The sequence below is a fragment of the Stegodyphus dumicola genome, chromosome 3 (assembly GCF_044657685.1).
Source record: "Stegodyphus dumicola isolate Sdum_Otavi_A_Nest chromosome 3, ASM4465768v1".
In the NCBI taxonomy this organism is placed as follows: domain Eukaryota; kingdom Metazoa; phylum Arthropoda; class Arachnida; order Araneae; family Eresidae; genus Stegodyphus; species Stegodyphus dumicola.
In genome coordinates this window covers 105,934,628-106,437,991 of record NC_140770.1, presented here as the reverse complement: position 1 = coordinate 106,437,991, position 503,364 = coordinate 105,934,628, and the positions used below count along the sequence as shown (strand labels likewise).

General features: G+C 33.4%; 4 protein-coding genes across 13 annotated transcripts; 2 read left to right on the top strand and 2 right to left on the bottom strand.

Annotated features, from left to right (window-relative positions):
* Positions 1-22,088: 22,088 nt before the first annotated feature.
* Positions 22,089-67,475, top strand: LOC118192594 (tectonic-like complex member MKS1). Of its 7 annotated transcripts, XM_085813120.1 has the most exons (17): positions 22,089-22,367; positions 22,525-22,675; positions 28,339-28,449; positions 34,888-34,991; positions 35,075-35,194; positions 35,385-35,500; positions 41,484-41,529; positions 42,136-42,172; positions 42,263-42,319; positions 42,426-42,468; positions 53,446-53,508; positions 53,599-53,663; positions 55,183-55,240; positions 65,634-65,747; positions 65,821-65,954; positions 66,051-66,143; positions 67,238-67,475. In XM_085813120.1, the coding sequence occupies exons 1-17, from the start codon at positions 22,291-22,293 to the stop codon at positions 67,265-67,267; spliced, it is 1,419 nt and encodes a 472-aa protein (XP_085669246.1). In that variant the 5' UTR covers positions 22,089-22,290; the 3' UTR covers positions 67,268-67,475. The 7 variants fall into 7 exon arrangements, with proteins under 7 accessions (XP_085669246.1, XP_085669247.1, XP_085669252.1 ...); XM_085813121.1 differs by lacking the exon at positions 53,446-53,508; XM_085813125.1 differs by lacking the exons at positions 22,089-22,367; positions 22,525-22,675 and adding an exon at positions 23,484-23,640 and having other exon boundaries at positions 28,339-28,438.
* Positions 67,476-67,581: 106 nt separating this feature from the next.
* On the bottom strand, positions 67,582-120,316 carry CCT6 (chaperonin containing TCP1 subunit 6). Its single transcript, XM_085813119.1, has 11 exons — positions 120,137-120,316; positions 117,362-117,425; positions 109,909-110,043; positions 109,170-109,343; positions 103,783-103,997; positions 103,135-103,294; positions 100,673-100,755; positions 99,774-100,018; positions 77,468-77,707; positions 68,703-68,775; positions 67,582-67,768 (listed from the first exon to the last, which is right to left on the bottom strand). The coding sequence occupies exons 1-11, from the start codon at positions 120,271-120,273 to the stop codon at positions 67,693-67,695; spliced, it is 1,602 nt and encodes a 533-aa protein (XP_085669245.1). The 5' UTR covers positions 120,274-120,316; the 3' UTR covers positions 67,582-67,692.
* Positions 120,317-120,552: 236 nt separating this feature from the next.
* Positions 120,553-222,824, top strand: LOC118201244 (general transcription factor 3C polypeptide 4-like). 3 transcript variants are annotated; one of them, XM_085813117.1, is made up of 14 exons: positions 120,553-120,790; positions 134,735-134,879; positions 145,205-145,325; positions 149,561-149,826; positions 162,636-162,771; positions 163,442-163,521; positions 168,485-168,642; positions 169,917-170,052; positions 178,702-178,800; positions 186,889-186,997; positions 193,160-193,205; positions 202,354-202,595; positions 219,830-219,893; positions 222,287-222,824. In XM_085813117.1, the coding sequence occupies exons 1-14, from the start codon at positions 120,668-120,670 to the stop codon at positions 222,719-222,721; spliced, it is 2,160 nt and encodes a 719-aa protein (XP_085669243.1). In that variant the 5' UTR covers positions 120,553-120,667; the 3' UTR covers positions 222,722-222,824. The 3 variants fall into 3 exon arrangements, with proteins under 3 accessions (XP_085669243.1, XP_085669242.1, XP_085669244.1); XM_085813116.1 differs by having other exon boundaries at positions 120,554-120,790; positions 149,561-149,889; XM_085813118.1 differs by lacking the exon at positions 134,735-134,879 and having other exon boundaries at positions 120,660-120,790; positions 149,561-149,889.
* Positions 222,825-224,327: 1,503 nt separating this feature from the next.
* On the bottom strand, positions 224,328-500,034 carry LOC118189223 (glucocorticoid-induced transcript 1 protein-like). Of its 2 annotated transcripts, none has more exons than XM_035359794.2 (8): positions 499,578-500,034; positions 292,651-292,805; positions 273,072-273,155; positions 268,530-268,868; positions 261,871-261,930; positions 252,065-252,266; positions 246,086-246,218; positions 224,328-235,592 (listed from the first exon to the last, which is right to left on the bottom strand). In XM_035359794.2, exons 1-8 carry the CDS (start codon positions 499,831-499,833, stop codon positions 235,409-235,411), a joined length of 1,413 nt encoding a protein of 470 aa, XP_035215685.2. In that variant the 5' UTR covers positions 499,834-500,034; the 3' UTR covers positions 224,328-235,408. The 2 variants fall into 2 exon arrangements, with proteins under 2 accessions (XP_035215685.2, XP_035215687.1); XM_035359796.2 differs by lacking the exon at positions 499,578-500,034 and adding an exon at positions 315,172-315,323.
* Between the last annotated feature and the right edge of the window lie 3,330 nt (positions 500,035-503,364).

The window sequence follows — 503,364 nt, the reverse complement described above, 5'->3', positions numbered from 1 at the left end:
ATTAATGCTAAATATACTTTTAACTAGATTTAATTCGTTTTACACATTTGTTATTAAGACTGAGAAAATTAATCTTTAAACTGTAAGGTAACTGTAAGCGCAGAAAATAAAAGAGGGAAAATAAACAGCATTTTTTTAGTCCAAAGGGAAGGACTATTGTTTTCGTTTTGCGGTTTTGCGTTGAATCACTATAAATGTCCGCTTCACATTTCAGACTGCTGCCACCAAATGTTAGAGTCCTGCATTATATTTGAAGAAATTAAATAATGAAAAATCTGCATAAATGTATGTATATTTCTCGCATTGTGATAAAACAACAGTACATGGAGCCATCAAATTTTGAATGGCGTAATCCTCCTACGAATATGGGCATGTGGAAGACCAAATTTGAAATTTGGAATTTGTTTTATTATCGATTTCATATTTTGCAAAACTTTAACGAATTTTTGATTAACAAACTCAAGGATTTCAAAGCGAGCAATAGCAACACTCTACCGGGGGAAAAAAACCATTGTTATCTCCAGCGAAAGGAACTGTGTATCCGAAATTCTAAAGATATGCTCATTTTAAAATTATTTTGCGACATTGCTATTGAACTGAATTTTATGGTTTAAGTGCAAAGAACATGATATTTAATAAATAAAGGTAACACACAAAACGTTGAAAAGACGCCCCTTTGGACATAATTTAAAATCTGAAGCCATTCAGATTTTTTTTCCCCTTTCCCAGAAAGGAAAGGAATAAAAGAAGCAGATCATTGGCTGTTTATCATAACTCATGCAACTAGGGTAACGTTTTATAGTATAGCAAATAAATTTTAAATAATATCTCAACCACTGCAAAATTTTCTAAAAACTGAAATTACCGTTTAAATCAAATAAAAAAGCTACCTTAGAAAAACATAAATTTTGAACAAAACTCTGATTTCGAGGTCGATCAGACATAGATCCCACTTATTCAGAAGCAGGTTTGCTCTCGAAGAGTATGTGAATAACAAGATCCGAAAAAGATTATGTGAAATTGAGAATAAATATTGGCTGTCGGTTATATAAGTAGAAGGGTTAATCTTTTCAATGTTATGATACGCTATTGTCCAAAAATTTTTAAAATAATTCAAAATAGCCATTCCCAGTATGTTAAAAATTTATTCCGTATATAATTTGTAGAAAAATAGCGTGTAAAATTATTTAATTTAATTTCTTTTTTCATCGGTGTGTTGGTTCTTGCCTTTCGGCGGTGTTTATCGTTTAAAATGTTTCAGTATCGTAATGCATAATGGACTATTTCAAAAGCAACAAATTTATAGCTACATCGGTAACTCGGCACTTTTCGATCAAAGCAACAACGTTGATTTCGAACGTTACGTAATTTTCTAATGGTTAATTAAATGTCAAAAGAGTATGTTTATAAGTAAAAAAAAAGAAAGTGACGGATTATTAAATTTGTGAAACGTTTCTGTATTTCTTTCAAGAAAAATCCCAAGAGTGGTTAATTTTAGTTAAAAATACATTTTTGGAGTGTTTGTACGATAGGATGGAAAGCATAACTAGGCTTGGGACTGGTCCATCTCAACGGGAGGTTGCTCAATGGTTAAGAGTGTTTCGAATGATGATATTCAAATTATGGAACCAGTTTCGAACTATAGGTACTATCACCCAAAGTCACGGCATTTGCGGAGTATCAGTACGTGGCATTAAATGCGCCACATCATACTATAGAGAGGACAAAACCACAAAGAGCTCTCTCGATACCTTACTACTGAGTCTAGAACAAAGATTTTCATTCAAACTCTGGAAACGTCTAGCGATTTACAGCCAGAGATCAGCAGTAAGAGTATGTGTCCTCTTCAAAAGATCGCAGAAAATCGCCATCTTTTGAGAAGGCAGGCACACCACTTTTGGACATAGCAAGAATGGAGCCATGTCTTCTTCGAAGATGAGTCAAGATCTAATTCTCAGAATGTCTTTCAGTGAGTCTTCATCTGTAGAGAACCTGATGCCCGTAATAGTTTTTCCAAAATAAGAGAAAGCGATTATTTTGAAGTACGTGCGGTACTTTTGAAGCATACTTTTGAAGTAAGTGGATAACTTATGTGGCAATGTTTTGAAGTAAGTGGATAACTTATGTGGCAATGCACTACGTTGGATGAAAGCATGTCTTGCACGTGGGAACTATGAAAACACAGCATTACATGGAGGAGATTCTTAAATCTTATGTGAGGGTTTTTCCAGAAATCAGTTGAGAATGGCTTAATAGTTTGGGACGATAATGTGCGGCCACACAGAGCTCACTTGATCGATGAGATTTTAGGGAGGAAGAAGATATTCGCCGTATGATGTAGCCAGGGAAGCCACCGAATCTAAATCCTACAAAGCATTTTTGGAAGACTATAGGAAAAGACATTGAATGACTTAATTTTCCAAAGATTCTCCAGATAGTAAAATCCTTGTTTTTAGAAGAAAGGGATTTGCTGCCATAGATTAGGATCAGCAATCCCATTTACAGAATTTCATTGTGACCGTACAAGCCATTGTAAAGCATGTGAATCTGCGTGGGGCAGCCATACAACTTATGAGCTGAACTCTTCTGGAAACATAAAATGCCAGGTTTGGGCTTTTTTTTATTTCATTTGCATATCGCAAAGCGTTTACCTTCTGTTTATTTTGTTAGGTTGCTTTTGGCTGCTTCATAGTATTGGGAATCTGTGTGAAAAATTGCGTTATAATAAACCTGTTATTTTTTAGATATAATACTTCGATTGAAATCTTAATTTTGGACACCATTTTAATTATTTAAGTCAGTTTTTAGCTTTAAGACATATTAAAAAAAATCTGTTTGATAACGAACTGAAGTTATCTCAAGATACGTTTCTATTTCAATTGACTATGTGTACCATTATTTCAACCATCGAATAAGATATAAAAGATGGCTTATATCTGTATATCGAACAAGTTAAACTTTTCTGAGAAACTAATGAAATAACTTATTAAAAAGCATGTTGTGTTAAACATTCTTAGGGCGCTTGTGTCGCTGCAAAAGCCGTCGAAAAATTTTTCAAAAAATTGTGATTTTTTAGAAGCTTGATTTTTTAGGGAGTATAAAATGCAGACTCTACTGAAGACGAGATAATGAATTTTCGCTATGTCTTGAAAACCAGATGACTGCCGACGAAGATTACAAAACCTTTTTATTTTAACTAAACTGCACAGAACATGCGCACACTCGGTGCTCGCAGACTAACCATCACTTATGGCTAAGTAGCTTAAAATAGTATACACAATCAGAATGAATCAATTTCAACTTACAAGGCTGGCTCCTTTTTCAATCTAAATCAGATTTGTCGGCTGCACACAGCAAAGCCGAGTCTACAATATCAACATAATCTAAAAGCAAGTGACTATCACAAATTCAGCTACAGAGCTACTTTAAACACGCGGCATAAATCTCATTCTACGGCATACACTCGTCCTCGGCGTCAACCTACTTTCAATTTTATAAAAGAACGCGGCATAATGATGGAAGTTTAAATGATTATGTGACTGAATCGCGCCATTAGCAGAAGCTTGCTTCTTTAAATAAGCGTTTATGAAATAAGTTCGCTTGTGCAATATTAAATCATTTTAAAGACTTTTTGGAATTCTTTCGGAATCAAAACTGGTATTGGAAGATGCGGTACCAAAGGCTTATGCTACAGAAATAGTAGGAAACCAGGTAAGACATAATTATTTACAGATAATTCAAGCCCTTTTATAGAAAATAACTCAGATTCAACTGATTATGTAAAATGTAAAAATAATTTTCACCTAACTAAAAATTATAATGTTAAAAGTGAATACAAAAGCTAAAATGATGTTTTTCCATAGTTGAAAGGATCAGCACGATCAAACAGTTTATAAATTTTGTAATACTATATACATGTCCTAAGTGTAAATGAAAGGATCACATTATTTTGTCCCTCAAATGTAAATATAATAAAAAGTCTATTATTTATAATTCAGATCCCAGTGATACCCATGAAACAACTGTAGATTTTAATGATAATGTAGAATAATCTATAAATAATTGGTAAAACAAATGTTTTATCGTATACGGAAAAAGCATAGATTTTTATTGAAGGAAAAACGTGTTATGGAAGTTGATTCAGGATTTCTTAAATCAATTATTTTCATGATGCCTTTGAAAAATGGCTTATCGCTAAGAAATAAACAATTCCTCATATATATTCTGAAAAACTACCTGATTTTTAGAGAAATTTAATTCCACTAAAAGGCTTGTGCGTCAGAGATGACATTAAACATTTAAACTTTTCTGGGCAATTTCTATGGGTAATAAATTTTGCTGCCCGTCGCTTTCTTAAATTATTAAAATTTTGCTGCCCGTCGCTTTCTTAAATTATTAAAATTTTGCTATCAGTAAATTTTGCTGCTAGATGCTTCTTTAAGTTAAAAAAATTTTGCCGCCTCTAAATTCTGCCCTCTGGTACTGTCTCAGCAGTTGCACCGTCTTTGGCACAAAACCCTGTATGTATTTAAAGTAGCTAATCAAAACTATCGGGCTCAACCTTTACTATCGATTGCAGATACAAAATGCGCAAATATACTAGCTTATGGTTGGTTCCGCGCTTTAGGCATTTATCCAATGTGTATAACTTCCTTTAATCATAATGTTTTCGATAATTCAATTAAAGAATTCTGATGATGATTTTTAGCAACACATTTGGGCGTTATAAAGGACTTATAATATCATTTTCTATTCATCCAGCAGTCAACCCAATTCGTTGTAAAGAAAGAAATGTTTCTCTGTTCCTATGCGTTCAAAAACTAACTCTGCTGTAGATTAACTATTCAAAGGAGATGTTATTGAAACCATTTGTAAACACACTTGGTCAATGCCGATTGTTCCTATAACCTGTAACTAAGCCACTAGACGAAGATCGTTAATGTGGTAACTATAAAATAACTTTAAATTCTGCAATAAAAGCTAATTCTTATCCGGTTCCTTGTATTAAAAATTACTATTTAATTTAAAAGCCGTAAAATGTAATTTATTTCGGAAAAATCAATTTGACTCAAACTGTTCTTTAGGTGTTAATTGACGACATATCTGCTAAAGTTCAGATAATTATTACACATAGAAGTATTCGCAAATTTAAAATGCTTGAAATATGGAATTAAAGTTACTCCTGGATTATTTCAAAAACTTATTGATGACATACTTGGCAAATTAGAAGGTGTTACCTCATATTTTGATGATATTCTAATAAAGGCTACGTTTTTGGAAGCACTCATATATGCTAATACCCTGAGACAAGTTCTGAAGAGCGTTAGAGAAATAGGTTCATATCTAAATAAAGAAAAATATTAATTCGCTGTAACCGAAATAGAATTCATGGGATACAGAACTGGTGTAGACGATATTCATCCACCTAAATCCAAAATCGAATCCATGCAGTTTGCTCCAGTTTCTACTAATAAACAACAATTACAAGTATTTTTAGGCTTTAATTTTTTTTATCAAAGCTTATCCTAATAAAGGAAATGTTGAGCTCTTTACACTGCTTATTGAGGAAAAATACTCCATGGAAATAGACTTCTCAGCATAATAAAGCGTATGAAGCCATTAAAAATCTTTTATCTTTAGAAAATATAGTAATACTCAGAGTATTGATGAAAAATTGCATATAATTCTTCTTGTTTGATTGTTCATTTATCGTACATTCTGAAGTGAAAGGGCAGGATGCGTCAACTTGAACGATACTATGTGTGGAGCATAAAAGGGATGAACTGTAGATTGTCGGGTAGACCAGAAGTTTGTAGATGGTCGGATAGACATATGGATGCATTTCGTCAATATATCGTCTCATAGCTACACAGGTAGTAGTCTTGGCTTTGATCTGGAGTTACAGGATCTTGGAGGTTCCATAACTGTAACTGGTACCTAGGTCAGACTTTTACCTAATTGTGAATTTTTAAACTGCATCATTTTGGATAAGGAATCTGTATTTGTGCTTTGCAAACTCATCGTATGGAGTAGGTTCTGCCCTAAGTTATGAACTTCTGAATGGCCGCAAAATTTCAGTCGCTTTTTCGTGTAGAACTAGATCTTCTACTGAAAGAAACTACGCACCAACTGGTAATGAAACTTTAAGTATTATAACAGGTATTTAGAAATTCAACCAGTCAGTTCAGTCATAAATCCACAATTTTGACTAATCCTAACTGTTCATATCTTTTACGACTTCGAAAAAAGTCTAAGCCTGCACCAGATGTTAAGGTAGACAGTGTTGGTGGACGTTTATGAATTTACATTGCCATAACGACCAGGTGAGGAAATTCACAATGCCGATGCATTACGTGAACTGCCAAATTAGTAACCAAACTTTGAAATTCCACCACCTCGTAAAGTTCTGTTTTAATGGCTTGAAGATCCTCCAGTATGCACCACTGGAATAGCTAAAGCATCGCTATGGGTTTCCATAATATCTGGTGTGATGAATTGTGTATTTATGAGATGGCTTGAAGAAAATGCTTCTTCGGAATTTCAGCCATACGGTGAAAAGCTTAGTAAGTTATTCGTATGTACACATTTTCTATTGTGGAGAAATGGAGTTATTATTTTGTCTTCTCTTCAACCTCGTGTTCTAAAGGAATTTCATTTATGTTATTCTAGTATAGAACATTTGAAAGCACTCTTACCATTCATACATGGCCAAACATAGAGTCGGACATTGCAAATAAAATTAAAAAATGTAACATATGCCAGCAGACTATATATAATCCCCCAGGAGTTCCATTTTATCCTTGAAAATAATTAGTTATCCGTGTAGAAGCATGTGCCTTTAACGTCATCAGCAGCCATAATTGAGGCATTATGAGAGTTATTCGCCATTCATGGAGTTCCTGATGTTACCGTGTAGAGACATTAGGTTATTTCGAAGCAGGAGATATGAAAAATAAGCAATGCCCTCCCCGGGACTCGAACCACGGACCTCTCGAATACGTGTCGAGCGTGCTGACCACTACACCACGAAGGCATGCTAAGAAGGTGGGAGAAATACCTTATAATCGTTTCGGACAACGGTTTGCAATTTTGAGTAGAATTCCGTTCTTTCTTGAAAAATACTACAATTAGACAATTTTCTGCAATGCTGTTTCATCCATTTGTTAGGCTGACAGAATGGTACAATTCTAAGGATGGTACAAACTGCAAAAGATTTTTAAAAATGTATTGTGTCAGATGACTGGAAGAAAAGATTAGTTAATACTTAAGACATCATAAACATCAGCATTTTAATATACAATATTAGTACCTTCGAAATTATTGATGCATAGAAAATTAATGACAGATAGAATATACAGATCGATAAAATGGACAGAATGCATCCTGCTTTTGTCAGTGATTTATGATCCAAGCAAGAACCCTTTTCAGGTAAGGACTTTGATACGCACAAATGCACATCCCTCAACCAAAATGATGCAGTTTATATATTCACAATTAGGTAGAGGTCTGACATAGATACCAGTTACTGCTATGGAACCTCCAGATCTTGTAAATTCAGATCAAAACAAGACTCCTACCGGTGCAGCTGTGAGACAATATATTGACAAAATGCATCCATATGTCCATTCGACCATCTACAAACTTCTGGTTTATCCGTCAATCTACGCTTCGTCTTTTCCATGCTCCACACATAGTATCGTTAAAGTTGACGTATCCTGCTCTGCTACTTTAGAATGAACGATAAATGAACAATATCGTTACCTTCAACATCAAACTTTAGTATAACCACATCGATATATTATGAAACTCAAATGTTTCGTAGATTTTATTTACATAAGAAAGAGGAGTATTATGAGTTATATATGGCGTGTGGAAACACTTGCTTCCATATTTTTCTACGATTCCCATTTGGCAACAGGGGTTAACTGCAGAAATTCTTCTGTATGGCTGCATTCTAACTTGGATTACATTCTGTATAATAAAGTATGTGAGTCTTATCATTAAATGATGTTCGTTTTATACATCTGTATTCATTTCTGCTTACCCCTACGCCATATCATTCTGCGGCCAGTGAAAATAATTAAATTCCAAGCAAATTTACGTAAAGCTAAATGGCTCTTATAAAAGCGCACTTGCGTTGCCGTTGCCCTGAACATCACTAAATCCTTCTTAAAATATATTTGTCTCGGATAGTAAAGAAGATGAAAACTAACCGTTTCTGTACCAAAATAGGTAATCCATAGCATTGGACACATTTCTAATTAATTATGGTGAATTTCATGGGTACTGATTATTATCATTTTGATATACTATAGATTAAATGTATTTTTGAATTATGTCTCTTGGATATGTCCTTAAAAATAAAATAAAATAAAAGTTTTTGTTATTAGGAATTAAATTTATTGCATTCAAATCGCTCAGTTTATTAAGTAACGCAATTACTATTTGAAAGATTTATTAAATGTTATAGATCATGTCAAATGGAAAAGCTCTGGAAATGGTTGCCCAAGCCTTTATGAAGATAAGTTAACAATTTTGGATCTCTTGCAGTGGCAACACTTGCTAAACTGTTTGAATAACAATATTGCGTAAGTGCTTAAAATGTTTAGAAAGACTTCACTAAAGACTTTCCTAACGTCGGAAAAGTACTCTACGCGTCTGAAAAGGAGTTCGGGATAATGTCAGAGGAGAGATAATATCAGAGGGTCTGTAACATAGCAGGTAAAGTCAAATGAAAAAGATAAGAAAGAGGTGTCGAAGGAAAACAACGTCACAAATTATATTCTGTCAAGAGAACTAGGAATAATTCGCGATACTGCTGTCCCTTCGTCCCCATTATAGTTTTATAAAGATGATTAGATTAAGTAAAGATATAATGATCATCGATTAAAAGGGGAAAAAAGCATTATCTAGGTTCGAGAGCGCAGATTAAGATCGCGGTGAATTTTAAATATAAGTGTAATTATAAGCTTTTGTAACTAAATATATAAGAATCGGAAGCATTAAAAGCTTCAAAAATTTATATCTATCTTATATTATTCATTTCTCTAGGGCATGGAACTAATACTTTATTAAATATACATTTATAAGTAGTTAAGATATGAATATAACATGTTTATTCACAGTAAACGACTAATTTTAAGAGTATGGAAAAAAAGAAATGGTGAACGTTAATGGATAGTTTAAACGCAGAAAGAAATGGCCTTTTCAAACTTCAGGTATGTGAAGAAACGTAAACATTATTTTACGTACGATCTTTTGCAAAATGGAAATTTTCTAAAAGGTTACATGTTTGTAAACTATTTGTTAACAGAAATTTTATGATTAAAACACATTATTTTGTCTGAAAAGGTCATGCAACAACGTCATAAGTCAAATAATTGAAATATAGCATCGCGTAAGCGTGTTTAATATTCCTAATGAAAATAATAATTTTTAAATTATTCAATAATAATTCAAAAAAAATTTTATTTATAGCAACCCATGATTATATCAATAATTTTATTTATTCAGGAATTATACTTGTCACGTAGCTACAAATATACTATATATCGTAGATACTAATAAGCAGAAAACTTTCGTTTGATGCATTAAAAGACGATTTACTAGTGAGTAAAAATATAATAAATTTTGAACAAAAGTAATAGGAAGGAAAATAAAAAGAATTAAATAACTATAGGTTAAATCATAAAACATATCGTCTTGCACACACACAAACATATATATATATATATATATATATACAGTGAAAGGAAATTGCAGTACATATTCCTACGTAGGTAAGTTGAAAAATAAGTTTCCCCTGTCGACTGTGGTCAGAGTTGTGTATGAAAGTCAAAACATAGAATGAGACATTAAAGATATGACATACCTTGATTTTATTATTCTCGTACGAGTACGTTGAGACATTTGTCATATCGCTTGATAAGCTTCAAAAAGTCCTCCAAGAAAAATTAACGCTTTGCATATGGCAAAAGCGTTGAACGGCTATGGGCGAAAGGCGACACAGCAGGAAAACGCGCAAGTCACCGATACACCATTGGGTAGAGGTCGCTATAAATCAAGCAGATGGCACTGTTGCAGTGCCTGCGCAAAGCGGAGACCAGCCTCTCATTTGAGCCCTGGTAGGTATGGAGAGAAGGTGCGTTTTGAATTCGTGGTCAAAGGAGAAAGCGAGAGCGGTTATCCTCTATGAATGGGCACGTGGAGTATCAGGAACAGAAATTCATAACCGCCTCGTGGAAGTCTATGGGCCAGGTGTGACGTCGAAGCAAATGGTGCGGAGATGGTGTCGCACATTCAGTGATGGATGACATGATTAGAGCGAACCGGCGTATCACCATCGATGAAGTAGCGGAAGAACTTGGAATCTCACATGAGCGAGCTCAAAACATCATCCACGACATTCTTCGATACAGAAAAGTGTCAGCACGATGGGTGCCCCGACAGTTGACCTCGACACACAAGGAACAACGCATGGGGGTCAGCCTGGAGCATCTCGTGCGTTACCATGATGATGGCAATGACTTTCTGTTTCGGATTGTGACGGGGGATGAAACGTGGGTCCACCATTTCACGCCAGAATCGAAGGCTGCATCTATGGAGTGGAAACATCCGTCATCACCTGTCCGAAAGAAGTTCAAGACAACTCCCTCTGCAGGTAAAATGCTCCTCACAGTTTTCTGGAACGCCCAAGGAGTTTTGTTGCTGGACTTTTTGGAGGATGGAACGCGCTACTGTGACACCCTGTCGAAATTGAAAGAGGCGATTCGGAAAGAGCGGCCTGGCCTTCTCACATCTGGCGTTCTGCTGTTGGATGACAATGCCAGACCACATTCGGCGACGGCAACGCAAAACCATATTGCAACTCTTGGTTGGGAGTGCCTACACCATCCGCCATGCAGTCCTGATCTCGCACCAAGCGACTTCCATCTGTTTCCGGCTTTCAAGAAAAATCTCGGGGGAAGGCGCTTTGGAAGCAATACTGAAGTGAAACAAGCCGTTCAACGCTTCTTCCATATGCAAAGCCCTGATTTTTTCCTGGAGGGTTTTTTGAAGCTTATCAAGCGATATGACAAATGTCTCAATGTACTTGGTACCTATGAGGAAAAATAAAGGTATGTCATATCTTTAATGTCTCATTCTATTTTTTGACTTTCATACACAACTCTGACCACAGTCGACAGGGGAAACTTATTTTTCAACTTACCCTTGTATTTGTGCTCTTTTTAAGTCGATGCCACTAGTGGCCGAGCGGTAAAATCTCCGAATACTGGTAGTGCGGTCCGAGGTTCGAATCTCGCGAACGGGCTGGACGCATGGGCGTCATTACCAGTGTATCTGTCATTACCAATATATCATTGGTAACTTCCAGAAGCATAGAAGTTTAAGGCACACAAAATCTGTTTTAAATAAATAAATAAGTAAATAAATATATATATATATATAACTATATTATAAATTTATATTAACAGATGCAGTGAAAGAAATTGCAGCACATATTCCTATTTATATTCTTTTCAAATCGATCCCAAAAGCGGCCGAGCGGTAAAATCACTGAACACTGGAAGTTCGGTCCAAGGTTGGAATCCCGCGAACGGGCTGGCTGCATGGACGTTTTCGTGGTTTTCTCCATGTGTTACGTGTATACAAGCTAGTTTCCCTTAGAATGTCCTCCACGAAGGCAACCCTCACTTAAGGCATATAGCCCTCGAGGCTTTGCCGTAATTACAGAAAACCCAAACTAAGCACTTTTTAGATCTGAATAAAAATACAGAAAACTGATGTAATATCTAAAAGCAGACCACAATAAATAATCTGATAATTCATTATAAATCATGCATTATATTATTTACAAGAATTTAGTTTAACCGAAAATTATATAGGAATTAAACTTGTTTTATACAGGACATTCTAAAAACTATTGGAAATTGACATTGATTTCGGTACAGTTAAAACTACTTAAATAAATTTTTTAACTCAAAGCAATTTAATGTAAATATTGAATCTAGGATGTGCATAGTTTGAATTATATACTACAGATTCTTTAATGCATATCTAATCTATTACATTTTTATACACTACAAATTAAAATAAAAGTAGAGGGAAATACATTATAATTTAACACATAAAATTTCAAAATTTACAAATTACTCATCAAAAGATGAAATTAAGTACATTGATATATACATTAGTTTAAAAATTACAATGCTAAATTAAAAGTATGCACCCCTTCTTTATATGTGAAATAGGGTGAGTGATTATAGCGCAAAACCAGAGATGATTATGACGCGCCAAACACAAGATGGGGTAATTACAATTGATGACATTAAAATTCAATAAATAAAACAAGTGGATAAATGCACCAAATCCAGAGGATGAAGTCATATAAACATAAGTTAAAAGCACACACTAAAATTCAAGACACAGTCTTTCAAACAACTTACATTAGGTAATAAAAGCCAGTCTCTTTTAAATAATAAAATAAATTACAATTGACCTCTCTTCCGATTAAACGGTCGAGAGGTAAGTCGCAGCTATTAAAATATTTCTGACGAAGACTGTTAAAACAGGGACACTCAATTAAAATATGACGGACACATAGACAAACATTACAATTTGAACAAACAGGCTCATTCTCAGCTTTTAAAAGGTAGCTATGTGTCACTCTAGTGTGACCAATTTTGAGACGAGACAAAAGAACTTCCTCCTTACGATTTTTGGTAGATTCCTAATGCTCAATTCTAGGTTTTACTTGTCTTAACTTGTTTTGAAGCTGAACATCCCAAATTTGCTGCCATTTTTTTCGGATCTTTCCCTTGATGACACAGCAGATATCTCTAAAAGGGATAAGGCGACTGGACAGTTCAACAGCAGATTTGGCTGCGATATCTGCAAGCTCATTTCCCTTTATTCCAGCATGTCCAGGAACCCAGCAGTACAGGACTTCATAACCTCGAATCGTTAAATTTATATGAATTTTGAGAACATCCACTATTACAGGATTCTGAGTGTTGGGAAAAGCTTCCAAGGATTTAAGAGCAGTATACGAGTCTGTGTAAACTATGAACTTTTTGTGGCAGAGCTTTGAGATGTAAAAAAGATCATAATATATTGCAGTTAGTTCAGATGTTAGGACTGAGAAAGCATGGTGCAGGCATCTGCCCTCTGTGTAATTTTCAAATACAAAAGCCATCCCGACATGATCATTTGACTTTGATCCATCTGTGTATATCGGATAATAACTTCTATATTTGTGCCTGTGCTCAGCGAAAAGTTGTCTGTAAACGATCTCGTTAGTGCTTGCCTTCACGTGATGTTTGAAAATATCAAGAAGCTGAATCCGTGAATTTTCCCAAGGTGGAATTTCAAAGTTCTGTACTGCTTGGGGGCGCATATCAGAGAGGAAATGTTCCTCAATGACAGGGCGAAATCTTAAATGAAAGGTAGGAACGCAGGATGGACGCGTTTCAAATAAACTGTTACACATATTATCGAGTAAGTACAGCTTATTGGGATGTTCAGGTTGGGATAGAATATTAAAATATTGCAAGAGGGACAATTGCTCACGCCTCAGATAAAGTGACGGTTCGTTACAGTCAACGTACAGGCTCTGGACGGGAGAGGTCCTGAAAGCTCCTGAACAAATCCGCAGAGCTTGATGGTGAACAGGATCCAGTTTTAACAATACTGATGGCCGAGCGGATCCATAAACAACTGAGCCATAGTCCAGTTTAGAGCGGACAAGCGCTCTGTAAATGTGAAGCATGGAGCAACGCTCTGCACCCCAGGAGGTGTTCGCCAACACTTTTAAAATATTTAGTGTTTTTAGACACTTCTTTCTTAGGTTTAAAACATGAGAAAGGAAGGTCAATTTTCGGTCGAACGTCACTCCTAAAAATTTTACTTCGGGCGTAACTGGAATAATTGAACCATTCAGATATAACTCAGGCTCAGGATGGAGACCTCGCTTCCTACAAAAGTGAACACACACAGTTTTCTGTTTCGAAAAAGTAAATCCCTGTTTGTATGACCATTCTTGGATCTTATTCAGAGCCATCTGCAATTGCCTCTCTATGTATCTCATGTCTGCTCCTCGACAGCAAATCTGTAAATGATCTACATATAGTGATCCCAAGATGGTGGGAGGAAGTTCTTTTAATACAGAATTTATTTTTAAACTGAACAGCGTTACACTAAGCACACAGCCTTGAGGCACACCCTCTTCCTGTTGAAAAACATCCGAAAAAACAGAGCCAATCCTTACTTGAAAAGTTCTTATGTTCAAGAAATTCTGAATGAAAATTGGTAGGTTGCCGCGCAAGCCACTCTCGTGAAGATCCCGAAGTACCGTATCTCCATGCCTTATCATAAGCTTTCTCAATGTCAAAAAATATCGAGACAAGGTGACTCCTTCTTACGAAAGCTTTTCGAATGGATGTCTCTAAGAGGAGCATGTTATCTACGGTTGTTCTCCCCTTTCGAAAACCGCTTTGATAAGGCGATATAATATTATTCTTTTCCAAGAAGTAGACTAGGCGGCTGTTTACCATCTTTTCAAACAGTTTGCGTATGCAACTTGTAAGAGCAATTGGCCAATAGTTGGAGGGATTCCTTGGATCTTTCCCTGGCTTAGCAATAGGAATTACAACAGCTCTTCCACACTCTATTGTAAAGAGTGAGAAGGGCATTCAGTGACTTATATAAGAGATGCTTTAGCATTTCGTAATTCACGCCATCAAGACCCGGAGAAGACCTATGTGTCTGTAACAAAGCTCTCTTTATCTCTATTATAAGGATCTTTAGTCTCTATCTTTAGTCTCTATAGTCTCTATTATAAGGCTCAAAGTTGGAAGAGTTGAAAGCGATGGGATTTTTCTCAGAGCGTTGCTTGATAGAAAGAAATGCAGGTGAGTAATTTCGGCTGGAAGAAACGGCAGAAAATGTCTCACCAATGGTATTCGCAATTTCTTCTATAGAGCTAATCACTCGGCCATCTTTTTCCAAAAAGGAAAGTGAGTGGTCCTTATAGATCCCGCATGCTTTTCTGACTCTCTCCCAAACCCGCTTACTAGGTGTAGAGGATGTTATTGATGACACATACGAAATCCAGGAATCCCTCTGGCTCTGGCTCTGTCTCCTTACTTTTCGTGCATTTGCTTTGGCTCTTTTAAATGCCATCAGGTTTCGCAGAGTTGGGTACCTACGAAAAATTCCCCATGCTTTTTTCTGTTTTTTCAGTGCTTCATGACAGTCGCGATTCCACCACGATTTCGAATATTTCATTAATTTTCCTGATGTTCTAGGAATGGAGAGCATAGCTGCCTGAGTAATAGCAGTTGTAACTGCTTCCACTGCATCATCGATAAGCACATCTTCTACCATGTTCCGTGTGAGCTCTGCAGAGGAAGAGAAGAGTTCCCAGTCTGCCCTATCCAGTATGAACCGAGGGAGTCTCGACATGGGGTTTGCTCCTCTTCGTGCAAGAGACAAGACAATAGGATAATGATCGCTGTTGTACAGATCACTTCCAACACTAAAATTGCAAAATGGCAACAGAGATGGTGAACAGATGGCTAGATCAAGAGCGTGGAATGTCCTAGAAGGCTCATGGAAGTAAGTTTCCTGCCCATTATTTAGGAGACAAAGGCTATGATCTTCAATCATTTGCTCAATTTGTCTTCCTCGGCAATTTGTATCTTTACTACCCCAGAGCGAGCTATGGCCGTTAAAATCTCCTATTATGATGAAAGGCTCAGGCAGCTGCTCTAAAAGATCATTTAAATCTTCCTGATCAATGTGCTCATTTGGAGGCAAATACAGAGAAACGACTGTAACAACAATATCAAGATTTGTTTGAGTAGCGACAACTTGGAGGGGTGTCGTCAAAGGAAAGGAACTTGAGGGATAATCCAGTGAGGTGAGGAGACATACACCTCCGCTGGCGCGCTCACCTGTAAGGTTATCCTTCCTGACGAGAGAAAATCTCCGAAGTTTTGCACGTTGATCTGGTTTCAGATTTGTCTCTTGTATTGCCAAGCACACAGGATGATAAGCATTTACTACAGCTTTGATGTCAAGCAAATTTCGGTGGAAACCGCGACAGTTCCATGAGACGAGGGTGACCATTATGATTGGTGTTTGTTTTTCCTGTGTTCCTTTTTACTTTTGCGCGGAAGTAGATGCTCGGGAACTTCCAGTCCCTCCTCCACTTCCATACCGTCTGAATCTAGAGATTCAGAATTCATGTCATCTACAGATCGGCTTCTATTTTTGGATACTATTTTTGGAGGCACAGTTTTTGGTTTGCTCAAGATTATTTCTTTATTTTGTATTGTATGTGTTGGATTTTCTTTTTTCTTGCTTTCAGGCTGCTGGGTTTTATTTGGTGGAGTCTGTGTACTTATGGAAGTTTGGGTGGCTATAGTGCGAGTTGATTTCACGGCATTGGCATATGATTTCTTTGACTGAGGCTGTGTGCTTAGAACTTGTGTTCTGGCTTCGGCATATGAAATGTTCCTAGAAACTTTTGTAGTCTGGACTTCCTTTTCTAATTTCCACTTCGGACAGGAACGAGAGAATGCTGGATGATCACCCTTGCAATTTATACATAATGCGGCAGCAGTATAATTTTCGCTATCGTGACCAACCGACGAGCATCGAGCGCACGTCAGTTTGCCACGACAGGACATCTTGGAATGGCCGTAACGCTGGCATTGTAAGCATCGCATAGGGTTTGGAATGTATGGTCGTACAGGACAATTGAGGTATCCAGCCTTAATATTCTTAGGCAGATCAGGCGTTTTGAAGGTCAGGATCACGTGTTTTGTGTCAATCAACTGACCTTCCTTACGCATCTTGATCCGCCTGGCAGCACAGACATTTTGATCGGCTAGCTCGGAAACGAACTCTTCTTCAGAGACAGACAGAAGGTCGACTTCCGAGATTACGCCTCTACAAATATTAAGTGTTTTATGTGGAGATACTGTAATATCAATTTGTCCTAGTTTGGTTAATCGTAGAAGGGAAGCAGACTGTATAGCCGAATTTGTATCGATAAGCAAATCTCCAGATCGGAGACGCTTTATGTTTTTTGGCTGACCAGTGGAGGAATGAATATATTTCTAAATTATAAACGGAGATAACTTTTGAATTTCGCCAGAAGGACTTGAGACTACAACGAAACGAAAGCAATTTTCAGGATCATTTGCATTTGCATCGGTACGTACTTTTTTAACACTAGGTTTTTCAGAATTGGTTGCTGGAGTGACTTCAAAGTCTTTGATTAAAAATATATGAGGATTAGCCATATTTGAAAGAAAATTGATTCGGGTCCGACGGCCCCGCCCACCACGGAGCCCAACAAAGGAACACAGATTCTTGTGTTAGGGCTAGCCGGACCTATACGCAAACTGAAGTCTCACAGTCGGTTTTTCCGAAAGCAGGTACTCCCGAGAGCTTGACCCCAAGCCACTGACACAAGGACTAGTGACCAGCCGATTGACACCCGTGAGGACGACGAAGGTGCCTCCCGTTTAGCTGAAGCAGAGGCCAAAGCAGTGTGTTGGGGACAGTACCTCGCCCCTCAACTACCAGGACCCTCCTTTCCAGCGACACGGGTCTCCACGCACGGCAAACACGTGGGCAGTTTTCTTGCCACTCGAAAACTAGAAACAAGGTCTGTTCCAGCCTCTCGTGACGAGCCCCAAACTCCATAGAGAGAAACCACAAGGGAGAAGGGAAGGGAAAAAGTTCCAGTCAAGAGGAGAGGAGACGGAAAAGAGGATAGATCACTGGGGCTCCAGGATCGTGACAGCCGTCTCACCAAGAAGATGATCCCCTGAAGGGCTAGGGAACCTCGGGATTGCCACACCCGTACTCACAAATGTGAGCCCCCTGAGGGGATATGTGAAATAGGAAAATGCCAAATATATTATTTTCACTAAAATTTAATTAAGGTATTGGTAAAGTAGAATAAATAAATAATGCAGAATCGTCAGCATCAAATGCGTTACTTTTATTGCGAAATACTCGAGTTTTTCACAAATTTTAATAAATTAAAATATCTGTTACGTAAACTTGCAAAAACAATCCTTGACCTCCGCCGTCCTCAGTTTAGCTCTAAAGCAACAGTCAGACATATAAACGGCAGCTGTCTAGCTGACGGAAAAATTTCCGACGCGTCGATCTCTGTAATGATCGAGACGATGACACCAGACTCGCTCTCTGTCGAGTAAATCGCAAAAAACGACACGTTCTTCTATCTCGACGGTGTCCAGACTAGGGCCCTTAATTTAATGCAAATCCTGAGTAATTTTAATTTATATAAAAATAAAAGAAGTTTTAGAGTTTAAATACAATAATATCAAGTAAAAAGATCCTGAACTGAAATAAGTTGGCCTAATCAGTTAATGTGTTGTGAGCTAAGTATTTAAATAAATATACAAGAGGAATTTTTTATAAGACAAGGTAGTGATGTTACAATTTAGTGTTTCACGTTCTGAAATACAGATGGCGACACATGTGCGTGTGCTTTTAAGAGTTTAATATGAACAGTTAACCTTTGCAAGAGTAGAACAAACATAGAAATGCAAATTACAGTACTTTAAACAGCTGATACAATTAAATTAAGTGCCGGAGAACTGCTCCGGGTTTTTTTTTTTTTTTGTTTACTTCGCTGGTGTAATCATAGTTTAATCTTGGGATGGAACTGTTATTAATTTTTTCGATGTTTTTAAAGAACTTTCGTGCAATTTTTGCAATGTGAATGCTAATGCTTTCAATGTTCAGCTCATTGTGTATTGCCTCGTTCCTAAAGAACCAAGGACTATTGGAAATTATTCTCAACATTACATTTTGACTTTGCTGTATTTTCAGCATATGAGTTTTGCACACATAGCCCCAGACTGGACAGGCGTAAGTGATAATAGGTCGCAGCATGGATCTATATACATGAAGTTTGTTTTGGATAGATAAAACGGAGTTTCGGGCAATTAGGGAATTGAGTAAAGCTTTACACCTCCTAGTTCTAGGAGGTGTTGGACAGTTCCACTTAGAAAGCGTCTCATGAAGACATTCCTTTCTATAGGCAAACAGCTTTCATATGCTTTGCCGTAGCCAAAATAATCCAGTCAAAAGCAATGTTTAAAAGTTACAAATAGAACAAGAAACAGTTTCACTAAAAATGCCAGGGTTTTAATTAGAATAACATTAATGAAGTTTAAAAAATTATTCTGAAACTTTTGCAAATTACTCCTATGTTTTTCATCCTTCATCACGTGATCATCAATTACTTCAAATATACGAAGCCACAAAACGCAACAATATCTTAAAAAATTTATGATAACGTATGAAGATCATGTTCACATCTATTTACATCTAATATGTACAGCGATAAGCCGAAATAATCATTGAAATTTAGGTAAGTATGCTTACCTAGGTAAAGATCTTTCATCTGCTTTTGCCATTAATTATTATTTGATGATTTACAATCAAAGAGCTTACAAAGCAGACAAAATACCTGCAAAGTAAAGTTGTTATCCATTGTTTGAATTCTTCCCCAAGACCCACATTTTTACTGAGCGAATTTCCGCAAATTTTAAGGATTTTTCGTCATTTTGCCACATAATAAATAAATACAAAAAATTAAGAATTTTTCTGATTTATATTGAAGTTTCGATAGTGTTTCCAATGTTTAAATGCTTTTAATATATGCCGGCATCCTTGAACAATTTATTTTCGAATACAAACCACGTTACATAATAGCAGATTAGAGCACCGACGACCGAGCGGGGTTAAATAGCAGCGAATGTTCTGGTTGCATTGATTTTTCCCATGTATAGCGTGGTACAAGCCAGTTTCACTTAGAAAATTCCTCAACGAAGGCATCCCTCCATTTATGCAGATAGCCCTTGTATGCTTTGCCGTAATGAAATAAATAACCAAACCAATGATGATAAAAGATACCAAATAAAAAAAATATGCGGGGCGTATAACGTATTACATTATACTATCAGCTTAAATCAAGATCTTGATCTCTTGTAACGATTCTATTAACTTCTATTAACACTGGCAAAGATTGATTGTTTGAAAATAAATATAACTTAATGCGTCGTTATCTAACAGATTCTTTGAAAGAAAGTGTAAGTGAAAATCCTCGGCTGCGAAATATTCGCCGAATTTCACGATTTATCTCTCGAGATGTACCTTAATTTCCAATTATGCCATCCTTCCGGCGATGAAATAACTTATACTACGTGGTGCAAGAAAAAATATTGAAGTATCGAAGGAGCAAAATTTACTTTAACGAATCTGTATATAAAATAACACACTATACCTAATATTTGAAGACTATTTTAAATCCGTTTCAGTTATACTTAATTTCAATGCATTCAATGAAGTGCTGCCCTAATAATGAGATTATAAAAATATATATGAGTATAATTTGAACGCATTCTTTTTCTATGATTAAGTTCTATAAATTACTCCATGTAAATATAAGTTCAGCATTCAAGATTTTATGTATAATGGTTCAAAATTGATAAGTGAGGCAGTTTTAAAGATATCTCTAATGCTCTCTGAAAAAATATCGAATGATCTTTCCACGTTCTCGCATAATCCTTAGCTGAACATTTATTAATAGTATTTGTCAAATAATTAATCATTTGAATTATATTTAGTGCAGAGCCAAACATTGCTCTTGAGAAATTTTTCGTTGAATGCACTAACTCATCATAGTTTCCAGCAGATGGCTTTGAAAGCGTTCAACGTTTTGTTATCTTGATTGCTAATGAATGCTTTCAACGTTTTGTCCTCCTAAATTGCTTTTTGCAGGGGGTTATATACATTCAAAACCTGTTCAACTCTGCAGACGATCTACAGCACAGGCATGAAAAAATTCGGCAAATTTCCTACTTGGCGAAAGATGCAATGACGTTACCGAAACCTTTAGGTTTGCAAAGTATTTGAATATAAACTAGTATGTATGTCCACATTTTGCGCTATAGAAATAACATTTTGATGAATGAAACGTGTCGTGGTGAATCTGTAAATGTTACTTCGTTTCCTAAGATAAAAATATTAACCATTTTAATGGAGAAAAATTAAATATTACCCCAAAATGAAAATTGACTGTCCGCCGAAATGGAGTTGTGGCGCCCTCTATTTTGCAATACTGATACTAATCGAAAAAATGCTAAAAAAACAAAAGTGATATTCGGCAAATATTTATTTATAACATGATAAAGTATGCTATTTTTTTTTAATTCAGCAGAATTTCGAGGATGTATTCTATGTAGCAGCAGACTTTTTAGTACGGCACTGCATTTTTTTATGAGATAATAAAGGGCTAAATTTGTTTATGTTGAACGAATAGGCAGAGATCTGTCAACAAACCGTGGACGATGATTTTAGCAAAAATGCAATGAGCCAGAAATTTTTTTTCAAAGGTATTTGATATAATTGTGCTAAAATATATATGCATGCAAAGTTTCATATATCTATGACAAAAAAAAAAAAAAGTATTTGAACGTCCATTGTCCGCTGTCGCATAAATGTCTTGTCGGCTAAATGTCCCTGCCGATAATAAGTGTCCTGCTGGTAATGCGCCCGTGTCGTCTAAAATCCTGTTAATATTCAGGCTCCTCTAGACCTTAGTTAATGTCCTTTCGGATAACTTAGTCGGATAATGAGTCTTGTCGGCAGCCGTTTCCGAAAAGTTTGTTCTTTTCATCGGTTTCTTAGAAAATAGATATCAGTTTCCGTTGATTAAGGAGAAATCACTTTTAAAAATTTTAAACGAAAAATGATTAACATTTCGGACATTATTTTAATTATTGAAAACGAGGACATATCTGGAATAACGAATGCTTGTGGTAATTCTGTGCTAACGAAGATCACGATTTGTTAGCAATGGACTGGTTTTGATAATACGATGATGATAGAAATATCTAGATATACATGAATATAAATATTCTAGTTATATACGAATATTTGATTATACGCTATTTTTCCAGCTACAAACGCTACCAGTTGCACACGATTACGTATTATTTGAATACTGAAATTATAATTGGCAACAAGGAAAGTGATGTTGCTATGGTAACATGTTTCGCCCAACGTATGTTTGTTGTAAAACAAAATAATATATATAATATATTATTTTCGAATAAAGTGCTCAAATTTATTAGTTTTCAACATTGCATACCTGTATACATGTGTAATGTATGTGGAAAGGAAAATAATAATAGTAATAAATTCGTAAATAACTAATTCATTTAGTATTATTATGCCATGGAAAATGCACTTGGAGAAGATTTGCCAATTGGAGAATATCGTACTCATAACAAAATAAAAAATTTAAAAATTAGGTGAATTTTCTTTATATTAGAGGCTATTTTTATTTAAAGTATCAAATTACACTTGCTTTTTGGTATAAAAATCATTATAAACAAGATTGGGGTGCTTTTAAATTGGAATGTATCATACTAGTTTATTTACTCATATCTGTTTTCAAAATTTTTTTAGAGTCCAGGTGAGGAAAATAAAAAATGCATGTTTCACATCTCGACAGACAGATGTTCGAGACCCGAATGAACTGGAGCTTGTAAATTTGATGAAAGCATCATCAAAAACTTTTGAGCATACTTTCTGTTGGCAAGAAAAAGTTGAGAAAGTTGTGAGTAGGAGTTTATTTTATTATGAAAAATGAAATAAGGACATTGAATTTATAATCGCATTTAAACTATGCTATTTCATGAGTACTGTTAGAAGATTATCCAAATTAAACATTGAGAAATATATCTTATAGATCAGATTTTTACAGTAGATAGATACATAGCGGACATGTTCGCAAGTTTGCGAGAACTTTGCTTAATTTTGAAATACTCTTGTTCAAAAGATATTCCAAGAACTATTGCTAAATTCAGTTTGTTACTCATTGTTAAACAGATCAACCTCTGATAGGTGCTACTTTGGTAGACGGTTGCACGGATTTTGGCGATGTTTTGGCAATTTTCCTTTGGCGAGTAATACAACTTATGGTAAACCCATTGGTGAATAAGTTGTTTATGGTAACCGATACTTTGTTGTCATTTTATTTAAAAAATAATGCGTTTTATTGTGCATAAATTCCGTGTTTAAAATATTATTTATGGCTTTTAAATATTAAAAATCAATTTAATTTTGCATTTTTATTTGAAATAAAAATTTTATTCTTTATCATATTTTATGAAATTTTATGTTGTGGATGATGTAATCAATGACGTAACCTTACTTTAAAAGTAATTCGTTTTAATATGTATAAATTTAATCTAATGTTTTAAACATTATTTATGGCTCTTAAATATTAAAATACAATTTAATTTTGCATTTTTTTAAAAAATGTTTTTATTATGTATGAATTTTTAAATAATTTTAATTCTAGCCGTGATGTAATAAGCTCTCTGATTGGTTATAGAATATTTGTGCATTAACGAGCTGTAATCAGCTCCCTGATTGGTTACTGACAATTTGTGCATTTCCGCGCCGTTTTAAAATTTAATTTATATCTTCGAATTCCTTCAAAGATGTTATCTAAATTATGATTCTGATTTTTTATTGTGGTACTTATCAGTAAAGAACAGGTTAAACACTCAAAAAAATGTAAGTACATATTTTTCTTTTATTTTATAATTGTATACTTCAATTTTTGTTAAAAAAATTAATACACTATTTTCAGAAATTGCTGAGATAATTATTGTCCATATGTTTTAATGTTAATTATATTCTATATAACGTATTTTAAAGTATTTGAATTTAATAATATTCGGTAAAATCCTAGTATACGGTGCAGCCTTGGCGTGATTTTGAAAATTATCGCCAACACCAAAAATGATCCAAAGAACGTCTATACACTATAAACTATATACTATGTGTTTACACACATAATATATACTATATATAACTATATATATTCTTTGAATGACCTGTTTACTACTCATCGTACATGTCCCGTTTTTACTGCTCATCATAAAGTCGCCAAAAGTAGCCAAATCCCGTGTGCACCGGATACTAGGATTAAACCTAATATTCTAATTCTTTTAAATGTTGGTATGATGGTTTTTAATTCGATATTCAATTTCAGTAATATTTTAATCTAATTAAACGTTGGCCCAATGTTTTTATAGCGGTGTTTTTATTCTCTTCTTTGCTATATGAAAGTAATAATAACCTTACTTTAGTATTTTATACTCATAGTAAATGTATTTATTCTATATAATATATATATATATATATATTATATTATATATAACGTTCAAATACTCGTTCAAATAACGTTCAAATAATTTTCATCCGCAGAGAACCCGTTGGCGCCGTTGCATTCTTACTCGCCAAGCTCGCGGTTCATCGACGATGAGCCGAGTCGTAAACGTCATTTATAGTGCATGTAAATTCAAGTTAGCAGATAAAACAATATATTAAGCATATGGTAGTAAAAATTCACAGATAATATGCATGTAGATGTAAAACTAAACGGTTAAACGTGATATACGAAAATAAATTTGTGTTAAATTCAAGTTAGCACAGAAAGGAATATATTATTAAGCATAATTCCAGTTAACACAGAAAACAATATATTCCTTACACCAGCAGTGATTTGCTAATTTTGATGACCATGGTGATGCATCAAACTATTCTGTCATCTTAGATAATCAATAATATTTTTTATTTCAATTTAATCATCTATTTATGTCACACCTGCCATCCTCTGAAAGCTTATTGTTAGAAAAGCATTAACAATATATTATCTTGTTAAAATTTTACGCCATAAAAATTGATTTATTCTCATAATTTTAGATGACAATAACCAATAATAAAAATAAAAGCATTACTTAATTATTTTAAATGCACATGCGCATTTTTGCGGTCTACGAAATCAAATTATTTTAGACTTTGGAAACCTCATGGTTCTTAGAGCTGTTAATAATTAAGAACAAAACGTGAACAGCCGTGTTACAAATTAGCATTCACCCCTCCTTTCATCCCGAACCGAGAACCGGCATCTGTCTACGAAAATATTTCTATTCTATCTATTCGTTGTTAAAAATTAAAAAAAAAAAAAAAAAATAATTATAATAATAAATAAGAGGAGAATAATATAAATCTGCAAATGCGAACAACGACAGTGTTAATTCAACGAAATACACGCAAGAGGAATGGTTGCAAACTTTGAACAAGCGAATAGGATAAATCTGATGGGTTACCAAGTTTGAACTATTATCGCCAACATTGGCGATGTTTACATTTACCGGGTTCTCTGCGGAAGTGCTTCCTTTTATACTCATAGTAAATGTATTTATTTACACTTGTCTGCCATTTTAAAAAACGACACTTCCAACAAAAAATTAATCCATTACTTTTAACGATATTTATTTATTTATTTTTTAAGTTTCGAATACTTTACTATGCGTAAAAACAGCGTTTTTCAAGATGGCTGACGTTTGTAAAAATCGCGCCAACAATTCGGCCAACGTAAATCGCCAAAAATCCGTGCAACCGTCTAGCACCCTCTGAAATACTAGTATTATAACTGTTTATCAGATTTATGAGGTGGTTTAATTTTTACCCCCTCTGAACTAGGAGAATAATTGCATTTGGTTTCTAATGTGATAGAATCTATTTTTAAGAACTTAGAGGCTGAATATAATTAATTCAATTCATTATGATTAATGTAATGAGAGAAATTATGTTTTTAGTTTTACGGCTTTTAGAGAAATTATGTTTTAGTTCTGGTTTCGCCAACAGATGGCGCCACTTGCTTATTCTTGTCCAGGCTTTCTTATCTTATCTAATCATTATTTCCTATCTTGTTCATTTGCGGTTTTGCAGCTGAAGATGATGGTTCGGTAAAACCATCGAAACTAGTCCTGTGAAAATTTTGTAGGTATAACGCTGATTTTTGTTGTTTGACTTCTGAATTAGAATGTAATGATGGTTAATTAGTATGTGGCCATAATGGTTAACTACAGTTTGGGGATATGAGGTTGGTTTTTGTCAAGTATTGGTAATATTGAGCCATTACTGGTAACTAGTTTCCTTTTTTAGTATTGGAGCAAGCACCATAGTTGTCTCATCATTTTTATGACTGTCATCGAATAAATATGGTACTTATGTATTATCCTGCCACTCTTAAAAGTTGGTTAGGTTAATCTTTGGATTATGGTAGCTTGGCGATTTCTTGGCGAAAATTTGGCGACCAACCCTGCTACAGCAACTAGCTAGTTTTTTTTGGACGCCATTTTGTTTTCACGAAGTAAAGGCATGTTTTTTTTTTACTCAACATTTTTTTCCAACAATCTGCTAGCTGAACTATGCTTATGCTTGAACCTTTATGGAACAAAAGTGCTTAATCATGACGAAGATTAGGTGCGAAATTGGGAGAAAGTGCAGAATCACCCACTGCTTGCCGCGTTTTTAAGAATTGCATATACACGGTATCATCCATGTACATGTCGACCTATTTTCACTTAAAAAAACATCCAGGAATTGCACAAAAATGGCATTGTGCACACTCTTGACTTTATCCATGTACACTTCTAAAGTCCTAGCTAGTAACCTTTATCGCCTTACCAAAATGTCGCCAAACTACCTGTTACCATATTCCAAAGATTGGCCGTCGATTATCCTCAAACCATAAAAGTTTCCTGAAATACTGCCAAAGTTCTGAAAATCTTTTTGCGGAGTTCTGAAGGAACTCTTGCCCCTTTTGCTTCATTTCTGTTTTTTGTAAAACATTTACTGACTTCTACTATTTTGTCAGGCCCTTTGACTTTCCCGGAAGCTCTGATTAGAACATATGATTACAGACTTCCCATGGGTAATTGTTCCAATCTGTTACTGTTTTGTTGGCTGTGTTCAGCTGCCCATATTGTGTCCCCTTTGTTTTTGATGATAAGATCCCATAACTTTGATCTACTGTTTGTTATTCTGTAGAAAGCAGATCCCAAATTTGAAATATTTTTTTTCAAAGTGCAAGGAACATTCAACAATAACAATTAATTTATACCTTTGTTCTTAAAAGCAAAACATGGCTTAATCAGAGTTATGTCAAACAAAATTGCAAATATTATGAGAGCATTGTCTTGCTTATCCATAATTGGTACTAAATCACACTGCTTGGCAACTATTTCATGGTTGACAGGATAATACATAATTGTCAAATGCCAACAACCATACAGTCCTAACAGAAAATTCAATATATTTAACAGAAAATTAAATAATTATATTTCATTAATTGTAATGGATCTGTCATTGTAGTATCCACAAGATATGAGTTCTTCATGTTGATCTGATTCATCTGTATCCCACAGCAATTCTGAATTCTTTCAAAGTGACTTTAAATTCTAGTTTAGTAATTTTCATGAGAGAAATTACTAATAAAGGTTTGTTGGAGATCATTTGCTTTACTCAAACACTAGTATAAAATTATCACTGAACAGCTGAAACATTTTTAGGATCAGGACAATACACAAGACTGTCGATAGCTTTAATCAAAAATATGTTATAACGTATTTGAAACAGGTTTATGTTTAATTATAGATGAATTTTTGTTAAATGGTATCCATTGGCTATTAAAATGTAGACTTTTTCGGACTAAAAAAAAAAAAAAAAAGATCATACAGACTTTTTCTTACAACTAAAAAAATAAATTAATAGATTATGCTTCTTTTTATTATTGTTTAAACCTATATATGAGTAGACTGTTTTTAGTTAATTATTAATTTTTGAGATAACTGCTGATTTTCTTTTATAAAATGAAATTTTACATATTTTTGCTTAAATCTTTTTGATTAAAATGTCTTTTAAATATCACTCAATATATGCCAGTACATCAAATTTTTAATTGGATATTGTTGTTTTATTTTATTACAGTTAATAAAAAGTGTTCAAATTATAATTATGAGTCAATCATTATAGATCTGTTTTGTAACTGTGAGTCTTCCATTGATATACATAAAAACCTTGTTTTGTAAAATTTAAAACTATTCAGATGGCTGTAGATTGCCACATTTGGCATGAATGCAAAAGAAACCTGTCCTGTTTTGATCTTCTTTTTGTTATCATTTATATGGCTCAAATTTATTTTTACTGTTATTAATATGTTACAAATATGTGCATATATTTAAAATTATGTGATGAATGTAATTAATTTCTGAAAAATTTTTTAGGTTATTTTCTTGAATATAGACAAATAATTTGCATATATGAATTCGTTTATATAAATTTTGTGTTATGCTAAATTTAGAACATTTATTATTTTCAATATAAATAATATGTTATTAAAAACTTATTCATATACAGAATGGAGAAAACAGTCAGAATCTAGATGAAGGCAATAAATCACAGAAAGATGCAGTGAATGTTTGCCTTTTCTCATATACTGATGCAGATATTCTTTCATGTAAATTTAAGGTTTTGTATTGTATTCTTTTTTCTTTTGTTAAAAAACTGTATTTTATTTAAAATTAAAGAAAAATATATTTCTGTTCCTGACTAGTTTTTCTTTTTTTTTTTCCCCCACTCAATTATATTTCTTGTATCTGTGCATGCCATGATAATAGAATATGTTTGAAATGTATTTTATGTATGATATTTTTCAGCCATAAACTTAGAATGTAATAAAAACTAGTGTTGTAACATCAGGCACATTTTATTGTCATTATAAGTTTTATTGTAATCAGGTTATCACAATTTATTTAAAAAAATATTACTGTTATGTTTGATGAGCTTTTTTTCATGAATATTTCCATGATAATATATTTCTTTTCTTTCTATTGGACAATTTCTGAATTTTGAGATCATTCCCTAAAATTTTATTCTATCAATATTCTTGTCTCTCTTCTCATGACTCATTTCCCTGTTCCTTTATGTATATTTTTTCTTCTGTATAGTGAAATTATTTTTTCGGTGTTGTGATAGTAGACCAGATTTTCCAGTATGTAGTATTTAATGCAGTGTTTACCTTTTCCTTTTATTTTAAGCTAACACTGAACATATTATTATCTTCAAAGTCATACATTGGTACTATAACTGCCTTATTTTATCTTTATTTCTATTTAGACCGGAAGGGACATTTATTTATCATAAAATTTTTTGTTGTTAATATCTCTTGCTTAGTAAAAGTATAGTTTAGGGTAGCCCTTGGCGATTTTTGGCGGTACATGGATACCGATTTTGTGCAATTCTTTGACCCGTTATTTTTTTTTTTTTTTTTGGCTTGAGAAGCAGTGATTTTTGCGCCAAAAATTGCCGCTATACAAAGCCAAAGTAACAAGACAAACAATTGCACAAACTCGGTATCCATGTACACATCGACTTATTTTCACTTAAAAAAATCCCCAAATTGCACAAAAATGGCATTGCGCACTCCTTTGAGTTTATCCATGTACACGTCGACCTATTTTCACTTAAAAAAATCCCTGAATTGCACAAAAATGGCATTGCGCACTCTTTTAACTTTATCCATGTACACATCGACCTATTTTCACTTAAAAAAAAATCTCAGAATTGCACAAACTTGCATTGTGCACTCCCTTTACTTTGCCCATGTACACATTGATATATTTTCACTTAAAAGTCAAAGGAGCACCAAATTCTACAATATATGGGGGGGGGGAACCATAACCTCAATAAAATACATTTTAAACCAAAAAATAAAATAACATAAAAAAGGAAAAACATGTTGTACATTTAAGCACTATCAAAAGCAAATATTCACTTACCATGATTTTCGAGTTCGCTTCGTTCACCCAGAGCCACGTAAAAATCAAAATATCAATCATACTCAAATGACTTTTTTCAAACCAGGTACTCTTTCTGATCGAACGCTTCACATAGTAACCATCTGAACCTATCTTTCTACAAACCCATTCAAATCCATCTAAATAGTTTTTACGTTTGACTACACGCATATCCTTCCTACATACAGGACACTTATAATGGCTACTAAGTGAACCTTCATTTACACACCAATCGATTAAAGCTCTTTTTGCCTTTCACTCCAAATTGTACAGAAACTTCAAATTAATCTTACTACACACTGCCATTCTACCGTCTAAAGAATCAAACCAACACACACCAAAAAAACGCTTACAAAACATCCCATGATTCAAAATTTCCCAGAATCATTCACCCAATTATGTCATAAATAGGGTTTCCATAGCATTCAACTACTCAGGCTACCATAAATGAAACAACAACTTGGCGATAAATCAAACAACAACTTCACCATAATACAAGGGCTACCTTAAAGTCTACTCTACCCCTCTTGCTTTTATCACCTCAGAACATTTATCAACAATAATATATATTTGAAATTTCTTTGCGTTTTTCCTCCTGTTATATTTTAGACATGCTTCACAAAATATGTACCAAATATTTTAAAATATTCTATTGAATTATATATCCAGCTTATACACTTTAATGATAACCATATTGCAACCCTAACTGAAATTCAAATACAGTCAAAAGTGTTTAATCTGCACTCGTCGGGACTTCGGCGATTCCGGATTACCGGTTTTCCGGATTATAGATCATCCGTTTAAATCTGGTAAAATGGCATGCAGAAATTGTAAAATTAAAAATATGAAACCGTAATTTATGAAATAAAGAGCGATTATGATCTAATGGGTATCAAAATTTACATAAAAAAAGCTTAATATTTATTTGTTTACTTTATTAAACACTTCTTTCAACGCGCGCATTCATAAAGCATACATTACGCATAGTTGAAATTAGAAAATTGCAACCAGAAAACTATTTGATGTGTGTTCGTGATATTTATAATGATGAGGAAATTGATTTAAATTATATATCAGAGTACATCGAGATGAAACGCTACATTTAGTGAGGAATTATAAGCTGAATAAAATAAAAACATCTGCCCTGAAAATGAGGATAGTGCTGACAGATCAACATCCAGTTAATTGCGCTGCCACGACTCCCCCCCCCCAGAGCAGGGTGAAATTGATAAACAGATTTCGGAATGGTTAGAGAAACAAATCACCTCTCTGTCACTTTCTTCATGCCTTTAGCCATTTTTTGCAGCAATTCCACTTTTTGTTTAATGGACATGAAAACATGCTTTCGCTTTGTAGATCCTTTGGCAGCTCCAGAATTGGAAATTCTTTTTGACATAATTGAAAGTTCAAGCTTACTTTTTATAAAATTGCTCTAACAGTCTGCAAAAAATAATAAGCCGGATCCAATTCGAAGATTAAGGAACAACCCAATCTGCAACACTAACTGAAATAGATAATTAGATAATTTTAGCTTAGCTTATACTGTCCATTATACATTAAACATGCATGCGTAAAGGTATTATGCGCATACATTTGTTTACGCATGCACAGAAAGTTTGTAGCTTTGAGGTCCGGATTATAGATCATTCCGGATTATGGACGTTCGGATTAAAGACTTATGACTGTATTAAAATTTCCAATAATATATTTGCTCTGATTTAACCATAGATTTATAAAGAGAAAACTATAACATGGAAATGGAAGACACTAATCTTAGAAGTAAATTTCAAAAAAATTCAAAGTTAGCTTGAATTTGTTTTCCAGAAAAAAATTTGCATTTTGAGGCAAACTGGCACAGGATCTTCTTGTAAAAAATATAATTAATAATTTCTTCTGGCATATTTTAACTTGAGGTTATACAAACTGCAGCTGATAAATTTTGTTACAAAACAGTAATAATATCTGAGGCTGTAATTTTATCTTGAAGGGAAGGAAGGGAAAAATTTATGTTGCATTGCAGAGTAAGAATGAAAATTTGCAAAACTTTTTATCCTGAAATTGCATGAGAAACTTTACAGTCAAAGATTTGTATTAACATTTTCAGGTGAAGTAGTGGGGAATGTCAATCAGAAATGAAGCAATAATGCAAATAAGTAGTATTTAATTGTGTAAAAATTATGTTAACTAACTTAAGTGTGTATACATTATTAAAAATCATGTTATACATTTTAAAATTGAAATTTACATTCATAAACCAATCAACTATTGGAAATTTATTTACTGCTATTTTAGTTGAAGATTATCATTTAATTGGATTTTTTCCCTGTTCATTATATTTTCATACACAAATGTCTTTCACTAAGTAAAATGTTTTTAAAAAAGAGTTGTCTGGAGTCAAAATTGTTTACTAGCATTTTGACTTTTGGCAGTGAAGAATGAGTTTATGTAATTTCGGGAAATGATGTCTCTCATATTCCAGAAGTCCAGCAAAACTTAGGGTAATTCAAACTTCTAACTTAAATTATAGAAGAGGATTGCATTTTTGTGGACATTTTATTGGAAAACAATAGAAAATTTACAAATTTATTCAACATCTGGACACGAATCTGATATCTACAAAATCTTAGAAGCCTCCTTAAATTCCTGCTGTCTTAAGTTTATTTTACTAAAAATTTCTATTAAAAAATGCCTAACTATTTTAATAGTGATAAAATTAGCATTTTTTTCATTAATCCGAAAGTGGTGTTTTAATAACAGTAGAAATGAAGGTACTTTTCCGTTTCGTCGGCGCAAATTTCGCCAAGCAGACTTTGTTGGCGACAGCATACAGTATACAGTCAAAAGTCGTTAATCCGGACTCGTCGGGACTTCGGCGATTCCGGATTATCGATTTTTCCAGATTATAGATCATCAGTTTAAATTCCGTAAGATGGCATGCAGAAATTCTAAAATTAAAAATATGAAACCGTAATTTACGAAATAAAGAACAATTATGATCTAAAGGGTATCAAAATTTACAAAAAAAAAAAAAAAAAAAAAAGCTTAATATTTATTTACTTTATTAAACATTTCTTTCAATGTAAGTTGTTTAAGTTGCTTCGTTTTATGTGATAATACTTTCTCTTTAATTCTATAAACAGACATAATTTCTTGTTCAGTTACAAAGTTCCGCTGTTCAAGTCCCGTTAATTGCTGTTCCGAGAATACCGACTAACTTGCCAATCGAAATTTTTTCGTTTTCACTAACCTCTCTGTCACATTCTTCATGTCTTTATCCATTTTTTGCAGCAATTCCACTTTTTGTTTGTTGGACATCGAAACATACTTTCGTTTTGTAGATCCTTTGGAAGTTCCAGCATCGGAAATTCTATTTGACATAATCGAAAGTTCAAGTTTACTTTTATAAAATTGCTCTTACAGTCTGCAAAAAATAATAAGCACGATCCAATTCGAAGATTAAGGAACAACGCAATCATTAACATTAACTGAAAGAGATAATTAGATAATTTTAGCTTACACCGTTCGTTATACATTAAACGCACAGGCGAAAACGTATTCTGCACTTGCGCACACGCATATGCGCAGTAGTCAAGGTCTTACGCGCATGCGTAAAACGCCTGTGCGCATGTGCCAATGCGGCGCATGCGCAGAAAGTTTTTAGCTTTGAGGTCCGGATTATAGATCATTCCGGATTATGGGTGTTCGAATTAACGACTTTTGACTGTACATATAAAAAATGTTAACAAATGTTAGTTCTAAGAATCTTTTATTTTGAAGGCATAAATATTTTAATATGGTTTAAAATTTTTGTAAAAAGCCAGTAAATAAAGACAATAAATTGGTAAAAAGGCATTCATTTAAAACTTACTATGCTTTTATGGTTCAACATCCTGATTCGCCGGTTCGTATCACGTGACCCCAAGTGATCTCATCTCACGTAAACTACGCTACAAAAAACTAATTCTCTCAGCAATTATCTATGTTAATTTTAAGTTAAATCTTAATTTGGAATGCAAGTATAAATGCACAAATTATTTCAGTTCATACGAATAGTTTACTCAGAAATTATGTAAAACCGCATTGCTTTACTTCGCTAGTGCATTCTCATTAGAATTGATGAATTTAACACTTGATTTTGCATTTTCTAATTTTTGCCTTCGGGTGAGCGGTGTGATTGCATCCTAAATGACTTAATTACCGCGAATGGTCTTAGGGCATAAAATTTAACTATCTAGGTAAACATTCTATGTAATTGTATGCCAGTATTAAAAGAAAAAATCAATCTGATAAGAAATGGCTGCGACTTGTTTTGAAAATGAAGCGTAAAAGGCTGGCTTAAACCAGCGAAGATATTCGTTTGGCATCAGTTGTACCATTATTGGCGACTTTATGGTTTGCGCCGGCAAAACGGAAAAGTACCGAAATGAAATTTACTTTTGTAAATACTTTTGTATGTTAGGCTTCTTAATTTATATTTAATATTTCTGTGACCAGTCTTACTTGTCTGATCTAATAAAAACAAACCCATAAATTTTATCATGGCAAGGAGTACAAGATTGTCTTCATCATTGGCAAGAGCCTTGTGCACCACATAGGTGCCAGTACGATTTTGCCCATCCCCCCCTAATTTTAAAGAAAAGCACTCTGAGGTGTGATTAAAGGCTCTCCCTCTCTCTTTTCCTCCCACCAGCTTCTCAAAAGATTCAGCTTGCCATATATTTAGAGTGCCCCATGCAGCATGGATACTATACATTTACAATATCCATGCCTTCTCTGGGATTTGAACCCAGGCCCCTGGGTACAGCAGTTAGAGTCACTAACCAATATCTCGTTGTCCAGCTATTTAATATTTCTAAGTAGCTGTGTATGTTTTTTAACTTCCTGATGTTTTTAAACATATGTATATTTCTTAATTATGTATATATGTATGAGTAAATTAATAAGCCTAAAACTTGTGCTAAACCAATAATTTATTATTAGAGAAGGTTTTTCGTATATTATCTCCAAGAAACAGAAATTCACTTAACACCATGATGTATATATATATATTTCTTAATTAGATATGGACACACTGCAGATGCTAATTAAGTTATTCTAAATTTTTTAACAGAGTGAAAGATGTAAAACATATCCAACTTCACAGCTGAGTCCACTTGAAAAAAAGATAATTACATTAAGGCCAAAAACTAGGTTAGGTTTTAGTAACATAACTTGGTGAGTCAATAATCAATTATTACTTTATAATATAGTAAATAAATGGGATATTTTATATACAGCTGTCTTGTTTTGCATTTTAGGCAGAAACCAATATTTTCACATGTTAGAGAAATAGTGAGAAACAAAAGTAGTTCACAAAATGTAGCACTTCCCATTGGCCAGTCTATGGTTATCATGGCAGCTTTATTTTTTGAGGATAAGTAAGTAATTTAAAGTAAAATACTAACTTCTGTTTTTTATAATGCACCATAAAAATTTTATATATGCATACTCATTATATTTAATATTTAACTGTCAAGAAAACCATCTTAAAAAAGTAATACATTATCTGCTTAAATAATATAATGCATATTTTATTATTTTTCTTGTATGAATATTTATTTTTCATAGTTTGTTGAGTGAAGAAATAGAACTATGTTTTCTCCAAGTTGATGATCATGGAATGTTAACAGTGATTCCTGATTTTAACAAAAGTAAACCTTTCACTTTCATTAACAGTAGATCAGGTAATGACCTTTTAAGTTTTTCACATTGTTCAATTTATGCACATGTAGATGCTTATTTTCTCTTGATTACTTTTTCACAAAGAAAATACAGTACAAAGTCCAAAATGTGGATATCTTATATCCAGAATGATCTAAAGATTTTTCTTTGAAAAGGGAGAAAGAATTGGATTCTAAGATTAGCATATATTTAACATTTCATGCATGCACTGTAAACTTTTTTGTAATAAAACATGTGAAGGGTTCTGATTCTTAATTTTACTTTGGCACTAAATAAAACGCTTCCATGTTGAAGAAACACAGTCATTTATTAGTGTTAATTCGTATGAAAAAAAATTGGCTCTTTAGGTTCTTTATTGCTTGATATACATTTCAAACTGAAATCTTCTATCATTGCAAATTTATAACTGGATATCATGGAATTCTTGTGATGTACGGAGGGTTATGAGAGTGTCAATGAATTTTCGATTTCTGAGAGGCCAGTTATGGTTAACTGCCACATTCTTATGCCAACTTGACAAATAAGCATTTATTATTTATTGCCTTTATAACTATATGACTATCAACTCTTGGCACCTGGAGAAATAATTTATGCAATGATGTGTAAATTAACTATTGTTTTAAATATCAATAACTGAATAATAACAGCATAATAACCTTTTATGCTGACATTATGGTTGGTGATGATAACAAACACTTAACACTTCACAACTGTTTATAACATTCTCAATAATAAGTCAGACAAAAGAAAAATGGGTACTTTTCCAATTTGCTGACGCAGGCGATAAAGTCGCCAATAATGGTACAACTGATGCCAAACGGAATATCCTCGCTGGTAACCTTTTACGCCTCATTTTAAAAAAATGTCGCAGCCATTTCTTATCAGATTGATTGTTTTTTTCAATACTGACATATAATTACATAGAATTTTTATCAGATTGTTCAATTTTATGCCCTAAGACCATTTGTAGCAATTAAGTCAATTATGAAGCAATCACACTGCTCACCTGAAAACGAAAATATAGTAAAGGCAAAGTCAAAGGTTAAATTCATCCATTCTAATGGAATGCACCAGCGAAGTAAAACACTGCGGTTTTACATAATTTCTGAGTAAGCTATTCGTACGAATTGAAACAATTCTTGCATTTAAACTTGTATTCCAAACAAAGATTTAAATTAATGTAGATAATTACTGAGAGAATTAGATTTTTGTAGCGTAGTTTACGTAGGATGAGATCTCTTGGGGTCATGTGATACGGCGAATCAGGATGTTAAACCATGAAAGTATATAGTAAATTCTTAAATTAATGTCTTTTTACAAATTTATTGTCTTTATTTATTGGCTTTTTACAAAATTTTAAACGCTATTAAAATGTTTATGCCTTCAAAATAAAAATTCTTAGAACTAACATTTGTTAAAATTTTTTATGTGTATACTGTACGTTGTCGCCAATAAATTCTGCTTGGCGAGATTTGCGCAGGCAAAACGGAAAAGTACCGAAAAATTTCTAAAAATAGATTTTGTAAATGGTACTCATAGGCCATTTAGTTGTCTGTTTGAATTAAGAATAACTGATTTGTTGTTCTGATAAGCCTTAAGAGTTCTTAAGGCTTATCAGAACAATAAATCATTAATGTTATGCACTTAGTACACTTTTTGGTGCACTGCAGGTGATCATAAATTAGCTATAACCTGCCATGCAATGTGTGAGTTTGCCATCTGTAAACTATTCTTATAACTAGATATTGTTTACGAATTAAGCTGGCAAAATGCTTGGCTGGTGCATCATTGAGAAGTACCACCTTAAGTATGTAGGAGTTCACCAATGTAGGAGTTCCATGGTGAGGCAAGATACAAGTATAAAATATATAATCTTTATTTTACACATCAATAATAACATTTCGATGAGAAGGGAAATTCCCGCTCCATACACACCGCTCTCTCCTTACCATCTGCCGCTCATCCGAGGCGGGCATGCGCAGAACTCACAAAACTTCGTACGGTGTTTCCATGGCAACACTACAAGTATATGTGGGAAGTTATTTGATTAGGTTTCAGATAAGCAGTTTATTGAGATTCGTATGTGGGAAATAGATGTAAGTATAATAAATAACAAAACTAATATAACTCAGGCTTAACTTCCTTAGCATGCAATAGGAACAAGACAAATTTTAATAGGACAACATATCTTTAGTTGCCAATCTCATGATTCATTGCCAATAGTATTTAGCAGATGCTTGCTAAGCTGTATGATGATAGCTACAAATTTGAAGGTGTTTCAAATATTAAAAAAAAAAAGAAATTTTCTAATTGATGGAATTTGTGAAGAAATGTGGAGATGTAATAAATGAAGATGATATAACAGAAGTGTTCCATTGTGATGACAGTCAATTAACAGATGAAATCTGTAGTATGGTTCCATATCCAGAAAATATTGCTACCATTAGTGAGGAAAGCTAGTGATTTCTTGAGAATAGAAAAATTTTTATTGACAATTTAAAGGGAATTCTTGGCACAATAATTACATAACTTTGTAACTGAACAAGAAATTATGTCTCTGTAAAATTAAAGAGAAAGTATTAGTAAAGCAGCAACTTACAATGTAAGTTAAAAAAATAGAAAATCTAAATTGCATTTTGAAAAAAATCACTTCACCACATTGCATCATTATCAACAAACATGGTGTGTAGTAAATTTGAACTCGAGAACTTATCAGGAAGTAGGTTAAAAATTGATGATAAAATTCCACTTGCCATGAACCAAATACAATTACATCATTAAAATTTTAATAAATTATACATCATTAAAATTTTTAATAAAGCAAACAAATAAATGCTGAGCCTTTTTTTAATTTTGATTCTTTTAATGTCATAAATTTTTCGTTATTTTATAAAGAACTATTTCATATTTTTTATTTTATAATTTATACATGTCATTTTACTAGTTTTAAACTGCTGATATAAAATTCAGAAAATTCCCAAACCTGAATTGCTTGATGTTGGACTTTGTACTATACATCTTTCTAAATCCATCATGGGTTAAATTTCACTTAAAATGAATTTTGCTTTTATATTGTTGATTAACTGGGAACAATAAATTTTTAGATACTTCTAAAATCTTAGTGATTATAATATTATGATGATCATAATATCATATGATAATAATGAATTAATCATAATATTGTATTTAATCATAAAATAAATAAGCATGTTATCTTTAGATGAAAGATTTTAGGTGATAATATACATAAGAAAGGACTTTATAAGCATATATCTTAAATTTTAAATGTAGTAATAAGTTTGTTACTGGGTTAAAAATAATAGATGAAATTTTTATATTTCATCTATCATTTATTTATATTTGAATATTTGAAATGAAAAATCATGTCAATCTTTTTTCTGCATAAAAACATAAAGAAATATACAAAAAAAAAAAAAAAAAAAAAAAAAAAAAAAAAAAAAAAAAAAAACTACCTTTTGCTGATGGTATATTTTCAATTTTATTAGCATATATTTCAATAAGTATATTTCAATTTTATTAACATATATTTCATATTTATACATTTTCTAAGCATAAATAGTATTTGGTTATCCAGAATGTTCTGCAACTTTTTTATGATAAATACAAATGAAGCTGTACAGAAACATAAGAAACCTTCATTGAATCATATAAGCGCCATTTCATTCTATGCTGTTTAGCAATCTCTTAGGCAGCTGAAAAATTTCTTTTTTAAAAAAAGTCATTAAGTTTATTCATAAAGAAATTACAGAGGTGATGTTTGAGAGTCTCTAAAGAAACAAAATTCAGGGCATTCAGAGAATACTGAAGTGACCTGAAGAGATGAAAATCAGAGAGGCAAAAATCTAAGCCGAACGTTGTCATAATGAAGACAATATCTTGAAGATTGGTCAATTCTGGGATCTTTGTTTCGATTTCTATTTTTAAAAATTACTATTTGGTAGCAGTGTTTTTTTTTTTTTTTTTTGAATTTATTGTTTGATTTGATGGCAACAATTCATAGTCAATTCTTTTGTAATCCCACCGTATACAAAGCATTATTTTCCTGGGATGAGGGCTCTAGTGTTATTAAAGGAGGTTCTTTTGGCTTATCTCATGATCTTTTTCCTGTAACATTATTGTATAGTATCCTTCTCTCATATTCTGTAATGAGCTGTTTGAAGAAAAGGAATTTTTTTTTAAAATTAAAGAATCGCATGCTAAAACTTGAGTGAGCATATTATGTTCTGTTAAAGTATGGGATACCTATACATTGTAGCAGCTTGTATCTAGTTTTCTTCAAATGATCATATACTGCACTTTTTGGAATATTATTTAGTTTATTGGATACTTTCTGAATTGTATAACTTGAATTTTCAGTGATAATTTCTTTTAATAGGTCCTTGTTTACAAAGGATGGTCATCCAGAGTGAACATTATTTTTAAGGTTGAAATTTCTAGGCTTTAATTTCTCAAATCACCTTCAAAGTTTGTCATCAGGAAGCGCACTTTTTCCATACATAGCACAAATTTTAGGAGCAGTCTGACTTTTTTTTTTCTTTTTTAAATAAAAGACCATAATAAAGAAACAACAACAACAAAAAAAAAAAAAAAAAAAAACTTTTGTGTTCTTCCAAACAAAATTTATTTCACGACATGTGTTAGAATTATGCTGAGCAGAAAAAAACGTATTTAAACATCCACTTCAAAAGTAGTAAAATAATTAGAAGAAAATCTGCTTCATTTTCAATAACCACAGAAATTTTCGGGTCACCGAATAGGTCCCCCTTAACTCTTCTCACTTCCTCTAATTCCTTTTACTTCCTTCCTTTGCTCTATTTCTGTCCCTTTAAATCCTCATCTAATAATTTCTCCATCTTTTTCACAGTTAACTTTCCTCACGGTTCTTTTCCGCTCCAAAAGTTGCTCCTATTCTCCTCTCGCCACGGGCGGTCGGAGAACTTTTCGCCTTCCTGTATTGACTCTTCCCCCCCTCCTCTTCGCTCCTTCTTCCCTGGATTCCAGTTTTAGTCGCAAGACTCTTTCCCCCCCCCGCTCATCCCCAAGGCATTAGCTATCACTGCGGCTGTCCGTATTACCTAATATTACCTTTCCCAAGCCCTGGAACAACATGTTTCCCGGCTGTTTTCTTCCAACCTTTCCGATTCCATTAACGCAATGCGTTCCGGAATTCGCCTCAATCAACACCTTTCTCTCTTTCAATCTTGAACTACAAGATTGCACTAAAAATTCTCTGTAATATTCCTTTATGTATTCAATTATGCTTAAATATAATAGCTTAAATTACTAGTTCAATTATAAGGGAGAAAGAAATTTACAATAAAGAGAAATTGAGTGCCAGAACATTAAACAAAACACTTGGAAAGCAGTATGCTTCATTTTTTGACTAATCTTTTCTTATTTAATTATTGATTTGAGTCACTATCTCTAGGAATTCTACATGTAATTTTAGATTTTACTTTACAAGGATCATGTGAGAATAAAAATAAAATAAATAGTAATAAAAAAAAAAAACTATTTATAATGTAGATATAGATCGGGAAAAATTTTGTTCTTATTTTTGCAGGACTGTGTAAAGCTTAATAAAGTTGTTGAATTATCACAACTGGATAAAGTTCCATGCACTTTATTGCATTGCCAACTGTAATGTTTAATGAATTTCACAACTGGACATGTATATCTAGCATCATTAATTCAAAAAATGCTCCCTTATAATTGTACTAGTAATTTAAGCTATTATATTCAAGCATAATTAAATACATAAAAGAATATTACAAAGAAATTTTAGTGCAATTACATACTGCTAAACTAGATGCACAACTGCATTTTGGAATACCATGTATATATATGTAAAATATTATTTTATTATCAACTGTGTGAGTAAAAAATAGGGCATCTGCATTTTAGAACACTATGTGTATGTATGTAGGATATTATTTTATTAATAGTATTTTCTTTTCTTCCCAGAAACATTTGAGTATGAAATAGAGAATATCTCAAATTGTCTCTCAGGGTAAGTTAGCCATTTAAATATAGATTTTTATATAAATTATTTTGTATTTGTATGATAAAATTTAGACAGAAATATATACTTTTTCTTTTAATTACTTTTTATTCAAAATCTTGTTTAAATTTTTTAAAATCCTTTATAATCTTAAAAATATTACAATTCATTTTCTTACTTCTCAAAACACATTGAACTTTTTCTTTCAAATATAGCATGTTATATTATAAGCATATTATCAGATAAAGGTTGGAATATGCTGAGTATTTTAATATGTATATAACATGTTGAAGGTAAAGAAAGTGTAGATGAAAGAATTTTTTTTTTTTTTTTTGTTCTTATTAAATGAAAAACACTTTCTTTTATTGTGAACTATCATTTTCAATTGCTGTAATTTCTGTATTCTGAAGCTCCCTTGTAATGACGAAAATGTCCTAACTTTAATTTGCATTTTAGAGTAAAAAGTAAAACAATAAAACATTCTACAAGAAATTAAAAATTTCATATATTTATACAAATAGCAAAATTTTAAATTAATTTTAAAATAAAAATAAACATATTTCTGTGTGAAATTCTTTGCAGTTGCTTAATAAATTTTAATCTCTCCCCATCTAGTGCAGATGTTTTACATGAAAGAAATTTTATGAGAAAGGTAATTGTAAACATGTTATTAGTTTGTTTATTTATAAAGAAAGCATATTATCTGAATTATTGATTATGTAATGGAATTTATATTGTTTAGATTGAACTGCACAAAAGAAAAAACATTGAAAATTCTGTAGGCACTGAGTTTTCACAGGTAAAATATCCTAGCATATGCTAATTATTTGTACAGTAAAATTTTTTTTTATAAAAATGTGACGTATAAGTTTCACTTATCTGATATTGTTCTTCCTTTTATTTAGCCACAGCTTCAGTGTGTTTCATTCTTTATTAACTGTGAGTTTGGTAAGATATAGTAGCATTTTAAAGCTACATTTGTAATTATAAATAAGTTAATTTATAAATAGAATTTCTATATGATTTTTCTAATTTTTTCTATTTGAAATTGTTTCCATTTGCATAATAAAGCTTGATTTCTCTTTCTTTAATGCAGATATTTTAAGCCGGGGAAATTTAATTATACAGTTAATAGCTGATAATTAAATTCTGATTTTCCTTACTTAAATCAGTGGAACTTAGTTGTATGTATGTAAAAATATATAGGCATAAATCTTGATGACTGACCCTGACATGTATTCAATGTGACATGTTTGTGATGACATACTTTATATACAAAATTTATCTTTATTTTATATTGTGAATGAAAGGTTTAAACTGTATGGCTCAAATGAAAATTGAATCTGTTGAGAATGAAATTCCATACATTATCAAAGTCCTTTCCATTATAGTTATTGTTATAACTTTAATGAAAGTGTTACTTGTGACAGTTGAGAAAGAATAGGTTTTATATATTTGTTTGTTTAATCAATTATGATAAAACACACTAGTGCTTGTCATAGATAGAGAAGATAGTGTAGATCCACTGAAACCCATTCTACTAAACTAAAACTGAATGCCAAATATTATTGTTCATCTACATACAGTTTTACTAGATGGGTCATTCTTTGCCATTTTCCCCCAATGTGACATATACAGGGTAGTTTCAATTAAAGAGATCCTACTCAAACCTATGTATAACTCACTTTGGCTGGCATATTTTGTTAAACTTGGTATATATGTTATATGGACCATGGGTAAAAGAAAACTGAAATAAATATTAATAGTTCAAATTTTGACCACCAGGTGAAAAGGTGACTTATAAAGAACAGAAAATATGAAACTTTATTTAATTCCATTTGCATCAATCACATGTCTAAAGTACATTATAGTACACTCAGTAGTAGAGTGAAATGTTCCTTAAGGAAATTCAACAACTTGGCATGTTATGCTTGTTTTCAATTCAGATAGGCACCTATATACTTCCTCATAGATATGCTATTTCAGGAATTCCGATGACCAGAAGTCTTGGGGATTCAAGCGTGGAGCTGAGGAGGCCAGACATTTGGAAAATTTCTCTAAAGAACACAGTAGTATCTGCACATTCTTAAACTGTTAAGGTAGGAATGACTTGCTGCTACAAAAGTTCACAGTAATAAGTCCTCATAATAGTACACCTTTTTGCTGTCTTGAGGAATATCTTTCTCAAAGATAAAGGGGACAAGAATGAATCAGCATTAAAACCACACCATACAATTCAGAGTATTCACAGCTACATAGAGAAAATGCACTTTGTCTGACCATACATCAGCTAGAACAGGTTGTACATACAATGTCTCACAAAAGTGATCAGCTACTATAATTTTAGAACAGGAAAAAAAAGCCTTGAAATAAAATAATAAAGAATATTTTCCCTTTGAATACGTATTTTCTTAGCTCTCTCTTTGTATTAAATAAATTTGAAAAAATGAAATAGTAAATTTAAAAAAATTTGTTTTAGGCTGAAATGGGGGGGGGGAAGATACAACAAAATTAATTGAGCATTTTCATAATTTCTAGTTAAAATCGTTTGCAATAAATAAAAAGTGAAATTTTATGAAATTAGTTTGGATAAAAAAGCTAGGCAAAAATCTAAAAATCGTTTGCTTTTATAATTCAAATCTTCATTTTAGAAAATCTTCGTTATTTTAATGTTTTCTTGCAATGGCTTGATCATGAAAGTTAACATTTTTAGAAACCCGCAGATTACTTATTAATTTGCATCAAAAGAAAGGAAATGTATTAGAAAAATTACCTATTTACTTAAATTAAGTAATTTTACAGTTTTTGATATTATTAAGCATCATAAGAAACAGGATCATATTCAAAACAAAAGACCTGGAAGACCATCTAAGTTATCTGATCAAATGAAACTCTTTATTCTAAGGAATATTAAAGAGAATCCAAGACCGAGTACTCCTAAACTTGTTGCGGAACTTAGCAGATTTAACAGCTTTGGCTCACATGGACGAGTGCTTGTGTGAAGAAAATCCAAAGAAGAATTTTAGAAGCAAAATTTAGTACCAAATGTTAAACATGGCAGAGGAGAGTTATGGTATGGAGATCTATGGCACATTCCGATGCTGGTTATAGAGTTTATAGATGGTATTATGAATCAGCAAAGTACCTTGACATTTTGAAGCGAAATTTGGCATCATCAGTGCAAAAAACAAAATAGTTTTTAATTCTACCAGGACAATGATCTAAAGCATACTGCATACAATATTAGACTCTGACTGTTATATAAGTGTCCAGAAGTAACTAAGGCACCACACCTGTCACCAGATCTTAATCCTATTGAACATATTTGGCAGGAACTAGAACCAAAAATTTGAAAACAGAGTATATCTTCACAGCAGCAACTGAAAGCAATGATTCAAGAGGAATGGCAAAAATACCCCCCCCCCCCCCGAAAAAAAACTTGTGAAATTAATACCCAAAAGATTAAATGAAGTGATTGAGTGTAAAGGTAATGCCACAAGATATTAAGAAGCAAAAAGAATGTAAGTTTTTGTCATTTTTGGATCGAAAGTGTCATTACTTTTCTGAGAATATTTTTTCTCATTAAACAGATAGTATTGATTTTTGAATCAAAATGAAAGTCTTTCTTTTTGTTTTAATTTATTTTAGTTTTATGTTCATTAAAGAACAGAAAAATTCAGTGTCCAATAACTTTCATGAACCACTATAGGTTTGAGTACAGTCATTTTAATTATGACAACGGTATATTTAATTTAGATGGCAGATATTATCTACTTTTCACTAAGAATCACCAGGTAAAATATAATATTTTGGCATAAAAACTTGCCATTTAAATGAATGAAGATTAAAAATTAAGTATATTAATATGATGTTTTATTGCATCAATGCTTCAAGCTAATAGCCATGTACAAGTGGTAGAACAATAATAATTGTTGTTTAGATATTTTGCTAGTGTTGATTTGAACTTCTATTATCTATAAACTGGGGTGTCATTTATAATAGTTTAGCACATTGTGCTCTTAATTATCTTACTTTTTTTCAGATAAAAGTATTAAGGTCGTAGAGAAATGAATGACATAAATGCTGCCACAGAGGAGAATAGAATTTATTAATAAGAAACTGATAGCATATCAGTTAGAAATAATCCCAACCCAAGTCAATACACTTCTGCCATCTGGCTGGGAGGTTCCGAAGGGCTTTGGTAAACTAGTCTGTGGCGATGTTGGTGCAGCACAATTGCATGAAATTTGACAGAAGATTCAACTTGTTGGCCAATGACTGGGTCCTTCATCTTCTCAAGCAAGGCGTAGTCCGAGGGGGCCAGGTCGGAGGATGTGGCAACACAGTGAAGCCCAATGCCTTGTGAGTGTCGCGGGTGTTCTAGCTGGTGTGAGGATGTGCTGCAACAGCACATGCCATGCCCATTTGCTCAGATGGTGCTATTGAATGCACCGTCACAGCATTCTGGGAAACTCTCACAGTATCGGTCGCTGTTGATGGTGCACTCAGGCTCCAGCCAGTTTATGAGAAGAATGTCCTGGACATTCCAAAACATGGTTGCCATTTGTTTCCATGTGTTCAACGCCAGCCTAGGCTTCTTGGGACTTGATGTATGCTTCCACTACATGGAGCTGTGTTTTTTGGGGGAGTGTCATGCAAAAACCAAGACTTGTCCCCTGTGGCCAGGTGGGTGAAGAAGTCATCCGGATAGGCATCATGTAGTGCAAGAAGTTCTTTGCAGATGTCGACGTGCTTCGCTTTTGTTATGGTGTGAGTGCACGAGGCACCCACTTTGCACACACATTTGTCATTTCCAAATCACCCAGCACAATTGCCTGCAATGTTCCTCATGTAAGCCCTGTCTCTTCTTGCATCTTGTTAAAAGTTATGCACCTGTTCGCCATGATCAAATTCAACACGGCTGCTGGTCATCCCACACTGACACCTTTGGTTGCAGTCTCCACTCCACTGCTGAACTTGGCCAACCATGTGATGATGGATCTCTCTACCCTGTATCCCTTCCTTCCATAGGAACTGTGGAGAACTCTTTATTATTATTATTTGTCCGCTGCCCCGAGAGAGGGCGCTACCAGCTTTCTCCCTCTTCCTCTCTGGAGGAAAATTCGAACTGGTTACTCGGTTCCTGGATGCCATCGGTGAAACTCACCTCACTTTCCCTCCGTGATGTTAATGTAGCTGTAATAGGACTTTCTTGATTTTTACTCATGCGGACTTGCGAACTGTAAAAATGCTCATCTTGTAACTACATGCAATGTGATTGTGTATAAATGAATATATGTTAAAATATATATCATCCTAAAATTAAATATAAATGTTAATATTACCGAGTAAGATTTTGTTAACATTCAACGTGCAATCAAAAATGGCATCCATCACAACAGCCATAAATGGTGACTCGTCAAGTTAGTGAACACGTGCCTCCTGTAACCTGCTTGCATCCTCAAGTTCTGTGATTATAATGTGCTATGAAGTGAAAATTATTTCTGTTCATGCAAACTACTAGCGTAATCCATCATTATTTTCGCGTCATCAGCAATATAGTGTGAAAAACAGTTGTGCCTGCTTAACAACGTGCTTGTGAATTATCATGTGTCTCATGCAAATCATCAAAGTGCTTTGAAGTGATCTCCATATAAATCGTACAACGTGGTTACATATCATAAAATAAGTTTTTTCGGAATATTTTTTCTATAAGTGAATTGTGTTGTGCTGAATCTGCTGCTGACTGAGCAAATATTTCTCGTATAATTCGGAGGTAAGCCACGCAAATTCTTAGTATTACTTATGCTTATATTCGGATAGCCTACCTGCAAAAGTGTTTCTCACGTTAATGTTTACATTAACTTTATTTATTTTGCACTAGTGTTGTATGTGAACTTATAAGTGACTGATTATTGTGTATTTATTTGTTTCATATTGGCAATATATATTTGTTTTTGTGAATCATGGCTCCACCACAACCCATCGCAGACGATCTTAATATTTCACGTGTTTCCGTCAAACCTCCCCCATTTTGAAAGGTCAACCCTACTTTGTGGTTTGCACAACTAGAGGCCCAGTTTGATATCGCTGGAATCACTGTTGACTCCACGAAATTCAATCATGTGATATCTGCAATCGAATCTGATATTCTCAATAGCGTTTGTGATATCGTTTTACACCCACCTGTGACTGGCAAATATGATACACTAAAAACACGCTTAATTGTATTGCATTCTGAAAGTGAGGAGTGAAAGATATGTACACTTCTTCAAGGGCAAGAACTTGGCGATCAACGCCCATCACAATTACTTTGCTGTATGCGAAACCTCGCTGGAGAGACCGTTGGAGAACCTTTGTTGAAATCCCTATGGATATCTCGTTTCCCGCAAAATACACAAAGTATTCTTGCTGCCTTAAGTGATGATCTTCCAAAACTAGCAGTTGTAGCTGATAAAATTACAGATCTCACAACTCTCAAGCACATAAATAGTGTTGCTACGGCATCTACCTCTCCCATTGAACAGCAAGTTGCAGAGCTGACAAAGCAGGTAAATGAACTTTCGCTAGCCCTCAAAAACAGCCGTGAGCGTTCCTGTGAACGAAGAGACTATTCCCAATGCAACAGTAGGCGTCATAGATCTAGTGGACGCTATCGACAGTATAAAGAACCGTGCAACAACATCTGTTTCTACCATACTAATTGTGGTTCCAAGGCACGAAAATGTGTTTCTCCGTGCAATTTCCGGCAGTCGGAAAACTAGATCGGTGATCGCTTGCCGGCCAACGTTGTGACCTCCACATCAATCGAATTCTTTTGGCCGATTCATCCTCAAAGCTGACTTTTTTAATTGACACCGGAGCCGATTTATCTGTCATTCCCAAGAGTTACAGTCAGCATGCCAAAATACCAGCTGCATTGGAACTCTTTGCCGCTAACAGCACTAAAATTGCAATGTATGGCACCAAACATTTGACCATCAATTTAAACTTACGTCGCTCATTTACTTGGCCTTTTATCCTGGCAGACGTCAATCAACCCATCATAGGTGTTGACTTTCTTACAAAGTTCAACTTACTCATAGACGTTAAAAACAACCATTTAATTGATGGACAAACAAAACTATGTTCTTGCGGTAGACTTCCTAATGTGAACCCGCTCAGTACTAGCATTCATATTTTGATGGGTAACTCAAAATTTGACAAAATTCTTGCCGATTACCCTAGCTTGACGAATCCTTCGCAAACTTTTGAGAGGCCACCAATGTCAATGATTTTTCATCACATTGAAACTAAAGGACCTCCTATTTTCTCCAAACCTAGAAGATTATCTCCAGAATTACTTCAACCTGCACGTCAAGAGTTTGATTTTCTCCTATCAAAAGGCATCATTCAACTTTCAAAAAGTCCTTGGGCAAGCCCCCTGCACATGGTTCGTAAGGCTAATGGTGACTGGCGACCGTGCGGGGATTATCGTCGCTTAAATGCCGTTACAATTCCGGATCGCTATCCCGTACCCCATATTTAGGATTGCACTCAAATGTTTTCAGGAAAGAACATATTCTCAACACTTGATTTAGCACGTGCCTATCATCAAATTCCTGTTAACCCTGCAGACATTCTGAAAACTGCCGTCACAACCCCTTTTGGTCTTTATGAATTTTTGGCTATGCCATTAGGTTTACGAAATTCAGCCAAACTTTCCAACGTTTTATACATGAAGTTTTATTTGGATTGGATTTTTGCATCCCTTATTTTGACGACATCCTTATTGCATCAACTAGCGAAGAAGAGCACATCCGTCATATTCGGCAAGTGTTTGATCGTTTGAATAAACATGGTTTGACATTAAACCCTAACAAATGTTTACTTGGAAAACCATCTGTTTCATTTTTAGGTTGCCTCGTTACTGCCTCAGGTGTAAAACCCCTGACTGAGAAAACAAAAGCAATTGCCGACTTCCCAAAACCTACCACTATTGTCGAGCTCAGACGTTTTTTAGCCATGATAAACTTTTATCGCCGCTTCTTACCAAAGGCAGCCGAGGCCCAAGCTTCACTGAATGAACTCTTAAAAGACTCACGTAAAAATGATAAACGCCCTGTTCCTTGGAATGACGAACTTAATCAGGCATTTGAAAAATGTAAACCCGACCTTAGTAATGCTGCAATGCTCTCCTATGGTCTCCTATAGTGTTATGGTCGACGCTTCTGACATTTCCATCGGAGCTGTCTTAAACGTTCAACATTCTAATGACTACCAGCCGCTAGGATTTTTCTCACGTAAGCTATGCCCTACAGAACAAAAATACAGCACGTATGACAGAGAATTATTAGCTATTTACGCAGCTATTAAGTATTTCAGGCATAATCTTGAAGGTCAACACTTCACTATATTTACTGATCACTGACCTCTAACTTATGCATTCACATCAAAATCAAATTCTGCTTCCCCAAGACAAATTCGGCATTTAAATTGTATAGCTCAATTCAGCACTGATATTCCACATATATCAGGTTCCAGCAATGTCGTTGTGGATACTCTCTCACGTATTCAGGGCATCGATGCCAATGCACCACTGGATTTCACGCTCATTGGTCACTCGCAAGCCACTGATGAGGAGTTAAAACGTCTGAGTGAAGACCCAAACTGCTCGCTGAAATTCCAGTCATTACAACTTACTCGGGACCTCCAACTATTGCCGATACCTCCAACAACAGACTGCGACCTTATGTACCACTTGAGTTCAGGAAAAAAGTTTTTGACTGTTTTCACAACCTATCGCACCCAGGTATCCGGTCTTCCAAAAAGCTCATACAAGAAAGATTCATTTGGCCATCCATGCTAAAGGACGTTGCCAACTGGACTCATTCCTGCATCATGTGCCAACGTTCAAAAGTTACCCGGCACACACATAGCTCTTTGGAAAAAATTGCGATGCCATCCGAACGATTCGACCATGTCCATATAGACATCGTCGGTCCTCTGCCACCATCTGACGGTTATCGATATCTACTCACCTGCATTGACAGATTTACTCGTTGGCCTGAAGCTTTCCCCATTCAGGACATCTCTGCTGACTCTGTGGCTCGACAATTCATCACCGGTTGGATTGCACGATTTGGTGTACCATCAATGTGACTACTGATCAAGGTCGACAATTCCAGTCACACCTTTTCGCTTCTCTGACATCTATGCTTGGAATACGCCGAATTCGCACTTCACCATACCATCCTTCCACCAACGGCTTAGTGGAATGCTTACATCGCGACATGAAAGCAGCCCTGAAGTGCCGTAATGACACCCGTTGGACTACTTCACTTCCTCTTGTGCTTCTTGGTTTGCGTTCTTCTTTCAAGCAAGACCTCGCAGGTACATCTGCTGAACTTGTCAACAGCACACCCCTTCGATTACCATCTGAGTTCTTTCAGCCATCCTGTGCTCCAGTCGATCCAGCATCCTTCGTCCAGACTTTCCGAGAAGCGATGAAGAAGCTGTCTTCGACTCCTACTTCGTGCCACAACAAATCTGCCCCTTTCGTGCACCACGCACTGAGCACTTGCACTCACGTGTTTGTGCAAAACAACGCGGTCAAACCACCACTCACTCCTCCATACAAGGGACCCTTCAAGGTCTGTGCACGTAACAATAATTTCACCGTTCTCGTGCATGACAAGGAAACCGTCCTGAGCATAGATCGTCTGAAGCCTGCTTTCTTCGAAGCTTCAAACACTCAGGTTCCTGTGACCAGCGATCCTCCTGACTCCCCGGATACTCCTCCTTCAACCAACCTTACGCTTCCTCCCAGTGCTCCACCAGTCGTCACACGATCGGGAAGACGTGTGCGCTTCAACATCAGATATTTGTGAGCTGATTTTTTTCATTGTACCTTTGGTACTCGGGGGGGGGGGGATACTGTGAAGAACTCTTTATTATTATTATTTGTCCGCTGCCCCGAGAGAGGGCACTACCAGCTTTCTCCCTCTTCCTCTCTGGAGGAAAATTCGAACTGGTTACTCGGTTCCTGGCTGCCATCGGTGAAGCACGCACTCACCTCTCTTTCCCTCCGTGATGTTATCGTAGCTGTAATATGACTTTCTTGATTTTTACTCATGCGGACTTGCGAACTGTAAAAATGCTCATCTTGTAACTACATGCAATGTGATTGTGTATAAATGAATATATGTTAAAATATATAGCATCCTAGAATTAAATATAAATGTTAATATTACCGAGTCAGATTTTGTTAACATTCAACGTGCAATCAAAAATGACATCCATCACAAGAGCCATAGAACCATGCTGTCCATCATAGTCAACTTCCATCGTTACTGTCCACACTCTCAATGATGACAGCAAAAGGGACGAGCACTGACTTATACCGTACGCTTGCGCTCAGCACCATCTATGCATTCTGAGTAGCTCACGCCCCCTTGTGTCTATTTCACTTGTTTTCCCTGTTGCATAGTGTAATAGTTTCTTTGTGTGAATCATTTCTTTACGATCCAAGTAAGATATTCCAAGATTATAATGCATAAACTAGAAGAATGTGAGTTAAAAACATATTCTGAAAGTTGGGGATGTATGAGATGCCTTTCACATTTTCTGACATTAAGCAAATCAAGTATTACAGAATGTTCTGCTGCAAATCAATCTTCTGCCAACTTATATTCACTTGTTAATCTTGTTAATATTCTTGTATTATCACTTGTTAATATTCACTTGTGAATCTCTTTCACAAGATAAAATGGTTATAGATTTTTCTTGTCATATTTTAGCATCTTGTGTCAGTGCCAAGGCAGGTTCAAGCCATTATTAAATAAATGTGAAAACCTCTAAATATTATTTACTTTAATATCGCCCTGTAGGTCAGGTTCCTGATTGGAAATTGATTCTTTTATGGGTGGACACCTTTAGAGAACCCCCCCAAAGGTTTAAGAACCATCAGGACACCCAAAAACAATGAGTAGGTTAGGCAGTCAATCTTGCGATCTACCACACGATCTATGCGCAAACATGCACCTGACCTTCGGATGTCTGATCGCTCTGTAAGACGATTTCTTCACGAAGAATTGCATTTTCATCCATCTTTCCAGCATGCTCGCCTGATTTCTTTTTGTGGGGCTGTTTGCAATGAATGTCCAAAGATCCTGGTTCAAATGAAGAACACTAGTTAAGCTGCTATCGACAACATACCCATTGATGTGCTGGTAAAAGTGGAAAGGAACTTCAAAAGCTTGACTATCTCAATGCATTGACCAGAACAGAGGCCACACCTTAATGATTATTATTTTTAAACCATAATAAAAAAAACTTTAAGTGTCTCTCTATAAATTAGAAAAAAATTAAACTGATATCTCTTATACTATTTGTTATTCATTTTTAAAATAAGATAGTTTCCCTGCCACACGCTGTATTTCTGGCTATTTTAATCAATTTTATTTGATCTGTTGTTAAGTGTCCCAATGTATAGCTTATATATGCATTTTATGACAACAATAAAAAAATAAACTGTATCGTAATTATTGGCATTTAATCATGCCTAATTATTGTAATAATGTTGTTTTGCAAAATATGTATTCTTTCTTAAACATTTAATGCTCTAAATGGAATTTGAAGTAAATGCATTTGATTCGTTACATCAGATATATTCAAAATAATATATAATTAGCCTTTTAAGCAATGTAAAACATTCTTAAGTTATTTTAAAAACTTAAAGTAAGATTTTTAACATAAAAAATATAGTACTATTAATTTATGTGTAATGTTACATTCCAAAGGATGTATTTAAAGTATTTTAACTTTTGTCGTTTCGAAAATATTAGTATTATTCTACGTAAAACAAACATGTGTATGCATATCAGTATACATACATAAAATCTTAATTTAATCTGTACACAATTCAGGGATATTTTAATTTTTCAGTTTCTGCTCAAAACTTCCAGTTCTCTAATATTTTTGTTCATTATCTTTTGGTGCTTCCCAAAGGTAAGGCATAAATTAATATTAAGAATAAATTATCTGTTACTTGGTTTATTTTCATACTGTGTTTTGACTGCTTTGCATGTTTTTGATTAGGATGGAATTCTTTGAATAATTTAGAAGGTGTCACTCAGACATGTAGATGCAAATCAAAAGATCAGGTATTATATAAGTGCCATTCTATATTTTGATTAACATTATTGCAAAAAATTATTATTTAAAAATAATTAAACCTTTTTTTATTGACAGCATTATTTACTTTGACATTTAAAATACTTGTATGTATTTTCTGAATTAAAATGAAAATTATTTTAATCTTCATGAGGGGATATGTTACACCTCACAAAACAAATTTCTTAAAAGTGACATCCTCCTATATTTTTGGAGGGGGGAGATTGAATTTTTTTCTAGTTGTCTTAAAGATGATATGTGAATTATTGCCATATTATTATTATAATCAGTGAAATTATTGCCATTATTCATTGTAAACTATGCTTCCTGGGATGCTGTGCTCCCCCTTCTATTAGTGTTTAGAAAAGAAACAAGATCAAAAAGATATCTACATATTGTGCCTGCATAAATTTCAATGGATGAATATGAGGGGCATTTAATACTTTAAGCTTAATTTAACATTAATTTTTCATTTTGTATATAGTTACTTTCAACTTTGATGCACAGTGACCCATTAAGTATCAGACTCCAGCAGGGAAGGGGAATCTTTTATCACACCTTTCAAACAATACTTGAAAGGCATTTTTCAAATCAACATTATTTCTGTAATGTGGCACTTGCAACTGATGCTTCAGATTCTGAAAGAAAACACACAAAAAAGGGGGAAGGGCACTTAAGGTAAAATTTGTTGATTACAATGGATTGATCTGAAACCTGCATTACTTCACAACAGTCTGAGAAACCTGAACCTTGTGCACTAGGATGTTATTAAGCAAAAGCAAATTAACCACAAAAATGAAAATAAGAATATAACCAAATATAAATAAAGAATAATCACAATAGTGAGAAATAAAGGAAAGGAAATCTTACTTTGATTCATTTAATCTACCTGCTTATGAGCATTCCAAAACATTTTGGTGCAGGCTATAAACCAATTGGCTTCATTATCTTATTACCATGTACATGCCCCAGAAATATTCTTTGAAAGGTCCAAATAACTGAAATTCCAATGTTACCAAATGTGGATAGAGAAGTGGATGTTACACTCTAAATTTACTTTTATCACAGTATGGGCCAGTGAATGGAAAGGGCCATTTCAGGAAGCAGTAATTCATTTTGAGACAAGTATCTGCTGTTTTGATTACATTGCAGATTTCAGTTGTTCAGCAGCATGTTACTATACAGCACTATCCATAATTTGATCTGTTATCTAGAAATAAACCATACAGGATCATCAATATTCTAAAAAATGGTAAGCCCATATCTTGGAATAGATATGATGGGTATTTTCACTACATTGATTATCTCTTTCTCTTTGATTCATAATTGACACATCTTTTGTTCATAATTTCTAGGTTTTACTTACAAATAACAATTTAGAAAGTATTTATTAAAAAACATTACTATGCATTGTATTTTTAATTTCAGGAGAACTAGAAAACTTCATTAAAAATGCTTTATATGTACTGTATATATGATTTTGTTTTAATTCCAATTTTCACTATTTAGGAAACAATAACCTACTTTGGGCACATATTTAATTTGGATATTGGTGCAGAAGTAACAAGTAAGTTTTCTCACACCAATATCTTCTAATTTCACTTTATTTATTAACAGTATTTATCTATTAGTTTGTTAATCTCACTGAATCATACTGCAATACATAAAAAATTCATCGAAACAGTGTCTGTTAAGACCATCTTATATGCAGAAAAACCAGTTACAGTCAATCATCATTATGATGAACCTTTTGACCCTGTTAAGTTTCCTGTACATTTAATATAATTTGAAGCTGTCATAGTGAACCTTCAAGAGTATGAAAATCAGAAATAACCAACTGTGTGGATATCTTTGATTAAAACTTTTATATGATTTTCCAAAATTTTTGCATGTTTCAAAGAAACTATAACTAACTGTTAAAATCATTTGCATTCCATCCATAAAGAAAACATTTTTACATTATTAGTCCAAAGGACTATTGTTTTCGTTTTGCGATTTTGCGTTGAATCACTATAAATGTCCGTTTCACTTTTCAAACTGTTGCCACCAAATGTTAGAGTCCTGCATTATATTTAAAGTAATTAAATAATGAAAAATCTGCATAAATGTAGGTATATTTCTTGCATTGTGATAAAACAACGGTACCTAGAGCCATTGAATTTTGAATGACGTAATCCTCCTACGAATATGGGCATGTGGAAGACCAAATTTGAAATTTGTTTTATTATCGATTTGCAAAACTTTAATGAATTTTTGAGTAACAAATAACAACTTAAAAGGGAGCCATGGCAGCTCTCTACGGGGGAAAAAGACCTTTTTATCTCCAGCACACGGAACTTATCGGAAATTCTAAATATATGCTCATTTAAAAATTATTTTGCAACATTGCTATTGAACTGAATTTCATGGCTTAAGAGCAAAGAACATGATATTTAATAAAGGTAGCACACAAAACGTTAAAAAAACACCCCTTTGGACGTAATTTAAAATCCGAAACCTTTCAGATTTTTTTTTTTTTTTTTTTTTTTACAGTTTTTTCCTTTTATCTTGACCTCACTTTTCTCTATGTTCTAAATGAGACAGTCTATGAGAGACAGGTGCGACACTGAACTTTAAGAGAATGATGATACAATAAGTATATCTTTTGGTACATGTAACAATGTTAGTAAGTTATTCCCTTATTCATCATTCAATTTTTATTTAGTTAGATAATCCATTTTTCATATCAAATCAGATATAGCAAACAAAACTTCTGGTCCCTTTAAGTTCATTATATGGAGGGGTTCAACTGTAGTTTAAGTGAAGTAACATGAATATGAATTAAATGCAAAATGAAAAAGGGAAGAATTGTTCAACCTGACTCAAGAAAAAGCAGAGAAAAGACACAATTATTACACACCTAATCAGGGAAATGAATAGAACTTTATTGGAAGAAACCCAATGAAATTGGTAGGTGGGTAACATAAAATAATATAAAGGATTTGATTTAAGAACAACACAATACATAAAGTATTACATCTGCCCTTTCTAACATGTTGAAAAGAATATGCTAAGTAGTGCTTAAATTCCAACTGATAAGCTTCTGGATGTTATTGCACTAGTGTGTGCGTAGATGGTGAATTACTTTGAGAAAATATTTATTTCACCGACTATTAAAAATGATGTTACGATCAAAAGACTGCACTGAAACAGGCATGTAGAGATTAAAAATGCCCAGAAATGGCTCAGACTTTACTCAGATTAATTTTTATACCCAGACCAAGCCTACAAATGTACACTGCTAAAAAAAAAAAAAAAAAGGTGGGGGGGGACTATATCTTCCGTTCTACTGGGGCGATTCACGGAATTCAAATTGCGTTCTTCATATCTCAAAAACGCGACTTAGAATATATATTAGATTTATATATAGCACTATTCTAACATAGGAATTTTGACACAAAATTGGACTTTTTCTGAAATAACATACCAATTTTTTCCCATATTTCGATTCTACGATTCAAATTATGCCTTAATACCAAGTTTTGTAAAAATTGTACAAGTAGTTTTTAAAATATTAGCTCCTCAATGTTAATTGAATTTGGCAAATATTTATTAATATCTCTTTTTTTATTAAACTTTTTTGATTTTTCCTTTCACATTTCGAAATTATGTTCATTCTAAATAAAATTTACTTATTTTTTGTGTTCTATTTTAAAATAATTTTTATAAATAGTAGGTGTATTTCTAAGCATACCTGCAAAAAATTAGACCTTTTTATTCAAAATTTTGTAAGATATACACGAATTTACATATTTTCACGTTTTGAAATTTGGCATATTTTTTTTGAGCGATAATAACGCCAAATGTGGTTTATGGATTTTTGTTACAGTGAATTGCCATAGCTATTTTTAACCTTAAATTTCAAGTAAAATTTTACGGAGAATTAATTATATGAAATTTTTTCCCTCAATGATCCGTAATAAATATTTATTAATACTATATGAAAAGCTATTTTTTAAATTATAGATGATGATATTTAAATTTTCAACAATTTTCTTCCTTGTTTTAAAAAAATATTTGTAAGTTTAAATTTTTATCTTTGGCATTTTATCATCTGCTATTTCAACTTAACTTCATTTAAATCGAATTCTCTAAAACTGAGAACTTTCGTTTGATGTTTATTTGAATTTTATGAAAATATTTTATGACAGTAACTGCATAATTTATTTCTAAACAAGCTGTTGCTTATGAAGTGACTGAAAGAGCGGATGATACTATCATCCATTTTTTTAAAGCACAGTATATTTTTATAGAAACATAAGATTTAGAATAATCAATTTTATAAAAGTCAAACTATGATATAAACATACAACCCTCTAGAAACCGAATAAATGGAAGTTCAATGGTTATGTAGAAATGATCTGCAGCTACTTAATGGCTGAATAAGTCAGCAGGTTCTGTAGACAAGTAAGAATAATTATATAAACGACACCCAAATTCTGGATTCAATTAACAAGGAGGGTACAATGTTTATTAAATGAATTTAAGAAGTTTTTAAACATAAAAAATCAACTCATTTTTTATCCTAAATTGTATTTTTATGTGTAGCGTATTTTCATTATATCCTTAAAATTCTATTTTAGAATGTAATTGTGAAGAACTGAACTCTAATCACCAGTAATATAATAAGTAATTATTACGGTTATTAATAAATCCTTCTTATAAAGTAATTGCAAATATTTCAAAAAACTTTCTGTCTGAATGCAAATATTTTAAATTTTATATTAATCAAGATTGCACACGATATTATTTATTTACACTTTACTTCTTACCGTCAGCTCTAGTAGAAGTTACAAATCAATTATATTTAATTAAGGATTGGATTGGATTATTTAATTATGGCAAATCACATGAGGGCTAAAGGGGAGGGATGCCTTCGTGGAGGACTTTCTAAGGAAAACTGGCTCGTATACACATTACACATGGGGAAAACCACGAAACCAACCATGCAAGCCTGGGTTAGACTTCGCAACAAACAATTAGTATTTAACAATCTTCAAATGCTAGGCAACTGGTGAGGTTCCAATTAAATCTCCAATTTAATATTTTATTTGTAAATACGAGGGCCATCCAGGAAGTAGATTACGTTTCCGTCTGTGTCCACTAGGGGCGGGGCTAGCGCGGCCATCTTGGGGTCAGAGCGTTGCGCAGCTCAGTCTGCATCTAGCCGTGCTAGTGAGAGGTTTGTGCTGTGCTCCGTTCAGATACTGTGACGGTTTGAAATGTCTGCGTTAATTGAAAATCCCGCGAGCTGCGAGGTGCGCTCAGTAATAAGGTTTCTGACTGCAAAAAACTGTAAACCGATAGAAATCTATCGGCAGCTTCGTGAAGTGTATGGGGACAACATTATCACTGAAGGTGGAGTGCGTCAGTGGGTCATAAGATTTCAAAATGGCCGAACCAATGTTCACGACGAAGATCGAAGTGGGAGACCCAGCATAGTGACCGCCGAACTTCTCGAAAAAGTCGATGCTAAAGTCCGTGAAAATCGAAATTTCACAATAACGGAACTTTCTTTGAGTTTTCCACAAATTTCGCGAAGTTTGTTGCACGAAATCATCAGCGAAAAGAAGAAGAGGTAACGAAGTGGTTGAAGGCGCAGGCGGCCGAATTTTTCGACGAAGGAATTTCCAAGCTCGTACATCGCTACGATAAATGCCTTAATTTGTATGGTGACTATGTAGAAAAGTAGTATTTGAGTGTGGCTTTCATCTGTATATAATAAAATTTGTTTCCTATACTTTGTTAATTTTTTATTCCAAAACGTAATCTACTTTCTGGATAGCCCTCGTATTTAAAATATTGTTGTATTCTTAGAAGCAAAAAGCAGAATTTAAGTTTTGTTAACTCGTTAGTAAACTGCCAAGCCGAAACAAAATGAATATTCAATTTCTTTTGCAATAATTGTATTCACTTAATATTCTTGGAATATGAGCTAAAGAAGGAATGTTCTCGGGAGATTAAAGAAGTGTTTAAATCCAGTGATATTAGGTTTGTCTTACAAGCTCAGGATCAAAACGATTCTGCAATTGCCCGAGTAGTTGACTTGTAAATAAATGGCTGTGAATTAAGCACATGACTTTTAATCTTGCATTATTCAGTCAAAGAAACGTATTCCAAATGTTTTGTATTGCATGACAATGCATGTTTTCATTGTTCAATAACCAATCGGAGAACTGCTTGTATTCTGAAAATAAGTATGTGTACTCAATCGTCCTGCATGTTCTTCAAATTTGTCTTCTTGTGAATTTTTTTCTTTCCCAAAAACTAAAGTTGCCTCTCAAACGAAAGTTTTTTGACATTGATGAGACAAAAGGAGTATGACATCTACTTTTAGAGGCATGTCAAAAACAGATCTTAAAGCCTTCTCTTCCATTACATGTTGTGCAGTCAGACAAAAAGTTGCATCAGCGTAAATTTTATAATCTATTTTTATTCCACTCTGATTACTTTATTAACATACAGTGAATATATACTAAACCCTTTACTTGAGCTTCAGTAATTCGGAATTGTTGACGGAACTAGGACTTGGAAGATAAGTCAAATTGAATATTTCGGATAATCCAATAAATTCAAGGTCGAAATTTCAATATTTTATTTTCGGAGGGAGGGGGAATATTTTCAGTTTTGGTTCATTATCCTAAGTATATTTGCTTTGATTCTTTATTTTTTCCGTATAAGCGAAAATCTTACGCATGGTATACATATAACACATAGCTTCAAATTAAAATTTAGTAATATACAGGATGATTATAATTAAAGTTTCACTTTGAAACGGTGATAAAAGGAAAACTACTGGATCAAATGTTATCAAACTTGGTAACTGTGTAAAGTAGGACATGGGAATTTATTTTCCGTGAAAAAAAGAAAGTTTGAAATCTCACTGCCAGGGGGGAATGGCGCTGTATGCAAATATTGTTAAACGAAATATAGGTCGAAATTAAACTTAACCTTTTGTTACACGGGTTTAACCCCTTAACTGCCGCGGGCGTATATATACGCCTTGCTCAGCCGATGCGTTAACTGCCCCAGATGCGCAGCCGATGCGTTAACTTTGCGAATAATTTTAGGTGTAGCAGCGCAAAGCAAATGATAGCAGTTTGGAAGGACGTATATATACGCCTGGGGCAGTTAACGTATCGGCTGAGCAAGGCGTATATATATGCCTGCGGCAGTTAAGGGGTTAATATGTTGTATACCCTTAAGAAACTTTGAAGTAAGCAAATTACCATTTAAAGGCGTTAAATTTGATAAAAGTCGAGTGCGCCATCCGTGAAAACCACAAATTAGCAATTAGAAATCACTCGCACAAGTGCATACAATCTGGAAATCGTTTTCTTACAGACTGCTAATTTGTAATTTTTGAACATGAAGATACTAATTCAAAACGCTCTTAATCGATTTGGGCCAAAGAAATCCCTCATGTTATCTACCTAGTTCTATTGCATTCTCCTACTGCATTCGATAGCATAGCAGTCGTTCCACACCGTGTGGTGTGGAATGACAGCTAGTTTCATAACTGAACCATTTTTCTCTGAATAGCAGTCGACAGCTGGACTACTGTGATTGCAGCTCGCTTAGAGTCAATGTTAAAATGTTTTGTGATATATGAACTGCAGTAACGTGGCATTTTAAATACTATGGTTTTTATGCAGGGATGGGCCCCACCTCACATGTTTCGCACAGTTACTTAGGCAACATTTCACGAATTAACGTCTTATAGGCCGATACTTCCCCTCTTCCCACCAGACCTCATCCTCTGTGACTTTTGGCTATGGGGTTATCTCAAAAGCACTGTCTATGGTGATCTAAACTATTTGGCAGAAATGAAAAGTGTGATAAACCGACATGTCCGTAATATTCTTCCTGATATGCTAAGAGCTACTGTTGAGAATGCAGTAACAGGATTTAATTTGCTTTCGGGAAATACTGGACATTACATTGAACATGCTTTGTAACACGTTTCAGAAACGATTAAACACATTTTAAACCGATGTTTTCATGTCTTATTTTATTTGGTAAGTTTTTGAACACTTTTTTTCCCCCGCGGAAAATAAATTCCCATAACCTCCTTTACACGATTCCCAAGTGTGATAACATTTGGTCCGGTAGTTTTCCTTTTATGACCATTTCAAAGTGGAACTTTAATTATAACCACCATGTACATTAAACTTTGAAACGCAATTCATGTAATTGATATTTAAAAAAAAAACTGACAAGAATGCAAAATTTATGGAAGTTTAGCAATCGAAAAATCTTAATTTTCTTGTGTGAGCACTAAAAATAACTGTAGAAGGAAAGAAGAAAATTAGGGAGAAAAGTAAGCAAAAATTTTTAGGGAAATTTGACTGTGAGACATACCAAGATGTTTCAAAAAGTTGTACGCTTTTGAAGATACTTTCAGGATACTTCAAAGAATTTAGGTGTTCAAAGAGAAAACACTTGGACGTGTACACTAGCAAATACCATCAATTGAGCTTGTGTTAACAGAAAAGACAAATCGATATCATTGCAGATTAAAGTGAAGAGCGACTGGTTTTTGACTATATGGTTGTATAAATTTAAATTATGTTATAAAACATTGTATCGTATCATAAACAGAGAATCCCATGATTTCTCAATCGAATTATTTGAAGATTCAGGAGTTTATCCAGTGGTGTATGTGGATGTCACCTAAAGACGTTTTTTTCCCTCCTGATGAAACAGCGGCCGAGCGGTAAAAACGCTGAACACTGGTAGTTTGGTCCGAGTTTCGAATCCCGCGAACGGGTTGGCTGCATGGGCATTTTCGTGGTTTTTCCCATGTGTAACGTGTATACGAGCCAGTTTCCCTTAGAAAGTCCTTCACGAAGGCATCCCTCCCCTTAGGCAGATAGCTCTAGTGTGCTTTGTCACAATTAAATAAACCAAAACCTCTTGATAAAACCAGTCTTTCCTTTTATCTCATACCTTCAAAATGCTTAGCTTCTAAAGGCTCTGATCAAATGGATTGAATTGGATTATTAAGTTGCGGCAAAGCTGGGCTATCTGCCTAAAAGGAAGGATGCCTTCGTGAAGAAATTTCTAAGGGAAACCAGCTGGCATACATGTTACACATGAGAAAATCCACAAAAACACCCATGCAAACAGCCTGTTTACTGGGATTCTAATCCTGGAGTGAACTACCAGTGTTCAGCGACTTTACTGCTCGGCCGTTTGTGGGCCTTTATGAAATGGAAGGTGCTAGCTTTATTTAAAATTATTGTCAGAAATACCAAGATGTTTCGAAAAGTTGAATACTTTTTAATATAATTGCAGAATGCCTAAAGAAAAAGTAAATTTTTGCGTAATATATAGTACCTCTACTTTTTTTTCTTTTAATTTAAAACTTTTTAATCTTATGATATTTGATTCTTGCGATTTCAAAAATAAAATATTTGAAGAAAATATGAATAACATTTTAAGAAATCAATGTAGCAACCAAATGGTAGGATAAAATTGTCTAAATCAATGGGCACAATGATAAATCTGTTTAAAGCAGTGTATGCAAGTCATCCTAAGTTAAAATGTCGGTTATTTTATTCTTATTTATATATTTCTTTTCTGAATGGAACATTGAAAGGCGTGTTAACTGTGCTTTACTGTCAATTCTCTTTTAATATATGCAGTTTTCAAATGCATCGTAGTGGGGGTTACAAAGTATTCTTCTGAAACAAACGCAATTCAAATAAATAAAATAAATTTCTGGAAAATTTATAGCAACGTAAACAATTAAAAGAAATTCGAAAAAGAAAAAAATATCTTAAAGTTTATAACAATTATAATTAAAAATATAAGATAAAGAACATTATTTGAAAGAAGGAACGGTTGGGTCTTTTTTCCCTCTCATGTACTAGGTAAAAATGGAAATGAAAATAGGTTGCCACATATTAAGAAGTTTGCCAAGTGAACTTATTTATATATTTCTTTTCTGAACGGAACATTGAAAGGCATGTTAACTGTGCTTTACTGTCAATTCTCTCTTAATATATGCAGTTTTCAAATGCATCGTAGTGGGGGTTACAAAGTATTCTTCTGAAACAAACGCAATTCAAATAAATAAAATAAATTTCTGGAAAATTTATAGCAACGTAAACAATTAAAAGAAATTCGAAAAAGAAAAAAATATCTTAAAGTTTATAACAATTATAATTAAAAATATAAGATAAAGAACATTATTTGAAAGAAGGAACGGTTGGGTCTTTTTTTCCTCTCATGTACTAGGTAAAAATGGAAATGAAAATAGGTTGCCACATATTAAGAAGTTTGTCAAGTGAACTAATTTTGGTGCAAACTGAATAAAAAGCGCCAACATAAATTGTTGAATTTCTCTGTAAATTTCGCACCAAATTTTACAAAATTTAATATTTAGGCATAATTTGAGTCATAGAGTCGAAATATGGAAAAAAAATTGGTATGTTATTTCAGAAAAAGTCAGATTTTGTGTCAAAATTCCTATGTTAGAATAGTGCTATATATAAGTCTAATATATATTCTAAGTCATGCTTTCGAGACATGCAATTTGAATTTTGTGAATCAGCCCAGTAGAACGAGAGATATAGAACTGTCCCCCCCTTTTTTTTAGCAGTGTACCTCAGCTGCTGCTTAATATCAGTTACTGTAGGCCTGGGCAAATTTTCAACCTAAGATCCACATTGGAGGTTAAAAAGATGGCGGTAGATGCCAAATAGAATATTTTTGGATATAAATTGTTATCACCAGAAAAAGTTAATTCTAACATAAATAAATTTCTAGCAACCAATAATTTAATGAGACACATGATGCTATTTTACTATTTCATCATTTTTTAATTTTCAAATATAAATTTTTTAGTGCTGATTGTTAATAGTAATAATTACCTGAGCTGATAAAGTTTATTTTACTTAAATAGACATCACAAGTAAACTGTGTTAAGAAATATAACGGTTTGCATGCTCACGCAAAAATGTTCTATGTGCATAATTTATTTTTAAAAATCACCAAAGGGAACACACAGGCTGCAGAAGTATTTGCTACAGCTATAGGATCTCATCTAAATATATCATGAATTAAAGGCTTTATAAAAGAATTTTGTACTAGGAGACCAATCATGCTATTCAGTGGCTCAACTTAAAGAAAGCATAAAAAAAATGATGTTCACAGCATAATGATTGAATGCAGCCCAATTCTTTTTGGAATGTAATTTTAAAAATCTAGAGGAATCACATGCATTTGTGTTTGTCATTGATTGATATATCTGTGTCAATCGAATTGAAACCAAATTCTTGTTAATGCTTTCCAGACGCACATCTTTTCTTCTTTCAACAGAACATACTGCCCTATTGATTATTTTTTACAGTAAAAATAATCAACCAGAAAGTATGACTCTATATCCAATAGATATAAGTTTTATTGAACATACATGGAAGCTGCACTTAGATGTTGCAGTCCTCATGCAATACTTCAGAACACAGTTGAATATGTATACACTTAGTTATAGCAGGTGCTCCAAGACAATCTAATCAAAACTATGAAAAATCTGGCTTCATGTCAGGAAATATCTATGTGTTTTATTAAAACTGAACTTGACAAAAACTTTAAAATCAATGTTTTTCTTAGTTTAAAACTGAAACCTTGTTTTTTATATTAAAAAAAATATGGCAGTTATGCTTTTAAGATGCATTAATGTAACGTATTGTGAAATTTTCTTTTTTTTTTTAAATCTCCAAAATATTTTTTTGTTAGATCCATTTTTTAAGCACCAATAAAAAGGGCATTTTATCAAATAATATATTTCACACCAATATTTGATAAAAACATTATTTATTGCTGTAAGTAATTTGTTAGAAAGTTACTAAATGAAGTAATTAAAATAATAAAAAGCACCCTTAAAACTGATATTTATAGCTGAATATTTTTCTTAGATGCAGAATCAAGAACAGTTCTATTGAAAATCATAATGGAAGTAACATCTGTTGACTACTGGGGGAATTTTCGGAATGAAGGTTATGGTTTTGGCAATATAATGTTGATTCCAGGTACAAAACAGTCTTATAATAGTTATCAATTAAACTTTTTCAATTATACACTAAACTACAATTCACATTTTAGGCATTCATCAAGAAAGTATCCATACCTGGAAGCTTGAACCATCTACTTTGAAAAATCGATTACAAAATTATTTCATAGGCGGAACACCTTGTCTAGAAGATTTAACTTATATTATAGATCCACATGACACAGAAGTAAATATTTTTAAAAAATTAATTATTATATTAAATATACTAGCATGCATTTTTATTAGCTGCAGTATTATACATATATATTTTTAAAACCAACAGGAATCCCAAGTGTCAAAATATGGTGTTAAAACAATAACCAGTGGGAAAATTGATTTCAGAGCTTCAGTAATACAACAAAAAAAAAAAAAAAAAAAAAAAAAAAAAAAAAGGTAAAATCTTTCTGTATAATTTGTTTGAATTATTTTTTGACAAATGTTTTAAGAATGAAGGAAGTTCAGATTTTTCTCTGGTAGATCTGTCTGGCATTGCGAATTTAAGTCAAATTTTAGTATGTAAATTATTTGTATTAACTCTTTTGCTCCCAGCTGTCTAACACTGAAACCACATATTCTAAATTCTACAGAATTTAAGCTAGTGGTTTTCTTGCAGAACTATATGCATAAAGATGCGATGTTGTGGTATGTAGCAGAAACTTCTGGATAAAATGCAGCATTTCAACAATACTAACATTTTCTTGGTGGGATACCATTTGTAAAGAATCATATGCTTGCTTTTTGTGCAATACAATTTCAATATTGCTCGTGCAATGGCTGGTAAGTTACTTACCTTTCCGGCTTCATGTATTTTGGCATTTATTAACGTGATAGTTACAAATTTGTACATCTTGTTTGTTCTCTATGAGTAATGAAGGTCAATTTACAATTGCCACAAAAATTTTTGAATTTCTGTAATGACAGGATTCATAGCATTAAAAACGTTCCAGAAAATAGATTTTTTCCTCCATCTGAATCCCAACACACAAAATGGCAGCGTACAATTTGCAGTGTTGGACTCTGCCTGAAAGATAAGAACTGCTTTCTACAGTATCATTAAAAAAAAGTGTAGTTTTAGTAGTATTGTAGTGTAACCACCATATTTTATATAATACTTTTTATTTTTTAAAATTAGTTGCTTATATTAATCATTACCAATGTTAACCATGTGACAAGCAAATAAACTCTTTTACTGAAAACTTCCTTTTGGGAAGCCAAAGGGTTAATATGAAAAGTAAACCATATGAACTAAAAAATCTCGCATAAAAAAAAGTTGCTAAGAAATTGCTAAGAAAGACCAGACAAAATAAACACCAGAAACTGCGGTGATAGTATGTTTTGGTTTTTAGAGCTAGATGCCTTTTAAAAAATATTGTTATTCACACCTTGTTCTCAATTTCCTATGTTGTTATAAACTGTTTCTTTATATCAACCCATCAAGGCAACTTTTTCAAAACTTTAATTATTTATTTAGGACTGAAATCTGAAGGAAGTACCTGTTAATTTCAATCATCAGCATCTAGGGGAAGTTCACATGTTAAAGTCTCCTTTTTTATGTGTTATATAAAATATATTTTATAACTTGCTATCACTGATATCTTAAACCAATGAAATATTTTGTGAACTGAATAAAAGTTCATAGATATTTTATGTTTATTCTGTGTTGTTTATTTATGTTTTTATGTTTATTCTGAATAAAAGTTCATAGATATTTTATGTTTATTCTGTGAATGAAATACAACATGAAATTTCATTAGGTAATATAAGTAAATGATAATCAGCACTTCTTTCTCTTTTTACAAAGACAGATGCACATCAACTGTTAAGTTTTTATTAAGCAGAAAATGATGAAGATAGCAGATTTATGAAATACATATTAGTTGGTCACAAAGTTTTTGATCTTATTATAAATTAGCTAGAAAAGGTGTTCATTTTCCTTTTGTTGAAGTTAATCCAGCACGCACAATTTCATCTACTAGCAACAAATTAGAAGCAATTGCACAACTGGAAAAAAAAAAAAAAGATTTTGAATTCATAACCAATGATTTATTATAGTACTTTTAAAGTGAAAATGAAAAATTTGCATTGTCATTCTACTGAAATTTAAAGAAGTTTTATAGGTGTCAGCCTTTTACAGTTATAATGAAAATATGAAAAAAAAAAAAAAAAAAAAAGAGGGGGATTTTATGCAGTGTAATGACGCATTTTCAAAAGGATTCCCAACAAATTGGCAAACATAACTTGAAGTGAAATAACTCTGTTTAGAATATCTTTAATAACATTTTTTGTAGGAGTAAATTTAACATTTAAAACACGTTACTTTAAAATGCACAGTTTGAATTATGGAACTAATTATAACATGGTTTTTTTAAAATCTATTAAAATTTAAAATAATTGAATATTATATTATTTTTGCTAATTTTATTTGATTTTGCAATTTCATAAAATTTTATACTTTCTCTAATGAATTGCTAAAAATCACTTAAAAGAATTTTAATTTATATTAAATTTGTTTAAGCTACTTCTTTTGCATCTGAAACAGATGCTCTATATTAAGATACATTAAAAATCCGAAGATTTATCAGGAGAGTCGCCAGCTTTGATATGGTTTATTTGATTATGGCATAGCACATGAGGGATATCTGGCTAAGGGAAGGGATGCTTTCGTGGAGGACTTTCTAAGGCAAAACTGACTCATGTACATTATACACACAGGGGAAAAATGGAGGGAAAAAAAATCCTAAGCAGCCAGCCTGAACTACCACTGATGGGGCCCGGGAGCTCTGAATATATTTATTAAATTATAATCTTAGTGCACTTAAAATATATTCATATAAAACATACACAATATTTATGGTAAAAAATTTCAACTTGTTAGTAGTGACAATATATAATTTGTTTATATTTCAAGATGATTTAATATTGTTAAAATATTTACCAAGAATTCAGCAACTGTTTTTTCACTCTGTAATTATCCATGATACCAGCATCAGCTGCTACAATTGGTTCACCTAGGTTAGATTAAATAAACATTTATTAAAAGGGGGGCAAAGCATTTTGCTTATTAATGCTATTTCAACAATATTTTCCCCTGCTTAAAAAAAAAAAAAACTTTGCAAATAAGAAATTTTATACACTTTAAAATATATAAATTTGAATTTGTTGTGTACTAAAAAAGATTTTCAGCTACATATTTTTTATACAATGTTATGCAATGAAAAATATTCGAAACTTTCGCACCCATCACCATGAAAATTTACATAATTTCATACACCTTAAAATTCACACAATTAAGCAAAGTACACTCATAAACAGTCTAGGACAATTGCATAAAAGCCCAACTTTAACAAAAAAAATTCAAATAATCAAAGTTACGGAGACATTTCATAAATTATTTCTAAAACATGCAAGGCATCAAATCTGGATACCAAGAAAAATTAGTTAATCATGATATTAATGAGGAAAAAAGCAATGATTAAAGCAAGACCATGAGTAATCCATTTATTGACAACAGAGGCCGATCATTGTTACATGTTAGCATGATGTATAAACTACTTCTGGCAGTTATGAATGAGGATACTTGGCTTGGCACGACAAAGAACAGGGTTGCCACTCAAACAGGAGAATAAAATTCCCTGACATTTCCAGGTTTTCCAGGTATGTTTCGAGAAAATTCCAGTCTATCCGCGTAAAGTCCGTTGGCTGTGCTAAGAGGTAAATTAATTATGGTATTACTTGTACTGTGTAGCAAATTCACTTAATTATTCAATAAATCCCAGAGGACATTTTTTCTTAATTATTCTTGGTACACTTTGTTTGATACTTTTGTTTACTTTTCCGCTTAAAAAACTTAATAAAATTTAAGATATATACATTGGATAACAACTGTACGTTTTATTTAATTATTACTCATGATCATCCCCAGTTCAACACGAGGCTAATCCGGTTCTTATAAATCACAACGCAATGCTAAAAGTTAGGTTAGATTTTAGGTAAATTTAATTTGTGTGAGGTGTATTCTTAAAAGGCACCTTAACACTTGAAAACGCAAATATAATTATAATAGGAGTTGTTTTCTCCACTGAAGATTGAGATTAGAATTTGCCCAATCTGGAATAAAACAAGGCTTTTTTTGCAGACATTCTGCAGCTAAACAAAAGAAAGAAATCTATTTAATGATATTTTTTTACTAAATTGAGGTATTTTATATTTATTTCGCAGCATACATAAGGAAAAAATATGTGCATTAAATTTCGTGATGTCATCATACTGCTAGAATTAATTTCAGGATTATGCCAGAGAAATAAATTTAGAGGGAAGAAGCAACATTAAATGATATGAATAACATAAAAATAAAGATAATTACTTAAAAATTTAATTAGAATAATCAACGATATTTTAGCGAAAATAGTTGTATTACATGGTTATCCTAGATGATTGAATACTATTTTTTTATTTTACTGCAAAATGACAAGGTATTTATTAAAAAAAAAAAAAAAAAATTTTGCAGTAAAATTCTAGTATACGATACGGCCTTCGCATGATTTTGAAAATTGTCGCCAAGAACAAAATGACACGTTTACTGCTCATCGTCATGTCGCCAAATCCTGCTGTACCATAACATGGAGATTATTCTGACCAAAGAATGTATGTAAAAAGCGGAGGGAAAATTTGCCAAGGGATTTGACGACGGAACGGCCAGAATTTCCCTCTCCGCGATGTGTACAGGAAATTGAGAAACACGTGTTAAGAAGAAACGTCCTTTGAGAAAAAAGAAAACTACAAAAATCCGTTATTATTGTGAAAAATCCAAGAAGAAATGTTTTATCAAAGAACGTTTTTTCTTGGATTTTTTGCAATAATTTTAAAAACGGATTTTCGTAGATTTCCCTCCCTCAATATAACTAATCCATGAATTAATTTACTTGCGCCAAAAAATATTTTCTTTTCCTTTAGAGTTTAAAGAAATTTTAAACGATATTCATTTTATGAACTCTTGATAACGTGACCTTTGAACTTCGACACCGGTTTCGAGCTTTGGCGACAGATATATCGCGCATGCACAGCTGTTTCCCGCTATGATGGAACCGAGCCATGGCTGTTGCAGAGAGGTTTTCCTTCTTTACAATACATATTTTTTTAATTCTAACCTTCATGGTACCGTATACTAGGATTAAACCCATTTTGTTTTATACGAGAACAGGTACAGTTCATGCACTGCAAATGCGATTCTCGAGGTTACTGGAAACCAAAAGTTGCGGGAAACTTGCTTTGCCTTTCTAAAAAGACAACCAAATTGGAGCTGCGAAAATTGGCTCTATGCCAGCTGCCCGAATGACACTCGCGTGATACACAATTTGCCAACAAAGTTATCTCTTCCGATGTCGGCGCAAAACTCGCCTTTTTTGGTGGGATCGTTGTATGAAATTCCCTGACTTTTCCAGATTTTGACTAAAACACTTAAATTCCCTGACTTTTCCCTGAATTTGTTGGTCAATTTCCGAATTCCCTGACTTTTTCCGGTTTTCCAGGTAGCGTGGCAACCCTGAAAGAACCAACAAATGTTGAGTCCTTCAACATCTGCTGGCAGCTAGTTAATTTAGTTATTCTTAATAAATATGGAAATATATGTGAAGGTAATCTGAGGGAGGAATGCCTTCATGAAGTATTTTTAAGGAATATCTGACTTATATTCACACTACACATGGGGGGAAAAAAAAAAAAAAACTTGTAAGATATTCTGCAAGTGCTCAACTAGTTTACAGTGGATGGACAAAAATATGGAAACACCTTGTGAAATGCATGTTTGAAAAGAAAGATTGATTTTAATGAAATATGTAGGTGGCACTGGCATTTCTGACTACTGACGCCACCTATACAACTTCGTAAATGTGCTAAACAGTTCAGTTGTTGTCAGAGTACTGTTATGTGAGGTTGTCATTGCATTATGTCAGAGTTAACAGACTTGGAACGTGGGCAAATTGTTGGAGCACGTATGGTAGGTGCTTCCGTAAGCAAGGTAGCCGAGGTGTTTAGTGTTTCAAGAGGTACTGTATCGAAGATTTATTCCGCATATTTGAAAAGCGGAAAAACATCATCTGCTAAATCACAGTGCGGACGAAAGTGTGTCCTGAGTGATCGTGACAGATGATCAATAAGGGCAATTGTGACGAAAAATAAGACCACAGCTGCAAAAGTTACTGCTGAAATGAATGTTGTGTTAGCGAACCCTGTGAGTACCAAAACAATTAGAAGGGAGCTTCATAAACAGGGAATTGCTGGCCGTGCTGCAATTGAGAAGCCACTCATCAGTGATGCTAATGCCCGTAACAGGAAAAGGTGGTGTTTAAGTCATAAAGCCTGGACTATAGAGCAGTGGAAGCGAGTAATATGGTCTGATGAGTCTTCTTTCACATTGTTTCCCACTTCTGGCCGAGTTTACGCCTGGAGAACGCCATCTCAAGCCTATAATGCAGACTGCTTGTTGCCAAGAGTGAAACATGGCGGGGGTTCTGTTATGGTTTGGGCAGCCATATCGTGGTTCTCTGCTAGCCCCATGATAACTGTGTCAGGGCACATGACTGCCAAGACTTATATGAACATTTTGGCCGATCAAGTTCATGCCATGGTACAAACTTTGTTCCCCGATGGTGATGGTGTCTTCCAAGACGACAAAGCCCCTGTTCACACAGCTCACATTGTCCAGGACTGGTTTTCTGAGCACAAGGATGAGTTGTCCCATCTCCCTTGGCCACCACAGTCACCAGACCTGAATATTATCGAACCTTTGTGGTCTACATTGGAACGGAAAGTGCGTTCTCGTTATCCACCGCCACCGTTCTCGTTATCTGAACTTGCCACTGTTTTGCAGGAAGAATGGTATAATATTCCCTTGGCAAACATACAGGAACTGTATTTATCCATTCCGAGAAGACTGCAAGCTGTTTTGGATGCCAACGGGTTTCCTACATCATATCAAGCAAAGAAACATGTTTTTTTAAAGGTGTTTCCATATTTTTGTCCAACCCCTGTATATGCATCAACAGATGGTTGTGACCACAGTCCTAGTATGTATGTTTGTTAGAAGTCTTTTGGGCAGGTTAAGGAAGAGGTATGACACAATGTAGACACTCCTGTGAAATACAGTGCATGAGAAAAAGCATTAAGATGGCCAACAGAAGAGATAACATTCACATCAATAACAAAATACAGGCTATTATCAGGTATTTAATAGAAGTAGAACTGCATTTGATCAGGTATCAGTAGCAATGATTTTTCAAAGAATAATGCAGATGGTAAAGGTTATATGCTACTCTACAATGAGGTAAAATGCACTGATCTCACCCCACTGGGGATTCATCATTAAACATGATTTGATACAATCTAAACCTTGCAACCACTAACAAAAAGCAAGTATTGCTGTTGATTGTTAAAATTCAAGTACACGTATTTAAAAATAATTTTAATGCAATAAATTGCAAAGTTGACTACTTACTAAAGAATTTTTATCTTCTTATTAGCTTCAAATCATACTGTTACGAATTTGGTATTTAGACAGCTAATGTTAGTACACTTGTAAATTAAATGGTTTTATTTCCCATGCAGTGCAGCGCATGATGAATATTAAAAAAAAAGCTAAGCTGGAAAATTGAAAATACAAGAGCGAGTGCATTTTAACATTTAATAAATATCTCTTTTTGATTTCGAGAAAGTACTAGAAAATTTTCGCGCACGATTTTAAAATCTTATGAAAGGAGGAAAACCTCTCAGTTCGCAGTAGTTACTTACAATAATTTTTTTTTTTTTGTTCATTTTTCATTGGACTTGTGCATTCATTTCGTAACGAACCCGTATGCACGCAATGCACCCGTATGCATTTTTGGTGTCAGGAGTGGGGTTTGAATGCCAATAACAAGAGCGATGGAAGAGCAATTAACCCCTTAACTGCCGTGGGCGTATATATACGCCTTGCTCAGCCGATGCGTTAACTGCCCCAGATGCGCAGCCGATGCATTAACTTTGCGAATAATTTTAGGTGTAGTAGCGCAAAGCAAATGATAGCAGTTTGGAAGGATGTATATATACGCCTGGGGCAGTTAATGCATCGGCTGAGCAAGGCGTATATATACGCCCGCGGCAGTTAAGGGGTTACGGCAGTTGATATCAGCCTTTGCTTTGTTTAAAGAAGAAATGAAATCTAATCAGGAAAAGAATGAAGTGGGACAGGAAGAGATGAAATTGGGCCAAGAATCCTTTAAGGAAGAGATGAAATCCGTTAAAGGCGAAATGCAAGCAGTTCAAGAAAAGATTGAAGAAAGTCAATACAAAATGAAAAGAGAAATTGCCTGCATAATAGAAACCAAATTCAATGCTATGGAAGGCAGAATAAATGTGGTTGAAAATAAAGTTGGGCAAATTGAAGAAAAAGTTTCTCCCATAAAAGTTCAAATTGAAGAAAGTTTCTTCGGTGAAAGAAGAAATAGAAGAAAGAGTTTCTGCCGTCGAGCAACAAATTGATGATAGGGTTTCAGCCGTTTCGAAAGAAGTCAATACTTTAAAGAAATTCGTAGCAACGGCAGGGAGCAATTCAGATGGTTTTAAATTTTTACCAATGCTTGCTCATCCCTCTCTGAAACTATCGACATATGATGGGAAGACCTCCTGGCAGGTGTGTAAGACACAATTTTCTATCGTGACGGATGCAAATGGATGGGATTCCCAAACTAAGGCCTGTCATCTCGCTGCTCCTCTGAGAGCAGACGCAGTGGATATCCTGCAGATGCTTCCCGAAAACCAGAGATTAGACTTTGAAGCTCTATCCGGTGCATTGGAGCTGTGCTTTGGGGAGAAGTGTTTAAAAGACTACAGCAGGCTTCAACTAAAATCCTGCCAACAGAAGCCAATCGAAACACTTCAGGAGCTCGCAACGGATGTTGAAAGGCTGTCACATCATGCTTTTTCGGAGTGCCCGACAGAAACAAGAGAAATTCTGTCTCTGCAATATTTCATCAATGGCATCCATGATCCTGAAATACAGAAAGCTCTGTGAAGGACATAAAAGGCGCTCTATTGTATGCCATGAAGTTCGAGGCAGCCCAGCAAGCAACTCGTAGAGATTGCTACCAAGTCAGAGCTGTGCGAGTCCACGATCCAGTGGATCAATTGATGGCTCGTTTAGATGATTTATCCAGACAAGTCGACGATTTAATACGGAGTAGGAGTGAGAACAAAGTGGCTCTAAGGTGTTGAAGGTCATCTACGACGGCATTGCAGAACACCACAGGGTACAGATAATAAAGCGGATGATTTTATAAGACCTTGAGATGGAATACTGGTGCGTAGAAACCAGCCCTAAAGCGCTGGAACTGTGGTATTGAAGGCCACATACGAAGGAACTGCAGAACACCCCAAAGCACAGAAAATAAGAAAGGCGGGTTAAACAGACAATTAAATGTCATGAAACAGAAAAGGAGTGACAAGAAACCAAAGTGCTGGTACTGTGGAGCTGAAGGCCACGTACGAAAGAATTGCAGAACACCCCAGGGTACAGAAAATAAGATCATTTCCCAGCAACGACGCAGGAAACAAATTAATGGCTATATCGAGGAACGGAGGTTGCCAGATAATGAAGAACCTTGTTTTAAAGCACTCAAGATTTCTATAGTGAGTGGCAACAGTAACGGACTGTCCATCAATGGGCACATCGATGGAGTTCCTTGCAATATGATCATTGACACAGGAGCTAATGTTACCATCATTCGGAGAGATTTAGCTCAACAGTTTAAAGATAAACTTATTTGGACGCCATCCTGTGTTACCCTTCAGACTGCGCCTGGTGACAAGATCGAGACAGCTGAAGTTAAACGTGAACATCACGTTTGGAAGTGCCGCCTACCATCACACAGCATATGTGGCAGATATTACAGATCCATGCATACTCGGATTGGACTTTTAAAGGAAATACAATTTTTCCTTAGACTTCAAAAACAATAAGCTGTTCTCAGCATCTGAAGACATGACGATCCATCTTCAAAAGGAATCATCGCCTGGAATCGCCGACGTCTCATGTGAAAGACCCTATTCAGAAATCTGCCAAAATCCTACTAGGGTCGGAGAGAAACACCAGACTACCGGGTATTCACTATCACAGATGCTCTCCAGTCGAGACCTTCATCTGCCTTGTGACCGCCTGTTTGATCGGCATACGGATGAGCCTTCATCGCCTGAGGAACACATCCAAGATGTCCAGGCCCGTTTTGAAGTGATGCACCGTTCCGCACGAAAGCGAGTGAACTTGGCGACGGAGAAAGTGAAGACCAGATACAACGCGAGAGCTACTGGACATAGATTCAGCAAAGGAGACAAGGTGTGGTTGTGGAACCCGATTCGACGAAAAGGAGTCAGGCCTGAATTACAGTCACCTTGGGATGGTCCTCACACAGTCCTAAACAGGCTGAATGACCTCGTAGTTCGGATCTGTAAGTCTCTGAACTCTGAACCTAAAGTTGTTCTTTACAACAGGTTAGGTTAGCTCATTACTATGGCCATAGTACGTGATGTAAATAATTGTAAATAGTGTAAGACCATGGTCCTTTTTGTTTCTAAATGTGTACTTAGTATTTGATTTGTATTATTTATTGCATTTACGCCACAGTGTAAGTTTGCCTTCCTGTCCAGGGATTGTACTGCCCAGGACGTGCAGTCCTTGGGAAGGGGGCAGTGTTACGAATTTGGTATTTAAACAGCTAATGTTAGTAGACTTGTTAATTAAATGGATTTATTTCCCGCACGGTGCAATGCGTGACAAATATTAAAAGAAAGCTGAGATGGAAAATTGAAAATACACGAGCGCGTGCATTTTAACATTTAATAAATATCTCTTTTTCATTTCGAGAAAGTACTAGAAAATTCTTGCGCATAATTTTAAAATCTTATTAAAGGAGGAAAACCTCTCAGTTCGTAGTAGTTACTTAGTTTGTTGTTGTTTAGGAAACTGCTCTTGTTGACTGCAGCGAATTCACGGATTAGCCTTCTCTAGCTGTTTTGAACGTTTGAGTAATAACTACTGTGAGATATTGTAAAACTGAAAGAATATCTGAGGGAATTTAAGCATTTTGTGATAATAATAAATTTTTTTTGTTCATTTTTCATTGGACTTGTGCATTCATTTCGTAACGAACCCGTACGCTCGCAACAATACCATAAACTATAAATTCTACAGTACTTAATCTAACTTATCTGATAGTAACATCAGAACAAGTCAAGAAATTTCATTAAAGTGAGAAATACATGACTGCGTCTGTTGTTCACATGATCCTTGGACCCCTTCTAGGTGACTGTTCATTTCCATCCAAATTTTGAAGGAGAATCCTAGTCTCCCACCACTCAAGAGAATTTTTGTTTTTATGTGCCACATGCCTACATTTACACACATCTAAGCCATCTATTAGGATTCAAGCTTGGCCAATAGACATATAAGTTAACATCGCTAACCACTGTATTGACTTAATATTACAAATGAAGACATTTTTTATTTACTTTCAATAAATGTGTTTATTTGTGTGGTTTATAATCAGAATAAATTCACTTTATATAATCAGCGACTCCAAGTTTCAGGATTTATAAATCTAATATAGAAAAGAAATTCTATGCAACAATTATCAATTTTTAAAACTAAAAGAGCAAATCAAACAGCTTGATTACCTGTATTGATATCAAGTCCTATAAGTTGACCTCCAGCAGAACCATACTGCTGCATCAATTTCACCATAGTTTCTTGGGCTTCGTAGCCAGCATTAGTAGCTAAAGTTTTTGGAATGACCATTAAAGCATCTGCAAATGCCTGCACTCCCAGCTGCATACGTCCTTTTACTTCAGACTTATACTTTACAAGAGAGTAATATGCAGCAATTTCAAAGGCTCCAGCTCCTGGCACCAAAGCACCTGTTTGGGAAATGAAAAAGTAGATAAATTTTCAAACACAGTGTTCCTTCCGAAAACCTTTATTTTATTTAATTACAAACTTTATTTTATTTATTTACAAAATCTAATTTTTCATTAAATTTTTGGATTCAAGACAAATTTTCATGCTAAAAGTTTTCAGCAATGAATATACATTTCATAAAGGTAATGTATATTTGTTATCAATATACAATATGATTCAATAAAATGCATATTCAATATGATCTCTTTTTATTATATTAACTATGTTAGTGAATTTTTTATATAAAATTTATGTTGATCTGCATAAAAAAAACTTCACCAATATCACAATAAAAAAACAAATACCTGTTAAAAATTACGTTATGAAATTTATTAAAACAATCTCTTCTTTACCCCATTATTACGTGGTTAAAGAATTAATCATTTTTGCAAAATTATGCTTATTCAACATATAAAAAAAATCCAAATTTAAATTACCGTTTGCTATTTCTTAAGCAAAATAGGATATTTGATATCAAAATACGTAATTGTCAGAATTCAAGAATATGATGACAGATTCAGAATCTTGTATTATATACTGTTTGTGTCACACAGGATTCAGTTTAACAGCATTCCTTTTGCAAAAAGACTTCAAGCAGCATCTTAACTTCATGATTTCAAGAATAAGTGGCTTTGCAAACATCTGGTCATCTGAAGAGAGGTGAATCACACAGACAAGCTGTGAGCTTCTTAGTTATGTCATAAAATGCGATTTCTTAGTTTTAGAACCGATTTCAAACAACTGGAGATATTTATAGCCGAGGGTGACATCGGCTATAAATATCTCCAGTTGTATGTAGTACTGGCTGCTGCCAAGTATAACCAAGTCAAGATTCTATATGGAGCCAGATAAGCCCCATATTTTCATATGAAGCAAACATAAGAAATAATTTTGGAAGCAAAATTTACAAAATCAAAGTAAATGCAAAAATAAAAGCCGATGATCACCCTCCCCCAAGAGGCTGCTAAAAGAACAAAAAATATAATTTATCTGTAACGAGAGTTTTCTGGGCAACATGACAGGATGCATAAAATCACCCTCATCAGTATGGCTTGTAAGCACGTATACCATTGATTTCTATTAATTCTATGACAAAGTATGGGGTGGAGAAACTAAGATGAACATCACAGTTAAGGTAGTACTGGCTGGTGCCAAGTATAACCAAGTCAAGATTCTATATAGAGCCAGATAAGCCCCATATTTTCATATGAAGCAAACATAAGAAATAATTTTGGAAGCAAAATTTACAAAATCAAAGTAAATGACTGTGACATGGGTAAGAATACATATAGTCGGACTCATAAACTTGTATGACATATCTAATGGAACAGGGTTACCACATAAATCTCAGAATGAAATTCCCTGACTCCTCCAAGTTTTTCAAGTGTGTTTTAAGAAAATTCCAGGCTATCCACATAACGTGTGTTAGCTGTGCTGAGGGTAAATTAATTATGGTACCACTTGAAAACAAAACATTTGCCAATTACATATGTTTTACATTTGTTATATATATAATCTCCAAAGCATTACTTTTATAACAATAATAGTTGTTTTATTCACTGAGGATTGAGATTAGAATCTGCCCAATTGGGATTTAAAAATGTCTTTTCTGCTGACATTTTGCAGCTAAAGGAAGAAAGAAATCTATCTAATTATATTTTTAAATAAATTAAAAGTATTTTATATTTATTTAGCAGCACATATACGTAAAAAATATAAGCACTCTATTTCGTGAAGGTGTGTTACTGCTAGAATTAGTCACGAGTATGCCAGAGAAAATTGCCTGAAATTTGAAAGCCTGAATTAGGGTTGTTTGTACACATTTCTGCACATGGAAATTAAGTACTTTTAAGGACCATTAATGAAAAAAATTAAGGACCTATCAGCAAATGGGAGATGAATAAATTCAATTAAAATTCAATCAACTTATGACTGAACTCCATTTTTGTATTAACCATCTAAGAATAAAATATATTCGTAAGTAGGATGCATTCTTACTAAACATAACTATGAAACAAATTTGAGAATAAAATCCACTTTATAAAGTTTATCAGGTAGCATTAAATATTTTACACGTTGGACATAGTTTGAAAGATTAGGGACATTTTATTTACATTTTACTAACAGCTTTATATTGTGTTTTTTTTTCTTTTATGTTTCATTTTGCCACGTATTTAGTCTAGAGGTTTTGTAAATAGCAGGTAAATTTTATGTCAAAAGTCTTAGGTTAAAATGAGATGTAAAATCACATTCAGCATGATTCAAAACAAAAGACTGGTTGTTGTCACTGCTCCTGCTGCCTACAGAGAGACCTGCTGATCAGAACAAACCTGAAAGGCCTGATATAAGCACAGTTGGCAAGTTTTGAAAGTTAGCTGGGCTCTGTCAACGCCACCTAGACTAGGTGGCATTGGCTCTGTCTGACGAGCTAGTGTCTTAGCTTAGTGTAAAGTTTCAGGGGTTGTAACTCAGTTAATATACTTTAAGGTTCTAATAATCTACTAAAGCACCAGAGGTGATAAGTTGTTTTGCGTTATTTTAAGTTTCACTAGATGCGAAGAATAAGTTTTATATGAAACTTTACATTTTTGTGTTTTATCTTGTGACCACAGTAAGAGTTAAATGAAAGGCAATAATATCGCTTTAATATGCAGAGATATTTTTGAAGGATAAGCAGTGAGTTATAAGTAATTAAATTAGGTATTAGATAACTCTAGTCATTATGGATTTACGTGGTTAATATTAAATCTTACTTCTTTTTTAACAATTTGTTAAAAAAGAAGTAAGATTTAATATTAACCACGTAAATCCATAATGACTAGAGTCTAACAATTAACAATTCTTTTTTAAAAAACCTGAATTTTTTTAACAATATTTGTTAAAAAAGCCCTATTAAAATCACAATCTAATAAAATTTCACAGTTTAAAATACATGCAATTTATGACATTGATTCTTAAACAATATTAGATAATTACACATTAAAAGATACAAACCATTTATGTTTCGTAACAACACTCAACAAAATATTTATGCATCTTTTTAATTTGAAGACTTCCCAGACATTTTGGCTAATTTATATAGATTTCCTTCTCTTGAAGCATTTTTTCTAACAATTAGAAATTTATCTCAATACGCAAAACAATGTTCTCACTTGTTTCTGCATGCTTTATTTCATAACTTGTCAACCTCTCCAAAATGTACCTATGAGAGTTTTACTTGAGCTGGTAAAAGTTAAATAGTCCACCCCCCAACAGATGTGAAGCAAATTATCACTATGTCTGAAAGTACACAGTCAGACAGGTTAAAATAAGCTTCTTATTTAAAAAGACGTTAGAACATAAAGGCATGTTCTTATGCTAACAAAGTCAATTACAGCTCGTAGTGATGTAATTACAAGAAGAGTCAAATTCAAGCTAAAAATATGGACTAGTGGTCAAAGACTATACAATTTAATTTTATCTTAAGCTGGCTCAGTAACTCTATTATCATAACAAATTCAAATGTCGGCAGTGGTTATGCAAAGACAAATAATTACAAATTATAAGAGCTGTCAGAAACTAAAGGAACAAGTGGAAAGAAGAAGAAACACACTCTTGTCTTACACTCAAAACCTCAGTTTAGAAACTCTCTATGTGATTTGCATTCTGATGAGAAAATAGAAATGGGAAATTATAGTAAAGGCTGAAATTGTAAACAACTGAGTATTTACATAATAATAACTGTACATATCTTTGAAGAATATTTTTATTTCTCTTCATGTATTCGGTTAAGATTAGAAGCATTTTTTAAATATTTTCCATGCTTGTGTCTAGTGAAAAGTAGAGAAAATAAATGGAAGATAAAAAAAAAGAAAAATGTTAAGAAAAAATTTCTAGTATCAGAAGTAAAACATTCAATTATTATGTTTTCATAGTTCTTCCAGACGTTCTCTAAAAAGTAAGAAATTACGTGTTAATACCATGGAGACATTTTATATTTTGTCACAGTTTTATGGAATCTCCTAGAATCATGGGTCTATAAAAATCTTGCCTTCAAATCTTACTAAACTTTCCAAGCTGCAATGTTGAAAATTTTAAAGAAAAATTACCCCTAACAATTCTGTAACAGCAAAAAGCCAGAAATATTGAGGAGGGGGGTATTGAAACTCTCACCGACAACCACGTGATTTGCGCATGCGCGCAGCCAAAACTAAAACAGAACTTTGAGAACTTGTGATGGACATTTGAGTGAAACATGTAATCCTTCTCTTCTGTGTTATATATATATTTTAGTTTAGTGATGTGATTGTAAATTATATACCTTATTATCTTAGAAGCCTCTCTCTTTCCGTGAGTAGTGCCTTTGATGAATGAAAATAAAACATTCCCGGATATGCTTTAGAACGAAAAAGAAGATCGATTAAAAGGTAAGCCTTTTTACCTTTTATTTTCTAAGAATGATCATGCTATTGATCATGAACACATTATACATTTTTTGGCATCTCTGCCGGGATGAAAGCGAATTGTTGATACTTGTTGAATTATTGAATATTAAATAATGACTGAATTCATCGATACATTGAAAAGGAAACGCGGCCACATAAGGGCTGCCGTTACAAAATTAATTGGCCGAATCGAAACTGAATTACCAAAAACAGAAGTGAATGCAGAGGAACTAGAAATTTCCTTAGGACTCTTAAATGAAAAATCAAACAAGTTAAAACAAATAGATGCCGATATAGAAAAATTAATAGACATAAAGGATCTAGACCAGGAATTAAACGGTGTTGACGAATATTGTGAAAGAATAACTACATTTAAATACTAAACAAAATATAAGCAAGTCTCTAATAAATCAGACTGAATCAAATATAAAGTAATAAACAGAGGAGCGTTATTCCACACAACGTTTATTGACGAACACCAAAGACGAACTGATACATATACATAATTATGACATCACAGTTTCTTTTTACAAACAAACACTACCACCATCTATTGGCAATCTAAGGATACATAGTCCTAAACTTAACACTCCCCCCCATGCATCCGTAAACGGATGCATCAATTTTACTGATCTTCAAGATTATAAAGTCTTTCAATTGGTCTTCTAACAACACACTTATCCAACTGAATCTCACAAGATCTAATTCTACCATCTCTTCCGTGAAATAATTCCTTAATCTTACCTATCTTCCAGTTACAGCGTTTCACATTATCTTCTCGTACAAGTAAAACATCCTTAATTTTAAACACGGGAGAATTCTTTGGAGTTTTTGAAAACATGACTGACCTTAATTCTAACAAATATTCTTTATAAAACCTTTTCCAAAAATGCTCTAATATCAATTGCCTATGCTTCCATCTTTTAATCAACTGAGATCTTGTAGATTCTAGTTTAGATTCAGGTGAGGGTAAAACAGTCAATCTAGATCCAGTTATAAAATGAGATGGTGAAAGAGGATCAGGTTCATTTGGTTCATTGTATACATAAGTTATAGGTCTAGAATTAATAACAGCTTCAACTTCAACTAAAACAGTATACAGTTCTTCGTAATATAAAGAAGCTTTACCTAAGATACATTTTAAACAAGTTTTTACAGACCTTACCAAACGTTCCCAGAATCCGCCCCACGAAGGAGCACCTTCTACAATAAATTTCCATTCAACCCCATTTTTCCCTAGGAAATTTAGAACTTTTTAATCTTTACACAATTTATACAAATATTTTAATTCACGATCAGCAGTTTTAAAGGTTTTAGCATTATCAGAATAAATAACTCTACAAATACCCCTATGTGCAAAAAATCTACGTAAGGCTTGAATGAAACATTTTGTACTTAAATTCGATAACAATTCTAAATGGACTCCTCGAGTCACTGCACAGGTAAACAATGAAATATACACTTTTGTACCATCCTTTAAATACAAAGGGCCAGCGAAATCTATGCCACTTACCTCAAATGGTTGAGCTTTCTCCACTCGGTCAGCAGGAAGAGGAGCTGATATCTCGTGTCCAGCTTTAGCATTATATTTTTTACAAAATCTACAATCACGTAACACAGATTTTACAAAACGTCTAGCATTTAAAATCCAAAATTTCCCTCTTACTTGCACTAAAGTTTCATTTACACCATTATGAAGTACCTTTTCATGACAATTCAAAATAATTAAACGAGAAAAATAATTATTTGGTAATATTATAGGCTGGATTTCATCAACATCTAATGATGATTTTACTAATCTACTTCCAACTCTTAAAAAACCTTTTTCATCCATTATTGGATTTAACCCTAACAATTTGGAATTATGAGACAATGGTTTTTTACTTTAACATCATTCAACTCTGCCAAAAAATACTCACCTTGTGATAAGATAATCCAATAACACATAGCATTACATATTTCATTTTTGGTCACAAAACCAATCACTCTATTCTGTTACTTTAAATTATTAATGAATCTAAATACATATGACGTGACTCTTAAAAGTTTACCTAAGTCACTAAAGTTTTCTATTTTTAACACAGGTTGTAATGGTTGAACGCTGCTAGTAACTTGAGTCACAACTCTTTCTTCAACACTATCTACTATGTTACAATGCTCGTTCACTTTAGGCCAATTTATTTCATCTAGATGAAGCCATGGAGGTGCATGCCACCACACTTGATCTACTACAAGATCACTCACTTTAACACTGCGTGTAATTTTATCAGCCGGATTATCTGAGCCAGGACAATGATGCCACATACTCGGGGATGTTTTGTCTTGAATTTCAGACACTCGATTTTGTACGAATGTTTTCCATCGCCATGGTGAGTTCTTTATCCAATGAAGCACAATAAGAGAATCTGTCCATAAATAAAACTTAGCTTGAGGAAAATGCACACGGATGGCAGTTACAAGTCTTGCACCTAACACTGTTGCCATAAGCTCGAGCCTTGGTAAAGATAATTTTTTCAGGGGAGCCACTCTGCTCTTGGCTATCACTAAACTTGTTCCACAATATTTTAAGCTACAGAATTTCACGTACACTGCGGCTCCGTAAGCACTTTGAGATGAATCACAAAAACAATGTAGTTCCAGTGTTTCATCAACATCACGAAAATACCACCGAGGTATCTGGATTTTAGGTAGATCACATAGTTGCCTATACCATTTGTTCCACTTGTCTTGCAATTCTGGTGGTATAATTTCATCCCAATCTACACCTTTCAGCCATAAATCCTGAAACAGAACTTTTGCTCGAATAACATATGAAGCAAGAAACCCAACAGGATCGAAGATTTTTGAAGCGGCTTTTAAAACACAACATTTTGTTTGGTCATTTGACTGGATGAAATCAATAACGTCTTGAGCATTAAAACAGAAGATATCCTTAACTGTATCCCATTGAAGTCCAATAATCTTTGAGGGGGAATCACAGTCAGGCAATTTAAAGCTAACGAAGTTGTCACTTGATTTATACTGGTTTTTTATAGTATCTGAATTAGAATTCCATTTGGTCAAAGTCATTGATGCCTTTTTCATTATATCATTGGCTTCATGATATATCTGTATAGCTTCCTCCTCCGTATCTGATCCACAAATAAAATCGTCAACATACATGAAGTTTTTCTAACATTTCTACAGTTATGGGATAGATGTTTTCAAATTTCTTTAAATGATGCTTAATGCAAGCGCTCAGCAAAAATGGACTTGATTTTGCTCCAAAAATTACATGACACATCCGATAAACTTGAATTCTCGGATTGCTCAAACTTCTCATCAATCCACAAAAATCGCATTGAATCTCGATCTTCAGGTGTAACAGAAATTTGCAAAAACGCTTTCTCAATATCTGACGTAAATGCAATTCGATGAAGTCGAAAATTTATTAAAACTTTCAAAAGTTCAGGAAGAAGATTTGGTCCTTGTAGTAAATTATCATTTAGAGATTCATGATTTTTTTCCTTTGAAGAAGCATCATACACAATGTGAAGTTTTGTAGAATTATGATCTTCACGGATGACAGCACGGTAAGGTATGTAGTAAGTTCGTCTCCCAGATGGAGTACCAAGATAGACCTTTTCTATAATTTCTTCCTTAAGCTGATAGTCAATCACTTCTTTATATTGCGCATAAAAGTTCAAGTTTGATTTAAATTGTTTGATCAGATTTAAAAATCGTCTTTCAGCATTCTTAAAATTGTCCCTTAAAGTCACATTCTGATCTTTCAATGGAAGTCTAACTTCGTATCTATCACCCTTTTGTGTAATCGAGTTGTTAAATATTTGCAAGGCCATTTCATTTTGTTCTTCGTCAGAAATATTTTTAATTCCTATAGATTCAATATCCCAAAATGATTCGACGCTTTTTAAAAAGTTTCTCTTCTACACTTACGTTTAAACACGCATCATGGATTTCAAAGTCTAATGAAGAAAATTTGCCTTGTATACACCACCCAAACAAGGTTTTCATCGCTACGGCATTTCTGTTTATCCTTTTTATTTCTTCGCTTGCTATTTTCCACATAATGTCCGCGCCGATTAAAACAGAAATATGATTCATTCTATCGGCGGCGCCGCAGTCTGTCAAAGTGACGCCGAATGCTTGGAGGTTGGATTTGATTTATACATCTGGTACCCGTATATCGGCATTTGTTATGACTGGTACTTCAATGACTTCGAGATTTATGGATTTTTCAGGGTTATTAATATTTCGGAGCGTAAGTTCAACTTTCTTTCGACGCCAATGTTTCCCGTTTTTTCACCGAAGGTATGCAGATTTAAAACAGTTTCTCCTTTCACTGGTAATTGTAATTTTCTTGATAAATCTTCTCAAATTGCAGAGATTTGGCTACCGCCGTCAAGAAGACATCTCACAATACAATTCTTATTTCTGCCCTCAGTCACAGCATACACCGTTTGAAGCATAATATTAGATCCAGTTTTGGCAGAAGAATTTTGAACAATTTCCGACGCTGTTTCGGTTTCCTTATTTTTTACACTGGAGACAGCTGATGTGGGATATACACACACACTTTCATGATGTTTACCGCGGCACTTTTTGCAGGAAAACTGTTTGTTCTTACAGTTGATAACTAAATGTTTACTTCCAATACACAGAAAACATTTTCCTGTAAGTTTCAAAATGTTGCGTTTCTCTTCAGAGTTCACCTCAGTACATTTATATTTCGTATGGTCTTCTTTATCACAAAATATGCATTTGTATCCAATTGTTGATAAAGCTGAAGCAGTCGGAACTTTTGGTCTATAATACGAATAAGCTCTCGTGCATTGTTCATTTTGACGAATGTATGGTTTCTGATTCGTTTTCGCAGAGTTCATTAAACTTGCAGCTTCTCGACAGTTAACTTCCTTTTTTAAGAATTCTATAAGTTCCTTTATATCAAATCCTGCTTCCATTTTTCGACTTCGATTAAATTCCAAATTTAATTCCTGTGGAAATTTCTGCAAAATGATAGGACAGAGAATATTTCCATAACTTCCAGAAGTAACATTTAACGATTCTAAACTTTGAATGTTGACTTCGCATTCATCGTACAGCTTACGCAGTGCTTTAACATTTGAAATGTTCCCTACTGGTTCAAGGGATAATAATTTCATATGTGAAGTGATTACAACATCTTGTCTTCCAAAACGTTCTTTCAATATTTCTATTGCGGAATCATAATTCTGGTCACTTAAAGTGAAACCGGAAATGGCAGCTAAAGCATTACCGCCAAGTAAGGATTTTAGGTACGCAAATTTTTCAGTTTTTCTCAATCCACTATGATTATGAATTGTATTTTCGAACTGGTTCCAGAAGACCAACCATTTACACGAATCTCCGTAATAAGTTCCAATTTGCAGACGTGGTAACTTCACTGTTTTCGTTTCAACTGGAAGTGCAACATTAGCCATTTCGTTCTGATGAACTGTTCTAGAAGATTCCGAATTCTTCTTCAAAAATCGTTGCATTCTTCCTCTCCATATAACAGTTTTATCCTGGTATTCTTGACTTAAGGTAACTTCATTTTCAATCTCCTCCGAAGTTACTTTCGTTTCGATTTCTGAATCTAAAATTTTCAGTTCGTTGATTTTCTCAATCAGCTGTTCATACAAATCTTCGATTATTTCAATTTTCTCATTTAGCGGAATATTGTTTCCTAAATTTGTTTCGACTTTGGTTATCGGTTTCGTAGTTAATTGTCTTACAACCGATCGTTTCTTTTTCAAATTTTCAAGAACGCCCTCCATTTTTGAAATATTCAGTCTGTCGATTTTCTGGTTCGTAATAATCCCGGTTTGCAGGCACCATAAACAAAATATATGTAAGTCTCTAATAAATCAGACTGGATCAAATGTAAAGTAATAAACAGAGGAGCGTTATTCCACACAATGTTTATTGACGAACACCAAAGACGAACTTATACATATACATAATTATGACATCACAGTTTCTTTTTACAAACACTACCGCCATCTATTGGCAATCTAAGGATACATAGTCCTAAACTTAACAAATACAAAGCTAACCAAAAATTGAAAAAAATTAATATAGAACAAAAAAAAAAAAAAAAAAAAAAAATTAGTGTATTAAGAAGCAGTGAACAGTTAAGTTAAAGTATGATAGAAAACGTTAAAAATCGAAAGTCATAATGTGAAGCTTCCTAAATTTACGATTCCGAAGTTTTATGGTGAGAGCTGCGAATGGCTGACATTTTGGAACACTTTTTTTTTTTATCAGCCATACACCAAAATAAAACAATTGATGCTATAAGCAAATTTAATTATTTGAAATCCCTTTTGGGAGGTACTGCTTATAACACCATTGACGGTTTCGATTTAACCGAAGAAAATTATGAAACTTCAGTTAAACTCCTCACAGAAAAATTTGGAAATAAAGATGTACTGATAAACGCCCATATAGATAAATAACTGAAAATAAGACCTCTAAAGGATTCTAATGACGTTCAAAATTTCCGTAAGTTATTCAATTACATACAAAAACATATTTGATGTCTTGAATCATTAAACATGACATCAGAAACATATGGAGCTTTATTAACACCTATTTTGCATAAAACATAGCCCACAGATTTGGTTTTGGAATATAATAAAACAGTTCGAAAATCAAATTACGATTTGAATCACCTACTGGAATTTCTTTCTCAGCAATTAATTGCATGGGAAAAAACAGCTTTGCCATCGAAAGAAGCGGCATCAATTTCTCCTCCTCCCAACAAACAAAACACGAAAGCAAGCTGTCAACTTGGCACATGATAAACGGGTACCAAATGTATCGTCTGGCTCGCAGTTGCCGTCTACAAATGAGAATCAAAATTATAAACATTCGAACTGCATATTTTGCGATTCAGATCATGAAAGTTCTGAATTCCGGAATGCGATTCGTTTAACCTTAGATGAAAAAAAAGCAAAAATTGCTGAAGCACGGATTCTGTTTTAAGTGTTTGAAACGGAACCATATTTCCCGCTTATGCAAAACCAAAGTTAAATGTTCCATATGCGGTAAAGCTCATTTTTCAATAATGTGTAATACTGTTAAGGATGACTCTCACGGAAATAATTCTACAGACATTATTGGGGATGAAAATAATAAAAAAGACTGTGTTCTGACAAATAAATCTTGCATGCAGTTAGTAAATTTGCAGACTTTAGTAGCAAAACTTCGTGGGGATGGAATCGAAAAATATGTGAGAATTTTAATAGACAGTAGTTCCCAGCGATCCTACATTTCAAAGTATGCAGTTAGTATAATGAATTATAAAACAAGTGGTAAATAAGAATTAATCCATGGTTTGTTCGAAGGAATTGAAAAGAAAGAAACTCATAGTAAATATTTAATTAGATTGAGTAGTCTTAAAGGTGATTATCACTGTAATTTTCAGGTTTCGAATCAGGATAAAATATGTACTGACATTCCTCAAATTCGTAGAGATACATATCTTACTGAACTGCAAAAACATGGAATTTATTTAATTCACATGCAGAATAAATCTGTGGATTTGATGTATGAAAAATCACCTTTAGAAATTCATGTTCTTTTAGGTGCAGATGTGGCAGGAAAGCTTTTAACGGGGAAGTTTAGACAATTAAAATGTGGGTTATCATGCGTACACACTAGATTAGGATGGACATTGATGGGGAAAACTAAAAAGCGTGAGTTCTCTGACAGTACGAAAACTGTATTATCACTTCATATTAATGATGCTAAAATTTCGGATTTATCGTGTCTTGACTCGTTAGGAATACCGGATCCTGCTACAATCCACACAAGAAAGAAAATTGATGAAATCGCTAAAACATATTTTCGTCAGTCGTTAAAGGGAGACAGTGAGGGTAAATATCAGGTCTCTCTTCCTTGGTTAGAAGGGCACGAGGTTTTACCTGACAACAGATTATTAGCAGAGAAAAGGTTAAAATCCTGCGTCAAAAATCTGTCTGAAAGAGTATGAAAATATTTTTAACGAATGGGCTGAAGAAGGTATTATAGAATCTGTTAAAGATAAGAAAACCGAAAATTGTTATTACCTACCACATAGGGCTGTAATTACGGAAAATTCAACCACAAAGATTAGACCTGTGTTCGATGCCTCAGCGAAGGAAAGGAATGGTGTGTCTTTAAATGACTGTTTAGAAAAGGGCCCAAATTATTTGGAATTAATACCGAGTATTTTAAACAGATTTTGGCCTAGGTAAATACGGGGTTATCTCAGATATATGCAAGGCCTTTTTGCAAATAGGTGTCTGTCCTCGAGATAGAGACTTTCTTAGATTTCTCTGGAGGGAAGAAGGACATTCCGAAAAATTGGAAATATATCGACATAAGCGCATTGTGTTTGGCATTAACGCCAGTCCTTTTTTTCTCGCCGCCACACTGAATTATCATCCCGAGAATGTTCCTGAACATCAACAAGAGGTAGCTAAGAAATTAAGTGAATCAATGTACGTCGACAATTGAGTGGCCAGCGTTGATACTATTGAAGAACTAAACACTTTCATTAATGTGTCGAAGGAAATTATGTCGACTGCTAAATTTGATTTAAGGGGATGGTGTTACAATGAACCTAGTGGTGAAACTTTAAAAGGAAATCCTTGCAATGAAGACTCCGATAAAACCGTATCAGTTCTGGGGTTGAAATGGAATTTATCAAATTACGCTTTGTCCTGTAACTTTATAAGATAGTTCTGTGAAACAGCCTGTCAGCAAAAGGAATATATTGTCAATAGTACACAGGATTTTTGACCCAATTGGGTTTACCGCTCCTGTTCTGTTACTCTGATTCCTAAGCTAATGCTTCAAGAATGCTGGAAACAGAAGATTTCATGGGATGACAATTTACCTAAAAGCATTTCTGACAAATTCGAAAGTAGGAAAAATAAATTGCACAATTCGGAAAAAATAGCTATACCCAGAAGAATTTTTGCAGACTTTGAAAGAATTTCCGATTTATCTTTACACGTGTTTTGTGACGCAAGTAAATCTGCTTATGCCACATGCATATTTATGCAAAGCTGTAATGAAAATTCCATTACATGTCAACTCATCTCAGCTCGATCCAGAGTGGCACCTATCAAGCCGATTTTCATACCACGACTAGAGCTCTTAGCTTGTACGATTGGTGCTAGACTGGCACATCGTGTTAAGGAAGATTTGAGACTAGAAAGCTTGCTTATTTATTATTGGAGTGATTCTATGGATGCATTATTTTGGATAAAAAAAAAATGAAAACTGGGCCGTTTTCGTTCACAATAGAGTGAAAGAAATCTGTACGCTAAGTAATCCAAACGACTGGAATTATATTCCTGGAACGCTAAATCCAGTGGACCTCCCTTCCTGAGGATGCAGTCCGGAAACCTTAGTCAAATCAAAATGGTGGGAGGGTCTCGAATGGTTGAGAAATGATCCAGAAAAATGGCCTACCTCTGAAATTGTACCAAATTTTGACATTATAAATGCTGAAAGAAAGAAGACAATAATTTCTACAGTTAATTCGAATGCTATGATTGAAGTTAATTTTGATAAGATTTCTTCATACAATACCATTCTAAAGATAATATCTTGGATCTTCCATTTTGTTAAAAATGTCAGACTAAGTACTAATAAAAGAACTTTTGGAACAATTACGGCGGAAGAAATTAAAGGAGCCGAATTAACTCTTTTGAGATTAGTGCAGAGTGAATCATTTTCTGGATTAGATGACAAAAGATTACGTGTACTTCAACCAATGATTGATTCTAACGGAATCCTTAGGGTTAAAACCAGAATTCTGAGAAAAGATGATACAGAAAATTTTCGATTTCCTATTATTCTTCCTTCAGATCATTCTATTGTAGTAAAATTAATTAGAGCTAAACATGAAATGAACAATCATGCAGGAGTACAATTTTTAATATCCGCTTTACGAGAACAATATTGGATTTTGAAAACATGAAAGACTGTCAAGAAAGTCATAAGAAGCTGTGTTGTATGTCAGAGGTTCGATACTAGTTCTTCGAAAACACCCATTGCTCCTCTTCCTGAAGACCGAGTAAGAGAAGCAGCAGTCTTTGAGGTTGTAGGTGTTGACTTGACTGGACCGTTGATACTGAAGGGAAATCAAAAATCATGGATAGTGATTTTTACCTGTGCTGTTTTTCGCGCAGTACATTTGGAATTGATTTTCTCGCTATCAACTGAAAGTTTTCTGAAAGCGCTGAGACGTTTCATTGCTAGACATGGAAGACCCCACACCATCTATTCCGACAATGGAACGAATTTCAAAGGAAGTGATAAATTATTCAAAAGCTTAAATTGGGATAAAATCTTAGAACAAGCTAGTATCCACAGGATCACATGGAAATTTCTTCCGCCATCAGCTCCCTGGTGGGGAGGATGGTGGGAGCGATTAATAGGAGTCCTGAAAAGAATCCTTCGCAAAGTTTTAGGATGATCATCTCTGAAGCATGAAGAAATGATAACAATTTTGTGTGACTGTGAAGCAATAATGAATAATCGTCCATTGACGTATGTCTCAGAAGATGTTGAAGATTTACCTCCGATCACACCTTCCATGTTTCTCCATGAGATTCGACAAATTGGAGTTCCTGATCTGGATAATATAGATGCGAAATCTTTTAAACAAAAGGCTTATTTATCGACAAAAACTTTTACAAGATCTACGTAAAAGATTTCGAGTCGAATATCTCGGCAAAATTATGAACATGTAAAAGCTTCACAACCTCTGAAAATAGGAGATCTTGTTTTAGTGTAATTCATCTGTAACTTCTAAAGTGGAATAAAAAGGAAGTTAAACCCTTCTTAAGAGTTTGTGTAATTTCCAGTTCATAGCAGTCACTACTACTGTTGCGGGCAAATTGTGGCCACGCAATACCACATTGGCGCCCGAACACTTTTCGAACTGAAATGGCTGAAGACTGGATGGAAGCTCCTGTACAAGTCCAACAACAAGAACTGGAGAACCAATTAGAAGGATCTGGATACCTGGTCCAGACGATGAGAGCATCGATCAAGCCAAACGTCAATTTCGACGGAAAAAATTCGGTGGCGATATTCTTAGAAGGCCTAGAAAATCATTTCCAGCTATACCCTGTGCCTGAAAGACAAAAAGTCGCCATTGCCACGTCCGCACTAAGAGGACAGGCCTCACTATGGTGGAAGAATATAGGCAAATTTTTATTAGGGGAATTCGGAGGCAAAACATATACCTTTGAAAATTTCAAAAAATCATTATTAAAGGCCTTCTCCATAGTGAAAGACCGAGCAAAACTAGAAGCCGAACTATATAGTTTTTATCAACGGAATACAGAAGAGCTGACAGACTTTATTCTGCGAAAAATTAAGCTGACGGATATGCTGTATGGGAAGAAACCCGACGCGGATATTATTGAAATAATCTTACCAAGATTGCTACCTGCTGTTCAAGATTACTTCGAAATTAGAAACCCAAGCACATTGCAGGAACTCTTCGAGTTGGCGGTCAAGTTCCAAAATCGTAGAATAGAGGAAAAAGCTAGAGGGGCATCGTATTCTCAAGGTCTCCGAAGGCAATCTTCAAATGAGCAGACCAGAAACGCAAATCGCTCTTATGGGGGAAAGAACTATCAAGCTAACTCATCGAAGCTCGAAGGTCAACGCCCAAAAAGGAAATTTGAAAAAAAAAAAAAAACCGTCCGCGTACCCAGAAGGCAGAAGTTGAAAGGAAAGCTTTAAACGAGGGGCCTGTAAAAGCGAGGGTCCAGACCCCGGAAGTTTCGAAAAAACCCTCAAGAAGATACTTAAATACGGTTGTCGTAAAAAACTTACAATTACCGATTATACAAGTCCTGGCTGGCGATGTACCAGTAGAAACCCTCATCGATAGAGGAGCAGAAGGTAATTTTATGAGTGATACTTTTTTTAAGACGAATTTTAATAGGTTACGATTACTTAATAATAAAAACACAGAAATCATAGCAGCGCAAGGACAAACTTGTCAATGTATTGGCAAATTATCATAACAGATACAGGTTAAATACGAAAGCCTTAAAGTATTAATTTTTGTACTAAAAAATTTGCAAAGTCCACTTATTTTAGGTATGGAGTTTTAAAAAGCCGCGAAGGCCAAATTGAATTTTCAGGAAAGTTCTATTGTGCTGGAGATGGATCGGAGGGTGGTGGAACCAGTGGAACAACCACAAGTCGACATTAGCCATTTGAATGACCATGAAAGTCAAGCCATCCAGCAAGTGGCGAGTACTTTTTCAAATTTGTTTTCAGAACGGCCTGGTAACTGTCAAACTGTTACGCATGATACAGTTAACTGCCGACAAAACCTGTAGGATTAAACCTTACCGCTATGATAAACAGAAAGAGCAAATCATCGAAGAACACATTAAGGAAATGTTAAAGAACCAAATAATAACGCCCATAAATAGTGAGTACGCGAGTCCAGTCGTACAATGTAGGAAAAAGAATGAGTTTCCTCCTTCGGATAAAAGGGCTTGGAGGTTTGCTATCGATTACAGAAAGCTTAATAGTGTTACTAAATTCCCAGTTTACCCTTTGTCGGTTATAGAGGAAATTATTAGAAAGATTAAGTCTACGAGATACATGACTACGTTGGACTTAACGTCTGGCTACTATCAAATAGCTATGAGACCCGAGGACATACATAAAACTGCGTTTATCACAAAATCAGGCACTTTTGCATTTTTACGCATGCCCTTTGGGTTGTGTGGGGCCCCGTCAACATTCCAGAGAGCTATGGACATTATTCTAAAGCCTGTCTTAGGAAAATCGACTTTAATCTATCTAGATGATATAATCGTAACGAGTAGTATGTTGGAACAACATATTAAAGATTTAGAAGAGGTTTTTAAATTATTAAAAGAGGCCGGTCTTACAATTAACCCCTCAAAATGCAAGTTCGCCACTAAAGAACTTAAATATCTGGGTTATAAAATTTCGCAAAAGGGTATAGAAACTCAAGATTCAAAAATAAAAGCCATCAAGAATTTCCCACCTCCCAACACCGCCAAGAAGCTTTCTTCTTTCCTTGGGTTATGTTCTTATTATCGGTCATTCATAAAAGATTTTGCTAATATTGTTGAACCCTTGTTAGTAATTAAAAGAAAGAAAAGTAAATTCACGTGGACAGCAGAAGCAAATACCGCATTTGAAAGGTTAAAAGAAGCGCTCATCAATGCCCCTGTTTTGAAATTCCCGGAGGGGACGAAAACCTGGAAATTGCAGCAGATGCGTCGGACTATGCTGTAGGTGCTGTTCTCATGCAAAATGGCCATTCTTTGGCATTTTTTAGTAAAACGTTGAACCCTACACAAAGGAATTATACAGCTACAGAGCTCTATGACCTCTATGAATTCCATAACGTGGGATCAGTTCTGTCAGAAGAGGATGTCGGAGTTCCAATCATCGAGAACTCAAAGATAAGTTAAAATCTTCTATAAATTTTTCTTTTGTTCCGAAATGTTAAGCGTAAATACGAAGTTCTATGTTTTGACGGAAGTCAATTTGTCTCAACTGAGAGTTAGTTTGTTTTACTTTATTTAGCTAAGGCAAAAGTATTATTTTCTTTAAGTATAAAATCTAAGAGCAAGCAGTTCCTGTTGGTTGAAAGACTAATTCTGATATGTTAAAGCCAAAATTTGGCCGAAAGTAAAATAACTTTGTATTCTTGTATTAATGAAAACTTTGGTTTCAGTGCCGCTAGCTGGGCGAAGAATGTGTGACGTAAAACTTTATTTTTATCTTAATCATTTTATGGTAAATTGTAAAAATCATATGTATTAGAATTTTGTAAATATACGTAAATACTTGAAAGTTATGTAAAAGTAGAATTTAGTCTAGAAGCATAAAATTTTAGATGCTAAAAGTAAATACTCGAAAGAAATGAATTCAAATTTAAGTATTAAACTGTAGATAAAATCATGCTTTAGAGCGAAAGCCTGCATGTCTAAAGATGAATGTGGGGGAATTAGAATGAATGTGTTTTGTAGGGTTCTCCACCTACACTTGAATTTTAAGAATGTTAAACATAGCTCATTGAGTTTCAGTACGTCGATTAAGGTGTGTCTATTTGGTTGTTGGAATTCTAACAAATCATTGTGGTTAGGGGAAGTGTTGTAATACTAAAACACAAATATTCCCGTTTGACACCACACATAGTGGAGAAACAGGGTAAAGTTAATTTCATGTTTGACTACTTGAATGAATGTGAATTAAGCAGTTAATTAAGGAAAATAAAACGATCGAAAACGACAACTTTATCCAGTGTTAACAAGGTGTAAATCATAATGTATTTAGAAGATACTGATACTTATTCCTTACAGATGCTGGAAGGAAGAGAAAAGATTGATTCCTGAAGACCAGGAAAGGTTCCTGTAAGAAGAGATGGTAAAATTATATACCTACAGAAATTTATTCTAATTTTTTGAGAAAACAGTTTGTTTTATATGTAAACGAGGCTCTTCAGTTTTAGTTCAGAATATGGAAACTTTTTCAACAGGTCGTTTCTAGGACCTGCTTCCAAGTTTACCAAATTCGGGCAGTGGCAAATTTAGGGTTTGTATTTATTTTAACTAACATTTATTTTAAGCTATCTTTCCTGTCAAGCCTTTACTTTCCCCTGGAATTGCCAATGCCAGAGTATGTAAATTTTAGTAGAACGTGCAGAGTATTCAAATTTTTAGCAGAAGTAATATGCGTTAAATAGAAGGGAAACGAGTTTGTAAGTGTGCTTTCTTGATTCATGAGCATGAAGGTTGCTAGGTAGAAATTTAAGAACCGCGTGTTTTGGCCTGTGTGCCTACTTCGGCAGTTAGTTGAATATTTCAACTTCTTATTCTGAAAGTTTGCTGAAATATCAGCGGCATCTTAGAACGCGGTTAAGTTAGTCACGTTTATAGAGCCTCATAGGTAGTGACCTCGTTATTTAGTCATTATGTTATTTATTTTTAGTTGTACTTTTCTATTCTTATTTAACCGCCGGGTCGGTGTAGCTTGTGAGCGTCAAGTGAACGCATCTGTAACTTCTAAAGTGGAATAAAAAGGGAGTTAAACCCTTCTTAAGAGTTTATGTAATTTCCAGTTCATAGCAGTCATTACTACTGTTGCAGGCAAGTTGGGGCCACGCAACACCACAACATAAACATATCCACTCCAATTTTCCTATAAAAAATTACCATAACATATTAATGTTAAATTTTGTCCTTTATATAGTAGTATGGAAGAAGCTGGTACTGTTTCTGAAATACTGATATCTGCCCTCTGGACTGCAACTGTTATGGAAGTGGCTTTAAGTAAGTATACTTCTGCATTAGAAGCAAATGCTGATTGCTCACAGAAGAAAAGATAAATTTACAGTACAAACTTTGTAGTTGTAGCATGTGATATTAATACTATATGGACTCTATTACCACTTGTAAAGTATACTATTAAATGCAGTATACAGTCAAGTGTATTTAAGTAAATAATTATATCAATTACAAAAAAGCTTAGTTATTACAATATTATAATCTATTGCTATTTGAGATATGTTTGCTATACAGCAAATAAATTATGTGCTTTATTAAAATTTTAAGAAAGCATAAAATATAATAATATTCACAGGTTGAGCGGTCATGTCGCTGAACACTGGTAGTTTGGTTTGAGATTCAAATGACACAAACGGGTTGGCTGTATAGGCGTTTTCATGGTTTTTTCCATCTGTAACATGCATACGAGCCAATTCCCTTAAAAGTCCTCCACAAAGGCATCTCTACTCTTATGCAGATAGCCCTTTGCGATAATCACATAAATGAAAAAATAATATTTACATATTAAAATTTGTTTGGTGACAGTTCCTTGCAATCACTGCATATTGTGATATAGATTTGCAGGAATCTTATAAGTATATATAGAGGGTCTTGCATTTCAACAAACTAAGGCTCTGATTCCAAACCATTTATAGGCAGCATTATCATCTACAAACTGAGGTATTTACAAGTTTGTAAAATTGAGTCTACTGTACCACAAATCACCATGACTGAATTATATTCAACTACAATAATTCATCCTAAATTAGCTGTTATTCTTAATTTATTAAAAGTCAAATTATCTTAGCTACCACAATGATTCCAAAATCCAACAATGGTTTGTGACAGCATGTAAACTGATGGGATTATACTTAAGCACCGGGTGGCCATAATTAAACTGACAGTGTTCTGTAGCGCGATCTATTGGCGAGAATGATGCCACATTTTGTAGGAAGATTAAACAAGACGGGGGACGAAGGATTCCGCGAAAAAAAAATTAGTTCCAAAAGTCACTGCTAGGGGAATATTTGGTGCTGTGTAATAGAAAATAGTGTTAACAAATGCAAATTAATACGGAATAAAATTACCTTTTATTATGGATATGCCTTACAGTACGGTATGGAAAATCTTACGAAAGATTATCAACTTCTATCCGTACAAGATCAGCCGTGTACAGGAGATATTGTACCCCAACCATGATAAGCGATTGACTTTTGCTCTCGCCTTTCTTGCCAGAATGGAGGTGGATGATGCTTGGCCGTGGAAAATCTTATGGGGAGATGAGGCCCACTTTTACCTGAACGGAACTGCGAATACCCAGAATTGCCGAATTTGGGTTGACAAATCACCACATGCAGTCACAGCAATTCCCTTACATTCACCAAAGGTAACTGTTTGGTGTGGGTTCACAGCTTAATTTATCGTAGGTCCATTCTTCTATGAGAACTTTACCCTGATAGGACCGGAAACCTGTTCTGTTACCGAAGAGAAATATTGCCACATGTTGAACAGCTTTGTCATTCCGGCACTTCAGCAAAGACAATTGCTTGGGGGGAAATCATTTTCATGCACTCCACACGTTGCTGTACGGGTGCAACAGATGCTACGACAGAAATTCACAACAGAGAGAGTCATTAGCCGCTACTTTCCAACTGCATGGCCACCTTGGTCGCCTGATCTTACCCCATGCGACTTCTGGCCGTAGGGTTACCTTAAGTCCAAGGTCTATCAAGGAGTGATCCAGGACCTGGCTACGTTGAAGGATAATATATCACGGACTGTACGGGAGATTCCTGCAGACATGTTACTTTCTGCTTTGTGCATACTGTGGTGGTCCACAACAACGGCAGCCCCACTGAACCTCATTTGAATGCAAAATAAAAGGTAATTCCGTATTGATTTGCAAACACTCTATTTTCTATTACACAGTGCCAAATATTCCCCTAGCAGTGACTTTTGGAACTAATTTTTCCCCCCACGAAATCCTTCGTCCCCCGTCTTGTTTAATCTTCCTACAAAATGTGGCATCATTCTCGCAAATAGATCGCGCTACAGAGCACTGTCAGTTTAATTATGGCCATCCGTTACTAAGATACCTTTATGCATGTTTCAATATTTCATTAACTGAAATATACACACATTTTGCTAAGAGTCACACTTTTATGAACTAGCTGTAAAGATTTCAATCAAAGAACAGTAAAATGCTGGTGCTTTTATTCTACACTCCATAAACTAAAATAACAACTCACCATCTTCAATAGCATTTTTTACTGCTCTCAAACCATCATGTACAGCATCTTTTATTTGTGTCAGAGTGTGAGCATTCGGCCCCTTGATAAGGATAGTGACTGAATGAGGGTTTTTCAGATCTTCCACAAATGTGTACTTATCTTCTCCTAATACATGCTCATAAACAATACCAGCTTCACCTAAGCACTCAGGTGTCAGGTCTTCAACAGAGTTCACTGCTTCACCTCCACAGGCAAGAGTCAATCTTGAAAAATAAATATAGGTCACATTTAATTAAGCTTATTACATTACACTTTAATTATAAAACATGAACTGTAATAGAGTTTATACTATATTTATTAATAATCAATGCTCGATATAAAAAATTAATCTATTAATTTTATTTTCATGTAACTTAAATTAATGTATACTGCTTGAATACAATGCAAAAATCCTCAAAAGCAAGTGTCTTTATTTTCTATATAACTTAAAAAAAGGAGGGGGAAGCATTTTTCTCCAACAAGAAAAACCTCATTTCTCACCAATGTACACTTTCACATCCACAGACATATTTTTTTTTTTTTTACATTACTACTAAATACAGTATGTATTGCCTATTTTGGGGGGGGGGGTATGTGTATTACAATTTTTGTCAGCTTACTTAATATTAATAAATTTGGGACAACACTGAAAATGCAATATGTGCACACAAACTGTATGCAGTCGTAATGTGCAAACAAGTAATTATACAAAACTGACACATGGAAACTCTAAAGCCAATAAAGATAAACTGAGGACATTCCATTTGAATTTTTGAAGTATTTTAATCTGATTTATTGAAACAAAAATATTTGTGCTTTTATTCTACACTCCACAAACAAAAATAACAATTAAAAAAAAAACCATCATGCATAATTACCTTTCCATATTTCTTCTCTTGGCTCTTCGTAGAGCAACAATTCCTTCTTTACACAACATATCTAATGACATTGGATCAATGCCCTGAAATCAAAATATCCTTTAAAATAAATATTTATAAATCAGAACTTTTTTCAAGTATTGAAAAAGCGAATTTGCAATGCCATAGGAAGGAGGGAAAGCGCAATGGAGGTAAAAAAAAAAAAAAAACAGTAACTGCAATACTAAAGAACATACAATTAATTCAACTTTTGGGCACATAAAACATAGAATTTACCTATTTTACATCGTGGTATCAAAATTGTTATTGAAAACGTTTTAAATGAAATGGAGATTTTACCATTATGGAAAAGAGTAAATAAAACAAAAGAAAAAAATGTACATTTTGTTAATCTGTTAATAAGAAAGATACGATATGTTGATAGAAGCTGTTTAAAATAGATCTATATCAAATCACAATTTAAAAAAAATTATGTAATAAAGTGCTTGAACAAATAGACAAATTTCTTCTGACCTAAAACATATTTCAGACTGTACTTTTTTCATAAAAATAAATTTTTAAGAAATGCAATATAATATATTTTAAATAATTTTTGGTACTGTTCTGTTATTAGAACTGGATTCAGATATGTATGAATGTATGCACATGTGTATGTGCCTGCATATGTATACACGTACATACATTCCTACTTACATGTATGCAAACATGAACACATTCATCCATACATGCATTTCTGAATCTGTCATGATAACAGAACAGTACCATTCTTTTAAATTTAGATAAATACTTAGAAAATTCCATACAATTTAGTAATCTAGAATTAAATGAGTGCACCTTAAATCAAGCCTTTTATGAACATAATTATCACTACAAATTATCCAAACATTTACCAATTTCTCGAGTGTTAGCATTTCGGATCTTATTTTAAGTAACATAAAGCAACATCTACCAATATAATACACTGGTGTGCAAAACTTAAGCAACAAATGTTCTTTTTGGCATAACTCCACGAGAAATCAAATGAGAGACATGAAATTCAGAATTAAGAGACAGCATTTTGTATTTAAACGATGACGAAAGCATAATCGATCTAAAATTGAATACAATACATACAGTATGGAATCAAACAAAAAAAGGCTTTATTGAACTCATAGTATCGTTACACATGATTGTCTGTACAAGAGGAAGAACAACAAGCAGGTGTTCCTTAGTATGGGATATGCCCTCCCCTTACTGCAATGGTTGCTTTGAACGGCCTCTTCATACTCAACACCAGATTTTCCAACAGATCTTGGGGTAAGAGTGCCCATTCCTCAATCAGCATCTGTTTCAGTTGTTGGAAGTTCTCCAGAGGATGTAATCGTGTCACAAGCGTCTCCCCAAAGCATCCCACACATGTTCTATGGGGTTTAAATCAAGCTGGCCAATCCATTCGAGTGATATCTTCACTTTTCAGTAGCTTCTGAACAGCAAGAGTCCGGTGTGGCTGTGCAATGTCATCCATAAAAACAAAGTCTGCTATAATGGCACCTCGGAACAGACGTACAAGGGGAAGGATCAATCCCTGACGATAGCAATCTCCGGTTACAGAACTTCTGTCGAAAACGTGGAGCTCCGTCCGCCTGTTCAGCATAATGCCTCTCCAGACAAGATCTTCAGGACACCGTGACGGTCTCTTTCTGTAATGTTACTATAAACCGTGTCCCGACCTCTCTCCAAATCAATTTGCGTTGAGAATCGCTTGTGGCACTAAAACGATTCTCATCCGTAAGGAGGATATGACTCCATTGATGAGATGCCCAGTTTTTACGCTCCTTGCACCACTGTAAACGGTGATGCCGATGTCCAGCAGCGTTCAGAACGACAGACACATAGGCCACCTTTGTGAAGGTGTTTGGACACAGTAAACCACAACAACTGTCGCCCGTTGCTGTTCACAGTTGTTGAGCTGTGGTGCTTGCTGACTGGTTTCGGACTCCTTTCGTCTGCAAGACTATATATCAGTTATTTACTGCAGTTGCTTTCCTGAGACGGCCACCACCAACCTTTCTTTCTAAACGTGCAAAACGCCACTTTGTTGATTCCGAACTCTTCAGCTATACTGGTCACACTTCGCTCCTACTCCAGATTTTTTATCATTCTTCCACGTGTGAGGCCATCCAGATCATTTCTTCTAGCCATATTTCACGAAAGAACTCCTTGCACTTGCAGAGAATGTCTTTAATTGCATCTCCATCCTTCCTTTTATGGTAATCTCGAGTTAAGTGCGCTGACCGTACGCGTTTTGTGTACATTCACGTAGCATGTGACCTTTTTTTCTTGACATTTGCATATGCATGACCTTTCTACTGAATTGTGTGTTCATTGTACTGAACGCAAGAACCCCTTTTCTACAATTTCATGGCTAACAGATTAAAATTTACATTGTTGCTTAAGTTTTGCACACCAGTGTAAGAGTATACCTTTTGATTGATCACAACAAATCCTTTCTTTGTTCCATCGCAGACTTTTTTCTTCAGTTCAATTATTTTTTTAACTCTTTCAGTGATAAAGGCTCGCTCTGCATGAACAAGCTTTTCCCGCTCATCTGCTGATTTGTAGAAAAATCCAGCATTTACTTCACTAAAAAAAAAAGAGAAGAAAAATTTTTAGAACAAAATGCTTAATACTCATAAAAATAAATATTAAATATGGTTGAATATCAACAGCCTACATAGTAGCTATAAATAAGATTTTAATGTTAAGTAGATGCTACAAAACTTGGCTATATGTTTAAGTTTGTAAAACTGGGACATACTTTTTTTATAATCTGTCAAATCGGTATAAAAAATAAAATTTTTTGTGAAGAATTAAGGATAACATCATCTTGAAAGTTCCCGTTCTTTTACTGGCTTAATGAAAAAGAAAGAAAGGCAAATTAAAAGAACCCAAATGAAATTTTGATTGCCGAGTTTGGCAGAATTTTTTTTGAACATTCACACTGAAAAAAAAAAAAAAAAAATCTTAACTATTATTTAAGGATCTATTTCTGTGCATCATAATTTACAAAACAAACAGCAGACAAGTAGAAGGAAATAAGACTTAGATTAATGAAATTTATGCACACAAACCTTTTTTCATATTCAAGAGATACATTGCAGGTCAGAATATAAGCATCTTCCACCTTTTTTTTCATGTCAGGATGACGTGCACCATGGTCTAAAACTAAACCACGAATCAGGGTTGTATCCAACTCAGTTTTATGTTTCATTTCCATGATTTCAATCATATGTAAATCAATTGGTACACCGGGTCTCATAATCGCTAACACTGCATCCACACATATCTGTAAAGCAAAAGTACTAAATACTGTGAATGATGTGGATACTTTTACCACTAATACACTAGTAACAATAAATAGTGCAGATAAAAAGTTTAATGGCTAAAAATAAGACAGAAGAATTCCAACAATATTCCATGTACTGCTACTAAAATGTTATGCAATGGTATGATATCTCACAACTTATTAATCACAACAATTAATTATGTCATATGCTAGCTAAATACTAAACACAGAGAAATAAAATGAAAGAATGCTCTAGTACATGGGTTCCCCACCCTATGCCCATGGGCACCATGGCTCGCTGCTGTGCGAGGACAATAAAAAACTTTCCAGTAAAAATTTTTATAGATAGTAATTAATTAGAGAAATATAAGTGTATTTGTTTAAAAAACCTGTTTATCATTTTACATGGGTTTACTAGATTTCCGCAAGTCCTTTCATTTTTTGTGCTAATACTTACTCTTTAATTCTGTAGACAGACATAATCTCTTGTTCAGTTACACTGCTGAAGTCCTGTAACTATTGTTTGGATAATTCTGACTAACTTGTCAATCGAAATTTTTTCGATTTCAGTAACTTCTCTGTCACTTTAATCACTATCGGTAGTGATATTTTCTGGATCTAGAACCATACTACAGATTTTGCCACTGATTGGTGATTGAGAAGCATTGTCATCTCAATGAAAAACTTTTATATAATCTTCATTTATTACCGCTTCTCCACATTTCTTTACAAAATCCGTTAATTGCAAAATTTCACCTTTGTTTTGCAATATCCCAAAACCTTTAAAATTAGCAGCTATCCTTCACTACACATATTTAGCTATGCATCATGAGCTTGCCAACTAACGGCAAGTTGTTTCGTTAAATTTTATCTTGCTTCTATTGTGCACCGAGACAATTAGCCTGAACTGTATTAGTTATTTATTATACTTATGTCTATTTCTTGCATATGCTTAAGCCTAATTAGAGTTCTGAATAAATAAAATCCCACATACTTACATCAGACATACTTGCATCACATATACTTAAGCGTTATTGAAGGCCGGTGCTAAATATCTTACCGCCTAATGCAGTCTCTGCCAGGTCCTAAATTCTGCAACTCGATGCTGCTATACGAGCCCTGGCGCTTTTTTCTGGGTTTATGTGAACAACAAATCACATATTCTTAATTCAAATAGCCCCAAATATAATCTTTGAGTCTATGAGTATCATCAACAAAATCTATTTTTAGCATATGGAAAATTTTTTGTAAATTTTCAGCTCACTTAACTTAAATCTGTAATCATCGCCAAGTGATAAAAACTCTCATTGTCAACATAAAAGGTTACCATAGTCCTTTATTATTCAATTACTGACATAAAAATTGTTTAGGCATTGCTACTAGTCATTACTTAAGTTGTCATGTTTTGATAAACACGCGGTGACAAAAGGAAAGTATAATAAATAATGATTTCCCAGGTTGGCGTCAGATCAACGATGTATCTATGTGGAATGTTTCGGTTTGAGATGTGTGCCAAAGAACATATGCAGCAATGGAGAAGTTTTACTGATGGTACAAATTTATGCTAAAATGATTGTTTCTTCAATAACAAGGTATTGTATTTAGTGTCGAAGTGAAATTAAGAATCAAGACTCTCCAGATGTTTTATTATGCGCGTGGGGGGAAGGGAACAAATGTGCATGTGTAAAGCCTACAAGAAAAACTTTGTTGGTGGTTTTGAGGTCCATATTTTTTATCATTCCGGAAAATGGACGTCGGAATTTCGAACTTTGTACTGTAATTGAGAATAAATATGAAATGATATAATTTCAAAGTTGGTGCCAGAGCCAGTGTGGCAAAATTTTTAGAATTTAGTGAAGCACCGAGCAACAAAATCTAGGCTAGCAAAAGTTTTAAAATTTAGGGCAACCAAAGGTATGTATGGTGCACTGAGATGTATACGATGCATGTTTTAATAAATTTTCGGCTTTCAGTACCTTTGCTTTCTTGGATAAAAAGAAGAAAATTCAAATAATTTTAACTTCACCATTCTTCCAGAAATTTCCCCAAAAGACAAGAAATTCATCATAAATTTCCTATAAAACATGCCCATTACATGTAAATACCACGATGACACTATTCATTTCATCACATTTTTCTGAAAATTGTAGGTCTATAAATTCTGCTTTAAAGTTCTTCCAAATTTTCAGAAGTGCAAGGTCTAAATCCAAAGAAAAATTATCTTTACCAACTCTTGAGAGCAAAAAGCCAAATGACTTTTCGGGAGGAAAAAAGATTCAGAAAAGGGAAGTTTAAGTGAATTTTCAAGAGGAAGCTAAAACAACATTTAAATATTTTGAAACAATTACATGGGAAAAAAACTCTTATCATGAAAAAATATAAGAAAATTAATTAAAAAATAATTACAGTAGCTTTTTTGTTTTTTATAAGAACTGTTTTAGAACCATGCTTTACAGATTTTACTAGCTTGTTTAATTTTGAGAATTTTTAAGTTACCAAAATGGAAAGTAATATTCCTTTAAACTATGGCAGGAGAAAATAATTTTTTTTTTAAATTTTAATATTATTTTGTAAATATAATTTTAATCTACTATCATTATTACGGTATTTATCAATGTTATTATGTTTGTAAAAAATCATAAAAAATTCACAAATCGGTAAATAAAAATCTGTGTACAAACTAATCTTGAAATCGCCAAAATGCTGTTAAGTTGCTAAATTTAGCACCACATAATTAAAAGGGACTTATATCCCAAAAAGGGAAAGTTTGTTTTTCATGTAATATTTTATTAACTCCTCATTTGCAGGAAAGAAATTATTTCAAATTTATTCAAAATGTTTATGTTTCAGTCAAGGCAGGGCCCTAAAACTCAAGTATCCATTTATATTAAGAAGTAGAAAAGAATTCAAACATTAACCCATCAAATACATATTTGTCAATGCATCCCTCAAAAATATTTCCCCAAAATCAGCGGTTCTTAACCTTTTGACTAACACGTACCACCTAAACAAAGATTAAAAACCTTTAGTACCACTACTACTACCCCCTTAAACAAAGCTTAGATTGCATAAATTTACGAGTGTTGGAGGAAAACTCAATCAGGATGCTAAGGTTTTAATTTTTGAATTTAATAGCTAAAAATACTTTGCTTCTTTGCGTACCACCGGTTTAGAACCCTTGCCCTAAATGTTTATTCACACTCAAAATGGCAGTCGTAAAAAAGACAGAAATGTCAGATCCGTAAAATTTAAGAACATTTGCCTCAAAATTAAGGACCAAAAATCATTTAAAAAAATAATAATAATAATAATAATAATAATAATAATAATAATAAAAGTACGGACTTTTGAGGACCGAGCAAAGCTTGGATTCTGATGTAAAATATATTAACATTTAATTAAATGCTCTAAATTTTACATTCATTGGCTAATTTCCTTTTGTAAATTTCCTACACTTTTTATACTGAAAAATTACTTGTATGAAGAAAGATCCCTGGCCTGGGGCAAGGAGGTCGATTCAGTCTTGCATTCCTCGATTTCCATCCCTTGGGTCAATAAAATGAGTACCAAGTTCGCTTGGGGACTAAACACGGGGGGCCTGCGACAAGCTGCCCACTTATTCAGGGTATATGCTTATGCACCCCAGGGCCCGCGGTCAAGAAAGCAGATTTCGGGGCACTGCTGGCTCTGGCTCACTAGGGCTGTTGCGCCAATGAGTTTAGTTTAGTTTACGACTAAACCTATGAAAGATTAAGAATATCCCGATAAAATAGAACTCGTGGAAAAGCTTCATGAAAACCACTTGGGGTGGGGGAATGGAATTTGCATAATTTCATAATTTAAGTTCATTGCTGGGAAACATTTTTCTTAGTAAAGGCTAAAAATTAAGATTCAGTTATCTATCACACCAGAAGATATGATGAGAAACCGGAAGATTTGGCAACTTTGAAACTAATTTTGAAAACTAACTTATAAAGATAGACGTGGCTGATTTGCTTTGATCGATGGGATTGGGAAGTGCTTTACCATCAGCTATATTCTCCAGACTTAAGTCCTGGTATCAGGATATGCATTAGAAGATTCTTTCTCCACAGAAAGAAATAAAGATAATTAACCATCATTACATACTGATAAATGGGCAGATAAATAAGTGGAAACCATATTCTGAGGGATAATAAAAAGAAAGGGACAAACTAAGCCCCTAAAACTATGCTTAAATTTTGCAAGGTACTTTTAAAGGTATATAACATTAGATTAATTGTATTAAACATTCATGACAAAGTCATTTTAAAAAAAGTTTCAGATTTTAAGCATTTGTTAAGGTTTTTTACACTTTTGCTGAGCTTACAGTCTACTAGTCTCCTGTTACACTCACTCCTACTAATCCCTCCCCCCTTTTTTTGTCTTTTTAGCTTTAGTATTAAGCATCATTTTCTTTGCACTTACACCACACACAATACAACAGCAAAATTACAAAAATTTTAAAAGCTGCCTAGCCATATATTTTTAAAATTCCCAATGTGGCATTAAGTGTTGCGTACATTTTCTGGTTTCTTTTCCCCCAGTTTTTTCTAAGTTTATCATACCAATATTCAGTTATCTTACTAAGATGGCTTTACAAAACTCTTTTTTGCATAAAATTTTGTGTGTTTACTTTATTTATTAAATATCACACTCTTGGCACTTACGCTACATAAAATTCAGTTCAACAGCAAAATCACAAAATATTTAAAAACAGCATATCTTAAAAATTTCTAACTGATAGTCATGCATTCTAGAGATAAAAGTGTTTCATTCCATGCAGTGTTGCCAGTGCTCATTTTGAAATCAGTTTGTTAATAAGAGATTTGTTAAAGTTTTACAAAATATGAAACAGATAATAAAACAAATTCAAAATTTGGGCCTCCAGGTGCCCAAGTTTGGGTGGACTATGCTATTCAAAAATTTGGTGACTCTAGGTACCATTGTTATTTTTACAAAGCAAGAAATATACATATCTTCATGTAGATTCTTCATTATTTAACTTCTTTATACATTATACAGGATGATAATATTTAGTGGCAATAATCTGAAAAGTGATATAATGCATTTAAGCATTTTGACAGAATATACCATTTTGAAACTAATCCCATTCGAGACTAACGTCCCTTTTGGGCTAAAAATTAAACTCACTTCTGTTAAGCAATCAGCAAGCTTAGCATTGACTTTTGTTCTAAGAGAAGTATTAGCAACAGTAATTAATTTATCTCTGTCCATTTCACCAGCAATTTTAACTTCTTCTAATACTTCAAGTGCTTTGTCTCTGGCTAATTCAAAGCCTTCTGTTAAGATTCGGGGATGAAGACCCTATTATTAAAAAATAAATTTTTGTATAAAATAAAATTATTAATACATCAAACAATTACATATTGCATTGTATGACTACATGCATAATAGCAGTGACACATGACACAGCTGCTATATACCACAAATTTAATGCTAAATAAAAATAGAAATTGCACTTCATAATTGTAGTCAAAGGAATAAGAGATACTATGGTCTTTCCCATGTTTAGATTCTTACAAGTCACAATTTCTTTTTCAGCTAGTTTTATAAACATTAAAACTGCAACATATCAAATAAATACACAAATTATGAAGAAACAAAAGACATAAATGAGAAAGGGTAAGAAAAACACAAAACAAACACACACACACAGAAAAAAAAAAAAACCAAGAATAATATAATATGCATAACAAATTACAAAATATTAAAGGCGGTATGAGAAATGCCTTCAAGGCTGCTATACTTAAGTAATGAAATAATTATATTATTTAATCTTGCCTCAACTGGGACTAACATCTAAATGTTTAATTACCATATTTAAAATTCACTGTTCATAACAAAATAAATGAAATAAGAGTTTACTTGCCTCTGAAATGTACAAATCTGCAACCTTCAGAAGTTCTCCAATTAATAATACAGTTGATGTTGTTCCATCTCCTACTTCATCATTTTGAGCTGTAGAGGCACGTGCAATTAAAGAAGCAGTTGGATGTTGTATTTGCTGAAATTCAAATTAATACTTTAAAACAAACGTACTTGTAAACATAAAACTTATTACAAACAATAAAACAAAAAATTTATAATATAATTCATCTTGGTTGTACATAAAAGATTTAAAACCTATACATCTATTAAACCTGCTATGCTTTATTAGACTGTATTAGCAAAAGATTTCTAGTTTATAATTCAGAGTTGCCAGTTTTATACATGATATTTATTACCAATGACAAATGGCCAAAAACAGCCATCGCTGTAAAAATTTGAAAACACAAAATATTCTCTTTACTTGTGTTCAACAGATATTTTATTTAATTATATCTCAAATTATCAATGCTTACATAAAAATCAACACAACTGATGCAGTTCCATATTTAAAATTAACATTTTTATGAATCACACGATTAATATTGGCTTTATTAGAAATCAAGGCCTTATTTGCTATTAAAACAATGCTCATTGATTACTGTAACAATATTTGCTTCATGTCTTTAACATGGATTTTAAACATAAAAGCTGTGACAGAAGAAATCAATCATATTACAGAATGGATAAGAAATTTTGATACTTTCCCCACTTTTATGGCCCCCCTTTTTTTTAAAGTTGCAAAGAACAATGATAAATTATCAATAATAGCCCTAATGTAAACTACTTAAATTTTGCAAGATAAAATGCATGTGCTACTGCAAAAGTAAACTTTTGACATTAAAAAAAAAGATCCGATTAATTTTGATAATTCAACAATTTTAAGATAAAGTCTGGAAGCACTTCCACAAAGAACCTGGTAAATGTAAACACCGCCAACTTTGGCAATAATAGTTCAAACTTGTTAACCCAGCGGATTCAAACTATTCGCTTGTTTGAAAGTTGTAACCATTCCTCTTACGTTCATTTTGTTGAATTACGAGCATCCTTGTTCGCAATTGCCGATTTAAATTATTCTCCACTTATTTATTATCATATAATTGAGGAAGTTTACGGTGACAAATGCTGGTTTGCGGGAGGGGGTCAATGATAATTGATAACACGGCTGCTAACGTAGCGTTAAGCACGCGGAACCATGAGATTTTCAACCCCTAAAATATTTCGATTTCATGGGCCGCCAAAATATGCATTTTAAATAATTAAGTAATATTTTTTTTATTATTATTATTGGTTATTGTCATCTAAAATAATAAGAAAAACAATATTTATGGCTTAAAACTTTAACCAGATAATATATTGTTAATGCTTTTCCAACAATAACCTTTGAGAAGATCTCAGGTGTGACACACAATTAGATGATTAAATTGAAATAAAAAATATTGATTCTAAAGTGACATAATAGTTTTTTGGATCACCAAAGTCATTAAAATTAGAAACTACTACTTGTGTAATGAATCCAAGTGCAAATGACTCTTCAAAAATAATAAAATGTACAATTTTCTAGTTTTATTAACAATGCTACTGAAAAGAATTTCAGTGATCTTGAAGATTATTGGTACTGTCAAATATATTATGAAAAAAGAAAGGCAGATGTTTCAACATAAAATGCTAAAACTGTTTGCAAGTTAATAGGGGAAAAAAAAAATAATAATAATAACAATGAAAAACTGTTTATATAAAATGGATGTATTAAAAGTCATGCATTCATTAATTTATTACGGGGGCGTGGCTCTTATTGAACTAAGACTGACATTGAATGATTGCTTGGAATCGGACATTTCTTGCTACCTGAAACCTATTTCACTACTTTTAGAATGATGTAAATATGCAGTGGCTCTCACTGACACAAAATTTAGACACCCCTGATCTATCATATACGTCTATTGTATTTATACCCATTATAATACACTCATGTCCATAAATTAAGGATAATTCGGAGTTACGTGGAAATCGAACTTTAAAATAAATATAGCACCCGTAAAATCACTACACACATCTTCAAGAATCATATGCAAATTTCAGGAAGTAACCAGATGACACCGATAGTACGTTACAATGACGAGAGTGTAAGAGAGTGATATATAAGGAATACAGGCAAAGAAGTAAAATTGTTCGCAGGCGCTTTATAAGCATTTCAGTGCAATAACCGAATAGTTATGACACAAAGAACGCATTTGGATGATTTTTTACGTGGTAGAATTATCGGCCGTCTGGAATGTGGGCGTACCCAACTAGAAGTATTAGAAGAACTTGGAATCGCCCAGAGTGTCATCTCCAGGCTTTGACAACGATTCCAAGATGATGGTAATGTGAGTAGACGTTACAGCACAGGTCGCTCGAGAGTTACAATGCCGAATGAGGACCGGTATTTGGCAGTTACTGCCAAAAGAAACAGGCGGAGCACAGCCTCAGACCTGTCTCGTCAGCTCTCTTCAGCCACTGGTACGACAATTTCAAGGCAGACTGTGTACAGACGCCTAGGGCAGATTGCTTTATATGCTCGTAGACCTGTCAGATGCGTTCCACTTACTGCAACTCACTGTCGCCTGCGGTTAGCCTGGAGTAGAGAGCATGCATTGAGGACACCGCAACAGTGGGCTTGTATGATGTTTTCCGACGAGTCCAGGTTTAGCTTGCAGTCTGATTCTCACCGGACTTTCATATGGAGAGTTCCAGGTACCCGTTACCACCAAGAAAACATCATTGAACGACACCATTACGGTGGTGCAGGAGTGCTCGTTTGGGGTGGAATTATACTGGGTTCCAGAACTGACCTGCATGTTCAAATTGGAATCATGACAAGCCAAATCTATCGGGACGTCATTCTGGAACAACATGTACGTTTGTTTTGGGGCACCATGGGGGCACAATTTGTGTTTATGGATGACAACTCCCGTCCTCGTACGAACATCGTAAGCGAATGCCTTCAATCCGTAGATATCACCCGTATGGATTGGCCAGCATTCTCACTGGACTTGAATCTAGTAGAGCACGTGTGGGACATGCCTGGCCGACGAGTTGCAGCCCGTCAACCTCCTCCTACATGTTTACCGGAACTTTGGAGATCATTGCTTTTTGAGTGGTGTAATATCCCCCAAGATCAGATCGATAATTTGATACTCAGCATGCCTAGGCGTTATATGGACTATATTGCATCGTTTGGGAGACATACAATGTATTAACAATCATACCAACCATGTAATATTTGTTTTTCGTAAATAGGTTTTTTTTTTGTAATTTGCTCCAAGGAGGAAAAAAAAATCGCTATTTTTTTTAATAATATCAAACACATAGCATTTTATTTTGCTCTTTACCTTTTGTTTAATAAATAAGCTTTACAAATAAGTCAAATTTGTTTTGCTTCTAACTCTTCCTTTGCCTGATTTTGCATTATCCTTAGTTTATGGACATGAGTGTAATTATCAGGTACAATTTTGAGAATATCAACAAGCAAAACACTCGAAAATGAAAAACAAAAAAGACACTTGTAATAGTTAGTACAGTCAAAAGTCGTTAATCTGGACTCGTCGGGACTTCGGCGATTCCGGATTATAGATCATCAGTTTAAATCTGGTAAGATGGCATGCAGAAATTCTAAAATTAAAAATATGAAACCGTAATTTATGAAATAAAGAACAATTATGATCTCAAGGGTATCAAAATTTACAGAAAAAAAAAAAAGCTTAATATTTATTTGTTTACTTTATTAAACATTTCTTTCAATGTAAGTTGTTTAAGTTGCTTCGTTTTATGTGATAATACTTTCTCTTTAACCCTCCACAGACAGCAGGGATGTTTCTTTTTTAATTGTTTTATAAACGGATGCGTGAGCAAGCTTATGCTGCCGTCTACCTTTCTGTCAACTATACACAAATAAGTAGAAATCATCGAAACAATGCTATTTTTATTTTAGTGTTGAGAGGAAGAGGTTATATGCCGATGTGCACTGCTGGAGTCTAGGAGACGCCACGCGACCGTTTTTCATTCTAAAGGTAAGTATTTTAAAATTTATATATTTTAGTATTTTTAATTTATATTATCAACAGCTGTCCCTAGCAGTGTTTTTCTTTTTCATTTTAGTGATAGGTAAAAGAAATTGTTTTTGAATATATTTAATTTTAAATGTAAAAAGAATGTATTTCTTTTGGTATTTATAATTTTATGGCTAACATTTGTTTTTATTATTTATTTTCTTACCTTTAGATTCAAAATGACTTCTAAGAAAAAATTCACTATGGCATATGAACGTGACAAAGAAATAGTACTACGCATGCTGATGGAAGAATATGAATCAGGCGATGAGTTTGAGGATTATAGTGATGCAGAAGAAGATAGAGTGGAAACAAGAGATGAAAACAGACACCGAGCAAGAAAAACTCCAATGATAGCAATAGTAATGATTATACTGCCGATAATTACAGTCAAAAATCGTTAATCCGGACTCGTCGATTCCGGATTATCGATTTTTCCGGATTATAGATCATCAGTTTAAATCTCGTAAGAAGATGGCACATGCAGAAATTCTAAAATTAAAAATATGAAACCGTAATTTATGAAATAAAGAACAATTATGATCTAAAGAGTATCAAAATTTACAAAAAAAAAAAAAAAAAAAAAAAAAAAGCTTAATATTTATTTGTTTACTTTATTAAAAATTTCTTTCAATGTAAGTTGTTTAAGTTGCTTCATTTTATGTGATAATACTTTCTCTTTAATTCTATAAACAGACATAATTTCTTGTTCAGTTACAAAGTTCCGCTGTTCAAGTCCCGTTAATTGCTGTTCCGAGAATACCAACTAACTTGTCAATCGAAATTTTTTCGTTTTCACTAACCTCTCTGTCACATTCTTCATGTCTTTATCCATTTTTTGCAGCAATTCCACTTTTTGTTTGTTGGACATCGAAACATACTTTCGTTTTGTAGATCCTTTGGAAGTTCCAGCATCGGATATTCTATTTGACATAATCGAAAGTTCAAGTTTACTTTTATAAAATTGCTCTTATAATCTGCAAAAAATAACAAGTGGGATCCAATTCGAAGATTAAGGAACAATGCAATCATTAACATTAACTGAAATAGATAATTAGACAATTTTAGCCTACACCGTCCGTTATATATTAAACGCGCAGGCGAAAACGTATTCTGCACTTGCGCACACGCGCAGTAGTCAAGGTCTTACGTGCATGCATAAAACGCCTGTGCGCATGTGCCAATGTGGCGCATGCGCAGAAAGTTTTTAGCTTTGAAGTCCGGATTATAAATCATTCCGGATTATGGGTGTCTGAATTAACGACTTTTGACTGTATTTCCTAGGCCGGAAAAAATGATCAAAAGTTTGCCCACCTAAAAATAAAAAATATACGCACTCGGTGACATAATATTATCACTCATTTACCAGTTGCAAAAAACGCTCGAAAGCTGAAGCAATGTTGCGCAAAAAAGGACAATCATGCAAATACCAAGGAGATATGGTTCTCTGATAAAATGGGTGTTATGCCATCTAATAATGTCTGAAAAACGATTTAGGTTCCTTTCATATTGTTTGAGGTTCGACAATAGCATTTTTTTGCTTCAAAATAATCTTACTTTGGTTGGGACTATTTTGTCCGGAGAAAGAATAAGAGTGACATTCCTCCAGAGCTTACACATACAAAGAATCAGGAAGTAGGAACATCATTGTTTAAGTTTCAGAATGACTGTAATGTCTTATGTAACTAAGGAGCACAAGGTGGGTCTGATTCTCTCCGCTATTCATCATGATGATGTAATTGATGAATCGTGTGAAAAAACAAGCCCAAATGATAACCTTTTATAACGCAACTAAATCAGGAGTTGATACTGTTGACCAGTTGTGTAGCACTCACTATGTCGCCAGAAAACGAACAGATGGCCTATGGTCATATTTTATAGTATGATGAATGTAGCAGATGTAAATGCTAAAATAATATATCGTGCAAATAACTTATCAATCAGCACCAGGTGCAATGAGCTTTTTAAACTTTTGAGTAGCTTACGATTCCTTGCGTAGACGTTCTCAATGTTCATCATTACCTAGAAACCTCAAGCAGGATATTCAGAGCATTTTCCCAGATGAGCGTACAGTTCAACTTACAATAGAGGCTTGAACTACTAAAAGGCAGAGATGTCATGAATGTGGCCGTTCCAAGAACAGGTACACCAAGTACAAATACCGCAGTTGTAAACATTTTTATGTTTAGAAAACGCTCAGCAAATATGCGTTAGTTGCTAGTTTGTGCAACCGACTAAATGAAACACTTTTACTTGTATTTTTCATTTGTATTTAAGTTAAGTTGAATAAAATTAAGTCTCACTGTAAATCGAAGTTTTGTTATTTGTGTTTGTAATATGATACCACAAATATATGTATGTTATTTCAATAATCCCTTTGCATTCATGAATTTGAGTTGAATAACCTAAATATATATTAGTACAGCAAAAATATCCTGGCGTCTGTTAGACGCCGTGCAACCTTTAACGTAACAATATGCCACGCGAGCACTGCAAGGTTAATTCTATAAACAGACATAATTTCTTGTTCAGTTACAAAGTTTCGCTGTTCAAGTCCCATAATTGCTGTGCCGAGAATACCGACTAACTTGTCAATCGAAATTTTTTCGTTTTCACTAACCTCTCGGTCACCTTCTTCATGTGTTTATCCATTTTTTGCAGCAATTCCACTTTTTGTTTGTTGGACATCAAAACATACTTTCGTTTTGTAGATCCTTTGGGAGCTCCAGCATCGGAAATTCTGTTTGAAATTCTATCCTCAGCCATGCTGAGGATGGTGGTTTGGTAAAACCATCGAAACTAGTCCTGTGAAAATTTTGAAAATATAACGCTGATTTTTGTTGTTTATGTATTCTTTTTCCATAAAAAGTTGAAAACAAAAAAGTTTATGTTTCAATAATTGGTTCAGTCGCTTCAGATTATCATTTCTAACAGTGCTACAATTTTCTCATGAACAGAGGAACTAACATCTATTAAGCGGTAACAAACTTCTTAAACTTTCCATAAATATGACTGAGGAATATGTTATATAATTCTTCCATGAAGAAGGCATTTTACTTCAGACAAATTTGACATTGCTATAATGAAGGGACACTGAAAATCAGAAAATTTAACTTTTTAAAATTCCAAAATAAAATTCAAATGATATACATATTTTTTCTTGGATATGAAGTTCTTAGGTATCAAGATTTCATACCTTAAAAATGTCTTAATTTTATGATAAATAAAATATGTGGCATTTATGAGATTCTGGTTGCAAATCCCACAAGATATTCTCAGTATTATGTAATTATCGAAATCAATTCAAAAGGTCTAAAGATTCAACATGTATAGTAAATGAATAGCACTAGGAAAATCAAAACATACCATTTCATGAAGAAGCACATTTCCATCCTTGGTTATCTTTATGTCACCAGCCCCAGACACTAACCTATGGAAAGAAAAGCAGGTAAATTCTCCATTTTTTATTTTTTATTTTTTATTTTTTATTTAAAATAAAAGCAAATAACTGTTATTACCTGCCTAACATCTGCTTCTGAAAAGAAACTGGCAGTTAATCAGCATTACCAAATATTTCAAGAATAACAATGTTAAAAATGTGATATTCAATTACTAATAATTAATACTATTTCCAATAAAAAGACAGGGATAAAACTTTGAATGATAAAATAATATCACACATGCTAAATCAGGTTTCAAGTCGGGTGGCCAATCCATTTGAGTAATATTTTCTGTTTGCAAGTATTCCGACACCACATATGCTCTATGAGCCCAAGCATTGTCATTCGTTAGCAAAAACTAATGGCAATAGCACCCCTAAACAGTCTAACTTTGGGGATCCAATACCTCGTCCACATATCTCCAAATGGTTACAAAGATTCCTTGAAAGATATGCAGCTTGGTGCGGCCATTTGTCATGATTCCTCCTCAAACCATTAAACTGTGGTCGCAAAAAAGGGATATTTCACAGACAAGAGATGGCAAGTTGCATTTTCCTTCCACTCTACAGATCCAAACACATCTAGATACACTGTTCAGACTATATCGGGGCTCGTCAGTAAGCAATATTTCGGCCTAATCATCTTGGCTCCATTAGGCTGCTATCACACGTCGGTTTGTTTCGGAAGAACAACTGTTTGCAACAATTTTTCTGCTTTGTCACAACAGCCAATCACCACAGATCGCTTTGGGGTTAACGCAAGGAAACTGGTTCCGCATTACAAACAGGCTGATAGCTGACTGGTTGAAAACGAACAACCTGCATTTTTTTTTTTTGTAAAGGAAGGAAAAAGTCGCACGTCTTTCTTTCAATAGTAAACCAGGCAAAAAAATTGTGTGAAACAAACGCCTTGTGATATGGGCCTTAACCATGACAACGGCACCAGTTTAAATAGCCCTTCTGGAAGCTGGATTGAGTGGGACATAAATGACTGGTTTTTCTTGCATACAGTCCAATCTCATTAAGCTTTTGTCCAGAAGTAGAATGGCTAATGAGTTTTCCTGTGGCAGCCTGAAAGTTTAAAACCAAATCTCTTGTAGTCGCTTCACAGTTTCTTTGAGCCAACGAAGACAGAAAACAGTCTTCTAATGCAATGTTTGCTCTTGAACACCATTGACAAGGCTATCTATCAACTGACTCAGTGCTTAAAAAGTGGCTCCAAACTCGTGACATGACACTTTGAGGAATATTCAAATCTTCGGTGACTTTCATTTGTATTTGGCCTCGCTCGATTCTACCAATTATTTGCCACTTAAATTTCTTATAAATATATGTACATTTTTGCTTTAAGAATTAGCAAGTTTTAAAGTAACACAGAGTGTCTCTTGAATGGGGCCAAATATCAATGCTAGTATCTATCTAGTAAAGCAAAATCGATTTTATTTCCATAATGTTTTGTCAAACATTTTTGTATTTCTAAGTGTCATTGTAGTTTTTAAGTTTAATTTCGTTGGATATTCTTAGTTTACTGATCTGGGTCTACATGATTTGTAGTATGTGTATCACAAACCTTCAGCACGTATTTTGAACGTATTGTAAATTATTAGAATTTAACTGCTGTTAATTGATTAGTGGTTTTCGTTAGCTAGCTGGTTCTAAATTTTATCAGTGTCTTCTTTATTCCATAAACAGGTATGTCTAGTGACATAAATACTCCCCCTTTTTTTTTCCTGTAAAGAATTCACGAGACTCTATTGGAGTCGGTACCTCGGAAGATCTTGCCTGGATTCACCATTACATCCAAATGCTGGAAAACCTTTGATCGCCTTGGCAATCAAGGCTTCATGTATTTGTCTGGAAATCATTTTCTGACATATAAAGACCTTGAAACTGATAGTCATACAACACTGCTGAACTGCTGAGAGCATGAGGAGCTAGATTAACTGGGAGATGAAATTTCTGATTCTTACTTGGTGGAGTTTTTGTGGTGTCACAGGTACCAGGAAGAGGAGGAAGAGGATCTGTCTTAAGACTGTATAAATTGCATTACAGAGTTATATAGTTCTGCAGTCATCCGATGCTGACGACGTATCTTAGAACACACACAGAGTGCATTTGTTTTCATAAAATACATTTTCCACCTTGTTCTGGGTCTTGGAAACTTTGCTTCTTGGCAACAAAAAACATCAAGAGTCACCTGATTGAAAACTTTTAAAAAAAAATTCTGATTTTAAACATAATTAAATGACGGTAAACAAAATACGAGCGACACATTTTTTTTCCGTATGATCAGCGTTTACATATCGAAAATAAAATTGAAAAATAAATTCTGATAAGTATAAAAATGATCTTAATGATTATGCAATTCAGTATATGAGATATGTTTCGCATATTAAAAACTGATTTACGCAATCTACATAAATTTTATTAATATTAAAAGGCAAATTTCTCGAAAAGGTATTGCATGTGTTCAGGGAAATCACAACAGGACATTTTTATCATAATGATCACCTATCTCTTTTAACACGTATAATATTATATCAGGGGATTTAATTTGAAGGAGCCATGAAAATTCTACGAATTTTTTACCCTACATTAAAAAAAAAAAAATGTTGCGAGCTGTACGCGTTTCTTAAACCGGCACACGTGCGATCACGATTAATTTAGGAAGATTTAATTTTAGAGATTTCAAATTGACTTACATTTTCATCGTGCCTTTTGGTCCCAAATTTGTCTTTAATACATCCTGTAAGCCTCTAGCAGCACTCGTATTCACTGCAAGAGCTTGCGCTTGCCGAGCAATTTCAGCTTTAGGATTCAACGACAGAACAGCGGCCATTTTCAGTAGAAGCTAACACAATGAAAGTAACAGAATGATCGTTCGTCTGTGATCTCCAAATTTGATCAATTTTTAATATTGCCATCTGAATCTAACTTAATAATGAAATATTGAATGAAGTTAATTTTGTACACGCTGAAGAATTTTCATGTATTCAAAGAACTCTAGTTTATATTATTACAATAAAATTATAATTAATATATATTCTAAATTACGGTGCATTTGTAGATCGAGTTTAGGAGCTGTTTGTTCTATTTTAAATTCCTAATTATGTAGAAACTAAATGGCAATGATTGAAATGTAAACATTGTAAGCGTGCCGGTTCTTTAGTTTATTAACGGTTTCCGTTTTTATTAACGTTATTTTTATTTCTTTTATAAGTTCATAAAAAAATATGGATAATGTTACTTTAGTTCAAAATTTTTCACTTCCTGGCGAAATATGTCGCAAATTCGCCTTAGATTGGTCCGCTGACAATAAGATAGCAGTGTGTACTACGAAATCTATATATATTCTAGTAAGTGTCTGTTTAGAAGAGCTTTATTTTTCCATTCATTATTATTGTACGTTGTTATTACAATGTATAATTTATTATTTGTACCCTGCAACGTTTTAATGTTAAATTGTTAGTCATTGTAGTACGTGAATTAATTCTGTCACCACTATTAATTTTAGATTTGAAACAGAAAAGCTATAATAGTTAAATAGAAAAAAAAAAGTCGTTTTAATATGATGTATAATGTATTTTTAACTCTCGTTGTTGACTTTGATTTAGTTTGTCCCTGCTAGGTACAGATTTAATGTATAAGAAAAGTGCATGCCGATTACGGATATAGATTTAATTTATATGAAAAGTGCATGCCGATTACGGTATTGTGTTAATTTTCTTTCAAATAAGGGGTGAAGTGCAGAATCGCTTACTTATTTGGCACTTTTTACAAGAGTAAGAAAAATTGGATTTTTGTCAATTTCGTTTGGCTTTTTAAGTGAAAATACATCGGTGTGTACATGGACAAAGTCAAGGGAGTGCGCAATGCCAAATTTGTGCAATTCTCTGATTTTTTTTTAAGTAGGTCGATGTGTACATGGATACCGAGTTTGTGCAATTATTAAAAATGCACCAAGCACTGGGTGATTCTGCACCTTCCCCCAAATGTGTAAATTTTATTAACGAATTGAGAAAAGTACAACAGGTAAAGGATAGCGGTAAAAGTATATTTACGGCTACTTCTTATGGATACCGAGTTTGTGCAATTCTTTGATTTGTTATTTTGTCTTTGTGTAGCGGCGACAGTATCCATGTACACATTGGCCTATTTTCAATTAAAAAAAATCATGTACACGTCGACTTATTTTCTCTTTTCAAATGTCAAAAGAGCACCCAATTCTAGGTAAAAGAATATCGAACTACTCTGATATGCGCCCTCAAGTCGCCAAATATTTTTGGCGAGAAACTTCATCTAAATTATCTAAATTTCTACTATCTAAATTTTTTGTCTACATTTCGAACTTTAAGCCTAAAATGTCTCCCAAAAACACGGTTTTCGCACATGCAAAAACTACGTTTTGAACACATGATTTAAGCTAAAAATCCAAAACAAAAACAAAAAATTTAGATAGCAAAAACGTAAAGTTTCTAACCAAAAACATTTGACAAGAATCCATGTACACAGCGACATGTTTTAACTTAAAAAGACATCTACGAATGGCACACTGTAGGCTACGAACTACGCACACCTCGCTTTAATAAATTAACATAACAATAAATTTCAAAGAATACCATGTACACAGCGTTCTGTTTCAACTTTAAAAAACATCTACAAATTGCACAATCTACACTAAAAACAAATAAAAAAAAAATAAACTAAAATAAATTTCAGACAATTCAAAAAACAACAATAAAAACAGAAATTCATACAAAAAACAATGAATATAACATTCTACAAAATAAAAACAATAAAATAAGATGCACTTATCATAATGAAAGCTTCTTTTAAAAGCAGAAATATCTTTCCCCCCCCCCCCCATCTTCTCAGATACAGAGCATACAAAGTCCAAAATACATTCGTTAATAAAATTTCGCCAGTCACACAACGTCTGTGAAGAAAACTTCCACGATTTTGCTATATCACATGCCTTCCTACGACTCAAAATTTCGAAAGTAACAATAAAAACTTCCTCCAACGTTAAGTTGCTACACGAAAACCAAGATCCAAACCTTAAACTCTGCTGACACCCACATACTTTATTAGCAACAATTTTACTGCAAACCCACACAAGTCTATCAGAAACACCATTTTTCGTCCGAGTTCTCATATCAGCTCCGCATTTCGGACATGCCTAACTCCATTTTAAAAGTCCTGACTCCCACAGAAATTCCAAAAATACACTACGATCCCCATAAATACATCTGTGAACAAAAGACTCGTTAACAACTTCAACATCGTACCTTTTCATACTAAATTTACTCTGCACACAATCTAAAATACACGGCTGAAACCTTCCCACCACATCTTTCATCGCAACATAGGCCATTTCAAAACCACACGCGACACGAACCAACTAGCAATTAAACTACTCCACCAAAAGATTTTTCAACATCGACATGGTTGCCATACAACACGCAATCGCGCCAAAAACCAGCGCAAAACACATATCGCCACATTTGATGAAATTAGGGCGTTTATCAGAGTTGTACCAAGAATATTTATGGAACGTTTAACTACTTAGGTTACCATAAATGAAACAACAGCTTGGCAATGAATGACATGACAACTTTGTGATAGTACAAGGAGTACCATTCAGTCTACTCAGTAAAAGTTTACAATTGCGTGCCCCTTGTTTTTTGGCGATTCTTTTTTGACGCCAAGATCAGCGCCAAAAAGACACAATTTCAAGATGGCTGCTAGACAAAACCAAAATAAGAAGTCTAATAATTGCATAAACTCTGTGTCCATGTACACATCCATCTGTTTTCACTTAAAAAAACATCCCAGAATTGCACAAACTAGGCATTGCACACTGCTTTAAATTTGACCATGTACACATCAATCTATTTTTATTTTAAAAAAATCAGGAGGCTAAAGCAAAGTTAAATTATCATGGTTCTCCAAAATTTTACAAAAAATTGTCGCTAATCGAAAGGGCACCCAATTGTACACTAGAGCCGTCTACTCTAACCAGGATAGCATGGCATTATTTTGCAGTGGTTTCTTTACATAGTGAACCCTAATTTAGAACTTTTGCTTGTTTGAATTGTCTTTTTTTTTTTTTTTTTTTTTGCTGCTAATATCCTGACCATGAGGTGCTCTAAGAATGTTATTCGATGGCTGGAAGTGCTGTCAGTGAATATTCTCATGTACTTTTGAATCTGTTGAATTTCTTCCTATGTTCTTTACCTATCAGTGGCTGAATGATAAGACTGCTGAACCGACACTTTCTCGAAGAACTAGAAACTGTAACTACCTAGAAGTTGAAAACAATCACTGTGGGGATGAATCCCATTTTAAAATTTAGTGAAGCTCATTCTTTGAATGCATTGAAGAAGGGAAAAAATATGCAGATAATTTTTAAAATGTTCAGAACCTGGCACTAAAAGGCTAGAAGGAAAAATATGCAAGGAAGTACTGTATTATGAAGTTCAGATAATCATCGTACAATTTTTGATAGACAGCTCATTAAGTCCTTACGTTGCCCTCTCTCTCTCTCTCTCTTTTTTTTTTTTTTTTTTTTTTTTTTTTTTCAGCTATTGATATCTACAGGTGTGAATATGTCTTGCCATTTTTTTTTCATCTCGCTTGAGAGGTTTTTTTCAGAATGAATTACAAAAACATTGAGGTTCATTCCTCCTATTTAATGTTATTCAGTAAAATTCTATTGTGATTTACTTTATTTTGTATTATTCTTCAGTTTATAATTGTGTTTAACGTAATATGCCAAAAGCATTTTGACTCGGATAATTTATGTTTCTAAAACCAAAAAATGCATTAGTAATATTCACATGGTGTTGGCTGAACCTGGTTCAAATCCCAGCAGATGGGCTAGCTTTCATCACATGTAATATGAATATAAGTCGCCTTCCCTTAATGCACAGTGTTGATTTTGCTGTGGTTTAGTTCTTTATTGTTAGGTTTAGGTTTAATTTATATGAAAAGTGCATGCTGATTAGGATAAAGGCCTCCATGAAGACACTCCTTTTAAACATATAGTCTTGGTATGCTTTGCCAAATTCCAAATAATAAAATTTTATTTTATATTCTTATAAAGCCTTTTTTATCATTTTCTTCAGTGGTATTGTTCTTAGATATGTTCTAAGCTACATGCATATGCAAAATTATATGATTCAACAAAGTGAACTTTGTGAACAAATTTTAAACTATTTAAGAATAACTATATTTATATATATAAGAATAACTATATTTAATGCTCAAAATTATCATGCCAACAAATTTTTAGTCTAACAGCCATATCATGCAACATATGTCATTATCACTATTTCCAATTTTTAAGATGACATGTACTTCGTACAGTACAAAGTCCGAAATCCGGACGTCCATTAACCGGAATGTTCTACAATCCGGACCTCAAAAACATTTTTCTCGTAGGATTTATGCATGCACATTTGATTCTATTGGTAGTGGGGATCCAGGCAAAGCATATTTTGCTTCCCGTAAATAAAGCTAAGACTAATCTGAATAAAATAAGCTAACACTGTAGGCTTTACATTTAAAACTATTTGAGGGAAAGAAAACTAGCATAATGCTAACTCAGAACACACACATTCACCGATACCGGCGTACATATATACATACTCGGCCAAACGTCCGATCTTGACATCAGCGGCAACCATGTTAGCTTACCGCCAATTGACCTTCGATCAAAATTTGCATAAGGAAAACTTAAGTCAACAAACGGCCCTCTTTTCCTCATGCAAAGACAAAAACAAAACTTACACAGAATTACAGAAGCTCATAGTCCAATTCTATTATACGAAAAAACTTTTGTCTTTAAACACTGAAAACATCTAAACAAAATTTCCTTAAATTAACAGCAGTTGCCGCTTTTGTAAATAAGTCTGCAGAATTTAATTTACTGGTGATAAATTCAAGCTCAAACAGTCCATTATTTACTAGTCTTCTAATAAAGTGATATTTTATGTCTGTGTGCATAGTCCGTCGATTTTCAGCGATCTAGAAAAATCAATGGCAGACTTGTTATCGCAAAATAGTTTACATTCTCTTAAATTAAACTTTAAAATTTCATCTTATAAGACATTTTTTGTCCACATTAATTTCTTCACTGTTTCCGATAAGGCGATATACTCCACTTCCATGGTTGATAAACTTACACATTATTGTTTAACAGTTTTCCAGATTACCGGTGCTTCATCTAAATATAATATAAATCCTATCATGGACACATGGTCATCCCTATTACTTGCATAATCAGCATCTGAATAACAATGTAAATTTAGATGTTTAACCCTCGATAAGCTTAATTTACATAATTTAGTACTATTGAATGTGTGCTTAGTCCAAGCAATTTTAACAATGCTTTCCAATGCCTAATTCCAGGATTCTCCTGAAATTGTGATAAGATATTCATTGCATATGTAATATCAGGTCTTGTCCTGTTAGCTACAAAAACGAAACTTCCCAACAGATCTTTAAAGGGTAATGTACACATTTCAGCAATTTCTGCACTTGTAGATGGACAATCTAATTTTGTAAGAATAGTGCCTTGACTTACGGGAAGTAATGTTATTGGTATCTAGAAATGTTTAAATTTTTCAAAAATTTCTTCGATATATTTTTGCTGATGTATAAAGACCCCATTCTCGTTCTCTAAGAATTCAATTCCAAGTAATGTTTTAGTTTTGCCTAATACTTTAAGATAAAAAAACTTACTCAGCTGTGAAATTACTTTATCTATACTATATTGATCTTTACTAAAAATCACAATATCATCTACATATAACAAGAGAATTACATTTGAACCCCTATAAACACAAATACACCATTGTATTTTCTTAAAATGTAGATTTTCTAAAGTACTTTCAAATTTACAAAACCATTCACGGCTGCTTTGATGTAGACCGTAAATGGCCTTGTGTAATAAACATACTTTATTTTCCTCTTCAATCCCTCTGGTTGGGTCATATATATTTTTTCATTTAGGTTTGCATATAAATATGCGTTCTTTACATCTAGCTGACAATTAGTCCATCCATATAAACATACCAGTATAGTGAAAAATATTCTTATGATTGAAAAATTTACTACAGGGCTGTAAACGTCATCAAAATCTTCACCTCTTTTCTGCCTGAATCCCTGTGCTACTAAACGTGCTTTGTATCTAACCACTTGATTCTTTTCATTTCTTTTTAGCATATAGACCCATTTGTTTCCTAGCATAGTTTTATATTGTGGCTTTTTGACTAATTCTCAAACCTTTCTTTTCTTCATTGTGTCTATTTCTTCTTTCATTGCCTTATCCAATTCTTCAGCATTTACTGATTTTCGTGCTTCTTTAAAATTTTGTGGGATAACAATTTTTATGGAATTTGCCTCTTCGGACCCAGAGCTAGTCTCCTGTTTTACAAAATTAACTTTCCCCAAGTATTCGTTTTTTCCACTAAAATCAAACTTATCTTTTTCAAATTTAATATTTCTTGCCTCACAATACTTTTCAATATCATTATAGGATCTAAAACGGATGTCTTTTCCCTCTACATAGTAATATATGTTTGTATGTGTTCTGTCTGGTCTTTTAACTGCTTTTCTTTGCCAGTTTAAGTCTGAAACTTCTTTCGCGGTAGATCTATCATCTGACAACTTTATTTCTTCTTTAGAAGTTTCCTGTTCTTCATCTGATTCTGCTAATAGCTCAGATTCCTCTAGTCTTTTAAACTTAGTTTTTGATTTCTGGTCCAGGATGCCATTTGCTGCATTCAGTTTTTCATCAAACTTCACATTACACGTTTCTATTAATCTGCGTTCTTCTGGTAGTCATATCCTATAACCCTTAGTTTCCTTCGCATATCTTACCATGCTTCCTTCTTTGAACCTCATTTGCAATTTATTTCTAATCTGTTTTGGCATGCCAACATAGGATTTACAACCAAATACTTTCAAATAAACAACACTGGGTTTTCTATTTAGGGACATTTCATAAGGGGTTCAGTTGCTTTTATAACATACTCTGTTCCATGTATGTACGAAACAGCCAAGAGCTTCTGCCCACCATTCTTTTCGCATTTTACTATCATTAAGCATAGCTTTAACTGCGTCTAATGCCATTCGGTTAAGACTTTCACACACACACCATTTTCTTCTGGGGTGTACGCGTTTGTGCGTTCAACACTAATTCCATTTTCGGCTAATTCAAATTTGTACCTTTCAAATTGCCTGTTACAGAATTCCCCACCGTTATCAGTGCGTATACTTCTTAATTTTCTATTCATCAGTCTTTCCATTTGCCTATGATAATTCTTAAAGTTGTAGAACAATTTATTTTTATTTTTCATATAATACACTGTTACTAATCTACTATAGTCATCCACAATAGCGAGGAAATATTTACTCCCACCCTTAGGTGAAATTGGGAGTGGGCCACAAATGTCTAAATAAACCAACTGCAATGGTTTATAAGATCTCTTCGGAACAGTTTTAAAAGTTATTCTACTAGATTTAGCTATAATACACGGTTCACCCTTCTCCATTGGTTTTTCAATTTCTGGTAACCTTTTTGTGCTTTGATTCTTACTAGTATTCTTTAATATAATCAAAATTTACGTGGCAAAATCTCCGATGCCATAGCGTTACCTCGTCTACTTTATTTAACTTTCTAATTTTTGTACCATAGCTAGCTTCTTTTTTTCTGTTGCATATCTAAATGGTTTTACGTGATAAAGTCCGTCATATCGTTTAGCGTAGCATAATCTATTCCAATTATTAAAGTATATCCACATCTTCCATTTTGTGAGCACCTGCCTTTTCTAACCTTGCTCCTGATAGTAAATTTCTCCTTGGGTTTGGATTATATAATATATTATCTAACTCAATCCAATTTATTCGATTGCCTACTTTTACTGCAAATTTGACGGTACCCTTTCCTAGTACTTTACTTTTACAATTTTCTATCAGCTAAAGACATACATATATCATTTATTTCTTCAGAATTTATCATTAAATTTCTATTATTACAGAAATGAGTTGTAGCTGCAGTATCTACGACCCAATTAAATTTATCTGCGTTACCTCCTTTATCTGTAGTTGTTACATAATTTTCTACTAACAATTATTCTTTATCTTTTTAAACTGTCTATTTTTATCGTCTATTTTAAACTTCTGATTTTTACTTATATTTTCTTTACAATGAGCAATTACATGTGTTAATTTATGACATCTGAAACAAGGTCCTATTCTCATATTTACCATTTTTTTCTTAGATTTAGTTTTATTTTCAATTCTATCTTTCCCTGCATTTGAACTAATACTATTAAACACGCTTACCTTACTGTCCTTTAAATCGGCATTTACCTGGCGAAGTCGGCTTTCTTTCCTTACCAGTTTTTCAGCAATTTTTTCCAGTGTAAAATTTTTGCCCTTCCACCTATAGATCAACTATACAATGCCAGAGTATTCCTGGGGTAATCTCCTTATTGCCTGAAATCCTTTAAAAAGATCTGCCAAGTTGTGTCCAGCTTCTGCCAACTTCTTTGCAGTCATTCTTATCCTCGCGATGAATAATCCTATTTCTTCATTTGGTGTATATCTAATGCTAAAAAATTCATCCGGTAACTGAATTATCCTTGCTCTTGTTTTGGGTTCGAATTGCTTCTGTAGAACTTCCCATGCTTCTTTACCACATGAGCATTCTTGTATCAGCGGCCTGAACTCAGTTTTAATTCCATAATATAATGTAGTGAAGGCTCTGTTCTCTCTCAGTGTGAAGTCCTGCTTTTCACGCCATATTGCACTTTTGTCTAATTCTTCTTCTTTTCCCTCTATGAAGCTCCAACAATTTCTATCCAGTAACAGCATTTTCATATTGACTTTCCATCGATCTCAGTTGCCATGGTTTAACAGCTCAAAACCTTCAGGTAGTAATGACATCTGCAATTAAGTGTGAGCACAACAACAACTTGAACAAAATTCTAAGACAGGTCAGCCTCTTTTCATGGATAATGGCCCTCTTCACCTACATTCCTTCAATGCTGAGTTGAAATGAGTTATTAAAGAAACAATCATTTTAGCATAAATTTGTACGATCATTAATTTGGCTTCCTTGCTGCTTATCTGCTTTGGCACAAATCTCAAACCAAAACATTCCACATAAATGCACCATTGATCTGACGCCAACCTGGCAAATCATTATTTATTATACTTTCCTTTCATCACTGCACTGTTTATCAGCACACGAAAAAGTAATGACTCATGTAGCGGTGCCTAAACAATTTTAGTAAAGGAGTATGATAATCTTTTATTTTGACATTATGCTTGGCAATGATTGCAGATTTAAGTGAAATGTGCTAAAAAATGTTGATGAGGAAACAATTTTTGGTACTTTTCCGTTTCGCCGGCGCAAGCCTCGCCATTTCCCTTTCTCCGGCGCAAATCTCGCCAAGCAGACTTTATTGGCGACAACACACAGTGTACACATAAAAAAATGTTAACAAATGTTAATTCTATGAATTTTTTTATTTTGGAAGCATAAATATTTTAATATCGTTTAGAATTTTTTCAAATGGGTCTTTTGTGTCCTTTCGCCACATAAATTCAGCGAGGTAACATTCCAGATGATACCGAGCAGTTCCTCTGTGTTTCTTATTCTGCCATTTTGCGCTTCCCCATAATCTTTCAATTTTTGGCGTGTGCGTTCTAGTTTCCGGATCTACAAAATTGTATTTATGGTTCACTTTGAAATGTTCGAAACTTTCCTCTTCCAGTTTTTCAGTGCAATATGATTTCCATGAATCGGAATATATTGTAGTTCCTTTTTCGATGTTTTCATTTATTGCCTCTAATATAATACTCATGGATTGGTTTGGCACCATCACAGGGAAACATTCGTTTGTTTCACGACAAACTCCACCAAAGATCCACTGTTGTGGTAAAATCCGTCCCGCGTTGTTTTTGCGCTTCGTGAACATACTTTCATCCACTTCAACGATCATACCAGGTCCTCCTATTTTGCGTTGTTGACGTTTAAGTAAAGAATCCACGCAAACCTCTCGCATGTAGTTATTCCAATTCGCAACTGTTCCGTGACTGATTTCCAACTGCTTCTCACACCATTAACTGAAGTTAATTCTTCACTCCAACCATAAATGAATCTTAAACACTTCAAGAAACTCAATCTCGATGATTCAAACCATGTGCCTTTCCGTATACTTCTTTTACTGCGGCAAGTTGAAATTTTGCAACGCCATTAAATTTCGTCTTCGAAATATAATTTCATTTCATGATTATTTTCACAAATAGCAATGTTAGGCAAAACGCCTTTCGCTTGAAAAAATCTGACGGATTCTTCCTCTGTCCTGGGCAAATCCCAAATTTTCATTGGTTTTTCATCCATTTTTGACATATTTGTAAAATTCGTTAATTTAAGAATTTAAAGACGTTAAATTAAAGATTTACTATGCTTTCATGGTATAACCTCTTCATTCGCCGGTTAATATCACGTGATCCCAAACGATCTCATCTCACGTAAAATATGCTACAAAAATCTGATTCTCTCAGGAATTACATTAATTTCATTAATTACTACATTAATTTCAAGTTAAATCTCAGTATGGAATACGAGTTTAAAGTGCAAGAATTATTTCAATATTATAATTAAAAAAATTCTGTGTAACTGTATGCCAATATTGAAAAAAAAAAGGTAAATCTGATAATAAATCTCAGCGACTTGTTTTGAAAAAGTGCCGTGAAAGGTTATCAGCGAAGATATTCGCTTTGGCATCAGTTCTACCATTTTCGGCGACTTTATCGCTTGCGCCGGCGAAATGGGAAATTGCGCCGGCAAAACGGAAAAGTACCCAATTTTTTTTTATATGCTAAAAATAGATTTTTTAATGATAGTCATAGACCAAAAGACTACATTTAGTGCTATTTGAATGAAGAATAACTGATTTATTACTCACATAAAGCCAGAACCAGCGCCAGGGCTCATGTGGCCGCATTGCACTGCAGAATTTAGGACCGACAGAGACTGCACAGGCGGTAAGATATTGAGCACCGGCCCTCAATAAGGCTTAAGTATATGGAATTTATTTATTCAGAACCCTGATAAGCCTTAAGTATGTACAAGAAATAGACATAAGTATAATAAATAACTAATACAATTCAGACTTAATTGTTGCAATCACGATAGAAGCAAGATAAATTTAACTGAACAACTTGTCGTTAGTCACCAAGCTCATGATGCATAGCCAACTATGTATGTAGTGAACGATAGCCGCTAATTTTAAAGGTTTTTGGATGTTGCAAAACAAAGATGAAAATCTCAATTAACGGATTTTGTAAAGAAACGTGGAAAAACGGTAATAAATGAAGGTGATATAAAAGAAGTTTTTCATTGTGATGACAGTGCTTCTCTATCCTCAATCAATTAATGAATGGTGAAATCTGTAGTATGGTTCTAGATCCAGAAGAAAGTGATAGAGAAGTTACTGAAAACGAAAAAATTTCGATTGTCAATTTAGTCGGAATGCAGTTACAGGACTTCAACAGTGTAACTGAACAAGAGATTATGTCTGTCTACAGAATTAAAGAGAAAGTATTAGCACAAAAAACGAAACAACTTACATTGAAAGAAATGTTTAATAAGGTAAACAAATAAATATTAAGCTTTTTTTTTTTTTTTTTTTTTTTTTTTTTTTTTTTTTTTTGTAAATTTTGTTACCGTTTAGATAATAAATAATTTATTTCATAAATCACAATTTCATATTTTTAATTTTGTAATTTCTACATGTCATCTTATTAGATTTACACTAATGATCTAATATCTGGAAAAATCCCAAATTCGGAATTGCCGAAGTCCCGACGAGTCCGGATTTCAGACTTTGTACTGCATATAGTATGAGCTCTACTTTACAACGAGTGCAGAAATAAAATATATGGCCATTATGACACAGTAATTAAAGTAACTAGGATGTCTTAATTGTAACATGAGGCTTTGCATATAATTTTATAGTTATGGGAAAATTTTTTTTTTAAATGGTTTCATTTTAGAATTTAAAGGCATGGGGAAATTAGCTATATATCTTTTTCAATAAATGTGGTCTAAAAATATTTGAATTCAAAAGTGATATGAATATTTTCTGATTGTCCTCACCCAATTTCAAGATTTGGAAAAATTGCCATGTTTTGGGTGCATATTTGAGTGTGCTTGTGATAGCATGAAAGTGGAGAATCTGGTCCTCACCTCTTAAGCAGAGGTATCACCAGAAGTACTTGTGATAACAGTTAGTTCACACATATGCATACCATAAATGTATTTGAGTAAAGGTAGATTTACATGCTTTATATTTAATCATCAATTGGCTGAATAGCACCTACCTGCTGTAAAAATGTATAAGGGCGAGTCAAATGAAAGTGAGCCAACCCCTCCTCAGCAAGAATGGTTCGGTTCATCATCTGCGGCGCATGCGCGTAGCACAGAGACAGCATTCATTCGCAAAAGTGTGAGGTTAAAGTTCTTTAAGGTACTCTTACACTGGGTTGAAGACGGTAGCGTGACATAATTGATGCTCCAAAAGAGGAACAGCGTGGTGTGGTCAGGTTTTTGACAGCTGAAGGTGTTTCCCAACATGAAATTAGGCGCCGTATGACTGCTGTGTATGGTGAACATTGCATCGCATTGGCCACTGTGAAGCATTGGAGCAAACGGTTCAGAGAAGGATGTGAAAGTTGCAAGGACGATCCAAGACCGGGCCAAAGCCACCTTGCAATCACCCCCGACACAATTGCACAGGTTGATGAGCTGATTAGACAAGAACGGAGGATAAGCATCGATGAACTGGCAGAGCGTGTGAACATCAGTCACGGTTCGGTTCACACCATAATTCATGATCATCTCGGTTATCGGCTTTTGTGTGCTCAATGGATGCCCAAGATTTTGAACGACCGCCAGAAGACGGAGAGGTTCGGCGCTGCTTTGACTCATCTCATCCGGTATCACAATGAGGGTGACGACTTCTTGTCTGCAATTGTGACCGGAGACGAATCATGGTGCCACCACTATGAACCTGAAACACGCCGGCAAAGCTTACAGTGGAAACATTTGAATTCATCCCCCCCTCCCCCGAAGAAAGCAAAGGCTGTCAGTTCCTCGGGAAAGGTGCTATTGACTTTTTTTTCGATCGTCAGGGGCTATTACTGATTGAATTTGCTAAGCGTGGAGAGACTATCAATAGTTCGCGATATTGTGCAACTCTGGATCGGCTGCGTGTCGCAATCAAGAACAAACGACCTGGAAGATTGACGAAGGGATCTTGCTACACGACAATGCTCGTCCCCACGTCGCTGATGTGGTTAAGACACAACTGGCAAAGTTCAAGTGGGACACGCTGCAACATCCTCCATACAGCCCAGATTTGTCGCCATGTGACTTTCACATTTTCGGGAAACTGAAAAAACATCTCAAAGATACCAGATTCGTGTCGGACGCCGCCGTGAAGGAGTCGGTTACAGACTTTTTGAATCGACAGCCCAAGGAGTTTTATGAGACGGGGATCACACGGCTCATTTGTCAATGGGATAAATGTCTCAATGTTCATGGAGACTACCTTTAAATAAAGTACTCTGTTTGTCATATATTCGCATTGGCTCACTTTCATTTGACTCACCCTTGTATTTTGATCACATAGATTTTTGTTCTTTTCTGATAAAATTTTTTGTTTCATATAAAAGGCTTGTTTTAAATATTATTTATGAGCGAAACAGTATTGAGCTGTAAAAATAGCAAAACAAACACTTCACCAATTTGCCAATACTCATTGGTAAATTTCACAGGGAACAAGCCTGAAACTGTAGACAAGCAGCAGATTAAACACCAACCAAGATTGACCATTTGATTTCTTTTTTTCATGACATTTTAAGAGTAAATGGAAAAAGACTAAGCCTAGTAAAAGCATCATTGATGATGTAGGCTGACTGTCAGAAATCTTGGTAATACGTCCCTTAAAAGTTTTGGTCTGTTAATATGCATGATTTTGTATGAAATTTTAATCTGTGTGCTCTGATAGCTAAAAGAGAATTTTTATATGTATGATTTGGGTTGTCATTTTAGGGAAATGTGTAGCAGTTATTATTGATCACTAATTTTAATATGTATTATGGCATTAGTAAGTATTTTGAAAAAAAAAAAAAAAAGAGTAAGTGAAATAAAAAAAAAAATTCAACATATGCTTATCATGAATAATAATAACAACAATATTTTTTAAAATCTAATATAGACATCATACTGTAGCCCTGTTGAAAGTGGTTTTCCTTCTCCATTACATAAACAAGTTATCCGTGTACCTGAAAAAGCCATGGTATTGGAACCTGTAACTATACCACCTAATCCTTATAATCTCGTTAATTCTGAGGAAGATCGAGGTAATTATTTGATAGTTTTAATTTATTTTTTTATATTTTGTTCTCTTTTAAAAATCTGTAACATTGGTGTGATTACTATTATATTTCATACTGTAGGAGTAGGTATTAATGCACACACTGGCCAATGAATAAGGAATAGTGATGGGCAACTTCGGTACATTCTTGTACCCAGTACAAGAGCAACGGGTACAGACAAGTACCCGGTACAAAATACCCGTTACTCAAGTAACCGTTACTTTGAAAAGTACCGAAAACCTATTTCAAGTACCGAGTACCCAAGTAACGATTTGGAGTACCGAAGTAACGAAATACCGGAGTACCCTAGTAACGGTTTACTGTACCGGAATACCCTAGTAACGATTTGGAGTACCGAAGTACCCTAGTAACGATTTGGAGTACCGAAATACGCAGCTAACGATTTTGCGCACTGAGGGAACTCTGCCACGTCATCACGTGTTTGATTTTATCTGTACGGAGTAAGATTTTGAATATCAGAAAACATGTCAACTACGGAAGTGTCTGAGGAGCAGACCATTCATGGACACGAGGAGCGCATATCACCTTTTCGCAAATACAACCAGATACTACTGTCCTCTTACCAAAACCGAAGTGAGCTGAACCCTCGTCGATCCTCCAGTAACGAATACCGAAATGCCGAGAAGAGACGCATATTTTCGTTACAAAGTAACGAATACCAAAAAGCATCCGTTTCGGTACAGAAGTAACGAATACCGAAAAGTACCCGTTTCGGTACAGAAGTAACGAATACCGAAAAGTACCCGTTTTGGTGCAGAAGTAACGAATACCGAAAAGTACCGATTTCGGTACTGAAGTAACGGGTACTTAGATGTACAGATTTTCAGTACCCGTTACAACTAAGTACCCATTACAAAATACCTGGTTCGATAGTACCGACTCATCACTAATAAGGAACCTTTGAGATTTTCATTTGAATGCGTGTTAGGGTTGAAGTATGCAAATTTTTTTTATGATGTGGGTTACATGATATTAGACTGCTGGTATAAGTAAGGTGTAAGAGTGCTTTTCACGATGAATGAAGTAAAATGGGAAAAATGACAGATCTTTCACCATTTAAAAGATGGTGAAATTCTTTCACCATTGTTTGTACCTGTTTAGTAGCGGCCTCGATTTCAAAGATAGCAAATCTCACTGATTTCTTAAAAGCAGCCATAACAAAGGTTTTAAAAATTTAGATTCAGAACCCAGAACCCTTCTGTAGAAGACGTAACTGCGGTTTGAGCACAGTTTTCCAGGAGAGGGATCGGCGGTGTCTCTGGCGAATTGTACAGCAGAACAGGGACTCTACTGTACTTCAGCTTACACAGATTGTCCACCAAGGCTCTTCCCAACAGATTTCAGCTTGAATCATGCACAGAGAATTGCGGAGGATAGAAATGCATAGTCAGGTGCCTGTGTGAAAAACCACTCATTTCTACCCAACATGCAAGAATTCGTATGAAGTGGTATCGGGAAAGAAGACACTGGAATCTGAGGATTGGAAACAGGAAATGTGGTCAGATGAATCATGCTACACCTTATTTTGCACTGATGGAAGGCGTCAAATTTGGTGAGAACCCCATGAAGCCATGAATCCATCTTACCTTAACTCGCCTGTGCAGTTTCTAATTCATTGGCCAATGTATGTATTACAAGTTTCACACAATCCTGTATCTTTTCTGTTATATGAGATCATGTGCCAAACAATTTGCTGTGTAAAGATATATGTCCCCAGATTATCTATTGACTGCTTATGTTCTCATCTCTTATAACAATGTTCTTTTCCAGAAGAAGTACTGCCAATAAAAGTTTTAAAATGTATGATTTTTTTTCTCATTTTTGGTCTATTGAAATAACTAATTTATGATAGATATATTTGCATTTAGAAAGATTTTACTATGGTAAAATACAATTTTAAATTTTTATTTTATCATACTAAATAGAATTTTTAAAATTTTACTATGGTAGTTGATGATGAAAGTGTATCTTCTTTCTGAATTATCAAGTTGGTTTAGACAGTCAAAAGTCTTTAATCAGGACTCGTGTGGACTTTGGCGATTCCGGATTATCGGTTTTTCTGGATTATAGATCATCAATTTAAATCTGGTAAGATGACATGCAGAAATTATAAAATTAAAAATATGAAACCATAATTTATGAAATAAAGAGCAATTATGATCTAAAGGGTATCAAAATTTACAAAAAAAAGCTTAATATTTATTTGTTTACTTTATTAAACATTTCTTTCAATACGCGCATGCATAAAGCATACATTACACATAGTCGAAATTAGAAAATTACAACCAGAAAACTATTTGATGACGAGGAATTTGATTTAAATACTGTCAAAGACGGAGTACATCGAGATGAAATACTACATTTAGTAAGGAATTACAAGCCGAATAAAATAAAAGATGTCTGCCCTAAAGATGAGGATAGTGTTGACAGATCAACTTTCAGTTCATAGCACGCTGGGATCCCCCCCCCCTCAGCGCAGTGCAGCCTGAAATTGATAAACAGATTTCGGAATGGTTAGAGAAACAAAGGATATGCCTTTTTCCATTTTTTGCAGCAATTCCACTTTTTGTTTGATGGACATTGAAACATGCTTTCACTTTGTAGATTATTTGGCAGCTCCAGAATCGGAAATTCTTTTTGACATAATCAAAAGCTTACTTTTATAAAATTGCTCTAACAGTCTTCAAAAAATAATAAGCCGGATCCAATTCAAGGATTAAGGAACAACGCAATCTGCAACATTAACTGAAATAGATAATTTTAGCTTAGCTTATACCGTCCGTTTACATCAAATGCGCATGCTTCAACACATTATGCGTTCACTTATGCGCAGAAAGTTTGTAGCTTTGAGGTCCGGATAATAGATCATTCCGGATTATGGACATCTGGATTAAAGACTTTTGACTGCATATCTTTCTGGAGGAAATAGTATGGCAATTGTCATAAAAGATAATAGAAAAAAAATTTAAATAAGGAGGAATATATATTGAACTGTTATAATAAAGTGGAGGTGTCAGATATTTTCGTTAACTGGCTTGAGATCTGAATTATTTTAATTCATACTTTGAAATAACACCATGTAGGGGAGCCTACTACAGTACCGAAAGGCCTGGGTTCGAATTCCAGGTAAGACATGGATGTTTATAAATGTATAGTGTCGGTGGGGCACGGCGGCACTCTAAATATGCGACGAGCCAAAAGTCCTTTTGTCTGGATTGGTGGATGGGGAGAGGGCTCGGAGACCCCCCGGATTTAACCCCAGGGTGCTTTCCCTCAAAATTGGGGGTGGAAACTAGGAGTAGGCTCTGGCAACCATTGTTCCATGTAATGTAGATACGACAACAACCACAACCACAAAAAAAAAAAAAAAAAAAAAAAAAACATATGAACAGAGTATTGAACAAAGTACTGCTCATCCAATCAGTGATATTAATTGAAATTATGAGGTGACGCTATCTTCTCATCAGGAATGTTCTTAAGGACTTTATGTAATATGACAGATTTAAGAGTTTGGTGATTTGGCAGGCGCCAACAGGTTAATATGATTTATAATAAAGAAAGGATTTCGCCAAAATTTAGGAACAGGGATGCAGTTTAGGTGAGTTCCAAGTGAACTGTTGCCACATATGTTAATTAGAAATCAAAATGGAATTAAAATTGCCTCGACTGCCACATTTCTTAGATACAGTCAAAAGTCTTTAATCCAGACTCGTCGGGACTTCGGCGATTCCGGATTATCGATTTTTCCGGATTATAGATAATCAGTTTAAATCTGGTAAGATGGCATGCAGAAATTATAAAATTAAAAATATGAAACCGTAATTTATAAAATAATGAGCAATTATGATCTAAAGGGTATCAAAATTTACAAAAAAAAGAGGCTTAATATTTATTTGTTTACTTTATTAAACATTTCTTTCAACGCGCGCATGCGTAAAGCATACCTTACGCATAGCCGAAATTAGAAAATTGCTACCAGAAAACTATTTGATTTGTATTCGTGATACTTATAATGACGAGGAATTTGATTTAAATCATATCAAAGATGGAGTACATCAAGATTAAATACTACATTTAGTAAGGAATTATAAGCCGAATAATATAAAAACATCTGCCCTGAAGATAACGATAGTGCTAACAGATCAACTTCCATTTCATTGCGCGCCGCGACGTCCCTCCCCCGCGCAGAGCAGCGTGAAATGGATAAACAGATTTCGGAACAGTTAGATAAACAAAGGATATACCTTTATCAATTTTTTGTAGCAATTCGTTTTTTGTTTGATGGACATCGAAATATACTTTCGTTTTCTAGATCCTTTGGGAGCTCCAGTATCGGAAATTCTATTTGACATAATCGAAAGTTCAAGCTTACTTTTATGAAATTGCTCATACAGTCTGCAAAAAATAATAAGAAGGATCCAATTCGAAGATTAAGGAACAACACAATCATCAACATTAACTGAAATAGATAATTAGATAATTTTAGTTTATACCGTCCGTTATACATTAAACGCGCACGCGAAAACGTATTCTGCGCTCGCGCAGACGCATATGTGCAGTCGTAAATGTCTTGCGCACATGCGTAAAACGCCTATGAGCATGTGTCAACGCGGCACATGCGCAGAAATATTTTATCATTGAGGTCCGGATTATGGGTGTCCGAATTAACGACTTTTGACTGTATTACGAACTCAACATATTAGCATACTATGAAATTAAAATGCTTCCTCTTCAATATGCCATCTGCGTGCTTCATCATCAGTATTTTTCTGCGTTTCTACGTCTCGGTGTTTCTACATCAGTACTTCTAAATTTTGCATATATTACACATATATATATATATAAGTTAAAAAATATTAAAATTGCACAGATATGCATTTTCAATTGTATCCAAATAATTAAAGTAGCATATATATGCACGTGTAAGATAAAAAATATGTGAATCAAAATTATAATTTAAACTAATGGTAACCCTTTAATTCTCTATCTCTGTTCTAAAAATCGTTAATAACTTCTCTCAATTGTATCATTTCTAGATCATTCGATTTTGCATGGCTTGCGCAGTGCTGATAAAATAATAATTGAGAACTGAAACTTTAAACTCAAACCAAAACCTTTCTCTTAGTGTGCTTCCATATTGGATAACTACACAGTTCAGCTTTTGCCTCTGTGCTGCTTAGACGCTGCTTCATTCTGCTCTGTACCTATTGAAATGATATCAAAAATGTAAATGTTCTTAAATGGGCACAACTAGAATGCCAAGTGAACTGTGGCCACAAATATCAATTACAAATGAAAATGGAATTAAAACCTCCTCGACTGCCAAGTTTTTTAGATATTACCAAGTCAACATGTTAGCATACTACGCAATCAACATTCTTCCTCTTCAATATAGATCTACATATGCATCAACACTGCTCCGCCTTTCCTTGCTTTTTTATACCATCAAGACAGTTTTGCAGAGACTGAAGAAAATGCTTGTCAAAGAGTGCAAGGTTCAGGCTATATGGTGGATGCATCAAAGCTTCCCAACTTAGTTCCTTCAATTTGTTCTAAGTCATCAAAGATGTGTGTGGTCATGCATTGTCATGATTGAATACAATTCCCTTTTGGTCAATTCTGGTCGCTTTTTCTCTATTGCTTCGTTCAAACGGTCAAGTTGTGCACAGTACAGAGCCTAATTGATGGTTTCGCCAAGTTGCAATTTATGTGACAACCAAACATTTAGCTTCTTTTTGTAACCTACTCTTTTCAAATAATTCCAAACTGTCATGTGGTTAATGTATAGTGCCTCTGCTATTTCCTGATAGCTTGTGTGCTGGTCTTGCTCCAGCAGTTGCAAAATTTCATCGACTTTTTCAGTGACTGGCCGATCAGAATAAGGGGCATCTTTGATATCGAAATTTTTGGAACGGAATTGAGCAAACCACTTCTGGGTCCTTCGTTCAGTCACAGCATTCTCACCATACACTTCACAAATTTTTTGGCATGTTTTTGCAGCGCTTTTACCTTTTTTATAGTAAAAAAGAATTACATAACATATTTCTTCAGATATTTCACTCATTTTCAAATCAGTGTAACTTTTTACCCAAGCAATGAATCAGAAAACTATTTTCACAAACAATGGAAGCTGAATGTCACTTTTTAAGCACACGATCGTTTGAAACAATCGGGTGAGTGTTGCCGGATATATAGGCATCAACACCATTTAGTGGCAAAAAAATGCAAAGACTATATATATATCCATTATATACATATATATAATTTAAGAAAGAAGAACAAATTAAAAAGACCTGTGCGGTCAAGATTCCATTCTTGAATTCATTTTCCAAATTCCATTCTTGATTAAGATACAGTCAAAAGTCGTTAATTCGGACACCCATAATACGGAATGATCTATAATCCGGACGTCAAAGCTAAAAACTTTCTGCGCATGCGCCGCTTTGACGCATGCGCATTGGCGTTTAAGCATGTGCGTAAGACCTATACGACTGCGCATTTGCGTGTGCACAAGCGTAGAATACGTTTTCGCTGCGCATTTAATGTATAACGGACGGTATAAGTTAAAATTATCTAATTGTCTATTTCAGTTAATGTTGATGATTGCGTTGTTCCTTAATCTTCAAATTGGATCCGGCTTATTATTTTTTGTAGACTGTAAGAGCAATTTTATAAAAGTAAGCTTGAACTTTCGATTATGTCAAATAGAAATTCCGATGCTGGAGCTCCCAAAGGATCTACGAAAACGAAAGTATGTTTCGATGTCCATCAAACAAAAAGTGGAATTGCTCCAAAAAATGGATAAAGGCATATCTTTTGTTTATCTAACAGTTCCGAAATCTGTTTATCAATTTCACGCTGCTCTGCGCGGGGGGGGGGACGTGGCGGCGCGCAATGAACTGGAAGTTGATCTGTCAACACTATCGTTATCTTCAGGGCAGATGTTTTTATTTTATTCGCCTTATAATTCCTTATTAAATGTAGTATTTCATCTCGATGTACTTCGTCTTTGATATGATTTAAATCAAATTCCTCGTCATTATAAATATCACGAATACAAATCAAATAGTTTTCTGGTTGCAATTTTCTAATTTCGGCTATGCATAATGTATGCTTTACGCATGTGCGCATTGAAAGAAATGTTTAATAAAGTAAACAAATAAATATTAAGCTTTTTTTTTTTGTAAATTTTGATACCCTTTAGATCATAATTGCTCATTATTTTATAAATTACTGTTTCATATTTTTAATTTTATAATTTCTGCATGCCATCTTACCAGATTTAAACTGATGATCTATAATCCGGAAAAATCGATAATCCGGAATCACCGAAGTCCCGACGAGTCCGGATTAAAGACTTTTGACTGTACTTAAGCTTTTTCTGGCCATTCCTATCCTTTTATTGATTTTTAAGGGCTATTTTCATTTCAAGTAGCTTGAAAGACCTCTAGCTTGAAGAATTATGACTTTTTTTAACAAATTACTGTATTTTTCCAATTTCTACTGCCTTTCTGGCCAAAATTTTTACCATTTTTTGGAATTAGCCATTTTGAATGCACCTCCTTCCAACTTTCTAGAATTTACTTCGAGCAAGACACCATTTTGAACAAATTTCTACCATCTTCGACAGTTAACCCCCCCCTACTATCTGAGTCAGGTTGTGCCAACTATCTGTTACGTTTCATTGGCCATAGCTTCATAATGTTTTTCTTTTTTTTACATCATACCACTTTATTGGTCAGCTTATTTTTATCTTTTCTGGAGTCAAACGACAATTTTTAGCTCATAGCTTTTCACAGAAGAAGTCGCAGATAAAGGATTGTTTAAGATTTTTTCTTTTCCTAGTTTTAATTTTGGTCATAGCAAGACCCAAATTGATACACTTTTAGTTTTAATTTAAAAGATGTTTCCTTCTTTTACAAAGTTTAAACTCTTTAAGCTAGTAGGTCCTCCCTAAAAATCATGTATCAATTGACTAATAGCAATTCGCTATTTATTTTATTTTGTACATTTGCCTAACCAGGCTAGTTTGTATAGTTTTTTTTTTTTCCTTACTCCATTAATGTGTTTCTCATTTACTTTTGACCAGCAGACGTATCGGGAAATGAAGCAGAGAAATTGAGATTTAAGTTTTAATAGGTTATATTGTCGGTTAAATTGTCAAAAAGTTATTTCGAGTTCAGTCTCAATTCTTCATTTTTGACGAAACACAATATGAAATTAGATGGATTCGAAGATCTTTGTGCATTTCCCCTGAAGAGTCTGTAATGAGATTCGAATTAGGCTAATTTACCATTTTCCGCTTCTTTGTATTTTTGCTTATGTCTTAAATAACTTTTGTGTTTATGTTTAAATGTTTTAGGATTGCTTTAACTTTAATCAACATTTTTTAACTTCCAACTTGATTTGAGTTTTACATTCACTTTTTATTTGTCAGTTTCCTTATAATCATTTCATTTTTCTTGTATTGAAACTTTTAATTGCAATTTATTTTAACTTTGGGTTAAAAATTATTCAAGGGAACCACAATATCACATTTGCTTTAAAGCAATAGCATGAAGAATTTCCTTTTTACATATATATATGTATATTGCTGGATCCATTATATATATATATATATATATCTCCCTCCCCACTATCTGAGTATATATATATATATATATATATATATATGTATATATTGCAAGGAAAAGAATACAGGTACAAATGGAAGGATTATTTTGAAATTATAAACAAGAAAATACTAATTACTGCTGGCTATTTTGGTAACTTAAGAATTTGGGAGCCGAATCCTTCACTGCTTGGAGGGTTAATAAAATTACTATCCATTAATTCTGGGCCATATTTGAATTTTTGGGATAATTTCTGAATTTGGATAAGGAAGTATAAGGAATTTGTAATTCCACCCTAAAGGACAGAAATTTTAAATCAGCAAATTGAAATAAATAAACCTTACTGTCAGTGCAGGATTTCCATATTAGCTACACAAGCTATAGCCTAGGCCCCCTGCTTTCTTGAGGCCCCCCCAAAGCCCTCTATATATTCGAAATTATATTTAGCCCTGATATATAATATCTGAACTTATAAATGGCTCCATATCTCAAATAGCTTAAGGGCCTTATCAAGTCTAAATCCGGTCCTGCTTACATATTTAACATCTACAAGTGATGTCAGCTTATTGCTCAATTTCTGGCAGCAAACAACCTGATACACTGGGTAAAAGGGTTTTGTGATTCAATAGCTAACTAAAAATGATATTTTGTTTGAATTAAATTTTAATCATGATTTCAGCAGGATTTTCAAAGCCCTTAAGTGTTGGACCACCATCTGATATGTCTTGACCTGTAGCAGCTGTAGCAGCTTTTCACTTGATTACCAGCCATGAATGTTTAGTGGAATCCATTCAATCATCTATGCAATAGATAAAAGCTACCCTCAGAATTGTAGTGCTCTTCAAGCACTGCTGGGATACAAGACTTTATGTACACTAATGGCATCGTAGTTTGCTTTTTCTTTCTCTCTATTGTTCTTTTATTGTCTTTTTTATTATTTTTGTACATCTTTTATTGTTTAGTTTGAGAATATAATAAATATAATAATATAATAAAGTTTTAAAAAAGTTTTCTTTTCATTTGCTTTTATTAAGTCAGGCTGTAGTTACTTGTAAATTAGCACATTGTATTTGTTTAAATATTGATAAATATCTTTTACCTTTATCATTTGGGTTTTGTGTACTTTCTAATTATCCAACCCCCTAAAAAGTTGCAAAAGTATTAACAAGGCAATGAATTATGTCCCCTAAAAGTATACATGTGGCAAGCTTGGTATGCATTTGCACATTTCTTTTTGTCTGATGCATAATGGTGAAGTTATATGGAGTTGAATTTGTGTGATTATCTGAAATTTTTTCGAGCGAAAACAGAAAGCTGTCTGTGTAGGAAAAACAAAAGTGCAAAAAAGAAGGATTTATTGAAAGGGTAACTGTTTTATTACTTAAGTTTCATGCTTTTTAAATTTTATTGATTAATTGTGGACTTGTAAGTGTGCTGCCATTTTCCTTTGCAAATTAGCTTGGCAAAAAATTAATCGTGGTTTCAAATATATCACGATCACATAAGCCATGCTTTAATTTGACTTCAGCAATCAGCATGCATCATCTTAGGGAAGTGATTAGAGTATGTAAATTATTTATCTAAATAGGATTTTCTCTGAATGTGTATGTATTTTTTATATTTTAGTTAGCATTTTCAGTTACTAAAACTAAATTCTGTGTGTGTTTTCCTTTGTAGTTAATTTATTTCAAGTTTTGATGGATCATACATTAAATCCTTCATGTCCTGAAAGGGCAGAAGCATTTCGTAGCTATCGTTGTGCCAAATGGTCGCCAAAAGGAGCAGCGAGAGCAAACAGGTAGATAAATTTAGAGTGTTATCTGTTAAAAGTTTATTAAACTTAAGATTGAAAGTATTACATAAACTATGTGTGTACTTTTTATGTACATATGTATAGGTACTCGCTAATTTGTAATCAATTTTAAATGCAGAAACCTCAGTCAAGAATAACACAAGGTAGTTAAATGTGGTTGGTTTTATTAAAAAGGGCATAAAAAAAGGTAATCAAATGATAAAATTCTTGAATTTTTGCCATTGATAACAGTGGTATGACAGTATCTGGTTTCACAAATTCCATGTTGTTTGGCACTTCATTTTAATTGCATTCCTTCCCCTGTGACCAAAACAAGTTCAGCCACCAGGCCATAACAGGTGCCAACCCATCAAACAGTAATGGAGAGCAGCTATGTTCCATCAAATCAAAATTCCTATCACTTCTCTATTCTGATTAATTCTTATTATAATTTCTTCAGTTACTTGTTTAAATTTCTCATAATTTTCAAAATCCCATTTATATCAAGCTGCTGTCTCTGAACTGTGTCTGTAGTAAAACTACAAGATTCAAGGAAGTGGTATACCTTTTAATTTACAAAATTGATAGTTTTCATTTTCTTGAAGACCAAATCTCTTAAAATATGCTGGGAATAGTCTGTGACCAGTAATAATTTTTTTCCTATCCATATTATTATTATCATGTAATCTTCATGTAAAAGCCATAAATTTGATTTCTGTTTTTGAATATAAAACTTTTCCCTTTTTAGTACAATCAAAATAATCTGTTTCTGAATAAATATATCTATGATCACTCATAGATTCTTCCTCTAAAATTTCCATCACTATTTTACTTATATCCACTCTGGGAGAGGCCAGAACAAGATCAGTCCAGCCCATTCCCATCAAGAAAACATAGGAGGAGAGTCCTCTTTATTAATTAAAATCAGAGTATTCTGTATAATGAAATCAAGTGTTAAAAATCCTCATGCTCCCCAATTAAAATGTTTAGAATGAAAATCACCAAAAATAAAAAACTCTGAAAAGTCCTTTAAAACATCTCTAATCTTATTAAATGTTCATTCAGATCTTCAGCCAGTGAGAAGTAGACTGAAACAATACCACATTTCTTATCACAGGTTTCAATTGTAATTGCGACAATAGTATCAGAAACAAAATGCACAAATCTGATTACATAAATTGCTGCTCTTCCTAATTTATCATTTACAGTCCTCCAACTGTCGTCCTCAGAACACTATCTTTTCTTGGTTATAAGAGGGCTTCTGCACCATAATATCAGTACCCTCTGTAATATTATTGATAGCAGAGAGTGTCGTTGCAGCACAATGGTTAAAATTAATATTTAAAATTTTCATGTACAAAAATAAAATCCAAAGATTTAAGATCCGAGTATATATCAAAAAGTCATTATTTACAAATGAAATTAAAGCAAATATGTATATTAAAATGTATATACAAAATATTTCACAAGATACACCAGATAAGATATAATAAAAATTCAATTTTCAGTCCTAAACCTCTAATTTCAAGCGTAGAGAATAAATTCAATATAAACAATAAAACCCATAGCCCAGCCAGTTATCGTAATTTAAATTCTAAAACCAAATCAATTTTCAATATCCAAATCATTTAATATATATTTGACTTTTGGAAAGTGGATTATGATTCTTATCAAAATTGGAATTAAATTTCTCATTTGAAATTGAGCAATTTATACATCTTACTTTTGCAAAGATTTCTTTCATGTAACTGGGAATAATCGGTACATGTAATTTCATTTTTACAAAATTTGGAAGTATGATTATATCTAAGACATTTAAAACATCCTTTAAGTTGAATAAATAATTTTTCCGTGTGTGCCTTTCAACCCACACATACTCTATTGCCTTCTAGCACATTTGATTGATAAGAAGACTGAATCTGAAAAACTTTTATGACACATTTTCTTGATCCTTAACATTAATACGAAATAGTGGACATTACATTCACCTTGGTATTCACAGTATTCTTTCATTTTATTAATAAGCATCTCAGCTTCAACCAAATTAAAAACATTATATAATATAATTTTAGGTTGAATAAACCTCTTTTTTCTTACAAATAATTTATTTTTAAAATTTTCTTTAGATTTTATCAAATCTTGTAATTTGTTAACTTCATCATTCTCTTTTAATCTAAACACCATTTTACCATTCTGGTGTTGGTGAGAACTCATAATTCGTACATCTACCTCATCTAATTCAACATTTGGAGTAAGTTCATCATGTACATCAATTCCAGGTGATGTTGGTTTCACAATCAAATTATTTTCTCTCCAGCGATCTTCTCCACAATTTCCACTTTTCCCTCTGATTTCTTCACCACCTTCATTGTCTACCAACAAATCTTTTATTTCATCAGTACCAATTTTAATTTCTTGTAAGTCATAGACACATGAATGTAAAAGATCAACTTCCACACTTTGAATATTTCTGGCCATCAGTAAGTCAACAATTCTATCAATCCTTTCATCAGCAAGACCCTGTGGAATCCTTTTCACCTCTACTTTTCCCACAATTAGATAAAGGGTTTTAACTGCTAACAACACTTCAATTGAATCATTCAAGTTTATTGCACTTTCCATATCATTACCTATCAAATTTTCATTTCCCTTTTTATCGTTATTTACCACTTTAATTTCTTCTAATTAATTGTTAAGCTTTGTAAACTGGAATTTTTAATTGAGCACAAATCCCTAAATACACAATAAAAAGTCACATGAAGCACTGAAATACGTACCAGAACGAAGAGGGAACACAAACACTTTTCTTGCCTTCACAAACAATATTTACCACAAAAGATTTCAAAACTCAAGAGCTCATCAAACACAATGCCATAGATGTGGCGACATGTGCAGAACTGCCAAATATGCATATAACTAATAATAACTTATCAACTTATTTATTATTCTCAACTGTCTTTATCAGGTTCAGCATTCCTTTATCTGTTCAGGTTTAGCATTATTCAGATTATAGTAAAATATTCGAAACCTATTTACCTACGGTGAAGAATGCATTCAGAGAAAACTTAAGGTAAAAAGGCAGGTATTTATGTTACACACGAGGAAAACCTACAGCCAACTCCTTTATTGATGACAAAAGTGTTAGCAATCATCATGATTTTAATTCTAAATATGGATAAGCAAAGTATAGCAACATGCTGTAACATCTGCGTTTTTGTTTGATGTAGTCCAGTTGATTCTGATAAACCATCTTTTTTATTATGAATAAGGATATGCTATTAATTACTTGTTATTGCTGTATTTTTTCTTGCATTTTGGCCCCATCCCCCAAAACAGGGAGAGATTAAAATTTGGGACCTGACTCTTACAAAACAGCAAACAGTGGATCATATTCAAAGTTATGGGATCATACTTTAAAAAAAACTGTGTATTAAAGGAGATGATTGGTCAGCTGAATATGGCCACCAAAATAGGAGCAGATTGAAATAATTACCTGTGAGAACTTTGTGCTCATAATGTTCTAAAAATAACTTCCAGTAAAACAGAAAGTTTAATAAAATAGTAGAAATTGACAAAAGATTTTTTAAGAATTGCAGAAATAAATCGAATAGAATACTGATTCTTCATTTAAAGTGAAGTTATTTAAGCCAATGTCTTTATAGAATTCTGGCGAAATCTTTGCCAACTTTTATAGTTTGATAATTGCCATATTTCACAGTTGACATGAACTTCTGGTAAGTACCCATTTTTCTGTTGTTTTGGTCTTTCCTCAGTTTATCATGTCAATGTTAATTTTGTTAGTAAGATGCTTACACAATTTTTTTATCTTTTTATTGTTAACTTTTTGTGTTTTAAAATTTGTTTTTTAAATGTCATGTTCTATGCCATTATACCACTTAAATTCAAAAACAAAATCACAAAACATTTAAAAACAGCTTATTTTTAGAATTCCTAATAGAGTGTTAAGTGTTGCCTAACATTTTTTTTATGTTAACTATATTATTTCTTTAAAAACTTAGCTGCTTACATGACCAGCTATCTAAAATAGTTATCATTAAATATATATATATGTAATGATTTTAATAAATGTAATTTCATAAAAATATGTAGGTATTTCATGGCAAAAGTTCTTCAAAAATACAAATAAAATTTTTGGCATATTCTTGAGACTGTCTGTTAATTTAGGAATTCTTATGCTGAAGTGCTTCCCTTTAATTAAATCCTCTCGTTTCTCTTTTTAGATGTTTATTAGCAACTCTTACAATGGACCACAGATTGTGTATTTATGAAGAAAAAGAGAAAGAGTGGAAATGCATTTGTGATTTAACAGAAGAAATGCAAGCTGAGAGAAATGCTAGAAAAGAAGTAGCAGCTGAATCTAAACAAGGTAGAAGAAAGAAGAAAAGAAGGGAAGGAAAATCTAAAGAATCTAGACCAAGGACAAGAAGTCGAATACAATACCTTGAAGAAGATTCTAGTGATGAAGAGGAAGAAGATGCTATTACAAGTATTTCAAATTCTCTCAATTATGAGGAATTAGTAGAACGTATTTATAAATTAGCCGCAATGGGTAAGAATTGAAAATCGCTCATTGAAAAAAATATTTCTTTGTCTTTTTCTTTCCTCCTTTTCTTTTCTTTTTGAGTGAATGTCTGTTTTATACCTTTTTTCTTTAAAAAAAAAATATTTTATATTTCCCTCAAAAAATATTAAAAGAAAAAACAAAAAGTAGTATTAAAAAGAACGTTGCATTTGCAAGCAGTATATTTTCTTTATATTAATTTTATTAAAGAGTTCTTTCAAAGATGTTTAAAGTTTTTCTGTGATATATAATGCTGAAATCACTGCATAATAAATACTTGCAGATTATATATTGTGTAGGGGCTCATATGCTTGGATAAATTTGAGAATGATTGTTGCGGTTTGTGTTCTCAGTTATTATCATAATTTTGTAGTTAGTGTTTGCATCACTTTTATTTCTAAAGAATTTATTTATTTATTTATTTATTGAGCTTGTGTTTTAACCACCTTCCCAAAAGTATGAATCTTTATCGTTATTCTTTTATCGCTCTTTGCCTCCATTGCTCTTTTTTTAAACAATTTTTACTTGTATGCATTTTCTATGTAATATGCCCCCCCCCCGCAGAAAAAAAAAGATTTATGTTGTTTTTTTTTTTGGGAGGGGTATAGTGTAAAACATCAAGGAACAAACTAGAAACTTGATATTTTGGATATATTTCTAGATAAACTGTGGAGAACTGCAAAGCTGCAAATTAGATCGGTTTATAAGCTGGAGAGAGAGATTCCAGCTTGGCCACTGAAAGCTGAGATTAAGATTGCAAGTTTATTTATTTATTTATTTTTATTTCAATGAAGCTGTTTTTACATTGATTTATGCCATCTTATTTTTTCTACATAAATAACAATAATTTTTTATTTTTATGACGAGACATTCCTCATCTAATTACTTGCTTACTACTATAAAAGTGCAGCTTCTGAACTTTAAAAAGGTACTTTCATTCAAGGGTGTAATTCAAAGGTTTGCAGATCCATTTGCAAAATTCATAATCAAATTATACGAGGGCTATCCAGAAAGTAGATTACGTTTTGGAATAAAAAATAAACAAAGTATAGGAAACAAATTTTATTATATACAGATGAAAGCCATACTCAAATACTACTTTTCTACATAGTCACCATACAAATTAAGGCATTTATCGTAGCGATGTACGAGCTTGGAAATTCCTTCGTCGAAAAATTCAGCCGCCTGCGCCTTCAACCACTTCGTTACCTCTTCTTGCAGCTGTGCGTCGTCATCAAAACGCTGCATAGCCAGCCACTTCTTCATTGCTGGGAATAGGTGGAAGTTGCTCGGTGCCAGGTCGGGACTGTACGGCGGATGAGGAAACAACTCCCACTTAAAAGATTCAAGAACTTTACGAGTGACATTTGCCGTGTGGGGCCGGGCGTTGTCGTGAATCAACAAGATCTTAGAGCTCAACATTCCTCTGTGCTTGTTTTGAATTGCTCTTCTGAGTTTTTGGAGAGTTTGGCAATACCTTTGAGAGTTTATTGTAGTGCCTCTTTCCAGGAAGTCCACCAAAATTACACCTTTTCTGTCCCAAAAAACAGTCGCCATCATCTTCCTCGCCGACATTGTTTGCATGCATTTCTTGGGTTTTTGGGGAGAACTTGTGTGCCCCCACTTCATTGATTGCAATTTCGTTTCACAGTTCACATGTTTCACCCATGTTTCGTCACCAGTAACGATGCGATCGAGTAAAGAGTCACCATCCTTATGGTAAGCGTCCAAAAAGTTCAACGCTGCAGCCATTCGCTGATTTTTGTGGTCCTCTGTCAAGATTTTTGGAATCCATCTTGCACAAAACTTGTGGTAACCAAGCTTTTCGCTGATGATTTCGTGCAACAAACTTCGCGAAATTTGTGGAAAACTCAAAGAAAGTTCCGTTATTGTGAAATTTCGATTTTCACGGACTTTAGCATCGACTTTTTCGAGAAGTTCGGCGGTCACTATGCTGGGTCTCCCACTTCGATTTTCGTCGTGAACATTGGTTCGGCCATTTTGAAATCTTATGACCCACTGACGCACTCCACCTTCAGTGATAATGTTGTCCCCATACACTTCACGAAGCTGCCGATAGATTTCTATCGGTTTACAGTTTTTTGCAGTCAGAAACCTTATTACTGAGCGCACCTCGCAGCTCGCGGGATTTTCAATTAACGCAGACATTTCAAACCGTCACAGTATCTGAACGGAGCACAGCACGAACCTCTCACTAGCACGGCTAGATGCAGACTGAGCTGCGCAACGCTCTGACCCCAAGATGGCCGCGCTAGCCCCGCCCCTAGCGGACACAGACGGAAACGTAATCTACTTCCTGGATGGCCCTCGTATGATAACTTTCATGAGGAAAACTAAACACAATGAGTTTTTGGAAATCCTCTGCATTATACAATTATTGATGCAAAACTGTCAGTAATCACTTGCAACATTTCTAGGATTGTGGTAATACATAATTACTGTTATAAATGAATTTCATTACCTCTATATATGGAGTAGATTTAATTCTGCTGGTTTATATATATAAAGAGACAGATAGAATATTGTGTATTATAGATCAAAACTTTGAGTAAAGTTAGATATTTAAAATTTCTCAAATACACCATGTAACTTATTATTTTCTAAATCCGTAATTCTAAGAATAATTATTTTTAATCATCCATTGCTTAAGTTTTTCTTGGAAGATGCATAGTCGGTTCTAAATTCTTTCTTTCCTTTTCATAAGTTTTGAAGTACTAATTGTTTTATTAAAAATGTATGTAGCGTAGTTGATTTCCCTTTCTGATAAGAAGCAGAATGTTTAATATTATTGTACAAATTTTAATATCTTACAAATAAGAAATGTGCATTTTTGTCAAGAAAGAAAAGTGATGAGTAGAATTTTAATAATCATAATGATTTGTAAGGGTCAACAATAGAAATTTCATAAAAATCTAAATGTGATAGAAAGATTGCTATAAAGAAAAATGAATAGCATTTAAATTTTTTTTTCTCAGAAATTTTAGTTTCATCTATTTTATAATGTCCTTAAGAGTCCTTAAAAGACCTTACATTTTTTGGAATCGATTTTTGGTTCTTAAAAGTCCTTAATTTTGGCCAAAATCAGCAGAAGGTCCTTAATTTTAATCATCTGAAATTTTTGTCTTTTTATGACTGCCATTTTGAGTGTGAATTAGCATTTTGGACGAATATTTTTGGCGATTCACTGACACATATGGTTATCTTTTAAATGGGTTATAATTTGTTTCTCTTTCTAATATAAATTATGGGATACTCAAGTTTCTAAGCAAGAAGTGAAACATAAGCATTTCGAAATTCTTTTTTTTTAATAAAGAAATCTTAAACAACTTTTCGCTTTTGGGGATGTGAATTCTTTTATTAAACGGTTCTAAATTTGGCGACTTGTCAACACTTTGGCGATTTTAAGATCAGTTTCTATAAAAAAATTTTTAATTCCGAGATCTGAGAATTTTTTGACGATTTTTTTAAAACATCACAACATTGATAAATTTCATTAAAATAATGGTAGTATATTGAAATTATATTTAAAAAATAACATTAAAATAAAACATCTCTATTTTTCGCTGTCATATTATAAGGTTTCATTTTGGCAACTTATTATACAATATTATAAATCTGAAAAATAAGGCATAATGCTGTAAAGTGTAATTTATGAAACAGCTCTTAACAAGAGTAAAATTAGCTATGTAATTAATTAAAAATGTCTTCTTTTTAATTTTTTCATAGTAAGCGTTTTTCCCGTCTCAGAATATGCAAAATTCTCAGAATATGCATCAATTTTCTCTATAAAATTAATTTTACACTTTTTCCCTCCTTTTGTTTTTCCAAAATATTTCTGCCTTTTTGCTGTTACAGAATTGGTAGGGATAATTTTTCTCTAGTATTTTAGACATTGTATCTTGGAAAGTTTAGGAGGATTTGAAGGCAAGATTTATAGACCCACGATTCTAGAAGATTCGAGAAATATGTGACAAAATGAAAAATGTGTCCATGGTATCAACACATAATGGATGTATGTTGCAGAAAGTTTGCGATGAAGTTTTTACCTTTTGGAGAACGTCTGGAAGAACAATGAAAACATAATATTTGAATGTTTTACTTTTGATACTAGAATCTTTTTCCTAACATGTTTATCTTCTCTTTATTTTCTCTACATCTCACTAGACACAAGTATGGAAAATATCAAAACTGCTTCTAATCTTATCACATGGCCAGATATTATAGAAAAGTATTTTTTATTAATAAAGAAATTGAAAATTTACTATTTAAAAGATTCATCTAATATGTCTTAATGCATTTACACATAACTGGCACTAGACATTTCCCACCTTATGCAATCTCTGTGGATCCTAAATTCTGCTGCCTAGTGCCTTTCTAAATTCTGCTTCCAATACCTGCTCTAAATTCTAAAAATTTTCCTATTTCTAGATTTTGTTGTTCGGTGTGTCACTAAGTTCTAAAAATTCTGCCACATCAGCTTTGTAACTGGGCTTTACCATATATATTTCATATTTCTTCTGAATGTTCATATTACTAAAGAAATAAAATTAGCCACTTCTTCTATACATTCTAAATGCATTTAGTGTTTTTTAGAATAACAGAAATCCTTAGTTAGATCCAAAAATTCTAAAATGAAAAGGAAACGTGTTGATGAAAGAAACTGAGTACATAAAGAAAATTACTCTTCAAAGCTATGTGCAGTTGTTATTATGTAACTTACCTATTGTTTATGATTTCAGCCCTTCAGTTTATGATTCAGTCAAGGGTTTGGGACTATTTAACTTTTACCAGATCAAGTAAACCCTCATAGGTACCTTGTGGAGAGGTTGACAAGTTAGAAGATAAGCACGCAGAAACTAGTGAGAGCATTGGTTTGCATATTGAGACAAATTTCAAATTGTTAGAAAAGATGCTTAACAAGAAGGAAATCGATATAAACTAGCCAAAATGTTTGGGAAGGCTTCAAATTAAAATGAAGGATAAATATTTTGTTGAGTATTGTTGTTACAAAACATAAATGTTTTGTAGCTTTTCATGTGTATCCTAATATCGTTTAAGAATCAATGTCATAAATTATATATATTTTAAACTGTGAAAATTTGTTAGCTTTTGATTTTAATAGGCTTTTTTAACAGAAACTGTTAAAAAATAAAATTTAGTAGTGGCCATGTAAATCCGTTATGACTAAGATTATCTAATTACCCAATTTAATTATTTATAACTAACTGCTTACCCTTAAAAATTATGTCTACATATTAAAGCAAGTTATTGCCTTTCATTAACTCTCACTGTGGTCACAAGAGAAAACACAAAAATGTAAAAATTCAAGTAAAACTTATTCTTTTCATCTAGTGAAACTTAAAAATAATACAAAACAACTTATCATCTCTGGTACTTTAATCGCTTATTATAACATTAAAGTATATTAACTGGGCTACAACCCCTTGGAACTCTACACAAAGCTATGACACTAACTGCATCAAACAGAGCCTGACTAACTTTCAACACTTCCCAACTGTGTCTACATCAGGCCTTTCAGGTTTGTTCTAATGAGCAGGTCTCTCTCTAGACAAGCAACAGTGGTGACGATCTTCAGTCTTTTGTTATGAGTCATGCTGATTATGATCTTACTTTTCATTTTAACCTATGCCCTTTGGCATAAAATCTACTTCTATTTACTAAACCTTTAGATTAAGTATGTGACAAAATGAGACATAAAAATATCAACATAAAGCTAACTATTAGTAAAACGTAAACGTCAAATCTTCTTTCAAATATGTCCACCTATTATAAGTGTAAAATGGTTAATGCTACTTGATAAATTTCATACAGTTTATGTTATTCTCAAACTTATTAATAATTATGTTAATTAATGCATTTTTAGTATTAATGCATGCTACTTAGGGATCTATTTTATTTTTAGAATGGTATTACAAAAGTGAAAATCAGGCATAGAATGATATTTTTAATTGAATTTATTCAGTTCCCATTTGCTCATAGGTTTTTAATTTTTCCATTAATGGTCCTTAAAAGTCCTTAATTTCCATGTGCAAAAATGTGTACAAACCCTGTATTATGAATGTTATGCATTAGTTAAGAATAAACAATTCTGCTATTTGTACATAATGAATATAATATTTTTATAGGTTTCCATTTTTTCACTTTTATGTAATTTTTATGGACCAACTGGTTTCATACTTGAAGGGGCCTCCACCAAACATCCAATCAATTTTGCAGAAATATATAGTATACATTGACATTCTGTATTACAATATTATATTAATTCCTGGTAACCTTTGAAGGAGAGACCAGCTGTATACATTTGCAAATTACAGCTGAAGTTCTGAAACAAAAGCAAGTGTCCAACTAAGGTGTCTGTAGTATGGCATTTAAAGTAATGAGGGTTCAAAACATATCCTACTGATACGTGAAGAACTATGATTTTAGAAAATCAAGCACTGTAATTCAAAATTGAAAATTTGTGCAACAAAGCAGCAATAGAATTTTACAGGGCACCGTGGAAAGTTTATAGTAGTCAAGCAATAAACTGTAGTACAATCTTCTACTAAGCTGCCCACTTCTGTGAAGAATGTTTCAGAACTTGCAAGATGATTAACTCCTTTGCGCCAACTGTCATGTCTACGTGCCAGCAACGAACATATTCACCTCCCGGCCGACACGCAGGCGTGCCAGAGCATTTTCCCGTTTACTACCGACTGTCACGTATTTGTGCCAGTGTCCTAGAACATTTTAGAAACTATAATTTCTGCCACAAGATGGCACTGTATGTCCATATGGTTTCAGATATATGTACATTAGACCTTCTGCTCGAAATGAGAGAAGCATGACTCACATACACGTGTTTTTGATTATATAAACAAAAGGGGGAACTAAATGTTTCCGAATGGTGTGATTTATGACGTCTCTTTAAATCGCACTTTATTCGCACATGGTAGTTGTTTATTGTAAGTAGAAGTTTTCGGTTTGCAGTTCAGTTTTTAGAAAATAATTAGATCTTGTTAGACGTGAATTCTTTCTATTTTTACCATTGCAATGTCGAAGCGTCGAAAATGTTTAACAGAGCATGAAATAGCAGAAATGATGCAAAATATTTCAGATATTGATTTTGAAATTCTGATATTGATTCTGAAAGATTAACTTAAAGACATTTTCCAAAACTTTGTTCAGAAAGGACTGATAAGAAAATGAGACAACGATGCTTCGTTTGTTCACATTCCTGCAAAAATCCTCCAAAACGGCAAATGAGTTTTTACGAGTGCAAGGAATGTAACGTAGGACTGTGTGTAGATCCCTGTTTTCAAATTTTTCATACAAAAAGAGAATTTTAAGTAATATATTTTGTTTTCAGATGTATAATGTTAAAAGTCATAAAATGGTGAGTAATTTAAATAAAATGTGTAAAATATGCATTTAAACAAGAAATAAGATAATTAAAGTATATATATAAAAATATCTATAAAACATAAGCTGTTTAAATACTCTATAGAGCATTATTAAACAATGCATTGATGCTTCGGAAATTTCATAGATTTAGGCTTAGTAGCAAAATAGCCCCCGGCCCTGGAGAGACGCTCGCGTAAGACACTGCCGGCCTCCGCGATAAGCGTGCGTTTTCGCTACCCGGCTCGAAGATGTTAAAAGCCAGGAAGGTCAAAAGTATTGGTAGGAAAAGGAAGTGTTATGCTTGTAACGGGGTAGAAAGGAAGAAGATCATCGAGCACCACAGGAAAAAATATATCAAACTACAGCGATGTCACTAGTATCAGTATGACATATTTTGAGACGAACTTTGTGGGAATAAAACTTGAGCCCTTTAGGTTTCTTACTGCTTGACACAACTTTATTAAAATGAAGATTTGATAATAAACAGGGTTCGTACGGTCCTTAAAAGTCCTTAATTTTTTCAAAAATGATTTTTGGTCCTTAAAAGTCCTTAATTTTGGCCAAAATGAGTAAACGGTCCTTAATTTTGCTCATTTGACATTTCTTATCATTTCTAATGATTGCCATTCTAAGTGTGAATTACGATTTCTCATGAATATGGAATTAAAATTACACGGCTCTTAACCAATCTGTTAGCAGATTTGCGTTGCAAATGATAAAAAAAAAAAAAAACAATTAGCTACCCGAATGAAAGTATCGGTGTCTGATTGGCTATTCACCCAATCTTTCGAAACAGGTGTTATCCATAAATTTAGGCAGATTGTGACGAAAGTGTGAAGCTGGAAGTTCTTTAAGAGGCAAAAGTGATGATGAAGATGCTCGAGAAAAAAAAAGGGGGGATTCTGAAAGTATTTGCCAAAATCAGAGCAATCCCTACCTGGAGGGCCACAACCCTTCCGACACCAATAGGAACAAGATGCCTGGAAAGTGCATTTTCAATAAACTGTGGCTTCATCAAGCTGATTACAAAGACTGGATATTGATGGATGGCAATCCTTAAATGTGGTCTTTGTCTAAAACAAATTGAAATTTCTAGAATGGGAGAGTCAGCGCTGAAAATTCACATGAAAATTAAGTTTTGTTTCATCATTTCAATTTGTTTTTACACGGTTTTACTTAGCTTAATTTCTGTGTTTGTTTCAATTAAGCCATAAATTAATTTTTTATCACCTTCTACGGAGTTTATTCTCTTTTGCACATACTATATGTATGGGATATCGGGATTATGAGTTTATTTCTACAGAGGGTCTGTTATCGATTTCGCGGGAAATCTGTTGGCTCCATTTCGATTTGAGGTCGCCAAGGGCAAATTCGGTAACGCTAGCCGAGAAAAAGTGAAGTTCGGAAATACGTTTTGAAGCTTTAATAGACAATTAAGTATTTGGTTTAATCCTATGCTGTTGATAGTAATGCATTATTTTTGCTAATGGCAATACAATTATTAGTTGAAAATGACTAACTAATTAAAATTTTTTTAATATTTTTAAAGCTGAAAACAACTAATTGAAACTAATTTTCCTAAATTAACTAGACACAAAATTAACTTTCATTAATTACTAAAGTTATTGGGTAGAAGTTTAACTGAAAATATACATTCCGTATTATATATATATATACAGTACAAAGTCCGAGGTCTGGACTCGTCGGGACTTCACCGATCCCAGATTTGAGATTTTTCCGGATATTAGATCATTTTAAATCTACTAAGATGGCACGTAGAAATTATAAAATTGAAAATATGAAATCGTGATTTATGAAATAATGAAGCATTTATGATTTAAAGGGTATCAAAATATACAAAAGAAAAGAACTTAATATTTATATGTTTACTTTATTAAACACATCTTTCAGTGTGAGTTGTTTGATTTGTTTTCTCTGCTAATACTTTAGACTAATACTATAGACGTATAATTTCTTGTTCAGTTATTAAGTTCCATTGTTCAAGTCCTGTAATTGCTGTGTCGAGAATTCCGAATAACTTGTCAATCAACATTTTTTTCTCTTTCAGTAACCTCTCTGTTACTTTCTTCACTATTGGTAGCTGTATTTTCTGGATTTAGAACCATACTACAGATTTCGCCCTCCGTTAATTGATTGATGATTGGGCATTGTCATCGCAATGAAAAACTTCCGTTTAACTTCCCTAAATTCTGCCGCCTGGTGCGGCCATGCGAGCTCTGGCGCTGGTTCTGGCTTTATGTGAATAACAAATCAGTTATTCTTAATTCAAATAGCACTAAATATAATCGTTTGTCCTATGAGTATCATTAACAAAATCTATTTTTAGCATAAGGAAAGAAATTTCGGCTAAATCTCCCCTTGTCAACATTTTAGCGCATTAAACTTAAATCTGTAATCGGATAATACTCTGTTATTTGGCGTCGCTGCATGAGTCATCACTCAATTTGTCAGCCGTTGATAAACATGCGGTGATGAAAGCAAAATACAATAAATAATGATTCGCGATTTCGGTATCAAGGATATAAAATATTAGTTGGTGTAAAATTAAGAAATGTTTCGGTTTGAGATTATGCCAAGCAGATACGCAGCTATGGAGTCAAATTACTAATCACACAAATTTATGCTAAAATAATTATTTCTTCAATAATGAGATATTTTATTTAGCGCCAAACTGAGATTAAGAATCGGGATTTCCGGCATGTTTTTTTATGATGAGGAAAAAAATCTAATGTGCGTGCGTAAAGCATACCCCTTCCCTTCAAAAAAGCCCTAAAAAATTGGTTGGTGGTGGCTTTGAGGTCCGGATTTTAGATCATTCCAGATATTGGATGTCCGGGTCTCGGACTTTGTACTGTATGTATGTATATATATATATATATATATATATATATATATATAAATTGTATACTTTCACTATTCAAGTATTCACTGTGACAAGTATTCTTATCTTGTCACATGAACAGGCCTCTGGTGAAAGGGGCTTCTCTGTAAATAAAGCAATTGAAATTGAAAATTTAAGTGACTCATCATACATTTTTCAATGCACAGTATTTGATTACATAAAATTTTCTGGAGGTGTTCTTAATATCGAAATTAATAAAGAAATGAGATCAGCAGCAGCTTCTGCGAGGTCTAAATATATGTAGTATTTAGAAGAACAAAAATCTTTAACTAAATCTGAAAATTCAAAGAGGAAAAGAAATATTATTGAGGAAGAAATTGATTATATGAAGCAGAAGAAAAATTTTCTTCAAAGGGACATTAAAGATATTAATGAAGAAGTAGATGCTTTAGCAGATGAAGCTGAGACCAGCAGGAACATTGATTTGTTTATCAAAGCAAATGAACTTAGAAGAATAGTTAAAGAAAAGAAAATAGACATAAATAAATTAGATGTTAAAATAGCTGAAAAGATTTCAGATTTAAAAAAAGCACAAATGTTTTGTATCTTTTATTGTACAGTTTATTATTCTAGTATCTTTCAAAAAATTGTATGTTTACAAATCAGTTATTTTAATCTGCAAAATATTCTTACATTGTGATTATAATAGTAGTTGACTGTGTTTAAATAAATATCAAATAAGTTAAATAATAATCATGTAAATCTCTAAAATAGTGACTGTTATTAGTGTAAAATACACTTACACATGTTTTTCAAGAAATTATGTTCCTAATTTAATGTTATTTGCTTCATAACTTGTAGGGAGTTAGTTTAATTTTCAAAATTGTTTTATGGTAAGTATTAATTTGAATTTAATAATAGTGCATAATACACACTTCTGTTAGTTTCTTAAAGTGATATTACAAGCATGAAGTCGGTTGTATGGATAACTGCTTTATTCTATTCGTTTTTTTTTTTTTTTTTTTTTTTGTTTGCTGATAGGTCCTTAATTTTTTCTTTGATGGTCCTTAAAAGTCCTTAATTTTCATGTAAGGAAATGTGTACGAACCCTGAAAAATTTTGAATGATTTCTCTCTCTAATAATCTGATGAAAATGGTTTAATGATTTTCAACCAGAGGTTAAATTGCAATCAGTCAGTCAGGAATTTTATTCTCCCTATAACCCAGAATTTTTACGTTACACAATCATAAATCAAATAAATGATGATCTCTGTCTAAGATTACCAAAGAGTCATTATGGACTATAAGATTTTCAAGTGGAAAAAGTGTGATTGCAACATATTAATTGCAAGTGGTTGCAAACATTTTGCAGAAAAACGCATAAAAGCCACCTGTCTTGCTTAAGGATGGACTTGAAAAGGGTTAACTAAATACTAATAAAAAGTTTTACTGCATACAACATAAAGCCTATACATAAGTCTACCAGGCCTTAAATATATGTCTAATTTGGAAAAGCCCTCCTTTGAGTGCATATTTCCTCCCTTTGTTCCTTTCAAACCATTAAAAAACTATATAAAAATAAATAAATAAAATAAAAAGCAGTCCCCCCCCAAAAAAAGCACTTAATTGCAATTATTGAGAAACAGGGATACTAGATGAATTGCAAGGAGAAACTGCCTACAATAAAATAACATTTAAGGGAGGAAAATTACAATTCAGTTTTCTAACTAATTATTGCATCTGTCTTTTGAGCTGATGGCCATTGACTGGCCATTCTAAAAATAACATGTTGATTATGATTTGCAAATCACATTATTTACTGTTTTATTTGCTACTGTAATGATTGGTTCACAGTGGGCAACTTGAAATAGATTAAATTATGAAGAATATAAATTAATTAAAAAATTTAATTACTAGTTTATAAAAATGCAGGTCATTGCATGATTTCTGTTTCAAATTGCAAATGTGTTTCAGAAATGAAACAAGTGTTTGTTGTAGTCAGGTCATACGTAAAGGGTTCAAACAGCCTCAAGCAGCTCATAAGCCATAGTTGAGGGCCTGAGACCCACAGTTTGGCCATGCCTATTATAGAAAATAAAATAGTTGGCAATATAAATGTGTGAAGAAATCAGGTGCTTATATCAAAATTTAAATTAAATTTCAAACTTGATAAATCTTGAAAATATCTCCTGCTTTTCAATTTGGACTAAAATTGATGGTGTTGATAAATTACGGTGCACTTTAATAAAAATTTTTATTTACGTAGTTGGATTTATTGGAGAAAAAACTTTTAAAACTAACTTCTGTGATTATGAATTTATTTGATATAATTAGAAATATGAACAGTCTTATATTTATCAAAAATCTGTTATTTAATCAGTTTATTTAGTACCCCTTTATAGTGAAACTATACAAGCATGAAATATTTATTTTTAATTTAATTCAGAAATTACTTGGACTGGTATGTTTGGCTCTCCAGCAACATCTATAAATGACACCAGTTATGAGTATTGCTATTTAATAGTTGCTATGAAGAGTGGACACATTCAGTTTTGGAAAGTATCTCCTAGTGATGGAAATGTGTAAGCTAATTTATCTGTTACCAATATTTAAATACTTATTTAATATGTAATAGGAATATACTTATTTAATATGTAATATGTTTCTTTGTAGATATACACTGAGATTTTTATTTAAAAAAGTTAAAAGTAGCAGAAAAGCATTTTTAGCTATTGAAAATTCAAGTTAACATGATTTTTGCCAAGTTTTAGTTAAGAAATATGTAAGATTCTAAATAGATATCCATATAAATATATTTATTCAAACAAGATGAAAATTATTGTATGCATAATGATGATTGTATAAATATGTAAAAAAGGTTGAATGTTATTAAAATAAAAAAATTCAGTCATTTAATTCAGTATTTACATTAGAAAAATGTCATGTACAGTGATGTGAAATCACATGGTTTTAATGAATAAAAATAAATAAATAAATAAATAAATAGCACTGGTCAGTTTGAAAATCATGTAATATCATCACTGGTTTCGTCTAATATTAATATATATATATATATATGTATATTAGATGATACCAGTTTTCCTTTTAACAACAAAACTGTCTATAAATATTAATGTAAACACTAATAAAATACAGTGTTTTAAAACCATCATCTCTTAGTTTCATGCAGGAAATATTATAAATGTTTTAAAATATATTTTCTTTGAAAAATGTATTGTTTTTGTTTTTCAGAATAGCACTTGCTCATGAGTGGGATACTGGTTTAGGATTACTAACCACACTGTTCTGGCAACAAACGAGTCCAACTGCTGGTGAGTTTTTTTTATCCTTAATTACATTTCGCACTTTGCTGCCGTTTTTAAAAGTGCCAAATGGGTTGCTAGAACACAAAATATGTGCTCTCAGGGAATTTACTTACTTTTTAATTTATTTTGATTTCAATATCTATCAACATCTAAACATTATTATGTTATGTTTGCCTTAGTTTCTTAATTAAATTATGCATTAAATTATATTTTCCTTAGTTTGGAAATTTAGTTTTATGCATATGTATGAATAAATGTAAAATAAAAAAGCAGTTAAAAACCTTATCCAGTTATACCCTGATAGCTGCAACAAATGGTTGTAATATTATAAAGTAAAAATAAAAACATTTAAATCCATCCCATATTGAACTGAGAACAACAAATCATTCAAAATAAAGTCAAGAAGCAGAACACATTGAAAATGAATTTGAATGAAATTTCCTGAAAAGGGGCCAAAAAAAAAAGATTATTTACATCATTTTGTCGCATCGGCATGAGGGAGTTGCTGCAGTGAAAGTAGTAAACAAATCGACGTGTTTTTGAACTGATACACAAATGACAAATTATAATTTAATATTTCACTAAATCATAGAAAAATTATCATAGAAATCTGGGTCTTCATCAGTTCAACCCTTACAGGATGAAGTGGGTTAAATAAAAGTATAAGAGGAACACAAATTGTAAAGAAACAGCATCAAAAATATAAATTTGCTTAACAATTAAGTAAAAAACTAAGTTTTTTGGAGTCTGCTGACCAAAAATAACTAATTCATACGTGCAAGTAAAACGACACAAAATATGACACCTTAAACATAAGATATAATAAACATAGAAAAAAAGGAAAAGCTAATTCTTGAAACTGTAACAGTAGAGCAACAAAGTTTTGAAAATGAAAATTCTGAATGACACAGCTTTTCTGTTTTATCTTTCAGCAGTAAAAAATAATCATATTTCACCAAGGTTAGATTTTTCATTAATAAATGCATCATTAAGCTGCAGCCTTCTGGTGCATCAAAATTCTTAATTCTTTCAACTGATTCCTAAACTTCTTGCCTGTTGACATAAGAGAAAAGAAAAGAAAACTCCACAGAGCAAATTCTGCATGCAGATGCGTAGGTCATCGTTAGAAATGAAACTTTGCTCTTGCTATACAGTCAAAAGTCGTTAATTCGGACACCCATAATTCGGAATGATCTATAATCCGGACATCAAAACTAAAAACTTTCTGCGCATGCGCCGCGTTGACACATGCACAGAGGCGTTCACGCGTGCGCGTAAGACCTTTTACGACTGCGCATATGAGTGTGCGCAAGTGCAGAATACGTTTTCGCGTGCGCATTTTATGTATAATGGACGTATAAGCTAAATAATTATCTATTTCAGTTAATGTTGATGATTGCGTTGTTCCTTAATTTTCGAATTGCATCCGGCTTATTATTTTTTGCAGACTGTAAGAGCAATTTTATAAAAGTAAGCTTAAACTTTCGATTATATCAAATAGAATTTCCGATATATATTTGTTAATATGTAAAGGATCTAAAGCGAAAGTATGTTTTGAAATCCGAAATCTGTTTATCATTTTCACGCTGCTCGGCGGCGGGCGTAATGAATTGGAAGTTGATTTGTCAGCACTATCCTTATCTTCAGCGCAGATGTTTTTATTTTATTTGGCTTATAATTCCTTACCAAATGTAGTATTTCATCTCGATATGCTCCGTCTTTGATATGATTTAAAACAAGTTCCTCGTCATTATAATTCGCTTCCGATAGCGAAGAAAAGTGACAGAGGTTATTGAAAACAAAAAAATTTCGATTGACAAATTAGTCGGTGTTCTTGACACAGCAATTATAAGACTTGAACGGCGGAACTTTGTAACTGAACAAGAAATTATGTCTGTTTAATAGAATTAAAGAGAAAGTATTATCACATGAAACGAAGCAAAACTTAAACAACTTACATTGAAAGAAATGTTTAATAAAGTAAACAAATAAATATTAAGCTTTTTCTTTTTGCAAATTTTGATACCCTTTAGATCATAATTGTTCTTTATTTCATAAATTACGGTTTCATATTTTTAATTTTGGAATTTCTGCATGCCATCTTACGAGATTTAAACTGATGATCGATAATCCGGAAAAATCGATAATCCGGAATTGCCGAAGTCCCGACGAGTCCGGATTAACGACTTTTGACTGTATACATACCTGAAAAAATTTACAGATATTTGATGTTTATAAAAACGAGGTTGTTAAACTAGTACATGCATGTATGCAGTTAATACTAATTAATAAATAGTAACTTTTTTAACTTTTTTTTTTTTCAAAATTTTATATATTTATTTACTTTATATATTTATTTTTTCTAAGATTAAGATTTGCTAGGAAAATGAAGACGTATTTTTACTGTAATTTTACTTTTGGCTGTAAATGAGTCGTGTGTATTTCTCAGATCTTTAGAAGGAAATACTGACGAGTTTATCAGAAAATAATTTTTAAATGAAAATGGCTGCTCCTTTTTATTCTGATGTGTAATTACCCTCTATTTAGGGTAAAGTTTGGATACTATTTGCTATTATGTCATCATAATAATTCCCTGAATTAATTTTACACTTAATGTACGTAGGCTATTTTTTTTTCAACCTCCGATGGGCTATAAAGAAAAGATAGGTGGATATACAAAAAAGATTTTTTTTACCAAAAGTATTGTACAATATAGGTTATTTATCTACATAATCACCTTGACGATTGAAGCATTTTTCATATCCGTGAACAAGCTTTGCAATACCCTCTTCATAAAATGTTTCCACCAATTATTGGAAGTGAGTAGTGAAGATTTCTTTGAGCTCGAAGTCATTTTGGAAGTGCTGCCCCTCAAGCCACTGCTTCAGTTCAGGGAAAAGATTAAAATCACTCGGTGCTAGGTCGGGACTATATGGTGGGTTTTCGAAAATGTCCCATTCAAATTGCTGAAGGAGCTGCTGGGTTACACGAGTGCTTTGAGGACGGGCATTGTCATGGATCAGACCAATTCCAGAAGTCATCATGCCTCTTTGTTTGTTTTGAATAGCTCTCTGTAAGCGTCGCAATGTTTCACAATATGAATCTGCATTAATTGTTGTTCCAGGCTGTATAAACTCCACAAGCAACATACCTTTTTGGTCCCAAAAAAACAGTTGGCGTAACTGTACGGTTGTTGAAGTTTAGTTTGAATTTTGTGGAGAATTTGTGTGCATCCATTGTTGCGATTGTCATTTTGTTTCGGGCATGTCATTTTGAACTAATGTCTCATCACTTGTTACAGTGGATTTCAAAAAAATCTTCATCAGTACTCTAACGGTCAAGAAACTCCAGCGCTGCAGCCATTCAGCCAATTTATTGATCGTCTCACTGACGTGATCCCACAGATGTTCCACAGTGATCATCTGTGGGATCCAGCGAGCGCAAACTTTTCTGTAGCGCAACTTTTTAGTTATGATAGAGTATAGGGAAGATCTTGAAACTTCTGAAAATTTCATCGATAATTCACTTATGGTGAACCTTCGATTTTCCTTAACCACTTGGCCAACTTGTTGAACAATGTCATCTGTAGCGACAGACTTGTGTCTTTGACCCCCTTCATCATGCACATCAGTTTGACCATCTTTAAACTTTTGATACCATTCACGAACAACGCCATCACTCATAAAGCTGTCTCAATACACTTGACTCATTCTTTGGTGAATTTCCGCTGCACTGTTTCCTTCTGCCTGCAAGAAACGAATAACAGCTCGCTATTCACACCTGGTGAGAGAATCAATAGCGATAGTCATGTTTACATGAAAGCAACTCAACAGGAAATGGCGTGTTGAACTCATCAGTGACAGAGCATGTGGAAGGGGAGATGCGCAGTCGCCTACTATGCACACCAACCACCTGCCACATGCCTGGCCATCATAATGTGCGATTGGACATTGAAAAAGAAAACAACCCTCGTAATATAATTAGTATTTGACAGTGATCTCAATTTGACTGATTAATCCTCAGTTGGAGGTATATGGTTAATTTGTTGTAACAGTTGGCTACCTGTCTGTAGAAATTGCCAAATAAAAATACTTTAACCTTACAACTGATGTAAGCAAATCATTTCCAATCACCACAAATGAAAGTGTTTTAGTGAGAATTTATCATATACAAAGTAAATGAGTTAATGCTCAAGTAAATCTACAGTTTAAGGTTTAATTTTAGTTATGGCAAAACACATTGAGGCTATGTGCCTAAGGGGAGGGATGTCTTCATGAAGGACTTTCTAAGAAAAACTGGCTCGTATACACATTACATGCAAAGAAAACCACGAAAATGTCCGTGTAGCCAACCAGTTTGCCTGGAATCTAACCCAGGTTGGAACTACCAGTGTTTAGTGATTTTAGCATTCGGTCGCTAGTGGGCAGTAAATCCATAGTAATGAAGGTTGTGTTAAGAGTAAAATATGCTACTATAATTTTAATTTAGTTTCATGGCAATGAGAGTTGATAATTCTTTTTGATTTACTTTTTAAATTATTTTTAAAATTGCATTTAAATTATAAATTAATAATTAAAAACTGGAAATGGCTCTGCACTAAGCAAATGGAATTTTGCTTGGAAGTATTACACATCTAACATAATACTGTATTCTTAAATTATTTGAAAAACTGATCAATTTTTATCTGTCTTCTGATCAAGAGATAACTGTTAGAAATTACGATTCCATTTATTCCTAGAGGTTTATAAATAAAAAAACTGCCTAATTATCTGAATTCTTGAAAGCAATGAAAAGTAACATAAATTTAGAAAACAGTACTCTAACTTTTTTAATAAAAATATTTAAAATGAAATAAGTTTATTGAAGTAAAATTATTCGGGTAGATTAAAGATCAACACCTAGCTCTGTATTTTATTGTATTCCATTGTATCTGACAGTTTGAAAAATAATTGCTTGTAATTTATTTTAGGATTTCTAATGTGTGGAACGTTGAAAGGCATTTTGGCTTTCCTTCCAATCACAGTTCGTGTTGATTCGGATCAAGAGCCAAAAGTGATAGTAAAGAATATGTGCAAAGTATGGGATGAAGAAGATCATATTGCTGTGGATCAAATAGCTGTTCTGAAGGTTTAAGTCATTATGATTTAATTTCAGTAATTGGTTTCATTTTAACAACATTTTTATTTCTAATTAAAAAGTTTTGGGAAAAGTATGGAATAGTATAATTTTTTCTTATAAATGATATAATAAAGGAATAAATATTAGAAATATGTCCAATTTTTAGTGGTTCTGCTTGTTTTAAATCTCATTAAAAACAAATAAATTTCAAATTTATTGTTTTCAATGATAATGCTTTTTCAATTATTTATAAATACTGTTAATTTTTTATAAATTGTTCTTTAACTTATGCAAAATTATTTAAAAAAAAGTTTAGTTTTGAATATTTATTCATAACTGTATGTAAAAATTTGAAAATTCTCTTGTTTGAAAGTTTGTGGAAAAGTAATTCAGATTTTTTGTGTAAAATTTACACTTTAAAAATTTAGAATTGAAGTTGAAAATTAATAAGTGCAGTGTATGTAACTATGAATTATTTCATCAGAAATAAGTAGTTGGCTGTTTTTTTTTTATATATATATTTAGTTAGTTATATTTTGAGAGTTCCCAGTTTCTCACTAATTGATAATTATTTATGATGTAAATAACTGATGTTTTTTTAATGTGTTCAAAATAGAAATCTAGAATATATTTATAGTCGGATATAATTTGAGTGATAAAAGGGTTTTTAGAAAAAATGTAATGTCATTCATTTTAAGATGCAAAATTAAATTATATTTCCTCTTTATACCATAAATGTGTGTTAAGCATAGTCGGGAAAAAAATATGCGAGTGTAGTAATTAAAATTCTGCCAAAAAGCAATCAGTTTCAAGGGCAATCAGATTAAGTCCCTCTTTAAAATACTGGTATTTATTTGTGTTGTTGTTATTATTATTATTATTCATTCTGAAGAAGAGAAATTTACATCTGATCACCTTTCAAATTGATAGAATTGCATTGCAAATGTAAGTCTGCTTTACACTAAATGTGAGATAAGTGTTTTCAAAGTAATTCAAATGATCAATGCTATTTTTGGTACTACTGATATAAGACATAGTCATAAATCTGTTATTTTTGTTGCTAAGAATGTTGAAAATAAGTTTAAAAAAACATAACAAATTTTATCTGATTTAATTTGAAATTAAATTAGATAATTAAAAAAGTTACAAATTTTTCAAAGCTATATTTTAAATGTTTATATTTTTAGGGCAAATAGAAAAATCTTGTTTGAAAAATTTCATAATAAATTACATTTTGACTTTTTTTATTGAACTTAAATATATAAAGATCAAATTCTCAACAGATTGCTTTGAAGAAATATGTGATTATAGCTGCTAAGCAGCGTGCACTTGTTGGATGTGAAATAGCTCTAACAGATTCATCTATCATAATAAGGAACGTTGGGCACTCCTTCGGGTTGCATAATCTTCCTGTTACTGGTAAGATTAATTATTTTTTATTTAGTGAAAAAGAAGAAACAGTAAGAGCACAATTTTTGCAATTTATATAGGATCTTCAGGTTTTTTGCTTTTAAGTGGCATCCATTTAATGCTGAGTGATCCAAGAGATGCTTTCATCCATAAATTTTTAGAACATTTTAATGAATAAAGATATAATTCATAATTAACGGCCAATGTAATTCGTGTATATATAAGAAAGACTGGAGTTATTTTCAACTTTAAAATCAGAAGTTTATAGCTTCATTTATATAAGTTATCTGTAAATTTTTGGGTAAAGAGGCTTTTGGATCATTTTACAGTGTTTTGTGTTGAACAATGTGATTAATGGTTTCCCACACTGAGTAAAAAGATCCCCATGAAGTTGATTGTATGACCATTCTTAGCTGTGAAACAAGAAGTATAACGATGTAACCATTTTATAAATTGAGATTTTATATTTAATGATTATTTCTAAGATCCTACCTCTAATTTTTCAAAACAAAATAGGGAACTGTTTTATTGTATATGTATTAGAAGTGATCTTCAAGTGTTTTTCATGTATTTCGACTTTAGTGACTTTGTATTCTAATGCAAAATTGTGCATGACGAATGAATGCAACAAACTGTGCTGACTTATTAGTCCAAAGGGAAAGCCCCTTTGGACCCTGAGGGACTATTGTTTTCATTTTGCAATTTTGCACGAATCATTCTGAATGTCCATTTCACTTTTCAAACTGTTGCCACCAAATATTATCGACCTGTATTATATTTGAAAAAATTAAATAATGAAGAATCTGCATAAATGTACACTCTAAGACAAAAAAAAAAAAAAAAAAGATGCACCAAGAAGGAGTTATCCGAATAGGACGAAAATCAGTAGAAGTGATGCACAGAAAAACAAATGATTACAGTTTGAGAAAAATTGGATGATTTATTGAAATGATAGAGCTTCACAAAGTGAAAAAGTCAGTATCGCATTTGTCCACCTCTGGCCCTTATGCAAGCAGTTATTCGGCTTGGTATCGATTGATAGAGGTTGCGGATGTCCTCCTGAGGGCCATCGTGCCAAATTCTGTCCAACTGGCGTGTTAGATCATCAACATCCCGAGCTGGTTGGAGGGCCCTGCCCATAATGCTCCAAACGTGCTCAATAGGAGAAAGATCCGGCGAGCGACCTTGCTGGCCAAGGTAATGTTTGGCAAGCATTAGAAACATGTGCAGTGTGGGGGCGGGCATTATCTTGCTGAAATCTTATCCCAGGGTGGCGTGACATGAAAAGCAACACAACAGGCTTTAGAACTTCGTCGACATACCGCTGTGCTGTAAGGTTGCGAAGGATGACAACCAAAGGGGGTCCTACTATGAAATGAAACGGCAACCCAGACCATCCTGAAGAGATTGGAACTTTAGTTTGTTATATCCTATGGTTTTCCATATCCAGTCCATTAAGGTTAATGCATTATTTTGTAGAGGTATTAGGTATTTTTTTAATGCAAGAGAGATGAAAAATGAACTACGCCCTCGCCGGGACCTTAACCACAGACCTCTCAACTACGTGTTGAGCGTGCTGACAACTACACCACGAAGGCATGCTAGAAGGCGAGAGAAATACCTTTCATTCTCCCCCTTTGAAAGGCTGACGGGGGATTAGGGGACCCAGTTGCCAAATCCTGTTATTGCAGAATCATCATTCACCATCTTTTTTAGTTTGGGATATTTAAAAGATGTGAGAGACATCAGGTATTTTTTTAAAGCAATAGAGATGAAAAATGAGCAATGCCTTCACTGGGACTCAAACCATGAACCTCTTGAATACGTGTGGAGTGTGCTGACCGCTACACCATAAAGGTATGCCAAGAAGGCATTAGAAACACCTTAAGAATCTCACAAAAATGTTTAAAACAGAATGATTTAAAAAAAAGATTAAAATTGTCACATTGTTTATTTAGTGTGTACGATAAGTTGAAATTTAAAAAAATCATATTAAAATTTAATTATACTGTTACGAATTTGGTATTTAAAAAGCTAATGTTAGTTCAATTATAAAGTAAATGGTTTTATTTCTCGCGCAGTGCAGCGCGTGACGAATATTAAAAGAGAGCTAAGCCGGAAAATTGAAAATACAAGAGCGCGTGCATTAAATAAATAAATATCTCTTTTTGATTTCGAGAAAGTACTGGAAAATTCTAGCGCGTGATTTTAAAATCTTATAAAAGGAGGAAAACATCTCAGTTTGTAGTAGTTGCTTAGTTTGTTGTTGTTTAGAAAACTACTGTTGTTGATTGTAGCGAATTCATGGATTAGCGTTCTTTAGCTGTTTTGAATTACGTTCTATTGGATATTTGAGTAGTTAAAAGATAACTACTGTGAGATATTGTAATACTGCATGATAATTTGAGAAAATTTAAGCATTTTTGTTGTGATAATAATAAATTTTTGTTCATTTTTCATCGGACTTGTGCATTCATTTCGTAACGAACCCGTACGCATGCAACAATTTTTGGTGTCAGGAGTGGGGTTTGAATGCCAATAACAAGAGCGATGGAAGAACAATTCAGGCAAATGATGACTGCATTTGCTGCTTTCCAAGAAAAGATGGAAGGAGCCGTCAACTCCGTTAAAGAAGAAATTAAAGGCGAGATGAAATTGAGCCAAGAATCCGTTAAGGAAGAAATGAAAGCCATTCAAACTGGTCAATTAACCTTTAAAGACGAAATAAAAGTTGTTAAGGAATCTGTTAAAGAAGAAATAAAAGCTGTTCAAGTCAAGATTGAAGAAAGTCAATGCGAAATGAAAAGAGAAATTGCCTGCATAATAGAAACCGAATTCGATGCTATGGAAGGCAGAATAGATGCGGTTGAGAATAAAGTGGGACAAATTGAGGAAAATGTTTCTTCTGTTAAAGAAGAAATAGAAGAAAGAGTTTGTTCCGTTCAGAAACAAATCGAACAACAAATTGATGACCGGGTTTGTGCGGTTGCCAAAGAACTGGAAACTTTAAAGAAATTCGTAGCGACAGCTGGGAGTAAGAGTGATGATTTTAAATTCTTACCGATGCCTGCTCGTCCATCTCTGAAGCTATCCACATATGATGGGAAGACATCCTGGCAAGTGTATAAGACCCAGTTTTCTATCGTGGCGGATGCGAATGGATGGGATTCCCAAGCTAAGGCCTGTCATCTCGCCGCTTCTCTGAGAGCAGACGCAGCGGATATCCTGCAGACGCTTCCCGAAAACAAAAGGTTGGATTTCGAAGCTCTGTCCGGCGCCTTGGAGTTGCGCTTTGGGGAGAAGTGTTTAAAAGACTACAGCAGGCTCCAATTAAAATCTCGTCAACAGAAGCCTACCGAAACACTTCAGGAGCTCGCCGTGGATGTTGAAAGGCTGTCCCATCTCGCCTTTTCGGAATGCCCGACAGAAACAAGGGAAATCCTGTCCTTGCAATACTTTATCGACGGCATCCGAGATACTGAAATACAGAAAGCTCTACGAATGGCGGATGTAAAAGATTTAAAAAGTGCTCTAGTGTACGCCATGAAATTTGAGGCAGCCCAGCAAGCCACTCGTCGAGACCGCCACCCAGTCAGAGCTGCTCAAGTCCAGGAGCCAGGGGATCAAGTCACCGCTCGACTTGACGATTTAACTAGACAACTGAACGCCTTGAGACGGAATATTGGTGAGAAGAAACCGACCGTTAAGTGCTGGAACTGCGGTGCTGAAGGTCACATACGACGAAACTGCAAAACACCCCAGGGTACTGATGTTAAGACCGCTTCTAACAAGCAGCAGGGAAACTAATTAGTGGCCATCTCGCGGGGCGGAGGTTGCCAGATAATGAAAAGCCCCCGTTTAAAGCGCTTCAGATTTCTGCAGTGAGAGGCGGCAGCAATGGACTTTTCATAATAGGACATATTAATGGAGTTCCGTGCAATATGACTATAGATACAGGAGCCAACGTCACCATCATCCGAAAAGATTTGGCTCAACAACTAGGAAACAAACTTATCTGGACGCCGCCCTGCATTACCCTCCAGACTGTGTCTGGTGAGAAGATCGACATCGACGGAAAAGTAAATGTTAACATCACGTTTGGAAGTGCCGCTTACCATCACACGGCATATGTAGCAGAGATCACTGATTCTTGCATACTCGGATTGGACTTTCTAAGGAAATACAATTTTTCCTTGGATTTTAAAAATAACGAATTGCATTCTACATCTGAGGACATAGCGTTATTTCTCGTTAATGATGAAGAAGTTAAATCTGTCCATAAAATCATAGCACAAGACTATATTACAATACCGGCAAGAACAGAAATTTTACTTCCTGGATCCATAGCCGAAAATAGAAATTTCCGCTACGGCATCATAGAATATCCCAATAACTGTAATATCCCAAAAGGAGTATTAGTAGCCTCAACACTCGTCGACCTATCCAGAACGGTTATCCCGGTGAGAGTCGCCAATGTAACTGAAAAGTCGAGAGTTATTAAGAAAGGTGAAGTGGTTGCGACATGTACTCCAGTAACCAGCGTTGAAAGAAAGAGTAACATCCCAGAATCCGTGTCCTCAGAGAGCATTACATCGGAGTTATTGCAGAATACACAATTAAACGATAAGGAGAAAAATGCTGCCGATCGCGTCGTTAAAGATCTTCAAGTTGTTTTCTCCCGCTCGTCTTCTGACGTGGGTCGAACTAGTTTGACACAACATAGAATAGATACTGGCGATCATCCCCCGATCAAGCAACATCCAAGACGTCTACCGTTTGCTAAACAGGAAGAGGTGCGAACACTGTTAAAAGATATGGAAGAAGGCGATGTCATCGAGCCTTCAGCGAGTCCATGGGCATCTCCCATCGTTCTCATCAGAAAGAAAGACGGCTCAACAAGATTTTGCGTTGACTATCGCCGGTTGAATGAGGTTACGAAGAAAGACAGTTACCCTCTTCCTAGAATTGATGACATTCTAGACACTCTTTCTGGAAGCAAGTGGTTCTCAACACTTGATTTAAAGAGTGGGTATTGGCAGGTAGAAATCCATCCTGATGACCGAGAAAAGACGGCATTTACTACGGGACAAGGACTTTGGCAGTTCAAAGTGATGCCGTTTGGACTGTGTAATGCGCCGGCAACATTCGAACGTCTTATGGAGACTGTTTTGAAAGGCCTTTCCTACGAAGCCTGTCTGATATACCTGGACGATATCATCATCGTCGGAAAGAGTTTTGAAGAGCATCTAGAAAATCTTAGAAAGGTGCTTCAGAAACTGAAAGAGGCCAATCTGAAGCTGACTCCCGCTAAATGCAAATTGTTTCGAAAGGAAGTGACTTACCTGGGACATGTCATCTCTGCAGAAGGTGTGCGCACGGATCCTGAAAAGGTATCAGCGGTTAAATCCTGGACGCGTCCCAAAAAGGTCCATCAGCTGAGAAGCTTCCTAGGGCTTTGCACCTACTATAGGAGATTCGTGAAGAACTTTTCTTCCATCGCAAGACCACTTCACAAGCTGACAGAGAGCAAGCAAAGATTCTTGTGGACAAAGGAATGCGAGGATGCATTTAACAACTTAAAGGAAGCTTTAACATTTGCTCCAATCCTGACGTATCCTCAGCTCGACAGACCATTTATTCTCGACACCGACGCGAGCAATGAAAGTGTCGGTGCTGTTTTGTCCCAAGAAATAGACGGCCAAGAACAGGTAGTAGCTTACTGGAGCAAGTGCCTAAACCGGAGAGGAATTACTGTGTCACAAGGAAAGAGTTACTCGCCATAGTCAAAGCTGTAGAACATTTCCATCATTATCTATACGGGAGAAAATTCCTCCTCCGCACGGACCATGCCTCATTGGCCTGGCTTTTAAATTTCAAAAATCCTGAGGGTCAAATAGCCAGGTGGATACAGAGACTCCAAGAATATGACATCACTATCCGTCATCGTAAGGGATCATCACACGGAAATGCCGACGCCCTGTCTAGAAGACCTTGCCAAGAAAGCTGCCGATATTGTTCCAGGGTGGAAGCGAAATACGAGCTGCTGACTCCGGTCGCAAGACAAATTACAACATCAACATCGGCTGATCGAGACCCGTGGAGTGATGATGAAGTCAGGAGACCAGCTGGAAGACCGCGACATTAAACCCATACTTGATTTAATAGAGTCATCAAACAGAAAACCTACATGGCAGGACATTTCTATCTGTAGTCCTACAACAAAACAATACTGGGCACTCTGGGATTCACTTCACATTCGAAACGGCGTCTTATACCGGAAATTCGAGTCGGATGATGGGAAGACGTTCCGATGGCAACTGATACTTCCAAGATCCCGGATTCCTGATGTCCTCAAAGAACTACATAACAGCCCTACAGGAGGTCACTTTGGAATTATGAAGACCTTACAGAGAGTTCGTGAGCGCTTTTACTGGAATAATGCAAAGAATGACGTGCAAAAGTGGTGCCGATCTTGCGATGCCTGTGCAGGTCGAAAAGGACCGAGGAAACGCAGCCGAGGCAGACTGCAACGTTACAACGTAGGTGCGCCTTTTCAACGTATCGCCTTTGACATCCTGGGACTTCTGCCACGAACTGCTGATGGCAACAAATACATACTCGTTGTCATTGATTACTTCACCGAGTGGCCTGAAGCTTATCCTATTCCTGATCAAGAGGCAGTCACAGTAGCTGAGGTAATGATACAGCGCTGGATTTCCAGATTCGGAGTGCCTCTTCAGTTACATTCCGATCAGGGAAGGAATTTTGCCTCGGCAGTAATCAAAGAACTATGCAAACTACTTGGCATTGACAAAACTCAAACGACGCCATTGCATCTCCAGTCGGACGGCATGGTAGAGAGGTTCAATCGAACCATCCTTAATAACCTCTCATTAGTGGTTTCCAGAAACCAACAGGACTGGGACAAGAAATTACCACTCTTTTTACTGGCTTACCGCAGTGCTGTCCACGAGACTACCGGCTACTCTCCATCACAGATGCTCTTCGGTCGTGACCTTCGTCTGCCTTGTGATCTATTGTTTGGCCGCCCTCCGGATGCTCCTTCATCGTCTGAGGAATATATTCAAGATCTCCAGGCCCGGTTTGAAGTGATGCACAATTTTGCACGAGAGCGAGTCAACTTGGCGACGGAGAAGATGAAGACCCGATACGACACAAGAGCTACTGAACATCAATTCCACGAAGGAGACAAGGTGTGGTTGTGGAATCCGACTCGACGGAAAGGACTTTGTCCGAAATTACAGTCACCTTGGGATGGGCCGTACACAGTCCTAAACAGGCTGAATGACGTCGTGGTTCGGATTCGTAAGTCTTCGAACTCTAAACCTAAAGTCGTTCATTACGACAGGTTAGCTCGTTACTATGGCCATAGTACATAATGTAAATAATTGTAAATAGTATAAGACCATGGTCCATTTTGTTTTTAAATGTGTATTTGATTTGTATTTGATAGCATTTGATTTGTTTTTTTGTATTGCATTTATTGTTCATGTTGTTTATTATTGTAATGAAATGCTTATTAATGCATTTATGCCACAGTTGTAAGTTTAGCTTCCTGTCCAGGGATTGTACTGCCCGGGACGTGCAGTCCTTGGGAAGGGGGCAGTGTTACGAATTTGGTATTTAAAAAGCTAATGTTAGTTCAATTATAAATTAAATGGTTTTATTTCTCGCGCAGTGCAGCGCGTGACGAATATTAAAAGAGAGCTAAGCCGGAAAATTGAAAATACAAGAGCGCGTGCATTAAATAAATAAATATCTCTTTTTGATTTCGAGAAAGTACTGGAAAATTCTAGCGTGTGATTTTAAAATCTTATAAAAGGAGGAAAACATCTCAGTTTGTAGTAGTTGCTTAGTTTGTTGTTGTTTAGAAAACTACTGTTGTTGATTGTAGCGAATTCGCGGATTAGCGTTCTTTAGCTGTTTTGAATTACGTTCTATTGGATATTTGAGTAGTTAAAAGATAACTACTGTGAGATATTGTAATACTGCATGATAATTTGAGAAAATTTAAGCATTTTTGTTGTGATAATAATAAATTTTTGTTCATTTTTCATCGGACTTGTGCATTCATTTCGTAACGAACCCGTACACACGCAACAATACTTATTATTGTTGCATGTAGTTATTATTAGATTTATTGTTCATTCTTTTCCAGCTGCATTATATGTTAATAATCCTTCCTTCCTTGTGTTTGTGTCGTCATTACACCACATCAGGAAACCCTTTCCAACTGTGCATTGCTATGTGTTTTTCCATCATCTAGGTGTACTCTATATCTTCTGAAATTTAACTGATTTTCTGAGACATCCTGTGTGTGTATATATATATCTAATCAAATTTCTAAGTAAACAAGGTAATTATGAGTAATTAAGAATGCTGAATACTTGCGCTAAAATCCGTAGTTGAGATTGATGTATAAACATCAATATTATATAAACTTAAATGAATAATTCAGAAAAATTAATTAATTTGGAATAATTATGGAAGATTCCTGATTCTAATATGTAGTCTGTTTTTGCTATATTTATCTGGGAAGAAAGGGTATACCTTAAAATTGAAGAAATATTGTGGCTTAAAAATTGGCCAGTTGAAAAGATCACATGACACATAGTTAATTTTTCTTTTATATTTTAGGAATGAGTGTTTTAGATGCAGCAATGCCTCAATACCGTGTGCTGATTGCAACTATGGAGGGCTTATTAGTTGAAATCAAAGTTTCATTAGGGAATGATGGTAAGTCTTAGAGAAAACTTTTATTTTAGTTGCTTAGTTTCATATTAAATATATCTTTTCTATAATAAAGATAACATAATTTGTATAAATATACAAGTTAAATATATAGTTAAAATTGAAAAATACTGTTTTAGCAAGTGGTATTAAATTTCATCTTGCCTTACTGAAACAAATTTTTGAAGTAGAAAAGAGTCTTTATATAAATATATCGTACATCTGTTATTGATTTATCAGAATTTAAATGTAAAACTGTAGAAATTTTGTGAAGCATTTTGTTAGAGCCCTTAAAACTGGAATATGTATAATTTGAATTTCTTTCTCTAATAAACATGGATAAAATATTTCACTTTTTTCAGAAAGTAGTCAACTCAATTTCTTTAACATTATATTGCATAATAAGACTGATGCAAAATGATTATTTACCCACATTATAATATTACAAAGTTTGGAACTTCCATATTCCATGATTTTTATTGAGTATCTGGAGTACTGTGTCTCAATATGGACCTCTGTAGCCTGGGGAAACCAAATGTGTGAAAGACAATGTGATAATTAACTATAGTTGAAACCATATTGTTTTGCCCCTGGCTTATTTCATTAATTCTATGTTTTTGTGTTTTAATCTGTTTTTTAATGTAATTGATGTAAAATCATGGGCAGTAAAATGCTATGTAATTAACCTCTTTAATAGCAGTATTTTTAGAGTTGAACCTTTCTTATATTTCTTATCTCATTTCATTTAATTTTTTATTTGAATATGTATTTTAATATCTTTTTACTCAAATGAAAATTTTCCTAAGATTGAGAACATAGAAAGGTAAAACATTTTATAAAACAAAATAATGAACATAAAGTGAAGAGGTGACGATGAAGGGATTTTATAGAATATTATAATTCAGCTGATATTTAAAAGATGTTAGATAAGGTATAAACATTATCCCACAGTCTGATGAAAGATTATTATTATTTTTTTTTTTTTTAAATATTGTGTTGAAGTTAATTTGATTATTTCTCAGGTATAGTTAAGAATAACAGCGAGATACCTCATAAACCTTGGTTATGTTTGAATTTTAAGTCTTAGTGATATATGAAGTAGGTGATGAGCTGTAGTATAGTTCATTAATGCCAGTAATTAAATAGCAATGAGCTCTAATATAATTTACCAATGCCAGTAGTCAAAATAAGTATTGAAGTTTATTTATGCTATAATAATTTTTTAAATGTTATTTTAGGAATATTTTAGGAAACTCTTAAATTTATTTTGCAAAATTAACATACATCAGGTATGTCATAGACCAAAAGAGACTTGACATAGACAAAAAAAAAAAAAAAAAAAGACTACTTGTGCTTTGCTGGGTTAGAAATACTATGATACAGAATGGCATTAGGCCATCAGTAAGTGGAGCAGTAGTAATGAATACTTAGCCATATTGTGCATGAGGATTATATTTTATGATTTATGTGCATGAGGATTATAGTTTATATCAGGTATACACTTCATCTTAACTATTTCATTGCCTTCATAATTTTCTAAAAGTTTGAAAATGTATCGAAGTAATTAATTTTTTTAATCATTTGCATTTTGCCCTTACCTTGTACAAAGTTGCCAACTCTCCCAATTTTCGACTGCTCTCCCGCCAACCCGATTTACAATATATTTCTCCCTTTCTTATTCTTAAAATTTCTCATGATTTTTATGGAACTTGGCGTAATGCTGAACTGAATGAATCGGATCATGCTGCAGCTTTATTCAGAAAAATGTTTCCCGATAGTGAAATTGCTAAGAAATACTCAAGTGCAAGGGCCAAAACAGGTGCAATTGTTAAAGAAATCTTCAGTTATTGATTGCATTAAAACAGCTCCGTTTTGCCTCTCTACGGATGGAGGCAATAATACACATTCAAAACTGTATCCAATTGTTCTTTCTTTTTTTAATCCAGAGTCTTCAGAAATTGAGTGCAGTTTATTTCTGTCCCCACTTTAGAAGAACATTCGACAAGCTTTAATATAGCACAGCTAATTATTGAAACTTTAAAAGAAAATGCAGCCTTTCTGGATAATTGCTTAGCACTTAGTGCCGATAATGCACCAGTAATGGTGAGCTTGAAGACTAGTGTTGTAGGCATCGTAAGAAAGGAAAATTCAGATTTGCAGATTTTGAGGGTCACCTGTCACCTCTTAAATTTAGAAGCTGAAAAAGGGGCAGCTTCTTTACCATTAAATGTGGATGAACACATTGTTGATATTTATTTTTATCTTGAAAGGAGTTCTAAAAGGAAGGAAAAATTGAAACAGTTCCAACAGCTGCATAATACTAAAATGAGAAAAATTTTGAAATGTGTGTACACGCTGGCCGTCTTTAAAGAAATGCTTATCTAGAATCCTCGATCAATGGAACCCACTTCTTACATTTTTTAAAGAAGAAGTAAATGCTTCGAGAGTTAAGATAAAAGGCTCTATTGAAAGTTATAAAATACCTAAAGTAAATGGGGATGTAGTTACTACTTCCATTATTAAAAATAGGTTTGAGAAAAATAAAGTAATTTCTGCACCATTCAGCAATTCAACTGGCAGTTTTCAAAATAATACTGCAAAATATAAGCGTAAAGCTGATACAAATTTCTCTCGAAATAAAAAAAAATATTTACTCAACACACAAAACATTTTCCGATTACTGTAAGTTTATCTTGTGAAGAACAAATATTTATGTTTTTTTCTTCGGACCTTAACAAATCTTTTTGCTTTTTTATTTTATTTATTTATTTTTATTTATTTATTTATTATTATTATTATTTTATTATTTTACAATTCATTTTGCCATCATTCGATATTCTTAACACAGTTCTACAAAGCAGAATTCCATTAATTCATGTTTTGCAATTCATGATTTATGATCTGTTTAAAGACATTTTATCAAAGTTTGTAAAACCAGTCTGTGTTTTGTCTTGTAATTCTATATACGATGTGATTTATGGTGAAATAGAAAATCAGAAAAAAAGATGAAGATTTGGTAATAGAAGCTGCAACTACAAAAGTAGTGGAAGAACTTTTAGAAGAAGACAAAAATAAGTTTTATTTTCACGTTAGAAGTTACTTCTGTCGAGTATGTGATTACATACTACATAAATTTCCAGTCAACGATGAAATGATTTTGCATGCTAAAGTTGCTGTTGTTTCTGCTCTAGCAAATGCATCTTTTTTTAATATAAGGTAATTTTTGAACAGATTTCCTGTGTTACTTCATTTAGTCATAAAAGATGATGATATTGATGTTACCACTGATAATATTGCAGTCGCAATTTTGCAGTTTACACTTAGAAAACTTGGATGAAGTCATAAAATCATCTAGGATTGACACCCAGTGGAGTTTAATTGGAAAACTGAAAGGTGCTGATGGAATTTTAAAATATAGTGAACTGTCTAGAATTATGTTGGCCTTCTTGACAGTTCCCCATAGTAATGCAGAGTGTGAGAGGATTTCCAGTGTTGTTGCAAAAACGAGGAGTAAATTTAGATCTAATATTAGTGATGACACATTAGAAAAACTTTTATTAGTGAATGCAGGCCTACGTGGCAATTGCTATGAACAAAATTTCTATGAAGTTTCTTTCTTAACAAAAGCAAAATCTGCCACTGTTCATAACATTTGTACGAAAACTGATTAAAGTGTCTTTTTTGTTGTTGTTGTTTTCTTAAATGATGCAAGTAATAAAAATGTTTTTTATGTGTAAGGTATTTTTGTGTTGCTTGAATTTAAGAAATAGTAACTATTTCAGAGTTGCCAACTCTTCCGATTTAGGCGGGAGACTCCCGATTTTCGACCGCTCTCCCGCCAACCCGATTTACAATATATTTCTCCTGACTTTTTCTTATTTTTAAAATTTCTCATGATTTTTATGGAATTTGGCTTAATACTTTGTTATATGAACAACAAAAAAAAAAAAAAAATCTGATTTTGGACGTCTGAAAGCAATTGAATTTTCTCTAGATCATATCTAAAACAAAACCTTGCTAATCAGATGAGAATTTCTGCTTTGTGAGTGGGAGCATACGTATCCAAAAACGTCGTTCTCCAATGGGCATCGAGCTCCACTGCGTGTCATCTGGCATATATTAGCCAATGAGCACAAATCAAGCTGTTATTGTTAAGCTCAAGGCTGTTATTTGGATGTTCTTTAGTTATGTGGATGAAAACATTGTTGATATTTATTATTATCTTGAAAGGAGTTCTAAAAAAGGAAGGAAAAATTGAAACAGTTCCAACAGCTGCAAAATACTGAAATGAGAAAAATTTTTGAAACATCTGTGTACATGCTGGCTGTCTTTAAAGAAATGCTTATCTAGAATCCTTGATCAATGGAACCCACTTCTTGCATTTTTTAAAGAAGAAGTAAATGCTTCGAGAGTTAAGATAAAAGGCTCTATTGAAAGTTATAAAATACCTAAAGTAAATGGAGATGTAGTTACAACTTCCATTGTTAAAAATAGGTTTGAGAAAAATAAAGTAATTTCTGCACCATTCAGCAATTCAACTGGCAGTTCTCAAAATAATACTGCAAAATATAAGCGTAAAGCTGATACAAATTTCTCTCGAAATAAAAAAAAAAGATATTTACTCAACACACGAAACATTTTCCGATTACCGTAAGTTTATCTAAGCACGAATCTGCTACTGTTCATAACATTCTGAATACGAAAGCAAAATCTGTCACTGTTCATAACATTCGTACGAAAATTGATTAAAATGGCTTTTTTGTTGTTGTTTTCTTAAATGATGCAAGTAATAAAAATGTTTTTTATGTATAAGATATTTTTGTGTTGCTTGCATTTAAGAATTAGTAACTATTTAAAGTTAATTCATTATTAAAAATTATATTTTGATCATTTAAAAAGTCTTTTTAACATTGTGAAAATCTCCTGATTTCTTAAAAAAATCTCCTGATTTTTGAGTGTCATAGGTTGGCAAGTATGCTATTTAAAGTTAATTCATTATTAAAAATATATTTTCATTGTTTAAAAAGTCTTTTTAACATTGGGAAAAATCTCCCGATTTCTTAAAAAAAAATTCTCCTGATTTTTGAGTGTCATAGGTTGGCAAGTATGCCTGTAGAAAGATAAATTTACAAATCTATTTCGACATGAGAACTGTCATTCTGTATATACAGTCAAAAGTCTTTAATCCGGACTCGTCGGGACTTCGGCGATTCCGGATTTTAGACCAGTTTAAATCTGGTAAGATGGCATGCAGAAATTATAAAATTAAAAATATGAAACCGTAATTTATGAAATAAAGAGCAATTATGATCTAAAGGGTATCAAAATTAACAAAAAAAAGCTTAATATTTGTTTGTTTACTTTATTAAACATTTCTTTCAACGCACGCATGCGTAAAGCATACATTATGCATAGTCGAAATTAGAAAATTGCAACTAGAAAACTATTTGATGTGTACTCGTGATATTTATAATGACGAGGAATTTGATTTAAATCTTATCAAAGACAGAATACATCGAGATGAAATACTACATTTAGTAAGGAATTATAAGCTGAATAAAATAAAAACATCTGCCCTGAAGATAAGGATAGTGCTGACAGATCAACTTCCAGTTCATTGTGCACCGCGACGTGCCCCCCTCCCTTTGATAAACAGATTTCGGAATGGTTAGAGAAAGAAAGGATATGCCCTTATCCATTTTTTGCAGCAATTCCACTTTTTGTTTGATTTACATCGAAACATACTTTCTCTTTGTAGATCCTTTACATATTAGTAAATATATATCGGAAATTCTATTTGACATAGTCGAAAGTTCAAGCTTACTTTTATAAAATTGCTCTAACAGTCTGCAAAAAAATAATAAGCCGGATCCAATTCGAAGATTAAGGAACAACGCAATCTGCAACATTAACTGAAATAGATAATTGGATAATTTTAGCTTAGCTTATACCATCTGTTATACGTTAAATACGCATGCGTGTATTATGCGCATGCGTAAAAGTATTACGTGCATGCGTAAATGCCTATGCGCATGCGTGAACGCAATATGCGTTGATGCATGCGCAGAAAGTTTGTAGCTTTGAGGTCTGGATTATAGATCATTCCGGATTAACAACTTTTGACTGCATGTATTTTCAAGGCTCTCACTCACATGTAAAGTCAGGTAAATAAAAGTGCAGTTCAAAATTCACAAATAATAAAAGGTCTGTATTTTAAATAATACCAGAAAACAAAAATTGCTCCCCCCCCCCCCGGAAAAAAAAACTGACTGCAAGAAAAACTATTCTTATAACTGTTTTTCTTGCAGTCGGTATTACTCCCCTTGTGGCCGATGCAGTTTTTTCTATCAATAGTTTTTGTGTCCACTTGTTGTTCACCATCCTCTTTAGAAAATTTTGTCACTTCTCTCTTTGAAAATGAAATTACCATTCAGATATGCTAGTCATCAAAATTAAAAGATTATGACAAAAATAAAATGTAGTTGATATTAATGAAATGTTTAATAGAAATTTGCCCAAAATCATTAGTTATAATGAGTCACAATTTTTGATAGTTGATTATTCACAAAATATTGAAATTAAAACTAAGTTTATGGAAAAAGTAAGTCACCTGTTGTGGAAAATCTTTTTCTTTAATATGGTGTATGGTCGCCTCATACATGTATGCATACCTCACATCTTGATTTCATAATAGACTTTTCCAAAGTTCCAAAGACTTGAGTCTTATTTAATTGCACGCCACTTTTCAGTCCTGAAAGGTGCGGGGATGAATTTGGCTTGCTGGAATTCAGCACCATAAGGCATTGCATATATGTTCAATCAGGTTCAAGTTGGGTGAGTAAGGTGGCCAATCCATTCAAATGATATACTTCTGTTTAATATTTCTGTTTGTAATAAATACTTCTGTTTAATGCTTCTGATAATAAATACTTCTGTTTGTAAGTATTCTAACACCACATATGGTCAATGAAGCCAAGCATTGTCATCCGTTAGCAAAAAGCGCGGAATTAGAATGGTTACAGAACCTTCTTGAAAGATAATATAGCATTTCTCATGATTCCTCCCTAAACCATTAAACTACAAGCTTGAGATGGGGTATTTCACAGACAAGGAAAGGCAAGTTGCATGTTTCTTCCTCCCTCCAGATCAAAGCATGTCTAGAATCACTATATCTGGACTCATCAGCAAGCAATACTCGGGCCCAGTTGTCTTGGCTCCTTTGAACATGACAATGACACCAGTTTAAACGGGCCTCTCTGGAACCTGGATTGAGTGGCTGAGCCATAACTACCAAATACTGATCACTCTCAGAAACCACATTCACTTTAAACAACACTACAGACCAGAATTCCAACATGTGTTTATTGCACATCACATTGTCATTCTCCAAATTTGTACATTTCCATTGCTAATGTATGTGCGGAAGTACAATTTTATGCTCAGTTGGTATTTAGTCAACATAAATAATTACAGCATTGGTTGCAACATTAACTTAGTGAGGATAAGTTTTCTCATTATTCTTTAATTTTGATGACCACTATATAACCAATAAAAATTAGAAGTCATTGTGTTTTGTGATTGCACGTTATAATAATAATTATATTAATATAACACTCTTTCATCTAGTACTATTCCTAATTCCTCAATATTTTTAATGCGATAGAAGTAATTTTTATTATGAATGATGCACTATTATAAATTTCTTTCAAAAAATGAATCTTTTATTTCAACTGCTTTTTTTGAATAACTTAGATACACATTCGTTATGTACATTTTTCATTTGCTGTGCTATGATGAATAATATAAATTGATTTTTTTGCATTTTTAAAAAGTTATTTTACTGTACAGTAGAAAATGTATAAAATTATTTAGTTACTTATATTTAATATGCATACGTATTCACTATATTGAATCAGAAGCATTAAATTTCCATTTCATTGGAAACCCCGCTTTATCATCAAAATAAATTTACTCAGTTTAAAATAAGAAGTTTCATAATCTAATGGGAAAGAAAGCAAATTTCTAATAATAATGAGAGTGTAATATTTAAGCTGTCTTATGCAGCTTACTTATGTTTTATGTTTTTTCCCTCAGAAATAAAATTTCAACATGAAAAAGTTGGTATAGATCTCGATTTAAAGAACATGATGATACAGGGCCTAGCAGTGTCTTCAAATGGATTGCTGTGTTCCTTAATTTTAAAGTAATTAGTTTTTATTAATAAACTAATTAACTGTATATATTTTCTTTTATCTGCCTTGCAAATAGAAATAAAGTACAAAGTCTAAGATCCAGACTCGTCGGGACTTTGGTGTTTTCTGATTTGGGATTTTCTGGGATATTAGATCATCAATTTAAATCTAGCAAGATGGCATGCAGAAATTATACAAATAAAATATGATATAGTGATTTATGATCTAAAGAGTATCAAAATTTACAAAAAACACAAAAAAAGTTAACATTTATTTTTTCTCTTTATTAAACATTTCTTGCAATGTAAGTTGTTCATAGCTTATTATTATTATTTTATTTATTTATTTTTTTATTTTTATTTTTATTTATTTATTTTTATTTTTTTTTTTTTTTTTTGTGTGTGTGTGTGCTAAAACATTTTCTTTAATTCCATAAACAGACATAATTTCTTGTTCAAGTACAAAGTTCCACAGTTCAAGTCCTGTAACTGCTGTGTCCAGAATGTCAACTAACTTGTCAATTGAAATTTTTTTTGTTTTCAATAACCTCTCTGTCACTTTCTTTACTATCGATAGTGGTATTTTCTAGATCTAGAACCATACTACAGATTTCGCCATCCATTAATTGATTGATGATTGGGGCGTTGTCATCGCAATAATAACTTCTGTTATGTCATCTTCGTTTATTACAGCGAATTCAAATGTTGCCCAGCCTCGGGTACAAAATTATTTTCAAACCAATCATTCATTAACATTTGTGTCATCCATTTTCTTTTATTTGCACAATATATAACAGGGAAAATTGTTATTCCCTTTGAGGTCGCGCATTTTTTCCGATTATGAAAATTTTGCACTTGTGTATTCCTGCAGCACTTATGCATGCTAAAATTGTTAATCTCGCTTTGGATTTTTTGACACCAGTTGGAACCTTTTCGTTAGAGGTTGCCAAGATATTTCCGGTATATATTGCCAGAAAAGACCAGTTTCATCAGCGTTGTAAATTCGTTCTGGAGATAATTTTTCACTGGTAAGAAGTTCTATGAATTCATCTGCAAATATTTCAGGAGCTTCAGTATCAACTGAAATTTTTAATTGCCTCATACCATCGGGATTTTAAAATTTGGTTGCCCAACCTGTCAAATATCTGCACTCGGTTTATAAGTTTATTTCTTCATGAAAAATTTTGGCTTGAGCCATTAGCATTGGACCCGTGAATGTCACGCCCTCGCTGCATCTTTGTCTGACCATTCAATCATCACTTTGTCATGATCGTCACTTTTAGCATAACGAACAATTTTTCTGTTATTCATTGCAAGTGGGGTACCAGAATCACCAAAAATTCAAAAAGTTCCGTTTTTGTTTTTCTTGTGCCATGTACAGTCGACTTTCCATTGCCATGCTCCTCACATAATTTTGATATGGATATGCCTTTATTCATTTTTTGCAGCAATTCCATTTTTTCTTTAATGGACATTGAAACATGCTTTCGCTTTGTAGATCCTTTTGTAGCTCCAGAATTAGAAACTCTTTTTCACATAATCAAAAGTTCAAGCTTTAATTTTCATAAAATTGCTGTAATAATAACAGTCTGCAAAAAATAATAAGCTGGGTCAAATTTGAAAATTAAGGAGCAGCTCAGCCTACTGCATTAACTGAAATCCTTTAGAATCAGTAAAGATAATTTTAGCCTTGCTTAATAGCGTCCGCTATACATTATTGGCTATGCATTATAAGATTGGCGACGAAAGACAAGTTGTTCCATTAAATTTTATTTTGCTTCTATAGCGTACTGAATTAAGTCTGAACTGTATTTAGCTATTTATTATAACTACAATTATTTCTTGCACAATTATTTCTTGATGCTTGAGGCTAATCTGAGTCCTGAATAAATAAACTCCCACATATACTTAAGGCTTATGTAGGGCCGTTGCTAGATACTGCCTGATGCAGTCTTTGCAGGTCCTAAATTCTGCTCCAAAGTGCCTTCCCAAGTTCTAAATTTTTGCCGCCCCTAAACTTTAGCTCCCAGTGCTTTCCCTAAAATTAAAAAAAAAATTTCGTCCCTTAATTTTGCTACTCCAAATTCCAAAAATTTTGTATTCCCTACTGCCCAGCACGGCCATACAAGCTCTGATGCCAATTCTGGGTTTATGTGAATATCATATGAGTTATTCTTAATTCAAATAGCATTAAATGTAATCTTTTGGCCTCTAAGTTTCATTAACAAAATCTATTTTTAGCATATGAAAAAAATTTTTGTTGAATTTTTCCTCGTCAGCATTTCTTAGCGCATTTAATTGTAATCATCGCCAAGCGTGATGTCAGCATAAAAGGGTGTCATACTGTTGTTATTTAGCATGAGTCATTATTCAAGTTATCATGTGTTGATAAACATGTGGTGATGAAAGTAAAATATAATGAATAATGATTCGCCAGGTTGGCGTCAGGGATATGAAATACTAGTAGTTAAAAAATACAGCCATGTTTCTATGTAGAATGTTTCAGTTTGAAATGTATGCCAAGCAGATATGCAGATATGGAGCAAAATTACTGATTTCAGAAATTTATGCTTAAATGATTTATTCTTCAATAATGAGGTATGTTATTTAGTGCCTAAGTGAAATTAAGAATCGGGACTCTCCCCATGTTTCATTATAGGAGGAAAAATCAAATGTGCATGGGTAAAGCATACAAAAAAAGTTTGTGGCTTTGAGGTCTGGATTTTAGATCATTCCGGATATTGGATGTCCGAATCTTGGACTTTGTACTGTATATATATATTTCTTAATTATAATTTAAGTATGCTTATATAAATAAAAAGGCATTATTTAATAATGCTACTTCCCCTCATCTAGAATCAAGTCAAAGTTCATAAAAGTGTTGTTTATCCATTTCTATGAACTGTTAACTGGCTCTTTGTGAGGAAAGCTAACATTATTAAATACTTTATTTTGGCATATATTAGTAAATTTAAATCTGTATTAACTGCTTTATTTTACCACAGCTTTATGCACATTTCAGAGTAAATGATGTATTCTTCTTAGTCTTTTGTTTTTCTGTATTATTATTTCTTAATCAAAGTATATTTTATCTTGCGTGGCCAACCAATAACTAAAGCTGTGAAACACTGATATATCTGGGGATCTATTCGTAGCATTTAAATGGTATGAAGGTGTGCAGTTTTTTTAGTTTTCCTTAGAAATCTCTTCCTAGAGACAGGTAACTTTTGTGTGGCTTGTCATAAAATAATCTAATCTAATTCTAATGCAAATTGTTCATTCCCAGAAGAAGGTTCGTTATCAAATTCAAATATTGTGGAAATAACATCATACAGTGTCAAAACTTTCACAAACAAAACTTGTCAAAACTTTGACACTGTATGATGCTATTTTTTTATTACTATTAATAAGTCTATGAAATTATTACATTAAAAAGGTTCCTAAATTTCTGTGGCACCCTGTGATGGGGGGAAAACATAATTTTTGAACTTGAAGGTAAAACAATTGTTCAAGATATCTTTATTTTGAAAATAGAATGTTTTCTTTGAGCAATGTATATTTTAATTCTTTAAATTCTGAGACCTCTGTCATTTAAAAAATATATGTATTTAGTACCAAAAGTGAAAGAACTGAAATTTAGGTTTTTTGTGTGTTTTTGTTTCATCAAAAATAGTGAAATTTCAGCTATATTAGAATATGGCTGAAATAAATTATCCTATTTTATTGAGCATAGTTGAAATAATCTTCTAATACTGAAACTGTGATGAAAAGTAATATATTTGTGTAATTGTAGTGTATTGTAAAGAATGTTTATAATAACATAATTAATGTGGAACTCTTGGAACTAAGAGAATTTTGTGAGATGATTTTTTTTTTTTTTTTTTTTTTTTTTTTTTTTAAGAATTGGAGCTGGGTATAGGTAAAAACAGATAAGTATTGGGTAATTCAAATGACCATAAATCATTGAGTTTCAAAATGCCATATTTTACAAAGTTTTATAAATAAAAAATGAGTACTGTATGAAATGATGTAAAAATGGGTACTTTCTGATTATCCGCATCTCTTTCCAAAAGTTTGCCAAAAGTTGGCAACTAATTTTCTGCCAAGCTGATAAGGTAGCTATGGTTTTGAAAGTGGCTGCACGCTGAGTATTCTAAGAGCAATGAATATATAAAATTTAAAAAGCAAGAAACATATGTGACGAAACACTTACCCTTTTTCAAGAAATAATTATGTAATTTTTTTATCCTGTTGTTCTCGTCATGTACACAACAATCTATTTTCAATTAAAAAACATATCAGAGAGTTGCACAAATTCAGCATCACCTACAGAGTTTGATTCATAAAATCCTCTCAAATGCAACTTAATATATCTATAATATATTCTGTGAAGTCATGCTTCTTAAACAGTGTTCAATCATTTAAGAAACATAATTTCGTAGAATGCAAATTTTTGCAATCTTTGCCACCAGGCAAAATTCCAGATTTCTGAAGAAATTAAATTTTTTCCCCCCATCGGCTGGCAAACTCCATATCCCCATCACTATTCCTTACTGGGGAAAAAAAAATACTTAATGCAAAATCAAACACTAATAATAATAATAATAATAAAGGCTATCAAATTTGAAGCTGTATGCATATGCTTACTTGGGTTGTGTATTTTGATGGCATAGTGTAATTGTCTCTTAAATACTTTTCAGATGGGTACAGATAATCAGAAAAAAAACCTAAAATTCTTTCCTATTTTATTAATAACTCTATAAATGTTCTGTGTGTGCTCCTCTTGTTACAAGACACGTGTCTAAGCTATACTTCAATTTTTCTTGGATGTATTATAGCATTTTCCTGCTGATTATCACCAAACCAGCTGTAATGCGATCCTAAAGCTCTTCTGTTATTGCTGACAGTGAGATCATATAAACATTATGTTTAACGTATCCCCAAAAGAAAAATTCATTAGGCCCAAAGTCAAAGATCTCGATGGCCATTTAACAATAAGCATCTTTCCTATATTGATCGATCTGATAGCATGAGTGCTATCAATAATGTGAAGCCTTATCTTACTGGACTGCAAAATTCTCCAAATAATCTTTATGCGAAGAAATAACCACAACCGCAGCACATTAAGATATGATATGGCTTTCTGAGTATTCTTTAAGGGGGGTTAAAAAAAGACACTGTATGTGAAACTGTGAAATGGTGGGATGACATTTAGTTTGGGTAAATCCATTCCTCTTCAATGAAAGTAGGACATTTTCCATGCTCCATAACTAGACATTGTGACAGCGAGTGAAACATTGCTTCGTCACTTTGATTAAGCAGGAGGCAAAATTATTATCTTGCTTGCAGTACTCAATGCAAAAACAAACACTAATCAGAAAAATGGTCTTGCTTATATTATGTATTTATCAGCTTGGAAATCTATCAGCATAGTACATATAATGTATCTATCAGCTTATGTGTCAACTATATCTTATGTATTTATCAGCTTGGAAAATTCATATTACTTTATGTAATCTGAATACTTTTGCTCCAAATATTACAATATTTGTCAATATATCTTTTCAGTTATAATCTTCTTTACAGAATGTTCCCATTGGTACTGCTTCAGTTTATTGATTTTTTTTATGGGCTGTTTGTGGAATTTTCTCTAACTTTCTCCACTGCTTTGTTAGAAATGCTTTACTGTTTTGTGCTCTTGCCTTCGTACAGGCAACCAGATTCTTGAACTGTTAATATTGCTGTAGAATCTCTATGAATATGTGGATTTATATTGCACTGCCTTTGAAGTACTCATTGTATAATAATAATGAATAAAAACTTCGCATATTCTAAAACACTAAACTCTTTCTGCTGTAAACTCACCACAGAATTCATATCTGTTATACAATGTTTCATAAAAAAGTTAAGTGAATTTAAAAAATTAAGATATCTTCTTTCATAACAGGATTATTATGTGTGATAACTTGGAAATTATAAAACTTTAAAATGCAATGAATCATTTTTATAAATCGTGTGCAATACAAATAGTTTGGAATAACAAGAGTCTTTATATACAGATCTACGTTTCCTTTGGTTAGTAAAAATTTTTGACAGAGAAATTAGTTTGGTCAAATGTGTGTGTAAATGATTATTAGAAAATATTACATTTTTAAATTTATGTTTTTATTTCAGTACAGCATCTTATTTTGACCATTTAGCAAAGAAAGAAGGACTACAGGTAAGGCTGATTAAACAGTATTTTCAACTAACTAATAATAAAATTTACAGTGGAAACTAAGAAATTTTTCATAACTGTTCTTTTTAATTTTTGAGTAAATGGGGAAATCTAGCTACAAAATATATTGGGCTAAATAATTTTAAAAGCATTTGAAATTCATAATTTTTCCTGACGCTGTAATAAAATTTGTTTTCAGTCTTTAACTAGGACAGATTTTACTCATATTTACTCAGAAATTTCTCTCTCACACATAACTTCTCTTAGCATTTTTAACATATATGATTTAGAAACTTATGATAAAATATGTACATAGATAGGGAAGTGCATTGTGTAAGTAAAAATAATATTAGTTAGATTAATGATAACTTCTTTGAAATACAGTAATAGTAGTACAAATATTCATGTATACTTTTCAGTGTGCTATGTTTTTCTTCTAAGCTTTTTACTCTGAAATGGTCTAGACCACAAAATTTTCCCATCTCAGTTCTCAAAAGTCAAGTTGCTAAAAAAAAAAATGAGGGGGTAGAAAAGGAAATAAAACCAACTTAGTGAAAAAGTAAAATTTTTTTACTTCTTAAAATTCTGTTACACATTCTTTTTTGATTGCTTAGTAATCTAGTATAATATGTTCATGTTTATATGGAGTGTAAAAAAACATGACTTCAGACATTATTTCCTGAACTTTAATCCCAGATATGTACTTTTCAACAATAAAATTTCTTAAAATATGATGAAGAGTTTTCTGAAAATCGTGTCAGAATTGGAGGTTTCAGAGGTTTTTAAATATAAAATCTAAGTTTTATATGGTCCCTGATAAAAAACTCAAATTGTAAAATGTTTGCTATGCTTTAAGATACAGAACATATCAGTACTTTTACATGAAAAATTTGTCTATATTTCAGGGAATTTGTGTAAAGATTTAGGTCACTTTCAGTGATTATCATTGATTTTATATAAATTAATAAGAAACTACAAAATAAAAGTTGTTTGCTTCACAGTTAATGCATTCAAATTAGGTAAAACAACAGTGCTATTATTTGCTTTGTAACTAAACTTTTATTTGCTAGTCTTTCAATAAATTTTGCATATAAATGTATGAAATTTCTCATGTTTAAAAGTACCAACATGTTATTAACTACATTTTGCTGTTTGGAGGCTACATAAAAATTAAACATTTTATTTATAATATCCTTGTAGTTAAGACACAATAACATGCTGAACAAATACTAAGTCAGAAGTCAAACAACAAAAATCAGCGTTATATTCTCAAATTTTCACAGGACTAGTTTCAGAACCACCATCGTCAGCTGCAAAAGTGCAAATAAATGAGATAGGCTATAATGATCAGATAAGATAAGAAAGCCTGGACAGAAAATAAGATAGTGGCAACATCTGTTGATGAAACCGGAACTAAAACATAATTTCTTTAAAGGGCGAAGGCAAAGATGGATTGGAATTAGGATCGTTAACTAGAACAGAAAGATTTTTTTGAATGTGAAATGCCTCTAGAAAATCCAGTTCTCCAATGGAAGATGTTTTTTGAATAATTTTAGCAGCAGAAAAATTGAAAGTGTGATTTTCGGACCAACAATGTTGAGCAACAGAAGACTTCTGTGTTTCCTTTTTTCTAACATATGCCTCATGTTCCGTGATGCAAAATTTTAAGGCTCTCTTAGTTTGGCCAATGTAAATTAAACCACACTGGCAAGGAATCCTATAAATACCCCAGGAATTCATATCCGGAATGGGGTCCTTGAGTATGGAACTCGGAATTTGATTGATGGGAGAATAAACAACCCGAAAGTTAAATTTCTGTAAAATAAGTGCAACTTTATCGCTAATTGATGGAAAGAAGGAAATGACAACAGAATTTTTATAATCTCCTAAAACAAAAGTGTGCCTTTTGATGTGTTGAGATGAGAATTTTTTAACTGCTTGACTAATAATGGTGGGTGAAAAGCCCCTGTCAAGAGCTACTGCTTTTAAATAATTTAGTTCTTCATCAAGGGATACTTTGGAGAAGCAAACTTGAAGAGAACGGAAAACATAGGAATAAAATGAAGCTAACTTTTGTGTAGTCGGATTACATGATTTAAAGTGTGGTGGAAGGCAAACCGATGAAGGTTTATGATAAACCATAGTACTGAAGTTGGATGTGTTACGTGTGACCAGAATGTCGAGAAACAGAAGAGAATTGCAAGTCTCAAGTTCAAAAGTGAACTGAATAGCAGGATCAATAGAATTTATTATTGAAAGAACTTTATTTAAATCATCTTTATTACCTTTAAACAGAGTAAAAGTGTCATCTACGTAGCGGAACTATACCTGGAAGTTTCAAACAATTTTGATTCATAATAATGCATGTAGATATCAGCAGGGTTTGACTGAAGGGGCTTCCCATGGCTAATCCCTCAGTTTGCTTGTAATATTTATTTTGGAAAACAAAATGTGTTTGTTTCAAACAGAGTTCAGTAAGAGAAATTAGCTCATCAATTTCGATGCAAGAGAAATGAAATTCGCGAAGTCTGGTTTCTAGGCATCTTAATGCACCCTCCACTGGAACATTGGTGAATAATGATTTTACATCAAAGAAACCATGAGTAAATTTCTAGGAGAAATGTTTTTAACCTTTTTTTACAAACTCTATTTAATCTTTAATGGTGTAAATGTTATTGTCTAATAGAGACATAATAGTATGAATTTAATTCATAAAAGTGGTATTCCTTTCTGCCCTATTGTATCAAATTTAGGTACTGCTTCGTATCCATTAGCTAAATATTTAATTTCTAGATTTTCAACTCTATTATACAGATCAGCTGGAGAACTGGATTTTCTAGAGGTGTTTCACATTCAAAAAAATCTTTCTGTTCTAGTTAATGATCCTAATTCCAATTCATCTTTGCCTTCGTCCTTTAAAGAAATTATGTTTTAGTTCTGGTTTCATCAACAGATGGTGCCACTAGCTTATTTTTTGTCTAGGCTTTCTTATCTTATCTGATCATTATATCCTATCTTGTTCATTTGCGCTTTTGCAGCTGACAATGGTGGTTCGGTAAAACCATCGAAACTAGTTCTGGGGAAGTTTGAAAATATAACTCTGATTTTTGTTGTTTGACTTCTGATCCCTGTAGTTCTGAAGCTGTTTTTATAAAATTTTCAGTGTTTAATTCTTTTGCACCAGATTGTGATAACTTATTAATAAATATTTGCTTCCATGTCTAAACCTTAATTTTCACTACATTTTTTTAAACAGTGCGGAGCACATGCCTAACCCTTTGCTGTTGCATTAAGTTTATACATAAGTATCTAACTTTGCATTAAGTTTATATGTAAGTATCTAATACATAACTATTTATCATGCTGATGAGAATTAATTTTTGTTGAATGAACAGTAATACATAATATGCAAGATTATGTAGTTTGTCGACTTAATATAATGTAAGATTAATATGGTTTTTTGCTATGGTACCTGAGAGCAGATATACGTCTGGAGCGGTAAAAAAGCTTTCTTGGCTGGGAGTATACATACAGCTACAAAGGGTTAATACTGTTCTGTTAATTTCGACATATTCTGGATTTGTTATTTTCTGCTCAGATCTGTAGTATTTGTTGAATATTTTTGGGAATTTATTTATTTAAAGGAAATTATCAGCTTTCTGTGTTTCCTCCCCCCTCCATTTTTTTCAGGAATGTAGAATGTCGCCAAAATGTTGAGAGCATTTTAATTCCTATGCAAATTTTAGAGCACTTAGGGGGAAAATTATGAAAGTGCTATATTAACCCTTTAACTGCTTAAGACGTGTTTAAACATTTTCAGGGTTTCCTTTAAAAATCCTTTAGACGTCTTTTCACGAACTTAAAATCACTCGAAAAATTTTTAAAGCCGAAATTTTGCCAAAAATGCTTAAGACGTGTTTAGACGATGCGCTCTGGTGTTCTTTTCCCTACCTTTCTGCAGGTGGTTGTCAGTTGACACAAAGCGCTTAATGGGGTGTGAAGTCTCTTTGAAAAGAGTACGAAAGAGTCCTGAGAGTGAAGTATCATTGTCAGACAGCAGGTATGTATTATCTGTGTGCCGACTAAAAGTTTGCGAATGAAGATAAATCGTTTTACAACTATTTGCCTTGTTGTACTTTATACAAATGAAAGTCAAACAGTATCACATGTTGTTATAGTATTGCGAAATTTTAGTAGAAACAGGAAAAAATAAAAATTGTAACAGCAAACGCCCTTTCGATTAGTACATATGTTATACAATAAAATATTTTATTTTTGTATTAAAAGTTGATTACAATTTCTGATTCGTCAGAAAAAAATATAAAATGTAGCAACCAGCTTTCTTGCTTGACCTCATAATTCAAATGCACGTTATTATAATGGCATATTCTTCTTTTTACATTCTGAAATATTAAAACTGTGCTCTCAGCATGCCTGAGTTTTGTACTCTTATGTGTGGCTCTGTGTACCCTAGAAATGGTGAACTGACATATAAAAATTTTATGAATGTTGAAAGGAAGATATTCTACTCGAAAACTTCAATTAAATGGAATAAATCAATATGCTGAAGGAATTTCTAGAAATATTTGTTTTAAAAATTTTATTATTAAGATTTTAAATAAAAAATGTTTTAAAATTTAAGAAAAAAATACGTATTCCTTGAAACTTTTCTGGAAAGAAACCTATCGGTAAACAGTGTATGGAAGGGTTAGATATAATACGCACAAAAATTGCAGTCAGAAGAACAATTACCTAAATTAAATTAATTACATTAAAAGAATTTCAAATAAATGAGAAAATAAATTAGCATCTCTCCAAATGTCAATGCTAAGAGCAATAGCATGAGTGAAAGTTATTCTTCAATTCATATACCCATGGTTGGGTTTTGTGATTTCCCCTATGTGTAAAAAGAACATGAGTATGTTTTACTTAGAAAGTCATCCACAGAGACATCCAATTCCTTCGGCTGATAGATCTCGTTTCCTTTGTCATACTCAAATAATCTAAACATGTGTCAAAAAGACTAACTGTAAAAAGATGCATATAACAAAATAAAATTAAGTAAATGCACATAGCAAAACTGAAGTAAATGTATATAACGAAAAAAAAATGAAGTAAAAGCAGATTTTTAATCATTTTTTAATACAGTAGTTTTTAAATTGCGTTGTTTTCAAATTTTATTTCATTTTTATGTATGTACTAATATACAGTTTACATGTGCGAAAGTGTGCTTGTTCAGCATATCCATGTATATTAATTAAATAAATCTGATTTGAAAATGCATGCACTAACGCTCTATTCTCGTAACTTGAAAAACTCTACACATAAAGTATTTGAGATAAATATTTATAAAGAAAATTAAATTTCGTCTCCTTACTCGGTGCTGTGTAAAATAATTTAAATAAGCTTATTAACTTTTTTTTTCTTCTATATTAAAAACAACTTAGTTTCTTTTTCATCTATATATTAAAAATACCAAAAGCTTGCTGTCAGACTGGAAATTCTTAAACTATAAAACTTTTTTTTTTTTTTTTTTTTTTTTTTTTTTTTTTTTTTTCCGAAGAAAAGTTTCTGCGGAATTTCTGTTGGTCAGCAGGTAATAACAGGACCACTGAATGCTTTATTTGAAAAACCCGTTGAAGTGGATGATTTCACCCCCAAAAGACTTTCTTTAACAAAGCAGATGCGGCCCAAATGTCTTCTGAGAAGCATTTGTATTTGAATAGCTAGAAGCTTGAGTTGGAAGACTTATTCTTCCCGAAGCAATCAGTCAGACAGCAATAAAATTAGTTTTTTCTCTCTGTGAGTTCTTGAAATCCTGGAATGGGTGAAAGTTGATTTTGTTTTACATATATAAGGAAACTGCATGTAAAGCAAAATAATTCCAGGCACCCACTGTATGTTAATCATTATACGTCCCCTCAGCTCTTCGGTTGGATATTAAGAAAAGGAATTCCTATACTGCTTTTGTATTTCTTGTATAGTGAAAGATTTAAAAAAAATAACTTCATATGAAAAGTTTTCTCTGGTGAACGAATACAGCTGAAATCCTGTTTCTGTCTTCCGTATATCCATAAAACAGTATGAAGTAGTACTGTACTCTTTTGTGTTGTATTACATTTTTATATTATTTCGTGGTAAATTTTTCAATTCTTAAATTTCTCTCTCTTATAATACACAACCCTTCTTTCTATGGCTGACCTATGAACCTAAATTTTTATTCTGTAAAATTTTATATAAAAATTAGCCGTATTCATTAAACACAGCTTTGTGTATATTTATGAATACATGCCTGCACTTAATACTAAAAATACTGTTGATAAAATTCGTGATATAATTAATAATGAAAATACTGTTGATAAAATTCGTGATATAATTAATAATGAAAATACTGTTTAAGCTAAAAACCGATTTTAATCTTTTTTTCATTATAGGGTAACATGGGCCAAACAGTTTTCATTAGAAATATACAATTATGCTAACTTGACACATCAGATAGAAAATATTTTATCGTCATCATCGGCTATGATAAAAGATTTTTACGCTTAAGATTTTGGATTATGATAAAGCACACAGGACCTATTTGTCTAAGGGAAAGGAAGTCTTCAGGGTAGATTTTTTTTTTGAGGGAAACAAAATGTTAATTCACAATTGCATTTGTGAAAAATCCCTAAACCTCCCATGCAACAGCTAGAATTTACCGGTGCTCAACTATCTTACCGCTTGGAGACTAAGACTAGTTGGCTTCCTGAACTTACGCAATATCTGTCTGAATTTGAATATTTGCATAGCAAACGAGCAAACTAAAATGGCACATTGTAAATAGTACATTTTACCGAAAACAAACTTTCTTTGAAAAAGGAAAATTAATTGTAAGGAATAAGATCGATGCATTTAATTAAACGGCGGCCAATAATAGCGCTGATCATATGTTTTTGTATGGGAAATCATTTTGTTCGTGTTATCGTATAATGGAAAATACCCACAGATTATATTTTACAGTTTTTAAGAAGTCATGGGTTATCTGTTTTAAGAGAACACTTTCATGGGTAAATTTCTAAATAAAATTGTCTTCACGTTGCGCATGGAGAAAATTATAAAGACACCAAGCAGCTAAACTGTTCGGTTGCCAACAACAAACTACCAACATCCAGCAATCTTATTCACTGAACTATAGTGAACTGAAATTACTGTTTATATATTATTAGCAGTATTAAAATAACAAAAATATTTATTCTAATAAAAATTTTTGTTTAAATATCCTCCCTAATAAGGTATTTCCTTTGTTGGAGATTTGGTGGCAATACTTAATGCTATGTTCGAACAAGACATTTATTTAAAACATAATGAATGCTTCAAAAAATGAATGCTGGGATTCCTAGAAAAAAATTATCACCGGAAAATATATCTCCAAAAAAATATTTAATTATTCATATTCTTATGATGAATTATTAAATAATTAATAACTGTTATAATTCGTAAATCCAATGCTTATTTATACTTTACAAAATGTACAGCAACACTCTTTCTTTACAAATATACTATAATGAACAAATTATATCGTAATCTAGTGAGTAACAATATTGCTTTGTTTGTTATTAATATGTCTCATCTTTCCTATTTCAGTTTAAGTTTACTATTTTTTCTTGGACAGGAAAGCAAGAATTTTTAAATTGATTTAAAATAAATTTATGATACCCTGAAAACAGTTTCAGGTTATAATTCCCTTTCTGAATATCTTGAATGTATATAAAAAAGTAAAATGCAAATTTAATATTGATATTATCGCCATCTCAGCCCTTAAATAACACCCAATTGTTTCGTTTATTACTCTTAAAGCTACGTAATAATTAAGGCAAAAAGAAATTATTTAAAATAATTATTATTTGCATGCAGTTGAAGAATATAGGAAAACGGTGAAAGTTTTAAATATTTTTATTTAATGGCAAAAATACAGAAAATCGGAAATAATACAAAATGTTTCAGCAATATCTCAGAAGGAATGAAAGTTGCACCAGATATTTGTCAGAACAGAATTTAATGATAGCAGTTTAATCAGTTTGCATTGAAATGCAGGTGATAATCAGTGACATACAGATTTAGGTTACTTAGGTTAAAAATGTGTAAGGATTAAAAACTTAACCGAGTAAATTTTAAAACCAATTTATTTGAAAATAAGATTGTTTCAGGGAAGTAAGTTTTGCAGCTGTACCCTGCGGCATTGAGACGGTCGTCACAGAGCTTCTAGTCTTGACAGCTCACATGTATGGAACAATATCTAGTAATCAATCTCACTTAGCAGAATCATTGAAGTAAAATTCTGGGAGGGATGGGAAATAACTAAAGAATTACCTGACAATTTTCAGAGGTTTAGGGTTATTTTCGCGACATTTTTACGGGAAGTTCGGTCCAAAACTAGCAACAGTTTTAAAGGGATTTGCAGAAAATCAGTCGACAGGCTAAGGGTTAAAGGTGAAGGCACAAAGTACAGATATGAATACTTATTTGAAGTAAGCTTGATCCCACTTATAACAGCAATACTTCTATTTACTATGTGGCTGCAAGGAATTAGCATTACTCATTTTGCCAAAAATTAATGGCAGTTAAAGCTTTCATGGAATAGAATAATTATCTTTGAGAAATGTAGATTACCAAAGGTATTCAGAGTGATAATAGAAGTCTGGTATCAAGATGGACATCAGAAGTTGTGTTGGCACCAGTGCTGATCAAAATTCTTAGTGTTCAAAGTTAGTTTTGTTCTCAGTGTTACTTAATATATAAAAATCAGATTTTCTACATCATTTTGTGATACTTTGGACGTACTTTATCTGGGATGAATTTTTCTTAAGGAAACAAAACATTACATGTACCATTTTCTTCATTCTGCATATACTCTTGTAGCCGTTTAATTTTGCATTCCTAAATCAATATACCTCTGTAAATATTTAAATGAAACTGTATATACTTGAAATCTTTCAATTTTATGTTTCAGTTAAATAAATGGATATAAAAGAATAAACATGATTTGTGATGCATTTAGCGTAAAATAATCTTCTATTTATAATTGCTCTATCTTTTCTCATTATTATTAAATCATTAATTATAATAATGCCATCTTTATGCCTAAGTAAATCATAATATCTTTTTTCAGTTTGTAATGTTCATTACCAGGCCATTTGAGGTAATTTATACAAAACTGAAAAGTGTTCTGAAACCACAGTTTTCTTTCTCACCAATTACCAGTGGAAGTGTAAGCAAACATACAGACTTTTTTGAATGTGTTCGAATCAGCCTGGCATGTGGTACTTCCTTGCCAGACTGGCTGACTGCTTTTCTTGATAATGATCCTATGACATATGAAAATGCTTCAGCTATGGAACTTTACTGCATGAGGTGAGTGTATACAGTTTTATCAGTATCATGCTTGAAGGCAAATATTTGCTATTGAATATTCTTAAAGTTTTTGGAACGAATTACGCTGAAACTAAAATCATGCTATGTCTATGTAAATAAGGTAAAATATTTTTTTTTTAAATTCTTTTCTGAAAAATGTACACTGCTTTAAAAAAAAAAAAAAAAAAAAAAAGGGGGGGGGACAGTGCCATATCTCTTGTTTTACTGGGCCGCTTGACAAAATTCAAACTGCGTTTTCCATGTCTCGAAAGCATGACTTAGGATATATATTAGATTTATGTATAGCACTATTGTAACATAGGTATTTTAACACAAAATCGGACTTTTTCTGAAATAATATTTCAATATTTTTCCATATTTCGATTCTACGACTCAAATTATGCCAGAATACCATTTTTCCATATTTCGATTCTACGACTCAAATTATGCCAGAATACCAAGTTTTGTAAAAATCGTATGAGTAGTTTTTAAAATATTAGCTCTCAGCATTTTAGCTCCTCAATGTTAATTGAATTTGGTAAATATTTATTAATATCTCTTTTTTTATTAAACTTTTTTGATTTTTCCTTTCACATTTCGAAATTATGTTCATTCCAAATAAAATTTACCTATTTTTTGTGTTCTATTTTAAAATAATTTTTATAAATTTTTCAAAAAAAATTTCAAATTATAACCTATAAAATTTATACCATCATCTTAAAGTAGGTGTATTTCTAAGCATACCTGCAAAAAATTAGACTTTTTTATTCAAAATTTTCTAAGATATACACAAATTTACATATTTTCGCATTTTGAAATTTGGCACCTTTTTTTTGATCGGTAATAATGCCAAATGTGGTTTATGGATTTTTGTTACAGTGAATAGCACAGCTATTTTTAACCTTAAATTTCAAGTAAAATTGTAGGGAGAATTAATTATATGAAATTTTTTCCCTCAATGATCCGTAATAAATATTTATTAATACTAAATGAAAAGCTTTTTTTTTTTAAATTATAGATGATATTATTCACATTTTTAACTATTTTTTTTTTAGATTTCTCTCTTTCTTCCTTTTTTAAAAAAAAAATAAGAATAAATTTTTACCTTTGGCGTTTTATCGTCTGCTACTTTACTTTAACTTCGTTTAAATCAAATTGTCTAAAACTCTGAATTTTTGTTTGATGTTTCTTTGAATTTTATGAAAATATTTTATGACATTAACTGCATAATTTATTTCTTAAACAAACTATTGCTTATGAAGCGGCTGATACTGTCATCCATATTTTTAAAGCACAGTATATTTTTATAGAAACATAAGATTTAGAATAATCATTTTTATAAAAGTCAAATTATGATATACACATACAACCCTCTAGAGACTGAATTAATGGAAGTTCAATGGTTATGTAGAAATGATCTGCAGCTGCTTAATGACTGGCTAAGTCAGCAGATTCTGTGGACAAGTAAGAATAATTATATAAACGACACCCAAATTCTGAATTCAATTAACAACGAGGATACGATGTTTATTAAATGAATTTAATTATAATAATTTTTATGTTTAAGTTTTTAAACATAAAAAAATCAACTCATTTTTTATCCTAAAATGTATTTTTATGTGTATCGTATTTTTATTATATCCTTAAAATTCTAATTTAGAATGTAATTGTCAAGAATTGAATCCTAATCATCAGTAATATAATAAGTAATTATTACGGTTATTAATAAATCCTTCTTATAAAGTAATTGCAAATATTTCAAAAAACTTTCTGTCTGAATGCAAATATTTTAAATTTTATATTAATCAAGATTGCACACGATATTATTTATTTACACTTTACTTCTTACCGTCAGCTCTAGTAGAAGTTACAAATCAATTATATTTAATTAAGGATTGGATTGGATTATTTAATTATGGCAAATCACATGAGGGCTAAAGGGGAGGGATGCCTTCGTGGAGGACTTTCTAAGGAAAACTGGCTCGTATACACGTTAAACATGGGGAAAACCATGAAAACGCCCATGCTGCCAGCCCATTCGCGGAATTCGAACCTCAGACCGAACTATCAGTGTTCAGCGTCTGTACCGCTCGGTCGCTGTTTGGCTATTTAATTAAGGAATGACCATCTAAGTTTAGAAACAGCGTACCGTAACAGCGATTCAATTATTGGCGCCATATCTTTCATGTTACTCCCGATTGGCAAGCTACATGATTTTTAAAAAGTATTCGGATTTTGTTGGTAACTTCAGTTGGAAATCATGCTTAAACTAGGCTAATTAGTTATTTGAACATAGAAAGAACATGGGAGCTTTTTGATTAAGATGCTTTCATAGAGAACCTTTGTAAAGAGAACCTAGAAAACTACAAAAACCAACCATGCAGCCTGGGTTAGACTTCGCAACAAACAATTAGTATTTAACAATCTTCAAATGCTAAGCAACTGGTGAGGTTCCAATTAAATCTCCAATTTAATATTTTATTTGTAAATATTTAAAATATTGTTGTATTCTTAGAAGCAAAAAGCAGAATTTAAGTTTTGTTAACTCGTTAGTAAACTGCCAAGCCGAAACAAAATGAATATTCAATTTCTTTTGCAATAATTGTATTCACTTAATATTCTTGGAATATGAGCTAAAGAAGGAATGTTCTCGGGAGATTAAAGAAGTGTTTAAATCCAGTGATATTAGGTTTGTCTTACAAGCTCAGGATCAAAACGATTCTGCAATTGCCCAAGTAGTTGACTTGTAAATGGCTGTGAATTAAGCAGATGACTTTTAATCTTACGTTTTCAGTAAGAAAACGTATTCCAAATGTTTTGTATTGCATGACAATGCATGTTTTCATTATTCAATAACCAATTGGAGAACCGCTTGTGTTCCGAAAATAAGTATGTGTAGCTTAACCTAGCTTAACCTTTTGTTACATGGTTTTAATATGTTGTATACCCTTAAGAAACTTTGAAGTAAGCAAATTACCATTTAAAGGCATTAAATTTGATAAAAGTCGAGTGCGCCATCCGTATAAGGGATAAATTTGTCCGTGAAAACCATGAATTAGTGATTAGAAAACGTGAGATCGCAAATCACTCGCACAAGTGCGTACAATCTGGAAATTGTTTTCTTACAGATCGCCAATTTGTAATTTTTTAAGCCTGAATTCAGCCCTGAAACATGAAGATACTAATTCAAACGCTTTTAATCGATTTGGGCCAAAGAAATCCCTCATGTTATCTATCTAGTTCCATTGCAATTTCCTACCGCATTCGATTGCATAGCAGTCATTCCACACCGTTTAGAGTTGAATGACAGCTAGTTTTATAACTGAACCATTTTTCTCTGAAAAGCAGTCGACAGCTGGAGCACTGTGATTGCAGCTCACTTAGAATCAATGTTAAAATGTTTTGTGATATATGAACTGCAGTAACGTGGCATTTTAGATACTATGGTTTTTATGTAGGGATGGGCCCCACCTCACATGTTTCGCACAGTTACTTAGGCAACATTTCACGAATGAACATCTTATAGGCCGACACTTCCCCTCTTCCCACCAGGCCTCAATTTCTGTGACTTTTAGCCGTGGGGTTATCTCAAAAGTAGTGTTTATGGTGATAATCTAAACAATTTGGCTGAAATAAAAACTGTGATACACTGACATGTCTGTAACATTCCTCCTGATATGCGAAGAGCTGCTGTTAAGAATGCAGTAACAGGATTTAACTTGCTTTTGGAAAATGCTGGAAGCTACATTGATCAAGCTTTGTAACACGTTTCGGAAACTATTAAACACATTTTAAACAGATGTTTCCATGTCTTATTTTATTTAACAATATTGTATACAGCGCCATTTTCCCCCTGGTAGTGAGTTTTTGAAATCTTTTTTTTTTTTTTTTCACGCGGAAAATAAATTCCCATAACCTCCTTTACATGATTCTCAAGTTTGATAACATTTGGTCCGGTAGTTTTCCTTTTATGACCATTTCAAATTGGAACTTTAATTATAACCACCATGTAAATTAAACTTTAAAAGTTTGACAGTTTGGTTCAAGTCCCAGCTTTAAAAATATATATATAAATATAATCTTTTATATTAATCCTCGTAGAAAGAATGTTTTAAGAAGCTAACTTTTCTCTCGCGTTATAGATTGTATAAAAAAACATGATCTTTAATATGATTTAGATTGTTTCAGCCGATATAAGAATTGGGTCACTCGGTGGTACAGAATAAACCCTGCTGGACTGTTTTATTTTTTTGTCATTTAGCAAAAATCTTTTATTTAAAATATTTATCCTTTGGACTTCACTTTAAACTTTATTTATAGTTAAAATGACTAGAAAATGAAAAGCTGTCTTCAGCTGAAACACAATTCATGTAATTGATGTTTTAAAAAATTGACAAGAATGCAAAATTTATCGAAGTCTAGCAATAAAAAAGTCTTAATTTTCTTGTGTGAGCACTGAAAATAACTGTAGAAGGAAAGAAGAAAATTAGGGAGAAAAGTAAGCAAAAATCTGCAAGGAAATTTGGTTGTCAGGCATACCAAGATGTTTCAAAAAGTTGGATGCTTTTGAAGATACTTTCAGGATACTTCAAAAAATTTAGGTGTTCAAAGAGAAAACACTTGGACGTGTACACCAGCAAATACCATCAATTGAGCTTGTGTTAACAGAAAAGACAAAAACGATATCATTGCAGATTAAAGTGAAGAGCGACTGGTTTTAGACTATATGGTTGTATAAATTTAAATTACGTTATAGAACATCATATCGTATCATAAATGGGGAATCCCATAATTTTCTCAGTCGAATTATTTGAAGATTCAGAAGTTTATCCAGTGATGTATGTGTATGTCACCTAAAGATGTTTTTTTTTCCTCCTGATGAAACAGCGGCCGAGTGGTAAAGTCGTGAACACTGGTAGTTCGGTCCGAGGTTCGAATCCCGCGAACAGGCTGGCTGCATGGGCGTTTTTGTGGTTTTCCCTATGTGTAACGTGTATGCGAGCCAGTTTCCCTTACAAAGTCCTCCACGAAGGCATCCCTTCCCTTAGGCAGATAGCCCTAGTGTGCTTTGTCATAATTAAATAAACCAAAACCTCTTAATGAAACCAGTCTTTCCTTTCATCTCATACATTCAAAATGTTTAACTACTCTCCAATGTCTAAATTCAACAATATTTCTCTTTTCCCACTACAAGAAGCATAAAAAATCTCCATCTGCAGGATCAGTTACAATTTGTAGGAAAGCCTTTTCTGTAATGCATAAGTTATAAAATTAGTTAAAACTATTGGAATTAAATCTATTAAATTTGGTCCAGCTTCCAGACACTCATGCTAAGAAGATCCATTTCCATCTTTAATGCATCAAATACTGCCCTAATTTTTGTGGTGTTACATTCTTTAAAAACAAATCATTATGGTAATTAATCAGCACTTTCATTAACATTCATTCTGGAACAATTTCAGCTATTTCCATTTTCTACTGATCTTTAATATTACAATCGTCATATTTTTTAAACGTATTTAGTTTCCTCAATCTCTTTGATGTATTATGAAGTTTTTTTCAGCAGCATTATAGTTAGTATCATCCTAAAAAATGTAACGACTTCTTCCCGTGCAATTCTCTTAATAAGATCTGAAATGCTTAGGGTTTCTAACTTCCAGAATTTCAATGTTCTGGCAGAGCATGTCATTTAAATAAGCAAACTGGAAAAACAGAAGTTGGGTCGTAGCTACTACCTTAAAGAATCCACCCTAAAGTGGTATGCCATTAAGTTCTTTTCAACAGAAACCACATCCAGGTTTCTGTTGAAACTGTTCGTACGGTCCTTAAGAGTCCTTAAATTTTTTGAAATCGATTTTTGGTCCTTAGAAGTCCTTAATTTGGGCCAAAATCAGTAGAAGGTCCTTAATTTTAATCATCTGAAATTTCTCCCTGTTTTTATGACTACCATTTTGAGTGTGAATTAGCATTTTGGAGGAATATTTTTGGCAATTCACTGACGTATATGGTTATCTTTTGAATGGGTTCATGGGTTATAATTTGTTTCTATTTCTAATATAAATGATGGGATACTCGAGTTTCTAAGCAAGAAGTGAAACATAAGCATTTCGAAATTCATTTTTTCTAATAAAGAGCTCTTAAACAACTTTTAGCTTTTGGGGTTGTGAATTCTTTTATTAAATGGTTCTAAATTTGACAACTTCTTTTTTTTTTTTTTTTTTTTTATTGAAAATTTTAAATCCTTGTGCACCACATAGTATTACACAAGGCTTACAGAGGTAAGTAAAAAAAAAAAAAAACAAATACAACAACACAACACAAAATAAAATAAACTTACAAATTCACAGATGATACGTAAGAGATAAATTTACAGAAAAAAGAGAAAGCCATTTTATGTTGAACAAAAACATGAAGAGGGGGAGGAAATGAAATATTCACAGAGTTTAACTTAGAAATGAGTTCCTTTCGTCCTTCCTTGAGCTTTGAACAATAGAACAACAAATGTTCGACATTTTGCACTCCCCCGAAACTGCATGAACACAAGTCTGTACTAGATAATCTAAATCTCTTCAGATATGAATTGAATTTACCATGTCCAGTTAGAAATTGAGTAACTTCAAAATTGCAGAAAAAGTGTTTATTATTCAGTCTGTGAGGAATGGAAGGAAAATATAGTTTAGTCAAAGAGGCAGTAGTAGAATTCCTGTATAGTTCATTCCACTCGAGTATTGTATCATTCCTACTTTTGTTCTTGTAAAATGACTTAGGAAGTATCATTGGAGTAATTACTTGAAGATGTGTAGCTTGTTTTGCCAACCAATCAGCCCGTTCATTTCCTAGATTGCCAGTGTGGCCACGTACATGAGAAAAGATAACATCAACACCTTTATTCTTAAGGTCTTTAAGAAGAGCATGGGAAGTCACAATTAATTTATTATATGAGAAGATATTCCTAAGAGAAAATAAGGATGAAAGAGAATCAGTGCGAATAAGAAATTTAGCACTTAGCGAACAGTTGTTAGATATCCACTTAATTGACTCACTAATGCACAGTAATTCAGCTTGGAAAACACTGCATTCATTGGGAATTCTAAAGAGTTTGTATTCCAGTTCAGAACCATTATGGAAAACGACATAAGCTAATCCAACTCGATTATTAATTTTACTGCCATCTGTATAACACACAACAGGGAAATTATCATCAACAGAATTGTCATAAATGATAGTTTGAATTGGCAAACGATTGGCAGGATGAGGAAGATCTTCAAACAACACCTTGGCATCGAACATAAATTTGCTGATGGTATCTTTAAACTTTTTGTCATTCAAAACATGAAGGTCAATCGGAGGAAATCCTGAAATTGCGAAACAGGCTTCATAGCTAATTGTTCTGTAGCCACGCACAACTCTTAGTAAAATTCTTCTTTGAATTCTGCGAAGTATACGGGAATTAATCTTCTTTTCTAAAGCTGTTCCCCACACTCTAGAAGCATAGCAAATAAAGGGGACAATACCCTGCTTATAAATCATATCAATAACATTAACTTTTAAACCAAAAGTATTGCAAGAGACACGATTAAGTCCTCTAAGTATATTTTCACACTTATTGGATAAATACATAATATGATTTTTCCAACAAAACTTATGATCAAGAATAACGCCTAAATATTTAATTTCATTCACCGTTTCGAGTAAGGTATTATCCAAGTACAGTTGTTGGTTTGTATAGCTGACATGCTTTCTTTTAATTATCATAATTTTAGATTTATTAGGATTGAATTCCAATTTCTGTTCTCTGGACCAATTGGAAATGATAGTAAGGGTGTTTTGAGCCGTATTAAAGAGAGTAACGGGACACTTCTCTTGAAAGCAAATTAGTAGATCATCAGCAAAAGCAATTGTTTTACAACTCGGACAATGTGAGAGTCTATTGAGTAGATCATTCATAATTAAATTCCACAATAAAGGTCCGGAAACCGAGCCTTGAGGGCAACCTCTTTCCAAAATGCGGGAGGAAGAAACGTGGCCAAGGGAGAGCAATGCAGATCTGTCATGCAGAAAATCTTTAATAAGGTGGTAAATATTACACGGAATACCAGCTTTCCTTAAAAAAACAAGTATCCCAGGACACCAGGCGTGGTCGAAAGCACCTTTAATATCAAGAAACACTAAAACTGTGTGTAAATTTCTCTTCTTACCTTCGTCCACTATGTCTTTTAAGTACAAAAGAGCCTCTTCACAACTCTTATGAGGGGTAAGACCAAACTGTGCTTTATTTAGCAGTTTTTTATTATGCAAGAACCAGGTAATTCTATTAACAAACAGCTTTTCTAGGCATTTTCCTAAACTGGGAAGAAGACTAATGCATCTCAAGTTATCTAAATGCGGGATACGAGGACCACTATTCTTAGGGATTAAAACGACATTCGCTGTTTTCCAGCAACGAGGAAATGAACCAAGCCTCAGACAAGTATTGAAGATTTTGGAGAATAAATTTGGAAACATTCTATGAACTTGCTTCAAAATTTCGTTTGAAATAGAATCAAGACCAGGAGCTTTATTGCATTTAAGTTTTTCTATAACACTATTAATTTCTGACATAGTAAATGGAGGATCTGGATTAGCAACATAATTTAACGAAGCTTCAGCCCTAATCATTCTATGAAACGAATTATCCGTGCTAAAATGGTCCGTGGGAAAGCTTCTGTTAAGAACCTCATTAACAGTTTCTTCAAGCGACTTCGTACAATTACCAGATGGGAGATAAATTCCACTGACTTCAATTCCTTTCATAAAATTTTTCTTTATACCATTCGTATATATTTTTTTCCAAACATTCCTTTCATTTATACTCATTAGGAATTCTCTCCAAGACTTAAGCTTTGCATCCTGGAGCTTTAAACTGTAACTATGCCTTAAGTGAAGATATTTTTGTTTATATAACTCTCTAAGAGTAGGGTTACGATTTCGTTGAAACCTACGTCTAGCAGCGTTAACCTGTTTTCTCATAAAATCGATTTTAGTAGTCCACCAAGGTACCTTATGAACCCGTGACTTTTTTAGAGGCATGGAAGCCTTAGATGCGTTATAGAGAATCGAGACAAAATTTTCTAGTCGAGAGTTTAATGCATGCTTATCCGTACAGCACTCAATAAACTGCGAAAACTCATCAATCGACTGCTTACATGTATTGTAAAAAATATTCCAGTTAGCTTTCTTTACACTGAAGACAGTCTTGCTGTTTTTTATGTCATAGAAAGTGTTATTAGAAGCTACAGAAAGTTCAAACTCAATCGCACAGTGATCAGAAAGGGATTCATAGTCTGGTTGACACCAACACAAAATATCTGCAAGAAGATCAGATCCCACAACCGTAATGTCAATATAGCTTGAACCTTGAGTACTACAGAAAGTAGGACCACAGTCTTCGTTTAGAACAAACAAATTATTCATACTTAAAAATTCACAAAGTTTAACCCCTCGAGAATCTGAAACTGGACTATGCCAAATTTCAGATTTGCTGTTGGCATCCATAGCCCAAATCAATCTATTACAATTTTTTGAAGCTAATGCTACATTAATTTTATGCAGATCCAAGTCGATATTTCTATTAGGTTCAAAATAATAGGAAAAAAAGATAAAATCTTGAGTATTGAGAGTAACATGAATAAACACCATATTATAATCAAGATTATTAATATCAAGCAGAGTAGACAGCTTTTGATTTCGTACAATAATAGCAGCTTTAATGGTATCACTATTAGCATCAAAGTAAACCCGGTAAGAGGAAGGCAAGTTGGGAAGAGAGCATTTATAAGAGTGAGGCTCCTGAACAAGAGCGATATCAATGTTAGAATTTTCCATATTTAAAACAAGCTGCTGAGTAGCCATTTTCGAACGATGAAGATTAAGTTGAATAATTTTAAGAACAGAAAAGGGAAAGTTAGCCATAATTAATTTGAGAAATTATTCTGTTCTTCATAAAAATGTGAGAAGGACAATTTTCCGAGAAAGGCTTATGCTTGACATCAACTTTCTTGCCAACATCCTTGATTTTGCTATTATAACGAATGCAATTTACACAAGCTTGGGATTCTTGAGTTTGGCAGTGCTCACTTTTATGTTCTTTTGCACATTTAAAGCAAGCAACAGAATTTCTGCAGTTAGCTCCTTTGTGATTATAGCCAAGGCATTTAAAGCATCTATTTATTATGATAAACTCCTCTACTTTACAAGCCGACCACTCAAAATGCAAATACCCCAAAGGTAGGCATTTTCTGTATAGCTCGGGTTTCATTTCGACAACGATATGCTTTGAGTTTTGGAATTTTTTAAGAGTAAAACAGAATTTCATGTCATTAATACATTCATTACCATAAAAAATGTCAGGATTTTGATCAAAGAAAACAGTTAATACATCTTTATCATCAATTTCATTTGGCACATTTTTAATAAGTAGAGCAGGATTTTTCTGTCTTGGAAGAGAAGAAATTAGTTCAGGTTTGTTGTTGATTTCATCTTTTAGTTTATCACGATCAGTTGAGGAAGAGCATTGCACTAAAATTCTGTTATTCGAAATCGTCCTAATATTTTTTATACCTAATTTCTTTTCTGTCGGATTAATTTTTTCCTTCAAAAGTTTTTTAACATCAAGGGATGTAAAGTTTTCCAATCCAGCAGCTGCCGAAACAAGCAAATTACAATCATTTGACTGTTTGTTTACATTTTCTCCCCTAGATGGCGATACCACCTCAGCATAAGAAGGTCTCATAACAGAGGTCTTCAAACTTGCCACACAAGCTTCGCGATAATTAGCAGATTGTAATCTTTCAAAATTTTTAATTATAAGAGATTTTAACTCACCCAAAGCCGTCCTAGCATGTTCACGCAGCTCACCGTTCATATTACATTTAGATGCAAGTGCTGTGTTGATAGTATCATAATGTTTTTCAAGAGACGTGTAAAACGCGTCAAGCTCTTTATCCGCCATCTTGAACTTCCAAATTTGACAACTTGTCAACATTTTGGCAATTTTAAAATCAGTTTGTATAGAAAATTTTTAATTCTGAAATCTGAGAATTTTTCGGTGATTTTTTTTAAAACATCATAGCATTGATAAATTTCATTAAAATAATGGTAATATATTAGAATTATATTTAAAAAATAACATTAAAATAAAACATTTTTATTTTTCGCTGTCATATTATAAAGTTTCATTTTGGCAACTTATTATACAATATTTTAAATCTGAAAAATAAACAAGGTATATAGCTATAAAGCATAACTTACAAAACAGCTCTTAGTAAAAGCAAAATTAGCTATGTAATTAATTAAAATGTCTTCTTTTTAATTTTTTCATAGTAAGCGTTTTTCCCATGTAATTGTCTCAGATTACATCATCCAACACCCATCAAGTAACCATCAACACCATCAAGTAAAACTTATTCTTTGCATCTATTGAGACTTATATATAAAACAACTTATCACCTCTGGTGCTTTAATGGCTTAAAGTATATTAACTGGGTTACAACCTCTGGAACTCTACACAAAGCTATGACATTAACTGCATTAAGCAGAGCTTGACTAACTTTCAACACTTGCCAACCGTGCCTACATCAGGCCTTTCAGGTTTGTTCCAATCAGCAGGTCTCTCTATAGACAAGCATCAGAGGGACAGCATTCAGTCTTTTGTTATGAAACATGCGGATTATGATCTCACTTCTCATATTAATCTATGCCGTTTGACATAAAATCTCCCTACTATTTGCTAAACCTCTAGACTGACACACACACACACACACCAAAAAAAAAAAAAAAAAAAAAGCATAAAGCTAACTATTTGTAAAACGTAAATGTCTCTTATCATCTTTTAAATATATCCAACTATTAAACTATTATAAGTGTAAAATATTTAATGCTACTTGATAAACTGCATGAATTTTATTTTATTCTCAAACTTATTAATAATTATGTTAGTTAATTCATGTTTAGTAATAATGCATATTACTTAGGGATCTATTTTATTTTTAGGATGGTATCACAAAAGTTAAATTCAGGCATAGAATAATATTTTTAATTGAATTTATTCAGTTCCCATTTGCTCATAGGTCCTTAATTTTTTTATTAATGGTCCTTAAAAGTACTTAATTTCTGTGCGCAGAAATGTGTACGAACTCTGCACATTAGGTGTTCCAATTAACCTAATAATATACCTGGATATCTCCCAAATATTGGTTATCTTTTAAATAATCATTTATTTGTATGCCTTAAATTTGATAAACCTTTTCATTTCTAAATTTTGGTACATTAGTAAAAATTTGATCAGCTCTAATGACATCAAATTCAAAAGCAATTTGAGGATCAATACATAATAGCTTAACTTTGTATACATTATGTGTCAAAAACAGAATTCTCTTACCACCAAATAATGCTTGCTATAAAGTTTTGCCCTGCGGCATCAAATTACATTTTTATTTTGCACTTGAATTCATATTATAACTTCTCTAAGAGCCTGAATCACATAATACTCTCCAGATATGTTTTATTATGAACAACAACATGTACATTGAGATTTTTCTTAGTATGAAACTGATTACTTGGCTGAAATTGAGAAAGTTTTAATTACTTCTGATTCATTTTCATTCTTTGATGTTTTATGGTTTACTTAGTTTTTAATTTTGGAACACATTATGGAGTAATGCTGACCTTTACAAATATGCATTTTATAAAAACTCAATATTTTGAGATCAGATGACTTGCTCTTAAACATTTAAAACAGGCATCTCTCTTCAGTATTTTATTATATTCATCAGTTGAAGAATCAGCAACTGCAGTACAGTCTTGTGAATCAAGTTTTTCTGTTGCAAAAAGTGCAAACTCTTTCTTTAATTTGAGAATTCTAAACAGAATAGAACTAAGAATTCTAGAATTCTTAGTTCTATTCTGTGTTGAAACTAAGGCAGCTGCTGCAGGAATATCTTTATATCTGTTGTTAATTTTCAAATTACATTTTGTTTCATCATTAAAAGAATGTTTTCTAAGTTTGAATCTTTCCTCACTTTCTACCATAAGTCTTAAAAAGTTAAGTAATTCTCTCATGCAGTCTGAATGATTTTATGCATAAATATTCTTAGAAATATGATACTCATCCTAAATTTTAAATATCATTTCTGGAAGTGCCAATTTCACTAAGGGGAATGTGTACTTGTGAATTCATACTTAAGGAGACTAATACTCTCAATTGGGCTTCTAAACCAAGGGTCAGCAATCTTGTAGCTGTGATTTGCCAAACAAATTTACCAATATGATTCAGGATGCCGCACACTAGGAAATATTTCAAAAACAATTTGATTCCCAGGGCAGTGCATGCAGAGTTGGGGAATAGAAGTCAATAATACAGATTTAGAGTTCCGTTATATATTAACTATGCATCATTTAAATATATTTATTAATAACATAAAATTACACAATGTAAAACATAAGTATTCCTTCAATGTAGTTAAATAAAAAAATTAAAATTATACGTATTGTGCATTATGTATCTTTTAAACATATTTATGAAAATAAACAACATAAAATATAAGTATTTCTTCAGTATAATTAAATAAAAAATAAAAAATTTTAATGTGAACCTTGTCTCTGCACTATTGTTCTTAATATGGCGATATCAGTGGTATCATTTGTTATTTTCAATTTGACACGTGATTCAGAATGTTCTGTAGTTAAACAATAACTTTGTGGACTCAAAATATTTTTCATATGAGAAAAGATTTGTTCACATAGATATGTAAAACCAAAAGCAGAAAGCAGAGCACATGCAGTTTTCTTCAAACAATTAAATATCTCTGGCAATTTAAAATAGCTGTCAATTTATCGTTATTCCCCCCTTTTTTTTAATTCCATTAATTTTGTTTTCCATAATTCTGAAAATGTTAGTTCAGCATGTTGCATTTGAAAATTATTAACTTCCATCCACTCAAAAATTGACAAATTGGACAGATCTGTTAAGTCTGATTTGATTAGGAAGGAAAATATAGGCATGCAAGCTTCAAAGTCTTTGCATCTTTTGGAAAATTTCTCCTTAAGTGCTTCAACATAGGTTCAAAGTTCATCTTTGTCTATAGTTAATGTAGACTGGTTATCATAAATTAAGAAAAAATCACGATTACTGAAAAAGTTACGTGTAGAATTTAATTAAACTTACCCACAATATACAACACGTAGTAAGGTATCAAATAACATAAAAAGAAATTACCTACAAATATGGTCGTATAGAAATTAGCACTGTATAAAATGAACAAATCGAAGGTGTCAGTTTGCTATAGGAAAAGTATCTTCAATATGGAATATGATCGCCTCTAGAAGTAATACAGCACATACAGCGATGTGTGATGCTTTCAATTATGAGTTCTATCAGTTCCATAGGAAGTGAGAGCCATTGCTCTTGCAAAGCAGTTGCAAGCACGACAAGGGTCTGAGGAGGCGGATTGAGAGCAGCTAGACGTCTCCCTAAAGCATCTCAAACGTGCTCGATAGGATTCAAGTCTGGGGATCCAGCTGGCTACTCCATGCACATAATTGTTTCTTGTTGAAGATAATCATCTACGATGCGAGCCCTGTGTGGTCTTGCGTTGTTGTCCTGTAACAGGAAAGCATCACCTATTGCCCCGGCATATGGGTGCACATAAACATCAAGGATGTCATCTCTATAAATCTGATTATTCACGTTCCCCTTGGAAAGACATGGAGGTCTGTGCGTCCACCCAAAGAGATGCCACTCCAAGCACAGACACTGCCATTTCCGTATGCATCTCTTTCACGGATGTTTGACAGATGGTGATGGGTTCTAGGTTCTCTCCATATCAAATAACGCCTACTATCGCTTTCTAGACTAAACCTGGACTCATCCGTAAAGAGAACCGCTCTCCATTGATCAGGCATCCAGTGGACATGTCGTGCCCACTGAAAACGGTCCCTCCTATGGCGTGACGTGAGCAGAACACAAATGGCTGGTCGCCTCGCATATACACCACCTTCGTGAAGCCTTCTATGCACAGTTGACGTTGACACAAACCTTCCGGTGGCTGCAGCAAGGGAGGATCTAAGAAGAGTCGGAGTAGCGGTTCTACGATGTTCTATTCCTGCGTGCAGATAATGTCAAATGTCGGTCATCGGCGCTTGTTGTAGCAGTTGGCCGTCCTTGGCTGAACCTCCTAGATGCCGAATCTGTGGTTTGAAATTGCCTCCAAAGTCTATGAACCACAGAAGGACTCACATTTAGCCATCTGGCCACTTCTGTTTGACTTTGTTCTGCCTCTAGTCTCCCAATGGCTCTCCATTGCAGTTCTGCAGGCAAATGATGCCTGGAGGTCATTGTTATGAATTGGCTATCTCAGATTTCTGATGTCGCTGTCACAGTGAAATATGTGGGCTTGCTCTCAAACATGGACTTTTAAGCTCCTCGCAGATGATGTATTCCGAAAGTAGCGCCACTAATTTGCATATTGCAGTTTTACTCAGCTACTCCTACTTGGCAACATATTCAAATTTTACATGGTTTGGCTTATTTTTGAGGGAGTTATCGCTATTTTTGTGATTTTTCCTTAATTTATGATAACTTTAACATTTGGGAGGTATTTGTAGGTACTAGTATTAATAACACAGGAAAATATATTTAACTTTGTTTCAAATCCAGTCTTTCCAGTATTAAAAAAGTTCAAGGATTGTTTAAGCCTCTTTTTTTTTTTTTTTTTTTCCCCAATCCTAAATTTAGTTCATTGAGATGTTAAGTTATATTAATCAGAAACATTTGCATAACCGTTCTTTATGGTTCAGTTTGAGGAAATGTTCTTCCTTCTCAGTAAGAAAAACTTTCATGCATGATACAAGTTCCATGCATGAAGCATAGAAAATCTCCATGCATGATACAAGCTTACTGTACTGAAGAAGAATGAGACACTGTTAAATTAACTATTTTGACAACAGTGTTCATTACAGAAATTAAGCACTGCAATAAAATTCTGGCAACTAAACTTTCCTGAGATTTATTATGCAATGGAAGTTCAATATTTTATATCCAATATGCTTTTCAAGAAGTTTGACAAATCCTCTTTCCTTGCTAACCATTGCAGGGGTACCATCAGTAGTTACACAAAATATTTTATTTATAAATAATTTTCAAATGAAGAAAGACTGTCCTGTCCCTTAATTATCCCAGGTAGGGGAATCAAGCGGCATAATTCTTCACAAACTCGATCTTTATCACAATATTGTGCAATTACTGCAAAGCACGCAACATCATTCACATCAGTACTTTCATCAAGAGCAACGCTAAATGGAACAGTTTCGTCTGATCCAGAATCTGCTTTTTGCTACATTTTCTGCCATTTGAGTTATTCATCTTTCAGTAGTTTGAGAAAAGCCAGTATTTCTTGAATTTGGGATAATTATATATTTGGTAAATCGCTGGACAATATTTTAGCACTTTACACAAATGAGAAACTTAAAACATTTTCACATTTATGTAAAGACTGAACTTGTCCTCTAATTTTTTAAAGTTTAAAAGGATACTCATCTCTTAATTAGTTAGTCTTTAATTTTGGCTTCTGTTACATTTTCTTTGATATATCTTGTCATTCATAGACTTGAGATTTTCAAATTCTACAGTAAAAGCTTTAAAAACATACCAAAATTTCATTTCGATCTTTAATTTCACTATTTGACTGATCAGTAAGTATATTATATTTTCAGATAAAAGCCAATCTTAATGTGCATTTCAAATAAAAAAATGAAACTAAAACCATAGTTGAAATTAAGAATTACTTTTATTTAGAAGTCTGTTTGGGCACCGAAATGGCCTTAAAGTAATAAAATTCCATTTCGCTGCTTTTAAATATTATGGTAGACTAAAAAGAAAATATGAAACTTAGCTAGAACAAACTCATGTCTTTATCTAGCATTTTGAGCTCAATTGCTCGAATATTCCAAGTAAACAGTATTTTCATTGCCATTCAAAATTTACCATAAACTTAACACAGTAGTATTCATTTTTAATAGAACCATATCCAAATGTGAGTTTATTTAGAAAGTTAAAAATATTCTACAATGTACTTTAATTATTTGCATTTTTTTATATTTCTGTATTATATGTGTTATTGATGAATCCATAAATCTCTTTTATTGTAAATTGCCTGTTACTACAAAATAATTAACATTATAAATAACTATCTATGTAGGTTTCTTCTTTGTGCATATACATCTGGATTAGCAACTGCTGCTCCTAAAGATAAAGGAAATTTGGTGAGTAAATTTAATACTTCATTTACTTTATGAAAAGTTATATATATATTAAAAAAAAAAAAGAAATATCTAGGTTTAAATTGTAAATTTTTAAGAAGCTAAAATGCCAAGAATCAAGTTAGGAAATAGAAGTATTGTGTGAAACTTCTGTTCAGCTTTCAACTAATGAATAATTTTGTAATGGTAATGTGTAACGATCATGCCTAGTTCCATCTGTGTGAAACTCTTAATTATTGTAAATAAGCTTAAAATATTTGAGTTAATTTGTCTTTAATATGAGACTGGTGTTTATTGATGTTTGATGCTAGTGTTAGTGATGTGTGCCTGGTTTTAGAGCCATGAAGAGTGATGTTGTCAAGTCCAATTTCATGCAGTCAGGGATATCCAGTACTGGAGATAGAAATAGTGAGCAGCTTTCAATTCTTGAAAAAGGCATGTTTACTTTTGCTAAAACCATTTGAATGGTGCTTAAAATCCATTTTGGAAAAGGTAATCAAATTCTATGAGCATGTTTGCAGAATAGCATAACAGTAGTCCAATAATGTCCAACAAACAGAAATCCAGAGGTTGGCAGATGGTTTTGCTGCTAGGCTACTTTTTATGATGTAAGGTTGTGAAAGTGAGATAAGAGGTCAAAATAAAACCTTTTAGTGCAAAACAGTCTATGGTATACTAATGAGTATCTGGGCTAATGCTGGATAATCCAAATTACCAGTTTTAATACATATTATATGTGTTTATTATTTTTTTAATCCCTTTGTCTTTGAGAATGTTTTAAACATTTGTCGAATTTCACTATGTATTTTTCAAAGTGCTGTTTTATTGTTATATTTGAATCCCTTGTGGTCGGATAAAGTCCAGTAGAGTTTCAGGAGAAGTCATTGCTGTCTCGGGACTAATGTAATTGTCAGTATCATCTTAGCATATATTTTCAGTTTCACTACTTGCCTCTTCTCTTGTGTCATTTGAAACAATATCCGACTCGAGTACCGAAAGACCGGCTCAGTTGAATTGCCATTGAACCATTCCACAATATATTGCCCAGTCGTCATTTTCAATTTTTTGGCATTCAACTTCAGTTATTGCCTCAATTCTTCACAATGAGATAAATCTCCGAATTCTATAGGAGGAAGTCTTTTTCATGGCTGATATTGTGCATGTTTTTTTATACACTCTTGCTCATACCGTTGAGTGTGGGTGCATGAGCATTGCTACACAATAATAATCTGCAAACCATATAGTCTAAGCCCAGGTAATTAAGAGTACACTGCATGTAAATATAGGAATACTTCTATCTGTAAAATTCTGGAGCAATCATTGTAAAATAAACATAATTGGATAGAGTGCTTTTAATACTGTAGATGATTCGAGGAGCAAATCTGCAATATTATTATCCACTGTAACATTACACCAGAGGAGGAGATAAGACCTAGACTTAGTTGCCCTTACACGAGTTACACTCCAACTCCATATTTGATCTAGAAAAATATTATGTAGGGATTACACAGCCCGAGATAGACTAGACAATGCCTTTTAAGCCTGAATGGATAAACAAAGAAATGGTGGTTCTAGTCTTGCAGAAGCAGCTGATCTCTCCCATGATGCCCACTCCGAACATATATGTATGTTACAAGTGACCAGCTCGGGAAGGGGGAATTGGGCTTGATTAGTCATACAAGCAGGACAGCCACTCGTGCATTGCCGCCCCTCTATTACATTGAGGGAAGATGCAAGGAGGGGGTTATCCACTGTATTTAAACTTTTGTGGAAAAAGAAATTCAGGAGCATATTACTGTTTGCATGCCATAGTTAAAATAATGCTGATTTCTGTGTTTATATGACTGACAGACTTCCAGGCTAGTAGCTCTCCCATATAGTTTCTAAACACATAATTATTTTTTTAATCTTAACAATAATCTTGTACTTTTATATTTAAATATAAAGATACATAAATATACATTTTATAATATTTAGATTGCATAGGATGCTGTGCAGTCAAAATGTTCCAACTCTGCAATAACATATTAATTTGTGCTGAGTTATTGTCTTTCAAAACTAGGCAAAATTTAATATTTATTAGACATGCAGAGAAATGCTATAGACATTTGGAGAAAGTCTGACTCAAGCTTAGGAGCAGATTTGCTTTTTAAAATTTCTCTTAAATCAGTGTTTTTTATATAACAAAATCTCCACAACCATTTTAGCAGTTCAAATAAATGGCATTGCAATGCTAATATTGTTGAGTTGGATTTGAAATGCCAGTTAAAGAAAGTGCTTACAATTTTTATTTTATATAATTTTTCGCAATAAATTTTGCAGTTCAAGTTATGTTACAATTATTACAGCTGTTATAAATGATTCAAGTTCTTACCAATCTTTATATATCTTTTCAGGAACTTAAATTGTATACTGTAGAAGCTATTATAATGAGAAATTACATTTCCAAAGTCTTTGTAAGTTGCCAAGACAAAATAGATTTATTGACTCCAGCTCAAGGTCAGTCTCTTCTGTTGATGGCTGATTATCTTTTCAAAGAATTTCAGATGCCAGTGGAGAGCTTATATTCTGCTCTGGGATGTGAAACACCTGTGGATGCAGAATCTTTACCAGCTAGAGAAATATGTCGTATTTGTAAAAGTGAAGTAAAGCTGGACAATATAAAAGTAGGTCAGTGTGCAAAAAATCATATGTTTGCTAGATGTTGCCAATCTTTATTACTTTGCGATATCATTCCTTATTTTCAGTGTGCATCTTGTAAGAGTGTAGCTTTACAGGATGTATGGAGTTTTGGTTTAGCTTGCACTTACTGCGGCATGCCTATGACTTGAGATACCACAGTAATTATTTATATCATAGTGTATATATCATTCATAATTAATTATATTGTTACTCATTTATTGTATATAATGCATTAAAATGTTTGAAACACAACCTGTTATTTTTTAAAAAGTAAAATAGCAATCAAGTTGATTAGTTAAAAAGGGCAAAGTTTAAGAGGTGTATTTACAATAAAAGCATTTCATTGAAGGCCAAGAGAAGTTTTCTTTTTGATTTAGATGAAGAATTCAAAGATCGTATCTAGAATTATTTTTATGCCTTCAAAATAGTACTAATAATAATGACATTAGTTCTGAAGTTGAATTTTAGATAATTAAATCAGAAAACCAGCACAAGGATCTATGCTGAAAAGTAGAATCTATAATCAGAATGCAGAAATTATGGTAAATAAAGCTGAATTGTCTAAAAAAGGGATCAAGAATTCCATTATAAAAGAAATGCTACATTATGATATGATGAAGTATGGTTTGAAAAACAAAATAACTGCAGTCATAAGTTGCAATACAGGAAATACTAGGAAAGAGAAAAAATTAAATGGGGGTAGAGGTGATACATACCCATTACTAACAGTAAAAATGCTTCTTATATTTGAAAATCAACTTGTACATTGATGCCAAAAGAAAATCAGAATATTTTAACTATTAGATAGAATGTATAAAAATATGAATATTTGATAAACTGTTAAAGAGTTATTGTAAGACATTTTATTACTGTGCAGTCTGTATTCATTCCAGATGCAGAAAAGAAAGATTACATTAAAAAAATATTATATGCATCTTTATCACCTCTTATTTGTATAGCAGTATGTCATTTCGATCAAAATAAAGTTTCATTTATTGAATAGTCTCTTTCCAAGAGAACCTAAATAATTGATGAAATTATAGGTGATAAAAATGCTGGTACCCTTATGCCAATCTGGCATTTCTCCAAGTTACAAACATCCTTAGGCGAAGTCCTAGTTTTTCATAAAGGTGCCAAAGATTTATATCATCCTCTCCTTAATTAATTAATAGCAAATTTGGATTTACCTAAGGATGTATGCACTGTTATGAAGGTTACTTTTTTCCGAGCTAGAATCTGATCTTCAATTCATGCACACTGCCATTTGGTTTTGTTTCTTTGAACAGCGCCCAGCTTGGATAAGGGTGTAACATCCTGTACCAATGAATTAAATGGTAAGTAAAATAAGTATTCATTAGCTATTGTGATAATGTGTTTAAACACAGCTGTTGTGTTTCACTTTCTCAACATTGTCTGTTTTGCAGTGCAAAGCATGTAACATCTTATACAATTATTGTATAGAATCTGCAGTGAATTTGCAATGCAGCTTATATTTTCAAAGATATTCAATTTCTGAATGATGCAACTAGCAAGAACAGCTTGAATAATGCAACATTGATTGTACCATGGAATGTTTAACATTATGTAATATCTGCACTTCAAAAATATGGCTCCATTTACTCTAGAAAAACAAAGGCCACCTAAGTATTTTATTCTAAATCTTAAGAGAAATGAAAAAGTAGTATTAGAATTTTGTATTGTATAAACTAAAATGGCTTATTTCTGAAATGTATGTGAAAAGAAGGGAAACAACACTTTTTAACAGTTTCTTTTTATTTACAACAAATCCTTTTTTGCAAAAGTATTGAAGTTGAAATCAAAAGTTAATCCATAAAAAACCATACTATATGTGAAATACAATTTCAGAAAACTGAATGCAGGATATACAGTATTATCCAACAGTGATATTTATATTTGTACTCTCCAGCTCTACATAAAAAAAAAGTAATATAATATAAAACAAAAATCTTTCATGCAACTTGTTACAGCAAAACATATACACAAATACTCAAACTTGATTTTGCTTTGAAAAGAGACACATACAAGCATTCCATTGAATGAGACATACAAAAAATCTCTCTTCATTTCAAATGCTCTGATTGTAATAATTGTTTTGTATTCATACCTTAACTAAGTATACCATCATCTATTACAAATACATAAAAATTATGTCTTCTTATCACTAATACATGGAATTAAATGAAATAATTATTAAGGAAAAATATCCATAGATAAGAAAATCTTTCACAGAGACCAACCAAAACCAACATGTACAAGTGCATGAGAAATTTTCTCTAGCTAAACAATTAGCACAACAGTTTCTGCAAAAGTAGTATGCATTATGTTATTACATGCTAGGGGATGGGAATTATATTTATTGTCATCTAGTAGTACAGAGGCATTCAATATAGCCATCAAAAAATTTAAAATATAAATCTGAATGAAATCAGAATCACTGTGTTACATTCAAGAGATAAAAATTTGTACTTTGATCTTTAGATAATTTGAATTATTTAAACATTTCTAACACAAGAACAAAGATACACAAACAAACGTAAAATAAAATATCACAATAAGCATTATAAGAATATTTTTAGTCCCAGGGAAGAAATGTTAAATTTATCAGCTACATTCATTTGTAGCTAACAAAGTTAATTGTTAAGACACTTCCGATAAGAGGAATAGGATAGTATAAGAACCAATTAAAAATATGGTGAAATATATCTTAAATTTTTCACTTCAAATTAATACTGCATTTAATAGGCAAAAAATACTATTTCACACACATATAGTTTATTTGAAATATAAATTATGAAATAATATTTTACTAAGGGTTTTATTTTACCATTTTTAATTGTGTTTTATACTAATAAGTCCTAAAATAAATAATTACATGAACTTTCTTACTAAATTATATGGTTTAAAGACCTACTTAAAAAGGTTAAATGTGATTTTAGGGTCCATTTTACTAATATTTTGGGACTAAATTAAATATTTTAATGTGCAAAATTTTAAAAAGCTATATTTTAAATATGTGACTTTATCACTATCAAGAATTTACTAAATACTTTAGGTATAATTGAGAAAGGAGGCATAACACCAGGAAATTCCATTCTTGTATACATTACATTTATCAAAAGCAGTTAGTTGCATGCTTGCAAAAACCATTGTATATAGGTTCAACTTACAAATACAAATCAAACATTCTGCATTATTTTAGAGTGAAAAGTTTCCAAAACAAACACTCTTTAACATTCTTTGTTCCAAGTGCACATACACACAAAATTCCTTTTTTTCTATGATAATGATGAGGTTGCATTATTTATGCATTCCATTTTGCAACATTCATTGCTTTCTAGATTATGGAATAAATGAGCATCACTTTTATAATGGATAAAAATGTAATATATGCACAAATTTTGCAGAAGAAAATTATTATAAATAGGAGTAAGAATTTATTCTGCACTTAGTATTTTTCTGGGAAGGGGTTAACTATATAAAAATTTCATTTACAAGATTGTAACTATGGTGATTCTTTTGTCAAAAATAATGCAACATATTTAACTAATATTTTGGAAAACACAACTTGAGTTAGATGTTTATTATAATTAATTTTGATCATTAAAAAAGGCTACTGCTCATTTTTTCCAAAATAAAAATTTTATTACCTTTTTAAAAAATAAATAATTTTAATTAAAGACAGTGCAATCACTGACTTTTGGGTTATTTGTTTCACTGTCAATTAAAATATTAGTAAAAACAAGTTTTTATTAATAATGGATAGAGTGATAATTTCTGTATTTACTGCAATACTGTTTGATATTAAGTGATTTTGTACTACAGTAATATGTCTTAACTGAAGTTTAATTAATTCACAGAATGAAATTATACTAATAATTAAGAGACAACCATACAGTTAAATCAGCTTTTTCTTTTTAACTAGATTTATATTGTTATTCATAATTAAAAATTTCACAGTGGTTAAATATATATGTGACAACGCTAAATTCTGAAAATATACAATATTGTACTGCAGAAGCAGTTGGTTGAATGAATGCTGTTGGAATGTTAAAATAATGAAATCTCAGTGACATGAAAAGAGATGATTCTACGAAGGAGGCACAGGCTAAGTCCCTGGGTACTGACAATTGCCAGTTCTGTGCGTTGATGATTGGAAGCTGTGGCTGGGGGACCATTTAATAAGACCCCTTTTGTACTTCCAGTACAACTCTCGTGGACTGGAATACAGAATAGCAAGTAAACAAACTATTTACACATTGAACTTGTAGCCCTCTTCAGTTAACTGAGAATAATAGTAATAATATAATAATTATGAATTGGCAGGCATTCAGTTCAAATTATGCACTTTTTTCAAAAGCCTGAAAATAAACCATCAGTTTGCGGAGAAAATCTCAGAATGTAAATTTCATACCCTATACATAAAGGATATGAAAAAAGCAATAACTAGCTTTTTAAGTGATGGGAAAATGTAGCAATTAAAAAGCACTGCAAAGCAGTATTTAATAAGTGTAAAATATTTATTTCAACCCAAAAAAAGTTTACAGTTCTAAAATAATTTCAATTACAAATATTGCTGTTTTAAATCAAGTATGCCCTTTACTGCATATATATATAAAAACTGAAATACAATAAAGCTTGATTCCTGTCTTTCCATAAAAATGCTATGAAAGAACGAAAGCAGCAAAAATCTTAGTTTATAAATGAAATTTTAACAGTGAAAATTTTTATACAGTTTTATAACATACAATGAAAATAATTATGTAATATTCAAGTAATTATTTCATGTAACAGATAATTTACGAAATTTACTTTATAGCATGACTAGCCACATAGAAATCATAAACTGATGTCTCAGATTTTAAATTAGTTGCCGTAATCATAACAAGAAGATTAGGGTTTTTGAAAGGTGTATATGTGTGTCTGTGGGCTTATTAATTATGTGAATTTATAAGTATAAATATAAATTTTCTCTTATTGTGATATGAGTTCTATTTTAGCTTAGCTTTAAATTCTTATCCACAGCTCTAGCTCCAAATAACATTATTTTAGTAACTTCAAACAAGTAGAAAATTGTTTTAAATATGCAGATTTGCATAATTCTGAAAATAAAATTCATTTTGTTCTGTGGCTTACCTAATCAAACTGATAGAAACTATAAATTCAAGTTGCTTAAGAAAAAATATATGCATTAAAAAAAGCTTGAATGAAGGCTGTTTGAATAAGCTGCTTGAATGAAGGCAAATTTTATTTCATTGTATCTTATTTAATGCAGTATTTCAAAAGTATCAAATATTCTAAATAGAAAGAAAAGAATCAGAAACATTATGTGATATCAAAAATCCACTCAGCAATATTTGTGAAAGAATATTAGAATAAGCTCCCATTAAAAATAAGAAAGATTGAAAAAGTACACATATTATAATGCAATCAATCAAACAAGCGAGCAGAAATATCATTCACACTAAAGGCATCTTGGCACCTTGAGATCAAATCACCGTGCTATATTCCTTTTAGTAGTTAAGAGGCACTCAATTTGCACAGGGTTATAAGTTCTGTTAGTTGTTAGAACTATGACTCATTGTCTATGAGAAATTGAGAAATCCATTTGCGCAGTGAAAAAATGGAAAATAAGTGAAAAGTTAGTCAGGTACCTTCATCAGACTACCATTTATATTTTCAGTCTTATTTTTCAAGCCAGTTTTGCTTTTTTGATAATCAAGATGCACTACCATTTGCTGAGACTGAATTAGATTTCATGAGACCATTCTAAAATGAAATTTAATCCATGATAATTCAGCTTCGATTAAAAGTGATACACAGAACCTACTTAATTAGGTTATGTTAAAAGAATGGTTACTTATATCTATTGAAAATACTGAAACTTGAAATATTAGTCAAGAAATTAAGCTATCAATCAAGAGCTCTTCTTATTTTCATGTGCTCTTTTATTATTCTTATCACTTTATGAAATCATTCACTTTAGTGCAGAAATTAAATGCAGCTGTATAGAATTTAATCAGTCAGAAAATATTACAGAAACTGAAAATAAATTCTATCTGAACAGAATATTTCAGAATTTTACATGTGAAACATGTTTTTTATTTTTATTTTTAAATAAGTCTTATGAATTTTAACTAGTATTAAACATTCATTTAATTCAAGCAAGGAATGAAGTCATTCAGGTATATTTATAATATTTGCAGTTGTACAAATAGATCATAATTTCACTGACAAGCTTAAAGATAACATCTGCTAGTTTCAGTCTTCTGTTTATTTGAATACATTTGATTCGGTCAATCAAGCCACATTTATACATATACAAAAACATAAAAAATGAAATGTGTACAGCATATTTTTATTCTCATTATATGCAAGTTCTTCCTTTCTTTTTTTAATGTAATTGAACATCTATTATATGCCACTATTACTAAATAAAGTGATCATCAGATACAGCTACTCACAACAGAAATTCTCGCTATTTTGCAGATTTACTTTATCATTTGAATAACTGTATTCTTGTAAAATAAATTCAGGAATAATATTAAGATATCAAATTCTTAAATGAGAAAAATTCTGTTCATGACATTCAATCACCACATCACTTCAAATTAATTACAGATTTATATTTCAGCACATACAATGTTTATATGTTATACCAAACTGAAATGGAAACTATAACTTTCTCAGTAAATAGTAGAACAAAATAAGTCTCCTCTAAATTGAACAGGTTCATGATGATTAAATATATTCCTGTTTAAATTATTTTAGCATTTACAGGAGACTGATGTTAAATACTGATGAAACATTTGTTTACTGTAGATGAATAATTCAGTACATAAAAGAGCTAAATGAAATACAAAAATTCAGAACAATGTTTTGTGGATTTGACTTGAGTATTAATTGAATAAAATTTATAGATATTGAGATATCTAAATTCTCAAATACTAAAAATTTTTGTATTTAACATTTTTAATTATAAAACAACTGCTGAAAGTATCTAAAAATTAATTCTCAACTTAAGATGATTGATTTCTTGTTTGAAAACAATCACACAAAAAATTATACATTTAAAATGTTGTATGGGATATAAGTTCGCATGAGCATTTCTGATGTGAGACCAACAGAATGAGCAATGCCATTTGATCACATTTAACTATCTATTTAAAATGATGGAGTCAAATATGTGAAGATCTACATCAACTGTCATCTTTGGTTTATACATTTAGTTTTCAGTAATCTGATTTGTGCTGTTTAATAGGTGCTACTTCTGTGAAATTTAATCTGTTTCACATTTTGTACAAAAAAATAGATGTTAATATAGTAAGTTCTTATATATTCATTTAAAGTACCAGAAGCATTAAAAAAGTAGTGTTTCATTGTCATGGCCATCATATATGAAGCTTGAATTATTTCTTAAAGAAAATGTGACTGTTCATTCAGACCAAAAAATAATCATTCATATACATAAGCATTTTACTACATACAATAGCATCAAATAAATAAAATAAAAAAAAAAAAATTTTTTTTCACTATTATTAAATTACAGAACAAAATATATTAAAACTGCTCAAAGATATAAGTAATTCATAAAAATTACAGAAATGTTTTCATAACCATTTTTTCATCCCTTTAAAATGCATTTGTCTCTGATAAATTTAATTCTATACAATAGAATGGTTCTTATAGAATTAATCATTTAATAAAACTTCAAAAATATAACCATGTTCAATTTTATATAAATATATAAACACCCAGCTTGTGTTTTTAAGTTATTTGCAATCATTTTTTATGCACCGCAATTAATATATTTTCATTAAACAACCAAGTTAGAAACATAATAGAAAAGATGGAAAAATAAAAGTAGTGGCCAAGTAAAAATACGTATTTTTTTATTTCCTAGGAGAATATAACAATTCATGTAAAGAATGTTTACAGACATGTGAAACAAATACATTCTGTACTGAATTAAGAAAACATTCCATAGTTTTTAAAGAATATAAACCAGGCAAGAAATTTAAATTCATACTGTTGGAGTAATTTAATTATTAAAAATAATATATGATAGACTGCAACCCATGTTGAGAAATATAGTTTCTCAAAAAAATCAAAATCATCACTAAAATTTAAATGATAAATGCAGTATGCAAAGTTGGAAATTCTAAAACAGGATTTCTCAAATGCTGGCCTGAATTTTTCACCTTTACTTTAACTCCATTACTAAAGCTAAATAATGAAAAATTTAATAAAATGTTTATAATTATATTGTCACCTTTGTTTCGATGCAAAATTTCTACAAAGAAAGTATTAACAAGACATTATATTAGTTTTCAAGGAAAAGGAATCTTTGATTAATCTTAATTCAAGAAAGAAGTTTAGAACAATGTTACTTTGAAATAGAAATTTTGGGAATTGTGAAAGAATGGGCAAAACAAAATTGAATTAATTTTAAAAATAAATAATTTCAATTCATCACATGCATATTTTAAAATGTCCTAATTATGCATACATTTACAAATGATATTTGTGAATCCCAGAAGAAACAGGATATAAACCTGGTCATTATTCTGATTCTCTCATTCATTCAGAATTCTTACTTATGCATTCATTTATGATATAAATTTGTCCTGTTGACAAGAAGAATATTTAAAAATACATTCCTACATATATTTCATTTTTCTAAAATTTATGACTATTAAAATAAAATCCACAAAATACATATCAAGATAACTCATCATGTGGCACATGTTGTGTCATCAAATTTAAAATTTCTGCCCCAGATTATTATGTAACAAAATTGTAAAAAATTTTGCGATGTTTTTTTTTGGATGCTCATTATGTTTTAGAACATCCCATCTTCAATTTATGAAAACCATTTCTTAATTCACTAATTAAAGTAAAATTAAAAGTAGTTTTCTGAACCATACTGTCTTTTAAAATGAATTGGAAATAAATGAAAAATTCAAATTAAATCATAGTTTTCTTGTTATGCTGACAGTTAAATGATTTTACACAATTTAAATTTCTTATTTACTGATATCAATTATTTTTAATTCAGTAACTGCAGTTTTAATTTTGCTGTTATAATGTTTGATCATGAGTGGGTGCAAAACAATATCTTTTTTATCTGTTTCTACATGCATAAAAATTTTCTCCTTTTATCAATTTTCTTTCTGATACATATTTAATATTTTCATTAAATATAGCATTCTGACAGTGTTTTTTTTTGGGGGGGGGTTACAGAGATGACATATCAACATAGACATACATGTAGAAAGCACAGATATAAGTTGAAAATAACCAAAATAAAATTATAAGAACCTTCAAAAAGAAGGTTCATATTCAATATGAACAAAGTGAATGGTGAAAAATTAACTTTATGTTTAATATTATTTATAAAGACATTAAATTTTCTAATTAGATTTGCTTTCTCTTAAGGGGTGTTTATTTTATTTTTAAAGTTTTCCTTAAATATTTGGAAGAAATATTTATTAACCCTTACTCCATACATTAAATTATGTATGACAGCTAAAAAACACTGCTGTTATCTTATCAAGAAAAAGTAATACAAATTTTATTATGTTATTCAAGTTAATGTTAGTTGCTTCTCATTTTTCTAGTTTAATGAACGTAGTCACTATAGAAAGTTCAACAGAACAGGAAGAAAAAGCACTAGAACTGTTATTGGAAGTTACTAATATAATCAAAATTTTTAATTATATTTCAATTTTATAAAAAGAAATATTTTTGAAACAACAGTAATATGTTAATACATCATTGATAAAAATATCCCATCTTTTTAATTTAAAAAAAGATTTTACGGGTATTTACCTACCTTCAACTGATATTTCAGATCACCCTGATGCATTACTACACACAGGAAGTACAAACTATCTCCATTTTCATAATATGATTTATCATACTTAGTTAAAGATGGTAAATTACTTTAAGATTAAAATTCATTCATCAAAATGGAATTACTTTACATAATATATTATAATTTATTTTCTCAATTTTGATGCACTGCGATAGACTGAAGATTCAGACAGTATGGAGTCTTCGGAAGAAAAAGAAAATATTGTTCAGGTCATTTCTAAAATTAATTTTAAAACAACATGTTTTAAATAAAAACGGAGATCTAGTAAAAAATTATGGATTCAAATAATCTTATGCAAACTAGGCTACACTCAATTGTGAAGTCAAGAATTTTAAGTAGTAATTTTTGGCATTACAAAAATTAGACTAAGATAAAAAAATATATTATCAGACAGACAATTCTTTTAAACTTATTTTGTGTAACAAACCACCAATGAATCTCTTTATTAATCTTTTAACCAAGCCATTTTAATAATAATATTGCATGCGAATAATTACTTCTTTAATCTGCATTTTAGCAATTTATAATGTAACATGGAGAAAATAGGATGAACCTTCAAATATTTAATACTGCATTTTACTCTTTTTTGTTCTGATTTTTTAGAAATTGATTTATATATATATATATTGCTAAATAACCAATTTTTACTTTCAAAGATTAAACTAAGATGATAAAAATTAAAAATATGCCAGCTTAAAGTAATTAACATAACATATACAAATATATGTATATGCACAAAAAAAAGAGAATATTTATAATATTAGAGAGAAATATACATTCATTCATGGCAATAATTATTTGAATGTTAGATTCAAATCTGATTCTTTGCAAAACATTTTGTGGTTCATTCCAGTTTCTTCTAAGATTATATTCTAAATAAAAAAATCCAAAGTGTACAAATATGCATAATTTTCGTACAAATATGATAAAATTTATTTTACTCAACTATCTGCTTTACTTCAAACTGGAGTGACAAAATATATAATCCCGTCCCCCAAAAGAAACATACATAAATCAGAATTATCCTATCAAATATTTAGGCTTTCTAAGAATAATTTTGATTCATTAGAAAATAAGCTTATGTTTTTAATTAAAATAATTTTTATGTTCTTTTTTTTTGGGGGGGGGAAGATATTTTGAAATCAATCCATTCTTAAATACCTGTGTTTTAGAATTAGTAGAAGAAAAATACTTATTAGAAGAAAATACTTTATATTATACTTAATATATTTATAACTTTTCATTAGGCCACATTAAAAATTTCTGTTAAAATATCTTATGGGTATCTGGATCAGATATGACTGCAATACTTAAACACAATTCGCTTAATTTTTTTTTAAACTTAAGTTTATACTTGAATTAAATCCCTTACTCCCCTAAAAAGGGAGCAAATAAAGCAGACTTACTTTAGACATCTCTGTTTCTATGTTGTGAATAATGCTCCAAAAAATATTAAATTTTTAATAATTTTGGTAAACTGAGAGAAAACCAATTGAGAATGAAATTTTCATAAACATTTAATGTACACTTGTGGGAAAGTATTCATCAATGAATAATTTGCTGAAGCATGGGTTCTGAAAAAAAATTTACAGAATACAAGTTATGACGTGTTAGTAAAAATTTTAAATGCAAAAAGTTAAGCATGAATTAAAATTTTTTTCATATGTCTAGAGGGCAACCATGTTTAATGTGCTTAAATGAGAGCACGTTGGTCATGAAGTAAAATGAATTGGATGATGATGCCCTGAAATTTGTAACTGCGAGGCACAATGGGATGCTACAGATTCCGTACCCATCACTGCATCCTTTTTTTTTTTTTTTTTTTTTTTTTTTTTTTTTTTTCCATCCTTACTAATATTTTTTGCTTCATAAATCAAATGTTTTTCAATCTACGGTATTCACAACCTTTTTCAAGAAGTTTTACAGTTAATATAAGAGAAATTATTTTGAATAAGGTCTAATAACTTTAATAAATGATGCAATTAAAAATTCTATAACAATTGTAACTGCACAAATCAGTATAGCAATGACAGCATATTAAATGTCTCATAAGAAATTGAAATAATAAAACCTTCACAGAAAATTTCCAGAAAATAAACAATTGCAGTAATAACAATGGAAAATAAATCATGGAATAAGTTTGATGTAGCTGCTTTTTAAACATTTTAGATTTGTGATTTACGGTACTGCTGTTAATATTTCAACTTTCAAATGAAACAGTTTCATGAAAAGTCTGCAATTAGAAAACTTTATTTATACAAAATACTATGACAAAATAGTATAACATTGAACAATAATGAAATCCTAGGAGAATGCTACAAACTCCAGAATCTAGAAACATTTGATGTTGGAATGGCGAAAAATACAAGAGAACCATTCTTTTTATCAAAGTCTCTACAGGCACAAAATGATAAACAACAACGAAAAAATGGCAGAAATCTTTCTTTTTGCAGATATTTCTCATCTTATGAAAAGTTTTAGGTAAACATTGTTTCAACCTGCAAATTCTTCCATTTGCATCAAGTGTTCTACACAGATGACATTCATAATAACTGGCCAGTCATACAATCGTATAATGAAAACTATCAATATATATATAGATATACTGTACTAAATTACAAATCAGAAGTGGTTTGACTGATACAATTAGAGACAAATGAACCTGTGAGAAAAAGCAGATATTTCACACTGTCTAGGTTAACATTATACAGCCACACAAATAAATCATACAGGGGGAAAAAATACTCCGACCTACAGCTAGGTCATGATTCATAGTTTGAAAAACACCAGTTTATCAAACTCTCTAAAGCTACAAACTGTTTTGGTTTTCCATGCAGCTGGATATTGGACAAAATTGTACATTCCCTGTTGTGTGACACTTTCCAGAACGTGAAGATAGAGGTACGGTGGATGGTTTTTCCATTTATTTAATTAGTTAAATTTATTGAAGTCTTTCACTAGTAGTGGAAGGAGAGCCAGGATTGACAACATCTCCATTAGGAGTTGACAGAGCACAGTTCTTGCACAGTGGGTCAAAGGCAGATCTTTGACTTGGTAGTAGGACAAAATTCATACTGGGTTTGGGGCAACCAAACTCTTGAAGTTCACCAACACCAGGTAAATTCCTAATGAATAAGAACTAATTAAGAGAGAACATGATTTTTATAACATACATTTAAAAAGTCAGATGAACATGATTTTTATAACATACATTTAAAAAGTCAGATAAATGTATGATATTCTTTGCACACACACCGGGGGGGGGGGGGGATCTATGAAGCATTGAATGTTCTTTTTTAGTTAGCAGCTCACCAAAATACATAGAATCGGAAATGTTCCAGATAAAAAATTTATTAATTTATGAAAAATATAATAATATAGAACCCTTTCCCAAATAACTACACTTTTTTACTTTACATACAAAGAAACCAGAGGTATTTCTTATTACTATATTTAAATCGTTTCTTGCTACATGCAAATTTCTACAATTGAAAATCTAACATAAAAGTTTTAAAATTACTGACAGTTAATCATCCCTTCTAGGTAGAAATTGTTACGTGCATAGTAAAATATCACAAATAAGTATTGGTTTCCTTACATGAAATTATGATTAATTTTATTCTTTAACACTGCTCACATAAAAACACATCTTACTTATTCTTGCAGTTATGCTAATAAACATAGTACAGTAATAAGTCGTTAATTCGGACACCCATAATTTGGAATGATCTATAATCCGGACCTGAAAGCTAAAAACTTTCTGCGCATGCGCTGCGTTGGCACATGCGCAGAGGCATTTTACGCATACGCATAAGACCTTGATGACTGCGCATATGCGTGCGCGCAAGTGCAGAATACGTTTTCGCCTTCGCGTTTAATGTATAACGGATGGTGTAAACTAAAATGATCTAATTATCTATTTCAGTTAATGTTAATGATTGCGTTGTTCCTTAATCTTCGAATTGGATCCCGCTTATTACTTTTTGCAGACTGTTAGAGCAATTTTATAAAAGTAAACTTGAACTTTCGATTAAGTTAAATAGAATTTCCGATGCTGGAATTTCCAAAGGATCTACAAAACGAAAGTATGTTTCCATGTCCATCAAACAAAAAGTGGAATTGCTGCAAAAATTGCATAAAGGCATACCTGTCTCAAAGTTATGCAAGGAATATAACATTGGAAAGTCAACTGTATATGACATAAGCAAAAAGAAAAAGGAACTTTTTGATTTTTTTGTGGATTCCGACACCCCACTTGCAATGAGTAACAGAAAAGGGGTTCGTTATGCTAAAAGTGACAATTATGACAGAGTGATGATTGAATGGGTCAGACAGCGTCGCAGCGAGGGCGTGCCATTGACGGGTCCAACGGTAATGGCTCAAGCCAAAATATTTCATGAAGAAATGAACTTATAAACGGAGAGTGCACATATTCGACAGGTTGGTTAACAAAATTTAAAAATGGCCATAGTATAAGACAATTAAAAATTTCTGGAGAAAAATCTTCAGCTGATACTGAAGCTGCTGAACAATCTGCAGATGAATTCATCGAATTCATTACTAGTGAACAATTATCTGCAGAACAAATTTACAATGCTGATGAAACTGGTCTTTTCTGGCAATATGTACTGCAACCTCTACAGAAAAGGCTCCAATTGGTGTCAAAGATTCCAAAGCGAGACTAACAATTTTAGCATGCGCAAATGCTGCAGGAATGCACAAGTGCAAACTTTTCGTAATCGGAAAACATGCACGACCTCGACCGTTTAAAGGAGTAACGATTTTCCCTGTTATATATCACACAAATAAAAGAGCATGGATGACACAAGTATTGATGAATGATTGGTTTGAAAATCATTTTATACCCGAGGCTCGGCGACATTTGAATTCGGTTGGTTTACCTGATGACTCAAAAATAGTTCTGATTGTTGAGAACTGTTTGGCACATACTTTACTTAAAGTTTTAGTGAAAGATAATGTATTTGTGTTATTCTTCCATCCAAATTGTACGTCTATCATTCAGCCTATGGATATGGGAATAGTGCACGTGCTGAAATGCAAATATAAAGCAGCATTTTTAAAATCTATGTTAAATTTCTTGAACAGTGGCAAGACTATTCAAGAATTTTTTAAATTTTTTAGCATAAAATCTGCCGTGTGGAGCATTGCAAGATCGTGGGAAGACGTGTCTCCAAGTACGTTAAAAAATGCTTGGCATAATTTATGGCCATCTACCATATTTCATGGTGAGGAGGATGAAGATGATAGCGGCGAATTTGAAGGTTTTCGGACATCGCAAACTAAAGGTGAAATTTTTCAGTTATTGGATTTTGTAAAGACATGTGGAGAAGCGGTAATAAATGAAGATGATATAAGAGAAGTTTTTCATTGCGACGACAATGCCCCAATCATCAATCAATTAACGGACAGCGAAATATGTAGTATGGCTCTAGATCCAGAAAATATCGCTTCCGATAGTGAAGAAAGTGACACAGACGTTATCGAAAACGACACAATTTTGATTGACAAATTAGTCGATATTCTCAACACCGCAATTATAGGACTTGAACAGCGGAACTTTGTAACTGAACAAGAAATTATGTCTGTTTATAGAATTAAAGAGAAAGTATTATCACATAAAACGAAACAACTTAAACAACTTACATTGATAGAAATGTTTAATAAAGTAAACAAATAAATATTAAGCTTTTTTTTTTTTTTTTTTTTTTTTTTTGATAAATTTTGTTACCCTTTAGATCATAATTGTTCTTTATTTCATAAATTACGGTTTCATATTTTTAATTTTAGAATTTCTGCATGCCATCTTACGAGATTTAAACTGATGATCTATAATCCGGAAAAATCAATAATCCGGAATCGCAAAGTCCCGACGAGTGCGGATTAACAACTTTTGACTGTACATTTTTTCTAATATACACCGTATCTCAAACATTTTTACAAACATATTTTACCATACACATAAAAAATATATAGATTAAACCTCAATTTTAAATAAATAATAAAAACATTTAGAATTTTAACCAGAAGAAAACATTTTACTCATTCATTTTTACTATATCAGAAGTTGTCAAAAAAAATACTGGTTCCAGTAATCAACAGCTCTTTTAACCCTACATCAGGCAGGGAACATCCTACATAAACAGCCAGTCTAAATCTGTGTTGCAAGCTCCTTTAAATTCAATAATGAAAGGTAAATTTATGGTATAGAAAATAATTTTCATCTACTTACTTCATTTCAGTCATATACTGCATACTTTCACCTGTTATTATGCTTATTTTAATATAATGTCAAATACTTCTTAATCTCAGAATCTTAGAATATTTTTAATGCATTTGCTATTATATTAACATCAAACTATTATTTGTCAAATAAAATGCAACAGTTATTCTCAAAGCCTAATCAAATAAAAACATTCTTTCATCTCTTCATACTACATCTTTAAAAAATGAAGGTCAAGAAACTGATTTAAAGACCCTGAAATACTAGTTCAGATGCTCTCAAAAGCTCTCAGATTTTGACAGAAAGCTTAGGGAATGATTCAAACCTCCTCTAAATAAGAAACTGTACTAATAATCTATAAAAACTAAAAATAAATTATATCATTATAACTTCCTAGGACCAATAAATTTTTATTATTAAAATGCTACATAAAATTGGTTTTTAGCAAAATACAGAGTAAAAATTAATCTGTGTAATTTAAAAATTCAATAAAAATAATTAATTCATATGATCAAAGAGTTTTTCAGGGAAATGACTGATTTTGGACCCCCCCCTTTTTCCCCCTTTGTTAAATGACGAAAATTCAAAAATGTTTTATTAATTTGGTGGTGGTTTTAAAAAATGTTTAGTTGAATTTTTTTAATGAAATCTTTTTCAAAAAGACTCTCAAATCCATTTCTTAAGTTCTTGGATTCTTATACAGTAAATAATAACTGTAAAAGTAAAATTAAAAACCAAAAAAATTCAAATCCACATGCTAATATAATTTTTAGGTAATTGAACTAAAACAATAAAAAAGAATACAATAATTCTATATTTGGTAATAATTTCAATCAAAATTAATAAAAAATTAATGTCAAATAGAAAAGAAATTTACTTACTGTCTTCAAATTTTTTGCCGTTTTGCTAAATATAGTACAATGGCCTAATAGCGGGAAGTGTTGCCTTTTTGTATCAGTTCTAAAGAACACAGCTGTTTGGTTTGGTTTATTTGATTATGGTAATGCTTCGAGGGCTATCAGTCTAATGGGAGGGATGCCTTTGTGGGAAACTGGCTCGTACATGTTATATATGGGAAAAATCATGAAAACGCTCATCCAGCCAGCCTCTTCATGGGGTTTGAACCTTGGACCGAACCATCATCAGCAACTTTACCATTTGGCAGCTGGTGGGCATACAGCTGGCTGGCATGAAAATTGTGTCAAGAAATGCAATTTGGTGTGTAAAGCAAACTGCTGAGAATTATTTCATGAGATCTTCAAATTTTAACTTTAAACAAGTATTTAAAAATGATAATCTTTAGAAGCAGTTAGTACAGTAAAAAGAACAGAATATAGAATTAGAAAAGAATGCAGTTTTCACATATTTCAACAGCAATATGTCTTGAAAAATAATCACCTGTTGATAACAAATTCTTTGCTTCAGAGAAAAATATTTACATTTTTTTAAGTTAGTAACTCATCTGCAAATAACTTCCTTACAATTTAAGTTAAAGCTTTGTACATAACAAAAGTCGTTGTGTATAATTAAGGCAAAGTTTTTAAAACTATTTTGAATAAAATGAAATTGAATTTGATTATTAAATATTTGGTTCATGATGGTATTAGTGACTACCTTATGAGAAATGTTGGAGTTCCTGTGGAAAAACCCCACAAATGATTTCTGTATCACCATTAGAGGGCAGTTCTCTTCTGAGAAAAGAATGTTAGTTAGTTCAGTTTGTGACGTAGTAAATAATGAACCATGGATGCAATCCAGGTTGCTTTGTAAATAAAATGATTATTTTTGTACATTTCTGAAGTATTGGCTTCAATTAGATTTAAGCATGATCAGCTCTCTTAAGGAGTCAATATAATATAAATATAATGTTTTTTATATCTTGGTCATAGCCAGGAAAAGGCTGAATACGCTGGTTGTGCTTCGAATAAAGAATATTGTATACAAGTGTTGCTAACTTTGGAAATATGTGCTGCTATCTTTGGATACCTTGTTCCAAGTAAGATAAATATGAAGATGGTTCAATGTAAGATTTAACATTCTCCTTTTGTTAAGAAATGAATCTTGTATTGCAAATTACTTTCGTTTTGATTGAACTAATGATTGAACAAGCTGCAAATGACTTCTAACTCCTCTTCTTTACATAATTGAAATCAGAAGAGAAATTTAGTTAACGAAGATATCAAGTTAATTTGAAAGCATTGTTAAAAGTGATTTCAAAATGGAAATTGCAAAAGCTACAAGAGCTACGTTTAGATCTCTCACAACAAGATTAATTTCTAAAATTGAAGCTCAAATTTTAGAAAATGAAACAGAAGAAGAAGAGTTGGAAGAACTTTTAGAACAAATAAATTTGAAATTTAAACAGTTAAAAGAAATAGATTCTGAAATTCAAATTACGGATGTTAAAGAAATAGAAAACGAAATTATTAAATGTGATGAGTTTCATGAAAAATTGATTAATTGTTCATGTAAGTTGAAAGCTGCTATCAATAAATGTAAACCAAGCACACAAAGAATACAACAACAACCTATTAGCTTGTTAAAATAAGGAAAACAATTCGTTAAATTACCGTCATTAACAATAAGAGAATATGATGTCAATCCTGCCGATTGGCAAAGATTCTGGGATCAGTTTGAATCCCTGATACACAGAAATGAAGATTTATCTAACGTAGACAAATTTAATTATTTACACTCATATTTAAATGGAGTAGCCGCAAATGCAATTAAAGGAATTACACTAACAAATCAAAATTACGAAGCAGCAAATAGAAACCTTAAAGGAAAGATTTGGACAAAAAACTTTGGTCATTAATTCTCATTTGAATAAGTTGTTAAATCTAACACCTGTTAGGAAATCGACAGACAACTCTCTGCTTCGAGAATTGTTAGATACTTGTTAAACAGAGGTTCGTAATTTAGAAGCTATAGGGGTAAATTCAGAAACTTATAGTTCTCTATTATGTTGCATATTGATTAAATTAATACTGCAAGATATTGTTCTAGAGATCACTAAAAAATGCGGAATAGATGAAGATTGGAAGGTGTCGAAAATAATTAATATTCTAAAAATAGAAGTTGAAAGCAGAGAAAAAAATGTATTTTTGACATGCAACAAATATTCAAATGAACACGAAATGAAATTTCAAACACCATTAGGGAAAACTAGAGATCCGAGTGCAAAGCTTCAAAACCGAAACTCTTTCGTGAAAGAAATTCGTAAAAGTACACCATCAGCAATGGCATTCAATATGACGCAGTCTAGATGTATTTTCTGTACTGCACCACATGATTCATTTAAATGCAAAACGTCACCGCAAAATAAAATAGAAATTTTAAGGAATACCAAACATTGTTTCAAATGTTTTAAAATGTATCACATTGGTAAAAACTGTCGTTCTAATAAACTTTCTTGTTTCAAGTGCAAAAGCAAAAGTCATCATACTTTCATTTGTCTGAGTAATAAACGAAATAATAATACTGCAACAATGAATCAAATGAATAATATTGAGAACAAATGTAAAGAATCATTGAATTTAAATTGTAATGCTAAAGATACTCAAGAGTTAAATAATTCTAATTCTGAAATTGTCAGTTCAGTTTCACAGTGTAATGCAAGTATGACATGTTCCAAAAATGTTTATTTACAAACATGTGCAGTTACTCCAAATTCAGAATTTAATTCTAAAGTAAGTAGGCTTCTACTCGATAATGGAAGTCAAAGAAGTTTCTGCACTGAACATTTAGCGAATACGCTGAAGTTAAAACCTATTCGCTATGAATTACTTTCTGTTTATTCCTTCGGAATGGAATGCGCTTCAGAAAAGAAGAATCCAGTCGTTGAATTTGAAATCAAAGCTAGACATAACACGCAGTACTCAATTAAAACCGAAACTCTCGTTATCCCAAGCATTACTGGTGCCATAATTTCACCTCTGGATAAACAAGTGTTAGAATTCATGACTAGGCATAAACTACTGCTCGCTGACTCATGCTGCGGAGATAAGTATTTGGATGTTGAAATCCTAATAGGATCCGATATATTTTGGAAATTCATCTTAGAAGAAAAAAATCACAATTAATAAACATTCAGGTGCATTAAAAACTGTCTTTGGATGGGTAAGTACAAATTCGAAATTTGGAAAAGCTGTAGCTTGTTCACAAAATATTACCGTAATAAACAACTCGATAATGAATGAGTTTTGGGGAATTAGACTCAATTGGTATTTCAAAAGAAAACGTAGACTTCTCTGTTAAAGATAAACAAATAATTGAACAATTTGAAAACTCTATATCCTTTGATAAGGGAAGATATCAAACGAAATTACTTTGGAAATCTAACCTTGATGAATTAAATAATAATTTTTATATTGCAAAGAAGCGTTTTGAGATTTTGAGAGATAGACTGGAGAGGGATGTAGAAATGCGTAAAGAATACACAAAAATAATTAAAGATCAACTCGATGACAAAATTATTGAAGTATATCAAAATAAAGATTTTGAATCAGGTTATTATATGCCCCATAGAGCAGTCATAAGACCAGATAAAGAAACTTCTAGTGTTAGAATTGTTTTCGATGCGTCATGCAAAGGAGAAAATACTACATCCTTAAATGATTTGTTACAGGTTGGACCTAATTTAAATCTTAACATATTAGATGTTATTCTTAAATTTCGAGAACATGATATCGCTTTTTCTGCTGATATAGAAAAGGCATTTCTAATGATAAGTATTGCCGAGGAAGATCGCAAATATTTAAAATTTCTTTGGTTTCAGAATGACAACAAAGAATCGTTCAAAATTATGAACATGACACGTTTACCATATGGTATTAATACCAGTCCATTTATTCTAGCAGCCATGATAAAGCACCATATTAAAAAATACATCACTAAAAATCCTGAAAGTTATGAAATGTTAAATTCATCTTTTTTATGTCGATGATTTGTATTATGGAACGAGTACAGTAGAAAAGGCCTACCAATTGTCATCTGATGCAGTTATGATTTTAAAACATGCAAATATGAACCTACGTAAATTTAATTCCAATTCTAAGGAGTTAAAAGACATGTGGTTAAAAAACGGTTTATCAATGAATGATTCCTTTGCACAAGCTAAAATTTTAGGTCTTGATTGGGATACAGAAAATGACACTATTAAACTAGATTTAAAATCTTTAGAATTATCTTCAACTAGTTGTGTGTTATATACTAAAAGAACAGTATTACAAGTTACTGCTAAAATTTATGATCCAACTGGATTTATATCACCATTCGTGATCAGAATTAAAATCCTACTACAGCTGATATGGGTAAAGGGTCTTGATTGGGAAGAACAGCTTCCAAATGATATTGAAACTGAATTTAAGAAATGGCTTGTAGAAATAATGCATTTACAAGAAATATCAATAGATAGAAAATACTTTCGAGATGTTCATAAGCAAAATAGTGACATTTCACTACACATATTCTGCGATGCATGTAATAACGCATATGGATGTGTAGTATATTTCAGATATACAAATAAGTTTGGTGAAATCAAAACGAGTTTCATTTTATCAAGGACCAGAGTAGCTCCTCTATTTTGTGTTCGCAAAGCCAAAATGGATTTCTTCACACCTGAAGTTAAGGCTCTTCAATCTAACAAGTCAATTGCTCCAAGCTCTAATATATTCAGCTTGGCACCATTTCTTGATGAAAATAAAATTGTTCGAATTAAGGGAAGATTAGAAGAAACCGAATATTCAGTTTGACGATAAACATCCAGTTCTTCTTCCTAAAGATTCCAAATTTACTGAATTAATTGTAAAAAGGGAACATAATAACAATCTGCATGTGGGAGTTGCAGCATTTTTAGCCAAATTACAACAGAAATTTTGGATTCCTAAAGGCCATCAGTTGGTAAAGAAAGTCTTAGGAAACTGTTTAATTTGTCGAAAATATGCAGTAAAACCAGCAAAACGAATGACAGCTCAGTTACCTAAAGACCAAATTTTGAAACTCCACCTTTCTATGTTACAGGCGTAGATTTCACAAGTCCAGTTTACATAAAGTCTGGAAACAACATTCAGAAATCATGCATCGTATTGTTTATGTGCGCTGTTACACGAGCGTTACATCTAGAACTCATTTCCAATATGTCTGCAAACAATTCGTTTTGGCTCTCTAACGTTTCATTTTGAGAAGCGGAAACTGTCGCACCTTTTATTCAGACAATGCAAAAACTTTCAAATATGCTGCCAAAGATTTACAGTATTTTTACAGCATACTTAAAGGTGCAGACTTTCAAAATTTTCTAGCAAATGGAGGTTTGACTTGGAAATTTATCGTCGAGCTTGCTCAATGGTGGGGAGCTTTTTATGAACGCCTTATGAAAACCATAAAGGAACCATTGAAAAAGATATTAGGTAGAGCTCAAACGAAGTTTGAAAAATTTATGGCTGTGTTGACAGAGGTCGAAAATATTGTGAATAGACATCCTTTGACTTACGTTTACGACGATTTACATGAACCTGAACAGCTTTCGCCAGCTGATTTTCTATTGATTGGACATAAAGATGAATATACATACAACTTTGCTGAGATCCTGAATAGCTCTCCAACAAGGAAGAGTCTAATAAAATGAAAAGAATATCAGACAACACTTCTAAAACAGTTCTGGAAAAAATGGAAAAATCATTATTCTTCCAGTTAGATTTTAGGCATCTACGCATGCACAATAAATAAATGTTTTTTTATCAGTTTTACAACATTAATTTTGGATTTTAGACAATGGAAGCCTCTCCAACATCAAAAACTATGAATATTTGGATCAAGGTAAGAAATTTACCTTCATTTTTATTGCTTTAAATTGTATTTTGTTTAATTTTTTATTGTACATCAAACAGCTCTTCTTGTACGAATGAAAGAATTATGAGTGATCTTGAATTGCTAACATTTAGATGAAAAAAAAATATGCATGGTTTACTCTGAGCTCTTTTTTTCACAAACAAACTATAAATGATCATCATTAGCACTGCCTGCCATATAAAGATGGTTTGCATTGGTGATTTATTGATACTCTTGGCATTGTTTACAAAATGAGGGCTCTAATGCCAAGATAATAACAAAGCAATTTATGAAATAAATTTTGTATAGCATCCATGTATAGTTAACTCCAGGCTGTCCTATTTCAAGCAGGAAGAATACTAAAATTTGGCAATAGATTACCAATTATTATCAACACTATCACCTAAAATTCAGAGTATTATTATCTTTGCATCAGGATCATTGGTAGAGCTAATAGGTTTCTAGGAAATCTAAAAAACTCATGCAGAACAAGAAACATTAGGAAAAAATTTTCTTCATGATAAAATTAATTAAAATTAAGTATCTTACCTAGTTTCTTCAGCTATTTTTACTTTTTCACAGCCATCAGGTGGCTCCCTTGCCAAAAATTTGTTAATATGTGGACTGGTAGCCAATTTACTATTTCCTTCTAAATCTGGAGATACACTGTCTTTACTTTCCTCTAAAATTAAATAGTAATTTGCGATTAATCTAAATTAATCATTACAAATTACAAGGTTGCTGCGAATAAAGAATGGAAAATGAAACGATCCCATTAAAGTAAACAGGAGAAATAAGCAATATATATTAAGAACATTCATACATCTGATATAAGAAGAATGAGTTCTTTGGTACTCTACTTTGGTTCTAAATACCTTCACTTCACGGAACTATTTGGCCTAATTTAATTTGCCAGCTTGGCATCACCATTATTACTTGAGTAAAAGACGAAACACCTTCGCAATTATTAATTATTGTTCATTGAACGGGAGTTTGAAAAGTCAACTAATTTCCGATCAATAGCAATAATTACTTGCTTTTAATTTAATCTTCAAAGTTTGAAATTTTGTTATTCATGATTTACTTCAAGTCCCCGTAAAACATTTTTAACAATTTACATTCAAGTTACTTTAAAACAATTTTCGGAATCAAACTTCCTACCTATGGGTTCACTCTTTTTAGATACTTCTACTGAAATTAATATTAGGAGATAATATAATCAATATTTCTTTAGTAAATAAATTATTATTATCTTGTTTTGCAGCTATTGCGCAAGTATTAGAATAACTTGTTTCAAACTACGTGAATTTAAGATCATACAACATTATATATATACTGTATACGGTGTATTTCTTTAATTCTAAGATATACTCAATTCAATACCAGCAATAAAAGGGGAGGTAGATTTTATAAATAACTGATAGTACAAGGTACTATATATTGATTTATTGATAGTACAAGGTACTATTATATATATATACTGCATACAGTGTATTTCTTTAATTCTAAGATGTACTCAATTCAATACCAGCAATAAAAGGGGAGGTAGATTTTATAAATAATAAATAAAATAGTTGAATTAAATTAAAGCATTTATACATTAGTTAAACAAAGAAACCCATTTTTGAACAGTGATATACTTATTTATCAGCAGATGCAGTATTCATCATTTGTTCCTGAATTCATATCAGAATGCGATTTCTCTGAACTGTTTTCATATTCATAATTCCATTATGCATCTACATCACATCCATAAATTTTTTTTATTTATCGATAGTACAAGGTACTACCAAACTTTTTTAATGAACCCTATATGGAGGAGAGAACAGTTTCATATCCAGTCCTAATGTTGTAACTTTGGGTACTGCTTTACATTATTATTTCAGCTATCATATATGTTAAAATTAACAGTTAATATTCTTGTTCCATTACTTTACATGAAAATACATTAAAAAATTCCTTACTTTATTATTACTTAAGCTATCATATACGTTAAAATTAGCATTTAATATTCTTTTTCCTTTACTTTGCATGAAAATGCATAAAACAAATTGCTTACTTTGAGAAATAATTTTCGCAAATGCTATTCAAATTATTCCGAAGTTTCAATTGACAAAATATATTGATAAACTTTAAATTTAATATAAAAAATACAAGAAAGACTGTTTACAAGAAGAAGTAACAAAATCTTTCACGGTAAGTGGAAGGCAGACACTCTGACTAAATTGTCCCTATGAGAATCACTGCAAATATCACTCTCTAACTCCTTTAGAAAATCAATAATCATTCTCATCCATGTCACTAATTGGCTCATTTACCATGTGAGTATATGGAAATTAAGGATTGAATTTATATTCTTTCTCTGATAAATAATGTTCACCATAATAAACTGAAGTCAAGGCTTTCCAAAATAAAAAGTGAAGTACACAAAATATAAACAATAAAAAGCAATGTAAGGCATAATACAGCCCCACATAACAATCCTGAAATACCCCTCAATAGAAGCAAAATAAGAATTAAGAAAAGGATTCAAAGGGATGTCAGAAATGTGAATGTTTATATCACGTGGCGATTTAAGAACTCTGTTTGTTTACATTACGCTTTCTATCCTTCTTCGCAACAGCTGACGCCAACTTTATGCAGAATGTGATTGAACTGAAGGGCAGGATCCTAAAACTATATTCAGTTCAAAAATCATGGACACAGGATGACATCTAGTGATCTTTACAAAATGTTTCAGCTTAAAATGCATATATGCATCACTCATCCCTTATGTTCACATTCCAGTGATGTGTGAGTGGGACACTCGGCTGTGAGAGACATTTGTAGGGAATGCACATATGGGACACACGTTTGGAAAGGTTTAATGACGAGCAAATTAAAAGAAAATATAAAAACACTACGCAGATCAGTTTGCATTTGGAACAATAGATCCAACCCAGAATAACTATAGGTAGCAAATTAAAATAGGAAATCTATCTCAACTGATCTTGCAATCATCTAGATAGCAAAAAAGAACTATCTTAAATACTATTTATACTCTTAAGGATATATTTTAATTTCAGGACACCAAAATAAAAATATTAATTTGTGTGATCTTCACATAAACATTTACGTTTTTCAGTTTCTGTATTTAGCAACATGAAAAATGCATTTCATGTATGTGTAGGTGCTTTTGTAATGAAGTAAACAGTAAAATTTATTTTAGATAATACATTTAAAAGTAATTGTAAATAATTACTCAATGTATATGTCTTCCTACCCATTCTGAGAAAACTGCTTAAAAATGAATATGTAAGAATTTCAAATTTCTTGAGTAAAGAACTTTATTTAGAAGGTACTCTTAAATTAAGAAAACAATTTCTGTTCTTCAAGAGTTATTAAAAACTTCAGAACTAAACTACTTGTCTAATGTTTTTTGCAGGAAATCCTCATTGAAGTTTTTGGGTAAAAAGAATAGACATCATACACCACTCAGCATTCAAACTAAATGAGCAATAAACACTATTTATTGAGTTAATATTTATATTGGTATTGTATTTATAATTATTGGTGTATGGATATAATTTACTGGTGTATGCGTAATTTCCAAAATATGAAAAATACTCAATATTAATAGAAAATTCTCATTCATATACGTCACTTAAATCTATCTTGAATGTAAATTTGTAGAATGAGAGTCTGCTTTATTACCTAAATTTATTGTTTTAGGAATGAAGTATACCAGGTAATTTAAAATATGATTACTAAAAATTATTAGATCACCTACATAGTACTAAAAATCTTATAAATTGTTAATTATTGTGTTTCATAAAAATTAGACTAGAGATTAACAAACAGGAAGATAAGGAAATATAAGTCAGTATTTTTTTCATTTATAGATAAATATTATTACCACTACAAATATAATTTTTCCAGGCACGGAAAGCACAGCATTTTTTTAAAACATTCAAATCTCATTTGATCACTCATTTAAATATGTCAAAGTAAACTTCTGATATTTTTGATAGAAATTAGGTCAAATAATTGAAATCATATGCACTTATTTTTTAGATCTTTATTTCAACATACTTCAATGTGTTTATGTATTACTGTTTATAGTTATTTTGTAGATGTTATAATATATTTTCGCATTATATATATTTATTAATATAACATTATTTGTAGATGTTATAATATATTTTTATATTTGACTTTTATGTCTGGAAGAGAGTTTAGAGATACAATTACAATGATTATATTGGGTTGTTTGTTCACTCCCTTTTTCTAGATTCAAATTATAAGTGGATTTGATGTTGTACATAAAACTGTGACTATTCAAAATTTCAGCCAATAAAATCATAAACAGTTTATAAATGTGACATGCTTGTCAAGAGTAAATCATGAGGTAAAAAAATTTCGAACAGTTAAATAAGACAAAGAATGAGGAGCATATCAGACATTGTTTGTTGTGCAAATTTGATAGAGGTGTAGCACTGCATCCCTAGAATGACAAAGCATTCATCAAGTTTACAGATGATGTGTTTGACAATAGCACATATCGTCACTGGTTTCACAAATTCACAGAAATGGAGATAGAAGCTGTAGAAACTAACCACGTTCCAAATACCAGTTAGTGGTTTCTGAGTAGATTTTGGACCAAGCCATATCAAATGCCTTTCATGCAAATGGTGAGGAATTATCAAAAACACTATGCGTACTCTGAACATCAGTTTAAAGACAAATACATGGACTTGGTAAGAAGGCTGCAAAAGGCTGGATTAGTGTATTCCACATCAGCTCTAAAAAAAAGCAACAGCTGGTGAGAACCAATACCTGTCTTTTTGCATTCTCATTCCAGAAATGATCCATTTATTAAATGAATTGTGATGAGTAATGAGAAACGAATACTTAAATATAATGTCAAATGTTGAAAGATTGTGCACTGCATAGCACAGTCTGCTGCCCCCACATCAAGAAAAGGCCTGCATCCGAAAGAGGTTCTGTTAAGTGTAGAGTGGAATATGAAAAGAGTAATCCACTGAGATTAGTGCCCATGTCACCACATTAATACTGACATGTACTGCCAACAAATAGACAAACTGATACATAAGCAACCAGCACTTGTCAGTCATCAAGGCATTAGCTTTCAACAAGTAAATTCCAGACCTCATGCTGCTTTAATCACTTGTAAAATTCTGCTTGGCCTGGGTTGGTAAGTATAACATTATACATGAAATCGGCTTCTTTGGACCTGCATCTTTTTCAAATGTTACAGAGTTTTTTTTTTTTTTTTTGGTTTTTAAAACTTATAATAATGTGTAAGATGTGAAACAGCATTGCAAGGTTCTTTTAAATTCTAAACCAGAGCATTTTTATCAATGAGGACTTAAATCTACTACAAGGCATATGGCAAGTGATCATACTAAATAATGACAATTATACATTGCAGATAATGAAATTATCTGCATTAGATTGAAATGCATTGTGCATTACATTTTATTGCTCTTCTTTTTTTCCTAAAAGATTGGGATGAAATTTCATATCAACTCAATAATAATTGGATGAGATACTATTAAATCATAAAAGTTACAAAGAGCCAAACTAGTAACATTTTACGACTCGCTTATACATTAAAAATTAAAAATATGGATGCTATCAATTAATCTGACTTTTAAAACATCAATGTTTACATTTTAAACTTCTGTTTATGCAATCCACTTTTTACAAAATGATTTGACAGTGAAACATACTTAAAAATAAGCAATTTCTAATATCCCCCCTCCATTTGATAAATTTTGTTCTGTTTCTTATATTGTAATCCTGAAAAATGCATTAGCAAGTCTACTTCTAAATTTTCATTTCGTAAACTACATGACACAAAAAGCTAGCTCACTAATGTTATATACTGCTAAATATGAAACACTGGTTTAAGAATGCATTAATAAATTATTCTGTGATTTATTGTCTCCTAAATCACAATGATGTTTAATCTAATCAAACGTCTGACTGATATTTCATTTGAATAGTTTATTTAAAAGCTCTATTTGGAAAAAAAAAAAAAAAAAAAAAGGTTCAAAACCTTGAAATCAATGAATAAATATTAAGGTCATCTTTTCTTTGTTACACTTGAATAATTGATATGATAATTATCAAATCTTTACCAAAATTTTAATTCAAGAATAAATATGCAGTGCATTTTGCTGATCAAATTTAGTTTCATTTTCCCATTTAATACAAAATTAATATAGTTAATTAGTACAAAATAAACACTTTTATTTCTGGGAATACTTTTCTTTAAGTTTTATTTTAAAATCTCTCACACACTATTTTTCCATGTAATGAAATTTATTAATATTTATATATGTATTTATTTCTATATTTAGCAAATATAGAACAGCACATATATAGCTAATTAACAAAGTTTACATTCTTTAAAGAGCTGCAATACTTAACAAATAAAAATATTCCCCGAATCCAAATATGTATTAAATAAAATTACTAATATGATTATAAAAACATGCATATAAAGAATGGAATTTAATATACCAGCACTAGATGGTCTAGAACTGTCCATTTGTCCTGGTATAATTGGTACAACAGGAGAAACAGATTGACTGCCACTGTTAGAACTGTTGCTACTGTGACAACTGTCATTTCGATCAAAGGGTGTCTGAGTATCCACACTCTGAGTGTTTCGAAATAAATCAGCAATGGGCGCTCTGTGACCTTCTGGAGTAGGCTCAAGTGTCTAAAAAATACAGTTACATAAATACATGTGAATTATTTATGAATTTTCTTATTGACAATTTGTAGTCTACATGTCATGTAGTTTTTACAATTTTGCTTTCATAACATACATATTTCATCAAAGCAGTGAGCAGGTGAATTAAAATAGTATTTTATTTTTTATACATATATATTAAAATATGACATATCATTAATGTAACTGTAATGACTTATATGTTGAAGAAAGTACCATTTAATTTAAAACAGTATTTAGCATCCTTCAAAGCACACTGTATATGGAGGGAACCAATGGAAATTTTACAAAATGCACAAAACCTACCACAAGTTAAAAATGTTTATAAATCTCCTTCACTTCTTTGCATCTCCTGAATAGCAGCATTTTGACACTGACTCATTGTAATAGTAATACTAAACTGAAGTTTATTATTGCAATGTGATGCACTGTAGTCACTATTTCAGTTCATAATTTCTGCACTTATGTTAAATGTTCATATAAATATTTTTCTCACAAAGCAAACTGAAAAAATTCAAAAGGTAATATTTGCAGAGTCTTCAGTTAACAAAAACAATTACTGAATTACTTCACAATCACCCAATATATAATAGGGATAAATGATATGAAATATAACAAATGAGGACAACTTACAATCAATGCAATATGGATAAATAATAAAATAGTAAAGAATGTAGCTAATTATCATTAATAATCATACACCTGGCTTTAACGAAAATTTCCTGCCACCACAAATATGGTCTGCACAAACAGTTCGCATTGGCATGTTTAGTCATATTTTGTCAAACAATTTTTGGCATTTGAAAGAAAAAGACTTAATTTAGAACACTGTCTTCTGAAATTTGTAAAAAATTATCATTATCATTAGGTGCAAGGTGTCCAAAATGGAACTATCATGCTACAAGATTAGAACCATAATTTGCTTTTGGTTCTGTTGCAAAAAGTCAGCTACAGAATGTCACCGTGAACAGGTAGCAATATTGTATCATATGACACTGTGAAGTTTCGGTACCAAAAGTTCAAAAACAAGGACAATACCATTCAATAAGCACAGGAAGCCACATGAGCTGACTTAAGCAGATAAGGACAGCCATGTTCGGGCCTTCACTAATTTGCTTGAATATCAACACAAGGACAAAATTCTGGACCAGATTGTCACTTGTGATTAAAAGTAGATTTCCTTCAACAAAACAGGCTGCAAAGGGGGTTGCTCTGTGTCCAGTGAGCCCATCGGCAGCGTCGCAAAGTGCAGTTAGACTAACAAAATGAACATGCTTTGTATCTGGTGGGATTGCTATGGTATTATCTACAAAGAGTATCTAGAAAAAGGTAAAACTCTCAAAAGTAAGGTGTACAGTGAGATGCTGGTCTGCGTTGATGCTGCTATCAAAGAAAAATATCAAACTGAATTTCAGCAGAAAAAGATAATGTTCCATCAAGATAATGCAAGACAACATGTGCTTGCTTTCACCAGCTGGACTCTGTATGGATACAGTTACATAAATGGGATCTTTTGCCATACCCACCATATAACCCTGACATCGCTCCTTCAGATTTCTAACTTTTTCACACCTGCAGCTACATCTTGCTGGTGCTAAGATGTCTGAAATGAGACTGATCTACTTTTGGACTCATGGTCACCAAGTTTCTGGGCCAAAGGCTTTAAGAAACTACCAAAATGTTGACAAAAACCATAGATTTGGATAGTAACTACTACCTGCACTACTTGGATCTGCATTAAAGGTACTGCTTTCATGTTTTTTTTTTTTTTTTTTTTTTTTTTTTTTCCTAACTTTATTAAGAACACTTCTTAGCAGAAAACTTTTTTTTACAACCAGATATAATGTTCAGGTATTTCGAAAAAAGAAAATTTCTACTTCTTAGAAACTGTGATATTGTGTGTAATACACAAGTGTGTTTTTATGTATAAAAAATTTACTTAATTTCATGACATGACAATAAATGACATTTTATGCTTTCTTCACTGAAGTTTTCACATTGAAATACATTACCATTATGTAGTCTTCAAAATACTGAATTAAAAAAAGAAATCCCACCTTTATATTTGTTTGAATGATTACTGAAACATAAATGTATGAAATAAAAGCTGAATGGATAAAATTCTCAAACAAGCCCTTACAATAAAAGACTAATCATCATTGAAAGATTGATCATCAAAATTTATCCAGAACACTGCATTGATTCTGATCACATTGCATTACAAATTACATATCTGATTAGACAAATACTGATGTAATATTATAATTTCAGTTAAATGGGATGTAATATTCCCCCCTCCAAAAAAAAAAAAAAAAAAAGAGTGACTGCTTTTCTGTTCACAAAGCACCACCTAGCATCAAACAAACACTGGAAATCCTAACAATACACAACGTTTCATGATATGAATAACTGTCTTATGTATTATCAAATCAATGTTCAATGCTGTGTATCAATGCACAGCTGTTCTTGATGTGATATAAATAGGTTACCACATAGGCCACTTTCGAGACTGACACCCCATTAATAGAAAAGTTGTTAGAAACAAACCAGCTTAATTAATAGATAAACTAATGATATTAATTACTCTGAAACATGTTGTAGTTTCCTAGTTCTATGTAAACTATCTCCTAACATTTAATTTTACGTCTCATCTAAGATATTCATGCCAATTTATGCCTATGGTAATGAATTACACAAGACTGTCCATGAAATACCATGAAGCCAGTTCATTTAGTTTCTCGATAAAAGCATTCCTTTGAACGGTCAGATACCATTAATTTTTTATCTTAATCAAACTTGACATTGAAAGTGAGACGGTAAAATTACTATCACATACTATACATATATATGCTCCACCTCATTATTCTGCTGAATGTCTTCATGAGTGCATTGAATTCTTATAAAGTCTAAATTATAAATCATTGTAATCAGCTGAAATAATGGATTCCTGATAAAAATTGATTTTAAATTACATATACAGTGGCTCCCAAAAATGTTCGTACACTTATGATTTTCATTGAAATAGGGCTCTATCCATTAATTAAAAGTAAATTTTCTGAATGAGATTTTAATGATAAGATCTATGAAATATTTTTAAAATATAGCGAAACTTTATTTTTAAGAAATTAATAATAAAAAAATGACAAACATTTTTATCTCACAAAAGTCTTTGTACACTTCAAAAAAATCTTGACATACTATTAGTAAATATTTTCATTTTTTTCATTTTTCGTTAAATTACTATTAGTAGGATATCCTTTAGCATCCACAACAGCTTTTAAACGTCTGGGAATAAATTTGACTGTTTTTTGTTTCCCCCCCCCCATCCATTCTTCCATCATTGCTGTTTTGAGTTCGCTTTTCGTTTTGATGTGTTTTCGTACTCTAACCTCCAGCTCTTTCCAAATGTGTTCTATGGGGTTTAAATCTGGCGACTGAGGTGATGTTTTCAAAACCTGTGGACAATTATAGAGACACTACAGGCGAATGTTGAGAGCCGTATACTTAGGATTGTTATCATGATTAAAAATAAAGTTGCTTCCAATACCCAAATTTTGGGCTGATAATTTTAAATTGTCTCTTAAAATATTTGAATAAAGAGAGTGATTCATTATGCCATCAATAAATACCAAATTACCTAGTCCTGATGCTGTCATGCTCCCCCCACACACAAAAACACTTCCACCGCCATGCTTAACTCTTCCAACTAAGTTCTTAGAATGAAGTTCCTCATTTTTTTCTTCTCCATACAATTATTTGATCATCGGAACCAAAAATGTTAAATTTGCTTCTGTCAGCCAATAGGACATTATTCCAGTACGTTTTGGGTGTATTTATCATTGATTTTGCGAATGAAAACCTAAACTTTCTGTTTTTCTCACTAATAAATTTTTTTTTATGGGCAAGCTTCTCTGGGAACTCGTCGAACAGTTTAAGGTGAAATTGAAGTAGAAAACTTTGCATTAAATTCTGCAGAAACTTTTACAGCACTCAAACATGGATTTTTCACAAATTTTGTAATAATAAATCTCTCATCACGTTTAGTTAACTTTCTCGGTCGACCTTTTCTTACCTTGTTTTCAATCCGATTTTCTTCCTTAAAGCGTTTTATCACATACTGCCCTGTAGAATGGGATAAATTAACTAATTTAGCGATATTTCGAATTGATTTACCACTACTATGGTGAAAATTATCAATTTTCGAATGCTGTTTGTAATGTCTTTATGACTGTGACCCATTTTTCAATAATAAATAGAATATTATGAAGTAAACAATAAAAAATTAAAGCAAACGATTTTTTAAATGCTACCAAAATGCAAAAATTAAAAAAAAAAAAAAAAAAAAAAAAAAGCGGCGAACGATAATTCTAATTTTGATTTTATCTAAAAAAATTTTAGCGTATGAAGACGTTTGTGAGATAAAATGTTTGTCATTTTTTTATTATTAATTTCTTAAAAATAAAGTTTTGTTATATTTTTAAAATATTTCATGTAATTTTGTTACGAATAGATTATTATTATTAAAATCTCATTCAGAAAATTTACTTTTAATTAATGGATAGAGCCCTATTTCAATGAAAATCATAAATGTACGAACACTTTTGGAAGCCACTGTACATACAGCATGAAACAGAAAACGTAAGTATTAAATAAAGTCTTTTTACGCAGTCAGAAACTAACTGTACATAAAACTTAATGCTTGATAGAGGGATTAACCTGGGATTTGAATACATGGATGTATTCATAATTTTCCACGTGTATAATATAAATATAAGATAATTCATGTTATAAACCCTCAATAAGGAAAATGCATCCTTTCTTTACACACAAAGTGCTCAGATGCTTTGCCATGCTGAATTAAAGTGCCACAGACTTAAAGTTAACAATGATGCTAAGAGATGGCAGCTCTGGTCACTTCTCTTGCCAAGAGAGACTTCCCCTAATATGCTGATTAAAATTTTGATATGCCTTGCTGTGTGTAGAGAACTCCATTAAGTATTTTCAAATGTGTATCAAACCCTATTGATGATTGTGAAATTATGGCTAACCTGTTAAATAATTTAATTAAAAACTTGTATTATGATACTTGCCTTTATTTAAAAACAGTATCAGAGTGATGCAAAATGATTAGGAGGTACAATGAATTACCCATATTTTTAAAAGAACTATAACAAAAAAAAAAAAAAAAAAAGGTCTCTCTTTCTTTCTTTCCTTTTCTTTTAATAGAAGCTGAAAGAAAATAGTCTTGATAAACGTGAAAATTTAGCTTTGAAGTTGAATGTATCAAGAGAATTTCAAGGAAATTAAAAAAAAAAAAGCAAGCCTGACTAATCTGACTGTTACGATAAATAAAAGAACTTGTTACGCATTACCTATACCATATGTGTACATAATTTTAGTAAAGTTATATATGAAATTGTAGAATCTCTTGCACAATGTAATATGAAATGCCTGAAAAATGCAAAGACTGAGATCAAGCGCATAGCTAGAGGGGGTAGAGGAATATCTGTCCCCCGGCTCAGCATCCAGTGAGACAAAAAATTGGTGTTACGAATTTCAGTTTGGCAATCCTTGTATGCTTCACCCGGGTAGAGATGTCAGGAGAGGGCATGAAATTTTCAGTTGTTCCCAGGAATTGACACCGTAGCTACAGCTCTGCAAGCTGGCGATGGTTTTGGCAGCTAATTTTGGTCGCCAACTTCCCAACTATTTGGTGATATTTTGTCTCGATCCCTGTATAACTGTAATTGGTCTGATCCCTAATATGTAACTGTTTCTGACATTTTTATGTAAATGTAGCTGTATATGCCTTTCAGCAATTTCGAGAAATCAAAGGTACTAGAAATTTCTTGGTAGATTGAGATAAATACGTAAAAACTACATACATGGAGAAAGCATCATTTCTCAGTTTTAGTTCATAGTTTTACTCAGAATATTCAGAGTGTGAACTTAGCATATGACACTCTCTTTTAAATTGTCTTGTATTTAACATTCTTAGTAGTCTGAAGTGGTAACTACTGACTGTACTCTGTCACACTGAGAAGAGCTCTACAAGAACTTTTCTGAAAAGTTCCAGAACTGTAACGTGTTTCTTTTAGGGGAAGAGAATAAATTTTATCAAACATTAATCAGTTATGTGTGCATTCAATTCATTACAAACCCATATACATATATCAAACTAACTTTTCCGGGGAAAATGTTCACAGTAAAATTGAAAGAACAAACAGATGTTTTAAATCTCACAACTAAAATGGACACATGAAAAATTTAATGAGATATCTTCCAATTTGTGTTTTATAACTGGTGAAAAATTATTACCATTAGATCTAAATAGTTAAAAAAAAGCACCTTATAACTTTTCAATTAAATGTGCAAATGATAAACATGCAACAGGAATTTTATCTAGCTTTAAAAACCACACTATCTGAATAACTCTGCATATTAAAAAAAGAACAGAATTTTAAGAAACACTTTATGAATACAGTTTAGTTCAATAATATCTTAATTCACCAATTCCACCAAGACTGTTTTTACCTTGCCAATTTACTGTTTTCTACGCTAAAAGGAACTTCACTTAACTTAAAAATATGCAAAATGCCTCTTGATCAAAAAAATTTGAATTACATGATCAAGCAGATTTTGAAAAGATGTATAGATATCCTGATGGTTTTTATTTCATTAAAAGTTTAAAAAAAATAAATAAATAAAAATAAATAAATAAATAAATAAATAAATAAATAAAGTCAGTAAATTAGTGATATGTTTCATATTAATTGCATTGCTATTTATATTGTTTCAGTGTTATTTGCTATGTAACATAATTTTTAACATTTTAATTTAAAATGAATCGTAACATGTATTATTTATTAATTTTTTATGTAAAGAAAATTACAAGAGTGGTATAATGACTTAAAATAGTTATATTTCCTGAATATGCAAGTATACAGATATACGGAATATTATTTTTTTAAAGCATACAAATCTGACCATAGTGAATCAGATATTAATGCTATTAGAGATATAACAGCAATCTCGCACATTTAGTTTAATGACAGCATTTAAAAATAATATAAGGTTGATCAAAAGTTTTGCCTAATAATATTATTTCAAATTTCAACATGTATGCAGATGTTATTATTTAATAAGAGAATGATGTGCATATGGTAGGACACCCAAGGACAAATACATTATGAGATTTTGAAACCTTAAGAAAAACTCTATTTGGAGAGATACTGTCAGCAGAGGGATGATTTAAACAAACCACTGAACAAAACAAAAAAAAAAAAAAGGAGGCTGGTGATATTAAATAAGCAACACATTATACTGTATCATGATAATGCCAGACAACATGGTCCTTTGGTGTCTCGTCAGAAAATAGCATAGCTAGGGTAGGAAATTCTGCCACACTTATCATACTCCCCAGACCTAGCACCCTTTGATTAGCACTTGTTTCACTCGTTGCAAAATTTTTTTGAAAAAAAAAAAAAAAAAAAAAAAAAAAAAAAAACAGAAGCAGCTGCCAGCCAAGCGCTACTTGAGTTCGCCTCTAAGGAACATTTTTCAAGAATGGCCTTTACAAATTACCACCACCCTGGCAAGAGGTCATAAGTAAAAATAGAAATTATATCATACAATATGTACCATTAAAGGTATGAAAAACATATTACCGTAATTTCCGGAAGAAAGGCCACATCAGCGTAAACGCCACAATAGATTAAATTGCGCGTGACATCGTCGTGGGCCGTATAGATGCAAAAACTCAACCTAAGTCCTGATATATGACATACCAGTTAAGAAAAATGCATCAAATGAAACTATAACTCAAAAATAAATTAAAGGTAAGAAATGTACAGCTTCTGTGCTGTTTAGAGACATTTTCAAAAATTTTCCGCTCCCTTCTTACTTAAAAACTATCCAACAAGTACTTGTATCCAAACTGATGGGATCTGTATTTGGCAGAATGCCAAGAAAAATCCATTCATGCTGAAGGGGAAATACCTCAGAGTTCGTTATTGCGAGGCAGGGAGTCGTGTCCACCTTTGAAAAAAATTTCAGAAAAGGCAGGGGTGGGGAGAGGATGGGTTCTGGAAGATTCATCGAATCACAGAGGAGAGAGACTATTCAAACTGATGAGAATGTTGATTTGAAAGGGGGAAGAATGTTATTGTTCTGAGATTTTGTTTAGGGTGAATAAGGCATGTAGGTCCGTTCAAGGGAAAGAATGTAAACAAAATAACGTTCACAAAAAGCAACTGAGTGGTCTTTTGTGTGGGAACAGCACCAGTCTATGCACAATGACAAGGCCATCCAAACTATGTACAATGACCATCATAAGAAATATTTTATTTTCAGTGCACCTAAACACCGCATGGGTAGAAACGCCGCACCCGCTGAAAATTTAAGTTTTAAACACATAAACGCCGCGGCGTTTCTTCCGGAAATTACTGTATTTACTTTTGCTTCCTAAACGGACAGAATTTTCCAGAAGATCTTATATATTTACTTTCATACAACAATTTTACAAGTTTTAACAAGTAATTTTTACTAAATATTTACAGATGAACACATACAGTTAGAATTCATATAAACTCATATATTAATTAAGAAAAATAATACAGTACAAAGTCTGTAATCTGGACTCGTCGGGACTTCGGCGATTCCAGATTAAGGTTTTTTCCAGATTATAGATTATCAATTTAAATCTGGTAAGATGGCATGCAGAAATTATACAATTATAAATATGAAATTTATGAAATAAAGAGCAATTATGATCTAAAGGGTATCAAAATTTACAAAAAAAAAAGCTTAATATTTATTTGTTTACTTTAAACATTTCTTTCAATGTAAGTTTTTTAAGTTGCTTTGTTTTTTGTGCTAATACTTTATCTTTAATTCTATAAACAGACATAATTTCTTGTTCAGTTATAAAGTTTGACTGTTCAAGTCCTGTAATTGCTGTGTCGATAATACCGACTAACTTGTCAATCGAAATTTTTTTGTTTTCAATAACCCCTCTGTCACTTTTTTCACTATCGGAAGTGGTATGGCAGCTCTAGAATTGGAAACTCTTTTTGACATAATCAAAAGTTCAAGCTTAATTTTTATAAAATTGCTCTAACAGTCTGCAAAAAATAATAAGCCGGATCCAATTAGAAGATTAAGGAACAGCGCAATCTACAACATTAACTGAAATAAATGCCTTAGAATCGGTAAAGATAATTTTAGCCTAGCTTATACCGTCTGTTATACATTAAACGCACATGCATTAACACATTATGCACATGCGTAATGCATACAAAATAAAAATTTGTGGCTTTGAGGTTCGGATTGTAGATCATTCCGGATAATGGACGTCCAGATTACGGACTTTGTGCAATATAATGTTTTTTAAGTTATGCATATGTTCTGCACATTACTCTCTAGATATTCTTAATGTTAGAATGAATTGCTCAAATTACTGTTAATTGTAAACATACACTCTTATTTTTCATCTAGAAATTATAAAAGTATTTATAAATATGCTATCTGATAAGAATATCTTTGTGGATTTAAATAAAATGTCAAAATTTTATAGGTATAAGAAAATACTTACTCTATCAGTATCATCTCCTTCATTGGAACTAATTTCTCTCAAAACTATTCTTTCTATCTCCTGTAAATGTAAAAGAGTTTTGAGATCATTAAAATAATACTCAGAAATTTAATTTTCTTCTTATTTTTTAAAAAAAAAGGAAGTCAAACAAGTTTAAGAAGAATTTCATCAGTCTGAATTTCCTCCTTCAAACTATCTTAAAATTAGAAGTAAATATAAATTTTATACGAGAAGAAATTATATATTTTTATAGTTGCCATTATATTTTTAATAATTTGCTTTTTACTGTCAGTTTTTGCGACCCTCACTGCAGTTATAGCTAATTTTATAAATCTTTATACCTATGATCTCCATATAGGACTCTTCCTTCTTGTTCAAAAGTGAGCATTGTTGCAATATAATTAAAGAGAAAATTCTATTATAGTCTTATACATTGTTAGATAGCATCAATGAATCAGATGCTGATACTGGAATTTTAATAAATTTTCAGATGTACCAGGCATGTTTTAGAAAACAGTATTCCTTGCAATAACTGCCTAAAGCTGAATATGGTCACTAAGATTTTAGTATGGAAATAAGAACTATCTAAAGCAAGTTTTCAATCATTCAATAAAGTTTTCTTTAACGTAAGAAAAAATTTCATATTTTTCATACATGATACACATAAAACTGAATAAACTAGTGAACTCCCAAAAATTACACATAAAACCAAATATACAGGGAAGTAGGAAAACAAAAACTCTGGGTTACTTTTAGAGCGGCAAAAAAATTCTAAAATAAATTAACTGGAATATTTATTGAGATACTAAACTGGAGGATGTTAAAATGTATAAGCTTTTTGTAAATCTTAGAATACAAAATTAATTAAACTTCAAAATTAAAAGTATAAAAACTAATGCATAAAGAAAATATAAAACTGGATTTTTACAATTTCTTCTGTACTATACCAACTTAATAAATTGAATATGTATTCTTATTTAAATATTTAATAATAAATAATTAAGCTTGTGTGCCACAACCATAAACACTTATTCACTTCTATTATCTTATGCATAAATGAAAGAAGTCACTCTGTGGGGAGGGGGGGGGGGGGTAAAGATAATATCAACATTTAGAATTATTCCAATTTTTGGAAAAATTCACATTCAGTTTTGGAAAAGCAAATAGAGACAAACTAATGCATAGTTCATAAACCATTTTTATTTGTGTTTTTTCAACTGATATCAATATCTATTAATATTAGTACATTACAAAATCTTTAATCCGGATTCGTCGGGACTTTGGCGAGACCGGAGTTAGGGATTTTTCTGGACTATAGAACATCAATTTAAATCTGGTAAGATGGCATGCAGAAATTATAAAATTAAAAATATGAAACCGTAATTTATGAAATAAAGAGCAATTATAATCTAAAAGGTATCAAAATTTACAAAAAAAAAAAAAAAGCTGAATATTTATATGTTTACTTTATTAAACATTTCTTTTAATGTAAGTTGTTTAAGTTACTTTGTTTTATGTGCTAATACTTTCTCTTTAATTCTATAAACAGACATAATTTCTTGTTCAGTTACAAAGTTCCGCTGTTCAAGTCCTGTAATTGCTGTGCCGAGAATACCGACTAACTCGTCAATCGAAATTTTTTTGTTTTCACTAACCTTTCTGTCACATTCTTCATGCTTTTATCCATTTTTTGCAGCAATTCCACTTTTTGTTTGATGGACATTGAAACATGCTTTCGCTTTGTAGATCTTTTGGCAGCTCCAGAATCGGAAACTCTTTTTTGACATAATCGAAAGTTGATTCTTACTTTTTATAAAATTGCTCTAACATTCTGCAAAAAATATAAGCCGGATCCAGTAAGAAGATTAAGGAACAACGCAATCTGCAATATTAACTGAAATAGATAATTAGATAATTTTAGCCTAGCTTATACCGTCCGTTATACATTAAACGCGCATGCGTAAATATATCCTGCACATGCACAAACACATAATGCATTTACGCATGTGCAGAAAGTTTGTAGCTTTGAGGTCCAGATTATAGATCATTCCGGATTATGGATATCCAGATTAAAGACTTTGTACTGTATAATAGATCTCTATCTTACATAGTTATTCTTTGGAATTATGCATAACTTTTGAATGTTCCTTTCATATAATTCATCTTAAAAGTTGTAAATAAAATTGCAATGAGGATTCTATTTACATACATGATTAAAACCATGTCTTTAACAGAGGGTAAAAAAAAAAAAAAAAAAAAAAAAAAAAGTTTTTTTAAGGGAAATAGGAAATTATGTATTTTTGCAATGTTATGCACAACAAAACTGTGTATTTTATTTGTAATAATCTCAAAAAATGCTTTTCTCCAAGGCTGCAAACTTTATCAGAATCTAAATGCCATCAAGTGTCTCATAGTATTAAGAATATGCTTTCCAGGCATTTAAAGTTTGCTCCTCCAAATCGAGTCTTAATCAAAAATTAAACTGCTTAAAAGCAGTCTATTAACAAAGGTTTTCCACCTAGCATTATTGACTAAGTGGTTAAAAAATTCTATTCCCAACCCATCAAAAAACACTCTCTTGTATAACAAATTATAAGGATGCTATTGTCATTTCTTTCTTTCGATTTGATGAGCTATAAAACTGTGTGTACGTTATAGAAATTCAACTTTTGTGTCATTTTTTCTTGTCAGTAAAATTTGCAGTTCCATATTTAGAGATACCATTCCAGATATATACTCCTGGGGTATATACAGGATTTCTTGCCTTAATTTACATTGGTCAAACTAAAAGAGCCTTAAAATGTTTTGTGAATCTAAGTCAGGGGGAAAAAAAAAGGTACACATAATATCTTCTGTTGCCCAACATTGTTGGTCAGAAAATCAAATTTTCCACTTTCCTGCAACCAGAATTTTTCTAAAATAATTTTTCATCCATCAACTAGATTTTCTAAAGGCATTTCATATTCATAAAACCTTTTAGCTCTAGTTAATGATCAATTCCAAGCTGTCTTTACCCTCAGCTTTCAAAGAAATTATTTCACATTTGCTTTCATTTTCCTCAACAGATGTCATCAGTAGCTCAATTTTCTTTCTTATGACCTTATCTTAACACTCGCTTCTCTTTTGTAATTTGCACTTTTGCAGCTAAAGAAGAAAGTTCTATTCATTTAGAAGTCAAACAACAAAAATCAGCCTTATATTTTCAAATTTTCACAGGATTAGTTTCGATGGTTTTACCGAACCATCATCCTCAGCTGCAAAAGCGCAAATGAATGAGATAAGATATAGTGATTAGATGAGAAAAGATAAAAAAAGAATGAACAAGAATCAAGCTACTGAGGGCAAAGATGGATTGGAATTAGGGTCGTTAACTAGAACAGAAAGATTTTTTTGAATGTGAAATGCCTCTAGAAAATCCAGTTCTCCAATGGAAGATGTTTTCTGAATAATTTTGGATGCAAAAAAAATTGAAAGTGTGATTTTTGGACCAACAATGGTGGGCAACCGAAGACTTCTATGTTTCCTTTTTTCTAACATATACCTCATGTTCCTTAAAGCAAAATTTTAAGGCTCTTTTAGTTTGACCAATGTAAATTAAACCACATTGGCAAGGAATCCTGTAAATACCCCAGGAATTCAAATCTGGAATGGAGTCCTTGAGTATGGAACCCAGAATTTTATTGATGGGAGAATAAACAACCCGAAAGTTAAATTTCTGTAAAATAAGTGCAACTTTATCGCTAACTGATGGAAAGAAGGAAATGACAACAGAATTTTTATAATCTCCTAAAAGTGTGCCTTTTGATGTGTTGAGATGAGAATTTTTTAACTGCTTTACTAATAATGGTGGGTGAAAAGCCCTTGTCAAGAGCTACTGCTTTTAAATAATTTAGTTCTTAATCAAGAGATAGTTTGGAGGAGCAAACTTTAAGAGCATTGAAAAAACATAGAAATAAAATGAAGCTAACTTTTGTTTAATCAGATGACGTGATTTGAAATGTGGTGGAAGGCACATCGATAAAGGTTTACGGTAAACCGTAGTACTGAAGTTAGATGTGTTATGTGTGACCAAAATGTCGACAAACGGAAGAGAATTGCAAGTCTCAAGTTCAAAGGTGAATTGTTTGATTTCTAAATTAGTACTTGTTCAGCGTGTAATTGTATCATAATTAAAAAGGTTCTATATTTAAACCTTCAAAATCAGTCCTCCAATATTATGCTGATTCTTATTCCTTTAACTCTTCTAATAAGTGAAAAAACAATTACATCTATTGGTGTTTCAGCTTGAAATTACAAAATCTAAGATGTTAACAGAAACTTAACATAAACTCACTTGCAATTCAAGAACACAACAGTAATTTATGATATATTTCTGTTTATAAAACAAAAATATTTTAAATTTTTTCTAAAGCAAAAAATGCTGGATGGCTTAGGTGTGGATCTGATAATCTGACAAAAATGTCAGTTCTTTTCCATTAACCGGGCACAAGCAATAAATTGTCAAACCTAGCAGATTTTATTTTTTTAGTTTATATTTCTTAAGTTTATGGAAAAAATTAATTTTAAATATATGAGTAATTATTTGCAATCTTGGCTTATATTGAGAAATATATACAAAGCAGATATTGAATTAAAAATTAAGATTCTGGTCCTATGCTAATATGCCTTCTACAGTAACTAAAAATGAAATCTAACAGTCAACTGTAACTCCAACAGGTACAATCAGAATAGTCTTGGCTTAAGTTGCCAGTTCTGTCTCACTTAACTTAGATTCTCATTCATTAATTTGCATTTCTAGTAAAGATGATGGAAAGCTTAAGTACAAGAAAAGATTTAACAAAAGAGAATAATGTATTAGTTAAAATAAACTTTATAATTTTGTAAGTCCTGGTATACTATATTCCTACAAATGTACTGCCTGCCTATTCATAAAATGATGGAGCCAGGCATAGACTCGCAGTGCTTCTGAAGGTGCATTTTTGCTGCTGTTTGCTAAGCTGCTTTACAAGTTTCAATAAAAAGCTTTAAATGACTTATATGGATATTCTGATGGCCATAATATGAAGGTAAAATTAACTTTTCAACTCTGAATCATTATACTTCTATGCTTAAAAAACACATCTAATTTTACATATTATTTTAACTCTAATTTCTGATCACATCGTCTATACACAGACTTTTTTTTATTTTTTTGTGTTCGAAGAGTGATTTACTCCCTATTTTCTACAGTATGGAATAGCTATGAAACATAGCTCATTTTTTTACCTTGACTTCCTTCTAAACAATTTTCATAGTTATCCAGTCATATAAGCCTCACTTATGAATCCAAAAATTTACTTTTGCTCTTACATTTCTAATTCCATGTTAAAAAATGTGATCATGAATAGAATATGAAGCATTAGCATAACCAGAGAGTACAATGAAAACTTTCTTGTCTCATTCTAAAACTCGCTTTTCACACATTAACATGAAGCAAGATATACATATAAAATCCACTGCTGTATAAAATAACAAGTGAAACAATAACTTTACATACTTTACTGATTCAACCCCCCCCCAAGTGGAAAATGAACATAAGGCAATCACTACATGAGCAAATGCCTTATTTATGTGCCATCTTATTAAAATTCAAACCTAAAATATGTGCAAAGAAATAAAAAGTAACACCCCCCCCCAAAAAAAAAGAAAAATTGCAAATTTCACGCAGATCAAAATGGTTATTAACATGATATATTTCCACAAAGATTTGACACTATTTGAACTGACAATTAACACATCCCAGCAGATAATCAATTTATAGACCTAATTCTATAGAATTACAAATTTCATGAAGATCAAAATGGTCATTAACATGATATATTTGCATACAGCCGCTCATACGGTATAGTGGTTAGAGAAGCCAACTGCAATATAGAAAGACCCAGGTTCGAATCCCAGAGAAGACATGGACATAAAGTTTCTGGCCCCTCATAGGAAGTAATGGTGGCTGCTTATTAGCTGCTTCCACACTAAAATGGCCACAACTTCTGGCCTCAGGAGTGGCCAATGCTGAAAAAAGGCAAGTGCCTACCATTCAAGCATAATAAAAAATAAAAATAAAAAAAAAAAAAAAAAAAAAAAAAAAAAAAATTTCCATGCAGATCTGACAATCTTTTTGTTGGCAATTACACATCACAGCAGGTCAATGTTTACAGACTTAATTCTACAGAATATGTTGTGGCTAAATATCCCTACTACGATCACATTATGAACTACAGCTAAACTGTCACTGATTACATGAAGTAGCATTGTATATAAGAGTGAGATTTAGTTGACTCACACTAATTCAGCAGAACAAATTCTTAAAATAATTTTTGTTCAGCTATCCAGTAATTAAACCAAATGTCAATACTCATTTTAGTATTCCTTAGTATCTCATTTTACCTCTTATTTTGGAACCAATCTCATTCTTAAAAGATTTGAATCTATTACTGACTGTATAATAAAAACAACACATGTAATGTAAAGGAAAATAATAAAGTAACAAAATTAAAGGATCTAAGAAATTGGTTTTTCATGCCTAATTGTAAACATATATAATAACTATTAATAAATCATTTTTAAAATATTATATCAACATATTAATAAAAGATTTTCAAATTAGCTAATAATATATTTACCTGATTTAGGCCCTCAACACTGCTTCTCATTCTCGGAATCAATGGCTTTGGAATGTCGGGGATTGGAATAGGAAGAGCACGTGAGGAGTTAGAGGCAGAGGCAAAAGAGGAGTAGGTGGCACTGGCATTATTACCATTACTCGCAGCATGTAGCATTCCATGCGAAACTTGGTGGTGGGGAGAGATGGACGGCAGAATGGGAGATGTGGTACCCCCTCCACAGGCGGACGATGATATGGCAAAGTGGTCCCCATGAATGGGACTCTGCCTCTGGTGGGAGCTGGAGGGCCCCGTCAGACGACTGTTGTGATTGGTCCTTTGCAGACGCTGACGAATAAACTATGAAGGAGGAAAATCAACAAAATTTCACTTATAATATATATGAGCACAATAAGGTTACAATGAATATTTCATATATTTAAAGGGGGAAAATTATGTTTGTAAACTTGGTACTTTTTGATTATCTATGCTATCCTCCCAAAAAATTGAAACAGCCACTTTCAGTATGGAGGCACACTGAGAATTTCGTAAAACAGTAATCAATAAAATTAAAAAAGCAAGGAACATCTGCAGTAAAAGACTTACCTCTTTCAAGAAATCTTCATGTATGATTTTCCATGCTGTTTTCCTCATGCAAACAGTGCCTTGTTTGCAGATTCATCAGGTTTATTGATGCAGGTGATGTAAAAAATGCATAATGCCCTCACTACAATTTGAACTTCAGAGCTCCTGATTACACATCAGTTGTGCTAGCCAGTAACACCACAAAGGCACACTCAAAGGAAGGAGAAAACACCTTATGCCCTTCCTTTTAAAAGGGTAATTGGGGATGATGGGACCAAGTCACCAAATCCTGACCATCTAGCACCAATTAATTCAAATGCCACTTTTAAAGTTATTACATTTATTGATGCAGAAAATGTGAAAAATGTACAATGCCCTTGATAGGATTTGAACTCTGGACCTCCTAGTTACATATCAGATCTGCTAGTCAGTTACACCATGAAGGCAAGCAGAAAGGTGGGCGAAAATGCCCTATATGTTTACACTTAAAAAAAGGTCAGAGAATTAAACAAATTTAGTATCACACACAAACTTGTCATTGTGGTCGCTGTTCTTCTTTTCGTGCACAAAGCAATCTCTTTTTTTCTTAAAAAATATCACAGCATTGCAGAAATTTAGCATTTTGCATTCTAACATTTAATTTGCATATTTTTCATGCTGTATTTGCTGAATATTGCTGAAGAACTTCAAAACTCTTTTTCATCAGTTAGCAATGTTACAAGGGAAAAAAAATTACTCAAGGCAGAAAGTAATATTACTCAGAAAAATGATTACTGATTTTAGAAAGCAGAAATTCATGTAACAGAGACACACATCTACTGCATGTGTTCACATATCATTGTCCATGATGTCTATTTTAGTGACACTGATTGCCACAAAACTATTTTTGTGACATATGCACTGCCTCGTAAAAACTTTTGGGGGATGAGATAATCAGAAAGAACTGTATTCTAAAGAAAGAGTAAAAACACTATTTTTAAGCAACAGAACTTTTTTTTTTTTTCCCAGATTTTTGAATAGCTTGAAATTATCATAGAGGCTGTTGCATATAAAACATACAAACTTAATAACTGAACTGAATTAGAAATTAAAAGTTAAGATGGAAACCAGATATTTAGCAGTTCCCCCCATCTACACTACACCGGTGTTTTGAAAACATATATACTACTCATCTTATGATCTTAACTATGAATAGAAATATCTGATGTGGGCACTGCATGACTTCTTCGTACAGCCTATTAAATTATACACTTTTTTTTTTTTTTTTTTAAACTTCACTTAAAACTATTTCTTCGAATTTCATGAGAAATTTCTCATTTTGCAGTAAGACAAAAATACATAAAAATGTAGAATCTCTTCATTAAAATTTGTAAAATACAGAAAAACCTAAAACACCAAATACAGTTAAAAACAATTAAAAAACAATTTTGACAATTAAATTAAAAGTTTCTATGCAAAAACATGCAATTCAGTCAATGGGTAAGATCAAATTTGTGATGCACGAAACTGAAAGTTAACTTTTGATCCCACTGGCTAAAAAGACACTGAAATTGAAGCCCAAACTGACTTAATTCCCTATTCTACTAAGAGTTTCAAATGTAAACAAATGGCAGCCTCATAATGATAAGCACCATTTAAACTTTTAAATTCTTGATAATTCTACAATTATTGGATGCAGATTAAATAAAGGCATAAAAATCTTAAACTAAAACAAAAGAACACATAATTCAACCACTTTTAAAGCAGGCAATGCACAATTTACAAGCATATAAGATTAAAGATACTCAGCTGGGTAACAGACTACCAATATATATATATTTGTTTTAATTGATAATAGATTGGTTTGTTCCACTTTAACCAATTAACCAGCAGTCAATGACACATTAAAAACCTAAAATTTTCATGATTACAGTATTTCCTTTACTTTGCATAAAGAAGTAAAAATGTTTCATGTTCTGCTGTTTGAGTAAAAAATCTATACTCATGCAAAAACACTTTAAACTTCAAAACAGGAAAACATTAAGAAAAATTTCCTTTTCATATGTAACAGACATGATAAAGATAATACCCCTCGAAAAGTTACTAACACTTGAAAAAAATGGATTAGAATAAAACAGCACTGTATCATGTTACTCAACAAAATTTTTAAGAATATTTTTGTTAAGATTGATAGCATAATAATAATAATCTAGTTTAAAATACATTTTAGAAACATACCACATACTAAACTGATTATTAAAAAATATAAAAATATTTCATATAAAACTATTGATATTAAATGATGCACATAGATCTCTTCTTAGAGAAGCAAAAGTACTTTTGCTACTTGCAGAAGAGAGACCTATATAAGTAGCCTCTGAAATCAAGCAAGTTTTACATAAAATATTCACCTATAGATACAACACTTTCTTATGGCTTCCCCCCCCCCAATTTTACATTTAAAACTTAGATTACTTATCAAACCACAAAATTCTTCTGATAAAAACATTTACATATCTCCCAACTAATTTGAAATTAAACTATAAAAAAACACAGTTATTTATTTTTGTGTTTCATTAAATTTGGTATGCAAGTTACAATGCACCTTTCCGATTTACTTCTTTTAAACACAAAATATTATCATTGTACTAACTTGCTTGTATAAATTAATGAATGAGATTTTGCACAGAAATGAAAAATCTTGTTCAGTAATTTTATATTTTGAAGTTTATCATTATCTAAAATTAAGTGACTTAATATAACAATTACAAATTATGCAACTTAATATGATAATAGTCTTATACATTTAAGTCTGCTTATTGGCAGGCAACAGGTTGATAGATGATAATATAATTATGTAAAATTAAGAGGGGCTTCATTTTTGTATAGATTTAACATAACACAACCAATTTTGGCAGCGAATGACATAAATTCCTCTTCTTCATAAATGAATAAATTCCCTCTTCCTCAGAGTTTTCAAATTAAGCTTCTTAAAAATTCAAAAAGAATTGCTCTTCTTTATATATATATATATATATATATATATATATATATATTATAACAATAAAATAATTATCATAACTCTTAGTTTTGATGTAGTGATATGTTTTGAACAATGATGTAGATTTCAAAGTTGTAATGTGACTACATAAAGCTATGCATAATTCGCTTACTAAGTCTGAGGCATGAATACAAAATAACAATGTTTAGATAAAAAAATGACTTAAAAGAGTAAAATCACGAAGTTTTTTATATATTTTTTAAATACCAAAATTTTAATTAAAAATGCTATTAATGTATTAACAAATTCATCTTGTAAATTTTGTATCAGTATTACAATTAGAATGCATAATTAATAGTTGTTCTTTAGTTGTGTTAGCTGTAATAGTTGTTTTTTACAATTAGAATGCATTTAAAAAGATTAAAACTGAAAAATTCAAATGGAATTTTATCAGACTTTTTCCTCACACTGTTTCAAACTACGTAAATTCTTATAATAAGGTTTACTGAGAAAAGTTTTGATATTTTTCCCATGTATGTTTGTTACTAATAACATGTGTTAAAATTAAGTTACCTCAGATTTGTTTATTAAGCTATTATATACTGCTTCTTACATTAAAAAGGCTAAAATATAACAAAATATTTATTAAAAATTTGGAAAAAATCATCACCTGCACCCCAAAAAATACCTGACTGAGAATTAGATCAAAAATAAAACTTCTGAGATGTAAATTAAAATAAAATTATAAGCAAATGTCTTTAATGTTAAAAAGACATACCAATTTGTAAATTTAAAAAAAATTGAAAAAGTTTTTAAAAAATTATTATTGTTTTTCATTGTTCTCAGGTTGAAATAACTTGAAATAAATTTTAAAACTTTTAAAAGAATGAAAAACTATATTATCTTCTAACTTAAAAAAACTATCATCAAATGAAAAATTATATTATCATCTAACTAGTCTGGTTCCTTAATTTCAAATGTATTACTCAGACACTTACTTTCATTTCTAACGTTTCTCCAGAGGCAGCAGAACATTTTTTTTGTGATAGTCTCCTATCTGTATCTTCAAATTCTTCTGGAGTCTGACAAAAAAAAAAAAAAAAAAAAAAAAAAATACAAACTTAGATTTCTTGGCACAGCCATCAATAAAACAATAAACTTTTTTTACAAAAAAATTGAGTAGAATAGTAAAATATAAAGCAGTATAAGAGATGTTTTAAAGAAGCATCTAGGATGGATATGGATATGAATTATCAAGTCATATCCATATTCCCTTTTATGCAGGCATCTTTGAAATCCTTTCTCATGGAGGCAAATCACAATTTAGTATATTCTGGGTGAATGAATACGGAATAAGACAAGACAATTCAATGCTCATTCAAATGAACTTTGCAATGAAAATAAAAGTGGTACAAGCTAGTAATACATTTTTTATTGCTATGATAGAATGGATAAATTCAAAGTTGCAAAAAAAAAAAGAATCTCCAATAAAGCAAAGAGCACCTAGTATAAAATTAGAGCAATGCATATCTTCTGATAATAATAATGGCAAAGTAAATATATATATATATATATATAATAATGTAATTATTTTTTTCAGGAGAAATATGATTTAAACAAAACTTCACATTTGGCTTAAAAATGTAATAAACAAATTCCAAATACTTCTGGCTGCAATAAAATGATATAAATGACATAGATAGTAAGAAATTAATCTTTGAATAAGTAAATACTTAAACTATATGAATTAGATAATAGAAAGTAAGCATTAGAGATCAGAAAAGAGAAGAAGGCATAAGCCATTCCTTTAGAAGAAAAAACAACATTTTATAACAGGGTTCATACACATTTCTGCACACGGAAATTAAGTACTTTTAAGGACCATTAATGAAAAAATTAAGGACCTATAAGCAAATGGGAATTGAATAAGTTAAATTAAAAATATTATCTATGCCTGAATTTCATTTTTACAATACCATCCTAAAGATAAAATAGATTCCTAAGTAGTATGCATTATTACTAAACATGAATTAACATAATTATTAATAAGTTTGAGAATAAAAAAAAACTTCATGCAATTTATCAAGTAGCATTAAATATTTTACACTTATAATATTTGGACATATTAGAAAGCAGATAAGTGACATTTATGTTTTACTAACAGCTTTATGTTTTACTAACAGCAGGGATTGGAAGCAGAAATTAGAAAGGTACTAGGCAGCAGAATTTAGGATCCACAGAGACTGCATCAGGTGGGAAAATGCCTAATGCCAGCTCTGTCTATGATGTATTAAGACATATTAGATGAACCTTTTAAATTGTAAGTTTTCAATTTCTTTATTAATAAAAAAAATCCCTTTGTATAATTCCTGCCCATGTTATAAGATTAGAAGCCTTTTGGATATTTCCATGCTTGTGTCTAGTGAAAAGTAGAGAAAATAAAGAGAGGATAAAAAGATTCTAATATCAGAAGTAAAACATTTAAATTTTATGTTTTCATTGTTCTTCTAGACGTTCTCCAAAAAGTAATAAATTCCTCGCAAACTTTCTGTAAAATACATCCGTTACGTGTTGATACCATGGAGACATTTTTCATTTTGTCACATATTTCTCGAGTCGTGTGTCTACAAATCTTGCCTTCAAATCCTTCTAAACTTTCCATGCTGCAATGTCTTAAATACTAAAGAAAAATTATTAGAAATATTATAAATTCTGTAACAGCAAAAAGGCAGAAATATATATTAAAAAAAAAAAAAAAGAAGAAGAAGAAGAAGGAGAGGGAAAATAAAATTAATTTTATAGAGAAAACTGATGCATATTCTCAGAATTTTGAATATTCTGAGACAATTACATGAGAAAAACTGCTGCTATGAAAAAATTAAAAAGAGCACATTTTTAATTAATTACATAGCTAATTTTGCTTTTGTTAAGAGCTGTTTCGCGAATTGTGCTTTATAGCATTATACCTTGCTTATTTTTCAGATTCAAAATATTGTATAAGTTGTCAAAATGAAACTTTATAATATGACAGCGAAAAATTTAAAATGTTTTATTTTAATGTTATTTTTTAAATATATTACCATTATTTTAATGAAATTTATCAATGTTACGATGTTAAAAGAAAATCGTCAAAACATTCTCAGATCTCGGAATTAAAAATTTTCTATAGAAACTGATCTTAACCACTTGCGCTACGACTAAACTTCACAGTTGCAGTGCCGTGCGCTACAATATAACAAGCGGTAGTGTGTCTCCTTTATGCCGTCCCGCGTCTGCGAGTGCAGAGCTGTAACTCGAGAAATAAACACAGAGCTGTAACTCGAGAAATAAACAATCTTGTTGTTAGGCAATGTGTGCACCATGTTATTTTCATTTTTGCGCGCGGTTTGAGACAAAAGTATCCTGACGTGCGTGGCGCGTCTTTTCAGCGCAAGAGGTTAAAATCGCCAAAATGTTGTCAAATTTAGAACCATTTAAAAAAAGAATTCACATTGCCAAAAGTGAAAAGTTGTTTAAGACCTCTTTATTAGAAAAAATGAATTTCGAAATGCTTATGTTTGACAATATTCTCTTAGATGTAGAAGTCGAATTAAATCGTAAATTAGCTAAACTTTCCAAAGAAATTAAATCGGAGCCTTTGGTTTGCACGAATACTGAGAACAATGTTAAATTACCCAAAATTAGTTTGCCAACGTTTTCGGGTAACTTACATGAGTGGCTTTCATTTAAAGATATCTTTTTAGCCAGTGTTGATTCAAATCCTAATTTAACAGATGCAGTCAAATTACAGTACTTAAAATCTGCGCTAAGAGGAGATGCTTATCGTATTGTACAGTCAATATCCATAGTTGACTCTAATTATAAATTAGCCTTTTCATTACTAGAAGAAAGGTTCTCTAATCACCGCAAACAAGTGTATGCTCATCTGAGACGATTTATGAATATGCATACTATGCAAAATGAGTTTGCGTCAGCAATATTAAACTTAATTGACATTACAAATGAATGTGTGAGATCATTAGAAGTTTTAAATCAGAGTGTTAACGGTTTTTCTTCCAATGTGTTTGCATACATTTTAGGGCAAAAATTAGATCCTAACACCAAAATATGGTGGGAAAGAAAATTAGAGAAAGAGAATTTGCCTAATTTAACAGATCTTATAGAATTTCTTAAAGATCATGCAAGAACTCTCAATGCTTCAAATAGTGTGACTAACACAAAAAAGGTTACACATAGAGTTACCGCTGTTGTTTCTAATGCAAATGAAAAACATATGCAGAATTCGTGTAGGTTATGTAATTTGAGCAATCACAAGCTATTTAATTGTCCTAAATTTCAGAAATTAAGTGTAAAAGAAAGGGTAGAATTTGTGAAAAAACAGAATTTATGTTTTTGTTGTTTTAATTTGCACATTGTGAGAGATTGCCGTTCTAATTACTTGTGCAAGAAGTGTAAGAAAAAATATAGCTTTCTCTTGTGTTATCAAAACAAAAATAATTCCATTGGCACCACAATAGAAAGAGCAGACACTTCAGATCAGGAGTTCGGTGATCAAAACAGCAATGCGTTAAATGTACACGCACCTGCATTTCAAGCTAAAACTCAAAACGAAACCTTTACAGCTGCTACGGGTACTAACAGTGGGAAAAACGTGATTTTATCTACTGCCTTTGTATTTATTGAGACTAATGATGGAACGTTAATTAAGGTGAAAGCATTATGTGATAGTGGAAGTGTTTCTTGTTTTTGTACCACTGAATGAGCGGATATACTTAATTTAAAAAGGGAAAAGATAAATATTTCGGTTTGCAGGATATCAGGCATTTCAACTACGATAAAAAGAAAAGCAGCGAACAAACATATAAAAGGAAACTAGAGGTTTTGGTAATTCCAAAAATAGCAGGTTTAACTCCCGCAAAGTTTATCGATGTTAGTAACCTTGTGATTCCTGAGAAGGTGAATTTAGCGGATCCGGAATTTTATAAACCAGGGAAAGTAAACCTGTTGCTCGGTGTGGAAGTTTTTTATGATATGTTATGAGCTGGTAAAATCTATGTTCCTAACACAGGCTTGATATTACAAAATAGTGTGTTTGGATATATAGTTAGTGGAAATGTAAATGATTCACGGAGAAATAATTTATCGTATTGTGGGTTAATAAATGATAATTCAGAGAGTGAATTGAAAATGTTTTTCGAACTAGAATCATTAGGAATTAAAGATGTTCCTTACTGTCATGAGGAAGACAAAGCATTGGAAATATTTAATAAGACAGTTTGTTTTAAAGCTGGTCGCTACGAGGTTACTTTACCTTGGAAAAGGGACTAGAGGGAATTAGCTGATAATTACCAAGTAGCGGAAAATAGGTTAAAAACTCTTGCAAAGCGAATTAATTATGACAAAACACTGTTTTCTACATATAGTGAAATATTAGATGATTATCTCAAGCAAGGTATCATTGAGAGAACGACCAATGGAAATATACCTATCGGTAAACCAATATTTTACCTACCACACCAACCGGTATTTAGAGAAACCAGTGCTTCAACGAAGACTAGAATACTGTTTGATGGCAGCTCACATGAGTTCGGGCAGCTATCACTGAACGATTGTCTATGGACAGGAACAAATTTAAATCCCAATATGTTCCATCTGCTAATTAATTTCCGATTAAATAATGTTGCAATTTCAGCAGATGTAGAAAAAGCATTTTTGCAGATTGCTTTGGCAGAAAAGGATCAAGACGCAGTGCGATTCCTGTTTGTGGAAAACACACAATTAAATGATCTAAAACTAGCGACATATAGATCATATAGATATCAAACGCGTAAATTTTGGAATTAGGTCAAGTTCGTTTTTGTTGGCTGCAACAAATAAAGAACAAATTAGGAAATATCGAGATGAGCAGCCAGATGTATTTGAAATACAGTCAAAAGTCGTTAATTCGGACACCCATAATCCGGACCTCAAAGCTACAAACTTTCTGTGCACGCGTCGCGACCTTTATGCCTGCGAATTTGCGTGTGCGCGTGCGCAAAATACGTTTACGAATGCGCGTTTAATGTATAACGGACGGTATAAGCTAAGCTCTAATTATCTGTTTCAGTTAATGTTGCAGATTGCGTTATTCCTTAATCTTCAAATTGGATCCGGCTTATTATTTTTTGCAGACTGTTAGAGCAATTTTATAAAAGTAAGCTTCAACTTTCGATTATGTCAAATAGAATTTCCAATTTATATTTACTAATATGTAACGGATCTACAAAGCGAAAGTATGTTTCGGAGTCCATTAAACAAAAAGTGGAATTCCTGCAAAAAATGGATAAAGGCATATCCTTTGTTTATCTAAACTTTAACGTTTGTTTATCTAAACTTTGTTAATCTTTAACGGCGTGGCGAACGTGGCGCGCAATGAATTGGAAGTTGATATGTCAGCACTATCCTTATCTTCAGGGCAGATGTTTTTATTTTATTTGGCTTATAATTGCTTACTAAATGTAGTATTTCATTTCGATATACTCCGTCTTTTATATGATTTAAATGAAATGCCTCGTCATTATAATTCGCTTTTGATAGCGAAGAAAGTAACAGAGGTTAAAAAATTTCGATTGACAAATTAGTCAGTATTCTCGACACAGCAATTATAGGACTTGAACAGCGGAACTTTGTAACTGAACAAGAAATTATGTATGTTTATAGAATTAGAGAGAATATATTATCACATAAAAAACGAAGCAACTTAAACAACTTGCATTGAAAGAAATGTTTAATAAAATAAACAAATAAATATTAAGCATTTTTTTTTTTTTGTAAATTTTGATACACTTTAGATCATAAATGTTCTTTATTTCGTAAATTACGGTTTCATGTTTTTAATTTTATAATTTCTTCATGCCATTTTACCAGATTTAAACTGATGATCTATAATCCGGAAAAATCGATAATCTGGAATTGCCGAAGTCCCGACGAGTCCGAATTAACGACTTTTGACTGTATTGAATTCTTGTGTTTATGTTGATGATTTTATTACTGGACAGGACAGCATAGATGAGGCTCTAAGCTTATTGCGAAAACCTAAACAAATTATGAGTGCAGCAAATATGAACTTGCGTAAATGGGTATCCAATGATCCTGAGCTGATGAGAAAATGGGAAAAAGAAGATTTTGAGATCCATCCATATAAAATCAATGACTCAAACGAGACACTTACGATCTTGGGAATATTTGGGATACTAATGAAGACAGTCTGAGTATAGACACAGGCAGTTTGATGGAATTCCTTAAGAATAAGCGTAATGCGAAATGGTTCATCTTGAAAACTACCGGGAAAATTTTTGATCCCTTTGGGTTAATAACTCCATTTAGTGTCAGACTTAAATTCTTGCTACAAGAACTTTGGGTTCGAAAATTGACATGGGATGATGAACTACCTACGGATATCTGTCAAGAGTGAGCAAAGTGGTGCTGTGAGTGTCATCATCTAAGTGAAATTGCAGTTCCAAGATTCATTTTGAATCCCGAAGCCGATTCCATAGAGATCCATTGCTTTTCAGATGCCAATCAGAGGGCGTACGGTACTGTTGTCTACGTAAAACTGAGTAAGCAAGAAGAAATTTCTGTGAGTTTCGTCGTATCAAAATGTCGGGTTGCACCTGTGAAAAGAATTACGTTACCTCGTCTTGAATTACTTAGTGCATTACTAGCTGCGCGTTTATGTTCTGGAGTGAAAAAATTGCTCGATCAAAAGAAATCTTCGAGAATATTTTATTGGACTGATGCCAAAATAGTGCTATGCTGGATTAAAGGTACCAGTACCAAATGGAAATCTTTCATCGCCAACAGAGTTAACGAGATTAGGAAGTTAACACAGCCGACAGAGTGGTTCTATTGTTCAACAAAAGAGAACCCAGCAGATGTTATGACGCGTGATGTTCAAATTGACTTTCTTGTGAACTGTTCCAAATGGTGGTCATGCTGTTACTTTTTAACACGCTGAGAGATTCCTCGTCAGGACTTATCATTTGAAGTAGTTGAAGAAGTGTGTCCAAATGAACTTAAAAAGGACAATGAACTGCATAACGATTCTAACTTAGTTTTAATTGCATGTAATGAAGCAAACCTCTTTAATGATATTCTTAATTTGTCTTCTAATTATACTAAACTTATTCGTATTTTAAGTTTCATTTTCAGGTTTATCCATAATCTTAAGAACCCTCAGGCAAGGAGGTACGGAGTACTTACTTTAGAAGAGATAAAGGATGCTGAGGTGTATATTTTATTAGAGGCCCAAAAAAGTGAGTTTCGTGAGGAAATGAATCAATTGAAAAGAGGTAAGTGTGTAAACCTCAAAAGTAAATTAGCATCACTGAATGTGTTTCTTGATAACATGGGGCTAATTAGAATGGGCGGACGATTGTCCTATTCGGACCTACCCGCTAATAGTAAACACCCTATAGTTTTACCTAGTAAACATCGTTTAACTACTATTATTTTAAAGCATTTTCATTTGAAGTACTTTCATTTAGGATCACAATCACTGTTACATCAAGTAAGAGAAAGGTTCTGGCCACTCAATGGCAGAAATAATTGTAGAAAGATCATCTACAGATGTGTGACATGTTTTAAGAACAAACCCATCACAGTTCAACAAATAATGGCCGAGTTGCCCAAAGAGCGTGTCACACCATCATACCCATTTAACATAACTGGTGTTGATTTCTGCAGCCCATTTGCAATAAAGTTTAAGAATCAACGTAAGGGAGTATTGAACTCAAGACCTCTTACTCCAATTTCAGCTGATTACAATAATTTTGAAACTTTGACCCCAGGTCACTTTTTGGTTGGTAAAAATTGAGCGTCCAGATGAGAATTTAGCGAGTTTTTATACCACTGAAGGTATAGAGTGGAAATTTATTCCTCCAAAGTCGCCAAATTTCGGCGGAATTTGGGAGGCAGGGGTTAAATCATTTAACAGTCATTTGAAGAGAGTTATTGGTAATTAGTGTTTAACTTTAGAAGAATTTTTAACTGTTTTAGCTGAAATTGAAGGAGTATTGAACTCAAGACCTCTTACTCCAATTTCAGCTGATTACAATAATTTTGAAACTTTGACCCCAGGTCACTTTTTGGTTGGTAGACCTATCACAACTCTAGCTGAGCCAGATTTATCCAACATAAATGAGAACAGACTTTCTAAATGGCAAAGAATCACCAAGTATACACAAAAAATTTGGAAATTATGGAAACGTGATTATCTGAATAATTTACAAGAAAGTCACAAGTGGAAATTTTTAAAGGATGACGTTCAGTTGGGAACTCTTGTATTAATAAAAGATGAAAATTTGCCTTCAAACAAATGGTTAGTGGGGAGAATAGCTGAGGTTTTTCATGGTAGGGATAACAAAATAAGAGTAGTAACTGTAAGATTGCCTAATCAGCATTTGCTGAAACGAAATGTTCGAGATATATGTATACTTCCTGTAGAATGATGGTTTATTTCTATTATAAACTGGTATTTGTTGTAATAATTTGAATGTATATTTTTCAATATTGTGATTTGTTATTGTGAAGTAATTTATTGTAGTGCCTTTATATTTACATTTATTTAAATAATAGTTTTGAAATTGTTAATTTCAACGCCAGGAGTGTTTTGTATTAGCTGAGAAATGCTTGGCGCCAGAGTGGAATCTTGGCTAATGGCGCATGCGCCGCCGGAATTGGTGTTGAAATGTATTCTGTGAAAAACTTGATTTTGTGGTACATTGGAAGTTGCGATTCATATGTTGTGCTGTAAGGTTAAACCTAGCGCCTGAGTGTCGCTATGGAAAATAAATGTCTTTAAACTGTGTAATGTGTGTGTAGTTATTTTATTATGATATATAGCTATCGACGGGAAATAGAATAAGGCAGTACACCCTGTATAAAATCTTTCCTCCCACCCCTGCAAAATGATGGACTAAAAAATAATACAAGTTTTTTTTTTTTTTTTTAATACATTTTGTAATGTAGATCACATTACTTTCCACCTAAATAATGAATATGCTTATTAATATTATTAGCTACTTCCACACTGATAATATTAAGCCTACTTATTTAATGAAGCCCATACTTTGAACAGGGCCATTGGCTGCCATTGCCATACTTAGGCCATTGGCTGCCTGTGTACTTTTCTAAAATTGCTGCTCCCAAATTTAAAAATAAAATAATAATAAAAAAAACCTCGATCATTAATAAAATTTTATTAAAATATTTAGGCCTTGTATTGTGAGAGTCTGGCCGCCCGAGTACTTTTACGCGCTGCAACCCTGCTAGGAACGGCCCTGACTCTGACAGAAACTATATTAAAACTCTAATTACAGCTTTCTGTGCCTTTGATTGTTAGTAAAATAGTATCTTAATAAGCATTTTTAAAAGTATTGGAAACATAGTACAACATCAAAAATTCTTAATGAGCAACTTCTATTGCACTTAATTATCATTGATTTGTTTCTATTTTTACTCCCCATTGAAATCACACTAAATTGACACACAGATCAATCAGAGGGACAGATTACATATGCTACGAAATAATGAGTAGCCATGTAAGAGAAACGCAGATTACATGTATACTTGAGAGAGAACATTAGTGCTTTGGATGCATCTATAATCTTTTATGATCATAAAGAAATGATACATTCAAGTGAAAAATTAAGAGAAATTGCAAATTATATCTGTTTTTGCAAAATGTATTCAAACAAAGATACTATAAAGGTAAAGGTCTAAGAATTTTGCAAATATTCAGAGTCAAATACCTAAGCATATACATACAGGTCTGCAAAGCTGTGATCTTGGTGGGGATATAAGCAGAGAAGGGGTTTTCGGCGACTTGTGTGGTCATACTCCTTCACTGCATTTGCCGAGTTTCAGAGTTGGATAAATTTTGAATAACCAAGAATGCATGGATGAAGGAATGAGATGGAGAATTGCTCTTAAGTTGGAGGTAATCTATGGACAATCCCAAAAACAGGTGGCCTAAGAGCTCAGTGTAATACCCAGTGTCATCTGCAATTTGTGGAAACAGTTTAAGGACACTGGATCAATATCTACAAGACCAGGACAAGGTAGACCAAGATCCACAATGACAAATGAAGATCATTATTTAGCACATTCAGTACAGTGATACAATATTGCTATAGCTTCAGAACTCTCATGCGAGTTGTATGCTGCCACTAGAACCCGAATTTCATACTTTACAGTTGCCTGAAGGCCTTATGAGATAGGACTATATGACAGAAAATGCTCTGTTTGCATGCCATTCACTGCAGCACACAGGAGAGTGTATTTAGCATGGTGCAGACAACAAGTGCCTTAAACCAGACTTCAGAGGAGCACTGTGCAATTTACAGATGAGGCGAGATTCAGCCTGGAAACTCATTCTCAGCATATGAGTATCTGAAAAGAGCTCGAATTATGATACCATTCCTCCCTCATCAGGGTAAAGGATCATTATGGTGGTGGAGGTGTAATGGTTTGGACAGGAATTATCTTGGATGATTGCACAACTCTGCATGTGTTTAACAAAGGTTCCCTGACTATTATGAAGTACAGTGAGGAGATCTTAGAGCCCTATCTTTGACTTTTCAGGGGCACTGTTGGTCTTGGGTTCTTAATGGACGACAAGGGTCATCCACATAGGACTCAGCTAGTCAATGATTATCTGGAAAGTGGGGATATTTGCTGCACAGATAGGCCTGCCAAATCTTCTTATCTTATCCTTATACAGTATGTCCTGGATGTTCTTGGGAGGGCAATTTAATCTCACTACTCCCCTTCTAGAATCATGAATGCCATATGAACTCAACTGCCTCCTGTCCAGTATGCCATCATGTTGCACAATCTGTCTGGCTGTGACAGGAGAGCATACCATATATTAAGACTCATTTCCAGCTCAATATCCACAATGTGGATGTTGGACATTCCTGCACTATGAGCTTTACTGATGATCATGTGGTATATAAAATGAGTTTTGAAAGGTATACCTTTTTCTCTGTTAAAAATGTTGAAAGGCATATTCTTTTCTCCGTTATAAAAACGAAAACTGGATTTTATTTACAGTTTATATATTGCATCATAATAACGAAGCAGTTCCATAATATTAGTAATATAAGATGTTTTCAGGTGATCTCATTATTTCTATACTCCATGCAAGATACCTGAAGATGTGAACATTAAAAAAAAATAAAAACTTCAGCTTATGCATACTTTTATTTGCAAGCTTTTAAATTTAAAAGAATTCAATGAAAAATACAATACAAATCATAAATTTTATATTACACAGATGAAGCATCTTAAATTAATTAATTTCTTAATTAAAAGGCTAATAATTTTTTATAAAGTTGCAGGTAATTTAACATAATATACTATTCCAGAATTAAAAGAATTCAAAAGAAAAATTTAAAATTTTTATTTATGTAATTCACTTTGAATTTATTATTCTCATTGCATAATATAAGTATCCATATATACACCAACTGTTACTAAATTAGGGTAACCTACCAATATTATGCATGATTGAAATCGCTAGTATTATATATGCCTCCAGTTATTATGCTAATGCAATGGAAATGCTCACAAATGAATTCAGTTTTTTCTCGCCTCTTCTAGAGGACATTCTGCAGGTTAGTAGATAAAAGTGGGCTTCTGTTGGATTATATGCATGTAATGAAATGGTCAGACAGCAGACTGATATTGAATAATACTCGCAATATACAGAAACCTCTGTTTGTTAATTTTCCATTAAAGCCATATAACTTGATATTTTTTGGGGGGGGCACATTTCCTTGCATATAGATGTTAGCAGTTAGCAGTTTGATTTAGCTTCTTCCCTGGCAATAAACTGCCTTCATAACCACTTTCTTGTACAACCATGTTTTAAGGTGGGTTTTTTTTTTTTTTTTTTTTTAGCAGAATGAATGTCATGTGCAAATTACTAAGCTATACTAACAGATTCACGAGCCAAGAAATAAAAAATAGAACAAAATAAACAATAATATATCTCGATGTCATCACTTACCTTAACACCCTCAATATTTCACATATTTCTTCTTCTTCTTCTTCTTCTTTTTTTTTTTTTTTTTTTTTTTTTTTTTACTACTGCACAAGTTTGATTTGGGCATCAAGCACATCACATGTTAAACTCATGTGTTTTTTTTTAGAACAACAAATCAAGCACTTTAGGAAAACTCAGCACTTTTGAATTTTTTTTTTCACCTTCTCCAATAAACTCATTTTTTGGTGTGGAAAAACAGTCAGAACTAATATGTTTACCTTCACAAAAATGCATGATTTTGTAGTTTTGGAAACAGAAGCAGTAATCAATAATGTTGGCTCCTTGTTACATAAGTATTCTGCTCTAGAATGCTTCTTTCTCAACAATTTATTATACTGGCACTTGTCTAGACCAAAACCAACTATGCCTAATTCTTCTGCCTCAACTTCTAATATTAAATTCTTCCTTTCACATCTGTTTTAAAGTCAGAATAATAAGGACAATTCCATACTTTTTAAAAAACCAGCTAGGAAGCAAGACCAGGATATTATAAAAACCAGTATATATAAATTATTCTACCACTGGGTATTATAAAGAGGCACATTTATCCATATCATTACTAATGTTTCTAAAGCATCTAAGTAAGATTCAAATTTATCGTACACAGAAGTTAACGAAAACTTTTCCTTAATTCAAACAGTTATGATTCATTTCAATAATTCTCTTATGTATACTTTCGACTAAAATATATTTAATTCAGAAGTCAAACAACAAAAATCAGTGTTATATTTTCAAAATTTTCACAGGACTAGTTTCAATGGTTTTACTGAACCACCATCCTCAGCTGCAAAACCGCAAATGAACGAGATAGGATATAATAATTAGATAAGATAAGAAAACATGGGCAAGAATAAGCAAGTGGCACCAAGCCAGAACTAAAACATAATTTCTTTAAAGGCCAAAGGCAAAGATGGATTGGAATTAGAGTCGTTAACCAGAACAGAAAGATTTTTTTAATGTGAAATGCCTCTAGAAAACCCAGTTCTCCACTTGCACACTAACTAGACCTGCAGTGGTTATTCTCAGAATAAATAAAGTTTCAACAAAAACTAACTTCATAAATCACAAAAAACAACATGATTGCTACCTCCTTCTGGAACTTAAATATGCATCCCTGTTGCCTTGCAAAAATTACAAAACTATACTAACAAAATTTTAAGTAAGGCTTGTTTATGAGCAAGGAAATATAGAATACGGAAAATAAACATTAAAATAATAATGTATTCTTAACACCCAGTCATTCCATTTCATCTCGTACAAATCCAAAGGCATGGGGAAAAAAGATCACAAAGATCACTCAAGTGATTGTTACTTTTCTATAGTAAAAATGTCAGGATATAGCAAGAAAGACAAATGTCAAACAGAATATCCTAATGTACCCTCAGCTGTACACCCAGGGCCTCATTAAGGTGAACTCCCAGTGCCAGTTTTCAAAGAATTATCCTCTTTGCAAACGCACGAATACAATTCTGGTGAATAATGGATTGACTCCAATGACAAAGATTTTGAAATTGAAGATGATTCCGCTTGTAAAGGATTTGACCAACATGAATTGAATAATTTTAGCATCAAGATTGCATGAGAAAAACTTGCTTGGAAAAGGAGCTAAAGTACCTTATTTACAATCAAGAGATAGTGCGTTTCTGCAATACTTTCAAAGTGATGATGGATTTGTGCCATAATATCATAGCGTATATTGTTTAATGGAAGAGTTGGGAATTTCAGCCATTAACGCAACTCAATGATGATTGTTCATCGATAGATCAAATCAGAGCTTGAAGAGTGTCTTCCTCCACAATGGAAATTTATTTGGTGCAGTCCTAATAACCGTCGACCTCCTGTCGCTGGTCTCCTGTGGCTTCCTCCACAATGGAAATTTATTTGGTCAGTTTGTTTCTGTGAAGAATACAAAGACATAAAGAGAGTCACTGATTTGTTGCGATTTCACATTCACCAATGGATTATCTGTAAAGACCTTAAAATGATCTGCTTCTTCCGTGGCCAGCAATAACACCAAGTATCCCTGTTCTTTACTTATGTAGGATAGCAGAGCTTGCAGGGAAGCACTGGTGATGTCGAAATGGCCACCAAGACATGACCTGAAACCTTGTGATCCAAACACTCTACATCAGCTACTATTGACAGAATGAACAACATATTTCCACCTCTACATGCAAAACTGGGTCTCATGAAGCAATTTGTTAAAGCTTTGCCATTTGAAGAAGACTGTTTCAAGTATCTTACTTCGGCATTTGCTAGCCTGTCATTTGAAAAGATAAAGGCTGGCACGTTTGATAGTCAACAGATTCAGCAGATCCTTAAAGATGAATATTTAATTGGAACAATCAAAAACATTGTCAAAGTCTTTCTTAGAAAAACACAAACAAAGAATTACAGCAAAATTGTCCAGCAACTTTTGGAGGGTTTCAAAATGCTGGCTTGCACTGCATGCAAAATGCAGTTTAATGCATGTGTCGCATCAAACTGTATTTTTTATTTAACCATCTTGATAACTTCCCCAAAACTCTTTGTGCACTCGGTGATGAGCAGAAGGAGTGATTCCACCAAAATCTGAAGGCCACAAAAGTACCATACCAAGATAGATGGGACATACATATGATGGCTGACTACTGTTGGAGCATCAAGTGAGAAATGTCCGCAGATTAAATATTCCAGAAAAAGCCAGAAGTGAAAATTTTTACCTTAATATGTACATTTACCATTTGGTAAAAAGACTTTACTATTTGTATGAACAAAATTTAACTTGCAGAACTACATATAGCCTTTGTATGAATAAAACTTTTTTTTGTGAACAGTATATTTCAGATGTTTTCCCTGCAATTTCCTTTATATGCATATTATGTATGACTTTGGGAAAAAAGCGAGGGCATTCTATAGCTTAAAAAGTTAATGTGATAGACAAGAACTGAGGTTATTTTGGATTCAGAGGTGAAAAGTTAGTCAAAAGTGACAGGTTGAAGACCACAAAACGTTTGCTCCCCAGTGTAATCACATCTTTTTGAAAGAATGGTAACATTCCAGTATGACATCCCTTACTAATGCAAATAATGCATTTTAAAGACTGGATAAATCCTGCATTATGTAAGCCACCTGAACCATTTTATAGCTTTAGAATATTGGAACAAGGTAATTGCATGGTAGCACTGAATTGTGACATATTGATGCTTGTGTGTTACATAATGATATTTATGAATTATTTTTTATTACACTAGTGTCTTCCACAATCAGCCACCTAAAATAGTAATTATAAAAGAATTCGCTAAAAATGCCATAAAATTTCTTCATACCTTTAAGAATACTACCCTATGGAATCTGATTAAAATAATAGATCAACATTCTCAATGTTCACAAATAGTTAAAGATCTGATTATTGACTTTTGCAATTTTAAACTAAAGAATAGTAATTTTTTTCACAAAAAACTTTTTTTGTACTACACAGTTCAAGCACCCTTATTGCGATCAACTAAAAATAACAAGCATTTTTAAAAAATATCAACACTTGCTCCCTGACCAACGACTTCAAATTAAGCCCTGTTTTAAATTTGAAAAGACCTTAGGTCAACTAGTTATCAACCACCACGTAGTACAAGAAAATAGCATATGTAATTGCCTACTGCCTATTTACAATAAATATGTCGATCCTTTCCACCAACATGTTATTACTGGAGATCTCAATATCATTGAAGACTTAGAATTGTGAGCCCTTATGCAACTTGGCACCAAATTTCATCCTACTTTCAGTATTAATAAGCACTTTTGCCTCAAACAATTCAATAATGATCTTGATAAATTTATCATATTAGTTAGTAATAAATCCAATTTACCTACTACTACTTTTTACTGTGCTAATTAAAGAATTTCAACATTTACTTTTCAAGTCGCCCTGTTTTAACTCTTTGCACAGTAAAAAGCAACAAGATAATCTTATTCAAAAACTGCAAGATAACTTTATCATCACGAAAATTGACAAAGCCAGCAACAATTTTAGTGTTATTTGAAAAAAGTTTTACTTCAACCTTCTGCATAATGAATTAAATAACACCTGCACATACCAAAAAATTACTACCAGCACTAAAATCCTTCTCAATAAATTTAACGCACTACATAAAAGACTTAAAATACATCCCTGAAAATATAATAACAGATTTGCCAATCTCTATGCACTACCAAAATTTCATAAATCTCCGATTAAATTCAGGTTCATAGCCAATAGCACCAAAAGTTATCTTAAAGAAATAGATTATCTTTTTGCACAAAAACTTCGCCTAATACGTGACCTAATTAATAACTATGATTTTAAGGATCTCTACATTGCAACTGGATGATTTCTAGCAACGAACTAGTTCTAAAAACTATAAATTCACTTAAAATAGACCATATCCAATGCTTCGACTTTCAAAACCTTTATACTACTTTACCACTTGAAGAAATATATACAAGCTTACTGGCTCTACCGGATTTATTTCCGCAAATCTCTACAATAATAAGTACCGAAAAATGGCAACTTTTTCTCTCATGCGTGCTTTTCAATAATTTTATTCAATTTAACAATAGCATCTTTGTACAAATACAAAGAATTCCAATGGGAGGTAATTTTTTCAAGTTCTGTCTGTGAATTATTCCTTTTTACAAAAGAATTGACCTTTGTCCGTTCACTCAATAAAGAACAACATAAATTTTACCAACACATCTATCGATATATTGATGTCATTGCCTTTAACAACTACAACAAAATAGAAGTTGCTGATATCTACCCTATTTGCTTAAAACTAAATAATACAAATACGGTGCAAAATAATGCAGTCTACCTTGACTTACATATTATTGATCACAACTTTATAAAAGTTTACGACAAAAGAAGAGAATTCAATTTCTCAACACAAAATTAACCAACTGGAATTCAAATATTTCTAAAAGAGTCATCCTAAACACAATTTATTCACAGCTACTTAGAAAAAAAAAAAAGAATCTGCAATACAACAAAACACCTTCAAGATGAAATACTATACTTCGTGACAATTTTGAAAAATAACCTAATTCCTCAAAAAATAATTAAAAATACCTTAAAAAAAGCTGGCATTAGCCTTACCAATTTTTAGATTATAGTGATATTTTATGCTTAAAGCGCAATGGGACGGTATAAAGTGGATGGCTGATTCTGAGAATCTAATGTAAAAACGTACAGATAATCTTGTCACTACGTGTTCTTTTCTCCAAAAAATTTTCGCACAATACTTTTAATACTATTGTTTAAATAGTTTTAAATTACTTTGATGGCCAATTCTACTACTTTTATTAACAAATCGGGCCTTTTCGCTTTTCATTGTAGCTTAATCGCCCTCTAGCTTGAAGAATTACGACTTTTATTAACAAGTGACTGTTTTTTAGATTTTACTCTTACTTTTGTGCCCATGTTAAGTAATTTTAGCTGAATTAGCCATTTTCACTTTTAGAAACAGTTTTATTCTTCAAACAACTTGACTGACGCCATTTTGAAATCTTTCCACGTCTTTTCAAGTCTTTCACCCCCTTTTTTAGCTCTGGGGGACGAGTTCTGCCAACAGACAGTCTTATCACATTGGCTGTTGCCCAGTGACATTGTTTCCCCCGCCTTACGTCACACGACGAGTGGGATCGTGTTGAAGGACACAGAGGGGAATTACAACCCCTTTTCAGCTTTGCTTCACGATGAAAGGACAGCATAGCCACAGGTCTGTTTTTTATGTTTCTTTTATGAAAAAATTTTTCTTGGTCTTAGCAAGACCCACTGTGTTTGTTTTCATTTAAATTTAATTTCAGATTTCTAAAATTTATAAAAGTTTAATGCTTTAAGCTTGCAGGTCCAGCCCGTACATAATTGTATAATTTGACTAATAACAGACCACTATTTATTTTAATTTTATTTTATTTTAATTATTGCTGTACAGAGTTGCATTTGCATTTTTTACACCTTAATGTGTCGTTTTGTGCGGACGCGTCAAGAAATTGGAACAGAGAATTGAGACTTAAAAAAAAAAAAAAAAAACCCCCCGACAATTCAATTAATTATAAAAAATTTCCGTAACACAAAACTTTCAATTGTCTGTTTCGGCGAAACGCATAATTGAGTTAGCTTGGTTCGACGTTTAACTAGAAATTTCCCTTGAAAAGCCAGGTTGGAAGTCAAATTGAGCTAATTTACCATTTTCCGCTTTATAATTTTTATAATTTGTTATGTTTTCTATGTTTTTTCATATGTTTTTATTAGTTTTATTAGTTTTAACTTGTTCCATCGATCGGTTTTTTATATGTTTTAACTTTTCACCCATCACATCGATGGGTATTTTGCTGTGTTTTATAATATACATTTTATTTCGCGTGTAGCCTTATTTTTCACCCTACAAAGTCATTGTTTTTTTAAAAAATACTATGTTGTACTTTTTCTTGGAGCCACAGCTCCTGGTAACTTTTTGGCGAGCTAACTACAATTTATCTTCTTCTCATTTCCTTAATTTTGCAGCATATTGCGCAAAACTTTTTTAGACCAAATAGGTCTTTTTTATATAGTAATTACTACCTAGCTTTTTAAATGATTTTAATCAGTCCAGACAGCATAATTTTATAAAAATATTTACTGTTTTAAATTAGCTATACCATGAATTTTTATTTATATCAGTTGGATTAAAAAGTAATATATACAAAAAAGAAAGAGAAAGCGAAAACTGCTTTTAGTACTCTTTAATCAGTTTACTAATCAATAACATTAAGATTTAAATTTAAAAGTTAAATTTATTACGCTTTACCAAATGGCAATATGCTGGCATGTGGATGATAAAAATATTTTATTTTCAGTAGAGGCAATACATTTCTTTCAAATAGCCGAGCTTGTTTTTTTAATTTGAAAGATATGTTACATTTTGCTAAATGGCAACATACTGGTGTGCCCAAAAAAAAAATGTTTCATTTAGAGTAGTATTACTATTACTTCCTTTTAACTGTTGAGTTTGTAAATTAAAAATTCATATAAAATATGAAATAAATAAAAAAACAAACCCAAAATTCAAAATTCAGGCTTCGAGGTTTACACGCTCAGGTGAAATATGGTGTTCTCAAAATTTGGTGAATGTAGATAATGCCATTTTTCCATAGTGCACGGAACATACATACATACAGATTCTTCATTATTTAATAACATAGATAATGATATTTAGAAAACATAAGAATCCTGTTAGAATGCAGTGGGATAACTAACTACACCTAAAAATTACTTCTTTCATTTTGACAGTGGCATATGCTTTAAATAGAATTTTTAAGGTTACAGCTGATACCTTTCAATTTAATTTGTGACATAACAAATGCCATAAAAATGTGAAAGTTTATCTATCAGTGATACAAACAATACAGAAATGTATTTTCTGTAACATTTAAATAATATTATATTAGTGTTATATATTGGGATAAGCAATAACTAAAAGCATCAAAATACTTGCCTGAGTAGCCCTATCCATCATGAGGCGGCCACAATAACTGAGATAAAGTGCATCTCTTTGCCATTGTCCTAAGAGATATATTGTATCTACTGATGCTGTCCTCCTGATAAAAGGCGCAGAGCTCACAGTCTTCGTCAAAGTTTTCGATTTTTCACCTGAGAAAATAGCAGTACTATTTAGTTTATAAACATTCATTAAGTAAGGAACAAATAATATCAGTATAAAACACAAGATTTAATAAAACTTTTTCACCATTAAAAAATAATTTTAAAATCTTTAAAATATTCTGTGTCCAAATTTATTAATTACATTTACAAGAAATCTTTCCTATTGTACAGTTGTACTGTTTCCTAATATAGTTGTCCCATTAATAAATGATATGTTAAAGATGGTGTTTTAGCAGAAGTTTTGTCAAATCACTGGTTGATTGGAAAATTTTTTTCAGGATCTTCAGCTAGAAAATAAAAATAAAATTTAAAAAAAAATATCTGAAAAGTTTCAGATTTTGATGGTCGCCCAAAAAGATTTGTTAAGTTTTTTATGGCCTTGCTGAGCTCGCAGTCTGCCAGTTTGATACTGTATTCACTCCTGCGAACCTTCTTTTGTCTTTTATACTAAGCATAATTTGTCTTTTATACTAAGCATTATTTAAGCATAATTTTAAAAAGCTTTAATACTAAGCATAATTTTCTTCACACTTACACCATACAACTCAACAGCAAAATCACATTTTTTTTAATTACGAAAATGTTTAGAATTCCCGATGAGTGTTAAATTTTGGCATACATTGTTCCATTTTTGTCGTTCTTAGTCTTTTTTTCGTTCATGATGTCAATGTTCAGTTTTCTTAGTAAGATGATTTACAAAACTCTTTTTTTTTTTTTTTTTTTTTTTTTGTGTGTGTGTGTGTGTGTGTGTGTGTGTGTGTGTCTTTTTATTATAAATGTTGTGTTAATTTTGTTTATTAAATAACATGTTCTTGGCAATTATGACACATAAAATTCAATATTTAAAAAGAGTTTATTTTTAGAATTTCCAGCAGTCTTGTGCCCTGGAAATAAAACTGTTTATTCTGTGCAGTGTTGCCACTAATAGCTTTCAAATTCACTAAGTTTGTTAATGAAAAATTTATCAAAATTTTACAAAATATGAAATATTCAAAGGTTTCTGTTATATATGTAACTGTAACTGTATCTATTATTATCTTTAATCGTAACTGTAATATAGAATAGTAGATGAGTAATGTAGAATAAACGATGTTTGTGTACATTTTGTAATCATCACTGAGCACGTACACAACACATATAAAATACAACACATGGCGCAGCTGGTCGTTGATTAAAAAAGAAAATCTTTTTTGAAGAACCATGCAGCCTCGGTAAAGATGTTCTAAACAAAAACATCATGGGAAGTTGTTTACTGTAAAATCGAAACTTATATCCCTGGTAAGTGAGTTGTTTATTTTTATTGGAAGTGGCTAAAAATACGTATATATAAACTATTTAAAGTCCTAAATTAAATATGGATGGATTAAAGCCACCAAGTAATCTAAGTTTCGAAGGAAATTTAAGCGAAAATTGGAAGAAATGGAAACAAAAATTCCAAATTTATATGTTAGCGTCTGGTGGTATTACTAAATCACCTGAAATTAAAGTAGCTATTTTATTGCATATAATTGGTGAAGAAGCACTTAAAAAATTTAATACTTTTAATTTAAGTCAAGAAGATAAGAAGGATGTTGACAAAGTAATTAACTTCTGAATTAGCAGAACTTCAGCTGAAAATTTAACTGAAGAAAATAAAATAGAAGCTATCAAACGTAATAAATTTCGACCTTCAGAGAAAAAAAGTCAGCTTTGTAAGAAAGACTTTCATGTAAAACAAAAGCAACAAAGTACTAAATCTTCTTTAAACTATCAAGGAAATAAGTACAATAATCCAAAACCATGTAGAAAATGTGGAACTTTTCATAAGTTATACAACTGTCCTGCTTATAATAAGATTCGCTTGTACTGTAAAAAGAAAAATCACTTTTCTAAAATGTGCACTTTTAAAAATGTTAATGTTGTACAGAATAATTTAGAGCATGAGTTACATAATAATGGTAATGAATATATTTTAGGGTCAGTAGAAGATACAAATCCATTTTCTAAAAATAAAACAGAATGGTTTGAAAAACTAAAAGTAAACATATCTAAATATTTATTTGTTAAGTTGGATACTGGAGCTCAGTGTAATGTGCTACCATTGCCTAAATTTAAACAATTAAATTTAAGAGATAAATGTTTGACTAAATCAAAAGTCACTTTAACTAATTACAATAGTACTACAATTGATGTAGTTGGAAAATGTAAATTATTATGTGAAACATCGAAAGGGGACAAGGATGAAATAGAATTTCAAGTCGTAGCATGTGATAAAACTGTTCCAGCTATTTTAGGTTTACCTACTTTGCAAAAATTAAACCTAATACAAAGGATTTGTACAGTAAATCCTGATTCTAATGAAATGTTACCAGAACTTTTAAAAGGATATCAAGATTTGTTTAAAGGAACTGGGAATTTAACTGGATATACATATCATATTAAATTAAAACCAGGAGCTGTTGGTAAAATAGAACCCTGTAGGAAAATTCCACTTAGTTTATTAAATCCATTAAAAAAGGAATTAGCAAGAATGGAAAAAGATGGTATTATAAAGAAAGTTAACCAACCAACAGAATTCGTGAATTCATTAGTGGTAGTAAGGGAAAAGGATGGAAATTTAAGAGTGTGTTTAGATCCTCAGCACCTTAACCAAAATATACTGAGAGAACATTATCACATACCAACCTTTGAAGAAATTTCATCTCAAATGACAAATGCAAAGGTCTTTAGTATTTTAGATGCAAACAAAGCATTTTGGCAAATTAAACTGTCAGATTCAAGTTGTGAATTTACTACATTTAACACTCCGTTTGGTAGATATTGTTTTTTAAGGTTGCCATATGGACTGTTCATCACCAGAAGTTTTCCACAGAAGTTTTTCTGAAATTTTTAGTGATTTAGAAGGAGTTCAAATATATATAGATGACTTATTAGTTTGGGGTAAAGATAAAAAAGAACATGATTTAAGATTAAAGAAGTTGTTGGACAGAGCCAGAGAAAAGAATGTTAAATTTAATTTAAATAAATGTAAATTTGGGCTGAATGAAGTGAAATATATGGGACATATATTTTGTAAAGATGGTTTAAAACCAGATGAAGACAAAATTAAGGCTATTCTAGATATAAAACCACCAAAAAATGTGAAAGAATTAGAAACTTTCCTAGGAATGATTACATATGTTTCTAGATTTATATCTAATGTATCAGAATTAACATCATGTTTAAGAGATTTGTTGAAAAAACAAGTTATTTGGAACTGGAATGCAACACATGAAAAAGCATTTAGAAGACTAAAAGATGTCTTGGTAAATAAACCAGTTTTACAGTATTATGATATAAACATGCCAGTAGTTTTATCTGTAGATGCATCTCAAGAAGGACTAGGAGCAGTCTTACTGCAGAATAATTTACCAGTGGCATATGCATCTAAGGCATTAACAGATACACAGAAGAATTATGCTCAAATTGAAAAGGAAACTTTAGCTATTGTATTTGCGTGTGAGAAATTTCACCAGTATATATTTGGAAAAAATATTACTGTGGAAAGTGATCATAAACCACTGGAATCAATTTTCAAAAAGCCATTAAATAAATGCCCTGTAAGACTACAAAGAATGCGTATAAGATGACAGCCATATCAGTTTGAGATAAAATATAAACCAGGAAAAGAACTTTTTATAGCGGATGCATTATCAAGATCATTCACTGATAAAGGATCTGATTTCTTTGAAGGAGAAATAGAAGCTCATGTTGGATTAGTTGTAGAATGTATACTAGTGTCTAATGGTAAAATGGAAGTTTTTCAACTGGAAACAGGAAAAGATGAAGAACTACAAGTTTTAAAAAAATTAATTAAAACTGGATGGCCAGATGAAAAACGTATGGTTCCAGAACTGGCAAAACCATATTTTAACTTCAGAGAAGAACTATCAGAAGCAAATGGATTAATATTTAAAAATTCCTGTGTTGTTGTACCAAGAAGTTTACGAAAAGATATGTTAAGCAGAATTCATTATGGTCATTTAGGAGTAGTAAAATGCAAGATCAAAGCAAGAGAAATATTATATTCGCCAGGAATGTCCAAAGAAATTGAAGATTTGGTACTGAATTGTCAAACATGTTTAAGTTTACAAAAAGCTAATACTAAAGAACCAATGATATCTAAAGAAATACCTAATGGTCCATGGGAAGTATTGGGAACAGACCTCTTTTACTTTCAAAGAAGGGATTATCTAATAGTTATAGATTATTTTAGCAAATATGTTGAAATTGGACATTTGGAAGATTTGTCAAGTGTAGCACTGATAAAGCAATTGAAATCAATTTTTGCAAGACATGGTATTCTGAAAATAGTATATTCGGATAATGGTCCACAATATAATTGTAGAAAATATAAAGATTTTGCAAGAAGATGGAATTTTGAAACCAGAACTTCAAGTCCAAAATACCCACAGTCTAATGGAATGGTTGAAAGACATATTCAAACTGTCAAGCGAATGTTAGAAAAAGCTGTAGTTGACAACAAGGATCCATATTTAGTTTTACTGGAATATCGTAACTCTCCTATTTCAGATGAAATTAAGTCACCTTCAGAATTGATGTTTGGAAGAAAAGTAAATGGATTGATGCCTATAAAAGAGAATTTTGTCCAAGCTAAACGATATGAAGACCATAAACAACACTTACTGAAGAGACAAACCTTACAAAAAAAGTTATTATGATAGGAATGCAAGACCATTAAAACCACTGAAAACAGGAGATCATGTTTACATAAAAGAGAAAGGGAAAAAACTAAATGAAAGAGGGAAAATTATAGAAGAAGCAGAAAGACCACGTTCATATAGGATTATAAGAACAGATGGAAGAATTGTAGAAAGGAACAGAAGAGACCTTCTTAAAGGAACTAATCAGGAAGAGTTTGCAATACAAAACAACTATGAGAATGAAGTTATAGATGAACCCGAGATACATGAAAATAGTAGGAGCACTACAAATTTAGATGTGCCTGTAAGTCCTTCAAAATCTAACAGAAGTGTTGTGTCACCAAATAGTGAAAGAGGTATAGTATCATCAAATTTTTCAAATGGACATAACTACGTCACTCGATCTGGTAGGACTGTTAAGAAACCTTATTATTTAAAAGAATATGTTTAATTTTACTACTATTATTATTTTTTTTAAAAAAGGGAGGTTTTATATATGTAACTGTAACTGTATCTATTATTATCTTTAATCGTAACTGTAATATAGAATAGTAGATGAGTAATGTAGAATAAACGATGTTTGTGTACATCTTGTAATCATCACTGAGCACGTACCCAACACATATAAAATACAACACAGTTTCCAGGTGCACACGTTGAGTGGAAGAACTATTATTTAAAATTTGATGGCTCTAGGTACTGTCTTTTTCTTTTTTTTTTAAACAATCTGAATACATGCAAATTCTTCATTATTTAATTCCTTTAAAAGTAAGACAGGCTGATATTATTTGGTGACAACAATTTGAAATATGATATGCTGTTGCAAACTGATGCAAAATCCCATTTTGAGATTAAAAATCCCTTTTGGGGTAAAAAATTAAAAAATACAGAATGAACTATAGTTTAAATGCTTCCTAATAAACCAAATCCAAATTCAGTTTCATATTTTCCTTATTTCCGGCTATTTTGCCTTAATTATCCATTATATCAAACACTAGAAGAACAAAGGACTGATCTTCAAACCAGCTCACACTGGGTACAATACACATAGTTAATGCCCTTGGTTTGGTTACAATAGACTAGTATAATTATTAATACTGACATTTATTTATGTTCTCAGAAACATTAATGACTTCAGAAGTGGTCTTTATGGATAGGTTCACAGTTTTACATCTAGAAACTCTTAAAATAGTTGAAGATGCTGCTAGTAGTCTATCAGAAAGGGAACTGGTAGAAAATTATAATAAATAATTGAAAATAATAAAATGTTTCATTTATTTTAGGAGTTCAAACTATTTTAGAAAAGGACATGATTAAGTGAAAGAAAAAAAAAGCAGCTAGACACTTCATTGGATGAATACATTTTAAACTTTTATATAAAATTTAAAATGTACAGTTTTTGCAGTTTTCTTTTATAGAATCTAAATATTTCAGAAAGACAGGTTCCCCCTCCCCAAAGCTTTGCTTCTTTAACATTATTTAATACTTATCTTTGATAATTTTATTAAAATTAACATAAGAACAAATATATTGCTGCATTTAGTAATTTTCTCTAACTGACTTCAAAAGCCTGAATAGGATGAATTCATATGCAGATAATTAACTGCCATCATCAACAACAATCTCCTCAAAGGAAAGGAGGGGGGGGGGGGAGAACGACTTCCACAAAAGATCAAAATGGAATAGCGAATCCTCTTCCCAGAAATAGTTTACGTGGGATAATGAAATATGGTTTCACCGTCATTTCAATCTACAAAAGTGCACATTCTCAATTATGAAATAATTTTTCAAGAAAATCAAAAAAACGTCGAAGATAAAACTTCACTCTTCATTTTTCTTCCCCGTCTATATCGGCGAAGCATGCTAGAATATCTCAATAAAATTTGGCTCTACGCATCCTTATAAATACTCATAAACCGAAAAGGAACTTACAGTCGATACATCGCGTTTTTTGACAGCTGCATTACACCTTTTTTTTTTCCCTCCGCTCTTCTTTTTCCCACTCGTATTCTTTTTTTTCTTTTACTTTTTTGGAGCCGTGCCCGTGAGTACTCATGGCCTTTGGCATCGTGCCAAATCTGTCACACTGCTACGCTTCTTCCTCCTCTTGCGCTTTATAAACAGAACAGTTCTGGCCAGAAAATTTTTAAGATAGTTCGTATTGTCGCTGTCGATCCGGACACAGAACGATTATATTATCATAGTAATCAACTTTTCTACTGGATGCAGCACTACAGATGCCTTAACAAAAATGAACGTTTGTATGAAAAAGGATTTCCACATAATTACAGAATTTATCTTCATTTCATGTCATAAACTGTTCACAGTTGCTTTTGCATAATATAATGTGTTAATTATTAGACCATGACATACATAGTGGATTCTTTTTCCTCAATTCTTGCAGCTAATTTCAGAGAATCATGAAGTATTTACCAATTTCATGGAATGTATATTTCACCAACCCATACACACATTAAATGCTTTATATAACAAATATCAATTAAAAACTTCTACTAGTTTTATGAGAATTGAAATATTTATGGTTAGAAAAGAAATTTCTGTACAGCACAAAAGATCAAAATGGAAAAGTGAATGGTCTTCCAGGAAAGAGTTTACATGGGATAATGCACCATTACAAATGCACATTTTAAAAAGAAAAGAAATTAATTGGAATTTAGCATTAAATAATAATGATGAAGAGTTATATGTTATAAAATTTGTTTAAATATGGAATTTATAGTTCTGTGAAATGTTAGATTGATTTTTACAAATAAAATAAATTTACTTATTTAACATAACAAAAGTAAAAAGCATTATGTTGTTGTACATGTAGTCATTCAGTAACATTTCTCTATGTATTTTAGTAGACTCATCAAAGAAGAATTTAAGGATATTATTCTAAGGCGCTAATTTTTGCTAATGATAATCTTCAAATGTTTTCATCTCACTAATAAAAAGGCAACAACAAAGAAAAAAAACTAATTTAAGAAAACTGCCAGCTTCGTCTACAGTTAACAGACATACTGAGATTTCAATTTAAAGCTTCAAAATGAGAAAATCATATTTAGAACAAATTCTTATACCTACATATAGCAGCAACACTAATATTCAGTTATTCGGTTACTTCTGAGTGAGTCGTGTTCTTCCAGTTCACAGATTGCACTTCATTTAGCAAATGACGTATCCACAACTTTCTCATATAATAAATACTTTTAATTTTTAAATTACAACATTAACACTGATTTTGTGGTAAAATGTTCATTCATTACCTCATTCCCATGAAGCATTTTTCAAAAATTTGTTTATCGTTTTTTAAATTGGCTCCTTTTTAAAGAAGCACAATTCAGTCTTAGTGTAATTTATATTAGAGAAATAGTCTTACGTATTTTACGTGTATACGTAAGCATCCACTAGAAATCATTCTTTTTAAAAAAGCAAAATATCACACGTCCTAATGCCAAATTTTTATCATTTAAAAAAAAATACATCAAGAGAAATAACAACAATATTGCATCATCTATAGAACAAAACTGGAAAAAAAAATACGTACCAAGAAAAAGCTACACTAGATATTAAAATCATTAATAGCAGATAGATTTTGAGAAATTTTAAATACTATACAAAATTTGGGAGAATGGAAAGTAATATTAGTATAAGAAATACTGAAGAACTGGTAAAGGAATAATAATTTGTGTAGAAGGTTTAACAATTTCTGCTTTTCTAACATAAGATTCTTGACTTTTCAAAACTGTTTAAAAGTTGGTCATTCTCCTTTAAAAGCTGGCCGTCTCTTAATTGGTCCTTCTCGTTTCGCAAATAATTTTACTCGGTAAATTTAGATGTTTTTTATTTAAACAGAAATTAAGTCTAGCGAGGCACTGAACATTTTTACTTCTAAACGAAAAGATATTGATCCCAAAATAATCATGGCATTTTTCTCAAGCAAAACTGAACTATGCCGAAAATGTAATCGTTTCTGTTACATCTATAATATTATAGCTAATGCTTATGATCGGCATCTAATGCATATAATAGCGCAAATTCTACATTTCCTCTTTTTCATTTTTATTTGTATAATTTACTTCGATTTTAGTTCTTTGGCCTATGTTATCCTTCCGCATTCACAGTGAAAAAGGTAAATTAATATCTATTAATTCTAATTATGATATATACATTACAAATTTTTTGTATTCGTGATTTTTAAACAGAATGAACATTTGCATTGCTACTGTTCTCACTCCCCCCAATATTTTACAAAGTGTCTCTTTCTTATAAAATGAACTGATTTATATCGATTTTCTTCGTGAATATAAACTAATATAAATGAATGTATCAGCTGATATTGAAAAGTATATTGAAATGTATTTGTTTATTCATAATCGATACATGTAAAAGACACTGTTCGCACATCAATCAAAATACACGTCTTTTCAATTCGATGTTAATAAAATAATAATAATAATAATAAAATTAGAAAAATGCAGGCCTCTCTCCGAGGAGAGATTCTTGGCATTCTTCCAAGTAGAACAAGCATTGCGATTGAAACGGGAGGGGAGATATTCCATACCGCTTTAAATAAATCCCAAAGCCGTAAAATAAAAACAATAAATAGTTTCCAAATAAAAAAAAAATAAATAAATAAAAAAAAATCTGAATTCATTATACTATGGCAACATCTTCACATCCGCGGCCATGAAATCTGATTTATCTACAAATCATAAATGTTTGAAAAGAAAATTAAATATATAGCGTAAACCAGAGATTTCAATCTTTTTCTTGCATCGATCCGTTTAAAAGAACGGTTTTCTTCATCGACCCCCTATGTTTTCTGTATAATATAAAACATACAACATAATCATGATACAATAAATCAAATATAAATTAAGAAAACAATTAGACTAAAAATAAGAACAGAAGTTCTGTAAAAAGGTGTTTATTAGATATATTTTTGTACTATTAATTTTACAAATATAAACAAGTTTTTAGAAACAAAATCACAGAATTCACGAAATACGATTATTTTTTATACGAAATTTGTTTTTACACACGTTGGTTTTTCTGAGAATTTGGGAACAGGTCTTGAATACCAGCTATTTTCACAACAGTATTTTGCATTTGCGAAAAATTTATTTATACCAATTCATTATTCTAATGTGAATATGATTTGTATTTACTTCATGCATCTGAATATACAGTAGTATCTCCTGTAAGGGACACCTCCGAACAACGCACACCTCTATTTAAGGGTCAATTCTGTTGGTCCCGGTCTCTCTGAATTAGGCATTTAATAAGTTTACCCACTGCTTAAAATTATTATTATTATTATTTAAATATAAGTTCTATAAAAATATTACATATGTGTAATATTTTTGTTGTTACGTCGATAGAAAACTTAATCGATAGAAATTATAGTATCCTTTGTACGATGTACCATGAAATACTTGAAAAAGAAAGGCTCGGAATTGTCAGAAATGAAAGAAATTTATTCTATATATTACTGATAGTGGTACAAATAAACGACCGAATTTACAAGACCAAAAAAAAAAAAAAAAAAAAGAGTCCAAAATCAGTACTTTGTGTCTCCGCCACGCTCAGCGATAAGAGCCTGTACACGTCATGCCATTGAACCATACAGGTTCTGAATGTAGTAATACTGGAGAATGGCATTCCATATGGCTTCGACTTCGACACCAAAATTCAGTCTTAGTACGAGCTGTGCGAGCGACAAGCCAACCGATGAAATACCAGACATGCTCAATGGGCGACATACCCGAGGAATAAGCAGGCAATGGAAGAAGCGAAACCCTAAAGGAGGCTTGTGCAGTCTGCGAAACATGAGCACGGGTATTATCCTCCTGAAATACAGTGCTGGAAATGAGCTGAAAAAAGGGTAGGACCTCTGGCTCCACAATTTTCTTTATGTAGTGATCACTGTTGAGATTGCCAGCAATCTGCCCTAGATGGAATTGACAATTATACCCAATAGCTCCCAACACCATGATTCCAGGCGTTTGTGCGGTATGTTGCTGGATAACACATTGTGGGAGCAGACGTTACCCTCTGTAACATCTGACGCGTACCCATCCATCATTGTGCTTCGGATAGTAGCGAGATTCATAGGAGAAAACATGTTGTTGCCACAGAGAACGCTACGCACTGCGTTGCCGTCACCACTGAAGTCGGAGGCGTCTACGATTCAGTGACAGGGGAATCCTGCATACAGGAACCCTTGGAAGCAGTTCATGCTGCAGCAGACGGCGACGAACCGTGGAGCTAGACAACACAACAGTTGTAGCCGTGCTAACACACGAGAGGACGCTGTACAGTTCGGTAACAAACATGCGGTTAAGGTGCGTGTCGTTCCGTAGTGTTGTGCTATTGTGTGTCCCGCTGCCACGATTTTACTTTGTTTGCTTCTCCTCCGTCCATTTCTTCCAAACACGCAAAACTGTTTTGGCAATAAGCTGCGTGCGGGCTGCAATTACTCGATACGAAAATCCACCCTCTCGCTTACGAATGATGCGGCCTCGTTCGAACTCCGTTAGTTGTTGGTATGGCACACTCCACTGTTGGTGAGATATTCTGATCACTAATTAAACGTTCACCGCAGACAGAAGACGATAAAGATGTTTTAACGCACCTTTACAGTCCTTTATATACATGAAACAAGCGGCCGGTTCCATTCCACGCGCGCGCTTTGTAATTCTAATCGTTTGCGTGTCTTACCTCACTTTACATTTTCTGTAAGTTTGGTTCAATTTGCATAATTCCTTCACGGTGCTGCAACTTTCACAAACATTAGCATAAAATATTAGAAAGGCGCTTTAGAAACTGAAGGAAGCCAGTCAAAATTAAGTCCAACCAAATTTAAATTGTTCAGATAGAAAGTACTTATTTCGGACATGCCATTTCTGAAGATGCGTGTACGGATCCAGAAAAAGTATGGGCAGTTAAAGATCGAAGATGCCACGAAAATTTCTATCAGCTGAGAAGTTTTCTTTCCTGGGCTTTGCATCTACTATAGGATATTTGCGAAGGGCTTTTCTTCCACCGCAAGACCCCTTTCGCAAGCTAACAGAGAGCAAGCAAATGTTCTTGTAGACCAAAGAATGTAAGGGTGCATTTAACAAACTGAAGGTGGTTTTAACATCTGCGGCAATCCTGACATATCCTCAGGTCGACAAACCATTTATTCTTGACATGGATACGAGCAATGACCGTCAGTCGTGTTTTATCAAAAATAAATAAATAAAAATAAACGATCAAGGACGTGTCGTGGCATTCCGAAGCAAGTGTCTACGTAACCAGAGAGGAATTACTGTATCACCGGAAAATTATTGCTCGCCATAGTTAAAGCCGTAGGACATTTCCACCATTAACCTAAGAAGTACACTACGTAAGAAAATTGTTTATCGTGCATCGTCAACCTGCCTTTTAAACTTTCCGAAGGCCAAACATCCAAAGGAATACAGGGACTCCAGTTATTGAAACTCAATCACTATCCGTCATCGGAAGGAATTGTCACACGGAAACGCCGATGCCCTGTCTAGAAGATCCTTCCAGCTGCTACTAATATTGTTCCAGGGTCGAAAGGATTGCGAGCTGGTTAATTCAGTCGCACGTCAAATTACAACTTCAATACCGTCTGACCCAGACCGATGGAGTGATGAAGAAGTCAGGAAAGACAAGTTGAAAGATGGCGTCATTAAAGTCATAATTGAAATGGAATCTTCAAATAGGTAACCTACCTGGCAGGACATTTTTACGTATAGTCCTACAACGAAACAATACTGGGCTCCCTGGAGCTCACTTCATATTCCAAACGGCGTCTTGTAGCGGAAATTCGAATCGGATGATGGAAAGACATTCCGATTCAGCTGATAATGTCACGATCTCGGCCATTCTTAAAGAATTACACAACAGTGCAAAAAGAGGCTATTTCGGAATAATGAAGACTTTGCATAGAGTTCGAGAGCGCTTCTATTGGAGTAATGCGAAGGCTGACAGGCAGAAGTGGTGCCAATCTTGCGATGCGTATGAGGACCGGAAAAGACCAAAGAAACGCAGCTGAGGGAAACTGCCACGTTACTATGTAAGAACGTCTTTTGAACGCATCACCTTTGACATCATGGGACCTCTGCCACGAACTGCTGATGTCAACAAATACATCATCGTTGTCACTGATTACTTCACAAAGAGACCTAAAGCGCATCCTATTCCTGATCAAAGAGGCTGCCACGGTAGCACAGGTAATGAATGATACAGCATTGGATTCCCAGGTTTCGAGTCCCTCTTCAGTTACATTCTGATCAAGGAAGAAATTTTATCTCGGCTGTAATTAAAGATCTCTGCAAATTACTCCGCATAAACAAATCCCAAATGACACCTTTACATCCGCAGTCAAACAGAATGGTAGAGAGGTTTAATCGAATCATCATTAATGACCTCTTGCTAATAGTTTCTAGAGACCAACAGGACTGGAATCAGAAATTACCTTTGTTCTTACTGGCTAATCACACTGCTGTCCAGAAGATTACTGGTTATTCCCCATCCCAGATGCTCTACTAACAGCATATTTCTGGCTACTTCCTGATTATCTTCGGTCGGGACTTTCGTCTGCCTTGTGATTTCTTGTTTAGTCGCGCTACGAATGCGCCTTCATCACCCGAGGCGTATGTTAAAGATGTCCGGGCACAATTTAAAGTAACGCATAATTTTGCCCGATAGCGAGTCGATTTAGGGACGGAGAAGATGAAAACCCTATAAGACAAAAGAGCTGAAGGATGTCGATTTAACCAAGGTAATAAAGTATGGTTATGGAATCTGATTCGATGGAAAGGACTTTCCCCTAAACTACAGTCACCGTTGTCCTTGGGAGGGTCCAAACACAGTCCTTAATAGACTGAACGACGTCGTAGTTTGGATCCGCAAGTCATCGAATTCTAAGCCTAAAATCGTTCTTTATGAAAAACTACCCGCTTAGTACGGCCATAGTACGTAATCGCCCTAGTGTATATAATGTAAATAGCAAAGATCATGGTCCTATTTGTATATAAATTTGTAAATTTATTTAATTACTGATTTAGTTGCATGTTTGTTACTGAAATTATTGACTTAGTATTGGATTGATCTGCCTTAATTGTAAATATGGCTTCCTGTCCAGAGATTGTACCGTCCGGGTTGTGCTGTCCTTGGGAAGGGGCAATGTTACGAATTTTGTATATATGTAAATAATTTCAGAACAATTACATATAAAACTGCAGTATCATGAACAGTGTAACATGAAATGCTTGGAACAGCGAAGCTCTGCCGGAAAAATAAGGTTACAGGAGCAAGTCTATTTAACATTGAGGTAAATGGTTATCTCTCTAAATTGATGATATACCGCGAAGCTGGTCATGATTTTGGAGACTAATTTTTGGGGCATTTTGGGACATTTGGGTTCTGTCCCCTTTGTTACTGTTACTGGTACCGTTACTGATCCTTATATGTAACTGTAACCGGCCCTTTCATGTAACATTAACCTAACATATATGCCTCCCAGTTATTTCGAGAAATGTAAAATACTGGAGATTTCTCGGAGGCCGGGGAAAACAAAGCTCATTTCGGAGTATTGAGATCCGCGTGCGAGCTTCGCCTTTTATATTTATTGTTTTGTATTCCGTTGTGCTTAATATTCTGAGTAGTTTGAAGTGTAACTACTGATTGTGCTCTGTGACACTGAGAAGGGCTGTGCGAGTGCTTTTGTGGAGAGTCCAAGTGTTTTGCTGAATTCACGCTTCAGCTGGTTTCTTCGCCTTTTTTAGGTATGGTACGGTTTATTTGATTACGGCAAAGCACGTGAGGACAATCTGCCTTTAAAGGGGGAAGCCTTCGTACAGGGCTTTCTAAGGGCAACTGGCTTGTATACATCTCATACATGGGAAAATTCACGAAAACGCCCAAGTCGGCAATTCGTTAGCTGTAATCGAGCCCAGGACGAACTACCAGTGTTCTTTACTGTTCAGCCCTGGTGGGCTTTCTCATTTTTTTTTTTTTAATTTTTGGATCATTTGCATTCTTGCTTGATTCTTAATCCAAGCGCCGGAATTATAAAAAAATTCCAAAATCATCATAAAATTAACATATGTACATATAAATTAAGCATACTTTTTATATTTAAAATTAAGACTTTTTTTTAAAAAATTTCTTAATGTTTATACGGAAAAAATTACATTCCAATATAACACTAACAGCATATTTCTGGCTACTTCCTGATTATCCGTATAAGCGGTAATAGAACTGCAGTATCTTTGGAGTATTTTTGAGTATACATGCCCAACCACACTTGCCCGCACCAATACGTGTTTGAGTATAAGTGGATTTACAGGCTTTAAATTCAACCGCTATTTCCCTTAACCGTATCCACCAGCTGCAAAAATGCAAATATCGGCCATATAAATGTTTGTTTTTCCTCTTGAAGGTTTCTAATAAAATACTTATTTTTAATGTTATTTATGAAGGAAGAGAACGGTACCTAAGCATAGCATCATAAGGACAGAAAATGAAACTTTTTTTTGTCAATTCACAAATGCCATAGTGCTCACAGTTTGGTCGCCAATGAAATGGCAATTTTTCGTCTGGGATATGTAGAAAATACCAGTTTCTGCAATATATGTAAGTATAGAATGTAATATTATTTTCATTAATTATAATTAATCATTGAATTAAGTGACATTCTCATTTGAAAAGCCCCTAAAAGAATAATTTGTATGCTTCCCCTATCAAAAAGTAAACTTATAAATCTGTTTCTCCCTCTGCCTACACACCCATTATAACTGCCCTCCTTCATAAGAACAAAAGGATGCAATAAGGAGTAGTCACTGTCCCGAAAATGGACTTAATATGCTCTCATTATTCCGGGACCATTAGTGCATCACTCGTTGTTATAGAACCGTCAGTATAATGTTGGGTTCATTATAGCTAGCGTCGACTATATCAGCTTCTTACTATTTTATTCTGACTGGCAACTGCCGCGGTCAGTAAGCTGAAATTGTTACTATAACAGAAAAAAAAAAGTAATGCTCCTAATAAATCTAACAATGTAATTTTGCGTATTCAACTAATAAATAATAATGACAAAGATACAGAACAGAATTTAATGTTTTAAAATCATTTTAAAAATTATTTTATGAATTAATAACAGACAAATTAAATTTGAAAGAAAAATTAAATATTTCAAGGTTCGCCAAATGACAACAAATTAAGGCGCGAAAGGTAAAACACTTTATATCGGGCAGTGGCAACACATTTCCTTTAAATCTCTTATTTCTTATATCTCACGCTTCTCAGAGTTGCAACACAATGCTTTTAAATCGCCAAGTTTGTCAATCAAAAATGTCTCACAATCGAAAACCCTCCACTAAAATGCTCTCTAAACTAATTTGCGTTCTGTTGAGGAAACGGAAAAGAGAAGCGACAGTAAACGTGATATTATTAATACCTGGTTACTTAAAATAATAATGTTACGAGTTTTGTACATAGATATACGATTTTAAAGCAATGTTGTATTTTTCTGTGTAATGTAACGCGAAAAATCTTAAGAGAGAAACTATGCCGGAAAAGTAAGAATACAGGGGCAAGTTCATTTAACATTGAGTAAATGTATATCTCGGTAATTTGGTGAGATATCAGCCAAGCTGGCAACGATGTAGGAGAGTCATCACCAAAAGTCGCCAAACTTGGTGACCATCTGGCGGCATTTTGATCCAATCCCTGTACCACGGTAATAAGGATTGTAACTGAATAAATGTAGTTGACTACTATGTAAGTTGTAAATGTAATTCGACGCTCGTATTGCTTTACAATAATTCCGAGAAGCAGAAAGTATTAGAAATATCTCGGGGGCGGCTGAAAACCATATAAGGGAGAAGCTCCGTATAACAACTCTGTATCAAAGTATTTTCTTTCGGTTGCTTAGTAACTGATGTTTCGAGTTGTTAGTTCCGCGTGAACTGACATATCTTCGTTTTCTCGATATAGCTCTCTCTTTAGGTGCGCTTTAGTTTGCGTTGTATTTAACGTTTTCAGTAGTTTGAAGTGTAACAATAAATTGGACTCCGTTATACTGTCAACACCTGAACGATTATTTCTGCGGAAATTTTCAGAACTTTGTTTTTATTTGATAAAAATAAATTATATTAACCTATCATCGGACCTATGTGCATTCAATATACACCCGTACATAAGCAACAATAATAATCCTACAAATTAAGATGAAAATATGTATTACTTATATGACACTAAGCAATCTAAAAGTTTTACAGTTGTAACACAGTTTCATCAAAAAACCGAAAAATTCCTCTTTCGCAAGTGCGAGATGTAAAGTTTTCTAGGAAGACTTGCATAGTACTTTTCCCTACTTTTTCTTAAACCAATCCAACTAAGATTCCATATAAAATACGGATCATATCTACAATTATCAGATCTCTACTGATTAACTCAGTAAATGTTTGGTCACTTTTAAGAGGTTACTTCAAGCTCAAAGAAATAGCTTAAATCATCCCAAACTCCTATTAAACATTGTTAGAACTCAGTGGAATATAAGCATAACCGTGCATGAAAAGAAGGATTATATTCTGACTACATATCGATTAATCCAACCTAAGAGAGCTAGTCACAATATCCATTTACCAACAAAGGAAAGTATCACAGGCACGTGTTTCTCCTTGGCGATCGTTAACATGTACGTGAGAAGCCTGTCTGCGACAAGCATCAGCTAAGGTCATTCACGTTAGGAATTTAACATCACAGTACATCGGGCGTTTATATAAAGGCCTAAATACATTGCTAACTTAGACAAAATAACATAAAACAATTCGTATTACAAAAGAAACAAATGATATTTCCTATACATAAGGATTAAATTTTATTTCCGACATCAATAAAAATCCAATAATATGGCCCCCAACGGCCCGGCACTCCGTTAATTCGCCACTATTTTCACCGATTTTGTACTTTTCACCGGGTATGTAAGATCCCATTACTAACATTTCATTGTCCAATTTTCGCAAAGCCTTCCAGTTGCTTTTAAGGTCCTTTTGCTATTCTCAGTTAATCCTTTGTTTAAAACTTAAGCGTTTATATATCATTTGCATTTGTTATCTCTAATTTTTAAAGTATTTTCAAATCTTACAGAAGCTGATTCGACAAAGATCATTTGACGTCAGCCTGATGAAACGTTAAATACATTTGTAAAATTCTCTATCCATATATAAAATCCTGAAGATATAAAAAAATATTCATAGTCTAACGAAATCAGTTTTTTTTAATCCACTGAAGCAGGTGAACAACTTTATATATATAAAAAAAAATAATAATACACTTAATAACAATAATACTTAGAATGCACAAACTAATTAAGCAAAATTAAAGAGGTTTATTTCATAATAAATTTGATTTATTAGATATGTTACTATATGCAATTTATTTTCATTCCTCAATACAATCAATAACGAAGGGAAAAAAATCGTTTTGCGGCATTGCACAATTTTAGCCCATTTATCCCGTATCGCTAAAGTGTCGAACGGACACTGTTAAAAGTTAAAAGTGTTAAAAGCTATATAATTGGTGTTAAAACAATAATATTATATTATATACACGACATTATGAGTTTAAAATTATTCTTCCTATCAGCAACAGAATAGGCCGTTACTCTCCGTAACTTCAAAATATTATATGCTCCTGTTAAAATAATCTAATTCGTATATCATAAATAAGAACGTTTAGTAACTATACCAAAAAAAAATATGTTGTTAGGAACAGAACTATTTATTAACTTCAGCAAAAGATCCATGATCGAAGAAGAACGTAGTCATTTCTTAAAAACTAAATAAAAATTTCAAATCTAAGCTTTCTTTAGAATTAAATTTCAGCTGTATATTTTAAACTCGAACTGTCTTGAAAATACGCAAATTGCACGATTTGATTACCAATATGCATATACGTGTGCAAGAAAAATATTTTATGTGGACACCACATGACTTCCTTGTAAGGCCTATTAAATTATACATTCCCCCCCCCTGCATTTCATTTAAACGTATTTCCTCGACTTTCATTAGAGATACCTTTCTCATTAAATTAATACATTTCTTACTTCGCGTCAAGGCAAAAATGCATAAAAATGCACGCAAGCTCATTCAAAATTGTAACATACAGAAAAACATAAAACACCAAATACAGTTAAAAACAGTTAAAAGAATAATTATTACAATTAATTTTATAATTTGCACGCAAAAACAAGCAATTCCGCCAGTGGTCAGGAAGACAGATTTTTCGGTACAATAAAGCCGACACTTTTCGTTCTACTCGGCAAAAAGACACTGAAGTTGGTGCACAAACTGAATTCATTCTTCTACTAAAGGGTTTCAGATGTAGACGAAAGTCGGCCTCGTTACGATTAGCACCATTTAAACTTTTAAATTCTTGATAATTGTGCAACTATTGCATGCAGATTAACTAAAGGCATAGCATTCAAGATATTAAAGAATCAAAACTTTCGTTTACGGTGTTTGTCTATAGTTATTAAGTATCTGCACCCTGAAACAAAGTATTGCTTAGCCACTTAAGAATTTATCTAAATGTTATGCTAAGGTTGTTTAAAGGATTCCCAAGAGCGGGCAAGCGGTAAAACCGCAGAACACTGGTAGTTTCTCTTTGGAACGGGTTTTGAATACCTTGGAAAGGCTGCTTGCAATGGAATTTTAATGGGTTTCTCAGTGGATACGAATCAGTTTCCCTAAGAAAGTTCTCTACGAAGCAATCTCTACCCTTAAGCAGATAATCTTGACGTGCTTTGCCGTATTTTAAATAACCTAACCTAACTTTTTTTAAATGGGCAAATTACATTAACTAATGAGCCGCTTTACTGATGTTGCGAAAGAAATGCCAGTCACATTTAAGACTTATTACATCAGTACAAACTCTTACACTTCAGCTTATTTCTAAACGGGTACTTTGCTTTTTTTCATTTGTTATTCAGTTTGATTTGTTTTTAAAATTTGTACATTTTGTAATGTTGTTGTAAATGTACATTTACATTTACAACCATCAGCACGATGGACAACAACCATTTCGATCTGGAGATGATCAGCATACGCTATTAGAGTTGCTTAATACCAATGTTTATTCTTATTCTCAGAAACACTCGGCATTTTAAAATGATGATCGACATCACAGGATTCATTGAACTTGAAAAATCGACAGCAAGGTTTGGTTTATGTTGTAGGATTCCCCATTTTGTACTTCTAAGTTACGTATGAATGTGAAGAATCTTAAGAACTAGTAAGCGAATAATCGCTTGAGTTCGTGAGGTAGGAAACAACAAATGAGAAGGGTGAAATAACCCTTTATTATTCCAACTAAGCTTAACAAAACTCCGTCTTGGAATAGTACAATAAAGCCGACACTTGGGCTTGAACTTAAGAAACTAAGAATTAAACTAAACTAAAGAGATATACCCGGAGCTATCAAAATTCTAACAGAGTTGGCCCCTTAACGCTAACTGACTGCGAAGCTATCAAGGGGCTAAAAGTACTGCCGAGCGTAATAATAGCTTACGACAGAGTAGCCTGTCAGAATATCTGGTATCTCTCTCACCAAGACAGTAGAACTTCGCGGTTAAATACCGCTCTTCCTCTTTAGCATTCAGACGTGATTCTAAGACTACGTTCTGGAAATGGTAAGTTGAAATAAGGAAGCGACAGGACAAAGCCTCGAGGGCTATCTGCTTAAGGGAAGGGATGCCTTCGTGGAAGACCTTACTAAGGGAAACTAGTCATATACATGCTACATAGAGACAAAACCAGGAAAACGCCAATGCGGCCAACCCGTTCGCGGGATTCGAACCTCGGACCAAATCACCAGTGTTCAGTGACTTTTCCGATCGGCCGCTGGTGGGCCCCCTTTGCAAAAGGATTGGAAAGTGAAATGATGTTATAAAAAATTAGCTGAATCTAAAAGACCAAATTCAATTTTAGAATGCCTTTAATTTTTAAAGAATGCATTTCGAAATAATCTGACACGGGTTTCTTCTCTTAAAAAAGCAAAAGCAAAGTTCAGGAAATGTAAAAGTAAAGAGAAACGGGGCATTATCTAGATAAATATCGAAGTGGAAAATGAAGCTTAAAAATTATTACAAAAAAAGATACGATGAATAAGTCTGGAATCAAAAGCATTACGTAAAAACCAAATATGGCTTGAAATGAAATAACTTCGAAGTCTCAAGGAAATCAAAATCACAAATTAAAAAAGTTTCCTTGTGTACCTCTAAGACATTAAAAATGAAAGATTAGCTCGATCAACAATAATCAGTTGCGTAAAATTTGTTAATCTATCCTGACTATGATTCGTATTTCTTAGTTCAAAATACCAATGCTTGGTGCTGATTAGTTATTACATAATAAGACAGACACGATGCATTAAAACACATTGGAGAATTAATTCATCCAGACATTTTCATCCAGGCATATTATAAGTGTGACAGTCAATATTTTGCCTTTTAGTGCTTTCAAAAGAGCAATTCCCCCCCCCCCCGTCTAGCTGCTTTCTTTTCCCGAAAAACAATTTATCATTCCACTGCCGTAGTTATTTTCTCCATCGTTTTTCCTCACTTCCCAAAGTAGTATGCTATACCTTCAGATTTTAATATTACTTCCTCATTGTTTTCGAATTCTAAACAAGATCATGATTAATATCATAATCGCAGCTTAATTCCATTCTAATAATAAACCATTCTTCTCAGTTATCTGCATCAAAATCACGGAAAATGCTATTCTTTTATTCATAATTGAACAAATCCAGAATGTAGACTATTAACACAGAACAAAAATAGCCGCAGGAAAACAACAACAAAGAAAATGTTACATAAGTTACAGAAACTTTTACTTAAACTATAGCTGCTAAAAACTAACTATTAAAGGGTTTCAGAACGGATGGAGAGTAGGAATTTGGAGCACACCTGCGCTACGACCCTCCTCAAAATACCATCCTGATACAGTAATGAATAAATAAACCGAGAATGCGTATTAAGAAATGGCGCAACCAAAGTTTAGCACATACAACAATAACGATTCTACTCGAATGAAACTAGAGCAGAGATGGTCTCTTATTACAAAAGCATGCAAAGTTGCTGAGACACACACACACTTGTATCTCATTCCCAGGCACTTCTTAAAACCCTCTTTTCATGAAAGCCATAAAGACCTACATGCAGAACCGCATTCCTATATGCTCCACCATATCAAGACTTACCTGTTTAACACCAAAAGCATGCAAACTTACAACACATATAGAACAAACACCCACACAAAATCGACCAAACAACAACGGATTACCCAGTTCTAAAAATGCTATGTTTTTAATTTCAAAGGTGACCATTACCAGCGAGACAGTTTCTGGATCGTGGCAAGAAATTACACTTCTCTCTCATCTCCAGGTGCTTCTTAAAACCATCTTTTCAAGAAACCGAAAGCCATCCATGTTCTACATGCAAAACCACGTTCCGATATGCTCCACCATGTCAGCTATTGTTGTAATGAGCACGGAGAGCGAAGTGTAAGGTAATTAAAAATCGGAAATTCACTTTCATGGGCGAGGGGAGATTGAAGTTTGGAGGTATTGATTCCCTTACTTACTCATAATGCGCGGGCATCATCCATCCACTGGCGGTCGGTCGGTACGAAAGCAGAAGAGAGACCATCCCTTTCCCGACAGGAGGGAGAGAACGAGTTGAGGAGGATTTATATAGGGCGCGGCACGCAGCCAGCGGGGCTCGATTCCAAAACAGAGTTTTCGTGAAGGTGAAGGCTACTCTACCTGCACAATCCGACAACAGAAGGTATGTATGCATCCTGGCGCCCCGCCGTCTGCCGCGTACAAAAACCCTTTGTTGCAGCGATGATTTTTACTTGGCAAGAGTGGAAAAAAATGAGGCTTAATTTAAACTTTTTCTTGGTAGCGAGAAGAAACAATCGTTTTCCCCGCTCCTTTCCTCCGGAATATTCGACAATTGATACGGAATTTTACGCAACACAAAAGAGTTATGACGTGGCTTGCACACGACTTCCTTCTCTTTCCAACTCGTACTTTCCTTTCTATCCCTTTTCTTAAAAAAGAGTGACTACCTGACTTTTACTTTTATATAAACCGTACAAGAATAACAAACTTTACTCGGGCTCGTTACATACTAAAGGAGATTTAGAAATTGATAGCAAACTGCACATCATTTGTGAATTTTACTCCGCACGTTGAGGAATACGTTAAGCTATATTATGTGGAAAATTTTGAATTATACTGTAACACTGTCTACAGTCACAAAAGAATCACAACATTATCTGTTTAACACCAAAAGCATGCAAACTTCCAACCATCCTACTTTGAAGTTACCGATGATTTATCAAAACAAGTCTTTTAGATTAATTATAACGGTAAAACAATCGAAGGCTATCTGCTTTAGAGCTTAAGAAAAGACGCCTTTATGGAAAACTTCTTTTAATGGTAAGCGGTTTGTACCAGAAATAAGGAGCTCGAGGGAAAGACATGCAGATAGTGCAATGAGTCGCTGAAAACCATCAACATGTGAAGGCGGCGTAGCTTTAGCGCCATTTGCTTTAGCTTTGCAGTAGTCGAAAGATTAAATTACCTCTTTGTATATATTACATGGTATTTAAAATTTTGCTTTCTTATTTGTTTAATGAACTGTAATGTTGTCTTCATGTTTGTTGTAGAAAAGGGGATAGGACGTGAGAATTATCTACCCACCGGACGTCTTCACGGGTTACTTTCCAAGAGAAATTAGCTTAATATAATAGCAAAGAGGCGGCTATGAAATATCCATGCAGCCAACCCGTTCGCAGAGATTTTAATTCAGGTCCAACTACCAGTGTTCAGCAGTTTTATTTAATCGTGTATTTGTTGGTATCATTCAAATGGCAGGAAAATTATGGGAGCACGGGAAATAATAAAGCAAGTAATTAATACATTTCAAGCATTTGCTCAAGAATGAGTTTATTGAGTGGTATTCTAATGAGCTTCAATTTCTAGAGGAAAAAGAATCTGTGGACTTGTGAATATTACGACTAAAATCGATTCAAGCCTCTTGGCTTGTGCGCGTATTTAACGGTATTGAAGCCAAATATGAGATAATTTTGAATGGCTTCAAAGAAGCTGGTATAAATAGTATTTTAAGTGAATGAGCTGCCTTCTATTAATTTAATTGTTTTATATTCGAGAAATAGAGTTATATATTATCCAAAAAATAGTTATAAGAAAGAAAGTTGTCAAGAAAAAGCTTGTAACTGTGCAATAAATCATTAAATTTTGGGTTAGTGAAAAATTTCTGATTTTTTATTATTATTTGAGGCGGGGGAAAAAAAAGTATTTCGAGAGGCTTAAATTTTCACGATTACGACGGGCTCGCGAAAATTAAAGCCTCGCGAAAATAAGAGCCTTTACAGTTGTAACAGCTTTAAATAGTATTAAAATCTTGTAGTTTAAATAATTTAAATAGATGAACATTAAGTTATTTGTGAATGGCAATATTCGAAACCAGACTCGAGTGCCACGTGCGACTCTCGCACGAAGAATGTAATTTATTTTTAAATGTTAGAATATGTTTTCTCTTTCTTGTTTGTATGTCGCCATTTTTTTGAGTGTTAAATAAAAGTTATTGCTGTGTTCCATCATTGGAATTGCTTCATTTCGTCAAAGAAGTATCACAGTCATAATTATTTTGGAGGCACCGACCAAGATCGAATAATCGTGCGTATTTTTATTTTATTAGTTCATCACTGAACATAATATTAGTGATACCAGATTATTACTTCCTGTTCATATAGAATTGCTTTATTTTATTAGTTCATCACTGAACGCAATATTAGCGATACCAGATTATTATTTCCTGTTAATATTAAATTGTCTTATTTTATTACCGTATTTGATATTATATTTAATATTCATTTTAGTTGTGCAGACGGTAGACATATATATATATTGCTCTATGTTATTATTCTTATTTTAATCACAATTAATGTGGTAGAGAGAATGAACTTCATATAATTTAAATATTTCATTTTTGAGGTATACGTACTTAACAAAGTGCATTTAATTTCGTGATTCCTGACTGCATTAATTAATTAAAGTAATTGAATTGAGCTATTTTGAGGAAATATAAAGAAAACAGTGTTCGTTAATTTTAAACATAGAAACAATGTCTTACTTAGGAAGAACTCGTAAGGAAGATTTGCAAAATCTCGCGGCTGAACTGGGAGTTCATGTGACTGCAGATTTGAAAATAGTCGATTTAAAACAGAAAATTGTTGAAAGTAGAGATTATGATGAAGTATTCGTCAAAGGAGTCTTAGACACAATAATAGAAGAACGGAAAGTGAGGGAGGAAAGGGAAGAACGGAAAGAGAGGGAGGAAAGAGAAGAACGGAAAGAGAGGGAGGAAAGGGAAAGAGAAGAACGGAAAGAGAGGGAGGAAAGGGAAAGAGAAGAACGTAGGAGACAGGAAGAAGCGGAAGAGCGGAGAAGGAAAGAACACTATGAATTAGAGAGATTAAGACTTGAAGCAGAGACAAAGTCTCAAAATACCGGACAGATCCGGCCGAAAACGGAGCTGCGTCACCTTATGCAGAAATTCGATGACAAGAAAGGAGATATCAGTCTATATTTGCTATTGTTTGAAAGGCAAGCAGAATGGGCTAAAATTGATAAAGAAGAATTTGTATCTCATTTACTAGGACTACTTCCTTACGAAGTAACCCAGTTAATAGTTAGAGAACCCTCCGATAAAGCTAAAGACTATGAACACGTAAAGAATTTATTGTTAAGACGGTTTAAACTAAGCCCGGAAAAGTTTAGGCAGAAACTTATGAAACATCAAAAGAGTACCGAATCCACATGGGTGGATTTCAATTATGAAATAGAAAATTATTGCAAGGAATGGGTGACTGGTCTAGGAGTTAAGACTTTTGATCAGTTGCTAGATTTGATGGTGATTGACCAACTTAAGCGTCGAGTTCCTCCTGAAATTCGAGATCATTTTCTTGATGAGTGGGTAGAGATGATTTCATCTAAAAAATTAGCTGAAAAACTTGATGCCTATGAAAACGTTTGCGGAAACTTTAAAAAAAAGCCTGTAGTGGATAGGCAGAAAGAAAGATACAATGCACTAACTCAAGGTAAATTGAGTTCAGATAATAAAAATAAAACTGAAAACAAAATGTCATCAGGATTTAATACGCAAAGCTTGTTTCATAGACCTAGAAGTCCACGTCCAGATGATAAATATGAAAAACGAAAGACGCCACAATGCTATCAGTGTGGGTCCTATCAAAATTTAAGGCCCCAATGTCCAAAACTTAAGAATAGTACTGAATCTCCTGCTAATCTTAACAGAATTAGTGCAAAACCAGAGGATAAATTTCTATTACCTTATACTAGTATGGGTTACGTAAATGGTCATAAAATTCCTATATTAAGGGATTCAGGTGCTAGTATTGATATAGTTTGTCGCAAATACATCACGCCGGAAATGCTGACAGGTGAAAATGTGTGGGTGCAACAGCCATTAGACTTGAATCCAACCTGTTTACCATTGGCTGAGATCGAACTAAATTGCGATCTTGGGCGAGTAATAACTAAGGCTGCCATTATTAGAAATGAACTCGACAAAGGAAGGTATTTATTAGGCAATCGAACTTTTGCACTGTTGAATAAACAAAGAAAGGAGCCTGATAGTTGTCCTCACCAGGTTAATGCTGTCTCTACTAGAGCTCAAAGGAAAAGAGAAATAGCTGAAGAGAAGCTCTTGGAACCGATGAAGGAAGAAAATAAAGCATCCAGATATGTTTTTGAAGAAGAAGATAATTTACCGGAACTAAATACGGAAGATGAAGCTCTCATGAAACTGGTAAAAATTGACTCAGAAGAAATTGCACAACTTCAGCTTGCTGATAAGGAACTGTCTAAAATCATCCAAGAAGTTAAAGAAGGTACATGCAAAAATGAGAACTATAGTCTGACAGGAAAAGAACTTTTAGTTAAAAAAACGACGGATAAAATGGGCTTTGAAAGACAGCTTGTCGTTATACCTGAAAAACTCAAGCCGTCAATTATAAAGATGTGCCACGAAGGAACTTCTGGTCATTTGGGTGTCAAAAAGACCAAAGACAGACTTGCTAGATATTTTTACTGGACGAGGTGTTACAAAGAAACTGAAGATTTTGTAAGAACCTGTGATGCTTGTCAGCGCGCTGGAAAAGGAAATGACAAAAAGAAGGCTCCAATGACATTAGTACCAGTAATTTCCGAAATATTCACTAAAATAAATGTCGATGCCGTTGGTCCGCTACCTATTTCAAAGACTGGAAAAAAATATATTATTACAGCTCTGTGTATGTCGTCCAAATATCCAGATGCTGTAGCGGTGACAGACATTTCTTCGCCATCTGTGATTGATGCTTTCTTACAGATTTTCAGTCGTATGGGTTTCCCAAAAGTGTTCCAAACAGATCAGGGGACCTCTTTCGTCAGTGCTTTGACAGAGGAATTTTTGGAGCGTTTCGGCATTAAACATGTAAGAAGCTCTGTGTATCATCCGCAGAGTAATCCCGTTGAGCGATTCCATAGAACGCTAAAAAGGGTGTTAAGAGTCGTATGTATAGGAGCGACTTCGGATTGGGAGAATTATCTACCATCAGTTCTTTTTGCTCTCAGAACAGTCACACACGAAAGCACTGGTTTTACACCAGCAGAATTAGTTCATGGCAAAAACCTACGAACGCCAGTCACTTTACTTTATGAGCAGTGGCTAGAACCGATTGAAGAAAGTAATAATGTTGTCAGTTACGTTTTCAAACTTATTAATCGAATGAAGAAATGCCAGGAACTTGCCGTGGAAAACATGAAAGAAGCTCAACAACGGAGGAAAACATGGTACGATCGAAACGCAGTGAAAAGAGAATTTGCTAGAGGAGATTTAGTTCTTGTTTTATCAACGAATCGTCAAAATAAACTAGAAGTACAGTGGAAAGGACCTGGAAAAATAGAGCAGAAAATTTCAGAAACCAATTATATTGTAAGTTTCGAGGAACAAAATGAGCCAAATCAAGTATATCACATTAACATGCTTAAACCATATTACAAAAGACCAGAAATGATTAATATGATAACTGAAGTGGAAGGAGACTTAGAAATGGACATTCCTCGTTTACCTTCCAATCCAAGTATATTAAATTTCTCGGACATCATAGAAGAGAATGAACTCGAGAAAAGGTTGAAATCCGAGCAAATAGAAGATTTACGAAAGATTTTATGGAAATATTCTGGTTGTTTTTCAAATAATCCTGGACTAACAAACTTAGTTTGTCACGATATTGAGCTATTAAATAACGAACCAATACAAATAAAGCCATACAGACTGTCACCCCGACAGACTGAAATTCTCAAAAGGGAAATACAGAAAATGCTCGATCTTAAAATTATAGAGCCGGGAGAATCGGACTATACATCTCCCATGATTTTGATAGAATCTTCATCAAAGGATCCTCGGCCTTGTATTGATTATCGTAAACTCAATGCTGTTACTAAAACTGAATACTATCCTTTGCCTAATATTGAAGAACGTATCGAAACTGTAGCAAAAGCAAAATATATTACCCTATTAGATTTATCTAGAGGCTACTGGCAAATTCCGTTAACAGAAAGAGCCCAAAGATATGCAACATTTGTAACTAGTTTTGGAAGTTTCAGGCCTCTACGTTTACCCTTTGGATTAAAAAATGCCCCATATTTTTTTAGCAAAGTTATGACTAAAGTCCTGGCTGCATGCGAAGGTTTCGCTGTACCATACCTGGATGACATTGCCATTTACTCAAAAAACTGGGAAGAGCACCTTAAAAACTTAACTTCTGTTCTAGAGAGAATACAGAAAGCAAATTTACGACTAAAACCATCAAAATGTAAATTTGCACAAGATCAAGTGAGATACCTAGGCCATGTTGTGGGACAAGGACAACGAACCCCGGATGAAGTAAAGATCCTGGCTGTAAAGGAGTATCCTACACCTAAAACCAAAACAGAAGTACGTGCTTTCTTAGGACTGGTAGGGTATTATCGCCAGTACATACCGAGATTTTCGGAAATTGCTTCACCCCTCACGGACGCTTTGAAGGGGGTAACAAAAAAAGGAAATATACAATGGTCTGAAATATGTGACAGAGCTTTTAAAAATTTAAAAGAGTTGCTATGCAAGAAACCAATTCTGTATGCTCCCGATTTTGATAAAAGGTTTATTATACAAACCGATGCCTCAGACAATGGCATGGGTATAGTACTATGCCAATTAGATGATGAACAACGTGAACATCCTATCTTGTATATAAGCAAAAAATTTACTAAGTTTGAAAAGAATTATTGTACTACTGAAAAGGAGTGCGCTGCTATCATCTACGCTATCAAGAAACTGCATTTTTATCTGGATGGTCAGCAAGAATTCTTGATTCAAACTGATCATAATCCTTTGGTCTGGCTACAATCCAACGCCAAATGTAACTCTAGATTGATGCGCTGGGCACTCTCATTACAACCTTATAATTTTAAGGTCATTCATCGCAAAGGATCTTTGCACAAGAACGTAGATGTTCTGAGTAGAATTAAGTAATGTAACTCTTAGTGTATGTAACCACGTTTAGAATTAATTTTATTGTTTAATGTATGCTCAACTAATGTATTTGAACGTTCTCCATTTCTTTCTTTTTAAATGTAGTGTAAAAGTATTGTTTAAAACTTAAAATTTTTTGGCCTGAAATTTAGAAATTTATAAGAGAAATAACCTTTGCTCTTTAAGCAAATGAGCAAGCCGAGCTTATTAAACTGTCAAATTTTACAGAACTTTTCCCTTCGGAAAAAGTCTCTCCGTTGGGGGAGAGGTTGTAACAGCTTTAAATAGTATTAAAATCTTGTAGTTTAAATAATTTAAATAGATGAACATTAAGTTATTTGTGAATGGCAATATTCGAAACCAGACTCGAGTGCCACGTGCGACTCTCGCACGAAGAATGTAATTTATTTTTAAATGTTAGAATATGTTTTCTCTTTCTTGTTTGTATGTCGCCATTTTTTTGAGTGTTAAATAAAAGTTATTGCTGTGTTCCATCATTGGAATTGCTTCATTTCGTCAAAGAAGTATCACACAGTATTCTGATTTAGCGTTAAGTCTACTTCTACACGAAGCTGGAAAAGTCGGAAAACCATAGTCAAGAACATTCTGAGAATGCTACTATCCTTTGTCGACAAACATCAGACCAAAGCTCCAATGGGTCCGTGCACACATGGAGTACACGGCACTGAAAAAGCAGACGAAACTGCCGAATTGGCAACTACGGACGAATGTACGCGGATACTGTACATACTATGGCCGTAGTCGCACATGGAAACGACCACTAGGGTTCTTTTGATGAAGCAGTGGATAAGTTCCTCGCATAATGACTGCACTGGTAGCAGAGTATATAATTACCTTCCCAAGATCAGAGATAAAATATCCAGTGGTACTTCTGAGCTGACACAATTCCTAATGGGACATGGCCCATACATGAGCTATTTATTTTGCTTCGGCTTTCAGAACAGTGCACTGTGCATATATGGGGGGGGGGGGGTCGGAGACCCTGACCATTATATTTTTGACTGTTCAGAAACAAGTGCTTATCACCCCCGCATTCCATCAGCTGAAAACAAACATGTACGGGCAAATAACATTTGCTGCAACAATGTGTATCCAGAAATGCGCTGAAATAGCTCTTAGAATCTTCAATCGACTTAATAACTAGATAGCAACCTGCTATACCTAAGGGAAGTAAAGAGAACTGTTATAAACTTGAAAAATGCATAATAGCCATATTTTTTCACGATATTGGTATACCTGCGAACAAAATTCGAATTTCTGGTAGGGTTTAAACAGGTTGATAAGCACCATCATCAAGTGGACCAGCTGCTTTGCCGGTGGAGTAAAGTAAAATTACTAGTGAGCCATTAGGTCTTTTCGACGTCAGGAAACTGAAGAAATCGGCACAGCCCACGCCGTGATCCAAACTGGGGACCTCCCGAATACCCGAGAGTGCTTCCAATTGCACCACCAAGGCATGCGGAAAGGAGGGAGGAAATATCTAATATACCCCCTTTTAAAGGGCAACTGGGGATAAATTGATCTAATCGCCAAATCCTGGTAGTAACAAACCGTCTTTCACCATTTCTTAGTTTGGGCGCTACTTGTAAAATTATTAGGTGAAGCTAGGAAATAAGAAATCAGAAATGCCCTCGCCGAGAGTTGAACTCTGGGCTTCTCGAATACGCGTCGAAGTGCTTTCAGTTACACCACGAAGGCATGCGGACAGGAGCGAGAAAATACCTTGCAACTTTAAAAAATAAAATTAAAATTTTTTTTTTTTTAAATGCTTTTTAATAAGTCTAGCCAGTGTAATTTCACAGGACTAACAGGTAATTAATTAAAGATATAAAGAACTACTTTTATTCTTTTAAATCGCTTAGTTTGCCAATTAATAACTGTCAAATTAAATACCTTAACCTAATTATCAGGAGCAAAGTAATCTGACCGATTTCTTTGCTCCTGATGAAGAGAGACCTGTACCTGTTTGCACACTAAATCGATACAATCTTGACTAAAGTACATGCCAAACACAAGGTTTTGCTTTGCTAATTTTATTGTAAAATGTTTTTAATTACAACGAGAAATTGTTAAAAAATTCTTTTTAAAAGTTTTATACTATATTCTTTGACCTGCTTACGATATGACAGATTAGAATGTGCAAGGAATCCTCCTCGTTTAACTTTCTTAAATGATTCCATGCTGTTTAATACTCCTTTAATGAAAAATGAATAATCACTTCCCAAAAATAGAATAGGTTATCTAAAAAAATATATTCGACTAGATTTTACTTAAAACGTTTCTCTTTTTGAACCCTTTTGTACATTTACCTGTTACTTGTTACTTACTTAATTACCACTCTGTTAATGAATTAAATTTATATATATGAATAAGCCTCTTTGAAATATATAACAAACAAGGTGTTAATTCTGTGACAAATCCATTACGTATTTGATTAAGTAACTGCAAGATGCACTGCGCTTTGCGTAACAGTCTTCAAAACGGAGATTCAAAGGCTTGTTTTATAAATAACAATACTTTTGTGACCCTTTTTTTTTCCCGATAAAGCCAAATTTAAATTAGCTGATCCGACCCTCTGAGTCTTCGAGGAATCCCTGACAAGTTAGTCACTCTTTGCTTACATCTTGGCAGACTCCTCAGCAGCTACTTGCTGAATGTCTCACCGGTTTCTAGCAATGAGAAGAGACTGCCAACAAAATCCCCTTTTTCCCTTGGAACAAACAAAACGATGAGGAGTGATCAAATTCTAACATATTCTCTCATATCTGAAACCTAAATAAGGTAGGAAAATACGCAAACTATGTTATAAAATAAAAAATAATTACCTTTTAATGTAACGTACAACAGAAAAAAAAAAAAGAAAAAAAAAAAATCTTAAACTACACTGCCCTCAAAAGTTAAGGAACAGCATGTTTATCAAAGCTCAACATTACAAAAATGTCATTTAATTTAACATTTAAATTCACAATTTATGTGCATGATAGTAACAAAGTTTAAGAAAATATATGGAAAAACGAGAGCCAGCACTTTTATTTTATAGAAATGAATACTTATGAAAGAGTTGGAGGGAAAAAAAATGCAAAAATTAGAAGTTTTGTTCACGAGCATTGATATTAAATTGTTATTAGCAATTTCGTTGACGATATCCAGGAGAGTCTATCAATGTCCAGGAAAAGTCGTTCGCCAGATTTCTTGAGGTAGCGGGCGATCGGATGGATGGAAATGAGAATGTCACAAGCTGATCACCTAGATGTCTCGATGTCTCTCGCAGTGTAATTCAGCGAGTATGGAATCAGTTTGAATCCGAGGATTCTGTGTCTAGAAGACATTTTCCAGGCAGACCAAGAGTTACAACACCTGCGGGAGACCATTATTTAGCTATTTCGACCCCAAAGAGGACTTACATTACTGTGCCTGAGCTCAAAGGTTTACCTCTACCATATGTAGATCATTTAGGGGTCACAGGAACAAGAATCTCAGCTACTACAGTGCGCAGACCCCGGAACAATACAGGTCTATATGTTAGACGACTAGTTGTTTGTGCCCCTTTGCCCCGAGGACATACAGCTGCCCGTTTACGTTAGGCAGGAGAACACGTCTCCTGGACCACTCAACAACGGGCTTCTGTTCTCTTCAGAGAAGAGTCCAGGTTCACATGGGAGAGTAATTCAGGTCGTCAGCTAATCTGTAAGGAACAAGGCACCAGATACAACCCATCCCACACTGTGAAATGACACAGTTACAGAGGTAGTGGAATAATGGTTTGAAATAGGATCTCTCTCGGTGGCCACATTGCATGTGTTCCTTGAAAGAACTTTGACCGGCGTGAGATATAGAGACAAGATCCTTGATCAACACATCCGCCTATGTACAGCTGCTATTGGTTTGGGATTTCTTCTGATAGACAACAATGCGCGACCACACAGAACTCGGGTTGATGAAGAATATTTTGAGGGTCACGGTATGGAGCGGCTGGAATGGCCAGCTCAATCCCCAGACCTGAATCCAATAGAGCATCTTTGGGACTACTTGGGACACAAGTTGCTGCTTTAAATCCTCCCACAAGATGTTAGAAGAGCTTGAACAAGGATTACTCCGTGTCTGGTCGTTGCTTTCCATTTCACTGACCGAAAACTTAATTGACAGCATGAAACGTTGTTGCCGCCAATGTACTGCAGCTAGGAGTGAACACATTCCTTATTAGAATCCATTTTTGTAATGTTACCACCACATTTTTTCCTCGAAAAACTCTGATATACTGTTCTTCCAATACTGGATTTCTCTACAATTTTTTGCAGTGCAATTTTTTGTTGTAATTCATGTTTGTGTTGATTTTAAGAAGCATTCTACGTCACATTCATTAAAGAACTGTTTAGTTGAACATGTCCGCTAAATTTCTTGTTTCTATGTTACTTCATTCTCAAATTAGACACCAAAAACATGTTGTTCCTTAACTTTAGGCGGGCAGTGTACACACCTAATTTCCTTGCTTATTTTACCTCCTATATCTTCAGCGACATGTTCTGAAAATTTTAAATATATTCGCGTAATTTTCCCCTTCCGCAATACGTTTAGAGAGCGAAGAACGAGCTAAGATGTAATTCGTCCATGAAACGAATTGTTTTAGTCTTACAAACAAAGGCAAACTACCTACAAAGATTACGCCATACTTTTTCCATTTTTCTACATGTTGAACTTTACACCATCCTAATACAAAAACCAACCCATAACAGAGAAGCAAATGCGAACTGAACAACCAGTCTACGATTTCGCTGAGTCAGCTGCACATTCACCTTTTTTAGTTACTTAAGGGATGATTTCAGGTTTAATGAGCATCAGAAACAAAGTAAGTGTGATCGATATTCAAGTTAAAGGGAAGTAGTAATGAAAATACCTGATTCGATAGTCTAATGTTAATATTACTATGTATTCTTATTGGAATGTAGGTTTCTTTTAAAGAAATAATATTGTGGTAGCTAACTGTAGTTTATCCATGATTATTTTTTCATTTGTTATGTTCTTACTGTAACCGCATTCTTCGAAAATTAAGTTATTCGCAAAATTTTCCCGTCTCAATTTTCGGACTGTAAACATGAGTATGAAAAAATTATTCGTGAGGAGGTATGGCATTTATAAATGCTCAAACAGCTGAATGTCAAATCTTAAAATCTTTCAAATGCAAGCATTTCCGATGGTAATAAAATATTCTAAAGGATTTTTTTTTCAAAAATCGATATAGAATTTTTATTTTCTATGTACTGTTGAATTTTTTTCGTATGCTTCCGCTTACAGGTCAAATTAATCATTGCAAGATTTTCACCTTTAACACGTTCACGCCGGGGCCAATTTTAATGTTCTTCGCCGTGAGACGGCGCTCGAATTTTTGCCGCGTTTCATCTGGCGGCGCGCGATGATTACCTGCTCAGACCTGTATACGAGTTGTAAGTTTGCTTATAGTTATTAATTATAATTGTTATTAAAAAAGTTTTTATAATGAATAAATGTTAATTTTTCATTTTTTTAGTTATCAATATTTTTTCAAAGATTGTTTTTAATCAAAAGATTTAATCTTTTATTGTCAGCGGGCAATGATTTTAAATGATAACAAAATCAGATTTCTAAAATCAAATAGAGATTTAAATTAATTAAAGGTAAATTTACGTCACCAGACAGGCCGGAAAAAATAAAATAAAGGAGGGGAATTACGCCTATTTTGCTGCTATGCTGATTAGAAGCAACAGATTTCTATGTTTAGAGGAAATGATTTTCTTTATTACTTTTCAGCATTCTCCAGAATACACTTTTAATCTGTACCCGTAGATTACTCATCTGCAGTTCAGTATTTCCTGTAAATTGCCGTAAATTCTGTAAGATTCGAAATGCAATCAAAGTGACGACAATAATACCTCATTTGACACTACATACAGTTGATCCTTGAAAAACGGAAGTTTGATTTGCAAAAATCAGTTTATACACTGATTTTTTGTTAAATAAATATACTATAAAACTGTTCAGAAATTCCCAGCAATTTGACAAACTACCAAAAGTACGCAACCTATAATTGTTTAAAAAAAAAGGGCATACAAAAATTGAGATCGAGATAAAGACAAAATGACAGACCTCATACACTTCCAAAGAGGTATTCACGTCGGCGATATCAGTTGGAAAGTCACTGGAATAACGAAAGTACTGTGTCATTGACAGCATAAAACAGCCGCCGTCACATACCGCCTGTGAGGCCCTACGGTTAAGACAAAAACTCGGCGAAAGAAACAGAGAGGCTGATACTAGACAGAGCTGTTGTCGCAAACAGAAAAATAATTGCGACAACTTGTGGTTTGTTATGGAGCTTCATTTCACGTCTCTAAAATCTAATTTTGAATAAAACATTGCAAAGAAAATGCATAAGCAAAATGTTTATTGCAGAGCTGTAACGTAAAACCTTGCATGTGACTGACGAATATTAAATTGGACTTTACACTAGCGCCAGAACATAAAATGTGGAATGTTCGTCAAAAATTTTTACACGTTTGAAACTTCACAGTATTCTTTACTTCAGGATGTATTTGCGCATACAAAACACGCAGGAGCTTATAAAATTAGAAATTTTACCTTCTGCAGGCCCATTATTACTTACACAGGAAGGATGATTAGTAATGACTACGTAACCATTCTGCATAATCACGTTCACTGAATAGTCAAAACATTTTAATGGAAAGACTACATTTCGAGAAGATTAGACCCAAGTAATAGAACTGGGAATTATTCTATTACCATGTTATGACGCTGCACACACTTCCTGTCTTCCACCAGTCACCAGACTTGAACATCACTGAATTACTGTAGCCGGTGTTATAAAACAAAAGAATATCTAGTTACCTTCTTTAGAATGTAGCGTAGCATTAACCACAATTCAAGATTTATAGTGCATCCATTACGAGAAGGATTCAGACTTTTAAATGTCATGATACTGTCAAAAGAGTAATACCTAATAAGTGTTTTAGCGAATTTACCTAATAAGTCTCTGTTAACAACTATTATTTTTATGGGGAAAAAACATTTCAATATGGAAGCTGTTGTTCGGTATGTTACAGATAACATTTTAGTTAACGATAAAACATATAATAATCGCTAAATCATATATGAAGTATCATATGTTAATATCACATATGCTATATTATATGCTAATATAACATACGCTATATCATATATGTTAATCGCTATATCACATACTAATATCGCTATATCATATACTAATATTAGCCAATACTAATATTTTCGGAAACATGCTATTATTAATAAATTACAGCTAGTTTTCCCTCAACATTGCTGTGCACAAAGAATGTATGCGGTATTTACATGGCACTTTGTACATATTAATTCTATTCTTGGATTTCTTACCTCAAATTTTCCTTTACACAAAATTCCGCGACGATTTAAAAACGATGCTGTAGAATAAAGGTATACCTGGATGCAAAAGAATAATAAAAAAAAAAATGTTTTAATGCACTCAATTTGTCAAGTTCTCACCTGCAATTAAAAAGAGTCAGGAGATTACGCACTCCTGAATTCTACTCCAGCATTGGCAAATTGAACAAGTTTTATTTTCGGATAGAAGTGGCTTGTAAAAGAACGCATTCCAATTTCCGCATTAGGTACGTGTAAATGAATCACGGTTTCATGATAACGTTTCTTAATCTGTCTCTTTTTTCCTCCTTTTTTCACCCAAAATGCTGACAGAAATGTACTGATACTGCCGATTTTCATTAACACAAATATATTTTCAGGAAACAAAGAAACAAAATATTAAAAAAAAAAAAAAAAAATGTTAATGACAAGCATGGCCATAGCTTAAATTTATAACTATTATGAACATGTATGAAGTATGATATTAACATTGCATACCATACTCCACACATAGTTAGATTTTAGGTATACAGAGTTAATAATTGTGAGCTGATACGAAAATAAGATGATTATCTGGAGTACAAGATAAAACCAATCATCGCACTTAAGTAAGACTCATACTTTAAAACCTCTAAGTTATTAACAAAAAGGAGAGATGAATTATTTTGGTACATTTTATGACAATCAAATGTTATTTTATAATCACAGGAATTCTATAAAAAAACATACTTCAAAAAACTTCTTGTCACATTTTACGTAAACCGACGTAAAATAACAAAATGGAAATAAATTATCTCGGTACTATTTAAAACAAAACACATATATATGAAAAATACGTTTTGAAACAATACATTTATACGAGAACAGCTGTCCCACGCTTGAAAATTACTGGAAAAAGAACTAGACTGACCAAAAAGTATTTACAAAACGTGGCGAAAATAATCTCTATATTACCAGAATCTGAACACCATCAAGTGTTAAGCTATAAGAATAAAAAGTTTATAATTACTTTATATAGAAATATTCACGCTAATTCAAGCGCTGGAAATATTCACACTAATTCAAGCGCTGGAAAAAAATTTAATAAATACAGTGGAACTCGAGATACGAGCACATCTATATACGCAAAATTCGTGATACGAAGAAAGTATGAGAGAAACATTTGTCTCTAAATACGAGCATTGCCTCGAGTAACGAGCACTGAGCCAGGTTGTTGGTATGCGTGTCGCCATTTCCCGATCCAGCTCGACTCGAGGAATCCCATCGTCAGATCACTCAGTGTCCTTTCATCTACGTGACTGTGCAACTGTCAGTTAATTGTTTATTACATTTTAACATAATTATTTCACGATGTCTCCCAAACTCCTAGAAGCTGTTGTTGATGTGGACTAACGAGAAGCAGTTAAGGTCGATCAGAAGCTATCATTTGTCGGAAACCATCATAAAAGTAAACTACGGTTATGTTATTTACCAGTGTTATTTATTAGAAAAATTGATTTTTATGCTGATATTTTTGGGGGTGCGGAACGGATTAACTGGATTTCCATTATTTTTAATGGGAAGTTTGTTTCTAGATACGACAAATTCGCTATACAGCTCAATGCTGGAACGAATTAAGTTCGTATCTCGAGGTTCCACTGTATGAGAAAGAAACTAGTTTGTCAGTATTTATTCTCAAGTTTTGTCCTATTTGGTAAATTTTTTCTGAAAACTTAAGTTTTCATAATTTGTTTATTTTCAGTTTAATTAAAGTTATTTAATAATTAATTACATACGGTAAAGTTATTTGAAAGAAATTTCAGTCTAAGAATTTAAAATTTAGCTGTCAGTACATTCGAACTGCAAAAAGTAACCAAAAAAGTACCTTACAAGTACCAAACTTTAGACTGCTGATAAAATATAAATGTAAATTTGAATTTTTTTTTCCTTTGCGATATTATTACTATTGTATATATATTTAGGAAGCAAAATCTGAATTTTTTTTTTTTAAACTGTTAATCAAATTTTTCATTTTTGTAAAAAAAAAATTAAATCACAACAATAATTTGGTTCGTCAGCTGTTTTCAAACTGTACATTCGGTCCGCATGCATTTTGAGTTTGAGATCACTGGCGTAAGTGATTAAACATGTCCAGGTAATAACCTAGCACACTTTACTCGTGCTAGCTCACTTTATTCGAAAATGGGCGGTTCAGATCTCGATGAGGTTAATTTTTCACACTTTCCAGCCCCAACTAAAGCTTAGTACTGCGTAATTAGGCATCGCTTAACTTTCAGCTGGGTCTCTGCATTTGCTCTTTAAGCAGGGCAAGAATATAAAGAATTAATGCATCCTCTTATGTCTGCTGTCAAGGTATTAAAAGGATTTGTATATTCTAAAGCGCGAAATGTCAAAAATCAACAGTGTCATTGTCAGGGATCTTACCATGGATTTCCCACTATCCCTGCTAATCGGTTTTATTAAGTTCCACATGAGTTGGCACAGTGCTTTTGTGACAAAATAAGTGTAAATTATCTTTCAGTCACTGTTTGCAGTAAATATGTTAATATTTGCTTCTTAACCAGAAAAAAAAGATGCATTTTCTGACTAGCACTCATGAAACTATTATGCACTGTTCCAATACTAGATATTAAAATAATTGACCAAATTGTGCGTTCTAACCAAATTAATTACTGAACCTTGTTTAACGGTGAAAATTTTCTGCAACGATTACCTGCGGCCCACTTGTGTAGTGCTTGTACTACAATGGCTGTTAATTCATGCAAGAGAGGACATCTGTTTAACTTATAAAGTATTTTCTCCCTTCTTTCCGAAAGCCTTCGTGATGTGATTGGAAGCATATTCAAAGCGTATTCGAGAGATCCAGGGTTCGAGTCCCAGTGAGGGCACTGCACATTTTTCACTTCTGCTGCTTGAAAAGAAGCACTAATTACCCTATAGGTGGCACTCGAACTAAAAGGTGGTGGACATTAATTCGTCAGATTTGGTGACTAGGTCCCCCAATCTCCAGTCACCCTTTAAAAGGGGTAGTAAACTATTTTCTCCCTCTTTTCCGCATGCCTTCGCGGTGTAATTTGTAGCAAAACCGACGCATGTTCGAGAGGTCCTGGGTTCGAGTCGCATTGATGGCACTGCACAATTTTCAAGTCAATAACACCTAAGGCCTCTACAAGCTTGACCGTTTAACTTGCCATGGCAAAGCAAGCAAAGACTATCGGCTTGAAGGGTGAGGTTCTTTACGGAGGAGATTCTAAGGGAAACTAACTCGTATTTGCATTACATATAACAAAAACTATGAAAACATTTAATAGTCAGCCCATATACCAGTAAATTTAACGTAACGTTATGGTCAAAACTGAGGAAAATGCATAACTGCAAAACAAAGTTGATGTAAATACGAGGTTGGAACTTTAATAGTGGCAACTATTTATTTACAAGGACTACAAAATTGATTCATGTCACTACCTTTTACAGTCCTTCAATATAGTCGCCAGCATTGTGTACAACCCATTTCCAACGATGTGGAAGTCGCAGAATACCTGTAGCAGTGCCTGTTTTGTTGATAGTTTGAATGGACCGGTCTACTGCCGCAAGAATCTCAGGAACAGTTTGGAAGTGAGTGCCACGAAGTGGTTCCTTCATCTTAGGAATTAAGTCATAGTCACAAAGGCTTAGATCTGGGAAGTATGGTGGATGGTAAAGCACTTCCCAGCCCCATTGCTTGAACAAATCAGTCACAGCTTGCGCTGCATGCGGCCGAGCACTGTCATGCAAAATGAGAGGAGCGTTCTGCAGAAAGTGTCGCTGTTTTTTTCTCAAAGCTGGTCAGAGATTATGCTCCAAAAATGAGCAGTAATACTGCGCAGTGACGGTCTGCTGTGGGGGAACGGTATGCGTTAGGATGACACTATCACAGTCGTACACGAGAATCACCATAACTTTCACATTGCTGGTGTTCTGACGAAATTTCGAACGCCGTGGTGACCCGTGATAACGCCATTTGTTTGATTGGCGTTTCAGTTCTGGCTGGTATGATAGGGCCAAGTCTCATCCAGCGTAATGATACGGCGTAAAAAAGCATCTCCTTTGCACTCATAGCGCTCCAGGTGGGTTCGGGCAGCATTGTATCATAGCCATTTCTGCATTTCCGTCAGTTGATGTGGAACCCATCGTGAAGCAATTGTTCTCATGGACAGGCGTTCCTTCAGAATGTGCAGCACAGTCGTATGCGCTAATCCTGTTTGTCCAGCCAGCTGAGGAATCGTTTGGCAGCGATCACTGTCCATTAGTGCGGCAACAGCTTGCATGTCTGCATCACTGACACTCGGATGACCTGGCCGCAGCATGTCTGCCACGTTTTGGCGTCCTTCATTGAATGCTTTCACCCATCTTGCTACGGTTCTGTAAGGCAATGCAGATTCCCCGCAAGCCTCTTGAAGCCCTTGATGACACTGTAGTGCTGTACAAGCTCTGGCAGATTCAATTTTTATCCAACATCGTTGTTCTTGTTTTGAAAACATCCTGACAACACTTACTTTAGACCGCGAGCTAATACAAGGATCCGTTCTTCGCGTCACTCCGCATGCGCGTGACATAGGCAGGACGAGTCTTTTTGCTGAGAGGTAAGGTAGGTATGTAGTTTACGTGTGGTACACGCGATATTCTTTGGTTTTGTTGCGTAGTGTTTTTTCAGCTGTGTTGCCACTATTAAAGTTCCAACCCTCGTAATTGAAATGCTTTTAGCTTTCAGCAAAGACGCAGGTAGCAAAATTCACAGGGCTGAGGAAGAAAATAAACTGTATTTAAATTGCCATTAAAAACATATTCATCGCTTCGTATCTACATAATTCAAAACGGATGTTGATTTGACATAAAGCATATATCGAAGGCCAAGACAAGCGAGACCACATTGATGATATTCATACTCTCAATGCTAACCGTAAACGAAAATGCATATATGATGCCTAAGTACCAAGCACTGGTTATAAAAGCGTTATTAGGGATTTAAGATATATGAACAATGATTCCTTTTACCATGAATCGGCAATGCATGCCTACCCATGTATTAGAGTAGGAATGGCCAACTTGCGGCACGCGTGCTACAGTGTGGCACGGCAGACTTTTAACAGTGGCAAGTGAAGACATTGAATAATTTTAAGTTTTGAAAAAATAATAACATCGTCTGTATCAACTCCATCGATAGATACACACATTAGAACAAATATAATAATTCGATTTCTCTGCAAGACGTTAATTGCAACCCAACCGAAATCCAAATCGAAATTATAGACCTACAGCAGCATATTGCACTGAAAAGCAAATATAAAGAACTTATTTCAACTCCAAAGGATTCAAATATACTGAATTTTGGAAATTTGTACCAACAAGTAATTTTTCAAATTTTCACGATTTGGCTGTCAGATAATGTTGCAGGTTTGTTTCAACATATGTTTACAAATGTTTTCTATGCACCTAAATAATTTTGTTCCTCAAGAAATAATCCTAATATAGATAGATGACTTGAGAAAAATCTACATATTCAAAAACCACATTAATTAAGTACTACCTGTTTAATAGTTATTTTGAATTAAATGTTTCAAATTATTCATTTTTATTTTATACATAACCTAACTGACTGAGGCTTTAAAAAATGTTTATTAACAAATAAAACCCAAGTCTGTACGTTTGTTTTATTCATTATGTCATTTTTTAAATGTTCACTACTCAGACTTACGGAAAAAATGTGCTATTTGCGCAAAAACTCCATAATCAGCCTACAAATAATTTTTTTAATACCTTTTTATATTTTTTAGTATGTTGGAAGAGGCACACATAACTTTTCAGATGGTATCACTTTTCCCAAAAATGTTCGCCACCCCTGTATTAGAGGAAGATTCCGTTCAAATAGACAAATGCCAGAGAATAAGCAACAATCGCAGCATATGAAAGTAGAGCAATGGAAAATGAACGAATCTCTTATAGGGAAATTACCTGAAATTAATTACAAAAACCTATTCTGCTTAAATATGTAAAAAGATCTACCTATATGTGAATCTACACACTGTTTTTCGTCAAATATTGTTAGTTACTGTCATATGCATCACCGTCTGATCATGAGCTAGCAATATAACACTTTCAAGAGGGCAGATCTCCCTTATTTTCACAAATTATGCATGCTGGATTTCTTATGAATCTACTGATGCCACATACTATTCTGTATGGTTGTTCTCTGCCAAGCACTTCGTTAGCAAGCAAAGAAGGAGATTAGATAATGGGAAACTAATTTATCTGCTCTCTGCTATCAATACCCCGAAATGTATTTATTTTTATTCTAAAATGAAATAAATAAAATAAAAGCACTGGCAATCGAGCAAAGCGTTAGATAACTTTCGCAACGGTGAAAAACTGGCACATCGCCCAAATGAGAGCTTTGCAGCTGACCTCGCACGAGAGCACCTCTGATATGATTAATGGTGAAAAAAAATGTCACATTTTAAGATACCCTTTCCTTAAATGAAAGCAGATGTCAAATTTCTTTCAGTTCTTCACTACATAAACATCGCATTTAGTGATATTTTAAGGGCCTCAACGCGTCAGTGAAAATGCATATTTCCTACTCAAAAAAAAAAAAAAAAAAAAAAAAAAGAGAGAGAGAGAGCACATGCTGTGGGCAAATAATAAATCACAGAAAGTATTTTTCTTCACGTGTTAAAGAATTATAAATTGTACTCGAGAAACCGAATACCAATACCTTTTTTTTCTCGCGCATATTTCTTAGCTAATTTAATAACCATACAAATAAATCCGTAGCATTTTTTACATATGTGTTATTTATTAACGATGAAATTCGTACACATTCTAGTCTTGAAAATTCAATTATTTTCTAAGCATTTTTTCCTATCCAATGGAACGGTATCCTTCCCGATTTAAGGGAGCGAAAAAAACTTGGAACGCTGAAGGAATGAAACAAAGTACTGAAGGGGAAATGCTCTGGAGAATAAAAAGGGTAGGAAAAATTTTTCAGTCCAAGAAAGAAAACAGATCCTCCGTTGCCTCAGTGTACGGTCTGCAATTTTGCGTGCAGCCGTATAACTTACCTAGTAGCACTCTTAGTGCACGCACGATCTTTTTCCTCGTGATTTCCTTTCCAGACTCCAACTTTCGACTTGGTGACACTCAACAGCACTTTCCTCAAAGTGGCTTCTTAGTCTCAACAAAATTTCTTTTTCAGTTGAAAAAGCAAATGCGAGAAACTGAACAAGTAAAGATCAAATTTTAATAACAAATAAATAACAGAAGCACTTAAAATCTTAAAAAAGCAGACACTTGCATCAAATCGTCTCTAAAAATGTTCACTACTTTTTTTAAAACTAATGCCAAATTAATATCAAATTTCGTATAATATTAAACTATAAGCCAGTGCTTAAATAACAGTAAAATATCAGTTAATGCCTATAAGAATAAATAACGAAATCGCAGCTTTGCATTCTAGGAAAAGCTTTCTTATCTGCTAGGAAAGGTAATGAGGTCTAGCAATGAAATTTCCACATCGAAGGTTTTTGAAAATAACGCTGTAATTTTTCATCTTTTGAGGAAAAGTACTATTCTGTATAGTTGTTCTATATAGTTATATTCTGTATAGTTACTCAGTGTTAAATATTTGTTAATAACTATTCTGTATAGTTGTTCTATATAGTTATATTCTGTATAGTTACTCAGTGTTAAATATTTGTTAATAACTATTCTGTATAGTTATTCAGTGTTAAATATTTGTTAGGAATCATCTGAATGCTTATGATCATTAAAGCGCAGTTGGTTCGAAAGTAAATAAAATATATGTAAGTCTCTAATAAATCAGACTGGATCGAACTCAATAAACAGAGAGCGCTATTCCACACAACGTTTACTGACGAACACCAAAGGCAAACTGATACATATACATAATTATGACAACACAGTTTCTTTTTACAAACACTACCGCCGTCTATTGGCAATCTAAGGATACATAATCATAAAGTTATATTTAACAAAGTCTTATTCCAATTACAACAAGTCCCCATTTCACATGTTGCAAAGTGTTTCTTGCCCAACAATAGATCTCAACACCTAACTCGTCATCTATTGTGCCTTCTACTGAAACTTCGCATTTGTGAGTTAGGCTACAAAGGTATCATACTGCAGCTCCCGGTATTATGAAAGGAAAGATCTTATATTCAGCAAAGAAAGTTCCCATATGTAAACATAAAGGGGTTTCAGAATCCATCCACGAAAATATCGTGGTCACGAAAGAAGATACAGCTATCCCCTTGTGTCCTGTTAGGCTCCGTTCAAACAGTGGTATAAACCGAGCTTCATTGCTAAGTAATTAGACCTTGCTGGTTCACAAAAGCTGGTTTAGGGGCTTTGGCATAAAGTTCGAAGTTTTGAGCTTGATGCCGATTTAGTATAAGATTCGAGTTATCAGAGCGAAAGCGCAAAATCTATTGAGCGGGAAAACTGTAGAAACATCTCCGCATCCGCAAATTTAGCTTCTCTAACTGGCTATGGCTTAGACCCTGTATCGCATGTGTAACCGGAACTCCCGCATTTTACGACTTATGACTATGCCGCAATGACATTTATATCACCGTCTGAGTGGAACCTTATGGCATGCCACGAATTTCAGCAGGCGAAGCTGTTCATAACATCTACAGTAACAATTCGTTGCTATGACAAATACAGAACATTTTGCTATCATGTGTCTCAGATATTCTTCTGAACGCCATCCGATAGCACCTGCGGCATCTCTGAACACTGCCCAAATGTGAGGGGCTGCCAGGTGTTCCTCACGCCGTATAGTACGCTATTTGCTTAGTATGCGGTAATCAAACTTGGAATAATGATGTTTAAAGAAACAGATTAAATATGCATAACTCGCATATTCTTCAAGACGAATATAGAGAAACTCACTACTAGCTGTTAAGCATAGTAACTAAGTTTATTACTTATATACGAATTCTGCCAAGCTTTATCTGCAGCTACTTTATCTTACATAATCTATCATAATTCACACTATCTGCCTCTTTCCAAATACCGTAATCCACATTATCTACCTCTTTTGTGTATAATCTTAGAAACAATATTACATTTTTATGGAATCGTATTCAGTGCTAACTTTGTGACAACCCTTTCTTTCAATAATTCTTGATGCATAATACTGTGCTTTCCGTATACTACGATATTATTTTAAAATAAGAAATGCACAGCACAAAATTCCTTGATTTTCAGATATATTAGGAGATTCCAGATATTATTCTCGTTCGGTTCAAAGGTGACCCTAACCGCATTTGGGAGAGAAGCGCAGATTGTTATTCTGGTTTTGGTCCAAAAACTATTTCTGAACTCGCGAGGTCGAAAAAAGTATTGTTTTAAAGTAGTTTTTGGACTTCACAGGTTCCCTGAAACTAATCTTAAAAGCACGACTATTTAATTATTGAACGTATCTCTGATTCCATAAAAGCATCTTATGTCTGTTAGGAAAGGCTCTGATCAAATCCGGAAATATCTGCTGAAAATGGGGCTTTTCCCGGGAACTATCCCAAAGCGGATAACTCTGTGTGAGCCAAAGAAGCCAATTAATGGAAACCTTATCCGAAGATGTGAACAGATTTGCTTTATTATTTTTCGTTGCTGTTCACAAGCTCCTACTTAATGACAGTACAGAAAACATTCTCGACTTCTTCAGAGAAGAAAGTTTTTAGATTGTTTTAATCATGCCTTTTCATGCAAAATCTTTAGTTCTATTTTTCATAGTTATTACCTTCAATTTCGCAACAGTTAAGTCAGCGTTCATAGCCACATTTTAGTTAAAAAATAAGCACCTATAAGCACTTTTCAAGCACATTTTAAGGAAAAAAAATAAGCACCTGTCTAATTACATTATACACAACTGCATAACCTTATAAATTAGACTTGTAATGGAAATGGACTTGTAATGGACAACCATAGAAAATAAATACTTTTTTTTAAATTTTAAATAACAGTTCAATTTACAGAACTAGTTTACAATGACAGAAGGGAAAAAAAAAAAAAAAAAAAAAAAAAAAACTATGCAGAACTAAACTATATTACAAGATTTAATGATGAAATTTCAGTTCAAAATAGAGAAAATAAATAATAATAAGGCATATTTATTATATTCTCTTGGAACCTAATAATAAATACAATTTATTTTTCCATTCATATTGATATTTAAATAACTTAAATCTAAATTCTGAACATTTTCTAAATTTTCATTGTATATCAGTTTTCCCCAGATACTGCAAGCAAAGTAATTTAAGTAAAAAAGAGGAACAGTTCTGAAATCAGAAGGCAGAAATTTGCTTCATGCAGTCATCCTTAAAAACTTAACTAACCCGCATACTTGGAAATTGGCGAATATTCGGACACTCGAGCGTAATTTGAAAAAGAGGAGCTGAAGCGGGGCGGGGGGGGGGGGGTAGACTGTAGCCGATCTTAAGATTTTTTTGCTAAATAAATGCTTTTGACGTTTCAATATGTGAATCATATAAAAATAAACCAATGGAACTGAAAAATATTCTGCTTAGCAAGCACAGTAAAACTCTCATAAACAAATCTCGGACAGAACATCAAAATTAATTATCTCTGCAAGATATCGCAAACGATATTGCGCAATATGTGTGCCATAATTCTTCCCTACGTGATATTACGCAATCGGAATCAACAGCTGCCGATATTGCGAGAATAAAGAACTAAATAACTGGGGTGTTTTTCATTCTAATTTTCAACAGACGGCGTTAAATTTCCGGAATAGAATCATTCTTCGCTTGGGTTGGTAGACCGCAGAACTTTTAGTCCTATTCAATCCAGATTGGAAAGTGATTTAAAAAAAAAATTTTTTTAGAAAAAAGGTCCGTTGCTTGTTTTGCAGCGAATTGTAACAGTTTTAATATTCGAGATTTTGCGGAGAAAGGGGAGAACCTCCCAATCTTCGTACTGTATAATGTATTGGCCAAAAAAATAAAATTATTTTGACTATTTGATTACTTTCCCTTTATTTAAGCCATTCCAAATATTATTTCTTAGAAAGCTAATCTGCGTTAAAATACAACCATTTTTGGAAGTTTACTATACTTCAGCAGTTACTGCAACTATGTTATTATAAACATTCATACATACGCTCACAATATAAGCATAATGATCATAATAAACACGAATATGAACTGACCAAGCGGAACGGGAATGCAAATTATTAAGATCTTGATAAAATTCAAACGTGTGTAGTATTTGGGTGGGAGGAAAAGAATGCCGAATGTACCGGAATTTTCTACTGCTTTCGCAATTCTTTGACCAATAGAACGACAGGCACCTGTCTGTACTCTTCGTGCACACCAAAGGTTATCTTAATGCAGAGAAAGGGGAAAAAGCTATTTCCGGGAGTATGATTCACCATCTGACATTCCATATTAGGAAGAAAAGTTGTTTATTTAGTTTCGGCTTTGGTACCGGGAAAAATAGCGCGCTCATTGAAAAAATAAATAAATAAATAAGCACTAAAAACAAAAAATAAGGGCTTTATAGAAAAAGTAAGCACTTATAAGGGCCTTTATATTTTATTTTCAAATATAAGGACTTATAAGCATTTATAAGGACCGCTACGAACCCTGTAAGTGTAGATCATGGAAACTCTTCATATAATGCATTACGTTTTCCGGTTACGTGCACGACGATCCCATTCCAAGTCGATCTGTGAATGGTAGATGTGGTTGAGAGGCAAGCTTGGTGTAACATATGGCAAAGCGCAGGATCTAATCCATATAAACAGAGTTCGTCCACGCACCCCACCTGCCTCTATCGAAAGGATTAGCCAGACTAAGAGCCGGGCAACATTCGCTAAATGGTGACAGTTAGGGAGGGATTCTCCCCATTGTATTCTCTTTCCTCCCCATAAAGCATCACATTCCGTAGTTAAAATATTTCAGATTGGTAAGCAGCTAACATCCCGCTTAGATCAGGACTTTTCAACTGATGATAAAGGAACAAAGTTCTGAGACGATAAATGGAAAAATCTAAAAAAATGCCAAATAACAAAATGGTGAAACACAGCACCATGCTGATTCACAGTAGAGTTCATTCCATGTAGGTGTGGTGTATTTAATTATGGCAAAGCACACTAGGGCTATCTGCCTAAGGGGATGGATGCCTTCGTGGAGGACTTTCTGAGGGAAACTGGCTCGTATACACGTTACACATGGGGAAAACCACGAAAACACCCATGCAGCCAGCCCGTTCGCGGGATTCGAACCTCGGACCGAACTACCAGTGTTCAGCGACTTTACCGCTCGGCCGCTGGTGGGCCGTTCATTCCATGTAAAAGAAGCAGATAAGAAAAGATATCAGTCAAATAAAACACGCAATAAATAAATAAATAAATAAATAAAAATATAAAATTAGAATCTATAATTATTAAATTTGAATTTGTATGTCTGGATAAATTTGCATGGAATTAATGCCAGCGCATTAGTCTCCTTATCAAAATAAATTCGGGCAGAGCTATTTTAAATGAGACATCCTCCCCCCCCCCCGGTAACCGGTGGGAATTATTTTTTACAGTTAAAGATGAAATAAATACGCATTCGTATTAAGCAAACATTACTATGCATTTACTTTTGTAGAATATTTAAAATCAAGCCGCCCTGTCGGTATAGTGGTTAGTGACTCTGACTGCCATAGCAATGGGCTCGGGTTCGAATCTCGGAGAACTCATGGTTGTAACTGTCTGGCCTTTCAAAGGAGGCAACGATGGCCACCTTTAGGTGCTGCCATCATGAAATGACCACCACTTGCGGCCTTTGTGGTGGCGCAAGACTAATTGCTATTAAATAAAGCGCCCGGCCATTTATAAAATATACTTAAAATGAGTATTTATGCACTTATATCTCTTGCAAACCGAAAGGAGAAAATTAAGTGGTGTACACCAGGGTTTCTTAAACTGTGGGTCGCGAGGCCCAAGGGGATCGCGGGACCTACAGCAGGGAGTCGATAAAAATTTTAGCAGTTTTTATATTTCTTTAACTTATTATAATAATTTTACAATTACCAAATATTTTTACACAATGTATCTGAAAATAGATAAAGATAAGACAATTCAGACAAAGAAAAAAATTGAAAACGTTTCGACGCATTCTTTTTATAATATAAACGTTCATTTTCCTTGCTTTGCACATGACGCTGTCATTTCGTCTGTGACTTATTTAAAATTTTCACATTGTTCTAAGACTTAAAATTAGAAATTAAAGTTAATGACCCAAAACAAGTGAAAAATATATAGACAGTTTCACTCACGCGTATGTCGGATTTGCGCAATACTTATGGGGTCCTAAAAAATTTTTGTAAATATTACGGGTTCCTGGAGGTCGCGAAAAAATCTCAGTGATAAAAAGTGGTCGCGACTGAAAAAAGTTTAAGAAACCCTGGTGTACACCATTTCTGAGTGAACTGATAAAACGAAGAATACAGCATATAGCACATAAAAAGATGCAGTATTTCAAAGGACTTACTAACATAAAAAAAGTATTCTTTTTACTTATACAATGTACTTTCTTACCCATATATACATCTTACGATGTTACCCTAAATCCTGAAGTTTCTAAATTATATATACTGAAAAAAACTGGGGAGAAATAGGTAAGGAGGAGAAATATGCGAGCAATATACTAATACCTGAACATCTGATTTGATTTTTCAGCAGCATTCAAGAACAAATATTATCGCATCATGTGAGTATATGCACGAATTTTTTTTTTTTTTTTTTTTTCCCCTAGAAGACAAAAAAGATGTAACAAATTACTATATTAGTACGATATAATTGGGGATCTTCTGTTTCTATCAAATGTATTTAGATCTAAAAAATTGCGCTTACGAGGCGTATTCGGAAACTAAGTACCGTTTTGGAAAAAAAAAAAAAAAAAAAAAAAGTAAAACAATTTTTTCGAATCCAATTTTATTTTTACATGAAAATACATGTCTTAAACTATTTTTCAACATAGTTTCCGCCAATGATCAAACACTTGTCATAGCGGGTGACCAGTTTTTGTATACCATCGTCAAAGAAACTTCCCGCCAGTTTCGATAACCACGATTCCACAGCATTTTTCGTGTCATCGTCAGATCCAAAGCGCTTGCCACCAAGCTCGCGCTTCATGTGCAGGAAACAAGTGATAGTCGGACGGTGCCAAGTCCGGGCTGTGCGCGGGTGATCGAACTGCTCCCAATGAAACTGTCGAATTAATGATTGAGTGACACCAGCAGTATGGGGCCGAGCATTGTCATGGAGCAACACAATTCCTTTACTGAGCATTCCTCTTCGTTTGTTTTGAATGGCACGCCTTAGTTTTGTTAGTCTCACAATATCGTGCCGCATTAATGGTTTCACCTCTGGGAAGAAATTCAGTAAGCAAAACGCCTTTCCTATCCCAGAAGACAGTGCACATGATTTTTTGTGATAACATTGTCACTTTGAACTTTTGTTTTTTCGGAGAATGAGTGTGTCTCCACTCCATCGATTGTTGTTTCGATTCTGGTGTGAAATGACACACCCAAGTTTCATCACCTGTCACAATTTGGTTTACGTTAAAAAGTTTTCTCCCTCATCACTGTACCGCGTGAGAAATGTCAGGGCACTACCAAGTCGCTTTGTTTTGTAAACATCAGTATGCATTTTTGGAACCCATCGGGAACACAGTTTGCGATAATTCAAGCGGTCAGACACAATTTCGAACAAAACAGTACGTGAAATTTGTGGAAATGCCTCTGAAAGAGTTGTCATTGTGAAGCGTCTGTTCTCATGAATTGCTTCATCAACTTTCCTTACCAAATCATCGGTGACAACAGAAGGCCGACCACTCCGAGCCTCGGCGTGGACATTTGTTCGACCTCCATTAAACATTCTTACCCACTTTCTCACCATTCCATCACTTATCGCGTATTCACCGTAAACTTCTGTCACTTGACGATAAAATTTCGGCCGGTTTAACATTCCTCGCGTTCAAAAATTTAATCACGGCACGAATCTCACAGTCAGCGGGAGAACTAATTGTCTTAAACATTTTGAATGTGTACAGCAAACTGAAAACACAACATAGAGCAACCAAAATGGCGACAATTGAAAGTCAATGAACAAAAAAGACTAGTGCGCATGCGCGGGACGCCTACCACAGCGCTGCAAAGGCGCTAGAATGAAACGGTACTTACTTTCCGAATACGCTACAATTTCCGAATACGCTACGTATTACAAGATGACATGTTTTCAAGTTTCAGTGGAGTAGTATTATTTTAATCTACTGTTAATTGTTTCGGTTAAACGGGTTTTTACTGCATTTCAACATTGTCTGGACAAAATTTTACTTACATTAAAACTTTTGTTAATGTAAAAAAATACAATTTCACATACATTTGCATACTCAAAAAACACTGCATAATTACACAGAGATCAATAACACTTTTGCATCTTTTCAAAACGCCAACAACAATTAAAGTGTATTTGGTATTACAAACTTATATCAGAATAATCCTTGCATATGACACCACAAGTTTTAATAATTATTTAAAGTATCTCTGTTAGGTGGGGCGAATCGTTAAGAAATTTAAAGAAAAATAAATATAAGATTGTTTATAGCAAGACAAGTTACATTATATGTTTTTGCAAGTCAAACTAAATAACGCATCGCTCAGTATAAGAGCTTTTCAGTTATAAAACTCCGTTAAAGCAGCTCTTACATGAACTGCCCCTATTCCAAGTTACGTAAGCGCACAAATGATGTAACAGTAAAACAACAAACCTACCATTTAGAGATAAGGACACCGCAAACAATTTCAATTACAGTGCATGAAGCATTCAAACAATATTCGCACGGTTAGTTTAGTTACTTGTTCATGATGATGTCAAAATAAACTACACATCAGACACCGGAGAAGTCTGAATTATCCAAACACAATTAAAGATGAAGGAAAAGTCAAAAGGCTTTAACTTTATAAAGTATTTTCTCTCGTCATCTAGTATGCCTTTGCAGTGTAACGGTAGCACACTCGGCGCATATTCGAGAGGTCCAGGTCCGAGTTCCGGCGAGGGTATTGCTCATTTTTCATGTCTCCTGCTCTCCCTCCCCCCCCAAAATGTAATGACTCTACAGTGGCGCCCGAACTAAAAGGGTGTGGCCAACAATTTATCACCACCAGGATTTAGCGAATAAGTCCCCTAATCCACAGTCACCCTTTAGAAGGAATGTTCTCTCATCTTACAGCATGCCTTCGTGTGCAATGGTAGCAAATTCGCAGCGCGTTCGAGAGGTCCAGGTTTGAGACCCGGCCATGGCATTGCTCATTTTTCATGCCTCTTGTTCCAAAGCAATTCAATGACTCTACAACTTCAAGAGAAGTAGTAATCACAACAATTTTATAAAACGATTATATTAAGTGCAGGCATTATTTATTTACCCATACACCTCAGCGAACAACATATAAATTATAATCACACTTATTTTTACACCGTTTAATTTTTGCAGTGAACTGTTGCACTAATTAAATCATACAAACTTTCATACTTGTTTTTACATGCCGACATATTTATAGAAATTTACTTTCAGTGCTACATATCAGCTTTCTACAAAACACAGAACTATCTTTCAAGATGTTAACGTGATGATTTGTGACTTCTGTTAACCAATCTTGAGCCTGATACTGATAAATTACTAACATTTAACCAAAGTCATCTATTTCACTGTTTAAATATTAAAATCTTACAGTTAGCCAAGCAATACTAAATATTGTATTACTATTTTTATTAACAACTGAAAGCATTCTTATCTATTTATCATTTACACTGAAGATTAATTTAAATTTATGACCATACATACCCCCTTAGAAAAACCCTTAAATAAAGGGACGGTCATTCAAAAGAATTATTTATTAATACTACATACATAAGTATATTATTTACAGTATTATTATGGCAAGACTAAAATTATGGGATAGCTGTCCATATGCTGAATTCGATCCTATTTAATTACTGTGTTAAAACAGTAGTACTGTAGTTAATTATATTTACGGAACGTTGCTCTCGCAGATTACGTTACCTACTCAAAAATGTAAAAATCACGATTTCAATGACTTCTCCCGCAGCATTTTTCCTTTAATTCGCGATGTCTACCAAAAATAGGATTCATAGAGAAATTACTCAGCCTAGCAGCAGTTCGAAAAAGATTAGCACAGCAGCATTAAAATTAAGACACAGTGGGTGCAAATCGAGCCGGTCCGCATGACCTGCCGCCGGAAAGGACCATAAAAGCGCCGGAAGTTCTTTTATGGAAAGAGTTTAATGGCTCAATGTAGTTTTCTCTCTCCTCACATGGACAGCGAGGCCGTAAAGGGAAGCTTCGAGTGACTCCTGAAATGAGAGATGCAGGGCATGCAATAGCCCTTAACGCAGGAAGCGATCTCGTGATTAACAACAAACACTTGTTAATAATTTAGAGTACACTGATCTTTCTTCCATTTTATTAAAGAGATTCTAAAGGTTTCTCTACGCATACATTTTACTTTGAAATCTTGCATCTATTCATAATAATCTCGTTCAATATACATTTTGTATCATGTCAGAGTCAGTGCTCATAAACTGATGAAGTAAAAGCTAATTTTTGTCTTTTACATCACAGTCTTGTACACCTAAAACCTTAATAATAATAATAATAATAATAAAGGAAAAAAAAGAAAGAAAAAGAAAGGGGGGGAAAAGAAAGAACAAGAGGAGAAAGCCAAAGAGTAGCAATCGGACAAATACAATTTATAAAACTTGTAGAGACATTAGATATTTCTTTAGAAGCAGGCAAGACGAAAAATATGGTGGTGTATTAATGGTGTATTTAATTATGGCAAAGCACACTAGGGCTATCTGCCTAAGAGGAGGGATGCCTTTCGTGGAGGACTTTCTAAGGGAAACTGGCTCGTATACACGTTACACATGGGGAAAACCACGAAAACGCCCATGCAGCCAGCCCGTTCGCGGGACGAAAAATATGGAACGCCTTCGCCAGGAATCGAACCGCTGACCTCTCAATTACGCGCTGAGCGTGCAGACCACTACACCACGAAGGCTTGTTAAGAAGGCGGGAGAAATACCGTATAAACTTATATATGCAAATCGTGAATTCTAAGCTGCTTTTCTTCGTCAAGAACAAAAACTTAATTCGGTTTTAATGATTTTATGCTAATTTCTGCTTATGATTTAAATATAACTTAACAGTAAAATCGACACCAGTTTGATTAAAATGTACCTCCCCCCACCTTTGTCACAGTCTTTTTTGGGATGAAATTTCATACAAACATAAAGTGGCCAAATAAATAAATTAAATTAAAAATAAATAAATTTAAAAAAATCTGAAAACTTTCAGATTTTACATTACGCTCAAAGAGACGTTTTTTTACACTTTTTGTAGGTTACCTTTATTTATTAAACCATAAAGCTGTAAGTGACTAACGAAGCTGTAAATGTGCTAGAAGTTCTAAAAATCTTGGGAAAATGATTCCTAATTAAGTGAAGATCTGAAGTTGGAATTCCTCCCAGTTTATCACTCAAAGATTCCCGGATATTTTAATTAGAACCTTATCACACCAAGGCTGCCTTTGCTGTGGAGATCGAACTAATATGTTTGCGTTGCCCAGTCGATCTTTTAAAAAACGTATAATGGAAAGTTTGGCATTTTCTGTCAAAACGTTTTTGATACAGAAAGATTCACCACAAACGCCACTGTTTAGTTGCTTGATGATACCCCTAGCAGAATAACACGGAGTAGGAACTAACCGCATGGCGTTTAAGTATGACTTCTTGAAGATCCAACACCTGTTTTCCAGCATAGTTTCTCTGCAACAGCCGATGAATTAATAAGGAACCGCCAACTTTAAGAAACAGTACACAGCATTTTTCAGAAATCGCTTGATGTCTTGCCAGTTTTCATCTCACGTAACATCAAGCAAATTCTGCAGGACAAATTCGATACTGACAAAATTGTCAGACTGGTTCAAAAGATTGCTCTAAGTCTGAAATAAATTAAAACACCATCAACTCAGCTTAAAGGAATCTGTGTCCTATTTACGTCCAGGATCATCTAACGGATGAATGTTTAGATAATGGAGGGAAAATTTTTTCAAAGCAAAAATACCTGAGGAAATAGAAATGGGTAACATGGATGTGAAAGAGTTGCTAGAAAACGGCAACATGAGTTCACCACAGAAAGAATGCAAAAACTCTTTAAGCAAAGAATTCGATAGAGAGTCAGGATATAGCCAAGAACGGCATCCGAATCTAATTATGAACACCGTGAAAGAGAAATTCAAAAATAATATCATGCTTCAGGATCATTCAAAATCACCAGCGGCCGGGAGAGCTCACCAGCGGCCGGGCGGTAAAATCGCTGAACACTGGTAGTTCCAATCTGGGTTCGAATCCAGGTGAATTGGGTGGCTGCATGGGCGTTTTCGGAGTTCCCCTCCCCCATTTGTAACTTGTTTACAAACCAATTCCCTTAGAAAGTCGTCCACCAAAGCATCTCTTCCCTTTGACAGAAGTTCTTGCGTGCTTTTCCATTATAAACTAAACCAAACCATTTAAAAGATAGCTAACTACTTAAGATATCTTCTGTAACATGGTCTTTCCCAAAATACAAAAGTGCCCACCAGCGGCCGAGCGGTAAAGTCGCTGAACACTGGTAGTTCGGTTCGAGGTTCGAATCCCGCGAACGGGCTGGCTGCATGGGTGTTTTCGTGGTTTTCCCCATGTGTAACGTGTATACGAGCCAGTTTCCCTTAGAAAGTCATCCACGAAGGCATCCCTCCCCTTAGGCAGATAGCCCTAGAGTGCTTTGCCATAATTAAATACACCAAACACACCCAAAATACAAAATGGCACACGCAGGAAAGACAGCTGCAGATCAAACTGCTCTATCTCGAGTGAAATACAGGGAAGATTTACACTAAATTCAACTCATAAATGTGAGACTTTGTTCATGCATATGTACATAAATGTACCTTTTGTAATTAATAAATGAACGAGTGAGTAAAATTCCTAGTACTTCCAACACTGGTAGTGTTTCTAACATCTAAATTTTTAAGGATATTTCACGATTTTGGATTGGAAGACCAGATTAAAGTTATTCTCGTCGTAATTTATAAAAAACAATATAATGAATGCTATCCTTGAATGGTCTGCTTTCGTTATGTACGCCATTTCCATATTTCTACGTAAGGCGTAATTTAAGCCGTTATGATGAAATTCAACAAAACACGAAACATCAACAAAAAATGAAAAAAATTGCAATTCAATTAAGACAAGAGAAATTATGAATCCTGACTGTTATATATGAACATTTTCAACAGCCTGAAACATTGACTGGACAAAGCTGCCGGTCAACGTTAATAAGTATCTGTTAGAATTTAAAGAAAATCGCCGCCCAGTCGGTATAGTGGTTAGGGAAGCTCACTGCGATGCCAAAGGGCCTAGGTTTGAATCCCGGAGAAGGCATGGTTGTAACTGTCCGTTCCTCCATAGGAAAGGCAATGGTGGCCCACCTATTAGGTGCCTCCATAATAAAGAGACCACCACACCCGGCCTTGTATAGATTAATGGACTGGATTAGATTTGTAATTCACAATCTGCCATTGGAGAAAAAAAATTAAAGAAAATCCGCTGCATTCAGTACATTTCCTTGGGAGAGAACACAAAACAAAACTACATCGCTATGATTTCCAGCTGTTCGCTCACTGAGAGACCAACAATAATAACATACAATGTGGTCATAAAAAATCTTCCCCGATAATATGAACATTTGGCGGCTTATCCGCTCAGCCAATCGCAATGAAATTTCAGATATTATTATTTAAAGGTATGTGCTCGAGATTGTGATGATTTAAAACAACAAGCTCACACGGTTACGATTACAGCGAAAAATGGTTTAAATTTTCAAATAGCAATACTCACTTATTTTCTGTTCAAATTGATTAGCGAACTGAAACACCATAAAAGGCGTTGAAACGGGACATGCATGACGAAAATTGCCAGAGTAAAACATTTGCAAAAAACAGCACTGTAAAAGACCAATGGCAAGACAGACAGGAGGTTCACAAAAACACTTTGCATAATTCACAGAAATGGACAGTAAAAGCGTTTCCTGGGCTGACGACCTACCAGCGGCCGGAGCGCTAAGAGTCTCTGAACACTGGTAGTTCGGTCCGAGTTTCGAATCCCGCGAACGGGCTGGCTGCATGGGCGTCTTTGTGGTTTTCCCCATCTGTAACGTGTATACGAGCCAGTTTCCCTTAGAAAATCCTCAACGAAGGCATCCCTCTCTCTAGGCAGATAGCCCTCGATGTTTTGTTGTAATTACATAAATCAAACCAAACCCTGGGCTGATGAAAATCCTTACCAAGTGCCACCAGTGCCTTTACACGAAGTTAAAGGGCTGTGTGGCGCGGAATCGCAAGCTCATTTGTTCTCTGTCGCACTTCTTCGAAGAGGTCACTGCCACAGGTATAAAACGTGCTCCGTCACAATCGCTCGGTATACAATAATGTTGTAGAATTACATAATTCCAGAACTGCAGTAGCGAAATGTCGTCTAGTGATATTGTAGGGATGCAAGACAGTGACCTTCACACTTCACTACATATGTTCGGCAAGGGCTGAAAGAGCATTTTGCAGATAGAGCCATCCCCAGTAACTTCGCAGTTTCGAAGCCACAGCGATCCCTCGACCTCATTCCGATGGATTTCTAATTCTGGGGTTATCTGAAATTTAAGGTGTACACATCAAATCTAGGAGATTCATCAGAATTGAAAAATGCCACAAAACGCGCTGTTTTGCAGGTTCTTCCTGCGATATTGCGTTCGCCCATTGTTGTCAGCAATCTCCCGCGTGCAATGCGTTACCGTCTGGGAAGGTAGGCAAGCTGAAAACATGTTAATTCCATTAAAAGTTTTTTTCCTTTCCCCGCCTGTGTTGTCACTGGTCCTTTACAATGCCCTTCTTTGCAAATTGTTTACGCCGGCAGTTTTTGTAATAACGCGTGCTGTTCCAATGCCATTTTATGGTTTTCCAATGCGCTGATCATTTTGCGAAGGAAAAGTGGGTGTTGTCATTAGAAAATTTCGAAATTTGTTCAGTGTAACCATAACCGTGAGAGTCCTATTGTATTGCATTTCGATTGGTTAAGCGGATAGGCCGCCAGCGATTCATATTCGGGAAAATCTTTAACCACACAGTACATGTAAAATAATCTCTATGACACCGTTCGACGTGTTATACAAATTTTTAACAATAATATATTTTCACAGCATTTCGGCCCCGCTCCTTTAAATGTGCACAGGCGCACAAAGAGTAAGGGAAAAAGTCAAAATTTACAAATTTTTAACAATAACGTGTTTTTATGGTAATCCCTCCCCCTTAAATGTGCATAGGCGCACTAAGAGTAAGGGGGAAAATCCAGATTTATTTCCCTTACGCATCAGCGCATATTCAGCTGAGGAAAGAATCCGCCGCGAAGCTGCATTTTTAAATACTGTGAGCGTTAATGAGGAATTGTAAAGCCGTGAAAAGAATTCTTTTAAAAGAATTTTCTTTAAAGACGAGTGATTAATGGATAAATTTAAAAGATGTAACCTTTTACGATGAAGGAGGTCCATCCATCCACCCGGAGAAGAGAAGGGGGAGGAAAAAGAGAGAGGAATGATCTTTCCTTGATATATACCAAGACATGAGACGATGCATGTAATATGCAGTTGACGGAATCCTTACATTACATACGAAATAACAAAGGCGAGCAATGTATGTGAGTGGAATGGTAAAGTGGCAGAAGGTGGGAAAGAAAAGAAAATGAATAAAGCATCTCTATAGCAACGGCCCAGGCTAAACAGAAAAACGCAATTACGAGGCAGAAGGGAAAATTTGCATAGAAAAATAATTTCCTGCTCCTCGACGACCAACCTGTGGCATGGGGTCAGCTTTCTCTGGCTTCATTAATTGTAATTTTTGATCTGAAGATCTTGATAATGTATTCATTCATCCTGTTCGAAAAAGGGCATCATTTTAAAACGTTGCAGGAAATTAAATGGAATTGAAATGTTTTGCCTATCGATTCCTTTCTCCCCTCCCTTCTTTTAGTGGATTATTTTTACCCCTACTTGATTTAAAATGAAAAGGTCTTCTAAATGACCGGGTTAAATAAAACTAAAATATTTTAACGACTAATTTTTGGAGTTTATTTAATATTTATGGCATTTAAAATAAAATATATTTCAGATGTTTTATACTATCACTAAAGCTGAACTATTTGTTTTAAATATCTGCAAAACGCATAACTCGGCATTATTTTGATTGTTTTAAAAGATTTTTAGCAGTTGCGCATACTTAATTCAAAATTATTCCAAGAGTTATTTTTACATTTTATTGTTATCTATTCGAAAGTTATTAACTACGATGAAATTAGTTCCGTTTGTGCATAAGCTAGTTTTCTGCTCAGAATATCCTTATACGGTAGGCTGAAAATTTTGATTAGATGTATGTATGAATTAATAATAACCTACTAATTTCGTTTAAGATTATAACCGTCAAAGGTCTCTACTGCACATCCCTTCTCTCGAAATGCGATAGTCTAGTGTCGGGCCACCATCCATATGTATCGATTCTGTACATTCTAATCGCCTACTGGCGCCATGTTATATTACGATAGTTTTATTTCATTCAGTATGAATGGATATAAGACGGCATTTTTTTTTTTTTTTTTTTTTTTTAATCCTATAAAAAGTTTGTGTCAGCATTGCTCACATTATAATCGTCTTCTACTCGGCGTCAGTCGATTCGTAAGCCGTCGGTGAAACTCATACCTGATATTTGCTTCGTACTCTGTCGTACCAATACTTTGTGTACTATATTACTTCCCACTGTTACGTGGCTACGGTCGTTGAATGCTGCATGTTCCGTTTTAGCTCATTCACACACTTGGTTCAACATAGTTTTGGCATATTTTCGAGAATACGCGCGACAAAACCAATCTACAGAATGCGCATAAACGTGGTTTTACATGATTTTTATTTAACCTTTTAATTTTGTTTTTTTAAATTTCGCTCATAATGATTTTTTTATTTATTTTATCCCCTTATCTTCCCCATAATTTTCTTACAAAATATTTTTTTTTATTCATTTATAAAAAGAACAGTGCCTATAAACAAAACTTTTTTTACCAATTTACAAATTTATCCCCCTTATCTTCCCCATAATTTTCTTACAAAATATTTTTTTTATTCATTTATAAAAAGAACAGTGCCTATAAACAAAACTTTTTTTACCAATTTACAAAGTCCCCAATGAATTGACGACCTATCTTGGGGACGCAGATAATCAGACTACCACGGATATTCCTTGAAAACGAAAGGTTAGCGGAACTTCTGCATACGAAACTTACGTACAAAAATATTTATTCATGGCCTGATAATCGTATAGTTTGTGTGATTTTGAGGCACTTTGGCATAAATCATTCTTCTTAATTACCTTTCAATAAACTTGGCTTGGTGACGCTGGATGTTTACTTCAATAAGATTTTAGCTAACTGAAATGGATTAATACAGATTTTTAACAGCATATTCACATTATGAATTGTTAACGTTTATTTGTGTAAAGAATGAGAAATACCTTAAAATCTATCTTGCGAACATTCGTAATTTCTCTTCATCCTTTACCCAGGCTTCGGATAGAGAGCAAAATACTGGCATATTTAAAATTTATCAGTGGATTTTCCTTTTCATCAGTGGGTAAGGAGGCAAGTTCTTGATCAATTTTGGCTGCTCAAAAAATTTAAGTTTCATGTCCTTGGATGTGTGGAAATGTCATGTGCGGTCACGTCAACAAATAAGTGAGAAATGCCTTTGTGTCGTAAGCGTCAAGCAGAAAATTCAACAGCGTATTAAATAAACACAAAAATAAAATACATATATATCAAATCTAGCTCGTGAATTAATGATGTCTATTATACAAGTAAACGAAGCTTTCTTAATGCATGTCAAACAAAGATTTTATTGTAATACGAGAAAGCTGCGTTTCATAAAATGTAATGGGAATATACAACTACTAATACGTATTTCGCGTGAGGGGCTAAATATCCAAGTTTAACGACCTAACGTTTTTTAAAAATAAATTTAAACAGAAACCAGTTAAGCCTTATAAAATGGTTCTCAACTCTGATTAGAGTTTTGGTGGAAGATTACGATATCTCGCTTATCTTCTCTACGAAAATAACCTTCACTCACGTACATACCACCAGAGAGCACTTTCGAACAAAAAAAACATGTCTAGATGATAAAAACACAACTGGAACACTCGGCTTTGATCATTTAATTCAATAAATACTTAAACCATCCATAACCATACGGGGAGAGAATATTTTTTCTGCGAACAGAAACATATTTTGTAAAGGGGGGGGACTGGACGTAAAATGGATATGTATGACCATTAAGTACCTAAAGAAAATAGTATCCTGTTTAAAGAGAAGATTAAAAAAATTTACTACTAAATTCATGGTTTACATTTCAAACTCTGAAAAGCACAAAACGAGAAAAACAGTTTTTGTAGAGAGCAGTGAACTGTTAACTACGCATTGTGAAGGTGGTTTTGCGAAAACAAAATAATGTTGTGACAGCATTTGTGTAGTAACAATAGTAAAGGAATTGTTATAAAACATTTTCTACCAATGGCGTAGCATGCATGAACAGTCAACCTAAACTTCACAATGAATGACTGAAGAGGTAAATATTTTTACCAACGTGTCTCTTATATTTAAAAATAAATATAACCATACTGTCAAACAGTGATCAAAATTTACGACGAATTCTCTACAAGCGAAGGTCATTTTAATCATAGGCTAACAACCCGGGACAGCAGACAGGCATATTTTCTCAATTCCTTTAATGTTAGGAAAAGCACCTGCTTAAGGTTTCTTTACTAGGAATCTAGGATCGTGTTTCTTGGAATTTCTGTATATTTTTGACGATTTTTTATTGCTGGGATAAAAATTATTTCTCGGAAACAAATTGCCATATATTTATTTTTTACAAAGAAAATGGACTAATTCTAATTTTGAGCAACATTCCATCGAATTTGAGGGCCACGGAACACAGGTTCTTCTTCAGCGGCAAAAGTACTTTTTTGTCCGAACGTCCTCGAAACCCATAGAGTTTCGTGCAAAATCTATGCCAACCTTACGTGGCTTTTTAACTTAATTTTAAATTTTATATTGGCGTGTTCAGAGAGGTGGATGGGGCTGGTTTGATCGGCACGGCCAATGCAAATATGTGCCGGAACCCGTCAGCGAAATGACAAAAGGTGCCCCGACACAGAGGCACAAACTGCACCGCATCCTTCTGAATTTCAGCTTATATCCCGCAGAACGCAATCTTTACCAAAATGTGTATGAAAGGCTTTATCTCTGCAATATAATAGCGTTAAGAAATCGTAGCTGTGCTAGAACATACTATTATCTTAAGAGTTAGATCGCTACGACTCTTAAAATACTGTTAAGAACAGTTATGACTTTGTGGGAAGTTAACGACAATGAGTTTAATATATTTACCATTAGTTTATTTATTTACTCTTCCAACAAGTTTATTGTTCTTTGTTTAATGTATTTTATATATATGAATAAGGTTTCATTCGATATCAGGTGACAAGACAGCTAGCTCTATGGCCAACAGCGTTACGGGAAATTTTGGGAAAACCAAATTCCTGATAGCTCATCCGCCCCTAGCATATTTGTGTTCCAGTTGATCAAATAATAAAATACGGTATTTATATTATTTAAAATAGAAACTATTTGCATCACGTGACCACAGCATCAGTCTATTGGTAGGAAACTAATCTTTCTGATCACCCTCGTGTATCTTCAAAACTTGATTTAATAATTTTAACTGTCATGCCTGTCTTCAACGATCCAGAATTAGTAAAATCAACCTGATTTTTTCACAAGGGATATTATTTCACTGTCGTTAAATGCAATTAGTCACTAAAAATTAAGAAATCACATAAAACACTTTCCATTCAGCTAATAAACGTAAATATTGAACTCGATTCCACTGAAGATATCACGTCGTATGTAAAATATTGAGGGTTGTTCAAGTTTCGGAAACAAGATCAAGTGGTATTTATCCACATGGAAATGGGGAAGGGAAATACCATGAACAGAACACCGAAGACACATATCATAATGATTTTTCCTTCCTGCAACCCTTTGCCGTCTCCGCCTACAATAACCAAAAGGCACTATACGCGTTCCAAAACAAAGACGATAACGCCCCACTTTCGATGAAAGTTGTAAAAGATGAATTCAACTTGTAGGTGCGAACACCTTTTGACAGGTTGCAATTACAGCTTGTCCAAGTAAAAATAATAACAGGTTTCGTATAACAAAAGAAAAATGCTTCGGAAGAGAATATCGCAACATTAAGTGGAAGCTCATCTATTTTAATTACCAAATTCTCGCTCAGGATAGACTTTTATTAATTGGATAATAATAGAAAACTTGACCGATTGGAGTAGGAGTACCTTTGAAAGGCTATTATTCTCAGGCTCAAAAGAACACTGAATGAATAGAAATACTAGACAATAGGAAAGGTCATTAAAAAAAACTATGAAATAAATTTTTAAAAAAAATTATTCATTTAAAATGGTCAAGAGCTCACACAGACTCTAAGCTAAGAAAGAAAAAGGCAAGTCCCAGCAGGTACTGAGATAAAATGCAGCGATGTTTTATTTTAGTGTTTATTAGCAAGATATTGCTAATTTAACACAAAAGATACACTTATTCTTCAGTAATATATTATTTTAAATTATGAGTTTCTACTCTTTTCTCTTAGATATCTCCCATTTGCAGCAAAAAGTTCAGTTTGAAAAAGAATTGAACTCAGCACCTAAAGATCCATTCCGGGAAGAAATCCTTTCATTATGTGAAATGTCATTTACTCGACATAGTGCTTTCAATAAGCATATGAAAATTCATACTGAAAAAACGCCTGCAATATGTGTTCCAAGCGATTCACTAGGATTGATAATTTAAGAGTTCGTGAAGCAATTCATCTCTGAAAATTTATCTATGCGATATGTTTACAAGTTTTCCCGAAAACGAGTGATTTGAACAGACATATAAAAGGATCTACAGATGTAAGGCATGTCCTAAGAAATTTACCTTCTCATCTTAGAAGTTGTACTTAATGTTTGGAAGCTATTACAAGTCAAAGAGATTTAAAGACACATATGAAAATATATGAAGCTGCTTTTAAATATAGTAGTTGCTTAAAGAGTTTCAGTAACTAAAGATACTTTGAAACAACGTGAAGCTTCTCATGTTAGAAACTGTACCCAGTGCTCAGAAGTGTTTACAAAAGATGTGATCTTTTATATCCTTTTCGAGTGGAGCATGGCTTAACCTTGGAAACCCTGTCAATGCACGTAAATCTACTAAAATCAGAAGTCACAAAGATATTTTCTCAATTAAGCCTATCTTCTCGAATGTAGAGAATGATTAAGACTTATATGTGTTTCTTGAGTACATAAAATCACAACTTGCATAAAAGCCGAGTAATAATATAGCTACGCTACATATTGATGTCTGATATAGTACGCCATTGTTACTGTTAAAATGAGTCGTCAGTATGAAAATAGACAAACTGAACACATTTATTTACCCACATTTTCGCAGAAATTATTTGCAGTTAATTAAAGGGTGACATAGAAAGAGAAATTAATAAAGCTTTCGGAAAAATAAAAAATAGCTAAGACTAATTTAATGAACATGGCCTCAGGGTGCATTCCTGAAAACTTATTAAATGTGAACTAAATATTATCAGATACGGAGCCCTTTCTTATAACTATTAATTTTTCAGCTATAGTAAAAGTAGGGATATTAATTTGAAAAATAAATTTAAAAAGTAAATATATAAATAAATAACAGCAAAATAAAATATATGCATGGCATTAAATGATGATATTACATTGATTACTGTCAATAACGGTTGATACATGTATTAATAAAGTGAATGTTGACTTTTATGGAATCTTAAGCATTATTGAAAATATCATTCATAAAACGTTTTTTAATTAATTTTATTTCATATAGTTACAAATTTAATAGTATTTCGTGGGTTTTTCGTCATAAAGGCTAATTCTAAAAGCATTGATGTTTAGTTATTTCATTAGATATGTTATACAAATAAATGCTTTTTTTCTCAGAAAGTTACCCATGAAAGCTGATATATTCGTAAGTAGTATTTAGCGTAGGAAAGGATAATACGATAAAAACAATATATTCAGGGCACATAAAATGTAAAATAACGGTATGAATGCGATTAATTAGCAAAAAATATTGAAATAAAAAGCATTAGATGTTATGCATAGTAAGAAAGATTTCTGTTTGAGTATATGACGCAGTCAGTATGGTTCTACAATTGCGAATGAAAGTTCAGACTTCATTCTAAAAATTCTGAATATATCAAGTTCACTATTACAGGTAATTCGGAGTCAAAACGAAACGTTACTGACATCGAAAAGCTTAAAATCATGCATTTAGATATAAATTATATTAAAAATTAAAAGGAAATATCTGAACAAGCATTAAATTATAAAGGTTGAAAATGCGAATAAAATTAATAATGGTGTAAAATACTAGAATTAAGGCTATAGCAATGGTAAGGCTATAACAAAATGAAAAATTGAAGAACAAGTAAAATAAAATGGAACTATAAAATATAGATTAAGTTACGAGTATTCCATCAATTCTATATGATAATAATTAACAGTCGTAAAGTTAAATGTTTAGTTTAAAAATATCGGACTGTGTAAAGAAAGTTAAAGATGTGAAAAATCATAAAAAATTAAGTGAAATAGTAAAATAAGTAAAATTTAAAAAGTTATTACGATCGAAGATCGTACGAAAAGAGTTAAAAAAATTGTAAGAATATATACAGTATGTAGAAAAATTACAGATATTAAGAATATAAAATGAGTTAAAACCTACATCTGTTGAAAAAAACGATAAATAAAATTCAGGTATATAGTTGGAAAATAAGGATGTTTATATGTTTACATGTTTTTCTTATATTCCCCCCCCCACGGGCCAGTCCCATTTTTTGATTATACGGCCGGCTAGGAGGATCGAGGCTGCGCCCTTCTAATGAAAATGATAATGCGAAAATATAGAAAATAAATTAAAACTTACGACTACGTTGAAATTTAATGAACGTTAAAAGGTATGAAAGAAGTTAAAAATTACGTCTAAAATTAAATCAAAATCATGTTAAAAAAATATAGGAATTAGGTTAAAATTAAGAGTACGTTTAAAATTACGAAGGTTAAGATGTATGAAAGAAAAAAAAAATCTAATAAAAATTATGTATATGGTGTGAAAATAAAACAAATTAGTTAAAAATTAGAGTACATTAAAAATTATGAGGGTTAAAATGTATGAAACAAGTTAAAAATTATATCTAAATTAAGCCTAGATCAGGTATAAGATCAAAAAATGTACGTCAAAATCCAGAATATGTTGAAAATCACAAACATTAAAGAGTATGAAGTTAAAAATTACATCTAAAATTAAATGCTATTATAAATAAAAACGTGTATTTAAGTAACTGCGCTCATAAAATTTAATATGTTAAAATTAGGAGTATATTCGTTAAAATATATGAAAAGAATTCTTTGTAAAATGAAATGAACACTAAAAATTATTAATGTAATTAAGATGAAGGAAAATAAAGTTCATGTATATAGTGTGAAAATATAAAAATCAGTTAAAATTAAGAGTATATGTTAAACTAATAAAGCTTACAATACATGGTAGAATGAAAAAATTTAACTCTGAAATTAAGGTATTGCGAATGAGTCATTAAATTCTGAAATAAGAGTTAGTAAGGGTCATAGGAATTACTGATTATAATATGTAGTAAAATAACTAGAATATAAAGAAAAATACAAAGCCTAAAAATCCCCAAATTAAAGAAAATCATCTTTTACTGATTTACCAGTGGTAATCTCTTATCAGATTGCATCGCTAATCTCTCTCTCGCACTGCCCTTATCGCTTCACTAGCTGCAAGCTGCCCCATCAGACTTGCACCGCCTCCTGGCGCTGAAGTGTCACTTTCATACTACTTTCTTTTAACAAAATTTTAATAAATTTAAAAGGGTTTATTCTTTGCATCTTTAATGCGCCCCCCCCCCGACCGAACTATGAACTTTAAGCTCATAATTCTAAAATTATGACTTCTTACAAGCATGTTTCAGATTTAACATCAGGCGAAAAAGCAACTGGCGTACATTTCAAATAAAATTTTATTAGTTTCAAATGCGAACACACATACATCCTTAAAAACATTTTACAGACTGGTACATGTGATTAAAATTACCATAGCCTCAATGTTTCCTCGATTCTTTTTTATATCTAAAAAACCTTGAGTTTGCGACCAATTGTTGAAGAAAGGTTCATTTAGTTCTGGAATATATTTGAAAGTGTTAAATCTCTCACCGTTAAACCTTTACCAGTGCTCTGAAAACTCGAGCTCGAAGAATTCGTTTTCGCAGTCATAATTTCTTCCAGTCATTTTCTTACATATGCGACAGGAACAGACCTTTTCCAAATATCAAAAATATAGATTTCAGAAGAAACGATTAAGATAAAGCCTTAAAAGCCACAATTTGGTCATAAATAATATGACATGAATACCATTGTTAAGAAAGCTGAAAATATTTAAGGTTTGTAATTGACATTATATTTACGAGATGGCTTACGATGTTGGTTTTAAGCGTCTCATGAGCACAACAAATGAGCCTGAAATACGAATACGACGCATTTTAAACAGAAAAACATCGAAAACTCAAGCTATTTGTAACAGATGCGATAGATTTTACCGTGAGCCAGGTTTCAGCAGTAAAACCTTTCTTAAATTTCCTAAACAGCATTTTAACCTTATAACAACATAATATGAATAAATAATAGATCACCTTAACTTTCAATAAATGGATGCTTAGGCCAAACTTAACAGTTTAGAAATTAATTTGTTATTAATATATTCAACAATTTGCATGCATTTAATATCATGTTAATGTGTAAAATTTTATTTTTCCTGCATAACTTTGATAAAGTAAGTTTAAAAACTGGTGTATGTTTAGGTCATTGTCATTTGCTTCTGAAATAGGCCTGCAGTACTTTCCAGCTGAGCAGGCAAAATCAATAAGATTCAGATCTGGTTTCCAACTGTCCTTCGGCATTTCAACAAACTCTATTCAATGACCTTAGTAAAAGCGAAGACACGAAACATCAATAACCAAAAAGGCCCAACACCACCGACTGGCATCGTCCATGTCCTTCGTTTGTGATTATCTCTGCGCTCGCACAGAATAACAGAAATGTACTTCTAATACCAATACAATTCTCGATGGCAATAATATTTAAACAACAAAGATCAGGCCACAAATAACAATCGAAAATCAATGCGAAAAAATACCAGAAACAGGTACCGAAAGGGAACAGCCAAATTACTGAGCGCCGTTTGAATGGATCCATTCATAGTCGTGCACCCTCACCCCACCCATAACAGTACATTATATTATCTAAAGAACAATCACAGTTGGACGGACATAGCCGCTTTTTGTGGTTCACTCCATTGTTAACCTGCTACCTCAAGCATACGACTCTTTTTCATTCGCTTTTCCCTCCATCATCATTAAGGTTCTTTTTTTATTATTTTCTCCACGGTCACCAAGCCCACAGGAAGATTATCACCAAACACATACTTTAATTCAGAACGCGTATCAAAAGGCTCGGTCCCTATTTCTCTCGTAGCATTATCATCCCATTTATGGTTATAACCCCTCCCTTGGCACACACATTCCTTTGCAATATTCATCCAAATACCACCATTTAAACTAATGATCGCAGCATACACGGACAGAACAGAAGTCATAAACTTCTTAAGACTTTACCAGCAGCACTTTTGGTGCTTGAAAAATCTTGTGGAAGTCAAGAAATGAGCTTTCTCACACAAATGGCAAAACTTAATTGCACGACATTCTCAAGATTTCCAAATAATGCGCCAGAAATTTTTCACTGCGCAAAAATTAAAAATCTCTCTGCTACAACTTCCCACCGTTACTCGCTCATTGGATACATTTTTATACATGATTAGATTTACTTCCACTAAGAAAAAAGTATCTTGCAAAATACTATAGCAAAATGCTTTACGTAAGTAATACAGTGGCACTTCGGCATGCGTCCGCTTTGAAATACGTCCAACCTGATTCACATCCCTTTTGGGCTCAAAAATTTTGGTACACGATATTTGTTTGGAATACGACTCCAGTTTGACGAGTCACGACCGCGCCCGCTATACTTGTTTGCCCTTTTTGATACTATGCTACCATTGCCCATGAGCGTCAGTATACGCTTGTTGCCACTATTCAGTAAACAATCTGCACTATAACTCTGAATCTTCGAGTTTCGTGTTTTTTGAAAATTCATTAACAGTTTTAGAAAAGTTAAAGAGAATCACGCAACGAAGAAAACTGTTAGGACCACCAAGAAGGTGATAAAAGCGATTGTTAAAAAATAAGAAGATAGCAAACGTATCTGGGGCTTGAGTATTGCATACTGTGTGCAATGTACGATGGTGTTTGTGATTGTGGAAAAACAAACACGCTATTAAATCGGTTAACGTTGCGAAGGTGGTGAAATTGAGATCAGAGACATGACAGCATTGAGAAAAACTGCTTTTGTTCCGACAGCAGAGAAAAGTTTTAAGTACCGTATCATGTGCAGTGTTTTATATATGTGCAATACATATTTTAACTCACTACATTTGCATTTTAGTATTAAACAGTATTATAATAATAATAGGTTATTTTCAAAAGAACAGATTAATTATTTTGCCTTTAATTCTCACTAGAAAAGTTGCTCGGTAACACAGTTTTGTTCGGTAACGTAAAGCTGCTCGATAAACGTCCACGGATCTGAAACGGATTAATTAGATATAGAGAGGTATCACTGTACTTCATTTTGAAAAACAATGGGACCCGGACCACTCCTCGAGAACTTCAATTTAAGTTTCAGCTAAATTCGTCCAGACGTTAATTTTTATCAGCCTAAAGGAATTTTAAGAATGTGTTTGGAGAAAAATTATATGAATAACAGCAGCAAATAAGCATATACTACATAACCTATATCTTTAGGAAATAACATAAAACAGTCTTTGTGTATCTATCTAAATTCTCTTCTGCGGTAAAAATCATTGTGAATATCCACTGGAAAAAAAAAAAAAAAAAAGACTCATTTATCATTATCGGTAGTCAAATTCATTTCTTAAAGTAATATGTGCTAAGCATTTATTCGACGTATTTCATTAACTTTGTATTGAAAAGACGGACTTCTTTTTTCCCCCGGTACGAGTTTTCTGAATAAATCTTAATTTCGGACAATAACTTATAAAACATTTTAATACCATGCGTATCAGGAATTACTTCTAATTTACTTAAATCAATGAATTCTGTAGTATTCCAAAGTACAATATTTTTTATTTCGTTTGTATTCCTTTGAGATCCCAAATACAGTAATCTGCATATAATACTTATTTACGGGCATGATCACATATTCATCTGAATGGAATTCAAGCAAAAAAAGAATATACTCCCTAGTTTTCTTTCCACCATAATAGGTTACTTCACAACCGTTCTAACTCATCCCTCATCTAGTAAGTAGGGCCCATCCATTACCTTTCCTTCACAGTCGGACCATGGAATATATTCTTCTATCTTCCAAAGGCGCTCGGTACAAAAATATACATTTATATATAGAGAGAGACGGACAGATACAGAGAGACATAAACGCAGGTAGGCTCTGATTGCTCACAGCACATTAACATTCAGTCACGTTTTCGAAACAATTTCTCGCGTAAGAGACGCAGCGATCTGTTATCCAGATGGTACCCAGTAAGGCATTAATCATTAAGGGCCTTCCATGCTGTTCCCTTAACCATATCTCAAGTATCTCTTCTGGAAGATAATAATAATTACAATTTATTGTCTCTTAGTTCCTTTTGATGATACGGAAAGTATATATAAATTAGACAGATTGTACAAAATATTTTTAATAATATCATTCAATACGTTTACTTTGAGTTGAAAATGACTGATTTTTATGTGAAATGAAGTTCCCGTATTTTTTCTCTATCCCCTCCCCATCCAATAAAAATATTGAAGGCGCACGTCCTTAAACTTATACATTTAATTACTGCAAAAAGATCAGAGTGCTAGCTGTGTATAACGAAAAGTTTTCATAATGAATCCTTCAAAGAATGTATGTCATATTTGACAAAAATTAATGAAACATCTCAGCAACAGTCCCGTTTCACCGCTCTGAATCGAATCCGTGACAAATGCGAATGTCGCTCAAGCTCCTTAGTCAATAAGGAGGAGACCTTAGTCAATAAGGTCCATAAAAAAAAAATAAATAAATAAATAAATAATAATAACTTTTACATTACGCCCAAAAGGACGTTTTTTTCATTTACAGACACATACACATGTAGCGTCATTAGGTTATTTTCAAGGCGATATGAAAAATGAACAACACCTTCGCCGGGACCTCTCAAGTGTGCTACCGTTACTACAGGTTGGAATGAAGGAAAAAATACCTTATACACGTTTCAAAAGCATTTGGGCTAAAAATATTTAAGAAAAGCATATCTTTAGAATTTCCGATAGACAGTCTGGCCGGCTAAGATAAAAATTTTTTATTCCCTACAGTACTGCCACTGCTCGTTTTGAAATTGTAGACGTTTTTAATCAAAAATTCGTTAAAGTGCCACAAAATACGAAATATACAATAAAACAAATTTCAAATTCGGACTTTCACGTCCCCATGTTCGGGTGGAGGACTATGTTATTCTAAATTTGATGGCTCTAGGTACCGTTGTTTATTCACAGTGCAAGAAACGTACATACATTTATGCAGATTTTTCAGTATTTAGTTTCTTTAAATACAGGCCGATAATATTTGGTGGCAACAATTTGAAAAGTGATAAATTGTATCTAAGTGATTCAACGCAAAATGCCGCTTCGAGACTAATAGCCCTTCAGGGCTAACTCTCCCCTTTGGGCTAAAAGCACTTTACAATTGCAAATACTTGGCCTAAATTTGATACGTTTCTTTCCCTCCAGCAAGCGCTGAGTTTTCATTGATACTAATACATTTTCTCAATCCATGGGTTTAAATTTCCCTATATCTATACTTGCCATAAAGTTGGAAATATAACAGTACATCACAACAAGCATACGAAAAGGCATAAATAGGTATTCATTACGCAAATTATAAGCAAATGAAAATAGTCTGAAACCTTCTTGAAATAACAGGTACATGGCGTTGTTCCTCAAATATGAGTCAATAGCGTTATCATTTGCCTCTGGAGAATGAGAACGTCATATACTGCTATTTAAAGAATCTATTTTAGTCATGAATCTTTTCACATATAAATGAACTTCATGACGTCAATTTTTGTGTAATGGACAGGATTAGAAGTAGCGATCGGTAAAATTTGCTTCCGAAATAAATCAGTTCTCTGTGGGAATTGATTTCCCTACCAGAGAAATACGAGAAATGACTATTTTCATTGCGATGTCACTGCTTGTTTTTCCTTCTCAACATCGTTCAATACGGTTCTCATAATTTGAGTATATCACGACAAAGATGAATATTATTAATAGTTTCAACAAGTGCTTCTATTTAATTCAATCTGGACGTACCTAATCCCCGAAAATGGAAGAATGTATTACGAAAGCATGAGCAAATTGAGAAATTTTAAGCTCCAATACTTAGACTACAGAAATTCTATAGTTCCATCATAAAAGTACGAACAAATAAAGATTGCAAATAAAGAGTCATTAATACAAATTCGCACGAGAAAAATAAGCACAAGGAAATCTGATTACAGAGCCTATGGTAGAGCTAAATAACATACCTATGGAAACTGGCTCCTATGGAAAGATACTCACATATATAACATAAAAATATGCAAAAAAATAATTAACATTCGCAATGCTACCATGCAATAGTTTTTAATTTATTGTTACGTGCAGTCAAAAAAGCAGAACTTTTACTGCTATGAAAAAAAAAAAAAAAAAAAATGCTTTTAAAACTTAAATTATAATAAATGAAACACATCAGTCTGGTTGAGATAAATTTTGGATTCTCCGTGCGAGTTTTTTACCCATTTAATGAAAGCAATACATTAATCAGTGATTATTACTGAGAAAAAAGTCCGTAATAATTTTTAATATGAAAAGCACAGAAGCTCAGCGGAAGGCAACGCCAAAATATAATAATAATAAAAAAAGCTTTTAATAATATGATTCTTGAGATGCAATTTGACACACCAATTTATTAAAGGAAACCGGTAATTAACAATGCAACTAATGTTAGGTATAAGGTTGTATGAAGCAGCTGGATACAGGCTTTGCTTTTTTGAAATATTGATACTAGATATATACACTTTACAGGCAGGCACGCGCACACGCAAAATAAATAAACAAATAAAAAATTAAAAAATTAAAAAATTCTGAAAGGTTTCAGATTTAAAACTACGCCCAAAGAGGCGTTTTTTAACGTCTTGTGTGTTACCTTTATTTATTAAATATCATGTTCTTTGCACTTAAACCGTAAAATTCAGTTCAACAGCAACGTCGCAAAAAAATTTTAAAATGAGATTATCTTTAGAATTTCCGATACACAGTTCCGCGCGCTGGAGATAAACAGGTCCCCCCCGTAGTGTGTTGCCATTGCTCTCTTTTAAATCATTGAGTTTGTTAATCATAAAGTTTTACAAAATATGAAATCGATAATAAAACAAATTTCAAATTTGGCATGCCCATATTCGCAGAAGGATTACGTCATTCAAAATTGGACGGCTCTAGGTACCGTTGTTTTATCACAATGCGAGAAACATACACTGGTGTGCAAAAATTAAGGACGAGACGGTTATTTCAATATAACTTTGTACAAAAGCTTTCCAAATCAACACATTTAATACCGTAAGATCCCCAATACGTAAGGACATGAGTAATGTAAGCAACACTTACTAAAAGAGAAATCAGAGGGATAAAAAGAAGCTTTATTGAAAAAGTAGCATGGAGCGCAATGCGACTAAGGCCGAAACATCCCTGTGATGGGTGTCCAGCAAGAAACATCCGGTCTTTAATAGGGGATATGATCTCCCCTGACTGCTAGGCAGGTTTCACAGCGTCTGCCCATGCTGAGAATGAGGGTGTCAATGAGTTGTTGAGGCATTGCTGCCCATTCGTCTTGCAACGCCAATCGAAGCTCCGGAATCGTTACTGGTGGTAAGGTACGAGCTGCCAAGCGTCTGCCTAGAAAATCCCATACATGGTCGATGGGATTGAGATCCGGAGATCGTGCCGGCCAATCCATACGTTCAATATCCTCACTCTCTAAGAGCTGTTCGGCAGCTACTGTGCGATGACATGTTGCATTGTCGTCCATGAAAAGGAACTGCGGACCCATAGCGCCTCTAAAAAGACGCACATATGGAAGAAGAACCTCGTTACAATAGCGGGTCCCGTTGACTGAACCTGCGTCGAAGATGTGAAGGTCTGTACAACTACCAAGCATGATGCCTCCCCAAACGAGAACACTGCCACCTCCATACCTGTCTAACTTTCAATGATGTTCGAGGGATGATTGCGGCTTCCCGCTCTCTCCAGATGAGTATGCGATGAGAATCGCTACTCAGACTGAATCTGCTCTCATCTGTAAAGAGTACTCGTCCCCATTCATTGACTCTCCAATTCCGGTGTTCCCGGCACCACAGAGGACGCCTTCTCCGATGGGCAGGCGTTAGAGGTACACATTGTACAGGGCGTCGTGCAAACAGACCACCACCGTGCAGTCTTCTGGCCACGGTAAAACGCGATATCGGTCGTCTAGTCGCCTGTGTCGTGTGTCTAGCGATTTCTCCCGCTGTCTGCCGCCTGTTTCTTCTGGCCTGTAAGGCAATATACCGGTCATCTGCGGGTGTGGTTCCTCGTGGACGACCACCACTAAACCCCCGGATAGCTGTTCCTGTAGTTTGAAATTGTCTCCAAAGTCGTGAAACGATGCTGTGAGCAATTCCGAACTCTGCAGCCACACTTGTCACACTGCGGCCTTCTTCCAACTTCCCAATGATTCGACCTCGGGGAAAAGCATCCAGATGTCGTTTAACAGATTGATTATTCGCCATTTCTCGCTGAGGCAGCAACTCGGTATGATTTTAACTGCTATACGGCGTGCAATCTCTTTGCCAGAAATACTGATCTTACACCGACAACATGCTTTATACTACTCAGACACTCCCCCATTACGTCTACCTGCATATCTGCGCATGTGCTACCGTACATCACCTTACTTAATCTCCTGATTGGTCTTTCTGTCCGCTCTGCCTCTTCGTTCAGCTGATACGCTAATCTTTCGACTTCGTCTTTAATTTTTGCACACCAGTGTATATAGATTTATGCAGATACTTCTTTATTTAATTTATTCAAATATAATACAGGGCGATAGTATTTGGTGGCAACGATTTGAATAAATAAAAAATATGAAAGCTTTCAGATTTTATATTACGCCCAAAAGGACTTTTTTTAATGTTTTGTGTGTTACCTTTATTTCTTAAATATCATGTCCTTTGCACTTCAACCATAAAATTCAATTCAACAGGAATATCACAAAATAATTTAAAAGGAGCATATCTTTAGAATTTCGGATGATATACAGTCTCGTGCGCTGGAGATAGAAATCCCTCTCCGTACCGTATTGTCATTTCTCACTTTGACATCGTTGCGTTTGAATAAAAAATTTGTTAAAATTTTACAAAACATAAAAGAGATAATTAAATAAATTCAAAATTCGGGCTTCCAGATGCCCATGTTCGGATGGATGATTACCTTATTCAAAATTTAATGGCTCTAGGTGCCGTCTTTTTTTCACAGTGCGAGAATCATAACATAAATTCATGCAGATTCTTCCTTATTTAATTTCGTAAATATAATGCAGAGCTCTATTATTTGGTGGCAACAATTTGAAAATTGATTCAGATTTATAGTGAACCAACGCAAAATGCCAAAACGAAATTAATCTACCTGCAGGGCAAATTGCCATTTTGAGCTAAAAAGTGGGGGTACAGTTCTACATCTCCCGTTCTACTCGGCCGAGTGACGAATTTAATTTGAGTTTTTTATACCTCGAAAGCGTAACTTAGGTTATGTATTAGATTTATATATGGTGTTGTTCCAACATAGGTATTTTAAAGGAAAATCGGACTTTCCTGAAATGATATACCGATTTTTTTGCGTATTTCAATTCTACGACTCAATCCAGAATTATAACAAAAGGCCAAATTTTGTAAAAATCGCAACAGTATATTTTTAAAAATTTTCTCGCAGAATTTTAGCGCCTCAAAATATTAATTGAATTTGGTATGACCTGCGATTGAGAGAATGGAATTTATCTATATTTCTTTAACTCCCGCCCCGTTCAATAAAGAACACTGCGGAGAGGAAAGAAAATGTAAAAAATTCGCAATGACCTAATAAAAGTAGCCAAAAGCAGGAAGAGACGGTTTTAAGACACTGGTGACAGACAACCACAGCAAGGTCTGAAACGCTTGTTCTCAGGATTATTATTGGGCAACGACTGCTAAAGGTAAAAAAAAAAAAAAAACCCGGGGGACAACTCTTGTCAGCCCATATTGAAAGAAAGTGCACTGCAATTAAAGAAACTCAACTATTTAGATACATGGCGAGTCGCTAGCTATATTAAAGAGGGTTATAAACTGAGAAATCCATGATCTGTGTTCCACTAACTTAGGGTGAGAATTGCACGCGGATGCAGTTGTGCAAAAATCAAGGTGGAGTACCACGGATCGGAGCCGAGTTAACTAATGAGTCTCCTTTCTGTTAGGAGAGCGATTACAGGCATATTACAATCTTGAAGGTGCAAAACAAACGCAACAGGTCTGAAAACATTCATTAAATTCATTAAAGCATCGATATAAAGGTGGCGGAATCATGGTATGAGTGGATATCATTTTGAACAGCCGCGCTGGCCAACAATTTTTTTAAAAGAGCAGCTATGAACAAGAGGTCAGTATGACAAAATAAGATCTTTTAAAATTCTATAATTCTGCAAAATCATTCAAGTTGCATGAGTTTTTATAGTTGTTCTTTTTATTTCTCCCGCCAGTGTATGTGTAACGTTAATTTTTAAAATGGTAGAAAGGAATTAAATTTAAGATCAATTGGTTATTTCATTACAAGCATCTAGATAATAGGAAGAATGACATCGAGAAGCATTTTCTCATAGAAACTGACTTGTGCCTATAGAAACTGACATATGAAAAGTACAGCCTTAAAGAATAAGTACTGAGTTTTAAAAAGTTTTTCAATAGAATTCTTCTAGGTTTCCATTATGTTTGGAAATACCAAATCAAACATCCTTGTTTTTAATGAGATGCAATTCAGTTACATAAACACCTTTTAATATGTACTGAACATTTTAAATAACATTTGAAATATAAAATTTAACTCAATTTATGCTTTTGTAAAAATCTCATGGTAAGACAAATCACCTGCTAAATTCCGTGTTATATTCCCTCAAAACCCTTAAATCCAAGTAACTGTTTGTTTTTGTGTACGCCATGTAATTCTACTGTCAAGTTCTATTATTTTTACACTAAGCAGATTTTAGAGATAAAGGGAGTTATGATATAAACAGATAGAAATTATATCCTTAAATCCTATATACAGTAAATATCGTCTAGATCTAAAGTATTGCAGCAGAAATAAATTCTATACTGTTACGAATTTTGAATATAGTAGATAGATAATTTTGGTGGAATTATACGTGAAATTGTATTTCTTTTGAATAACGTAACATGAAAATTTAAAGGAACGAAGCTTGTCGGAAAAGAAAGAATACAGGAGCAAGTCTATTTAACATTGAGTAAATGGCTATCTCGCTAATTTGGCGTGATATAGCCAAGCTGCCAACGATTTTGGCTACTAATTTCTGTCGCCAAATTTGATGAGAATTTGCCAAAAGTCGCCAAATTTCACGACCATTTGGCGACATTTTGATAACGGTTTTATTACCGTAATAGGTATTGATTTTAGATGCTCTGTAACCGTACTCGACCTGCCTTCTAGTAATTTCGAGAAACAGAAAGAAATAGCAATATCTCGGCGGCCAGGTAAAAACTACATAGCACCGCAGAGAGCATGTGCTCTGAGTTATTAGTAAAGAGCGACTTCAGAGTATTGAATGCTTTGGCTTCTAAATGCGCTTTGCTTGCGCTGTATTTAACGTTCTTATTTAGTTTGAAGTACTGATTGTACTCTGTTTGTAATTACTGACTATACTCTGTGATATTGTGAACATCTGTACGATTATTTCTGTGGAAGGTTCCAAAACTCTGAAGTGTTTCTTTTGACAAAATAAATTTTATATTATATTATTTTATTGATATATTTGAAATTATTTTATTTTTATAAATTTTATTAAACAATTTTCATATATTTTATTTTTATATATGATATATTTTATACTATTTTATTTTATTGATATCTTTTATGTTATTTTATTTTCATATATTTTATTAAATAATTTTTATATATTTTATTTTTATATTATTTTATTGATATTGTGAACACGTATACAATTACTTCAGTACGATTTTATATTTTATTTTATTTTTATATATAATATATTTTATATTATATTATTTTATTGATATATTTTATATAATATAATTTTATTGATATATTTTATATTATTTTATTTTGATATATTTTATATTATTTTACTGATATTGTCAACACCTGTACTATTTTTTCTGTGGAAGGTTCCAAAACTCTGAAATGTTTCTTTTGATAAAATAAATTTTATCAACCTGTTCGCGCCTTATGTAAATTTTGATTTTGTTCCCTGCAAGAGGGCGCCTGCGAGCGCCGAACTACTTGTATATCTATTGTACGAACTTGTTCTTCACACAGTCTAATAAACGCAATAACGAACGTTTGTGTCTACTTTCCATCCGCTAACATGGAAAGACTTTTGCATGCAGGTCCACAACTTATGCAATCTTGCATTCAAGAACAATATTGGATCATAAATGGTAGAGCTGTTATCAGAGATTTAGTTAGGAAATGTATAAAGTGTTGCAAAATTAGAGCATCTGTCACTAATCAATTGATGAGCGATTTGCCGTCTAGTCGCGTTTCGCCTGCTCCTGCGTTTTTGCGCTGTGGAGTGGATTACGCAGGTCCTTTTCAAATTAAAGCAAATAAGGGTCGAGGCTCTAGGTCATTCAAGGCATATATAGCTCTATTTGTTTGTTCTACGACAAGAGCTATTCACCTAGAATTAGTGACTGATCTTTCAGCAGATGCTTTTATTGCAGCTCTTAAGAGGTTCATTTCCCGCAGAGGCAAAAGCAGTGATATACTATATAGCGATTGTGGTTCCAATTTTGTTGGAGCAAAACGCAAACTGATGGAATTTGAAAGGCTTGCTAGGTCTGCAACTTATAACCAAAATGTTAGCAGATATTTGGTTGATAATGGCATTAAATGGCATCTAAACGTTCCAGGTGCGCCACATATGGGTGGACTCTGGGAAGCTGGCATAAAATCAACAAAATACCATTTAAAACGAGTAGTTGGTGAGGCGAGATTGACATATGAAGAATTTGAAACATTTCTTACACAAATAGAAGCTTGTCTTAATTCGCGACCTTTAACAAGTTTGTCTAATGATCCAAATGACTTGTCAGCATCAACGCCTGGTCATTTTCTTATTGGTAGATCATTAACAAGCATTCCTGAACCAAATTACATTGAAGTTTCCCATCTCACCAGATGGCAACATATTCAAAAAATGGTTCAACAATTTTGGAAGCGTTGGCACAAAGAATATCTGTGTCGATTACAACAAAGACCAAAATGGCTTTTGCCAACTAAAAATCTTCAAGTTAATGATCTGTGTCTCATAAAGGAGGATAACTTACCTCCAACTAAATGGAAAATGGGTAGAATTACTAGTTACATCCTGGTCTTGTTAGTGTTGTTAGGGTTGTGACTATTAAGACTTCAGATGGCATGGTTAAAAGAAATATTACAAAATTGTGTCCATTACCAATTTGAGTTTAATTCACAACCTATCATAGGACCTATGTACATTCAATCTATTGCGAACCCCTACACACGTAACAATATTCAATACATCAGTGCTCCGCAACCGGTGTGCCGCGGCACACTGGTGTGCCATGAGTAGGATATAGGTGTGCCGCAATCAAATACATGTATTTGACATTTTGCAATTTTTTATCATGTAATTAATACACAATGACAATTTTTTTCCTTAATAATGTCTATTTTAAATGTTTTTATATATTTCACTGTTGTGTGGTTGTGTGCGTGATTGTAAGTGTGTCAGCATTTGAATTTTTTCGGCACTTCCTTGATAACTCGGAACTCTTTGGTGTGCCACGAAATTCCAGAAAGATTTTTTGTGCGTCGCAGGCGAGAAAAGGTTGCGGAGCACTGCAATACATTGATAAAAATAATTAAAGCATACGGAAAGATTAGGTATTAACTGCAAGGATTGCCCCAAAACGTAAAAAAATTAAGATTATAACGCGAGGTGTTGCTATATGAAAATCAGGGCAAGGCCAGAATATTTTCAATTCAGTTCCTGTTATTTTCTGAACAGTTCCGAGATTTCTCGATAGTCAGACGCATTATTGCATATTGTTTACTGAAAGGAATGAACTTTCTGTGGGAAATATTAAAGCTATATTTATTCATAGTAAGAATTCTGTGGAAAATATTAAAGCTTTTACTTCTTTCACAGTAACGTTTTTATAATTCGCGTCACTACAAACCAGTTGCTTTACACGGATCGATATTTCAAAGCGAAGCAGCCTTTTTTCGTTTACAACTACAACGCCGGAAACGAAATTTAATGAAAAAATACGCACCTACGCTCAAATACAGAAATGTGCTAAGTTAAAATGGGTTATTTAACACGTTAAGTGCTGCGATGGTCATCAGAGACAGAGAAGACTTTCCGTTTGGCCTATATAGACCATCAGTGACTGACAGTGTATTTTTTGTTCTGATAGATCTGATACCAGTGACTGAAAGCTTAAATAATAACTTGGCGTTTTAATTAGGAAAATTTTAACCGTACACTGCATGATGTTCGCATTTGTTAACACAAACGTAGAGTATTTGCCTTGTTTTCAACATGAAAAATTCACACACTGTAGAGTTAAATGCTATAAAAATGCCTCCCTATTATTTTTACTAATAGAATACTTAAAAGTAATTTTAAAGAATTCTCTTAAAATACCGTTAAACAACGACACGGTGTTCGACCATTAAAAGTGTTAAAAAAAATTTTTTAATCAGATTTTGCGCACAATATTTTCATTAATTTTTATTGCATTATCTTTGTACACTGTTCAATAACTTCAGATATATTTCCAACATTTTCTAGCAATCACACATGGGATGTTTGTAATTTATTTACCGTGCTACTAATTGCGATTCCTACGTCCTAGTAAAAGATGAAGGCTTAGCTAACTGAAACTATATTTTACTTGGATGTTCACTTTCATGCATGTCTTGCGCTGACATTTTGTTCGTACTATAGGAACCCCCCCCCCAAAAAAAAAACCTTTTTACTCTTACAAGAAATTAATCAACAGCCTAACTGGGATAGTGGTTAGTAACTCAAACTGCCATATCAACGGGCCGGGGTTCGAATTCCGGGGAAGGCATGGATGTTTGTAAATGTATAGTGCCCGTGCGGCATGGGGGCAATCTAAATATGTGACGAGCCAAAAGTCCTCTCGATAGGTTGGTGGTACGGGGGAGCAAGGTGGGAGACTCTCGGATCCATCCCTCTGAGGTGCTCTCCATCAAAATTGCGGGCGGAACTCAGCAAAGTCGTATTGTCACCTGTACTTTCACCAAGGGCTGAAGGCTCTTGCCAAAAAAGACAGGCGCAATCTTGCACTCTGGCCACGATGAATTTCGTGGGCTTGTTCTCATCAGTGAAATAAGTCACAACAACAACAGAAATTAATCAGAACTAACTCAGACTAAAATATTTTTTTTTTCTAACAGTCATTATTATTATTATTTATATCATGACAAAGCACTCGAGAACTACTATCTGACTAACGAGAGATGTGCCTTCATAGAGGGCAGGCGAAGGAAAAGGGTTTGTAATTACACATGGAGGGGAAACCTCTAAAATTCCCAAGCAACCTTCCCGTTCGACAGTCAAACTACTATCGATATTATGCAATTCTATAGTAAAGCCTCTGGCGGGCGAAATCTCATCAGCACAAAATATATATAAAATTCATAGATAAATTGTCGAATGAAATAAAATTTCAAGTGACGCTGCATGGTCTAAACAGAAAGATCAGTAAAGCAAGGACTCGGCACGTTATGTAACGAATTAAGAAGTACATTTTACTACCTTATTTCGCAGAGAAACGACGTACGAGTCGCAACATTAAGCAAATTTTCTACGAGGTACAGACTTTTAACTTTTTCCATAAAAATTCCTCTAACCTAAATCTAAAACCAAAATGACGATTTTAAAAAGTTTTCCCTAGCATGTCACTTTTATTACAAAAATTAAAAACTGCATCCGAAGAAGAACTTACAAAGTTTTTAACAGGGCAAGAAGGTGCTCAGGTCAAAACATCGGGCAGGCAATAACAACTCAGAAAATGTCCCTCCAGGGTATTCATTCCACAGAAGCTTCATAGCGGAAAGTTTCGGAGTTGATGCCGCCCATGAGAATAGGTGCGCTAATGCGCTGGCATGACCGCTTAACCGTGGTATAGTAATTAGGCACGATGCCAAAATAAAGTCTTAATATTTTAACAGCTACACATGCGCTACAACTGGAGACATCCTTCAGCAGTGAGAAGCCCCCCCCCTTTTGTTCGATGAATTTTCACCGTCATATGTAGTCTTCTTACTTTCCTTTTGACGCTGACGAACTTCTGTAATCACACAAATTATTGAATTACTCAAGCTCAACTCAGCTTTCGTTTAATGCTAGATCGTCATTTAAGCACCATCCTTAATTCACAAAAAAAAAAAAAAAAAAAAAAAAAAGTTGGTCATGATTTTTGTATGTGGACAAGCAAAAGAACGTTCCTTTAATGCAAACGGTGCCCCAGCGTTAACAACAACAATAATAAAAATAAAAGCAATAATATGCAAATGCGTAAGGAGAGGGGACTAATGTAGATAGTATAAACCTAAATTGTCAGTCACTTGCAGCAAACGATGCAAATAAAACTTTTTCAAATGTCAAACTCTATCAGTATCTAAACAAAAGAGGTTAGATTAGGTTAGGCTTAATCGATTATGAAAAGCATCTCAAAGTGTATCTGCCTATGAGAAGAAGTACCGAAAACTACGAAAACTTTCATGCAGTCAGCCCATTCACCAGGATTCGAAACAAGGTCGAACTACCAGTGTTCAGTGTCCTTACCGCTCGGCAGCTAGTAGGCAATAATTGGAAGAGAAACACTCGAATGTAAAACTAGGAACTGAGCAAAAAAGCAACGTTAGAATATTTTCAATAGGATTCTATCGATTTCAAGTGTTTATTGATTTCCATATAAAATGTTTTGTCGCTCCATCCACCCTTCCAAAAACATTTTGGCTACTGAAGAAGTGAGACTTGGCCAGATTGACCTCGAAATCAATAGAGTTTTATTCAAATTCTACACCGATCTCAGATAGCTTTTCTTCCTAACTTTTAAAGCTATTTATGTGTTTATCAAATACATGATTATTTCTTCTATATAAAAAGCAAATTATCTGAAAAAAAAATGGTCTATCACAAAATGAATTATGTGAAGGTAGTGCTCTTCAATTCATCAAAATTCAGATATACTTTTTTCCATCATGTAAGAATTTTATTCCCTAATTATACTGCCCATATTCATTTCTAGGTATACTTCACGTTACGTCATTTCCCTTCCAGGGTATTTTATGCAATTTTTTTTAAACATATCACTTAGCACATACACACTGCAAATGTTGAGTATGTTTCAGCGTATCAAATAAACATCAGTATAGTATCAATATAGTTGACCAACTTTGGTAAGATTCACAGAATAGTAAACTTTGAGAGAGAACACAGCAACGTGATACTTTTCCTTAGGGTAGAGTAGGGGGAATTTGTGCAAAGTTTTTTTTAGTCCAAAAAGCGTTAGCCTCAGAAGGGCTATTAATTTCGTTTTGGCATTTTGTGTTAAGTTTAAAAGGCTGTATCACTTTTTATTTTGAATAACATAATCCTTCACCCGAATATGGGCATCTGGAAGCCCAAATTTGGAATTTGTTTTATTATCAATTTCATATTTTGTAAAACTGTAACGAATTTTTGATTAACAAACTCAGCGATTTCAAAGCGAACAATGGCAACACTGTACGGGGAGGATTATCCCCAGCGCACGAGACTACGCATCGGAAATTCTAGAGATAATTTTTTTTTAAATTATTTTGTGATATGGCTGTTGAATTGAATTTCATGTTTTAAGCCTGAAGAATATGATATTTAATAAATAAAGGTAACGCACAAAACGTTAAAAAAACGCCCCTTTGAGCGTAATAAGAAATCTGAAAACTTTCAGTTTGTTTGGGAGGAGGACAGGGGGAAGGATTTTATGCGCAAAAAAAAAAAAAAAAAAAAAAAAAAAAAAAAAAAAATACAGACATCAGAAATAAAAGTCACGTTTTATAAACCACACTAATATTTAGATTTAAAAAATTATATAAAAGATCCAAATATATTTCGCAGACATATTTTCAAGTGATGCCCACCGTTTCGGTACATCAGCGCCAAACATGTTATGTTTGGATATGATCCCTCAGCATGGAAGGTCAGGTTAAAACACACTAGATTCATCTCCAATAACAATAATCTCCCTTACAATAACAGACAGAGCAAAAAGATGGGAAAAGCATGAAATCGTGGTATCCACGAAATAATAGGAGTCGATAGCTCCTAATTCTATAAGCCGGTACGCACACAACAAAAGGAGAAGAACAAAACGCGCTATGTATTGATGCAACAGTGTCACGGTGTAATAATTGGGTGCTGTACTTATTCGAAGATTTTCTGCGTTGAGGTGGGCGAGTGTAGGAAATTTTGCGGCTTCTTTTATGGTTTCTCGGAGCTTTTTTTATTTATCGAAAAATTTTATATCGCGATGATTTACAAAAATACAAATAAAGGATGAGTTTCCCCAAAGTACGGAAATGATAATTTAAAATAAAAATTCATAAGGTTTAAGAAATACACAAAGGTAATGCTAAGATTTTAAATAACAATACATAAAGTTTTAAGTTTGCTGTTAAAAGCAATTTTCAATATTTATACTTAAATTATAATTTGAAGTGTCGCATGAAAAGTGACTATCTTACTTCAAATTCATAGGTAAATTTAATTAAATTTAAAAAGTTTGAAATACAAACTTTTGCCAACGCACAGATTCAAAGTAGCATATAAAACAGTGAAACACACCTCCCTTCTCCGAAAGTACAGTATGGATGATATACGTAGAGATATCTAGATTTTCAAAAATATTCACAACAATACAAAAGCAAAATCACGTGCATCACCAGCATGAAAGTATGTCAGAAGATAATAATTTGTCATTAACGCGATAACTGTGATTTTTAAAGACTGCAGTGTTATGGAACATCTAACTAAAGCATCTAGGTCAATCATCACATTTCTCTTCCAATGAACTGACCAAAATCATTAGTAAGTCTGGGAAAGCTGCGCAATACGAGATGATGTCGGTACAATGCATAGTTTATCATGGGGGGGGGGGGAGAGGATTAGTATGGATGGTTAATGTTTTATTGAAAAAAACTCCAAAACTAGGTTCGCCTTTCACCAAAACTTCGAAGATGCTTGGTATGGCGTTCGTGTATATACTGCTCATCAAAATTAAAGAATAATTTGAAAAACTGTAGTTCTTGGTTTTAAACCAGTGTCCAATAGCGTAGTTACGAAGAACACTGTTATTGAACACTGATTTCAACCAGTGTTCAATAGTATAGTTACGAACACATACTGTTGCCAATGGCTCTGGCAACAGTAAGTGTTGCTAGGCGACCGTAGACGATTGCAATCGAAAGTTTGATATTTTTAACGATAACTTCTTCAGGACGTTTTGCCATTTTAGCGTGATTTGTATTGTTTACAATAAATTGAAAAATTAATCTCCGGCAAAAAAACGGAATTGACTCGTGAACACTTTCGTGCGATTATTTTTCTTAACATTAGACACTTCGATGAACTTAATTCTTTATACAGTGATAAAGCACCATCCTACAGCATTGTAGAAAATTGGTATAAACAATTCAATCCTGGTCGACGTTCGCACCAGGACGAATTCCGTGAAGGTAACCCAAAATCGGTTGTTGGGCCAGAAAATATCGGTGCAGTGCGTGAACTGACAATGCAAAATTGTCATGTGAAAGACCATGAGATTAAGGCATCTTTGGGTATTAGTATGAAAACTATCAACAAGCTATTACATAAATTTACAAGTAAAATTTGCATGCAAAATACCACATGTAAAAAAAAGATTTGTTCGCACTGGATCCCGCATAATCTGGCAAATGCTCAAAAGAAGGCTTGTGCAAATTAGTGCAAGGAAATGTTGAAAAAATACGTTCAAGGTGCATCAAAGGCTGTCTATGACATCTACACAGGTGACGAATCATGGATCTATGCAGATGAGCCTGAGAGAAACAGCAGTCGATTGTATGGGTCTTACAAGATGAGCAAAATCCAACAAAAGTTTTTGCGGAAGAAGCACACGAAGCAAATGGTTGCCTTTTTCTTCTGATTTATCGGTTATGTGGCGATAGTGGCAGGACAACAATACAGCAAAGCAGGACGGTCAATTCCGAATGGTACACGACCATTTGTTTGCCAGAAGTCATCGGAGAAATTCGAAAAAAGCAGATGCGGCGAATCAATCTTCATCATGACAATGCGAGCTCTCACAGATCGGCTCAAATAAAGGAATGTTTGACAGACCAAAACACCGAATTGTTGGGTCATCCGCCGTACAGCCCTGATTTGATATCCAATTACTTTATATTCCTGCACATCAAAAACAAATTATGTGGTCAGTGATTTGCGACACCCGACGAAGCGGTTGATGCATTCAAAACGCATGTTTTTGAGTTACCTCAATCGGAGTGGGAAAAGTGCTTCGAAAATTTGTTCAAACACATGCAAAAGTGTATTGATCTTCATGGAGAATATTTTGAAAAACCACAAAACAAATTTCGAGGATAAACATCTCCCCACCACCACCACCACTATTAAGCGAGAAATGTAAATAGCAACCCTCGTATTTATGTTAAACAGCTTAAACTGAATGTAAAATCGGACATTTGCGCTCCGCTTAGGGCATGAAATATTTAAATTAGGTGACTGACAGCAGGTTGTTGCTCAATATATTTATCCTGGAATCCGGGTGTTAGTGTCGTTTAATCTGTTTTCTAAAGCATGTATTAAATATGGCTCAAAGGCAAAAACTGGCGATTAAGTGATAGACTCGGAAAAGGTGGAACACATATGCAGACTGCCCAAGATTAAAATCTGTCACAAAGTGTCACATTTCAAGAACTCGGAACCGCTTTTTAAGCAGCTAATCAGTTAATAGACACGAGCTATCAGGAGCAATAACTGCATCAGAAGACATATAGACTTTGGGGAAAAGGGGATACTGTCACCTATTGCCCAGCTAGCATAGTGTTTAGTAAAGCTGACTGCCGAACCGATGGGCCGGATTGAATCCCGGAGTAGACATGGATGTTTGTATGTATATAGTGTCTGTGTGGCAAGAGGCATTCAAAATACACGGCGAGCTAAAAGTCCTCTCGAGAGGTTACTGGTAGGGCAAAAAGGATCACAGGCTCTCGAACCGTCTCCCAGAATTGCTAACAAATAGCACGAGACAGCGCCAGTGATTTACCGTGAAGTGAACAGCTTCGTGCTCTCCTTCGACTGCAACTTCCCGTAAAATGCTTCTAGAGGTTCAATACTTTTTCAGCAATAAAATTTCGACAGATCTGTGATAACAAATTCATACTATATGTAAGGTTACTGAACTTATGACGATGCAATGATGAGTGCTCTGATGAGTGCTTGCATGAAATGTACCTTATAAGATATCTTGTAACTGGCAGCCAATGGCTTAATGTGAATTTTATGCCTGCAAAAGACCAGAAGGGGGAACTCTTGACGTAAAAGAGTTTTTCTTCAGGTGGAAAAATTCTTCATCAGGAATGACATAAATCTGTGCCTATGTTTGCTACCACATTCATTAGTTTTATATTTCTTCAGTGTTTTCATTTCATAAACAATTTCATTTGAACCAGGTTTTTCTCCCTCAAAATTGTGACGGATATGTATAGTTAGTGCGGCAGCACAATACCTGTAAAATTTTGCATCAGGTTCATCTATGTATCAAGTAAGAGATTTTATATTACATAAAATCTCTTACCTGATACATCTTCAGTGTTCGAAACGCCAGCATCTAATAAACTTTCTCCTCCCAGAAAGAGTTTCCTTCAATTAAGAGGCCATCTTGTCTTTAATAATTTATTCAAAGATACATTATTTACAAAATAGGTACTAATTTTTAAGACAGCTATCTCATCTATTACACTTATCTGGGTTTCTAAGGCAGAACTTTTTGTCCTGACACTCCTCAGAGAGCGTTCGAATCTAGTGTCTCCGCCAGAAGGCGTTCGTGGAAGCTAAGTTTCAGTAAACAAACGTGACAACACCTGTACGACCAGCGGTGAATTTCTGGTTTCCAGCCCATTTCTACTTGTACTTGTCATTGTCAACTCAAAGAAACTATGAAGAGAGTTCATTTAAGACATTCAAATTGTCACAGGATGTCGAATTCTACTGCTGCACGAAGGTTTCACGAGGCTTAACTTTATGGGGAAAAAATCTATGGCTTGTGTCTCACTCACTTCATCTTCCAAAGGGACTCATTTAATGATGTGTCATCGTCATGTGTAATGATGCCAAGAGGAATGGAACTGTATATTGCTTACTGACAAGTTTAGATATAACCCGACCCATGGTTCTATATGCATTCTGATCTAAAGAGCAACTTGCTTTCTCTTACTCATGAAAGATCTCGTTCCTGTGAGAGCAGTTTTATGGTTTTTAGAGTGGAATTATTAAAAATGGCCCATATCGAGCTGCATATCTTTAACGGAGCTTCTTTAAGTGCTTAATAAATGCGGACGAGGAACCCCATATAAAGTCGCTGAGAGATGCTGTGGGCAAGGAGTTTTTGTTGTCTGAAGATAATCCGAGTCCATGTCACACATTTCTGGTGTTAGACTACTGAAAATAGAAGATATCATTCAAATGGATTCACACCATTTGAATTAGCTTATTCACACCGCTTGAACGAGATTAAGCATGTTGGTATGCCTTAAGAAAATGCACCAAATGCCTCCTCGGACGCTTCAGGATCTGAAGAGAGAACTTTTAGAAGTGTGGTATACAATTCCAAAAGACTTTATCAATAATTTATTAAATTACACTAAATCAAAATATGAAGTTTGCATATCTGTAGTAACAACTAAAACTTGATAAGGGTGTAGAAGCTCCTTATCTAAACTATATTAAAACTAAATAAGAACAGAAGGCACACCTTGTGCTTACAACTCAGCCAACCACTTGTGGCGAGATAACTTAAAGTAACAGTATGTCAAAATAATAAAAATAATATAAAATTTAACTTCAAATAAAATAGTATCCGAAGGCTACATAAATCAATTTAACGCGAAGTTCGCTCAAAATTTAACCAGCGTGGATATCAGTTATCGGCAAATATAATACAAGGCCGAAGACTGCAAATTTTATCTTATCTAGCAAACTAGCAACATGACATCGACTGAGAGAACAAGCACTGTCTTACAATCTAAACCTCACTTTAAATACATGCAAACTAAATTTTCATTCTGGCTGGAAAACGGATGAGAGAATTCAGAGTAAAAATTAAAGACATAAAATAACTGACTAATTAACATAAAGAAACCTTATAAACACACCAGAGTATGTCTGATGGAAAACAGAAAGATAGTACAAATCTAAAACATAAAATAATTGGCTAATTAACATAAAGGAATCTTATAAATACACAACAGAGTACGTTATCTTTAGAGCATAATCTGACCTGAAGCCTAGAAAGAAGCATCAGCTTTGTTGTTCTGCAACCGGCCTACAATTTACAATTTTTTTTGCGAAGTTACCCTTACAGTTGGTTGCTTCTCATAACAATCAGTCTCGTATTGCATATCGAGCAGGTCACAAACAACCACTTAATTACGTGTCCATCATCAGTTCTAGTATTAAATTCTGAGGCTCTTTTTCCAAGCGAAATTATATCCCTAGAAAAGGAAAGCCAAATGCACCAAAAGAACTGTACCTTGTCTTTCGGAAAACTAATTTATTTATTATTTATTTATTTTAAGAATTTCTTTTAACAATTATTTATTTGTTTTAAGAATCCCATCTTGAATTAAGGCGGAAACAGCATCACTCCTGGAGCTCAGGATAGGCAGGGTATTTATAAATGAATGGTATGGTTTTAAAAATCAATAACAAATTGATGTTTTATTTTATATGGGAAAACCTTACAGCAAAAGCAGCAGCAATTGTCCAAGTTTTTGATGCATCAATCACAATCTTTCAATATGTGCACCTTTGGTCACATGACACACATCTGCTCGGTAATCAAATTCTTCCCATACTCGGTGTAGCATGTTCGCCGTGACGGTATACATTCTTAATCCGATCAGAAACTTTCTCAAGAAACACGGGCATTGAGCATCCGTTGAACGGTGGCCAGGGAAGAAGGTTGTTTGCTGTTGTAGCACGTCTAATCCAGCGTTGGTGAAGAACACGATTAAGAAGCTCTCGTTGATTCCTGTGAGTATGGGGCGGAGCACTGTCCAGTTGCAAAATGTAAACATCATAATTGGTGTTCAGCTAGAGTAACAACCAGATTTCTAGTATGTCTAGAAATGAATCAACGATCAGTTTCTTGTTCGAAGAAAAGAGGCCATGCACTTTCTCGCGGGACATCGCACAGAAAACTTGCACAAAACTCACGCTGCACTGAGACCACAGATCTAGACACCTCAAAACGGAGCACAGAGAAAGCGTTTCATTATTATGGCGCCATCTTGGATGCTGCAGCTGCGCAGTAAGCATGGCAAGCAAACAGCGGATAGCGCATGAGAAACTTGGGACAGTTGGCAATGCTTACGGTGTATGTTTTACCGTGGCTAAGGTAAATACATCGATTTATTAATTCAAAACCGCACCATTCATTTATAAATACCCTGTACTTTGATGTCCAAAATAAATCCACCATATCGAAAACTGATCAGTAGTTAAATAAATGATGAAGAAAAACCCTGGAACGAGAATTCTGAGTACTTTCAACTGACTCCTTAGGTAAAATCGATTACTATTTTAAACACGGGGCTTAGCTGCGAAAACAATGTGTGAAAACGAAACAAGAACTTTTACACGTTAGATGGTTTGAAGAATGGAAAGGGGAGAAGGAAACTTCGGGACCGGGGGCTGCTTGCGAAACCCAAGAATTATTTACTTCAGTAAGCTGTTTGATAATTGAGATAGAACTCAATTTACTCATTATTAAGATAGGTGAAACAAAGTCTCGTATCTACATAAGAGCCAAGAAAATAAAAGGGTATAATAAAAATAACAAATAATCTAATTTAATGCACTATGACAAAGTCTGAGCGGACTGCGTACAAGAGAAAAATCACAATTCTCTTAAAAGAAAAATTTTAATCTGATATACATTTAGAAGTGAGTGATTCTACCACGATCCCATTTTGCTAACTTAATGAACCTCCTTCAGTAATTTACAAGCTCTTTCTGCAAGATGAAACTACGAATGCCCAGGACATTTATTCATCTAGCAACTGAAGCTAGTTCGTTGAAATGGTCATAACTTTTTCCTGTTCCAGCAATTTTCTAACTTTAACTGAATATTAAAATTCTATTTACAATGATTTATAGAAAAGCAATATTATTCTGAAACTTATTATTCCCAAAGAAAAAAAAATAACATTTTGAATCGCAGGCGGCTTCCCATAGATTCAAAAGAAATAATTTCCCCATCTCAATGCATAAAGAACTAAATATTGTCGTCAAAAAGCTTTAAGAGTCAAAATGACGTAAAAAAAAAAAAAAAAAAACTGCTTGCTGCAAAGTTTGGCCAGAGGTGATTGTTTCCATCTCTACCCTGCTGGGACGATGGAATTAAGAACCGCCTCTAATTTATGCCCCGGTGGAGTTAATCACGCATAGGGCGCCTTCACCATTTTTTGGGCCGCCCTTCTTTTCCCGGGATCTTAAAAAGTGAACGAACCCTTACGCGCCCACCCATAAAACAAGGTTGCTCCTGGCAACGGAGACCGGGTGGGAAAGCTTAGGCCGTCAGCCCATGGAGCAGCAGCGATGGCAAAGAAAACAGGTGTTTTTAAGACCAGATTATCTCCAGACATGGCGTACAGAAGCAGATACACGTCAATGCTGTTGAATGAGAGGCGTACACAGCTGATATATCCGATATAAATTATAGGCTACAGCTTTTCACCTGGGCAACACATAAGCATAGATATCACTTTATCAATTCCCGCAACCCAATAACTTGATTAGTTTCAGATTTAGAATACAAAGTGAAAAGGACTTTTTAACATATTAATTTCATTTTAAGATCTCGATTATCTATCCAAAAATTAAATTCGGTTTTCTCATTCCTTCATTTGAAAACAATTTTCATTATCAATTTGCTTTTATTATCAATTTTCTTTTCATTATCAATTTGCTTTAAAACGCATTATAATATTAAGCATTTGTTTCTAAATACTGTAAGGTAGTGTTAAAATTTTCTTTCTTTCGAAAATTACTTTTTCGAGGGAATAATAAATTATGAGATCAGATGAACAATATTTTCCTTCTGTCATTCAAAGTATACCTGTCATTCTGTCAGCATACTGCTTATCAGAATTCTTAAAAAATTAAATTAAAATAATTAATTTAAAGGTAAATTTCTAGAAGTATTTTTAATGATTTATTTTTATTTCAATTTTTAATTATGCTATGTCTTGGAGGAAGGGCTTCTTTCATTTCTTATTCAAATCATAAAATGGCATATTTCCACCCTTAATTGTGAAATAAAACAACAATAATAACTTTAAAATAAATCTGAAAATGTATGCCTCAGAAGCTAGGAGATCAAAAGATAATTGAATCGAACTCTTAACATTTAAGCATTTTTATAACATTATAATGTAATTTCTCCCTCCTTTCTGCATGCCTTCATGATGAAGCGGTAGTACATTTGGCGCGTATTCGAGAGGTTCAGGTTAGAGTCCCGGCGAGCATATTGCTCATTTTTCGTGTTTCCTACTTCAAAATAACCCTAATGACTCTACAGTGGCGCCCGAACTTAAATATGGTGGATGATGATTCTTCACCACTAGGATTTGGCGCCCTTTAAAAGGGGGAGTATGTAAGATATTTTCTCCCTCCTTTCTGCATGCATTCGTGGCGTAATGGTAGCAAATTCGGCACGTATTTGAGAGGTCCAGGTTCGAGTCCCGGCGAGGGCATTGCTCATTTTTCACGTCTTCAGCATCAAAATAATCTAATGACTCTACAACATATATTTCTTAAGAAGTTATAAAAACTATTTGCGAATATCAAATCGAAAATTTCATTCAAATAAAATGCATATAAAAAGCAACAGGTCTAAAGGAAATACAAGACAGGTATAACTACATGGTTTCCTTCTTATACCACTCTTATATGCTACACTACACTTTTTATGTATGCGTTTCATTTACAAAAGAGGAAGGGGAAAAATTACCGACAATTTAATAGCTGCGAAGTATTTAAGAGAATTCGTTTTTAAAAAAGATCCGCCGTGAAATATTTTCTAAAGGCAAAAGGAAGCATTTAAATTACACATGATGAAAAATTTGCAAAAATTCTGTAGGAATCTGACCTGTTAATATTACTTGTGTGTGTGATGATCTCATCTACTTCGTCTGCAGGTCGAAATATTTTCCTTCGCATATTCTTAATTTTAACTTAAAAATCATCCACAGCATATACGAAACTTCCGTTAAATTTATTCTTCACATATATAGCAAGTTTGAATAAAGTCACCGAAAAAGCACAGTGCCGTTGTCTTTAAGACTAATCGATTTCCCGCATTTCGATGATATTCAGCCACGAAGAAGCTTCAGAATCGGGGTGGAATTAAAAGGTATTAAAATATAGCAATAATAATAATCCAAGGTTCTTGAGAACTTGTGCATAACCTTGATAAAATGACAAAAGTTACAGAACGTTAAGTTCTACAGTACACTCCTGGCCATTAAAATGCAACACCATCAAAGAGACAGGCAGCAAACGTCAAATTTGCATGAAAGACGCTACATGGGGGTATATGCAAATGCGCACAAAGCAGGTATGAACAATGCCAGCTATACAAATTTAAAGCTTGCTCACGGGTTTCTCATTTCCCAGAAAATATTTTCTTAACTCCTTTGGGCCAATATTTACTTTTTGGACTCTTCACAATGCGGAATTTTATTTTTTAGTTTCCTCTGATGACCAGACTCATGCACAAGATCCACAGTCATTTTCCTCACGATACGGACTTGATGTTGCACCAAGTGTCTCTTCTTTTTAATCTAATAGCACGATCTCTCACTCCGAGAATTTCGTCAGGCATTTTTCATCACAAGGCCTATTGCGGAATTACATCAGGTTGCAAGAAAATACTGCTTAAGCAGTAGAAAACCTGTATAATTACTGCCGTATCAAGATACCAAGGGTTTCTCATTTAGAATTTGAATTTGAACAATTGTTTGTATTAAGCTTTACGTAAGAAGAACTCCTACCAGCACCTGTCGGAAGCAGCACGGCAAGGTCATGGCCCATCGGAACTGTGGGTTTCCCCCCCCCGCTACACTGCTGTTCCCGTTGGTCAGGATTCCATAACTATCAGGCGATTATGGAATCGATAGATCCAAGAGGGCATACTGATGCCATGCGAGATCTCACGGCTCCAGACCATTAACACTCGAAATGATAAGCAGGTTGTCCTCTCGGTCTTGCGACATGCACCTTGATTAAGAAACTTGGCTCCAAACGGAAAGTGCAAAGACGTCTGCAGTGCCGCAAACAGTTCAAGAGGCGACCATTGTTGCCACTTTCCTTGACGCTGCAGCAGAGCATTGCTGTAGCCTGCAGTGTACGACGATATCAGACACAAGAGTGACACCACGTTAACTTTTCAGACCTTTTCTTCGAGGCCTGAGTGACGCCCTTTTTAAACAAGATAATGCACAACTGCATGTTATCCATGCTGCCCTGATATTTCTCAACATAGAATGTGTTCGATTGTTAACCTGGCCAGCACATTCTCCAGATTTCTCATCCACTGAGGAGAAAGCAGCGTATTTTGCTCTTATATTTTTTAGAAACGTTTGGCTCGAAGAAGCATGGAAAGGCATCAAAATATAGAAATAATATAAACTTGAGTTCTAAAAAGACATTCTATATGATCTAAACAAAACTTGAAAAGGGTCACAGAATAGAATATAAGTTCTATAGTATTTCGAGCTAATAACTTTTAAAAACTTTTCAGGACATTTCAGAATGTTGTTATTCTACATGGCTTTGTGAAAGTATAAACCTTCTCAGACAGCATACGGTTATCGAAATTTGATAATTTACTAAAAAATTACAAGAACAAATTCTTACATTGTTATATATAACGAACTATTATATATATATATATATATATATATAATGTTGTATGAACTTAAATCCATTTAGTGCGAATACAAGTTCTTGAAAGACAATGAAAATAATATTAAAATTCTCATTTCTCCGCCCAAATAGACATTTTAGTTAAATGTTAAGAAATACAGGTAAAATTCGAATATAAATCAAGAAAAATACGAGCTTTGTCTTCTTAGTTAACGATAAATAAGAGCACGTACAATTATGCTCTGACAACTAAAAATGATATGTGCGCACAAATGCCATTCAATAAGAACAAAATGGTAATTCTTGTATGAATAATCAGTGCCACTTTAATCACAGCTGACCGTAAATAAATAGCAAGAATAAAGCTTTGTCAAAACTTTAATCTAATTAATACTTTCTAAAGAATTCGAAACCGATGGAAGAAATTAACTGCATTTCTTTTGTTAATTCATTCAGCCTTTCTCCCCCTCCCCCCGAAAACTGTTAATTCACTCAGCCTAGAATTCATTCAGCCAAGAATTGTTAATTGTTTCAGGCTGCCTCCCCTCTCCCCCCCAAAAAATGCGCAAGTAAAAATGACTTCGAAAACATTGCACTGTTTGATTTCATTATATATTCTTTTATGCTGCACATTTCGATGTGCGACACGTTAATCAATTAAATTTCGCTTCCAAATGTGCATTTTGTATTAGCTTATTTTTGATGCAAATTTTAATATGAAATAAACTAGAAGCTAATGTGGATGGGAAAAAGCCCTTTCTTTTGAGCTACTGCGCGTTCAAATATTCCAGGAAAACTGTTTCGGAGTAAACTAAATATTGAAGCACTAACTTCTATATTTATTGAGGGTATATTTAGACCGCGATGAAACCGATCATTTCGAAACGATCGTTTACTCAGCTACCACTTTGGAACGCAGCCCGATTAAAAGGAGGGAGGGTTAAGCACGCACTGAAACTACTCTCCAAGACCGGTCTACACCAGAATCGAGCTGTTTCTCATATTGAAAATTTGAGAAGCGCAATAAATACTCTTCATACTGGAACAGAACATACTTTGGAACTGAATACATAAGAAAATGAAAATTATACTTTTTATTCATTAAAGAAATCCAACTCTAATTACAGTAAGCGCCGCTTACTGTGATCATGTTTGTCCACGGCTATTTTGATAATGCTGAACGATGCGGAAAAATATCCTTCAAAATAGCAACGGAATTGAACTAAAATATATAATACTAAGAAACGTATAAATATGTATTTTTACAGCATCTAAATTAGGAAAACGCGTAAGTCTGTTTAAGAACTGTTCATAATGTTTCTAATCCGTTCATTTTCATAATGATTTTAGAAATTATTTGATCGATGCCGTACGCCAAATCTTAACATTCAAAAAGCATTCTTCAATGGAAAAAAAAAACATCCCGAAGTAAAATTTTAAATTAAGAAAAAAGTCACAGAATTTTTTGTTCTCGAAGAAGAAAGACTTGGTGTCTGATCGCCTTCAAAATCCATAGAGTTATTCAAAATCCACGCCAAACTAAGTTCCCCCCCCCTTGTGACTTATCTCATTTGTCTGACGGTAATATCAGAACAAGCTCACGAAATTCATCGTGTGTAGGAGTGCAAGACTAAGGCTGTCGTTGCCAAGAGCCTTGATTACTATACAGGTGACAGTACGACTTTGCTTGGTTCCACCCCCAATTTTGAAGGAGAGCACCCCGGGAAGGAAGGTCCGAGGGTTTTCCTCCTCTTCTCCCTTACTAACAATTTCTCGAGAGGATTTTCGGCTTGCCGCATATTTAGAGTGTCCCCATGCCAAACAGTCAATATACATTTACAAGCTTCCAAGCCTTCTCCGGGATTCAAAGCCGGTCCTTCGGTACGGCAGTCAGCGTCAATACCGCTATCTTGGTTTGGGCGGCTGAAATAGCTGATTAAAAATTGAAAGCAAACTGTTTGGAGACTAAGCTCTTCACTCGACGACATTTCTCTGTTACTTGCCAATTTTCGTACTTTATTTTGATTTTATTTGGCGAGTTTACTTTAAGAATTTATTCTCTAAATAGTTTGATCATATTAACCGAATTACTGATCCCAATAAGCGATGCATTTTTCATACTTTCGTATACAAACGACCGGAACTTTGCAAATCGATAGCAATATACGAATGATAATATTAACCGCGATCACAAGTGGCGTGTAATGCAGAAAATCTGCGTAATACATAAAATTTCAGAAAAGAAGTACATATTAACCTGTCCTTTAAAAAGTATATTAATATTAAAGTAAGCCATAAAATAAGCATGTTTGTTAATTTATTTAGCATGGCAAAGCACTCTAGGATGATGTTTCTTTAAATGGATGCACCTGCTTCCCGCTGTGCGGATAAAAAATAATATACATCTAAATAAATGTATATGTATTTTTCAAGTTTGGAAAGGGGGATGATCTAGCAGTTAAAAGAGTGCATGGGGCAAAACAGGTTCAGAACCACTGTGTTAAGCCTTAGTAGCGAGACGTATATTAGAGAAACTCTGAATTTAAGAAGTTACGTTTTTCATCACTTTCGAGTACTACTTTTTGTATTTCATCATATCGGACCCCCACCCAGAATGATAGGTTAAGTTAGATAGGTTAATTGATTAAGGCAAAGCGACTCGAAGGCTATTTGCCTTTGGGATGGGCACTAATTCATTTCAACTATAAAAAATAGTTTTCTTTTAAATACAAATATCTTTACATTTCTACAATACGCACTTTCCTAACTTATTAGTCAGACATGGGAAATCCATGATTTTACAGCAACCACTGGAAAAATTTACGGAGTATTTGTTATACTCAAGTTACATCTTTCATAAAATAATCCTAAAGTATGTTTTACAATTGGATTTTGAAAAGTGTCATAAATATCTAAAACAATGTGAAATTAATTTAATTTTATCCACTGACATAATTGTATAACTGTATTACATCTGGAACTTTCTACGATCTTAAGTGATCTTGAAGTATCTCAAGTGCTCGATATAACAAGTACATGTAAAAGATTACAAAAATTATCACAGAAATGCAAAATTTTAATGTTTATTACATTTATATGCATTGCAACCTTGTAAATCGTGTATCACAACGATAGATCTAGTGACAGAACTAATACACCTACTCTCAAATAACACAATGGATAAGTCATAAAAACTCTAAAATGCTGCGGATAATAATATTTTCTAATGCCACAGTATCAAGATTTAATATTACAGCATTTACAGAATTTCTGAAAAAAATAATAATGTAAGCATGCTACTAGTTCCTGTAGCAACTAGTAGATGCAATAATTCAATTGTTATCGAATTGCAATAGTTCAACCTTTTAGATGCAATAGTTCAGCTGTTATCGCAATTCACAGAAGGAAACATTCAGAAGCGAATCCTTCAATATGCATTTTCAGCTTGCGAAGCCACAGCCTACCAAATAATGCACGGATACATTGTGTCACCAAACAAACAAAAATTCTCGCATAGGCTCAAGAGAATCGAAATTGGCTGTTTGGAAATCAACTGTTAAGCAAAACCGATGGCAATACTCGTTGTTACTGAAAATCCAGCGAGCCGAGTTACATTAACACATCAGACAGTTATCATATAAGGAAATGGAGCGCAATAACTATGTGAGCTGTTTTCACGAAGTACATTTTGGAGCTTTTGATAAGCCAAGAACTACCTTTAAAAAATTATCCCGTGTGTAAAACTTTTAAAGTTGATCGCCTGTACAGTTTCATGGTTTACTCAAGAAACGATGGCTTGTTTTGGTTGGAAAAATCTTCTGGCTTCGACAGCTTAAACTGCTTTCATCCTTGAGATATTATCATTGAGAGCACAATTAAGCAATATTTTCCAATTCTTGAACAGAAGGGGAAAAAAAAAAAAAAAAAAAGAAGAAGAAGAAGAAGAAGAAAGAAACATGAATGGAGATTCCAAAGTCACCCACAGCATCTCGCCAACTTCGCCTAAGGCATACTCTTGTTGAATATTATTCTCTTTTCATACTTAGACATTTATGAAAAAGACCCAGTTCAGTCAAGACCAATGATGGTCCAATTCAGTAAGATTTTAATGACCTGCTCAAAGAAATATAATAAATTCAAGTTTCCTCACATTTGAAATGGTAGGTACATTGGGTGATGCACTATCCCAAAAACTGCAGGTAAAACTGCTTGCACATGCTGCAATGCATAAAAATGATTTATTTATAAATAAACAAAAGCAACGAAATGTTGAGGGGAAAAAAACAGTGGATTTTACTTAATTTAAAATTACAAAAATCAAATATTCTTGTGGATTCGAGGAAGAAGAAAAAAATTTGTAACAAAATGTACCTGCATATTAGCTTGAATCCGAATGATCATTGATGGTCCTGAGTCTCGAGAAAATTTGATGGTGACGTATTAATCATTACTGCAGTGATTTCAAACGATTCATTTCGAAATTTCACGTAACAAACATGGTTCTAAAATTCGAACTAAGCTTAAAAACAAGAAATTTTGCAGATTCGAATGAGATTTGGCAAAATTAAGTGAAAAGATTAAAATTACCATCTGCTATTCAAGAATAAGAACGGAATTTGAACGAATACAAAAGCTGAACTCGGACCATAAAAGAAGGCTCAGTCAAGCTCTCCCTGAAAAAATCTTTGCGCCTTAAAAGCAGTTGGTAAATGATTTGATACAGTTAATCCATCAAGTGTTCATCGAGAATAAAATACTGAAATTTGCTATGAACAAACTATTTAAAAGTTTTTTAAGAATGATATTATGCTTTACATCGAATGCTGAGAACAAAACTATAAATAAACTGGATTATAATAATTTTTAAATACCCAAGATGATAGCAATGCATGATACGACTTGGGAGTTGTCAGAAGACAAAAAGCAAGCCAAATAGTTTACCTTTTCGAAATAACGCGTTGTTTGATAATGAATAAAGAAACCTATTGATTCTGTCAAGGCAAGCACTTATACCTAGATACTAAAACGTCTTAATGATAGAAATAGCAGTTATCATCCTGTTTAGAAATGAATACCATCTTTACTTGACGCGGTTTTTTTTTTTTTTTTTTTTTTTTTTTTTTTTTTTTTTTTTTTTGGTAGTTGTTGCCTGTGAGGGTTTGTTAAAAAATAGAATAACCACTAAATGAATGTAACTTAAAAAATCTTTCACGAATTATCAATAAATAGTTGTTTAGAACCGGCGTTTGCAGCTTAACTGAAGAATTTACTTACGATTTAAGAAATTAAATGTCATCATGTCGGAAACTACTTTCAAAAATATTCATTAATAAACAGGAATACTATTTCAAATTTGTTTCCACCGACTGTGAACACATCTGCAAAAGAACACTACAGGGTTTTTATTCATATCAAACTATTTATATTAAATTTTTCAAACTCTCAAATCTGCGTTGAACTACTAATATGGCCTTGTCAAACAGCTATCGGTAAAGGCATATATAATTATGTAGCAATACTGGTGACATTGCAAAATTGGGCTTTTAAAAAATTAATTTTTTCTTATGACAATTCCACTGTAACCAAAGCAGTAACAAATAGGTGTGTCCCCAAATCCAAATTTTATTCTTTGATTGATGTAAACATGCATACACTGATAAGAAATAAGAGACAGTCAAGGACACCGGATTAAAATAAAAGCTCACGTCCTTCATACGTTTCCTATACCGGAACATGGTTTGGGACCCAAGCGTTTCAAAGGCTTAGTCACATTATCAGTTATCACATCTTTAACATAATATGCGATGCATATCGCCACCCATGCATTCGCAATAAATCAACAATAAATATAGCATGTGATTTGAATAAACTTAAGAAAGCTTTAAATGAACTCTAAATGGATAATTAAGAGATACGAAGAGATGTGTACTCGACATTCGAATAATCATTCTTTATTATTCAAAAGTTATTTTTTACAGAGTTCAAAACTACTTTTTGAGGTTACAAAATGTAATAATACTGCCCACAGTTCAATTTAATTTGCGAGAAGCAATACTCACCTTTACTCAAAATTCATAAATTTATTATATTTTCAGAAAACATTTCTGCGTAAATACGCCCCAAAATGGCAAACATTTCACTCTCCCTTACAAAGCAAGCACGGCCAAATTGCGTTCGTCAGCCGAGCGGTCCTCTGACTCTCTAAATGCGACTCGCTTGTAACAAGTAGTTTTACTTAAAAAGGATATTTAAAACTGATGCAAACTAACAGCACCCAATTAGGGTCTTGTCAGCAAAGTAAAACATTCGATTCGATTCGAAGCAGTTTTATTTTTGAAATAAATAGCATTTTGGAACAGACAAAATGCAACAACACATTTCTCTATCGATCAGTAATTTACTATCTTAAAATGTAACCGATTTCACATTGTCCGTGAATAACAATTATGTTTCGGCGAATTACTACCATAGCTATATTTCTTTTAGAGCAGGTAATGATCAACAAGACAGCACAAAAGATAAATAAGGAATTCTTTTTTAAATAATGCACGCCCAAAGCGGCAATTTGCCCAGAAGAGCTATTAATTTCGTTTTGGCATTTTGCATCACTTTTTAAATTGTTGCCACCAAACATTAGAGCCCTGTGTTATATTTAAAGAAATTAAATAATGAATAAACTGCATAAATGTATGTATGTTTCTCCAGTGTGATAAAACGACGGTACCTAGAGCCATTCAATTTTGAATAACGTAATCCTTCATCGAATATGGGCATCCGGAAGCCCTAATTTGGAATTTCTTTTATTATCAATTTCATATTTTGTAACACTTTGTAATGAATTTTTGATTAACAAATTCAACGATTTCAAAGCGAGCAATGGCAACACTGTACGGGGGGGGGGGGAATTTATCTCCAGCGCGGGAGACTGTGTATCGGAAATTCTACAGATACGCTCTTTTTAAATATTTTGTGATATTGCTGTTGAATTGAATTTTATGGTTCAAGAGCGAAGAACATGATACTTAATAAATAAAGGTAAATTTTGTAAGCCAACAAAATAACGTTCAGAACTGTACGGTTACATTTTAAAAATATAATTTTAAAGACTACACGCAGCAGCAAGTTAACATAGGCGAAACAGGAAAGCAACTGTGTCACACAGTATGGAAGCTTAATTAAAAAGGATTTAAGTTTTAAATTTGCAATTTAGTTTAATGAATTTTCGCATGATTATCAGATTACGATTCTAAAGTAATAAAACTTCATTAAAAAAACGCCCCTTTGGGCGTAATATAAAATCTAAAAGCTTTCAGATTTTCTTTTCTCACCCCTCCCACTTCCCGTTTATTTTATTTCATATCCTTAAAGTCCGTCTATGTAGTATGGCTATTTTACAATAGCCGCTATCTAGTGCTTAAGAAGATCTACTATTACTTGTCGAATACTACTATTATTCAGCCCCGAATGGCTTGGAGAGGAAACACAGAATAACGACCCTCTTTCAGAAAGGAAAAATAATGTCCACGTTGTAGCTTTCTATTACGGAGAGAATTTGAAGTATAGTGGACTCGTGTTATAGAATTTATGGCCAGCGAGGTAAAAATTTCTAATCGTATTTGACCGGTAGAGCTGTCATAATCTTCCTATGTACGAGTGTGCATTAGCGTACAAAATAAGCTATACATTCCTGAGCAAGTCAGATCAGTTTTTATACATTTTCACGCATTGTTTTATTAACTGCTCATAATATTTTTCTGCGGATATTTTTTCCACGTGAAACAAGTATAAGCTATCGTGATAATTCACACGTTGATGCAAACTGAGGCTTCCTTACCCAGGTTCGAATCCTGTCGACTAACAGATACATTAACTTGGAAACTTTTATAGAAATACTGAAGCATATTAAAGAAATAAATAGTTGAAGTCATGATGAGGAAATAGTAGACGCGTAGTGAAGAACTTGTAGACACGGCCGAATTAATAATATTCCTTTTATTCATGGTTGACGCGTATTTGTAAGCCAACAAAATAACGTTCAGAACTGTACGGTTACATTTTAAAAATATAATTTTAAAGACTACACGCAGCAGCAAGTTAACATAGGCGAAACAGGAAAGCAACTGTGTCACACAGTATGGAAGATTAATTAAAAAGGATTTAAGTTTTAAATTTGCAATTTAGACTTTCAATTCCGAATTGGCTGCGTCACCAAGTTAAGTAAAATAGGAAAACGAGAAATTAAATTATTTTAATTTAATTTGGATATTTCCCGTTTTCGTGTTCTAGAAAGCACTAGTGGGCTTCAGTAATAGCACGTGGCTAACTTGTAATATTATTTGAAGTAATTAAAAATATTTGTAGTTTAATGAATTTTCGCATGATTATCAGATTACGATTCTAAAGTAATAAAACTTCATGAGAATATTAACAACGTATTTTTAGATTTTAAAACCTATTAGAATGTTCGAAGTTTGCTTTACATATTTTTATGTTCACACACGCACACACACATATATATATATAATAAAAAAGGGATTTTGCAATATAGTGTACAATATAGAAAGTTAAATCCGTATTGAACAGCAAGAATTTTGATGTAGAATGCTGAAATGCTGATCCAAAATGAATACGAAACTTGCAGCCCAGGCAGATAAAATCTTTTATTCTATTTCAGTACATGTTGCGGCTACAAAAAAACTTGGCACATTATTTGCGAATATTTCAAGAGGTTTACATTTTTGATAACTTTGCAGTAAGAAGGAAGCAGCAGACAGCACTCCAGCTAGGCCGAAGTGAAGCGAGCGAGTGCATTATGTTCAGGATGAAAGTTTACTTCTGACTGGGTTAGTTTTGGTTCTCAATATAAATCCCCCCCCCAACGGCAGATTGTGAACAGTTACAGTGTAACACAATCCATTAATTTATACAAGGGCAGATGTAGTGGTCTCTTTATTATGGAGGCACCTAACAGGTGAGCCACCATCGCCTCCTATGAAGGGATGGACAGTTAAAACCATGCCTTCTCCGGGATTCGAACCCAGGCCCTTCGGTATCGCAGTAAGACTTCCTTAACCACTATACCGTCTGGGCGACCTCTCAATACATACTGATTGGATAATTAATACTGCTGTAAAATTCTTATTGGCTGCTTGAGGTTTAGTTCCATTAACATCACCACAATTATGTAAGAGTTATACGACATGGATTAGTCTCGAAATGACGCAGTGCAAATAGAGATTACTATTTTAGAATACAGAAGGGAAATTTAATTTACGCTGCTAATTTAAATTATAATTTATCTTTTTTTACATATTCTTTATTTTTCTTACATATATACTGTTACGCAATGTTCAGGCGCGGTAAGATAGCTTCTCCGCAAAGCAAGTTTAGGGTTGCTATAGGCGAGACATCGCCCGTTTGGTGATAAAATTGGCGATATGTCATGGACGGATGGAGAACCTTCTGGAACGAATTCTTACCGGTTTAGTCCAGATTGTTCTCGAAAACGAGCCGAAAGCTATATAAACCCTGCTGGTCCGCAGTCAGTTAGTGTGTGTGTCTCGAGTTAGTCCGTGCGGAGTCGATCGAGTTAACAGCCGGGCAGCGAGTGCCGAGTGGGTCGTCGAATGCACTGAAGGAGTTTCTTAGTGTATCGCGGTTAGTGCCATCGTCGAGAGAGCGTGTTGAGCTCCGGGAACGACTGAACCGAAGAGTCGGGAGCTGTGCTCTGTGTGTCGTCGAGTGCATCGCGAGTTGTGGCTTGGAGAATCTCGAGAGTATGTGGAGTTCCGAGGGCGACCGAGCAGAGTCGGGAGCTGTACTTTGGTGCTTCGCAGTGAAGCTTTCTCCACCGTTATTGCCTGACAGTGTGAAAGCTGTGACGCTGATTGTTCCAGCGAGTGTACAGTAGATCTTAAACGAATGTAAAACGTGACTTTGGAGCTGTCCTGATCAATATTGGCTAAATAAAATATGTTTCGATACTTCATCAAGTGTCGTCGTTATTTACTCCAAATCCACACGAACCCCGTACGAACGTCAAGGAAGAAAATACCTTAACAACTGGTGTCAGAAAAAAAAAAGTAACAATAAATACATACACACACAAGATAAAAACTATGCTTAATTTACAATAGCTCTTAACTATCCATTTTAAGCTATTTCCCTTTTCTGTTCTAAAAATAGTAACTGCTTATAATCAATCTCTCTAAACTGCGCCATTTCGAATTTTATCTACATTAAAATATTCTTACATAAAACTAACGAAACACTCATATACATATACTTTTCAGCGAATAAGATTTCAACTGAAACCGATTTCTTTTAGTAACAACCAAAGCGAATATTTGGAACCTAACTCAAAACTTCTCTTTTCAGAGAAGTTTAAAGAGAAGTTTTGAGTTTCATTTAAAACACGGCACATTACTGTTCTTGTTTGCTGTCCTGCTAACATCTTTCCACTCTTTCATCTTTCTTATTGTTATAAGATGACGAATAAACACAACTGTAATCAGGACGAGCGCGTTGATTGCGTCCATTACGACAGCTTTTCAAATAAAGAAAACTGTGGTTTATCAGCCATGATGGTAAGTACGTGAATTTTCTCTTCTAAATTATTATACACCATGTTCGCAAAAGCCTTACCTAGCCTTCACTTTCGCAACCGTTGGTCATGCTGTTGCATTCTACGGGTTTCTAGATTTGAAGTAATTGATGATAACACTTGCTGAAGAATCAAAACACAATTTATTCGCCAGAATTACACACGAGGGTTCTAAAGACACGTTTACAGTCGTCGAAAAACTACGATAAATACGCTAAAACAATCAGCAACAGTGGCTTCAGGCTATCAGGCTATAACGGTGAAGACCATAGAAGTAAGAATAACTTCCTGCCTCCATGGTGATGGCAGCTTCATGGGAAAGCATTAAAGTACAACTCCAGATCCGGTCGATCGCTCTCAAGCAAAGCTCGGAACTCAAGACACACTGCTTTTGTTCCGTACAAGCAGAGTATATGTAGCTTTAAACTATCTTCGAGAATATTCCGTAGAAAACCGCTAAAAATGCGTTCTAGAATGGTCTCGCTCCGTCTATGACACATCGCCAATTTAGTCGCGAAGTATCGCCAAATGGGTGATTTCGCGCCAAATCTGGCAACCCTTTCTTTCCTTGTCACTTTCTGGCAACCTTAGTTCCGTTTTGCGGGGCAAGCTATCTCACCGCAGCTGGGCGTTTCGCAAGAATACACATAAATATCCAGTTACAAAAGTGTTTTAAATGACACAAACATTCATATTTTCGTAATTTTACACTTGAAAAAATTACGAAATTTCCTTTTTATACGTTCCCTTGGTCTCTAATTTTGCACTCATTATAAAGTAGTAAACACAAAAAGTCTGATTCCCGTACAACAAAAATTGACAGAGAAATTTAGTACTAAGGTCGAATATCATATACAGCGGACCGAATGTGTGCATTTGCACGTAACTAAAAATAACTAACAATAATATATACGTTCGAGAATTCTGATAAAAATGAATGGGCAATGGAGAACTATGAAAATAATTATAAGTCATTTCTACCTGACGCTATTGCGAAACATTAGTCCTACACTGGAAGAAAAGCAATCACTGGATTTTGTGGCATCAAAAACGCATGGATAATCATCCTATATTGCTCGAATACTAGTAAAAATGAAATTCTGAGCAATAGGGAACTAGGAAAATTTCCACAAATTTATTTTATAAAAATAAAATATCAGTTACCAATTTAATATTTTACTTTTTACATAATCAGAAAGAGTACATATAAATGCGCACAAGCAAAAATAAAAAAGCAAATAAAACGGAAAAACTTTTTAAAAAATCAAAAAAATTATATAAAATAACGAGTAAATTTAGCCATGCGCCACAATTTATGTCAAGTCCCCCCCCCCCATTATTTTCTTTCACGTCAATTGATATTCTAGGATGTTTGGATAATTTTCAAAAACATTTTACATAAGATAGGGTTAAATTATCGTAAAGGTTTCCCATTTGATATGAAATATACTGGGCAGTGATATGGAAATACTGTTCATTCACTGCTAAAAGGTCGATCAAGCTTCAGCGCTGTTAATAGAGAGAGTCCTATAATGACTTCAGCTTTCTTTACACTACCAGGAATTTTGTTATTCACTTTCCGTACTACTCTAATAAGTTCTATCAACGAAATACGAAAATAATTAATTTTTATTTCATGCTTAAATATGAAATATAATGTTTATATCATTTACTCTACTTCTAGCGACGGCATGTTATTTCTTCCATTTCTTAAATCTCTGGATAACAAACATCGCTAAAAATTGCTTTCATTTCCAAAACAAAAGCAGAACTCGTATAAATGCATATAATATGAGCATAAAAAATATAATACTTTAAACGTCCTAGCAAACATATTTTATTTCCTTTTCCTGGAAGTCTTACCTCCTTGCTGCGAATCCTTGAACTAACAGCAATTTCTCAGATTTCATCTCAAAGAGCAAACAAATTTTATTCTTACCAGAATGACCAGGGTAAATTAAAAAGCGACCGTCAATGACTGATAAAGCATTCCAGATAAAATAGCTGGAATCCGCTATGAGTTATTGCCATCATCTTTTAAACTGCATTATTACCTCACAGATGTGACAAAAATGCCTGGCAGACTAACAAAATTCTCATACGAAGACTTAAGAGATAGGTGAAAAATACAGGGCAAGTATATACATGCCAATGCATTAGCACACCGCTCAACTCCGCTTTTTTAACGCGATAAATATCATTATAAAACGGAAGCTGAATGATTAGGTGGAATCATTAACAACAGATTCCAGCTCATATCACTCAGCCGCACTATGATCCTTAAATTTCCCTAAAGGCGGGAGAATATGACCTCTTCACACATTAAAATACTCTTTACCATTAACAATGTCGCCCTTTCTGCAGCTACATTGTTCGCCATAAATTACAGTTCCTTGACTGCACAAACGAAAACAGAATTAAACAAGGCCCTTAACAACAGTGTTTCAAGAAAAATGGGACGAAACTCGATGACAAGATTTATGTATGTTTGCACTAAACGCCATCTCCAAAATGAGAAGGAGAGAGGAAGAAGTGAAGAAGGAACACGCGATCCATCAACGAGTCAAAACTGAGCAACAGAACTCAATTAAGAATCGTACTTTTAATAGGCTGGGACGGTTTCTAACATCTGGAGGGTGTAATCTTGTCTCTCTAAGCTCCAGGAATGCTACTTCTTATCAATATGATATTACATAGGCTGAATCCCTTGGAAAATATCACAGCGGGGCAGAACAAAAAATGGAGAATGTGTTATTTTACGGTTATTTTCTGTTCTAAGGGGAAGACAACGTGCACCAAACAATTTTTCTATAGAAACATAAATTAGCTAACGTGATAATGAAATACACTATGGAAGTATTTATTTAATTCTTATTTAAAATTATTATATGTCTGAATATTAATTAAATAAAATTATTTTTATTTAATTAATATTCAGACACCGCCAGAATAAACACAAAACTCCATTTGAACAGATTTTAGCCGATATTGCTACCTACTCGCCACTTTTAAATTGAATATGCTGTTTGTTCTCATCTCTTATAGCAGTGTTCTTGTTTTTAAAGCAAGCAGTGTGAACACAAAAATTTTAAAGCGTAGCATTCTTATTTGAGTATTTGTTTATTAAAGTAACTAACTTATAACAATATTTCCTGTGTAATCTTTCTGAATGGCCCAGTGATTATTTGAGGCTGACTTCCGAATGTCCGAACTTCAGGGTGCAAGTCCGATTCCCGCAAGGCTTGGTTTCGTCCGTGTCGTTGCCTTCTTTTCGCAGATGCAGAACCCTTCTACCCCTGTGATACATCCTTAGCAGTGTTCTCAGTGATGAAATAGCTAAGAAACCGATAGATTCGGCCATTCCCGATGAACTAATCTCGAGGAATCTTAACCAATTGCGGGGAGGTGTGGGAATTTCTTCTGCAACTGTTTCCCCTCTTTTGCCCTGTAGTGGAAAATATTCCATTTTATAGTACCTGAAACTTCAAACATACCCAGGGCTTAATTTCTAAAATTAGAAGTGCCGGAGCCTTACGGAAGACCGTCAGCAAAGAGGAACAAAAGTAAATAAATAAAATGACCTTAAAATCATTAATAATTTAAAAATTAAGTAGTTAATAATAATCAAATTAATTCAGAATTACTTAATTAATATTTATCAATATTTATTTAATTAAATAAAAATTAATTGTTATACATTTAAATAATTAAAGATTAAGGTAATTAAATAAAATGTAAAGAGATAAACTAAAATTTAATAAGCGATTTTTAATATAATTTTATTGTAAAAAATAAAATTTTCGAGATCAAATTTCTACTGATATTGTTATTTCGTTACATAAAAGAAGTGCCGGAGCATTCGTATCTAGGGCTCCGGTGCGCTCCTCCTAGAATTATGATTTATCCCCAAAACTATGAAGTACCGGAGCTGGCCCCCGGTGGGCTACGACACAATTTAAACTCTGAACATACCTGAAATCATTCCATCAGCATTTATAATACTTACTTTTTGTTTGCCATTTTAACACCACAACGGCATCATTTTGATTGTAGAAATTACATATTCACTTCATGATGAATTTTGCTAAACGAAAAAGAAGTTGCAAATGAAAGAAAAAGAAACACAAATAGTACAAATAATCACCTTAAGTAACTACTTTTGCAATCTTAGAAAGCGATGGGGAAGGAATTCCACGTTATTATTGTGAAAAAGGCTTAGTTATTACCGAATTGTAAGGCAATAATTTTATATTCCCAATAAAATATTAAAAAAAAAAAAAAATACAACGCTGCTGCGGTTTATTTAGTAAATTTTCAAATCTTTTTCATATAATTTAGAACCAATTTCGAATATAAATGATCCATATGATTTTATTTTAAAAGCAAAAACATAGCTACCTTACAAGTAAAAGTTTATACGTAAAAGTGATATTACTTAATTTGAAAATTTTAGACCATATACACATAATCTCAGCTCTTTCAGTCTTTCTAGCTTCGTTCTTTCTTCTCGTCATCAGTTCAGAATACCATTACTCACCTCCCCTTTAAAATGTTTTGTTCTCGTATTAGTGCATTTGAAACGATAGGTATAATTGACGAATGAGTGATATTTTAAAATACGATATACATTCACATAAACGTAAGGACGAGCTTAAATGAGACCTACACTCACTTTTTCCAACCCTTCTGGGTCAGGTTGTCTAAAAGCGCCGTACACTGCCTTTTACCATAAGCCACATCTTAAAATATTTACTGTATCACAACTCACGAAATTTTGTTAGTAGGAATCCTTACCCTCCGCCTGAGAATCACTACTTTGAAAACAATTTCTAAAAATTTTCTGTAAATCCTTATACCAGTTCTTTCCCATATCATTTTAGGGCAATATTTTATCATAAAAGAAGGAAATTTTGCAATATTTTTATAATTATAATAAGAGAATGCACTCAAAATGTAATTAAATATAAATTTTACTTCATGGCTGCTGTGGATAATAGATGGAAATTACAGAACGGTTCTGAATTCTTACCTGAAAAGAGAAAAAAATACGAAATTGAACAAAACACATACAATTCTATGAAGATTCAAAAACTGCAAAACAGAAATACTTGTATAAAACACCTGAAGTACTCAAAGCAATGAAGAATAGTTAAAATCATAAGGTTAGCAATAATAAAAATGCACTAGCAATATATGAACGGACTTGCATGAAAGTTAACTCACATTTCTCAGTCATATTATACTCGGATCACAATAATTAAGTATATTCTCATAACGCGCATATTTATCAGTTGCTGAACTGTTGACTGGCACGAGTTTTTTGGAACAAACCTGACATGGAGTTTTCATAATTTTCTACTGGCAACCTAAATGAGGCAGCTTTTCTCAAACGGGACTGTTTCCAGCTAGGAATGCAAGCATCTGAGGCGGCCGCGGGGATTTATGGCTCGATGTTGTTCAGCGTTTTCGGTGTTTTAGAGGCTTGCTCGAGACGACATCTATGGATCGAATCAGAAGTGCGATGGGAAAGGCAGTCTGGGCTCGGGAACAAACTTGAGTCCTTTTCATGTGAACGGAATCCTCTACCACTAGAGCAAAACAGCTCTTGTACAGAAAGGATGTACGGCGTCCACGGAGCCATTCAATGCTCGCAAATTTGAAAGAGTCGGAATCATTGACTTTAGCGCAGAATTCTTTTGCCCTAGCGGTAAAGAATTTCACTCACATGAAACGGACTAAAGTTCTCTTCCCAAAGCCAAGCCGCTTCTCGCATCGCACTTTTGATTCAACCCATATATGTCGAGCAAAATCCTTGGTTAACACAGAAAGCAACGAACATCAGCGGGCAATAAATCACTTCGCTACACGTTCTTATGGAGCATGAGATCGAATTTCAGAGGTTACCATAAACCGTAGTTTCTTTCCTTGAATAATATGTAGTAAAATAAACATAACACACAGCTAATATAAATCATTCAACGGATTTTAAAATGCCTTTTTAAAAAATTAAATGCACAGCAATAAATGATACATAACTAAGCCGAAACCTCGGCAGGTTTCCCAAACACTGTGTACCCCACTGGTCACATGACGCACATCTAAACGGTAATCGACTTTGAGCCACACCCTTTGTAGAATTCCCTTATCAATAGTCATCATAATAATCGCTGACTGAACTCTACCGGTGCCGCTGGCAGAGGGATACGTATAAGAACAAAGTTCTTAACGCACCTCCTCCCAAGAAAGAAACCACAGGACATGCCACTTCAGATGCATTAACAGCATAATCTGTGGGTGTCTGCTACAAATAGTATAAACCGTCCACAAAGAGACATACACAGAATATCTGTACTATGTGATAACAATAGGTGATTTTCTAGTTCTTTTCGTGAATTACTTACTATATGTGTAGTACTTTAAAACAGATTGAGCTATGGAATCCTATAAATCATTTATTATAACAGCTCAACAGGATAAATTATTGAAAGCATATATTATGTAAGGATGCAATCAATACTTTTGATTAAGTACAGCCTACTCCCGCTATTTCGAATTGTCAGGCAATTTTGTCTATAAGAGAAAGAGAATAAAATGTGGGTTGGGAAAAAGTTAAAACATCGCTAACTTTAGGAGAACATACGAGCAAGAAAAATATTATTTCAATTCTAAGAAAGTCTAAATTTGGAGCCGAACTGTATTTACACATATTATATATTTTTTATATTGTGATAGATTTCAATGTCTACTTTTTCTTTTGAACACAAGAATTTAAGACAGAAAGTTTCCTTCACATTTATCGAATAAAAAAGAAGAATTTAAAGTATCGCACGTCACCTCTAGCCGATTACACGATAACAATAATAAAAAAATCTGATGTGTACACCACATGACTTCCTTGTACGGAATATTAAGTTATACGCATTTTTTCTTGCATTTTATTTAAAATTATTGGATTGAATTAAAGCTACTTCGCCGACAGCGCATAAACCACAATAGAATAAATGCATTTTTTAAAATTCACTCTAGTATTTGTTTACCATAGCGACACTCTGGGGCTAGATTCACTTAACAGTATTAATAATTATATAACAATTAACTTATATAATAATTATATAACGGAAACTAAGTTAACTGTTATATAATCCAATAATTATATAACAGTTAACTTACATATTTCGTTCATATTATAACTCAAAATGCACAAAATTTATATCACTTAAAGAATAGAATTATCTAATCGTTGCCACATGTTCTATTCAAATACTATAATAAAGCTAGAATGATGTATAAAAGAAATTAAGCAAACAAAACAAAAAAAGAAACAGTTTTTCACAGACGATTGGGTATTTCTCATTTAATTAATTCAGTTCTCACTTCACGAGAAGGCAAAAATACATAAAAACTCAAAATATTTATATTAAAAATTAAGAAGTAAATCTGAAACACTTATTTCCTCGAAAAAATTCCAGAAAGAATTAAGCATGATTTAATTGGCAATAATAAATTAATGCGTTATCTTTTTTGTTGCGAAGCTAAGTTTCTCTAGATTGGCAACAAATCCACTAGTCTCCTATTTCAAATGTAAACATCGATGGCCGCCATTTAAAAAAAAAAAAAAGAGGCTTAGCGGCACTTAGACAACTTTAAAATTGTTGATAATTCTAAAAATATTGCATACAGATTTACTAAACGCATAAAAACCTTAACCGGAAGATAAAAACAACATAATGCAATCATTTTTAACGCAAAAAATGTACAATTTACAAACATATAAGAGTAAAGAAACTGAGATCACTGAGCCGGGTAACAGAGTGGATATATATATATAAATATATTTATATACGTTTGGTGCGGCCGATTGCAACCAAAATACGAGGTGCACATCTACATGTTATAGCAGTCCTACATACAAAATTTCAACGTTCTGAGGCTACTCGTTTTTGAGTTAGGCGAGGTATGTACGCACGTACGTACATACGTTCGTACAGACGCCACGAAAAATTCTCTTCAGAATTAATTTTAAAGCAGTTTTATAATTTTTTTGAAGGAAAAGGGTATTTTATTCTGTCCTTACGTACAGATATCACGCAAAAACATCGTTAAATTGCATTCGATAGCAGTCAAAATGGATATTTTCATTGAAATATGCTGCCTGAAACTTTTCGCGATTACAACACTTCCTTTTTACTTCGTACAAGGAAGTAAAAATAAAAAAAAAAAACTACAAGTTTGTAGCAATTTAGAGCCGCGCGTATTACTTCCATTCATTCCCAAATCAGTTTTTCTCCAAAGTAAGCGCATTTACATAATTCTTTTGATCGAACCACACGATAAGAAATGTTCATTTTATTAGATTTCATTGCTGATTGCCATTCATTCTCTTTCCGATATAAAAATTTCACAAGGAAGTTTATATTCATACAAGAAGAGAGCAAATGGCAAATATAGTTCGGTCCGCTTAAAATTAAAACTTGTCAAGTTACTGAAAACAGTACGTCACTATATTTCCCTCAATGTTCTATTATTTATTTTTATTCAATTCCGTTTATAAGATAACTTGATTCGGCTTTAACATTCATACATCGACAATCGAAAGCATGAGCTCCTGAAAGATGGAGTGATAAGATAGTGATTGCCACAGAAGCTTAGCAGATTAAAAAAGCGAAGAAAAAAAGAATCAGAAAAAAATATAATGCAACTTCTTTGACAGAATACAGGGAATTAAGAGGGAATAAAAACTGGCATTCTTAAATGCGTATTAAAATTACACGTAACATATGTAATCGCAAATATAAATAAAATGATTATACTAATTCTTACAATTTTATGTAGAAAATAAATTCGTTAGAGAACATTTATGTTGAATGCATTTTTAATTTAAAAAGTAATTTCAATTCTAAAGATTTAATAGCAGGGAAAGTGAAACTGTTTTTTTAAATGATTTTTTAAACGACTGCCGTTCGGAGAAATATATTTACCTTATTTACTGACGTATACGCCTCTTTTTTTATTAATTTTACCATCCGGAAATCGTCAGTCTGTCTTGTCACGTGGTAATGATCTTCGGAATTATGACTTAGAAGAGAAGGGCTAGCTCATAGAGCTTTTCCCCCTGAAGCAGAAAGTGAGAAGTGATGACGTAGCCATGATGACACTGAGCGCGCCAATATAATTCACAGCTTGGAAATTAGCATTTTTGAACCAGCGTTTAAAATGAGCTGTGTGTGAAAGATAGCTATAATTTGGAAGAGGCAATGTTACTGCTTTATTCATTTTAGACTGAACCATAAAAAAATTTAATAATGCTTACTCAATTTTAAAATAATAGATAAAATGTGCTACTCTTTTAACATAAAATTCCGTGGTTTTTTTTATTTTTATTTGCAGGTTTTTTTATTTAATGCACGTTTATTTCTAATCATTTCTTTATTTGCATGCTAACCGAGAGAATTTTTATACTGCTTCTAAGGTAACTATAATAGCAGTTATTTAAATTTACTCAAAAAACAACTTTACATTGACGTAGGTTTAAACATATATGACATATATGGCAACATTTCTGCTAACCTACGTTTGATTTTTTGCCTAATTGTAAATTTTACATTGTTATAATTCTCTTCCGATTCAATATAATAGATAAAAATTTTTTAAACAATTTTGTAATTTATACTTATATCTATATTACAATTAAATAAATGTATATAAGATTGTTACCTTAATTTTAACAAAATAGCTTTATTCAGAGTAAATAAAACAGTTATTTAATTTTTCAAAAGTGTGAGTAAAGGAAGCAGGTCTTTTTATGCCAATTACTTTGATGTTTTATACTATTATATTTTATCTAGAATACTAATCTAGCACAAAATCTAATCAATAATTAGTTACAAAGGATACAATAAGAATAACAAGTACTTAACAAAATTAGTTTGTTAAATACTTGTTATTCTTGTTGGTACTATTTTGGTACTATTCATAATACCGAAGATATTATCGATTAACTCATAGAAGTCAGATGCCTTCTGATTTCCTGTGGGGTAGAGTATACTTTTTGCGGTACTTTTTGAAAATAATGTTTTCTCTGGAGCGACTTTTTGTCTCTCGTTTCCCTTGACCATTAAATAATTTGGTTTTAGTTTGTGACACAATTTGATTTCTTCTCAATCTCTATTTAAAACCTCTTTAATAATATCAAAATTTAAAACAGTTGCATCTTCTAAAACAAATCCTCTATCTAAAACGCGGTTTCTCAGTAATTTGAGGCAGAGCGCGAAATGAGACCTCTGATTAAAACAAACTGCACATTTTGAAAAAAAACAACTTAGTCCAGTTTAGAGTCATAGCAGAGTTTTCAATCTATATGCATTTCGTCGAAACTGAGAACGCATATTTTTTCTACAGAATACAAATATTCGCCTCTTTCCTTCTTTAGAGTAAGAACATTACTTTGAATTCTTGGACTACACTAAAACTTAGAAAACACTAAAAAATAAAATAAATACCATTTCTTTAATTTGATAATACTAGGTAAAGATATTCCAATTTTTTTCTTAATTTTTTTCTTTCCAGAAATCATAGCTTTAAGATGACAGAGCTCTTATGACAATGCAACGTGAAATATTTTCACTCGTCCACCTGATTTTTTTCTTCTTTTTCAGTAATGCATTAATCTGCGTCTTTATAAAAATAGGCTTTAGACATTTTTCCAAATTCTCCGATTTGTGCTCCCCCCCCCCCAAATTTCGCTATTTGAGATTTTAATTTCTGATACCAATTTCTGTCTAGATGTCGTCCACCTTCTTTGTCGATAAACAAACATTCTAAAGTTTTTCTTTTCTCTATTTTTCAATACTTTAATACAATTTAATACAATTTTCTAAGGATATTACTTTGTTCTTCAAATTACCAATGCATTCTTGCTTATCCTTAAACATTCAGGATGATCTACATTTTCATTTGTGAGTTTTATTTCAAAATCATTAAAATTTGATTTATTATTGTCATCATCAATTTCGATTTATTATTGTCATCATAATTTACTTTCGGCACAGCATTCCATTTCAACAGTTTCTTTTTGTGGCTATCCAAACAAGCGATTTTTCATAAAATATGCATAGAAAATGTTCGCTGCAGATTTTTCCGCTCTTCACATTAATAGAATCTTCTCTTTGACATTTGTGTATCCATTCTTTCGTCAAAAGCAAACTCTCATTTGGATTCTTTGGTCCCATGAAATAAAATATCTCATCCTTTCATACTTCTGTAAGTGCTACGGCACGTTACTGCAGCGCAAAAAGCCATATTACGTAAACGATACTTTACAATATAGAATTTAAAATAAAAACTGACTAAAATTACATATATATAAATTATTTTAAATACATACATTATTAGAAAACAGATATATATATATATATTATTAAAATTAATTTGGGATATGTAACCTCTAGAAAATCGTCTCGCAGCTCAATGAAACTACTGTTTTAAACGCGGGAAATCAGGACAGGTGGCATCACAGTGACGTCAGATTATTGCCTGTTATGTTCCCCCATTAGGCTCGCGTCGGCGAGGAGTCGAACAAAGAAATGAGCTAGCCCTTCTATTTATCCCTGGGAATTATCAAGAACACTAGATATTCCGGTTTTCTTGAAACTCTTCTCCATTATTGCTTTTTCAGTTAGGGCTCATGGACACAAAATCTTTCTGTAAATCAACTACTAAAACGAAAACAATCACCACGTGGACAATTCTATTTAAAAATTTAGGGCAGCTTGTTTTCTTGTTTTCTGAACGCCTTGAGGAAGTTAAAAATTACGTGAATACGGTTTAAAAAAAAATTTTTTTTTTTTTTTTTCTTTGCTTAGGCTAAGAGGGAAAATACGCACGCTAGTAAATATGGTATTTATTAGAACAATTTTAAAGCACCACATTTAGAAGAAATGGTTATCAGCATAATCACTTTCTTTTCGAAAACAACAATAAGTATTAAATTTTATCCTATAAATCTGTAACTATACTAACGTAATCATTAAATTAAAACATGCTTTCTTTAAAACAAACCCTAAATAACCACTTTGGAATATCTTTTAACACACAAACATGTTTAAGCTTAAACAAAAATTGAAATCCGAGAAGAAATCAGATCTCCGTCAAGTCCCTTCCCCCTCCCCCTTTTTTCTAGACAGCGGTACCGTAATTGGAAGTCCGTTATAATTGTGAGCACGTCCCGAAGGAAGATTCTAGGGAATTTGTGTCAAGTTTCGGCAGCATAGCATGGGAAGAGTCAGAAAAGATCCCAAATTAAAAGTCTACGACAAGCTGCAACCATGCTGCGGAACATATATTGCTTCCCGAGTTATTATTAAATAAGAATTTACTGCCACAAAAGCGAAAAGAAATTGGCTAATAACGCTAAAGCAACTATTCAACAAAATTCTGAAGTTCAACTGCAGTAAAGTTGCATCAATAGATATAATTGGATTCACGAATACACTTTTAGCATAATATTTGCTATATAAGAAGATATGAGGAAATGCAATCTCTTTCAGACTTCTGAAGCATATGTAATGCTTTTATAATTTACATCTTACACATTATTTATTTACAGCGAAACTCGATATTATAACTTTGCTTGGTTAGATAAATTAACCAAAGAAAGGTGAGAATTGCTTCGATGGAGGATTTTCTGCTAGGAAAAGATTCATATATACGTTCATACACAAAAAGAACATAGAAAAATTCATGCAGTCAGTCCTTTTATGCAACTGAATATCGAATACACAAGCAGTTAACAATGATTTTCAAATTTAACTTACTGGTTCTTCAGTCTCCTGGCCTTCTTTAACTTACTGGTTTTCTCCAAATGTGTAAAACTGATTTTCAGAAGTTCCAAATTATACCAAGCACAATTGTTCGGAAAAAATTATTAAAATTCCGCCTTTAAAGAATAACGAGGTCTATAAAGAAAAGTTTCACTTTTAAAGAAATCAACTCACTAAACTGAAACGATACTAAATTCGAAACAGGATCAATTTTAAATTAAAAAAAAAAAAAAAAAAACTTGGAATGTACTTATTCTTATGTTAGGATCTTAGAATCTGATTGCGATGTTCCCTTCTCCGTTGAATATGGTCTTTTATCAACGCTACCTTCTTTCAAAACGGAACCAAAAGAATACAGATAAAAACATGTATGCTTCGTGTGTGTTTGAAATAGAGAAAGGCCCCGTTGGTCTTAAGATATGGAATGTTTATTTTTCTCTTCCCATTACGCCCTCATAAACCATGGAAACCACCAACGCGTGGAAGAAAAGGGGAATTGAATTGCATGGATTTGGGAAGGGACACGATTTATTTATCTCTCCGTTGGTCTCAGCAATCCACTCTGCAAATGACTGGAAAAGTTTCGACTCTTTTCGCTCTGTTTTTTTTTTTTTTTTTTTTTTTTTTTGTTTTGTTTTGTTTTGTTTTGTTAGTTGTCTCGTTTACGAGTAGTTCCAAGGCTTTCACAGTTAGAATCCTATCTAACGAGAAAAAGTTTCGTCGACTGAGTAATAAGATGGATTCCATGCAATTTATATCTTTGCAAGCTGTTGGGAACATATACGTGCACCTATAAATGCTAGTTTCCAGCATCCTGCGATGGCTATAACACTGGACCCAGTTAGTGTCAGCGTTAATTACAAAGCTGGATATCGCGGGGTCACAGGTAATGAACTTAGCCATCGGCGGGTAATAAGATTAACTGCATTAAAATATTACTTTAATGCGTTAGAAATAATTAAATAAATGCTGTAAGCTCAGAGAATTTCAATCAAGCCGAAAGCAACAGAATTATTGCCAAGGTAAATTCAACTAAATAAACAAATAAACCCTTAGAACTAAAGTCTAATATCGATGATTCTATTACTAAAACAGATAATCTCACTTTGAATTCTAAGACAAAAGATTATAAATTTCTGTTACAGTGCCAAGGTATTTTTAAGCATACAAGCGTTTAATGTTCTTTCGACATTAATCTTGGAGCTGTTAACATCTATTCAGTGTAGATTTATTTTTAGAAATATATAAATGTGTGTGTGCGTGTATATATATATTGCAAAATAAAATTAAGAGTACATTAAAAATTCATCACTTATTCAATTCGGAATAAATTACATGCAATAACCAAAAAACTAGAAGCACAGGGGCAAACTGCAAGAAATGGGGAGCAAAACATGCCAAAAACAAAAGAAAAAAATGAAATTTACATTTCTAAAAAGCTGCCTAGTTATCAGGCGTAAATCATCAAAAGTAAATAAAACAGCCTGTCTCTGAATCGATAAAGAGACAAATTAAAGTTTAACATTTACAAATAGTCTTACAAAAAGAATAAACCCTTCGGGGTTGGACTGATAAAGACACGGATTACTTTTATTATGTTTTTAATTATTTTAATCTAATATTTTTCTATTATCATATTCTATACGCCTGTATTACTTTTGTTTTCTTGTTTTACTTTTGATCGTGCATTCGAGCCGCATGTAATATGAGTTTGAGACCCCACTCGCTTAGAACATTGAAAATGCCAAAGCCAGGTCTGCATCTACAGCTCGATATTGTACAAAATTAGCAGTTATTTGAATTTTGGGAATTATTCAGTAATACTTTCGGAACGTAAGTCGATCATTAATGATTCGAAATGCAATGACGCTTATATAACTTTTTAAATGTTTGTCAGGGAATAAATGCGAAAATTATAGTCACTTCCTCATTGTTTCCTTAGAGCTCTGGAACTGCTACATGCATACTTTTCACGAAACTAAAGATATAATTTACAGTTGATATTTAAATATGTGTAAAGGTGATTCGGAAATAAAATGATTCGGCTAGGTACGTTTTGGAAAAAACAAAGGGTAAAAAACTGCTACTATAAATAATAGTATTAAAAAAAACTGTTGCTATAAACCACGCTTAATTTAATAAACTTGCAAACAAGTAATAATAAAATGCATATTTGATATAATTTTATTCCTTAATAAGTTTAAAGTCTCCAGTCAGATAACGAAATCGCGAAGGACTGTTTTTTTTTTTTTTTTTTTTTTTTTTTTTTTTTTTTTGGAATACATTCCAAATCTGTATCTTTCATTTTAAAAACATCTTTAAAGTCTTTTCATTACTTTACAATTAATTTGTTTTAATCATACTTTATGAATCATGTTTTTGCGCGATGTTTGCATAGCAACTGAAGCTTCCCGTATAAGCACGATAACGCATGTTACTGGGTTCTTTTACGGCTCGGTCAGCTCTATGTTTTTATTCTTTTATATTTTAAAATTGTGCATTTGTTGCTTTAAAAGTGATTTGATTATGTTAACCTTATGTTCCGGTTAAGGTTTTTATGCCTTTAGCTAAGCTACCTACAATAAATGCAGAATTACCCACAAATTAAGAGTTTAAGTGGTGCTAGGCCTAACGATGCCGCCATTTATTTATATTTAAAACTCTTAATAGAATAGTGAATTACGTGATTTAGCGCACCAGTTTCAGTGTGTCTTTGCCCAGTGGGACCAAAAGTTAACTTTCAATTTTAGGCACCGAAAATTTTGTCTTTGTACTCAAATTTCTCGTTTATGGGCAGAAACTCTAATTTTATTAGTGAGAACTATTTTTGAACTGTTGTTGATTCTAGTTGGTCTTTTAGGTTTTTCTATATTTTTATTATTTTTTAATGAAGATGTCTTCAGTTTATATTTTTCCCTTGCTGCGAAGTGAGAACTAAATTGACCGAATGAGAAATATATCTCTAATGAAATTCGATGAAATAAGTCTAAATGAAGTGCAGCAAAAAATGCGTATAATGTAATAGGCTGTACAAGGAAGCCATGCAGTGTTCCCATCAGATCTTTTTAATTTGTTGTAGTTTTAAAAAACGTTATTTACAAACAAAGTGAACTGCAAACCAAAACAGGAACGTCTCTGAATAAAATATTCAAGTCAAACGCTTCAAAAACACCAACCATCCATACTCGCTAGTTATCAATCAAACCATACTTCAATATTCTAAGACTGGAACGGCAATCATTTACCGAAGGCTTTTCAATAACAAACATCTAAAGAAAAATTATACAACGAAACAAAAATTTACACAAATAATACTGCCAGTAGTTCCTAGCAAAATCTTTTCGTAAATGAAAACTCAAGCGCAGGGGGAAAAAGCAATCGGCGCTCACGATAAATTTCTGTCTCGTGTTTCTCTGCAAAAAGATGAATAATGTCCTGGCCATTTTCTTTTAGCCATTGTTAGTACAAGCCGGGTGGGCGCGAATTAGGCAAGCAGCCAGTTTAATGACGCATTCAAATGTTTGGCAGCGCCTGTTTATTAACGCGAATAAAAGGCAGTATGCAGACCTAATTTTCTGAACCACCGATTTACGTTTGAATGCAGTCACATTTTTCACTTTGCCGCAATTAAAAGAGAGAAACCTACAGACAGGAAGTTTATCAAGACAAGACTGCGTTTAGCGTCTTTCAGAAAGTCTGTTTGTCCTCTAAAATAACTCCACTACTATAGCTATCGTATTCGAACGCTCTACAATTTTTTTATGGGTCCTGAAAGAGGTCGACGTTCACTTTTTTCAAAAAAAAAAAAAAAAAAATCAGAGATGTTAATTAAAAACTCGGAAAAACGATACATTTCACCCTCATTTTTCCAAATGGAAAAACTGTTTCGCAAGCTGGAATCTGCTTTTTCGGGGAAAGTTGTTGCCATTGATTGCTTTCAAATCCTAGTTTGTTAATAAACAATTTCTAAGTTTTACAATGAAATAAAAATATCATTGCCAAACATTAAATATTATTCCCGATTCCAAATATTCGTAGGAAGCTATTTTGACTATTCCCATCGTCATATGACTTTAATCGGCCGAAATATTAAATAAAAACTCTAAAATCGCTAATTTGCGCACTCATTTTCTCCAGTGGCAACAGTCTGGCGCGTTGGAAATAAAAATATTTTATTTCGAAAAGTGTTGCTACTACTCGCTTTCAAATGGTAGAATTTATTAAACAAAAATTCCTAAGTTTTACAAAATCTATACATATAAAGAAGAATGTCTGTTCGCGTTATTAATTTCCGATCAATTATGATCAATTTTTTTGCCACATTTAATCGACTAAAATTGAATATAGGTGAAATATTGGATGGAACTTCAGCTTTTACGACTATTTGATTAGAAAGACGAAAATCATTAAAAACTGCCTGCAATTGTTGCTGATATAATGAGACAGAGTGAGCTTATTTTTCTCTAACGAAATTTTTTATGCGGGTTCCATATCGCGTCAGACTGAAAATTGTATGACTATGAATCGTATTTTTTGCATTGTTATTAGAGAAGGATTACAGCGGTATCGTTCTCTCTGTTGTTAGATGCATTACTCTCTGGCATCGGGTACTTCCGCTAGTAAGATATAAAATGGTCAGCGACAACATTGCGGCAGCAGCAGTATCACTTAACCAATGATACTCGAACTCCACTAACGAACTGTTGTCAAGGGAATGCCTGCAAATGAAAAAACAGCCGAACAAGATGGGAAATCGTCTTCCATAATTATGTAATAAATACACTGATCTACATTGTGAAACTGTTATTTTCGTTTCGAAACGTTATTCAGTTAGATTCGTTTTATTTTAATTTGAATTAGGTTTCGCATGCACAATATTTTTCACCTCAGAACTTTTAATGAACAAATTGATTTTCATCACAATACTCACATACATCACATTACAAATATAATTAAGGGTTTGCATGGAATGTATTTCAAACATTCCGTGTTTTTAAAAACCTAAAGCGTCTTCTAATCTTCCTCATATTGACTAAAGTGAATAAAGAGCAAAAGTTATGATTGTAAAAACAACACTGAGGTTAAAACGAGTTTCCTTCCCTTTCTTAGCTCCCCCCCCCAAAAAAAAAGAGAAAGGAAAAAAAGAAATGAAAAAGGCCCACCAGCGGCCCAGCGGGTAAAGGCGCTGAATCGTAGTTCGGTCCGGGATTCGAATCCCGCGAACGGGATGGCTGCATGGCCGTTTCCGTGGTTTTTTCTATGCGTAACGTGTATACGAGCCAGTTTCCCTTGAAAAGTCCTCCAAAAAGGCATTCCTCTAGGCAGATAGCTCTTGAGTGCTTCAGTCCATAATCAAATACACCAAAACCAAACAAGAAGGGGGAGAACCAGCTTTAAAGGAAAAGAACGGTTCTATAAACTTATATTTAGAACTAGGGACTGAAATATGGGTAAACTATTTACCGATAAATCATGAAAGAAATCCTAAAATTAACCATAAATCGATATCTTTTACGACAACTCGGCAAATAATGCATATAGATATGCTATGTATATGCTTCTTTTCCCTTGTATATAGATATTCCTAAATCTTCAAAAAAAATATAATGCAATACATAAATTAAATAAGCAAAAAATAAAGATGATGCCATCATGTAAACTTCAAGATAATGAGTTTAGCACAACGTTAGATAAGTGACCATCTATTAATAATCGTCGATATATGATAACTGATGTTATTGGAAATGACAAATTTTAGAACCCATGGATACTGATCATTGCTTGGTAGATAGATGTGTTAATTCTCGTTGAAAATAAATGAAACAACTCGACATCGCTTCGCAAATATTGCGACAGTCGCTATAAAAATCAATAATGAAAAAAATAGTTCGACAATGAAGCATTTTTTCGTAATTGATTTCTGTAGTTTCAGTTTTCAATTATATAAAATGATTCAAATTTAAACCCATAATTTAAGAAAACTAATTACTACACTAAAAAAATTAGTAATGAAATCTCCAATTTAGCTTTTAAGAATTGGCAATATCTTCCATATATAGTTACTCTTTTTTGAACATGCAAATGTTATGGTTACGTTCCTCACATAATAAATGTTTCGTTGTGTTTACTAAGCGTTCTTATTCATCGGATACGAATCAGATAATTTTAAACTTAATAATAAACCAATAAAATGTCGAAGGACTTCGATAGCATACATATATCATCCTAGTTACAACATCTACATTCGAAAAATGATGCGGATGATATAGCGGCTGATACGGAAGATACAAATGGTCATAATGACAAATGAGAATTTTGGATTATAACTGATAAGCACAGTATGAGATAAATTTACCTCGAACGCGAAACGTACTCTGAAAGGCAGTTTGCAAAGTGCTACGACTGAATACGCTACAGAAATGTGTGACCTATTATTATCTATGTACGTACAAGTCGTATAACTGTATTCCTCAATTACATATATTGCAATACACTTCAGACTTGCATTAATGTCCAAAATAAAACTGACATCAACATTATCAATACTCTAAAAAAACAAAACTGAATCTAGAAAGAAAGGAAGTACCAGTTTTATTTTGGCCACCATGTATGAAACCCTGCTCTAAATCGCAACTGAAATCAGACTATCTGAGGAGTGATGATTGCTTCCAACGGTTGAACAGACTATTTAAAGATGAGAATAATTGGAAGAATGGAAGAACAGCAGTCTCAAATTACACCAACACCGCTAGTCAAAATTAAAGCATACTGAAAAAACAGAACTTATTGAAAAATGATTTAAAAAATTTTTGCAAAAGCACTATTTAATATAAATTATCATATTGTTTGTTGATTAACTGCAAAACACTGAATGAAATAAAATTTACAAATATTTAAAAATGATGGGAAAATTATACTTCTGTTTTGAAAATCTTTATTAAAAAAAAAAAAAAATGTGTAGGGGTCACCTCCACAGAATTGCAAGTCTCACATATTGATTTCACAGAAATTATCAAATTCTTGATAAAATCTCGTGGAACAACACAACATTCTTCTGAAAGTGTACTTTTCATATTCTGGAGGAAGAGAAGCATTTGGGGGCTTAAAGCATCAAGCTCAAGCAGGTTAAGTCTGGTAAGTAAGCTGGCCAGTCACATCAAGTGATATTTTCTAATTCCAAGTTATTTTTAAAACAGAGATATTCGATACGGACAAGAATCGTCATCCACGAGCACAAAATCCGCCCTAAACAAACTTACATACGATTCCAAAGCCTCTCATCCCCGCGTATGTGACCGATTATAAAACCTCCGTCAAAGATATACGGCTGCGTGCAGCATTTTTTACAATTCGATCCCCAAATCGTAAAACCACTTTTCACGAACAATGTTCCTCACTCTCTTTAAATCAAAGTAGTCTAAAATCACGGTTCAGGCTATATCTGAACTCGTCAGTAAATGGTACATTCTTCGTCCCACTGGTGGCGATATTCTTCTTAAAGGTCTCTTTAGAAGATGAAAGTAATGGAACATAAACCATTACTTTTCTAGCACAAAAATCCAACCTCGCTAAGTCTTGAAACAGCGATGTAATGGCTGATTGGAGTTCTTATAGCAGCCTGAATGTCTAAAATCAACTCTTGTAACTGCTTCATGGTTTCTTTCGAATCGACGACGATAGAAAACTGTTTTCGGATGCAGTTGCTGCTTTTGGGAGCCTTGACTAGGTTGTCTACTACTGATTCACCGCTTTAAACGCGGTTCTAAGTTCTTGAAATGATATTCAGAAGGATATTCAAATCTTAGGCGAACTCTATTAAAGTTTGCCCCTTCCACTCTTCTTCCATTTACCAATCAGCAGCCACTTTTGCCATTCACATAAATCATGGCTTTGATGAATGCTGATCATTCTCAGAAACTACTTTAACAAGACTGCACACTCAAATTTCAACATGATTCCAGGGCGCAATACTATGTTATCGGTAGCCTAATTTCCGCACTTCCTAATTAATCAATGCACACGTTAATCAATGCGCAAGTTCAATTCCGCAGTCGATTGCAATTGCTTAACATAAATAATTACCTTACTGGATATTCAAGCGCTGTATGGCTGAATAAGTCTAAATAAACCCTTTTTTCTGGAAATAATATCAGAAAACTGGAAAAATAAAAAGAATATTAGGTCAAAGAAGCCCCCAGTTCCATGCCAAGAAGAGTTATTTGGCCTTTCCTATAGCTCCAAAGTTCATACCTAAACAATCTATCTTTCAAATACTTTCTGTATTTGAAATTTCGATACAGAAATCAATATTTCTTTGAAGATATAATAAAAAAGATAATGCATAAAAAGTTAATTATCCTTATCCTACCTACCTCTTCTGATAAAAACAAATGTTTGAATTGGTGCAAACAAATGTAGGCTGAAATTTAAAATCAATGGAATTACGTGCTCTTCAGTGTAAGGAGTCATGACTCAGCTTAAAATTCTGATTCACAAAGTATTCAGACTTGTAGACGTCTAAGGAGCAGAAATCTACCCCTTTAATGTCAGAGCAACTGACCATTGTTTATTGTGGCGCACTTACGATGTGAAATGGCATTATAATGCCGCCCTTTCATATATTTTCACAAAGTTCTCTGTAACATCTTAGAATCTTACATGCATCTTAATTTAAAACTGATGAAACCAGCAAGACTAGGAATTCGGCTACAATATTTTTAATCTCAGTTTAAAGTTATTCATACGGGTGTATCACCCATAAATTTCTTCGAATGAGAACCAACAACGAGTGTATCTTTTTCAATTTATACAGTCGCTCGAGATTTTATAGCAAGCGAATAAATTTACCAAAAATCAATACTATTAGTAAAAAATTTTAAATTTACATAAGGTTCATTTCTATTAAATTCAAAAAAAAGAACAGAAAGGTTTCAGATTTTTTAACTGTGTCTCAAAAAGGCTTGTTTAGAAGTTTTACGCTTTCACTCAGTTCGTAGTCTACCAGTTTGCACTTATGGCTCCTCCTACAACACCTGCTACACTCAAGCCACATAAAATTCAGTTCAACAGCAAAACCAGAAAATATTAAAAATATTTAAAAACTGCATATTTTGAGAATTCCCGACAGAGTTGTTACAGGTTGCCACATCTATTTTTATATTCACTACATTATTTTTTTAAAAAACTAGCCATACATACTAATGGTTTTAACGAGTTTAGCCAGCGTAATTTCATAAAAATATTGAATATTCCTAATTGGATATCTTTTAATTTTAATATATGTTTATTTAAATCAAACACATCAAAAAGAAGAAAAAAATACTCTTACGAACTGCGCTTATTTGCTTTTAAATTGCTTAGTTTATTACTCAGTAATCTCAGATTAAATTCGAAAATATCTTAGGCTTTTCTGAACGGCAATACTGTTAGCGCGAGTATATTATTTCCGCCCACGACAACATATTGCTTTCATAGAGTTGAAGTTTTTAATTAAAAATGAAAGATAAATATTTTCCATTTTTCCGAATGGCAACAGTCTTGTGCTCTGGATATAAAAATGCTTTATTTCGAACAAGTGTTGCCACTGCTCGCTTTCAAATCGTTGAGTTTGTTAAATCAAAATTTCATTAAAGTTTTACAAAGTAGGAAATAAGTAATAAAACAAATTCGAAATTCGGGCTGCCAGGAGCCCATGTTCGAGTGGAGAACTATGTCATTCAGAATTTGATGGCTCTAGGTATCGCCGTTTTTTCACATTGCGAGAAATATATATACATACATATATGCAGATTTTTCATTCCTTATTTTCTTTAAAAATAACACAGGGGGATAGTATTTGGTGGCAACAATTTTAGAGGTGATACACCGTTTATAGTGAACCTACGCAAAATGCCATATTAAAACTAGTAGCCCCTTTTGCACTAAAAAACAACTTCAATCCAGGCTTATCATATTACAACAATATTAATTTTAAAAATACAATATCTTTTAAAGATGAATCTAATTTCTGATGGAATAAAATTAACTTTAGACTAATTTAAAGTGAAATCAGCTCTTAAAAAACGAATGAAAAGAATATATAACAAAAACAGATCATAATTTCCATTTATCTGCAGCTATCTAGCATCGAAAAAGGTAAGAACAGTAGACTAGCTAGGCAACATTCAATTACACTGAGATAGGGAAAGAGAATAACATGGTAGTGATACATCACTGTCAGTGTATATTTTATCATTACGACAGTCTTGGCTGAACGAGTAACTTCCAGAGCAGTGAACTGTATTTCTCCAATTACCAGAATAGCAAACGCTATTCTATTTTATAATCCTCGCCCTTTTTCAACATTTTCATTTAAAAACTAAGATAATATAAAAATATGCATGTATTACGATTTTGGAATATTAATACCGGGTTTCTATTTTTAGAGCTCGCCTAATGATCCCATAAATATAATAGGTGCTTCAAAAATAACAGAAAAAATATGAATTCAATAAGCTGGAATGTGCAGACGATAGCATGATGCAGTTTTTTTCAGAAATGCACAAGACAAAAAGAAATGAGCCGGTTACCAGAACTACAGCAAAACAGTCTCATAAGTATAGCCCCATCGCACAAATTGTACAGATAATTCGGAATTTTGATCGAGCAAGGCCCGGAGGACGAATACCAGACCTATTTACTTACCACTCAACCTCTTGAGGAATTTCGGCTAGCCAGTATTTTAAGTGTTCCTATGCAGCTCAGATATTCCTATGCAGCTTCCTATTCAGATACTACACAAATACAAACATGCATGCCTTCTCCGGCATGCATATTTCACAAGTGCACATCTGTGTAGCCACCATGGAGGTAGGAAAGGGAGGAGGGGCCATTCCGCGCTAGAAGTGAAGCACTGCTTTGAAGCTTGGGTCACCAGACGGGGTGTTCTTTGTTTACATTCAGAAGCTCGCTTGACAAGATTCTGATAGTATTTCGACACACGACAGTTCCATAGAAATCGAAAAAGGGACACTCTCGCATGAAAGAAACATTCATAGTGTGATGGATAATAGCAATTTGTATAGTTTACTGACATTTACGCAAAAATCACATCTTGGTTATTTTTCGATAACTAACAACAGCGATTTTGATTATGAATTTGTTTTATAAAATTCTAAGCTGTTGCACTACAAAAATATAGATTTTAAGAAAATTGCTAAAAGAGATCTGCCAAAATTTATTTTCTAGAAGATTTGAAAAGTTTGAAACTTGATGGCTAAATGTAAATATAAAATTATGTATGTTAAAATATTTGTAATTAGGCACATAGGTCAGATTAAGTTTTTATTAAATAGAGTAACGCATGCAAGGGCTATCTGCCTAAAGAGAGAGATGCCATCGTGGAGGAATTTTGAAGAAAAACTGACCTTTGAGTGGGTATTAAAAATAATACTTATAATTTTCATTCAAATTATATTCATATATATTTTTTATGTAAAACTTTCGGGTGTATGCTAAATTAGTGTAAATTACTTTACACGAAAAATATAGTGAATACACAGAAATTAAAGATTTGCACATGCCGGAAATGATAAATAGGAAATATGTATGGGTATTTATGCATGTGCTTGCAAAAAGCATGTATCTGCCTTTGACAAAATATTTAAATATTCATTAAATTATTTATAAATGTATTTGAAATGAAGAATTTATTCACTTATAAACAACTGTGAAAGTACTGTGAAGAAATCTAATGATTAAATGTATCTAATTTATAATGATTATAAATGTTATCTAAATATATAATAACCTTAATATTGAATTGTAAACATAAATTGAAATCCTGTTGACAAATACGTTATAAAACTATTTAAACAAGAATTGTTCGTATTGGAAAGCAATATGTTAAAAGGTATTGTAAAGCAAATGCTATGAGATGCGCACTTAAGAACGTAATAAAGAGTTTTGGAATATGTATTGTTGAAATGAAGGGTAAAAAAAAAATCTGATAAGTATAATTAAAAGAATTATTCCCTTTACATTTTATAATAACTCAGTTACAAGTTTTAAATAATACTTAAAAAAAAATACTTCTTTTATTCCCTTTCAGAAATGTTCAGAGAAAGTCAAATACTATTTAATACCTATTTAATTAAAATGAACCGAATAGAGCATTAATTATAAATTGACTTACATTTTTCGATTTAAAAGAAGCCAAAAAATCATGTCATATTTAAGAAAGTATTTTAGGAAGAAGCTCTATAAATAGAAAAGAAATAATGCATAATTTTAATATTATTAAAACAATAAACTTTGATCTTAATTTTTGTACCTTAACCGAATGAAATCGAATTACCTTAATTTTTTTTTTCTAATGTAATTAACGAAAACTTGTGAAAATATTTCATTCAAATTAAACCATTCTGAGAAAACTGTCCTGTGAAAAGTATAGCATTTAATTCCGTTCAGAATGAAATGTTGTTTAAAAATATGTTGTTTTCATATACTAGGACTCTGAAGTGTTGTAGAAAAAGAAAATATATACATTTATATGTATATTTGCGACGTAATTACAAAATATTTACACCCGAACGCGTCAAATCCCATAGAACTCAATGGTAAATGACCCAATGTTTTGGTCACCACGTAGGGATCGCCTGTGCTTCAGAGCAGGGTACGGAGAAACTTGTTTAGGGCGACTCCTTCTTACTTCCTACCTCCATGGTAGCCACCGAGGGAGTGGCTTCTAGGATGGACCAATGAGCATCCAGTAATATTTCTGTCATGTCACATGACCTTTCGCGTGCATTAAGATTTAAGCAAAATGGTTGAAAATATTCTGCTACGCAGTTTTTCTGTACAAAATTAAAGCATCGTCGATTGCTTCTGAAACTTTTCATTGGGAAGTTAGATCAAATATAGGCAATTATGAAGATTTCACTACCTGGTTGAAATAAATACAAACACTTGTCGGAGACTTTGCAAAAATATCGATGTGAAATATTACTTAATAAGTGGTAAATAAGACGAAGAAAGAAATACGTGATAAACATCTGAGCCCAAATGCAATCTTTACATAAAACTATGCGTATGAGAAAAATATTTACACCAATTATATATAGTAAATAGAAGTCAGCACTTTTTATTGCAGTCTATATGAAAAAGATGTTCTATAATAATAACCAATGCAGAATTTTATTCAAAGCGAACTTTACTAATTTGCATTCGTATACATTTAGTGTGTTAAATTTCACATTTAATAACTGCTCACTCTTAAATGTACTGTCTACGCAAGAAATACTCATCAAACAGAATGAATTTATCTTATTCACAACGAGTATATGCAATTTATTCGCATATAACTTTTAATATTAACCATGGATATAATCAGATTATATGTATTCTGAATATTACACTTTAAAAATCAAAAGAATGCAAGCACTGAAATAAGAAAATACTAGCTAAATAGTAACACTTTCAGTCATTCTCAGCTCGATTAAAAAAATATACTCTTGAATTCTCTTAATCCACATAATATGCCGTGAACATCAATCCAAATATTAATGCGGAATAAAAAATCGCGAAAGTGAAATCTCAGCGATTAATTAAATTCAGAAAACGAGAGCACTACAAGATTTCTACTATTACGCCACATATTTATAACTGCGAAACAAATGCAAATTAAAGCTTAAACAACGTACGCTCACATGCAGGAAGATTTGGCGTCACAAGAGCAATAGCAGCTCATTGGTTCATTTTCGAAACCCCTCCCTCAGTGGCTACGCTGATGTGCACTTGTGAAATATGCCTCCGGGATTCGAACCCGGGCTCACCAGAACATAATGCAAAGTGATGCTTTAATTGATACAACTTTTACACATATCTTAAAATTAAATTACACATGTGGGATAAAACATTTGTTAAAAAAACTTGCCAGAACGTTCTTACGTTCATTATAAATTCAATATGACGTCACAGCATCTATGTCCATCACATTCTTCCTCAAAAATTCAAACGATTAACCCCTTAAGGACCAGCGCGCGGAGAACTAAGCGCAGTCACGGATCATTGCCACCGGCCCGCGCATTTTCAAATTAAAAAGAAATAATTAAAAATTAATTAAAAAGAAAGCTTATTTTAAATTTCAAAATAAATGGAAAAAAGGAAAACTGGTCTTGATTTTTTTTTTTTTTTTTTTTAATCACGGTTGTTGGGCGACGTTACACCTACTATAGACAGCTGAATGCACTTTCCTAACAAAAAAAAAAAAGCAAATAACATAAAAACAAAAACAACAAGAAGAACAACAAAAAATGTCTGTGCGCCTTTAATTCACAGGCGCACTTATAAAGAACCGTGATTCCCAGTTTGTTTATACCAATAAATCTATCAAAACCAGAAGCAACAAAACAGAAACTAATGCCAGTACATGAAGGACAAAGCCGTATAAATCAACCCACGTGAAAACAGTTATCATTTAGCTCCATTTACTGGCTTTTAAAAATTCAAATAAATCGTTCCGTTTTAAAGTTACGTATACGCACGCTGGGCTGGTAGGCGTAGTATCGTTGCGTCGCGCATACGGGACGCTGGTCCTGAACGGGTTAAGCTATTATTTTGACACGATTTAGTTTGATTCTGTATATTTCAGGGAAAATATATAAATCAGCGTAAGTCGTTTGTCATCGCTTGACCTGGTTATTACAGACTACATAAAGGAGCATTTCAAATGGGTGGCACCAACATATAATTATTGAAAATTAAAGTATCGTTAAACCAAATTTACTCAGAAACAATGGGGCAGGCTAAGAAACGAATTCCTCTGTATAAACAAAAATGTCAGTATTAATAAACAATGGATTTGTCTCAGATTCCCTAACATCAATAACTACTTATTTCAATCAGGCAGGAAATTCAAATAGCAGTTCAGGGGTGCTGACTTGAGAAAAAAATGTGATATTGCCCATATAGTGCTCAACATGCACGGCTCAGCATTTTAAGGAACTCGGGGACCTAACATGATGCACTGCCTGATTCTATGCAGATCAACTAAAAAAATCCATATTGCTTCTGTGCTAAACATACCTGACACTGATCAATAAAATGAGGGCTCTCTTATTCAAATTTAAACGCAACATGCCAGTAATGCTCTCAAGGGAAAAAAATCCAATAACTTGGGTGGGATTGCGACTTGCTTGGAGAAGACAAAGGACTGTTTGGATTTCGCTGAATAAAGTCAGTCTGTAGAGTTATTACGTTTACTTCATTCAAAAATCACAATGGCCTCGCTGGGATTCGAACTCCGAACCTCCCGACTGTCAATCGGACGCACTTCTAAATAAGAAGAAAGCACGCGTTGCATCATTCTTCACGACTGATTATTACGTTTTTTAATCAGTTAATCTGTTATTCATCAATTTAAATTCTTCAACGTAAATCCTTAATTTTAACAAGGCTAATGCTAACTTACAATTTTCTTTTTCCAATGGCGGGCACTTCCCTATAACGGCATTGGCTACTCCTAAGGCAAGGAAAGTGGAGGCACCTAAATAGGCGGCCATCGTTACTTCCTATGAAGGGACAGATACATCCATGCCTTCTCCGGGATTCGAACCCGAGTCCTTCGGTACTGCATTCGGGTCCCCTAACCACTACACCGTCTGGGTGACACAAATTAAATTCTCGATTATATAGCGAAGAAACACTCCATCGGACGTCAGATGAGAAAGGTGTAGTACAGCGTAACGAACTGAGGTGCCAAATGAGCAAAATTTAAGAAAAACAAAAAAAAAAAAAATCCGATTTTGCTGCCGCTTCGAGTTCTTTGATGCTCAATTTTCTTTTAAGAAAACGGATTCACCAACTCTAAAAACTCTGGAAGCCGCTGTGAAAAAAAAGTGTCTGAACTTATCATACGGTGCAGAAGAACCACAGTTTTCGCTCAAACGATTGTAATTTCAAGTTAATTTAAACATGTTTTTAACGTAAATTTATACGTGTTCGTACAAAAAACAGAATTCATTACTGTAAATGTGTTACAACCTACAGTAATAAAAGAGTTAATAAAAAATTTTCTCAGCGAATGCAACTTTGGTATTATATTAACTGATGCTTCAAACCACTGGTCCAAGGAAATATTTCCCGTTTTATTTCGCTCAAGTTAACTTTTAGAATTTCAAGACCAACCTAGCGGAACATAACACGTCACTGTCAGTCGTCTAATGAAAGTATTTAAAAAATAATTCGAAAATCATGCCATTTTTAAAAGATTTAACTGCAATTCTGATGAACTGTAAAAGACCAGCTGTAGACAAAGTTTACGTGAAACTAAATTTCTGTCTCAGAAGAACAATGATAGGAATCGGATGTCGCACTCACGAAGCAATTAAAATTGTAGATTGCTGACGTTATAATGAAAATACATGCTTTATAATGAAAATATATTTACATTTTTGTATCTACACAGTTCGCGCAGAAGCTCCGTGAGAAGTTTATAATGAAGTTGACACACAGTATCAGAAAGTGCTATGGTAAAACAAGATGGCTTGCGCTTACTCCTGCTCTTGCAAGAGTTCTGAAACTGCACAAGCCATTAAAAACTACTATTTGAGTATCGTTAATGTCCAAACATATTGATAACCTTTTCATGAAAATTCTAACTCTGAATTATGATTTTATTTACGCATGCACAACTAGCAATGTTTCATCAAACTGTGTTAGAAATCGAGGGTCAAAATATATCTAGAATTGAAACTATGAAGGAAATAAAACAAGTTCAAGATAATCTGGCCTTGAAAGAAAGTATTCCGCTTCCTCCCCACCCCTCCGTTCGTAATTTAATCTCAAAATCACAAGAAAATGGCCGCAGTGGTATTGACGAAGAATACATAAAAACTATAGCAGCTCAGTTCTATAAAATAAGTAAAGAATATTACGAGTAATAGACGTTGTCCTGTGAAGAAGTAGAAATACCTGAATGGGCAAATTTAACCATATACGTTTATGGGAAGAAATTTAATTTACTCGGCCTATTGTTGAAAAGGAATTTATTAATTGTAACCAAGGTATACAAATATTTGATGAATATTCATTTATTTCTAACTACATTATGCCGCAAAAAATGGCAGAATGGTACCCTGGAAACGCGTGAACCTAAAGTCGTTGGGTATTATTGTTCAAACATTTTCACATCCCGTACAATTATTGAATATCTGTACTTGTCTGACCGGCATTAAGGCATCCGTAGAAAAGGTTTTTCCTGTTATGAATTAGAAGTTGACGAGAGAAAAAACGCAGCTGCAAGTCGCAGGTCTTAAACTCTTGAGTACAATACTAACTTCTCTTAACATCTACCGGATTCTCCAGAAATAAACGCACACCAGTAGCCGTTTTAAACATTCAACATTTAGTTTTAAATAGGGTGATTGAATGGTATGACATTCCCGCATATCAAAGGAATGAAACTGCACTTTCAGATTTGAAAATTTGCTTTTATTTATTTTATATTTTATACAATAAATAAAAATTCTAATAGAGCAAACCTTCTATAGTTCCAGACAATGTTCGTTATCTCTGGAATTGATCTTGTTAGAGGCTGATGTCCAATATGAATATTCATTTATAATCTGAAAATTTCTAGTCATTTTTCAGAAACAGTTTCCTACTGTATTAATCATTAGTAATATAAAATCAGTTTATTCCGATGGAGCATTTATTTCTATTATTAAAAAAAAAAAAAAAAAAAAAAAAAAAAAAAAAAAAAAAGAGGAATGTACAAGTAAACGTGCGTGCTATGGAAACACGGTAACGCCTAGAACCATCAAATTTTTAACAATCTTGCACTCGAAGCCTATAAGCATCTCGAAGCTAGAATTTTAAATTACTTTTTTTTTTTTTTTTTCCATTTATTTTGTATTATTTGCCCAAACAAGCATTTCATATTATTTGCCAAAGCAGGCGTAGGTGTGCAGTCGGTACGGCCGCACTGAGCAGCAGCATATAGAGACGGCAGATTTTTTAAAATTTAGGAACGAACTGGACAGCAGAATATTAAAGTTTTCACAGGGCGGCAAAGAATTCAGCCCCAGCTTTGACCCCAAATGATATTGGAATTTAATGATGAAGCCTCCAAAAACATCAGTGTGCGCCCTAAGGAAAGTTAGTTTTATCATATAGTCTTAAAAGGCCGATACTCAACCATGGTACTCCTGAAGACTGCACGACAAACAGCTAGCAATGCAGCTCGCATGTACTCGGCTATGCGCGCATTGTTTCAGAGCAGTTACACTGTTCATGTCCTGCAGTCATTACAATGAGTATGACCTCTAGACATCAAATTACGGTTACATAAAACCTGAGTTTGAGTCTTCCCATAACTACCAATTTAACAAATCTTAGCATAACCGAACAAATCTGGGATGCCATGTACCGTACTTACATTTTCGAATCCACAGAACAGACTGCTCTGCAAGAAACATTCGTTACTACTTACAGAATGCTGTCATATATCCATGGAATCCATATTTTTGCAGTTTTGGGCTTCAATTAATGATCTAAGCCAGGGGTTCTCAACTGGTCGTACGCAAGAGAAAAATAGGTGGTACGCAAAGAAGTAAAGTATTTTTAACTATTAAATTCAAAAATCAAAACCCCAACATTCTGATTGAGTTTCTTCTCTAACACTCGTAAATTTATGCGATCTGAGCTTTATTCAAGAGTGGTAGTAGTACTTCGTAGTGGTGGTACTAAAGGTTTTAAATTTTTGTTTAGATAGTACGTGTTCGTCAAAAGGTTGAGAACCGCTGATCTAAGCATTAAACTAAGTATTACTCCCCCCTTTACTATACACTGCACTTGACAACTTCTCATGACAATGACTCAGCAAACATCCTGTTACGTCAGGCATCGAATCCCAGAAGAAACTATCAATTTTCCTTAAATTCACCCATTGGTGGGCTGATATTTTTGAGAGAGGATCAGTTTTTCAAAGCTCCGTGTATTTAAAATAACTTTAAAAACGCTGTATTATAAGATGTACTTCATGAACGTGTTTTAAAAGAAATAATAATTCTCTGATTTAAGTGTTTAAAAAGTCTTTTTAAAAATACATCTTAAATTTGATAAAACAAAACGCTAGCCTACGGCGCTTAGTCAAAGTTGATATACACATTCACGCATCAACTTTTATTTACCCATAGTTTACGTATGATATACTATATCACAGAGAAAGGGAGATATTTTACATTAAAGAACACCTGCCGAAAATCTGACACTATAATAATGAAATCAGATATGCTTCTTCTTGTTGTACAAATTTTATGAAACATGTTAAATGAAAAGCAGACACAGGTATCTCAGATGTCCACTATATTGAATTTAGAAACCAGATTATGTATATAGACCTTAATGTGGAAGACAAACGCTGATGTACTAATTCTCTTGGTTTTAATTTATCGCATCCAAGAAATTGGACTGCGGAAACAGGCTTTGAGGTTCACATCTAGATAAGCTATCGATCTAAGATTCTGTGTCAATGAGTCCCATTTCACGGCTAGGCTGAAGTATTTTAAGTGAACCAACAGAATTCTTGGGCCATCAGTGGTTGAAAGGAAATCACAAACCGTACTAATCGTGACTATTCCATGTGCACGCATCGTAGAACAAACTAACGGTGTTCATCGGCCAAAAGAAATCTCTGCGGACAAGACAGACCAGTAGGATAAACAATTGGTGGAAGAACTGAAGCGTGCTCCACACATGGAAATTTAGCAGCCTATTATGAGGTGAGGGGAAACGGGCCAAGCCTTTTGGAACTTCACTATTAACACTGAATGGAGAACCCTTTCTGAAAGAGACGCGCCAGCGAGTTTCGTGAATGAGTTCCAGCTGCCACTCAAAAGGGGAGAAAACTGTCAATTTTCGCACCGATGCGAGCGTGCAGCTTTTCCAAAAACTGCAGCTCATTCAATGATGCTGGTGTGAACATTCAGATTTATGCGCTGGGCGTAAGTTTCGTCATTAACTCCAAAATGGTTGACAACCTCAATTTTTGATACTATCTTGAGCAATACCAGTTAAACTTTGCCCATCCTTTACAAAAACAGAGCCATAGTATATAAAACTCCAGTGAAAAAAAACTTCAGGAAGGAATTGGAGGGGGGGGGGTATTTTCTAAAGCATACAGTATAATCGTGATGAGAATGACATCAATATTTTTACAAATCGTAGTTTGCGAAATTCAACTCGTTTTCATTTGCTCAGATACTAATGATCTATTAACGTCCAGAAGAAAACAGGAAGATGAAACCTATTATATCAGAGAGAAAAGGAATTAGGTACAGTATTATACAATAAGAATGATTCTTCAAATCTCAATTCTCATCACCTGATAGTTACCAAAATTGGTTTAAACGCGATACAGAAATCTCATTATGGCAGGGAGTTGTAGGTGGAAAACAAGAATTTAAAGGAAAGAGTTTCAAAATTAAAAAACAACTATTAGAAAATTAAAACAATCCCCACCAACAGAAACCGTTAAAAGGTTTTTGGTATTAAGATTATACAAATATAGCAAAACAGGCAAGAGCTATCAGCCAGAAGGGAGGGATGCCTTCATGGAAGAAACTTTGCACGGGAAACTGGCTCGTATGACTGACTCACACCATACATGCGGGGAAATTTACGAAAACCAATGATGCAGCTAGCCCGTTCGCCCGGAATTAAACTCACGATATTTGTTCTAATTTTAACTGAGAGATGTTTTTAGTTTAACAGGCAACTTTCGCATGGTAGAGAGTTTGAGCTGCCCTTTGAGTATTCTAACAATTTTAGCTTTCACTAATGCAATAATATCTTATAAGGAACTTTTTTTACAGCTAGTACATTGCCTTTGCATATTAGCTTTTAACTTTTGAATAATAAAAATTGATTCTTAATAATTTTATTAATAATCCATTACTATTGATCAAAAGTTAAAGATTATTAAGCATCTTCATTAACACAATTTTTAATGTATGATATCCTTAATAATGGAGCCTTGATTTAGCTTTTGAATCCATTCTATTAAACGGCTAATTGATCATCGATACGCATTATGTTGGAGCAATCCATATTCTAGATAATTTTATACTGTTGCATTATCACTACTTGATTATCACACTAGTTACTAAATTAATTTTTCAGCTTTTACTTCAAAATATATTAATTAAAGAAATTTCAAATTTTATCAAGGATTGGGATATTTTTTAATTATCTTTGTGGCTTCTCCTGATGATGACTATAAAGACCATTCTTTTCAATAACCATTCTTTTCTATATTTTTATCTAGTTTTCCACCCTCTCGATCTGAATTATTAAGGATCATCTGAAGTCACAGACTTGTAGCAAAAAGGAAAATTCCCCCACCCCATTTCCTTTACAACAAGAATTTGATTTAAAACTTTGTAAAGCTATTATATTTTTATATTTTTCCGAAATAGAAAACGTGAGAAATTCATTTTATATATTGAATAATCTTTCGACAGGATCTTTCGACACTCTGGATCAACCAACTGCCAACCAGACAGACAGCAGAAAAGGTAAATACACCTCATAACTTTTCTTCAAAAATGTTTCCTACATCAAACAATATAAAACAGAGCAGACTTTTCCTGGGTGGAAAACTGAAATCTATCATTACTTTAATTGAAACTGCTTTTAAATAAGGATACTGCAGATCATTCAATAAAATTTACAATCAGTTAAGTTTTTCGAGTTCTATCTTTAAAAAAAAAAAAAAAAAAAATCTGTGGGTTCAAATAATTCACGAATTATACGGATAGTAAGGAGTTCACTTAAAATACTAGTAGAAAAATTCCGGTACGCTTAAATGATCAGCTCGCTTCAGCTCAAAGACGGGGCTAATCTGTGAAGATACTCAAACGCCTCAAAGTGAGGAGTCCTTCACCTTCAAAACCTTACCACTTTTCGAATGGCAGGCAAGTAAACAATTAACTTAAAAATAATCGTTTAAACCCTTCTTTCGTCGTTACGAGATTCAAATGCTACTTAAAAGCGAGAGAAGTGAGACAGATTAAAAAAGCGGGAGTGAAAGAAATGATCCCGTTAAAAAAATCCGCTGTTTGCTGAGATAAAAGCCACTTTTCATCGGGCGAATCTCCAGAGCGAAGACGATGGTGGCGGGAGAGGACACATGCAGGAAGTTCGCCTTTACACCGGCCCAAGTTCATTCAAGGTGAACCAGGACTGCCGTAAAAAGCTCCTCTTACGATCTGCACCGCCTCCCCTCCCTGATACTACGAGGCGCAGGGAGAGGGGGATCGAGGAAAGTGCGCTTGCCCGCATGGCATCGATCTCGGCCGGTCGATTCACAAAGATGGCACCCGTCCCCACTCCTCCACATAGAATTGACTGGCGTAAAAGAAAACACACGCCGTATATTCGCGGAAACAGGACACAGTCCGAAACGGCATGTTTCGACAAATTATATTGTTTCCAAAAGCAATAAATAGGTTCCTACCGAAAAATCCAACGAATTCCGATGTATAACCAGCCGGAGGACAAAAGTCTACCAACAAAATTAACGGCATCTTAAAAAAGTGGAATAATGACAACTAGGGACAGCTTCAAAAGGTAAAATTACCTACGAAAGGAAATGCTTCCGAACCGTCCTATCAGTTTTCTCCATTCACTATTCACTATATGCGCTTCTGCTCAAGTGACAAGTTACAGGCAAGAATGCCGTCGCAAAGCAGAAATCGTCGAAATGCGAACATTGGATTTTTAAAGCTTGCATATTATATAACATGATAGAAAATTAATGTTAAATGCGTTAGAAATTTAACTAAAGTACAAAGCGTTTGAAAAAAATGCATTAGTTCACAAATGCGCTAGATTTGCATAAACTACGAATACTACCCAGTTCGTAAGATGGGATCTGAACACCAGCGACCGCTGGTGAGCCTCAAATATGCTAGAAAATATGCTAAAATAGTTCTCATATATACATATATAACAGAAAATGAATAAAAATTCACCTTTAAACTTACAAAACACGAGAAAGTAGATCGAAAAATCGATTACTTGTCGAATACACGGATTTTGATGTAAACGAAAAGATTTGACTATCCAAAACACGAGTAACGCTTGACTCGAATTAACGAATTTCATTATAATTTTATTCATATAAAAATGCCTATTTAAATTTATCTAATTGTGAACATAACTGTGAAAATAATAATCCAAATACAGCGGTATATTTCAAAACTGCCTCTTATTAAAATCATCAAATTCTGTAAACGAAATCATTTATTCCCACCCCTACTTTTAAACACAGGTCAGGATTTGTTGTAGCTATTTTCTCGTTTTCCTCATATATTTGGAACTTTAAGGAGAAACTGACACTGCCATAATAAAGTTTGATGGAATTTAAAAGGGTCTGTATGATCAGTGGTAAGCTACGGGGCAGCCGCGGGAGCTTTTGCGGGTCCTTTGTTAATTGTGCCCCTAATTTACCAACTCCTTGTTCTTGTTTGCTTATTTTATTGTTCCCTGGAAAACATGTATCTTAGGTGTTATAATTATACTTTAACACATTAAATTTCACATTACAGCAATAAATAAAAATAAGTCATTTTCGCAATTTCATTGTGATGGCCTTAACAGGAAAACTGCACAACGAAATTCCTTAGTGTAGAGAAAGATAAGCCAGTACGAAGAGAATCGCAATTAGCGAATACCGCATGAAAGAGTCTACAAGTAAAGTCTATCTAGTCTAAAACAGCTTATCCCCTTCCCTTAGAAACTTTAGCAATGCACCTTAGAACAAACACATTTTAGAATACTGTTTGAGCGGCGAGCACATTAATACTTTCAAGGTAAATTTACAAGTTGAGATAGTATTTTTTTTTAATGTTGGCAAATAACATTAAAAAAAAAAATCCAAAAATTTAATTTTAGGATAGACAAATTAATAGTTTAAAATTTAAATTCGCACATCTTTCCTCTGTATTGTTTCAGAGTTGTACTTGCAAAGAAAGTTTATACGCAAGGTATGTCTATATTTCATTAATAATATATTCATTAATACGTCATAATTAATATTCATTAAGCAGTGCTTTTTTTAATATCCCAAACAAATGCCATCTAGCTTCCTGCGCGATTAAATAGGATAAGAGAAATTAAATTTTTAGTTCAAAGATCACACTTCCGCAAATTAATTTTCAGTGAGTTTATTTGATATCATATTTTTTTACTTACGCTAATTTTATTTTAAAGTCTCCCCCCCCTCCAATTTAACGTTCATTACATATTCTACTAATACCATGCATCGCGTTCAAAAAGAATATTATTATATGGTTGACATTTAAGTTTAAAAGTAACTAGCGTACGAAGTATGCTATCCTGTATTTGTGTGACAATAAGCTGTCTATTTTTAAAGATTAACTAATCAGTACCCCAGATAATTAGATTAATTGATTAAGACAAATAATATGAAGGTTATGTACCTTAAGATGAAAGCTACTTTCGCCATGAGCTTTCTAGGAGAAACTAAATTCGTACTCTCCCCCCCAGATAATTATATTAATTGATTAAGACAAATAATACGAAGGTTATGTACCTTAAGAGGAAAGCTACTTTCGTCATGAACTTTCTAAGAGAAACTAAATTCGTACTCATGTTACAAATAAGAAATACCCTTGTAGCCAGCCAATCTGATAAGATACGAATCCGCAGTACTCCTTCCCTGGAAGAAAGCAGCAAAATAAAAAGATTTATACTTGTATGCGCAATCTTTCATATATTTGTATTTGCTGAGATGTCTGCTGCTTCTTATCCTTTAAGCAAAAAACATTTTTTGTCCACTATTACACGATCTTACTTCGATTGGCTTTAATTTATCATACTTTAATGCTCACCTGCAACGTGAGGTTAGATATGCTAACCGTTAAGACCAGATATCTTTATTATTCATTCTACTAGCACTTCATAATAAACAATCAACTGAAATAATTTTCTAACATTATATGAATAATTAGCTATCCGCATACCTTCATCTTCATTCACTTCAGAAAAATATCGACCACTGCAAACAAAGAATTATATACATGTAAGTTATAAAATATGTAACTCAATTATAACTTAAAATTAGTAACCAGCCCCCTAATTCTTTATTTAATTTGTGTATCTCCCTTTTTCTGTTCTAAAAGCATAAATTGTTTAGATAATGTTTCAGGACAACGTCCTTCCAAATTAATCAGTTTCGCCCTCACTTTTGTAATCCTGCATTGCGCGATAGCTCTTATCCAATTTGATTAAAGAACCTTTTGACTATTTTTCTAAATGCTCACTGCCAGTATTTTTCTGCACTTTCTCTGCCACTTTTGTACGGCCGTACGTGTCACTCGCCTCGCTGTCTCGTCCATTGCCTAAAGATGTGAATAACTATACAAAACCGTAGGGTGCAAAATGTGTGTATCAGAATATGTAATTACTCGTAGAATTAAACGTCCAGAAATAAAACTATATGTTGCTGTCTGCAGAGGTAAAAACTGACACACATGCTTGAAATGTCATGGGGTTTTATAGAACGCAAGAAAAGTGCTTAAAACGGCTAGCAGATAGTATTTCATATGCTAACAAAAGAAATAATTACCATAACAAACCATTTTAGCAAAAATTGCGTTCTTGTAGCATATGCTCAACAATGTCGGCCTTCATTCATTAACAATAACTGTAGTCGAGGGACAATGTTGTGAACAGCACTGTACAGCATATCTGCAGGGATGGTGAGAAACTGCCGTTGGATGTTGTCTTTGATGACAAATTTTTTTCACATCCATATGTTATTGTTGCATATTATTGCAAAAAGCATGTATCTGCCTTTTACAAAATACATAAATATTCATTAAATTATTTATAAATGTATTTGAAATGAAGAATTTATTCACTTATAAACAGTTGTGAAAGTACTGTGAAGAAATCTAATTATTAAATGTATCTAATTTATAATGATTATAAATGTTATCTAAATATATAATAACCTTAATATTGAATTGTAAACATAAATTGAAATCCTGTTGACAAATACGTTATAAAACTATTTAAGCAAGAATTGTTCCTATTGGAAAGCAATCTGTTAAAAGGTATTGTAAAGCAAATGCTTTACAATACCTTTGCGCACTTAAGAAAGTAATAAAGAGTTTTGGAATATGTATTGTTGAAATGAAGGGTAAAAAAAAAAAAATCTGATAAGTATAATTAAAAGAATTATTCCCCTTACATTTTATAATAACTCAGTTACAAGTTTTAAATAATACTTAAAAAAAAATACTTCTTTTATTCCCTTTCAGAAATGTTCAGATAAAGTCAAGTACTATTTAAAGTATTTCGCTAATTCCTAATAATTCTCTAATTTAAAATGAACTGAATAGAGCATTAATTATAAATTGACTTACATTTTTCGATTTAAAAGATGCCTCAGAAGCCAAAAAATCATGTCATATTTAAGAAAGTATTTTAGGAAGAAGCTCTATAAATAGAAAAGAAATAATGCATAATTTTAATATTAATAATACAATAAACTTTGATCTTAAATTTTGTACCTTAACCGAATAAAATCGAATTACCTTAATTTTTTTTTCTAATGTAATTAACGAAAACGTGTGAAAATATTTCATTCAAATTAAACCATTCTGAGAAAACTGTCCTGTGAAAAGTATAGCATTTAATTCCGTTCAGAATGAAATGTTGTTTAAAAATATGTTGTTGTCATATACTTAGGACTCTGAAGTGTTGTAGAAAAAGAAAATATATACATTTATATGTATATTTACGACGTAATTACAAAATATTTACATCCGAACGCGTCAAATCCCATTGAACTCAATGGTAAATGACCCAATGTTTTGGTCACCACGTAGGGATCGCCGGTGCTTCAGAGCAGGGTACGGGAGAAACTTGTTTAGGGCAACTCCATCTTACTTCCTACCTCCATGATCGCACTGACAGTTTGAATAGCAAAACCACGCATTTACTCCATGGAAAAGGGCCCAGTGACGATTAATGTGATAAATCCACATTACACCATGACCAGCACCCGCAGGCGATAATAGAAAAGTGACAAAGTCTAGGGACTGATTTCCTCTCACTACAGCTAATTTCATACACGATTCTCATGCGGCGTCACTAACATTTTGCGGCCCAGTGCCATATGTTAGACCCCCCTTTTTTTCACTTTTTTTCTTCATTTTATTTTTGCTTTCAATAAAACCCCATGTCATTTCAAGCATGTGCCAATTTTTACATCTCTACCTACATTATTCCATGAAGTACTTGCGTAAAAAACGAACACCTTCGCATTTATTAATTATTGTTCATTGAACGGGAGTTGGTTTGTTCCCCTTGAAAAGTCAACTAATTTCCGATCAATAGCAATAATTACTTGTTTCTAATTATTAATGTCTTTCTCAAAGATTGAAATTTTGTTATTCATGATTTAAATTCAAGTCCCCGTAAAACGTCTTTTTCATAATTTATATCCAAGTTACTTTAAAACACAATTTTCAGAATTAAACTTCCTACATATGGGTTCCCTCTTTTTTGATACTTCTACTAAATTTATATTAGGAGATAATATAATCAATATTTAGTAAATAAATTATTATTTTCTTACTTTGCAGCTATTGCGCAATTATTAGAAAAGCTTGTTTTCGAACTAAGTGAATTTTAGATCATTCAACATATATATATATATATATTAGTAATAGTCATTTCACTCCTGATTTTAATTTGGCACAGTCCTCTTCTTGGAATCAAAACTCCGTCAGATCCGAAAGCTAATCTGCATTATATCAACTTTAATTCTGCACTTGTTAAATCACAGTGCAAAATTTCACCTGATAATACACGCTTTCTTTTCCTGTCTTCCTCTCGCTATGCAAACACGTACTACGCATATATATCTCTGCTTAATCCATTTTCTCGAAATCTGTTAAGTTATATATAAAATTATGGAGTGCTTACCGCACTCATAGTCATGTGGAAACCAAGAATACATGTTCTAAGAAATTATTCATTAAGAAATAAAATTATGTAGTGAGCTACTTTAGTCTTCAGATTCCATCCGTCTATTACGCAATCTATTTGTATGCCAGCAACACCTATAAACATCTCGGCCGTGACTAAAAACTAGTTGGGTGTATTCTCTCTCACACATCTTAAATTCACTACTATATATAGTAAACATATTGTTAAAGAAAGCTTGTCGACGGTCTCGTTGTTTCCATTTATAAAGCTGAGCTCACATACTATTTGACACGTATGCCATTTTGTTGACCTATTTTGTTATAATGTTTTATACAGATTAAAAAAGCTTCTATTTATTTTTCTTTATTCTTAATATACTATGTAACTTAGTCTTCGCACGTAAATCCAATCAATCATATATAACTTGTTGTTGATTACCTTTTTTGGAGATCAAAATATATTAACAAGAAAGATTTGACTCGCATTTCGCACGCCAAATGACAGATTTTCGTTTTTCGAAAGCAGCTCTTGTTGCAACTTGTCAAAAAGTAATACCTACAAAGTAACAATTAGTATATAATACATATATATGTTGATATAATGTTGATTACATTATATATATACATATATATATGTTGATATAATGTTGATTACATTATATATATATACATTATATATATGTAAGATAAAAATATATGAATCAGAATTATAATATAACTATAAACATTAATTCTTACTCTCTATTCTAAAATCGTAATAACTTCTCTGCATTGCATCATTTCTAGATCACTATGGCCCGCGCAGCTCTGATGACGTAATAATTGGAAACTGAAACTGCCTTTGTAAACCAAAACTTTTTTCTTCGCCGTGCTTCCATCCTTCATAACTACGCACTTCAGCTTTTGCTCTCTACTGTGCTAAGATGTAATTTCGTTGGCTTGCTTTCTATCTCAACAATATCAAAAATGCAATCTTCTGTGGAAAGGCACGACTAGAGTACCAAGTGATTGTGGCCACAAATATCAGTTGGAAATAAAAATGGAATTAAAACTGCCTCGATTGCCAAGTTCTTTAGATATTACCAAGTTAGCATTACTAACATACTACGCAATCAAAATCTTCTTCAATATGGGTCTAACCACGCATCTACAGTGTTCCGTCTTTCCTTTGCTTATATCATGACATATATATATATACATAAATTTTAACAAACATGTATATACGTAAAAAAGCAAATTTAAAGTTAAAATAATTTAAAAAAATGTGCAAACATATAAAAGATTTAACTTTCGAACTAATCTACAATATCATTTAAATTCAGATAGCATAAGTAAATCACGTGCAAAACCAAACCATGAAAATAAATTCACCAATTCAGCAAATTAAAATTAATCTAAATTTTTTTAAAAAACTGTTGAGCAGGCAGGAGACAGACTTATCAAGAGGAAGTTGCCTCCAAACCTAACTCTTCAATTATTCAATTCGTGTTTTGTCATTCATGCAGGCAAGGGTAAAAGTCAAAACCAAAAGTAAATACATAGTGAAGAATGTCCAAAAAGAAATACCAATAAAGTGGTACCTTGAGAAATTAATTTAAATTAAAGCAATTAAAAATTAAAGGTCTAAAAGGAAAATACCAATAATGAAGTATATTGAGATATAATGTAAAGTCTAGTATTAAATTAAATTTTCCAGAAAAATTAATTTAAAAACCAATGCATTTTAGAAACCCTTGTCCACAGAAACCTCCCCGACACGAAATACATGTTTGTTAATATAATATATATATATATATATAATGCAACTTCCTACCTCTGGGTTCACTTTTTTAGATACTTTTATTAAAATTAATATTAGGAGATAATATAATCAATATTTCTGTAGTAAATAAATTATATATATATATATATTTTTTAAACATTTTGAATACGATCCTTTAAGGAGGTAAAAATGGTTAGCACCCGCCTAATTTCAAGAGCGCTCTACGCAACTTTTACTGCGTAATTTCGCCACAATTGGATGTTAAAAATCCGATAAGCAAATCATGTTGTTGGGGGCGGAAGCGAAACATTTCACATGCCTCTTCTGCATAAATATGTTTAACCTTGAGAAAGAGAATGCGAATGGCAATGAGAAAACAGGCTTCCTTTAATCGACAGACATTTGTAGAGCCGATGACGCCATCTTGCACAAATGCCCTTTTTACCTTCCCATTCTCTTTTTTCTTCCATTCTTTTGGGCTAAGGATAAAGGAGGGGAGGTGGAAGAGATGTTCTCAGCGAATTTTTAAGCACACCTGGGTCATAAGGTTTCTCTCGCTCTCATGAACATAACGCTAGCATGAAAAGTAGGAGAAACGGAAAGCGCGGATGGTGAGTTTTTTCCCTCACGTCACACAGAGAAGTCCTTCCTGCGTCAATCTAATCCCACACTAAAGGTTTCTCAAACATATCCATCTTTTGCTGACAGAACAGCAAAAATTGTCATTAAATACCTTCAGAAAACAAAACAAAAAAAAAAAAAAAAAAGGAAATTGTTTCAAGCATTATTATTGGAAAGTTTCAGAACAAGTAAAAAGTTGAGTAATTTATTAGTAATAACACTAAAAACCAGCATAGATGAACGAAAAACTGAATAAAAAAAGTTCATGTTCAAAGAAAATATTGATTCAAATGGCCATATTAATTATAATTTCCTTAGTTTTAATGGCCACATTAACCACACGTAAATGGCACTTACACTGGCTAGAAACAGAAAACAAGTAAGTATTTGGCTGAGCTATAAAAAGAATGCAATAAGACTAATCTATTGTTAAAGAACGAAGAATCTGCAGACTTGTATGCATGTTCCTCGCACTGTAGAAAAAAGGCGGCACCTAAAGCCATAAAATTTGAAAACACGTAGTCTTTCACCCGAAAATGCGTATCTCGAAGCCTGAATTTTCAATTTATTTTCTATTTATTTTATGTTTTGTGGGAACTTCATGAAATTTTAATTACGACACTCAGTGATTCAAAAGCAATGTCTTGCCACACGGCAAAGTCAAAGTTTTGTCTAAGGTAAGCAAAGCGTGCCTTTCAAATTTTAAAGGTTATTAATTAACAAACTAAGCGCTTTAAGAAGAATAAAAGCAGTTTTTATTATTAATAATTACTAGCTGGACTGATTAAAATTATTGTATATATTTTTCTTTTTATGGTAGCTACTTTAGACGGTTGGCTGCGCAAACGGCTACTAAAACCTTAAGAATACACTGTTATAATTTCAATAATTACTTTACAAGAATGTACAGATGTCAAAATATTATACGGAAATAAGGTTGCTTCCAAAAAGTTGAACATTTCATCTCCGAGCATCCAAATTATCTCACTTCTGTTTGATAACTCATTCAACTACACACTTTTCATCATTACTAAATTCGAGATCTCTTTTCCAATCATCGTGTCTTGTAAGATTTTTTTCAACATTTATATCTTCAAATCGTGACTATGATTATTATTCTTGTCGTGAACATCCTAACCAAAAGATGTAATTCTTTCACCATGTCTTTGCTTCGAAAATTCACCCATCTGTGACCTTTTGGGTGTATAAATGTTACACTTAGCAGTTCGTCTCGCCTTCAGTTTCCCGTGATGGAATGGGCTAGCGGCAAGGGCTTTTCGCTGTTTTCAGCGTGTAGTACGAAAACAAAAACCAATTTTCTTTACATGGGAAAAAAAAAATGTTTCAACTTAGTGCTATTAATAGTTCGAACTTAATTACACTTAGTACATTAGCTTTGTGAACACACGGCTGATTTTAAGCACATTACAAAAAAAAAAAAAAAAAAAAAAAAAAAAAAAAAAAAAAAATGATACCCTTCAAAGCTAGCTGTTAGCTCAGAAATAATCTAAAAAATATTAATAAATGCTTGACGATAAAAAGCTTTTTAACAGCATTTTCTGCGCCTTCAGTACTTTTAATACTTTCGGCGGTTTTACATCAAATTTGCAATTTATAGCTCGAAGTTATCAAATTGTTTTAAGCTTTACATACGTAAGTTACAGATTGCTTATTACTCAATTACGCATCATGCATATAATTATATATTCCGATGCCCTACAAAAAATTATCTCAAAGCCCACAAAACTTAAACTTGTTTAATCGAAGAAGGGATGTTCACCTGGGAGACTCTCTAAATAAAACTGGCTTACAAGAAAAAAACCTCGAAAATGCCTATGAAGCCAATCCGTTCGCCAAGAATTATCAGTGCTGTAAGCTATTCGCCTCGCCCCCTCCAAAAAAATTTAACCGTTATGGTTTGCAGTAATTTTCTTCAGTACATCCAAATTCGATGGAAATATTAATTTATGAGTAAATGCCTGATAACACGAAAGCTATATGGATCAAAAATGATACTTTCGAGAAGAAATCTTTTTAAGGGATGGCTAGCTCATGTGATATTTACGGTTTCATGTGCAAGGAAAACCACGAAAACATTCATTTGTGATACACCGTAAGAAATGTTATTAAAGACGCAACTAATAGAGTATACCGAGTTACTTTTTCACTGAACAGCCTGTAAAACTGGCACTTCGTATCGTTAAAGAAATGTCAAAAGCTTCCACTTCTTGTTTATATTTTATATGTACAGATGTAAGATATAAAATATGAAAGAAATGGGATCTAAACTGCGTCACTTGAATACCAATCCGCATTTTGTCATTTGCAATGCGGTAAGATCTTGTCCAGTTGCAGTCCAAAATTTAAACACAGAATTCAACTTTATAAATACCCTAGTTGCTGAATACGGGCTTACTTTTTTTCATTCTCTATTGGCCTGCTAGGGCGTGTCTCCTTGCTTCGTTGTATTGTCTATTGTATTGAAATATGGTAAGTTGAATATAGAACTGTGGGGTGCTTGTCCATACATAGTGATGCGTAAAACAGAATATGCATCCAAAAAATTATTCACCAAAAAATAAAATTACGAAGTAATTAAAGTTCGTAATAAAAATAAAATTACTAAGAAAATAAAATACGAACTACTTTTGGGCAGCAACATCTACAACCATCTCGGCTTTGACTAAAAAATAACTGGTGTCTTCTCTCCCACGCATCCTAAAATATTGCTATCGTCAGAACCTCAAAAGTCATCAAAAATCATCTACAAAACTATATATATATATATAAAACTTTAAAATGCGTTTCTCAATTTGGAAAAAATAATAGAGTATACTTCTTCGAATAACAAGTTTAAATTATTTTTCACGCATTTTCGAGAAAAAAATGTACGGAGTAAATTACGAAAGGACATTTGAAAACTAATTTTCAGGAACGTATTTATAAGGACTAGATTTGTCTGCCTACTACTTCAGATTAGGTACTTTACAAGTACGCTAATCACACTTCGGAAGGGAATTCAATTTAAAAAAAAAAAGAGAGAGAGAGAGAGGAAAGAGGGATGTCCAATATACCCTCTTTATCAAAAATATAATTGATCATGCGCCATACCTGTGCAAGCACTCCTAATCCCCGTATGCGACCACCTGCTTTCACTTAAGTTTCGTTAAAGCTATAGAAATATCGAAATCACGCAAGCAGATGGTATGCGGCCACGATGATTACGCACTCGAAAAAGAAATTATGAATACGCGTGCAGCTTCCAATAACGAACATCCTTGAACATAGAGTCCGGGTTCGGCATAAGATGAAAAGAAAATAACCGCACCATGTCGACTGATTGTCTTTAAAAAAGAAAGAAAAATTTAAAAAAAAAAAAAAAATGCATGAAAATAGTTTTATCAATTAACCGGGAACAATATTTTATCTTTTAATGCCGAACTTGTGATCTTTATCAATGACCAACTTCGTTGCAACACACAGCTTAAATTCGATGCTGCATGTGGTTTAGGTTTTGTTCCAGCTTTTAATTCTTTTGTGCCCATAAAGAACTTAAACATTTCATATCCTTTACCTAGCAGATGCTGAAGATACCATAGTTCAACAAAATGTATATTTAACTTTACCTTAAACGTAAAGCTAGTACATCAGTTCGACACACAAAAATGCTGAAATTAATCTTCGATAAAAGAAGGATTTGTTTTTATACATTGCCGCAATACAATACTATATATGCTATAACAATAAATTTGCAAGCATTTACATTTTATTAACAGTAACGAAACACCATGGCAAAACACATTTTTAAAATATTAAAACGGTATATCAGTACAGTTTCTCTCATATACACTGTTGTCATTTTTATTAATCAAAAATAAGCAGCTAACATCACTGCATTTCAACAGAAATAAGATTCCTTCATTTTCCTAACACCAACAGCAAGTTTCCAAGCATTTATTAGGCTTATATTTTAAAGCCTTTGTTATGATAAACAAGAATCTGCAGAATAGAACAACTGTGATAACATGTTACTAATGACAGCATGATGATTGTTAGAAGCAAGGGTGGAGGAAAATTTTAAAAGAAGAAGCATGGGTGCAGAAACGAAGCTAAATATCCTGTGACCATCGGTAGGCGAGATTCCTTACTAGCATATTAATGACCATCAAATTGAGGCTTGAGGGGTTTCCTGTAAGTTGAAAATACAGTGAGCCCTTGCCGAATACAGGGATTTAACACTTTGCGCGTGCGGAAAAAATGGGTTCCGTTATGTATTTCTGTGGGGAAAATGTATTTGGTCCAATTCAGATTACGCTAATGTATAACTTAAACAAACCTAAATATTGTTGTAATTTTTAAAAAAATTAACTGAAAGGATTTTCATTACTCTTTTATAACAAACAGGGGCAACAAAGACAATATTAGATGCATTCAGATCAACCTCCAAAGAGCGCAGGCAGCCACCAGTCACTTCATAAAATTTGAACAGGATTATGAAGCATATCTCGTTATGTTTCAAGCTTTATGTTTCGAATGAGACCTTACATAGAGACCTACGTATAGACAGAGTTGAAGAGTTCCTTCATAAAGCTAATAGAAAATTCTTTGAAAAAGCAAAAAATTGTTCACATATGAAACACTTCAAAGTATTCGATTACCAGATCTTTGCAGAGGACGCACGTATTCGACCACTCGCAGCCTTCACCACTCGAGATTCGAACTTCCCTACGTAACTTTATCACGAGTGCAACGTCGCTGTAAATATGTATATAGACTTATTTTGCCATATTTTATTTATATACTCTTTTCATTTTATTTGCATGTATTTTATTATTCTAATAAATTGTATTGTATCAGCTTATTTGTGTAACTTTATTATGACATGTACCTATCATGAACAACAGAACAAGTCTGATTTTCACCCTGTCTTCGCCTCTCCTGGTCCCGGGCTTCGTCTGCGTGTTTCTCTGGACTTGTGACGTCATGCTGTCACCCCCTCTTCGCAGTACTGATGCCTCCTTTCAATCGTCATTGCTTACTACCGTCATGCGCCCTTCGGGCCTATGTATCATGAGCCGGAAACATTGCGTAAAAGCAGCAATATGCCGGCAATATTGATGATGATGATGATGATGATGTTTCAAGGACCATACACCAGATGTTCAAACGTTTCAGGCTTACCGATGAGTCTTCAGCCGAAGCATCATCTCTTGCAATCACAATGTACTCCTCTAGTTGCCAAGACCACACGAGACCACATCGCAATTCTACTTTACAAAATGTGTTATTATTATTACCAACTAATTGCAAATTACAAAATTTTCAGATGGTTATAAACTGCATCTACTCCCTTCCTACGATAGAGGTAGAGAATATCATCACACAAGCAAAAACGGAAACCAACTCTTCTCAACACCATACAGGGCTTCTCTAAAAGGACAAGGGACTAGTCATACAGTACACAGCAGACGCACACCCAACATTTCAAACCGTAAGCGGCAAGAGTTGGCAAGATCTGACACTAACTACACTGCAAGTTAACGACACCAAACAAAATTGTAAAGTCATGCAAGACACAGAAGACAGCAGCCCACCTTATCAAAAGTATATATTATCTACAGCATTCCAAATTCCTCCGCTGCAGCCAGAGTCAACCGCTTTAAATTTCTCAAAAATAAAGTAAAAAAAACTCCAATGGAGTTCCCAATGATTGATCTGAGAAGTAGTAGTATCTTTAGAACAACAAAGTACACCGAAAGAACTAGATTCATACACAATATCTCTACTCACCAAAATACATACTATACAGGATACCAACCTCCCGCAGAAAGACGAATACAGCAACACAAATGAAAGGCCATAAGACGAAAATTAAACAGCGCGACACAAAATGCGTTATGTCAACTCCTTCTGCAAAAATCAAAGACTGCTTATAAAACGTGTGTTCCAAGAGCTAAACAACAAAGCTGGGAAGACTTTTGTACCCAGGCTACAGAAGCACTCAGTATTTTGCCCAAAATAACGACGAACAAAACATATAAACCATGACACTTGCACACTGGACATACCACAATTTGTTTGTAGTAGTTTGTCCAGGGTGCAAGCACAAAGTACAGGTTTCGTTCAATATTGGATAATGATAATCCCAACCTGGACACGCCATTGCAACATTCCATGCGGACGCAAGCCACCAACGTCTGATTACTCGCCTTTCGCAGCAGAAACAATACATCATGTCTTCAAGCAACTGCCTACGAAAAAAGGTCCAAGGCCCAGACGGAATTGAAAACGCTATAATTAAAAAGATCTACCACAGCAGATCACAATACTTTCTGAAATCTTTCAACAAGCTACTCCATTACAGAATCTTCTCCAATATCTTCAAAATAGGTCAAGTTTTTCTTTTTCTCAATCGCAATTAAGATCCACAAAGTCTCGACTCTTACTGTCCCATCTGCCTTTATCACTATCTACACAAATCTCAATACCTGATAGCCTAGTTACACCTCGATTATTGCCAACGCTGATGATACGGCTTTCACAAGATGAGGGCGGAGAAGAGACGAAGTTAAAGGCTTTGGAATGAAACAGTGAGTTCTATGATCGCTGTAGGCAAATCAAACTTCACATATAAGAAACAAAATCCACGGCTCTCATAATCCCTAAAAAACGCACCAAACTCACAAGTAAGCCCAGATTAGAAATGAAGAGACATCGAATCAAAATCGGCAGCATATCCAAATACCTCGGACTGACATCGAATCCAGGTCTTACTTGGATTCTACACACAATGGACCTCAAGAATCAGACGCTAAAAACTATGCACAAACTTCGGCAATTCCAAGGCCTTGAATCAACAATTACAGAATATCCTCTACATAACAGTTGCTTAAAAAATCATAGCCTATGTAGCGGCAGTCTGCTCAGCACCCATGAAAAGTAAAACATCTTTTAGCATCTCATCACCACTACACGTGCTTACCGTACAACTTCTACAGTTGCAGCAAATATCCTGGCAGTATTCAAGCCACAACCTATAAACAATTAACAGCTGCACTACAGGCTCTTCTCCAATTACGAAAAGAAACGTAACTACACAACACATGGTTCCAGCCTCATGCGCATGAAACATCGAGCAACAAGCTGCACATTCACACATTCGCACATTGTCAGAGAGGTCTCTGCAACAGAAGTATACATCTGCAACAACAGTCTATCACTTCCAATACAAAGTTCTAGTACTACACTGACGGCTCAGGCCAAGATAATGGAAATTGTTGAGCCTTTGTTTTAGTACACTAATGAACAGGAGTTCCACACATGGAAAGTACAATTTTCAACCCCCCCCCAAACAGCAACAACAACAGGCAGTTTCCCACAGTCAGCAACAAGAGATGCAATTTCCGCTGCTCAGCTAGCACACAATATTACAGGTCAAGGACCATTTCCAGCCTATTTTCATAAACGATGCCTAAGTAATATGGGCCAATGCATCTGCGGTAGCACGGGAACTCCCAAACATTATCTGATGAGCTGTCCGTCGATATCCACAACCATCTTACACTTCCGGAGAATACAGATGAGAGAATTCTGTACCGACAAGAATTCATCAAACAAAAGCCAAGGCTATCCTGGATATCCTGGGGCATGACACGTACTGGATCTGTACGATGTGACTTAATTTCTCCTTTTCGCAATCACACAGTACACTCCACCCCCATAGCAACATCAGACTTAGTATTATTCTTCCACAGTGTGAAGCGGATTCTATCATAGCGGGGAGCGTGGGACTACACCTGTCTAACTGTCAAATATGACGACAAAGTACTTGTGTCTCCGTCTTCCATTACCTGGTAGCAGCTTAATAAATACGTCAATTACTTTTTTAAAAAGCTTGCAATTTTTACTTGGGACAATGAATGACGCAACTCTTTCAAAGTTTCGTGATAAGGAACGAGTTTTTCAGTGCCTAAATATCCTCATCTTTCTTCATTTTAATTGATTTCCATTGCAAAATTAGACAGTTTCTGTGTCTTTTACAACAATTCATTTCATTTCTTGTAAATTAGAGGCGCTTTATCTTCTTCATTATCGGTTTAAAAGATCATCCAATTCTTTATTCGTCTTTATCTCGATTAATTTTCTCACTTCTCCTTCTTCCATATCTGATAATCCTTCATTTTCAACCGATGGAAATATTTTAAAAACTGCTGATAACTTCTGGCCAGAGCTGTTGCTAGCAAGCATTTAGCATCAATAAAGGAACGCTAAGCCGTATATGAATGAAATTCTAATTTAGGGCAAATTAAATGACAACAAGATAACGAGCATAAACGAAATCCGTTCCACAAATCCTCGTTCGACAACGGTTTACTGTATACGTAAGGTTCGCAATGAACATTCCCATTCCCCATATTTAGTCACATGCCCGAAACGAGCATACAGACGCATGGGAAGATAGCATGTCTAGGAACAGCAGGACTCTATCACGGACTTTAGCGAACAAATATCGCGCACTATACGAAAACAAGCAAAAAATCGCAAAATTAGACTGCTAAATTTGTACGTCTTTTTTATATCATTTAAATTCCCTGATTTGTTGCAGGCACCGAAAGCCTTGTTGACAATGCTACAGCGCTCCAACTTGGAGTCGCCGCTTTTTCGGATGGCACAGACTATCCTTTCACCACTGTTGGGGAACAACTGATATACTTTGCCCTTTGTAATCGATTACGAAGTCTCGTTGCTTCGTTTACGTTTTATGCGGAATTGTGGTAAGCTTGTATATAGAAAATCTTGCAGAAAGAAAAAGGGCCTACCTTCATATTTAATTTTCTTATTATATACGAGACTGGATGCGATGCGAATAAATCTGTATGATACAGTCAATCGCTTCCATTATTAGAATTCATTCATAAGACCTTTATATAAGTCTTAATAAACTGAAACTACCGTATATACCCGCGTATAAGTCGAGATATTTTGGACAAAAAAAAAAAAGACTTCAAATTGGGGGATTAGGGGGGTCGACTTATACGCGGGGCCATAAAAAATTAAAAGAATCGAAAGTTCAAAAATTTCTTTATATAATGCAGTTGTTTTCTTCCCGCACTCAAATTGAACGACTTATCACATAAGTCACTTACTTGAAGTAATTTCATGACTTAAATTATGTTTAATCACAGAGTTTCATACTTTAACTAGAGTAAGTGTCGATTAAACCAAAGAATTTTCGGCCCCCGAACAACCGATCAATATCGAGCAATAAAAATGTTTCGCCAACACGTCAAGAAAAGAGAAATGCAGATAGTTTTTACGTACGTATAAGTTTTTATAATATTTATTGCTCATTCATGAAATACTTTTGTTAACACGTCAAAATTTAAAAAAATAGACCACGCAATAACTGAACAGTTTTGAATATTTCTTTTAACTTTTAAAAAGGGAAAATTCAGATAGTTTTTAAGTACGCGAATCTTTTCCGGAACAAATTCTAGAAGTTTACTATATACGATCATTTTTTCCCAATTATCCTGCGTTTTGGATATGTTGGCGACGCTTTTGCTGTGTTCTATTCTGCTACGAGTTCTATGAGATGTTTGGCGAATCTGACCATGAATCGGACGTTGAAGGATTTTGATTTTGTTTATTTACCAAGGTATTTTTTATCGTATATTTACTTTTTTTCTCAGATGATTTTGAATAAATGTAGTACTTAAAAAAATTTTTTTCGAAGTTTCTCGATCGATTTCGGAAGTGGGGGATCGACTTATATATACGCGGGTTTCTTATTTTCTACGAATTTTTTATGTCGAAGTGGGGGGGTCGACTTATACGCGGGTATATACGGTAGCTCATACTGCTCATGCAATATTCAAAAGTATTGATATGCTTGGTTCTCTTGTTAATAAAAAACAGAAACTGTGCAGTTAATGAGCAAACAAAATAATGAAAATTAATGTATGTCTCGATTGTTGTCTAAGCAGAAATAATGCATGATTATAAAATAGATTTTCGAATCCAGGGATTGTATATCTACGATTCAAAATAACGATTACGTACGGTAGAGCACACGAGGATAAGAATCATTGAATTGAGAAATTCATAATCGATTCATCTATCGATGGTGAAAAATAGTCTGTGTCATCCGAAAAAGCCGCAAACCTAACTTTGAGTCCACAACTGGAATTTAGTTGCCAACAGCGCTCTTTTTATCGTTATGCCTCATTCCAGCCTTTCTGGAGATAGCAACAACCTATGCCACTTTAGCACTTTGTCTTTCCTTCTCGAGGTGTTTGGGATGATTTTAACAAAAACAGTGCCACTGCAATCTTTTATTACTGTGTTATTATTTCTCCCTCTAGAATAGTTGGTGCAGAGACGTTTAGGAAGACAGGTATTCAAAGAAAGAGGCTAGACAAAATATAACAACACATATTATCATATCATAAATAAATTTATATTTATTGTTTTAGGTATCACTCTCCGCGATATTAATGTTGTACTGAACAAGGTCTGATCTAGAATTTAAGAAATGCAGCGTCATTCATACAGAGTTCGCAATCTTGTCTTTGCTTAGCATGGGCTATGAATGAAAAGGCTGAAATGGGGACCCTTTTCCTACTCATTGTTGGAGAGTGAAGTGGTGCAATATTATTTAAGAAGGCCTCAGCTACGAAATCCTGCAATGGGGCATTAATTATACAGTATTATTAATTCTTTTAAGGTTATGCTATTTAAGAAGGGAAATAAATGTAACACAAAAGAGGGTGTAACTAAAAAAATTTCATAAAATTTACAATTTTTTTATTAACATTATTCTGATTTCTTGCATTGTTTCAGAAATTTACTTATGAAATTTACTTACTTACATTGTGTATTTTGTATTACTCCCTTAAATGCTTTTACATTATATACATAAAAACACACATACCATTATAAGTTAACGCTAAAACAACCAACAATACGGATATAATAAGAAACTGCGTTGGATTCGAATTGCGACGTTCATCTCTAATGTGATGTTCGTTGACAAAAGGTCTGTTAAAGTGAATTAAGGAACTTAAATAAATATAAATATTACTTCAACAGCTAGATTCAGTTTTCTTGCCTATTTCTAAATAGTCTGCGCTATACGCTTTCAAATGCATTCAGTTTAAGATTCTTTGCAATTATGCAGAGTTTGGTCTAAATCGGCGTATCGAAAATTTCTTATGTGAGAATTTAATTATAAAGAATTCCATCAAAGCAAATGCTGATTCTCTGTTACAAAATTTAAGCTTTCGTTGAAAATTTAGAGAAAAAGCATTAGGATATGAACTCCTCCCCCAATAAGCTCACTGCCCGACAGCTCCAGGGCTAGGACCATAATTTCGTTTTCTCGCTCAAGGGAAAAGGCGTTCAGCGTCGATTTTTAACGATCGCTCCCAATTCCCCCGATACGCTGAATGCATTATCGGAATAGTCTGTTTCGTTTCTAACTCGTTCCGAAATCATCGCGGGAAAGAGTGAATGATTTATCTGCTCACCCTCTTTCTCTCTTAGTTTTTAAAGTGCAAAGAAATTTTTGGAATGAGTAAATTGCGTGAGCGGAGTACCCGTGAAGAGATGCAAATCGTGTCTAGCAAGTGAGAGTTAATTTAAGCAAGTGAGAGTAAGCGCTGAGCAGGCACTGCCAATGGTATTTGTTTATCAAACGAAGGCTACACACCCAAAATTTTGGGTCGGCAAAGTTACTGTATGCTTTTAATATATGCAGAGAGACCACTTACAGAATAATGCAAGAAATATGAAACCAAGAAACTGACATTTAATCTGAAACAACTAAAAGTTATCGAACAAAGACACCATGGGAAAAGGTAATGAGACGGTTCAAAGTAAACAAATGAAGAGTAAAACAGCACAGCATCATAAACAAACTGTAAGCATAATAAGCAAATTGTATTATTAATGTAAATTACATTGCTATGGTTGCTCAACTTGTCTTCAAGCAATGATATTGGAAATGTTAAAGAAGAAAAATTTGACTGCTGTCAAGAAAATGGGCAATTTATTCCTACTATATGCATGCTAATAACTGCCATGAAATTCAATTAGATGCAGCCTTTAAACCACAAAAACGGTCCCAGTTTAGATCTACTGACAACATCCCCGTCTGGAACCTCTCTCCTACAAGTGATTGATCATCGCGAACAAACTTCACATCTCAACATAGCCATAATGGCCACAAAAATATTCCGAGACATGTGGTTCTTCAAGTGTCCAAAAAACACAAAAACATCTAAGACAACTAAGAATAACATATACAAGACCTCAAAAATATCCAAGACTCCTCACTAACGCACCGTATGCTACACCAAGATATAACATTTTAAATATAAGTATTGTTACGAAATGTATAGGCGCGGTAAGATGGCTTCCCCGCAAAGCAGTTTTAGGGTTGTCATAAAATAGCAAGAAAGTCAGAGTTGCCACATTTGGCGAGAAAATTGCCGATATGCCATGGACGGATGGAGAACCTTCTGGAACGAATTCTTACCAGTTTAGCCCAGAATGTTCTCGAACACAAGACAAAAGCTATATAAACCCTGCTGGCCCGCAGTCAGAGAGTGTGCCTCGTCTAGCGAGCTGATAGTCATTGAGCGAGTGTCTCGAAGTCTCGAGTTGGTCGTCGAGTGCATCGAAGAGTCTCTTAGTGTATCGCGGTTAGTGCATCGTCGAGAGAGTGTGTTAAGCTCCGGAACGACTGAACAAAAGAGTCAGGAGCTGTGCTCTGCGTGTCGTCGAGTACATCGCGAGTTGTAGTGTGGAGAGTCTCAAGAGTACGTGGAGTTCCGAGAACGACCGAGCAGAGTTGGGAAATGTAACCTGGTGCTTTGCAGTGAAGCTGTGTCCACCGTTATAGCCTGATAGTGTGAAGGCTGTTGTGATACTTCTTTGGCAATATGAAGCAACTCCAATGATGGAACACAGAAAAAGCTTTATTTAGCACTCAGATGGCGACATACAAAACAAGAAGAAAAAACATATTCTAACATTTTAAAATAAATTACATTCTTCGTGCGAGAGTCGCACGTGGCACTCGAGTCTGGTTTCAAATATTGCCATTCACAAATACCTTAATATTCATCTATTTAAATTATTTAAACTACAAGATTTTAATACTATTTGAAGCTGTTACAACCTCTCCCCCAACGGAGAGACTTTTGCCGAAGGGAAAAGTTCTGTAAAAATTCGAAAGTTTATAAGCTCGGCTTGCTCAATTGCTTAAAGAGTAAAGGTAATTTCTCTTATAAATTTACAAATTTCACGCCAAAGATTTTAAGTTTTAAATAAATACTTTTACACCACATTTAAATAAAAAGAAATGGAGATCGTTCAAATACATCAGTTGAGCATACATTAAATAATAAAATAAATTCTAAACGTGGTTACATATTCTTATTATATTAGTATATACTCTTATTATATATTTATATTACTTAATTCTACTCAGAACATCTACGTTCTTGTGCAAAGTTCCTTTGCGATGAATGACCTTAAAATTATACGGTTGTAATGAGAGTGCCCAGCGCATCAATCTAGAGTTACATTTGGCGTTGGATTGTAGCCAGACCAAAGGGTTATGATCAGTTTGAATCAGGAATTCTTGCTGACCATCCAGATAAAAATGTAATTTCTTGATAGCGTAGATGATATCAGCGCACTCCTTTTCAGTAGTACAATAATTCTTTTCAAATTTAGTAAATTTTTTGCTTATATACAAGATAGGATGTTCATGTTGTTCATCATCTAATTGGCATAGTACTATACCCATGCCATTGTCTGAGGCATCGGTTTGTATAAAGTCATTACTTTTATCAAAGTCGGGAGCATACAGAATTGGTTTCCTGCATAGCAACTCTTTTAAATTTTTAAAAGCTTTGTCACATACTTCAGACCATTGTATATTTCCTTTTTTTTTTTTTTTTTTGTTACCCCCTTCAAAGCGTCCGTGAGGGGTGAAGCAATTTCCGAAATACTGCGATAATACCCTACCAGTCCTAAGAAAGCACGTACTTCTGTTTTGGTTTTAGGTGTAGGATACTCCACAGCCAGGATCTTTACTTCATCCGGGGTTCGTTGTCCTTGTCCCACGACATGGCCTAGGTATCTCACTTGATCTTGTGCAAATTTACATTTTGATGGTTTTAGTCGTAAGTTTGCTTTCTGTATTCTCTCTAGAACAGAAGTTAGGTTTTAAAGGTGCTCTTCCCAGTTTTCCGAGTAAATGGCAATGTCATCCAGGTATGGTACAGCGAATCCTTCGCATCCAGCCAGGACTTTAGTCATAACTTTGCTAAAAAGATATGGGGCATTTTTTAATCCAAAGGGTAAACGTAGAGGCCTGAAACTTCCAAAACTAGTTACAAATGTTGCATATCTTTGGGCTCTTTCTGTTAACGGAATTTGCCAGTAGCCTCTAGATAAATCTAATAGAGTAATATATTTTGCTTTTGCTACAGTTTCGATACGTTCTTCAATATTAGGCAAAGGATAGTATTCAGTTTTAGTAACAGCATTGAGTTTACGATAATCAATACAAAGCCTAGGATCCTTTGATGAGGATTCTATCAAAATCATGGGAGATGTATAGTCCGATTCTCCCGGCTCTATAATTTTAAGATCGAGCATTTTCTGGATTTCCTTTTTGAGAATTTCAGTCTGTCCGGGTGATAGTCTGTATGGCTTTATTTGTATCGGTTCGTTATTTAATAGTTCAATATCGTGACAAACTAAGTTTGTTAGTCCAGGATTATTTGAAAAACAACCAGAATATTTCCATAAAATCGTTCGTAAATCTTCTATTTGCTCGAATTTCAACCTTTTCTCGAGTTCATTCTCCTCTATGATGTCCGAGAAATTTAATATACTTGGATTGGAAGGTAAATGAGGAATGTCCATTTCTAAGTCTCCTTCCACTTCAGTTATCATATTAATCATTTCTGGTGTTTTGTAATATGGTTTACGCATGTTAATGCGATATACTTGATTTGGCTCATTTTGTTCTTCGAAACTTAAAATATAATTGGTTTCTGAAATTTTTTGCTCTATTTTTCAAGGTCCTTTCCATTGTACTTCTAGTTTACTTTGACGATTCGTTAATAAAACAAGAACTAAATCCCCTCTAGTAAATTCTCTTTTCACTGCGTTTCGATCGTACCATGTTTTCCTCCGTTTTGAGCTTCTTTCATGTTTTCCACGGCAAGTTCTTGGCATTTCTTCATTCGATTAATAAGTTCGAAAACGTAACTGACAACATTATTACTTTCTTCAATCGGTTCTAGCCACTGCTCATAAAGTAAAGTGACTGGCGTTCGTAGGTTTTTGCCATGAACTAATTCTGCTGGTGTAAAACCAGTGCTTTCGTGTGTGACTGTTCTGAGAGCAAAAAGAACTGATGGTAGATAATTCTCCCAATCAGAAGTCGCTCTTATGCATACGACTCTTAACACCCTTTTTAGCGTTCTATGGAATCGCTCAACGGGATTACTCTGCGGATGATACACAGAGCTTCTTACATGTTTAATTCCGAAATGCTCCAAAAATTCCTCTGTCAAAGCACTGACGAAAGAGGTCCCCTGATCTGTTTGGATCACTTTTGGGAAACCCATACGACTGAAAATCTGTAAGAAAGCATCAATCACAGATGGCGAAGAAATGTCTGTCACCGCAACAGCATCTGGATATTTGGACGACATACACAGAGCTGTAATAATATATTTTTTTCCAGTCTTTGAAATAGGTAGCGGACCAACAGCATCGACATTTGTTTTAGTGAATATTTCGGAAATTACCGGTACTAATGTCATTATGGAGCCTTCTTTTTGTCATTTCCTTTTCCAGCGCGTTGACAAGCATCGCAGGTTCTTACAAAATCTTCAGTTTCTTTGTAACACCTCGTCCAATAAAAATATCTAGCAAGTCTGTCTTTGGTCTTTTTGACACCCAAATGACCAGAAGTTCCTTCGTAGCATATCTTTATAATTGACAACTTGAGTTTTTCAGGTATAACTACAAGCTGTCTTTCAAAGCCCACTTTATCTGTCGTTTTTTTAACTAAAAGCTCTTTTCTTGTCAGATTATAGTTTTCATTTTTGCATGTACCTTCTTTAAATTCTTGGATGATTTTAGACAGTTCCTTATCAGTAAGCTGAAGTCGTGCAACTTCTTCTGAGTCAATTTTTACCAGTTTCATGAGAGCTTCATCTTCCGTATTTAGTTCCGGTAAATTATCTTCTTGAAAAACATCTCTGGATGCTTTATTTTCTTCCTTCATCGGTTCCAAGAGCTTCTCTTCAGCTATTTCTCTTTTCCTTTGAGCTCTAGTAGAGACAGCATTATCCTGGTAAGGACAACTATCAGGCTCCTTTCCTTGTTTATTCAATAGTGCAAAAGTTCGATTGCCTAATAAATACCTTCCTTTGTCGAGTTCATTTCTAATAATGGCAGCCTTAGTTATTACTCGCCCAAGATTGCAATTTAGTTCGATCTCAGCCAATGGTAAACAGGTTGGATTCACGTCTAATGGCTGTTGCACCCACACATTTTCACCTGCCAGCACTTCCGGCGTGATGTATTTGCGACAAACTATATCAATACTAGCACCTGAATCCCTTAATATAGGAATTTTATGACCATTTACGTAACCCATACTAGTATAAGATAATAGAAATTTATCCTTTGGTTTTGCACTAATTCTGTTAAGATTAGCAGGAGATTCAGTACTATTCTCAAGTTTTGGACATTGGGGCCTTAAATGTTGATAGGACTCACACTGATAGCATTGTGGCGTCTTTCGTTTTTCATATTTATCATCTGGACGTGGACTTTTAGGTCTATGAAACAAGCTTTGCGTATTAAAGTTTTATTTTTATTATCTGAACTCAATTTACCTTGAGTTAGTGCATTGTATCTTTCTTTCTGCCTATCCACAACAGGATTTTTTTTTAAGTTTCCGCAAACGTTTTCATAGGCATCAAGTTTTTCAGCTAATTTTTTAGATGAAATCATCTCTACCCACTCCTCAAGAAAATGATCTCGAATTTCAGGAGGAACTCGACGCTTAAGTTGGTCAATCACCATCAAATCTAGCAACTCATCAAAAGTCTTAACTCCTAGACCAGTCGCCCATTCTTTGCAATAATTTTCTATTTCATAATTGAAATCCACCCATGTGGATTCGGTACTCTTTTGATGTTTCATAAATTTCTGCCTAAACTTTTCCGGGCTTAATTTAAACCGTCTTAACAATAAATTCTTCACGTGTTCATAGTCTTTAGCTTTATCGGAGGGTTCTCTAGCTATTAACTGGGTTACTTCGTAAGGAAGTAGTCCTAGTAAATGAGATACAAATTCTTCTTTATCAATTTTAGCCCATTCTGCTTGCCTTTCAAACAATAGCAAATATAGACTGATATCTCCTTTCTTGTCAGCGAATTTCTGCATAAGGTGACGCAGCTCCGTTTTCGGTCGGATCTGTCCGGTATTTTGAGACTTTGTCTCTGCTTCAAGTCTTAATCTCTCTAATTCATACTGTTCTTTCCTTCTCCGCTCTTCCGCTTCTTCCTGTCTTCTACGTTCTTCTCGTTCCTCCCTCTCTTTCCGTTCTTCCCTTTCCTCCCTCACTTTCCGTTCTTCTATTATTGTGTCTAAGACTCCTTTGATGAATACTTCATCATAATCTCTACTTTCAACAATTTTCTGTTTTAAATCGACTATTTTCAAATCTTCAGTCACATGAACTCCCAGTTCAGCCGCGAGATTTTGCAAATCTTCCTTACGAGCTCTTCCTATTGTTTCTATGTTTAAAATTAACGAACACTGTGTTCTTTATATTTCCTCAAAATAGCTCAATTCAATTACTTTAATGGTGAAAATGTGCTTTAGGCCCCTGCTTGGCGATTTTTTGAAAATTGCCAGTGAAATATCAGAATACGTTGCATAAACAAAGTTGCGAAGGCGGAGCTATGTGACGTTCATAAATGGGTGGGACTAAGATTGTGACGTCACAATGTATTCTCTACAGATGTAGAAATACGTATACTAAATTCTTTGTCTTTCAAACTACTATAATACGGTAAGTGAATTGTAACAATTATTAAAACTGTAAACAACGTCGCAGTCTCTCATACAGGGTGAATATTTTTAAGCTTTAGTATTCATACAAATAAACAAATATTGTATAGCAGGCTTCGTGCGAGAGTCGCACGTGGCACTCGAGTCTGGTTTCAAATATTGCCATTCACAAATACCTTAATATTCATCTATTTAAATTATTTAAACTACAAGATTTTAATACTATTTAAAGCTGTTACACTGTGTCGCTGATTGTGTTTATAATAGAACGACTGTAAAAAGTGACTTCAGAGCTGTTTTGATTAATATTAGCTAAATAAAGTGTGTTTCGATATTTCATCAAGTACAGTCGTCATTATTCACTCCAAATCCATACGAACCCCGTACGAACGTGAAGGAAGAAAATAACGTAACAACTGGTGTCAGAAAAGAAAAACGCAACAGTATTTTTATAATGTTCGATACCCTTCATTTTTTTTCACTTATATAATATCGATATATCTATGTCGATAATCCACAATAATAAAAAAGAAAATATTAACAGTTTCTGCTTAGTGAGCAAATAATGTTTTAATCCATTAAAATGCGTAATTTAATCTTAAGAATTTATAATTCTAGACAAATATCAAAATATACCTCACCTAATCAAATTTTGGAATCTTTGAGCAACAGATCAAGATTCATAGCTCTGGTCGCTCGAAGCGCAACATACAGTAATTTTTCAGTTTTCTGTGATATCTCATCACACCTTTAGTACAAACAAAAAATAACTGCAGAATATTTCCTAACAAATGGCAAAGAACTGAATGCGCATAAACTAAGCACACAAAGGAATGTACACAAGCAAGCATGAAGAAATGCAGACAAATTAAAATAAAATTCATGAACATACGTGTAAACAGGAATAAAACTGATCCAATAATTGCTAACGTAGAGCAAATTATCTGCAGGAAAGACCAAAGAAAATTGTGTCAATACCATGGTTGTGAAATTTCAGAAAAAAATATATTTGCCTAAATTTTTCCGAAGCATAAATCAAAAACAAGATGCTTAGTAAAAACAATTTCTAACCAGCAACTGTGAGTAAATTTTTTTAATTTGATAAGCATTTGTGTTTGAAAAGGGAAAAAAATGAACATGAAATTTTCTATCTAAATTGCAAACTAAACTGACAATTCTTGAAATTCCAATTTTCAATTTCAGCATTTGTGTTACTTAGAACCTACAAGTGTTATTTAAAGGCACATTTACCACACACAGAATGCTTGACATTACAACAAATTTTATTGCATTCAATGTAAATGAAACGTTCATCGTATTCGTGCAAATGCCAATTAACAAATATTACATAAATAGGATTTTTAATTTTTGTTACATATTATCCGCTATCTGTCGGATCAACCAGCGACCGAACGGTAAACTCGCTACACGCTAGTAGTTCGACCTAGTTTCGATTCCAGACGAAGAGACTTGCTATGCGGGCGTTTTATGATTTTATGTATGTGTAACGGGACAGCAGCGAGTTTTCCTTAAAAAGTTCTCCATAAATGTATCTCTTCCTTTACGTAGATAGCCACTTGGTGCCGTAATCAAATAAATCAAACATAACCATTATCTGACTAGCACAAAGTTTGGCAATCTCCCCAATTATTCAAGAAAACTAACAATGGCAATATCTAGTGCATAACAGGAAAGAAGGTCAACATTTAACGGGCGACCACCAAAAACTCTCAACCACAACGGCAAAGTTACTGGAATACATTTTGACCCGGCAATCTGCAATAGCTACGATAACTGCGTTCAGATTTCACATTCCACCACATACTGTATGACAAAAATTAGAACTTTTAATATGTTCTATAATTCTTTAATGTAAGACCCTCTTCCTTATTATGGCCATGCACTTTTATCGCACAAAGAGAAGTAATCGTCGTAAAGTGATATGACGTTACAAAGGATGCCAACATAGCAGAAAAATTTCCTTTCCAGAAGACTTTAGATCACCATATAGTGACATTCGGAAGGCAGACACAAGTTTTTTAATCAATTACAGCTAAAATAAGAGATAACTTTCTGACTAAAGGGGAAGGCCCTTGTGAAGGACTTTCTAATGGGAACAGTTCATATTCATATTACACTTGAGGAAAGCAGGCAAACGAAACCAAAACCTCGCAGTCTGTAATTTTTCCCTCTCAAAAATCCAGAAAGCGTACATAAGCGAAAGTCTTCAAACGTAAGTACTGACAAAAACAGCTATGCGATATTTCAGGAAAGGTTTCATGTCTGCATAACGTACGAAAGCGAGAGATAGGCGATAAAAATTCAAAACGGAAATTTAAATTCTACTAAGAAAAAATATCCATCGTTTTGCACTGAATTCATTAAAGTGAATTTAATGATCGTTTCATTAATTGGACATTTAGGTAATATTCTATTGAAATATTCTACATGCAAATAAAAAGATTTTACATATATAGAATTATTCGTCTATTTTGAAAATCTAATTAGAAACGCATATCTAGAATCAATATTAAAGAAAATAAAATATGTAGCCAGTTTTCTGAAATACCATCAATAAATAACCAAAATCATCATAATTCTTCAATATATAACACAAGAACAAGGAATTATCAGAAGTTCATCGAATATCAAAATTACTTTTTTTTAAATATTGCCAAGCTAAACACAGCGTCACAATGAAGTTTAAATTATAAAGCTTCCTTAAAAAGTATTTAAAGAAAACAGTTCCCTTCTTTCCTTTGACAAAATAAAATATGTACACGTACATTGTTTAAACACATTAAGAATTTTTTAATTGTCGCTAAAATATTAATGTGTAATAATGACAAACCAACTGTACGCCTAAAAGACATATCAAATGATAAACCGCACGGCAAGTCCTGAACTAAGCGACACATCCGCGTTTCAAAGTGTTAAACAAAATAATGGTCTTTCAAATTTTTTTGACTAAAATTGTAAATAAAGTACCTGTATAATATATAGGCAATTTATTTGCAATTTTAGTCTTTTTTAACTGGCTTTTCACGCTTAATAATGAAAACTGTCAATTTATTTACACACGTACAGTTAAAAGCTAAGCCAGCACTTCTGTAGTACCACACGTGATTGAGCTACTGCTGAACCTAGTCAGTTGCTAAGCTTCTGTCCCAATTTTGAGGAAGAGCACTCCAAAGGAGGTCTAAAGATCTCCCACCCATCTTATTCTACTACCAAACTCTTATGGTATGCAGGGCATACCGTACTACTTCGACTGCAGCCCTGCAGATTATGGCAGGCTTGCTTTCATTACATTTATTAGTCAAAAGAGAAGAGGTTATAGTAAATGTTTCCCCCTTGCGACAGGCCACGAACCTTTGGGGGCAAGTCTATCTTCAAGCAGACTATGAGCACAATAAACCGCATCTTCCCTGCCATCCAGCTGAAAACAATTTTCTCAAGACCATTCACCTCAATAGGATACTGCAAATCAGTCAACTAGGAAGTACTATACACGGATAGCTCAAAAACATTAGGAGCGCGTTTTGTGTTCTCGTAGAGGATGACATGACACATATATGTAGACGGAAATTTGAGTCCATTTTCCAAGTTGAATTAACTGCTATTTGAGGTGCACTTTTATACATGAGAAAACATCCTTTAACGTATCCAAGCACTTTTACAACGATTCTGCTTCGTGTCTAGCAACAGCAGCGAAGTCAGTTCCAGGAATGCAATAGTACAAAACATTCGAAGCAACCCGTTACGAATAACAAGCTTATGAATACCCATTTTTAGTTGGAATCCTGCTTATAATGGAATTACACACAATGATCTAGTGGATACTGCTCCAAAGAAGCAGCGAACTCCACTTCAAGAAGGGAAATTACAGCACTAAAACCCACTGCATTCCTGAAGAGGAAGACTCTTCAAGTTGGTCTCTAACTGGCAAGAGCAATGGAACCAGATCACGGCAGGACGTCGGGTTTATAAGTTTCTTCCAAAAGTGTCACTGGAGCGGCATTCAGTGAACAATTATCTGTCACAGTTTATCCCGGAACATGGGCCTTTTCCTAATATCTCGAACGCTTCAGAGAGGATAGCAGCTGCGATTTCCATACCACTTTGCGCTGTCCTGCCCTCATTTTAGCAAACATGAAACTATAACAAACCAGCATAATCTACTGGCCACAACGGTTTTAGAACCTGAAATATAACAGGTTTGCTCGGCAGAAGCTAAAAGCTGTAACATGACTGTGCCAGAAAATACGCATAGTGTGCAAAAATAATCCAAGTTAAATTCCTTCTTCTGCATTTGCTTTTGGTATTAAATATTTGTAATTAGTAGTAACAATGTTTGTGTATTTATGTACCTTGAGTATTCAGTATTATATATGCCTACCTAGTATTTGTATCACATGGTACCCTATGCATATTCAGCGTAATATGCCCATCTTGCATTTATATTTAGTATTCGCAAATTTTATGATGTCATTTCCGTCTTGTTCACGTTTTGATCTGTGTATCTGGTTTAATATGTGTTTACTTCCAAGGACGGTCGCAATCTTGCACTCCTTGCCATGATGAATTTTGCGGGCTTGTTTTGATGTTACTGTCAGACAAGTGAAATAAGCCACAACACAACATTTTTATGTTCATGCTTACCCAAACAACTGCTGCGTGTATGGTTGATAGAATTTGGGGTACTCTGAAAATTTGATGACTTCTATGAAGGTGGTTACTCTAATATGAAAGTACCCCAAAGGTAAATAAATAAAAAAATATCTAAGCGTAGGAAATTAGACAAATCTATTATGCCTTAGCGCTTTCGTGTTTTCTGTGCGAAATAATAGATGGAATGAATACATTTTAAAATGAATACATTTATATTTTACCTACTACTACTGTATATTAATTAAATGTACAAAAGGAAAACTAAACACATATCGTATAACTCACATTAATCTTCGAACCTTTTAGAACGATAACGGCAGCTTACCATGAATAAATTATCCAAGATATAAAACGATGTTTAACGCTCTTGGATCCCCACGCCATTCATTGATATACAGCCCGCTTGATATTTTAACTCTTAAAACCTAATTTCTCCAAGTGTCCGGAGAACATCGCTCAAAGGCAAGAAATCCCCCATTATTATCATTCCCATCGAAACAAGAGCAAAACCTTTTTTCGAGAAGAAAATTAATACTCGTGAATAATGGAAGAAATTCAGAATTACGTTTCCATAGGAACGCGCCGTTGCCCACCTTTCCCTTTCCTTTTTCTCATTCTCACGGTTAACCCAATCTGAAGATGGAATTCGTAAGTAGCCAGTACTCTATTAGAATGGCACGCGCTTTAGAGAGGTACCTAATCAGTTCAACTTTTCGGAAAAAACTTACTGCTTCTACGGTGAACGCTCAGCATTAATGACAGGAATAGAAATCTTTCGTTTAAAATTTCACAAACGATTCATAAAATTAACATCACCATGCCCATAATGACAGACTGCAAGAAATTGGAGTAGGCTAGGTTATTTGAATACAGGAAAGCACAGGAGGGCTATCTGCCGAACGAGAGAGATGCCTTCATAAAGGATTTTCTAAGGGACATTAACTCGTATTCGCGTTATGTATGGGAAAAACCACAAAAACCAACTATACGGTGAGATCGTTCGCTTTGGTTGTAACTACCATTATTCTGTGGTCTTAATCACTTGCGCTACGACTAAACTTCACGGTTGCGGTGCTGTGCGCTACAATATAACAAGCGGTAAAGTGTCTCATTTACGCCGCTCCGCGTCTGCGAGTGCAATCCAGAGCTGTAACTCGAGAAATAAACAATCTCGTTGTTAGGCGACGTGTGCACCACGTTATTTCCATTTTCGCGATAAATGCCTATCGACGTGGTGTTCACGTCGCTCGCGGTTTGAGACGAAAGCATTTCGACGTGCGTGGCACGTCTTTTTAGCGCAAGTGGTTAATCACTTGATCGCTAGTGAAGCCAGGAAATTGGAGCAATACACGGAAAAGTCAAATGTGATAAAAACATATTTATATGCATGAGTGTATGTGAACTGGTTGATTTGTATTTATTTATATACAGAGAGTAGAGTAACTGAAAGTTGGCATACAAGACAAAAGAGGAAAAAATGCGATGAAAACAAAAACAGTCAACGATATTATGCCAAATAGTAAAAAACGATCTTTTATACCCTTAAATAAACTTATTTTTCGAAGTATTTTTTACACATGAAGAAGTGAAGTATCAATCAAAATCTGATAATTTTACAAAGCCAGAATTCAAAAGTTACTTAAAATTATAACACCAAGTAAAAAAAAATTAAGTCTGGAAGCTTTCAGACTTTATATTACCTCGAAATTGACGCTTTATCATTTGCACACACATACACATTTGGGCTAAAAATACACTCATGTCCAAAATTATGTTTACATGCATAAATTCACGGATTTCTCAGAGACTATGACTTATAATTTAATGAATTTTCGTGGAATCATACATAACATGATGACACATAAATGCAAAAGAAAAAATTGAAGATCACCTCATATGATATGAAATTGTAGCATGAAACAATAAAAATGGTAATAAAGTGTGACAAAGAGAGTTAAGAAAGAAAGGAATGATTCAGAAAAAGAATTAAGTCTTACGAATTTAATATGGAATATGATCTCCCCTGACTTGTACACACATGTCACAACGTGTTTTAAGGCTGGAAATAACGTTGTTAACCACAGTTTGGGGAATTAATCTCCACTCTTCCAGCAATGCCGTCTTCAGAGCATTTACATCTCTAGGAGGAGGATGTATACGTGCAATTGCTCTTCCAAGGTAGTCCCATAAGTTCTCTATCGGGTTAAGGTCAGGAGGGTTTGGTGGCCAAGGTATTCGCTTAATGTCTTCACTTTCAAGGAATTCATCAACGAGGTTTGCTCGATGTGGACGGGCATTATCATCCATAAATAAAAAGTCAGGTCCATATGCACCCCTGAAAAGTCTTACATAAGGATCTAAGACCTCATCTCGATATATCTGGCCTGTCACAGATCCGCTGCTGAACACGTGTAGGGCCGTACGTCCATCGATCATTATTCCACCCCATACCATCACACCTCCACTACCGAAACGGTCACGTTCCACAATGTTCAACGGATCATTTCGTGTTCCTGACTCCCTCCAGATGTAAACACGTTTAGAATCACCAGTTAAACTAAACCGCGACTCATCAGTAAAGAGAACATGGGACCATTGGTGTTCAGTCCAGTTTTGATGTTCTTTACACCAATTAAAGCGATCCCTCTTTTTCTGTGAAGACAGTAAAACACATACCCTTGGCTTTCTGGCATAAAGGCCTTTTTCTTAAGCCTTCTGTATATTGTTTGCCGTGATGCAACAGTTCCAGTGGCGGCTGCAAGCTCTGAACTTAACTGGCGAGCAGTAGCCTTTCTGTTACGACGGGCAGTTAATGCCAGATACCGATCTTCAGAAGCAGTTGTCATTCGTTTCCGACCTTGTCCAGGCCTCCTTACAACACTTCCATCATTTTGAAACTGTTTCCATAGCTTAGAGACTGTCTGTCTTGAAATATTCAGACATGTGGCTGTTTCCATGATTGACTGCCCTGCTTCTAAACGGCCGATAATTCGCCACTTTACAGATTCTTCCAAATGATACTTCGAAGCCACAACAAACCGCTTTGAGTCCCTACACACTGAAATCAAACGCTATGTTGCAGAAATTCACGCAAATATTCAGTTTGCGCAAAGCGCTTGATTCACCCTTGGATGACGTAACTCCTAGATTTGCATATCACAAACCGTTTGATTACTTTTGATTGGATAATGCTAATTAGGCTTGGTTTTCACACATTCCCTGCAAATACGGATCACATTGATTCGATATTTCATTGAATATCATCATTTTTGGATATGTAAAGATAATTTTGGACATGAGTGTACTTAAAAACAACATATCTTCTTAAAAAAAAAAGGTTTAAAAAAAGTTTTATTCCGTACAGTGTCGTCATTGCTTGCTTTCAAATGTTTGAATATTTTAATCAAAAATTCGTTAAGTTTTACAAAATATGAAACAGATAATAAAACAAATTTTAAAAATAATGCAGGGCGATAATATTTGGCGGCAACAATTTGAAAAGTGATTCAACGCAAAACGCTATTTAGGGTCCATAATAGCTCTTCGGGCTAAAAAATCTTGGATAACGGTAACAGTCATTTAGTAGTGTGCAACTCAGACGCTGCTGGAAAATGCACAGTCTACGTTGGGACACGGCAGAAGTTCATGTAGTAAGCAAATTGATATTCACACTGGGAACACTTAAAGCACTGGAAACAAAAAAGAACATTAACAGCATTCCTCAAACTGTAGTTGGTGGGCATTAGCAAGATCGCAGTTTGTCACAGGAAAACAGAAAAGCAAAGCTACATATTAATTCACGGAAATACGAATAGAGAACGTACGTTGCCTAAAAATTAGTCTTTATGGTGAAAACACACTTACCAAAAAATATTTGCATCCCACAAAAGATTAAAACTAACTGAAAAATGTAATTGAACAGATAGTGAACTGTACTAAAATGAAGCCACTCATCATCAGTTATGCATCGAACTTAGTACTTCAGTAGTCGGTCCACCAATGACTGAGTGACTAAGATAGCTGAGCACTTTTACGGATTCGGCTCTTAATAAACATGATAATTTAGATGATTTTTCGTGGTTTTTTCTCATGTGTAACATGAATACGAGATAGATTACTTTAGGAAGTCCTCCGCGAAAACGTCCTCTTTATTAAAGCAGAGAATCTTTGTGCGTTTTGCAACCATCTAATATTTAGAATTAACACTTTACCAACCGATCGCCTATTAATCGGCTTTTTTTGCCAACGCCTACCGACCGATAGCCTATTAATCGCTTTTTTTCTCGGGGTTACCTAAAAATAGCCTATCAATCGGTAGCCATGGTGATAAACAATTGCCATTTGCAATATCATCTGCATTTTATTATTAGCATTGAGGTACATTGCTCACTTGCGTTAAGTGCGTTGCTTCGTAAACTCCCATACTGTCACATTTAAAAAAAAAAAAAAAAAAAAAATTACCGTTTACGATGAGCGAAAAATTTGGTTCTGGAGAATTTTATTTAGAGGATTTATCAGATTTTCCTGACAGTTATTCAGGACAGGGAGAATCTGCGGAGGTGCGTATCCTGTTGAACCGCTAACGGTCGGTAAAGTGTTAAGTGCCAAGCTAGTTTTTATATTTCTTTCATCTTCTGTGAAATTCTACACATCTTCACTGACAGCATATCCGTGAATCGTATATCGCGGGCTAAAAAGAGAGGAGACAAGACAGGCCTTGTGTTTAGCGTGTTAATCAAATCTTAGCAGCAAATACAAGACACTCTTGCGTTTAAAAATCAGCTAAAATTTCATTGGGAAGGTAGAGGTATTTTGTATTTGCGAAGGGACAGGAACTTATATTTTAGATACTGGTAATAAATGAAATTTAAATACAGAATTTTAGTTATGAATATTTCATGTTCGAGAGACTATGATGACGATAAAAACAGCAGACTTAATTTCAAATCAAGTTTCTGAATGACATACTTCTAATTACATGGCCTTTATCGCCACTCGATACATTTATTTCAATATACACACACAGAGTCATCTCTGGAGATCAAAGGTTAATGAGGGAGTGAGAAATAGAACTTAGCTTCTTGTAATTCAAATAATTTTTTGATTGTTCAGCAATGACAAGTTCTGTCTGAATTAAAAGACAGAAGTTTATATTATTTTTGATATAACACTGAAAGTAAATCTTCTAAGTTAGATTGAATTTTGAATAAAAGTTAGACTTAAGTTATTCTGAAATGGGCTGACAAAATCCTCAAACTTTTGAAGCCGCACACTTCTTCATACAAATTTTTAACTTATCAACATAGCGCTGAATGAAGGAAAAAAAAAAAAAAAAAAATCAGCATGGGACATGACCTGAGATATCTCCAAAATAATACTTGCATAAGCGAATTAAATTTTCGAGAAGCTATGCCATAAAGCCCAGTAAATTTTGATTTGCCCAGTTACTTGTATAACTTTAATCAGCACTGCTTTGTGTTTCTAATAATTTGGTACTTTTTCATTCTTTTGAATATTCTACAGAATTTCAGAATACAGGGATTTTTATTAGCAATGAGATAACTTTTCATATAATCAAATAACATTTGTATAACAATAAATATTATATAAATTACATTAAATCTTGAACCCAATAAATGAATTAATTGTGTTTTTATGCATTATTTTAATGAATTTTAAAAAATTTAAACAATTATTTAAATGTTTTTAATTTAAATATATCGGGTGCGCAAGAAAGTAATTTCGGTTTTTTAGTGTGAAATAAAACTCAATTTTTTTCTATACAAAAAATGAAGTTCAATCTGTCAAAATTATCTTACATTCTGTTCGATGACCTTTTGCCATCTTTTTGACGTTCATAGAACTTCTGGTCTTTATCAGCAAAAAAACGGAACCAAGTGCAATTCGAGGCCATCGATAGTACTGAAATTTTAGCTACTAAGCAGTTTCCGTAAACTTCGAAATAAATGATAATTCAATAGTGCAAGCCCGAGGCTATGAAACTATTTGGTGAATGCGGTATCACTTCCCTACCAAGCTCCAATAATTTCCTAAGTTGCTGAAGATGTCCTAGAAGGTATTTCTCCCGCCTTCCTAGCGTGCCTTCGTGGTGTAGTGGTCTGCACGCTGGGCCGGTATTCCAGAGGTCCGTGGTTCGATTCCGGGCGAAGGCGATTGCTCATTTTTCATGTCTCTTGCTTCTTAAAAATAACCTAATGTCTCTACAGTCTAAGGTTTCGCACTGTTGTGGTGGAACACGATTCCTTTGCGATTTGTCAACTCTGGTCTTTCCTCTTTGATCATATGAAACATATGATTAACATATGATCTCCAAATATGAAACTGGAGGAAGCAGCCTTTAATTTCATATACTGTTGGCAATAAACATCTAAATTTATCGTTCGCTTGCTTGGAAGCATCTCAAAATACCTTTGTAATCCCACCACACTGATCATGATTAAACAGTGATCTTTTTCTGATGCAATTTAGTTTTCGATATGATTTGTGCCGATTCACTATGCTTGGACCATGATCTTTTTCGATTAATGTAAACGATCCATTTTTTCATCACCACTGATAATTCGTTTAAAAAAGGGGGTCGACTGCATTATGTTTGAAATGTGTATCGCAAATATTGATTCGTTATGCTAAGTGAATTTCTTTCAGTTCATGAGGAACCCAAATATCGAACTTCTTAAAAAAATTCCAGACATCTTACATGTTTTTCTAATGCTGTGTGCGATACATTTAACCTTTTTGCAATTTCTCACACAGTTTTATGACGACTCGTTTCAATTACGGCTTTAATTTTGTCATCATCAGCTTTAGAAGGTCGGCTAGAACGCTGAACATCTTCAAGTGAAAAAACTCCAGAACGAAATTTTTAAACCAATTCTGGCACATGCGTTCTGTTAAACAATCAACACCATAAACTTCACATACCTCTTTCATAGACTCAACCGCCTTCTTGCTTTTATGAAAATAAAAAAGTAAAATATGTCGAAAATGTTTATTTATGTACCTCATGCTAAAACTGAACGTAAACTAACAGTTGTAAACAAAAATACACGGAATTTGTTTATATAGCACCCTAAAGTGTCAGCTGCCAAATCTCAATAGGAAAAAAAAAAAAAAAAAAAAAAAAAAAAACCTATACGATTAACAGAAGAATACCAAAACGAACATAACGCTATCTTATATTTGCAAACCGAAATTACTTTCTTGTCAACTCAATATTACTTACATTTTATATATACATAAAATTTGGATGACTCGCCAAACGTTTCCCTGAATTCACGGAATCAATGCGAAGATCAAACTTCGAAACACAGGACTTCGGCAATTTTTCCACGATTATTTTCAAAAAGTAGGTACATCACTATATTGCTATGTAAATTATTCTGTAATAACGAAAAGTTAAGACTCAAAAGCAATTTCCACTCACGTTCTCCTCTAATTCATTTCTTGCCTGAAGCCAAGAAAAATCAACAAATAATATTACTAAACACTCGCAAAATCGAGTAGCTCCTCGAAGAACTACGAAAAATGCTGAAGTCTGCAATTCGGAGAATAATGGCATTATAGGATTTGCTGAGGAACTGAATTAACTGGATGTTATATTGATAAGCGATAAGTAACACTAGAATCAAAAGACAAAATGCATAAAATTTATGAGACTCGCCGCAGGTAAAAATGGTATTCTTGAAAGTATTTCTGAGCAGCCTTTAGAAAATTAACTGGGCTACAGATGGCAAAAGAAAAATATGACAGAACTTGAAAAGTTCTTGATCTAAATTAATTAAAGGAATGTTAGATAATTTTTGTCCCAAGGAAATTAAAGAAATTAATAATTCCTTTGATGGAATAAAAGCGCTGAAAAAGATCAGCATTAAAACATAATTTCGAAAAGCTCAATATTCTTTAAATCCTTAGTTTCTACGAGGTCTTTTAGCCTAATAAGATATACACAGCTGAAATCAAACTTAATTACACTATAACTGTAATGAGTTAAATGCCATAATAAATTTTAATCTATGCATATAATTGCTCAATCGGCACAAATACTGGTAATTAAGCAAACAGGACCATCTTTAGTGATAGTGGCAACATGTTACATTTACACAAGGCGGAAAAACTGATCTACACTACACAATTCACGCATAATTTACTTAGTAAGGGAGAGGGAAAATATGCCGATATACGAGGCAAGAGAATTCCTAGGGTCGGCACTATATGCACACATTGGAAAAGGTGGAGGTAAAAGTGAGAAAAATAAATTTAATGCGTAGAATGCTTTATTGACAAATACTGAAAAATTACTTTTGACATAAACGTCAATTTAACTTTCCTTGCATTAAGAATAGCTGAAATCATACTTATTATTCAGTTTACATTGCTTTAAAGAAGTAGGAAATACGTTTTTGTGTTAAACATGTGGTTTAAAATCAAAGACTAAAACGGTTTTTGGTACTATTCGGTTTTGAGGGCCGTAAAAAAATTGCAGCGAAAATGTATGCGCAAAAGCGCCAAATCTAGCAAACGCGCCCATTTAACAGCGTGCCAAATCTAGCGTACGCGTTGATTTCAGATTGCGTAAGTTTAGGTAGTTCTATATTTCTTTAGACGCCATTGACATACTAGTTTCATTTTTAAATCCTTTTTTGATATCCTATGGATTTAAGAATTTGGGAACTGCCCCTGACGAAAAGTCGGCAATAGAATTTTGGGTAAAGTGCAGAATCACCCACTGCTTGACGCGTTTTTAAGAATTGCACATACTCGGTATCCATGTGCACATCGACCTATTTTCACTTAAAAAAACAATCTCAGAATTGCACAAAAATGGAACTGCGTATACCCTTGACTTTATCTATGTACACATCAACCTATACTGTCACTTAAAAAGTAAAAGAAAAATGACAAAATTCAATTGTTTTTACCCTTGTAAAAAGGGGCAAACAAATAAGTGAGCGATTCTGCACTTTACCGAGAATATTTTCAAAGAAAAGGCATCATTCATTATACAAATTACGTTTGAACAACCAACCAGATTAAATTATGCTTTAGCGATAAGTGGGTAGCGAAATAGCGATGCAGGCATCCATTCAGTTATGTTTAGCAATTTTATATAAATTATAATAATGATCTGAAATAGTTTTTTACTCTTATGCTTCCATTCAGTCATGTTTAGCCTTTTTCATATAAATTATAATAATAAAAAAGTATTATATGAAATTAACCTTTCATCTAAATTAAAACATCAATCTTAGATAGTTATTTATTATTATACTTCTTTTCTTGCCGCAATTATTTTTGGCAGCTTTGGCATCAACAATAGCTTGGCGATTTTTTACGGCCCTCGAAACCGAATAGTACCAGTTTTTTTAATGCTTGCTGTAATAAAACTCAAAATTAGCATAATGCATATAGGAAATTATATATTATTATATATATATATATATATTATTAGTTTTGAATATAATATATATCTAATTATTCAATGCTAAGAAAAAGTAAGGCGTGTAGAATGCTTTAGTAAAAGTCCTGGGGTTCATCAGAACCAATTTCGACTAACTTTATTCGAGACGCTTTCAAAGCGTTAATCATATATTTTTCTTTTTATGTAGCATGGCTGAAAAAAAATATCCTAGTAGAAAATGTGCATTTAATCTCAGTTCCATTATATGTACATCAATACATCGCGAATTTTAACAGCAGTCCTACCGTCAAATATTCGTAGGCGATGTACGTGAAAACATTTCCTATTGTTACAGTACTTACGATTGCAGCAATCGATTCCCAGCTGGTGGATAATAGACCTCGGATGGAGGATCTACGTAATGTGAATGATGAATAAGAAGGATACATGGTTTTCTGGAAAGGCGGGGGTAGGGGATTCAATCTGTCAAAGACAAGCGCAAGCTTAATGATGCAGCAGATACCTCATTGTTTCTCGCCGACGTGGGCGAAGCGACCCTCCCCGTGTGTCGGCCTTATTGAAGAACTCATAAGTGGTGAATACGGATCGAAACTCTTCAGTCAGATTTCATTTCTCTGTATCAGAGAGGTGAATACTTAAAACAATGTGTAACACTGTAAATATTTCTGTCTTCATTCTAACAGCTTCATGACATGTTAGTGAGGAAACACGACTGAAGGTAAAATTACCTTAAAAATTTAGATCTTTAAACTGCCTTACATTATTATATTTAAGTGTAGCAGGGATATATTTCTGCATCCAGAAGGTAAAAGCACGGTACTCATATAACAACAAAGAAGTGAAATTTTTTAAATGGGGCATGTTACATGCCTCAGAAACGTCATCGCATGGAACAATAACTCGGACGGTCTCCAATATCTATTACCTTATCGATCATCTCAGAGATCTAATAACACACAAATACAGCAAATATTACTGCTCTGCAACTACTACCCTCCCGGATTGTTCAAGGTTTCATGCACAGCAACGTTTAACAATGTATCACAAATTAAGTACCTTAAAGACGTACATTTAGAAGAGTTATGGTGTGAGGACAATAATAACATGCTAATACATCAAATATTACTGCTTTACAACTACTACCCTCCCGAACTATTCAAGGTTTCTTGCACAGCAACGTTTAACAATGTATCACAAGTACCTTAAAGACGTATATTTAGATGCGTTATGGTGTGAGGATAATGATACCGCTTTCAAGTCTTTCAACTGCATTCAAGGTGGGTTTTACAGATTAATGAAATCAACTTTTAGCGCATACATAACATAGTTTCTAATATAATCTTTTGAAACACCAATCAACTCGACAGTTTCTGAAATCGTTGTATCGGTGAGGCGCGCAGTCACAATGAACCAACCAACCCTCAGACTCAGAAAAATAACTCGTTTTTTTTTTGCGAATAGAGTCCCTGAAATCCTACGTAAGCACTTTTAAATAGTTATAGAGATTACATTCATTATTAGATCATCACACAATTTATATTAAAGGGGTACGAATGCTGTTTGCACATTTGTTAATGTTTCTAATTTAGTGTCCAGCGTGTGTATAAATCACCCTTTTAATAATATTAAACAGTGAAACTATTTCTTAGTTACCTAAAAATAAAACTCATTTCGGTATTTACGTGTTATCCTGTCAACCGTGAAACTGTCGCCAAACAGCGCAATTTAGCGCCAGTTACAGATAAACGTGACGTAACCTCGATTGAGTCTCGATAAGCCATATTTTGTTTTTTATGAATAAGGATAAAAACTTAACGGTACTATTCGGTTTTGAGGTCCGTAAAAAATCGCTAAACTATTGTTGATGCCAGTGCTGCCAAAAATAATTGTGGCAACCCTAACGCAAGAAAGGAAGTATAATAGTAAATAACTATCTAAGATTGATGTTTTAATTTAGATGAAAAGGTAATTTCATGTAGTACTTTTTTTATTATTATAATTTATATAAAAAAGGCTAAGCATGACTGAATGGAAGCATAAGAGTAAATAACTATTTCAGATCATTATTATAATTTATATAAAAATTGCTAAACATAACTGAATGGATGCCTGCATCGCTATTTCGCTACCGAGTTATCGCTAAAGCATAATTTCATCTCGTTGGTTGTTCAAACGTAATTTTCTATAATGAATGATGCCTTTTCTTTGAAAAAATTCTCGGTAAAGTGCAGAATCGCCCAATTATTTGTTTGCCGCTTTTTATAAGGGTAAAAACAATTGGATTTTTGTCGATTTTCTTTTACTTTTTAAGTGACAGTATAGGTTGATGTGTACATAGATAAAGTCAAGGGTGTGCGCAGTGCCATTTTTGTGCAATTCCGGGAATTTTTTTTACGTGAAAATAAGTCGATGTGTACATGGATACCGAGTATGTGCAATTCTTAAAAACGCGTCAAGCAGTGGGTGATTCTGCACTTTACCCAAAATTTTATTGTAGACTTTTCGTCATGGGCAATTGCCAAATTGTTACATCCATAGGATATCAAAAAAGGATTCAAATATTAAACTAGTATTTCAATGATATCTTAAGAAATATATATAAACTTATGCAATCTGAAATCAGCGCGTACGCTAGATTTGGCGCGCTGTTAAATGGGCGCGTTTGCCAGATTTGGCGCTTTTGCGGATACATTTTCGCTGCAATTTGTTTACGGTCCTCAAAACGGAATAGTACCAAATTAACTATTATTGCTTGTATTTTGAGAAAATACTTAAAATTTGGGATCTTCCTTCTACAAAACAGAAAGCAACAGATTATTTTCAAACTTATGAGATTTTACCATGGAAAATAAGTAAGTGTTTACGGACACGATACGATCAGCTGTATATAATCAACAAAACAGTAGATAGAATGCAACAATTATAAGCGGGAAGTTTGCATGCCTCGCGTTCTAAGCATAGCTTCTGGTAAAATCAAGTGGCTTAACAAATAATAGAAATCGACGAAAGCCCTTTTAATGTAAAAGAGAAACAAAGCGGACCGCATACTGATAGTTTATTAAATAAAGATGCGTCGGTTCCACAGGAATGATTGGCGCAAAGTAAAACCCTGAAATTAATTTTTATTTAAGTTGGTCATAAAATTAAGCATACTCTATTTTAACTGCATTAAAATTAAATAAGGAAATTATTTTTCTTTTGTGTAAAACATAATGCATAACTTACTTCTCTTCAATTAAAATTATCATTTTTTTATGTAAATCAGTGACGTTAATAAAATTAAAAATATAATACACATTATAAAATTTTAGTGCTTATTTCGTAATAAAATTCATGACAAAAATTATTTGATCTACAAAAATTATATGTTGCCCAGTAAAAATTAAGATGTTTGAAAAGGTTTACAGATTCTAAAATAAAAGAATAATAAAAGAAAATGCTTCTCTCATTAAATAACAAAAGTGGGTTTTGGACAAATTCTGCATCTTTAATCCTAAAACATTTTAGTTGATAACATGCACTTACTTATTATTAAATTGTTAAGCCTAATAACTTTTCTCGCAAATAAAACAAGCTGATTGCATCAAACAGTTAAAAATATGCACGCTATAAACCAGAGATGGCGAATCAATGACACATGTGTTATAAGTCACATGCAAACTCACTTTGGGTGACATGCAGCACTTATTTCCAGTGCCCTCGATAGGGATAAAGAAATGTGTAACACAAAAATATTTGTTTCTTGCAATGGCTTCATCATTGTCAATATATGCTGCGTTACTTCATATGCTTCTTGGCAGACAGATGACTCTATATGTGACACACCACCAGAGTTAAGCTAGAGTTTTTCTGAATTTTGACAAGCTGAGCTCAAAAGTTTTGCCATGACTATTACAGACCTTCAGCTACAGAACTCCAATTTCTGGAGTTTCATCCAATTTCTGGATGCAGGTGTTATACCTGATTTTGAGCTAGCAGACATGGCACCTTACCAGCACCAGAAACATCAAAACTTTACTCAAAAGTCATAGGCTACTTGGGGCTCTATCTAACCCAGTAAAGTGTAGCAACTCGACGTGACATTGACAAGGCTTTCAGCAATTTAGCAAACTATCTGAATAACTAACCATAACTGCTTGTTTATTATAGGTGGTGGATTTTGTGCACGAATCAACTTTCAATCATATCCCATAAGTGTTTTAATTGGGTTCAAGGCCTGGTGCACAAGTTGGCTAAATCATTCATCATAATTATTCGGAATGCCAATTTCATACTAACATCAAACAATCTTGGACTGTGGTGCATTTTTATTCAGTGAAGTCCATGAAGGGCTGCAAACGGTCATTACATAGGTTAGCATACTGACTTCTATTTAACGACATGCCTGTCATGACCAAATGATGCAAAAGCCTATGAAAATATACTCCCTACCATAACACAGCCTTAAGGGTTTTGTAAAATGCCTCTTTGACAACATGAAACTGTAGCTTAAAAGGATTGGAATCACATCCCCACCCTAGCTTAGTTCATAACAATTTTTAATTTGCTCATCGGTGGCTCTATTTTTTTTTTTTTTTTTTTTTTTTTTTTTTTTTTTTTTTTTTTTTGTCAGATTTCTAAGGCACAATTAATGTATTCACAATCCCAAATAAAGTGCTGAGCCCAAAGAACTGTTGTTAGCATTTAAGGATCTTCTGCTGCATAACCCAATAATGCTAAATTTAGTTATATTAGCCTCACAAGTTTCTTATATTTATTTATTATTATTATTTACGTGTTCCACCTTAAGGCACTACATGGAAGGGAGGGATGCCTTCATGGAGGACTTTCTAAGGGAAACTGGCTCATATTAACATGTTACACATGGGCAAAACCACGAAAACGCCATGCAGCCTGCCTGTTTGCAGGATTCGAACATCGGACCAAACTACCAGTGGTCAGGATCTTTACCGGTCAGCCACTGGTGGGCCCTAGGCTTCTTATATTTGAACACAGAAATTTCATGTACTCCAACCATTTGTCTGTCGGTGATGACAACAGTAGTGCGGCGGACCAATACTTATAAATAAAAGTCACTAACAAAGTTCTGGTGCTCTGTCCACTTTTCCCTGTCCTCTGTTTAAATGTCTGTGGTCATAGTCATTAAGTACCCTTTAGTAATACCTCCAGTGGATTGAGGGTCCAAATAACTTAAAAAACTGAGTGCTCCATTCTTTAACCTGAAAATTTGATAATTGACAATGGCTTGTAGATATCAATTGTTAGATATCATTTACCAAGACTCGTGAGATGACAACTCACAATTAATAACACTCTTGGCATGTAAAAATCTTTATGCAACATGAGCACCACCTGAAAATTTGCATATTGTTATCCAATACCATTAGGCATTTGAGAATTAACTTCACAGTTCAGCTCAAATTTGTATTTATTTTTTGTATCTGAAATCTGAAGTTTAGTACATGCAAGAGATATTTGTTGGTTACAATTTGTAATTCGAACATACTGACTAAACTTTTTAGACTGACATTTCTTTCAAGTAATTCTAGCATGCTTAATTTAATCATTAAATAAGTCTTGTAAACTAAAAATAAACAAATTATGAAAATTTTCCATGCTTTCAGAGAAATGTTTCCAAGTGAGACAAAATTTGACAATAAATAATGACAACTTAATTTCTTCCTCTCATTTATTTAATTTTTCTTCAGTGCATAAATTAAAATACATTTTTTCAGCACATTAAAAATACATATGTTTATATGCAAATAAACTCTTTATTTATTACAAGAGCTTGACACTTGATGGTGTTAAGATTCTTATAAAGTTTGCAGCTTTTGAGACTTCATCAGCAATCGATCAATCAGGTTCTTTTCTTTCAACTGTGAAAAAAAGCTGAACACATATAAATGTATTCCTAAACAAAACATTTAGTTTTAGTGCAAAAGTTAGCGCCTTTATTTTTTGACAAGTACAAATAAAAGTTAAAAAGGTTAATGAAATCTACATCTTGAAATTTTTAAATAAAATTGAAATGACATTATAAATTAATTAATTACATTTCTAGATTTTTCTGTTGAGTTGTTCACATTCGTTTTTTTTTATGGAAATAAAAATAATATAAATTTGAACTGAACTTCAAATAACTATAATCTTGAAATCTTTGTAACATCATATTTACAACAAATACATATCCCTCTTTCCCTTAAAAAAATGGCAAAAAAAGAATAGGGAAGAAACAAAACTGCACCTTTGCGGAAGAATTCCGATAGTTTTTAGAACTGCTGAAATACTTGCAGGAATCAAATACTTGCAGGACTCATAGGTTACGAGCGGTGTATCAGAGGATGCCCACTAATATCCAAGCACTAAATCTTCTTAGCCACATTACAGTATATTCCAAATGGAAATTACTATCATAATCACCCTTTAGATACAAAGAGAAGTGAAAGAGAATTTGGATAGCAGATTCATTAATTTTTAAACCTCTTGACACGTGCAGGAGTATGTTATGCAGTCCAACATTTTGTATGTACTATGATATACTGAGTAGGTCATTGAAAATTCTGTTCCTTCCTCTCCTTCATCACCAAATGAAAATAATAATACAAAGTAATACTGCATCATATTGTTTTACTTCAATTCATAATATATTATTTAAGGAATACAACAATCAGGTATCCTACAAAACAAGACAATACATGAATTTCAGGCTATTCTGCATGAATGACAACAAAATAGTGCATATGGATTACATCATTTTAAGACACTATGAGTTATTCCAGTGAAACTTCTTACGGTGATAATTTTTAAATGCTACTAAAATTTCTGACCAGCACCACTGAATACTGGTATTAAACATTGCCGATTACCATGTTCTCTGAAATGACCAGCTTTGAAGGAGATCAGAATCATACTATACATCTAAGGAAAAATTTACTATGTTACAGAAATAAAAACAGCTAACATTAACCATAGAAATAAAACTAATGTGTTAACAAATAGACTAGGAGTATTTTTTGCACTGTTAGAAACACTGCATAAACAAGCTTGGCCTGTACTTAATGTTGTTGTACTTAATGTTAAAATTACTTAATGTTGGCCTGTACTTAATGTTAAAAATGTTGATAAAAATGTATTACACTATAATAATTCTAAGAGTTTTCTTTTTAGCCATGGCCAACATTTTTTCTTTTTTCTGAACAACAACAAAGCCATATTTTTAGTTTGCTTGAAAACTTTTTTCTGAAATGATTATCATTTTTTAACTATTTGGGATACTTCTAGAATAATAATCGATTGAAATGTTTTTTTCAGTCATAATTATAAAATCAGAACATAATATGAATAGCATCATATATGAGGGTGCAGATTAAATGCTTTACGTTCAATATATCAGTTTCTTTTCTGCAATGCATACACTAACTATTTAAATCCATGGTTTTCTTCAACTATAACTTTGAAAAACAGTCTAATCTTTCTTTCAGAAACAAAAGAAATATCAACATTAAGAAGTCTACAATGTCACCAACAAAAATATTTTATTTCTCTCCTACAGAAATTGGGTTTAATACTCAAGTCAATAAATATAAAATATTACTACAAAAACAGAAATAGTATATGTTTGAATGACAAATGCACAAAGAACAGATTCCTTAAAATTCCATTTCTAAAAACAAAAAGTATTTTCATAAACAAAATAGCACAGAAAAGCTTTTGAATATTCCATGAATATATACTACCACTTCAAAATTGTAGGCAACCTATAAAGAGCAGAAGATATGACAAGAAGAAGCAACATGCTTGTTATTAAAAACATTTCAAGAATGCTTCTTCTGAGCTTATTTGCACTTCTTATAACATGTGTAATTCATATTATTACTTACATCTCTGGTCTCGGGCATCTGATAAATATTATCATTTACTGAGATGCTACCTGAGATACATTGTTGCAATACTCACTAAATAAGAACATTGAAAAATCCACTCTTCCTAGGGACAAAACCACTCTTCTTTGCATAAGCATAACAGTTATTCTCTATTTAATTCATATGACAGATATGCCTGTCTATGACTGAAAGAAATCACTAACTTACAAAGAAATAGATCACAAATACTATGTATTTAAAAATGGTGACAATATGACTGAGAACTTCAATACCTTAAAAATACTTAATTCTTTCTTTAGCCTAAGAATAAACAGCTTCACCGTGCATAAATGTCAACTTCACATACTAAATACATGAGTCAATTCATTTTAACAGAATACAAAATGCTTTTTCTGCTTGGAATGCTGATCAAGAACTTCAAATAACCTATCTTTTTCATTTTCACCATGTTTATTCTAAACACAACAATTAAGTTTCATTCCCTATGAGTTGTATGACCACTTTTATTCAGCAATGAGTTTTGCTGCCACTTAATTATATTATCTTATTATTTAGAACATATTCCTTTTTAATTTCCTTTATCATCCTAATGAATGAAAGAATATAAGAACAATAAAATATGTAATTATACAAATCTACTTAATCAATGCAGTTTAAACACAGTTAGCTCTTCATGAGCAGACTAAAAAATTTTTGATTTTCTGAGAAGAAAGGATAATGCCTGTCTCCACAGAAATGAATCTTTTTCCTTTAAAACTAACATTTATTCAAGGTTGAATTTTGCCTTAACTTTTGCTTGACCTTCATAATAAAGTCTATTAATTTCATATCGTTTGAAAAGTGTAATTTAATTACAGGTAGAAGACCTTCCAAAAGATGCTTGTAATGTTAAGAATGCAAAAACAAATGACTATTTAAAATGTATATTTCAAGCAATACAGAAGGCAGAACAGGTCTTCAAGCAAATTAAATGTTTAAGATACATATTTAAAATATAAAAATAAACATTATTTCCCCTCATTGTCAAGGTCATGTAGTTAATGAAAAACATTAAAGAAAATGCATTTAAATGATATGGCTGGATAAACAGCCTTACAAACTTGCAATGCACTTCTCTAGTGTTGGCAAAATTGAGTATCAAAAAGAAGATAAAAAGCTCTGCCAAAAAATTACTCCTGGAGGCAAGACGGTACAGGCATGATGACCTGTTTCTAAGGGAATCACTCTAGACAAATTATATATTGCTACAACACTATTAAAGGAAATAAATCTCTAGAAATTATCTTATTTTTGGAGAAAAGGTTACACATCTTATTGAAAAAACAAGACACTACTTGTTGACCATCTTTAACGCATCACGGAAATCTGGAAAGCTGCCTAAGGCACAAAAAATTTCTATCATTATACCTTTATTCAAATCAAATCAGTCAGCCATGGAATGCAAGAACTATAGGCCTATCACCATCACCCTTTGCAAAGTTTTGGAATGAATTATTCAATACACAACCATGATGTCCTCATCATAGACCAGCGCTGCCCAACTTATCATAGCCCGCAGGTCATATTTTCTTCACCAAACATTTCGGCGGCCAAGAAGATTGATAAATGAAAAGTCAGTTTATATTAATTAAAAAAAATAATTTATTTATACTAAAAAGAAAACTTTAAAATATTCATAATATATTAATGAGAACATTGTGGCTCTAATTGTTTAGCAACAATATCTTTTATGTCCACATCAATATTTGTTGTGGCAAGTCTAATTATATCTTCAAGAGTGTAATGTTTCAAACTGTTTCTATATTTTGACTTTATATATTTCATATTGGAGTATGCACGCTCCAAGATATATGTACTTCCGAACATTGATACAATTTGAAGTCCAAAATTTCTCAATTTTGGATATTTCTCTTCATCTAAAAATTTTAATATTTCTATTCCAGTTACTCCACGAGATGTAAAAAATGGGTCAGCCAGCAGGTCGCATAATTCTATTTGATATTTAAGATCAACGAAGTTGATATCAATATTAATTGGATCACTAAGAAAATCAATAGACGGTTTAAGATCACAAATTGAGAAAATCTTTCATTGAACTCGGTAATTAGCATATCCAATTTTGGTAGAAATATTTTAAAATTTGCTTCTATATTACATTCCTTCATGGATCTCTTTGCAATATTCAAAATGAAATAAATTATTTTGCTCCAAATTAAGCCTTAACAATTTTAATTTGTTTCTAAATCCAGTAATATATTTATAAAGGCAACACACATTTTGATCTTGTCCTTGCAAGGATTTATTCAAAATATTTAAATAATTTGTAATGTTCGTTAGGAAAGCAGGTGAATAAATAAAATTTTTATCAACCAAATTTTCATCGGCGGCAATTTCTGTGAGAAAAAGATTAACTTCTTTTCGAAGTGTAAAGAATCTCCTCAAGCACTTTCCAGCACTTAACCAACGAACGTTACTATGTAAAAGCAGATCTTCATACTCAGTTTCCAATTCATCCAAAAATGTTTTAAACTTTCGGTGTGTAAGAGAAAGATTTCTGCCGCAAATTAAATAAGTAATTTTGCAAACCTTTTCCATTACGTCTTTTGATTGTAGGGATAAACAACATAATGCCTCCTGATGAGTAATATAGTGTAACATACGACATGTTATTCCTTCTTTTTGCAAAAGTCCCGCTAGCCCAATATTTTTGCCCGTCATAGCTCTAGCACCATCGGTTACAATAGCAGTGCACTTGTCAAATCCGCCATACTGTTCTACTGAACATTTTAATTGTTTGTAAATATCTTCACCTTTTGTTGTTCCATGTAATGATTGTAATTTTAAAAGTTCTTCTGAATAATTATAGTTTTCATTTACAGTTCTTATAAAGATAAGCACTTGACTTGTATCGGAAATGTCTGTGCTTTCATCCAATGCTACCGAAAAATAGCAGCAACTATTGATTAGGTTTTCTAATTTATTAGCAACATGCATGCTAATCTCATTTACACTTCAGCTTACAATCTGGTGAGAAAGTGATACTGTTTGAAATTTTCTTACCATTTTCGCTGTCATTAAATGCTTGAGCCATTTTTATGGCACATTTTTTAATGAATTCTCCATCCAAAAATAGCTTCTTTGTCTTTACTACTTCTAAACAAACTTCAAACAATGCAGCTACACATGCTTCTTGAAATTTTGGGTCTTGATTAAAATAAATCGTTTGATGATCCAGCTGCTTTTTCATTTTTTCACTAGTGGTATTTTCATGTTCTTGTGTGTACAAATGGTACTTTTTTTCATGCATGGAAAGATAATGAATGGTGTTTCAAGTTATATTCTTTACACACAGCTATGATTTGTAAACATTCCAAACACTAAGGTTTACCATTCTTGCTCAGAATAAATAAATAATCTATCTCCCAGCAATCTTGAAATTCTTGATTTTCGAGGTTTATTTTTCTTTTATTAGTAGCACACATATTCAATAATTATTTTAATTAATAAATAAATATGAAATTAAGTTAATAATATTATAACACAGTCACCCCTCAAAAATTCTAGACAAGACTGCATTCGCACGATTGCATGAATCAACGAAATAGCGCAGGGTAGTGTGAACATCACGTGCGCCAACCATAGCTAAACAACAACCAACCACAAATATAATATATGGTGCCAACGTTGAGCGACGTTAAACGGATTGCTGCTGTATTCAGCCAGGTTAAGTGAAGTTACGCAAACTAAATAGTACCTACTTTAAATTCAAATTAGATTTAAATTTTCACATAGAAAATAATTTTAATATTAATAATAATAATTTAGTAACATAAATTTATTCATAGTAAAATGTACTCACAGACCGTAAAAATTATTTGGCAGGCCGTCAGTTGGACAGCCCTGTCATAGACGATAAGATAAATTTCTTTCAAACAGCTTACAGAAAACAACATTCCTCTGAAGATCAATTATTCTATCTCAGTCAGTCTATCATGGATGTGTCCATGAATAACTATCAAAAAAGATCACTGCTATTTTTCTTGATTTGATATGTCTTCTGCATTTTGATAAGCGTGCGGAGACAGAAATTCATAAAACTTATACATCACTATGGAATAGGACGAAATGTCCATATCTGAATAAATGATATCTAGAGGAACAGAAAAATTAAAGTGTGCTATAATGGATGCTTACCCATCCTTGCATGTGTTCCACGGTGTTCTCTTTTGAGTCCACTTCTCTTCCTGTTATATGTGAATGACATTCACCCTAACCTTGACAAAGACACTAAAGTGGCCTGCCACGCAGATGACATCGTGATATGGCACTCCAGCAGGGATTTTCTTGAATCTGACTCAGTACTCCAAAATTCCTTAAATGGGATCAATAAGATGCATGCAAAACATAAAATTCAAGATCAATGCTGAAAAGACTGCTTTCTGTACCTTTTCAGTAAACATGAAGCATAAAGACTTAATGAGTCAAAAATTGTACATTGAAAGAATTGAGATTCATTGAATGTCAAAATCTGTGCCGACAGAGCTTTGGAAAAATTAAGATTAGGGGGAACAAATTGGGGAGCTTTTCCCAAAACACTCAGAACAACATACACCCCACTAATTAGATCAATCACACACTGTGTTTCGCCCATTTGGGCTCATGCTTCTAGGACTGTCTAAGTAAAATTAAAAAGTGTCCAGGCAGAGGTCACAAAAATAACTGCTCATGCAGTGTCTTCTGTTAGTAATTTAAAAGTAATTCAGGGATGTTGCCTCAAAAGCCTCGGAAAAAGAAGAAAGTATAAATGTAATAAAATTTACAAACAAGACAAGAAGCCATGTAGCAGAACACATCACTAGAAAAACCTTTGAAAACTATCATGGCAGCACTAGACAAAAAAGGTCATCTATGCAATTTGACAAAGCTATCACAGCAGTTCTTGGCTTCAATCAAAACAAATGTTTCATCTTTCAAGAGCCAACATTTCCTTCCAAGCTTCCTATGAACTCTAAAATAGTACTCAACCTACTAGACCAATAAAAAGGAATTGATTAATATCATTAAAGCAGATCAGCACCATTGAATAGTATCCAAAAGAGGCCTTTGTAGATGCTTATATAGATGGTTCATCCAATGAGACAATCACTAATGAAGGTTCTGGAGTATTTCTGACTACTCCAAGTGATGCTACTTATCAAGACAAAACTGGTGCTGGAGCCACAGTCTCTAACTTCACTTGTGATCTGGCAATAGTGGAGGCACTCGATATGTAGCTCGTAAAAGGAATTAATTTCTTCAGTGACTGCAATCTGTGTAACTGCAGCTCTACAAGCAATCCTAGACAGAAGCTCCTTGATCACCAACAAGATTCACTTTTGCCTAAACAAGCTTCAAAAGTTAGATAAGATCTGCATTCTTCAATGGTTGCCAGAGCATGTCAACATCACAGGTAACGAGAACGCATATAAAATGGCAAAAGAGGCTTGAAATCTTATCAAGAATAATAATGCAAATGTCACCCTCTCGGACACAAATGCCACAGCCAAATACATTTAATTTCAATAAAGCACCAGCTTCATAATATCAATGGAAATCAACTTATAACTAAAACCACTGTCAGACTTAAAACTGGCCTAAGGACTGAAAATTGACAGAGAGAGTAGGTAAACCTACAGGAACTGTGATAACTGCCCGGACATAGAACTGACAACTGCATTCATTTATGATTGTCTGGACATCCTTGCTGAATTGTTAAAAATTGGGATTTTGTTTTTAAGAGAACCTCTATGATGATAATATTTTGCAGATTGCAAGGGTTGTCTAGCCCATGTCCAGCCAGTAGGCTTTATCATAGATATGACAACAACAATAACAACCTCATTTGTCAATTTTATCTTTCATTTAGCAACTTTAATTCAAATAAAATATATACTCTATAACTTTTTGGTAACATTAACCAACTTGTTGATCATAATAAGCGATGTGTCTTCCATGTTTTCACACAAAAATGGACAGGATTTCAGCATTTCAATAACACTATCCAAATGAGAACATTAACTGCGATCACATTAAGCAATGCCTACTATAATGGAAGACAAATCAGGATTTGAAGCCTTTATAAAAAAAGCAACTGAAAGAAGCCCAATTTGATTTGAGAGGATGGAAATAAAATTTAATATTTGTGTACTTGAAACTAGCAAATTAAATTTTTTAGGTCTATTATGAGACATCAGGTCTATTATTATCCTCTAGAAATCTTAAACACAATTATTGGATTTCAGGTGGTTGTGATACTATTTGAACTGTTCTTTATAAGTGTTTTAAGGTGAAAACACGATAAAATAAAAATCATGGAGGCTTTACCAACTGCCTTGCCTGAAGACTGTGTAGATGCGAAGGTTTTTGAAGTAATAGATGCAGACTTTGCTTCTGCTGATCCTCTATACTTCAAAGGTCAACGGATAGTAACCCAGAAGAAAGCATGGACATATCTATTAACGTGTGGACATCTTGAGATGATTTTGTCTCTAATAACTGATAGCTTGAGACACAGAGAATGATCTATAATTTATAATGAGAATGGCAATAATTTTATGAGAGCAGTCTGTGGTTTATATAAGATTAACTAGAGAGAAACTGAAGTTTATAGCTCCGCAAAGATCTATGGGAAGTTTATTCCTTCTTCAGCATCTTGCAGACAGAGGAAGAGAATTCTGAATGCATTCTGAAATAACATAACTAAGAAAAGTTTTTGGGAAAGCTAGATTTCAAAGATTTGCGAATAATTCTTTGCGACTGTGAAGCAATCATCAATTTTCAACTTTTTTCAAGGTTTTGAAGTAATAGATGCAGACTTTGCTTCTGCTGATCCTCTATACTTCAAAGGTCAATGGATAGTAACCCAGAAGAAAGCATGGACATATCTATTAACGTGTGGACATCTTGAGATGATTTTGTCTCTAATAACTGATAGTTTGAGACACAGAGAATGATCTATAATTTATAATGAGAATGGCAATAATTTTATGAGAGCAGTCTGTGGTTTATATAAGATTAACTAGAGAGAAACTGAAGTTTATAGCTCCGCAAAGATCTATGGGAAGTTTATTCCTTCTTCAGCATCTTGCAGACAGAGGAAGAGAATTCTGAATGCATTCTGAAATAACATAACTAAGAAAAGTTTTTGGGAAAGCTAGATTTCAAAGATTTGCGAATAATTCTTTGCGACTGTGAAGCAATCATCAATTTTCAACTTTTTTCAAGGTTTTGAAGTAATAGATGCAGACTTTGCTTCTGCTGATCCTCTATACTTCAAAGGTCAACGGATAGTAACCCAGAAGAAAGCATGGACATATCTATTAACGTGTGGACATCTTGAGATGATTTTGTCTCTAATAACTGATAGCTTGAGACACAGAGAATGATCTATAATTTATAATGAGAATGGCAATAATTTTATGAGAGCAGTCTGTGGTTTATATAAGATTAACTAGAGAGAAACTGAAGTTTATAGCTCCGCAAAGATCTATGGGAAGTTTATTCCTTCTTCAGCATCTTCCAGACAGAGGAAGAGAATTCTGAATGCATTCTGAAATAACATAACTAAGAAAAGTTTTTGGGAAAGCTAGATTTCAAAGATTTGCGAATAATTCTTTGCGACTGTGAAGCAATCATCAATTTTCAACTTTTTTCAAGGTTTTGAAGTAATAGATGCAGACTTTGCTTCTGCTGATCCTCTATACTTCAAAGGTCAATGGATAGTAACCCAGAAGAAAGCATGGACATATCTATTAACGTGTGGACATCTTGAGATGATTTTGTCTCTAATAACTGATAGTTTGAGACACAGAGAATGATCTATAATTTATAATGAGAATGGCAATAATTTTATGAGAGCAGTCTGTGGTTTATATAAGATTAACTAGAGAGAAACTGAAGTTTATAGCTCCGCAAAGATCTATGGGAAGTTTATTCCTTCTTCAGCATCTTGCAGACAGAGGAAGAGAATTCTGAATGCATTCTGAAATAACATAACTAAGAAAAGTTTTTGGGAAAGCTAGATTTCAAAGATTTGCGAATAATTCTTTGCGACTGTGAAGCAATCATCAATTTTCAACTTTTTTCAAGGTTTTGAAGTAATAGATGCAGACTTTGCTTCTGCTGATCCTCTATACTTCAAAGGTCAACGGATAGTAACCCAGAAGAAAGCATGGACATATCTATTAACGTGTGGACATCTTGAGATGATTTTGTCTCTAATAACTGATAGCTTGAGACACAGAGAATGATCTATAATTTATAATGAGAATGGCAATAATTTTATGAGAGCAGTCTGTGGTTTATATAAGATTAACTAGAGAGAAACTGAAGTTTATAGCTCCGCAAAGATCTATGGGAAGTTTATTCCTTCTTCAGCATCTTGCAGACAGAGGAAGAGAATTCTGAATGCATTCTGAAATAACATAACTAAGAAAAGTTTTTGGGAAAGCTAGATTTCAAAGATTTGCGAATAATTCTTTGCGACTGTGAAGCAATCATCAATTTTCAACTTTTTTCAAGGTTTTGAAGTAATAGATGCAGACTTTGCTTCTGCTGATCCTCTATACTTCAAAGGTCAACGGATAGTAACCCAGAAGAAAGCATGGACATATCTATTAACGTGTGGACATCTTGAGATGATTTTGTCTCTAATAACTGATAGCTTGAGACACAGAGAATGATCTATAATTTATAATGAGAATGGCAATAATTTTATGAGAGCAGTCTGTGGTTTATATAAGATTAACTAGAGAGAAACTGAAGTTTATAGCTCCGCAAAGATCTATGGGAAGTTTATTCCTTCTTCAGCATCTTCCAGACAGAGGAAGAGAATTCTGAATGCATTCTGAAATAACATAACTAAGAAAAGTTTTTGGGAAAGCTAGATTTCAAAGATTTGCGAATAATTCTTTGCGACTGTGAAGCAATCATCAATTTTCAACTTTTTTCAAGGTTTTGAAGTAATAGATGCAGACTTTGCTTCTGCTGATCCTCTATACTTCAAAGGTCAACGGATAGTAACCCAGAAGAAAGCATGGACATATCTATTAACGTGTGGACATCTTGAGATGATTTTGTCTCTAATAACTGATAGCTTGAGACACAGAGAATGATCTATAATTTATAATGAGAATGGCAATAATTTTATGAGAGCAGTCTGTGGTTTATATAAGATTAACTAGAGAGAAACTGAAGTTTATAGCTCCGCAAAGATCTATGGGAAGTTTATTCCTTCTTCAGCATCTTCCAGACAGAGGAAGAGAATTCTGAATGCATTCTGAAATAACATAACTAAGAAAAGTTTTTGGGAAAGCTAGATTTCAAAGATTTGCGAATAATTCTTTGCGACTGTGAAGCAATCATCAATTTTCAACTTTTTTCAAGGTTTTGAAGTAATAGATGCAGACTTTGCTTCTGCTGATCCTCTATACTTCAAAGGTCAATGGATAGTAACCCAGAAGAAAGCATGGACATATCTATTAACGTGTGGACATCTTGAGATGATTTTGTCTCTAATAACTGATAGTTTGAGACACAGAGAATGATCTATAATTTATAATGAGAATGGCAATAATTTTATGAGAGCAGTCTGTGGTTTATATAAGATTAACTAGAGAGAAACTGAAGTTTATAGCTCCGCAAAGATCTATGGGAAGTTTATTCCTTCTTCAGCATCTTGCAGACAGAGGAAGAGAATTCTGAATGCATTCTGAAATAACATAACTAAGAAAAGTTTTTGGGAAAGCTAGATTTCAAAGATTTGCGAATAATTCTTTGCGACTGTGAAGCAATCATCAATTTTCAACTTTTTTCAAGGTTTTGAAGTAATAGATGCAGACTTTGCTTCTGCTGATCCTCTATACTTCAAAGGTCAACGGATAGTAACCCAGAAGAAAGCATGGACATATCTATTAACGTGTGGACATCTTGAGATGATTTTGTCTCTAATAACTGATAGCTTGAGACACAGAGAATGATCTATAATTTATAATGAGAATGGCAATAATTTTATGAGAGCAGTCTGTGGTTTATATAAGATTAACTAGAGAGAAACTGAAGTTTATAGCTCCGCAAAGATCTATGGGAAGTTTATTCCTTCTTCAGCATCTTCCAGACAGAGGAAGAGAATTCTGAATGCATTCTGAAATAACATAACTAAGAAAAGTTTTTGGGAAAGCTAGATTTCAAAGATTTGCGAATAATTCTTTGCGACTGTGAAGCAATCATCAATTTTCAACTTTTTAGTCCAGTTCCCTTGACTCTTAAATGTTCCTGAATTATGTTGAAATTAGGATACCCAATCTACATTTGGTAGGAACTCATCTCAATAAATGACTGAGGTACAAACAAAGACTGAGAGAAGAATTACAATGTAGACTAAGATTTCATAATGGTTACATGGTTTATCTGAAAAAAGAATGTCAGTTAGTGTAGACTGAAGGATGTCCCTCATATTATCGCGAAGTTGTTTTATTTATAGCCAAGTTGTTGTTTCATTTATGGTAACCTGAGTAGCTGAATGTTATGGAAACCCTATTATGATGTAATCAGTTGCGTGACTGCCATAAATTTTGAATGACGGGAAAAAGATTTGTAAGAGCTCGGTGTGGTGTGTGTTGGTTTGGAAGTACACTGCTTGTTTTGTGGTTTAGACGGTAAAATAGCTGAATGTAAGTAAGATTAATTTGAAGTTTCTGTAAGATTTGGAATGAAAGGGAAAAAAAAGCATTAATTGACTGGTGTGGTAAATGAAGGTTTACTTCGTAGCCATTATGTCCTGTTTGTAGGAAGGAAATGCATATGGTTGAACGTCAGAGGATACCAGTGCTACGGAGGATATTTTTTACTCTTATTTTTGTGAATTTATGTGGAGACGCCAATATACGGATTCTAGTTCAGATAATTTTAGAAAGTTTTTGGATGCTGTTAAGGAATTTTGTGCGACACAGACTGAAGGACTCGGAAATTTCTAAATAAGGTAAGTGGATATTTGCTTTGTGTAGTGCTTAAATGCATAAGATGAATTTTCTTTTTTATGTTATTTTATTGTTTGATTTAAAATGTAGTTTACTGAGATTATGTACTTTTTGTTTGGCTCTACTGTAGAATTGGATGCTCCTTTCTAAGTGAAAATTAATCGATGTGTACATGGACAAAGTCTAGGGAGTGTGCAATGCAAAGTTTGTGCAATTCTCTGATGTTATTTTAAGTGAAAATAGGTCGATGTATACATGGATATACCGAGTTTGTGCAATTCTTTGACTAGTTATTTTGTCTTTGTGTGACTTTTCCACAAAAATCGCCACTACACAAAGCCAAAATAACAAGTCAAAGAATTGCACAAACTCAATATTCATGTACCGCCAATTTTCACCAAGGGGCACCCGTAAATATATTTTTACTAAAATGTCAAAGAAGATATATGATATTAATTAGCTGTGATAAAAAACTTTTAGACTGACTATTAGCTAGACTGATAGAGCTCATCCCAGGGCTTGATAGTAAAGTTACAATTCTGCATGTTAAAACAACACTGGGCATTCTATTCTGCCCAATTCAAAGAATATACCCATTGGAAATTGTTCAAAATAAAAATGTTGCCAAATTAATAGAAGGCTCATCTCAGTTAAAAGTGATGAAAACCAAAAGGCAACAGAAAAGGTGAAATTTGTTACACTCTCTAAAAGTGTAACATGTGACTACATGTGATTGTGAAATTAGAATTCACTACCACATACAATTTACAATAAAATAATTTGTGATTAAAAGTATCTACTTTAAAATTATCTCTCAATTCAATATTACTTATGCTTTTTAAAGCTGACACTTTTTAGTTCTCAAAAAAATGTATCCATCAACAAATAAAATAAGATTGCTGAACAATCATAGTTCATGCTCATCTCAAGTTAAGAGATATCGCTAAAAAAAGTTTTTTCACCCCCCAAATTTTTGCATGTTTATGTAAATATGAGGGAGATTTTCTTAAAATATCGTCTCACAAAACAATGCAAAACCATTTAGGAAGATAATCCCAAATAAATTGTTTCAGTTAATAAACAGTGTGCTTATCAAGACTAAAATACCATGGCCTGATTAAACTTATTTGGGCTCTAGATGCAGCACTTTTCAGAAACTTTTATTGACCACTCTTCTCCTTTTCACATGATAAAAAATACAGAACGATTTGAAGGCCCCCTAAAACCTGGAGATCTGAGTTCACATCTAGTGAACAAAGGCAGTAATCATATCTTGCAGAATACCATTTCAATAAACACAGAAAGAAAATAACATGTTAGAACGATATACAACCGTGTTAGATTATTTATTATGGTAAAGCAGGTAATCTCTCACACAGGTGTTGTCATCAGGATAAATTCTTTATGTGAAACTTATCTATATCTGCACTATAAATGCGAAAAATATCTCAAACTTGCATTCCAGCTTATCCTCACTGGAACTTGAATCTCAGTAACAAAGAATTATGCTTTGTGATTTCGTTCATTCAACCAAACTTCATAAATAAATTGACCTACTAGCTATTAATCATTAGTTTACTTAAGCAGGCATTAAGTAAAATATCTGATTTTAAATTACTGATTGGGAGTTTTTTTGTCTAGTTGTTTGAAATTATTGATGGTAAAACACAGGCCTTGCGGCTGAGCTTGATTTTTAAAAACTTCTATTCTCTGTCTTTTTTACTTGCTTTTTAGCAAATTTAAAGCTGCTTCAAATTTAATGACTGTCGAAGTTATAGCTGACATTTTTTAATGGCTTTCTCGGTACTTATGTATAAGCACAACCACCCTGCAAGTTTGGTAAATGTTACGGAGGGAAAAACAATGACTTTTTGATGTAAAAAATTATTACATACATACATATTTAACATTTAAACTGTATTTAAAAAAAATCAATAAACTTCTTAAAATAAGTAAGCTTTTTTTTTTAATTGTGGTGCAAATTTTTTGATAAATGCTTTGAGAAGAGATTTGAAGCATTATTATTTTAGTGATATTAAGGCAAAAATACTGTACTTCTTCAGAAATTTCACCTGACCTTTTTCCAATGCTAGCAAATGCCACAAGCACATATTTTAAAATCAAGTTTAACCAAAAAAAAAATAATCACAATTTGTCCAGCACTGGAATTTGAAATAAAAAAAAAAATGCATACCAATATGCAGCATTGGTACTTAAAACTGAAGAACTGTATGATTACCAGAATTTTTACACATTGGCCACCTCATTCCATTAATAAATAACAAAATACCTTGATCAGATGGTATTAACCAACCAATAATCTAATAGGATTTAAGAGATACATCTCTTTTTATACATAATGACTTGAAAACATGAAGAAACTAAAATTACACTAACTACAAGATGAATGACTTTAAACTTTATTAGTATTGTACATAGATCATCAATTAAACATAAAAAGAGATAATTAAATAGAGAATAATTTTAACACAATTTTAATGCTAAAACTTTGCAATGAAATAACAACACTTCCCATAAAATTATTACTGCAAACATAATATTGCAATGCTTAAAAAATAAGAAATATGGATTTCAGATATTTTTAATCAAACACATACAAACATATTTTATGTACTCATTTATTCATTTTAAATGTATAAAAAGTTATTTTTTAATTAGATTTGTCAACTGTCATTAATACCTACAAACATATTTTTAAATACATAAGAATTCAGAATGAGAAAGTAAATACCTAAATATGTTACTTAAATTATTATTCCCAATGCCCACTGGGCAAGCATGTGACCTGCATAATACAAGATTATAGCAAATGAATTTATAAGCACTTAGTTGTGGTTAATTCACAAACTGGAACATAGCATCATATATAAAACTAAAGACCATTAAACATTTACAGAAAACATTATTATAATAAGTATAAAATATTTAAAAACTGTTGTAGATTCAAACAAAAGTACATAATTGATTTTTTTTTTTTTTTTTTTTTTTTTTTTTTTTTTGAAAAAAAGGCAAAAGTAAAATTCAAAGATTCAATTTGCCTTTCACATTCCATATGGAAGATTTATAGAATTTTAAATATTAAAAAAAAATATGAACTGCCATGTTAAACAATATCACTGTTTTTATTACTAATATATTAGCAGTCATGCCTGGCTGGAATAAAACTAACAAGATATTTAAAATATTTTATATTTACAGTATCAATTAAAAACTTTATTCTAGCCTTTTAATTTTAAATCAGCCAAAAATATATACTTGAAATTTTTAAATTCTCAAGTTTGGCTATATGGATCACTATGTAAAATACTACTTGAATTTTAATTGAAAAAGGATGCAAGGAAACTACAGTGTACGATCATTCTGTCTGAAGTATTTGCACATACAGGATTTTCTTCATTTTTATTTATAATAAAATAGTTAATAAAACTCAAAATACTGATGCATCTGCAAATATTTGCAATCTACTCAAATCAATATCATTTTCTGAGTAATTTCTACTGTAAATATGACTTTGTTTACATAACCAAAATAAAATTACAACTTTGTATTTTAATTCAACTTTACATGAAAAATTCAGGAAAAAGTTAAATTTTATACTGAATTTTTATACAGCAAAATCATAATAACTGAAATTATTAAACTGATATTTAAATAAAAATGCAAGCATAAAATGCTGATGATTTTATGCAGAACAATCATAAAATTGATAATACATAATATTTGATAAGAACAAAATATGTTGTTTTTTTTCCCTTGGCAAATTTCTGTTGCTTACAACCCTTTGATGTTTACCCTTGAATTTTCCTTGATCATAAAAAACGATAAAATTCATTAAAAGCAAAATATGTTTCTCTTGGAAAAACCTTTTTAATGTATGGTAATTTTATGTGAAAAGAGACTACACCCTGATGGTTGATTGCTACAATAAACACAATAAGTCAAACGAAAACTTGATAAATTATTGAATCAACAGCAATACAAATAAAAATTTAGAAATTATTATTGAGAAAAACCAGTGTTTTATTTTTATCAAGAAAATGACTCGATGTCATTCATTATTCTTGTTCATTGTCTGGCATGTTAGATTTGATTTTTAACAAAGCCCATATTAACAACCAAATAAAATCGCATATTAAAGGCTTGAAATTAATGTTAGACGCAGCGAACATTTTCCAGTACAACCTTTTATGCTTTCTTAAAACATACGTTAGATGGGAAACAAAAGAGCAGTGTTTGATTTGTATGATACAGTTTGCAAGATTATCATGATTACTTTACTACCTTTATGCATAAACACACATTTCTGCCAAATTAATTATTTTTGCAATGTAAAGCTTTTCAGTATAAATGCTTGTTAAGATTTATCAACAATTGAATTCTTATCTTACGTGCTGAGGAAGTTTACGCGACGTTAACAAATATGGCGTCTACGGTTAAGACTTTTGAATGAGGTATTTAATTTTTAGTTTCTGGAAAACAACATCTATAAAACCGTATTTCAGATACCTAAACTAAAAGCTACAGCTTCAGAGAAGCACAATGAATGTTGCTCTTTACTTTAATACATCTCAAGAAATCGGTCTTGGGTCATATGCTGTGCAGCTGCTAAAATGCTTAAAAATATAGAAAGCGCCGTCTATCATGCATTCATTTACAAAAGTGATTTAAAAGAAACAAGCGATTTAATAGAAGCTTAACAAATAATATCGTAGTATAACATTAAGCATAAAAAAGTAGAACGCTAGTTTTCATATCTTGATTTTTTAAGAGTAGTAGTACAGCTGCAGATCTTTTACATTAAAGAATGCTTGAAAAACAAATATCGATTGTGACTGATCGATTATTGATATAATTAAATTAAAAGAGTTAATTACAATTTTCCTACCTCTATATCCTGAAGGCGAAGGAGATTGTGTCTCTGGCGATATCCTATTATCAGGAGACAGCCTTGTTTTGACTTTGGTTCTATCATTTGGCCAGTTTACTGGCGGTGAATTAGAAGGACTACTTTTTAAACATCTTGTTGGACTACAAGTCTGATGCATTAAAGATAATGGAACTGTAGCCCTGATAGGGCCTTGCTTTGTTGCCGCACAGGGAGATACATTCTTTCGCATCCTTTGGGATTGCTGGCTCGACATCTTTTTAGAAGAGAAGCTCGTGCATTCAGCTTAAAAAAATTCTTACAAGAATACTAGAAATATTAAGTTTATCCTCAGTTCATAAGCAAGTGCAAAGACCTCTCTTATGCGATGCTTCGCAAACACAGTCATTGTGTTTAGACCGCCTAGTTCCGTACACTCAGTCCTTGCGCACTGTCTGTCAAATTCATGCGTGCGGTACAGCATCTATGGATGGATGTAGCTCCACAGGGTTGCAATAACAAGCCCGGGTTCTTTTGTCGCCAAATTACTCCATTCTAGTTCGAATGTAGCTAAGGTTGCCACTTTTTGCCATAAGAGAGATGTGCGCTCCAGTGGAGTAGATGTAGGAAGCGGTATGCATTCCTATTGAAGAAAACTAGGAACTTTCGTGAAGTTTAAAATTCTCCGGCCATCGCCGTAATAAGGGAAGTATCACTGAAACCTAATAAAACTACAGCTCGTTTTAAATGGGCATTCCCTTGTAAATATAATTAAGATAAAATTACCTTGTATGGTATATTCCTTTAAACTCGCGTTTTTCCTTCACCTTTCATTTTGCATGAATTTTTAACAAGTGATTTTAAATTCAATCTTTATTTCCATCACTTTCAATTACATTTTCAAGCCATTTTTAAAAGAGGCTATTTGGGTGTCAAGGAAACATTTTATGAGATCTTCACCTTTACATCATGAAACTTTGTGCTAAACAGAGAAGATTCTAATGTACAACAAAACACTTTGATTATTTTAAATAAATAATCTTAACTGGATCTTAATTTTTAAAGAAAAATTAATGTTTCAAAAGTTCTTGATTATCTATACATAATTCGGAAACGCCGTTCTGTTGAAAATTCTTCGGCTGCTCTTTGAAAAGACAAAGGAATTTTTAACAATTATAGTATATTGTTACGGTTTTTGCATTTATTTAGCTATTTTTAATAGAATTTGTAATTAAAATATTTTCATATTCCTATGCAATGCAGCATGAGACTTATTTGAAGAGAAAGCTAGGCCAGAAGAATCAAAACACAGGAGCATACGCATTTAACATTTAATAAATAGATATCTCGTAATAAGAATCTTTTGCTATCCAGAAAAATCGTGCAGGATTAAAAAGCTTATAAAAGCCGGTAAATTTTCTAAATTGTTTACTAAGTTTTTGTTATTGAATGTTGCGAATTCACTGTGAGATCGGATTAGTTTTCTCTGTGTTTTTGAATTGAGTTCTATTTATATATTAGTAGATCAAAATGAGATCTACTGTGAGATATTGCGATATTGTACGAATATCTCTGAGGGCATTTCAGCATTTTGTTTTATTTCTTGGGATAAGAATAAATTTTATTGACTTTTTACCGACTTGTTCATTCAATTTATTACGAACCCGTACGCACGCAACAATATTCTATGTATTTTACATCAATTTATATGTTTTATAAATTTTATTGAATCGTTTTTGATTATTTCCTGTTGGAAAGTGACCAACTTTCGTGATTTAATTATTGTCTCTTGATTATATATATGTAATATAAATTCTATAGATATCTTGATATTAGAAAAACAGCTGCGTGGATACATGAGATGACGTAATGGAGAAGAAAAGCTTTCAGACGCGGACGTTGAATCAATATAATTTTATTTCGTAATACAGTAAGCCTTGGTACATATAAAAAGGTTCACACATCATCATTTATGGGTACGCCAAGCACCACCACAATTTGTACAACTTACATCTTTTTAGACAAAAAACGAAACGGAGCAGCAAACTATGCTTAGCTAGCAGCAAGGGCAGCAGGGAAAAAGGCATGTGCTTTAGTAGAAGCAATATTTGTAGACAAAAGTTTCTTTAATCTGATTGGATCCATCGCATTTCAGAATTACATAAGGAAGTACTATGAAACGAAAAGATGCAATTCAAAAAGTTATAAATGATTTATATTTTTAGAAAAGAAAAGGGAGATTTCCAAATTAAAATGGATAATAAAAAGGACTATTGCCAAAGTTAAGTTAATGATCTTTCATATTTTACATCTTGCACATTTATATGATTTCAGATTTAATGAATACTTTTTCGACGTTTGATAAAATGTAAATACTTATATTTGCATTTATATTGCTTCTTCTTTCTATTCTTATGCTATTCTGTGACATAATAAAAATAATAAGATCTCAAAATGTACTTTCATGATTGAAACGGTGTGAACCAAAAAAAATGAAATTTATTTTAAAAGACCTTTTACAGTTTGTTTGCAGCGTTTTAAAAATATCATTTGAATAAAATTTAAAATATTCTGGGAAAAGTCAGTATCTTGTTAGTTATTCCGAATGATTCGATTTCTGTTATAATAATGGAGAATCTGTAAATAAATATATGTACGCGCCTAGAGCCCCCAAATTTTGAACGTACATAGGCCTCCACTTGAACATGTGCTTTTCAAAGCTCAAATTTTGAATTTCGAGTTTGTGTTTCCTTTATTTCATATTTTGAGTGAATTAAGTGAATATTGGATTAACAAATTCAATGACTGAAAAGCTGTGTTGCCACATCCGGAAATGAAACATTTTTTTATCGTCGGTGCGATATTGCGGTGCTGTTTGGCAAACTGTGAGATATTTATTTTTCATATTTAATCAACAAACGCGACTATTTAAAAGCAATGTATTGCCAATGCCTGAAATAAAACATCTTTAATCTTCTCCGTGTCAATACGTTTCCATTCGGTAAAGAAGTAATTTCATTTTTGTTTTTTCAAATTTAATCTGTCTGTTATTGATTAACAAACTAAGTGATTTTAAAAGCAATAAAACGCAGTTCTTTGTTTCTATTATTTTTAATTATTAGCTGAACCCGTGAAATCATACCTGTGTGTGTGAGAGAAAGAGTGTATACGTGTGTGTGTGTAAATAATTTGAAAGAGAATATTCAACTATTTGCAATCGTGGACAATATTTAAATATAGTTTTCTTTTTTCTGGAGAAGCACATTCTTAATATGAATAAAACACAGTTTAGATAGCATGATAGCAGAAAGGGGACAATTCAGATTATTCTGGAATGTTTCCATATTTTGAACAGATAATAAACTAAATGTAGGAATTACATTTCCAGTATGAAACTCTAGGTGAATTCAGAGTTTCTTCCGATAAAAAACCTTAGTCAGGATTTCTCTAACATTTTCATCCTTATAAATTTGACAGTAAGATTTGGAAAATTAAAAACGCGTAGTAGAAATTTCAAATTTTGTATAATTTCAGTTAAAATTAATCTCTTTACACATTAATGAATTATTGTAAATCTTTGGATACCACATAATATGTTTTCTTGCTATTTTTCACTTATTTTTTTTTTTTTTTTTTAGATATTTTTGGGGGAAATTAAATGCTTTTGATATCAAAAATACAATATTAAATACATTAAACAAGGCCATTCAAATGAAACAATGGTAATTATATCGGGAATTGCTGGAAGCTTCTTTTCAGCCTTACAGCCATCCAGTATCACATTAAATAAATTTAAAAAAAAAAAAAA

Excerpts from the sequence above, each read along its gene's own strand:
- LOC118192594 (XM_085813120.1), top strand. The coding sequence starts at position 22,291 with ATGGAAAATGCACTTGGAGAAGATTTGCCAATTGGAGAATATCGTACT. Across the intron at positions 35,501-41,483 it reads TTTCATTAACAGTAGATCAG|AAACATTTGAGTATGAAATA; the intron begins GTAATGACCTTT and ends TTTTCTTCCCAG. Across the intron at positions 53,664-55,182 it reads GATGCAAATCAAAAGATCAG|GAAACAATAACCTACTTTGG; the intron begins GTATTATATAAG and ends TTCACTATTTAG.
- CCT6 (XM_085813119.1), bottom strand. The coding sequence starts at position 120,273 with ATGGCCGCTGTTCTGTCGTTGAATCCTAAAGCTGAAATTGCTCGGCAA. Across the intron at positions 117,426-120,136 it reads CCAAAAGGCACGATGAAAAT|GTTAGTGTCTGGGGCTGGTG; the intron begins GTAAGTCAATTT and ends TTCTTTCCATAG. Across the intron at positions 100,756-103,134 it reads TTGTTGTGATCAATCAAAAG|GGCATTGATCCAATGTCATT; the intron begins GTATACTCTTAC and ends TTTTGATTTCAG.
- LOC118201244 (XM_085813116.1), top strand. The coding sequence starts at position 120,668 with ATGGATAATGTTACTTTAGTTCAAAATTTTTCACTTCCTGGCGAAATA. Across the intron at positions 120,791-134,734 it reads CGAAATCTATATATATTCTA|ACATCATACTGTAGCCCTGT; the intron begins GTAAGTGTCTGT and ends AATCTAATATAG. Across the intron at positions 219,894-222,286 it reads CTAAAGATAAAGGAAATTTG|GAACTTAAATTGTATACTGT; the intron begins GTGAGTAAATTT and ends ATATCTTTTCAG.
- LOC118189223 (XM_035359794.2), bottom strand. The coding sequence starts at position 499,833 with ATGTCGAGCCAGCAATCCCAAAGGATGCGAAAGAATGTATCTCCCTGT. Across the intron at positions 273,156-292,650 it reads TGATGGATAGGGCTACTCAG|ACTCCAGAAGAATTTGAAGA; the intron begins GCAAGTATTTTG and ends TTTTTTTGTCAG. Across the intron at positions 246,219-252,064 it reads TTCTAGACCATCTAGTGCTG|AGGAAAGTAAAGACAGTGTA; the intron begins GTATATTAAATT and ends ATTTAATTTTAG.